Source organism: Pleurodeles waltl, chromosome 7 (assembly GCF_031143425.1).
Source record: "Pleurodeles waltl isolate 20211129_DDA chromosome 7, aPleWal1.hap1.20221129, whole genome shotgun sequence".
Lineage (NCBI taxonomy): Eukaryota > Metazoa > Chordata > Amphibia > Caudata > Salamandridae > Pleurodeles > Pleurodeles waltl.
Window position 1 is genome coordinate 593,358,986 of NC_090446.1, and position 460,703 is coordinate 593,819,688.

General features: G+C 45.9%; 2 protein-coding genes across 12 annotated transcripts; one reads left to right on the forward strand and one right to left on the reverse strand.

The window, feature by feature from the left end:
- Window positions 1-979: 979 nt before the first annotated feature.
- Window positions 980-60,575, reverse strand: LOC138247285 (oocyte-specific histone RNA stem-loop-binding protein 2-like). The gene is made up of 8 exons (XM_069202000.1): window positions 60,205-60,575; window positions 35,255-35,359; window positions 35,089-35,172; window positions 34,496-34,588; window positions 15,295-15,405; window positions 10,365-10,502; window positions 9,881-9,980; window positions 980-2,003 (listed from the first exon to the last, which is right to left on the reverse strand). The coding sequence occupies exons 1-8, from the start codon at window positions 60,252-60,254 to the stop codon at window positions 1,896-1,898; spliced, it is 789 nt and encodes a 262-aa protein (XP_069058101.1). The 5' UTR covers window positions 60,255-60,575; the 3' UTR covers window positions 980-1,895.
- Window positions 60,576-77,604: 17,029 nt separating this feature from the next.
- CDC25C (cell division cycle 25C) lies at window positions 77,605-328,937 on the forward strand. 11 transcript variants are annotated; one of them, XM_069244444.1, is made up of 21 exons: window positions 77,605-77,815; window positions 79,901-79,989; window positions 92,238-92,380; window positions 99,834-99,961; window positions 122,354-122,429; window positions 129,751-129,832; window positions 223,820-224,005; window positions 226,382-226,473; window positions 227,179-227,224; window positions 230,858-230,891; window positions 231,171-231,245; window positions 269,265-269,363; window positions 269,862-270,008; window positions 270,237-270,326; window positions 274,805-274,978; window positions 277,736-277,831; window positions 277,955-278,017; window positions 279,299-279,397; window positions 288,880-289,013; window positions 300,585-300,696; window positions 327,313-328,937. In XM_069244444.1, the coding sequence occupies exons 7-21, from the start codon at window positions 223,824-223,826 to the stop codon at window positions 327,451-327,453; spliced, it is 1,584 nt and encodes a 527-aa protein (XP_069100545.1). In that variant the 5' UTR covers window positions 77,605-77,815; window positions 79,901-79,989; window positions 92,238-92,380; window positions 99,834-99,961; window positions 122,354-122,429; window positions 129,751-129,832; window positions 223,820-223,823; the 3' UTR covers window positions 327,454-328,937. The 11 variants fall into 11 exon arrangements, with proteins under 11 accessions (XP_069100545.1, XP_069100544.1, XP_069100550.1 ...); XM_069244443.1 differs by lacking the exon at window positions 122,354-122,429; XM_069244449.1 differs by lacking the exon at window positions 122,354-122,429 and having other exon boundaries at window positions 129,756-129,832.
- The last annotated feature ends 131,766 nt before the right edge of the window (window positions 328,938-460,703 follow it).

Consider the following 460,703-nt stretch of genomic DNA (forward strand, 5'->3'; position numbering starts at 1 on the left):
GAACCTTTTATAATGTAGTCACAACCCTTCTCAGGAAATGGATTTTTCTCATTTGCATGGCCCCCAGGCAAATTAAATGCATTTTGTTTCTACTCCCTTTAGAGAAGCATGCACACCGGAGGGGGTGCTTGTCTGCAGCTTTCCCCTACACAGGAGCTACTTTATCCTGTACAACCAGATGGAAAGGAGACAGCTCAAGTCTGGGAGGAAAGGTAGGAGAGTGAAACAGAAGAAGGGTTTTTATCTTCATATGCGAGCTTTAGCTTTAAATACAAGTCTGAAAGTCCTGTCCGAAGACAGCATACCTGCGCATTTTGCATGTTTATTACCGTCTTTCAGATTAGGCAATGCATTTAGGGTACTTTCATCAGGAAAAAAAACTTTAGCTTTTTGGCAAACAGTCCTCAACAGTTCGTGCACTAGTTACTGTAAACAAAGTGCCGCAAGAAAGACTGCGTCTGCTACTGTGATCAGAGTTTACAAGTATGGTAGCTATTTTTGTCTGCCGCAAGTGACTTAAATACTACAAAGTAATTCCCCTATTTGATAGATCAGTGACATCCATAGAGCCATTTTATATTTATAACAAATCTAAAAAAGATTCCTGGAAAAAATTAAATTACTCACTCTGATTTAGAGTAAGAAGCCTGCTGCAGGGCAGTGAAAAACATGGGCTACAAATCAGTTTGCCACAACCATTACTGCACAAGCTCTAGATCTGAAGATCTTTAAGAAAAAAAACAAAATCAAATCGCCAGTAGCTTTACCATGTCTAGGCAGAGCATAGAAGTATACTAGGGTGCAATGGCACTTTTGCAAGAGATGCAATGAATGCTGTCCCATCGGACCTTCAAACCACTTTTTGCCACGGGTGAGGCAAATCTCCTCGACCCGTTAATAAGTGATCCAAGCACAATGGGAAGGCCAATACAGACCTATATCCAGACACTAACTCTGCCCCACGAAGAACACAACCCAATTCTGAGAAATAAGCTCCTTTATTTACATTTTTGTAATTAGAGGCACAATCCTACACAAACATAAGGAAAGAGTAGAAAACAATAAAAAAAGACAAACCGAGAAATGTTCAAATCTATTACATGACAGCTGGAACAAAGCTGCAGCCTGTAAGACCCACCTTTCCTGAGGCATGGAAGAGTTGAGGATGACATGATCTCAAGTATATGCTTGCTCCTTTAATGTGGGTTGTGCACATCATGGAGTATGTCGATAGATACGAGGATTTAGCTACAGAGCCCACCCATCAAAAGAACCATTCTTTCCTGGAAGGAGAAAGACCAGTTACTCAGTGCCAAAAGCAACGAGTGAACATGCAGTCGAGCAGCAAGTGTGGGGTGCAGGTGAGGACCAAAGCTTTAAAGACATTCCTGGACAATGCATGGTGTTCTGGTGGAGCAAGAAAAGGTAGACATTTAAACAGATAGCTCAAGATAGCTTTTGCAGTCAGGGTAGTCTTCACTTCAGAGCAAGAAACTGTTCATTAGAGGACTGTCTGATTAAACACATAGGCCCCACTTTAACAGTCAGTTGATTGTCTCAAACTGGTAAAACAGCGCATCAATGTTACTGCTGCAGAAGTGCATTCCAGATGGAATGTGATCGCTATCGAAGCACCAAGAACTAAATCAATTAGGTGTGGGTACTTCATACCAGGGACGAAGTGCATAAATGCGGCCCTTTGTAGAACATCTGTACTGCACTGGAAAACAAGACACTGCTGAAGTTTGTGGTGGGATCAGGAATTGAACCACATTTGGTAGAAAATATTGTTCACTGAAAGCGCCAAACATCAGTATAGATGACGTTAGTGCATGTTCCATGGCTTATTTTCAAGTCACATGGGAGGGGGTGTGGGGTGTCAATCACCCAGGCTCTCATATCCACATCCAAGGACCATTCTTGCAGCCTTCAGCTTCCTCCAGGAACTTCAACCAGTTGAAAGACGTATCCTCGGAACCCCAAAGCTGGGATGATGGGCATGTCTGCAGGATAATAGAAACAAACATTTAACTGAGCTGGTAAAATAAGGTTTTCGAAGTTCAGATTTACTACTGCCCTAGTTACATTGCAAACCTCTTTCCTCCCAGAATTCAAAAGCTCTGCAGATGGATTTAAGCATTTGCAGTCGGCTCAACAGAACTGGGTAGGAGCTGAACTTAAGTTATGTAATACATCTGATAATCTTTGTTACTGTAGGGATCATTGTGGATGTGCTCCGAATAAAGATCCCAAAAGGACTAGGAAATTACAATTCACTTAAACGTGAGTATTGCACCGAAAAAAATAACGCACCGAGGGAATGGCAACTATTGCATTAGAAGTTTTGCTGACAGCAAAGTAAAAAAAAAAAAAAAAAAAAAAAAAAAAAAAAAAAAAATGTTGCAGTGGTTTAGGTGTATTTCAAAGCATTTTTTTTTAAATAAAAAAGTATTTTAAAAACTGGTCTTGTACATAGACATTTGGGGGGGGGGGTGTAAGGCTTGACAGCCTATGTTGGTGGTTGCAGAGCTGTGGGGCTTTGATTGTAGCAATTACTACTGTACATCATCTTTCCGCCACTGGTGGCATAGCCAGACTGCAGCACTGTGCTTACCCCCTCGGACAGATACGCTGGCGTGGCAGTCTCCACTTCCCACACAGCTCCCATGCAACAACTGAGGCTGGGTCATGCAGATGACAGTATAAAAGACATAGGAGACATGAGCTGGCAAGGCCCTGCACCCCTTCTACCTTTGAATGGAGGTGGGGATTAGAAGCTGCATGGCAGTTGGGTCTAGAGGTGGAGGTCCGGGCACTAAGCAGTGGCTTCCCACACAAGTGAGGCAGCATAGATTGTGGCTAGACGCGGGAGCTGACAGGGACTGAAAGACCGTACACCCGGTCAGCAGTGACATAGAATGGGACCAGGGCTGCTGTTGGCTACCTACACACTGAACACAGGACCACGGGCAGATGCCAAAGTATCTGCAGACCTGAAGGTCAGGCCCTGCACCCTTGAAGATCTGAGGTAGCAGGGCCACCTGGGAATATGGGCAGCTCCAGGTGGCGATTTTCCCTTTTTTCTCTGCAGCAGAGGGGACTGTGGATTGGACCCATAATTAGGGGCCAATTGTTACCTGAGCCTTGAACCAAAGAGGTGCAGACTGGAGCCTGCTGTGGAGCTTGAAAGTATCCATGGCCCCCAAAAGAAGGTGCTCCTGGGACTTTTTTTTTGGGGGGGGGGGGGGGGGTTGGATGGGAGGGGGTTACACTTCCCTCTCCTACCACTGTGCTCCTGAACAGAAGTGAGGAACAGCAGAAGGCCTGGCCAGCGAATGAGAGCTACCCCAAGCAATCAATGAGGGACACACCCTGTAACTGGATCTTGTCCCCGAAGGGCTGCTGGCACTTGCAAAGAAGTATGAGAGCCACCCTGCCTGCTGAAGCTGAGCTTTTGTGGGGTGGGTGGCGGGTGGGTGATTGGTAGGTTGGTGGGAACTGGGGTCAAAGTCTGGGGCTAAGGAATGAAAAGTCCTCACAGCTGGAGACCCAAGTTTTAGCTGACTCACTTCTAGTGGTGAGCCTCCTTCGGGCAAGCCCTTTTTGTAACAAGAGCAACAATGCCACGCCAAACTTAGGAAAGGTGGTGGACTGTGGTGCCTTGGCCTACTCATTTGACACCAATGAAAAAGCCCAAATAAGAACACTTTCATTTAAGGATCCACTTCTCCTGGCTCCAATTGATGGAGTGCGGTTGTGGTGGGGGTGGGTGCTGGTAGGAGGGAAGGCAGAAAACTCGATCATAGCTCAAACTATGGTTCTAATCTGACCTGTGAGCCACAATAGTATCTAGTCTGGGGTGGGAGATGAAGGTGCGTTCAGGTTCAGATCACCCTCAAGCTACTTATTAAGGCTGTTAATACCCAGAGAGTTCACTCAGCCAAGTTTAAATGGCTGAAGATACTTCCAATTATGAAGTGTAGGGCCGGGGGTGGGGGGTTGTTTAAATGTTCTGTTTAATTCCAGCCCAGTGATTGCATACTTGGTATGACACTATACACACGAGACAAGAAACCAGATTACAGAGTAATCTCATTGACTGTAAGATGCCTCAAAGAAGTTCAAACAAGGGGCTGCGCTCCAGTGTGTATTTAAAAAAAAAAAAAAAAAAAAAAACGAAACGAGTCAGTATTTTACTTTAAGATGTGCACTTTTGGGCAGACATTCAGCTCATTGGGAGGCATAGATGTACCAATGTGTTCCACTCTGGTTCCACTAACGGCTCTTGTAGGACAGCCATTCTACTCCTTACATCCTTCCTTCTGGAGGTAGCGGAGATCCACCATGGGACAGTTGGTAATATCTGGGCTAATGGCTGGTATACCGTGGACTATCACTATGGTCTACGTGCACCCACATTAACTGAAGACTCACCCCGGGCTTTTATCAACCTACTCAAGGTGCCTCTAGGATGGGTGTCTGTTGGACTAACCCTGATAAACCTGGACCAGGACTACACTGGATCCCCTACTCATGTGAGGATCACAACCCTCCAAGGGGGTATCTTCATTGGATTCAGTGATGTCTGGCAAGTGAACAACCAAATGATGGTATGAATAGAATGTAAATCCTTCACCTCTCAGTACACACTTGACTATTTCTTTGCAACAGTTAAGACTATTGGTGACATCCGAATCTTACAGAGATGCCTCTATGACCAATTTCCATTAGGACACTGAGCCCATCCCTACAGAGGTAGAATTCCTGAAAGAAAAATGTAAGCTATTCTGAATTAATAAAATTGGTCTCCTCTGAGATCATACTTTGGGAATCAAGGCTGTGACAAGGGATGGGATGATAATATACATGCCTAAACAAAAAAATAAAAAAAAGAAAACCACAGAGGAGATCACCTCAGTAGAGAAGTAGATTGCCTTGCTACAGTTGCAATCTGCGATGTCCCTTTTGGAAAATACCCCCTCTCAGATACAGACTGAAAGAAACCCTGAAGGCTAAGGTGCTAGAGTCTGCAAAAATGGCCTGGATTGCATCTCAGCTTAGGATAAATGAGACAGGATGAGAACAGCAAACAACTCTACTGACTTGTAAATAGGGATGCAGAAACCAGATTCATCTATTTTCAAGCCCCACATCTTGGGCTGCACGCCAACCCTCAAGACATTGCAAACACCTGTTACTGCAAAACCCTACATTTCAGGTAAAAACTGCATTAGATAAAAGTGGATAAGCCTATAATACAAGACTTACCTACAGTTAAGTAAAAAAAAATATTAGGATTAGAAGGCACTAGGTGTTGAAGCAGATATGCTAATTAGAAAATTATTAATGATGTGTGTGTTAAATAATGAAAAGCTGCAGAGAAACCAATCTTAGAAAAATAATGTGCACGTTTGAAAATATGCCCTCGGGGCATGGCAGACAATTTTGTACTAATATAACTGAAACTGTGAAATATCAAATATATAAGAATAATGTAGTAATATGTCATAATGAGAAGTATAACCTATGTTTTACATTAACTCGCAGTGCTAACTTAGCTGAAATAACTGGGCTGATTTTAGAATTCTCACTTAGATAGATCTTTTCCAAATTACTGTTTTCTCTAAATTGTTTTTGCAAGAAGCCCCACATGCTGATGCTAATCTTGGTTAGGTAGGCTGTTAGGGATGACGTTGACAGTGACAAATGACTGACAAGCTATTTGCTGAAATCTGATGTTAATGCTGGTATTATTTTAGCGTCTATGTGCATGTACTCATATGTTTTCTTCAAATTATGTTATGATGTTTTTCATTAACAAATTGAATAAAGATTGATCTAACATGATTTAGTATTGTAAGCAATAGGGAAATAAATTGTAACTTTACCAAGTTGGTTATAAGTAAATTCATAATCCTGGGAAGCTACCAACAGACTGCTTCCTACATACTTATTTGTCTAATTAACATGGAGGTTAAACAACTACCTACAGTGTTGTGAACAGACTAAAGTTACAATGTCCCTTATTCAATGGGATCAAGCCAGCTTTATGCTAGGTAAGGCGATAAAACATTGAATCCGGCAGCTGCAAGCTCCGCTGGCCCATATGGAAAGGGTCCAAGAGGCAACAGTGCTTTTAGATTTTAAAAAGCACAGGACTGTGGATTGGTCCTTGCTCCACAGTGCGTTGGTGATTAACTTAAGCCATCTTTAAAGCATATATGAAGTTACTTTATACAGCGCCATGGGCATGGTATATTTATCAGAATCTGTTCTGATACAGAGGGGCACAAGACAGGGCTGTCCACACCTTGTTTGCCCTAGTTATAGCCCCCTTGGTGAATGGCAAGCTGCACCAATCTGGGGCATTAAATGGCCTGGAGGAATCAAAGAACATACTGCACTCTACACAGCCATTCTACTATACATGCCCCTATAACATTCCACTGCATGCTTCTGCACCTGCTGAACTCAATGGGGATGATTCAGGCCTTAAAATGAATATGGGGAAATCTATGCTAGCTCTGCTAAGGGGTCAACCGAGTTACTGGTGTAGCACTCATGACATGAGAACCTCATTAAATTACCTGGGCATGCATCTCTCAAGATCTACAGTTTTATTAGGATGTAAATATTGTCCCTCCATTACAAAATGCTAAAGTGCATATGACTATGTGGAGCAAGCTTCCAGTGTACTACAGGGAGAAGTGCACTGTTTAAAATGATAGCCTTACCCCATATATAGGTCCTGCAAAATAATCCCTATGCACTCCGTTTCTTGTCACATTACAATCAATAAGCTATCTATGGATGGTGGGCCCCAGTGGGTTGCATTTACCAAGTGTGTGCCGTCCCCTTATGTTGGCGGCCTGGCTTTTGCAGACAGCAAGTTGGGCGGCTCAACTACTTCTGGTGAATGACTGGCTCTTTGCTACCAGGGACAGGTCCCAGTAGAATTTGAAATACATTCTAGGTACACTAAACTTACATTGAATTAAGTTATCACAAATGTATGCCAGAAGTTAACCCTGGCTATACCGCCAATCTCTAAAATAGCACTGGAGTGCTGGCACCAGGCCCAAAAAATGCTGGTCGCCATGGGTTAGTAAAGAAACCTTGTGGTATGGTTAATGGCTCTCAGCAGCTGAAAGGTTTCCATACATGGGATACCACAGGGAGCTAGTCATACCAAAATATTTGGGTTGTTCACTGAAGTATGGACAAATCGCAGTTCTATAGATGCCTACAAACCAGACATGCCTTAGATGAATAGAAGGCCAAACACACATCAGTCCCAAACTTCATCATATTAGAGGCCAAGCTAGTCCTTGAAAATTCAGAGGAAAGTAAATCTAGATTATATAGTGCAATAGTAATGAACATGCCCAATCCTTTACAAACACTAAAGAAAAAAATGGGCGCGTGTTTTAGGCAATAATGAGGAAGAGGATCAGGCGGGAGCCAAAATGTCAGCTAGACAAATAGTGATATCTGCCCACCTACACCTTATTCAAGTTTTTCCAATAAACCCACATCTGCAGGGGTACATAAAACAGTAAGGAGACCTTAGGTGTACAATGGATGGGGCACCTTTTCTCATAAGGTGTGGGATTTCCCATTGATTCAACCCAATTGTAGTAGAGTCCATAAGATACTGGAGCAAGTGACCAGAATACTTCCAATGAGGGATCTCTAGGTAGCATTAATGGGATGACGTACAAGCAAAGGTTTCTAGGCCTAGTACTGGACAAAAGGGACATAGCCCGCCAACGGTGAAAGATGGCTGTCCCATCTCATTAATGATTGGCTTAAGGATATGGACATCTGAGCTGTTGCAAAGACGACTCTAAAGGAAGGGGCTGGGCTAGGAAACGTGGCAAGATAATTTGGAGGGCCGGGGCGTAATGGGCCATTTTCAGCAAATACATCCTAATGCTGTAGCAAAGATGCTTACAATGTAAAGTATCCCTGTATGCCCTCAGCATGGCGATTGTGTTGGATTTGGGTAGGAGTGGGGAGATTAGCTGCCATATTAGTTTATTGAACATATGCCAATTATGTGCACATTGCATGTGTGCTGCAATATTTTAAATAGTTTCTTATTTAGTTTTTCCATCGGACAGCTTTAGCAATGTTAAAACTAAGACATAACAAAGTTAGTGGAAAAGCCTCTGAAATCACAGCAAAGCAGCTTGGGGAGGGACGTTTTCCACCTCTACATGAAATTGCTGCATGCTGCTGCATCATGCAGGTTAACCAACATGAAACTGCCAAACGCCATGAATGCAAGCATAGTCTCACCATGCCAAGAAATGACCCGCCATATCGTGAATCAGTTGCAGACTACTGGGCTTGCGTGATGCAGGTTACTCATGGCTATACATTTAAGTGACAAAACATTGCAAACATCTTCTCTGGCATCCTTGGTGTATATAAGCAGGAGAGACTTCCAATGCAGAAAAGAGGCTGAATGAACAGTTTGGTAAGAACTTGATCCACATTGATGGATTAAGGACAGACTGCCTCACAAATGCAATGTTTGCAGAGGAGAAAACATTGAAATAACCAGGGAATGTAAGTGGACCAATCAATTGGATGTTTACCTACATGGACTAGAGGAAGCACAGCTTGGCTATAAAGTCGTAGAACTGTCCCTAATAGAGTCTTCTCTTCCCTTTGCTCTTCTCTCTAGCACTACTTTGGAAGCCAGTGTTCCTACATCTCAAAAGATCTAACCAAAACCAAATTACACCACACATGGTTAGAATCTCCACTGCTCCTACGGAACACTACCTTAATATGAAGGGATTATATTTTGGGTAAGATGCATTGTCCTGTGATACATAGGTCACCATCATTAACTTTCATATACAAATAAAGATTTAAAGGTTTAGCAACAACAAGCTCAAAAACACTGAAGTATAGTTTAAAATGTAGGCCAAATCCAAAAGGTGAGGTGCCTATGAAAGACTTAACTTGCACTCAATTTGTGGTAGAAATAGAAATCTAAACAAATTCCTTCTAGTGCCTTTAAACTAATATTGAACAAGACAGAAGAGAAAGGATAAAGACCAGACCAATGGGAAAAGACCGAGTAGACTATTTAAATATTTACACATACTAGCATGTAAAAACCTAAAGCAAACAAACCTTACCTTCATGTGAACAGCCATATAGCTGTAACGAAATGCACACAGCTTATGGTGGGCAAGTAAAGAATTAAATGGCTCCTTTGAATAATCTTCCTTTTAAAACAGGATTGTTGGTTGTTCAGCTTATTTATTTATTTTAAATTTGCTAGATCTAACAACTGGTGGCTTGATTTACGTTTTGTGCATGTAGAGGTCCAAATGGCTAAGCAAGTCCACAATTAAGAGAAATAACTGAATTTGAGAAAATTTAATTTTGATAAAAAGGCAGATTACCATGGGCTCATGCAAGCAAATGATACTACAGTGGGCTCATGCAACCAAATTAGTTGCCTACTTGCTTATTTCATGCAATTTCTCACCACTGCCAATTAATGCCTTTGATAGTCCATCCCTAAGTCGATAGTGAGCCACACTATTGGTCCCAAAGAATTTCCGTGAGTGGCTAGGGTTTTGGTAGGCAGTGGTGAGGGGAGAAGAAGCCATGAGGAAGGCAGGAGAAAGTTTCAGACAACCTCCCAGGACCCTTGCAACTTGGAAAATGAGCTGTAAGGGGAGTGCCTACATGCACTTCCCTTAGTGCCAATCTCTGCACGATCCATATTTAGATACCAATCTCCCACTCGGCCCATGGTTTAGTTTATTCTGCCACCTTAACCGTAAGGTGATTATCAGTTTTATCCTGTTCACCAGTGCCCAGCTCTCTGGTTCCCCAAACTAGGTGAACAAACCTGCTTCTCTATGGAATCTGCCAGGACATCTTCAAAGGCCTTGAAGCTTCCCAGACATTCCTCCAACTGCCTCTTTGAGTGGTCGTCTATTGGCGCCTCACTGCAAAAGTGGAAAGAAAAGTCAAAGTGTGTGAGGAGCATGAAACATTCAAGCAGACCATTACCAACAGCTAGCACTCAGACTACAGCCACGCATCCAAGGAGGATGGAATTCTAGACAAAGGAAAATCATGACAGCTCCCCCTGCCCAGCAGGAGGGGGAAATGAGAAGTCTAGACTCGATCACTAAATCATGGTCTAGGGGAGGGGCTAGAGGAATCAGCAGGGAGGAAAGCTGGACACCAGAAACACCTATGTGGCTTGCAAGGGGCAAATAAAGGATCAGACCTGCATTGTGCATAACATGCAGCAAAGGGCGGGTACTCACATCTATAGAGGGCAGAGTTCAGATCACCAGGGCATGGATGCCCGATAGAGGACTTACAGTGCAGAAGGTTCAGCAGGAGTATCCCACGTGTGCAAGGCCCGCCTCCAGAGCTTGATCTGTGTGTCCCAGGATCTCCGGCTGTACTTGCGGTACTTGTTGGGGCTCTTTGGGTGGATTCCTGGCTTCCTCTGGGCCCTGGGTTTAAACATGCAAAGGTGAGAGGCCTTCCGCTGGCAATGACTCACTTGCCTGACTGGGAGCCAGTTCTCAAAACCCAATATACATTGCTGCTCAATAGTATGTATAAAGCAACACAAACTATGGTGTAACAGATGAATTCAAGAGCAATAACTAGTCAACAATCAAACCTTCAATTTTCACTGGAAAATTAATTTAAATTCCACATAAATTCAATGATCAAGTCTACCTATGCATACAGCTACACTGTGTGGTTATTAGTCTCCGATATAAAACAGTAGTACACACAATACTGGTGTTTTGTCTCGGAGATTAATAACCATAGTGTAGCTGAGGCACAGGAAAGCTAAATTCAATTTATGTGGAATTAAATTAGTTTTCCAATGAAAATTGAGGGTGTCATTGTTGATTTCAGTTATTGCCCTTGAATTTATTCCTACTTTATACCATAATTGTGTTGCTTTGTGGTGCCCAGGTTTACGTGGGGTGAGAAAGACAACCCCCCCCTCTCTCCTGGTTCTTACAGCAATAACTAAGCAGAGAATATTAGCCAGCCTTGAAGTATAGGGGAGGAAAAGAGGGACTAAAGTTATAAGCGCATAAGGGTATAGCACTGAAGATAAGTCTGTATAACAAATGTTATAAGGAGACAAGAACTTCAGTTTTCACAGAAATAAGATTAACAATAAAATGTCTAAGAGTATGACTAACAGTTGGTGCTCGCGCTGCAAGCCTTCTATTAGAGGTCTCAATCCCAAGTACATCCATTGTTATGCTCTAAAATAAAGTTTTTAAAAACAATTTTTATACAGAACCAAAGTTCTGCACAACCCTTGCACATTGCTGTCTCAAAATTTAAGCAGCATAGAAAGACTAATGTGCAGCCACTAGCAGCAGCCTGACTAGTCACACGACCAACTGTTCTGGATAATTAATTTAGGACCAAAACTCCAAACATCTGCCAAAGACATTCTTCAACTCCCTAAGAAATGAAAGCCACAACAAGGCCAGAGGCCACAATCCGACCCATGCTCCCCAGACATAGGTGTTTTGCCAGTGGGGCAAGTATTGGCTGCAGAGATTGGGGGCTTAATATAGCAGTGCAGGGCCTGCAAACCTGATATTCAAGGTTGCGGGTGGAATTGTTCCTGCCTTATTGTAACAACTCCTGTAAGGAAGGCTATGGCTCCACAAATCAGTTACAATGCATGACACTTTCAACGCATACTTTTACCACAGATTTTTACAATGAGTTTACAATGTAGTATTTTACAATGGATTGCAAAAACTAATTATATATAAGTATATGTACAAAAACGTGTAGGGATATTTCTGTACATATATAGATACATAGGCCCTCATTACAACCCTGGCGGTCGGTGGAGAGTTGGCTGTAATACCGCCAACAGGCCGGCGGGAAAAAAAAAATGGCATTACAAGCATGGCGGTGGCCGCCATGCTAAACCGCCATTTCTCCACTCCGACCGCCAGGGTGGTAACTACCACTGGGCTGGAGACTTTGGTCTCTAGACCAGCAGCTGTCAACATCGCTGGCGGCATCACAACCCTGCATACCGCCATGGATTTCGTGGGGTTTTGTACCATGACGAAATCCATGGCGGTAGGCACTATCAGTGCCAGGGAATTCCTTCCCTGGAACTGATAAGGGTCTCCCCCACCCCAGAGTCCTCCCCCCACACCCCAACCCCCCTCCCAACATAGACACCCCCCCTACACGCACACAGACACTACCACCACACATACTAAAACATTCCAACAGTCATACACGCACACATACAGACAGACACGCACACATTTCCAAACACAACCCGCCCCACTTGCATACATGCACTCACACACACCCTACACACACAACACTACCCATCCCCCTCCCCTAATGGACGATCACCTTACCTGTTCCGGTGATCCTCTGGGAGTGGATGGGATCCATGGGGGCTGCTCTGCCGCCAGAACCCGGTCACCAGAACACCGCCACGCCGAATCATGGTACGTGATTCAGTGGGTGGCGTCCTGATGATGTGGCAGTGGAGCAGCCCCCACTTCCCTGCTGACCGCCAGTATGGCTGCTGGCCACTCTTCGTCCGAAAAAGGACAGAGGGCTGCCAGCAGTCATAATACACTTCGCAGAAAACCGCCTGCACTTGCAGTCTTCAGCACGGCGGTACCTTGGCGGTCTTTAAAAAAAAAAAAGACCGATGAGGTCGAAATGAGGGCCATAATAATCTATACCCACACTAATATATACATCCCCATAGAATTCCTTTTGAAGGGAATCCCCAAACTAAGCTTAGTTGGAGGGAAGCCCCTTAACTCCCCTCCTTTTTATACGTACATGAACCTTAAAAGCCCTCCCATCCCTTATATCTACCCACCCTAAACCACCTCCTACCTTCTTTACCTCTACCTGCCACTGGACCATAGAAATGGTATTACTTCCACTCCCTCTGAAGCCTAGAAACTCGTCTCTCCCTATATCCATCCTTGAACCATTAAAACCCTTTCCTCTACCCAACCTTGAACCCTTAAAACCCCATCCCTTAACCCTGCCTTTAGGTGACAAAAGAATGTCAAAAATACTTACATACATTGTAAGGTGTTCATTAAGGCCCCTGTTGTACTTACCTGTATTGTAAAAAAGGTACAAAAGGTGACTTACAATGCCATGTTTGCCATTATGGACACTATACAGAAAACCACTTCTGGAGACCCTCCCTCCACTCATCCTTCCAGCCAAAAACACCTCACATTCATTAGCTATAGATGACGTATATCCCTTGTGGCTCGTAGCCAACTCAAAAGCACTTACGTTGATAAAGAATGGTCCTATTTTGTTAATCATTAGAGAAAGAAAAACGCCTAGAGGAACATTCTGAACTTTGAGTGCAGAGAATGTAGACCCCAGTCATATACACACATTTAATATATTAAGCATGTTTTTACCGCACTTTGAAAAAGTGGATATTAATCCTATGTACATTCGTGGAGTAAGAACAGTGTCCAAATTGGCTACAAAATACCCGGACATTTCTCCAAAGATAATGAGTTTAAATAACTAGGTGGGAACTGAAAAAAGAAAATTAAAAAGGCCAAGGCTTCAGCCAACTCAAAACAGAAACAATAGTTTCCTGCTATAAAAAAAAAAACAAAAAAAAAAAAAAAAAAAAAACGTTACACTGAAGCCCCTGCTCACAAACGTATGTGTTTAGGAAGGCATCAAAGACCACTTCTGCTGCTTCTTTGGTTAGATCCAGCCCTTCTTGAATTTCAATAATAAATAGTAATTTACAAGTACATAGACTGCAACAGTTTTTGGTTTTGAGTAGATGCACCTGCTGTGGGAATGGGTTTCAAACTCGGGCTTCTGAAGTTTTAACAAGCACATGCTGACATACGTGCAACAATCACTTTGGATTTAATTTAAGTTAATTCCAAAACGGGCACATGCTGGCTGCCATGTTACAATGGTTTTAAATCCATTTTAAAAAGGCTGACCACTTTTACAGTAGGAGGCGGTGGTAAGTGCCCAAGGTGGCTGAGTCAGGTAAATGGTCCTGAGACGGGGGACCTAAAGGATGCCGGAGCAGAGAGGGAGTAGTCCCTAATGCACTGCAAAGCAAGGTCAACATCAATGGGAGAATACAACTATTCCAATCAAAACACACTGAAAACAAAATGCTTGTGGGGACAAAACAGGGAGGAAAGCTAACCAATCAAGTGCAAAGTACTGAGACAGACTAGAAAGCCTCTGTATCATGTGCAAGAGGCAGACACAAAGCTCTCTGTATAGGAAACAGGCCCGTTTTCGAACAGACAGTCTAAGCAAGACTCAAACTCTAACAATGAGACATTTGCCACTCGCTAGTTGAATATGGCTCGGTGCCCTTTAATACCTAGAAACCAACACCGCTTATGTAGTCACAAGACCCATGCTTCATCCAGTGATGGCATGCTTACCATCATTCCTCCTGGTTAACACCGAGGTGGTTCTTTCAATATTCGGATAAACAAAAAGAAGAACCTTGAAAAATGCACTTGAAGCACTGAACACATTTGATCTTAATTCTTCCATGTCAGTATGCTAGCGGTCCTTGATGCCTTTAGCCTGAGATCCTAATGATCAACTCCATGTAGCCCACGTCAGCCAGAAATCTGTCTCCTATAACACAGCGGTGCTTTGAAATGCCATGGTGCCCACATTCACAAAATCCAGCTGCTGAGATTCCCACCTTATTACAATGTGAGCCCACCTTATAACAGGTATTCTACCCTGCCCCCGTGCAAAACTGACGCTGGCTATCCCGTCACCATGAATGTGTGAACCAAAACAAAACAGAAACCACATTAAATGATCATAGCCAAGCAAGTATTATTGAAAATATGAGATCATTAAATACGGACCCTCTTGTCTTTCAGCAGGAGAAAGAAAGCTGGCAGATTTGTGCTTTGGCTCTCAATCCAGCATCCTTGTCAAAAGAACCCTTACTCCTGTAGGTTAGACTGCAGGATAGCAGTGAGGCTTGCTGCAGTTAAGATAGTGAAAAAGACTGAACAAAGGTCAGTGTTGTCCTTCCTGCGCACGTCACAAGCTGTGCAAGTTAAAGGATGCTCTTATGGGAACCTAGAGCTAACCAGGGTCTGGAAACAAGTGCAGACTCTTGAGACGTAACAATGGGATTGGGACCGGCATGTATAACATCAGGTGCAACATCTGCAGACCAAATGCTACAATATGATATCGAGAGTTTACAGGAGGAAGAATAGTCCTCACCTGGGGACCTGCTGCAGATAGCGGAGATATTCAATGGTGTTTTTACCATAATCTATCTGTTTCTGACGTCTTCTTAGTGTTGCCTCATCGGTCTCGTACTTGGATGGGTCTCTATAAACAGCAAAGGTAAACATCAAGACTAGACAAAACGTAAGTAACCCACACAGCTCAGGCTTTGAAGACACCAGTCATTTGAACTGCATACAAGGGGTTCTTAACCAGAAAAAGAGGACTCGTGGGTCAGATCTGTTACAATCAAAAAGGGGTAACACCATTATGTTCCCACAACATGTACAGTTTGATAACATTTTCTTATAGGATGTGGCAAAGTGGGTATTTCAACGAGGGCAATCCAAAATTACCGAATCTGAATGAAGGCAATTTTCCTTACTTTTTACTTAAAGTTAACATTGCTGGAAAATAGTTAGGAGACAGACCACAAAAACAGAACTCGCAGAATGGGTTTCTTAAGAAGGGTCCAAAAACTTCCTGTTCCTTCTGAAGATTTATCTGGACAGTGTTTCCAATGTACCACAGGGACGGCCAATGTTAATCGGTTCTTCAGCTGCTGTGTGTTCTCAATTATGGATTTGCTGCACGTGCCCCATTATCTTTTACATGCTGCACAAGCATAATTTATAGATCAAGAAAAAAATTGTTCCAGTTCAAATGGATCAACAGTTACTAAAATGCAGTGATTCTTGTTGTGCAGTGCAAGGCACTTTGTAAAGGGTGACTGTTGACCCTTTCAGTTGCATATTGCTATATTTATGTGTTACACTAGTAAGGGCAAACATTTGTTTAGTGGTAATGTGTGAAGCTAAAATGAATGAACTGATGCTATCACAAATGTTGCTGCGTCATGCTGAATAATTTGCATTTTCTTGTTGATTTAGTAAGACCTGCTGCATATTTTGGCCCTCCCTTGCCGCATAATACCAGCGGCACTGTCTATAGGTGTGACCATATTACTGACCTTTATATTTGCAAGACCGTCACTTGTGGACTGAGCATTTGGTCCAAGTAAGACATTCTTCGCAACGCACACGTGCAAACTTCTAGAAAGAACCCACATGTTGAGCGCTCTTCAGAAATTCATTCATGCCCCCTTGGCCGGAAAACTAATTTAAGCCCTGGAAGATTTTCTTTTAAGGATTACTGCAAATTGCTTGTAAAAGGACTATTGTAGAGAGTGACAACTTGCGCAATTTAAAGCTTGGCTGATACTCTTTGTGAAGCTTGTCTTAGGAAGAATCGGACTGATTTGTAATGAAAAACGAGCAGCATTACCACGAGAACCATCTCCACAAAAGAGAATGGTTAATCTAATGTACTAATTAGTACTGCTCTTATACTTTTCAACCTCATATCAGGTTGGATTTTAACTAGTTGATAGCAAACACGGTCACAAAATTTTACAGAAGGACAATGTCTTATGGCAGCTTGAGATGGCATTTAACCAAAATAGGGCTGTAGGAGGCTGGCCTGGTTTGTAGTGGGTACCTTGGGTACTTACACCTTATTCCACGTCCAGTTATCCCTTATTAGCGAAATGTAGTAGTGTTCTAGCAGCTTAGGCTTAGCTTAGGTAGCTGTAGCAGAGCAGCCAAGGCTGAACTAGGAGACATGCAAAGCTCCTGCAATACAACTATAGTCACACAGTACTTATACACAATAAAAGACAATACTCAAGTGTTACCAAAAATAAGGGTACTTTATTTTAGTGACACAAGGCCAAAAATTTCTTAGAGACAATATTCCTTCTGGAGGTACGTATTACACACAATATATACACTAGACACCAAAATAAGGTAGGTAACTAGTCAGTAGTGCAACTAGACAATACCATGGAATGAAAGAAATAGGCCTAGGGGCAACAGAAACCATATACTAAGATAGTGGAATGTGAATCACAAATTCCCCCCTATGCAAGTCTAGTGTGTAGAGGGTCGCTAGGAGTGTAAGAAAACCACAAAGGTGAGTAAAATACCACAACCCGGAGCAGAGTAAAGTACTGCAAGTTTCCTCAGGACTCACTACAAATCGTGATTAGAGTTATTGCAAGAACGAAGCAAGACTGCAAGTAACAAATGATGGATTACTGGACCTGAAGTCCTGTAAAGAGAGGAGACCAAGTCCAGAAGTCGCAGAAGGTTCCAGGAAGGACAGGAGCCCCTGCCAACAGATGGTGCAAAAGAGGATTCTCCGGTTGGAAGAAGTCTGCAGAAGAGCACCAAAGAAAAAGACTGCTGGTTCCTGCGTGATGCAAAGCATGTCCCATATGGAGACGCTTGATGCAGGCAAGTTGCAGGGCTGGATTTGTCCAACACCCTTGGTTCAAGCAATCTTGCGGATTGCATCAAAACTGCGCTGCCTGGACCCAGGAGGGACCAGAGGGGCCTCAACTCTGAGGAGGCAGAGGGGGCTCCCAACACTGGAGGGAGCCCACAGATGACCAGGCAGCACCCACAGAGGTCCCAGGACACAGGGACAAAGAAGGTGCAAATTGTGGTTGCTGCAGCACTGCAAAAGAAGGTCCCACGCCACCACAGAACAACTCAGCAAGTTGAATGTCGCAGGATAGAGTGACCGGGACCAGGCTGTGCATGAAGGATTCTTGCAAATAGTGAACAGAGGCCTTATGAGGTGAAGATGATGCGGTGCACAGGGATACGGTCGCAAACAGGGAAGTCAAGCTCTTACCTCCTCCAAATTTGGACAGCTGGACCTTAGGACAGTGTGTTGAAGGGGTCCACCACCCGTGTTCCAGGGAGCATGCTTGTAGCCAGGAGAGGAGTCCCAGAGAACCGGTCATCATCTTAGAAGGTGCCTGCTGGAGCAGGTAGTGACTGTCACTCCATGGGATATTTCTTTGGTCCTTCTGGTGCAGGGTGAAGACAGGGAGTCCCCAGAGCGTGCACACCGTGGAAACTGCTGCAGTTGCTGGCTGGAGCTGAAGTTGCAGAGTCGCAGTAGCCTTTCTGGATACTTTGTTGCAGTTACAGCGGTTCCTGGAGCAGTCTGCAGTTGACCCGTGGTCAGAGGATGAAGCAGGAGTTGCAGATAATTCCTGGTGGAAACTTGCATGCCAAATCTGAAGGGGAACCCACAGGAGACCCTAAATAGCCCTGATGGGGATTGGCTACCTAACCAGGTATGCACCCATCAGGAGGGGTCTCTGACATCACCTGCTGGCACTGGCCACTAAGATGCTCCCAGAGTGTCTCCACACCTTGGAAAACAAGATGACTAATGCCAGGTACACACTGGAAGAGCTCTGGGCATCTCCCCTGGGGTGGTGATGGACAGGGGAGGGGCCACTTCCCTTTGTCCAGTTTCACGCCAGAGCAGGGACTTGGGGGTCCCTGAACCAGTGTAGACTGGCTTATGCAAGGAGGGCACCATCTGTGCCCTTCAAAGCAATTCCAGAGGCTCTGGGAGGCTACCCATTTTTAAAGGGAGAGGGTGTAACACCCTGCTCTCAGAGGAAATGCTTTGTTCTGCCTTCCTGGGATCGAGCTGCTCAGATCCCAGGAGGGCAGAACGCAGTCAGTGAGCTGGCAGCAGCTGCAGTGCAAGACTCAGAGCTGGTTTGGCAGTACTGGAGGTCCATGGTGGAGCCCCCAGGATGCATGGGATTGCACCCCACCCCCCCCCAATACCAGATTTGGAATGGGTGGGGGACAATTCCATGATCTTAGACATGTTACATGGCCATATTTGGAGTTACCATTGTGAAGCTACATATAGGTATTTACCTATATGTAGTGCATGTGTGTAATGGTATCCCCATTTGCTAGTGCAAGGGTGCCCTCACACTTCGTACGTTTGCACCTAGCCTTCAGTAAATTAAGGTTAGACATATAGGTGACTTATAAGTTACTTAAGTTCAGTGAAACTGGTTGTGAAATAGTGTGTGCACTATTTCACGCTGGCTGCAGTGGCAGTCCTGTGAAAGGGTTTGTCTGAGCTCCTTATGGGTGGCAAAAGAAATGCTGCAGCCCATAAGGATCTCCTGGAACCCCAATGCCCTGGGTACTTGGGTACCATTTACTAGGGATTTATAAGGGGGGGTCCAGTGTGCCAATTGTAATTGGTAAATTACGTCACTAAACTATAGTGACTAATTTGGAAGTGGAGAGAGCATAAGCACTGAAGTTCTGGTTAGCTGAACTTCAGTGACAGTTAAGCACTACTGACAACACGCATTAGGTCACAACCATGAGCACGGTTGTCCTGACCAGCAGGATCCCAGTGAGACAGGCAAAACATACTGACATACAGGTAGGAATTGGGGTAACATGCCAAGAAAGATGGTACTTTCCTACAAGGGCAGTCTTTAAAATAAACCCTGCCTGAGTACTCACCTGAGTATCTAGTACCCTGATTTTTAGTTGCAGACTGTAAGGAAATGCCTCCTTGGCATGGTTGCCCCCTGACTTTTTGCCTTTGCTGATGCTATGTTTACAATTGAAAGTGTGCTGAGGCCTGCTAACCAGGCCCCAGCACCAGTGTTCTTTCCCTAAAATGTACCATTGTATCCACAATTGGCACACCCTGGCATTCAGATAAGTCCCTTGTAACTGGTACTTGTAGTACCAAGGACCCTGATGCCAAGGAAGGTCTCTAAGGGCTGCAGCATGTCTTGTGCCACCCTGGAGACCTCTCACTCAGCACAGACACACTGCTTGCCAGCTTGTGTGTGCTAGTGAGGACAAAACGAGTAAGTCGACATGGCACTCCCCTCAGGGTGCCATGCCAGCCTCTCACTGCCTATGCAGTATAGGTAAGACACCCCTCTAGCAGGCCTTACAGCCCTAAGGCAGGGTGCACTATACCATAGGTGAGGGTACCAGTGCATGAGCATGGTACCCCTACAGTGTCTAAGCAAAACCTCAGACATTGTAAGTGCAGGGTAGCCATAAGAGTATATGGTCTGGGAGTCTGTCAAACACGAACTCCACAGCACCATAATGGCTACACTGAAAACTGGGAAGTTTGGTATCAAACTTCTCAGCACAATAAATGCACACTGATGCCAGTGTACATTTTATTGCAAAATACACCCCAGAGGGCACCTTAGAGGTGCCCCCTGAAACTTAACCGACTGTCTGTGTAGGCTGACTAGTTCCAGCAGCCTGCCACACCAGAGACATGTTGCTGGCCCCATGGGGAGAGTGCCTTTGTCACTCTGAGGCCAGTAACAAAGCCTGCACTGGGTGGAGATGCTAACACCTCCCCCAGGCAGGAGCTGTGACACCTGGCGGTGAGCCTCAAAGGCTCACCCCTTTGTCACAGCCCAGCAGGGCACTCCAGCTTAGTGGAGTTGCCCGCCCCCTCCGGCCACGGCCCCCACTTTTGGCGGCAAGGCTGGAGGGAACAAAGAAAGCAACAAGGAGGAGTCACTGGCCAGTCAGGACAGCCCCTAAGGTGTCCTGAGCTGAGGTGACTCTGACTTTTAGAAATCCTCCATCTTGCAGATGGAGGATTCCCCCAATAGGGTTAGGATTGTGACCCCCTCCCCTTGGGAGGAGGCACAAAGAGGGTGTACCCACCCTCAGGGCTAGTAGCCATTGGCTACTAACCCCCCAGACCTAAACACGCCCTTAAATTTAGTATTTAAGGGCTACCCTGAACCCTAGAAAATTAGATTCCTGCAACTACAAGAAGAAGGACTGCCTAGCTGAAAAACCCCTGCAGAGGAAGACCAGAAGACGACAACTGCCTTGGCTCCAGAAACTCACCGGCCTGTCTCCTGCCTTCCAAAGATCCTGCTCCAGCGACGCCTTCCAAAGGGACCAGCGACCTCGACATCCTCTGAGGACTGCCCCTGCTTCGAAAAGACAAGAAACTCCCGAGGACAGCGGACCTGCTCCAAGAAAAGCTGCAACTTTGTTTCCAGCAGCTTTAAAGAACCCTGCAAGCTCCCCGCAAGAAGCGTGAGACTTGCAACACTGCACCCGACGACCCCGACTCGGCTGGTGGCGATCCAACACCTCAGGAGGGACCCCAGGACTACTCTAAGACTGTGAGTACAAAAACCTGTCCCCCCTGAGCCCCCACAGCGCCGCCTGCAGAGGGAATCCCGAGGCTTCCCCTGACTGCGACTCTTTGAATCCTAAGTCCCGACACCTGGGAGAGACCCTGCACCCGCAGCCCCCAGGACCTGATGGACCGGACTTTCACTGGAGGAGTGACCCCCAGGAGTCCCTCTCCCTTGCCCAAGTGGAGGTTTCCCCGAGGAACCCCCCCCTTGCCTGCCAGCAGCGCTGAAGAGGTCCCTAGATCTCCCATTGACTTCCATTACAAACCCGACGCTTGTTTCTACACTGCACCCGGCCGCCCCCGCGCTGCTGAGGGTGAAATTTCTGTGTGGGCTTGTGTCCCCCCCGGTGCCCTACAAAACCCCCCTGGTCTGCCCTCCGAAGACGCGGGTACTTACCTGCAAGCAGACCGGAACCGGGGCACCCCCTTCTCTCCATTCTAGCCTATGTGTTTTGGGCACCACTTTGAACTCTGCACCTGACCGGCCCTGAGCTGCTGGTGTGGTGACTTTGGGGTTGCTCTGAACCCCCAACGGTGGGCTACCTTGGACCAAGAACTGAACCCTGTAAGTGTCTTACTTACCTGGTAAAACTAACAAAAACTTACCTCCCCCAGGAACTGTGAAAATTGCACTAAGTGTCCACTTTTAAAGTAGCTATTTGTGAATAACTTGAAAAGTATACATGCAATTGAAATGATTCAAAGTTCCTAATGTACTTACCTGCAATACCTTTCAAACAAGATATTACATGTTAAATTTGAACCTGTGGTTCTTAAAATAAACTAAGAAAAGATATTTTTCTATAACAAAACCTATTGGCTGGATTTGTCTCTGAGTGTGTGTACCTCATTTATTGTCTATGTGTATGTACAACAAATGCTTAACACTACTCCTTGGATAAGCCTACTGCTCGACCACACTACCACAAAATAGAGCATTAGTATTATCTATTTTTACCACTATTTTACCTCTAAGGGGAACCCTTGGACTCTGTGCATGCTATTCCTTACTTTGAAATAGCACATACAGAGCCAACTTCCTACATTGGTGGATCAGCGGTGGGGTACAAGACTTTGCATTTGCTGGACTACTCAGCCAATACCTGATCACACGACAAATTCCAAAATTGTCATTAGAAATTGATTTTTGCAATTTGAAAAGTTTTCTAAATTCTTAAAAGACCTGCTAGGGCCTTGTGTTAGATCCTGTTTAGCATTTCTTTTAGAGTTTAAAAGTTTGTAAAAGTTTGAATTTGAACCTAGAACTAGTTGTAGATTCTTAAAAAGTATTCCAACTTTTAGAAGCAAAATGTCTAGCACAGATGTGACTGTGGTGGAACTCGACACCACACCTTACCTCCATCTTAAGATGAGGGAGCTAAGGTCACTCTGTAAAATAAAGAAAATAACAATGGGCCCCAAACCTACCAAAATACAGCTCCAGGAGCTTTTGGCAGAGTTTGAAAAGGCCAACCCCTCTGAGGGTGGCAACTCAGAGGAAGAGGATAGTGACTTGGAGGACAATTCCCCCCTACCAATCCTATCTAGGGAGAACAGGGTCCCTCAAACCCTGACTCCAAAAATAATAGTCAGAGATGCTGGTTCCCTCACAGGAGAGACCAACACCTCTGAAATCACTGAGGATAGCCCCAGTGAAGAGGACATCCAGTTAGCCAGGATGGCCAAAAGATTGGCTTTGGAAAGACAGATCCTAGCCATAGAGAGGGAAAGACAAGAGATGGGCCTAGGACCCATCAATGGTGGCAGCAACATAAATAGGGTCAGAGATTCTCCTGACATGTTGAAAATCCCTAAAGGGATTGTAACTAAATATGAAGATGGTGATGACATCACCAAATGGTTCACAGCTTTTGAGAGGGCTTGTGTAACCAGAAAAGTGAACAGATCTCACTGGGGTGCTCTCCTTTGGGAAATGTTCACAGGAAAGTGTAGGGATAGACTCCTCACACTCTCTGGACAAGATGCAGAATCTTATGACCTCATGAAGGGTACCCTGATTGAGGGCTTTGGATTCTCCACTGAGGAGTATAGGATTAGATTCAGGGGGGCTCAAAAATCCTCGAGCCAGACCTGGGTTGACTTTGTAGACTACTCAGTGAAAACACTAGATGGTTGGATTCAAGGCAGTGGTGTAAGTAATTATGATGGGCTGTACAATTTATTTGTGAAAGAACACCTGTTAAGTAATTGTTTCAATGATAAACTGCATCAGCATCTGGTAGACCTAGGACCAATTTCTCCCCAAGAATTGGGAAAGAAGGCGGACCATTGGGTCAAGACAAGGGTGTCCAAGACTTCAACAGGGGGTGACCAAAAGAAAGGGGTCACAAAGACTCCCCAGGGGAAGGGTGATGAGACAACCAAAACTAAAAATAGTAAAGAGTCTTCTACAGGCCCCCAAAAACCTGCACAGGAGGGTGGGCCCAGAGCCTCTTCACAAAACAATGGGTACAAGGGTAAAAACTTTGATCCCAAAAAGGCCTGGTGTCATAGCTGTAAACAGCATGGACACCAAACTGGAGACAAGGCCTGTCCCAAGAAAGGTTCCACTCCAAACTCCCATCCAGGTAACACTGGTATGGCTAGTCTCCAAGTGGGATCAACAGTGTGCCCAGAGCAAATCAGGGTCCACACTGAAGCTACTCTAGTTTCTGAGGGTGGGGTGGATTTAGCCACACTAGCTGTCTGGCCGCCTAACATGCAAAAATACAGACAGCAACTCTTAATTAATGGGACTAGAATAGAGGGCCTGAGGGATACAGGTGCCAGTGTCACCATGGTGACAGAGAAACTGGTTTCCCCTGGCCAATACCTGACTGGAAAAACTTACACAGTCACCAACGCTGACAATCAGAGAAAAGTACATCCCATGGCAATGGTTACTTTAGAATGGGGAGGGGTCAATGGCCTGAAACAGGTGGTGGTCTCCTCAAATATCCCAGTGGACTGTCTGCTTGGAAATGACCTGGAGTCCTCAGCATGGGCTGAGGTAGAGCTAAAAACCCATGCAGCAATGCTGGGTATCCCTGAACTGGTGTGTGTGAAAACAAGAGCACAATGCAAGGCACAGGGTGAACAAGTAGAGCTGGAGTCTGGAAGAATGGCCCAGCCTACCAAGAGAACAGGGAAGTCAGTTGGGAAACCAACTGCAACACAGCAAAAGAAAGGGAACCTCTCTTCTCAGGAAGAAGTTCTGCCCTCTGAGGGAACTGAGCCTTTGGAGCTTGAACCTTATCAGGTTGAGCTCTTAGGCCCAGGGGGACCCTCAAGGGAGGAGCTGTGTAAGGGACAAGAAACCTGTCCCTCTCTTGAAGGCCTTAGGCAGCAAGCTGCTGAAGAGTCCAAAGGCAAGAAAAATGGAACACATAGGGTCTATTGGGAAGATGGACTCCTGTACACTGAGGCCAGAGACCCCAAACCTGGTGCCACTAGGAGAGTGGTAGTGCCTCAGCTGTTCAGGAAGTTCATCCTAACATTGGCCCATGACATTCCCCTTGCTGGACATTTGGGACAAACCAAGACGTGGGAGAGGTTAGTCAACCACTTCTACTGGCCCAATATGTCCAACATGGTTAAGGAGTTTTGCCTCTCCTGCCCCACCTGTCAAGCCAGTGGTAAGACAGGTGGGCATCCAAAGGCCCCCCTCATTCCACTTCCAGTGGTGGGGGTGCCCTTTGAAAGAGTGGGTGTGGACATAGTTGGTCCACTAGAACCTCCCACAGCCTCAGGAAATATGTATATCCTGGTAGTAGTGGATCATGCTACCAGGTATCCTGAAGCTATTCCCCTTAGGTCGACTACTGCCCCTGCAGTAGCCAAGGCCCTCATTGGTATCTTTACCAGAGTGGGTTTCCCTAAGGAGGTGGTGTCTGACAGAGGTACCAACTTCATGTCAGCATACCTAAAGCACATGTGGAATGAGTGTGGGGTGACTTATAAATTCACTACACCATACCATCCACAAACTAATGGCTTAGTTGAGAGATTCAACAAGACATTAAAGGGCATGATCATGGGGCTCCCAGAAAAACTCAAAAGGAGATGGGATGTCCTCCTGCCATGTCTGCTTTTCGCTTACAGGGAGGTACCACAGAAGGGAGTAGGGTTCTCACCCTTTGAACTTCTGTTTGGTCATCCTGTAAGGGGACCACTTGCCCTTGTTAAAGAAGGCTGGGAGAGACCTCTCCATGAGCCTAAACAGGACATAGTGGACTATGTACTTGGCCTTCGCTCTAGAATGGCAGAGTACATGGAAAAGGCAACCAAAAACCTTGAGGCCAGCCAACAACTCCAGAAGTTTTGGTATGACCAAAAGGCTGCACTGGTTGAGTTCCAACCAGGGCAGAAAGTCTGGGTTCTGGAGCCTGTGGCTCCCAGGGCACTCCAGGACAAATGGAGTGGCCCTTACCCAGTACTAGAAAGGAAGAGTCAGGTCACCTACCTGGTGGACCTGGGCACAAGCAGGAGCCCCAAGAGGGTGATCCATGTGAACCGCCTTAAGCTCTTCCATGACAGGGCTGATGTGAATCTGTTGATGGTAACAGATGAGGATCAGGAGGCAGAGAGTGAACCTCTCCCTGATCTTCTGTCATCAGACCCAAAAGATGGCACAGTAGATGGAGTGATCTACTCAGACACCCTCTCTGGCCAACAGCAGGCTGATTGTAGGAGAGTCCTACAACAGTTTCCTGAGCTTTTCTCCCTAACCCCTGGTCAGACACACCTGTGTACCCATGATGTGGACACAGGAGACAGCATGCCTGTCAAGAACAAAATCTTCAGACAGTCTGACCATGTTAAGGAAAGCATCAAGGTGGAAGTCCACAAGATGCTGGAATTGGGAGTGATTGAGCGCTCTGACAGCCCCTGGGCTAGCCCAGTGGTCTTAGTCCCCAAACCTCACACCAAAGATGGAAAGAAAGAGATGAGGTTTTGTGTGGACTACAGAGGGCTCAATTCTGTCACCAAGACAGATGCCCATCCAATTCCAAGAGCTGATGAGCTCATTGATAAATTAGGTGCTGCCAAATTTCTAAGTACCTTTGACTTGACAGCAGGGTACTGGCAAATAAAAATGGCACCTGGAGCAAAAGAAAAGACAGCATTCTCCACACCTGATGGGCATTATCAGTTTACTGTTATGCCCTTTGGTTTAAAGAATGCCCCTGCCACCTTCCAAAGGTTGGTGAATCAAGTCCTTGCTGGCTTGGAGTCCTTTAGCACAGCTTATCTTGATGATATTGCTGTCTTTAGCTCCACCTGGCAGGATCACCTGGTCCACCTGAGGAAGGTTTTGAAGGCTCTGCAATCTGCAGGCCTCTCTATCAAGGCATCCAAATGCCAGATAGGGCAGGGAACTGTGGTTTACTTGGGACACCTTGTAGGTGGAGGCCAAGTTCAGCCACTCCAACCCAAGATCCAGACTATTCTGGACTGGGTAGCTCCAAAAACCCAGACTCAAGTCAGGGCATTCCTTGGCTTGACTGGGTATTACAGGAGGTTTGTGAAGGGATATGGATCCATTGTGACAGCCCTCACTGAACTCACCTCCAAGAAAATGCCCAAGAAAGTGAACTGGACTGTGGAATGCCAACAGGCCTTTGACACCCTGGAACAAGCAATGTGCTCAGCACCAGTTCTAAAAGCTCCAGATTATTCTAAGCAGTTCATTGTGCAGACTGATGCCTCCGAACATGGGATAGGGGCAGTTTTGTCCCAAACAAATGATGATGGCCTTGACCAGCCTGTTGCTTTCATTAGCAGGAGGTTACTCCCCAGGGAGCAGCGTTGGAGTGCCATTGAGAGGGAGGCCTTTGCTGTGGTTTGGTCCCTGAAGAAGCTGAGACCATACCTCTTTGGGACTCACTTCCTAGTTCAAACTGACCACAGACCTCTCAAATGGCTGATGCAAATGAAAGGTGAAAATCCTAAACTGTTGAGGTGGTCCATCTCCCTACAGGGAATGGACTTTATAGTGGAACACAGACCTGGGACTGCCCATGCCAATGCAGATGGCCTTTCCAGGTTCTTCCACTTAGAAAATGAAGACTCTCTTGGGAAAGGTTAGTCTCATCCTCTTTCGTTTGGGGGGGGGGTTGTGTAAGGAAATGCCTCCTTGGCATGGTTGCCCCCTGACTTTTTGCCTTTGCTGATGCTATGTTTACAATTGAAAGTGTGCTGAGGCCTGCTAACCAGGCCCCAGCACCAGTGTTCTTTCCCTAAAATGTACCATTGTATCCACAATTGGCACACCCTGGCATTCAGATAAGTCCCTTGTAACTGGTACTTCTAGTACCAAGGGCCCTGATGCCAAGGAAGGTCTCTAAGGGCTGCAGCATGTCTTGTGCCACCCTGGAGACCTCTCACTCAGCACAGACACACTGCTTGCCAGCTTGTGTGTGCTAGTGAGGACAAAACGAGTAAGTCGACATGGCACTCCCCTCAGGGTGCCATGCCAGCCTCTCACTGCCTATGCAGTATAGGTAAGACACCCCTCTAGCAGGCCTTACAGCCCTAAGGCAGGGTGCACTATACCATAGGTGAGGGTACCAGTGCATGAGCATGGTACCCCTACAGTGTCTAAACAAAACCTTAGACATTGTAAGTGCAGGGTAGCCATAAGAGTATATGGTCTGGGAGTCTGTCAAACACGAACTCCACAGCACCATAATGGCTACACTGAAAACTGGGAAGTTTGGTATCAAACTTCTCAGCACAATAAATGCACACTGATGCCAGTGTACATTTTATTGCAAAATACACCCCAGAGGGCACCTTAGAGGTGCCCCCTGAAACTTAACCGACTGTCTGTGTAGGCTGACTAGTTCCAGCAGCCTGCCACACCAGAGACATGTTGCTGGCCCCATGGGGAGAGTGCCTTTGTCACTCTGAGGCCAGTAACAAAGCCTGCACTGGGTGGAGATGCTAACACCTCCCCCAGGCAGGAGCTGTGACACCTGGCGGTGAGCCTCAAAGGCTCACCCCTTTGTCACAGCCCAGCAGGGCACTCCAGCTTAGTGGAGTTGCCCGCCCCCTCCGGCCACGGCCCCCACTTTTGGCGGCAAGGCTGGAGGGAACAAAGAAAGCAACAAGGAGGAGTCACTGGCCAGTCAGGACAGCCCCTAAGGTGTCCTGAGCTGAGGTGACTCTGACTTTTAGAAATCCTCCATCTTGCAGATGGAGGATTCCCCCAATAGGGTTAGGATTGTGACCCCCTCCCCTTGGGAGGAGGCACAAAGAGGGTGTACCCACCCTCAGGGCTAGTAGCCATTGGCTACTAACCCCCCAGACCTAAACACGCCCTTAGATTTAGTATTTAAGGGCTACCCTGAACCCTAGAAAATTAGATTCCTGCAACTACAAGAAGAAGGACTGCCTAGCTGAAAAACCCCTGCAGAGGAAGACCAGAAGACGACAACTGCCTTGGCTCCAGAAACTCACCGGCCTGTCTCCTGCCTTCCAAAGATCCTGCTCCAGCGACGCCTTCCAAAGGGACCAGCGACCTCGACATCCTCTGAGGACTGCCCCTGCTTCGAAAAGACAAGAAACTCCCGAGGACAGCGGACCTGCTCCAAGAAAAGCTGCAACTTTGTTTCCAGCAGCTTTAAAGAACCCTGCAAGCTCCCCGCAAGAAGCGTGAGACTTGCAACACTGCACCCGACGACCCCGACTCGGCTGGTGGCGATCCAACACCTCAGGAGGGACCCCAGGACTACTCTAAGACTGTGAGTACAAAAACCTGTCCCCCCTGAGCCCCCACAGCGCCGCCTGCAGAGGGAATCCCGAGGCTTCCCCTGACCGCGACTCTTTGAATCCTAAGTCCCGACACCTGGGAGAGACCCTGCACCCGCAGCCCCCAGGACCTGAAGGACCGGACTTTCACTGGAGGAGTGACCCCCAGGAGTCCCTCTCCCTTGCCCAAGTGGAGGTTTCCCCGAGGAACCCCCCCCCTTGCCTGCCAGCAGCGCTGAAGAGGTCCCTAGATCTCCCATTGACTTCCATTACAAACCCGACGCTTGTTTCTACACTGCACCCGGCCGCCCCCGCGCTGCTGAGGGTGAAATTTCTGTGTGGGCTTGTGTCCCCCCCGGTGCCCTACAAAACCCCCCTGGTCTGCCCTCCGAAGACGCGGGTACTTACCTGCAAGCAGACCGGAACCGGGGCACCCCCTTCTCTCCATTCTAGCCTATGTGTTTTGGGCACCACTTTGAACTCTGCACCTGACCGGCCCTGAGCTGCTGGTGTGGTGACTTTGGGGTTGCTCTGAACCCCCAACGGTGGGCTACCTTGGACCAAGAACTGAACCCTGTAAGTGTCTTACTTACCTGGTAAAACTAACAAAAACTTACCTCCCCCAGGAACTGTGAAAATTGCACTAAGTGTCCACTTTTAAAGTAGCTATTTGTGAATAACTTGAAAAGTATACATGCAATTGAAATGATTCAAAGTTCCTAATGTACTTACCTGCAATACCTTTCAAACAAGATATTACATGTTAAATTTGAACCTGTGGTTCTTAAAATAAACTAAGAAAAGATATTTTTCTATAACAAAACCTATTGGCTGGATTTGTCTCTGAGTGTGTGTACCTCATTTATTGTCTATGTGTATGTACAACAAATGCTTAACACTACTCCTTGGATAAGCCTACTGCTCGACCACACTACCACAAAATAGAGCATTAGTATTATCTATTTTTACCACTATTTTACCTCTAAGGGGAACCCTTGGACTCTGTGCATGCTATTCCTTACTTTGAAATAGCACATACAGAGCCAACTTCCTACACAGACTCATCCCAATCTAGCTTGTGCATAAAGGCCTAGCCTGTCCCTTGATAAGTGCAACCCGGGACCTGGCGAGGCACACCAAGTATTCTCTCCCTTGTGATGGAAAACTATGCCATCCTTGTACTAATATCTGAAGCACATGTACATATGTATGTGGTCTGTCTTGCATACATTTTGAGAGTCAAGTGAATCAGAGTGGAGAAGGCTTATGGGTTCCATTTTGGATGCCCCTGAGCTGTTCCTATGCACAAGATGGAGGTGCAGTCACTTTTGCATACACACGCCCCTTTAGACATTAAATAGTCCTTTTGCTGCAGCCATTTGGTGCATGGTGTGGTGAAAGGTGGGACTGCAGACCTCACCGTTTAGAGAGAAAAATCCTTTAGAGTCAGCTTTTAGTCTTGCTCATACGGTCGGGTTTTATTGATGGACAGTGCATGAAAGAACCCCAGACCAGTCCTGAAGTCCAGACTGGAATGTACATCCCATGACTGCTGGACCGGAATAGAAGTGGGAATTGTTGACCCACTTTTTATTCCAGTTCCAAGTAGTCTGTGGCCAATAAGAGTGAGGGAGGTCCTCCATACAGTGCCTTTATAACTACTGCACAAATAGAGCTGGTGTCTTCATCTTCATCACTGAAGGGGAGAATTTGTGTCACTTCTGAATTGTGAACAACTGGATCAACCAGTCAGCTCTGTGGTACTTACCAAGTGTGCCTGAATAGAATCAGTTTCGTAGCCTGTGGAACTTCGTGTGACCTAGCCGTCCAACACTGAGAACACCTGTAGCAAGCCTGTGACACATCCAAAGTGTGCCTGCACAGACTTTGTGGTGGCTACTCCCAGGGCACTGGCTTAATGTGTGCCCGAGAGACTACAGAGCTGAATGTTGCGCTGGCTGAACGTGCACCCAAACTGACTTGGCTGCCACTGTAGAAACAAGGAGTCAACGGTATCCCTGAACCAGAGATCAAAGTGGACTGCATCACCATCTCTGGCACGGTAGGCTAGAGCAGCTCAATCACAGAGTCCATGAGAAAGGCGATCCTACTACGATCTGTCAACTCCAGCCAACAGTGTGTCCAGAACAAGAACACTGACTGAAGACAGCCACATTCCTGCCACTGCCTCCACTCTACCACACGGTCCCGGTCTACTCTTAGAAGAGTAACAGTCAACTGCTGCCACTGCAGCCAGCACATCTTCCCTCCAAGATGGGGGACAAGGGCAGAGGTGCAGCAGGGCCCAATGAAGCCTACCACTGACTATTGGTGAGCCGGTGCTTGCGAGATCCAGTCCCTGCTATTGCCTTCCACTGGACCTTTGTGAAAAGGGAGATCTGGTGTGGGGGTGCTTGTTTTATGGCCACGCTACCTTTCCTGACAACCAGCGACTGCTTGTTTGTTTGATTGCTTGGTCCAATTTGCAGAGCCAGAGTATGACTGGCTCCAGGATACTAGAGGCAAACGACCCAGCCCCAACAACTGTACCCATTAACCCCTCCTTTCTCAACTTCCACAGAAAGGGCACTGACAAAAGATGTTCTATTTAAACTCAGGAACACACTGCAAGTCTTCAAATATTTTTCAAATATAGTGTCGTTTAAGCCAAGGCTTAAAAATAGGAACTAAAAGCTACATCTGGTGTTACTCCAGGGCTCTAATGGTGAGTATTATCACCCCCAGTGGAATCCTGAACACCTGCTACTGCTAAAAGATTGCACTAATATTTTACAAGGACAGATGTTCTGAGGCAAATCATTTCATGCTTTATATTTTTTTATTGCACAGAACAGCTCACCTTACAACAAGCACAGTCTGATGGAAGGGGACCTCCACAAACAAATACATCAGATTCAAATTTAAATCTCTAAAGCTAGATTTTTAACTTGCATATTTTAATTTTCAGATCATGTATTCTCAAATACAGTCAGTTTCAAAGCAGAGTAAAAACTACACATTTTTAAGTATCAGCTTAACTAGCAATAAGCCTTTTTTATAAGGCCTCTTGTGTACTACAATTTAGTAGGGGCAAACCCATCAGTCTGTTGGTGGGACACAGCTCTTCTCAGTAGACTGAAGTTAAGTGTGGAGATTTTTCACAAGGACAATCAATGGCAAAGGTCTAAAAAGAAATAAATGAAGGCAGTGAAGTAGCTGGGTCTTACCTAAAACTCAACTATTCTTCAACATTTCCATACATCAGGTAAAGCAGTGTGCATTTCTTCAATGAATGAAAAAGCCAAGAAAAAATATCCATGGTAGTTGAAAGTTAAAAAGCATTAACTGATTTTCGTGCATAAATGTTATGACACGAAACCCGAGTTCGCCAAAGGAACTAACAATTTACATAGAAATCTCAGAATGCATGCCTTGCTACTTAGATTAAAATACAAGCAGCATGGACAAGATTTAAACGTTTGGTTATTCAACCCCAAGCACACTGATGTGGCGAGTTATTCTTACACCTATGTCTATCCTTTTTCAATGGATCTTCTTATAACCAGAATCCAGAGACACGGGTTTTATCATGAAGGGGACATGTCAATTGTAAAAGTGCATCACTTAATGTAATTAAGTGAAAAATGAATTTCTACATGTTTAGGTCATTAGTAATGAATGTGGCCCCTTTCACCGAAATAATTTATGTCTTTTCTTAAATACCTGTTTAGTCCAACATTGTTTTTGAGCGTATTAACGCATTAATGATCAGCAGTTGACTCGAAGCCCCTTTAGTCCAGTGCTAAACATGAATCATGGAGTGATGGAAGCACTGAACCTCTATATTCCAGACATGGAGAAAAAACGAGGCATGTTAACCACTGTAGATTTATTTTTAAAGGTGTTGGGATGGTGCCGAGAGGTCAATGGGCTATTACCAGCAGAGGTCCTTTTCTTCCAACAGAATACTAACCACCTCACCTAATGTAGCAAGTATCCACTAACGTGCAAGGGCACAAACACAGGTTGCAGCTGCCCCAATGTCTACAGAGACATAGTAAAGACAAGAATGTTGTTTCCACCCCCCACAACCTGTCATTTTATAACAAACAGTAATTGTGTTCCCTGCAAAGATGAAGAGATGAAGTCTGAACCAAAGAGCCAAACACAGCTTCTAGCACGGGGCTCTTGAATTCCCTGGCTAGGATTAACTTAACCTAATTTCTCCCTCATCCACTCTAACAGAATGAAATACTGAAGACGGTCAGCTACAGTGGTCCAAATTTCTTCATTCACAGGATCAGTCTTTCGACATTAACTTCAAGATTAACTAGTGCCCGACATTCGTAGCTTATTCAAGTGATGAAACGCAAACATGAGAATTAGCACAGACCAGAGGCTACCTATACAAACCTTCTATACACCATTTCGATTCTGAACTCTATACTCGAGAGCTAATTAACGAATGAGAAATGTCTGACAATGTTGTAGTTGCCAACATCCTTAAAACGTGCACGACAAATGTGCAATTACCTATCTCTAAGAATAGAAAATATGGTGAATTAGTTACAATCTGCACGGGTTTCTGGTCTGTTGTATCTTTCCAAAGCCAACAAGATGCACCATTACAGGGACAACGTTTTCATGTTATAGCTGAGTGGAAATATTCTCATTTTGGTATATTTATGCGTTGCTTCATCTACAATAAAGTGTGTGAATAGAAAATATTGTGCAAAAAAATTACTAACAGCTTGTTTCAATGTTTTTACTTCTGGTGGAAAGATTATATGAAGGTGATGAATTCTTGCACAGAAAATTATAGTATTTTAAAGATACAAGTGCCTGGATGGAAAGCAAGAGAAAATTATTTAATTTTGAGTAACACCTCCGTTCCTTTCCTGTTGCTGGCAAAATGTCATGTATTAAATGTGTCACAATGTGTTCTGTATACATGCCTTGTTTGTATTGTTCAAAACAATAATCTTAAATTTACTTTCTAATAGCTCATGTTTACTGGCACAGTGTGTGCACATTTTAGAACACAAACTCACTACTTGCTCATTTACGCTATAGATACTGTAACCTTATTTGGCACATTGCACCAAGCGAAACAAGCAGTACGTCAACGTGCAGTATAAAAGCTCTGTTAATAGGGATTAAAAAAAAAAAAAAAAAAAAAAAAAAAAAAAAAACTACCCTCTAAACCAAATCCTGACCCTTGGATCACCTTGAGGCTCAAACATGTTTCTTCATGACCCATCAGTACAATACTTTTGTTGTTTGGTTCTCACCTTGCAGTGTCCATATCCTAAATGGCTACACAGCACATTATATACACTCAATAACCCACACATGACCGATGCTCATTAATACCCAAGAACTGTGAAAAGAACCATAAACTTACCTGTAATAGGCCTTCCGTCCACAATTTAGGTCTGGCTCTGTAGACACAGCAACACTGACCATGCCAGGGGGTATTGGCTCGGGCATCCAGGGCCTGAAATCAAAACCAAAGCATTGAAGACTAGATAGAATAAAATCATTTTCGCATGCCAAAGAGTGCTTGAATTAGCCTACACTGTTCAACACATTCCGAAACTGTAAAGATCCAGTTCCTGCACTCCTTGACCCCCGCCCCCTAAAACCAGGTAATAGACACCCTGCCTCCAGAACTGCATCACACTCCCAGCATCCCTCCAACCTGCCCCATGCTGACTCAGCACCTTAGTAGTATTCCTCCCATTCTCCTGCACATGCTGTCCAACACTCCTCATCTCTTGGGGAAGTAAATGTTAACCTTTATTACCCAGACCATTTGCAATCATCTAAATTGAACTAGTAACATCTTAATCAGCGAGGCAGTGGTCTGCTTTACTCATGTAAAGGTGTGTACTATAACCAAAGAGCCACTCAAAAGGGTGCTTTCGAGCTGAATATCCCAAATAGTCCTCCTGAGGAATACCTCCTGTACAAGGAAATCTCAAACAGGACACAAACCTTTGCATGGAAATCCTATCCTCGGAGTTCACATCTTCGGAGATGGGCAGATCAGAAGAAAGAATACGAGACCTGGTGTTCACCCTGAGGAGAAAAATGTCAACATGTGAAACATGCCAAGGACAAATTAAGTAGTCCAGGCAACTAGGCCAATTAATTTTCTCACCCAAGTAACTCCTCCAGAGCAGAGCTGTATTCCACCAGCATCCAGGGCTCAGGGAGCAGAGCGGCAGGCAGTGTGTCCATCTGCTGCATAGGTTCCTGTGGAAGACTGAGGAGACAAGTCAGGAGGAAAAAGCCACCAGTGACCTTACAGGTAAGGTCTTACACACCCATTAAATTATCACACCATCATGTCCTTCATCTATGCCATCACACCTCCCGATGAAATCACCCATCCCTATGCACCCGCACAAGAAATTACGTGATCTGCTTATTTTTATCTAGTGCAATACTAAAAATGACATACTATAAGAACCAGAAACTGCACAGGGCCAAATTACGCCAGCAACTCAGCACTAGATACAGCCAACTCTACCCATTATTGTATCACTCCCATTGTACTACCCAACCATGCTGCATCCTGCAATTGCCCTACAAATGGTTAACACGTCTCACCATCCTCTGTCGCAGCCCCTCATTTCCCTGCCCACTCATGGGCAACAACTTTCCAAACATCTCCTTACACTCCTCTTCCCCGCCACTCCTCCCCCCATCCCATTACATCCCTCCCCACTATCAGCACTGAACATGTTTGCATAGTCAGACCAAGGTGGTCAGCAGTCCTGGACCATATTGACAGTTTAACGAAATAGATACATTTCCTGAAGAAAAGATGTTCTTAGTAGACCCTAAATTAGGCAATTCAAATTTGTCCTTTGTCTAGAAGTACTCTGCATCACGCTAGTCATACCACTTGCGACCAGCTGATTAAATTAAAGCAATAGTAAGTCTTGACAATTTAAGTTGTGGGATGTGGACGGAGTCTAGTTAATGAATATCTGCTTATTTTACTTAGAGTAGCAGGTGCACATGACAGCAAAACTAGATCAGTCGTAAGACCGTCTTAGAGCTAGGTTTCGATAAAACCCAATATGTCAAGTACAAATAGATCAATTCAGGTTGCATGCAAAGTCACCAAGGCATGGACACTATCAGAAATGGAACTGGGAGGGTATTACAGAAAGTGTAAACCCCTTTAAGTGTTAGGAGGATTAAAACTTGGAGGGCATACATGAGGGGCTGGGGACACATTAAAGGCAGGGTCTGGGCTGTGCATAATTGGATTGTGGCTTCTTTTCAACTGTTTGGCTTGGGGTAGGGGCGTCATGATGTGGATAGCTTTAAACACCAAGATGAAAAATGTATAGGGAACGCTCCAGGTGCAGATAACGATCCAACTGGGAGCCAGTTGAAGTGGGGGGGCTGATTAATAATGGCAACAACCTATGGGGGCAGTGGTGGTGGTTGGGGGGAGCCTAGTTTGCTCATGACAAGTAGATTGTAGGTTTATTAACCTGGCTTCTTGAATGGAGGGTACAGACAGCTTTTTTGATTAGAAGATGGATTGTAGCATCTGTGGCAGTACAGGTTGTGAAGGGGACCAGCTAGATTTATGCTGAGATAACTGGACCACCAGGTCTCTGCTACAGTAGAGGCAGACTGTCGGAGAAACATAGTAGAATGCTAAATGCTGCGGAGGTATAAATTGGACTCCTAGTAAGATTAGCATTAAGCAGCATTGAGCTATCCTGTGATTTACAGTGATGTCAGATCAGATGGCAATTTCAAAAGCCACTGACACTGAACAAACAGGTAGGAAGGAGGGATGCCGACAAATGCCACTGACCATGGTTACAGAAAATGCATCCAATGTCTATTTTACAAACTGAGATGGGGGGCGAGGTGTTGTGGCAACCAGTTACCTGCAAAGCATCGAGGTGCAACAATACAGCATACTATTGACAGAGCATAACACTGCTGTGACAAACTTCTCCCTACACATCACTACATCACAGTATTTTATGGAGCACGTGGTAGAGGGTGTCTGTAGCAGTGTCATCCATTAGTGAGGATTGCGGGTCTCCTTGGTGCTCAAAAGTGGTGACTCCAGCATGAGCAGCATTAGTCCTTGATTTTGATGGCGCAGAAAGCCAGTGCATGGTTCTGTAAAGATGGGTGGCCTGACGCTGCATGTTTTCACCCACCCCATGTTTCTCTAATAGTGGACTCGCAGTAAGAGCCCGCTAAAAGCACTCATTTCAACAAGAGAAATCAAACTTGCTCTGGTAAAATCAAGTACACTGAAGGTGTACCACTATCCAGCGAGGTTGGCTACGGTCCCCTCTCCAGGCTACACTGAAAGTGTACAGTTTAGACATTTTTACCTCAATGAGTAGTGGAGAAACTGCCTATTCACCCTCTCCTGAGTTCAGTCAGGTCACCTACAACTTAAGTCCTTGCCTATCGCTTGTGTGTACTTAAGTGGACTACGGGTGTCCATATGTTTGACTCTACTGGTTCACCAAGGAGGAGGCCATGCCCCCAGGAGCTATAAAATGCAACTAACGGATCCACCTTCAGTAAGATCCTAAAAACTAACCTGTTCTCAGGAAATATTTATATTACCGGCTTTAAATCTAGAGCGAGTGCACCTATTTGGGACAAAGGGCACGGCTACAGAACAGGAAACGTTACTGCAGGTTGTCTTGTCACTACTTATGAGACAGCCTCCCTGCTCCTTTATGAGATGCTGCCTAGCAACCAGTACAAAACTTCTGACTTATGGACTTGTGAGCATCTGAATTCTAAGGGTCCTGTGGAACTGAACTGAAATCAGAACAAGTCCCGTCCATTTCCCCTGAATGTCAGGAAACGGAGACTACTTAGAGGTCACTGATCCACAACCCACATCTCAGAACCTACAGGGGGGTAACAATGGTGAAAAATCAAATCTTCCTGCTGAAGAGTGGTGCTGGGAACAACGCTCAGATACTCCACATTACAGTGGCACAATTCTATAGTTCATCCAGTATTAGTTGGATACAATTTTAAGAAAATTCCACTTTTTTCACAAATTCAGTTCCAATTAACCAACCTAGCCAAGACAAAGCAAGGAGCCCACTCCTGGTCACTGCCACAATACCCTCATGGGTAATAGTGCACTTTACAAATTAACACAACAAATAAAAGTTCAAATACATGGTAAAATAAGTCTTCAGCCTGGCATCAAGTTACGTACAATGTCATTAGAACAATGACTCTACCAGATGTGCAAGGGCTGGAAAATTAACACTACGGGTGCTGGGTGCTCAGGAGGGTGTGGCTTGAGGAACCAATATGGGGGGCTTTGAATGAGCTCTGCCACGAAGCCCAGTTTATCCTTTACTTATCTGTCTACAGGCGCTGCATCAAGCGCTGTAGGATGGTAAATTGCCAGTTACTCACCCGGCAGCTGGAGATGTTTGATACCTACTGTGCTGCACATGGGTACTGCTGAAGAACAGGGCCTGCAGGCGCAAGAGCGAGGAGGAGGCTGCCAGAACTGGTGAAGGGAGGAGTGGCAGAGGGAGGAGCCGGAGCTCCCCACGCTGGCTGGCAGCTGTGGTCGCTGCAGGTGCGCCTGCTGCATCTAGGGCAATCCCGTGGTGCACGGCCACCCAGTGCACATTAGAGGTTGGTGAGGCAGGTGAGTGGTGGAGAGGGAGGTCTCTGCAGGCGCATCCACGGGTTCTGGTGCACCTGCGGGGAAGGAAGAGGCGCTAGGCCTTGCCACCTGTTTGGCCGGGCTGGTCCCCTTGCAAGGGTCTGTGGCATCTGCCTCATGAGGCGAGGAGGAGGAGTGGGATGGAGTGATCGGCAGGTGGATCTGCCTTTGGGGAGGTGGACTCGAGGGAGTATCCCTGAATTTACCAGAGGGGTGGACGGCTCCCTGTCTGGAGTAGCACCAGCACTATAGATTGGTGGCCGCGGGGCTGTGGATGCTGTCAGTGGGCGTGCCCCAACCCCTGCCCGCACCCCTTCAGAAAGCTGATAGAGGGGGTAAGTGGTGGACCAGTCTGATATGGGCTGTTGACCCCCCCTCCCCCGACTAGGAAATTTGGAGCAATGTGGCCCAGGGAGTGAGGGTATGTGAAGGTGGACTGTTGGCTCCAAACCTGCTGTCTTTTGGTGTGATACTGTCGCAGGCAGCAACGGAGACCATGTTAACGAATGCTGTTGTGACATGTAAGGAGTGGCTGAGGTGTTAATTATTGGGTTCACCCACCCTGCACTACCGTTGCCCCTAATACACCAGTGCGATGAAGTGAAAATTGCTCGCCCAAAATGGAATATCAATGGCGGGCCTGAGTTGCATCATCCTGCAGATTGTGGCACTTGAGAATGCAACAGTGCAGCACTGGAGAGCTGAGTGACTGGTCACAACTGCCAAACAATACACAGCATCTTGGTGGGATAAGGTGATTGGGGTGATCTGTCCCCAGCCACCTGCATCATGGGGTGACTGGGCAGAGGAGCCACTGCCCATCCTGGTGTGCAGAGTTCCGGTTCTCGATGGACTGTAAACTGGATGCAGTGTTGGAGATGATTGAGCATCTTGGTGCATTTTTAGACCAAACCAGACCATCTCTGTAGCATAATATCGACACTGTGGCGACTGCTCTCACTTTGCTCCATGCGGACCACCACAAGCTAGCTGTTAAGTCTTGTGCCATGGAACACACCTTACACAAACGTGTTCCCAAGATCCAACAAGTGGAAACCTCTGCGCAGTCTTTACTGGGGAAGGTAGCTGCCCTGGAGAGGAGACTGGAAGACTGAATGGTGTTCCAAGAGAAACATCCCAGTGGTGGGCATTATCAGAGGGGGTTGAGGGAAGCAACCCTGTGTCCTACTTGGAAAGGTGGATAAGGGAGCCGAGCTGATCCCTGCTGAGGCGAACACACCCATCTTCACTTTGGAGCGGGCTCATCGGGTGCCAGTACGTCTCCCGCCACCAGGGACGGGCCCGTGCCCTCTTTTGTTCCACTTATGTCATTATGTGGATAGAGACTCCATACTGCGTGAACCAAGGGCGCTCCAAGACATCCAAGTTGACAATGCCAAAGTCATGCTATTCCCTGATTAATACCATGGCTGTACAAAAACAAGGGCGCTCTTTGTCTGTGAAATGCCAGCTGCAGAACCTTAATATGACGTATTCTCTCCTTTTTCCTGCAAAGCTCCACGTTGTGGCACAGTGTAGGAGGCTGGACTGGCTTGTAGTGGGTACCAAGGTGTACTTACACCTTGCACCAGGCCCAGGTATCCCTTATTAGTGTAGAGGGGTGTCTAGCAGCTTAGGCTGATAGAAAAGGTAGCTATGGAGAGCAGCTTAGGCTGAACTAGGAGACGAGTGAAGCTCCTACAGTACCACTAGTGTCATGCACAATATCATAAGAAAACACAATACACAGATCTACTAAAAATAAAGGTACTTTATTTTTATGACAATATGCCAAAAGTATCTCAGTGAGTACCCTCAGTATGAGGATAGCAAATATACACAAGATATATGTACACAATACCAAAATATGCAGTAATAGCAATAGAAAACAGTGCAAACAATGTATAGTCACAATAGAATGCAATGGGGGCACATAGGGATAGGGGCAACACAAACCATATACTATAGAAGTGGAATGCGAACCACGAATGGACCCCAAACCTATGTGACCTTGTAGAGGGTCGCTGGGACTGTAAGAAAACAGTGAGGGTTAGAAAAATAGCCCACCCAAAGACCCTGAAAAGTGGGAGCAAAGTGCACCTAAGTTCCCCAGAGAGCACAGAAGTCGTGATAGGGGAATTCTGCAAGAAACAACAACATCAGCAATGCAACAACAATGGATTTCCTGACGAGGGTACCTGTGGAACAAGGGGACCAAGTCCAAGAGTCACGATCAAGTCGTGAGTGGGCAGATGCCCAGGAAATGCCAGCTGTGGGTGCAAAGAAGCTGCCACCGGATGGTAGAAGCTGTGGATTCTGCAAGAACGACAAGGGCTAGAAACTTCCCCTTTGGAGGATGGATGTCCCACGTCATGAAGAGTCGTGCAGAAGTGTTTCCGTGCAGAAAGACCGCAAACAAGCCTTGCTAGCTGCAAGGGTCGCGGTTAGGGTTTTTGGATGCTGCTGTGGCCCAGGAGGGACCAGGATGTCACCAATTGTGTGAGGAGACAGAGGGGGCGCCCAGCAAGAGAAGGAGCCCACTCAGAAGCAAGCAGCACCCGCAGAAGTGCCGGAACAGGCACTACGAAGTGGAGTGAACCGGAGTTCACCCGAAGTCACAAAAGAGGGTCCCACGACGCCGAAGGACAACTCAGGAGGTCGTGCACTGCAGGTTAGAGTGCCGGGGACCCAGGCTTGGCTGTGCACAAAGGAAATCCTAGAAGAGTGCACAGGAGCCGGAGTAGCTGCAAAACACGCGGTTCCCAGCAATGCAGTCTAGCGTGGGGAGGCAAGGACTTACCTCCACCAAACTTGGACTGAAGAGTCACTGGACTCTGGGAGTCACTTGGACAGAGTTGCCGAGTTCAAGGGACCTCGCTCGTCGTGCTGAGAGGAGACCCAGAGGACCAGTGATGCAGTTCTTTGGTGCCTGCGGATGCAGGGGGAAGATTCCATCGACCCACGGGAGATTTCTTCGGAGCTTCTAGTGCAGAGAGGAGGCAGACTACCCCCACAGCATGCACCACCAGGAAAACAGTTGAGAAGGCGGCAGGATCAGCGTTACAAGGTCGCAGTAGTCGTCTTTGCTACTTTGTTGCAGTTTTGCAGGCTTCCAGCGCGGTCAGCAGTCGATTCCTTGGCAGAAGGTGAAGAGAGAGATGCAGAGGAACTCTGATGAGATCTTGCATTCGTTATCTAAGGAATTCCCCAAAGCAGAGACCCTAAATAGCCAGAAAAGGAGGTTTGGCTACTTAGGAGAGAGGATAGGCTAGCAACACTTGGAGGAGCCTATCAGAAGGAGTCTCTGACGTCACCTGCTGGCCCTGGCCACTCAGAGCAGTCCAGTGTGCCAGCAGCACCTCTGTTTCCAAGATGGCAGAGGTCTGGAGCACACTGGAGGAGCTCTGGGCACCTCCCAGGGGAGGTGCAGGTCAGGGGAGTGGTCACTCCCCTTTCCTTTGTCCAGTTTCGCGCCAGAGCAGGGCTGAGGGATCCCTGAACCGGTGCAGACTGGCTTATGCAGAGATGGGCACCATCTGTGCCCATCAAAGCATTTCCAGAGGCTGGGGGAGGCTACTCCTCCCCAGCCCTGACACCTTATTCCAAAGGGAGAGGGTGTAACACCCTCTCTCTGAGGAAGTCCTTTGTTCTGCCTTCCTGGGCCAACCCTGGCTGGACCCCAGGAGGGCAGAAACCTGTCTGAGGGGTTGGCAGCAGCAGCTGCAGTGAAACCCCAGGAAAGGTGGTTTGGCAGTACCCGGGTCTGAGCTAGAGACTCGGGGGATCATGGAATTGTCTCCCCAATGCCAGAATGGCATTGGGGTGACAATTCCATGATCTTAGACATGTTACATGGCCATGTTCGGAGTTACCATTGTGACGCTATACATATGTTGTGACATATGTATAGTGCACGCATGTAATGGTGTCCCCGCACTCACAAAGTCTGGGGAATTTGCCCTGAACAATGTGGGAGCACCTTGGCTAGTGCCAGGGTGCCCACACATTAAGTAACTTAGCACCCAACCTTTACCAGGTAAAGGTTAGACATATAGGTGACTTATAAGTTACTTAAGTGCAGTGGTAAATGGCTGTGAAATAACGTGGACGTTATTTCACTCAGGCTGCACTGGCAGGCCTATGTAAAAATGGTCAGATCTCCCTATGGGTGGCACAAGAAATGCTGCAGCCCATAGGGGTCTCCTGGAACCCCAATACCCTGGGTACCTCAGTACCATATACTAGGGAATTATAAGGGTGTTCCAGTATGCCAATGTAAATTGGTGAAATTGGTCACTAGCCTGTTAGTGACAATTTGGAAAGAAATGAGAGAGCATAACCACTGAGGTTCTGGATAGCAGAGCCTCAGTGAGACAGTTAGTCGTAACACATACAGGGCACACTTATGAGCACTGGGGCCCTGGCTGGCAGGGTCCCAGTGACACATACAACTAAAACAACTTATATACAGTGAAATATGGGGGTAACATGCCAGGTAAGATGGTACTTTCCTGCACACAGGTACTACCGAGATTCTTTGCTACACCTGAGGTTGCTTAGGAGTGGCTGGAGTCAACGGGCCAGGCCCGACAGACTGTCACCAGAGGCTTGAGGTGGCCCCTCTGGACGGGTCACTGCAGACAGCAGGAGAAATTGTTTGAGATGGCAATTCTAATTAACCCCTTAGCTGCTGTCCCCCCCGTGTCTCCCAGGGTATTTTTAAATTATTTTATATATATATATATATATATATATATATATATATATATATATATATATATATATATATATATATATATATATACATACACACACACACACATACACACATACACACCCCACCAAGGATTTTTGACCCCCTCCCTGGTGTCAGCCACTGGTCATGACCTGCACCAGAGAGGTAGTGTGGGCGTCTGCCACAGTTAACACCATTTACTAACACTATCTCACTACCACTGTAATGATCAACAGGTTTATATATCTGCATAACTATCGATCACTTGTAATGATTCAGGTGTCTGGAAAATGCTCTTGGGACCTTTCTCCTTGATCCTGCCCCTTCTTGCCTGGCCCCTCCACTTTCTGCTCTCTCCTCCCAGCCCCTTTTTCTCTGCTGCTGCTTACAGAAATTATGTATATTTCTGATGGATGAGGCTGATGGATCAGGCTGTATTCAAGGCAACGTTAAATTTCCCCGTTTTGCTTGCCTAAATGATGATGACTGGGACCTCCACAGTTGCACTCCTCTTGCCAAACCCCCTTATAGGTACTCTTTTATTCCTAGTTGAGCCTAACTGAAGTTTGGGTGGAAGCAGTTTGTGTCTCTGCCCTTATGGTGTTCACACTAAGCAATTTAGCGGCACGTGTTTTGCTGCATTGGTTTGTTACTAGATGGAGCCTCTACCTCTGCCCGTTCCCAGCGACCCCTCCCCCCAACGACTAAGGGGTGCATGTGTTGGCACACCTTTCCTGGGTATGATGCTGCACCCCCACTAATTACCAATGGCTCCTACTAACATTGAATGTGAGAGGCACACATCCCAGAGCGTAAATGCTCCATTTACACATTCCTCAAAAGGCATTCTGTTTATATTGGATTTTTGCAGGAAACGCACCTCACATTGTCAGATGCCAGAAGGCTGCAGCAGCGCTGGCATGGGCAGTTATTCACAACACACTTCTCCTATGCTAGGGGTGCTCTTATGTGGGTTAAGCTGGGTACCCCCTTTGTAACCGAGGAGCAGGTAACTGATGTTGAAGGTAGTTATGTATTTATACATGGATGATTTGATGGCTGCACAATAATTTTAGGGTCTATCTATGCACCAAACACAGCAGGCTTCATTCTTGCACAGGCTGTCTAGTGTGCTGTTCTGTTAGAGTCATCCTTTGGCTCGTTGAGGTGGGTGGGGGGCTTTAAGTTTCATTGACCTTGGGCCTGACCGCTTCTTTCACCCACAGCACCTGTAATACATGCAAGCTCGCTGGGTAGTTGGTTCCAAAACTGACACTTGACAGATATTTGGCACCACCGACATGAACAGGTTCCAGTCTACTCATACTGTTTTGCCCCACACAACCTGCATGCAAGACTAGACAGAATCCTTTGTACTGACAACTTAATACCCACTGTGTTACACAGACTACCTAGGCTGCACCCACTCCGATTACCCACAATACTTTCAACTGGCAAGAGACAATTATGCTCCTGCCATACACACACGGAGCCTAAGGCCGGAGGCTCAATGGATGCCCCCTTTCGGGAGTCTCTGTAGAGCCATCACTGAATACTTTAATAGCAATGACCAGATGCCCTCATCAAGAAGCCTGGAGCGGGACGTATTCAAAGTCACTATGTGGGATCACTGTTTGGGTATGCAGTGGAACATGCACAGGTCGATTGAAGGGGACCTAACACTGGTGAAGGAAACACTAAGTCAAGAAAAACGTGCACTACAGAACCCAATGGGGCAGCGTGGCCTAGCAGACATTCACAGGGAGCGAGTATGCCTGCTGGACCATCTACATTGCCTTAAGTAGGCTGCACATTCAGCTCGTACACATGCTGTGGAAGACCGGTCAGGTCGGTTGCTGTCCTGGTTGATACATCGGGAACAGACCACCTCTCCAATACTGGCGCTGCACACCCAACAGGAAATACACAATCTCCCACATCACTATACACTCATGTACCAATCAGTAACAGCAGGCCCTGTGGATTAGGATGCATTTCACTCCCCACTCCCCCTGCCTCACAGATGAGCAGTGGGAGGAACTGGAGGTACCACTAATGTTGAATGAGTTACATGAGAGCATACATGCTCTTACCACTGGAAAGACCCCGGGTCCGGATGGCCTCCTGTAGGAGGCTGGACTGGCTTGTAGTGAGTACCAAGGGGTACTTGCACCTTGCACCAGGCCCAGTTATCCCTTATTAGTGTATAGGGTGTCTAGCAGCTTAGGCTGATAGATAATGGTAGCTTAGCAGAGCAGCTTAGGCTGAACTAGGAGACGAGTGAAGCTCCTACAGTACCACTTAGTGTCATATGCACAATATGATAAGAAAACACAATACACAGTTATACTAAAAATAAAGGTACTTTATTTTTATGACAATATGCCAAAGTATCTCAGAGTGTACCCTCAGTGAGAGGATAGGAAATATACACAATATATATACACAATAGCAAAAATATGCAGTATAGTCTTAGAAAACAGTGCAAACAATGTATAGTTACAATAGGATGCAATGGGGACACATAGGGATAGGAGCAACACAAACCATATACTCCAAAAGTGGAATGCGAACCACAAATGGACCCCAAACCTATGTGACCTTGTAGAGGGTCGCTGGGACTATTAGAAAATAGTGAGAGTTAGAAAAATAACCCTCCCCAAGACCCTGAAAAGTCAGTGCAAAGTGCACTAAAGTTCCCCTAAGGATAAAGAAGTCGTGTTAGAGGAATAATGCAGGAAAGACAAACCAACAATGCAACGATGGATTTCCAATCTTGGGTATCTGTGGAACAAGGGGACCAAGTCCAAAAGTCACAAGCAAGTCGGAGATGGGCAGATGCCCAGGAAATGCCAGCTGTGGATGCAAAGAAGCTTCTACTGGACAGAAGCTGAGGTTTCTACAGGAACGAAAAGGGCTAGAGACTTCCCCTTTGGTGGACAGATCCCTCTCGCCGTGGAGAGTCGTGCAGAAGTGTTTTCCCGCCGAAAGAATGCCAACAAGCCTTGCTAGCTGCAAATCGTACGGTTAGCGTTTTTGGACGCTGCTGTGGCCCAGGAGGGACCAGGAGGTCGCAAATTGGACCAGGAGGTAGAGGGGACGTAGAGCATGACAAGGAGCCCTCTTAGCAGCAGGTATCACCCGGAGAAGTGCCAGAAACAGGCACTACGAGGATGCGTGAAACGGTGCTCACCCGAAGTCGCACAAAGAAGTCCCACGTCGCCGGAGAACAACTTAGGAGGTCGTGCAATTCAGGTTAGAGTGCCGTGGACCCAGGCTGGACTGTGCACAAAGGATTTCCGCCGGAAGTGCACGGAGGCCGGAGTAGCTGCAAAAGTCGCGGTTCCCAGCAATGCAGTCTAGCGAGGTGAGGCAAGGACTTACCTCCACCAAACTTGGACTGAAGAGTCACTGGACTGTGGGGGTCACTTGGACAGAGTTGCTGGATTCGAGGGACCTCGCTCGTCGTGCTGAGAGGAGACCCAAGGGACCGGTAATGCAGCTTTTTGGTGCCTGCGGTTGCAGGGGGAAGATTCCGTCGACCCACGGGAGATTTCTTCGGAGCTTCTAGTGCAGAGAGGAGGCAGACTACCCCCACAGCATGCACCACCAGGAAAACAGTCGAGAAGGCGGCAGGATCAGCGTTACAGAGTTGCAGTAGTCGTCTTTGCTACTATGTTGCAGGTTTGCAGGCTTCCAGCGCGGTCAGCAGTCGATTCCTTGGCAGAAGGTGAAGAGAGAGATGCAGAGGAACTCGGATGAGCTCTTGCATTCGTTATCTAAAGTTTCCCCAGAGACAGAGACCCTAAATAGCCAGAAAAGAGGGTTTGGCTACCTAGGAGAGAGAGTAGGCTAGCAACACCTGAAGGAGCCTATCACAAGGAGTCTCCGACATCACCTGGTGGCACTGGCCACTCAGAGCAGTCCAGTGTGCCAGCAGCACCTCTGTTTCCAAGATGGCAGAGGTCTGGAGCACACTGGAGGAGCTCTGGACACCTCCAGGGGAGGTGCAGGTCAGGGGAGTGGTCACTCCCCTTTCCTTTGTCCAGTTTCACGCCAGAGCAGGGCTAAGGGGTCCCCTGAACCGGTGTAGACTGGCTTATGCAGAATTGGGCACATCTGTGCCCAAGAAAGCATTTCCAGAGGCTGGGGGAGGCTACTCCTCCCCTGCCTTCACACCATTTTCCAAAGGGAGAGGGTGTAACACCCTCTCTCAGAGGAAGTCCTTTGTTCTGCCATCCTGGGCCAGGCCTAGCTGGACCCCAGGAGGGCAGCTGCCTGTCTGAGGGGTTGGCAGCAGCAGCAGCTGCAGTGAAACCCCAGGAAGGGCAGCTTGGCAGTACCAGGGTCTGTGCTACAGACCACTGGGATCATGGAATTGTGCCAACTATGCCGGGATGGCATAGAGGGGGCAATTCCATGATCATAGACATGTTACATGGCCATATTCTGAGTTACCATTGTGAAGCTACATATAGGTAGTGACCTATATGTAGTGCACGCGTGTAATGGTGTCCCCGCACTCACAAAGTCCGGGGAATTGGCCCTGAACAATGTGGGGGCACCTTGGCTAGTGCCAGGGTGCCCTCACACTAAGTAACTTTGCACCTAACCTTTACCAGGTAAAGGTTAGACATATAGGTGACTTATAAGTTAATTAAGTGCAGTGTAAAATGGCTGTGAAATAACGTGGACGTTATTTCACTCAGGCTGCAGTGGCAGGCCTGTGTAAGAATTGTCAGAGTTCCCTATGGGTGGCAAAAGAAATGCTGCAGCCCATAGGGATCTCCTGGAACCCCAATACCCTGGGTACCTCAGTACCATATACTAGGGAATTATAAGGGTGTTCCAGTAAGCCAATGTAAATTGGTAAAATTGGTCACTAGCCTGTTAGTGACAATTTGAAAGAAATGAGAGAGCATAACCACTGAGGTTCTGGTTAGCGGAGCCTCAGTGAGACAGTTAGGCTTCACACAGGGAACACATACATATAGGCCACAAACTTATGAACACTGGGGTCCTGACTAGCAGGGTCCCAGTGACACATAACAAACATACTGCAAACATAGGGTTTTCACTATGAGCACTGGGCCCTGGCAAGCAGGATACCAGTGAGACAGTGAAAACACCCTGACATACACTCACAAACAGGCCCAAAGTGGGGGTAACAAGGCTAGAAAGAGGCTACTTTCTCACACCTCCCAGCTGAATTTTATAAAGCTTACGCCCCTACAATTGCCCTTCGTCTACTAGGCGTGCATGAGGAGGCATTATCTGTAGCCACTTAATCTGCTTCTCACAGCAAGGCACTGCCGATTTCCCTTCCAAAACCTGTCTGGGAAGCAGCAGCACTAGGCTCCTATAGACTGCTGGCTATTCTTAGCACTGAATATAAAATTCTGGCTAAAACACTTGTGATTCGCTTTGCGCCTTTGGTCCCCACACTGGTTCACCCAGACCAGAATGGATTTGTACCAACACACAGCACATAGTTGAACCTCTGTCACTTCTTCCGTGTCATGAAATACTCCATGCATGCCTGGCCTACTGCTGGATGCCTGGTACTCTACTTTGAAAAGGCCATTGATTCATTGGAATAACCCTTTTTATTTTGGCTCCTGTGCTGCTATGGCCCCGGTTTTTGCGACTAGTATAGCTGTTACACACATCTTTGATCAGAGTCAAAGCTGGCTCTGCCATATCTTAACAGATCCCAATAGGTAGGGGGACCAGTCAGGGCTGTACCTTCTCTTCTCAATAGCAATTTAACCTTTGGCAGCAGAGCTCTGCTGTCAGGGGCGAGATGGGGCATCCTGTTGGAAGACGGGCCCCATGTGGTGTCTTTATACACAGATGGCCGCCTTCTCTATTTTAGAACTATGTCCCTGCAGAAGTTGCTGAAGTGATACAATGCTTTGTCTACCTATCTGACCTGCGTGTCAACTGGGGTAAATCATGCTTGTTCCCCTTACACCAGGAGGCGCAGGACCCAGCCCTGGGACTCTCTGGTGCAACCTAGAACATTTAGATATCTCAGAGTACGAATATATTATTCACTGACTGACATGCATGACAAATTTTGTACAGGTGGTCACCTCTATTTACACTCAAATGCCCTTCTGGCAGACCTTGCTTTTATCTGCGATGGGCCAAGGGGCCCTCCTGAAGATGGAGGTGCTTCCCAGTCTTTTGTATTACTTCTCCAATCTTCCTGCTTGTGTCCTGGCCATGTTTTTTCAGGGAATTTGAGCCCAGGATCAGGGAAATCATTTTGAATACAGGCTGCTACCAAAACTTTGTGCCGCTGGATAGGGGTGGGCTGGCAGTGCCTAATCTGAAACACTATTACCTGGCTTCCCAATTACAGTGGATAGCTAGATGGCTCTTGAGCCTATAATTACCAAACACAGCTACAGCGCTGTCACCATGGACTTCAGCCAACGTGTCAAACTTATTCCACCCAAACATGCGTGCTAGAGCTCCGGAGACCCTTCTCCTGAGCATGGCGCACCAATGCCATCACAAGGGTATTTACCTCACAAAAGCACTGACTCCCTTTGCGCCAGCCCTGGCCTTACAGGGTATTCCCAGGAGCACCACATTTACATCTGCAGCAGAGTTGGAGGCCTGGCATGCAGTAAGACTACACACACTGGGTGATCTGTAGCAGGACTGCACTCTGACCCCCTTTGACATATTGGCAGCAGAGACTGGTTTACCACCGGGACAATCCCTTCTTTACAACTCTTTGCTGAATCCCTGACACATGTGGGTGAGGTGGGGAGGGGGGGGAGCGTGGGGGGAGGAAATCATTACAACTGCCAACTCATTGGACAATACAATATCTGCAGGTCATGGGCCAGGGTACACATTTGGAGCTTTGGCTAGCTAGCACGTTGCAGGCACACACTGCATCTGCACATGCTTGATTATGTGTCAAGTGGGAAGGCGATCTTTGCCGACCCTTTACACACAGGGAGTGGGAGATAGCTCAGGAAACCCCTACTCGCATAATGCACAGTTCCACCCAATTACATTTTACATACTGCACAGGGCTTCTCACCCCCGGGAAGATTAACAGGTATTTTCGCCGCACTGATGTGTCTTGCTCCAGATATGTGCTTGCTGCGGCACATTTCCTACATATGATAAGGTCATGCCCCTCCCTGCAGGCTTACTGGCCGGGAGTAACGTCACACCTCTGTCTCCACTGCACAACTGCCACTACCTACCTGGGAAGCATGCATATTGGGCCTGTTCCCCAGAACTAAGAAGCACAAGGCAATTTCTAGATTCTTGGGCCTTTTGGCAGCTAAGCGCTTCATTACCAAAAGGTGGATGGTTTCAGAACGCCCCCTTCTATGTAGCATAGATGCGCTCTTTCTTGGTGTCGGTGCAGGCGGAGGGGGCAGCGCTGGATAGAACGGACAACATGGGGCTGTGAAAATACCCACTGCCCTTTAAATGGGAAGATATGCTGACAGAACTTAGGACGCTGCTGAATGAGACCGAGGGCGAGCCGCAGGCCTAGCAGGGCATGTTGCTTAGCTGAGCAGTGCTGGATTGGCAGCTTGTGACCCTCCCCTCCCTTGAGAAGAATTGTAGGGCACTGGAGGGTTCAGCCCCAACCTGGCTCTTTCACTAGGGTGTGGGAATGTCTGAATGGAAGGGGCGAGATGGGAAGCAGGGGAACAATACATGTGTAATGCTATGGGCACGGGCTCTGGTTAGAATTGTTGAAACCATTGTTGAAACCATTGTTGTTACCAACAGTTACTCCAAGTCATACAAAAAAGGAAAAGGTAAATCTTTGTGTTGCAACTGCTCTGCTATTAATTGTTATACATTATGGGACTACAAAGACTTAACTGCAACTCTACACTAACACATGCTATGATGATTGGAGCTCTAGGGGACCCCCGTTATAGTGGCTGTGATCCCCTACCATCCATGTGCACTGTATTCTGTTACTGAAGACACAGTACATGTACACACCTATGTGCGTTGGTGGAACTAGCAATTGCCTGGGACGTATCCCTGACTGCCATTTGATATGTTTAAAATGTTTGGTGTGAAGCTGATTAAGATGTAAAAACCCGAATAAAAAAAGATTTATGAAAAAAAAAATGGGTGCTGGGTACTCAGGACTTGAATACAGGCAAGATGTTTTATAAGTTCTGTGGGAGCGTTTTGCAAAATAGCATTCTAGATCAGCTTATTTTGCACGGCCATACAAGTTCAGATACGTGCAGTTAGAATACTTTTGAGAATAAGGCAAGCAGGTGGGATGCAGGAATATTTACGGTCTTAGAGTGTCCTGTCCATTCAAATTCTCCTAGAAATATCCTCCACAACAGGACATACTGCAATTATATTGTTCGTAGGGTAGTCTACTTGAATCTTCACTTTAGTTCATAGTGAATGCAAGCTTCACTCAGAGTGGCCAGACCTGAGGAAGAAAAACAAATGGGCCACTACCAGTGTAGCTCTTCTCTGGCTGGGTGTAGATCTTAGACTAAAGGCTAGAGTAACACATTTTCCTGATGCATGGTCAGCTTTTACCCTGGGTGGCAGCCTAGAGGAGCCATCTAGCGACTCAGAGCTGGAGTAGCACTTACATTTTGTTGGGGGAAAGCGGGGCAGGAGGGCGACAGAGTTACAGCAAGTCTTACTCTTAGTGCAGTTCATCTTTTGTGATGGTCAGCATCCTATAATACCAAGGTGTCTATAGATAGAACTCTATCCTTACTTAGGATTAGGTACTTTTATTAGGACATCTGACCTCAGGGGGTTGGAAATAGGCACTAACCACATCCTTGCCTACATACTTCAGTAACCACGACCTTTGCCACCATCAAGGTGATGCTTCCTTGCAGGCCACAAGGTGAACTGGTCCAAAATAGTCTAAGTCAGTGGGGTTATCCAAAAGATACTTATACAATCTATGGCAACCTACCTTCTTGGGTCTACCCATACACTTTAGGACCACCATCATACCCATGGTGGTTAATCCTAAACAATAATTTACAGTCATGTTAGAGACTGTTCAGTTAGGGAAGCAAGGTGTTCCATTCACAGATGCCACCCCAGCTCAGAGGGCCAGTAACAATACTTGCACCCTATGACTAGTCAATCAGCGGTCATGAATCTTCAGTTGCACCAAGCCAGGGGATGGACACAGTAATCAGCCATGTTAAGTGCTGCCATTTAGATATACTAAGTGTCAAACTAGGTTGGTGAGCAGCTCACTAAAATTATGTTGTAGACCTGCCAAGGGATAGATTTGTCCCAAGACACTGTCACATGCTCCTCCTGTAGTTTGCACATTCTTGCGGCTGCTTTAGGGGATATAGATGCGCTCTTTAACTTGGACTAGCATTTCCTTGTTAAGTAGTCAAAAGCACAGGTGTGGTCCAAGAAGGTTGCATAGATGTTCGATTGTTTTCAGGATAATATTAAAGTTCTTCTGTGGTATACTTCTTGATTCACTGCTGACTGATCCACAGACATCTTAGGGCTTATTTGTATGTTCTCCCTAAATCCAAAGGAAATTGTTCAAGTTACTTTGGTATAGATTTTGCCTCACAATGAATGAAGCAATTTGGGAGGTAAGATTAAGATCTTCTGTATTTTCTTTTTTTTTATAAAGTGGCACCAATGCAGCACTGGGGACTAAAAGTATTGCTACTGAACACGTATGCCACAAACAACTGGATCAGACTAAAGTCAATATTGTATCCTAGCCTGGAATTCGGCATATGCTTGAATGGGTCGGGGTCTGCAATTACATTGTGCTCCCTAAACAAATTACGTCTTAATGTGCTTCTATAAAGTATACACTGTTACTGGTTCCAAGTCTGAAGCTACCAAAAACGTAATCATCCAAAAAAGATAACATTGACCCATTAGAGATAAAATTATAATGACTCCAATTATTGAGACAAGAACATTGCATTTATTCGCATGCCCAAGCAAATCGCTGGTTACCATTTTAGATTAAAAATATTATATGGGTGCCCCTGTCTTTTGTAGATTTTATTGTGTTGCTGAACTGCAGGATGCTAAGCAGGATACAGGGGATAAGCAGCATTTAATGATGCTGCTATCAGTGAGATTTTAGTCAAAAAATGTCGTGAACCTTTTGATGTCATGGGCCCATGTCCACCACCAGGCTACTGGTAGAGTGATGAAAGCAGTGTGCTACAAGGCAGACACTACGAGGTTCCCTGAAGAGATCTCACTGTGGTGAGGGAGAAGATACTTTTCAAAGGTGTCTGTGCCCAAGACGAGCTGAAGTCACGAGTAGGCAGACCAAGCCTACTCAATTCTGGGTGACATCCATATTAGAGACTTAGTCTGAGTAATTCTGTCCCCGCTGTGAGTGAATAAGACATTTGCTGTACTGTAAATGCAGGAAAATTATTTAGAGGCTAGGCCACATTTCAAGCCCCTTATGGGAAGGCAGGGCACAGAAAAGGATGAATGAAATAGGAACCCCAGGCTGTGATTTTGAGTAGATGGGGGTCTGCTTGATGTAAATTAAGTGTGCCAATCGACTAAAATAATTATACCATGTTTTAGGAAGAGTACAAGCATTTTAGCTCTGATTAGCAGTGGTAAAGTGCAGAGTCCTAAGGCCAACAAAAACAAATTTAGGAAAAAGAGGAGGATTGAAAGCAAAAGGTTTGGTGGGAGGGGGGTGACTCTGCTGAGAGGACCAGGTCCAACACCCAAGAATGGTTTGTGTGCTTACACATCAGGTCAGAAATATGGGTAAAAACAGGTTTACCAAGCGGTTTGTGCTAAAACTTGATGACACGTTAAAAAAAAAAAAAAAAAAAAAGAGAAGATGTGCTATTAATTGAAATGTGTTTTACCAAACTAGTAATACCTAGACTACTAGTTTTACATCAAAGTGCTGTACAGTGCTTGTTATGGACACAGATAAAGCCGGTCTGCGCGCCAACCAGATCCATGCAGGACACGTTAAGGCTGATTCAGCCATTCACAATTTCCAGGTCAGCGATGATCAGACATTTTTCAAAAATGTCACAACAAACATTTGTGGACATGCATACATAATCTTATTTATCAGAACACAGTTTAAGGATACTGAAATTCTGAAAAGAACCCAAATCTAAAACAAATCACATGGATGGTTGTGAATGCGGGTCTAGGATCAGTCAAAAATCATCAAGACCCTATTCCAAACCAAGTGAGCGTCTGGTGCTACATGAACATACTGGAATGCACTCTGCCTGAAAACAGTAACACGATGTTTCATTTTTTTCATTGGGTGTGTAAGCCTTCCCAATCTGCTTCATAATTAAACTAGTACTCATCCTCTGATTCTCTTAATTTTTCGTTTTCTGCTTCTTAATCTACCTTTGGCCTTGAAGCTTGATACCAAACCAGATAAATGTAGCTGTGAGTTTGTACTAAAAGAGCATCAGCATAGTATGCCGGGTCCATGAATCCAGATGGTGACAAAATTAAGCAACGATAAGGTCAACTTCTCCAGCTAGGGCATCCGGGCTGGTTGGAATTCAAAGTGTTCAGAGTTCTAACACAGCCAAGAGAATAAGTCAAGTGCAACAAAAATATGGAATGGTCCATCAGCCTACCACTATATATCATTTAAATGTGAAAAGCATAGTGGGCAAGAGCACCATGTGTGTCAGGGAAAAGTGCCGCTTCAAGTCCTGACCATGGCTGCACCCTGGGTCCAGAATTCGCTGGGCACTACAGGAGACCATGGTCTGCACCATAAGTACTTCGGATAGCAGTGGCAGTGGGATTCCGGGGTGCAGAACCTGGCGCAGGTTTACCGGCAGTGCCCGTGTACATTGAAAATCAGAATAGATTTTTCTAGCCTGGCCTCCCCCGACGTGGCCCTACCATTAATTTTTGGAGGGTTTTTTGACTTTCATATGTGACAATTTCACAATTTAAAGGATTAGGTATGTTACTAGGTCCTGACGATTCGCATAAGGTAATTCCTTGGTAATAAGCGAGAAACATGTTGACCAACTATAAAGAGTTACACAGGGGACCCTGTGTGCTCCGTCTTTTGACGTTTATACCTACCTAGCTTTCATGGGAATTATGGACATTATTCCACTAATTCCCAGCTTTATTTGATTTTAATCTTGTCAGAGGTAGAGTCATGAGTATTAAAATTATTAATTTTTACCTCTAGACATTTTTAATTTTTTCATGTTTACCAATCCTTCACTTCACTTCTTTCTCGACCGGCCACAATCGATTCTTAAAAGATCTCCGGCAAAGAGCCCCCTTGCGGGGCCCGTCAGGCATTGCAGTGCCGGCCTGACGAGGAGCTGGCCCTATGATGAAGCATGTCACCGGATGGTGAGTGAGGGCTCTTGCTTCGATAAAGTTCGCTTTTCATTGACTTGCTGAACTATTTTCTTGAAAGAAACCCTCAGTATTAGGTGGAACCATGTGTAATCTTTTTTGATTTCTTGACCATGGTCTGCACCATAAGTACTTCGGATAGCAGTGGCATAAAGTGGCTTCCCTTACTCTCAATAACGATGGTGATTTGTTAGAGGATGTCAGTGATGTAAACTAAATCATTTATAAGTTATCGGACGTGTGAAGTCATGAGCAGAGTATAGATTACTGTGCCATTTTGATAAAGAAGCACATTTATCTCCACCAAATAGTTTAGAATCAGATTATCCTAAGAAAATGAAACCATGTCAGTGAGTTGGCACTACACTGCCACCATCAAGCAGCAACTAAGTCTTCCCAGAGTTCTTCACTCAACTAATCCAGACCAATATATAAATCTCTATACCGCCTGAGACCATCTATCAAGTTGAAATTAAAGATGAGGAAACAGAGGTGTCATCTCCACAAAAGAACTGCGAACTCAAAGCCCCATACGAAATCTCAGAACTGCCATAAATATCTTCTTACGATGGGCTGGTATCCAAAGAGACAGATATTATCAAGATATCATTCGAGAAAGCAGAACCTTGAACGCATCTGCAATGCTAAAACTCAACTTATACATTCTCACCTCAACAGCAATCATACTGGGGAGACTAAAATGCTGTTAACACCCCATTCTCAATAAAATAAGCACATACCTTAAGGGTAGCAAATTACAGAATCATGCTGGGTCTAAAATGTTACGAAAGGCGTAAAGAATACGTACCAGTAAACTATCCACTCAGCATGAAAAGCATACAATACACTAAGGGGCTTCTGTCTTATTTTAATGTAGCCACCCTCCGTTTTGGGGACAAATTTATTTTTACCAGGGACAAAGGTCATGCTTGCACTCCAATACCACTGGACTCCCTAGCACAATTTGATACCACCACTCATGAGTCAGTACTTCATCACAGAAAGTGGATAAATTTGAAGCATGCTTTCTTGGTTCAGTCCTGCTTTGACAACTGAATTTACCAAATTAAATGGGACTCTTTATTCCCTGCTACTATGTTACTTTGAGCTCCTGAGAACCTGCCCTCGGCCTATTCACCGCTCCCTAATATCATACCCGTGAGAAACCTCATGATGGATACTAGAGATACATTGATCTATGAATCCTCAATCTCAAATTGGTACACACTGCATCTCAAATAGCCTGCCACTAGAAGTCTGTCAAAAACTTGATGCAACAAACTTTTTGGCAAAACCCGGCTATCCCTAAAGGTCTTGCACAGTCAAATTATCTCTAGTTTGCCACAAAACTCAATGGGCACAACCCATATACTGATTCCCAATGTATGCAACTTTGCGGTCTTGTTAGACAAAGATCTCTCACTCACAAACTGTGTGGTCATCCAGAATGTGTTGTATCACCTACGTTTTATTCAAATGATTAGCCTTGTACTTCCCTCCTAGACAACTGCCTTATTTTAAACAGGTGAAATCCCACTAATTATTGTAACAGACTACAAATAACTTTCTGCAAGAAGTCTCAAAATAAACTACAAAGAGCCCATAACAAAGGGCTCTAAAGCTAACAGTTTAAAGGAGTAAAATATGCCAGTTACTGCGAGCCCAGATTATGGAGAAATACAATTTTAAAATGACAGAGCAACATATATATATATATATATACACACACATACACTTTTCATTTGGATAAACTTGGTTACTATGTTTTGCTTCGAATAGACTAATTTGTGCAGGTGTTACATCTCTGCTAACCCCTAATCACATTTGTACTCCAGTTGAGACGATTTTACAGAATCTACACAGAAATTGATTCCAGCAGATTAATTTATTGGTCTGTGCAACCAAATGGAGTGCTGAGATCACAAACCAATTTAGCAGATTACATTAGCTGAATAAGGTTAGAATGTCCCACAGTATTACAACCTGTTCTAGCTTGAAATACTTGAGACTTTTTTATATATACACACAGAGTATAAAACAATCCTACTATGAGTTTGACTTTGGTGGAGGGGCGTAAAGTAGGACAGAGCGGTAATACTCGTTCTTTAGTCTGAAGGGAATATATGCATAAAATACTCCGAAGGCGTGGCGTGCGCTCCTTTTACCTGAATGGCTCGGTCACTGTTTTCCCCTCACTAATGTTTTGCATGACTTACCTCCTTATCGTTGCCCTGTCTCTGGACTTCTTTAATATAAATACCCTGCCGACGTGTGGGTACTCTATATGCCGTTCAGCACTTAACGGGAGTGCATTACTTTCCTCACTATTCCCAGCCTTTACGTATTTATTTTGTTGAATTATTTTTGTGAGAGCCTTGCAGTTGCACTCCTGACAAAGGCCTTGCTACTGGTCTATTGCTGTACGCCTTCATCAACGCCTGGCACCCCCTGCTTTATTTTATTTTTTGTTTCCTTTAGATTTGTAAAGTTATTTTTGCGATTGTCCAGCAGCTGCCAGTGCTAAAGGGGAGCTTGCTTCCGTCTCTGCGTTGCATCCCCTTTCATACTTTATGTCCTTATTTTACCCCGGCCGCCTGCCACCCTGAAAGAGTAACATTATCTTGTAATGTAGCTTCAGAGTGCGTTAAAGCTGCATTCCCGGGTGAGCATCTTCCATCTGTGAGAATGGCCCATTTCTGGGTCGTTCCATCTGACGGCCACGCGAAGTGAATTTGTGCTTTGAAGCAGGGGATACAATACCAAAAACGCATCACTGCAAGACATTCACTTTAAATACATGGTTACGTATTGGACAGCAGGGTGTATAAATATGCCCAAACTGGGGATCATTCGTTTAAGCTGCTAGCTATTGTCATTTCGAAGCCAAGTACTCAATTTCGAAACCTACACTTGACATAAGAAAAAAGTATTAGGGAAAATTTGTTTTTAGCTACTTTACATTTTTGTGGTAAAAATCTTGATTTGTAAAGTGGCAAGACCACTCAGAGCAGCGATAAAAAAAAGTGTGCATTGTCACAAACCTCATGCACCACGTCACGTTTTTTAGTTTCCCACACTTTTGAATTCAGATTTCAACCCCGTTAGCCGTTGAGTATATTCCACACCAGTGCTTGAAATTGAAAAATAGAAGTGCAGGTACCCTGTATCAGAGTACCTGCTTGTTTCTGAGAGGTGCCGGTACTCTCCTATTAAAAGTATTACGTTTTTCTTCAAAAGAGCTGGTACTCTCCCTCAAAATAAAATGTGTCGGTACTCAGTACCAGCCCGTTTAAAGCACAGTTCCACACGTAAAATATTACCTGCCAAATTAATAGAAATGCGAGCTTGGGAGACATGCCAGTCTCCAGAACACGTAGTTGAGGTGCGATGATATAAAAGTATTTTGAAAGCGACAGGTTGGGAGCGTTCGTGTCGTTGTTAGTATCGCTGGGCACAAATGTCCGTTACGTAAGGGCGTGGACGTCTTTAGAAAGACTCCGTTACCACGGAGCATGTGATTATAAAGGGTGCTTACATGCACTCTTTACGTATACCTTCACTTACCTACGATATGAAATATTGGGGGTAGAGATTACCGGGAGTAGTGAGTATGAGGACGTCTGGGGTGCATTTTTGGATGGATGTTTGAGAAGGAGAGACGCATTAAATGTTAGACTTATTTATACGTTCTACAGCCAATGCTTAATTTCTGCCAGTGTTCTATAAAAAACAAAAACGGCTTCCGTTTAGGACAGCCCTCCACATGGTGGCGCTGCCGATTTTGAACACAAACCAAAATAGCGATTCACAATTCCACATACGTTTAGAAACACAAAGGAGCAAGCCCGCTCCATCCTTATTGTAAGTGGATATCACGAAGTTGTTCAATGCAGTGACAACAGGGCAACAGGTAACCTTGGTATTCTGCAATGCATGCTTGTGCAATGGGCGACGCGAACTTCGGCGGCTTTTAAGCAAGGAAACCTTTCTTGTTTCAAATAAAGCACCGTCAATAGTTACCGGCGGTGGTGGGAGAGGGTATTATAGCAGCTCAGCTGGTGCACTGACAAAGGAGGGAAGTTAGGAGCGAGGGTCTGATAGGAGTGAGGGTACTTGCAAGGCAGAGGTGTGCGTTAAATGCTCTGAAAATTATGGGGTGAAATTGGATGTAAGAACCAGTCCTCTTATCTGCAGAGATCAGCGTATCCGGTACAAAACCGCAGGCATTCGTTTATTAGTGTGGGGCACTGCATCCCGCGGGAGATGGTAGTCTGTAGCCTAAAGTTGGGAGCAGGTTTACCTGCAGCCCGGTAACTCCTGCTGCATCCATCCTGCATCTCCCGACTCCATACCGCTGTCGGGCTCAGCGTGCTCCGGGGAAGGTTGACACCCTTCCCACCTTTATAGCCTTTGGTGGGTGGGCGTGACTGCTCGTTGTACTAAAAGCCGGCCCGAGGACAGGTTATGTTGGAGGAGGCGTGGTCCTGGATGCTAATAACGCGGTGATATCCGCGATAAATATGGTAATTAGCAGACTCTGGAGCACGTCTATTTGCCAGGGGGATGACAAGATTAACCAGAGGCCCCAGACGTTTACCTTTAGTGATCCGACTACCTGCGAGACAATGAACTTGAAAGGCATCCACCTGAAGATAGACAATGGAAACAGTAAAAGGACTAGGTGGTGTTACCCAGAGAAATAGAAGACGGAAAGTAGGGCACAAGCTCGTAGTCCTGATTGAAAGAGCCCTGGTGTTATTTTTTAGCTCATAGTATGCTCCAAGTCTGCGGATTTTATTACAAGAATGAAGGCTCCTATTATGCTTCCTTTTCTTGCTTTATTTTTAACAGCAGCCAAGATAACCAAACCAGAACTACATATCGCATGAAACATAGAGAAAAGATGTCAATGATGAAGTCATAAACAGTAACCAATAGAAGACGCTCAATCACAATAATTATCTTAACTGCGAACAAGTCCTCTTTTCTTGCTGCTCGCAGTCAAGATAAGTTCTATTACCTCATCTTTCATATATCTGTTGTTGCGTGTGGTTTATAGTATTAGTATTTTACATTGGTTTTAACCATTACTTATTTTTCCTATGTTTATGATTTAATAGGTTTTCTTTTCTTTCTTTGTAATCATCGCGTTTGCCTAATTGCCGGTTTTTCAAGCGCTCGCGTCGCGCTTCGCGGGCTGAGCCGAACGTTCTTCAGAACGTTCGGCTCTCCCGCCTCGCTCTCTTGGGGTAAGCGTTTTATTTCAGCGCTTACCTCGGAGGAGCTCGGTGGTCCTGTGGTGTCGCGTCGGAAACCTCTCCGTTCATCGGAGAGTCCGTGGCTCTTCAGTCGACCGCTGGGTAGAGTGCGTCTGAAGAGGCTTTTCCCCTCTCTACCGGCTCGGGGAATTTGAAGGGCTGCCACGCCTCTAAGTCCTTATTTGATGGTTGGGGAGTGTCTTCTCTCCACGCCCCCTTTTACCTCACGCCCATTGAATATTTAACCCTTTGTTCGCTGAATTCTTCCTTTTGGGCATACTTTTCATTCCTTTTCATTCCTTTTCAATTTGTGAGCTTTCCTGCCTGGTATCTTAATTTATTTCTTATTTAATAATGTCTAAAAAAGTAGATGATAGTACCAGTGAGGTTGATATGGACAATTTGCGTGCTGATTTGAATTATTTTATTCAAAATACGGTTCAACAAGCTGTATCAACTTCTATGTTACAGATGTCCAAAAAATTGGAATTATCTTTAAAAAAATTGTCCGCTCAGAATTCCAATATTTCTGAACCAGTCAAAGGTAAAAAGCGCACTTTTTCTAAAGTTCAAACGAAATCAAGCGCTGATGACTCTCCCCAGATTGCTGGTCCTTCCCCCCGTAAGGAGCTTAATACGGTGGAAACGGGTCCCTCTCCTCTTAATATAACTCCGTTGAGGGATACTGATGATGACATGGATTATGATGATGGGGAGTATGATGATATTCAGGGTTCTGATGATCTCTGGCAAGGGCCTTTGGAGAAAAGGCAGAAAATTTCTCCTTTTGATTCGAGTTCTTCTCATGATAATGATTTTACTGTTCTTGATGCTTTGGGGGAACCAATGTTTGATCCCACTTTGATACATCACTCAAATTCCACCGAATGGTTCCCGTCTGATCACGTGGCGGAATATGTTTTGTGCCATTTAAGACATTCTTTGGACAAAGCCACAAGAAATAAATTGCAATCAGAATGTCCCCGTCCCTCCCTCCCGCACAGCATCACATCCACGCCTGTAATAGATCCTAATATGGTTTTATTTTTCTCTAAGTTTGGAAAAGATCTGAAGAAAGGGGTTGACCGTGCGTGGACCGTGTGTCAGGACAGACTTTTGGATTTGGTTGGTCCTCTAACCAGAATTCTTGATTTAGCTGAGGATGCCAGGTTGGAAGGCTCACAGATTGATCCTGAATCCCTGTCCAACTGGGCCCAACGGGCAATTTGTTTATTAGGAAATGCAAACACAGCTATTTCCCAGGAGAGACGAAAGAGTCTTTTGCTCAAAATAGAACCTAAATTGGGCAGCTTGGCGTCCAGAGAGGAAGGACTGCAGGCTAACGGTCTTCTTTTTGGGGACTCGTTTATTAAAGAACTCAGTAGATATGTTTCTACTTTTGCAACATTGGATAAGGCTCAGGTCTCGATGAAGAAGATCTTCAACTCTAGGGTTTTTGGCAGGGCCGGTAAAGGAAGGAGCCGCTTTACCGGCCGCTTCGCCTACCGTGGTGGCAGTTTCCGAGGCTCCTCCTTCAATTCCCCTGGGTTCAGACCTCAATTCTATCCTCAAAGAGGGAGAGGTTTCAGGAACAGAGGTTACCGCCAGAGAGGAGAACAAGTCTCAGGTAAGAGATTTAAATTTTGGCCCTCTTACGGTGGGATGTCGATTAGCCCATTTTCTTTCAAATTGGTATCAAATTACCGCGGACCCTTGGGTTCTTCAAACCATTCAGGGGTATTGCATAGATCTTTATCAGGTTCCCAGTCAATCTTCCCCACCTCCTCCTCTAAAGTTTTCTCAAGAACAATCTCGTTTGATAAAATTAGAGATTTTAACTTTGATTTTAAAAAATGTGATAGAAGAAACATGCTTTCATCCCTCTGGTTTTCTCAGTACCATATTTCTGGTCCAAAAGAAAAACAAAAAGTTTCGGCCAGTGATAAACCTAAAATTGTTCAACAACTACGTTGTTTACAACCATTTCAAAATGGAAACGATTCTCCATCTCAGGGACATTCTGTTGGAGGGCGATTGGTTTGTTCGCCTGGATCTTCAAGACGCTTATTTTGCGATACCGATCCATCCCTTTTACAGGAAATTCCTTCAGTTTCAATGGGAAGGTTCGATTTTCCAGTTCAAAGCTCTTCCTTTCGGACTCGCTTCGGCTCCTTGGTGCTTCACAAAGGTGATGAAGCCGGTGGTAGCTTTTTTAAGGGCTCAGGGCATAAGATTAATCATCTATCTAGACGATTTTCTCATAATGGCTCAGAACAAGGATACCCTGTTGCAGCATTTGCATATTTCCCTTCATCTGTTGCAGTCCCTTGGTTTTCTGGTAAACATGGAAAAGTCTTCTCTAGTTCCCTCGACTCAAGTGGAATTTCTGGGTTTCCTCATAGACTCCCAAACTACATCTCTATCTCTACCTTATCAGAAGGTAACTCGAATAAAACACAAATTACGGCAGATCCTCAGCCTCTCCCATCTTTCTCTTCGATCTCTAGCGAGAATTGTAGGTCTCAACTCTAACTTGTTCAAATTGGATGCTGTATCATGATTTTCAGTGTGTGTTTATATTTGTGACCTGACTTTACGTCCAGCAAGATGTGGATTGGTTATATCTGCATGACATTTAGAGGAGGAGCTTTATAATGAAAACCCCAAAAATGCACTATGGAGTGCCCAGTCCCCACCCACCATCAACAAATGTCCTTTGATGACTCCACACATGCAAAGTGTCCTGCGAAGTGATAATAGAAAGATATACTATCAGATTATCTTGAAAGGGAACAGTATTGAATACATACCAGTTCAGGCCTCAAAAAATCATTGAAATGTTACTAGACCTGCAGGTTGAGTAACTTTAATAATCTACTCAACCTGACTGTAATGTACGTGACCCGTGAACGGGTCTCAAATTGTGTGATCCATGGCAAATATTGTATTTTACAGGTTCTCTTCTCTCTTTATTCTCATATATGAGTGGTCCTTCAGATATGCAAATTCAGCATTTCTGATGTACAAAAAACCCTTTTTGTTTTATTAATTAAACTTAACATTTACTCTATGTATAACAAGAATCTAGCACACATGATCCAGGACTTGCCTCTTTGTTTGTTTATTAATACCATTGTAATCAGGGCAGGAGTGTTTCTCAGTTTATGTTTAAACACTCACTTTCAATTTATATATTACTAAGGGATGATGTGGTAGCCCTCTTTCATTTATAGACAGTAAATTCCAAAGAAATATCAAAAACCTTCTCACTAACTTGCAGCATTACTGATAAAACTATATTGTGTGTTAACAATTGTTAGAAATGGGGTCTCCAGTTGGCAGTCGGTTTGCACCCTGTCCAAGTAGGGACCCTCACTCTAGTCAGGATAAGGGAGATACCCGCTCAGATAATCCCTGCTCACCCCCTTGGTAGCTTGGCACGAGCAGTCAGGCTTATCTCAGAAGTAATGTGTAAAGCATTTTCACATAACATACAGTAATAAGTGAAAACAGTACAAAAGGACACCACACCAGTTTTAGAAAAATAGCCAATATTTATCTATAAAAAACAAGAACAAATATGATAAAAATCCAACATACAGTAAGAAAAATATGAATTCTGCAAGATTTACTCGAAACTACAGTTCCTTGAAGTCGATAGCTCCACCTGGGGCTATGACGGCGTCGTGATCAACAAAACCAACAGTTCAGGCTGGCCGCGGCGTTGCAGGCCAGCTACGGTGTCGAGAAGTCCCGCAAACAGTGCCTTGGATTTGCAGGGCGTCGTGATCCTCACGGTGAGCTCCGGAGAGCGGTGTCACTGACGTCACTGTGTCGGTTCCGGAGCCAGTGCAGGAGTCGTTGAGCCCTTGAGATCACACGCATTGCAGATCGAACTCCAGGCTGATGAAGTCAGGTGCGCCGGCGTGGATGACGTCGGGGCTGCGGTGTGAAGCCGGACGATGCGACGTGCAGTGCCCACAGGTCACGGTGCAGACAGCGGCTCAGTGACGGCATCCAGCGGCGTCGGTGAGACCAGGGCTGCATTGTGAAGCGGGGCGGTGCGACGTGTGGTGTACACAGGTCACGTGCAGGCAGCGTCGTCGTTGCTGAAGCGCTGTAGTCGGTAGGCCCAAGCCAGCGGTGCAGGACGGGATGGTGCTTTGTGACCCTCACGAGTGGTGTCCACAGGCCACCGTGCAGGCAGGATGCCTGGTGACGACACAGGAGTCAATGGTGCTGGTGTCGGTGGACCGGGGCTGCGGTGCGGGATGGGATGGTGCTTCGTGTACCTCACGAGCGGTGTCCACAGGCCACAGTGTAGGCAGCAGCACCGGTGTCAGCAGGAGCAGCGCCTGCGGGGATGCCCAGGCTGCAGTGTGAGAAGGCGATGCCGGAGTGCGGGGCCCACAGGTCGCGGTGCGAGCAGCGGCTCGGTGAAGTCGTCCGATGACGGCGTCAGGGAGATCAGGGTCGTGGTGCGAAGCGGGGCAATGTGACTCTGTGTGGCGTCGGCAGGTCACTGTTGTTGGAAAATGGGTTGTTGATAAGGGCAGGTAAGTACCTACACTTAGCAATAGGCCACCAACCTCCACTTAGGTCCAGTTGGGTCTCAGTAAATTAAACCCAGCTCAACTCTTCGTAGCTTGGCAACGAGCGACAAGGCTTAACTTAGGAGACAGAGTGTAAAGCATTCAAATATCACAAAACAGTAATTAAATAAAACACAGGAAACAGTTTAAAAATCCAAAATCAATTTATAAAAATAGATTATATTTTTATCTTTAAAATGACACAAAAACGAATAAAATCGGGGAACCGTAGATATGAATTTTTAAAGAATTATTGTTTTCTAGCGCCTAGAAACAAAAAGCGCCAATCTGGTCATCTGGTCGCACCTCGACTGGGGCAAAGTCAAAGTTTAAGGCCGACCGCGATGGAGCCCGGCTCGGCTACAGCCCGCGGGAGGCCTCGGTCAAAAGTTTACCTAAGGACTCAGTCGTTTTTCTGAAGATTTTCTTCAGCGGGACGAACCTGCCAGTCCAATCCCACCTCCTAGAACTCTTCTTTGGATACGCATCGCAGGAGCCCTCGGTGGAGATTTTTAGCTTCGGACTTAGTCGTTTTTTCGAGGTGAAAATCCTTCGACCGGGGCAAACCTGGATCTTGATCTGACGTCCTTGGAGCCCTACTCGGATACGCTGGCTGGGAGGTTCCGGTTAACTTCCTAAGTTCAGACTTAATCTCTTTTTTGGAGATTTTCTTCACCGGGACGAACCTGCAAGTCAGGCTGGGTCGCGGTTGAGGCAAGCCGGCTAGAGTCGGTACCTCTATGGAACTTTTTTCCAAAAGTTCTCCAAACTTCTGGATCTTCTCCCAGATGTTCTTTTAAGGTTCTTTTGGGGTCCACAGCTCACCCCAAGGTTCCAGAAGCTCTGAGATGCTCCTTGTGGGTGTGGACTACAACTCCCAGAATGCACCTAGCACAAACTCCTTTTTGGCCACTGGACTGTGGTCAGCTGGTTGGTTTCTTCAGGAGTTGATGCAGGGGACTCTGGTCAGCAAGTTTTCACCTGTGCAAACAGGGAGTCCCTCCTTGAACCAGTTGAAGCCAGGCAAAGTCCTTCTTATGGTGAAGCCCAAGTGTGCAGCTGGTGGAGTCTTTCATAGTGCAGGGTCCAGGTGCAGGCCAGGGGTCCAGCAGGGCAGTCCTTCTTCTCCTTGTTGGAATCTGATAGGGATCTGAGGTGTGGATGCAGGTCTGTCAGTTTTACCCTTGCTCCTGGGTGAAAAACAGGGGGGTCCTGGTTCTCCAATTAGGTGCAGGGTCCTTCCCTCTGTGATGACCACTTCCTGGGAAGTGTGGCAAAAATCAATCCCAGGGAGCAACATTCCTCAAAAATCCATCATGGCTGAAAGTGATTTTTGGAGGTTTCATCTGGCTGAGCCCACCCACTGGTGTGGCTAAAAATCCTAAACACACCCCTCTCCTGCCCTCTCCTACTCTAATCAAGGGGGCTCCTAATTGTCTGGATTTGCAGGATGTGGGGGTGTTGCTGGGTTGCTCCAAATGTCCTTCTCTGCCTTTGAAGACCAGTTTGGCAGCCCTCCCCCTTCCTGCCTCACCATCTGCTGAGGGGAGATCTCCTCCCACAGGCACATCTCTTGCTGTGAAGCCAGGCCACTTCACACCTCATCAAGGCAGCATGGCCAGGCTGCCAGAGGCTGGCCAATTAGAGCACAGCAGCAAAAACACTGCAGGGCTGAAGTTGGCAACTTTTCAGGTAAAGTTTAAAACTCTTTACCTGAACAAGTTATATTAAATCCCACAACTGGGAGTTGTGGGATTTATTATAACAAATAATTTGATACCAAACTCTTGTATCTGTTACTTAAGGGGACTTTTAAAATTAAAATAAAGTCTCCCCATTTTAGCCTATGGAGGCCATTCACTATAATGAGGGAAACACAAATTTGGCTGGTTTACCTCACCAGGGCTTATACAACTATGTTTACAAGGTCCCCGCTTATAGTTACATGGCACCCAGCCCTAGGGGCACATAGGGCACACCTTAGGGGTGACTTATATTTACAAATAAGGTAGTTTAAGACTTTGGAACAACTTTTAATTCCAAAGTCGAATTTGCATGTAACTTTAATTTAAAAACAGCCAGCAAGGCAGGCCTGCCTTTAAAATGACACTGGGCACCTCCGCAGTGCACCTATGGGGGCACTACCTATGCTGGGGTCCCTAAACCTCCATGCCCTACCATATACTAGGGACTTATAGGTAGGTTAACTTTGCCAATTGTAATTAGCCTAATTTGCATATCCACTTTACACAGAGCACTGGCCTTGGGACTGGTAAGCAGTACCCAGGGCACAGCCAAGAGTCGGTAACCACCAGTACCTGTCCAAAACGTTTGGGGGTGACCAGGGCAAAAAGGGGGACTTTCCTACACTGCCCTCCCCAGATGAAAGGTGATGGGTACTAACCTACACCCTGGTAGTCCTCATCAGCTAAGTGGAAAAACCTGGAAAGGCCATCAGCATTGGCATGGGCAGTCCCAGGTCTGTGCTCCACTGTGAAGTCCATCCTCTGTAGGGAAATGGACCGCCTTAACAGTTTTGGGTTCTCCCCCCTCATTTGCATCAACCATCTGAGAGGTCTGTGGTCAGTTTGTACACGGAAGTGAGTTCCAAACAGGTATGGCCTCACCTTCTTCAGGGACCAGACCACAGCAAAGGCCTCCCTCTCAATGGCACTCCATCTTTTCTCTCTGGGGAGTAGTCGCTTGCTGATGAAGGCAACTGGTTGATCTTGGCCCTCTTCATTAACTTGTGCTAACACTGCCCCAATCCCTTTCTCTGAAGCATCTGTTTGCACTATAAACTCCTTGCTATAGCCAGGGGCCAGTAACACTGGTGCTGAACACATAGCCTGTTTTAGGGTGTCAAAAGCTTTCTGACACTCTAAGGTCCAAAATACCTTCTTGTGCTGTTTCTTGGAGGTAAGCTCAGTCAGAGGGGCCACTATGGTCCCATAATTCTGAACAAACCTCCTGTAGTACTCAGTAAGGCCAAGAAAGGCCCTGACCTGAGTCTGGGTTTTAGGAGCCTCCCAATCCAGGATAGTCTGGATCTTGGGCTGGAGAGGTTGTACATGGCCTCCACCAACAAGGTGGCCCAGGTACACAACTGAGCTCTGCCCTATCTGGCACTTGCTTGCCTTGATTGTCAGGCCTGCTTGAAGCAGGGCCTGAAGCACTTCCTTCAGGTGGACCAGGTGGTCCTCCCAGGTGGAACTAAATACAGCTATATCATCCAGATAAGCTGCACTGAAAGATTCCAACCCAGACAGGACTCTATTCACCAATTGTTGGAAGGTGGCAGGAGCATTTTTCAGGCCAAAGGGCATCACCTTGAACTGAACATGGCCCTCTGGTGTGGAAAATGCTGACCTCTCCTTAGCTCCTGGGCTTAAGGCAATCTGCCAGTATACTGAGGCCAGATCAAAGGTGCTCAGGAATTTGGCAGCCCCCAACCTATCAATGAGCTCATCAGCTCTAGGTATGGGGTGGGCATCAGTCCTAGTGACTGCATTTAGACCTCTTTAGTCCACACAGAATCTCAATTCCTTCTTCCCACCTTGGGGATTAGGTTTTGGCACCAGTACCACTGGACTGGACCAAGGACTGTCAGAGGGCTCAATTACCTTGAGTGCCAACATCATAGCCACTTCAGCTTTGATGTTGGCCTTGACCTGGTCAGACAGCCTCTACAGCTTGTTTTTGACAGGTAAGCTGTCACCAGTGTCAACATCATGGACACACCAATTGGTGAGTCCAGGGGTCAGGGAGAACAGACTTGCAAACTGCTCCAAAACCTTTCTGCAGTCTCTTTGTTGCCGGTCTGTCAACTTGGGAGAGAGTACCACTCCCTCCACTGACCCATCTTGTTCATTTGAGGACAGGAGGTCTGGCAGAGGTTCACTCTCCTTCTCCTTCCCTTCATCAGTGACCATCAGCATGGTCATGTCTGCCCTGTCCTGGTGGGGTTTCAATCTGTTGACATGCAGGATCCTATGAGGATTCCTGGAGGTGCCAAGGTCCACCAAGTAGGTGACCTCGCCCTTTTCCCCCACAATTGGATAGGGCCCAGTCCATTTGACCTGAAGGGCCCTAGGAGCCATGGGCTCCAAAACCCACACCAGCTGCCCTGGGTGATACTCAGGCATGGTAGCCTTCTGGTCATGCCAGAGCTTCATGAGCTCATGGCTGGCCTCCAGGTTTCTGCTTGCCTTCTTCATGTACTCAGCCATGCGTGACAGCAGGCCCAGCACATAATACAGCACATTCTCCTTGGACTCTTTGAGAGGCTTCTCCCAAGACTCTCTCACCAAGCACAAAAGGCCTCTTACAGGGTGCCCAAACAGCAGTTCAAAGGGGCTGAATCCAACCCCCTTTTGTGGCACCTCTCTGTAGGCAGATAGCAGGCATGGGATGAGAACATCCCATCTCCTCCTGAGTTTGTCAGATAAACCCATGATCATGCCCTTCAGGGTCTTATTAAATCTTTCCACCAGACCATTGGTCTGTGGATGATAGGGGGTGGTGAACTTATAAGTAACACCACACTCATCCCACATGGCTTTCAGATAGGCAGACATAAAATTTGTGCTCCTATCTGAGACCACCTCCTTTGGGAATCCCACTCTGGTGAACACACCAAGTAGGGCCCTAGCCACTGTGGGAGCAGTGACTGTCCGGAGGGGTATTGCCTCAGGGTACCTGGTGGCATGGTCCACAACCACCAAAATGTACTGGTTGCCTGAGGCAGTTGGTGGGTCTAGGGGACTAACAATGTCAATCCCCACCCTCTCAAAAGGAGTCCCAACCACTGTCAGTGGTATCAAGGAATCCTTTGGGTTGCCCCCTGCCTTGCCACTGGCTTGGCAGGTAACACAGGAGCTGCAAAACTCCCTGACCTTTTCTGACATTTGGGGCCAATAAAAATGGTTGACCAGCCTGTTCCAGGTCTTGGTCTGTCCTAAATGTCCAGCTAAGGGAATATCATGGCTTAAAGTGAGGAGGAACTCCCCCCCCCTCCGGCACAGATGGCTAATCAAGATATGCAGGCTACACCCCAGCCCCTTTTATGTAACTGTCTAGAAGAGAGGTGTGAACAGCCCAACTGTCAAACTGACCCAGACGGGGAATCCACAAACAGGCAGTGACACAGAATGAATTAAGCAAGAAAATGCCTACTTTCTAAAAGTGGCATTTTCAAACTAACTATCTAAAAAACAACTTCACTAAAAGATGTATTTTTAAATTGTGAGCTCAGAGACCCTAAACTCCACATTTTTATCTGCTCTCAAAGAGAATCTGCGCTTTGAGGATATTTAAAGGCAGCCCCCATGTTAACTTATGAGAGAGGTAGGCCTTGCACAGTGAAAACCGAATTTGGCAGTATTTCACTGTTAGGACATATAAAACACACTAGTATATGTCCTACCTTAAACATACACTGCACCCTGCCCATGGGGCTACCTAGAGCGTAACGTAGGGGTGCCTTACATGTAGGAAAAGGGAAGGTTGAGGCCTGGCAAGTGGGTACATTTGCCAAATCGAATTGGCAATTTAAAACTGCACACACAGACACTGCAATGGCAGGTCTGAGTCATGTTTACAGGGCTACTAATGTGGGTGGCACAACCAGTGCTGCAGGCCCACTAGTAGCATTTGATTTACCTTTCCTGGGCACCTCTAGTAAATCAAATATTCCAATCATGGCTAAACCAAACAACATTACAATTTCTATAGGGAGCACTTGCACATTAGCACTGATTAGTAGTGGTAAAGTGCGCAGAGACAATAAACCAGCAAAAACAGACCTAAAAAATAGGAGGAAGAAGGCAAAAAGTTTGGGGATAACCCTGCAAAAAGGGCCATTTCCAACAACAATAATCTGTGAACATTGTGGTTCAGAAAACATATTTATCATTTTCACATCACCAAGTAAAATGTTCTGATTTGTTTTCATCCTATTCATTTTTTCCATCACACAGAAGCACAAAAAATGGGCTTTCACAATGACTGCCATATATTTTGAAATATTTGTACAGTTGATGTAGTCATTTAAATGTTGTGTGTTAGGAAAACCTGACACCCTGCAGCCTTTCATTTCACACATTTTACAGCAGGTCAGACAGATAACCTTACAAAATCCTGGAACTAAGCACTTACAAGGAAAAAAGACAAACTGACTTTTGACCTCTGTCTCTGAACACAGAGCAAATGTGACAAGAACAAGATTTAAATGTGTCTTTATTGCTCCTTCATGTTCTGACTGAACAGAAAACCTGTTCTTTGTCAACTCACCAGAAGGGGCGAGTTGGTCCTAAAAATAGCTCAACCTGATAAATTATGACTCGCTATAGCAAGTGGGCGAGTAGATTTGTTGAGGCCTGAGACAACTCACCATCACTGCAGAAAGGTCAGGGGCGAACCAGGCAGAAGTTACACTGGGACACCCACCCTGTCATCCTCCAGGGAGGTGGCACAAGGCAACAAAATGTGATACTAGCTGAGGCCTCGCCCCACCTTCCCTAGACTAATTGATATATGAATACAGCTTCCCTTTGTTGTCCCGGAATTAAAATTGAGTTTTTGATGCCTTAAATCCAGAGGTCGAAGTGGATGGGATCTGTGGGGCACAACATTTCATTTTTTTTTTTTTCAATTTAATGAAAGCAGTTCCCCTGCATTTTGTTGAAAGACAACATCCGAGGATGGTTAATATCGACAGTTGAGATGCTTCCTCTCAAATAAAAGTGAGGGTGTCTCCTGTGCTGTGAAGTTGAGGTAAGACTGACAGCTAAAAAAGAAACAAGTCTTCTTGCCAGGGTTCCTGCTCTCTGAAGGAAATGTAAATGTGTGAACTTGGTTAATCTGCAAATGTGAAAGCTGCTTGGAAGCCAGTGTTAGCTTTAAATAACGAAGTTACTTGAAACTTTGTGATAATAAATATTGTTTTTGAGAGGTAGTGTAAGGGTGTTATCAGCTGAGCTCTGGAGGGGGGGCTTTAAATGGACTTTTATGACAAATGTTTGCACTAAGTACAGGTGGATTGTGTATCACTGAAATCTATATTGTGAAAGGACTTTTTATGTTGTTGACCTAATTCTTTTTGTGCATTTTGTGACAGCCTTTCTTATACTATGTGTAATACAAGTTCAGAAGTAAGACTTACATATTCACAGTGCTTTCAGTCACCAGCTTGGACCTCCTAGCACCAAAACTACACAGGTCACGCTTCTCCTCTGCACCAACCAGGATCCAATTCTGTGGCTCTCTGGTTACACCCACAGGCAACTGCAGTGATCACATTAACCAACAGAGGTTTATAATGTAAAATAGTGCCTTTTTTCACTGATTAGTTTCACTTGGTTTTATTTTTCACTTAGGGTGACTGTTATTTCATATGCCATTACTTGTAGCTGAGAGGCCAACAAAATAGCTGCTGAATATTTTCTTCTTTTCATCCACGCCTTTGATTACACCCTCACACACACAGACCATGCCCCATTGCACTTAGGATCACAGTTCCCATACTTTTTTCAATGCACTTCCACCGCTGCTTAAGTCTATGTTGTGGAGGGAAGCAGTGCCACTCGGCACATTAAATATCCCTACACATAGGTATTGGGATAGTAAATTGTGAATTTTCACATAGGGCCAGACTCCACCTCCAGCTACTACAGCCGGTGCATAAACACATCAGATCTTTCCTCATTTGAATGTTGCATAACTGCCACTCAGCCTTCAAACACTGCCTTGAGAACGCGAAAATGATCAAGGACCTCAATCTTGACATCATTGTTCCCAATGAACCCTGGCTCAACAGTTCTTTAAACAATGCTGTATTACTCTTATTTACCCCTCTATTCTCCATTTTGTACTGCAACCGAGAAGACAGACAAGACTGAGGTCTAGAGGTCATTTACAGAAATTTGCTACGCTGCAGGCTCCTCCCCCAACCACGTTCAATCCTTCAAGTGCATGTCGCAGGAAATCCCCTCACATGCCACTTTCAACCTCAGGATGAACGTGATTTACCACCCCCAAGACAAACCAACACTTTCATTGAGGAATTCATGTTATCCCTCACTTCCCAGTTAATAAGCCAAGACAACATTATCTTCCTTGGTGACTTCAATCTTCGCTTGAACAGAAAGGGTAACAAACTTATCACCTTTGTCTCTTTTCTCAATGACAGTGACCTCAGACAACATTGCCAAAACCTACACACTGTAAGGGCTCCAATCTGGATCTGATCATATCCAGCACGTTCCACTTTATGACCAGTAACCCCTTCTCTGTGAATTATTCGGACATCCTGTGCCCTTCACCCTCACTAAAACCTTTAAAGGAAAAAATGTGGTTCAGCGACACAAGTATCCTCAACATCAAAGCCATGGTCAACATGGCCCTTACAAACCTTGCTTTGGTAGTGCCGCATCTTGATGTCAATAAAGTCATAGACAGGCTCAACTTCTGCATGGAATCTTTGATTAAGGAATTTGCATCACTCGAGCAAATGCAGCAGACACAAAACTTCTCTACTGTGGGTGGTACTCAAAAGATCTCTATGAAGAAGGAAGCATCACAGAACGCCTGAGAAGGAATGGAGACAATTACCCCCCCCCCACTCAATCGGACTAAGCTACGATATGCAAAAAAAAACTACAAAGACCATGTTTTAGAGCCATCTTAATATATCAGATCCCTCAAGGTCACTGCCAAAAATAGACCTACACTACAATTTGAGGTAATTCAACACGCTAACAACCCTTCTCCCACTTCCTCACCCAAGCCCACTGAGGCCTTATGCACCACATTTGTGACGTTCTCTGACTAGAAAGTAAAAGCCCCAAACGTTTCTCCCTTGGAAACATTTGACAATGAAGTTGAAGAGTATCTACCCTGCGAGGCACTACAGCCATGGTCCTCTTTCTCCTCAATTCAGAGGCTGATCTACTGTAGGCATATCCAATTGAAATCCTCAAACCAGCTGTGCAGTGCTGTTCCTAGCTCCATCATTAAATTCCTCGCCAAACAGCTACTCTCCTCAGGATTTATTCTCAGACTGTCTAAACATGGGTCACATCTTTATTCTTCTTAAAAAAAAAAACAATCAGTGGATCCTGTTAACTTGATCTACTTCCATCCAGCCTCCACTTTGCCATTCCTAGGTAAGGTGACTGAAAGCTGCGTAGCCTCTCAACTAACATCCCACCTCCTTGACAATCTCTAATCATGCTTCCTTCAAGGCACACAGACTGCAGTTCTGCAGCGTGTGGACAACACTCTCTGCACCCTGGATACTGGAAATGAATGCTTTCTTGCTCTCCTCAACCTCTCTGCTGCACTCGACAAAGTCAACCACTAGGCTCAAACAAACACTGTGAAGCAGCAAATCTGATGTGAAGGTGTAATCCTGAACTGGTTCACCTCCTAACGAACAGTCTCAAATAGTGAAAATCATGAACTTGGTTTCAAACCCAGTTTGCCTTCTTAGGAACTCTGCAATCCTTTTCCACTTGTGCACCAATGATACCTAAATATTCCTGAAGTTCACATTGAATATCACCCTCCTATCAAGCACCTTGAAAATAATTTAATTATGGATGTCAAATAATCACCTCAAACTAAATCCAACGAAAACAGCATTTCTTCTGATATCTCTGGCTTGCTCTCTTCCCTGCCTTGGAGGGCTGTGTTTTGTTCAGAATGCCAAGTCACTTACTTTTACCCTCAACAGCTATCTTAACCTCCAGTAATAGTGCAGCCATGGCCAAGAGTGTCAGAATCTCGCTAAGGTTGCTCTGAGGAATAAAGCAACTCACCTCAGAGGAGGACCTAAATTCAGTTGTTCAAGAGCCGGTTCTTTCCAGAATGCACAATGGAACACACTCTTCTCGGGCATTTCCCAAGTTCAACTGGACCTGCTCAGAGAAATACTATATGCTGCAGCATGCTTTGTGACCGGTCACAAGAAAACTGATCATATAACTCCTATCCTGCTAACTCACCAGTGGCGTCCTGTAGAGGTGAAAGCCCAATTTAAAACCGCATGCACTACCTACAAAGCACTGCAATCACTTCTCCTTGAGCCTCCCACCTTCAGTCGAGAAGGATTCATGAATCAATCATCCTCCAGAAGTGCCACAAGAATTTTGAACTTTCTGCCTCTGATCATCTGCTTGACGACAAGCCTTACTACCTTAAAAAAAAATCTTAAAGGTCTTCTGATCGAAAGGCACTTGGGTTAATGTAGATTTTCCTCACCCTTGGTGGGTAGAAAATCTGGACTTTATTAAAGACACGGAAGCCAGTATTATGCATCCAGTCCTTTATTGACGACAATCAGCAGCCCTTTTAATGGTCAAAGAAAACAGAACTCAAGAACATTCCAAAGTCAATAAAGTCCAGGGTAACCAACCCCATTCCTTCTTTTATTGCGGCTGCTCTCTCAGGTGGGTAGTATGAGCATCTGCTTATTATATATGAATGTTTATTTGTGTAGCACTTTATGGGTTGTGTGCTTTCCATGTTTGAAAGAGATCAGGGAATTGACACTATTTTGTGCCGGGGTATGTATATGAGTGTGTTTTGAGAGACTCTAATATGGCTTTAAATAGCATGGTTTAATAAATTATGCTTCATTAACAATATATTCTTTAAGGTTAATGTTTGACTCACAGATTAATTACGTGACCCTGGGTTGACCATTTGTAGGAGTTCAAGGATTGCGGTCGACTGTTGAGCAGGCCGCAACGGTCATGACATCGGCTACTCGCTAAATTGTGCAGGGTTTTAGTTGATTTTTGGGCCCTTATCTGGATTTGCGCAGCTTGCTCGCGTGTGATAGTGGGCAGTAATAGCCACAGTTTTGGCTGTTCAACTGTTTGTCTTCTCCCGCAGGGATCCGGCCTCACATGAAAGATGCCATTTATAGATCAACTAGAACACTAGTGTTATTATTTTGTACGTGACTGCAGCACAACCATTTTGAGCTAAATTGAATACTTTTGGGCATCTTGGCTTGCTGTATCAGTCACAGCAGCTATTTTGAAGGATGAGGGCGGTTGAATGATCATTTTGAGAAATATTTTGACATGTTCTGGTGTGTGAGTCTATTTATTGGGTACAAATTATACTGTGCCTCCTGCTGGGTGTCTTACTTGTATGGATTGTATAGAACTAATAGTATGGAGGCAGGCTAAGGTTCACAAGAGGTAGATTTTGAAAGGAAGCTCAGTAAAGTTATTGAGAAAATTACTTCGCAGATTTCAAATAAAATGGGTAGGAAGCCAGAATGGCTCTTGAGCAGAGGCCAGGCATTGGAGGAGGAACATTTTTGGTGTGCAAATGAGGCGGACATAAATGTAGGAAAAGGCAGTAAAGATGCCCGTAAAAGAAAACAGAAAATACACGGATCTCAATTTTGATTGATCATGATTTGTGTGATCTCATCGAGCAAGATGGTGCCAAAGACACATGGCAGGCAGGATAATCTCCCACTTGCCTGCTGTAAAATGTTGGCATGTACGGGGTTAAGCCGGCAAACCACCGTTCTTGCCAATCAATAATCTGCTCTGGAAAACATTGCTTCTTAATTTGCCCCACTCGTTTTTATTCGACATTAAGCTATCAGGTATGCAGGAATGTAAGACCCTTACACGTACTTAACTAGGGCGCTAGATTGACAGGAGGACATACATTTCCGGTCAGCTGCTGTAAATGGGCGGGATTTTAACGGAGCGACTAATTTACTGTGCCTAAATTTGAATGGCGCTTCATTTGTCCAGTCATTACGGTATCTTTCTGAACCTGATGGGAATGTGTCCGGGAACTAAGTACTGATTGGTTGATAGGTGTCATTGGTTGAATTTTCTCGCGCTGCGTCAGAGTGAGCGTGTAGCGTGCGTCGTGATTCGCCGGTCCTGAGGAGGAAGATTTTAAATCTATTTTTCAGGCAGGGACTGCTTACAGCCTTGGGCGAAGAATCGTGCGGCACGGAGACCTTCTCCAAACTGGGGGTGCCGCAAAGTTAGGAAAGACAAGACGGAAGAAGAGGTAGAGGCCGGTAAGTCTGAAATTATATGATAGACGACAGTCTGAAGTTGAGAACGTGTGACCAAAAATATGAGATTACTGATATATACTAAAGCAGTGGTTCCCAACCTTTTGACTCCTGTGGACCCCCAATGAATCATTACTGGAAGCCGGGGACCCCCAGCAATTTGTGCGATTTAATTTTCAAACATCAAAACAGTAATTCGCAAAAAATATAACAAGTACACACCAAACAAATACTCAAATTACTAAAGATAAAATTCTTTTGTATTGAAAAAATATGCAAAAATCAAAACATTTTATTGGGAAGGTTGGCGCTGCATCTCGGCAACTACCTTTTCAATGTTTGGTTTTATTTAGGAAAGGTGAATCCTCAGGTCAGATTCTACATTTCTGGAGCGATTTCTGTTTTTATTTTTTAGGTATGCAAGATCTGAGAAACTTTTTTAAATAAATAAGTGAAGGGGAAAGGAAGTAAACCACAAGGGCCTCTCATCTCTCCCTAGCCTCTCTGTCACATGTACTTCATTTGTTTTATAGCACCTCTCATACCACTGTAGGGTGTCAGGGCACTTTACAGGGGACTACAAGGTGTAGGATTTACATGTCAACCACGCTGGTAGGCATTTTCTAAGAGTGCTTGGTCCGGAGAAGCACAAACTGAGGATTCAGAACACAGCACAGTGGTTAGCGATGACGTTAGCACAGTGCTTAATTTGTAAATAAAAACGTGCCGGTGCCCAAAGCCCTCCTCTTAAACACGTGGCTGCAGCAATTAAATGTGGGTACACGGAATACTGAGGTGGCGTAATCTTGAAGCCATCTCGGGCCCCTTCAATCCATATAAAGCCACTCCTTGCCACTTCTGCTCACTAGCAGCTTTCTACTTTCTCCCTTTGTGATGCTTTTTCGTTTTTCCCTTCCTCTGTCTTTCCCATATGTATCTTTTGCTCGCAGCAAATGCTTGAGGCAGAAGAATAAGCCCCGGCCCTCAAAAATAAGTGCTGGTGCTCAGCACTGGTAACAACAAGCACAAATTAAGCACTGCGTTAGCAATAAGAATGTATTTCTACACAAGCAAACCTTTTTTAGCAGCATAAGGAAAATGAGACTAGGAAAAAAACAACTTTCTAATTTGTGCCATGCTGTTTGCATGCAGCTCTTTAATGGGAGTTCACAGCTCACTGTGCTAGATTACGATTATGAATTGCATAGTAACAAAATAATTTCTGTGACAAAAGCAGAAACCCACTGTGCCATGCACATAAAATACCGTTTTTTTGCATGATACACATGCTTTGCAGCAGGGATAGTAGCCATCTGCACTACCTTTGAGTTCAAACTCTCCAGCAGATACATTAATCACTTGAGTTAGCTTGACGCTTTTATTTTTGCAGTACAAGAAGCTTTGCAGTGCGTTTAAAACTGCTCAACAAAGGAAGTAATAAAAATGAAAACAGCACGCACGTGTTTGTCAGAGGCCCCCAACTGGAGAAGTGCCTTCCTCCTAGCCCAGGCCTGCGGACCCCCTGGGAAGGTGTCACGGACCCCTGGGGTTCCGCGGACCACAGGTTGGGAACCACTGTACTAAAGTAAAGCTTGACTCGTATGCCAACCTCCCAGATAGAAGCAAACGTCTACTGGAATATTCCAGAGATTTATAACACAGACTAGTGTTGAGGAAGACCAATTTACCAGCGTTTCAGAGGCTGAACACACTTCGAATTAATAAATTGTTTGTTACCACATGGAAAAGGGACAGTTGATTCCTATGCCAGTGGCTCGATCATTCTGGTTTTCTGTGGATTGTGAGACTTTCAGTTCTGTATTTATAATTGCATGAATAGCCTTGTAAGTACCAGCAAACAGATGTAAACAAAAGGAATGCAAGGCTTTCATTTATTTCTTGGAGGAGAGTGAGATGGCAAAGAAAGGCATGATAAGGATTATTTATAACCCATGCATATGGAACCAAAAACAAAGCATTCAGGGGATTAGAATTGTGCGGAACTTCATTTAAAGCTGTCTGGCTAAACATCCCCAAATGTTTTACTAAATAACATCCTTTCTTTTCCTGTTCTGTGATGAAATTCAGAGGAAGGCTTGGTGACACCAGGTCTTGGACTATTCTTCCCACAGAAGCTGATCACTTTTCTTTACATCTTGCTCTTCTACATGAACGAGGTGAGCAGTTGAGTCTTTGAAAGTTTTGGAGCGCTAAATTTAGTAATGATTTTAGTGCACCAGAAGTCAGCATGTGGTAACATATATATTCATGCTTTAAGGGCTAACGCGAGAGAAATTATACTGAGATGTATTTTAAATGTGTATTCGTTTAGAAAATGGTGGACATTGTGCATATCATATGTAGTAACGTGAGTAATACAATATTGAAGTATGATCAATTTAGAATGATGATTTGTAGAGAAATGATTTGATTTACAATGTTAAATGAATGAATAAAAATTTAGATGTGTGCAGAAAAATGCACGTCTTTGTTGTACTTAACGTGAAGATTTACCACGGATTGCAATTATTAATGACATGCTTGTTTTATTTAGATTAAGTACTATTAAGGTAGAATTTATGAGTTTCCGAATTGTGTGTTTTTCTAATAGTAATAATGAATGTAATATATTTTTGTATTAGCATGACTAGGCCTGAAGTTTTTGTACTTGAAATTACATGGCTGCTGAACCATTCTTTTCTTAATGTGAATTTTTCCACTAGGTTGTTTCTCGTGAAAAGTAAAGAGTTCTATTCTATTAGGTGTAATTCGTTTGCAACAGTTTGGGAATAGATTTTGTTTGAATAGTAGTTTCACATGAGAAAGGAGGAAGAAGGACTGAGCCATGAGAAGGAACGTAAGTTGCAACAATTGATGTACAAACATTGTTACACTGCTGGAGTCACACTGAAAGGAGAGATGACTTTGCACCAAGTTCCGGGAAGAAAGACCCATGTTGCAAAGTCAAACTAAGATTTTAATTGGACATTGCCCTTTTATGTCAAATGGTCATAGTGGATTGACCAATCAAATTGTGAGAAGGATTTCTTGTTAGGTGATGAACTAAGTTTGAGATCAGAACCCTTTTTGACTTTCTAGTAGTTAAGACTCTTTTCCTGAACTTTGTTATTAAGCTGTACCATTTTCTGATTTCCCTGTGCAGCTCATGTTCGGCACTTCCCCTGATGCTGATTTGACTGGATTTAAGATTTTGTTTTGTCGACGAAAACTGAATTGCCTCCTGTTCCTAAGGAGAGGTGTATTCTAGTGCAATGTTATTTTCCCTTTGTCCTGTTTTGTTAGAAGTTACCCTGCTGACACTTGCATATTTTTCTGAGTTAGAACCAAACCTGAATTAGTTATTTTTCCATATTATTTTTGTCGTAAATTTTGTTTTGTCCGCATATGTAATCTGTCCCCACACACGCGTGTCCTAACTTGGGTAGTTGTAGGGATAACCTATGTCCACAAAGATATCTGCTAAATATTTTGCGTATTTGATTAACGTATCCTAAGTTCAATTTAAATTGTATTTCTAATGTTCACATATTGAAGTTATTGGTATGCATTATTCTTCTTGAATGCTTAATGGTGTTGATGCTTAGGAGATTCAGTTTGTTTTGGGGATTTGGTCAGTCACTGTTTTTCATTTACTTATACAATTTAATCTTGCACACTATTTACATAATTCTGGTTCAGTGGTTGTGAAAATAAAGCTTTGAACTTTTTGGAATTTTCATTCCATGGCCACATTGGTCATGGTGTTTTAATTATTGATTGCCATGTTGATGTAAATGTTGTGGTTCACGACGTTTCTCACTGGGTCAAAAGGTCCATTGGCCTTGGTGAAGCGTTCTAGCCCTGCAAAGGGTAAAAACAAAAAAAAATAACAGATTTTGGTAGCAGAGGAACAGTTGTGTCCCATGAGAAGAGGAATCATGCATTAGGTTAATGGTAGAAGCAAAATTGTTGTATCCCATGAAAGGAGGGACCATAGTACAGTTGGCCTATGACATGTTGAGAGGTTGATGAAGTTCCAGCATTGTGTTACAAGTGGGGTGTGTGTTAAAGCAGGGATTTGCACTTGTAATGCTTTTGCTATGAATTGCGGTGAAGTGTGATGTGAGGTGATTGTGGAGTTGTTGTGCTCGAAGTGATTGTGGCGTTTATGGTTCAAAAATTGTCTGTACAGTGGTTGTTGTTGTTGTTGTCAGGTCCGTTGTGGCCAAAGACCCCAGAGTAACGCACAAGTGTTTGCGGCACATTTGGTGAATTTATTATCTGCAGTGGCATAGCTGTCATTGGACGTCATGACGGTATCAGTAGTTTTCCTTAAGTGTTTGTGAGTTTTTGGTTGGTATTAGGTGAATCCTGAGTGCACATGGAGGATCCCTATCAACCAGGGTAAGAATTGCTGGTCAAGTCTTGAGTGATTGCGAAAGCCATAGTCAGAAGTGTAGCCCGTGCAACTTTGAAAGAGTTGGAGTCCTACCCGTAGTTTGTGCATACAGGTTTTTGGTATTTGCTCTCAACATTTTGCTTTTAGACAACTGTCTATGATGTGCTGTACGATGAGTGGGCTGATGGAAATGTGAGCATGCACAACATTTTAACTAGGGTATGTCCTTGCCCAGTCCCCTCCTCAAAGCAGGGCATGTTTTTGTATTAAGAAGTGTCAGGTCCGACTTGGGAAAAACAGGACTGTTTCGTGTCTGGTCACTTTTAAGCGGAGAGCTGATCAGGTCAAACTGATGAGTCTGGTGAGCAGAGTGGATAAAATGGGAGGGTGGTATGACAATAAAGAAGAAAATGTGAGGAGGCAGTAGAATGTAGGATCAAAGTGAGAAGATTACACTTGTAAGTGCAGAGGATCTGAATAAGGGATGGCAAAGCATGCTCATGTGGTTAAAAAGTGCAAAGATGGTCACATTTGAAAGTCGAGATGGTACAGCCATTTTGTTCCCCGCTCTACATAGCACTTTTGCATCATTAGCTTCAGCTGTAGCAGATGTGGAATCTGTCTTGTGGAACAAGCCATGGTTTGTCTGTGGGAGGTGTATCTTTCTAGGACAATTACAAGTGGTTTCTTGTTTCACACAAGAAGGGAAAAAGATGGACTGAGCCATGAGAAGGAACATAAGTTGCAACAATTGATGTGCAAATTTTGTTGTACTGCCAGAGTCACACTGAAAGGCCTGTCTGTGCTTCCAAGAACTTACCAATCGGGAAACACTGCAGTATTTCCCTGACTGGATTAACACCCATGTCTTTTGGGTTCTCCAAGTCGTCTTGTTGAGTGGCTTCATCAAATTCATTGCCCACCTTCCCCACTGATTTTGCAGCAAACCCAAATTCCCCTATGCTACTTAAGCCAGTGACCCTTCAGGTGAGCATTAGGTCTTTCCTGGAGAAGAGGGCATTGTGCCACTGTCCAGTTGGGGAACGGGATCTTGGATTGCTACTCCATTCTGCTTTTGAGGGCTGAAGCTGTCCAGTGACTTGGGCCCACTATGGACCTAAAGGTGAACTACAAATAGATGGCTGACAGTTCTTTTCGGATTGCGTCTTTTCAGCCCAGTATTATCTCCCACACACAATTATCCTATCATGTGACTTGCTGAATGCTCTGGATTTTACGCCTTCCATTTTTTGGCTATCCACACAAGCTTTGGTATTGTTAGCAGACCCGAAGTTTTGTCCTTTGGATTGGTGGCATCTCCAGATGTTCACCACGTACTGGCTCTGGCGATAGGTTTTTAACACACAAAGATGGTGTCCAGGGACTTTGGGCCCTCTATGGACCTAAAGGTGAACTACAAATAGATGAATGACCATTCTTTTCGGATGGTGTCTCTCCAGTCCATCATTATCTCCAGCACACCCTTATCTGATCATGTGACTTGCTGCGGTCTCAGGAATTGACGCTAGCTTCCATATTCTGGTTTATCCATACAAGCTTTGGTATTGTTGGCAGACTGAGGTTTTGTCCTTTGGATTGGTGACATCTCCAGATGTTCACCAAGTTACTGGCTCTGGTGGATGTTTTTGACCACGAGAAAGGGTGTTGTTCTTCTTTTTCCCTATCTTGATGAATGGCTGTTTGGGCCTCTTCTGTTCCTAGTTCCCCCTGTACCACAAGCTGAGGGTGGCAGTCTGTTCAATATTTAGGGTTCCTTGTGACTTTGGAGAACTTTCATCTGAACCCCCCATCCCCGACTTAAAGTTCATTGATAGTTAGGTTCCAGATGCTCCTGGATACACCATCCTCTTGAGGTAAAGAGCCCTTAATCTTCAGATTCTGACTTCTGAGTTGCTGACATTGCTGGATGTTTCTGCCAGGATTGGTCATTTTCCTGACAAAAAACATTGCCTTGACTAGGGTTCCCCGCCACCTGAAGTCAAAGATTGATTTTCTGCTGGCATGTTGGTGTCAGTAGAAAGGTTGGCTTCAAGATTTAGGTCAGCAATCGTTCGAAGATAGAAATGGCTAGAAGACTGGACTCAGTGCTCCTGTTAGGATAGAATCTGACTTGAGGTTTATTAGGGGTATCATGTTTTTCTATATAGCTTGATAGTTGACCATTTCCAATTCTACAGTCTTCCTTATGTTTATTAGGAGCAAATGTGAGCCTGTCCTGGTAGTATTTTTTTGCATGCTAAGGATTTTTTTTTGTAGGTGGCAAGCTTAGACGTGTATAGGCATTTATCTTTTATTTTGGGACCACCAGTTGTCCTATGATTTCCTAGCTGTTAGTTTCATTTTTTCATGTCGTCATTGAACCACACTTTTTTTGTCTGATTTGATGTTAGACTTTGACGTGGGTATGAGAGTGGATTTTTCTGAGGTATGGTCAACTTAAAATAGCATCAATTAGGGCCTTTGAGTTAAGGTAGAAGAAGAAAACTTTCCTGAATAGTCATAGGGTGTAGTGTGTTTCAATATCTAGTGAGTAAGGGAAGAAATACATTTTGGACGTGGCGGTAGGTTGATCTTAAAAGGGAAAAATTTATCCCTCTGGTCAAGAGGAGTAACCAACAAAGACGTCTTTGCAAGGGTGCAGAATTCCTGCAGCCTGATGCCCAGGACATATTGTTTGGGGTAAATGACAACAAGCTTTGCTGTTTGTTTTGTCCATGGGACAAGTAGGCCCAACCCGCTGCAGCACAAACCCTTTGTCTGCCAGCTTTCAGGAAAGGGAACTGTCTGCAGTTAAGGTAATATTTGTTTCCATATGTTAATGCTGTTCGAACTTGTATTTATGGTTCATTAATGTAAAGCCTTTATTAGAGTGGGCACTCTAAATAAACGTTCCAAGGTCAAACTGCACTACTGACAGTGATTCCATTAAAATAATGTGTACACACACACGTACACACACACACACACGTTTGACAAGTTTAACAATACAAGGCTATGTATAATGCTCCCAGAATGCTCTCTGATTAGATGCAAATGTTTGCAGAAGCTTATAAGCAATATTGATGATTTTTTGCTTTCAAAATAAAATGCTCAGTTAAAAAAATGCAAGTAAGAAAAGTTTTTCTAAATTACCGAGAAATGTTATTTCTTTGAAGCATCATTTAATAAAATGTGTTGATGCATGCTAGTATTACCAAAAAATATTCATAATGGAAAATCAGTGTAACCAGTTTCGACAAGATGATGGGAAATGTGAAAATAATTAATGGCAAAGTCAATCAGTCCGACATTGGTGGTCAGTCTTCTTGTGTTGACAATGCATGTCTTGTTTTAACATGGCTTCGGTAACACTTTATTGTTGTGGTAGCTGCCAGGTCCTCAGCACTGTAACAAACATTGTCAAAAAGCAAAAAAAAATCGGTCTCAAAGTATGCATTGCCACACTGGTTCCTGGCACTGAACCAAACTACTTTGTGTGCCAATATGCTCGTTGTGGAAGAGCAGAATGCTATCACTCAAAGTAAAGCCAGCCGATAGATTGATAGAGTGAGAACTAGAATTGTAATTATACAAAAATGTCTTAGTTAACGTTAGAAAGTCAGTTGTGTACCTATGGTATGTCTTTGCATTAGTGGCTTTAGTGAATTTACAGAAGTAGACCAGGAAATCATACTCTAGAAAATATTTGTGAACTGTATTTTAACATGAACAGTTATGGATGTGTAGATTTGCTCATGTGAAAACCTATTTAGCGTTTACAAGTTTCCCTCCAATCACTTTTTTCCCAACCATGGAAGAACTTCTACTACTGCCCTTGTCGGGAGTACATTCCCAGCCTTTCTCAGTATGAGAAAAGATTAGATATGAGCTGGTGAAAATCCATAAAACATGCAAGTTAGTAAGTTTGTCCAGACTCAAAGGCATTCCATCCCTGGAACTATTGCTTACTGCCTCCTCAAGCCCCAGTGTGTAGGTCTGCAGAAAGGTGGCAAAATAAGGAAATTGCTATATTAGGACTTGAAATTGCTAGTATTCAAGCCCTACTGTAGTATTATCCCTGGCATAATCGGAGAGGCTATTATCAGAGATCTTGTATAATGAGACTGCTGACAGAATTTGTCGCCGCAGTACCTGGCACCAAAGGGACAAGTAGGTTTTCTTTACAGGACAAGTCGTTTTTAGAAGCAACCTGTCCCATGGATAAGTACATATTTTATTAAATGCCACACCCCTGCTTTGTATTTTGGGGGGCAAATACAACCTCCAGAGTATCATGTCCAGTATGTGCTGAGTAGTTAATCGATTGAGAGGCCAGGGTCATGCTATTGAGATGTAAAGCAGCGTTTCATCCTTATTGTTGTTAATGTGCCATTTTATGTCCCCCATTATAAGATGGGTGTTATCGGTGATGGAAAGAGTGGTTAATATTTCTAGTATCTCAGTAAGAAATATAGAAGGTGTAGGAAAGTACCATCTTTCTTGGCATGTTACCACCATTTTTGCCTGTATGTCAGTATGTTTTTGCCTGTCTCACTGGGACCCTGCTGGTCAGGACCCCAGTGCTCATAGTTTATGGCCTAATGTGTGTGTCTGTATAGTGCTTAACTGTGTCACTGAGGCACTGCTAATCAAAACCTCAGTGCTTATGCTCTCTCTGCTTTTAATTTTGCACTATAGGCTAGTGACTTCATTTACCAATTTCAATTGGCACACTGGACCCCCTTATAAGTCCCTAGTATATGGTACCTAGGTACCCAGGGCATTGGGGTTCCAGGAGATCCTTATGGGCTGCAGCATTTCTTTTGCCACCCGTAAGGAGCTCAGACAAACCCTTTCACAGGACTGCCACTGCAGCCTGCGTGAAATAGTTCACGCATTATTTCACAGCCATTTGCACTGCACTTAAGTAACTTATAAGTCACCTATATGTCTAACCTTCATTTAATGAAGGCTAGGTGCAAAGTTACTAAGTGTGAGGGCACCCTTGCACTAGCAAAGGTGCCCTCACATAGTTCAGGGCAAATTCCCGGAACTTTGTGAGTGCAGGGACTCCATTACACGTGTACACTACTTATAGGTCAATACCTATATGTAGCTTCACAATGGTAACCCCAAATATGGCCATGTAAGGTGTCTAAGATCATGGAATTGTCCCCCCTTTCCAAATCTGGTATTGGGGAGTCAATTACATGCATCCTGGGGGCTTCACCATGGACTCCCAGAAATGCCAAACCAGCTCTCTGAGGCTTGCGATGCAGCTACAGCTGCTGCCATCTCACAGACGGGGTTGTGCCCTCCTGGGGTCTGAGCAGCTCAGTCGCAGGAAGGCAGAACAAAGCATTTCCTTTGGGAGCAGGGTGTTTCACCCTCTCCCTTTGGAAATTGGTGTTACAGGCGGGGGAGAGGTAGCCTCCCCAGCCTCTGGAAATGTTTTGAAGGGCACAGATGGTGCACTCCTTGCATAAGGCAGTCTACACCGGCTCAGGGACCCTTTGTCCCCTGCTCTGGCGCGAAACCAGACAAAGGAAAGGAGAGTGACCACTCCCCTGTCCATCACCACCCTAGGGGTGGTGCCCAGAGCTCCTACAGTGTGTCCCAGACTTCAGCCATCTTGCTTTGCAAGTTGTGGTGGCACTCTGGAGGGCTCTGAGTGGTCCACACCTGATAAGGTAGCCGATTTCCCCCCCCCCCCCCCCCCCCCAGTGCTATTAAGAGTCTCTCCTGTGGGTTCCCTTCAGATTCTGCTTGCAAGTTTCCAGCAGGAATCCTCTGCAACTACTACTTCACCCTCTGACCAACCGCATCCTGCTCCAGGAACCGCTGTAACAGCAACAACGTATCCACAACGGATACTTTTCCTCTGCACCTTCCGCTCCAGCCAGCATCTGCAACAGTTTCCACGGTGTGCACGCTCTGAGGACTCCCTTTCTTCACCCTGCACCAAAAGGACCAAAGAAATCTCCCGTGGAGTGACAGTCACTCCACTGCTTAACCAGGTACCTTCTAAGTCGACGACTGGTTCTCTTGGACTCCTCGCCTGGCGACGATTGTGCTCCTTGGAACACAGAGGGTGGACCCCATTGACACACTGTCCTGTGGTCCTGCTGTCGCAATTTGGAGGAGGTAAGACCTTGCCTTCCCTCAGAGCGACAATACCCCTGTGCACTGCGTCGTCTTCACCTCCTGAGGCCGCTGTGCACTGTTTGCAAAATTCCTTCGTGCACAGCCTAGCCCAGGTCCCCAGCATTCTATCCTGCGACGCTCAACTCGCTGAGTTGTTCTCCGGTGGCATGGAACCTTCCTTTGAAGTGCTGTGCCAACTGCATTTTGCACCTCCTTTGTCCCCTGTGTCCTGGGACACCCGTGGATGCTATCTGGTGCTCCGAGGGCTCTCTGAAGTGCTGAGAGCCCCCTCTTCCTTCTCACACAGAGTTGAGGCCCCCAGGTCCTTTCTGGGTCTAGATAGCGCCTAGTTGACGCAAAACACGACTTTGCCAGAACAAGGCTTGTTGGAGGAATCCAGTGACAAAATTCGCCTGCATCCAACTTCACGATGCGGGACATCCTTTGCATCACGCAGGAACCCGCTGGCACTTTCCTAGGGTGCATTTCTGCAGTCTTCGTGCAACTGGGGACTCTTCTTTTGCACCCTCTTCTGGGTTGGCAGGCGCTCCTGTCCTTCCTGGAACTTCTTTCGACTTCTGGACTTGGTCCCCTTCTTTTGCAGGTCTTCAGGTCCAGGAACCCACTTGTTAGCAGAATTGGTTGGTTCGTGCAATACTTCAAATCACTAGGTGTACTGTGTCCTAAGGAAACTTGCAGTACTTTACTCCTGCTTTTCTGGGCTCTGGGGTGGGGTAATTTACTTACTGTTACTGTATTCTTAATCTCCCAGCCACTCTGCACACACTACACTTGCCTAAGGGGGAATTCGCGATTTGCATTCCACTTTCTTAGTATATGGTTTTTGTTGCACCTAGACCTATTTTCTCCTATTGCATTCTATAGCATCTCCTCTTGTTTGCACTATCCTATGTCTAATTACTTGCCTTATTTTGGTGTCTAGTGTATATATTGTGTAAAATACTTACCTTCAGAAGGAATATTGCCTCTAAGGTATTTTTGGTACTGTCACCCAAATAAACTACCTTTATTTTTGGTAATACTGAGTATTGTCTTTACTTGTGTATAAGTACTGTGTAACTATAAGTGGTATTGCAGGAGCTTTGCATGTCTCCTAGTTCAGCCTAAGCTACTCTGCTATTACTACCTCTGTCAGCCTAAGCTGCTAGAACACTACTACATTTCACTAATAAGGGATAACTGGACCTTGTGTAAGGTAAGTACCCAAGGTACCCACTACAAACATGGCCAGCCTCCTACAGAAGATCTTGAAGGATATCTATATATTATTAAAATGGCAACAGTGTGGTTAGGATACAAGGTAGTGGGTGCCAATACTAGAATGGACCCCGTAATGTCTACATCTTGTCCACTGAAAACCTTAAATTTGCTCTTATGAATAAGAGCAACTCTACCTCCTTTGTTTGGACAAGGGCAGTCAAACCTGGTAAAAGAATATCCTGTGGGAGGAAGTTATTTTATAAATGTCTACACTACGCCCTTTAGCCAAGTTTCAGTGATGTCTAAAACATCAGAAGAGATAAATAAAGTTGTAGACCTCTAAACATGCTTTTTCCATAACCTAATAGGCTAAATAGGTGTCAGTAGATATTGTTATACTATCGAAAGTATAACTAGACACTTTACTTTTGCAGCATACAAAAATATTGGCAACTTGTAATTGACTTGCTAGTTCAGTCGAGGACTTTGGAGCTTTAGGCATGAGAAAGCAAAATGCATTGGCAGAATAAAATGTACTTATCATTGAATTAAATCTGACTGGACAAGGTAGGTCGATATTACAGCATAGTGGAGGTACCAGGAAATTATTGCTGGATAAGTGATACGGGTTTGGGACTTGAAGCTTGCATAATGTCTGGCATCCTGGTTGGGGCTGGACATGCCCAGGTGGGCTTGCCTTTTGTACACCCGCTGTGCAAATGTGCTGCCATGAGACCTCAGCATCCTTGAATCCTGGTAAAAGGGTGCTACATCCAATATGGCGGTGAGGGAAATAGTACTATTGAAGCAAAAGGACTGGTAGGCTACTGTTGAGGAAAAAAAATTGCCCCTCATACAAAAAAGGTGAAATAAATGGCACCATTCATATTAACGTGAAAGGGCAATCATTTGGGGGATGAATTGAGCACAAGGCCTGAAATTCACTGAATGGGGGGGGGAAAGGTGATGGAGTTAAACCATACTGTGGTGTACACATGTTGAGGGGATTTTCTTTGTGGAAGCTAGCTCAAACAGCAGCAGTAGAGCTGGTTATGCTTGTGTATTTCTGAGAAAGTGAAAATTAACAATTGTACGATCACAATTAGTGATTTTGTCAATTAACAAGAGTGAATAAAACATAACTGTAACAGGTTTATTTTTATTTTGCGTTTTGTTTGAATAATATTTGTTGCTTCCAAAGGATCTACAGTGGCAACCTTGTGGTTATCCTCTACTCTGTGCTTACATACAAAAGCTACATGAGTGGCTGAAACATTTCGGAAAGCAGCCATTCTACCTATTCCAGAATGTATGCCACACCACCCAAATGGTAGACCCGATGTAGTGTTATAATTTTATTTTATTTATCGTTTTCGGGGTGGAGGATGGGGAAGGGTGTGAATCTACTCCCTTGGCTTCAATCCTTCCTGAGTTACCAAATATTAAAAGGAGTTTTAAAGAAGTAGCAGTATTTTGACAGACATGCTGCATGATTTAAAAGAGGTTGTCCCAAATCTCAACCCTATGGTCTGCTTTCATTTGAGGGGTAGGAGTTAAATATAGCACCATGCCCTTGCCCGAGGGCAAGGGTCAGTATTATAATGGTCAGACAGCCTTTTTGAAGTGCCAGCGAGGAACAGTGCAGCTTCCTCTACTACATACAAGCCTTGCAGAATGATTGTGTAGGCAGTGAATTGGCACAAACGTCTGTTGGTCATAATAAATCATCAATTCAGTGGGCATTCATATGGAAAGAGGTGCTAAGCATAAGAGACTCCTTGATATTTCTGAAAAACTGGTACAGATTTGGGAACTGCACCTAGAGATCTCTAGAGATGACCACAGACTGTGCCCATTGAACTCTTCGGGTAAATGTATTTGTTGAATTTGCCAGCCAATTTCCATCCAGACTATGGACTTTGTACTTGCTTGACATGGCTAAAGGCCATGTAAAGTTGTGCCTGGAATTAGTGGTAGAGTACCCGGCCTAAGTGAAGTGCCTGCATAGATGCAGCTTGACTGTGTACATTATCCTTCTCTGCTGAATTGGGCCAAAATCCCTGCAGGGAACATCAAGTGTGATCTCTGCTCTCAGCACCCCTTTTTAATCCTAAGGGCAAGGCTGTATATAATGTCCTGTATTCACATCCTGTTGGGTATGGCCTTAGTTACTTGCCTGATTGACTATGCTGCACTGTTCTTAAACCACTTCATAGATGTGACTAGTGATATCAATCATAACTTATATTTGAAGTCATGAGTGGTAGTTTGGGTCAATGGGAGCTTAAGTTGTTTAACTACCTCACCTAGCACATGTGAAGGAGTTCTGTGTTTTGGCTTTTGGTGTATTAGATGTATTATACATTGGCATGGCATAGACCTAAAAAACTCAGCTACCAACACAACCCTATTTTTCCTTTATGTGAATTACATACTTGTGTGTTTTTGTCTCTGTTTCAACAGGTTCATTTGGGGTGACTGTATTCTTTTATACTTCTGAGTTTTCACATGCATTACTGTCTGATGTGATTTCCATCGGTAAATTTGACATAATGTCTCCTCGTTGCTATTTATTTAGTATACTAGATGATAAAGTTAGCTTGATTTTTCTATAGGCTCTGTGCTTCACAGCATACAGTTTGGTCTTTTTCTGTGTTTCAGGTCTACTGGCAACACCCCTCGCTCTGCAACAGGTTTTCATTTTGGTCTTGGAGTAAGGGACTTCTCAAGAAACTTGTGGCCAACCAAATCAATCAGGAGTTTGTTGCTCGGATGCAAAAAAAAAAAGACAGTAGAATACTTGGGTGAGTTTCTCTTTTTTACTGCCCCTCTCTCCCTCCGACTGGTTTGTTTTATGGACTTTTTGCTCTCGGGTGAATGTGTTCATAAATAGGTTTTCTTTTTTGCAGCCATTTTTGCGAAAGGCAACTCTGACATTTTAGCTTCTTGTAAAAATGAATAGCCTTATTCTTCTTGATATAATTTGTTTTTAAAATGCATCATTCTGATATAACTAAAAACGTTTGGAAGCAAAACATGCCAAGTCTGCTTCCTGTGCTTCATTATGGTATTTATTTTGTGTATGAATGTTATGACCATTTTGGTAGTGAGAAAAGCTAAGGTGATGGATTGAATACTTAAATTAATCTCAGTCTCTGGTAATTGATCTGTGTCAATAGCCAGAACATTTGTTTGTTTGCTGACTTTGCCGCTGCGGACTGGGACCAAATCAAACTCAAAACAGCCCTTTTATTGCTCTAGTAGGACAGTCCATCTCCTCCTGCTAGGCTTTGTCAACAGTGATAGAAGCAAATCCAGACCAAGAGAATAATGTTATAGTTAGAGATTGCTATTAGAGTATTTGAAAACTGCACAAAACAAGTGTTTTTGTTACCTAGCACAGTAGAATTAATTTCCCCCACTTTGTAGCAGTGCAAAACTGAGTATGACCTACCTGGCCTTCGCCTTGTAAAAGGCTGTTCAGAGACCATTACTGAGGGTACACTTCAAGCTGAACTAAAATACCTGCTAGCACACATAGCCTGATACTAGCATTATATTGAACCCACATACAATCTTTAAAAACGTATGCCACATATATACTTGGAGCTGCTCTACTGCTGTTTCTTGTTTTACGCAGAGGCCAACTGAGTCAATCGACTTGAAGAGCATGACTTAACACCCGTGAGGGTATCCAGGCATTAGCAGGGTCCACGGTCCCAGTCGAAGAGCCAGTTTTTCAGTGTCCTACGAAACTCCTGTAGAATAGGGGAGGTCCTGAGGTGCAGGGGGAGACTATTCCAGGCTTAGGTTGTGACACAGGAGAAGGAGCTGTCCCCCTGCTCTGCTGCGTTGCATGTGAGGGGTATGTGCCAGCGTGAGTGAGACGGAGCGGAGGTGTCTGGAGGGATTGTGGAATCTCAGGCGGTTGTTCATGTAGGCAGGTACAGAGTTGTGCAGGACCTTAAACGCGCGGATGAGGAACTTCAGGCATCAAATTCTACTAAGCCACTCACTATGGCGAGTTTTAGGGCCTACTCGCCCCTTCTGGCAAGTTGACACTGAACAGATGTTCTATCCAGTAAGAAAGTGCAGGCGCAATAAAGATGCCTTTAAATATAGTGATTGTGTTACATTAGATCTGTGTTCAGAGACCGGGGTCAAGACAGTTTGTCAGGGGTGTGGAATTTATTAAAACATCTACTTGTCCAGTGGACAGGTTGCTTCTCAAATCTACTTGTTCTGTAAAAAGATCTACTTGTCCCTTTGGTGCCATGTAGTGTGGCGACAAATTATGGCAGCAATCTCATTATGTAAGTGCTCTGATAATAGCCTCTCTGATTATGCCAGGGCTACTACCATAGTAGGGCTTGAATACTTGCAGTTTCAATCCCTACTGTAGCAATTTCCTTATTTTGCCACCTTTCTGCAGATCTGCATACTGGGGCTGGAGGAAGCAGTAAGCAATAGTTCTAGGGCTGGAATGCCTTTGAGTCTGCAAACCTACTAACCTGCATGTTTTAAAGATTTTTACCAGCTTCTCTCTAATATTTTCCCATAATAAGAAAGGTTGGACATTTACTCCCGACAATGGCAGAATTAGAACTTCTTCCAGGGTTGGGAAGAAAGTGGCTGGAGGGAAAATGAACTTGCAAATGCTCAATAGATTTTTACATGAGCAAATCTACACATCGTATTTACCCATGCTAAAATACAGTTCACAAATATTTTATAGGGTACGACATACCATGGGTGCACTTTTGTGACTTTCTTTAAGAATTTGGGGCCACATGTAGGTAGGTTCAGATTTGAGACCTGCAAATTGCGAGTCGCAAATCCGAATGTAGGATGGTGTCCCTGACACCATCTGTGATTCGCAAGGGCTTCGCAAATGCCCACCTCATGAATAATCATGAGGTGGGTCGCAATTTGCGACCCCCTCGCGAATGGCGGCCCTCACAGAGATGGTGGCCTGCTGGAGACAGCAGACCACCATGTCTGTGACTGCTTTTCAATAAAGCAGTTTTTTTTTGTAATGCAGCCCGTTTTCCTTAAAGGAAAACGAGATGCATAACAAAAATGAAACGTTTTTGTTTCATTTTTTCAGGGCAGGCAGTGGTCCAGTGGCATTTCAGTGCCTGCTCTGAATTTTTTTTTACAGTGACATTCACAATGGGGAAGGGGTCCCATGGGGATCCCTTCCCTTTTGCGAAAGTGTTAGCACCCATTTGAAATGGGTGCAAACTGCGATTGGTTTGCGTTCGCGGTCACAAAACAATCCTACATTGCACTGCGAGTCGCAATTAGGAAGGGAACACCCCTTACTAATTGCGAGTCGCAAACCCGTTTTGCGATTCGGTAACCAGGTTACCGAATCGCAAAACTGGGTTTGTGCATCGCAGTGTGCTTTTTGCATGTCGCAAACAGCGAAAGTCGCTGTTTGCGACATGCAAAAAGCTACCTACATGTGGGTCATGGTCCCTAATTAGGTCTGGTGTTAACAAAGACATTTTGTTTTTATTAAACTTCTATTTCTCTCTCTTTCGGTTGGCTTTACTGTGAGTGATCGCATTCTGCTCTTCCACAAGGAGCATATTGTCACACAAAGTAGTTTTGTTCAGTGTCAGGTACTACAGTGCCAATCAGTGACGTAACTAAACTGGAGGGTGCCCCTTTGTAAAGAACATGGAGGAGCACCCTCTCCAGACTCACTCAGGGCAGGTGCTGTGCTGAAGGGGCCCCCTGGAGGGCGGCTGCGGGGCCTTTGTTATGCAGTTGGTGTGCTTTTAGAGAGTTCAAAAACTTTTTTGGCGGGGGGTTTGCCAGTGTTTGTTACAATGTTGAGGGCCTGGTAGATCCCACACCAATAAAGTGTTACAAAAGCCATGTCAAAACAAGACACGCATTGATGAAACTAAAAAAACTTATAAAAATATGTCAGATCAGTTGGCTTTGTCAGTGTTTGTTTATTTTAATGCTTCCCATAATCGTGTTGAAAATGGTTACACTGATTTTCCATTAGAAATATTTTTGGGAAATACTAGCATGCATCAACACATTTTACTAAATGACACTTCATTTGCATATAATCAGAGAGCATTCTGGGAGCATTATACTTAGCCTCATAGCCTAAACTTTTCAAACATGTATATACACGTTTTTTTTTTGGGTACTGGAACCAACGTCAGTAGTGAAGTGTGACCTTAAAACATTTATTTACAGCACTCACCCTAATAATGAAGGCTTTCAAATAATGAACCATAAATATAAGTTCGAACAGCAATATCTTTTGGAAACACATTACCTCAACTGCAGAGAGTTCCACTCTCTGTAATCAGGCAGCCAAAGGGTTTGTGCTGCAGGGGGTTGGGCCTACTTGTCCCAAGGACAAAGTAAACATAAAAACTTGTTGCCCTTGACCCCAAACAAGATGTCCCGGGCGTCGGGCGATAGGAATTCCACATCCCTGGTTTGTCTTAGAATTAATTTTCCTTCTGACTGCAGAGTTCCAGGATTTTGTAAGGTGAACTCTTGACCTGCGGTACAAAGAGTTATTTAAATGTTGTGCGTGCAAATATTTCAAAATATATTTCAGTAGTTGTGAAATCCCATATTTTGGTACTTGTGTGATGATTTTTTTTTTTAACAGATGGAAACAAATCACAACACTTTGCTTGGTGATTTGCAAATGATAGATATGTTTTCTGAAACCCAATTTTCAGAGATTATTGTTAATACACTATATAGTTTTATCAGTAAAGCTGCAAGTTAGTGGAATAGTTTTTTGACATGTCTTGGAAATGTACTTTCTTTAAAAGACGGTGTGCTGCCACAACATGTTTTAGTAATATGTTTGTTAAAAGTGAGTGTTAAGCAACACAAAAGGATGATGGACGGAGTGATAAACAATGCAAACACTCATCCCCAGTCACAGATCTAGATTTAATCCATCGTTCTTTTGCTCACCATGCACACCCCAATTTGGACCCAGCCATATGCAAATCAGTCTTGACTGCGTTTCTCATAGGAACAGTCCAGCCCGAACTGCCAAGTCAGGCCCATAAGAGTTTTTTTTTTGTACAGTAGAAATACAAAGCTCACATATTTGAAGGTGCACTTGTATGTGAGAATGAAGAAAACATTGACTGTAAAATAAAATATTTGCCTAGGATCACAAAATTTTGACCCTATTATGGGTCAAGTACATTACATTTAGGTCGAGCAGGTTATTCAAGTTACTAGACCTGCAGGTTGAGTAACTTTTTAAATATATTTTTTTCAAGGCCTGTGGACTTTTTTGGGGGGGGTGGGGGAGGGGGGCGGTGATGTGGGTGTGACGAGGGAGATCCAGGATGCTTCCTGCTGCATTCTGTGTGGTCTGTAGTTTTCGAACTAGGTGGGCCTCAATTCCCACATAGGGGTTGTTTATGGAGTCCAGTCAACTGATGAAGGATTGGGTGATGGTGCGTCTTGCGTTTTTGGGTGCTTCTTGCATTTTGAGAAAGCCTCTTGAATATTTACAGCAATTACTAAATCATGAAACAGCCATGTTGGGCAAGAGCAGTTTACTGTCTCTGTGTCAGGCCTACTAGCTTTTCTGGCTTACTGAGTTGCTAGGGAATTTCTTTGCTATAAATTGGCAAGTTTCGAATTTGGGAGAAGATGCAACCTCGCTTCTAAGAGGTCGGTATGGTATAGCCGAGGTTATTTTCTGGTCCCCTCAGTTGACGACATTGTGAGTAGATAACATTTCCTCTCTACGTTTCTTCATTTCTCCAAGGAAACTCTAAACAAGAGGTCTTTAAACTGTGGGGCGCAACCCCCTGGGTATCCGTGGATGATTTCCCAAGAGGACACAATTAATCTGCAATTATCTGTAAATGAAGATGGCCTGGATGTTTGCGAAAGGCACAGTTCCAGGCTGTCTTTATTTACGTGCAACAGTTTCATCAATAAAGTGTGAGGGTTGTACTGCTGAGTGGCATAGGGGCAGGGGCAGGAAGTGTGGAGACTTGGTCAAAAGCATGGCTAAAAAGAAGACAAAATCTGATTTTTTTTTTTTTTTTTTTTTTTTTTCTCTCACCTTCAGGTAACTGCATATAAAAACACACCTCAAAATAAAAATAAATCCAAGTTAAACTAATTAAAGGGAAATATACTCTTCTACCTTATACAGGGGTGTGGAATTACTATAGCCCGATTCACACAGCACATTGTTTGGGGTCAAGGGCATGTTTTCATGTTTGTTTTGTAATTGGGACAAGTAGGCCCAACCCCCTGGAGCACAAACCCATTGGCTGCCAGTTTACAATATCACATTATATATCAGGGAAGAGCATTGTCTGCAGTTAAGGTAATATTTCTAATATTGTCCATATGTTAATGCTGTTCTAACTTGTATCTATGGTTCATTAATGCAAAGCTGTTAATAGGGTGAGCGTTCTAAGGAAATATAAGCTCAGACTGCGCTGCTGACAGTGGTCTCAGAATAAAAGTGTGTAAACACATTTGCAAAAGTTTAACAATATGAGGCTCTGTATAATGCTCCCATAATGCTCTGATTAGATGAAAATATTTGCAGAAGCTTGCAAGCAAGAGTAATGAGCCTGTAATTTCAAACCAAATGCTCACAAAAAAATGCAACTAGGAAAAAACATTTTGGTAAACAACTGTGAAATGTTAGGTACCATTACTTTGAAACATCTGTTAAAATGTGTTGATGCATACTAGTATTCCCAAGAATATAAATAATGGAAAATCAATGCAACAAGTTTCAGCAAGATTTAGAAACACAATAATAAAAAATAATTGGCAAAAGCCAATAGGTCTGACATTGGTGGTCAGCCTTTTGGTTTTCTCAGTGCATGTTTTGTTTTGACATGGTTTTTGTAAAACTTTGTTGTGGGAGCTGCTAGGCCCTCACCATCATAACAAGCATTAGCAAAAACAAGAATATTTTTTGGTCTCTAAAAGCACACATTGCCACAGTAGTCTGACACTGAACAAAACTACTTTGTGTGCCAATATGCTTCTTGTGAAAGAGCAGAATGCTATTACTCACAGTGAAGTCATTCTATATATAGAAAACATTTTAATAGAAACAAAAGGTCTTTGTTAACTCAAGACCTCATTAGGGGGCTAATTCTTAAATAAAGTAACAAAGGTGCGCCTATGATATGTCCTTGCATTAGTGCAAATTTACAGCTTTCAGGAATTCATAGTAATTTGAGAAATAGGCCAGGAACTCGTACTACTAGAAAAATATTTGTGAACTTCATTTCAACAGGAGCAAATGCGCATGTGTAGGTTTGCTGTGCAAAAATCATCTGTTTAGTGTTTAAAAGTTCACTTTCCCTCCAAACACTTGTGTCCCAACTGTGGAAGAAGTATTATTTCTGCCCTCATTAGGAGTAAATTTCCACCCTTTCTCAGTATGGGAAAAGATTAGTGAAGAGCTGGTGAAAACCCCTAAAACGTGCAAGTTAGTAGGTTTGCACAGACTCCAAAGCACACTCCAACCCTGGAACTATTGCCTAACGCTATTTCTAGCACCAGTATGTAGATCTGTAGAAAGGTGGCAAAATGCAGGAATTGCTAAAATTCAGACACTACTATAGTAAAAGTCCCAGCAGAATCGGAGAAGCTATTATCAGATCTCTTTTACAATGAGATTGCTGTCATAATTTATCGCCGCACTACGTGGCAGAGACAAGTGGAATTTTTAACAGGGCAAGTAGATTTACCAAGCAACATGTCCCATGGACAAGTAGATATTTTATTAAATTCCACACCCCTGAATATGAAACCACAGTTGGCTAATGTGATCACTGCAGATGTCTTTGTGTGTGAACAGAGTCACAGAATTAATAGCTGGTTGGTGCAGTGAGGAGTAGTAACCTGTTTATTTATAGTGCTACCAGGCCCCACTCTGTGACAGAAAGCACTGTAATTATTATTTCAAAATTATATTCCACAGAATAAAACGAGTTGCTACAAAATACTATGCAAGATAGAAAGAACTGTTTAAAAAATATACATTTTAGTAATAAGCTTTTGGACTATATCTGGTGTAACTATTTGTATATGTGGCTATTAAAAGGGTGTGGCTCTTTTAAGGCACACATTACCTATCAAAAAAGAATAAATATGTGTCACCATGAAGCTTTGAGTTACTCCATTAACTAAAACATACACTGGCTTCAAAGCAGAATTTATATTTGGTGATTAAACAATTGCACACATTTACATTTCTTTCAGGTAGCGGCACATGGTGAGAAGGCATGATTCATTAGTTCTCACTCTCTCCTTCAGACAGGAGCACACCCCCATCCTCTGCGAGCAGCCACTGGTAGCAACAATGGCAGTCTTACTATGAAAAAGAACACGTGAGTGCATTTTCCATGCTAGCATTAGGGCCCAGGTCATCATTGCTGTGCATGAAACTGTTCCCAGGCAACATTTGGGGGGGGGGGGGGGGGGGAAAGAGTGGCTAAATGTACTTTTTTTTAAAAACATTTTTTTTTTTTTTTTTTTTTTTAACCTAAAACAGCAGAAAGCCTGCTTTGGACATCTGGCCGAGAAGTGATGGCCCTGTTGAGTTGGCAGAGTAGACAGCCTGCTTCACAGAGCTGTAGTTATCATTGGTAATGTAATTGCATTAGAGGGTCGCTTTGGCTCAGGACTCAGCACCGTCGTCATCTACTACTCTGGGCTCAGTCTGGGAACCTCTTGAGCGTGCTTTTAAGATTCCTTACACCCCCCAGGTGGATAGTGAAGACTGAGTCACTGGCACTGGTTCACATTTTCTAGTAACATTTGGGCACTGCTGGGCTGACCTAGTTCGGCCTGTTAGAAGCAGGTGTAGATTTGCACCTCAATGTCTTTGTGCTTCATGCCAGTATGACTGGCTGAGAGGCAGTGGATGGCTATTGCTGAGCCGTATAGTGTATGTCATGCTTGTTTTCCTTTGTAGTTCCATTTGAATTACCTTAGTTACTTAAATCTTCCATTGCCCTGAGAAGGCCCAAATTTGACAGGAGCTGAAATGTGTCCACACCTTTTTGGAGGAGTTATTTAAACCAAAGATATATTGCATTCTAGTTTAAAGCATATTAGACACCTCACTGGATATGACTTCATTCTGTGTCTGTCAGTTGCTCTTATCAATCTGCTTCCCACAGTTGATGTGCTTTCATGGGATATTCATTCTGTTTCCTTTCAGAGCTCTATGCATGTGAGTAATCAGTCCATGACTCTTCCCGGTTTTCAGCAGCACATCCATTCTCAATGTGTCTGGTGCACTCAGGAATTCCCGCTAAATCTGACAGTTTTAGTTTTACACACTGTTGTAACTGTCCCAGGTAGACTCCAATCGATCCTGCACTTCTCTGAAGGTGACAAACCTCTAATTCGGGTATCAGCGCCCCCCCCCCCAAGTAGACTTTGCTGCACTGTTCTTGAATCACTTCATAGATGTAATAGCTAGAGTTCCAGATAAACGGGGCTACTGCGTCACCTTGATCAGCACCATCTCCCATGCATAAATTATCTGTTGTGTGATGTTAGGACGAGTCCTGGGGGCCTTTCCCCAACCCCCTGTAGGAAAGGGCCCCTTTTTGACATGGTCACCCCCACTTTTTGCCTGATACATGATGCAATTGCGCCTGAAAGTGGACTGGGTTCCTGCTAACCAGGTTCCCAGTGCCAGGTCTTTTTCCCTGAAACTGTGCAATTGTTCACTGCCCCCACTAACTCCCTAGTAAATGGTACCCCTGGTACCTAGGGGATGGGTACCAAAGAGGCTCCTCAAGGGCTGCAGCATCTATTGTGCCACTCTCAGGGATCCCTCACCTAGCACATGCAGACTGCCATTGCAGGCTGAATGTCTTGGTGCAGCTAAAAGTGAAAATGCGACATGCCACACAGCCTGTGTGCCATATCCCCGAACACGGAGTGCAATATATGTAAATCACCCCTGCAGCAAGCCTTCCAGCCCTAAGGCAGGGTGCATTATATTACATATGAGGGCATATCTGCATGAGCAGAAAATGCCCTTGCTATGCCTGTCGATTCTTAGACCTAGTGAGTGAACAGGGAAGCCATTTTAAGTACATGTGCTGGACAGTAGTCATTACAAGTTCTCCAGCTACATGATGGCTGTACTGAAAATAGGTATGTTTGGTATCAAACATCTCATATTAATAAGCCCTTACTGATGCCAGTGATGGATTTAATAATGCATGCACTCTGAGGGCACTATAGAGGTGTCCCCTGGAAGGCTAACAACTACCTGTGCCTGGACTGACTAGTTGGAACCAGCCTGCCACCACCAGACAAGTCTGACCTCCTAGGGTGAGGTCTTTTGCTCTCATGCAGTTGACTACAATGCCTGGTCTGGGGGAGGTGTTTTACTCCCCACCGAACAGGATGACCTATAAATCTGCATTCCAGAGCACAGGGCGTCATAGAGGCCTGCTGCCCTTGGTATGCAGAACCTGCTTCCTCACAAGGGAGATACCAGCCCCCCTGCCCCAAAGCCCATTTGGCACCTGGACAGGTGGGAAATTTAGTATTCAGGGAGGTGTGGTCCATCTCTCGGGTCAGTCCCACCCCTAAGGTGTGCTGCCTGAAGTGGATTTGGCAGATTTAGGAACTCTGTGATAGTTTTTTTTTTTTTTTTTTTTTTTTTTAAATCATTAGGTTGTTACTGAACATTCCACCTAACTATAACGAGATGTGTGTGTGTGTGTATGTATATGTGTATATATATATATATATATATATATATATATATATATATATATATATATATATTCTCTATCAATCAATCATGGAAAGGTTTTGGGATCTCTATCAATCAATCATGGAAAGGTTTTGGGTGATCTGTCAAGTTGGGGCTGAGAAAAAGGTGAGGATTTCCCAAACTACTTTTTCCCTGTGCACTGTACAGGGCCTAGCCACAGACAAGGCTCTGCATGAAAACCCTCGCCACACATGGTCAAAGGTCAGTTGACTGCAGACCTATTGAAATAAGATCTTACTTTACGTTAAAAAAAAAAGTAGGAATGCACTGAAAAACGAAGGTTAAAGTGAAGTTATTCATAGGTATTTTTTATTATTAGAAAACCTACCATAAGAGACAGTAAACTTCACCAGTTATACATAACTGGCACTGTTTGACATATCACTGTTATCTGAAATCTGTGGCGGCGCAATGTATACTTAGGTAGGTTATGTATAAATGGTTTGAGGACCAATGTATGGCTCCAATTTAACCTTTTCGTTTTTTTTTTCTTCCTTCTTCAGAATGCATAAGAAATTCACTGAATTAAGTCATATGCTGTGCATGATGGGGGGTAGGGCATATTATAGTTAATTGACCAAAACGTAACTGGCTTAGTTCAGGGGTTTTGAGTTTTCCTAATTCTTGTGCCAATTCAACACCAAACTGTAATAATATATATTTTTTTTGATAAACATCTTTATTGTATTTTGCATAGTAAATGTAAAGCACTCAGTTTACACAAGAACACATTTCAGATAATGCACAGGACCAATGTATAAAGCACCATAGTACAAATATCAGAAAGGAGCCAGTCCTATTATATTGTGAGGCTCAAGGCTATTCCACTGGACCCAACCACTTTCCAATATACATTTGTTTCGAGGGGCATCCCTGAGCCTTATACATAGCCATCTCTTGTGCGCAGCAGTCCACACCTCTCCGCCAGTGCGCTACTGTAGGAGGAGCCGGTGCTCTCCAGGCTGCGCTGCAATATCATGCTTCGCCATCATTGTAGCCGTTACCAAAAGGGCCTGATTTGGTCTCATCTGCCCCCCACCCCAGTATCTCTGGATCATCAAGCATAGCTGTGCCATATGGCTGCAATGCCTGAGCAGTGAGGACAGGTAGGGGCTGGAGAAGGCTAGGTAGCTTCGAGTTTGGCAGGAGTGAGATAGGCACCATAAAAATGATGGGTCTGGATCAGGTGTAGCCTGGAGGAATTTGTTATATGAGGTGCTATTATAGCATCCTGCCAGTCATCTTCAAGGGGACCCAACCATCCCTCCCAGCAGGCCCTAGTAATGTAATTTTAACTTTTGTTCTTTAAGTGAACTTCTGAGTTATTTTGATCATATTCTAAATTGCTTTAATGCCCAACCTCGCTGCACCTTAGGCCATGCAAAGGTTGTGATTGGCCCATAGTCAAACCTTGTGCCCAACCGTCTGCTGGCACCCAGCTTGCGCTGTGCACAACATTTGGCCATGTTCAGTAGGGGTTGGCCTCACTGTCTGACCTATAGGCCAGATCCTGCACCCAACTGTCAGCAGAGGCTCACCCTGACTGCTTAAAGCCTCAGCCATGGGCAGTGGGAATTGGCCTATGGGACTCTTCTCAGTCCTCCGTTGGAGTTCCTCTGCAGGCACCCAGCCACCGATGTACACAATTTGTCTACCAAATGTTTGCTATTTTACAGTTAAGCAACTGACAAAGTTAGTGTCAGTAAATAGATGTGAAAAGGGAATGCTGTACTTATGCAGAGGCCTCCCTCTCTAACTTAGCCCCATTAAAAAAAAATATTCCTCAAGCACTAAAAACCCATACCAGATCATTAGGAATTCCTAGGAGCATATATTTCAGGTCAAGTGGGATATTGACCCTCAAGATGACACTTGAATCTCGTGTTATCGAACCCCAGTAGGTTTGGATGACTGGACAGAGCCACAACATATGGAAGAAAGCCCCTCTATCCCTGTGCCATCTTACACGCCCCAGGAATGCTGTTCTTCCCATTGCATGTAGTCTGTCCCAGACATAGTAGACCCTTTGTAGTACCTTGAGCTGGATTAGCCTCATCCGGGACTTAATAGCTACGTCTCTCAAATGCATTAGAGTTGCTTCCCAATTTGCATCATCCATCTCTTCTGTGTTCCTCTCACACCTGATCCACAGCTTGCGCAGTGTATCAGGCATGTTATTGTTTAGGGTTCTGTATGTGAGGGAGTTTGTGCTCTTCTGTAGCTTCTCCATAAGAAATCTAACGTGTAGGGGGACATATCCTGATATACCTGTCTCCCACTCCCTCAGCCTGCCATGCATGTCGCAGCCGTGCATAGTGTAGGAACTGGGTTGGACTCAAGTGGTATTCCCTCTGAAGTGAGGAGAAGGGCATGAGCTCCCCATCTTCCAAGATATCCCCAATTTTGGAGACACCTATAGTGTCCCAGACTTCAAATTCTTCCAACTTGCCCATTTCATGCATCATCGAACCCAGCCATAGTGACTGTTAGTCCATCCTGTACATCTGCTTGCCTTCACCCATGCTTCCAGGGCTACCTGAGTGGCTGGTAACCATTGCCGGACTCCTTCCCCCATACATGTAGTGTAGGTGAGTTTGTGTCATGACCCGTTGCAGCTGCTATGTTGAGTGGTCTTGTGATGCTAATACCCAGTCATTAATAGTTATCAGATTAGTGTTGCAGTAATAGGCCATAACATCGGAAAGTGTAATCCCACCATTATAGCACTTGCACTGCAAAGTCTTCAATGCCACCCTTGAGTGCCCCTTGTTCCACAGCAGGGCCCTTAACTCCCTGTCTGTTTTGGTAAATAAATCTTCTAGAACTTTATAATGCGTGTTATGGAGTGGGTAGAGAGGTTTGGGATGTATGATCAATTTAAAAACAGTTGCCCCACCCAGTAGCGTCAGGGCACCCCGCACTAAATTTCTGCGTCGTCCAGGAAGTTCTGTACTACCCACCCCAGGTTTTTGGCTGGCCAAGCACAACTGCTTATGGGGGGCCATTTAGGTTCAGAGTTACTGAAGCCATCTGTGTCGCTGCTGCAGGACTGTCAGGTCTATCAGTCCGTTCGACTGGTAAAGCTCCTACTTCTCCCAGTTTATTTTGTAGTCGGAGTAGCTACCATAGGTTTCAAATAACTGGAAAACATCTGGGATAATTGTTGTTAGATCTGTGATTTTAGAGTAGCATATTGTTGGCATATAGCGTTTTTTTTTTTTCTTTTCTCCCTCTGCGCTTTTATCAGTTATCTTAAAGCCACTTATTCCAGGGTGGAGACCTATTAAACAGGCCAGGGCACAATGGTGAGCGTAAACAGAAGAGGGACAGGGACATCCCTGCCTGGTCCCCCTCCCAGTCAGCAACATGGACAAAAGGGTACCATTCACTCTCACTCTTGCCGTTGGCCTTAGTACAACAATGCTATCCACGGTCTTTGCAAAGTGCCCCGCATATTTGTATTTCAAACAGGTTTTACCCACTGCGGGACAACTGAGTCTACCAAATGAGTTTGAGAACCATGAATAAAACTTGTAGTGGGTGAAAATGCATTACATTTTTCAACCCTTTGTGTCAAGATGTGAAATCTGTGTCTCAACATTATTGGTGTCATCCTAGAAATGATTTTGTATTCTATTGATAGCTTCTACAGCAACATCGCTTTTAATGATGGCCCCTTGAGGAGTAAGCACAGGTAGATGATTGGAAATTCTGACCTTCTGAGCCTAAGCAGTTATATAACATGGCAAGTTTTCTCACTGGCTCAAATTTAGTATCATCAGTCAATATTAAACTGCTGTGAAATTACTTGATCCACTGTTTATATTTGTTTCTGTATGCCCGGTGCAGCAAAAAAAAGATGAATGAATATGTGCACGCTGAATAGTGACCCAAAAAAATGAACACTGCAGAAATTCTGATTATAATCTGTGTTAGACTTGCAAACACATAAAATGCAAAACAGAACACCCATTGCCAGAGCTACGTTAATGAGCCATCATATAGACAAATCAATCCAAAATGAGCTTATGGCATCCAGTTATAAACAGGCAGGTAGTCAATGACTAACTGGGATATGGATTAGAGGAGTACACTACTTGAGATGTGTGGTCGAAGCAGAATTAAGTGAGGGTGGTGACCCCATAACCCCTTAACTTGAATCTAATACGCATTTTTCTCTTTGGGCTCTAACAATGCTCGACAAGCTAACTTTTCTTCACACTTGAAAACATGCATTTCTACAGTAAATATAATTTTAATGCATTGTATGTCGTATCATTGAGAACCTAAAACCTTGTGTAGTCTGAGCTGATTAGATTTCATGCACTCATTGTTCAATCAGTTTACTATCCATTTGGAAATACAAAGTATGTGCCAGTAAGCCTGTGTGCTTTGGATTATAAATTCCTGTATGTTTGATAAACTCGAGTTCGCTTTTAACTGCAATCTGTCTGTTATTTATTTGTGTGTCCTCGAGTGAACTCTCTTATTGTGGTCACTGTTGGATTTGGGCTTGCAATGTTCTTTTATTTCATACATCGTGAGGTTTTCTGCCAATGTCTTCTGTTGTGTCCTATTTTTGTGATCATATTCTACATTTCATTTAACATTCCCCTCCTCTAGTTTGCATGTAAACTACTGAATCTAAATCTTGATCTTCATTTGGCACTAAGTGATAAACATTACCCTAAGAATCTACCACATGAGTTGGTGTCCTGACTGGAAACATCCCACCCGTCTAAGCACCTACTCTTCAACATACTAGAATCAACTGTATGACACAATATATTAATTATTAGGCTACAATAGATAGAATATAATCTCGCAACAGTCCCGCCATCGAGGATGGCAGTAATGTCAACCACTCACTAAACCAATTATCTGGGGCACCTCCTTCATCTACCATTTTCTGTTGTGGATTATGTAGTGGCTGTTTAGCTTCTATTACAGTTCCATTGTCTGCAACGTTTGCTGGTATAAAGGTACAACACGCTGTCCCAATTAATTTACAGGTACTCCCTTGCATGGCTGTCATAAGGTCAAGTACAGAACTGTGCTGCATCACCATTTTTCTCAACGCACGCAGTTCTTTATCTGTGTTGAACCCATTCTTGGCAGTGTTAATAGTCTTAAGAAGTTCCCATTGGGTTATCTGCAATGGGAAGCTGTTGCTAAACAAATTATACTCATGAGGAATGTCACTACCAGGTACTCACACCATAATACTCTGCAGTTCTTTTCCTTCGGTTATGATGCAGCAAACGTATACTGTAGGATGGCTCATGGGGTGTTCACACAACAATGCAAGATTAATTCTAGGGATTATCAAAACCGGAGCATGCAAAGTCGCAATGGAGCAGAGTCCACCCCAGTTTGGTGGCAACTCAGCATACAGTAGTTCTCCACACTGCCAAAAATAGTCCATGAGGTTGGAGGTGCCCTTCTGCATATTGGTGATATCTATTGTAGTCTTACAACCAAAACGGTCCACATTAACAATGCCCATTCCTCTGAAACAGAAGTTAGTTTCATGACAGTCTGAGGTTTCACTGTGCTATCTACCCAAGTGTAACGTTAAATCTTTTAATCCCAGATGTGTTATTTCCCTATTGCATCCTGACTAACATCAATACAGTCTCACAGAGATATAACCGTACAAGAAAATTCAATATCAGAATGCCATTGATCAAGGCAAAGACTGATCCGGTGACTCTACATCCTAGCCTACGGACACAATCTGGGGGCAAAGGAATTACTAGATAGCTTTTACACTCCGTGGGCGGCAATGTTACTCCTAGAAAACCTATATCTTTAACCATCTGAATCCAATCTGGTTTAGGAGAACGACCTGACTTCTTCATGCATGATCTTTTATTTGATATCCTGTCTGTGAGAATGCACAATACTTCTACTAAAGAATCATATTTTGTGGCATTAACTAAGAAATGTGCTACTTTAACGTGTCAATTGTATTTGCACCTTAATCCTACACAAGTAAAGATGTAATAAACATAAGGCTGTACTTTGGGGCACTTCTCTTGTTAAATACAGCCTATCTGATCCAGCAGAATGAGAAAATGGGGAGCACACCAAACAAGGCTCATTAGTATTTTACAAATCTGTCTAACATATGCTGATAACACATTTTCCAATGAGTGAGTATGGGCATTACGCGTCACATTATTGTGATAAAGTTCCCTTCGTATGTATAAAACATTATGACTTAAAGAACTCATCATTTTACAAAAATAGAAAGGATAGAAACGAGTGACACAAGAGAAACAAAAAAACAAAGATACATATCTTTGATGCTGTCCTTTTAAAAAACAATTGCCCAAAAGCAGAGGTGGAGGGGGGTATTTTTACAATGACCGTCTTCTCTCTCCCCCCCGTTTCATTTACATTGTTCATAAGTCTTAATGAGATCCTGGTCTTAGACAAAAGTGGGTGCGGTGAATCCAGGGTTTTCTACCATCCACTTTGAGTAAGGGGGTCACCATGTACAGTCCATCAAAGTGTGGCCTTATCCATTTTTGAAAAAAAAAACTCCTCACAAGGACTCTCTCCTATGTGCACAACTCTGAGGTCAACCTCAACGTTGGCGCGCTTCTCCTTTTCCTTAGTCACCTGCTTAGAAATAAACTTTGCTATCCTTTTATTAATTCAGAAAGATCCACATGCATTTCATTGTTTAACACTTCTGCAGAGCTTTCCTCCTGTAAATTACTTCTGGTGGAAGGGACTTGCGTATTCATAAATCTAACTCACTGTCTGATGGGGCTGTTAAGATGATCAGGACTAGGTGTATTTCTAAGGGAAAAGAGTGTCAAGGTTAGGCAGTACTGCCGTTTCTTATGCAGTGTAGCACATAGCTCACTGAGCTCTTCCAAAACCTGTTTAGGTGTTCAACAATGCCATTGCTTTGACGGCGATACATAGAGGATAACTTATACTTTATCCTTAACTGTGTCGTTAGATGCATAAATGTTGCATTGACAAAATGGATGCCATTGTCAGATCTTATTTCCTCTGGAATTCTCCATTGTGGAATTACTTCACCTAATTAGAAAGGTAGCTGCTGGTTTAGCATCACAATGAAAGCATGGTCCTGCTCCACTCCAATGGGGAAAAAGGGCAGACTACAACTATAAGATACCTATAGTTACTTCACCTATCGATCATGTCCACAAAGTCCATGTGAAGAGCCTTAAAGGGACCTTGTGGTCATGGAATGGTGGAATTGAATACTTTCAGTTTGGGATTAGGAGAAAACTGGCAGACTATGCAATTATAAAGGTATATAGTAAGTATGTCGTGCAGATTAGGAACAAACCAGTCTTGTTGTATTTGCATAGACAAGTTATCTGTTGAAGTATGAGCTGGTAAATGCAACTGGTCAAGAACTAGCATAAGTCCTGTGGCATCACTGGTTTTCCTTTAGATAGTTGTCTATATATTAGGTCTTTCCCTGATGGGTACATCCTCTATGCTCCCAAAACTGTCATGCTTTTCAGCTTCCTGCAATTCGTGCAGACGTAAATGCTCTGTCGCAGCAAAATGTGGCATGTCATTGTCTGTGATGGAATTAGATTCAGACTCTGGAGGTGAGGCAGTCGGAGCTACCACAACAGGGAAATGTTGTGATCTCCAACTGCGCTGACAACCTTGCTCCCCTCAAACGCACGCATCGACAGACCAACACCAAAAAACCTCTCTGGTTCTCTGACACCCTCAAAGAATCAAAGAAAACTTGTCGTGCCCTTGAGAAGGCCTGGCGCAAGGACCACACCGCTGACAACATGACCGCCCTCAAGAACGCTACACGCGAACACCACCACCTGATCCGCACTGCCAAAAGGAACTTTTTCACCGACAGACTAGACAAAAACAGCCACAACAGCAGAGAACTCTTCAGCATCGTCAAAGAGTTCTCCAACCCCAGCGCCGGCGCCAACGCCGTCACGCCCTCACAGGATTTGTGCGAATCCCTCGCCACTTTCTTCCATCGCAAGATCAGCGACCTCCACGACAGCTTCGGACACCAGACCCAACCATACACCACTGAACCCGCTTCCCCGGACATCACCCTCAACAACTGGACCCACATCAACACGGAAGAAACCAAATCCATCATGAACTCTATCCACTCCGGCGCCCCTTCGGACCCCTGCCCGCACTTCATCTTTAACAAAGCCGACGACATCATCGCCCCGCACCTCCAGACCGTCATCAACTCTTCTTTTTCTTCTGCTACCTTCCCCGAATGCTGGAAGCACGCTGAAGTCAACGCCCTACTAAAGAAACCTACGGCTGACCCAAGCAACCTGAAAAACTTCCGCCCCATCTCTCTTCTACCTTTCCCAGCCAAGGTAATAGAAAAGACCGTCAACAAACAGCTGACCACCTTCCTGGAAGACAACAACCTGCTCGACCCTTCACAAACCGGATTCCGAACCAACCACAGCACGGAAACCGCCCTCATCTCAGTCACAGACGACATCAGAACCCTGATGGACAACGGTGAAACAGTCGCCCTCATTCTCCTCGACCTCTCGGCTGCCTTTGACACCGTCTGTCACCGCACCCTAATCACCCGCCTACGCTCCACCGGGATCCAAGGCCAGGCCCTGGACTGGATCGCCTCCTTCCTCGCTAACCGCTCCCAAAGAGTTTACCTCCCTCCGTTTCGCTCAGAACCCACCAAGATCATCTGCGGCGTACCTCAAGGCTCATCGCTCAGCCCGACACTCTTCAATGTCTACATGAGCCCCCTCGCCGACATCGTACGCAAGCACGACATCATCATCACCTCCTACGCCGACGACACCCAACTTGTACTCTCCCTCACCAAGGACCCCGCCAGCGCCAAGACCAACCTACAAGAGGGTATGAAGGACGTCGCAGATTGGATGAGGCTCAGCCGCCTAAAGCTGAACTCTGAAAAAACGGAAGTCCTCATCCTCGGCAACACCCCGTCCGCCTGGGACGACTCCTGGTGGCCCACGGCCCTCGGCACCGCACCGACCCCCGCAGACCACGCCCGCAACCTCGGCTTCATCTTGGACCCTCTTCTCACCATGACCAAGCAAGTCAACGCCGTGTCCTCCGCCTGCTTCCTCACTCTCCGCATGCTCCGCAAGATCTTCCGCTGGATCCCCGCCGACACCAGAAAAACCGTGACCCACGCCCTTGTCACGAGTCGCCTGGACTACGGCAATACCCTCTACGCCGGGACCACCGCCAAACTCCAAAACCGCCTGCAACGCATCCAAAACGCCTCGGCCCGCCTCATCCTCGACGTACCCCGCAACAGCCACATGTCCGCACACCTGAGACACCTGCATTGGCTCCCAGTCAGCAAAAGGATCACCTTCCGTCTTCTCACCCACGCACACAAAGCCCTCCACAACAAGGGACCGGAATACCTCAACAGACGCCTCAGCTTCTACGTCCCCACCCGCCCCCTCCGCTCCGCTGGCCTCGCACTTGCTGCCGTCCCTCGCACCCGCCGCTCCACGGCGGGTGGGAGATCTTTCTCCTTCCTGGCGGCCAAGACCTGGAACTCCCTCCCCACCAGCCTCAGGACCACCCAAGACCACTCCGCTTTCCGGAGACTCCTAAAGACTTGGCTGTTCGAGCAGCGATAACCCCCCCCTTTCCCCCCTAGCGCCTTGAGACCCGCACGGGTGAGTAGCGCGCTTTATAAATGTTAATGATTTGATGTCCTTGTCACAAGTGGGGTAGCTTCATCTTTAGCTTCCCAGTCTGCTAGTGCATTACCCCAAGACACAATCCTGTTCACTGGTATGTGCTGTGCACTTCACAACTGACACCGCTTGTGGTAGGTCAAGTGCCTCTATTACAGCTTCTAGGAGTTTTCTGTGCATAACAAGACTTCCATATGACTTAAGAAAGCCTCTTGTGCTCCATCTCATGATACTGGAATGTACAGCAGCTGTCACGTAAGAGGAATCTGAATTCATTGTAATAACTTCTCCTTTTCCTTGCTTAAGAACTGCTCTTAATGCTATTCTGCTGCTTGTGCAGAATAATGTGCTGGTAATGTCAATGGAGTGTATCCGAAGAATCATGCTGTTGTGCCCTGACTACTGCTGCACCTGTGTATCTAATGCCTGCATCTTGGTCAGTGGTAGAGGAACCATGAACAAAATAGGCAATACTTTCTGGTATAGGATCCTCTGTTGCTTGACCAGACTCATTAATGCTGTAGGTTGAACAATCATGTACATCATCCTCGGAATCTAATACCGGATAGGCAAAGAATGCCGCGGGGTTCACTGTATGACACTTCATAACTTTCAAAGATGGTAGTGACATTATCACCTCATATCCTGACTCACTGTGTAGTCAGTAGTTTGGGCTTTTTGAATGATAGTAAATACTGCATTATCTGCATAAAGGGTCAAAGATGCCCCCAAACCAAGGGGGTGCTCTTCTGCACTGCAAAAGCTGCAGTAGCAAGAGCCTGTTCATAAGGGCAATGCCCTTTTATCTCTGGATCTAACAGTCCACTGAAATATGCAATGGGCTTATGTCCCAGCTGATATTTCCGTGTAAGGACAGCTGTCATCACCTGACCATTGCAATGGCAAAATAAATAAAGTTCCTTAGAATAATCAGGAGTCCCCAAGACCGGAGAATTTTTTTATTTCATACTTTAATTTCTGAAAAGTCTCCCTCATCTGAGGTCCATGTCATCTTGTCATTTCTGTCTTTTGCCTGTTTGATAGAAGCTAACAAAGGCACAATCTAGGTACTATAATTAAACACTGTAGGAGGCTGCCCTGGCTTGTAGTGGGTACCAGAGGTAATTACACCTTGTGCCAGGTCCGCCTCCTACATTGGTGGCAGCGGTGGGATAAGTGCTTGTAACTACTTACCACTTTGTCATTGTGTACTTTTCATAAGAGATTCATATATCTTGTGTATATAACTTATCCTCTTACTGAGGGTACTCACTGAGATACTTTTGGCATATTGTCATAAAAATAAAGTACCTTTATTTTTAGTAACTCTGTGTATTGTGTTTTCTTATGATATTGTGCATATGACACCAGTGTTATGGTAGGAGCTTTACATGTCTCCTAGTTCAGCCTAAGCTGCTCTGCCATAGCTACCTTCTATCAGCCTAAGCTGCAAGAAACACCTCTTCTACACTAATAAGGGATACCTGGACCTGGCACAAGGTGTAAGTACCTCTGGTACCCACTACAAGCCAGCCCAGCCTCCTACATTGGTGGCAGTTCAGTGTATGTACACTTAACCAAAAAGTTTTGCTTTTCTTCTCTCAAACTTTTTATAAAGTTCTGAAAAGTCTTCTAAAACTTCTAAAAGTTTTCTAAAAGTTAGAAAGTTTTTTTCTCTGTTCTTTAAAAAGTTCTGAAACTTTTTCTTCCTTCTCACTATCTCTAAACCTTTTGCTATCATGTCTGTGGCAGTCAGCCCTTAAAATGGTCAATATCACTTATGACAATTTGAATTACAAGAGCCTAAGGAGTCTCTGCTTAGATAGAGGTTTACTGATAGGAAAGAACCCTACAAAATAATTTCTGTTTAACATGCTTATTGTAAAGGATGAGTCCCAAGCAGGCACATCAGATGAGAGGTTAATAGAAGGTTCCCATTCTGACTTAGGGGAGCACCTTGAGGAAGGTGGGGAGGGTTCTGAACAGGATCTGCCCCCTAGCAGGACACCCAGTAATGTTGGTAGTAATGGAGGTTCCCATCACAGTAGTGCATCCTTTGTTCCTAGAGGCCACGTTGCTAGGGTTAAGTCAGTTAGGGACAGATCCCCCTTCTGTTGTTTCCAATTTGTCATCTGTGTCTAAGCATTCCCAACCCACCCACCCTGAGGATAACATGTTAGAAAGGGAACTCAAAAAGTTGAGGGTTGAAGAGACCAGACTGAAGCTTAAACAGCAGCAGCTGGCCTTGGATAGGGAATCCCTAGACCTGGAGAAGAAAAGACAGAGATTGGGGTTTGGACCCCATGGTGGCAGCAGCAGTATTCCTGATAGTAATCCTGTTAGAGTGCATGATTCCAGGAATCTGCACAAGATAGTCCCCCCCCCTTTACAAGGAGGGGGATGACATCAACAAGTAGTTTGCTGCACTTGAGAGGGCCTGTATGGTACTGGAGGTCCCTCAAAGGCAGTGGCTGCTATATTGTGGCTATCTTTCACTGGAAAGGGTTTGGGACAGGCTCCTTACTGTTAGAGAAAGTGATGCTAACAATTTTACAGTTTTGAAGGATGCACTTTTGGATGGATTTGGCTTAACCACTGAACAATACAGGATTAAGTTCAGAGACACCAGAAAAGAGTCCTCAAGACTGGACAGACTTGGTGGACTGTTCAGTGAAGGCCTTGGAGGGGTGGTTACATGGCAGTAGAGTATCTGACTATGAAAGCCTGTATAATCTTATTCCGAGAGAGCATATTCTGAATAACTGTGTGTCTGACTTGTTACACCAATATCTAGTGGACTCAGATCTGACCTCTCCCCAAGAATTGGGAAAGAAGGCAGACAAATGGGTCAGAACAAGAGTGAACAGAAAAGTTCATAAAGGGGGTGACAAGGATGGCAAGAAGAAGGATGGTAAGTCTTCTGACAAGGGTGGGGACAAAAGTAAAACTGAGTCGTCTTCAGGCCAACAAAAATCCTCTGGTGGGGGTGGTGGTTCCAAATCCTCTTCCAATAATCAACCTAAACAGCCTTGGTGCTATTTGTGTAAAGTCAAAGGCCATTGGACAACTGATTCTAGTTGTCCAAAGAAAAACACCAAACCTCCCACTACCACAACCCCTGCTGCAAATTCTAGTGGCCCTAGTAATAGCAGTGGTGGTGGGAGCAAACCTACAAATAGCAAATCCAGGGGTGTAGCTGGGCTCACTTTTGGTAATTTAGTTGGTGTTGGTCTTGTTAGGGAGACCACAGAGGCTGTGTTAGTCTCTGAAGGTGCCATTGATTTGGCCACCTTGGTTGCTTGTCCCCTTAATATGGATAAGTACAAGCAACTTCCCCTAATAAATGTTGTTGAGGTTCAGGCCTACAGAGACACAGGTGCCAGTGTTACAATGGTCATAGAGAAACTGGTCCACCCTGAACAACACCTACTTGGTCAGCAGTACCACGTGACAGACTTTCATAACACTCTTAGCCAACCCATGGCTGTTGTGAATCTCAACTGGGGTGGCGGGGGGGTTACTGGTCCAAAGAAACTTGTGGTTGCCTCAGATTTACCTGAAGACTGTCTACTAGGGAACGATTTAGACATCAGCTTGGGCAGAAGTGGAGTTAGAGGCTCATGCAGCAGTGCTGGGAATTCCTGGCCATATTTTTGCCCATGACAAGGGCTCAGGCCAAAAAGCAAAAAGGACAGGGTAACCTGGATCCTGGAACAATGGACCAAGTGCTCCCTAAAGCTAGCGATAGCAAAGGTAAATCCCTTCCCACTATCCCTCCCTCTACAGATGATTCTCCTTCTGAGGAAGAAGAATTTCCTCCCTGTGCAGAACCTTCACCAGATGAGCTGGCAGCAGACACTGCTGAGCTTTTGGCTGGAGGGGGGCCTGCCAGGGAAGAGCTGAGTGTGGCACAGCAAACCTGTCCCACATTAGAGGGTCTCAGACAGCCAGCGAGCTGTCAAGCAGCAAAATGGGGATGTCAGTGACTCACAGAGTTTACTGGGAGGACAACCTCTTGTACAGCAAGGCAAGGGACCCAAAACCTGGAGCAGCCAGGAGATTGGTCATTCCCCTTCAGTACAGAGAGTTCCTCCTAACTCTTGCACATGACATTCCTTTGGCTGGGCATTTGGGCCAGCTCAAAACATGGGAAAGGCTTGTCCCCCTGTTTCACTGGCCTAGGATGTCAGAGGACACTAAAGATTTTTGCAAGTCTTGTGTGACCTGCCAAGCCAGTGGCAAGACTGGTGGCACTCCAAAGGCTCCCCTTATTCCACTACCTGTGGTTGGGGTGCCCTTTGAAAGGGTAGGGGTTCACATAGCTGGACCCCTTGACCCTCCTACTGCTTCAGGCAATAGGTTTATCTGGGTAGTTGTGGACCATGCCACAAGATATCCTGAAGCAATTCCTCTAAGGACCACTACAGCTCCTGCAGTGGCAAAGGCCCTCCTGGGAATCTTTTCCAGGGTGGGTTTCCCTAAAGAGGTTGTATCAGACAGGGGTAGCAACTTCATGTCCGCATACTTGAAAGCAATGCGGAAGGAGTGTGGTGTTACCTACAAGTTCACCACTCCTTATCATCCACAGACTAATGGACTGGTAGAGAGGTTTAATAAAACTCTTCAAGGTATGATAATGGAACTCCCTGAAAATCTCAGGAGGAGATGGGATGTCCTGTTACCTTGCCTCCTTTTTGCTTACAGGGATGTACCCCAGAAAGGAGTGGGCTTCAGCCCCTTTGAACTCCTCTTTGGACACCCTGTAAGAGGTCTACTAACTCTTGTGAAGGAGGATTGGGAACAACCTTTAAAAGCTCCCAAACAGGACATAGTGGACTATGTACTTTGGCCTAAGATCCAGAATGGCTGAGTACATGAAAAAGGCCAGTAAAAACCTTCAGGCCAGCCAGGAGCTCCAAAAGCAATGGCATGACCAGAAGGCTGTTCTGATCCAGTACCAACCAGGACAGAAGGTGTGGGTATTGGAGCCTGTGGCCCCAAGAGCACTCCTGGACAAATGGAGTGGACCCCATCTAATTGTTGAAAAGAAGGGTGAGGTTACCTATCTGGTAGACCTGGGCACTGCCAGGAGTCCCCTTAGGGTGATTCATGTCAAGCCCCTAAAAACCCTACTATGACAGGGCTGATCTCACCCTGCTCATGGCAACAGATGAAGGACAGGAAGAAGAGTGACCCTCTCCCTGATCTCTTTTCCACCACTGAAATTGATGATTTAGTGGAGGGAGTAGTTTTGGCAGATTGTCTGACTGCAGAACAAAAAAGACAACTGCATAAATCTCCTTGGACAATTCTATGACCTCTTTTCAATTGTGCAGGTACAACTTCCTGGTGTGAACACACAATTGATACTGGAGACAGCTTGCCTGTCAAGAGTAAGATTTATAGGCAGCCTGGCCATGTCAGGGACTGCATAAAACAAGAGGTGCAGAAAATGCTTGCCCTAGGAGTGATTGGACCTTCTGAAAGCCCATGGACGAGTCCTGTGGTGCTTGTACCAAAGCCTCACTCAAAAGATGGAAAAAGGGAGATGAGGTTTTGTGTAGACTACAGAGGTCTCAATCAGGTAACAAAAACTGATGCTTACCCTATACCCAGGGCAGATGAGCTAATAGATACACTGGCATCTGCCAAGTATCTAAGCACCTTTGATTTGACTGCAGGGTATTGGCAGATTAAATTGGCTGAGGATGCTGAACCTAAGACTGCATCTTCAACTATAGGAGGGCACTACCAATTTACAGTGATGCCCATTGGTTTAAAAAATGCACCTGCCACTTTTCAGAGGTTGGTGAACACAGTCCTGCAAGGGTTGGATGCTTTGAGTGCAGCATAGCTAGATGATATTGCTGTCTTTAGCTCCACCTGGGATGAGCACCTGGTCCACCTTTGGAAAGTTTTGGAAGCCCTGCAGAAGGCAGGCCTCACTATCAAGGATTCAAAGTGCCAGATAGGGCAGGGAAAGGTGGTTTATCTGGGACACCTGGTAGGTGGAGAACAGATTGCACCACTTCAGGGGAAAATCCAGACAGTCATGGATTGGGTTCCCCCTACAACTCAGACCCAGGTGAGAGCCTTTTTAGGCCTCACAGGGTATTACAGGAGATTCATTAAAAACTATGGCTCCATAGCAGCCCTTCTTAATGATCTCACTAGTAAGAAGATGCCTAAAAAGGTATTATGGACAGCTAGCTGTCAGAAAGCTTTTGAGGAGCTCAAACAGGCCATGTGCTCAGCACCTGTCCTAAAAAGCCCATGTTACTCCAAGAAATTCATTGTTCAAACTGATGCATCTGAATTAGGGGTAGGGGCAGTCTTATCACAACTGAATTCTGAGGGCCAGGTTGCTTTTATCAGCAGAAGGTTAACCCCTAGAGAAAGCGTGGGTCTGCCATAGAGAGGGAGGCCTTTGCTGTGATCTGGGCACTGAAAAAGTTGAGGCCATACCTGTTTGGCACTCACTTTATTGTTCAGACAGACCACAAACCTCTACTTTGGCTAAAACAAATGAAAGGTGAAAACCCTAAATTGTTGAGGTGGTCCATATCTCTACAGGGAATGGACTATACAGTGGAACTTAGACCTGGGAGTACTCACTGCAATGCAGATGGACTCTCCAGATATTTCCACTTAGACAATGAAGACTCATCAGGTCATGGCTAGTCTTATTGTCCTTCGTTTGGGGGGGAAGGGGGTTGTGTAGGAAAGTACCATCTTGCCTGGCATGTTACCCCCATATTTCACTGTATATATGTTGTTTTAGTCTGTGTCACTGGGACCCTGCCAGGCAGGGCCCCAGTGCTCATAAGTATGTGCCCTGTATGTGTTCCCTGTGTGATGCCTAACTGTCTCACTGAGGCTCTGCTAACCAGAACCTCAGTGGTTATGCTCTCTCTGCTTTCCAAATTTGTCACTAACAGGCTAGTGACTAAATTTACCAATTCACATTGGCATACTGGTACACCCATATAATTCCCTAGTATATGGTACTGAGGTACCCAGGGTATTGGGGTTCCAGGAGATCCCTATGGGCTGCAGCATTTCTTTTGCCACCCATAGGGAGCTCTGACAATTCTTACACAGGCCTGTCAGTGCAGCCTGAGTGAAACAACGTCCACGTTATTTTACAGCCATTTACCACTGCGCTTAAGCAACTTATAAGTCACCTATATGTCTAACCTTCACCTGGGTGCAAAGTTACTTATTGTGTGGGCACCCTGGCACTAGCCAAGGTGCCCCCACATCGCTCAGGGCAAATTCCCCGGACTTTGTGAGTGCGGGGACACCATTACACATGTGCACTATATATAGGTCACTACCTATGTATAGTGTCACAATGGTAACTCCGAACCTGGCCATGTAACATGTCTAAGATCATGGAATTGTCCCCCCAATACCATTCTGGTATTGGGGGGACAATTCCATGATCCGCTGGGTCTCTAGCACAGTACCTGGGTACTGCTAAACTGCCTTTCCGGGGTTTCCACTGCAGCTGCTGCTGCTCCCAACCCGTCAGACAGGTTTCTGCCCTCCTGGGGTCAAGGCATCCCTGGCCCAGGAAGGCAGAACAAAGGATTTTGTCTGAGAGAGGGTGTTACACCCTCTCCCTTTGGAAATAGGTGTGAAGGGCTGGGGAGGAGTAGCCTCCCCCAGCCTCTGGAAATGCTTTGATGGGCACAGATGGTGCCCATCTCTGCATAAGCCAGTCCACACCGGTTCAGGGATCCCCCAGCCCTGCTCTGGTGCGAAACTGGACAAAGGAAAGGGGAGTGACCACTCCTCTGACCTGCACCTCCCAGGGGAGGTGCCCAGAGCTCTTCCAGTGTGTCCCAGACCTCTGCCATCTTGGAAACAGAGGTTTTGGGGGCACACTGGACTGCTCTGAGTGGCCAGTGCCAGCAGGTGACGTCAGAGGCTCCTTCTGATAGGCTCTTACCTCTCTTGGTAGCCCATCCTCCTAACCTGGTAGCCAAACCTCCTTTTCTGGCTATTTAGGGTCTCTGCTTTGGGGAATTCTTCAGATAACGAATGCAAGAGCTCACCAGAGTTCCTCTGCATCTCCCTCTTCACCTTCTACCAAAGGATCGACCGCTGACTGCTCAGGGAATGTAGGAGGCTGGCCTGGCTTGTAGTGGGTACCAGAGGTACTTACACTTTGTGCCAGGTCCGCCTCCTACATTGGTGGCAGCGGTGGGATAAGTACTTGTAACTACTTACCACTTTTTGTCATTGTGTACTTTTCATAAGAGAATCATATATCTTGTGTCTATAACTTATCCTCTTACTGAGGGTACTCACTGAGATACTTTTGGCATATTGTCATAAAAATAAAGTACCTTTATTTTTAGTAACTCTGTGTATTGTGTTTTCTTATGATATTGTGCATATGACACCAGTGGTATAGTAGGAGCTTTACATGTCTCCTAGTTCAGCCTAAGCTGCTTTGCCATAGCTACCTTCTATCAGCCTAAGCTGCTAGAAACACCTCTTCTACACTAATAAGGGATAACTGGACCTGGCACAAGGTATAAGTACCTCTGGTACCCACTACAAGCCAGGCCAGCCTCCTACAAACACCCATTGTCTCACATAGTTACAGAGACCAGGAAATGTCTGCATGTCTTCAATAGTTTCTGGTTCACTCATCTGACAAATGGATGCTGCTCTTTCAGGGGTCACTTGATGACCAGAAGCTGACAACAATTGTCGCAAGTCTTAAACTTCCTCCTGACAATACTGTACTTTCTCTTTATCTACTTTGTATCCTATTTGTATAAGAGTTACTAGGAGAGATAGTGTCCTTTCTACACTGCTGCTTGGTAGGACTACAAATCAGTATGCAATAGACTGATTGCAACAAGGTGCTGTCGCACAGAAAATTTGACAGATTGTTTGTTTCTTATCACTCTGTTAAAAATATTCAGGGACTTAATATACGCTTGGGGCAAATGAAAATACAGATACAGAGTCCGCAATAAGAAAACGCTTTTGAATAGTGACTGTCTGGATGAAGAGGGATGCTATAAAAAAAAAAAAGCATTCTTCAGGTCGGTAACGGAAAAATACTTAGAATCCTTGTTAGAAATGGGGGTCTCTAGTTGGCAGTCAGCTTAGACCCTAGCCAAGTAGGGACCCTCACTCTAGTCAGGGTAAGGGAGATACTCAACTCATAATCCCTGCTCACCACCTTGGTAGCTTGGCACAAGCAGTCAGGCTTATCTCAGAAGCAATGTGTAATGCATTTGCACATAACACACAGAAATACAGTGAAAGCACAACAAAAGGACACCACACCAATTTAGAAAAGTACCCATATTTATCTGCATAAAACAAGACAAAAATGAAAAAAATCCAACATACAATAATATATGAATTTTGCAAGATTTACTTAAAAATACAGTTCCTAAAGCTCCATCTTGGGCTGTCACGGCTTCGTGTACAATAAATCCAACAGTTTGGTCCGACTGCGGCGTCCTGAGTCAGCTATGGTGGCGGGAAGACATGCAAATAGTACCTTGGAAATGCAGGGCATCATGATCCTTGTGATGAGATCCGGGGTGTGGCATTGCTGGCTTTGATTCCGGAGGTCTGTGCAGGGGTTGTCGGCCCTTGAAGTCACACGTGTTGCAGATCGAACTCCGGGCTGATGATGAAGTCGGGAGCGCTGGTGTTGATGGCCTCGGGGCTGGGGTGCAAAGCGGGACGATGCGACATGTGGTGCCCACAAACCATGGTGCAGGCAGCGGCTTGGTGACGAGTCCTGCGGCATTGGTGAGACCAGGGCTGCAGTGTAAAGCAGGTTGGTGCGACGAGCTGGGTCTCCAGGTTGCAGTGCAGGCAGCGTTGTCGTTGCTGAAGTGCTGTCGTCGGTAGGCCCAAGGCGGCAGTAAGATGCAGGGCGGGCTCTGTACAGCGACCACGGGTTGCGGTACAGGGAGGGGTGTCTGACGATGGTTGAGTCGATTGCGTCAGTGGACTCGGGGTGCAGTGTGGGATGGGACGGTGGTTCGTGTACCCCGCGATCATTGTCCTCGGGCCACGGTGTGGGCAGCAGCGTTGGGGATACCAAGGCTACAGTGTGACTTAGGCGATGCGGAGTGCAGGGTCATGGTAGCAGTGGCTTGGTGACTGCGTTGTCTGTGAGACCATTGTTGCGGTGCGAAGCGGGGTACGGCACTGTGCGTTGTGGTCCGCTCACGGTGCAGGCCGCAGTGTGGTGGTGGTGATTTTTTTTTTTTCTTCTGTTGCAGCACAAAACACACAGTTCCCAGTGTTGTAAGCAGATGAACCTGAAGTCTTTGATATCTTTGAGACTTAAAACTGAAGGTAAGCGCTAGTTCAAGCCCTTGGAGAAACTTCACAAGCAGGATACACAGCAAAGGACAGTCTTTGTACTCTAAGTTTAAGGCAGAAGCAGCAGCTGTATGCCAACCCAGCAAAAGGGCAGTACTCCTTCAGCTCTTCTCCTTTTCAGAGGTTTCTCTTGATCCAGAAGTGTTCTAAAACTCTGGGAAATGGGTCCACTACTTACACTCATTTCTGCCTTTGAAGTAGGCAAACTTCAAAGGAAAGTCTCTGTTGTTCACAAGTTCCTGCGGTGCCCAGGCCTGGTCCTAGACACACTCTAGGGGGCTGGAGACTGCATTGTGAGGACAGGCACAGCCCTTTCAGGTGCAGGTGTAGTCTCCCCACTGTAGCTCAGGAATACTCATCAGCATATGCAGAACACACCTCAGCTCCCTTTATGTCACTGTCTAGGGGGAATTCACAAACAGCCCATCTGACAGTCTGACCCAGACGTGGATTCTACAGGAAGGCAGAAGCACATAATGGTTAAGAAAGAAAATGCCCACTTTCTAAAAGTGGCATTTTTAAACAGGCCACCAAATACCAACTCTACCAAAAGATGTATTTTTAGATTGTGAGTTCAGAGACTCCAAACTCAACATCTCTATCTGCTCCCAATGGGAAACTACGGGCAAAATAAATTTAAAGGCAGTCCCCATGTTAACCTAGGGAGAGATAGTCCTTGCAATACTGAAAAAACGATTTGGCAGTATTTTTCACTCTCAGGACATGTAAAAACACCAGTACACGTCCTACTTCTTAAATACACTGCATCCTGCCCACGGGACTACCTAGGGCCCACCTTAGGGGTGACTTGCATGTAGTAAAAGGGAAGGATTGGATGTGACAAGTGGGTGTACTTGCCAGGTCGAATTGGCAGTTTAAAACTACCCACACAGGCACTGCAGTGGCAGGTCTGAGACATGTTTACATGGCTACTCGTGTGGGTGGCACAATCAGTGCTGCAGGCCCACTAGTAGCATTTGATTTACAGGCTCTGGGCACCTCTAGTGCACTTTACTAGGGACTTATTAGTAGATCAACTATGCCATTCCTTGATAAACTAATCACCAATACAATTTACACAGGAAGCACTTGCACTTTAGCACTGGTTGGTAGTGGTAAAGTGCACAGAGACAATAAACCAGCAAAAATATCTGAAAAATAGGAGAAAGAAGGCAAAAAGTTGGGGGATAATCCTGCAAAAAGTCAATTTCCAACAATCCCAAGGAGTATTTGTCAGAATGATAGATGGATCAGGAAAATTTGCAAATTCCGGTACCACTACATCGTTCAGGGGCACAGGTCTTGAACCATGCACCAAGTATTGCCCTTAGACTATTTAACTGGGCAAATTGGGGTATTGCAAGAAGACATTCCAGGGTAAATATTATTTGCTCTAATAAAGCCTATCTAGTAGGGGCAATGCCCTTGTCTGCTTCCTTATAAAGAGGATACTATCTGACTCTGGGTAAGATAGCACCTTCCTTTAATGTAATTTCGGAAGGGTATGGCAGTACAGATGAGGCCTACACCATGAAGACCCTTAGTCCATAAAATATCTTGTACATGGGACAGATCGGCTTCCCTAACAGAATTGAAAGCTCTTCCTGGTGTGGGTTTCCTCACTTCCAACACTGTCCTCAATGGTATGTTGCTTTGAAAAACTACAACAGTTTTCTTATAATTGTCATCGCAAAACACTTGGTCATCCAATATGTCTCTAACCATTTTTCCTGGTTCTATAAAAATAATACAGGCCCATTGTCACTAATAGAGTGCCAAGGATCTATTTGCAATATTAATTAAGTATCAGGGATCCAAGAATCTTGCACTTGCCGCCAAAAAAGAAATTTTGATAACTGAACCACCTTTCCCAAAATCTCTGTCTCTGCTATGCAAACCCCACTGATGTAAATGCCACCATATCAACAGGTGATGCTCTGATTTTGTCTCCAGTGGAGGAATCTACTGTTACTGCCATCATCCTGAAAGGTGAATCTCCAGGGGTTGAATAAATCATGGTACCATCAGATTCAAATTGAATAGTCCTATTTAATTTGGCCATAAGATGTATTCCTAATAGGTTAGCTGGGGCAGCTGGAGAAAACAAACCGCCATCAATGTTCCTCCCTCCAACTTCCATCTCCACCAGTTTAGTGAAAGGAACCCTCATTACTTCCCCAGAGAATCCATTGATCTGTTAGAAATCAGAAGGCCTCACTCTATAATGCAGGATCTAGTTGCTTCTGTATCTATGAAGAATGCATACCTTTTGTTATTGATAACTCCCGTGTCAGTAGGTTCCTCATCTGGCCTGTGCGTCACTGACAATTTTGGACACATAGAAGTGCTCTGTGGGCACCTTCATTGTGCATATCCACCAATGAATTTATCTGAAAAGGAGGCCCTCCTCTCACAACTAGACCTCACTGTCCACTTTGAGGTGGAATCACTGTTGGGGGTGTTTGATAATTTTGCTGAGGTGTGGCATTGCTGATGGCTGAATATTTTGTGATGGCGCTTGCGGTACATATATGATTTTTGGTTTAGGTTGTGACTGTACTGCTGTATTTCCTGGCTGATTATAAACTCCTATCATTCCATTTTGCTCATCCCATCTTAGTTCTGCTATCTCTAATAATATGTCCATACCAGGTCCAATCTTTGAGGACCCAGCCTACCTCTTCCTATTTCTCCTTGTCCTCCTCTACTACTTCCATGTATCCCTACATTATTTTGTCGCTGTGGGTATTGTTGTTGAGTGGTCCCTGGGGCCAATCTCACAGATATTGCATTCGTCTGAGTGCCAGCTGCCACCACTGTTCCTTCCACTGCTCCTTTCGTTGCCAACTTCTGCTATACTAATTTGGCTGCTGCTTTGTCTATCTGTTCCTTTTTGTTCCTTTCTTTTTACAAAAATGAATTATATCTGTCCACGACTTGGCTTCTAACTCCACTATATTGCCAGGCTATCCTGTACGTCAGAGTAATCCCTTTTTCACCATATTATAAAATAAGTGTTGCCTCCTGTTACCTCCCAACCCTGACCTACTTTTTTGGATCCATTTTCCTTTCATCCAGTTATGGAACAGAGCAGGATTCTCATTTGGCTGCATTGACTGAGTCATAAGAGATCCAGTATCTGGCCTATCAGGATAAATCTCCCTCAACTGATCCCAAATCACTGTTCTTACTAATTTAAATGGAGACCCATCATATCTAGTTTTAGTGAAGGTAGCTTTTCTGACTCCAGCCTTTTGAAAAAACGTGTCTGCTAAGAGAGAACTCAGCAGACTTTTTATGTCCCCCTACTGCTAAGCTAATACCTGCAGTTTGTTTTGCAGAAGCTCTAATCCATTTCCCTGCTCCCTCTGTAAGCAGCTGCAACAATTTAAGATTTTCCTTATTCATTTGTGGCCATGGGCGATAATGAGGTGCCCCTGGTCCCTTGCGTATCTGGGCATCTGATGTGAGGGAGTGGTAGAACGCAGAGGATTATACAATCTAGCATATATCTGCCATACATGCACATGGGGATAATCCCATCTGGATCTCCCTCCCCATAAAGAATGCATTTGCCATATCGTGTGGGTCAAAAGATCCTTCTTGTGGCCATAGATTCATCTGTGATGTTAGTTGTTGATCTTTCATTTCAATCCACTACATTCTCTACATAAGGCACAGAACTGTGCCAACTATTCTTTCCTTTTGCAACTATCTCACTAGGGGTTAAATCTGTACTGTGCAAAGCTGATTGAATAGTCATTTGTGGCTCTGATCTGTCCTGTAGTGTTAGTCCTCTCATAGCTTCACAAAATCCCATTCCTGGGTCTGGTTGGCCACGTGTTGCCTGAAATTGCAATTTGTGAAGCTCTGTCGCTCGAGCTTTCCTAACTCTGAAAAACTTTTCCTGTTCGCCCTCTCTAATGCCAACATGATCAGATAACCCCCTTGCACTTTTTGTATGATCCAGATCAATAAGGGGTCTTTCTTGAATATCAATATAATAGAGTGCCTAATTCTTGGGGGTCGAAGCAGTTCATCCATACTAACTGCACGTTTTATGTATAGGCTTTCTTATTTGTTACTTTCCCAGGCTTTCCCTACCCTCCCTTTGCGATAACCACTCTTGCACTCTTTCTGGTGAAACTATTATGTTCCACTTCTCCCAAGGAGGAAAGCTACCTTTAATCCCATCTTATTATTGTTTGTTTGTTTGTATTTGGGATGTTGGCCATCATGCCAGACTGATAGTTCTGTCCACATAGTTACTCCATCTAATATCATCTACATTTCTTCGATTTGAGGTAGATATTTGTTCTCTATTATCCTTCCTGCTGTGTCTCTCCTCTGCAACAAATGTGATGTTGCTGATGAATCATGTGACTGGTCATCACTGTCCCCTAAAGTTTGTTCTTCACTTTTGTCCTCCTCAGGAGAGGCTTGGTCTAAACATATGGTGAACTGGGCTTCTAACTGTACTGAAAACTGAGATTTATTTATCTTTGTTTGCTGCCTAGGTGTACTCATATTTGTCTATGGCATTTGTGAAGCAAATCCCATTGCGGCGGCTTGTAGCTGCACTAGAGGGCAAATACTGGGTACCTTGGGAGAGGTACTCAGAATTGTTTGGGGAATCAGATAGGATATTTGGGGATTATTATTTTTTGAGAGGTCCTTAGATTTTTCACAAAAGGCTGGAATAGCTTTTTTTTTTTTTTTTTTTTTGGTAATTTGGCTCCCTCATGCTTACTCCTGCGGCATGTAACAATATGCTCAATTATTTTATCATTGAATGTCTTTTCTTTTGGCCAGTGATACATAACGTGTTTGGGTGGCTTTAGACCATTCTAAACGATATTGTTTGATTTTGTTCTTATTATGTGGAAAGACTAATGCATATGTGCCAAGGGAGCCTCCATTATTACTCGTCTTACCAATATGTCCAAATGTAACCTTCAAGTATTACACCTCTTTTAAAACTTACACAAATGTTTTTAAAAGCAGGAGTATAGAGCTTTTTTTTGTCTTTGTCAATTATATAATACATATTAAAAGAACATTACACAATGTTACACAGTGGCCACTTCATTCATACACATATGCACTCACCATTCGCAGCATAGAAAACACATAAATATTTTCCTAAGTAAGAATCACAATTTTTTTTCTAACCTTAAATAGTAAATGCAACTGGCATCCCTAGTCACTTCCCTCTGTGCTTAGAGTGGATAACCTTTTCAAACTATGCGTCCTTCAGACCATAGAGTGACTTATGGATATTAGATCCAGGTTAGTAATGTGAGTGTTGAGATTGTACTTGGAGGCAAATTTTACCAACATCAGCCTTACCGCTGTCCCTCTGTCAGATCATTAGACATGCGGCGGCAACCCCCAATTTTGAATTACCCAAATTGACTACATCTAACTCGTCGTTGGGAGTAACAAGTTAAATGGTTATGTAGTGCCCAATCAGCAATATTCTGTTCTAAAACGGCAACCGCAACTGGCCACCCGTGGTCACTTTTCTCCGCGCTCAGAGAAGATGACCTTTTCAAACTGTGTCTCTCTCAGACCACGGAATAACATCCAGACATTAGGTCCAGGTCAGTAATTTGAGTGTTTAGGTCTTATCTGGAGGTGAAGTTTAGCAACATCAGCTTTTCATTTGTCCCTCTGTCAACTACAAACACGTATTCGGCTCCCTCCGAATTTCAAGTTACCCACATTGACCACTTCAAGCTTGTCACTAGGAACAAGTGAACCAGTTATGTTGCGCCTTTCCTTATATTGTGCAACACATGTACTCAGTCTTGCATACGATACCCTTCTGGCGCTTATAAACTTAAGTCTCTATCTGTGTATACCATTGCCAGGGAAAATAAGTCATACATTAGGTAAGAGCATGGAATGTTAGTCCGCATTTGCCCTCACTTTTAAGAGACTGCAGTCCCCAGAATCTTTCCCAGCCCCTGTGCACAGGCAGAACTTCAGAAATCATAGCATCTGCTTACCCAATCAAAGTTGCGCAATAATCTATGCGGTGGGGAGAGTGGTCCTCCGGTGTTAGCAGTCAGGTGAAAAATGCAAAAATGAAAATCCTATGCTGGCTCGCCAACTGTTGCAGGGTAAATAAAAACTTAAAAATTGAAAAACAAGACCAACTCTTCTTTGGCAGTGGAAAGACAGCCCTTTACTGCTGCAACAGGGAGATCGACCCTCCTCACACAGGCAGGCAGTCTCAAGTTGCCATGGCACAGACAGCCTCTTAAATACAAAATCCCACAATACTTTATTACAAAACAGCAAATAATGAGTGACTGAAAAATCATAGACTGAAACTGAAAACCGTTTGAACACCTATGACCCTGGAACTCCTTAACGCTAATCTTCTACACTTTCTTAACTTGTGGCTTTAACAATGCTTGACAAACTAACCATTCTTCACTCTTGAATACATGCATTTCTACAGGAAATACAACTTAAATACTATGTTTTCCTTAACATTGTAACCCTAATATCTTGTGTAGTCTGAGCTGATTAGATTTCTTGCACTCACTGTCTATTCAGGTTTACAGGCTATTTGGAAACACAAAGTACGTGCCAATGAGCCTGTGTGCTTTGGGTTATAGATTTTTGCATGTTTACCAAACACAAGTTAGTTTTGAACAGCAATCTGTTTAAGTTATTATTTTCACTGTGTCCTTGAGTGAACTCTTCCCCATATTCTGGTCAGCATTGTATTTTGGCATGCAATGTTCTTTTATTTCTTACATTATGACGTTTTCTGCCAGTGTCTGCTATTGCACTATATTTTTCCGTACGTATTCTACATTTCCTGTAACATGTGCCAGTGTAAAGCAACCGTCCGGTAAATTATCTTCTGAAGTCCACTGCAGCTATTCTGTATTATAAAAACATTAAGGATGGTGCTTGCCTCTTTCTCATTCAGGATCTCAATATAGCAATCAGTCTTTCAAAATCTCTCTGCCTAGCCCTTTGTGGCTTGGTAGCGGTGCCATGTCTCAAGGTCGAGTAACAGTGCTGCTATCTACAGCATTGATGCAGTGTATGGAATCCCTTAGCCAGATGTTTATTGTAGGTGTGCGTCATGTGTTTCTGACTTTAACACAGTGGTGTCACTTTAGAATGGTGGGATGTTTAAGGTGTGATTTGAGAGCAGTTGGAGAGCCTGATGAGCTGCTTTTACACTGTGCCTAAGTAAATAAATGAGAACTTTACATTTTATTTCTGATGCAGCTGCCATTTCTAACAGAAATTTTTTTTTTTTTGACAGCCTAGTGAGCCACAGTGTGTACCTGACCGGGCCCCTCTCTGCTTGGACTGGTGAAGCAGCTGCATTTGTTTCAAAGTTCAGGGTTTGTATGACCTTCAGTTTATCTGTTTCCCATTACCTGTATTTCTTTGACTTCTGGACACAATTTACATCTTTTGTAATTTAATATGGCCTCCAGCGCGGAATTCAAATTGCCCTAGGGAAGCAGAGTGCGCCGTGTCTTGTGGGCTCTCAGTAATTTTGTGTTTCTGGAGCAGAACATGCTCCTTCTCGTGGTCCATTCCGCGTAATGTCCCTGCAGCTCCCCTTCAATGTGGGCGTCGGCCACTGGCTGACGCCCGCTCTACCTCCCTGGTGCGGGTCACGACCAGTGGCCGACACCAGGAAGGGGGTTAATAAATATTATTTTTTACCCCAGGGAAACAAGGAAGCTCTTCCGTGTCTCCTCCTGCCCCCCACCCGCCCCTTTGTGAAAGTTGATTTCCCCATCGGAGGAGGAAGCAGCCTTGCGGCCGCTTCCTGCTCCGATGGGGAAAACGGCCTTCCCCACGTTTGGGAAGGCCTCGTAAGAAAGGAGAGTCTCCCCTTTCTTACGAGGCCTTCTGAAAGTGTTTCGATCGGGGGCCAGGAAACACCACTAGACGCCAGGGATTTCACTGGGGGGGGGGGGGGGGTCGGCCCTCTTAAAAAAAAAAGGTAGGTGCCCCCTGGGGGATCGCCCCTCCCCCCCCCCCCGGGCAACATTTTTTTTTTCTCCCATGGGCAGGGCGACCCCCTGTGGGGGCAATTTTGTTGTTGTTGTAGGGTTTCCCTGGGGGCCATTTTGGCCCCCAAGGAAACCATACAACGAAAAAAAATACAAATAAAATAAATAGATATAGATATATAGATCTAGATATAGATATGTAGATCTAGATATATATATATATCTATGTAGATAATTATGTGTCTATCTATCACTTTTGTCAATATGTGTGTGGTTTCCCTGGGGGCTGCGATCAGCCCCCAGGAAAACCAGACCCACATATAAAAGATATAGATAGATATAGATATATATATATATATATATATATATATATATTTGCCACCAGTTGTGTTGCAGCTTGCGTCTTCAAAGCAATGCACATACTTCAACTGACGCATTTCACCTGTAGCTTTTAGGCAGCAATAAAAAAAGTCAAGTAAGTATTGTGATTATGTTTCTGCTACGAAAGGATCAGACTTTTGTCTAGTGGCAGTTTTAGTGCCATAAAGAAGCGCAGATGGATTATATGCCTACTGCAAAGAGCAAATCTGTATTTTGTCAGTAGCTGAGTACTATAGTAAAGTCAGCCATTACCTGCGCTATAATACAAATGAAATATATGTGCGGGCGGCTATGGAGAGATGAAGGGCACTTTTGCTGGGTGGTAATGAGGGAATCCGAGGAGGAGGGAGTGGGAGCACCAATAATAATTGTTGGACTGGGCGCAGGAGGTGCTAAAGACTGTGACGAATGGTATGTGACAAGGTGTTTTTTGAGTGTCTTGAAAGAATGTGCTGATTGAGGGAAGAAGCGCAGGTAAGGTGGCCTCTACTGTTGTACGTATCTCACACACACCATTGATTTTGTGACTGTCTACGTAGGCTAGTGTTTTAGAGCAACAGTTTAGCCAATAGCAGAGATGGCATCTTGATGGATGACTGCTGCCGGCACTCTGAGATAGGATCAGAGACTGAGACATCAGATACTGAGACAGCATCTGAGGGATAGGACAATGGTGGAGACTCTGGGAGTGATTTTTCAGTCGGAGGAGTCCCATTCGATAACTCCTCTTCCAGTACATTATGAGGGAGGTGATGAGGACAGTCCTGCTGTCCCTTCGCAAGCAGTCTGTGCAACTGGGTATTAGTGGGTTAGCCCAACCCAGAGAGCAGGTGAATGCGGCGGCAAGCAGACCGAGAGAGAGTACTCTCTTGGGAGCTCCCCAATTTAGTTCAGCCCCAAATTCCACTGCCCAAATCGTATTGTGGAGACATCAAAATTATCTATCGCAAAACAAACTGGTTTTGTAATGCAGGCATCTGTGTTTTTGGTCCTGGGTTCGGCGGCCATATAGAGAAACACACTAAACCCAAACATTTCTGGAAACTAGACATTCGGGGGAAGTCCACAGAGGTGTGACTTGTGTGGATTCCCCAAAGTTTTCTTACCCAAAATACCCTGCAAAGCTGAAATGTTGAATAAAAACTCTATTTTTCTCGCATTTCTGTCACACAAACTACAGGAATATGCTGGAATCCACAAAATTCCTACTACCCAGTGATTCCTCACCTGTCCTGATAAAAACACTACCCCACTTGAGTGCCTACACCTAGTGCCTGCATCAGGAATGGATCACCCCAGGGTCAACAGCTGCCTCATGTAAGGACCAACATTGACCGTTGTGTGATCTATTCCTGTCGCGGGCACCAGGCCTACCCACACAAGTGAGGTACCATTTTTATCGGGAGACTTGGGGGAATGCTGGGTGGAAGGAAATTTGTGGCTCCTCTCAGATTCCAGAACTTTCTGTCACCGAAATGAGAGGAAAACTTGTTTTTTTGGCCAAATTTTGATGTTTGTAAAGGATTCTGGGTAACAGAACCTGGTCAGAGCCTCACAAGTCACCCCATCTTGGATTCCCCTAGGTCTCTAGTTTTCAAAAATGCACAGGGTTGGTAGGTTTCCCTAGGTGCCGGTTGAGCTAGAAGCCAAAATCCACAGCTAGGCACTTGGCAAAAAACAGTTCTGTTTTCTGTAAAAAAAAATGGGATGTGTCCACGTTGTGTTTTGGGGCATTTCCTGTCGCGGGCGCTAGGCCTACCCACACAAGTGAGGTATCATTTTTTATCGGGAGACTTAGGGAAAAATAGAATAGCAAAACAAGTGTTATTGCCCCTTATCTTTCTCTACATTTTTTCCTTCCAAATATAAGAGAGTGTGTAAAAAAGACGTCTATTTGAGAAATGCCCTGCAATTCACATGCTAGTATGGGCACCCCGGAATTCAGAGATGTGCAAATAACCACTGCTCCTCAAAACCTTATCTTGAGCCCATTTTGGAAATGCAAAGCTTTTCTTGATACCTATTTTTCACTCTTCATATTTCAGCAAATGAATTGCTGTATACCCAGTATAGAATGAAAACCAACTGCAGGGTGCAGCTCATTTATTGGCTCTGGGTACCTAGGGTTCTTGATGAACCTACAAGCCCTTTATATCCCCGCAACCAGAAGAGTCCAGCAGACATAACGGTATATTGCTTTAAAAAATCTGACATCGCAGGAAAAAGTTAGAGTAAAACATAAAGAAAAATGGCTGTTGTTTTCAGCTCAATTTCAATATTTTTTTTATTTCAGCTTTTATTTTCTGTAGGAAAACCTTGTAGGATCTACACAAATGACCCCTTGCTGAATTCAGAATTTTGTCTAGTTTTCAGAAATGTTTAGCTTTCCGGGATCCAGCATTGGTTTCACACCCATTCCCGTCACTAACTGGAAGGAGGCTGAAAGCACCAAAAATAGTAAAAATGGGGTATGTCCCAGTAAAATGCCAAATTTGTGTTGAAAAAAGCGGTTGTCTGATTCAAGTCTGTCCGTTCCTGAAAGGTGGGAAGATGGTGATTTCAGCACCAGAAACCCTTTGTTGGTGGCATTTTCAGGGAAAAAACCACAAGCCTTCTTCGGCAGCCCTTTTCCCCCATTTTTTTGGGAAAAAACGAAATTTTCACTGTATTTTGGCTAATTTCTTGGTCTCCTCCAGGGGAAACCACAAACTCTCAGGGTACCATTAGAATCCCTAAGATGTTGGAAAAAAAGGACGCAAATTTGGCGTGGATAGCTTATGTGGACAAAAAGTTATGAAGGCCTAAGCAAACCACCCCAAATAGCCAAAAAAGGGCTCAGCACTGGGGGGGGGGGGGGGGGGGGGGGGGGAAGGCCCAGCAGCTAAGAGGTTAACTAACCACTATTGATCTGAGAAAGCGCTTCTTCTTAGCTGCATAGACCAACCTGTTCACCAAGACTGTGTATTGTCGCTCCTTGTGTCTTCATGTCTAAGGTCGGCTTCCACTGGTTTGCACTGCCACCGTGTGGTAGCTTGACAACTAGCCCTTTTTCTATTTCTGTTACGATTCTAAAAGCTGCCTCCATCTAGTGTTATTGCTTTAGCATATTTCAACAAGCCATTTTGTAAATGTGAGGAGCTTCACAGTACTTAACACATTTTAAAAAAAAAAAAAAAAAAACGCCCTGTTTTGTACTGCTTTCGTAAGTATTAATGCATGCTGGTGGAAAAAAACTGCGATTTGCGCACTTTGATTTGTTTGCAGTTATTTGCACACTTAAAACAATTCTACAAGTGTTATTGTAGGAAGTTGGCTCTGTATATACTATTTCAAAGTAAGAAATAGTGTGCACAGAGTCCAAGGGTTCCCCTTAGAGGTATGATAGTGACAAAAGTAGATAATTCTAATGCTCTATTTTGTGGTAGTGTGGTCAAGCAGTAGGCTTATCAGAGGGTAGAGTTAAGCATTTGTTGTACACATGCAGGCAATAAATGAGGAACACACACTCAAAGTAAGGTACTTCACTTAGATACTTTAGGAACTTTGAATGAAAGCAACATCAGATATAGTCTTTGTAAAAATGTCAATAAGCTATTTTCAAAGTGGACACAGTGCAAAAATCAACAGTTCCTGGGGGAGGTAAGTAAAGGTTAGAATAGGAGGTAAGTAAAACACTTACAAGTCTCAGTTCTGGGGCATAGGCAGCCCACCGTTGGGGGTTCAAGACAACCCCAAAGTTACCACACCAGTAGCTCAGGGCCGGTCAGGTGCAGAGGTCAAAGAAGTGCCCAAAACACGTAGGTGCCTATGGAGAACAGGGGTGCTCTGGTTCCAGTCTGCCAGCAGATAAGTACCTGCGTTCTTGGGGGGCAGACCAGGGTTTTTTTGTAGAGCACTGGGGGGGACAGAAGTAGTCACACAAAACACACCCTCAGCGGCACAGGGGTGGCCGGGTGCAGTGTGCAAAGTAGGCGTCTGGTTTCAGGAAGGAAACAATGGAGGGACCCAGGGGTCACTCTAGCGGTGCAGGCAGGCACAGGGGGGGCTTCTTGGGATAGCCACCACCTGGGCTAGGCAGAGGGTCGCCTGGGGGTTACTCCTGCGTTGAAGTTCGGTTCCTTCAGATCCTGGGGGCTGCGGGTGCAGTGTTGGTTCCAGGCGTCGAGTCCCTTGTTACAGGCAGTCGCGGTCAGGGGGAGCCTCTGGGTTCTCTGTAGGCGTTGCTGTGGGGGCTCAGGGGGGTTGTCTCTGGTTACTCATGGTCTCACAGTCACAGAGGAGTCCTCCCTGTGGTGTTTGTTCTCTGGATCGCCAGCCGGGGCGTCGGGTGCATAGTGTGAAGTCTCACGCTTCTGGCGGAAAAACGTGCAGTCTTTGAAAGTTGCTTCTTTGTTGCAAAGAAGTAGCTGGTTTTGAACAGGGCCGCTGTTCACGGGAGCTTCTTGGTCCTTCAGTCCAGGGCAGTCCTCTGAGGCTTCATTGGTCGCTGGTCCCTGTCTGATGCATCGCTGGTGCAGGTTTTCGAAGTTGGAGACAGGCCGGTAGGGCTGGGGCCATAGCAGTTGTCGTCTTCCTCCTTCTCTGCAGGCTTGTAGGTCAGCAGTCCTTCTTGTTTCTTCTGGTTTCAGGAATCTAGTTTCCTAGGTTCTGGGGTGCCCCTAAATACTGAATTTAGGGTTGTATTTAGGTCTGGTAGAGCAGTAGCCAATGGCTACTGTCCTGGAGGGTGGCTACACCCTCTTTGTGCCTCCTCCCTGTGGGGAGGGGGGCACATCATTATTCCTATTGGGGGAATCCTCCAAAATCAAGATGGAGGATTTCTAAAGGCAGGGGTAACCTCAGCTCAGGACACCTTAGGGGCTGTCCTGACTGGTGGGTGACTCCTCCTTGTTTTTCTCATTATCTCTCATGGACTTGCCGCCAAAAGTGGGGGCTGTGTCCAGGGGGCGGGCATCTCCACTAGCTGGAGTGCCCTGGGGCATTGTAACACGAAGCTTGAGCCTTTGGGGCTCACTGCTAGGTGTTAAAGTTCCTGCAGGGGAAGGTGAGAAGCATCTCCACCCAGTGCAGCTTTGTTTCTGGCCTCAGAGAGCACAAAGGCTCTCACCCCAGGGGGTCAGAAACTTGTGTCTCAGCAGCAGGCTGGCACAGACCAGTCAGTCCTGCACTGAAGGATTGGGTAAAATACAGGGGGCATCTCTAAGATGTCCTCTGTCTGCATTTTCTTAATGAATCCAACACTGGCATCAGTGCGGGTTTATTATTCTGAGAAGTTTGATACCAAACTTCACAGTATTCAGTGTAGCCATTATGGAGCTGTGGAGTTCGTTTTTGACAAACTCCCAGACCATATACTTAATATGGCCACACTGTACTTACATTGTCTAAGTCTATTCTTAGACATTGTAGGGGCATATTGTTCATGCAGCTATGCCCTCACCTGTGGTATAGTGCACCCTGCCTTAGGGCTGTAAGGCCTGCTAGAGGGGTGACTTACCTATGCCACAGGCAGTATTTTGTGGGCATGGCATCCTAAGGGGGATGCCACATCGACTTTGCCTTTTTCTCCCCACCGACACACACAATCTCCAATGGCAGTGTGCATGTGTTAGGTGAGGGGTCCCTTAGGGTGGCACAACATATGCTGCAGCCCTTAGAGACTTATCTGTGTGCCAGTTGTGAAAACAATGGTGCATTTCAGGTGAAAGAACACTGGTGCTGGGGCCTGGTTAGCAGGGTCCCAGCACACTTCTCTGTCAAGTCAGCATCAATATCAGGCAAAAAGTGGGGGGTAGCTGCAACAGGGAGCCATTTTCCTACAGTTAATCAATCAATACATTTTTTTTTATAGAGTGCGCTATTCACCCGTGAGGGTCTCAAGGTGCTAGTGGGGGTGAGGGGGTGAGGCGGGGTTACTGTTCGACCAGCCATGTCTTGAGGTTTTTTCTGAAGAGTAGGAGGTCTTTGGTTTTGCGGAGTTTGGTGGGGAGGGAGTTCCAGGTTGTGGGGGCAATGTAGGAGAAGGCCCTGCCTCCTGTGGTGGTTCGGTGGATGCAGGGGACTGTGGCTAGTGCGAGGTCGGCAGATCGGAGGTTGCGGGTGGGAGTGTGGAAGATCTCTCATTGGTTGAGGTAGGTCGGGCCGGTGTTGTGGAGGGATTTGTGTGCGTGGATGAGGATCTTGGAAGTGATTCTCTTGTCTATGGGGAGCCAGTGAAGAGATTTGAGGTGTGGTGAGATTCGTTCGTGGCGGGTGAGGCCAAGGACGAGGCGTGCAGCTGTGTTCTGGATTCTCTGGAGTTTGCGTTTGAGTTTGAGTGTGGTGCCGGCATAGAGGGCGTTACCGTAGTCAAGTCTGCTGCTGATGAGTGCCTGGGTGACTGTCTTCCTGGTCTCTGGGGGAATCCATTTGAAGGATTTTTTTTTTTTTTTTTTTAGAGTGCGGAGTGTGTGGAAGCAGGAGGATGTTAGTGCATTGATTTGTTGTGTCATGGAGAGGGAGGGGTCCAGGATGATGGCGAGGTTGCGGGGTGGGTGCGGGGCCTAGGGCGGTGGGCCACCAGGAGTCCTCCCATATGGTTTTGTTGGGGCTGAAGATGATGATCTCGGTTTTGTTGGAGTTAAGCTTGAGGTGGTTAGTTTTCATCCAGTTGGTGGTGTCGAGGAGAGCAACGTGTAGGTTGGCTTTGGCAGTGGTGGGGTTGCGGGTGAGGGAGAGGATGAGTTGGGTGTCATCTGCGTAGGAGAGGATTGTGATTCCGTGTGGTTGGAAGATGTTGGCTAGGGGGATCATGTAAATGTTGAAGAGTGTGGGGCTGAGGGAGGACCCTTGGGGGACACCGCAGGTGATCTTGGTAGAAGTGGAAAGGTGGAAGACGGACTCTCTGGGTCATGTCGGTGAGGAAGGAGGTGAGGCAGTCTAAGGCTTTGTGGCGAATTCCTATGTTGTGGAGGCGTGTGTGGTGGCAGACTGTCAAAGGCTGCGGAGAGGTCTAGGTGGATGAGTGCGACGGTCTCGCCTTTGTCAACTTTGGTCCTGATGTCATCAGTGCATGCGATGAGGGCGGTTTCCGTGCTGTGGTTCTTGCGAAACCCGGATTGTGAGGGGTCAGGAGTTTTGTTTTCTTCGAGGAAGTGGGATAGGCGGGCGTTGAATAGTTTCTGTGCAACCTTGGCGGGGAAAGGGAGGAGGGAGATGGGGTGATAGTTGGAGAGGATCTCCGGGTCAGCTTTTTTTTTTTTTTTTTTTTAGGAGAGCAGTGATTTCTGCATGCTTCCAGGGGTCTGGGTGGCTGGCGGTGTCGAAAGAGGAGTTGAATATGTCGCAGAGTATGGGGGCGATGGTTGGGCTGGCTTTGTTGTAGATGCGATGTGGACAGGGGTCGGAGGGGGATCGAAGTGGATGGAGTTCATGGTTTTTTTCGGTTTCTTTGTGTGTGTGTGGTGGGGGCCCAGGTTGTGAGTGTGGTGGGGGGGGGGTCGTGAGTGGGGGTTGGGTTGGGTGAGTGAGGGGTGTGTGATGTATGAAGCTGTTGTGGATGTCCAGGATTTTGTGGTGGAAGTGGTTGGAGAGGGCGTCACATAGGGGCTGTGTGTGTGTGGGGTCTATGTTGCTGGCTTTGGGTTTGGATAGCTGTTTAATGATGGTGAAGAGGTCTTTGCTGTTTTGAGAGCTGTTGTCAAGGCGTGTCTTGTAGTGATCTCTTTTGGTGGTGCGTATGAGTTGGTGATGGGTGCGAATGGTGGCTTTGAGGGTGGAGAAGTTGGTTGTAGAGGGTTCTTGTCACCATATTTTCTCCGCTTGGCGGCATTTGCGCTTGGAGTTCGGGGGTGAACCATGGGGCGTTCTTGATTTTGCGGGTGGCGATGTGTTTTCTGAGGGGGTAAGTGTGCCTGCGCAGGTAGTGATCTATTTAGAGAGGTTGTGTGCTCCTGCGTTGGGGTCGTTGGTGTGGGGGGGGGAGGTTGTGAGCCAGTTGGGAGTTCAGGCGTTCTGTGGGATCTTGTCCCACATGCGGTAGGGTGTGGTATGTTGATGGTGGTGTGTGGGGTGTTTTGTGAAGGAGAAGTGGACGCAGTGGTGGTCAGTCCAGAGGAGTTCGGTGGTGTGGGTGTAGGCTATGTGTTGGCTTGAGGTGAAAATTGCATCAAGCGAGTGTGCTGCTGAGTGGGTGGGTGCGGTGACCAGTTGTTTGAGTCCGAGGTTGGTGAAGTGGTCTTTGAGGGAGGTAGAGTTGTGGTCTTGAAGGTTCTCCAAGTGAAAGTTGAAATCACGAGGAGGATGTAGTCTGTGGAGGTGAGGGTGTGCGAGCTGATGGTGTCGGCGATGGTGTCGCAGAAGGCGGGGCGTGGTCCCGGTGGTCTGTAGATTAGTGTACTTCTGAGGGTGGAGTTGTTGTTAATGTGGATTAGGAAGTGCATGTGTTCTGTGTTGTCGATAGTGTTGGGAGCTGGTGGTGACTTTGGTGTCCCTGTGTAGGATGGTGATGCCACCACCTGGCCTGTTGAGGCGGTCTTTGCATTGGAGTTTGTATCCCTTGGGGGTGGCGATGGCTATGTCTGGTTCTAAAAAGGGATTGGTCCAGGTTTCCGTGAGGAAGGCGATGTCAGGTGAGTGTGATGTGATGAGGTCCCAGAGTTCTATGGCATGTTTGTGAAGGGAGCGGGTGTTTAGGAGCAGGCAGTTGAGGTGGTTGTGGTGGGTGGTGTTGGTGTTGTGCATGAGGGTGTTGTTGCGGGGTGTGTTCTGGTTGTGGGGTGGTGTGCTGCGGGGCTGGTTGGTGGGAGTTGGGGCAGAGCAGGTGTGTATTGCGTTGTGGGTGTTGTGATTGTTGTCGGGAGGGTCGCTATGGTTGGTGTGTGGTGTGAGGGATGAGGAGCAGGAGAAATGGCAGGTGTGGCAGGTGAAGGGGCCTTGAGTGTGTGTGTGGCTGGAGAGGTTGCAGGTGGGGCGAGGGCCTGGGTTGAGTGAGTGGAGGGTGAGGGGGGAGTAGAATTGTCTGAGGGGGCCAGGGGGACTGGCGCTGGGCACGGTCTTGGCGCAGACAGGCTTGCCTTTGGCGTGCCTTCGGCTGGTGTACAAGTTATGTCTTGCTTTCTCAAGGATAAAGGGAGGCAGATCAAAAAGCAATGATTTGCACACTTTATTTTTTCTTGAACACCTGCCAAGTTATCTGTATATACATTAATTTGATTTTGCAGGTTCTCATTTTTTATGAGAAATTGGTCGATTTTAAATATGGCTATGTAAAGCAGTGTTATGCTGCAGAAAACCTGGCAAAACACCGATTAAGTGGGCTACATGGATCAGGGCATTTAGGCCCTCATGACATTGGTGGTCATGTGACTGCTGCAATGGCGGTAGTACCGTCTGCAGGCTGGTGGTAATGACTGCCAAATTATGACTGTGGTGGTGATCCCTCCCATTGACAGTCAATATACCACCCCAGCCAGTACGGTACGACCACTGACTACGGCGGCAGCCATGTTGCAGGCAGAAGACACAGATCTGCCCACCCTATTATGATATGGCAGACCACCAGGATTTCCGGGGTGTCGGCACCACCACCAAAAGCCTGGTGGAAACGCATCATATAAAAGGAGAAACTCCCCTCCAGGGAGACCGAGGAGTCCGCGGCTGCCATGGAACCAGAACTGGAAGTCTTCCTGATGCTGTACCACACGATGGCAGGAGCATCAGCAAGACTACAACGGTAAATACAGCTGCCTAGCACACAAGGGAAGGAGGGGAGACCGACCCAGACAGACAGACCGACCCAGACAGACAGACCGACCCAGACAGACAGACCGACCCAGACAGACAGACCGACCCAGACAGACAGACAGACCGACCCAGACAGACAGACAGACAGACCGACCCAGACAGACAGACAGACCGACCCAGACAGACAGACAGACCGACCCAGACAGACAGACAGACCGACCCAGACAGACAGACAGACCGACCCAGACAGACAGACAGACCGACCCAGACAGACAGACAGACCGACCCAGACAGACAGACAGACCGACCCAGACAGACAGACAGACCGACCCAGACAGACAGACCGACCCAGACAGACAGACCGACCCAGACAGACCGACCGACCCAGACCGACCCAGACCGACCCAGACCGACCCAGACAGACAGACAGACAGACAGACCGACAGACAGACAGACCGACCCAGACAGACCGACCGACCCAGACAGACCGACCGACCCAGACAGACCGACCGACCCAGACAGACAGACCGACCCAGACAGACAGACCGACCCAGACAGACCGACCGACCCAGACAGACAGACCGACCGACCCAGACAGACAGACCGACCGACCCAGACAGACAGACCGACCCAGACAGACAGACAGACCGACCCAGACAGACAGACAGACCGACCCAGACAGACAGACAGACCGACCCAGACAGACAGACAGACCGACCCAGACAGACAGACAGACCGACCCAGACAGACAGACCGACCCAGACAGACAGACAGACCGACCCAGACCGACCCAGACCGACCCAGACCGACCCAGACCGACCCAGACCGACCCAGACCGACCCAGACCGACCCAGACCGACCCAGACCGACCCAGACCGACCCAGACCGACCCAGACCGACAGACCGACAGACAGACAGACCGACCCAGACAGACCGACCGACCCAGACAGACAGACCGACCCAGACAGACCGACCGACCCAGACAGACAGACCGACCCAGACAGACAGACAGACCGACCCAGACAGACAGACAGACCGACCCAGACAGACAGACAGACCGACCCAGACAGACAGACAGACCGACCCAGACAGACAGACAGACCGACCCAGACAGACAGACCGACCCAGACCGACCCAGACCGACCCAGACCGACCCAGACCGACCCAGACCGACCCAGACCGACCCAGACCGACCCAGACCGACCCAGACCGACCGACAGACCGACCGACAGACCGACCCAGACAGACAGACCGACCCAGACAGACAGACAGACCGACCCAGACAGACAGACAGACCGACCCAGACAGACAGACAGACCGACCCAGACAGACAGACAGACCGACCCAGACAGACAGACAGACCGACCCAGACAGACAGACAGACCGACCCAGACAGACAGACCGACCCAGACAGACAGACCGACCCAGACAGACAGACCGACCCAGACAGACAGACCGACCCAGACAGACAGACCGACCCAGACAGACAGACCGACCCAGACAGACAGACCGACCCAGACAGACCCAGACAGACAGACCCAGACAGACAGACAGACAGACCGACCCAGACAGACCCAGACAGACAGACAGACAGACCCAGACAGACAGACAGACCGACCCAGACAGACCCAGACAGACAGACAGACCGACCCAGACAGACAGACCGACCCAGACAGACAGACCGACCCAGACAGACAGACCGACCCAGACAGACAGACAGACAGACCCAGACAGACAGACCCAGACAGACAGACCCAGACAGACAGACCCAGACAGACAGACCCAGACAGACAGACAGACAGACAGACCGACCCAGACAGACAGACAGACCCAGACAGACAGACAGACCCAGACAGACCCAGACAGACAGACCCAGACAGACAGACAGACAGACCGACCCAGACAGACCCAGACAGACAGACAGACCGACCCAGACAGACAGACCGACCCAGACAGACAGACCGACCCAGACAGACAGACCGACCCAGACAGACAGACCGACCCAGACAGACAGACAGACAGACCCAGACAGACAGACCCAGACAGACAGACCCAGACAGACAGACCCAGACAGACAGACCCAGACAGACAGACAGACAGACAGACAGACCGACCCAGACAGACAGACCGACCCAGACAGACCGACCCAGACAGACAGACCGACCCAGACAGACCCAGACAGACAGACAGACCGACCCAGACAGACAGACAGACCGACCCAGACAGACAGACAGACCGACCCAGACAGACAGACAGACAGACCGACCCAGACAGACAGACAGACCGACCCAGACAGACAGACAGACCGACCCAGACAGACAGACAGACCGACCCAGACAGACAGACAGACCGACCCAGACAGACAGACCGACCCAGACAGACAGACAGACAGACAGACAGACAGACAGACAGACACCCAGACAGACAGACAGACACCCAGACAGACAGACAGACAGACAGACACCCAGACAGACAGACAGACAGACAGACAGACAGACAGACAGACAGACACCCAGACAGACAGACAGACACCCAGACAGACAGACAGACAGACAGACACCCAGACAGACAGACAGACAGACAGACAGACAGACAGACAGACAGACAGACCGACCCAGACAGACAGACAGACAGACCGACCCAGACAGACAGACAGACCGACCGACCCAGACAGACAGACAGACAGACCGACCCAGACAGACAGACAGACAGACCGACCCAGACAGACAGACAGACAGACCGACCCAGACAGACAGACAGACAGACCGACCCAGACAGACAGACCGACCCAGACAGACAGACCGACCCAGACAGACAGACCGACCCAGACAGACCGACCCAGACAGACTGACAGACCGACCCAGACAGACAGACAGACAGACCGACCCAGACAGACAGACCGACCCAGACAGACAGACCGACCCAGACAGACAGACCGACCCAGACAGACAGACCGACCCAGACAGACAGACCGACCCAGACAGACAGACAGACCGACCCAGACAGACAGACAGACAGACCCAGACAGACAGACCGACCCAGACAGACAGACAGACCGACCCAGACAGACAGACAGACCGACCCAGACAGACTGACAGACCGACCCAGACAGACAGACAGACAGACCGACCCAGACAGACAGACAGACAGACCGACCCAGACAGACAGACAGACCGACCCAGACAGACAGACAGACAGACAGACCGACCCAGACAGACAGACAGACAGACCGACCCAGACAGACAGACAGACCGACCCAGACAGACAGACAGACAGACAGACAGACCGACCCAGACAGACAGACAGACAGACCGAGACAGACAGACAGACAGACAGACCGAGACAGACAGACAGACAGACAGACCGAGACAGACAGACCGACCCAGACAGACAGACAGACAGACCGACCCAGACAGACAGACCGACCCAGACAGACAGACAGACCGACCCAGACAGACAGACAGACCGACCCAGACAGACAGACAGACCGACCCAGACAGACAGACAGACCGACCCAGACAGACAGACAGACCGACCCAGACAGACAGACAGACCGACCCAGACAGACAGACAGACCGACCCAGACAGACAGACAGACAGACAGACCGACCCAGACAGACAGACAGACAGACCGACCCAGACAGACAGACAGACCGACCCAGACAGACAGACAGACCGACCCAGACAGACAGACCGACCCAGACAGACTGACAGACCGACCCAGACAGACAGACAGACAGACCGACCCAGACAGACAGACAGACAGACCGACCCAGACAGACAGACAGACCGACCCAGACAGACAGACCGACCCAGACAGACCCAGACAGACAGACAGACCGACCCAGACAGACAGACAGACCGACCCAGACAGACAGACAGACCGACCCAGACAGACAGACAGACCGACCCAGACAGACAGACAGACCGACCCAGACAGACAGACAGACCGACCCAGACAGACAGACCCAGACAGACAGACCCAGACAGACAGACCCAGACAGACAGACAGACAGACAGACAGACAGACAGACAGACAGACAGACAGACAGACCGACCCAGACAGACAGACAGACAGACAGACAGACAGACAGACAGACAGACAGACAGACAGACAGACAGACAGACAGACAGACAGACAGACAGACAGACAGACAGACCGACCCAGACAGACAGACAGACAGACAGACAGACAGACAGACCGACCCAGACAGACAGACAGACCGACCCAGACAGACAGACAGACCGACCCAGACAGACAGACAGACCGACCCAGACAGACAGACAGACCGACCCAGACAGACAGACAGACCGACCCAGACAGACAGACAGACCGACCCAGACAGACCGACCCAGACAGACAGACCCAGACAGACAGACCCAGACAGACAGACCCAGACAGACAGACAGACAGACAGACCGACCCAGACAGACAGACCGACCCAGACAGACAGACCGACCCAGACAGACAGACCGACCCAGACAGACCGACCGACCCAGACAGACCGACCGACCCAGACAGACAGACCGACCCAGACAGACAGACCGACCCAGACAGACCGACCCAGACAGACCGACCCAGACAGACCGACCCAGACAGACCGACCCAGACAGACCGACCCAGACAGACCCAGACAGACAGACCCAGACAGACAGACAGACCGACCCAGACAGACAGACAGACAGACCGACCCAGACAGACAGACAGACAGACCGACCCAGACAGACAGACAGACCGACCCAGACAGACAGACAGACCGACCCAGACAGACAGACAGACCGACCCAGACAGACAGACAGACCGACCCAGACAGACAGACAGACCGACCCAGACAGACAGACAGACCGACCCAGACAGACAGACCCAGACAGACAGACCCAGACAGACAGACCCAGACAGACAGACAGACAGACAGACAGACAGACAGACAGACAGACAGACAGACAGACCGACCCAGACAGACAGACAGACAGACAGACAGACAGACAGACAGACAGACAGACAGACAGACAGACAGACAGACAGACAGACAGACAGACAGACCGACCCAGACAGACAGACCCAGACAGACAGACAGACCGACCCAGACAGACAGACAGACCGACCCAGACAGACAGACAGACCGACCCAGACAGACAGACAGACCGACCCAGACAGACAGACAGACCGACCCAGACAGACAGACAGACCGACCCAGACAGACAGACAGACCGACCCAGACAGACCGACCCAGACAGACAGACCCAGACAGACAGACCCAGACAGACAGACCCAGACAGACAGACAGACAGACAGACCGACCCAGACAGACAGACCGACCCAGACAGACAGACCGACCCAGACAGACAGACCGACCCAGACAGACCGACCGACCCAGACAGACAGACCGACCCAGACAGACAGACCGACCCAGACAGACCGACCCAGACAGACCGACCCAGACAGACCGACCCAGACAGACCGACCCAGACAGACCGACCCAGACAGACCCAGACAGACAGACCCAGACAGACAGACAGACCGACCCAGACAGACAGACAGACAGACCGACCCAGACAGACAGACAGACCGACCCAGACAGACAGACAGACAGACCGACCCAGACAGACAGACAGACAGACCGACCCAGACAGACAGACAGACCGACCCAGACAGACAGACAGACCGACCCAGACAGACAGACAGACAGACCGACCCAGACAGACAGACAGACAGACCGACCCAGACAGACAGACAGACCGACCCAGACAGACAGACCGACCCAGACAGACCGACCCAGACAGACTGACAGACCGACCCAGACAGACAGACAGACCGACCCAGACAGACAGACAGACCGACCCAGACAGACAGACAGACCGACCCAGACAGCCGACCAGACAGACCGACCCCAGACAGGACCAGACCCAGACAGACCGACCCAGACAGACCGACCAGACAGACAGACCCAGACAGACAGACCCAGACCACAGACAGACCCAGACAGACAGACCGACCCAGACAGACAGACCGACCCAGACAGACAGACCGACCAGACAGACCGACCCAGACAGACCGACCCAGACAGACCGACAGACAGACCGACAGACAGACCGACAGACAGACCGACAGACAGACCGACAGACAGACCGACAGACAGACCGACAGACAGACCGACAGACAGACAGACAGACCGACAGACAGACAGACCCAGACAGACAGACCCAGACAGACAGACCCAGACAGACAGACCCAGACAGACAGACCGACAGACAGACCGACCGACAGACAGACCGACCGACAGACAGACCGACCGACAGACCGACAGACAGACCGACCGACAGACCGACAGACAGACCGACCGACAGACCGACAGACAGACCGACAGACAGACCGACAGACAGACCGACAGACAGACCGACCCAGACAGACCGACCCAGACAGACCGACCCAGACAGACCGACCCAGACAGACCGACCCAGACAGACCGACCCAGACAGACAGACAGACAGACAGACAGACAGACAGACAGACCCAGACAGACAGACAGACCCAGACAGACAGACCGACCCAGACAGACAGACCGACCCAGACAGACAGACCGACCCAGACAGACAGACCGACCCAGACAGACCGACAGACAGACAGACAGACAGACAGACAGACAGACAGACAGACAGACAGACAGACAGACCCAGACAGACAGACAGACAGACAGACCCAGACAGACAGACCGACCCAGACAGACAGACCGACCCAGACAGACCCAGACAGACAGACCGACCCAGACAGACAGACCGACCCAGACAGACCCAGACAGACAGACAGACCCAGACAGACAGACAGACCGACCCAGACAGACAGACAGACCGACCCAGACAGACAGACAGACAGACAGACAGACAGACAGACAGACAGACAGACAGACAGACAGACAGACAGACAGACCCAGACAGACAGACAGACCCAGACAGACAGACAGACCCAGACAGACAGACAGACCCAGACAGACAGACCGACCCAGACAGACAGACAGACCCAGACAGACAGACCGACCCAGACAGACAGACCGACCCAGACAGACAGACAGACAGACAGACCGACCCAGACAGACTGACAGACAGACTGACAGACAGACAGACAGACAGACCCAGACAGACAGACAGACAGACAGACAGACAGACCGACCCAGACAGACAGACAGACCGACCGACCCAGACAGACCGACCCAGACAGACCGACCCAGACAGACCGACCCAGACAGACCGACCCAGACAGACCGACCCAGACAGACCGACAGACCGACCCAGACAGACAGACAGACCCAGACAGACAGACAGACCCAGACAGACAGACAGACCCAGACAGACCCAGACAGACAGACCCAGACAGACAGACAGACAGACCGACCCAGACAGACCCAGACAGACAGACAGACCGACCCAGACAGACAGACCGACCCAGACAGACCCAGACAGACAGACAGACCCAGACAGACAGACAGACAGACCCAGACAGACAGACAGACCGACCCAGACAGACAGACCGACCCAGACAGACAGACCGACCCAGACAGACCCAGACAGACAGACAGACCGACCCAGACAGACAGACAGACCGACCCAGACAGACCGACCCAGACAGACCCAGACAGACCCAGACAGACAGACCGACCCAGACAGACCCAGACAGACAGACAGACCCAGACAGACCCAGACAGACAGACAGACCCAGACAGACAGACCGACCCAGACAGACCCAGACAGACAGACCCAGACAGACAGACCGACCCAGACAGACCCAGACAGACAGACAGACCCAGACAGACAGACAGACCGACCCAGACAGACCGACCCAGACAGACCGACCCAGACAGACAGACAGACAGACAGACAGACAGACAGACAGACAGACCCAGACAGACAGACAGACCCAGACAGACAGACAGACCCAGACAGACCCAGACAGACAGACCCAGACAGACAGACAGACCCAGACAGACAGACAGACAGACCCAGACAGACAGACAGACCGACCCAGACAGACAGACCGACCCAGACAGACAGACCGACCCAGACAGACCCAGACAGACAGACAGACCGACCCAGACAGACAGACAGACCGACCCAGACAGACAGACAGACCGACCCAGACAGACAGACAGACAGACCGACCCAGACAGACAGACAGACCGACCCAGACAGACAGACAGACAGACCGACCCAGACAGACAGACAGACAGACCGACCCAGACAGACAGACAGACAGACCGACCCAGACAGACAGACAGACAGACCGACCCAGACAGACAGACCGACCCAGACAGACAGACCGACCCAGACAGACAGACCGACCCAGACAGACAGACCGACCCAGACAGACAGACAGACCGACCGACAGACAGACAGACCCAGACAGACAGACAGACAGACCCAGACAGACAGACAGACCGACCCAGACAGACAGACAGACCGACCCAGACAGACAGACAGACCGACCCAGACAGACAGACAGACCGACCCAGACAGACAGACAGACCGACCCAGACAGACAGACAGACCGACCCAGACAGACAGACAGACCGACCCAGACAGACAGACAGACCGACCCAGACAGACAGACCGACCCAGACAGACAGACCGACCCAGACAGACAGACCGACCCAGACAGACAGACCGACCCACCCAGACAGACAGACCGACCCAGACAGACAGACCCAGACCGACCCAGACAGACAGACCGACCCAGACAGACAGACCCAGACCGACCCAGACCGACCCAGACAGACAGACCCAGACAGACAGACAGACAGACAGACAGACAGACCCAGACAGACCCAGACAGACCCAGACAGACCCAGACAGACCCAGACAGACCCAGACAGACCCAGACAGACCCAGACAGACCCAGACAGACAGACCGACCGACCCAGACAGACAGACCGACCGACCCAGACAGACCGACCGACCGACCCAGACAGACAGACAGACCGACCGACCCAGACAGACAGACAGACCCAGACAGACAGACAGACCCAGACAGACAGACCGACCCAGACAGACAGACCGACCCAGACAGACAGACCGACCCAGACCGACCCAGACCGACCCAGACCGACCCAGACCGACCGACAGACCGACAGACCGACAGACCGACAGACCGACCCAGACAGACAGACCGACCCAAACAGACAGACAGACCCAGACCGACCCAGACAGACAGACAGACAGACAGACCGACCCAGACAGACAGACAGACAGACAGACCGACCCAGACAGACAGACAGACAGACCGACCCAGACAGACAGACAGACAGACCGACCCAGACAGACCCAGACAGACCCAGACCCAGACAGACCCAGACCCAGACAGACCCAGACAGACAGACCCAGACAGACAGACAGACAGACAGACAGACAGACAGACAGACAGACAGACAGACAGACAGACAGACAGACAGACAGACAGACCCAGACAGACCGACAGACAGACAGACAGACCGACAGACAGACAGACCGACAGACAGACCGACAGACAGACCGACCCAGACAGACCGACCCAGACAGACAGACAGACAGACCGACCCAGACAGACAGACAGACAGACAGACAGACAGACAGACAGACAGACAGACCCAGACAGACAGACCCAGACAGACAGACCCAGACAGACCGACCCAGACAGACAGACAGACAGACAGACAGACAGACAGACAGACAGACAGACAGACAGACAGACAGACAGACAGACCGACCCAGACAGACCGACCCAGACAGACAGACCGACCCAGACAGACAGACAGACCGACCCAGACAGACAGACCGACCCAGACAGACCCAGACAGACAGACAGACCGACCCAGACAGACCCAGACAGACCCAGACAGACCCAGACAGACAGACAGACAGACAGACAGACAGACAGACAGACAGACAGACAGACAGACAGACCGACCCAGACAGACAGACAGACAGACAGACCGACCCAGACAGACAGACAGACAGACAGACCGACCCAGACAGACAGACAGACAGACAGACAGACAGACAGACAGACAGACAGACAGACAGACAGACAGACAGACAGACAGACCCAGACAGACAGACAGACAGACCCAGACAGACAGACCGACCCAGACAGACAGACAGACCCAGACAGACAGACAGACAGACAGACAGACCGACCCAGACAGACAGACAGACCGACCCAGACAGACAGACAGACAGACAGACAGACCGACCCAGACAGACAGACAGACCGACCCAGACAGACAGACAGACAGACAGACCGACCCAGACAGACAGACAGACAGACAGACCGACCCAGACAGACAGACCGACCCAGACAGACAGACCGACCCAGACAGACAGACCGACCCAGACAGACAGACAGACAGACAGACAGACAGACAGACAGACAGACAGACAGACAGACAGACAGACAGACAGACAGACAGACAGACAGACAGACAGACAGACAGACAGACAGACAGACCGACCGACCCAGACAGACAGACCCAGACAGACCCAGACAGACAGACAGACCCAGACAGACAGACCCAGACAGACCCAGACAGACAGACAGACAGACAGACCGACCCAGACAGACAGACCCAGACAGACAGACCGACCCAGACAGACAGACCGACCCAGACAGACAGACCGACCCAGACAGACAGACCGACCCAGACAGACAGACCGACCCAGACAGACAGACCGACCCAGACAGACAGACCGACCCAGACAGACCCAGACAGACAGACAGACCGACCCAGACAGACAGACCGACCCAGACAGACCCAGACAGACAGACAGACCGACCCAGACAGACAGACCGACCCAGACAGACAGACCGACCCAGACAGACAGACCGACCCAGACAGACAGACCGACCCAGACAGACAGACCGACCCAGACAGACAGACAGACAGACCGACCCAGACAGACAGACCGACCCAGACAGACAGACCGACCCAGACAGACAGACCGACCCAGACAGACAGACCGACCCAGACAGACAGACCGACCGACAGACCGACAGACCGACAGACCGACAGACCGACAGACCGACAGACAGACAGACAGACAGACAGACAGACCGACCCAGACAGACAGACCGACCCAGACAGACAGACAGACCGACCGACCCAGACAGACAGACCGACCCAGACAGACAGACAGACCGACCGACCCAGACAGACAGACAGACAGACCGACCGACCCAGACAGACAGACAGACAGACAGACCGACCCAGACAGACAGACAGACAGACAGACCGACCCAGACAGACCGACAGACAGACCGACCGACCCAGACAGACCGACAGACAGACCGACCCAGACAGACAGACAGACAGACAGACAGACAGACAGACAGACAGACAGACAGACAGACAGACAGACAGACAGACAGACCGACCCAGACAGACCGACCGACCCAGACAGACCGACCGACCCAGACAGACCGACCGACCCAGACAGACCGACCGACCCAGACAGACAGACCGACCCAGACAGACAGACCGACCCAGACAGACCGACCGACCCAGACAGACCGACCGACCCAGACAGACCGACCGACCCAGACAGACAGACCGACCCAGACAGACCGACCCAGACAGACAGACCGACCCAGACAGACAGACCGACCCAGACAGACAGACCGACCCAGACAGACAGACCGACCCAGACAGACAGACCGACCCAGACAGACAGACAGACCCAGACAGACAGACAGACAGACCCAGACAGACAGACAGACCCAGACAGACAGACAGACCCAGACAGACAGACAGACCCAGACAGACAGACAGACCCAGACAGACCCAGACTTAGAGAGACCCAGACTTAGAGAGACCCAGACTTAGAGAGACCCAGACTTAGAGAGACCCAGACTTAGAGAGACCCAGACTTAGAGAGACCCAGACTTAGAGAGACCCAGACTTAGAGAGACCCAGACTTAGAGAGACCCAGACTTAGAGAGACCCAGACTTAGAGAGACCCAGACTTACAGAGACCCAGACTTACAGAGACCCAGACTTACAGAGACCCAGACTTACAGAGACCCAGACTTACAGAGACCCAGACTTACAGAGACCCAGACAGACAGACAGACAGACAGTTACAGAGACCCAGACAGACAGACAGACAGACAGTTACAGAGACCCAGACAGACAGACAGACACTTACAGAGACCCAGACAGACACTTAGAGAGACCCAGACAGACACTTAGAGAGACCCAGACAGACACTTAGAGAGACCCAGACAGACACTTAGAGAGACCCAGACAGACACTTAGAGAGACCCAGACAGACACTTAGAGAGACCCAGACAGACAGTTAGAGAGACCCAGACAGAGACCCAGACAGACAGACCGTTACAGAGACCCAGACAGACAGACCGTTACAGAGACCCAGACAGACAGACCGTTACAGAGACCCAGACAGACAGACCGTTACAAAGACCCAGACAGACAGACCGTTACAGAGACCCAGACAGACAGACCGTTACAGAGACCCAGACAGACAGACCGTTACAGAGACCCAGACAGACAGACCGTTACAGAGACCCAGACAGACAGACCGTTACAGAGACCCAGACAGACAGACCGTTACAGAGACCCAGACAGACAGACCGTTACAGAGACCCAGACAGACAGACCGTTACAGAGACCCAGACAGACAGACCGTTACAGAGACCCAGACAGACAGACCGTTACAGAGACCCAGACAGACAGACCGTTACAGAGACCCAGACAGACAGACCGTTACAGAGACCCAGACAGACAGACCGTTACAGAGACCCAGACAGACAGACCGTTACAGAGACCCAGACAGACAGACCGTTACAGAGACCCAGACAGACAGACAGTTAGACACAGTTACAGAGACCCAGACACACCCAGACCACACTGACACACCCCACACAGACACACCCCACACACACACCCCACACAGACCCCCAGACCACAGAGACACAGACCCCCAGACCACAGAGACAGACCCCCAGACCACAGAGACACAGACCCCCAGACCACAGAGACACAGACCACAGAGACACAGACCCCCAGACCACCCAGACCCCCAGACCACCCAGACCCCCAGACCACACAGACCACACAGACCCCCAGACCACACAGACCACACAGACCCCCAGACCACACAGACACCCAGACACAGACAGACACCCAGACACAGACAGACACCCAGACACAGACAGACACCCAGACACAGACAGACACCCAGACACAGACAGACACCCAGACACAGACAGACACCCAGACACAGACAGACACCCAGACACAGACAGACACCCAGACACAGACAGACACCCAGACACAGACAGACACCCAGACACAGACAGACACCCAGACACAGACAGACACCCAGACACAGACAGACACCCAGACACAGACAGACACCCAGACACCACACGGACACCCAGACACCACACGGACACCCAGACACCACACGGACACCCAGACACCACACGGACACCCAGACACCACACGGACACCCAGACACCACACGGACACCCAGACACCACACGGACACCCAGACACCACACGGACACCCAGACACCACACGGACACCCAGACCACACGGACACCCAGACCACACGGACACCCAGACCACACGGACACCCAGACCACACGGACACCCAGACCACACGGACACCCAGACCACACGGACACCCAGACCACACGGACACCCAGACCACACGGACACCCAGACCACACGGACACCCAGACCACACGGACACCCAGACCACACGGACACCCAGACCACACGGACACCCAGACCACACGGACACCCAGACCACACGGACACCCAGACCACACGGACACCCAGACCACACGGACACCCAGACCACACAGAGACGGACACCCAGACCACACAGAGACGGACACCCAGACCACACAGAGACACACAGAGACGGACACCCAGACCACACAGAGACGGACACCCAGACCACACAGAGACGGACACCCAGACCACACAGAGACGGACACCCAGACCACACAGAGACGGACACCCAGACCACACAGAGACGGACACCCAGACCACACAGAGACGGACACCCAGACCACACAGAGACGGACACCCAGACCACACAGAGACGGACACCCAGACCACACAGAGACGGACACCCAGACCACACAGAGACGGACACCCAGACCACACAGAGACGGACACCCAGACCACACAGAGACGGACACCCACCCAGACCACACAGAGACGGACACCCACCCAGACCACACAGAGACGGACACCCACCCAGACCACACAGAGACGGACACCCACCCAGACCACACAGAGACGGACACCCACCCAGACCACACAGAGACGGACACCCACCCAGACCACACAGAGACGGACACCCACCCAGACCACACAGAGACGGACACCCACCCAGACCACACAGAGACGGACACCCACCCAGACCACACAGAGACGGACACCCACCCAGACCACACAGAGACGGACACCCACCCAGACCACACAGAGACGGACACCCACCCAGACCACACAGAGACGGACACCCACCCAGACCACACAGAGACGGACACCCACCCAGACCACACAGAGACGGACACCCACCCAGACCACACAGAGACGGACACCCACCCAGACCACACAGAGACGGACACCCACCCAGACCACACAGAGACGGACACCCACCCAGACCACACAGAGACGGACACCCACCCAGACCACACAGAGACGGACACCCACCCAGACCACACAGAGACGGACACCCACCCAGACCACACAGAGACGGACACCCACCCAGACCACACAGAGACGGACACCCACCCAGACCACACAGAGACGGACACCCACCCAGACCACACAGAGACGGACACCCACCCAGACCACACAGAGACGGACACCCACCCAGACCACACAGAGACGGACACCCACCCAGACCACACAGAGACGGACACCCACCCAGACCACACAGAGACGGACACCCACCCAGACCACACAGAGACGGACACCCACCCAGACCACACAGAGACGGACACCCACCCAGACCACACAGAGACGGACACCCACCCAGACCACACAGAGACGGACACCCACCCAGACCACACAGAGACGGACACCCACCCAGACCACACAGAGACGGACACCCACCCAGACCACACAGAGACGGACACCCACCCAGACCACACAGAGACGGACACCCACCCAGACCACACAGAGACGGACACCCACCCAGACCACACAGAGACGGACACCCACCCAGACCACACAGAGACGGACACCCACCCAGACCACACAGAGACGGACACCCACCCAGACCACACAGAGACGGACACCCACCCAGACCACACAGAGACGGACACCCACCCAGACCACACAGAGACGGACACCCACCCAGACCACACAGAGACGGACACCCACCCAGACCACACAGAGACGGACACCCACCCAGACCACACAGAGACGGACACCCACCCAGACCACACAGAGACGGACACCCACCCAGACCACACAGAGACGGACACCCACCCAGACCACACAGAGACGGACACCCACCCAGACCACACAGAGACGGACACCCACCCAGACCACACAGAGACGGACACCCACCCAGACCACACAGAGACGGACACCCACCCAGACCACACAGAGACGGACACCCACCCAGACCACACAGAGACGGACACCCACCCAGACCACACAGAGACGGACACCCACCCAGACCACACAGAGACGGACACCCACCCAGACCACACAGAGACGGACACCCACCCAGACCACACAGAGACGGACACCCACCCAGACCACACAGAGACGGACACCCACCCAGACCACACAGAGACGGACACCCACCCAGACCACACAGAGACGGACACCCACCCAGACCACACAGAGACGGACACCCACCCAGACCACACAGAGACGGACACCCACCCAGACCACACAGAGACGGACACCCACCCAGACCACACAGAGACGGACACCCACCCAGACCACACAGAGACGGACACCCACCCAGACCACACAGAGACGGACACCCACCCAGACCACACAGAGACGGACACCCACCCAGACCACACAGAGACGGACACCCACCCAGACCACACAGAGACGGACACCCACCCAGACCACACAGAGACGGACACCCACCCAGACCACACAGAGACGGACACCCACCCAGACCACACAGAGACGGACACCCACCCAGACCACACAGAGACGGACACCCACCCAGACCACACAGAGACGGACACCCACCCAGACCACACAGAGACGGACACCCACCCAGACCACACAGAGACGGACACCCACCCAGACCACACAGAGACGGACACCCACCCAGACCACACAGAGACGGACACCCACCCAGACCACACAGAGACGGACACCCACCCAGACCACACAGAGACGGACACCCACCCAGACCACACAGAGACGGACACCCACCCAGACCACACAGAGACGGACACCCACCCAGACCACACAGAGACGGACACCCACCCAGACCACACAGAGACGGACACCCACCCAGACCACACAGAGACGGACACCCACCCAGACCACACAGAGACGGACACCCACCCAGACCACACAGAGACGGACACCCACCCAGACCACACAGAGACGGACACCCACCCAGACCACACAGAGACGGACACCCACCCAGACCACACAGAGACGGACACCCACCCAGACCACACAGAGACGGACACCCACCCAGACCACACAGAGACGGACACCCACCCAGACCACACAGAGACGGACACCCACCCAGACCACACAGAGACGGACACCCACCCAGACCACACAGAGACGGACACCCACCCAGACCACACAGAGACGGACACCCACCCAGACCACACAGAGACGGACACCCACCCAGACCACACAGAGACGGACACCCACCCAGACCACACAGAGACGGACACCCACCCAGACCACACAGAGACGGACACCCACCCAGACCACACAGAGACGGACACCCACCCAGACCACACAGAGACGGACACCCACCCAGACCACACAGAGACGGACACCCACCCAGACCACACAGAGACGGACACCCACCCAGACCACACAGAGACGGACACCCACCCAGACCACACAGAGACGGACACCCACCCAGACCACACAGAGACGGACACCCACCCAGACCACACAGAGACGGACACCCACCCAGACCACACAGAGACGGACACCCACCCAGACCACACAGAGACGGACACCCACCCAGACCACACAGAGACGGACACCCACCCAGACCACACAGAGACGGACACCCACCCAGACCACACAGAGACGGACACCCACCCAGACCACACAGAGACGGACACCCACCCAGACCACACAGAGACGGACACCCACCCAGACCACACAGAGACGGACACCCACCCAGACCACACAGAGACGGACACCCACCCAGACCACACAGAGACGGACACCCACCCAGACCACACAGAGACGGACACCCACCCAGACCACACAGAGACGGACACCCACCCAGACCACACAGAGACGGACACCCACCCAGACCACACAGAGACGGACACCCACCCAGACCACACAGAGACGGACACCCACCCAGACCACACAGAGACGGACACCCACCCAGACCACACAGAGACGGACACCCACCCAGACCACACAGAGACGGACACCCACCCAGACCACACAGAGACGGACACCCACCCAGACCACACAGAGACGGACACCCACCCAGACCACACAGAGACGGACACCCACCCAGACCACACAGAGACGGACACCCACCCAGACCACACAGAGACGGACACCCACCCAGACCACACAGAGACGGACACCCACCCAGACCACACAGAGACGGACACCCACCCAGACCACACAGAGACGGACACCCACCCAGACCACACAGAGACGGACACCCACCCAGACCACACAGAGACGGACACCCACCCAGACCACACAGAGACGGACACCCACCCAGACCACACAGAGACGGACACCCACCCAGACCACACAGAGACGGACACCCACCCAGACCACACAGAGACGGACACCCACCCAGACCACACAGAGACGGACACCCACCCAGACCACACAGAGACGGACACCCACCCAGACCACACAGAGACGGACACCCACCCAGACCACACAGAGACGGACACCCACCCAGACCACACAGAGACGGACACCCACCCAGACCACACAGAGACGGACACCCACCCAGACCACACAGAGACGGACACCCACCCAGACCACACAGAGACGGACACCCACCCAGACCACACAGAGACGGACACCCACCCAGACCACACAGAGACGGACACCCACCCAGACCACACAGAGACGGACACCCACCCAGACCACACAGAGACGGACACCCACCCAGACCACACAGAGACGGACACCCACCCAGACCACACAGAGACGGACACCCACCCAGACCACACAGAGACGGACACCCACCCAGACCACACAGAGACGGACACCCACCCAGACCACACAGAGACGGACACCCACCCAGACCACACAGAGACGGACACCCACCCAGACCACACAGAGACGGACACCCACCCAGACCACACAGAGACGGACACCCACCCAGACCACACAGAGACGGACACCCACCCAGACCACACAGAGACGGACACCCACCCAGACCACACAGAGACGGACACCCACCCAGACCACACAGAGACGGACACCCACCCAGACCACACAGAGACGGACACCCACCCAGACCACACAGAGACGGACACCCACCCAGACCACACAGAGACGGACACCCACCCAGACCACACAGAGACGGACACCCACCCAGACCACACAGAGACGGACACCCACCCAGACCACACAGAGACGGACACCCACCCAGACCACACAGAGACGGACACCCACCCAGACCACACAGAGACGGACACCCACCCAGACCACACAGAGACGGACACCCACCCAGACCACACAGAGACGGACACCCACCCAGACCACACAGAGACGGACACCCACCCAGACCACACAGAGACGGACACCCACCCAGACCACACAGAGACGGACACCCACCCAGACCACACAGAGACGGACACCCACCCAGACCACACAGAGACGGACACCCACCCAGACCACACAGAGACGGACACCCACCCAGACCACACAGAGACGGACACCCACCCAGACCACACAGAGACGGACACCCACCCAGACCACACAGAGACGGACACCCACCCAGACCACACAGAGACGGACACCCACCCAGACCACACAGAGACGGACACCCACCCAGACCACACAGAGACGGACACCCACCCAGACCACACAGAGACGGACACCCACCCAGACCACACAGAGACGGACACCCACCCAGACCACACAGAGACGGACACCCACCCAGACCACACAGAGACGGACACCCACCCAGACCACACAGAGACGGACACCCACCCAGACCACACAGAGACGGACACCCACCCAGACCACACAGAGACGGACACCCACCCAGACCACACAGAGACGGACACCCACCCAGACCACACAGAGACGGACACCCACCCAGACCACACAGACACGGACACCCACCCAGACCACACAGACACGGACACCCACCCAGACCACACAGACACGGACACCCACCCAGACCACACAGACACGGACACCCACCCAGACCACACAGACACGGACACCCACCCAGACCACACAGAGACGGACACCCACCCAGACCACACAGAGACGGACACCCACCCAGAGCACACAGACACAGACACCCACCCAGAGCACACAGACACAGACACCCACCCAGAGCACACAGACACAGACACCCACCCAGAGCACACAGACACAGACACCCACCCAGAGCACACAGACACAGACACCCACCCAGAGCACACACACAGACACCCACCCAGAGCACACACACAGACACCCACCCAGAGCACACACACAGACACCCACCCAGAGCACACACACAGACACCCACCCAGAGCACACACACAGACACCCACCCAGAGCACACACACAGACACCCACCCAGAGCACACACACAGACACCCACCCAGAGCACACACACACAGACACCCAGAGCACACAGACACAGACAGACACCCAGAGCACACAGACACAGACAGACACCCAGAGCACACAGACAGACACCCAGAGCACACACAGACAGACACCCAGAGCACACACAGAGCACACCCAGACCGAGACCCACACCCCCAGACCGAGACCCACACCCCCAGACACACACACACACACAGACCACATGTACACAATCTGTAGAGTAAATGGACAGCAACAGAACCCAGGAGCAAAGAAAGCTAGGACACATACCTCTGGTCCAACCACTGTAATCCTGTTGGATAACGAGAGAAAAATCTGATAAATAAATGGCAGACGGGCACCTCAAGGGGGGCGGGGTGCTTCTGGGGAGGAGGGACCTTGGGCCTGGGTATGGGAGGGGGCGGGTCCTTGCCCTTCTGGGTAGGGGGCGGAGGAGTGGCCTTGGGACAGGGCAGCCAGAGTGGCACTCTTGTTCCCCTTAGTGGCGGGGGAACTGTTAGAGGGGGGGATGAACAGGATTGGAATGAGAGTTGGAGGGACTGGGCTGGGGAGGGTCAGGGGGGAACTTGGCTCTTACAGGCAGGACGGGGAATGGGGGATGGAAGCGGTCAAGGCAGGAAAGGAAAAGCTTCTTAGGACCAGTGGGGCGGGTGTGGGAGGAGGAATGGGAGTGGAGGTAGAGGAGGTAGTTGGAGGAGGTGTGCCGGACTTGGATGAAGGTGCATGGACTGTGTGCATGTGTGAAGTTGATGGCTGTTGGGTGTCTGAATGGTAGCGTTTATTTGTCTTTGGAGGGGGGCATACCGGGTGGGGGAGGACAAACAGGACGTGTGGATGCATGTTGTGGTGGTGTCTGCAAGTGAGGTGGGTGTGCTGCATGAGGTGGTGATGGTGGTGGTATTTGCATGTGTGGTGTGTGGGGTGCATGTCTGCAGGTCTGTTGTTGTGGTGACTGTAGGCAAGGTTGTACAGGTGGCAAGATCTGGGACTGTTGATGCAGTGCATGCAGGTGTAAGTGCTGATGTGACTGTGGAGGAGGAGGGGGAGACGGTGGCTGTTGTGTGTGCATCTGGTTGTTGGCTGTGTGTGTGTGTGTGTGCGTGCGCTTGTAGAGTGAAGTGTGGTACTTGTGTTTGTCTGTGGAAGCCCTGTCTGTTGTTTTAGGTGCAAGCTTGTCAGAATGTGTGCATGAGATGGGTTGGGGGAGAGGATAGCGGGACTGGGAAGTGATAGTTGGATGGGGCGGGGTGGAAGAAATAGGGACACTAGCTGCCGTCAGAGAAGGCCAGAGCCTGAAATGATCTCTGTAGGGCCGCCAAGACACCACGAATGCCCTCCAGGAAGGCATTGCATTGCTGCATCTGGGATGACAGCTCCTGGATGGCATTCATTATGGTTGACTGCCCTAAGAGATGGATCTCAGGATGTCAATAGTCTCCTCACGAAGAGCAGCGAGGCTGACTGGGGCAGGGCCTGATGTGCCTGGGGCGAAGGAGTCGCCCTCCCTCCTGGGTGAGCAGCCAGGGGCAACTGGGTGGGGGGGGGGTGTAGGAAAGTACCATCTTGCCTGGCATGTTACCCCCATATTTCACTGTATATATGTTGTTTTAGTCTGTGTCACTGGGACCCTGCCAGCCAGGGCCTCAGTGCTCATAAGTGTGCCCTGTATGTGTTCCCTGTGTGATGACTGTCTCACTGAGGCTCTGCTAACCAGAACCTCAGTGGTTATGCTCTCTCTGCTTTCTAAATTGTCACTAACAGGCTAGTGACCAATTTCACCAATTCACATTGGCATACTGGAACACCCTTATAATTCCCTAGTATATGGTACTGAGGTACCCAGGGTATTGGGGTTCCAGGAGATGCCTATGGGCTGCAGCATTTCTTTTGCCACCCATAGGGAGATCTGACAATTCTTACACAGGCCTGCCAGTGCAGCCTGAGTTAAATAACGTCCACGTTATTTCACAGCCATTTACCACTGCACTTAAGTAACTTATAAGTCACCTATATGTCTAACCTCCACCTGGTGAAGGTTGGGTGCAAAGTTACTTAGTGTGTGGGCACCCTGGGGCTAGCCAAGGTGCCCCCACATTGTTCAGGGCAAATTCCCCGGACTTTGTGAGTGCGGGGACACCATTACACGTGTGCACTGTACATAGGTCTCTACCTATGTACAGCGTCACAATGGTAACTCCAAACATGGCCATGTAATATGTCTAGGATCATGGAATTGTCACCCCAATGCCATTCTGGCATTGGGGGGACAATCCCATGATCCCCCGGGTCTCTAGCACAGAACCCGGGTACTGCCAAACTTCCTTTCCCAGGGTTTCACTGCAGCTGCTGCTGCCAACCCCTCAGACAGGTTTCTGCCCTCCTGGGGTCCAGCCAGGCCTGGCCCAGGAAGGCAGAACAAAGGACTTCCTCAGAGAGAGGGTGTTACACCCTCTCCCTTTGGAAATAGGTGTCCGGGCTGGGGAGGAGTAGCCTCCCCCAGCCTCTGGAAATGCTTTGGTGGGCACAGATGGTGCCCATCTCTGCATAAGCCAGTCTACACCGGTTCAGGGATCCCCCAGCCCTGCTGTGGTGCGAAACTGGACAAAGGAAAGGGGAGTGACCACTCCCCTGACCTGCACCTCCCAGGGGAGGTGCCCAGAGCTCCTCCAGCGTGCCCCAGACCTCTGCCATCTTGGATTCAGAGGTGTGCTGGCACACTGGACTGCTCTGAGTAGCCAGGGCCAGCAGGTGACATCAGAGACTCCTTCTGATAGGCTCTTACCTGTGTTTCTAGCCTATCCTCCTTCCTAGGTAGCCAAACCTCCTTTTCTGGCTATTTAGGGTCTCTGCTTTTGGGAATTCTTCAGATACTGAATGCAAGAGCTCACCAGAGTTCCTCTGCATCTCTCTCTTCACCTTCTGCCAAAGGATCGACCGCTGACTGCTCAGGACGCCTGCAAAATCGCAACAAAGTAGCAAAGACGACTACTGCAACCTTGTATCGCTTCATCCTGCCGGCTTTCTTGCCTGTTTCCTGGTGGTGCATGCTCTGGGGGTAGCCTGCCTCCTTCTTGCACCAGGAGCTCTGAAGAAATCGCCCGTGGGTTGACGGAATCTTCCCCCTGCAACCGCAGGCAACAAAAGACTGCATCACCGGTCCTTTGGGTCCCCTCTCAGCACGACGAGCGTGGTCCCTGGAACTCAGCAACTCTGTCCAAGTGACTCCCACAGTCCAGTGACTCTTCAGTCCAAGTTTGGTGGAGGTAAGTCCTTGCCTCCCCACGCTAGACTGCATTGCTGGGTACCGCGTGATTTGCAGCTGCTTCGGCTCCTGTGCACTCTTCCAGGAGAGAGGGTGGAAGCGAAAGAAAGGGAGCACAGGGTCAACCACAGCAGCAACAGCACAGATGCATACACATCACAATCACTCCCTGGGACTTACATTGCGCAGTATGGACCACAGTGGCAAACCATTGCCTAGGTACTACAGCAAGAAGGAACCCAAACACTACCATCTGCACACCTACTGGGACCAACTAAGCCCGATCTGCCAGTGCATGTTAGCTACCTAGCAATACCAAAAATGCATACAGGGGTGTGGAATTTATTAAAATATCTACTTGTCCAGGGGACAGGTTGCTTCTCAAATCTACTTGTCCTGTAAAAAGATCTACTTGTCCCTTTGGTGCCATGTAGTGTGGCGACAAATTATGGCAGCAATTAATAGCCTCTCTGATTATGCCAGGGCTACTACCATAGTAGGGCTTGAATACTTGGAGTTTCAATCCCTACTGTAGCAATTTCCTTATTTTGCCACCTTTCTGCAGATCTGCATACTGGGGCTGGAGGAAGCAGTAAGCAATAGTTCCAGGGCTGGAATGCCTTTGAGTCTGCAAACCTACTAACCTGCATGTTTTAAAGATTTTTACCAGCTTCTCCCTAATATTTTCCCATAATAAGAAAGGTTGGACATTTACTCCAGACAATGGCAGAATTAGAACTTCTTCCAGGGTTGGGAAGAAAGTGGCTGGAGGGAAAATGAACTTGCAAATGCTCAATAGATTTTCACATGAGCAAATCTACACATCGTATTTACCCACGCTAAAATACAGTTCACAAATATTTTATAGGGGTACGACATATACCATGGGTGCACTTTTGTGACTTTCTTTAAGAATTTGGGGCCACAAGTAGGTAGGTTCAGATTTGTGACCTGCAAATTGCGAGTCGCAAATCCGAATGTAGGATGGTGTCCTTGACACCATCTGTGATTCGCAAGGGCTTCGCAAATGCCCACATCATGAATAATCATGAGGTGGGTCGCAATTTGCGACCCCCTCACGAATGGTGGCCTGCTGGAGACAGCAGACCACCATGTCTGTGACTGCTTTTCAATAAAGCAGTTTTTTTGTAATGCAGCCCGTTTTCCTTAAAGGAAAACGAGATGCATAACAAAAACGAAAATTGAAACGTTTTCGTTTTATTTTTTCAGAGCAGGCAGTGGTCCACAGGACCACTGCTTGCTCTGAAAAAATGTTTACAGTGACATTCACAATGGGAAAGGGGTCCCATGGGGATCCCTTCCCTTTTGCGAAAGTGTTAGCACCCATTTGAAATGGGTGCAAACTGCGATTGGTTTGCGCCCGCGTTCGCGGTCACAAAACAATCCTACATTGCACTGCGAGTTGCAATTAGGAAGGGAACACCCCTTACTAATTGCGAGTCGCAAACCCGTTTTGTGATTCGGTTACCAGGTTACTGAATCGCAAAACTGGGTTTGTGCATCGCAATGTGCTTTTTGCACGTCGCAAACAGCGAAAGTCGCTGTTTGCGACATGCAAAAAGCTACCTACATGTGGGTCTTGGTCCCTAATTAGGTCTGGTGTTAACAAAGACATTTTGTTTTTATTAAACTTCTATTTCTCTCTCTTTCGGCTGGCTTTACTGTGAGTGATCGCATTCTGCTCTTCCACAAGGAGCATATTGCCACACAAAGTAGTTTTGTTCAGTGTCAGGAACTACAGTGGCAATCAGTGACGTAACGAAACTGGAGGGTGCCCCTTTGCAAAGAACATGGAGGAGCCCCCTCTCCAGACTCACTCAGGGCAGGTGCTGTGCTGACGGGGCCCCCCTGGAGGGCGGTTGCGGGGCCTTTGTTATGCCGCTGGTGGCAACGTGTGCTTTAAGAGTTCAAACACTTTTTGGGGGGGTTTTGCCAATGTTTGTTACAATGTTGAGGGCCTGGTAGCTCCCACAACAATAAAGTGTTACAAAAGCCATGTCAAAACAAGACACGCATTGATGAAACTAAAAGACTTATAAAAATATGTCAGATCAGTTGGCTTTGTCAGTGTTTGTTTATTTTCATGCTTCCCATAATCGTGTTGAAAATGGTTACACTGATTTTCCATTAGAAATATTTTTGGGAAATACTAGCATGCATCAACACATTTTAATAAATGACACTTCATTTGCATATAATCAGAGAGCATTCTGGGAGCATTATACTTAGCCTCTTAGCCTAAACTTTTCAAACATGTGTGTACATGTTTTTTTGTTTTGTACTGGAACAACGTCAGTAGTGAAGTGTGACCTTAAAACATTTATTTACAGCACGCACCCTAATAATGAAGGCTTTCAAATAATGAACCATAAATACAAGTTCGAACAGCATTATCTTTTGTAAACACATTACCTCAACTGCAGAGAGTTCAACTCTCTGTAAACAAGCAGCCAAAGGGTTTGTGCTGCAGGGGGTTGGGCCTACTTGTCCCAAGGACAAAGTAAACATAAAAACTTGTTGCCCTTGACCCCAAACAATAGGGGCAGGACCACGCAGGAACTAGAACCTTGCACCCAAATCCCATGCCAGGCAACAAAAAATGAATCCACACACCTGTACTCACCCCCTTGTGGCTGCTGTGCTGCCCTCAAGCGCCCATCCAACTCGGGATTGGCCACCGCCAGTATGCAGGCCATTTTGGGGGGGGGTGGAGGGGGTCAGGCTCCGACAGGCACCCCTCCCTCGTTGGGAGGCTGTCCCCAGCTGGGCCTCAACGGTCTTCCAGGCCCATTGTCTCAGGTCCTACCACAGTTTCCTCCAGTGGGTGCTCTGCTGGCTATGGATCCCCAAGGTCCTCACGTCCTTGGCGATGGCACACAACAACCACTTCTGATTGGCACTGACCTGCAGAGGAAACACAGACAGAAGGACACCATGAACCAAACAATCCAGCCTGTCACCCAAATAGCTTGCATACTGCATTTGCCCCTCAACACGCACACACATTACCCATACCTCTCTATTCACATTGCCTTCAGCCTGTCACCCAAATAGCTTGCATACTGCATTTGCCCCTCAACACGCACACACATTACCCATACCTCTCTATTCACATTGCCTTCAGCCACACCCCCCCCCCCCAAATGACACACTGCTAGCACACACAGACATCTGCATGCAGCCATGTCGCATGCAGCGTACCCATGATGTACTCACCTGTTGGTCTGGAGGCCCATACAGCTGCCCATACACGGGTGGAACCCCATCCACAAGTTTATCCAACTCCTCCGACCTGACAGCCGGGGCCCTTTCCCCTTTGGCACGGGCCATGGCAGGTTCCAGACACAGGTCACAGCAGCACACCCAGTTGAGATGTATCACCGTGGAAAGTAAGGAATCAAGTGAAGTTGTAGATAGAAAATGGTGGTCACATCCGCGGTGGTGAACAGTCCCCGCCAGCATTGATCATCATTGCTTCCTGTACTTCACAGAGCCCCATTTAAGGCAATGAGGAATAGCATGGCAGTGCCGACAGCCTAGCGCCATGATGCCTAGTGCCGGCAAAGTCAGGTCACCTCCACCTGTCCCTGCATACAGGACAGGCGGTTGCCATTTCATACTGCTGGTACTCTTGATTTGAATTCATATGTGCGTCATTGGAGTAGACTGTACACACCTAGACAAATCTGATGTCCTACATACATGCTCTGTGTACTATGATGTTGTGTGTCTATGGGTCCTGTTGTCACACCCTTCTAACTTTTGGCTCACTTAGATACCAACCACTGTGGAGGAATAGGAGGAGGAGGAGGCAAGCATCCGTGTACAGACCCCTTGTGTACTTGGCTACACTGGAGTACTGGCACAACGTACTTGCATAACGTCTGGACAGGGCCACAATCAGAGCTTTGTACAAAATTGGAGCCCGATCTGATACCTGCTATCCATAGCACCACAGCAATTCCCCCCTCTTGTGCAGGTACTGTCAGTGCTCCATTTCCTGCCATCTGGTTCTTTGCAGGTGACTGTGGGCTTGGCTGCAGGAAAGTCACAGCCAATGTTCTCAAATGTTCTTGGAAGGGTTTTGGCTGCCTTGCTCAAACACATGAGCAGCTACATTGCATTCCTCCAGGTTGATGATTTGCCCACTCTGAAGGCTGGATTCTACGCAATGAGACGCATACCACATGCGATTAGGGCCATTGACTGGAACTATATTGCCTAAGTCCCTCCCAGGGCAAATGAACAGGTGTACAGGAATAGGAAGAATTCCCACTCTCTAAATGTCCAGATGGTGTGCCTTGCTGACTAGTACCTCTACCACGTCTCTGCCACGTATACTGGATCTGTGCATGATGCCTTTGCCTTAAGGAATAGCAGCGTCTCACAGGTGATGGCACCACTACAGAGGCACAGAGTGTGGCTTGTAGGTGAGCTTGAGTCCCCACCCAACGTATGTCAGTGTATGCCTACTGGAGTCCTACCCCATGCCATTGTGCGTGGCTAATGTGTGTCCCTCACTTCTTCCAGCTGACTCCGGCTACCCAAACCTGTCCTGGCTATTGACCACTGTTAGGAATCCGAGAACAGGGGCTGAAATGATGCACATGGGCATACCAGGAGGATTGTGGAATGCACCTCGGTCTCCTGAAAGCCAGGTTTAGGTGCCTCCATTTGACAGATGGATCCTTATGCTACTCCCCTGAGAAAGTGCCAGATTGTGGTGGTCTGCTGCATGCTGCTGAATTTGGCCCTCCGATGCTATCTGCAGGAGGAGGGGGGTGACAATGCACCTGTGGCAGCAGTGGACACTGAGGACAGTGAGGAGGAGGATGTGGTCAACAGGACACATCATTCAGCAGTACTTCCAATGAAACCCTGGTAAGACTGTTGATCTATACATGCCCCCATTTAGTAAAATGCTGTGTGGCTGTCGTGTTGTGCCAGTCACGGCCTTTGCATCCCAATTGACTATCACTTATGCCGTCCCTTATTTCAGATGTTGGTGTGGTCACAGTAGTGTACGGATGTGATGTCTACAGACTGCTGGAACACATTTGTTGGATGGATTAACACATTACAGGACATTTGCACAGGATAATGCAGTTCAATTCATTGCACATTTCTTTCTGATAAAGTACTGTTACTCAAGTTGTGTTCAAGGGTGTTTATTTGACTTACTGAAAAACAATGGAAAGTGCAATAGAATGGGGTGATGGGTGGGAATAGTCTAGTGTAGTGGCCCAGTCTGTTTGTAGCACAGGTCCAGGTCCAGTGTCCATGGGGCCATAGGTACAGGAGTAATGACAGTCCAAAGTGAACAAGGTGAATCAGTGGAACACAAGGGGGACATTCTGGAGGGGCTCATTTCCTGGTGGTGGTCATAGCAACTGTCTGTGGTGCCTGTCTGGGTCGCAGGGAGTGTTTGCGGAGTAGTTTATCTTCTGCAGGGGGAGGGGTGCTGGTGGCCTGAGAGTCCTGTGGCAGGGCCTCCTGTCCACTAGCTGCAGCAGATGTGGAGGGCTGGTCGGTACTCTGGCTGGTGGAAGGGGCCCACTGGTGTGTTGTGTACTCATGTGTGATGTTCGCCATGTCACTCCGCACCCCTGCAATGGAGTCCATGGTGGTATTAGAGGTCTGCAATTGTTGTATGACCTCCTGTTGGTGGTCCCCCTGCAGCCGCTTGCTCTCCTGCATGATATTCAGCACCTGAACCATCCTGTCCTGGGATTGTTGGTATGCCCCCAGGACATTTGTGAGTGGCTCCTTGGCAGTCGGTTCCCTGGGCCTGGCCTCGCCCTGGCACACAGCTGTACTCCGACTGTGCCTGTGTCCCCTGAACGGTGTGCCCACTCCCACCAGGACCTTAATCGTCTTGCCTGTGTGGTGTTGACACAGTGTACAGGTGGGCATACTGCTGATTGACGTGTCCTGGGGACAGAGGTTTGGGGGGCGTTGGCTGGCTGCTGTGGTGTTTGAGTCCGGGGGGGGGGTTCTGTGGTGGACTGGCTGTGGGATGTGGTAGCCGATTGACCTGTGGTCCAAGATGGGCCAGAGTTCTTCCAGATCAGGACCTCCAGAGTTGCTGTCATCACTGAGGGCATCTTCTGGTGGGGGACTGGGTTGCCTTGGCACCTCCTCGCCGCTGACATTGGCTGGTGCAACTGTTGGGATGCAAGTGATTTGTTAGGGTGATTGTCACATATGCCACATTTCTACCTTTCCCAATGATAATGGTGTTGTCCTCTTACCTTTGGTAGTGTTTGGTGATTGATTGTGGGCTTTGTAGTTCTACATGCCGTCTGTGCATTGCTGGTGGAAGTGCATGCGGAGCTGGGAGGGATGTTCTTGCAGTGGGTATGACATGCTGGGGTAGACATTTAGGTGTGATAATTAGGGGGCTGCACTGTGTGGAATGTAGTTGGGTGAAGGGAGTCAGGGTGAATGGGTGACATGGCATGCAGGTATTGGTGGTGGTAGGGGTTGGTAATGGTGACTCACCAGTGTCCAGTCCTCCGGGTACTCCAGTAAGGCCCTCAGGATGCAGTATTGCCAAGACTTCCCCTCCCATGCTGTCAACTGTAGGGGAGGAGGTGGGGGGAGGCCTTCTGCCAGTCCTCCTGATGGCGAGCTTGTGCCTTGCTGCAATGAAACACACTTTCCCCTTAGGTCGTTCCATATCTTCCTTATGTCGTCCCTTTGTGGGTCTGTTCCCACAGTGTTCACTCTGTCCACGATCCTTTGACATAGCTCCATCTTACTGGCAAAGGAAATCTGCTGTACCTGTGCTCCAAACAGCTGTAGTTCTACCCTGACTATTTCCTCCAAAATCACCTGTGACTCCTCATCACTGAAACGGGGGTTCCTTTGTGGGGACATGGGTGTTGTGTGGTGTGTGTGTATTGTGCAGAGGGTGATGAGTGATGTGGTGGGGTGTGTGGTGTGATTTGTGATGGATGAATGGGTAGTTGTGTTGTGTGTGTGCAGTAATCTCTGGGATTGGCCTGGCAAGGTTTAGCGGTCTTCTCATGTTTGCAAAGGATTGTGGATGATGTTCAGGGTGTGTTTTATAGTGATGTTGGTGGGTGTATTTGTGTCAGGTGTGGGTTTTTGGACTGGCCAATGTTGTCTTGTTTTGTTTTTGGGTGGCCATTTCTGCTGCAGCAGTGTGCACCGCCAAAGGTTTACTGCCGTTGAATGTCCGCTGTGGTGATTCGTGGATCATTATTTGGAGGGTGTTGTTTTGCTGGTGTAACGGTATGGGTGCTAGTTCCAACAGTTTATCGTGTTTGTGGGTCTGGCAGATTTGTGGTTGTGGCTAGTTTCTGTCTGTTTTGTGTGTCATTATCTGGCAGACGGATGTTCTCCTCCGCGGCGGTATGTTGGCGGCTATCTCCATGGCCATATTCAGACTTTACTGCCAATGTCATAATGAGGGCTTTAATGTCTTGTTTGGAGATATGGTTCAGAAAGGAAGAGAATTAAGCTTTATTACTATTTGCGGAGTGATGAGCAAAATGTACTTGATAACCTTACTCTTTAAGTCCCTCAAGCAGATGAAGAATTGGATTTTTATAAAACTGCTGAGACAAAAAAAAATACTTTGAGGGGGAGAAAAACTGGTTGTGTATTAGTACACGTTTTTCACCAGGGCACAGGGTCCCAAGGAACTGGTAGGATCCTTTGTCTTGGCCTTGAAGTTTCTAGCTTGAAACTGTGTTTAAAAAATGTACTTCTTAAATGATTATAAACAGATGGCACCTAGGTGCAAGAGTAGCATACAGGAATATGTCTGAACTTGCAAAAATCCTACACTTGATAAAGCTGTAGGTATAGTTCATAGCTAGGGAAAATCCAATGAAGATGTAATTCAGTAGCTCTTTTTTTTTGTGAATTTCTGATTTGATGTTAGTATGTCTAATACCAGTGATAATACCTGTGCAATTGTAAATGAACCGGTGTCTGCAACACTACCAATAAAGTAATCACACGTTATAAATCTAGACGACCAAGCAAAGGCATAGCTTAGTCAAGCAAAATATTAATAGACTAAATTGCTTGCTACAAGTGTTGTTCAACCTCTTAAATGGACAGATTCCAGGATTTTCTTGCCATAGGACAGTTTTGTATTAAATGTGGCAAATGTTATTTTAGTAAAGAGTGTTGGACTGGGAAGTGAATGGATGTGTGTTTCATGCCAGAATAGAAATCAAGTGGGCTCAGACAATAAATGTATGAGTGTGTTCTAATGGTAGAAGTCTACCACATTGTTTTCTCAGACACTATAAAAAGTTGAAAATATCCACGGATTCCTACACTTGTTGATGGCAAAGCTATTCGTTAACTAGTAGATTGTGGTGCCACAACTACGATTGTGGAAAATTATGAAACAACCTGTAAGACTAACGTGTTAATTTTACCAGATGTGAATTCAGTAGCATTTGAAAGAAGTAAAATTATTACATTCTTCAGCCAGTATCACATTCAATGATTGTTTAAAACTTGATTAAAGCTGTGCATGTGATTTAAAAAAAAAAAAAAAAGAGTGAATATTTTGGATTGGCCCCAGACTGATTTCAATACAGTCTTGAGGCCTGGAAAAGTACAGGTCTCTTTGGTGCAGTATAGTGTGGTGCAATCCTGGCATAAAGGATTAGTGAGGTATTTGCAGGTGTCTCCAACCGGCCGATCGTGAGCTACCAGTAACTTGCAGACACCTTCAGAGTAGCTGGCCTTGAGTTCATTTTTAACTAAGCAAAGTGAGGGGCTAAATTTTTCTTATAAAGTTAAGGGAAGGCTGAGTTTACTTTATATCACTATCATGAGTTTTCAGATAGAGCCTGATAATGAGCAGTGCTCAGTCCCATTTCTGACCCACGGGGTGGCACAGAGGCTGACTGAATCACTGAAGTATTTAATTCTTAAATAAAAGCCCTTTTCGACTCTATATGTGAGTGAGAACAAAATGATGCTTTTGAATGCTTTTCAAATGGGAGAACATTTAAATGAGATGTTACCTTAATGATTAACTCTTCACTTTAATTTTCTCCCATTTAAAAGTGTCAAATCTGCAAGCAGCAGGCCTTTTGACCTCAGCATCCCTATTACATATAGTCTTTAGTGGCCGGTCAAATACTGTGTTCTATCCCTTCCGTGCCCTGTTGTGATCCTGTGGCCTATCTATTTGCGCTGCATTATAAAGTTCTGTGATTAGGTGTGTAAGCATAGTGCTGATATGTAGTATCTGCAATGAGGATGGAGTAGAGCTTTTCCTTGGGAATTGAGTGCATACATCGCGCAATGCATCCCAGAGTTGTTAATATGTGAATGTCAGTAATGGAGTATGCCGTTGAGTGCATGCAATATCTTCAAGGGCTACAAAACTACAAAAATTCCATCCATTTAAACAAATGTGTATTTTTCTGTTATAAATATGGCACCATGTCTACAGGCCATGGGGAGTAAGATGCCTGACGTTTAATGTGACACTTGGAAATGGGAGAACATTTAAATGAGTTTCATAGAATCAATATAAACAAAGTTAGCTCTTCAGTTTAATTTTCTCGAAACAGTGTCCTACTTACAAGTGAAAAATTGAGCCATTATTTTAAGTGGGAGGAATTTAAAGTGCAGAAAAATGTTCCATATTCTGAACCTTTTTCTGCACTTCATATTTCTCCATTTAAAAAAAAATATATATAAATCGATTTTATGTTTCTGTTTTACATGCAGCAGTGCCACATATGGCTTAAGGTGTGTACTGTGCCTATAAAAGTCTGTCGTCTGTACACACACATGTTCATACATCCCCCAAGGACCATGCTCTGACTGACAAACATGGCAGCCCTGTCATAGTGCCCTTAGTCAAGTTATTTTGTTCAAACCATAGTATCTGGTTCTATGGATATTAGGTTTGACATTAATTAAGCTGGGCGTGTCTGGTAACAATGCTCAAATAGCTAAGCCTTCAGTAGCTCACAATGTTTTGCACTGATCAGAAGTAGCTCTCACTACAGAAAAGGTTGGAGACCAGTATGGTGTAATTCAAGAGGTATGACCATGTCATCAAAGTTAAGAGTGACCATACATGCCAAAAACATCAATTACGTAATGTACCCCAAGTGCTCGTGGTGAAATTGATGACCTGTTGCCCTAGGGATTATTGAGCCGGTAGATGCACTGTTATGCCTGTTGCCATAAGTTTTAGTTTGAAATAAGTCTTGTGAATTAAGAGTGTGCATAGACTTTGGGAGCCTTAAGGGAGCAATATGGGTAGATAATATTTCTCTTCCTCAAATTGAAGACTTTTGGAGTTTAGCTCAGCATGCTTTCTGATGTACCAAAATGATAAAGCATCAGATTATCAAATTGTACAAGGGCCCAGTTCATTGCATCATTTTACTGCATTTGTAACTTAGAGATGCATATCCATTCTAGCGCATGTCTTTTCGCTTGGCTTAAAATGCATTCACTTTTCAAAGAGTGATGTATCAATTGCTAGAAAATTGTCCTCATGCTAGTGCCTTTAAAGACAATATTCTAATTTTTGGGACACCATTGAATAACAGGATCGATCTGTTGAACAACGCTTCACAATATTAATGGGTAAAGGATTAAATTAATAAAAAGCTTTTTTCATGTCCTAAGTACTTAGGTCATGTTTTATTATGTGAAGGAGTTTAGCCTAGACTTATATTAACTAGTTATGATTATTGTTGGGCATGTGTGAATTTATTCCGAATTTGTACAAATACTTGCTAATCTTACTGAGCCTTTTAGTGGTTATTTAAACAGTTGTGCTTCACTGGAATGAAGATTATGAGCTAGTTTAAAAAAAAAAAAAAAAAAAAAACAATTAAGAGGAAAATGTCTCTGGTACCCCATTTACAGTGGTTTGTAGAAGGTAGGATAACTCGAATTATGGAGTTACTAGTGCATGCATGTGGCTTGGATGCAGTTTTGTCTTAAGTTGGTGGTTGCAAAGAATTTACCAAGGTTCTGCAAGCCTGTATTCAGTAACGGAAAACATGTTGGCTTGTGTGTGGAGTGTTGAAGTGTAAAGTGTATGTTTGCTGCAGGCCAGTGATTCTTATACTTTTGACACTTAATTGTTACAGTAATCTGAGGGACAGGTGGGGTCCCTAGTCTAGCAATCCATCAAACAAATACAGAGATGATTTAATTCACAAAAAAAAAAAAAAAACATTCTAAATTGGAAGGTTGGAGTGTTTCTAAATTCATTACTGGCCACCCATTGTGGAAGTAAGTGCCTAGTGCCCCAGCTGCCTCGAGTCCACTCTCCTGCCTTCTGCTCTCCTACCTGCCTCCTAGCACTTGCTATATTTTGATTTAGATTTTTTATTTTGTTTCCTCACTTTTGCTTCAGGTGCTACTCGCACGGCACAGCTACTATCTGCTGATTTTTGTGTCTGCCTCCCTCAGGACTTACATAATGGCAGCTGCACCTGGCGCCCTAAAGGCAATCCCATCTGTGCCCAGAGCTAGAAACCTTGGTCTACCCACAGCTACTCCTCTGCCAAATCCATTGCCTGAACCCCGTACGCAGAGTAGGCCACTGCTTTCCTGCCTATCCAAACATCACAGTCGTGCCTTGCTCATTCTTAAACTGCCACTTCTCATCTCACCCACACCATAGCCAACCCCGAAAACCAAGGCCCACCCCTGACCATAACACACATACACCCGCCACCCACTGGTATGCATGCTAATCAACACCCGCTCCCAAACAAGCCACAGAGGTTTGAGACCTCATCCCTTTGCACACCTGGCCTTGCCTTCCTCACAGAAACATGGCTTGACCTGTCATCTGCCCCAGACATTGCTAACGCAATCCCAGCAGGCTACAAGATCCTGCACCAGACAGAACTTCAGAACCCCCAGGAGGATTCGCATTAATCCACAAAGACAAAGTGCACCGCCACCAATGACCCGGATACCACCTTCAGAGAGCACCTCAGCTTAAAGATCCAAACGTACAGCAAGTCAATCACTAAAGGGAGTCCTTGCCTACCACCAGGCCCAGAATGGAATGTTGGCAGCCTCATCAATGACCTCATCAACCCCCACTGCCCTCTGCTCCAACAACCTTCTCCTCAGTGACCTCAACCTCCATCTGAACGACACCACGGAGTCTTCCCCCGCCACCCTACACCACCTTCCTTCTGGAAAGCTTCCTCAACATCTGCCTCATGTAGTTCATGACTGGCCCCACGCACACAAAAGGCCACAAACTGGACCCCATCTTCTTTGCCTGCAGCACAGCCAAAATCAACCACACCCTTCCAATCTCCTGGAGGGACCACTTAATCAACCATGTCGACACTTTTATCCCTCTGCACATGGTGACAGTGACACCCCTCCCTCCCCTACCAGAATCTCAAATGGAAAAACATCACCCAACAAGAATGGATTAACACCCTCAACTTACACCATCCCACTCTGTCTACGCTGACGGAAACACCCAGTGCCTCACCATCTGTGCCAACAACTTCGCTCCCCTCAAGGCCAACAAACCCCGGAAAATCCAAAAACATGCAAACTGGCACACAGACACCCTCCGGAACTCCAAGAGACACTGCAGACAGCTAGAAAGGAAGTGCCTATCCTCTCAAAAGCCCAGAGACAGGAGCACCTACAAGAACACTCTCAGATCTTACCACCACGAGCTGATACAGGCCAAAAAGAGGGCCTTGTCACAGAAAATTGAGGCCAGCAACAGCAAACCTAAGAGACTTTGTGATTGTCAAGGAATTCACCCACCCCAGCCTCATACAACTCCATTACACCATCACAGGACCTTTGCAATCAACTCTGACTTCTCAACGACAATATCTCCAACATATACAAGAACTTCGACCGTTCACCTTCTCCCATGCCCCTTCCTCATGTCCTCACCACAGGAGCACCAGATCTCTCTACCTAGATCCCATTGACCACCATAGAAGCCACAACGATCATGGCATCTGCCCATTCAGGTGCCTCACAAATCTATTCCCCCACTGCCTTTTCAACCTTGGCAGCATAACCATCAGCTCGGTACTGCCCTCCATCATCAACACAGCCACATTCCTGGATGCCTGGAAACAAAGATGTCACACGTCTCCAAGAAACCATTTGCAGACCCGGAAGACCCCAGTAACTATCAACTCATCTCTCAGCTTGCCTTCCCCAAGAAAATTTGGAAACTGCAATCAACAGACCGCTTTCCTGCAACTTTGAACAACACAAACTACGTGACATCTCCCAATCTGGATTTTGCAGCAACCATGGCACCAAGACGTCCCTCATCGCTACAGCAGACTACATTCGCACCATCATGGACTGAGGACACTCCGCAGCACTAATTCTGCTTGACCATTCTGCTGCGATTGACACCGTCTCCCACCACACACTCATCACCAGAATGCATGACTCAGGAATCCAAGGAACAGCCCTCCAATGGCTTTGCTTCTTCCTGTCTGGAAGAACACAACGTGTCAGGCTACCACCTTTATTCTCTGAACCCAAAGACGACATCTGCAGAGTTACCTTGCATGCGTCCCTTGCGAAGATCACCTGTTCCCATAGATTTGGCATCATCTCTTTTGCCCATGACACACAACTCACTCTGTCCCTCTCAGAACACCCCAAGGACACCAAAAACAACTTCAAATGCTGAATGGTGGAAGTTGCTGCTTGGATGCGCACCAACTGCCTGAGACTCGGGGCAGACGAAACGGAAGTCCCTGATTTTTCTGACCCAACAATTCCCATTGGGACACCTCCTGGTGGCTCACCGATTTGCCAACCCCCCCCATTGACTGGGCTCGAAACCTTGGTATCATCATCAACACTAAACTCTCAGTGAGACCCAAGATTAGACCCCAAATCAATGCAGTTGTATCCACCTGCTTCAACATCCTCTGCACGCTCGGAAAAATGTTAAAATGGCTCCCCCTAACCATCAGAAAGACAGTAACCCAAGCTCTGATCACGAGCAGGTTAGACTACGGCAACGCCCTCCACTGCAGAGTACCGGCTCACCTGACGCACAAGCTCCACACCATCCGAAATGCTGCCGCAAGACTGCTTCTCAATCTACCCCAACCAAACCCACATCGTGCCTCACCTCTGGGAACTCCACTGGCTTCCCGTCCAAAAACGTTGCCACTTCAAGATACTCACCCACAAAGTGCTGCATCAGAATGAACCCACCTACTTCAACTGCCATCTGCACTTCCAGCAGCCAACTCTCAACCTACGATTTACCTCGCTGTCAATCGCACACAGGCCCTGCATTTGCAGAAGCAGGGCTGGAGGTCGCTTATTCACCTATCTAGCATCAAAGACCTGGCACGCCCTCCATCAGGACATCTGAACAGCCACCATGCTCACAGCATTCTGCAAGAAAATGAAGACCTGGTTCTTTGACTGATTCTCCAAACCTCCACACCCACTCAGCACCTAGAGACCCTCACGATTTGTTAGTCTGTGCTCTGCAAAACCTTTTACATTACACTACCCCTACTATATTCTCTTTGATTCATGTAAACTGCTCCCAGAAACAGTCTGAAAATACCCATTAAATTTTTCTTTTCCAATTTCAAATCCCTTTACATTTACAGAACAATGTAAAATTTTCAATGTTGCTTTTTTATTTTTATACACTTTATTAATCTGTTAACATTTAATTTTCTAAGCAGCTACTGGTCCCCTTAGTAGGCTTCACAGGACCCCCATGAGTACTTGACCACAGATGAACAACTGCTGGGGTAGACCATTTGTAGTTGTCAGGTCACAAATCTTTGGAGGATATTTTATAAGGTTGCAAGGTTAAGAAAGCATTTTACAAAAAAAGGCTAAAGTACAAGACTACTGCACTCATCCAATTAGTGGGTTATTGTTGCTCTGAACATTAAGGTGCTTGAGTCTTGAGGACCAGCCTTCTTAGTCTTCAGACCAAGGAGAAAAACCCCATAAATGAAAACCAGTATTACTCAGCACCCACATAATTTCCACTTGGTACACAAATATCATGTAAATTTGAACATCAAAGTGCACAGACTCCCAAAATTTAATCAATCAGATAATTTATTTATTCATAATACCTTCAAAATTGTTTCCTTTATTTGACTTTGCTGTAGCCTTTGCATTTCTTCCATAGGGACCTCTTCAGGGCTACAAGACACATAATATTACCAATTTTTAAAATCATATACATAATGTTTTTCTTTTTATAAACATCTAAATACAAATCACTATTCCAAAAACATAACAAACAAATGTTTGTGCTTAACAGTTATGTAATAAAATCCAATATGCCCCCCATTCTAAATAAGAAATACTTTTTAAAAATACAGTGAATAACAACCTTTGCCAATAAATACAATTTAAATTTCAATTCACTGCACACCATATATACTTATAAATAACTTCATCCAGTGTAGTTACATTATATTATCTTGATGTGTCCAAGAAACCATTAAACGACCTGCGTGCACACGTTTAACCATATTTTACTTTTGGCACAGGGGAATCTTCCCATTTCACTCAACCATATTCATAATTAGTTACTTATTCATTACTAAATGATATATCTATGATTTATGTACCTTGTTCAATCTGTATCCTTGGACCATGATGTAAAATGTTGGTATATAACCCCAAGCTAAAGTGCATCGTAAATTCTACAGTGTAATAAAACAATATTAAAGAATACCATAATTCATCTATAGGTTAAAGCTCAAAATGAAAGACGAACACTACCTTGAAATAACATGATCCAAAAGTTGTCATTTTTGGACTATCACAATCAGGCAGGTTCCAGGAAAATCTGACTCCTCTCACAGAGTTCCTTTTAGTGTTTTTCTTCGGTTCAGAAGTCATAAAGTTTATACTCTTTCAAAATCTATGATAAAATGAAGTACTAATAAACACCAATACCTCCTATGATTTTGTAATTAAACATTTTTTTTTGTTATGATCAGTTGCTCCAAATCAATTGCACATAATTCTATGTCCCCTATCAGCACTACCAGCAATTTCATACTTCATCATGCAAGCAGTTCGTTTCTTTTGTGGAGGAGGAAACCTGACAGGTGATTCAGCTACACTTAATTCCTAACCCAATATACTGCCCCGAAAATTGATAACAGGTTGTGTTAATATGAAATCAATGTGCAAGCAGTAATTGCTATTAACGGAGAATGAATCAAAATTGTGCACAAACCATTTTGCAGCGCCCTTAAAACTGCTAAAAAAGTAAACAAATCAGAATTGTGTGCAAAACAAAAAGGCAGTGCACTAACCGCTACTAGTTGTCTATGTCAAGACTTAAGGTAAGTATTGGGCAAGTGAAAAGGGCTCAGCATACTGCTGTAAGACTTGCCTGCAATCAGTTTGCTGCTGAGCTGTGAGGGTGTCTGAAAAGATCAAGCCATCAGCTGATCCATCTTTGAGGCTATGGGAGAGGAGGTCAGGGAGAGGCTCACTCTCTTCTTCTTGGTCCTTTTCAGTGACCATCAGCATGGCCACATCAGCCCTATCATGGCGAGCTCTAGGCAGTTCACATGGATAACCCTGTGAGGGTTCCTGGGAGTGCCTAGGTCAACCAGATAGGTGAACTCTCTTATTTTCAAGGATAGGGTAAGGTTCACTCCATTTGTCCTGGAGTGCCCTGGGAGGCACAGGTTTAAGTACCAACACCTTCTGGCCTGGTTGGAACTCCACCATGGCATCCTTTTGGGCATACCAGAGCTTCTGGAGGGCTTAGCTGACCTCAAAGTTTTTAGATACTTTTTCCATTTACTCGGCCGTCCTTGAATGTAGGCCAAGCACATAGTCCACAAAGTCTTCCCGCACTAGACACAGTGGTCCCCTTACAGGACGACCCAATAGAAGTTCAAAAGAGGAAAAGCCTACTCCCTTCTGTGGCACTTCTCTGTAGGCGAGAAGCAAGCACAGTAACTGGATATGCCGTCTCCTGGGATTTACTACCGCTCTTACACCTCCTCCCTAGGGGAGCACACTCTAGTAAAAATACTGAGTAGAGCCCAAGCAACAGCAGGAACTGTGGTAGTCCTAAGAGGTATAGCTTCAGGGTACCTGGTGACATGATCCACTACCACCAGTATGAATCTGTTCCCTGATGCTGTTACAGGGTCCAGGGAGCCAACAACATCAATCTCTACTATTTGAAAGGGAACCCCTAGCCAGTGGAAGTGGAATTAGGGGGGGCTTTTGGGTGGCCACCTGTCTTGCCACTGGCTTGACAGGTGACACAGGAGTTGCAAAACTCTTTCACCGCCTGAGACATGCCTGTAGAATTGAGGAACTAACCTACTTCACGTTTTGGTCTGGCCAAGATGCCCAGCTAAGGGGATGTCATGACAGTGAGTAGGGACTATCTATATATCCAAGGCACTACCACTTTACTAGTGCCACCAGATCTGGGGTCCCTGGCCTCAATATACAGGAGTCCTCTGTCTCTGGCACTACTCTTTCCTAGAGGGGCGCCCTGGGCCCAGGAGCTCTGCCGTGTAAGGCATAACTTCCTGGGGCTCAGTTCCTCAAATGCTGACAGGCCTTTCCCTGAGGAGAGGAAATCTGAGCTTGGGGCTGCTTAGAAGCTGGCCTACCAGACTTCCTGCTCTTTTTTTTCTTGCAGGGCAGGGCCATTGTTGCAGGCTCCAGCACCTCTTTTTCATTCTGGGCTTTCTGCTCTGGTTTTCACATGCACCCATTTAGGTATACCCAGCATACCTGCATGGGTTTTTCTTTTAACGTCAGCCCATGCTGAGGACTCCAGATCATTTCCTAGCAGACAGGCTACAGGAATTGCAGAGGATACCACCACCTTTTTCTGCCCAGTAACCCTTCCCCACTCTAAGGAAACCATTGCCCTGGGATGGACATTAGCTTGGTTGTCCGCATTGATGACTGTGAACGTTTGATCAGTCAGATACTGTTCTAGGGATATCAGTTTTTAATTCACCATGGTGATACTTGCACCTGCATCCCTCAGTGCTTCAACTGATCCCATTAATATGAGGCTGCTGTCTGTACTTCTCCAGGTTACCGGGCCAGACATCCAGGGCAACTACATCTGCCCCACCCTTAGAGACTAATGTTGCTTCTGTGAGCTCTCTGACATGGTCAGGGATCACCTGGAATCCCATCTGGAGACTTGCCACTGCAGCAGGAGCTCCAGGTGCACTATGGGGGTTGTTTTTGGGACAGGCAAGGTCTTCAGTTTGGTGCCCATTTGCTTTTCAATTAAAGCACCAACCCTCTTAGGGTTCCAGGTCTTACCCTGGTACACACCCCAGGTCTGTGTCTTGTCTCTGAGCCCACCCTCCTGATTAGGGTTTTGCGGGCCTTTAGAATACGTTGTTTTTGTCCTTAGACTGGTCACCATCTTTTTTTTTGTGTGTGTGGGGAGGGGGTGAGGGGAATGGTGGTGGCTTAGCAACCCCTTTCTTTTGGTCATCCCCACCATGGGTTATCTTGGATACCCTAGTCTTGACCCAGTGGCCTGCCTTCTTTCCCTATTCTTGGAGAAGTTGAACCTAGTTCTACCAGGTTCTGATGAAGTTAGCAGATGCTCTTTCATAAAAAGATTATAAAGCCCACCATAGTCATGCACCTGATTCCCTTTCACCCAGCCACCTAGTGTTTTGACTGAGAAGTGAACAAAATCTACCTAGGACTCACTAGAGGTTTTCCTAGTGTCCCTGAATCTGATCCTGTACTCTTCAGTAGTGAGTTAAAAACCCTCAATCAGGGTATCCTTCATGTGATCATAGGACCCCGCATCTGCTCCAGTCAGTGTCAGACATCTATCCCTACACTTTCCTGAGAACAGCTCCCAGAGTAGAGAGCCCCAATACTTGTGGGTGAGTTTCCTCATCGCACAAGCCCTCTCAAAGGCTTTGAACCATTTGGTGATATCATTACCCTCTGAATATTTGGTGGCAATCCTTTTGCGGATCCTAGGGTCAAAGCTTCTTCTTTCTCCCCATTTATAATTTTGCTGCCACCAGAGATGGGCCCTAGGTCCATCTCAGTTCTTTCCTTTTCTATATCTAAGAATCTTGACTTAATCTATTCTTGTGGCTTACTTTTGAAGTTGAGAATATTCACTGTCTTCATCTCCTGGGGTACAATCGGAAGTGCTCCCAGTGGTGTTACGGTCACTGAAGTTGTGGAAGGATTCCTCATACTCTTCCACTTCCTCTTCCTTCTCATTCTCCTGAGGGACTCTTTTACTTGTCATGGCTCTATCATTTCCTACTGGCAACTACTGCGGATGGGCCTTTGTGGGTTTAGACCCCATGGCAGGTGAGTGAAGCCTGATCTTCATACCAAGAGCGGTGGGCTTCTTTGAAGCCCCCTGCCTTGGAATGAAGATTCACAGGTTATCGTATTGGGTGGGGGTGTAAACACCTCTCCCAGAGCCGGTTCTGTTTCTGACCGCCCAAGAATAAAGGCACTCACCCTGTCTGGTGGTGGCAGCCGGGCTAAAACTAGTCAGTCCACAAACTGGTAGTTGGTAGAATTTTAGGGGGCAGCTCTAAGATGCCCTCTGGATGCATATATTAATAAATACATCACTGGCATCCATGAGGGTTTATTCATATCAGATGTTTGATACCAAAAATCCCTATTTTCACTGAAGCCATCATGCAACTGGGGAACTCGTACTGACCAGTGTCCAGCACATGTTCTTAAAATGGCTTCCCTGGTCGTTCACTATAACTAAGAATTGATAAATATTTAAGAGGGGCATATCTGCTTGTGCACATATGTCCTCACATGTAATATAATTCACCCTGCTGTAAGTCCTGCTGTATGGTTAACCTACATATATTGCATGCAGTGTTACAGGACATGGCACACAGGTTGTGTGCCATGTCGTGTTTTCACTTTTAGCTGCACTAAGACATGCAGCTTACAATGGCAGTCTGCATGTGCTAGGTGAGAGGTCCATGAGGGTTTCACAATACAAGCTGCAGCCCTTGGGGACCCTCTTTGTACACATGCCCTAAATACCGGGGGTACCATTTGCTAGGGACCTATGGGGTGGCGGGGGCAAATGTATTGCCAACTGGGAAACAATGGCACAGTTTTAGAGAGAGAGATCTGGCATTGGGAAAGAGATCTGGCATTGGTGACCTGGTTAGCAGGAACTCTGTGCACTTTCAGTCAAAATTGCATTGAATACCAAGCAAAAAGTGGGGGTGACCATGTCACAAAGGGGCACTTTGCTACTCTGGCAAAGAGAAAATTCTGTGCCAATGGAAAATAGGACATAAATTGTCTGACATAAATGGAATTTAATTTCAAGGTGAGAGGTTAGTATGTCCTAGGTTTCGCGAAAGAATTCTGGAAATTGCACAAGATGTTCATTGTGGTTCTACGTTAGCTAAGGAGTGCATTAAAGACCACTGTAGTTCCACTGATTGTTTTCTGAAACAAAAAATAATTGCTAAGCATTCTCTCCAAACTATTTAACCATCAAACTATATGATAACCAGTCTTATTTTTATATTCTTGTTTTTTTAACAATGTATTTATGTATTTAGTCCTATAAACATAGGGAGTTGACGGCGGGGTAATGCTAGCTTCTGTGTCTTTAATTAAATTCAGATTCTCTAGGCACTTTATTTGGAGAATTGCTATTTCATTACAAGACCGGAGGTTCTCATTATTCATGTTTGTAGCCCTCTAACACCACATTTTCCCAATTGACTTGCAATAATGTTTTGCAAAAACAGAAGGATTCGACCAATCAGCCGCTCTTAAAATGTCTTCCAATCGCTCACCTTTTCAAAATTAGACATATTTTGTCCTTTTCCAAATGAACACCATCTGATTAATAAACCCTGTTACAAATTTCAAAAACTTTGACATCAGAAACCCCTCTGAACGATATTAAACAGAGAAGAATTGCCAGTTTCTGAGAAATTTACCTAAATGAGATCATTAATTGATTTACCATAGCAAGTCGAAATTCTTCTATTCTAGAATCATACTTTCATTCAATCTACTGCTCATAGCTTCTTGCATGCCTTGAATTATTTTTTAAAAATTGTTTCAGACGTTGTTTAAGTCTTTTTAGTAATATCAAACGTCAGTCAAAAAGTCATAATCTGTTACTCTCCTGCTGAAGCTTTCACATCTAAACCTTTGCGTCATGAAATTAAAGATAACAAAGATGGTAACTTCATAGTCAATCTTCATCTACAAAAATTTATTACTTGGCCATGAGGTCAACAAAGATAATACCATATTGACATCTCACAGAGCCTCATACCTTGCAATAGGGGGTCTCATCAACCTGATACTTTTTAGGACTCTACAAACCAACACATTCTATCCACGCTTCTATCATCATCCTTACTGTGTCCAGCCAACACCACTGATCTGTAGCAATTTATTGTCCTGGATCTAATTAAGGCTCTTCTCAAATTGTTCCACCAGAAAATTAACTACTTCTATTAAAGGTGCCTCCTCAGGATCCAAACTCTCTTCCAAGTACCAACATACCCATAGTTTTCAAATTCCTTCATATCTACGTCGAGTACCTGGTGCCCAAGATTCGTCAAGTAATTACTCTGTCTTTCCCAAAATACTTCACTCACCTGAACATCTCTTGGCACTTTCCAGGCAAGAACATTCAAAACCCCTGTCTGAACTAAAGGATGTTCCTTTCCATCTAGGTCTCTAAACATTCCTTCTTTTGCCGGTAGAAAAGATGGTATTTTGCATGCGAGTTCCAAAAGCATTGGAAACTGTGCCTGTGACGCCCAAAATGGAGTTAATAGCACAAGAAGGCATTTTTCCATCCTTACTTTCTGAAGAACTCTCTGAAACATAGCAAATGCAGGAAATGCAGAAGCACTTACTCCCTTCCAACTCTATAGAAAAGCATCATCTGCTAATGCACCTGGGTACAGCATCGAGCTCTAATAACTGTTTTTACCCGACTCATCAACCTGCTCGCAGAGAGATCTTGCTACAGAAGGCCCTATAACCAATCTGTGTTCGTGAAGCACTTGCATCCAACTTCAACTGCTGTAATCCTTCAAAAACCTTTAATTCTGATCTGCAGTTATATTCTCCTTCCCAGGCAAGTTTTCTGTTTTTAACTGAGTTTGTGCTCTAATCAAAATAACCGGAGCTCTTTTTGCCAGTTCCGACAGTCCAAGGGACCTTGTGCCCTCTACTTGATTTATATATGCCACTACAGTTGAGACTGCAAAAATTGTGAGCTGTATGAGAGTATATGTGCAAGAATGTTGGAGTTCAGAACTGATGGGAAAGATAATTTATTCATTTCCTATGTAAAACCTTAAAAGGCAGTCTCAATGGCTACAATTTCAAGGTGGGTAACAAGGATATGTGATAGAATTCGAACAGGAATGTTTTCAGGGAAGAGAACCAAGGGAATTGGTATTCAATCAAAAACAGTTTGTAACAAAAGAGACGTTTTTTACTAGACAAATAAGCGGTTATAAAAATGATGGAAAAGAAAAAATGTTATTTGATAGACTTTTAGCTGCAGATTTCTTACCTTAGAATTTCCATCAGGCGTCAGTCTGGATCTGGAGATTTTTGTTTGAACAGTAACTCTTCGTGGCATTGGTTGACTCCGTGTTTGTCGTTGGGGTTGTGGTCGCCGGATATGATGCATCAGATCCTATATAAGCGCCACCCAGGTGCACTAACGTCGGTTCTTTTCTTTCCTCACCACCCTATGCGCTGATCCGGAGAAAAGCTACCTCTACAGTCACTTTTTAACTGGTTTTCGACTTTGTTGATGTTTGTTGAGTATCTGGTGTGTCGAGATGTCGTAACGGAAGCCGGGTTTAACCTGTGCAACTCCTGCAATCAGATGATGGTTGATCTGCCCCTCGTGTGCTTGTGGTGTTCGGAGCACGACCATGGCCCGAAGTTGTGCTCAAAGTGCCAGGCCATGAACCCAACGGCTTTGATGGAGCTCATGATGGTCCGGCGCACTGCTCTGCTCCCGGTCTCGCTCGAGGGGAAGGTCACAAGACCACTCACGGAGCCCTCACCAGTCAATATTGTTCCACTTGAGAATTTCAGGACACTCGGGTAAGAAGTAGTAGTAGTGGAATTCAAAACATTCTTAGACGCAGGAAAAGGAGTGTTGGTGCTCTAGGAATCCATCTTTTGAGCATGCTTCTGGGTCGACTCCACTCCTCCCTGAGTTTCCGGGAGCCAGGGCCACCCCTGTCCCATCTTTGGGCAGACTTACTCTGCCAGAGTGCCTTTGGGCCTTGCAGAGTCGGCAGGGCCCCCTCTGGTTCTGCACCAGCAGCTTTGGCCCCAGAGGGCACCCTGGGAATCCACTCCAGGATCTGAACTGGCGTGGGTTATGACACCGTGACCTTCCCTGACTGCGGTTCTGACGTCAACGCTCCAGTCACAGACCGAGCCCACAGTTTGCATCGACCCCATACTCATTGCTGGGGCGAAATGGAAGGTCTTTCTGACTAATTTAAAAGCAAACGGCTTGGCTCAAAGGGGGAGTGGGGCTTTGAGGCCAGAGTATGTGATAACTTTAGAACTGATGGAGTGGCAGCCCTGGCTGTGTACAAATGGCATATGGGAACAACCCTCCTTGGCAGCAGAGAGACCCCCTTAAAATGCAAGCCAATGAAAGAGTTGTAAAATGGACAATAACGAGGACAGGTGGGGATGGGGAAGAGATGGAACAAGGGTGGTTGGGGGTGAAGAAAAAAGGATGGGGTGGGTGGATGCAGGGGGGGAAAAAGCAACAAGGGACAGTGATGGGGCACATAGCGTAAAAACACGAGCACTCGTATGGAGTGCTTTAACATAAATAAACTATAAAGTAATATATAGTGCATAGGGTGTGCAGATTTCAACATGTCACAGGAAAAAAATCACTGGGATTTATAGTGCACAGTTTTGGTTCAGCTTGAAGATTTTAAACAAAGTAATAGAGCATAAAGGGTGTGCAAGGCAAAACATCTTCACTGGAAAACACTGTTCAGTTCAGATTTTCTCTCTTTTTTTCCAGGATGCACCACAATTATTTTCTTTCATAATATCCAGCTGCACGCAGAGATAATGTTTGCGGCGCTGCATTAAAGTAAACTGGCTAACAATGGAAATCACAGCAAGAAACACAATGAAGCATAAACTGTAGGGGCCAAAAATGAATACATGTAGCGCCGAATGTTCATCTGCTCAGCTCCTAATGACGGCTTTTCACACATTACCAGGCCCTGGAGGATGCTCACACTAGGCAACATCACAACACAAAATAAAAAGATGGACTGAGTGTTGAAACATTTCAAACACTCACCCCGTTCATAGATCTGGGTTTAATCCATCTTTATTTTGCTTGCCGCGTCACCACAGTTTGGACCCAGCTGTATGGAAATCAGTCTTGACTCTGCTCCTCATGAGAACAGTCCAGCCTGAACTGCCAGGCCAGGTCCTCCTTGGACAGGAAACCAGAATTCTGGGCCTGGTTTTTATACATTTTTTTTTCTTCTTTTTTTTATTTTTTATTTTTTTATACCTGTGTGTTCATATTTATAATATTAATCAGTGTGATATACAGGTGCTTAACAGTAGGTGCCCCTCTCTGACGCTTAACTAAGGGGTAGTTTACAAAAAGTGAGCACTAACGGCGTCATTTTTAGTTCCAGGAGTGAATTGCTGTGCCATAAATTGGTGAGTCCTGTACTGCTATATTGACCCTTCCCACGCCCCCCCAGTCTTTGCGTCTTGTCATAGTGCATGGTAATTCCACCTCCGAAGCTCTTGATGCCGATGGTACTAGTAACTCTGTGTAAGTCAATGGGCACTACCAGTTTATATCTTTATACCCCCCTAGACGCTCTCAAACCTCGACTGTCTCTCACCACTCAAGTCTTACCTTTACATTGTTTATACTGCTCTACACTCTCTAAACCTCAACTCCCTCCCCCACTCTCTAGTTTTACCTTTATATCCCTACCTATCTAGACCCTCTATAAACTTCAGCTCTCGCTCTACCACTCTCCAGTGTTACCTTTTACATTGTTTATACCACTCTACACTCTCTAAACCCTAACTCTCTCCAGCACTCTCTAGTCTTACCTTTACATCTTTTATACCCCTCTAAATGCCCTCCAAACTCCAACTATCTCTCTACTTTACCTTCTCTGTGCACTTCACCTATCAGTTTTCATCTCAGCTCCCTGGATCTTTCCTCTATATACTTCACCTTTAGCCTCATCTCTGTACCTCACCTCCATCGTTCCATAACGCAGATGTCTGTATCTCTTAGCACTTTCTCTACACCACATCTGTCTTCCTCCTCATCTCACTCTATCCCACCTTTGTCTCCCCCACAACCACACCTCTCAATTAACTTCAATGTTCTTTCATCACCTCAACCCACCGTATCTTTCTAACCCCATCCCTACCTCTGCACCTCACCTCTCTTGCTACCTTAACCTCTTTCTCCTTCCCTATTCTCTCTCTACCTCTTTAGGTCTGTCTTAACAGTGCAGTTGTTGAAAGACGTGAACAGGAAAAGAGGTTTATGAAGCAGTATCGAGAGAGGGGATTAGGGTCTGCCCAAGTTAAATTTCTCTACCAGATTTTGTTGGTCAGAAGGTGTGCACTTCTGCAAGCAAAACTGTGCAGTTATTTGACAATTCATATTGGGGAACGTTTATGTTCAATGCATTAGAGTCTACTCGGTTATTGTGGCATGCATATAATCAAGGCTGTAGGCCTGATTCATTCATGGGAAAAGCTATGTCCAGTGCAGAGGTCTGAGATGATTATCGTAAAACTTTACAACAAAGGCTATATGTCTGATTTCTTCTTTACCAGATACATTAACAAAACTCTCTCTTGTTCTCATCCTCTCTACTTTTTTTGGAAGTAACCTAACCTCTCATTCTCTACCTCATCCCTTTGTCTCTATTTCACCCTTTTTTCTGTCTTCACTTCAACTGTCTTTCTACTCTTCACCCCTCTTTTCTCTCTGCCTTACTAATCTCTCAACATGACTTGTCCTCCTATACATCTTCTCATGTTGTTTCTGTGTGCCGTACTGCTCTCTCTATACGTCTCTTAATATCTGACCTCTCTACCTGTGTCTGCCTCTAGCGATTTCTAACTCACCTCTCGTTCTAACCTGCCTCACCCATATCTCCCCCTTTCTACACTTCCATGACTCCATCTCGGTTTCTCTACCTCTCTCGTAAAACATACCCATCGCTCTAGCTCTTTTTCTACCTGCCTTTTTCCACCTGTTCGTGCCGTTCTGTTTGACAACCTCCCCTTTCTCTCCCTCTCTGTTATGTCTTGCCCTACCTCACCTTCTTACCTCATCTTTATCACCCTCTACTTCACCCCTCTTGTTATACTGTTGTGTTGTGTTTTTCTTTTACCTCTGTTCTTCATCTTCCTCACACCCCCATCACTCTTCTTACTCAGGAGACCACTGTCTGTCCAGAGAAGTGAACACATCAGCAGACAAGAGGAGGAACAAGGCAGAGGAAAAGAACTTGGACGTGTCCAGTCAGCTGGAGTATTCAGTTGTGGGACTTTTAACTCACTGCCCTTTGAAAATTAACCTACTCGAAGTCTAAAGTGAGAGCAATGCATTTGGGTTACTTTAGTCTGGCTTTATTCTGGCTTTAGAATGAACACTGAACTTTACTTTGGAGCAGGGTCACTCTATTTTTAGTTCGAGTCTAGGCAGCGCTGTCTCTTCGAGACCTGCTGTATTCACTCTGTGGGCTTACATCCCGCCCATTGCCTTTTTATTTGAAACTTCAAATGTCCTTTTAAAAGTCTTGCTTGCTAGTGGGTAATCTTTCCTCTTTGTCCCGCCTTGTGGAATTTGTTTCTTCCCATGGAGCAGCGCCTAACTTCTGGTATAATTTCCACTTTAGTGCTGAACTATTAATTTTGGGGCACTACTTTTCTGTTAGTTTCCTGCTCGTGTTCCGAGCTCCACTCTGTGTATCCTAGTGGCGTTTTATTTGTTATTTTATTCGTCCGTCCCGCTTTTTATTTGCTCCCTCCATCTTAGGCTGCGCATGGGAAAAGACGGGGGCAGTGGATCATGACGGCTTAAACAGCTTTGCAAGTAATTTTGCATCCAGGAACATAGAAATAAAGGCTAGCACTTCTCCGCAATCATTGCTTTTATAGTACAAAACCCTAAAGTATGTTCTCAATATGGTGCACTACAGCTTTGTCCATCCTGAAATAAATCAGTCACTCTTTCGCTACTACAACTCACACACTACGGTACCTAGTCCCCAGAGCTGGCCAACTTTGTCAGGCAATGGGTTTGTTTGACTACCATTTTCATGGTTGGTGCATGCGCAATATGTGTGCAGCATAATAAAGGGAGTTTTTGTGTGGGCGGAGTGGAGGGGGGGGGCTTCCATTTCCCGAGAAACATGTTTGCCATTTTGGAACAAAGTCGTAACATAAAATAGCAATACTCAAGTTGAGAACCATTACAAATTACACAAGTTTAGATATTGGCGTAGAAAGTACATTTGTGATGTATGTTATCATTCAAGTGTAGTGCAGAAGCATTAGCATTGAGTTTTAGGAGACATTAGTACTGTGAATCAATAAAAATATATAGTACAGCTGAACAGTTAAAACAAGATGTTTTAATGAGCTGGGCAGTTTTGCAGCGGCTACGGGAGGAGCAAGTTGGCCGCCACAGTGCCGCTCACCTCGAACTAACTCTTCTAATCTCCTCCTCCTCCACATCTCCGCCTGATGCTGCACTTCTCCCTTGCTTAAGCTCTGCCTGCCCACATCCCTCCTCCCTGTGCCCCTCCACCATAAGCCCCACCTGTCTGTCTGTCTGCTCTTACAGGTTTGTTTACGGTCTATGGAGATCATTGTTTTTAGGCAGTGAACAGGAATTTGAGCCTTTTGTTGCTCCGGAATGAGTACAAACTGTTACTGGGCAAAAGCTTCGAGAAAAGGCCAAGAGGCCTCCCACACGATCTTAGGTGAGTATCGGGATGGCTTAAGTACAGCTGAGAGTGGAGGGTGCAAACAAATCCTACTCCATGAGTGTGGTCTACAGCTTACTGTGCTTTTTGTGGCTTTACATGAAGAGTAAAATGTAAGTTGTGTGTTTGTGCAGAGTAACACTCACTGCGACCCCTGTGTTGCTCTCACGTTTCATGAGCATAACTAGCAACACATACTTTTGATTGTTTACAAGTGCGCCACAAGCTCATTACGTTCCCCAGGCTTTCTCCAGAACATAGTTGATGATTATCAGACCATTTTAATTTAATTATATTACGTTTTGTAATGCATTGGGTAGTCTGATAATGTGATGCATGGCTAAACACTTATAAGGTCCTAGAGGCCAGACATATTGGCTATGCCAATACTTGTTTAACATTTTTCTGGAAGTACGTGCTCTTAAGTAAACAGCAGCCCACTGCGGTTGCGCAGCAGGGGCTGCATGTGAAGGTCAGGAGGGACACACTTTGAGTATCACTGTTGTATGTCATGCTGTTATACTTCTTCTGAGAGGAGTACAAATTACTGTAGTACTCATGAAGGTACTCAAATATAGTAGGCGTGTTCTAAACCAAGTTCCCATTGTATTCTATCTTAACGATATAATTTGGGGCCCATCCCGATGTATGCAACCTTTCTGGTGTTCTCCCTAGTCTCGCCACCTCTTCATACTGACTAGCCATTGCATATTTACCTAAGTATTTTACTTTGCGATCTGTGCCTTCTCAGCACTCAACCAGGTTTCTTTGGCTCACTGCCAGTGGTGAGTTCTCAAGAGTGGGGGAGTGTGTGTTCCAGGTCCAAGAATTCCTTTTCTAATGTAGTTTGTTGATTTTGTATTCATTGAAGAATGCCCAACTACTTTGAGATGCATATGCCTCTTATGTAGGACTTGAAGGTTTCCTATATAGTTTCTTCACTAAATACAAAGGACACGTTTATTATAAAATAAGTAATATAATTTGTTGGAAAGTGGATTATTATGTGGTGTGGTTGTGAGACCTCACTTTGTCATATCACAATCTTTATCAGGTCCAGTAAGGTACTTGTAAATAAAGCACTTAGCTCAGTCCTGGGCAGCTGTGGCACAGTGCTGTCGATCTTAATCAAGGGAACAAGTCTAAATCATTTAGAAGAATCAAAACATTCAATAAGTGAGAAACTTAAAACAAAAATCTGACACAAATTTATAGAAACAGAGTATATTTTTCTTTGTACAGACACCAAATTGACAAACTATTTGCCATGTCGGATTGGCAGCTTTAAAACTGCCCACTGGTGGCAGGCTTAGAGTCACCTTTGTGGACTGGTCACATTAATAGTGACATGGGTAAGTGCTGCAGTTCACTATTAATATTTAACTTGTACCGCACACTAGGGAGTTCTAAGTAAGATTAAAAAATAACCCAGTTGGTATTGGCCAATGGTACATGTACTTTGAGGGGTCAGAACATATGCACTGGTGCCTGGACCACAGAGCGCAGTGCACTTCAGAGTAAAAAAAAAAAAAAAAAAAAAAAAAAGCAGCACATAGGTTATCAAAAATGAGGGTGAACCTGCAAAAAGCTATTTTTCTACATTGGTTTTATTCTATTCCCGGGAAACTGGATCTATTAGTCTCTGTGGTAAATTGCCATGTTCTGGTTTGTCCTGCTCGAGCAGGCAACGTTGGTTCTAGCAATACTGGAGCAACTACCATTTTAAAATAAATGTAAAAAAACAAAACCTAAATTCCCCGGTTATTGTCAGGGTGATTGGAATTATGCAATTCTCCATCTGTGGTGTTATCTTTATAATTATGAATTTTATGACAAGACCGGAGGCTCTATTATGCGTTCTTTTCTCACTTTAATTCAAACAGCAGCAGTCAAGAAACTACAACTCCCAGAAAGGTTAGGAAACGACTAACCAATGGGAGCAAAACCATAACTAGAACTGGACCAATAGGAAGGTACCCTAGGCCATAGAGAGCACCCTTGACTGTAAGCAGCCCTCTTTTCTTGCTGCTCGCAGTCAAGATAAGTACGCTCCGGTTTCGTCTTATGCGTATTTCTTGTTTGCTATTTTTCAAGACATTTAAAGTTTGCTATACTGTTACTGTTTAATACTGTTTCTGCTTAATATTGCTTATTTGCTTCTCTTTTTGTCCTCCGGCGACGGTTTATCCCGCTTCCTTTCTCCTCCCGAAACCCCAATACTGTTAGCCCTTTCCGCGCGCTCCTTCGAGCGTTCTAATTGCGCAGTTCGTCGAATTTTCACCGGCGCGCGGCTCAACTGAACGCGCGTCTCTCAGGGAATCCAGCTTACCGCTTGGCTGTCCGACAGACGAAGCGCGTCTTCCTCGTTCGCCTCCTCAGCCGCTTCTGCTTTAGCGGCGGTGTCGGAGAACAGCATTCTCTCCACTCTCTACTCGGGGCTGACGCGTGCGTCCTCTGCATTCCTTCCCTTCAGGTTTCCGCCCTGGGGAGGGGCCAACTTAGTTTAGGAGCGTTTTGCTCCTGTTAACCCTTTGTGAGCCCTGATTTCTCTATTTCTCTGCTGGAGCTTTGGTTTCCTGTTATTTTTGTTTCGTTTTGTCATGGAATCAGGGAGTTCTCCCTCAAGGTCTTCCTCTCAGGAGGATGAGGAATCTTTTCATGATTTAAATAAATTTATCCAGTCCTCAGTAAAGCACGCTATGAAAGCGTCTATGCAAAAAATGTCAAAAAATATTGAAAATTCTGTATTGTCCATGATGTCCAAATCTATGGCCTATTCTGCGGGGGAAAGCAGAAAACGAAAATTATCATCTTCCAAATCACGCATGGGTGCACAGACAGGAAGTGAGCTTGACTCACACCAGACTGAGGACTTGATTCCTCCCAGGCCTCCTTCAAAGGAGGGGATTTCGGCCAAAAATTTGGCGTCTCATGCTAAATGCAAATCCAAATTGAAGCATGTTTCTGTGCCCAAAAAGATCTTGATATCAAAGATTTTGGACTCGGACGATGAGGACTTGGATGACTTATCCCACTCGGATAATGTGAATGATACGTTGTCCCCCCCATCCCCTAAACGTATCAAAACTGCGACAAGTGGTCCTTCTAACAGCATAGTGGACTCCCAGGGTGTGCCCTTGTTCGATCCTTCCCTCATTCAACACCCTAATTCAACAGAATGGTTACCTCTAGATCATGTTGGTGATTACATCTCTTCCCGTTTGCGACTCCCCCTAGACAAGCAAATTAGATCTAAACTAAAATCAGAATGCCCTAGGCCATCTTTAGAATCCAATATTACGGCAACCCCAATTATTGATGATTCTCTCATCACCTTCTTCTCCAAGTTCGGCAAAGACCCTCGTAAGGGAGTGGACAAGGCCTGGACCACTTGTCAAGACAAACTTTTGGATGTAGTGGGCCCTCTGGCAAGAATCTTCGACTTAGCCGAATCAGCCAGACTTGAAGAATCTCCTATTGATCCTTTGGATCTTTCCCTTTGGACTCAGCGGGCATTTTGTTTTTTGGGCAATGCCAATTCGGCTATTATACACGAAAGACGCAAGGGTCTCTTACTAAAAATGGATCCCAAGTTGGCTAACTTGGCCACTCGAGACCCCGGTATTCAGGCAGACGGGAAACTCTTTGGAGATAATTTTATAAAGGATGTTAGCCGTTTTGTTTCCACTTTTTCATCCCTGGACAAAGCACAACAAAACCTCAAAAAGGTTTTTAACCAACGTGTTTTTGCCCGGGCCGGTAGAGGCAGGAGCCGCTTTACCGGCCGCACGTACAGGAACCAAGGCTCAAGAGGTTACTCCGGTTATTCCAATTCCAACTCCTACTCCTACGAGTTCAAACCTCAGTTCTAGCCCCAAAGATCCAGGGGATTCCGCAACCGCGGCCAGCGCTCCTCCAGACCGCCCATCAATCAAGGTAAGCCTACCTTCTGGCCCTCCCGTAGGAGGTCGTCTACGTTTTTTCCTTCAAAAGTGGAAATCAATCACTACAGATCCTTGGGTACTCTCAACCGTTCAGGGATATCAAATCGAATTCTTTTCCCCGCCTCTCCAATCTTATCCCCCTCCTCTTCCAAAGTTTTCTCTGGAAATGTCCTCCCTAATCTCTTTAGAAATTCAATCCCTTCTAAAAAAAGACGCCATACATCTTTGCACTCTAGACCCATCCGGGTTCACCAGTTCCATATTCCTTGTCCACAAGAAGAACAAAAAACTAAGACCAGTAATCAACCTGAAAATTTTCAACCAGTTTGTCATTTACCGGCACTTCAAAATGGAGACTATTATCCATCTCAGGGATATTTTGCTCCAGTCCGACTGGTTAGTCAGACTAGACCTTCAGGATGCATACCTGACCTTTCCTATTCATCCCTCTCACAGGAAGTTTTTACAGTTTCTCTGGAATTCAGAAAGTTATCACTTTTCCTCTCTTCCTTTTGGCCTCTCTTCCGCCCCCTGGTGCTTCACAAAACTTTTGAAACCAGTTGTAACCTTCCTTCGATCCCTGGGTATCAGGCTAATTATTTACCTCGACGACATTTTGATTATGCACCAAAACAAGTCTTCCTTACTGTCTCACCTACAGATTACATCCACCCTCCTCTCGGATCTCGGTTTCATTTTAAATTTCGAAAAGTCAGTTCTTCTACCTTGTCAACAAATAGAGTTCCTCGGATTCCAAATAGATTCTGTTTCGGCGGCTCTGTTCCTTCCCCGGTCCAAAATCTCTGCAATAAAAAAAGAACTACTCTTAACCCTTCAAGAAGATGTTATCTCTCTCAGAACCCTCGCGAGGGTCGTCGGCCTTCTCTCGTCTTCCATTCAGGCCATCTTTCCCGGTCCCCTCCATTACCGCGCCCTCCAACGCCTCAAAATCCGTCATCTTCGTCGAGGTCTCGCTTATTCCGATCTCGTTTCACTGGATTGGGAGTCCCGCATGGAAATTCAATGGTGGATATCCCATTTAGAAGCCTGGAACGGCAGGTCCATCTTCCCCTCTGTGCCCGATCTTGTGTTAGAATCAGATGCAAGTCTCACGGGTTGGGGCGCCCGCTGTGGTTCGATCTCGACTGGCGGTATATGGTCTTCAGAGGAGTCCAGATTGCACATAAATTGTTTAGAGCTTCTTGCAGGCTCCTTTGCGATCAAAAGTTTCTCAAAACACAGAGCACGTTGCTCCATTCTACTCCGTATGGACAACATATCGGCAGTGCGTTACATAAATCGCCTAGGTGGCACCAGGTCCAGACCGCTTGCTCTTCTAGCCAAAAGTATCTGGGATTTTTGTCTGTCCCACAATATTTCCCTCTTAGCAGAATACCTCCCAGGCTCTTTGAATTCCAATGCAGATTGGCACTCTCGCCATCTCACAGACGCCAGCGGCTGGAAATTACATCAGTCAGTCTTTCACCAGATAGAAAGGAAATGGGGCCCTTTCCACATAGATCTCTTTGCGTCCAGACTCAACAACCAGCTTCCTCATTTTTTCAGCTGGCGTCCCGATCCTCTGGCTCTGGCTACGGACGCCTTCCTACAAGATTGGTCCGGCTCCCTCAACTACGCCTTCCCTCCTTTTATCCTGATCAACAGGGTACTGAACCAGGTCAGACGACAGAGAGCTTCCATTGTCCTGTTGGTTCCCTTTTGGCAATCTCAGGTTTGGTTCCCTCCCCTTCTAGAACAGACGGTGGATTTTCCTATTCTCCTTCCGACATTTCCTTCCCTCATTCTCGACCCTCTCGATCAACCTCACAATTTGATCCTCGACCAAACTTTAACTCTATCAGCCTGGCTCATTTCCAGGCTACCCAACAGTCCCATGCTATTTCGTCAGAGGCTTCTGAGTTCATCAATAATGCATGGGCTCCGGGCCCGAGGAGAGCCTATAAATCAGCTTGGGCTCTTTGGTCAAGCTGGTGTCTGGGAAAATGTTCCAATCCCTTTTCAGCGGATTTGAGTCTCATTATTAATTTTTTAGCCGCCCAAGCGGGTCTAGGTAAGTCATACCGTACAGTCAATCTTTACAGATCAGCCATTTCCATGAACCACTCATATATCGATGGAAATCCTATTGGCTCTCACCCCCTTATCTGCCGTCTCCTGAAAGGAGTCAAGCTCTCTAGGTCCCCTTCCGCAAAGTACTCTTATCTTTGGGACGTTTCTCTAGTCTTGAATCTTTTCCTCTCCTGGCCAGACAACACATGCCTTTCTCTCAAGATGCTCTCCGCTAAACTTACCATGTTGTTATGCTTAATTTCTATTAAAAGGACTTCAGACGTCAAGTCTTTAGATGTCTCCGCCCAACAATTCTTACCTTCTGGGGTTCTATTTCACATCTCCGAACGCACCAAAACTAATTTACACTCAGTTTTCTACCCTTTCTTTCCGGACAAGCCTAAGTTATGTGTAGGTCTTTGTTTAAAAGAATACGAAAAAAGAACAGTCAACCTGAGAACGTCCTCTTCAACCCAGTTGTTAATTTCTTTTCGAAAACCTCACAATCCAGTGACCTCCGCAACTTTAGCCCGCTGGATCAAATTGATTATGTCCCTAGCAGGAATAGATATTTCTGTTTTTGGGGCTCATTCCTCCAGGGGAGCTATGGCCTCTAAAGCGTTTGCTATTGGGTCCAATTTAGAGGACATTCTCAGGTCGGCTGACTGGTCAAATGATAATGTTTTCAAAACTTTCTATTGCAAACCTGTTAGAACTGCTTCTTCTTTAGTTATTGACCAGCTTTAAACGCGCATAATAGAGCCTCCGGTCTTGTCATAAAATGTAGATTTTCCTAGTAATTTATGACGGAAAGTCTTAATTTTATTAAAGACACGGAGGCGAATATTATCCCACCACAGTACTTCTATTAATATGTACTCTTTATCTCCCTCCCAGCGACTCCTGCACTGCCTCCAGCTTCCGGGTAACTCGCCTCCTTCAATCAGCTCCATCCTCAAGAAGAATCTTCTGGGGACGTCTTCACAACCTGTCCAGAGTCAACTTCCTCAAGCATCGTCTCTTCGGTTCATCGCCCTGGTTCAAGACTTGTGCTCCATCATTTTATCCCTAACAATTGTTGGCCTCATTTATCCTTTGTTTCATGACTCTATCTGACTTGCTCGTTCAAGAAAAGAGGGCTGCTTACAGTCAAGGGTGCTCTCTATGGTCTAGGGTACCTTCCTATTGGTCCAGTTCTAGTTATGGTTTTGCTCCCATTGGTTAGTCGTTTCCTAACCTTTCTGGGAGTTGTAGTTTCTTGACTGCTGCTGTTTGAATTAAAGTGAGAAAAGAACGCATAATATTCGCCTCCGTGTCTTTAATAAAATTAAGACTTTCCGTCATAAATTACTAGGAAAATCTACATTTGCTACTTAATCCCTTATCTGCTGTATAATCCGTGGATTTTAACAAAAATAAATTGTAGCTCAATTGGATCAAAAGTTACTAAAAACGTGGTAAGGCATGTTTGTGTAGTGAACTTTGATGTAAGGCAACCCCTTTAGGTCAGTGACAGTATTATGTTTGGCAGTCCAGGTTATTACCTCTTTTGAAAGAGAATAGTGGTGGGTCTTTCACAAGGCCAAATGTGGACGTGATGGACTAATGTTTCTTTATAATTTTAGTTTCTTTTATTGGAATTTGCACTGTGTGGTGTGACACAAAGTACTTTGGTCCTCTATTCTGTTGTGCAGTGTCAGTAATTGCTCACAGGGACGATTCAAAGTCCGTTTGTGTGTTCTAGAAACCAATCACTTAGGTTATCCCATTTTTTTCATTTTTTGTGGTGTTTAGAGCGGACTAAAATAGTCGTTTTTCTACTTACAAATCTAGGGCATACATTAGAATTGTCCTCATGCTAATCAGTCTTTAAGGCCTTTTGGGTGGTTATTTCTTCAGAGTAACAAAGCGTTTTGCTCAGCCAGTTTTTGATAGCATGCAGTACCAAGTTTTCCATTATTGACTGTTACTGAGGCCAATGAAAAGGCGAGTCTTGACTGTAATTGTGGGTGAATGTGAGATATTGATAAGTGTCATTAAGCCTGTCAACAAAAGATTTCATTATCAACTCTGCGCCCATCCAAAGCAACAGAATTTTGTCATTATAACGCTTCCATAAACCAGAATTGTGAAAATGTGCATTTCTTTCTAAAGAACCTGGATGGTTTCAAGTCTTCATGCAAAATGACAAAGCAGACTCCTACCAGTACTCCCTTTTTCTGTAGGTAAAGAGCTGTCAAATTCTTTTTTTTTTTTATATCTAAACGCATGCGCTCTTCTAGACGTCTTGTTTTCTATAGGAGGGCATAGAAGCCAGCCATTACTTGGCACTGGTTGGCATCATTGTTGCTCCCATTTTCTTGCTTCTTAATGGTCAACTGCTTTACACGTGATTCCTCTTTGTGTCCCTGCCTTGGGTCATGGACATGTCACTTGTGTCCTTCCACTGCTAATTTTGTAGGCGCTACTTTTTCGTTTGTGTTTAAGTATGCTATCAGAGTGCATCTTTTTCAGCTGGCTACCTAGTGTACTTTTGCCTCATCTCCATGTACTTCTGCTGTCTGTGTTGGCTTGTCCCATCCATCCTCCCTCTGTCTGTTCACTTGCCCTCCCCCCACCCTCCCTTCTTGTGTTCTGTGTTGCCTGCACTCTCCCTCCTTTTATATTGGTTACCCCCCCCACTCTCCCTCCTGCTGGTGTCTGTGTTTATTGCTCCCACCCAACCTCCCTCGCATTGTCCGTGTTGCTTTGTGCCCAGTCTTGGTCTCTGTTGTCCGTGTTGGCTTGTCCCCACCATCCCTTCCATTGTTTGTTGACTTGCTCTGACGCTCATCCCCTTGTCTGTGTTGCTTTGCTTCTTCCCACCCTCCTTCTGCTGTCTGTGTTGTCCCCCCCTCGCCTAAAAACATTGGAGCTAACCTTGATACCACTGGTTGCGTCATGGCACTGGCCCCCACCCCCATTGCTCCCCTCTCCAACTCCTTCTGTTGTCCGTCCTGCCCATCAAACACATCATTCTTCCCTACATCTGTCTTGCCCCCACCTCATATATTTTAAAAAAATGATGTGGTCGATGCTGGCTGCATCTTGGTGCATTTTGAGAAACCCTCCATATTGCTTACTCTCCTACCTGTCAGAAAAAAAACAACAACAACAAAAAACCACTATGCGACCAGCACTGTATTTGCTGTACAACGTGGATAAAAGTAAACATGAACAAAGGCAGTACCTTGCCAAGAAGAGGCCTGTTGGCTTTGCCAATGCTTGTTGCTTTAAGTTGTCCAACCTTTCTCATTTTATTTATTTATTTTTTTAACTTGAGATTGCTAGTTCTTTCTGGGAGACTGGTAATTGCTTCTTCTGATATCTATCTGGCTTTCTGTTCTTTATTTGACCATCTGTTCACCCTCTCAAAGTCTTGATAACTGATAGATTCTGCTTTCTGAATGTTGAACACTCCTTTTTTTGTTGATTTACATTCTCCACTAAACCATGTTACACTCTAGTCAGTGTGTGAAGTTTATTCTAGGTAGGTGCACACTTGCCACTTTCAGAAAGTCTCAACTTCTCAATGTGCCAAATAAAACTGTTTACCTTGGTGTCAATATAGATGGCCAGTTTCTGTAAGCCCTTCACCTGAGCTTCAACCGTATATGATTGAAGCATAATTACTAATGATGTTGTATTTATTGTGGACAGTGGGTCTGTCCTTGTGATTTGCTTTAATATTATTAGTTGTGAGTGCCAAAGGAGTTGCTGATCTGATTGCTGTTTATATTGACATGGTTTTCGTTGTTAGTGCTATTTTTTTATGTTATAACTTCAGGCATTGGAATAGAATGTAGCTGAATTGCCAGCTAAATCAAAAGAAGTTATTTTACTCTGATTGCAGTTGGTCACAGCTGGTGGAAACGATTTGAATGTATTAGGCTACAATTTCTTTTGGTACCTATGCCAACCAAAAGCCAGCACCTTGCAGCTGGTCTGTTGCTCTGCTTTTTACTGCATTTTTTGTTTCTACCAAAATTAAATTTGGTGTTTAAATATAGCTCTGTTTGTTGGGGGCAGGAGGGCTTTGCAAAATTCTGGCAGAGTTGATTGATTGGGGAAGGTGGTTTCCTTGCTGGCAGTGTTAATTGTGGATCATTGCTAACTAAATAGAGGCACTTAAACTAAAACCCCCTGCTAAGATTTTGAAATGGAATTCACTTAACTGATGGGTTTGAGGTGAGTGAGGGGTGCTGAACACCATTCTTCCTACCACACCTCTCATACCAAAACCCATCTCAGGAGTTGAGATTTTGATGCTGAAATACCAGACAGCTTAGGGGATGACTTGAAGTCTTACTCATGGCAGAAGCTACTTCACATAGGCGAGGCCCAGGAGGAATCCTACTGCACAGAGTATTTGGCTGGTGATCTAGGTGGGGGGTATGCACTGGAAAGATTGCCAAAGGATAAGCTACATCTATAGATGGTTCATCTGAACCTGGGAAGGGCTTTAATATTTATTTGGACGGTGTATATTCCTAACCCAAATGGTCTCTTATTTACTTAGTATTGACCCTTTTCATCTGGCAGACCTTCGATATGGTTGCCTTATCTCACTGGGTGTGAATTCCTGATCCCCAGAATGCTCCATGGAGGCTGGAATTTCTCTTTGCAAGGCCATGCACATACTTGGAGAGTGAAAGTTGCTTCAGCAGCTTTGTCCTTCAGAGTAATTTGTAAAGTATCCTTGTTGGCTGTTACTAATGGTTTTTATGCACATTACCATCTTGACCTTCGTTCTCATTGCATTACTTAATTTACAAGCCCTTCTGAAGGTCCTATGGTATTTGGTTTTCATATAGCTGCCTATATATATATATATATATATATATATATATATATATATATATATATATATATATATATATATATATATATATATATATACTGCTTTAAAATTTGGAGATGGGTCTGTCAGAGTGAGTACAAGTTACTTGCTTAAGTGCTTCTAGTTCCTTGATATCTGTCCTCCGAACAAACTTGCACGCCGCCCTGTTCAGTTTTTATCCTGTAGTTACAGATAGACTGGTATTGTAGATTTTTCTCAAATGCAAGCATATTTGGTTATTGTAATATCCCACTTGAATTGTACTATCAGCGGGACGATGAGGTTAGCATTACTGCCCAGCCTCATGATGCCACAACTAATTTATACGAAATCGTTTTAGCCCTGTGTAATGAAGTGGCAGGTAGAATCAAAACCGAAGACAGTCCCACAATTGCTATCGCATGCTTTGAGTGCAGGGAGTCCCTACGTAACAAAGTTTTACATTGGTTAAGAGGTAACTGTAGGTGCAAGTCTGTTCTATTTCAGGATATATTGGATGTCCATTGAAACTTCGCGGAGCTTGGCCTTTGACACCATGGAGGTCACGGTGGGCAGTAGAGAAATAATAGACTGGTTTCTGGCAATTGAAGCCCACAACACCCATACCACCAGTACATGAATTCAACTAGCCTTTTGTAACAAAGATCATGCTGGTGGCTCGGGCCTGGTGGAGGCTGGTTTGGGTAGGTAACGGCTCTGAGTGGGGTAGATTCACTGTGTTACCCAGGTTTTTTCATTTGTGCTTGGGCTTTCCGTCCCTGTTTCAAGTGTAACCAATACCACCTCTCAGACAGACTGGGCACTTGTTGATTCTGATGGTGTGGAGCTCTGAATGGGCTCTGAGATTGAACAATATGGATCCTTTGGTCACCTGCAGACTTTCTTGGAATCTTGTTGGGATACACAACAAGTTGGTTGATCCTTTATGGAGTGATTTTTATTGATTCCTTTCATTTTTGTCTATTTCAAGAGAATTGTCTTCTAAAACCGGTACATAGGTCTGGTTTTGGTACTTATTCAGTGGATGGGCTTCCCTCTTCATCTGGTCTGCCTTCTGGGGGCCTTTTAATTTGGGCCAGAATTTTCACTTGATGGAGCTATTTTGCAACTAGATAATGGGTCACCTGATATTATGGGGATATCCATTAAGGCTAACAGGCTCACAATTTATATCTACAATACAGTCGTAGTGTGGCCAAATAACACAACCTCTCCAATATTAAACATCTTAGAGAATCAGTTGGAGTTCTTGCCTTACATATCCAAGCTTATTCTGGCAGGTGATTTCAACACTACTTATGAGCTGTTGGATTTTGTGATGCCAGTCATTGACCATGAGGATGAGGCCCTGGCTATTCTAGAAGTAATCACTTCCCCTATAAGATCTGGTTCTGTTGTGGCTAATCAGCTAGCATTTTTCACCATTTCTGACAAACATACAACATAAACTACGCATGTAGTGGTAGATCCTGGTGGTAGATTTCTGCTGCGGATAGGGCCTTCACGTTTTGCAGGGGCTCATCTAGGAGCTGAATCGACTATATAATGCTGTCCCTGATGTTTGGGAGCTGGGTGGTGGACTTTTGTGTAATTAAAAGATCAGAGAGCGACCATAATTGTATGCATTTAACACTGATAGAAGGGTTGTTAAATGTCTCAGTTGGCCAGTGCACATGAGAATGCTATTTGCTAGACCTGGCATCCATAGGGTGGCCTTACCCCAGACTTAATGCCTTTACCTATGTTTTGCTACTGTAACTTACTGATGGCCTTAGGACTCTGATCACTTTACCACTGCTAATTGGTGCTAAAGTGCATGTGCTTCTCCCCTAAACATGGTAACATTGGTGTATCCACATTTGGCATATTTAATTTACCTGTAAATTCTGTGTAAAGTGGTCTACCATATACCCAGGTCCTGTAAATTAAATGCTTCTAGTGGGCCTGCAGCACTGATTGTGCCACCCTCTTAGCCCAGTAAACATGTCTCAGGCCTGCCAATGCGGAGCCTGTGTGCAGTCTCACTGCCACCCGACTTGGCATTCAAAACCTCTTGCCAAACCGTAAACTCCCTTTTTTTTTTTTTGCACATAAGTCACCCCTAAGGCAGGCTCTAGGTAGCCCAAGAGGGCAGGGTTCCATGTAAGTTAAAGGCAGGACGTGCATTTATAAGACTTCAATGTCCTAGTATTGAAAAACGTCCAAGGTAGTTTTTCATTTCTGTGATGCCTGCCCCTCTCATAGGCCAGCATTAGGAATTCCTATTAATAATACTTTTACGCTGTATTTTCTGGTCAGGGAGGAGTACTTGCATCATGTATGGTATTACTTGAATTTTAAGAATAAATCCTCTTTACTATTAAATTCGGATTTATTATTACTATTTTAGAAATGCCACTTTTAGAAAGTGAGTATTTCTCTACCCTCACTGTCCTGTGTGCCTACAGTCAATCTCCAGTACACTGGCAGCTACACTTGAGCATTCCCTTCAAACACCCACAACACAGGATACCAAGCATGCATCTGCATTCATCTTCATACTGATGGGTCTTCCTTGAAAGGAGGTTGGGACGGGCTCTCACTTACATTTTAAAGGGTAGTGGCCAGAGCCCACACAAAGCGGCTGATACCCACCCGCTCACCCCCTAATAGTCAGGGGCTGAGCTGAAAGGGGGACCTGTGCACTTCACAGAAACATTTTGGAGTCATCCCCCACATCAAAGGGACTTTTTAGTATACGTACTGGGCCTCTGACCCACTAACAGTAGTACACTTCTGGACTCCAGGAAATACTGCTGGATTTTGTAAAGACTGCTGTGTGCCAGGATTACCACTCTGCCAGGATTGACTGTTCCCGGGAACTGCTGCCCTCTCCTGCGGCCTGCTGATCTCTGCCTGGTAGCCCAGGACTCATCCACTAGCGCCAGAGTGACTCCAAGGGCTTGCTGACTTGCCTCTGGTTCTACTAAGGGTCTCTGGGACATCAAAGACCCAGAGTGGCTTAGCTGTACTTGGCCAGCCGCTCTCATCAACAAGCCCGAGTGGCTTCGCTGCACTTTGCTTCCCTCTTTCATCAACAAACCAGAGCGGCTTTGCTGTACCTTGCCACCCGCTTTTATCTACAAACATGAGCAGCCTTGTTGCACTTTACTATCCGCTTGCCAAGGTTTACTGAGCAGCCTGACTGCTGCTTGCTTCAACCTTCAGGGCTGGCCGCGGCAGTGATTTCCTCTGGTGCTGCCAGCCCCCACCTCGCAATTCCCCTATGGTCCCACCAGCTTCCTTGTGACCATGCAGGCTAAAAACCTAATGAGGACCCTAACACTCAGCTGCTCTCTAAGAAGAGCGCACCGCATACATTAACGTATTCTGTGGAGATAACATACACTCGCATCGCAGAGTGCCTGGCTCACCTTCTTATCCCATGATCACTTATCAGCATTGTTTTGTTTAACCTTTAAGTGAATATGCAATAATTAACTAATTGGATTTTTGTCAGATTGGTCTTGATTTATGCAGATAAACAAGCTTTATTTTTCATACCTGTGTGGAGTCCTTTTGTGGTGCACCTCCTGTGATGTGTGTGTGTTGCACACACATACTTTACACATTGCCTTTTAAGGTAAGCCTGTCTGCTCTGTGCCAACCTACCAGAGAGTGAGCACAGGTTAATTTAGTTTGTGTATTTTAACTAGCCCTGACTAGGATTGTGGTCCTTACTTGGACAGGGTGCATACCTCTGCCAACTAGAGACACAATTTCTAACATTATTGTTGGCAATTCCAGGAGGGTCCTTAGGTGGACAAAATTATCCTGTTTTCCAGAGAGGCTTGCTTCAATATATGATCATTTTGTTTAAGCTATCTCTCCCTACTAGGGTGATGCTCTGCATGCAATCCCTATTGTTGATATTCATGGTCACCTATTTGGCTCTTGAAGACACCTCTTTGAAAACGAGGTGGGAGCTGGTGCTTCTATGGTAGTCGTCTTGAAGTCATCTACTTGGTTTACCAAGGAATGTAGACGGGTGAAAACCCAATCGCTAAGTGCTGTAAAGTCTCTGCTCTTCACAGGTCCGCAAGTCCAGATGATGTTATAAAGGTGTGCTGGGTGGGAGTAAAAAAGAACTGGGATGACATTAACGGGCAGGACTTGCTTAAGGTCTTCCAAATGAACAACATTTCTTTCTTCTGGTGCCTAATCGCCAATGTTAGTCTGGAAGGGCGCACGTCAACTGTCTGAAATATTCAACAGCAGTCTTGGGTTCAGCGTTTTTCCAGCCTTTATTTCACTCTTCCTCTGTCAATCACGTTTTGTACAGTTGATCCATGTACCACGGCTAATAGTAGCCCTGCAGTGCTGGACCAGGAGTTTTTCCTCACTGAATGATACCAGAGAAGCGATAATGTCCTTGAACCCTCGTAAAGCATCAGGTCTTGATCTTATTCGGGGAGACCTGTACTGTTCGGAAATAGAACTCTGGGCCCTTTACGTTAACATTTTGTTTGAATGGTATCATGTTTGGTGCACGCCTCCATGATTCGTGGAGAAGCGCTGTAATTGTTCCCGCCTATAAAAAGGGTACAAGATCTGACTTGTGTTAATACAGGCCCATTAGTTTAATTGACATCCTCCAGGTCTTCTGCCAGCAGGTCTTAGGCAAATTGCAGCATTGGGCTTGTGATAACATTCTTTCTCCCTTTAAGGCCGGGATTAGAGCTAAGGTGGGAACAATGGACCAAGTTTCTAGGTTTGTTGTTTTTTTGGGAAGATATCATGATATTGAAGGATCATCTTTATGTAGCCTTTATTGATCCGAGACCTGCCTTAGACTTGGTACCCAGGGCTTGTCTTTGGAAGTCTTTAAGATCGAGGGGGACCCCACCCTCTTTGGGGGAGGGGGGGAAAGATAAAGGTTTCATGAGAACGTCACCCAAGTCCGGTGGACACAGATGGGGTTCTTACTGAGTAGATTAGTGTTAGTTGCGGGATCTGACAGGGATGTGTCCTTGCGCCAACACTATTCCCATTATACAACAATGATGCATTTAAACCCCTTAACAATTACGTTCATGATGCCCCCAAACTTGGTGATGTTGCTATTAGGACTGCGTCGATCATTCCCTCAAAACTTGTGACTTGGGAAAGTGCTTTAGCAGGAAGTAATCATTTTGATTATCTAAGAATATGAAGATCCCTATCATGGTCTAAACATATTGAAGAGTAAGACCACTATTCTGCACTAATCAGCAGGTACAGGAAAGATCTACGGGGCTACCTCTTCGAGTGCAGTGTCACCTGTTTTAGAAGTGTATAAATAAGGCTGTTGCAGAGTCCAGCTCCAGTATATGGGGCTGAGGTGTGGGGATTGGCTTCATTACATCCTCTTACAACAAAAGATTTTTTATTTTTTATTATAAGGTCATTATTGAGCCTACCCGCTAGCACTCCTATTGTCCTCGTTTGTCGACCTCGCTTTAAAACGGATTGGTGATCTGGCAGTTCTGCAGTCTTTGGTCTGTTGGGTTGGGATCTGGTCAAATCCTGAATTAGAATCCTACAGGCAGGGTTTAGAGGAGTTATTTCGAGTGGACAGAAACCTGGCTACTCCATGGCTGTCACATCATAGGAAATGGCTTTACGTCCTGGCTGTAGAAGCTATGTGGACTGAGCCATTACTAATTAGCTCCTCATTCAAATCCAAAGTGAACGGGGCTTCGTGGGAGTACATAAAAGCTGAGTATGGTAGGAATGCCAATAGCTATGGCTGTACCGGAAGGCTTTTTTCCAAACAATCTACCTTTAAGGTGGAGGTAGATCTTGATGAGATTAATCCATACTAGGTTAAAAATGTTAAGTTCAGAATAGGAACATTGGCACCTAATATTTAAACTTGTAAGTGTAACAAGGTGTGCACAGATAAAAAAATATATTTTCCTTTTCCCCTGTTTGGGTGGAGTCTATCGAACATGTTATGTTTAGCTGCCCATTGTATACACGTACCTGAGCAAAACGGCTGAAAACTTATTGCCAGAATTTGGGGTTCTGAAATGTTATACCTGCTCTTAGAGTTCTTTGTTCTGACTTCTGTAGGGCAATGTTTTTTTGTATGAGCAGATTGCTGTTTTCAGTGGGTACGACTAGGAAACGACTGCCTCCCATTATAGGATGTGGCCCTGCCGCTGTGGCATAGAACACACTTTCAACTAGCTCCCAAGTGTTAGAGGCTTTGTCTATTGGTGGGTGTTTGCCCTCATTTTTATGCACTGCTCATTTAATTCCATTTTGCCCTCGCAGTCCTGTTACGTGGTAATGATAATTTTGTCACTACGATTTTTACTATTCATATGTCGTCTATCCTCTCTTGTGTTGTGTATTTATTCTTCTGTTAGAAGATGTGTCTTAGTTGTATTTGTCCTTCCATTCAACTGATGGATCTGCGGAACCTGGGCTGTGCGCATGCTGCAGTCTGTTCGGGGAAGACGGTGCTTCCACTATATGCAGAAAATACTGGTGATGTTCGTGATGTCATATTTTGCTTGTCTTCTTTTTCCTTGTTTTGATGTTTTATCGTATTTTGCTTTGATGGTCTTTGACTGTAATAAAGTGTATACTACTTTTAACAGCCTGTATCTGCGCATGCGTGTGCCCCCGTGCACACACGCTGTGCCGTTCATTCTGGTTGTCTTTGATTGTTGCTGTGCACGGGTGTTACAACCCTTCAGACTGCAGTCATGGCGGCCAATGAGTCGGAGGAAGGTGGGGACATGAACTGCCAGCGCAGGAGTCCTGACGAATAATAACTTGAACTTTCTTCGGTGCTATAGTAATATATCCTAATCCTTGTGCTTGTTGTCTCACAACCTTTGTGTACGATTTTTAATAATATTTCATTGGTCTTGTGAGCGGCATTTTGCAGGTGCCTTGTGATGAAGCTGAAATGAAGGTTTTACATTTATTAGCGCATAAACGTAGAGTGAAATAATCATGTGTGACTTTAACCGAACTAATAAAGATTGTACGGGGACAAAATGTGCCCTCAGAGTAGTTTGCCAACATTTATAAGCGTGCTTTATATAACGTGGTGTATTAGAATTGCACTAATCCGACATAATCATAAACGTGTGCTACGATTTGCTTGTTTGAAATGTTTTAACTTAGCATAACTTTAGCGGAGGCTTCGGCCTAGTTGCCTGGTCTCACGGTTTAGATGCTCTTATTTTTTTCAATGTGCTAATAAACGTGTATTTTTGCTTGAAGCTGTACTTTTCCACTGAGATCGTTCACATGCTTATCTTAAGGTTTCGTGCCAGCCTGGCATTTTTCTCTTTGCTCCAAGGTCAATCTGCAGGTGCGGACAATGGAAGCTCTGAAAGTGAGTTAATTGGTATAAAATGTTGCAACTTGCGTACCCGTCTCCAAGGATAATGTATGCTTAAGTAAAAGCTTGAGAACTGTTGTTTTTGATTGGACAATTTGAAGCCAACCTATGAACCCTCCAATGGAAGACCCTACTGGATTTGAACTGTTGTCTATTTAAACCAGGTGTACGAGAAGAAATTAGCCATTGCAGCCATTACCAGCTATTACCCGACCTTGCGTCATTTCGTAGCTATTATGGCCCACCTTGCTGCGACGCCATTTTGAAAGCGACTTTGATACTTTCTCTAATCGAGAGAAAGAGACTTTAAATGATTCTTGCCCTAGAGACTTTAACTTTGATCCCTTGCATGAAGTAGTAGTTTTATCTTGCCGCTGTGAGGCAATTGCCCCGTCCACCTTGCCCCCTTGCCCCGTCCCATGCTGATCGAGAAACGGTACCTGTGAGACGACTTCCTTGTATGCTGATCGTAATTGGTAAATATGAAAGGAAATTGTACAATTGCATTGTGTTTCTTTTAGGTAACCAACTGCTGATTTTTGATAAGAGCCCTAGTTAGGAGTTTTCTAAATTAATGTTGTTAAATTGTTTTTGCATGAAGTCCCACATGCTGATGCTAATTTGAGGTTAGATGAGGATTCCTTTTGTTGCACGATGCAATTTGAGACCTTGTTATGCTGACTAAATGTATGCAATTAGTTAATTACAGATTATAGTATTAGTGATTTGCATTGCTATTATCGAATGCCTTGTTATTCAAATGCTGCATAGATTGCACCTGTTTCGCCGTTATGGACAGCTATTAATGTTCATTTATGTTTATCATTTGGTGTTGAGACACATCTATATTGTGCTAGCTTTGTTAATATAGGGAAATAAATTCACTAACTTTGAATAAACTGGTGTGGTTATTCCTGACTGAAAGGTCAGGGTTCGCCGAAATGTATTCTGGATTAATTGTTAAGTGTTATGTTGATCAGGGTATTGCTTATGTTCGTTATTGATTATTGATTTGATTAAATTGACTGATCTCGGGTGAAGAGAGTCCCACTTAGCCAAAAGATTCATCGGCCTAAAGAGCGTCCAAATACAGGTAAATTATTAGTACGGAACGCTCGATCAGTAGATGGTCGCAGAGGACGGTTTCGCCTTTTGGGACCCCTCACTCTTAAAGTACATGTTGAATTAACGGGTACGCCCTTTGAGACCCCACTCGAGAAGTTGAATTAGATTTTTCTTGGATAAAACAGATTGAGAGAATGATGATGGGCTAAGTCCACCGCGACTTTCCCGGGATCTCGGAGCTTGCGAATGGAGAGAACGGAGATGTGGAATAGGCGTTGGTGGTACTAGTGACGGTATGAGTGAAGTTAGGATTTTGCGCTTGCACAGCTTATTGCCGCAGATTGTGTGGAAAAGGTTGCGAGGATTTTAGAGAATAGCGGAGGTGCGACTCCGAGTGTAGAAGTAGGGAAGTCGTCGAACTTCATAGAAAATAGCGGAGGTGCGACTCCGAGTGTGAGAGTAGGGAAGTCGTTGAACTTCATGTGCGTGTGGCGCTTTGTGCAGAAAAAGGTCCACGTGGTTGTTGTTGTTGAGACGGGCCCTGCGAGGTCAAGAGACTCCCGAGTATGTTGTTTTATGTTGTGGTCTGGGCGGTTTAGTAGGTTGATCGGGCGTGGTCAACGAGTCGGTACGTGTGTTAAGGGAGTGAAAGAAACTTCGACTTCGGGCTTTGACAAAATTCTAAGTGCACTAGAATAGATCATTGACAAGTTGAGAGTAGGTCTGCGGGTCAGATTTGCTTGCGAAAGTGGGGACCGAGAAAGATGGAATAACTGCCGAGGCTAGTGAAAAATCCCTAAGGTCCTGAAGCGATTGTGTTACCCTTCCTGTAGTAAACCGACAGATCTGTTTTATAATTTTTGGTAGCTCGCGATACATGCCAGAAGTTGTTACGAGAGGAGCTGAGTGAAGGAGGAATAGCCGCGAGGCTTTGTCAGCCGCAGTGGGTGTGAGTGTGACGTCACTAGGAGCCGCGCTGGGATAGGTTGGTTGCAGAGAAGGGGCGCGCACGGATTGGACGCAGTCCGTGGGGCTCGATTGGAAGGGGAAAGGCAAGCGAAGAGTATTCCGGGAATTAAAGTCACCTATTGATTACAAACTTTGTGAAATAAAAGACGAGAAAATGAAATTTTTTAAAGCATTTAGGAGTGCGATGAAGGGGGAGTCTTACATTAAAGCGAGCGTAGGAGAGGAGACGCCACCCGAAGGTACACCAGCTTACATTGTAATGGAGGAAAAGGGGGTAGCTCCGTGCCTTTGGCTAAAGCAATGGCACAAGCTGACAGAGAAACATGGGAGCGTAGCATTCCCGATCCATGGGACATTCAATATAAGGATCCTAGAGAATTTGAGATTCGCGATGTACGACATGAAGGTACCTCCAAGGCCAGCACAGTTTGAGGCTCTAGCAATTTGGGAACTAATGGCGAGACAGCAGCAGCAAAATAAGTTCGAGACTAGGATAAGGAAGGTAGAAAAGACACTAGCGGACGGTAGGTGGGATAATGCACAGAAGGTGTGGAGGTCAGATGTATTGCAGGGGATAAAATTGTTTCCCGCAATTACTAAGGAAGAAGAGGAGACAGGTAAGAAAGCTACCTGTAAGACAAACAGGAGGTGTTCCAAGGATAGGGAGGACGAGGAAAAGTTGAGAAGAGAAGAGGAGTTAGAGGATGAGGAGTTAATAATGCAATTACTGAACGACCGTCCACCACCTTATGCGGAGAGTGGACAAGGTCCAAGTACCAGTTCTGCCCCTCCGGCACCGGTACAGAACAGTGAAACTCAGAGTTCAGGAGCATCATCGGGGTCTAAGGACCCGAGTTTACTGTTCACCCCGCAGATACCGCAGGTTAGGAGAATATATCCAGATGTGCCCATGTTGAAACCAGCAGAAAATTATCAGCCGCAGATCCCAAGGTACTACAGCAGTGACAATAGTACGGGAATGATTCTAGATCCAGCCGCAATGGGAGGACAGAATGGTCACAACCTGACATTGGCACAAGCCGAATCAACACAGTTTTTGATGCCTCAAAAGCAGATGCAGGGGGGGACAGCACATGCTCAGATGACGGGGAGCCAGATGGGCATGCCGGCAATGATGACCCATAGTGTGGGAATGAACATGTCTCAGAACATGGGAAATGGACAAAACCCAGATGCGATATCGCTACCCATTACTGTAGGTCCACCGGTACCTTTGTACAGTCAGCCTAACTTAGGTATGAGCGGTCAGGGATCAATGCTGCAGAATGGGACAGAAAGGAGGTGCATAGAAAATACTCCAGGGATAACTCCGATAGCGGCTCAGCCAAATGGATCTGGGTCCTTGATGGAGTTTAGTCCCATATGTGCTCAGTCAACACTGGTGAGGTCGAGTCCCCCACTGGTGATACCGCTGTCATCGAATACTGAAAAGTTGCCGCAACCATCAATGGCAGTCGATGTGAACGCTACACTGATGGGGTTGAATGCGCAACAGCTGACACAGTGGTTCAACAGTCTGAATTCCACACAAAGCTCAGCCAGTGGGAAGGGAGAAGACTATCTGAATAGGGTCAGGTTGAACATGGAAGCACAAGAATTGGTGGAAGGGACTATGGGTGTGAATAGGTTAGAGTCCTACTCGGAAGAAGAGTTGAGGTATCTATGTCCAAGGATTACGAAAGAAGTGAACAAGGTACATAAAAGCTTACAGGAAATAGCTGACAAAAACGGGGTTGATATAGACAAGACAAAACACTTGAGCAGGAGCTATAGGTTGGATTTCTGGGCCACAGATTTTGAACACATGAGGTCAGCAGGCATGAAGGCCCACCTTAGAGAATTGTTGCAGAGTGCACAAGTGTGGAGGTGCTTAGACAAATGGGAAAGCAGATGGGTAAAGAGAAAGGAAAAGAGGAAAGACAGTGTCCCAGAGCTCAACGAGAAAAGACCACAGAGTAGTGATGCAGTAACCATGTTAGCAATGAGGGAGACAGCAGGGGGAAAATTAATACATGTACCATGGCACAGAAGCGACATTCAGTCTTTTACGGATGATTTTCCCAAACTGAGAGAGAAACCGATTGAATGGTATCAACAGACTGACAGGTTTGTGAAGCTTGCAAAATGTCTCTGGGAAGACCTGAATACTCTCTTTGAGATTGTGGTTCCGGCAGACTTGTGGGAGGACTGCAAAAGAGTTGTAGGTTGGCCGACAAGTGAACCAGAGAGAGACAGGGATACGGTTGCACCATCACCTATGGTGATGAGCCTGTACTATAAGGTGATGGAGCATTTGAAGACGAAGGTGGCCGCGAAAAACGTGGATTGGCAGAAGATAGATCGAACTGCCCAAGAGGCTAAAGAGTCGATTCATAGTTACTATGAGAGGTTGTTGAAGGCGTTCAAGAACTACAGTGGCACGGAAACAATAGAGGCGAAGGACATGCTTCATTTTGTGTTCAGATTTGTGGAAGGGCTGAGACCAGAGATAAGTCAGATGATAAAGTCGCATTTGATTTGTTGGCAATCGAAACCTATTGATGAGGTGTTGAATTATGCGAAATACTGTAGCGACGAAATTGAAGTGAAACAGAAAAGGTTGAAGGAGAAAGTGATGATGATGCAACTTAAAGCAGCTCAGACTGGTCTGCAAGGTTTGCAAGGGTTGCAAGGGTTCCAACAGCAGGTACCGCAGCCGCAGTTGCAGGGAAATATGATGTTTCAGCCACAGGCGAGAGGCAGAGGCAGAGGAGGTTTTGGGAATAATGGTCCGGATTTGAACACTGTGGTGACTCCGAATGGTGTGCAGGCATTGAAAAAGGTGATGCCGTGTCACGTGTGCGGGATTGTCGGACATTGGAAACGCGAGTGCCCGATGGTGGTGCAGGAAGGTGCAGGTGTTGGTCAGCAAAACAATGATGTCAATGCATTTCAGACAATGAGGGGACCGAAAATGAGAGGTCCAAACCCAAATTTTCAGACCGTAAATCAGTTGCAGGGATTACAACCTATGCAGCCGCAGCAGATGCAGATGCCCCGTATGCAGGTGACGCAAATGCAGCCAATGCAACAGCAGTTTCCCATGGTACCTAATCAGCAAATACAAATACCTTTGGCACCAATGAGTCAGCAGCAAGTGATGGTTCCTCCACAGGTCTCGGGTCAGGTAATGAATACAAATGGCACCGTACAACAGTTCCCATTACACAGTGAGAGTGGAATAAACAATGTGTGGGAGAGTGAAAGTTCAGGAGAGGAAGGAGATTGTGTGCTTGCAGCATCCTTGGAAGTTGATCAAAAGGGTCCGTACGTGGAAGGAAGAGTAATGGGTCATCGTGTCTCATTCTTGGTTGACACAGGAGCCACACGTTCAACTGTTAAGAGCATTGAAGTACCAAATTTGCCACTCTCAGGAAGGACAGTTCAAGTGGTGGGAGTAGCAAACAGGCACCTGACAAACCCAATTACAGATCCGGTACCAGTCAGCATTGGTAACTATCAAGGGTTACACAAATTTGTGGTATGTGACTCAAGCCCGATAGCACTGTTAGGGAGAGACCTATTGTGCAAATTGGGTTGTTGGATTATGTGTTCGAACGAGGGAATCAAAATCCAGACGAGCAGTGATGGGGAAGAAGAGGACAGTGTAGAGGGGGATGAGATGGAAACTGTCGATGAAGAGTATCCTCTGATTTGTCTCTTCCCGATGATAACTGAAGAAGATATTCCAGCTGAATTACGGGAAACAGTTGGAAAGGAAGTGTGGGATATGACCGGGAAAGAGGTGGGATTGATGAAAGGAGTGGAACCAGTGAAAGTAACTGTAAAGCCCAATGCAACCTTTCCCCAGACCCCACAATACCACATGGCACAAAACACCCTCATGAAAGTTGCCCAACTCATTGACGAATTTGTAAAACAGGGAGTACTGAAAGAAGTGTTAAGCAGTCCATGTAATTCACCAATCATGGGACTAATAAAGCCGAGTGGAAAGGTCCGAATTGTACAGGACTTGAGGAAAATAAATGACATCATAATTAAATGTTGCCCTGTCGTACCAAATCCAGCTGTGATAATGTTTCAAGTCCCTTGCGATGCCGAGTGGTTCTCAGTCATCGACTTGTCACAAGCATTCTTTTCGGTGCCTCTTCATGAGGACAGCCAATTTCTCTTTTGTTTCAAATTCTTAGACAGAGTGTACAGTTGGTATTGAATTCCTCAAGGGTTTTCTGAGTCACCTTCAATATTCAATCAGATTCTAAAGAAAGATTTGGAAGGATTAGAATTGCCATTCGAGTCAACCCTAGTACAGTACATTGATGACCTACTGATTGCATCAAAGACAGAAAGTGGCTGCACAGCCGATACCATTGCTCTGTTGAACCATTTGGGAAGGAATGGACATAAGGTGTCTCCTTCCAAATTGCAGTTCTGTCAGAAGAAAGTGAAATACTTGGGTCACCAGATAGAGAAAGGGTCACGGAGAATAATGAAGGAAAGAATAACGAGTGTACTTCAAATGAATCCACCAAAGACAAGGAGGGAGGTGAGGAAGTTTTTGGGGATGGTGAGCTACTGTCGCCAGTGGATTCCCAACTTCTCAACTCTAGCAAAGCCTTTACTGAAGCTGACCCAGAAGGATGCCTTGGATCAAATTGAGTTGAAAGGAGATGAGATGGATGCTTTTATCGAATTGAAAGAATGCATGTGCAGGGCTCCAGCTTTAGGTATGCCTGATTACACAAAGCCTTTCACATTGTTTTGTCATGAACGTGATGCATGTTCTTTGTCTGTCTTGACTCAAGCCCATGGTGGCATAAACAGACCAGTAGCGTATTTTTCAGCTACTTTGGATCCGGTCGCAGCAGCACTTCCAGGGTGTTTGCGCGCCGTAGCAGCAGTTGGTATCAGCCTCACTCAGAGTGAAGGAATAGTGATGGGACACCCAGTAACAGTCATGGTCCCTCACTCAGTTGAGATACTTTTGACCCGCTCCCGAACGCAACACATGACTGGAGCAAGACTCACAAGGTATGAAACGATAATTCTGGGCTCACCGAATGTGCAGCTGAAAAGGTGCACTACGTTGAATCCAGCAACCTTGCTTCTTGGTGAAAATGCTGAAATTGAGAACGCTGAAGACGTCGAACATGACTGCCTTCAGGTGACTGAATTTTGCACAAAACCTCGACCTGACATTAAGGATACTAAGCTTGATGAAAATGACCAAATTGTTTTCGTTGATGGTTCATGTCTAAGAGATGGGATGGGAATTTTGAAAGCAGGATATGCTGTATGTACTGTAACAGGTGTCTTGGAAGCGTCCTGGCTTCAAGGAGTCTATTCTGCACAAGTAGCAGAACTTGTAGCCCTTACAAGAGCATGTCAACTGTCTGCATTGATGAAAGTCACCATTTACACTCATAGTCAGTACGGGTTTGGGATTGTGCACGACTTTGGACAACTATGGTCACAGAGAGGTTTCCTGACTTCTTCAGGATCCCCAGTGAAAAACGGGGAGAGAATAAGGGAATTGTTACACGCCATTCAAATGCCAGCCGAAGTTGCAGTGGTAAAGTGTAGTGCTCATACAAAAGGACAGGACTATGTTTCTCTGGGAAATGCATATGCGGATCAAGTCGCAAGATTTTGTGCCTTGAACTGTATATTGCTCAGAGATGAATGGAATTCGATAAGTGAACCAGAACTCGAACCAGCTGAAGCATTTGCCTTGAAAGTCGTAGATACAATAGATGAATTAAAAGCATTACAGAATAACGTCAGGGAGGATGAAAGAGACTCCTGGATTAAATCACAATGTATAAAGAGACCAGACGAGTTATGGGTTTCAAATGAGGGAAAATTTGTTTTGCCAAATAGTCTCTTATCACAGCTTGCGCAGTTCTATCATGGGCAAGCTCACCTAGGGAGAGATGCCATGATAAGATTGTTCAAAACTGATTGGTTTAACCCCAGATTTCGTCAAGCTGCAGAAGCAGTTTGCCATCGATGTGTCATTTGCCAGCAGATGAACCCAGGAAAGGGAACAGTTGTGAACGCGAGCCACATTGGCAGGGCCAGTGGCCCATTTAGTAGGATGCAGATGGACTTCATTGAGATGCCTGTGCATGGAGGTCTAAAGTATGTGTTGGTGATTGTGTGCATTTTTAGTCACTGGATTGAGGCATACCCCACACGTAGAAATGACAGCCTTACAGTTGCAAAACTATTGTTGAGAGAGTTGATACCACGTTTCGGATTCCCGATCTCTTTAGAATCAGATAGGGGAAGTCACTTCAATAACGAGGTGATAAAGTTACTTTGCGAAGCGCTGAACATTGAGCAAAAACTGCATTGTAGCTATCGCCCTGAAGCATCAGGACTGGTGGAGCAGATGAATGGTACACTGAAATCAAGAATGGCGAAAATATGTGCATCGACAAATTTGAAATGGCCTAACGCATTGCCCTTGGTGCTAATGTCAATGAGAAACACCCCTGATAGAAAGACTGGATTGTCTCCGCACAAAATTCTCATGGGCATGGCTATGAGACTTCCTGCAGTTCCCGCAAACGCGCTTTTGAATATTGCAGATGATATGGTGTTAGACTACTGCAAGGGTCTGGCTGACGTAGTTCGCTCTTTCTCTCACCAGGTGGAAGCAACCACCTTGCCACCGATCCAAGGTCCAGGACACGCACTGAAAGCAGGTGACTGGGTCGTGGTAAAGAAGCACGTGAGGAAGTCGTGTCTGGAACCCCGTTGGAAAGGCCCTTTCCAAGTGATCCTGACGACAACTACCGCTGTGAAGTGCGCGGGGGTTCCCAACTGGATTCACGCCAGTCACACAAAGAAAGTGTTGTGTCCCACAGATGAGGAAGTTGAAGCGCTGAAACTGCCAGTGCCTGATAAAACAGTGCTGAGTGCTGAGACAGAGCAAAACCGAACTGAAAGCGAACAGGCAGGAACAGAAGAGAGGGAAACATTCTCGGAGGACGAAGCAACAGACTCACTTGGGGAAGACCAAGGAGAAACCTCAGACAGCGACGAAGCAGCTGAAGGTGACAAAGAACCTGAAGCAGCTGAGGGTAGCAAAGAGCCTGAAGCAGCTGAAGGTGACAAAGAACCTGAAGCAGCTGAAAGTGATAAAGAGCCTGACGAAAGCAACGGTGACGAAGGGCTTGAAAAAGGTGAAAAAGCAGGAGAGCCTGATCAGAGGAGGGCTTTCCCAGAAGCAGACGATACAGAAAAAGAAAAAGAGAACGTGATTGATTCCCCAGAAGGAGGGGACAACGTAGAACAGAACAAAACAGTTCAAGCTTCCACAGAAAAGATCGCAGGTCCATCAAATGGACATGGTGCAAAGAGAAGACTAAGTATATCACCAATAAAACAGAGGACTAAAGAAAATTCGAACGACGGAGAAAGGCCAAAAGTGAAAGAGAAAAGAAAGGAAGTGTCTGTCGTGGTATCATCCTCAAGTGAAGGAAAAGACTTGGCCAAAGAGGAAAGTACCAGCGAGGCAGAATCGAAAAGAGAAGCAAAATTGAAAAGGAAAAGGATACCGAACAGGAGATATTCCGGTCCAGAATGGGCCTATGCAGTCAATGACGATTGGACTGACTAATTTGTATCTCTAAGCCTCGAGAACGAAGAAGAAGAGATACCAATAGAAAAGAAAAGTTTTATGGACTCTGTTGATTGAAAGGGTGATAAATGACATTGCTTGCTACAATCCAACGTGATACAAACAACCAGCTGAGACATTGCTAAACCGGATGAGACTTTTGCTGAACTGATAAAAGACTGAGTTATTGCCGAATTGAGACAAATGCTGCTAACCGAGAAGTGACTGGCCTCTTGAAGAAAACTGTGTGAACATTGCGCTCGTTCAGCTTTGTAACTGAATTGCTAAATAGTTTCCTTATAGGTGCTTCTAGCTCTCTGATTCTATACAGATCATGACGCAAAACAGTAGAAAGAAATATTGTAAATATGCGTGTATAGGCTTGATAATTGCATGTGTACTAATAATAGTGGGAATAGTGCTCGCTACACGTGGAAAGAGTGAGAATGAAAGAATTGATGCTTCTACTTTTGCTCCTGTTACTGTCACTGAACTAACTGCACTGAAAAGACTAGAATTAGATGAGAGACACTTGCATGATAAGAAAGAGCTTTCGTATAATGTTTTCTATCGCTTATTAACAGAATATGTTGAGACTATGGACGCGAAAGATTGTTGTGTGTACACAGATACCGACATCAGTAAAGGAAGGGGTGACTTATCACCACATGCCTCTTACATACGGGATTACATGTAGTATAGTAATGTCTAGATTTTATGGTCAGACTAACATACAGTATTTTTACTCAAATTATGATGTTACCTTTGCATATGTTCCTATAATAGCGCAGCTAAGCCAGATTGCTAAAGATTGGGATGCTAAAATTATGAGGGAATTTTTCGAGCCAATGCAACCTTTTGAAACGGCTCACGCTCATAGGGAAAACCTTACCTGCTCGCTCTCTGCAGTAGAAATAAGCTTTTTAGATCGCACAGATGATAGAAGGGCACAAATGAATGCGAAATTAGAAAAAGAGCTACATAAGAGGACTTCAGTAGATAATTATGATTTTGCTGCAATAAAAACACAAGGGAGAATAGCTTTAGATGCTTGGCATGTAGGGAAATTTTGTATATATCGAGGTGAATCTTATTATGACAACATTTTCGTAGGAGCGAGTGAGTGTAAACATACGTTTATCTTTAAGGCCAAATGGACATTCATGATGAACGGACTTGACCCTGTCATACCAGGTGTATATTACATTTGTGGGTATAATGCCTATTATCGTCTTCCAAAGGGATGGTGGGGGAGATGTTATTTGGGTATAGTGTTCCCAAAGGTTTATCAACTGGATGACCTATCGATGATTCAAAAGACATCTGGATCCCATCGTATCCAGAAAAGAGAGACCGCAGCTGCTGTGGTAGGAGATATATTTGGAGCCATGATTCCTTCATTGGGAGTCGTGTTGAATTCCATCAAAATAAGAAAGTTGTCTACTATAGTGGATAACATGTTGACAAAGTTTTCAGGTGCTATAATCCTGATAGATGCTGAACTTGCAGCGGAAAGAGCTATGACTCTTCAAAACAGGCTTGCTTTAGACATTCTTTTAGCAAAGGATGGCGGCGTTTGCAAAATGCTTGGTGCACGACACTGTTGCACGTATATTCCAGATAATAGTGTGAAAATTAAAACTATGCTTGCTAATCTAACAAAAGAGAGTGCAGATTTGAAGGAACTGAAAGAACCAGGAGTGTGGGAGAAGGTTGGAAAAGGACTTGCTTCAGTGGGAAATTGGCTTGGTGGCATTTGGAATGGAATATTGCTAAAAATAATACAGGGAATTCTAATAGTTCTAATTTGCATTTTTGGAATTTGGGGAATAAAAAGAGGAATAATAATGATAATGGAAAGAATTAAAGGAAAGAAGAGAAAATGATGAAAAGAATGGCAGAAGAATACAAAGCAAAAGCTAGGGGAATTAAAAGGAAAAGAGAACTGACAGAATTTTAATGGAATAAAATTTGTGGGAATAGTTTGTGTGATGACAAGTAGTCATCAGAGGAGGGATTGATGAAGCTGAAATGAAGGTTTTTAATTTATTAGCGCATAAACGTAGAGTGAAATAATCATGTGTGACTTTAACCGAACTAATAAAGATTGTACGGGGACAAAATGTGCCCTCAGAGTAGTTTGCCAACATTTATAAGCGTGCTTTATATAACGTGGTGTATTAGAATTGCACTAATCCGACATAATCATAAACGTGTGCTACGATTTGCTTATTTGAAATGTTTTAACTTAGCATAACTTTAGCGGAGGCTTCGGCCTAGTTGCCTGGTCTCACGGTTTAGATGCTCTTATTTTTTTCAATGTGCTAATAAACGTGTATTTTTGCTTGAAGCTGTACTTTTCCACTGAGATCGTTCACATGCTTATCTTAAGGTTTCGTGCCAGCCTGGCATTTTTCTCTTTGCTCCAAGGTCAATCTGCAGGTGCGGACAATGGAAGCTCTGAAAGTGAGTTAATTGGTATAAAATGTTGCAACTTGCGTACCCGTCTCCAAGGATAATGTATGCTTAAGTAAAAGCTTGAGAACTGTTGTTTTTGATTGGACAATTTGAAGCCAACCTATGAACCCTCCAATGGAAGACCCTACTGGATTTGAACTGTTGTCTATTTAAACCAGGTGTACGAGAAGAAATTAGCCATTGCAGCCATTACCAGCTATTACCCGACCTTGCGTCATTTCGTAGCTATTATGGCCCACCTTGCTGCGACGCCATTTTGAAAGCGACTTTGATACTTTCTCTAATCGAGAGAAAGAGACTTTAAATGATTCTTGCCCTAGAGACTTTAACTTTGATCCCTTGCATGAAGTAGTAGCTTTATCTTGCCGCTGTGAGGCAATTGCCCCGTCCACCTTGCCCCCTTGCCCCGTCCCATGCTGATCGAGAAACGGTACCTGTGAGACGAAGACTTCCTTGTATGCTGATCGTAATTGGTAAATATGAAAGGAAATTGTACAATTGCATTGTGTTTCTTTTAGGTAACCAACTGCTGATTTTTGATAAGAGCCCTAGTTAGGAGTTTTCTAAATTAATGTTGTTAAATTGTTTTTGCATGAAGTCCCACATGCTGATGCTAATTTGAGGTTAGATGAGGATTCCTTTTGTTGCACGATGCAATTTGAGACCTTGTTATGCTGACTAAATGTATGCAATTAGTTAATTACAGATTATAGTATTAGTGATTTGCATTGCTATTATCGAATGCCTTGTTATTCAAATGCTGCATAGATTGCACCTGTTTCGCCGTTATGGACAGCTATTAATGTTCATTTATGTTTATCATTTGGTGTTGAGACACATCTATATTGTGCTAGCTTTGTTAATATAGGGAAATAAATTCACTAACTTTGAATAAACTGGTGTGGTTATTCCTGACTGAACGGTCAGGGTTCGCCGAAATGTATTCTGGATTAATTGTTAAGTGTTATGTTGATCAGGGTATTGCTTATGTTCATTATTGATTATTGATTTGATTAAATTGACTGATCTCGGGTGAAGAGAGTCCCACTTAGCCAAAAGATTCATCTGCCTAAAGAGCGTCCAAATACAGGTAAATTATTAGTACGGAACGCTCTATCACTTGTCTAGTGACAATCTCACGCGTGCATCGTGCCTGAATTTATTTCACAGGTTCCAAGTGTGGTGTTGGTAACGTTTTGCAGTTCTTGTGTGTGGTAATAATTGTAAATAACAGATCAAGTTGTTTTACTAGTCTTGCCTGCCATGAACGACACTTTAGCGGTCCTCCACTTGTGTGTTTTCACCGCATGTCTTGTGCAGTGTTAGTATTTTAGGAGTCTTGTGCGTGTATTTGGCTATTTTGAAGGTCTCTTGTGTAGTTGTAATCTTACTTCATTGGTTGTGGTGGTTTTCACACGTTTCGTGCATGATCTATCTGACAGATCTTGGATGTGGTGTCGGTGGCTATATTTCATGTTTTTTTCTTGACTTTCAGGGCCATGGCGGCAAACCTCTCCCCTTCAGACCAAGCTGCTCCCAATGTTAACTTTCGAAACAACTGCAGGATGATCCTGAAACTGCTGCAGGAGCGAGACAAGTCCGTGGCCTTCTCCCCCGAGCCTCCACTGACGCCCGTCACTAGGCTGGCTTTTGGGTTCAGCAGCCTCAACACCGGGGATGGGTAATTATCAGGAATTGTTTCTCTATAAATATCCTATTGCTAAAACATATGGTGGGGGTTTACTGGCGGGGGCTTGTTCAAAGAAAGAACAGAATGGGCGATTGAATGTGTGCGCTGAGAGCAGTCTGAGCTAGAATATGCATTGGAAATGTGGAACTTGGTATTTGTACTTTGGAGGCAAGGTAACTCTGAGATTAGTAATCCGAGGAAGAGTAAACTCAGACATTTTAGGATTCTCAGCACCAGCTGCACGTGCTGAATAATTAGCATTGCTTTTCAACCCATTCAGGAGTTGAATGTTAACTCTTCCATAAGGCTCTGGTGCTCCCTTTCGGCCCCATAGTGGCTTCTAACCCACAGTTTGGGATGCCTTTTTTGAGCGTCCTGCTCAGTTGGTGATTACTGGGCAGTATTTGATGCGCACGGTCATTCACCTGGGTTAATCTCCTATGTTCTCAAGGGCACAGCTTTTTTGTGAAAATCTAATGTATTTGAGTTTTTCGGATTTGTTTTGCTCACGTTGCACCGATAGTCCAATGCACCTGATTGCAGTGATATGTAATTGACAAGCTAGACAGGAGTTTTTGTTTCATAAACGGAACCATCTTTCTGGCTCCTGAAGTTGAACGATGTGACTAGTACACGTTGTTTAATAATGGTATAATCTCTGAACAAACACTTAAATAGTCCACAATTCAAAAAGGACATAAAATCGTCAGGTGATATTGTAAAAAATTGTATTCATTCATGATCTTTGCACTCAAAAAAAAAAAAAAAAAAAAAAAGCCACCCTTCCCATCCCAGAGTCTACCATGGGGGAAAACACTGCTCAGGCAAAAAAGCTAAAGTCCATGGCTCATCGTCTTCTAAGGAGAACGCACAGCCCCCGCCATTAACTGAACTGCACCTATTTTACCATGCGCAGCTAAAATAACAAATGCTACCTCACCCTTTAAAATTTGCCCAAAGCTCTTGCGAGTGAAATGTAACCTTGTTGTGTCATATCTATTTTCTTCTTTGCTGACCAGTTGTTTGGTTCCTACTGATATATTGTGCATAGGCAACTGATATCTAAGCCTGTCTGACGAAATTATTAAATTTGATCAAACAAAGAAATGTACTGCTCTTTTATCATTGACTGTGGAAAAAAAGCTTCTCTCCATTGCTCCATATTTTTGTGAGAGATGGCTTTCTAAACGTAGTCTGTTGCTATGCGCACAGTGCTGGCTCATTGTCTTGTTCAACTGCTAGTAAATTGTAGAAGACAATCTTCTAGCCCTTCTTGCCTAATTGTGTAGCAGTAATGTCTTCTATCTCTTGGTACATAACTTATCACCCTCTATTGCTTCCAGATACATTGTGATGTGCCACATTGTGCTGTGCCTGTGAGATGTCTGACTCTGCCACCTTCCCAGAAATGTAGTTGGAGTATTGTCCACCCTGCAGTTTCCTGATTTCTTTAAGCACTAGATGTAGGCTTGTGTTTACTGATCTTGGCAAGAATAATCGGTGTTATGTTAGCGTATGAAATTACAAAGTTGTGCAAATGGTTCTTCATTAGGTTTCGCTAGGATTGATGGATAGGGAGACATGGATACTGGTTACATTGGAGTGCCTAGTTGAATCACTGTTGGTAAGGTGCAGGAGTCCAGCTCTGCAAGTGCTCACTTTCAGTTGCTTGAGTAAAACTATTACCTAAATGTTAATTTAAGCAAAGAACACATCTATTAGCCTAACAGGCGTCAGCTGCCATACATCCCCTGCCACCAGACCCTTGCAAGAAATCTCTGCACATGAACTTTTCTGCCTATGCTTTGTGTTTATACACAAGTACGCTATTGTAAAGACATTCCAGTGTCATCCTTGCAGGTACCACTGCATGTGAAAGAGGGACAGGACGAATTTCAGAATCTAAGGAAGGGAGGTGTATATGTTTTTAAGGGCCGTGGAGCTGGACAGCCTGCAGTGCAAAGAAATGGGCGATAGGGAGTACAATATGATGACCTCTTTCATGGGGTGTGGAATAGGTTTGGTTTCCTGTAAGAAGAGTATTACAGGGAAAGGGTCTTTTTGTTAAAAGGCCTCAGATATCCAGACTCTGTCCCTGGAACTGTGAAGACGTGTTACAGTTTTGACTTCTAGGGTGTGTTAGTTGATTAGTTGCCTGGTCTATGGAGCATGGAAGGTGTGTTCTAACCTGAAGGCCACAAAGTGTTTTGAGTGTGTAAATCGACCCAGTCCACATTAATGTGTTGAGGCTTTGTCAGCTCTGCAGCAGGAGCAGCCTGTTGAGTTCTGTAACCGGTTTATTATTGCAGATGACCACGGTTTGTTCTATTCACTTTGACAGCGAGTGACCCAGGTTTATTTCCACAGGGACACACCAAAGAGATGCCTGGATCTCTCCAATCTCAGCACTGATGAGGGCGGGTTCCTACGAGTTGTTGATTCTCCTGTAGCGCCAGCTGGTGAGAACAACCCCCGTTCTAATGTTGAGTGTTTTGATTGTCTGCAACTGGGTCTCTGCTCCTTCACTGTTTGTGCATATTTCCCAGTTTGAATACAGAAACATCCCAGATAACGACCATTCCTGAAACTGTTTCCCAAAATGTGACCTATCGTCACTCCAGGGGTGTGCCACCTGGGCACCCAAAAGTTGTGTTATCATGTATATCTATTATGTCCTAGTAACAACCTCAGGCATGGTACTCTACTCCTTCCCCTCCAAATAGCATCCTAACCAATGAAATGTTTGCTGCCCACCTCCTTGAGGTGACTACTGTATGCTCATCCTCAAGAAACATGTACTTCATGCCCCCGCCATGCATGATTTCCTCTGGGAGTGTTCCTCTATACTTAACATTCCAAATATGTTCTGTGCTCAAAACCACCCAAATATATGCAGCTGTCCTACTATAGTCTTAAAGATGACCTTTGTGCCCTCCACCATGGGGCCCTACCACCTGAATTTCCTTCTATGCCTGGAATGTCTCTTAATATATGCACAGTTTGTCCACTTTAAAGACATGTTGTCTGTGTACTTGCATACCACCCAGGGATTTAACACCAGTGTATCCTTAGTTTTCACTGTGGCCATAGACGTGCTCTTGATGTCCATCTTTCTAGACAATGCCTCCTGCTTTCTTACTGTCTTTTGTACTCTTTGCTTCTAGGTCAGAAGGAGTCGTTGCGTACTCGGGATCTCCTTTGCGATGCACTGTGAGTGACCTATTTTGCTCTGCATGTGTTGCACCTGCTTTGGGAGGTTTGAGGGGCGTCATGCATTCGTATCACGGTGAATCATTTTTTGGGACCATTTGTGAAACCCTCCTTCAGTGTGTTGATGACGCCGACTTTTTGTCCGTATTTTTGTGATCTGTTTTATTACTGTTATCTCCACATAAAAAGTTTGTTTGGTGGAAATCTTGGGAAGGCACCTGTTGCATTCTACACGAGTACCTTTGTGGCTTTCTGGGTACCATTCCATTGCTGTAGTCTCCAGTAACCCATTAGAGCCTAGATTGGTAATTAAACCATAGCATGCAAGCAGCATTAAGCAGTGTTATCCTGAAAAGAAAAGGTGGGTACAGTGCTGCCTATTATATCAAACAACGATTTATTTTTTATTAACAAAACATGTGAAAGCAAAATAAGCATGTTCTAGAAGACAGAGGATGTTTAGCAAATTTAGAAAATAAAACTTACTTAAATATGTTAAAAATAGTTCAAGCCCATACCCTTGTTCCTTAGACATACATCCCAAGCGCACACAATAAGCCAATAAGAGCAGTGTGACTGGTGTTAAGCATTTAATAGAGGTATGAAATTGTTCACAAGCACACAGAACAAGGTACAGGTATTATCATACACCCATAAGAGATGTTGAGGTGTTGTTTCTCCAATAGGTATACTGGTAATATTTACATGCCTATAGTCACTATGCTTTTTACACACTTAGCATATTAAATAATATATGAATGAAAAATTCAGTGAGACCAGACAGAGGTTCATGAACAGGGGATACACACTCAAATCAATAAAGCAGGGAGAGATGAAGGCAAGGAAAAAAACCCGTGATTAGGTGTTGGCTAAGAAAAGGAATGTATCTGAACTGCCAGTATGGGAGAAGAATAAGATTAGATTAATCTTAGATTATAGTAAAGAAAATGAACAAATTGTGAAAATATTGAAGAGATATTGGCACCTGATTCAGAAAGACAGGGACATTGGACAGCGGGTGGGAACCTGTCCCCTAATCACATATCGGAAAGTACCTTCTTTAAAAGATATGTTAGTTAAAAGCCATTTTGAGATGCCTACAACTCCCAAGTGGTTATCAGTGGAGAATAAGGTTTTTTTTTGCTGTAGAAAATGCAAAGCATGTAAAATTGGATGTGATAAAGTCTATTATAGACTTCAATGGTAGAGAAGTATTGATGAAAGAGAGAATCACATGTGAAACATCTTTTGTTGTATATGTTTTGGAATGTCGATGTGGCCTCAGATACGTGGGCAGTACCATATGCCCCCTAAAAAAACGTATCTTAGAACACATAAGGGCAATACAAAATGAGGATACCACATATGCAATAACGAAATATTTGAAAACTCACTCAGATTTGAATTGGTTGTCCATGAAATATTATGGTATTGCAACAATACAAAAACAAGAAAGTGGGGGCGATAGGGTTCAGAGATTGAGAAGATTGGAGTCCAGATACATTATCAGCTGAAAACGAAGATGCTATATGGGATTAATTACGATGAGGAGTTGTATTGTCATCTCTGATTTTGAGTTTAAATAGGAATAAGATCTTACTGTCTTTGGGTAAGTTAACAACTAAAATAATTTGAAACAATTTCAGTCCAGCAAAAACAGGGAGAAGATTCCCTATGGTAAAATGAGGACGTACAGGTCGAAACATTGACAAAGATTAAATGTAAAATAATTTAAGGTTCGAAATGAAAATAGCAAGGACAGTATGATATCATTACTTATAACTATGATGAGTATAGTAATTGTTGTAGGAGTTATGATTTTTTTTTTTCTGGTTGGTTGCACTGACATGTCAAATTGATGTATATGTATTTTCAGCACTTTTTGTTACATTAGAAAGATTTATGGGTAGTATTTAAGTTTGGTGTGGTGTATAGCACTATATATTTTGTAAAAAACTACATATCCCAGAATGCCACATAAAGGCATGGCTTAGAGGAAGAGTATAAGTAGGGCATGTAATGGATCAATGATTTACCGTGATCAAGACCGGGAAGGTCGAAACGCGTTGGTGTTAGCTGGTGGGGTTTTCTTGTATAAAATAAAAGAAGTTTGAAGGAATCCTGTGAGTGCGGCATCTTTAACTCGAGGGTTAAACTGGTATTACATTTATTTATATATATATATATATATATATATATATATATATATATATATATATATATATATATATAATATTTTTAAATTAAACTTCAAAAAAATAATTGTAATTCAATATTATGTTATTTAAAGATGTATTTGAGAATTAATAATGCTGTATCGCATACATATTCTATATGTATATATTCTACAAATGTGCATTGTGTGTGTGTGTGTGTGTGTATATATATATATATATATATATATATATATATATATATATATTTGAGCTGAATAAACATTTGTATTTGTCCCTATAGTTTACCATGCAAAGATATATACACCTGTACTGCGGAGTCTTCCTATGGTAAAGTATAGGGACAGCTCCAAAGAGAAAAACCACCTTGAGGGCTCGGCTACATTTTGACACTATCCCAGCTAGGTGATTATACCATCCCACGTTTGTTCAGTCCACAACAGACTCACAGACTATCAGAAGATCAGAGTCGGAACTACTAACTAGAAGGCCATGGGACCTGGATCTGGAGAGGAGGGAAATGAGTACAAAAGGAAGGCAGTAGGGTAAAACTTGAAACTGCCACCTAACAATCTGAAGGAGAGAATGACTTGACAACAATCAGGTTTTTGAAACACCCCCCCCCCCCCACACTTTCTGCCAGGAAATTGTCCTGCAGCTTGTTACCATTGCGTACACTAATTGTGCTATCAAAAAAAAAAAGTTCGAGCGAATAGCGTTGTAATTTTCTAACTGGACTTTTATTTCCACATAAATTGAAATTGAAAATGAAAAGTAAAACAGTTGACATAAGCAAGACGATTCAAAGCTCCACAGCCGCCATGAGCATGTGTGCGAAGAAGACACAAAAGGAAAAAAGTTTGCTCGCTGTCAAACATGTTGGCAAACGTGCAACTATCTATGTAACATGATCGATGGCCAAGGCGGTAACAAAACTGCCCCAAGGAGGGGCAGACATAAAGCATTTACCAATGATAACAAAGGATTTTTGAAAGACAAGCCCATGAACTAATGATAGTGATGAGTGTGCTGTGGGCGTGGTTAAAAGCCCACAGATAGATTACAATAGGCCAGAGCGCTGGCGCGCTCGACCTAAAACTGAATAAAGGGTGGGGAGTATTCAGGCAGAGGTCTAGTTATGGTTTCCAGACTGCCCTTATCTGTGCAAAGCCCCCCTTCCTCAAAAGAGGCAGAGGCTGAATAGTCACATGTGTGCATTGTGGTGCTCTAAAAGTAGTTGTTCTATCTGGCAAGGTGCTGGCTAGAGTTTACTCATTTTGTTTGGAGAGAGTGCACCTTTGCTGCCTCAGCTAATGAAGGATTTTTCTTCAAAGGGTATACTGTCTGGTTATATAGTGGGCGGAAAACAGTCTACCCCTTTACTCAAATATTGAGTTGGATGAGGGGTTGTGCAATGTCTGTCTGCTCTCTCACCTTTCATTTTTTCTTTTTCTTTCAGAAAGCCTGATAGAGGAAGCCACAGCTGTGTTTTGGTAAGTCTTACCTCAACGGCCACTCTTCAGAAAAATTGTGGGGATGTGTGCATCAGAGAAGATCTGTCTCAACAACAGTTCTATGCTCCTCTTGAGAATGGCACAGCGTTTGCAAGCTACTCCTTGATTAGTCCAGCATGTGACGGGGGTCACCCGTAGTTGAGACGTGTCGAGGGTGCCATTACAATCCATAAGCAGCCAAGGTGTGTTAAGTACGTAGCCTTTCAACTGTTGCTTGAGCTGATTATCTGCTTGTCCTCTTCTTACTTTCGGTTTCAGCCTCAACTTTTTTCAAGCACCCCAAGGATCAAGGAGCCAGGAAAAGGAAACAAGGAGACTGGAAACAAGGAAAACGTAAGTGGTTTATGGTCTCAAAGGCAAGAGTAAGTGCTCTGCGGATGGTGAGAAGAATTAAAGCTAGAAGGGAAGTGGGTGAGATGAGAGGAGCAGCATGTTGAAGTGCCCTAGCTCTCAGGAGATGGTGTGAGAAGTAAACTGAGTTTAGGGAAAAGATTAATGCTCTGAAGAGACGTTGCTAGGGGAGAAGCAGCGGATCAGTTTCATAGGATTTGTACTTTGCCAGTGATTAGTGGAGGAGTGCTTAAGAGATGATTTCTCTATAGATTGGGAGGGGAACAGTAATGGCTGTGATGATTGGGGTGGCACTGCGCGGAAAGTTGAAGTGGAGTCAGGCTTTACAGAAACTGCAGGACACCTGACGATCTTTTCTTTGAACTGGAAGAGTTTGAAAGCATTGCAACACTGAATGTGCAAATTGTGTGTGAAGTGGTAATGGGGTAAGTCTGGATGAGGAGGTCGGGTATGTGAAAATTGAGCGTTGCTGGATCGATGGAACGATGGATTGGGGAAGGACTGTTTGGTTAGATGGGCAGACAAGTGTCTGGAAGAAGAGTGGTTGGTGTTACGAAACAATGAGATCTGTGGTACTTCAATCATGACTGTTTTATTGGAATGTGACTAGGAAACTGAAATTGTTATTTCTTAAGTGCACAATGTAATACACCAAGTGCAGTTTTAGATATAAATTGGAAAGAGCGCTATAGCATTTGGCTTTCTTGGCCATGCAGTAAAATGCAAAGTTATGTATTGTGGTGCACAGTCTTTGGATGCTCTTTTCCGTGAAACATATTACTGAATACTTCTTTTAAAAACGACTACACAGTACACCTTGCATGGTATTACGTAGTTTTACATGCATGTTCAAATTTACAACGTTAAAGTCCTTGAGCATGGATGCATCTCTTCGTTGTGGGATCCTGTATTTCTGTGCAGCATTTTCTATTACCAGTAGGTATGGGCTGATTTCAGACCATTAATACCTATTAACATGTCAAAGCAAGTAAAGCATTCCAAGTACTGTATCCCTAGTCATTTGCTGCTTTGTTTGCAACCTTCTGATCATGCTCTCGTTACTCATTTCTCCATATCCATCAAGCTTTCTAAATACAGAGGATAATGACAATTTTTCCAGTCAGTTAATGGCTATTGATTTGCCAATATCCTACTTAGGTTTAAATACTTAAGTGTTTTTTTTTTTTTTTTAAACGTGTGCAACTCCTAGCAAACTTGCCTTGAGCTTTGTTCCCACAGAGTGGTTTGCAAATTAACACCAGCATGTGTTTGCTTCTACTTACTCGTTTGTTTGTATACCTGAAACTTTAGCTGCTTTCTCATTTTCTTCAGAATGGCTTACATACTATGCTGAGTGTTAAGTAAATCCTGTGAAAATATTCAAGCTGTATAAGATTAATTCTCGATTTGATGGCAAGACAGGAGGTTACAATTATGCATAACCTTTTATTCAATCCTGGGCAGTACAAATTAAAAGCTTCCAATAGAACCAGCAATGAGGTCATCATAAAATAGAACTCCAGCAACACGTAATAGTGTCATGCACTGTCTGCTCTAATTCTTTTGTTTGCTGCTTATGTACAGTGCAGAAAAGTATCATAATTTTTTATTATATGTTTGATAGTTTGAGTTTTGAATGCTGTTTAGAGTGTGCATATATTTTGTCTTTGACTCAATTTTCGGGTATATAAATTGGGATTAACTCTGGATCATGTAATTAATCCAGGTTTAATGCACCTGTACAAAGGAAGGATTTCAGTAAATAAAGTATGGCAATATTGTGGGATACAGTGATTTTTTTTTTTTTTTTTTTTTTTTGTGTGTGTGTTTTTTTTTTTTTAACACATTTCATTGCTTTTAATAGACAACCAACGGGATAATACATTTGCCATAATGGATATCTCCATTAGTTTCTCAGTATGCATCACTTCGTATTAATGGCCTACCTCGTTCAAACTTCCCTGTCTACACCCCTTTCCCTTACCTCCCAACCCCCATACCCCCAGACTGTGCAGTGTGTTATTCAATAGTCCACAGCCACGAGTCTAGCCCCATACCTTATTCATTTAATGCTACTCATGCATGTTTTGCCATGCCCCAGGTCCAAACGCTCCTCTCCGCACACCACCCGATTAGGGGGTGCCAGGCGGCAAGATTGGCGCTGGTGTTATTAATTGTCTGAGTTCGCCCACTAAGATCGACCACCAAACTTTGGCCCTCTCTGAAGGACAACCTTACTTCTGCACCTTAAGCGCCAGTACTTCCCCTTCATAGTCAGACAACTTTAAGAGTTCTTTTCGCCATGCTAGACCCGAGGACCATGGAAAGCTTTCCAATTGCAGGCTATTTCCCGTTTGGCTATTATGGAGCCCAAGTCTAGAAAGTTGCTGGTAATCTTAGTTCTGATGGATACAACTACCAATGGATTCCTCACCGAAAGAATTTTCCCCATGCACCAGGATCCAACGGAAATTTTCTTCTAGCTCTGCACATTGACGATGACGTCACAATTGCCCGACCCCAACGCGACGCCGTATGACGTCATCCAGGCAATAAAAGGTCCTCGTTGACGTGCAGACGTCAGTTCCCTTTTTTCCGTGCCTTCGAGTAACTGTTTTTTCTTCGAGGCTACCAGGGAGCTACTGTTTCACTTCATATGTTACAATGTCTCAGCCACGGAAGTCGGGTTTTAAACCCTGTAGGGAGTGCGGCGGCCGAATGTCGGTCACAGACCCACACGAGAATTGTTTGTGGTGTCTGAGCTCTGACCATGAGGTCGAAGCGTGCGGTTCATGCCAGCGCATGAATCCGAAGGCTCTCAAGAGTGGGAGGCCAAGTTATTCTTGGCAAGATCGAAGGAGGAGAGACATCATCGTCGTGGGTCTTCCAAGTCGTCGAAATCGCACAGGTGTCATCGAGACTCCCGACGCCGGCATGATTCACAACGCCGATCAAGTAAGGACTGTCCCTGCTCGAGGTCGTCGTCATCTCGACGCCGAACGACATGGGAAGTTTAGTCCAACTAACGCCTCCGCCTCGGACGACTCCTACTTCTCGGACGACTCCTACTTCTCGGACGACTCCTACTTCTCGGACGACTCCTACTTCTCGGACGACTCCTACTTCTCGGACGACTCCTACTTCTCGGACGACTCCTACTTCTCGGACGACTCTCCTACTTCTCGGACGACTCTCCTACTTCTCGGACGACTCTCCTACTTCTCGGACGACTCTCCTACTTCTCGGACGACTCTCCTACTTCTCGGACGACTCTCCTACTTCTCGGACGACTCTCCTACTTCTCGGACGACTCCTACTTCTCCGACATCTCCGCTGTCGGTCTTCGAAGTCGAACCTCACCAGGATCCGGTGGTCTCACCGGCACAGACGGAGATGCCCGAACCGATGCCGGCTTCGCCTCAGGCACTGGCTCTGCAGGGATATCCGGCATTCCCGGCGCCAGGCACAGAACCTGCCGCATTTCTTAATGCGATGTTCAACATCTTCGCCACCATGGCTCTGGGAGGTGGTCACTCTTGACCTTCGGGTCCTTTGGCTTATGACATGGGTGTTCTGGCTCCATACAGACTGATGCCCTTCATGCCTTTCATTCCTTCGGGAAGTACTGGTTCGGCAACGGCACCAATGGCGTCGCCTAGAAGGTCTGTGACGCGATGACCTCTACTGCCCCGGCGCCGATAAGTTTGCCGCAGCTTCCATCTACACTGAAGAAGCCTATGGTGATGATGGATCCGGCCTCGGATGAATTAGAGGGTCGACGCCGTCCGAGGTCTTCGGCGTCAGCAGACGCCTTATCGACGCCAAGGATAGAATCCAGGCTCCGCTCCAGGAGATTGGCTCTGCGGCTGCTTGAGGAGCAGGAGTATGAGAAGCAGCTCTTGGAAGAGGGTGAGATTGTGGAGCCCCTGGGAGACCTTCAGGGCTTGGACACTGCTAGTGGTTTGGACGCTTCCCCGGAGTGGAACTTGGCATCTCCGGGTGAGTACACCGAAGAGGCTGCTTCTTTCCATTTGGTGGCCAGGAAGACGGCGGATTTTCTTGACCTTCCTTTTCCAGCTGCGGATGTTACGACGAACATTCTTACTGAGGTTTTGCACTCTTCTTCAGCGGTGGCAGAGCAGCTTCTTCCTTTTAATGAGGCGCTCATTGACCCAGTAATGGAGGAGTGGAAGAAGCCTGTGATTTCTACAGCAGTAAATAGGTCTGTTGCGAGGAGGTATTGGGTGGCTCCTGGAGATCCAGCCTTCTTGTACAGACATCCGACTCCAGAGAGTTTGGTGGTGCAGGCTTCATGCTCCTCACGCTCTGCTCCAGGATCTTTTCCAGGGGTTCCTGCAGACAGGGAATCCAAGAGAATGGACCAGTCTGCTAAAAAGGCGTTCTCTTCATGCAGCATGGCCCTCAAGTCAACGAATGCTACCTGTATCCTTGGCAGGTACATCTATGCTCTGATAGACGAGGCCAAGACACACACTGCATTACCTAAGGAGGTGCTTAACCTTTTGGCAGACGCTCAGGCGGCGGCGACCCAGGTTATCCAATCTGGGCGTGACACATCTGACTCTGTGGCTAGGGCTATGGGCACGTCCATAGCAACAAGACGGCATTCCTGGCTAAGGTCTTCAGGATTCTCTCCCGATGTGCAGACAACCCTACTTGATCTGCCCTTTGATGGGGCTAAACTGTTTGGGACAAAAGCTGACTCTGCCTTGGAGCGGTTCAAAGAGAGTAGGGCCATGGCAAGATCCTTGGGCTTGCAAGCTTCTACTTCCTTGAGATCGTTTAGGGGGTTTGGGCGTGGCTCTTCCTTTCAAGGAAGATTCCAGGCAGCAGGACAGCGACCTAATACTGCTCACCCCTATAGATCATTTAGGGGAAGGGGTAGGGTTCGTACCAGAGGGGCCACCCAGCAGCACTCTGCCTCTTCCTCTTCCTCCGGAGGGGTGCAGCAGGGAAAGCAGCCTTAGTCCTCCATCACTCCCTTTGCATGCATCTCCTGTAGGGGGAGACTGTCTCAGTTTCTCCACATGTGGGAGTCAATAACATCAGACTCCTGGGTCACCAATATTGTAGGGAAAGGTTATACTCTTCCCTCTCGGGAGTTTCCCCCTCCCCGCCCTTCCTTCTGTTTGGAAGACCATCTTCTGTTACTACAACAGGAAGTTCTAGTCCTTTTGTCGAAAGGTGCAGTAGAGTTGGTTCCAGAGCAGGAGGGGTGGTCAGGGCTGTTATTCAAGATATTTCCTGATCCCCAAAAAGGATGGTCGGTTGAGGCCAATCCTGGACTTGAGGATTTTGAATTGGTTCCTCGTGCAGGAAAAGTTCAAAATGCTGACCCTAGTACAGGTTCTTTTGGCGTTGAACGAAGGGGTTTGGATGGTGTCTGTCGACTTGAAGGATGCTTACTTTCGTATCCCGATTCTCAAGTCGCACAGAAAATATCTCCGGTTTGTGGTGGGGTCGCAACACTATCAGTTTGCGGTCCTTCCGTTTGGTCTTAGTTCGGCACCTCAAGTCTTCACGAAGGTGATGGCGGTGGTTGCAGTAGAGCTCAGAAGGAGAGGGATAGCAGTATTCCCTTATCTGGATGATTGGTTAATCAAAGCCAAGTCTCCGGAGCTCCTGCGGCGTCACCTACAGTCAACAACCCAGTTGTTGTTCGATCTGGGCTTTTCGGTGAACGTGCCCAAATCTCACCCTGAGCCTTCTCAACGCCTCCTGTTCATAGGGGCAGTACTAGACACAACGTTGAATCGGGCCTTTCCTCTGCCGCAGTGGATTCAGGACATTCAGGCGCTGATTCCAATGTTCCATATTTGGGCGGTCGTTCCAGTCCTCTAGATCCTTCGTCTGCTCGGTCTGTTCGCTTCTTGCATTCTGCTGGTCACTCATGGCCCACCTCCAGTGGCCACAGTGATAACGGATGCCTCCACTCTAGGGTGGGGAGCTCATCTGGGGGACCTGGAGGTCAAAGGCCATTGGTCTCCAGTGGAACGGAGGTTTTACATCAATCTGTTGGAATTGTAGGCGATACGTCTGGCTCTCAAGGCCTTCCTCCCTTCCCGGTCGGTCGGTTCAAGTCCTGACGGACAACACTACTGCGATGTGGTATAGAAACAAGCAGGGAGGAGTGGGGTTGTACCTTCTCTGCACAGACGCTCTATGGCTCTGGTCCTGGGTTCAGGACCATCCGATTTGCTTGGTAGCAAACCATTTGGCCGGAGTTTTCAACGTGCGTGTGGACAGTCTGTCAGCGCATTTCGACCGATCACAAGTGGAGTCTTCATCCAGACCTGGTCCTTTTACCTCTTCCAGGTGTGGGTGTATCCACAGATAGACCTGTTTGCCACTCGGGAGAATGTGCGCTGCCCGTCGTTCTGCAGCCTCCGGTATCTGCTGCAAGGAGCTTTGGGGGATGTGTTTCAGATGTCCTGGAAGGGTCAGTTGCTTTACGTGTTTCCCCCATACCCTTGATTCCTCGGGTCCTGAGGAAGATTCGCCAAGCCTGGGCCCAAGTCATCTTAATAGCGCCGGAGTGTCCAAGAAGGGTGTGGTATTCAGACCTTCTCCAACTCTCTCTGTGCCCTCCGCTCCGTCTCCCTTACAGGGCAGACCTCCTCTCGCAGTCGCAGGGCAGGTTCTACACCCCCACCTCCAGAGCCTGCACCTACATGCCTGGAGATTGAACTGGGCAATCTGAATACTTTTTCTCTCCCACCTGAGGTTGTGGACGTTATATTATCGGCCAGGCGACACTCCACCAAATCTTTCTATGCAAGCAGGTGGGCTAAATTTGTGACTTGGTGTGGAGAGAATCAAATTGATCCCTTGCATGCCCACTTATTTTGTCGTTTGCGTTATCCTTGGTGCAGAGGGGTTGTGCAGTTGCCACTGTTAAGGGTTATTTGTCTGCGCTGTCCGCTTTTCTGTGCCTTCCGGACCAACCCTCCTTGTTTAAGTCCCCAATTGTTTTGAGGTTCATTAGGGGTCTCATTAACAAGTTTCCGCCCACTCCTTTCGGAATGCCGCAGTGGGATTTGAACTTAGTGCTAGCTTTTCTGATGGGTTCACCGTTTGAACCGATGTATTCATGTCCTTTGAGGTTTTTAGTTTTGAAAACTGTTTTTCTAGTTGCCATTACATCCGCTAGAAGGGTGAGTGAGCTCCAGGCTCTTAGTGTGGAACCCCCATATACTTCCTTTTTTAGGGACAAGGTGGTGTTAAGGACAAAGGCGGCTTTCTTACCGAAGGTTGTTACACCCTTTTATTTTGGACAGTCCATCACACTTTCTTCCTTCTATCCTCCACCTCATCCATCAAAGGAGGAAGAGAGGCTACACCTACTTGACCCAAGAAGAGCGTTGAGCTTATTTGTCGACAGGACGATCAGTTCTTCGTCGGTTACGTGGGGAAGAGGAGAGGCAAAGCTGTCCACAAGAGAACGCTTTCCAGGTGGGTCGTACTTTGCATCAAATTGTGTTACTCTTTAGCAAAGTAGGAACCTCCTGTGGGGTTAAGAGCCCATTCCACTTCGGCCGTAGCTAGAGGTGTTTCTGTGATTGACATCTACAAGGCTGCAACTTGGGCAATTGTGACGTCATCGACGTGCAGAGCTAGAAGAAAATTTCCATCGGATACTGGCGCATGGGGAAAATTCTTTAGGTGAGGAATCCACAGGTAGCTAGTGTATCCACCAGAAAAGGTGTTACCGAAGGTAAGTAACTTGTTCTTTTGGCAGTATGTGAGAAGTCACTCAACAGGCAGTAAGTGTCTCTAGGGACCTCCCTGTCAACTAATCCGGAGAGGGAGTCTATTACTTTTTGCCAATATCAAGAGAGCAGAGGACAACTCCAGAACATATGCAGGAATCCAGATCCCTCTTCCCCACATCTGGGACATTTGTTCTCTGACATCCAGAACATCTTATTCAGCCTATGTGGGGTTAGATACGCTCTATGAAAGATGTAGAAATGTGTTAACTTAAACCTGGCATTATGAGAGATTTTGGGCACGCGTTCCATTAACACTTTCCAACCTTCATCTGTAAACCTCTTTTCCCATTTCTGACGTAGGCGGGTCGGGGTTGGTAGAAGACTACAAGGTATCGTACGATATAGACAAGTGACTGCTTTCTGCATGCCCGCAGCTGTCGCTATATATGTGCAGCCCGGAAGTGAGGTTGGTTCAGGTCCAAACGTTCCCCAATGTCGCTGTATTGTGGTCATTATGGCCCCGTGTACTATGAAGTAATGCGGCCAGAGGTCAATTTCCGCCTGCAATTCGTTATAGTGGAGCAATGTCCCATCTCTGTACAGGTCTCCTATTTGGCACACCCCTGCTCCTTTGAGTTGCTGTAGCCCCATCCTGTTAGTGCTGTGGACAAGAGTGGTTAATCAATTGGGAGTTCTGCTGAGCAAGGGGGTTCAGTCCCTGTATTTTGGAGGCACCTACGCCCACAGTATGCCACCACCACCTGTTCCCTTGTCTCCCACGGTCCTGGGTTGTTCAACCATAGGAGGAGTTGAACAAGTTTGGACACTGGTGGTGTTCCAAGACCTCTCAAACTCGGAGGGCTCTGCTGGCTTCTCATCCACTGTAAAATATTGCAGCTGCGCCGCCATGTAGTAGTCTTCAAAGTTAGGTGCCGCTAGTCCATCAGCAGGCGTGGGTCATTACAAGGTGGACAAAGCCACCCTTTTGCGCCCTGTGCCCCATATGAATGACAGGGTCATGCTGTCGAATTCCTTAAAAACAGCATGTGATATTTTAATAGGTTAAGCAGTAAAGTAATAGAGAAGTCATGACAATGCTCCCATCTTCAGAAGTGCCACTCGTCCCATCGCAGATAATGGCAGTGTTCCCCAGAAGTGCATTGCCCTTTTTAGGGAACCCATAGCTCTTCCAATGGTACCTTGTCTGAGTGGGCATGATATACTCTTACTCCCAAGTATGTAGTAATCTGACGTGGTTCCCAGTAGACATTGTCTCAATTGACCTGAAGGCCTGACATCTCTCCAAATGGGTGCAGCAGTAGTTGTGCCCCTGTCAAGTCCCTCTCTCTATCTTGTAGGAATAGCCGAATGTAATCTGCATATAACGCAATAATTTGCTGTTCCGCTAATATCTAAGGGCCCCTGTAATCTGTCCCCATGCGAGTTCTGAGTGCAATGGGCTCCATTGCTAGGGCGAACAATAGCAGTGACAATGGGCATCCTTGATGTGTGCCTCGCTCTTTTCCAAAACTCAGTGAAATATATGCACCAGTTTTAACTCTGGCTTGCGCCTCTGCATATAGAAGTTTGACCCACAGCAAGAATCCATTTCCAAGACCAAAACTAATGAGTTACCTATCCTAGGAAATTCCATTCTAGGCTGTCAAATGCTTTTTTTTAGTGTCAACAGACAGAATTGCAGCCTGCGGTGCTGTAGTCGCGGCTATCTCTAGGATCGACAACAGCAGACGGATATTTTGGGCTGTGTTGCGATTCGGGATAAAGCCTGTTCGCTCACTGTGGATCAGCTGTGGCATATGGGTTAGCAACTGGGCGGCTAGTACTCTACTGCAAAGTTTGTAATCTGCGTTGAGAATTGATAGTGGGTGGTAGGCCTTAATGTCCTGTGGTAGTTTCCCAGGTTTTAACCGGGGGACCATCAGTGCTTCTCTGGTCGTTGATGGAAGGATTTGCAGTTGTTTAGCCTCATTGTACATTGCAACCCATTTAGGCGCTACTTGTTCTATGAATGTTGCGTAGAACTCAACCAGGAGCCCGTCTGTTCCTGGAGTCTTCCCTCTCACCATGTGTTGAATGGCTGCCCGCACTTCGGGGAGTGTAATATTCCCCCCCCCCCCCCCCCCCCCATTAAATTTGCCTCCTCTTGCTCTATTCTAGGAAAGATGAGAGGTTTTAGGAATGCTTTAATTTCAGCGGGGTGACCTGAGATTCTCTTTTATAGAGCCCTGCATAATAGGCATGGAAGGCCTCATTAATCCCAGTTTGTGTAGTCATAGTATGCCCAGATTCTGCTTGAATCTCTACAGTCAGGGACCCTCGGACATTTGGTGTCGCCAATAGCCTCCCTGCCTTGTCTCCAGTCGCATGTGTTTTTATAATATAATTTTCGGTAGTACTGACAGTGGAGACGTTCCACCAGTATTGCCACTTTTTCTTTGGCTTTTAGTAGAACCACTCTGTCAGCTAGTCCCTCCGCTAACTTGACTTCTACTTGTTTCAGCTTAGCTTCTGCGGCTTGGGTTTCTTGCAGGAGAGATCGTCACACCCCCACTGCTATACAGCGACCCCTGAGGACTGTATTAAAGGCAGACAATTCTAAGCCTCTGGAGTCAGTAGACTCTTCGTTCTCTTGCTAGTAATGTTTGATACATGTACCTATTTGCCCCCTAAAGGGAGGATCCAACAATGCCTCTGGCTTGCGCTTCCATGTGGGTATGGGAGAAGGGTCTATGCCCCAACGAAAATACAGTAGTACCAGTTTATGATCAGAAAAGGTTCTAGTGAGATATTCTACTTCGCATATTTTCTGGCGTTGTGGCAGTGAGCTGAGAAATTTATCTAACCTTATATGCAAATTGTATACGGGGGAAAAATATGAATATTCCCGCCATTGGGGGTTTAACACTCTGTAGGTATCAATCAAGTTCCAATTCTCTTCCAAGTCCTTAAATGTGTGAGCAAGCTTACGGATCACTGTTCCATCTAGAGGTGGGTGGGACCTGTCCATGTCTGGGTCGCTGACACAATTGATGTCGTCTCCTATCAGTACTTCTCCTGTAATGTATGAAGCTAACTGCAGCGACCGCTCACTGAAGAAACCTGTCCGATTGACATTTGGGGCATAAATGTTAATAATAGCGATGTCTTTTACATCCAGGCGACCCCGGAGTGCCACAAAACGCTCCTGCAGGTCCACCCTATGATCAGTACATTGATACGGGATCCCTGGTTTGACCCATATTAGAACCCCTCTAGCAAATGCCAAATAGGTTGTATAGTACAGTTGACCCCTTCACTTCCTTTGTAGAGCTTGCCCCTTTTTCTGCAGCAATTCAAAGTGGGCTCCCCTGCAGGACAACTATGAAAACACTTTATATTGTTTTGTTAGTGAATGGATATCCCTCACATTCCAGAAGATTGTTATAGCACTTGAGAACCTGCATTTTGTGAAATAGATCCGGTTGTCTGTCCTCAGCACCTGCCAGAGCAGGTTGCCCACAGGGAGAACCAGGCCCAGGCGCACTCGCTCTGTGGACATACTTCCCCTAAGTCATGATGTACTGCACTTTTCCCCAACTTACTAAACAACAACAGAACTCCCCTTCCTCAGGACTGGTAAAACCTTTCTTGTCAAACTGTAATCATAGACACCAGCAACGTGGTATCTTCCACCTCTCGGGGTGAGTGGGGACCATGTGCCAGTGCAGCCCATTTTACCAGTCGTCAATGTAGAATTATGGGCAGCCCAGGAAGAGCACAGCGTCCGTAATGGTGACCCAAGTTCTCAGGGTGTGGCCCACTGCGATTACTGTCCGTGTTGCAGCTCAGCCGGGCACATTGCCAACTGTGTTGTTTCTGAATTCAACATTGAAGAGTATCCCACAGTAAATGAACCAGTGGCGGCCACACTGCAGTTTTACTGTCTGCTGGACTCAGTAGATCGTCCGCCATTCTGGGTGTGACTATGGGAAGATCCAGCTCAGAGTCTGACAGGTCTGGTGAGTCAGACTGGTTTGTTCCATTACTCATGGCAACGTCTGTGTTCTCTTCTCGGTCTATTGGGTTATCACCACTGAGGGTAGGCCCGAGTATTCTTTCCAAAGACCATTACATCTGCCAGCGCACAGTGTCGGGCCTGTTTCGTCTTTTCAGCTGTAGGGGGGGTCCCCGTAATTTTCCCTTCTTCTGTTTAGTGTGCTGTGGGCATGGTGTTTGCAAAGTCTGGGTGTCCTGCGAGTCCTGTATTGGCTGCATTTCGATCCAGGACCACACTTATTGAGGGGTATTGAAGAGGGCAGCTCCTTGCGACAGCACTCTCAGCCGTGCCGGGTAGATCATTGGATAGGTCAGTCCCATTTGTCTCCGTTTCTGCTTCGCAGCCAGGAAAGTGTTCCTACAGGTTTGGATTTCTTTTGAGTAGTCTGGGAATATAATGATCCTATTATTGATCAACATTATGTCACTTTTCTTCAGAGTTTGGGCCGGGATTCTATCCCTGTCTTTATAGTGCAGGAGTCGTGCTATTATCGCTCTAGGAGGAGTCCCTGGCAGAGGCGGCCATCGAGGGACTGTGTGCTCTCTCCAGCACAAAAAACGCGTCAGCCCAGTTGGTGCTTTTTCATCTTTGAGCCATGTTTCAAGGAAGGCAATCATGTTCCGGCCCTCTGCTTTTTCTGGTATCCCCAGAATTCGTATGTTTTGCCTGGACCGGTTCTCAGTGTCATCTGCCTTCTGTTCTAAGACTCTGTTCTCCAGTTCCAATAGTCTTGATTGCACACCTGTCATGGCAGCAGGGACATCCGCTAGTTCTCTTTCAACTGTGGCAACCTTCTCAGCTAAGCGGCGATGATCATCCTGTAGTAGCCCAAACTCTACTTCCAGTGTGTCATTCTTCGTTTCCAGGGCCTCACAGGAGGCCATTATTGCTTGTGGTATGTCACCAAGAGTTGGGCTCCCTGTTTGAGTTGGGGATACTACTTGTTGTTCTAGGGCGCCAGGTCCTGCCATTAGATCAGCCCGATTTACTCCTGCTTCTCGTTTTTTACTCGCCTTCCATATGTCAGCATGCACTGGTTATGATCAACATTTCCTTTTCAGGTTTCTGTCCAGGACACAGAGAGCACTTCTTTTATGGTGTCATGTTGGTCTCCTCCGGTGTCGCCAAAGCCTTGATTTTTGGAGATCTTTCCGTTCAGCCCCTCAGTGCCTGCTAGGCAACTAGGTCCGCAATATCGCATCTTTCCATCTGCTTCTCCTGTTTCTCTGGCTCAATGAGCGGGAGGAGCAGCGTCTCTTCCAGTCTGGTACCCCTCTGTTCACTGAGGGGCCCCCCCCACTGTCAAGCCTCCACCCAGTGGCGCCAGCCCGCCAACCGGGAACTGTCTACTGACCAGCTCCTTCTGTGCCTTTTCTAGTCCTCCAGATCTTGTCACAGGGTCTGGTAGCAGAGGACTTATGGACCCCTTCAGTTACAAGTGGGGGGTAACCTCGCCGGGGTACACTGACCTCCCAGTGTAACCTGTTCCTATGCACCTCTTGTTGGGCAGCGCCTGAGGTCTCTGTGCAGCAAACTCCGCCCGAGGATTGGGGGGGCCACCACCTGGGTCTGTTATTCCTGGTTCTCTTGGTGACGTGACCCAGCCAGGTCTCGTTGTGGTTCTCCTGTGTCCTGTTCTACAACTCTGCCCTTCAGTGCCAGTGAGGAGACAGCTTTTCGGCCTGCTCTGGATTTCTGCTCTTCTTCGATATGGGAGGGAGGTACGATTAATGCTCCCCACTAGCTCCACTGCTCCTCGAGCCTCCTCCGTACCTTCTGCTTGGGTGTTCTGCAAGCAGGCACGCCGCTCGGCTACTAGCAGCTCTGCAATATTCACTTGCCGACCAACACTACTTCTGGTTCTTCTGTGGTTGGCCTACTGGCTGTCCGGATTTGGGGGGTGAGAAGGGGGGGGAGGGTCTGATCCTCTGACGGTCGCAGGACTTCCCCCGCTCCATTAACTTCCAGGCTCCGAGTTACCTTGGCAACTACCCCCTGCCGGCCCTCCTTTATATCTGGCACCCCTGTCAGTTGGCGCACTGCCCCTCGATTCTCCTCTTCAGTGGAGTTACCCAGGTGGACGGGGGCCAATTGGGGCACCTCAACCGGGTCCTCCCCGTCCTCCGGGGCCCACAGTCGCTCACCTGCACACAGGCCGGTCCACATTGCCTCATAGGTCTTGGTTCTCGCTCCTCCGCCAATAGCAGCGATATCGCCACCAAAGTTTCCCCCTTCCCATCCCCAGCTACAAGGGGGATATTACCGGGGCCGTTGCGCTGTGTTCCGTTGCTGCCTTGTTCAGGATGATCGTGGCTGGCGAACAGGCTGCAGCAGAGCAGCGCTTTACACATCTGCCATCTTGGCCAAGGGCCCCTGGGGTACAGTGAGTTGACTTCAGAGGATTGATAGATTAACAAAAAAAAACAGTTCGCTTCTTTTTGGGGAAACGGCTGAGTTTGACAGTAGGTGCTTGCGCTGAGTCGCACGTTTTGTCTCGTGCGCGAAAAGCGTATGCTGAGTGTTGACATTATTTTAAGAGAGGATAACATTGAAGCCTCTTTCATTGGGTGATTACCCTCTATTTGTAAAGCGTGCAGTGCACGCGGGGCCTAGGAATTAGACCTCGCCTCTGGAACGTGCATGTTGCATGCGACTCTGTGTATTTTTTTTTTTTAAAGGCGGTAGACCTTATTAACATAGGTGGCAGGTCATAACACATTGCCTTGGTAATGCGTGGCAGTGGCTTTGCATTTTGTAGTTTTACCGCGTTGCCTTAGTAACGTGTTGGTGATTTGCTGTTTTGTCAGTTGCATGATCAGACGCTTTCTGTGAGGAAATTTGTTTTCTAAAATATATTGTGAGACTTGGAGTTTTAGTTTATTGGGAGATCAAAAATGAGAAATACTTTAGGTTTTACAAATAATAGCTTCAATTTATCAATAGTTAACATTTGTTTATATATATTTTACTATATATATATATATATATATATATATATATATATATATATAGTACTAATAATGAAATAATAAATAAATGTCTGAGGAACATATGATTACTTCTCAAGAAGTTCCAGGGGATGTCATTAGATCTTTAATAAATAAGGAAATAGGAGATACAATTCAAGAGACATTGAAAAGGTTAATGAAGGAAGGGAAAAGGAAAGACCATTGAGGATGAGGAATATTGGTCATTATCAGACCGTGAAGAAGAGTTACAAAAAAGAGGGCCAGGTGGCAAATGCTTAAAGAAAAGGAAACATATTAATGAGAAAGAATCATATACTGAAAGGGGATAACACTCAAGCTTTATAAAGGTGTCCAAAGTTTAACACGTGAAAGGCATGTTCACCCTGCAAAAGAGATGGGTTTACAGCATGACTGGGCGGAGCAGGATACTGACGCTACTCGTGATGACTAGATCTTAGATTTAGGAGATGATGATATGGAGTAGTTTTGGGGCTTCGAAAATTCAAATAAGAATATAAAAAACAGATTAAAGATACTTTAGGCATCAATTTGTTTAGTCCAAGCGAAATTAGGCACCAGTGCAGCTCAAAATGAATGGTGGCCGATGGACCACACTGCATAGTATATAAAACCCTGGATCAGAAGGCCTTTGGAAAGATCCAAGCGAAATTTGATGAGGGCTGGATGTTCAAGCCCAGTAGTAGATGAAAAGTAGACTATTACTCCTAATTTAGACCCAGATTTAGTAACCTATTTGTTCAAATTGGGTGATGATCTGAGGAAAGGTCTTGAACGATCATTAAAGCAATGTGAGGACAACTTCGCAATTTCTTGGGCCCTATTGCTAGAATATTGGACATGGTCGAGGAGTCCTACCTAAGAGGAACAGATTTAGATATTAATCTGCTAGGAGGCTGTAGTCGGAGAACAATTTGTTTCTTGGGTAATACCAATGCTAGCCTTATAGCCGTAAGGCACAGAGTGATTTTATTAAGAATAAGTTTGAAGTTAGGAGACTTTGCAAAAAAAAAAAAAAAAAAAGACAACAGGGGAGTGTAACTGACTTTTATTTGGAGAAGGCTTAATTAAGGCACTAGGGAAACTTGTCCATACATTCACGACCTTGGATAAGGCACATTTTAACATGTGAAAAGTATTTGGAGAAGGGAATTTATGTGGAAGGGCCAATCTTTCGTTTGTACCTACTACAGAGGCCCAATTGCATAAGGATCTAGTTATGGGTAAGGACGAAGTTTCAGAAGAAGTATTTATACCAATTCCTTCTATCCTCAGAGGGAGATGAGTTACAAGTAGTTTGACTTGAGGTAGAAGCCAAGGGTCTGATGCTGGATCACATTCAGGTCAAAGTGAGTATGAAGAATGGCAATGGTTTTATCAAAAATAAAATACAAGAGGGGGATTAAAACATTATTTCCAGGAGTGGCAAATAATAACAAAAGCTGCATGGGTATTAGAAACTATAAGAGGTTATACAATAGAATTCAGACTGGAACCCGTTCAGATGAAGGAACCAAGGGAAAATATTTTTGAAGAGAATGAAAGGAAGATTGTGTCGGAGGAAATTTGTGGTCTGTTAGAAAAAGAGGATATAATGGAGGTAAGAGTTGAGCAAAGGGTTTGTCAGTACTTTATTTGTTGTGGAGAGAAAAGACAAGGCTTTTGAGACCTGTGATCAATTTGAGAGAACTGAATTACTTTGTCATTTACTGACATTTCAGAATGTAGGGAATACATCTTTTGAGGGATATTTTGATGGAGATGGATTGGATGGAAAATATAGATTTGAAAGTATTGTCAATACAGGCAATTTCCAGGCCCTTTATCTTACAGAGCATTGCAAAGTCTCAAGAAGTCAGGTCTGAACAGAGGATTATAGTATGGAGCCAAAGTGAGGTTGACACACGATGCAGAAGACGAGCTTCAATGGCGATTGGGAAATATACATTCATGGAATGGCCGAGCAATATTTGGTTCAACACCAGGTTTTATTTTGGAAACAGATGAGAGCTATCTAGGTTGGGGAGCTATAATTAATTTACAGATAACAGAGGGAAGATGGAATATAGAGGAAATAAACAATCACATAAATTGTCTGGAGTTTGAGGCAGGAGAGTTAGCAGTTCAGTTTCAGAAAACAGGTACAGGGTCATTCAGTCTTATTATAAATGGATAATATGTTAGCTGTTATTTATATAAACAAACTAGGGGGAAACAGATCAAAAAGGCTGGCAGATTTAGCAAAAGAATTTAGGGAGTTTTGTCTGGAACACAAAATAGAGTAGACAGCACAGTATCTGGCCGGAGAGAAGAACCTAGTGGCGGATTGGATTTCACGTCACTTAATAGATTACAGCGATTGGAAGTTGATGGAGAGAGCACTTCAGGATATTCTGAGAATTTGGGGGCTGTTAGAAGTGGATCTGTTTGCCTCGAAGTTGACAAATCAGTTGTTTAAGTATGTGTGTTGGAGACCGGATCCGGGGGCAATAGCAGTAGATGCATTCAGTCTGAATTGGAAGGAGATGAAAGGATATGTTTTTCCTCCATTTTCAATTATTCAGCGTTTGGAATCAAGTGAGGACGCGGGGATGCCATTTGATATTAGTAACACCTTTTTGGTGACTCAAGTGTGGTTCCCATCAGTTCTTGCCACAGATGACCCTTTAATGATTGGCTTGCAGAGGTCTCTTAAAGGATGTAGATGGAAAGGAACATCCGTTAGTCGAATCGGGACTACTCAACCTGCTAGTTTGGAGGATTTCAGGACATCGACACTGATTTTATCAAGAGAGGCTACACAATTGTTGCATAAGTCTTGGGCACCAGGAGCACGAAAGAGATATGAGTGAATGGAACATCTTTGTAAGCTGGTGCATGGAGCAGGATTTGGATCCCATGGAAGTGGATGAGGTTATGATTGCTAATTTTTTGGCAGAATTGGATTGAAAAGGTATGAGTTAAAAAATGATAAATCACTACCGGTTGGGAGGTGTACGCTAATTTGTAGAGTAATGAAGAGGATAAGAATCGGGGAAACCTCCAAGGCCAAGGTTTAAAACTCTTTGGGATGTTAGATTAGTGTTCACATTATTTGAAAATTGGCCAAAAAGTACATATTTGAGTAACAAACAACTGTCATGAAAGCTGCCAACTTTACTTCGTGTGATTTCATTAAAAAAGTGTCCGATGTGAAATCATTAGAACTGACAAGTAGGTTTTACCAACCACTTGGTGTTCTATTTGGGATTAGGAAAAGAACTAAGACTGAGTTTTTTATCCAAGATTTTATGAATATCCAAAACTGTGTGTAATGAGATGTATAAAGGACTATGAAATAAGAATGAGTGATCATCAGAGTGCGGGAGTAGATCAATTATTGATTTCCTACGTGAGACGATATGGATCTTTCAACAGCTATAATTACTGGGTGGTTTAAAAGTGTGATGAAAGAAGCTGGAGTGACTTTGGATTTGTTTAAGGCACATTCAATTAGAGGAGCAGTGTCATCAAAGGCTTATAATGCAGGGGGAAAGTTGAAGAAAAAAACGATGGCGGTGGACTGGTCAAATGATGCAGTGTTTAGAAAATTTTATTTCAGACCAATATAGCATGTTGCGAGCCTAGCAGTAAAGCGCTTTAAACATGCATAATGCTAGCATCCTGTCTTGCCATAAAATGTTCTTTCTCAAAGGTTTACTGAAGAATTGCAGTTTTATTAAAGACAAGGAGGCTAGCATTATCCCTCCTACCCGCTCTTTAATAGGGTTATGAGGAGAGAATAGTTTTAGGATACTAAAGTTATATGCTTATTGACTTATACATGTTTATAACATAATAAAAAATAAAAAAAGTTCTTTTATAATTGCCATGTTCCAATCTATTTTTGGAGATACAGTGATTTGGAAAGGAGGAGTAACAAGAAAGACTTCAGGAAGGGGGGTGTTGGTGAAATATAAAGTTAAGGAAGTAGAACACAAGAGGAAGAGATGACCGTGCATAAGACTATTATGTGTTGCTGAAGTTCTATTTTATGACCTCATTGTTGGTTCTATTGGACGCTTTTGAGTTGTGCTACCCAGAAGGAGTGGATAAAAGGTTATGCATAATGGTAGTCTCCTTGTCTTTAATAAAATTGTGATTCTCTATATACAGTAATCCTCTGAGAATCGACATTTCTAGACACTTCTGTTAACAAACTTTTCACCATGAGTAACCAGCTCTGCTAAGTCTGTTTCAAGGTTATTATGGACTTTAGGTAGCCCCTCTTCAATCGTCATTATATTCTAAGTGAATCTCAAATCAAAAGATGGTTTCTGGGGCTTCAGTGCTTCTTTAAATACCACATCCTATTTCTTCTCAAGTTGGTGGATCACAAAAGGCCCTCTGAAGATCTTCTTTCTCATCTCTTGCTCTTTTTGAGTGTGTTGGTAAGCTAGTTGTAGGAAGTTGGCTCTGTATGTACTATTTCAAAGTAAGAAATAGCATGCACAGAGTCCAAGGGTTCCCCTTAGAGGTAAGATAGTGGCAAAAAGAGATAATTTTAATGCTCTATTTTGTGGTAGTGTGGTTGAGCAGTAGGCTTATCAGAGTGTAGTGTTAAGCATTTGTTGTACACACACAGGCAATAAATGAGGAACACACACTCAAAGACAATTCCAGGACAATAGGTTTTTATATAGAAAAATATATTTTAAGAACCACAGGTTCAAGATTTACAATCAATACTTCAAATGAAAGGCACTTCACTTAGGTATCATAGGAACTTTGAATCAGCAAAATAGCATGTACAGTTTTGGCAAAAATGGCAATAAGCTATTTTAAAACTAGACACAGTGCAAATTTCAACAGTTCCTGGGGGAGGTAAGTATTTGTTAGTTTTGCAGGTAAGTAAACCACCTACAGGGTTCAAAGTTGGGTCCAAGGTAGCCCACCGTTGGGGGGTTCAGAGAAACCCCAAAGTTACCACACTAGCAGCTCAGGGCCGGTCAGGTGCAGAGGTCAAAGTGGTGCCCAAAACACATAGGCTTCAATGGAGAGGGGGTGCCTCGGTTCCAGTCTGCCAGCAGGTAGGTACCCGCGACTTTGGAGGGCAGACCAGGGGGGTTTTGTAGGGCACCGAGGGGGACACAAGTTAGCACAGAAAGTACACCCTCAGTGGCACGGGGGCGGTCGGGTGCAGAGTGCAAACAGGCGTCGGGTTTGCAACGGAGTTCAATGGGAGACCCAGGGGTATCTTCACCGAAGCAGGCAGGCAAGGGGGGGGGGGGCTCCTCGGGGTAGCCACCACCTGGGCAAGGGAGAGGGCCACCTGGGGGTCGCTTCTGCACTGGAGGTCGGATCCTTCAGGTCCTGGGGGCTGCGGGTGCAGTGTCTTTACAAGGCGTCGTGTTCTGTAAGCCAGGTAGTTGCGGTCAGGGGGAGCCTCTGGATTACCTCTGCAGGCGTCGCTGGGGGAGATCAGGGGGGTCAACTCTGGCTACTCACAGGGTCGCAGTCGCCAAGGAGTCCTCCCTGTAGTGTTGTTTCTCCGAAGGTCGAGCCGGGGGCGTCGGGTGCAAAGTGGAAAGTCTCACGCTTCCGGCGGGAAACGTGTAGTCCTTTAAAAGTTGTTTCTTTGTTGCAAAGTTGTTTCTTCTTTGGAGCAGAGCCGCTGTCCTCGGGAGTTCTTGGTCCTTTTAGATGCAGGGTAGTCCTCTGAGGCTTCAGAGGTCGCTGGACCCTGGGGGACGCGTCGCTGTTGCAGTTTTTCTTGAAGTGGGGAGACAGGCCAGTAGGGCTGGGGCCAAAGCAGTTGGTGTCTCCGTCTTCTCTGCGGGGCTTCAGGTCAGCAGTCCTCCTTCGTCTTCAGGTTGCAGGAATCTATCTTGCTTGGTGCTGGGGGCCCCTAAATACTCAATTTAGGGGTCTGTTAAGGTCTGGGGGGTTAGTAGCCAATGGCTACTAGCCCTGAGGGTGGCTACACTCTTTGTGCCTCCTCCCTGAGAGGAGGGGGGCACATCCCTAATCCTATTGGGGGAATCCTCCATCTGCAAGATGGAGTATTTCTAAAAGTCAGAGTCACCTCAGCTCAGGACACCTTAGGGGTTGTCCTGACTGGCCAGTGACTCCTCCTTGTTTTTCTCATTATCTCCTCCGGCCTTGCTGCCAAAAGTGGGGCCGTGGCCGGAGGGGGCGGGCATCTCCACTAGCTGGAATGCCCTGTGGCACTGTAACAAAGGGGGTGAGCCTTTGAGGCTCACTGCCAGGTGTTACAGTTCCTGCAGGGGGAGGTGAGAGGCACCTCCACCCAGTACAGGCTTTGTTACTAGACACAGAGTGACAAAGGCATTCTCCCCATGTGGCCAGCAACATGTCTGGTGTGTGGCAGGCTTGCAAAACTGGTCAGCCCACACTGGAAGTCGGGTATGTTTTCAGGGGGCATCTCTAAGATGCCCTCTGGGGTGTATTTCACAATAAAATGTACACTGGCATCAGTGTGCATTTATTGTGCTGAGAAGTTTGATACCAAACTTCCCAGTTTTCAGTGTAGCCATTATGGTGCTGTGCAGTTCGTGTATGACAGACTCCCAGACCATATACTCTTATGGCTACCCTGCACTAACAATATCTAAGGTTTTGCTTAGACACTGTAGGGGCATAGTGCTCATGCACCTATGCCCTCACCTATGGTATAGTGCACCCTGCCTTAGGGCTGTAAGGCCTGCTAGAGGGGTGACTTATCTATGCCATAGGCAGTGTGAGATTGGCATGGCACCCTGAGGGGAGTGCCATGTCGACTTAGTAATTTTCTCCCAAACCAGCACACACAAGCTGGCAAGCAGTGTGTCTGTGCTGAGTGAGGGGTCCCCAGGGTGGCATAAGACATGCTGCAGCCCTGAGAGACCTTCCCTGGCATCAGGGTCCTTGGTACCAGTTACAAGGGATATACCTGGATGCCAGGGTGTACCAATTGTGGAAACAAAGGTACAGTTTTAGGGAAAGAATACTGGTACTGGGGCCTGGTTAGCAGGCCTCAGCACACTTTCAAATCATAACTTGGCATCAGCAAAGGCAAAAAGTCAGGGGGTAACCATGCCAAGGAGGCATTTCCTTACACTAGTGTTCTCTTATTTCCTAGGACTAACTTGAGTATGGTTTGTAACTGGATGTCTGACACTTTTCTTGATCAAGTCTGTTTCACTTAGCAATATTTCAGCCGGATTTCTCCTTTTTCGGTTTTACCAGCCTTTAAATGGGATCCTTGAGCAGCCAGAAGTTACTGGTTTGTTTCCTGTGTGGATAATGCCATTTCCCCACTGGGATCCCAGATTGTCCTGTGGTGTTTATTGCAAAGCAGATGACCATGAGACTCCCTTTTAGCAGTTCGACTTTTTCAGGACAGTGAGGGAGAGCAGTAAGGCTCACTCAAGGGGTCAGAGGGGTTCAAATGCAGAATTCCAAGTAACACACAGTATGACACTTAAATCTTGAATGTACATTATCTAAAGAAAAGGACATTAACAACATGTAAGTAGAACCTGTTGAAACTTTGATCAGTGAAGAAACCAGTAGATTCTACCACCTTCGTGGCCAGGGAACCAACCCCAAGTATTGTCATAGCTTTCTCATGCTGATTACTGGCAAACAGATTAAAACTAGTTATTGAGCTTAATGCTAAACTAGTGAAGTCCATAAGCACTTGGGTCTTCTCTTTAAGCATAGAGGTTTAAGTGAGGGGATAAGAGAGAACAAAGACTTTTCTTGGATCAAGGTGATTGTGGTTCCTCTGGCTGCGAAGATTAAAAAGAGGCAGGCAAAAAGTCCAACGTACAGCCATTAAAAAAAATGTCTATCTTTTAAAATCGGCACCCTAACAAGATACTGTCCCTCTTGAATCATTGATATTACATTACAGTGCCTACAACCGTAATGTGCTTCCTCCCTTACTGTGCCAAGGTGGCCAGATGAGTGTTGGACTGGCCTGTTGGGCATGCTAGAACTACCAGTTGAGGCAACTTGAAAGCACCAATTTGTGGGCATATTTTTTTTTAAAAGCTCCTCGCAGCCCACAGGATCAAACAAATGGCCTTCGTTCTGCCCCTTTCAAGTTAGCTCATCTGGCAGTGACAGAGTGCCTGATAGACCAGTCCAGCACTGGGCCAGCTGGCTGCTATGGATCACAGTAAAAGTCTTTTGAGTCATAAACCCCACTCTCATACTTGACCTAGGTGGCAGAGCCTTGTGATCTCAAAACTCGTAGATAGTCTGTCAGCTTGGGTCGTCCCAAGCTGGTCTTTGGCATCACTTGTGCTTTGACTGTTCCTTGGAGTCAAGGAGCTTGGTAGTGAGCTCCTTTCGGTGTGTGCTTAGCCGGTCGCTTGTGCAGAAAGGTAGGTGTTACTTCACTCTTTAAGCAACAGATGTGTATGTAAGAATTGCTGCAGTCCCCTTTTCGATCCACCTCCATATTCTTATACAGCTTGGTTTGACTAATACTTGCTGCTCCCAAATTGCTCAACCTGATATCTATGTCTAATTCTTTTCAACTGTACCTCCATGACAAGTCTCTCTGTATATCGTGCCCTCCATCTCTATGCTGGTAAACTCAACACTGTTTCCATTAACAAACACCTCTGCTCTGCAATTATACTTTTTCACTCTTTCATCTGGCAGGCCTGCATGAATGATCTTCCTCCTTCTGGACTACAGTCAATGCACCCTTGAAAATGAAAACTCCATCACCTTTGTCCCTTTGGAGACAGGGGTAATTGGACAGAGTATTTGCTTTTGCTACCTCAGTTTGCCCATATTTCCACATTGATGTTTGGTACCAAGCAGTGAACTAATCAAAATGCTTTGATTCTATTGCTGTAAAGCACTTCTTTAATTTGTTCCCACTACAGAATTTACCTTTGCATAGCATTTATGTTCAACATGTGATGCAAATAGATTTAGAGGTGGCTTAAATATATTGTGTATATTTGAATAAATCTATTCTCTGATTTCTGTCTGTGGTGAAATGTGGCCCTTAGTGTATTGCAAAGCAGATTTTGGGCGGATACGGTTACAGTAGCTGGGTTGGTAAGTATTTTGATTGCCACTAAGGGATGAGGGAACTGAGAAGTGTCCTGACGATGGGATTGCTGTGATTGTGTGTGGCCGGGTGACAATATGGAAGGAAAAGCCTGGGCAGCAGGATGGCAGTAGTATGGAAGCTGATGGTGTTTAAATTATATGGGAAGGGCTAAGTTGGCAAGGTGATGGCAGAATGCAGAAGACATGATTTTAATTGAGACTCCTAACTGCAGATTCCTCACCTTAGAATATTTCTGATTAGATCTGGAGAATCTTGAGCAGTACCTCTATGTGCTGGTAGGTTGGTCGGTGGCTCTGTGTCAACGTTGTCTGCGTCGGAATAGACAAGCCCAGTAATTATATAGGCAGTGGCGAGCTGACACCACTTCCTTTCTTCAGCAGTGCGGATGTGAAGCGATACCTCGGTCAATTTTTGACCAATTTCGTTTTACCTTTTTGTTTATTTTTATTTTTATTTTTTTTTAATTGTTTTTTTTTTGCTATTTTGAGCTGTTGGTTTCAGTGTGCTACGAACATGCCTCCTAATAAATGTATAGGTTTTAAATCTTGTGGGGTATGCCACAGACAGAGGTCTGTGTCTGTTCCCCACATGGTCTTTCTTTGGTGTCTAGGGTCGGACTATGACTCCAGGGCCTTCGCAGACTGTCAGTGAATGTATCCAAAGAAGATTTGGGAGAGAATGATGAAGTTTATAGCGGCATGGCACAAGAAAGGACAATGTTTGTCCTCATCTAAATCCCAAGGAAGATCTCTGTCCCAGTCGTGGAATCACTCTCTCTAGCAGTCATCAAAGCTGGGTAAGCCTAAGAAACACAAAAAAGTCTAAACATTCTTTGCTTCCCCACTTGACTTCATGCTTCTAGACTCACTCCTGTGTTCCTCCTGCAGAGCTGAAGGCTTGGTCCGCTTCTTACCTTCCTTAATTTCCTGCAGCTGGAACGACCCCTGCTCAACTGAGCAAAGTGGAGCCCCTGTTGGGATAGCACCAGCAGTGCCGGCCCCTATACCATTTTGCCCTTCCGGATCCGCCTCCAGTTCCAGATAGACTCTGGCCTTAAAGAAGAGATTCCTGCCAGAGCACGTGTTGTCTGCTCCACCCAACGATGTGGAACCCATTGTCCAGTCCAACTCCAAAACTGCACTGTTGTGGCACTGGTTGATGTCCATACTGGTGCTATCTAGTCTGCAGCCTTCTGGTTTGGACACACTTTCTTTGTCCTAAGTCAGACCCAGTGTAGTCTTGGACTTTGCAAGGTTTGATGACAAAAGCTATGGGTTCCCTGGCCCAACTGATGACCTGGGGCAGTCCTACCATGAGGTCAACTGGTATGAGGAGCTGGGAGATGCCAATGAACTGGGAACATCTCCAGATTCTGGCCTGCTATCACCTCTCGTACCTGCTGTGGAGTAAGGGCCAGATGTAAGAAGGGTTTTGCGACTCGCAAATGGCGAAAAACGCCATTTGCGAGGTGCAAAAGCCTCTCTGCTATGCAGAAATGCATTTTGCGAGTCGGATCCGACTCGCAAAATGCATTTCCGACTCGCAAATAGGAAGGGGTGTTCCCTTCCTATTTGCGACTCGCAATGCTATGCAATTTCATTTGCGACCGCTTTCGCAGTTACCATCCACTTGAAGTGGATGGTAACCCAGTCGCAAACGGGAAGGGGTCCCCTTTGTGAATGTAAAAAAATATATTTTTTCAGAGCAGGCAGTGGTCCTATGGACCACTGCCTGCTCTGAAAAATACCGAAACAAAAGGTTTTTTTTTTTTTTTTTTTCTTAAGTGCAGCTCGTTTTCCTTTAAGGAAAACGGGCTGCAGATAGAAAAAAAAAAACGGTTTTATTAAAAAGCAGTCACGGACATGGAGGTCTGCTGTCTCCAGCAGGCCACCATCCCCGTGAGTGCCCATACTCGCAATGGGGTCGCAAACTGCGACCCACCTCATTAATATTAATGAGGTGGGTCTTTGCGACCCCATTGCGAGTTGCAGAAGGTATCTGAGACACCGTTCTGCATAGCAAGTTGCAATTTGCGAGTCGCTCGGACTCTCAAATTGCAACTCGCAATTTGCTTTGTACCTACATCTGGCCCTAAGTCTTATCCCTCACCATGGTGATGAAGAGGGCGGAGGTCCTCAATCTGCAGCTTCCCTCCATCTTCCCTCCATCACATTCAAGACCAATGTCTTGTTGGAGGCCCTTTAGCTGGGGCTATTCTCTGCCCCCTACTTGGCTTCTCCCCTTTAACGAAGCCCTCTGGGACATGCTCCTGGAGGCCTATGCCAGGCTCTGCACAGGTGTTCTAGTGCACAGGATGATTGCCCACCGCCCTGCACTTGGGGACCAGACGTTCCTCATCCAGCACCCCACTTCTAGAGCTGGTGGTGCAATTCTCAGCTGCCAAAGTCAAACCTAATGCATTTCCTACCACTCCACCAGACAGGGAATCCAAGAGGCTTGGACACCTTTTATAAGAGAATTTTCTTTTACCAGTCTAGTATTGTGGTCGATAAACACTGTATGCCTCTTGAGCCAATACTCCCACACCTTGTCGGACTATTTCGCAAGTGCTACCCATGGTTTTGGAGGAGGCCTGGGCCATACTGAACTAGGCAATGCCTGATGACTAGGATGCAGCAAAGATTAGCATCCGGTATGGATTGGATAGCATTGACTTACTGGGCGACGTCCAGTCCGTACTGATGAACAGGCCCTTTGTCTCCTGCCTGTTTGGCAACAAGGTGGATACAGTGCTCGAGTGCTGTCAGGAAAGTCTGGTCTTTGGAAATCTCCCCGGCACTGGTTCAGTCACACCCCTCTCTTCTCTCTTTCTGTGGCCACGCTAGGGGCTCCCAGCTGCATCTGAAATATGAACTGTACCACCAAGGCCATCAGGCTTCCTAGCCTTTTTGTAACCGTGGGAATCAAAGAAACAACACTGCCCAATCTCCTACCCTGCTGGCTGCTGCAGCCGCAAAGTCCCTTTAGCATGCCCTCAACACAGCACAGTCAACAAGCTAGAGGCAGGATAAGGCACCACCTGCCCCAGTGGCAAAAGATAAAATCAGGGTACTTCAGATTTTCCACCAGGGTTAATTTGTGAAAATCCTGCTACTGTCCTCAGAATGGACAGAGGACCACCTGTCCTTGCTGCTCTTGTTTGTGCTCAAAGAAGCCATTGAGAGGGTAGGCAGGAAGTTCCCTCTACTTTCTGCTGCTGAAAAGGACAGAGGTCTCCACCCTATACTAGATCTGCACCGTCTCAATGCTTTCTGACGAAAGAAGAAATTCAAAATGATCACCCTGGCCCATGTCTGGTCTGCCCTGGTTCCCAGAGACTGGATGGTAGATTTCCAGAATGCATATTTCCACATTCCTGTCCTGCTGGACCACAGGTGTTACCGGGAGTTCACAGTGGACCAGGAGCATTTCTAGCTCACTGTCCTCCCTTTTGGACTCATCGGCCCCCTCCGGTGTTTATCAAAGCAGTGGTGGTGCTTGCAGCACCTTTTAGGAAGTATGGGGTTCTAGTCTTCCCCCTACCTCAATGACTGTCTGCTGACAGCACGCTCACCCCAGGTAGTTGTCACCCTCTTCCAAACTACAGTAAACCGCCTCTATTCGTTGGGGTTCACTTTTAATATGCCTGACTCCTTCTGAGACGCTCCTTCATCGAAGCCATTCTGGACATGGTACAGTTCCAGACTTGCCCTCTGTAAGGGAGAGTCCAGGATTTTCGTGTTAAGATCCTGACGTTTCAACCTCTGTCGTGGATTTGTGAGACCGACCCTGAGGCAACTGGGTCTAATGGCCTCCTACATCCTTCTAGTGATGTATAACATGTGGCACATGTGGGCTCTGCAGTGAATCTGAAGTCATAGTGGGCACAGCATCGGGGGAATATCTGATGTGGTCCACATTTCAGAGGAGACTGCATAAGACCTGCAGTTTTGTTTCATGAGCCTTGATTGGGCCAGCAGCAGACTTTCTCTCTTCCTTACCCAGAGTTGACTGTGGCGACAGATGCATTACTTCTGGTATGGTGTGTGTTAGAAACTGGGTCACTAGTTGGCAGTCAGTTTACACCCTGTCCAAGTAGTCTAGTCTGAGTTAAGGGAGTTCACACCTAAGATAACCCCTGCTCACCCTTTTGGTAGCTTGGCACAAGCAGTCAGGCTTATCTCTGAGGCAATGTGTAAAGTATTTGCACAAACACATACAGTAACAAAGTGAAAACACCACAAAAGGACTCCACACCAGTTTAGAAAGATAGCCAATATTTATCTAAATCAAACAAGATAAAAATGATAAAAATCTAACATACACAAAAAGAAATGTACATTTTTAAAGTAAAGAGTCTTAATCCATAAGAATCAATGGTTGTGTTGTTTTTAGCACAAAGTACCTGGTATGTTTTGCTTTTCACTAATGATCGAGCTGAGATACTCATGCACTGACAAAAAAATCTCTGGAATGCACCTCTTAGTCCAAAGAAGACATTTATTATTTCACCATAGAAGGTTCCGAAAAGGAGATTATCATGTTGAAAGCGCACATTTAAAAAGTCACAGCAATGGAATGAAAACCTGCACAAATAATTCTCCACTGCAATATACACAGCAAATATATGTATCTATTTTATAATGCAAAGCAAATAATTATTAAAAATGCATCACTGTAGGGCCTGTCAGGTGCTTCATCTTTCTCCTGCCAGCAAGTTGATTACCCCGTTTGACTGCGAAAGAGATCTCTACCCTCACGGGAAATCTAGATCAGGCATCTGACGTCTGAATCCTGATTGAGGTCTCTGGGTTTTCCTACTGTCGAACTGGGTCTCTTTTTATGTCTTAAAAAACCAAAGAGGGAGCTTTCTGGAAAAAACCCTGAAGTTGCGGTAGAAGTATTCAAACATGCTGGCTAGTTTAGATATGCTTTGAAAATAACACTTTGGGATTTGGCCACAATCCCAAGATGACAAGCGAAAGCAAGGCCGTTCTCTGCCGTCTGAGTGCATTCTTATCAGCCAAAGCCCTTGGTGAGAAAAAGGCACGAAAACAGACAGACAATGTGGAAAATCACTGGCAGCCTTTAACATGGCAGTGTCTAACGCTACGGTAAAGTCAATAGGCAGAACGAAGCTAAGGCTAAACTGAATATAAAATGGAGTCTGTAACTGGTGAACACTGGACAGCTAGACCAGGTGCAAAGTGGTGCAACACGAAGTCAATGGTCAAAACACACATTTCACTACATATGCGTCAAAAATAAAGCTGCAGTGGTAAGGGTGCATCAGAAAAGCAAGCGATGTGTTGATTCTTTACACGCAAGTGAGGCCGGGTGTCGATTCTTTCTCTGCCGGTAAGCGATGCGTTGATTCTTTTCTTGCAGGGAAGGGATGTCTATTTCCAGGCAGGCAGCCTCTGGTCCATATGGTGGTGTTGAAGTTTTGACACCCAGGGAGAGATTTTACCTGGTTCTCCTTCCAAGGGCCCAGGGACTGGAGTGGCACCACTTGCCAAGTCAAGGGTCTCAGCAAGAGAGCCCAGGTTCTGACAGATGAATTATTTGATGTACCAGAGACTTAACAGGAGGCAAGCTCAGTCCAAGCCCTTGGAGAAACTTCAAGCAGGATACACAGTTAAGTCCAGTCCTTGTCCTCCTGAAGACAGAAGCAATAACTGCAGGCAAACCCAGCAAAGCACACACAGCAAAGGGGCAGTACTCCTCCTCACAGCTCTTCAGCTCTTCTCATTGGCAAAGGTTCCTCTTGATCCAGAAGTGTTCTAAAATTGTGAAGTCAGCAGTCCAATACTTATTCTAATTTCTGCCTTTGAAGTAGGCAAACTTCTTAGGAAAGTCTTTGTAGTGCACAAGACCCTGCCTCTTCCTTGCCCTGCCCCAGTCACACTCTAGGAGGTTGGACACTGTATTGTGTGTGGTCAGGCACAGCCCTTTTAAGCACAGTTAACAGCTCCTCCCTCCCAATCTAGCCGAGGAAGACTCGTCAGGATATGCACAACACACTTCGGCTCCCTTTGTGTGACTGTCTAGAGTGAATTCACAAACAGCCCAACAGAAGCAGCAAGCAGTAGGCCAGCACAGCAAAGCAACAGACAGTGGCAGTCTCTCATACGGCAGCTAGCTCTTCTTCCTGGTAGAATGTCCTCAGTCCAGAAGTGTTCTGAAGTTGTGGTCTCAGCAGGCCAATACTTACGCTCATTTCTGCCTTTCAAGTAGGCAAATTTCAAAGGAAAATCTTTGTAGTGCACAAGACCCTGCCTTTCCTGCCTTGGCCCCAGATGCACTCCAGAGAGTTGGAGATAGCTTTGTGTAAGGACAGGCACAGCCGTATTCAGGTGCAAGTGTCAGCTCCTCCCTTCCGTCTAGCCCAGGAAGACCCATCAGGATGTGAAGTATACACCTCTTCTCCCTTTGTGTGACAGGCTAGAGTGAATTCAAAATAACCCAACTGTCATCCTGACCCAGGCGTGGATTCAGCAGCCAAGCAGAAGAGCAGATTGGTTAAGGAAGAAAATGCTTACTTTCTAAAAGTGGCATTTTCAAACAATCTAAAAACTAACTTTACCAAAAGTTGTATTTTTAAATTGTGAGTTCAGCGACCCAAACTCTGCATCTCTAGCTACACCCAATGGGAAACTGCACTTAAAAGATATTTCAAGGCAATCACCATGTTAACCTAAAAAATACAGGCAGCAGAGGCAGAAAGACCGGGGAAACCACACCAAGGATGCCAGGTCTTAGTGTGGCCATCTGGGAGATGTGGAGAACAGGGGACTCTGGTCTCTGGTGGAGGCACTATTCCACATCAGCCTTCTAGTGCTGAGGGCCATACGCTTGGAGTGAAATCCTTTCTACCATTCGACAAGGGAAGGCTGGTCCAGGTTCACAGACAACATCACCATGCAGTACTGCAACAAGCAGGCAGAAGTGGGGCCATGGATCCTATACAAGAAGGCCCTGTGCCTCTGGACATGGCTGGAACGTTGGAACATTTCACCGATTGTACAACACCTGGCAGGATGTTTGAATGACAAGTCAGACAGACTCCGCTGCTGATGCCTTGCTGATCATGAATGGTGTCTGCACCCAAAGGTGGTGCCAAGGACCCTTCTGAGAATGGGGAGAATCTTTGCTCAATCTGCTCGCCACTGCTGAGAACGCGCAATGTCTGCACTTCTGCACATGGTAGTTTCCAAAGCGTCTCTTGCTGTGGATGTATTCAGGTTTGAATGGAACTCAGGACTCCTCTTTGCGTTTTTTCCACCAATACTGCTCCTGGTTTGAGTTTTCAAGAAGATGGGAACTGACCAGGCCCAAGTCATCATAGTTGTTCCGGACTGGGCACGGAGGGTGTGGTATCCAAAACTCCTGGGCACAAACCGCTGTCCTCAAACCAGGCTGCTCTTTTGGGAGGATCTCCTGTCACTGACAGAATAATGAGGACAAAAATATTGTGTGGACAGAATATCATGTCAAAAATATCGAGGATCAAAATATTGAGAAGGTAAGTGGAAATAGGTAAGTGTAGTTTTACTATTAATAACTTCACAAAATTATGCAACTTGAAGACCTATATATTGTCAAGGTACATATATGTGAAGAGTAGTAAAATGTGCATGCCTGTAGAAACATACCTTTACAATATTATTGTACTTGATATTTTTGACACAATATTTTGTCCATTCGATATTTTGGACTCAAAATGTTGTCATTTGCAGAAGCAGCACCTTCATCCTTGGGGATTTGAGTGGCAACAGCAGAGTGTTTTAAGTCTTCCTTCTGAGCCCTGCAATATTTTCTTGGCAGACAGGCATCCCTCAACAAAAAAGGTTTATGCCTGCCATTGGGAAAAGTTTGTTGCTTGGTGTTCCTTATGACAAGTTGATCCACTTTCTGACTCTCATTTAGAGGTGCTGTTTGTGTTGCCATTAGCTTGGTAGGGTCTTGCCCTGGGCACTGTTGGGTAACCTTTCTGCCATTTCAGCTTTTTTGTGGTTGCCTTATCAGCACTGTTTTGTTAAGTCACCGGTTCTGACACGTTTTCTTAAGGGCATGCAGTATCTGTTTCCATCTACCCTTTTGTTATGCCCCAGTGGGACCTGAACTTGGTCTTAACATGTTTTGTGTCCTCCCTTGCACAGATGCCCTTTGAGACTCCCGACACGTAAGACAGTCTTCCTAGTGGCAATTACATTGGCCAGGCGGGTGTGCAAGCTTCATGCTCTTTCTAATAACCCCAGTTACTAACCAATAAAACTGTTTTGTCTGACTCGTGCTTTCTTTTCTGCCAAAGGTGGGGACCCGTTTCCACGTCTACCATAACTTCACGCTGCTGACATTTGTTCACTCCGTTTAATCCTTCCAAGGAGGAGGAGAGACTCCATCGTTGGGACCCAAAAAGATCCATCTCATTTTACATCAATTGCACTATGGAAACCTGAGTGGATGATTATTATTATTATTATTATTATTATTATTATTATTCATGGCTACCCAGAGGCCCCGCAGCGCTCATGCAGGACCAGGAAAAAGAAAGGTCTTGAGCTTTTTATGAAACTGAAGTTCTGAGTATCTGAACGAAGCGCCAGTGGTAAAGAATTCCATAGGTGATACGCCTTGAAGGCAAACTACCTGCCTCCCCATCTTACTTTATTAAACCGAAGTGTATTGATCAAAGAGGCGGAGGAAGGTCTAAGTGATCTCTGGGGGTCGTAAGGAGTCATAATATGCCTAAGAAAGGCCGGACCCCTATTGTGGAGTGCAAAATGCACGTAACAAGTAGCTTTAAAGTTAATGTGCTGTTCAATGGGGAGCCAGTGAAGGGAACACAGCGTAGATTTAGCCGAGTTGTGTCTCGGGGTACCCGTTAGAAGGCGGGCAGCAGCAGTCTGCACCACCTGTAGTCTCTTTAGCACATAGGAAGGAGAACTGAAGAACAAAACATTCCCATAGTCTAGGCGAGACAGTTTCTGGGCCTGGGCAATGAGCCTTTTATCTACAAAGGGAAGAAATGTGAAAATCTTCCTACAGGTCCTCAGTAAGTAAAAGCAAGTAGCCGCCAATTTCTTCGAGTGGCATTCCATTGTGAGGCGAGAGTGCAGCCAAAAACCTAGACTCTTCATATTATCTTTGGGCAAGGGAAGGTCATTTAGTCCAACTGAGGCTAAGGCAGGGGGCTTAAAACATGAAACCTTTCCTACCAACATAACCTCAGTTTTTTCCTCATTTAACTTGAGTTTGCTGTTCGCCATCCATTTAGCGACATCGGATAGGCATGAAGAGTGTGGCAAAATCTAAGCTGGTCCCAGTAGAAAAAGAAAAAACACAATTGAGTGTCATCGGCATAAGACCCAAGACAATCCATGTCAATCCATTAGATCTTAATTGGGTTCGTTTGAACGAAAAAAGGCAAGGCAGCGCAGAAATGGACCATCTCTTGATGGATTGTACATGTTGCCCGTTGGGCCCTCCAGAACTTTTTGATTTAAGCCAGTTTGCAGCCCCACATCTGTGGAGTTAGTGCTTTGGTATCTATTCTAGGGGAGGAATCTGTGGTTAGAAGCCTCCATTAGAAGAACAAGTTGCTTACCTTGGGTAACTCTTTTTCTGGTAGAGACTCTATCTAATTGCAGATTCCTCATCTACCTACTGTCCACGTTCTGCGAACTGGGCACTACACCTGAAAGATCCTGTTAGACTCTGCACACTGTTCAAAAATCATTCTGACGTAGCTCTACATTTTTCACAAGGAAAAAGGCAAGAAAGAAACTGTCAGTGTGCTAGAGTGCCACCAATATAGGAACCGTACATGTCACTTTCAATGTGGATGGTGTTGACTCAGCCACTAACACCACCTTTTGAAGCACAGAGGCACTGCTCAAGAGTTTTCAGATCCAGTCTGGTGCCTGGGGGAATATTCTAATGTGAGGAATCCGCAGTCAGATATTCTCTACCAGAAAAAGTTACCAAAGGTAAGTAACTTGTTCATTTGGGAGTCAACATGAATATGCGGTCACACAGTGATCACACAAGTCAAGTTGAAAGGGCTGTGGTGATAAGAATTCTTCAACGATGAAAATGAAACAGTTAACTTTATGCATATTGTTGATTCTTTGGGTAGATGAGGCAACAGGATGGAAGAGTGGTGAGGCAGATTCTCACAGTGAAGATCTCGGAGGTGAAGGATGAATGAGATGAGGTGTGTGGTCACAACAGTGGAAACTGGCCATCAGAGAAGTGTGTGTCTGTCTGTCTGTCTGTCTTTCTGTCTGGGTCTCTGTGTGTCTGTCTGTGTCTCTGTGTCTGCTTTAGGAGTCTGGTCCTCTATGTAGTTTGCAAAGCTAGGCACACTGTTCAGGGGGTCCAGGCAACCAGACATTGGTTTACAGGGGTAAAAACGAAATCACCTAATAATCTAATTTTTATGGTAGCTTGATCGAGCAGTTAGGCCAATCTTGGAGAAGTGCAAAGCATTTTTTGTACTCACAGCACCAATTTTGCAACTCACACACTCAAAGGAATAACTCAAGACCAATTTATAAAAAATACTTTAAGTTTTTATATACATTTTAAGACCAAGATCATCGGAATTTGGTAAGTAGTTTTCGAGATAGGAATTTTTTAAGTTTAATAAATACTATTTTTATGCATTATTACGCACCATAGGAATCAATGGAGGATCACCTTTAAAAATACGTATAAAATTACATAGTTTTACCAAGTACTTCTCTCTCAGGTTGATCGAGGTCGTCGGTGGGCACACAGCCATCTGGAGAAGTTTGAGCGTCTCCTGTTTCCGGCGGGAGAAGGTCTCTGGAGCTTGTGCAGGGCCACTGGGGGGACCACTTATAAAAGTGCTGCACAGGTGAGTTTAATAGTGAATCCTGGGGTTCCTCTTGGAGTGTTGAGGTCACAAGGGGTGGGGGGACCCTTAGAGCACAGTCGGTTCTTCGGTGCAGGGTGGCTGGGTGCAGAGTGAATCAGAAGCTGTGCACAAGGATGCCCTCAAGAGCAGGAGGTAAGTTGGTTCCAGAGTCGTTCGCAGGACAACGGGGGCAGTCTGGTGGGAGGTCTGGGTTGCTTCTGGGGCTCCCTCCTAGTCCTTCTTCTTCCCTGTGTGGGCTGTCTTTCATGATGCCGGAGGTGGGCTGACCAACACCCCGATTATTGGGACGGTTTGGCTGCTGGAGGTCGCAGTACCACTGCACTTATCACACTGGTAGGGTTTGTCCTTGCGGTCGTCTCAATGCAGTTTGGTCAAGCTGCGGTGTCCAGTTCGGGTGTTAGTGGCTTGATGGTTTTCCTGTGGTTTTAGAGTGGTACCGCCACTCTGGAGGGAGTTCTCTGGCGATGTGTGAAGCCTGGAGGTCATCTGGAGTTTTTGTAGAGTTGTCCAGAAGCTCCTCAGCTGTGATTGTCAGGTCCTGGGTGTAGCAGGCAGGGTTTGGTGCCTTTTCGTTGGTGCAGCAGGTCCACAGTTCTTGTGCATCGGATCTTCTTGGTGCTGGTCTTCTTTTGTCTGTCGAATCTGATTTCTTGGTCTAGGTATGCCCGCTAAATGTATTTAGTGGGCGTTTTAGGGGGAACCTGGTAGTGACAAAGGGGTCATCTATCTCAGGTGGCTACACCCACTAAGTGACCACTTACTATGAGGAGGGATCACTTCCCTATACCGGATTGGCTATTTTCCTTCCATCCAAGCTGCAGGGAAATTTAATGGAGTGTCCACCTCGCACGCAACCTCTTAGGGGGGTGGTGCATGCTAGGTGGGGCCACTCCTCCGGAGTATTTTCCTGCCGTTGCTCTTGCCAAAAGTGGGTGTTTGCAACGGGGACAGCCATTTGCTGTTAGCATCAGGCATGGGGGTCGAGTTTCACAGGCGGTAAGCCCTTTGAAGTGCGCCACCAGAGCAGTGCACATTCCGGCCCAGGAAGCACTTTGTCTGCAACCCAGAGAGAAGAATCTCTCACCCCAAGGCTGCAGATTGGCTGTCTGGCAGTGGCAGACTGGTTAGAACGAGTCAGCAACCATGCCAGGGTAGTTAGCTTTTGCAGTGGGCACTTCTAAGGTGACCCCTGGGTACATTTAGTAATAAATCCAATACTGGCACCTATTTGGATCTATCATTCAGGGTTGTTTGATACCAAACAACCCAGGGTTCAGAGTGGCCATCATGTAGCTGTGACACTCGTGTTGACCAGTGTCCAGCACATGTATTAAAATGGCTGTTCTGTCTACTCACTATGCCCAAAGTTTGGCAAGGACACAGTGGGGGCGTATTGCTCATGTGCTGATGCCCTCACATACAATATGGTGCATCCTGCCTTAGAGCTGGAAGGCCTGCCAGAGGGGTTACTTTACAATATTGATTGCAGTATGTAGTGGGCAGGGCACACAGGCAGTGTGCCATGTTGAGTGTGCATTTTAGGTTTGTATGAGGGGACTCAGCCTGCAATGGCAGTGCTGGGTACACATGAATGAATGGCCCTAGAGGTTGGCACAATCAGTGCTGCTGCCCTCAGGGGCCTACCCATAGCACCTCCTGCACTGGGCACCTAAGTGCCATTTGCAAGGAAATTATGGTGGCAGTTAAAGGTGTCTCCAATTGTGCCAATGCATCACAACAGTTTTAGGCAATGAGCTCTGGCCCAGGGGATCTGGTTAGCCGGGGCCCTAAGCACTACAATTTCTAGGCTACATCATACAAAAAGTGCAGGCTAACCATGTCAAAGAGACCTCACAGCTGCAGGTAGCAGTGTTGCTTCAACCAAAGCTACGTTGGCCTTTAAAGTGCACCTTAAGTCGTAAGATGCTTAATTTATGTCACTCCCAAAATGTTCAGTTTGCCTAGCATTTTCTTCTTTTCAAAGCAACCCTTGCAAATGTTAAATAATATTTGTATGTACCAGGCCACGCCCAGCCTTCGTTTAAGGATACATGTATTGGTTTGGGTGCATTATTCTCCCTATGTGATGGCTAGTAGCAGCCGGAAATGGAGGTGATGTTCGAACTCCTTATTCATCATAACTCCTCAACTTGTCAGACCTTGATTCACTTTGTCCAGCTCTTGAAAAAAATATTAATGTCATTGTTAGTTCTAGGATTGCGTGACTGACGTTGAAGCAGGCTGTGGAGGCCATTGTAAAATAAGCTGTGCTCACTAGTCTGGTCAACTACAGTCTCATTTTTGTAGTCCCTCTTTCAGCTAAACAATGTCTCATCCATGAAGATACACTATCTTGGGTCTTCTGCAAGGCAGGGTCCTGACTGTAAGATCCTTGAACAAAGGACCACGCAACAAGAACCTAAGTGTCTCTAAATGAGTTGCTAATACTAGCCCATTGCAGCAGATGTTGGAGTGGTGCCAGTGAAGGTTCGAAGCACAGAAGGTGGCCTATAAGCACTACTGTTTCTAGTTGGGACACCACCTCTACAAAGATGTGTGACCGAGTACTTGGGCACAAGGACACATGCCTCCCTTGAGTACCCACTTTAAAATGTGTAATTGGTGAGGGTCCAGTCTGTGAAGGCTTGGTCAAGGGCAAATTGCTCTCCTCCTTACTTTCTACAGAATTACCATAGACTTCATCCAGTACAAGGAATCTTCATTTGCAAGAGTCACTAGCACCAATTAGAGAACAGTTACAAACACTATACCCAGCCACGGGGTATTTGAATACAAATGTCCAAACAAGAGCGTAACCCATTTTTCCTTGTAGATACTTTGAAGTAACTTCATTTTTTTAAAACACATTTTGTTTTCTTGTGGTGGTTTCTCCCACCTCGTGTTAAGCCATGAGTTTGCACCCTTTCCTTTCAAATGCTATTGTAGTAACGCATTTGGTTTTTATTTTCCTAGTTTTAATTGTACTGGCCTGCTCTACTGTACATACACCCTTCTCAGAAAACTCTTACAGCTACTTCAAAATGCAAGCGGTTTGGTAACTTTGCAGAGTTATTTGTCTCCAGTTGTGGCTAATCGAAATGCTTCTTTGGATAAAGAGTCTAGTTGCTCATGCCTATGCCTGGTGTTCCTAATGGGGACTGACACCTTTATTATTAGGTCTTTTAGGGTTCTTGTACTAGCTAACCCATTCACAACATAATGTTTTTTTTGTCTTGCAGGATGGCAGATGGCTGAAGCCCTTAACTTTGAGAGCTCCCCGGTGCCTTCAGCTGCACAGGGTAGTTGAGAGTCCTCCATTGGCCACAGCTCTCCCAGTGGTAAGAAGGAGTGGGTAGCGAAAGTCTTTCCATGGTCGGGCAGCATGCTTTATCTTGCATGCTGGTTTTGAACTGAGGGACAGATCTCTTTGGCCACCTGATGAGATGGGAATGGTCTTGGGTGACTAGGGTAACAGGTTACCAGTACATCCAGGTGGGTTTATAATTTTGACCTTGAGCATGTTAAGGCATTTTTTTTATGTAAACAAATATCAGTTTATTTTGAAGCCAATCTGTGTGGATCACATTTTTTTAACATATATATTTGGGAATGAGACTGCAGAGCTTTTCAGAGGTATATTTGAACTGGTCTTAGTGTAGTTTTCTGTGTGAGAACAGAGGGTTCATGTATTGGAATACATCTGTTTTTTTTGTTTTTGTTTCTCTTAAAAAAAAAAAAGTGCCAAGAAGGCTACGCAGGCTTTGGTTGGTGACCTCAGAGTTCGCTCTGCATGAACATCCCAGTATACTGAGTTTCTCCTCCATGTTTCTCTGCAGGAGGTGCTCGATGGAGAGGATTGTGAGATGGGAGAGCTGGCATCTCCTATCACTCTCGCCCCACTTGGCTTGGAGTTGTGCCACACCCAAACAGGCCTCAATCCTGATGGATTCACAGAATTCTTTACAGAGGATGAACAGATGGAGGTAATAAGAGGTCACAAAGGATGCATGCGTACATGTCTGAAATGAACACTCTGATTTTATGTGAAACCATGTTAGTGGTCTAGGTTACATAGCCCGTAATGTGTCAGTGTGGTGGATTCCAGAATATGGGTGTTTTGGGGGTGAGGGGTAGTACTTGACCTGTGCAGCTTTATACTATGAGATATAACATATTTCCTCTTGATTTCACATTTACTCTTTGCTACACAGGATTCTGTGGCTCCTTCCGCCAGTCTTTCTTCCAGCATGGCTGCTCTGCTTGCTGGTCCTCTTTTGACACAGGACATCAACATTGCCAATGTAAGTCCCTACTTCTGGGTGAAGGGAGCTGGGCACAGTTAAAGTGTGAGCATAAAAGTACATCTTCAGAGCAGATGGGAGAGTGCAAAGTGTGTATATTGGGTTGAAGACAATGAGCCAAGCAAGCGCGTCCATGAGGCATCCTATACCCTCTGTTTTGGCAATGACAGTCCGTTTCCCTATGGTAATATTAAGAATGTTGCATATGTCTATCAAGTCTTTCTGGGCAGCAGGTGTCTATTCTCTCACAATTTCTCCTCCTCTTCCTGCTCATGGTGGTTTACCCTCACATTCTTTGTATGACTGAGGGCTCAGTTTTCCAACATCATTCGCTTAGACCTAACACCTTTTCTGTTTGAGCTGTCTTGCAGTTGGTCTTAATGTTGCAGGGCAGGAGATAGTCTATAGTCGAAATGTGCCATGGGTATGACCTTTGGCGTTGTAACATTATTCACTCATCCTGGTTCTCCCCTTTGGCCTTGGGCAATCCAGCCTCTCCCTGAGAGGGGTTACAGGAAGAATATTGGGAGTCCTGGAAAAATGGAATTTCTCACTATCTCATAAACATTACTTGGTTTTATTGATTGCTTGCTAGATGGTGGAAAAAGCGGAGTGTTTCAGGAGACTATTGATTATCTCCTTATTAATGACAGACCATATAAATAATAGAAATGGTGGGGGAAAGTCACTGTTCTTTGTTCACATAGAGTTGCTGCGTGAGCTGAGGCATCGTTTTTGGCCTTGAAGGGAACCAATGGTAGTCTCCCAATGGATGCTCTCTGTGACCACACACGCACCAGATGCTTTCTGTGGCCCTGCTCTAGAGTCCCTTCTAGAGGCCTTTGCTTTGAGGCTGAGGCAACAAACCATTGGGTGCACAGGGAACTCGTGTATTAAGGTACACGATTCCTCATGGAACTATAAGTGGAAAGAATGACAATGCACATTTTTGAGATGTGATTCATAACATTGATTAGCTAACCATGAAAGATCAATTTAAACTTGCCATTGGAAAGTGGGCAAGAGTGTCCTCACAAGGACTTGAATGGTAGGCAACAATTTTGGAACCCCAGCATGTGATAAAACACATTGAATGCAATAGCTGCTTGTCTCATGTGCTGTTATTCTAAACCATGGTTTGATAAGCACTCAAGAAGTAATAGTGCTAAAAGAGAGGGGTCTGAATAATTGCAGTGCATTAAATCAGCACATACTCTCACTTTAGCTAGCTGCAGCTTCAGATACCGGTATCTTAGACTCTTTTTGTTCTTATTTCCACCCTCTTCTCATCCATGTTGAATCTCCCCCTCTTCACTGATTTTCTCTCTTATGCTCTATTCCTCTCCCCCTCTTCCAGTCTTTCCCTCCTCCCGGTCACAGAGCAGAAGTGTAGGACGTTGCCTCTGTATGTACTATTTCAAAGTAAGAAATAGCATGCACAGAGTCCAAGGGTTCCCCTTAGAGGTACGATAGTGGCAAAAAGAGAATTCTAATGCTCTATTTTGTGGTAGTGTGGTCGAGCAGTAGGCTTATCAGAGGGTAGTGTTAAGCATTTGTTGTACACACACAGGCAATAAATGAGGAACACACACTCAAAGACAATTCCAGGCCAATAGGTTTTTATATTGAAAAATATATTTTCTTAGTTTATTTTAAGAACCACAGGTTCAAGATTTACAAACATACTTTAAATGAAAGGTATTTCACTCAGGTATCTTGGGAACGTTGACTCATCACAATAGCATGTACAGTTTGGGCAAAAATGGCGATAAGCTATTTTAAAATTGGACACAGTGCAAAAATCAACAGTTCCTGGGGGAGGTAAGTATTTGTTAGTTTCACAGGTAAGTAAAACACTTACAAGGTTCAAAGTTGTGTCCAAGGTAGCCCACTGTTGGGGGTTCAAGGCAACCCCAAAGTTACCAAACCACCAGCTCCGGCCCGGTCAGGTGCAGAGGTCAAAGTGGTTCCCAAAACACATAGGCTTCAACGGAAATAGTGGTGCCCCGGTTCCAGTCTGCCAGCAGGTAAGTACCCGCAACTTCGGAGGGCAGACCAGGGGGGTTTTGTAGGGCACTGGGGGGACACAAATAGACACAGAAAGTACACCCTCAGCGGCACGGGGGCGGCCGCTCAGCGGCACGGGTGCGGCCGGGTGCAGAGTGCAAACAGGCATCGGGTTTGCAATAGGATTCAATGGGAGACCAGGGGGTCTCTTCAGCGATGCAGGCAAGGGGGGGGGGGGGGCTCCTCGGGGTAGCCACCACCTGGGCTAGGAAGAGGGCCGCCTGGGGGTCGCTCCTGCACTGGAGTTCGGATCCTTCAGGTCCTAGGGGCTGCGGTTGCAGTGTGTTTCCCAGGCGCTGGGTTCTTTGAAGCAGGCAGTCGCGGTCAGGTGGAGCCTCTGGATTCCCTCTGCAGGCATGGCTGTGGGGGCTCAGGGGGGTCAAATCTGGCTACTCACGGGCTCGCAGTCGCCGGGGAGTCCTCCCTGTAGAGTTAGTTTTCCCCACGTCGAGCCGGGGGCGTCGGGTGCAGAGTGGAAAGTCTCACGCTTCCTGCGGGAAACGTGTGGTCTTTAAAAGTTGCTTCTTTGTTGCAAAGTTGTAGTCTTTGTGGAACAGGGTCGCGGTCCTTGGGAGTTTCTTGGTCCTTTTAGATGCAGGGTAGTCCTCTGAGGCTTCAGAGGATGCTGGACCCTGGGGGACGCGTCGCTGTTGCAGTTTTTCTTGAATTGGGGAGACAGGCCGGTAGGGCTGGAGCCAAAGCAGTTGGTGTCTCCGTCTTCTCTGCGGGGCTTCAGGTCAGCAGTCCTTCTTTGTCTTCAGGTTGCAGGAATCTAGTTTCCTAGGTTCTGGGGAGCCCCTAAATACTGAATTTAGGGGTGTGTTTAGGTCTGGGAGGGCTGTAGCCAATGGCTACTGTCCTTGAGGGTGGCTACACCCTCTTTGTGCCTCCTCCCTGAGGGGAGGGGGGCACATCCCTATTCCTATTGGGGGAATCCTCCAAAATCAAGATGGAGGATTTCTAAAGCCAGGGGTCACCTCAGCTCAGGACACCTTAGGGGCTGTCCTGACTGGTGGGTGACTCCTCCTTGATTTTCTCATTATCTCCCCTGGACTTGCTGCCAAAAGTGGGGGCTGTGTCCAGGGGGCGGGCATCGCTACTTCCTGGAGTGCCCTGGGGCATTGTAACACGAAGCCTGAGCCTTTGAGGCTCATGGCTAGGTGTTACAGTTCCTGCAGGGGGGAGGTGTGAAGCACCTCCACCCACAGCAGGCTTTTGTTTCTGTCCTCAGAGAGCACAAAGGCCCTCACCACATGGGGTCAGAAACTCGTCTCTCAGCAGCAGGCTGGCACAGACCAGTCAGTCCTGCACTGAACAATTGGGTAAAATACAGGGGGCATCTCTAAGATGCCCTCTGTGTGCATTTTTAATAAATATAACACTGGCATCAGTGTGGGTTTCTTATTCTGAGAAGTTTGATACCAAACTTCCCAGTATTCAGTGTAGCCATTATGGAGCTGTGGAGTTCGTTTTTGACAAACTCCCAGACCATATACTTAATATGGCCACAACTGTACTTACAATGTGTAATAATAGACTTAGACACTTTAGGGGCATATTGCTCATGCAGCTATGCCCTCACCTGTGGTATAGTGCACCCTGCCTTAGGGCTGTAAGGCCTGATAGAGGGGTGACTTACCTATGCCACAGGCAGTATTTTGTGGGCATGGCATCCTGAGGGGGATGCATGTCCACTTTGTCTTTTTCTCCCCACCAACACGCACAATCTACAATGGCAGTGTGCATGTGTTAGGTGAGGGGTCCCTTAGGGTGGCACAACATATGCTGCAGCCCTTAGGGACCTTCCCTGGTAACAGGGCCCTTGGTACCACTGGTACCTTTTACAAGGGACTTATCTGTGTGCCAGTTGTGGAAACAATGGTACATTTTAGGTGAAAGAACACCGGTGCTGGGGCCTGGTTAGCAGGGTCCCAGCACACTTCAGTCAAGTCAGCATCAGTATCAGGCAAAAAAGTGTGGGGGGGGGTAACTGCAACAGGGAGCCATTTCCTTACAAGAAGGCATTGCAATAACTTGCTAATAAACTATTTGCCTGTGAGCTTTGCTCGATTTCTTGGTTGTTTCAGGAGCTACCCACTAAGACAAATGCTAACTGTTAAAAGTTAATTTTAGCTTTTTCTTTTTATAAGCATTCCAGAAGCTTTTTGGTGTGCAAGGATATGCATGTGGAGGGGCTATGATAGTAGTAGCTTGTTTCTTTGCCATGGGTTTGAGATGGCTTTCTGGAAGCTCTCCTATGGTAATGGGTAGATGAAAACTGTTGTAGGGTGGCTTTGTTTGTTGACTTCAGATGCAGCTTGCCCATTTAAAATGGGGTTCTAGGGCCTGATCTTTTTGTACTCGAGTGTAATTTTACATGCATTTGTCTCCACGATTTCCTCCTTGGTCAGGTGTCTGTGAACCGAAGCCGACTGTATCGCTCTCCTTCAATGCCTGAAAAGCTGGATCGGCCTGTCCGGAAGAGGTCTCTGGATAATGAGACTCCAGTTAAAGTGAAGCGGAGCCGCAGCACCTCCAGTCCCGCCCAGACTGAGGAGGAAGGTTTAGTCTTGGGCCGTAGGAGGGTGAGAATGGACTGTAGTACATGTGGTGAGAAGGGCCAGATGTGGGGTGCAGGGATGTGAAAGATTTTAACAAAAGCTGTTCAATCCAGGGTAAACATTGTTTGACCAAATTAATTTAGTTCCCTCGACCCCAGTGGATCTCTTAGTTCTGTTCTTGCCTACTGCCTAACTAAACAGACAAGACTTCTGTTTCTGTCTGAAGTCTTAGAGTGAGGAAGGGCTTTTAGGCCAAGAGGCAGTGTTCCATAAACTGGGCCCAAGCACTCCGAGAGGCTGCCCGCAGACCTAAGCTAAAACTGAAAGATTTGTCAAAGCTGTGTAGTACCTGGAGAGGAAAAAGATGTCTGGACATAGAGAGAATGATATTTTTCTAATAGAGGCAATTTTGACCAGAGATAGTATATGCAATTTTATCCAGTTTGACACTGTCAGTGTAGATATCTGTGGGCTGGCGACATATGTTCTAAAATTACACAAACATCAGGGTTCTGGGATCTCAGCAGACTATCCCAGGAAGTTACAATAATCTAACCAGGCGTTTACCTTTGCAGCCAATACCAAAGGATGGTTCTTGGCAATAATACAGAAAGCAGTATTTTAGGGTGTTATTTTTGAGTACCAAATCAGACTGGTTGTAGATGCAGTGATTGTTTTGTTTGTCCCCCTGCTACCTCAAGTTGGACAAATTGTTCAGTTAGGCCTTGTTCCTGCTGTGCTCGCAATGAATCTGTGCTGTTGAACTATTTATCTTGAGTCCCAACAGTCTTCCGTTTCTGGGAAATGTACAATTACAGCTTGTTGCTAGGTTCTAATTTACACAGAATACCAATCAGACTTAAATTCTGCCAGTGGTGTCATTTTACAGTATTGTCTTTCTGGAAGATGTACCATTCTCTTTCTTGTTCGTCCTAGGTGACACACAACACCAGTTAGACTAAAATTGTGGCATTTGTGCCATTCACTCTCATGAGCACCAACTTGCTTGGATTTCTGTTGGTGTACAAACAACCAGCGTTCAAAACTAACATAGGCTCTTCTCCAGCTATTCTCAGTTTGGGAGCTGCAGCATGCTAGATATTTAGAACACACTCCTCCTATAACTGTATCCTGCTGGTTCCTGGTAGATTCCGCTGAGTAACTCTTGACTTTTCCGTCTGAATCGGTAGTCAATGTAAAACGCTGGGCACAACCTCACACAACTAAGTGTCAAATAGCACGCCATGCTGAGTGCCGCCTCGCCTCCACATGAAGCCAAAAACTCACTCTACTGCACTCTCTGCAGCCAGCGGAGTCTGCCACTGATTTCCTGGGGAATCAAACCATACTGTGTTATCAGTGTCCAAACGGCCACCAGCAGCAAACCAACCTGTGGCTGAATGATACATTCCAAGAGTGGAAGAGGGATATGAGCACACCAGATTTTTCTGCAACCTTGACAAATCTTGACTTTGTCATTTGTTATGCGTTAGACACACCCAAAATATGCAACACTAAGGGCTGAAGGGTTGTCCAAAACTAGACTGCTTTGGTTTGCATTAGCACAACGGTTTTCTTTAGAAAAGAGAAGATATTGAGCACCAACCATTGTGGCTCTTCATTATTTTACAAAGGGGCTTTTAAAGTCGTATAAGTCATGTTCCCTAGTTAGCAGATCAACATCTAAATGGAATTACCGAAGCTCACTTCACAGGTGGTAAGGAGGCTGCTGTGACTGTCAGTGGTAACATAGTTCTGCCAATGACAAGTAGGCAACTGCTCAATAAGTTCTAGCCCAGTGGTCTCCAATCTGTAACCAGTTACTTAGGTTCAATGAACCCCCCCCCCCCCCCCCCAAGCTACTAATATTATTTGAGATGTAATAGTAATCATGTTAGACATGATTACATTAGTTGCCACCATATTCAAGATTACCAGTGGTGATCAGCTCAGTGAATCATGCATGGTTGATTAAATATCAGCTTTATATAAATTTTGGAAATTCAAACCATTTCTCCCAAACCTCAACTTATGAGTTCTGAAAATACACACATTTTCGTTTCAAATATATGCTTATCAATTTTGAGAGATATATATATACCAAACAAAAGCTTCTAATATAGTTCACTGGTCTGGCCACAAGAGAGCTACCAATAGCTCACTTGTTGGAGAAGCATGTTTTAGACGTTATTACCTTGACTACAACATAGAACAAGAAGCACACTTAGGAAAATGATTTTTAAGAATGTGTGTTGGTTGAAGTGATTCTAGAGGAATTCCAGAGGAAGTGCTACTTCCTGCTCTCTGCAAAGCATGCACATCTATAGTTGACTTTTGCTTCAAAAGAAAAGTAGTACCTAACTGTAACAACGTTTTATTTATTAACTTCATGTTTGTATAGATTCACATGCACCCCCTTCCTGTGAGCTAAAAGTGTGTATGAAGGTTGAGCTCTTTTCATATAACTGTCCAAAACCCACTATGAAGATTCTTATCAGCAAGCTTTCATTGGTTCTGGTAGATACTCTAGTGTAGTTTGAGAAGATGGGTCTTTCAGTTGAAACCCACCAGGAGGATACTTACTTTTAAAAGGGTATCAAACAATTTGGTATACTGCTGTCGGATAGTGGGGCTAATACAACATATGCACGTCTGTACTTAGCATTAAGGTACAAATCTATTGTTGAAGATAAATGAAAGTGAAGAGTGAGGGATATGATTGGGACAGTAGCCTGATTGATCTAGAATGACCAGAAGCCCACCAATAGCTCATTGTTTCAGGGAACCGTTCTGAGAAAGACGCTCTCACTCTGTGACGTGGATCAAACTCTGGATGCAGACTGCAGCCACAGGCAGCTCATTGGTGATTTCTCAAAGGTAAGTTTATTTCCTGAAAGTGTTGGCTTTACTTCCACCATGGTATTGGTGGGTAGTGGGCAGATGCTGACTCTTTTAACTGCCAATATAGAAATGCAGTTGTTTTCTGTCTCTGTCTTGCAGGTTTATGCACTGCCAATAGTAACAGGACGACATCAGGACCTGCGATATGTTACAGCAGAAACGGTGAGCAGTGCCCGATGGTTTTTGAGTGTTCAGTTTTTAAATGTTGCTATATCAGGGGATCTTCAAGGTTAGCTGTTTTTCTTACCATACTTTAAAAAACAATATTGCCTTGATTCAGATGGCAAGGTTGAAGCCTTTTTTGAAGGGTCAGTGTTTTGCACATATTCGGGAAGCCCTACATTTGTGCTGATCCAATGGCCCCTCCATCTAACACAGCTAATGATTGCTGGGTAATACTTCAAAGTTACTCTAAGGGATTAGTATCCTAAAGAAGGAAAAAATAGGAACCTTTGATAGTTTCAGTTCTGTTGGACAGTCTGTTACCCCTTCTGATTGTTTATTGCTCTCAAGTTACCTTCTCAGCAGGCATCAAAATATTGGAGGGTTATTTGGAAATGCTTGGAATTGAAGTGGTTCATGCAAGGTGACATTTGTGTGCTCACTGGTATCTCTACTGCTTGATGCCACGCAACACCACTGCGACACCCGGAACACAGCTGGGACCACAAGATACTGTGACATTGTTCCTTACTAGGGTCCCAGCTTATGACTGTAATAAGTGAAATTAAGAGGTGCCTCCCACTTGACACAGATTGCTGCCTAGACATACACCCAGTTGTATCCACCTCAGTTAAAATTTACTTAATAGCCCTCACACCACCCATCTTCATGTGATGAGTGAGCACTGAACAAAGAACTCCCGTTTTTTTTTTTTTTTTTTTTTTTTTTCCAACTCATTGAGCGTCCAGGTGATTTCTCCAAGGCAACCTGTTGTGCATGTATGGTGGACCTAGCCTTGTAGCTGGGAAATGCAGTTAAAAAATGCACATAGGAGAGTTTAAGCTTTTGGAGTTTTCTGCTATTTCTTGTTGTGATGTTGAAGAGAACATCCCACCTAGAAAATCACTGGATTTTTACCTGTTTGGTGTATGCCAGCTTCCTAAACACCAGTCTTCATGACACTTGATGCTTTTGCTGTGTCGCTTGTTTAGGTCTGCTTTCTGAGCTTTCTCTGAAGGGTTGCTGCACCCTGGCTGATAATTCACTGTCCCCTTCTGTGTTGAAACTTACACCCCAGAGGATAGTCTAGGGCTTTTCTCATAGAGAGAGGGTCTAGTGGGATCCGGACTCTGTGCATGTCTAGTTGTAATTGTCCCAGTACAATCTTCTGATGATCTTATAAAGTACCACAGTCGGATAACCTAACCTAGTACTGTGAGAATGACTTTGTGGCAGGAAGTGCTGTATTTACAGATGTGAAATTTTCTTCTCTTCTTTCAGACTGCTGCCCTCCTCCGTGGGGAATTCCATAGCCTTGTGGAGAGATGTTTCATAATAGACTGTCGCTATCCTTACGAGTATAGCGGAGGACACATTCAGGTGAGGAGAAGAATTGGAAAGTCATCTTAACTGGAATTTTACTGGGAGAAGGGTGTTTACTTTCAGATGGCACATTAATGGGGGTAATGCATACCATTAACAATATATAGGACGTTCCTGGCCCATCTCTGTTCCTTGCACTCCTTCCTCAGTCATCCTGCTTCAGTCATTCCCATTGTGCCCATATCCTTTCTCTGGGCATGTTTGATCTTCTTTCCATGGAACTTATATCCTAATCTTTCTAATTGCCATCAGGCCACTTGTACATCCCACCAACTCTTCATTTTACTTGGGGTCTGCTTTGCTTCTAGCCACGCCTAGTGTGCTTTACTCCTCATTACATTAAGACCTCTCTCTGCTAACCATTTATCTATCCACGTAGATTCCTGGATCATCTATGTCTGAAAGGTGACCTTGTGGACTCCTGGCTGTCTGATTTCATACATTTTCATGGTGACCATCTCAGGCCATGTAGGAAAGTGCCCCTTTTGACACAGTCATTCATCCTCCCTCACCCGCCCCACCCCCCTCACAACACACACACACACTCACAGACATTTTGCCCTGTTTCTGGTGTGACTTTGACTGTTAGTGCACTGGGTCCCTGCTAAGCAGGTTCCCCAGTGCCAAGGTCTTTTTTTTTTTCCCCAAAACTGCACAGTTGTTTTGCAAAACCTTTGGATGCCACTATAAGTCCCTAGTAAATGGTATCCCTGGTACCTAGGCCATGGTGTACTGAAGGAAGGCTGCTGAGGGCTACAGCACAAATTGTCACCCTCAGCACCCTATCACTAAGTGCACACAGTGCTGCTTTCTCAGGCTGCATGTCTTGGTGCAGAACTAAATTGAAAACACGACATAGCACAAAGCCTTTGTGCCATGTCCCCTAACCACTGCATGCAATAAATGCAAGTCAGCTCTCAAGCAGGCCTTACAGCCCTAACACAGGGTACATTATATTACATGTGAGGGCAAATCTGCATGAGCAAATATGCCCCTGCGATGTCTTTGTCGATTCTCAGACATAGTAAGCAAAGAGGGGCCAGTGAAAACCTAATGTGTGCTGGATCTTCATATGCAGTGTGCATCACTGTGTGACTTCTACTAAATGAGTTAATCTGCTCACCATTGTTTCCAGAAAAGAAATTCAAAGGTTACGGACGCCACTTTTTTGCACGTCACCCAGCTTCACTCGGGTCTCCTGGTTTCTATTAGCTGTACTGCTGCTCCTCTCATCTGTTGATAGCCATGCTGCTCCACAGCTATGTTTAATATCTCCTAGTGTGGGCTCTTTCATGCCTTGATCTGAGATTGGGAGTTCCTAGTACTACATGATGGTTGCTAATGCACATTCCCTTCACTCACTTGCTGGACGGACTGGCCGCTTGGGGCCTTAAGAGTCAGTGTGCACTAACCCCGGCTTTTCTCACAGTAACGTAGACAGGTTGATATATCTCTCCTCCTCCTCCTCCTCCTCCTCTCTCTCTCTCTCTTCCTCTCTCTCTCACCTCCTCTCTCTCTCTCACCTCCTCTCTCTCTCGCTTTCCTTCGCTCTCCTCCTCTCTCTCCTCTTTTTCTCTCCACTTCTTTCCTCTCATGCCATTCCTTTGTTTACAATTTGGCTAAGTTGGATGTCCATGTTGAGGCCTATGGCCCAAAGGAACTACTTATCAGGTGTAATCATTTATTACAGTTTCTTGCTGTTTCTATGCACTATAAGTATCAGATGTTATTGCCCACTTCAAAGGTATTCAATTTGTTGATCTCCGATGGATGAAATACTGAGTTAGTTTTGCCAGGATCAGAACTTGTGACCTGTGAGTCAAGCAGCTTTTACTATCAAGCACTTTACTTTGAGCCATACTAATAGTAGGGTACCAAGAGGAGTTTAGAAGCTCAATGAATGTATTTTTTTACCGAAGAGTTGGGTCCATTTTGAGAAGCTGCTAGTATTGTTCCTCCTTTCATCCATGTTCACAAGCCCAGATTAGTTTGGGTTCTGAGTGCTATTATGCCTCATTTAGTGCATAAAGTATTTGAAGCTTTGGTCTTAGATGTCCTTCAAATAGTGCCATGAAAGCTGCTGTCTTTTACTGTCCTCCCCTTAAATTCCTCAAACTTAAGGCCTCGCCTTCCTCAGACCTTTTTAACGGTTCATTGAAGTATAAGGTGTCTATGCACACTTCCTTTCTAAAAGAAATTGTCATATCCTTCCGATCAGTGGCCTAGTTCTTTCCATCTCTTGTATATTAGGCTGAACATACCATCCACAATTAGGATGTTCCAAGGGCCTTTTATTTTACCCAAACTAGCTGACATTTGCTCTACAGATGGGCTGTTTGTCATCTATAAGTGTTCTTCACTAGGCTAGCTTGGTTGTAAAGCATACATGGCCTACTGAATATGATAAAATGCCTTTTTAAAATTCTTTTTTCAATATACTGACTTATTTTGAATGACAGCAATAAAATCTCTAGTCAAACATTTATAACAGTGTTTTGTGTGTTTGTTGTTGTATAATACATGATTCCTGTACTGTTATGATTTTGTGCTACAGTATGAACCTTTACACTACCTGTGAATGGCAGCAAAGGGAATATGACCTTATATCCTGTTTTTCACATATATTGCTCTTAACTGCTACCACATATGGTATTCAGTGTACCCGCTTCAGCTTTCGTGAACCCACTTTAACCACCATCTGGCTTTGCTAGGGGTACACATTGCAACAATTCCCCCCAGCCTTAAGTGTTACTCAGCGATGTCTTACTTCTGGGTCGCTACATTTGCTGTTCCACATGCTTTTCTCAAACTTTATTCCTCTTGCTCACAAGTCTTGATGAGATTGGTTATTTGGGAAGACCTTATTCAAGAAGCTATTTTCCAGGACCTACCTATGATCAGTAATCCACCTGCCTCACAATAGTCATATTTTCTTTAATGTTTCTGTGAATACAGTGGATAGGGACCTGGGCTTTTATACTGAATGTGTTTGACCTCCCTACTAACCACCAGCAGGCCTACCTGTTATCTGGCTTTCCATTCATTCTGCAATGGATGGAGGGTGAGCCTGTGACCCTTTATGTGGGCAGTGTGAGATTAAGCACAGGCATGAGTGTGCAGGGCCTCTGTTTCTTTTTCTTAAAGAAAGACCGATGCATCACAGAAGTGCTCTAAATTTTGTCTGCAGTTTGGACCTTCAAAAAGACCTGAGAAAGGACTAATGGCTACCACAATGGTAAATTGTACTCATTTTGATGATCAGATTCAGGAAACGTTTTTTAAAGTAATCAATTACTCACAGGGAAGCAACTAAAGGATTTGTTTTGTATCTGATAGAGACATCTAGCCACATTCCTTACTTTAGAATTATGCCTCAAGCGCCAGACTGGAGGCAAAAAAAAAATTCCAGCAGTACCTCTGCGCATCGGAAGAGGGCGTTGTGTGACTCCGTAGCAACGTTGTCCACTGGATGTGATGTCAACTGAGTCCATATAATCCCATCTCCTATGCGCTGACATCAGTTCCTTCTTTTCCGTGCTTCCAACGCAGATCCGGAGTGGTTCCTTTGGCCTATCTCGACATTTTTTTATCGAAGGAACAGTGTGCCCCTTTTTTCTCTTTTCAAACCTTGTGGGTCCTGTGGCAGGCAGATATATGCCACAGACCCTCATACTGTTTGTATTTGGTGCCTTGGGGAACACCATGACTCTGAAGATTACGGCTCCCGCCATTGTCTTTGTCCAAAGGTGTTTCTGGAATGGCACATGAAGATTCTGCCGGTGCGTCTGGTGGAGGCCCCGCATCATCGTCTGTCTTGTTCAAGGTCCCAGGAGTTGATTGCAAGACTGACCCAGTAGACATTCCCGTGAGTGTCTGTTGCCCTTGACATCTAAGGATATAATATCGAAACACAAGCGGTTGAAGTTACAGCACTCCCGTCATTGTCCTGCATTTCTGACGCCCTCTCCCAGCCTTCGGCTGAGGAATCGGTGTAAGAGTCTACCCTATGCCTCCCTGCTTTCCCTGAAGCCGGGGTGACTCTGGCCCAGATGCAGGATTACTATAATTCCTTCCATGCCATCTTTGGGCCAGACCTCCCTCTGGTGCACTTTTGAGCCCCAAGAAGGTAGGAGGTGTATCTGAATCCATGCCTGAGGGTTCGCCCTCATTGTTAGTTAGGCCCGCTGGATCTGAAATTGGATCTATGCTGGTGCACAGCCCCTTGGGGCTCCCACCTGCAGCACTAGATTTATATCAGCAGACACTGACAACAACCGTGCCAATCAACGCTGAGCCCATCACCCTCTTTGATGCTGTATGGTGTTTAGTGCCGCACCAGTGGGCCATCAAGAATGGATACCTTCCCTCCTCCTTCTAAAGAATCCCTTGCTGTTTTTCTTATGGAGGAACAGGATTTTGGAGGTGAAGGAGAGGAGCTGGGGCTTAGGGACCCCATGGACGAGACTGTCCAGACTTCTCTAGAGGGTAGTTGTCTGTCAGAGCTGGGTGAGGCTAGTGCCATTGAGTCCTGGCTGGCTTCGGACCTTCTGTCCCCTCCCAGCATTGCTGCAGAGGTGAGCTCCTCCTTCACTGAATCGCTGAAGAGGGCTGCTGCGGTCCTAGACTTGCAGCCCCCCTCTGTGGAGTTGACTAGTGACCCTTTGATAAAAGTGCTTCACAAGGGCCAAACAAGAGTAGAACCTGTGCTCCCCTCTAGTGAAGCACTGTATAACCTGTTATCAGGGGCATGGGCTTGGACCCCTAGTGAGGCCCCTGTTGTCCAGTCCTTAGTCCATAGCCACTAGCCCGCCCCCAGGGACCCGGCTTGCCTTTTCCAGCAACCAGCTCCTAGAAGTTTTGTGGTGCAGGCCGCTACAGACTCTTATGACTTTCAGCATTCTCCCTAATGTTCTTCCAGACAGGGAGTCCAGATGGCTGGAAACTTGTGGAAGAAACATTTTCTCCTTGGCCAGCTCAGCCTTGCAGTCAGTAAACACTGCTTGCATTCTGGGTGCTTTTCCCATGTGTTTGACTCAGTGGTGTGCCTGCTGCCTTCACTTCCGGAGAAGACCCAGCTCAAACTCACCCAGACACTCCAGGATGGGCGAGAGGCATCTAAGCTTGCAAAATAATGTGATAAGGATATCACAGACTCAGTAGGTCGAGTCATGCTTATTCAGTAGCGCTGCACTGTTCTGCTTGGCTACTCCACTCTGGCTTTTCAGACATTGTCCAAACCACCTTGGAGTACATGCCTTTCGGTGGCACAAGCCTGTTTGGCACAAGTGCTGATTCTGCATTGCAACGCTTTAGGGACAGTCGGGTTGAAAGATCTTTAATATGTCTATTCCTGTATTATTAGCTCCCCACTTTCTTGGGTGGTAAGGGGGTGCTTATCTTTGATTCTTTATGTAAATGGCACATACCAGAGTGGAGTCCTATACTTCCTGATGTGTTGTGCTTCATCTGCACCATTCCACATTCTGGTGGCACCCAGTGCGGTCTTCCTGCTTTGTGCAGGTATTACTATTCTTTATTAAGGCATGAGGACGACAGATTTTCGCTCCCACTATCTGGGAGCTATTTTCTGTGTCCCTTAGGTGGGTTTAACACCTGATGGAACAGGGGTTTTCTCTGAAGACTGCTCACCACTTTGCCCAAGAGCCTATTTACAGTGCAACTCTAGGTTCTTCTTGCTTTACTCTTTGTAGCAATACTTCTGGTTTTTCTAGAGGAGTTCTACTTCTCCAGAGATACTTCTTTCCCATGCAAAGAAGTGGACAAGTGGTGACATCATTCAGCATCCAGGTGTCCTTGCACTTCTTTAGCGAGCTGTTCCTAGGCAGGATGGGCCCTTGCTGTTGGTCTCTCCGGCACCAGTGGTACACAGGTTCACATTCCTTCTGGTGTTCTTTCTCCTTCATTCTTGTATCCTGCTGGTCTTCCTTGTTTGTAACATCTTGCCAACATTCCTAGTCTGTAAGGCACTTTTCTCTTGAGTTGCCGGTCTTATTGTCTTACTGACTCTTCACTGCAAGGAGATTATACTTGCTTATCGCTTAGAGGCAAAGTCGTGGGTCCTGTACCTTTGCTGCTACAGGCACCCCTTATTCAAGAGTCCTCACACCACCCAGGGCCTCAAGATTTCTACATATTTAATCTTAAGGCACAGTCATGTCGCCATCTTCTGTGTTAATGGCTATCTTTCATCTTACGATGGATATCTGGTAGTTTATGCAACACTCCCTAGTGATCTAGTAGTTAGGATTCTGTGCTCTCCCTGCCGTGGCCCAAATTTGATTACCGGTCAAGGAAGGTTACATGTTTTTGTTCCTGAACATTATGGTTCCGGCTTTCTTGGGACTAATTCGCAATGGGGATTGGTTACTCCCTTCGGACACGGTTTCCCTGGTTGGTTCCTTTCACTCTATTCTACAGGTTGACATATCATTTCTAGCCCTCTGGGGATAGTTGCAATGCTTCTGCGTTATTGTTAGGTTTTCTTACTTCATGAGGGACTGTTCCCCTCCTGCTGTGTGCCTTACTTCCTTCGGAAGATGCCCATATACATTATGTATGATGAAGGTGATAGGTGTCCTTGTCTTATACCATCCAGTGATTTTCAAGTCTCTTATTTCCTATAGGAACATTACTTCCTGTAATCCACAATTGTTGCTTTTCTATAGGTTGCAACTCCTGTTGATTCAGTTTTTACTACGTTGTATTTAATTTACGGACTTCCACTTTGTGGGGTTTTGTCCCTGGTGGACTATGCATTTTGCCTTTGTTCTGTACGTCACCATTCGTTCGTACTTCAGGCAGGTCCTCTTCTGTCTGATATCTCTTACCATTTTGTGTTGATGCTGAATACCTGTTCTAGGCCTTCCATGTGTTTCACTTTGATCTTCCAAGTCGTGGCCATGTTTTTTTTTTTTTTTTATTCAAGTTTTTTTCCGCACCTGCTGCCTTCTTTTAAGCTTCTGATATCGGCACCCTGATTGTGGACTACTCAGTCAACTGGCATTGTTTTAAAGGCTTCGGCAACCTTTACTTGGGTGTGTGATATCCTCCACATTTACCATCCTCTTATATATTCGTACTTTCTTGCTGATTACTCAGCTAGGTCTTCACATATATTTATGACATCATTGCAGTACAGTTTCTGTCCATAGCTGATATAATGGCTTTATACTTTTCTACTGCAAACAGCTATAGCTCAGTGACATTGCCTGTTGACTCTGGTCACACAAGTACTGGCTGTATATGGGTTCAGAACCCACCATATGAGCAAGAAGTTATATTCTTATTGTCTGTCTTCCGAATCATTTTTCTTACTCTGCCATGGGTAACACTATTTCCATGCTTTTCAGTGCCTTTATAACTTTACTTGACTGTGGTCCTACCTACTGTTCTTATGGTGTAGCATATTCTTGCTCACCTAAATTCCTAAGAAATCTCTATATTTTAGACCAGTTTGTGCTAGTCAGGGACTTTTAGTAGGATCAGTCATGATCTGCATTGAAATCTGCTACACATTAGTCACGAAGCAACCCCCTGAGGGCCTGCATGCTCATTCTACCAGAGCTGGAGGCACTACCATTGCACTGTAATGCAGAGTTCCGGTCGTTTATGTCTGCCGGGCAGCAACGTGGCCTGACCTGCACATGTTTACCAAATATTACTGTCTTGAGAGTCGGGTCCGCTGTGATGGCTGTTGCCCATTTGATCCTGCCAGACTTACCTGTCTGAAATTGGTCTGCAGACCCTCCTCCGGGATGGTATTATTTGATATCTAATTCTAAGGTAAGGAATCTACGGTTAGAAGTGTCTATCAGATGAACAAATTATTTACCTTTGGTAACACCTTATCTGATCCACCCTTCCTCCTCGCTCTGCGAACTGATTTCTAAGTACAGGGACTCCCCTTACAGGGGAAGCTCTGCAAACAGTTTTTTTTCTTCTTCTCCCAAAGATCTTGTTCTTGGCATTGAGATGCCTTCATTGGGAGTTTGTAATTAATTGACAAAGATGTCTCTTTTTTGGCACACTGTTTTCATAGGCAGTTTCTATAAGTGGCTCTGCGTTTTTGGCGCTCAAAATAGTCTTAGAAGAAACTGAAGTCAGAGAGGGGATTATAGGGACTCCATAGATGTCTCATCCGGTGGACGACGTCACCATGTAGTCTCATGACACCCTCTTCCAACACGGAGAGGTACTGCTAGAACAAAATTCCAGATCCAGTCTGGCGCCTGGGGAAGAATTCCAAGTTAAGGAGTCTGCTGCTAGATCCTGTCTCTACCAGATAAGGCGTTACCGAAGGAAAGTTACTTGTTCATTTAATCATAAATAAAAGGTCAACATAATTCAAAGTTTGCTTTGTGTGCAGAATGTAATACGCATTACAAACAGTGTAATCACATGCTGAAGATTAACGCATCCTGTTAGAGCAGTGTGGGGGATTTATGGCATCCGAATCACAATTTGAGACGTCGGTTTGGTGTTTGTTCCAGAGTTGTTGAACAGGAAGGTAAATATGTTCCAGTAGAGTAAACATAGATAACCATACTAAAGTCTATTTGTGCCTGGATTTGTTCTTTCTTAAATACTCAAGCTTTGTAGATCACTTGTAAATAATGTCTTGAAACCTACACCTATCCCAGCGTTTTCTGGGGACTGCCTAGAAACCATTATCTCTTATTTTCTTAATTGAGTTGGACATTGTCAGAGCATCCCAGATGTTGCCACAAATAGCAGGAACCCATCTTCATCCGCTGTCTTTTAAGGTTGCCACTTTAACCCAGAAGCCATGGATCAGACATATGTAAAATATGGAGAAGACACCAGCCCCTGCACTCAGTCAGACTCACTGCTATTAGATGAATGTGCAGGATCACAGAAGTGTAATAGCTTTATCGGAAGCTAGCCGTTTCTATACAGATATTTGAGAGCAAAAGTTAATCTCACTCATTCATAGCGACCCTTACAATCACCAGATGCTCATAGCGAGCATAAGACTTTTTTTTTTCCACCTTCCTCTGGTGCGTTTGTGTTTCGAGGGGCCTCTGATACCTTTGGTGCATGATTACTGGAGATGTGTGACAGATGTCTGAGGTGAAATTGTATTACATTAACTTGGAAATCAATGTGTCTGTTGGGAGCTAGTATAGAAGCTGCACTGGGCCAACTAAAGCTTGTAATAATACAATATGTCCATCTACAAGATACCACCCAGTTCCCTGAACTGATCCATGGTCACAAATGTGATATTGTAAAAGATCTCTAAACTCAGCCAAGCTTATTCCTCAAACTGTTTTGATTGTCCCTTTATCAAAAGTGATCTCATTAATAGGTGGTTTCCAGGTACCTAGAAGAGAAAGGGGTTAGTTCTTGAGTTTATTTCCTTGGCTCTTATTAAGTACATGTCTTGATAGTAATATCTGGGAATTGTTTTGAAACATCTTGTTTTCTGACCATCCTAGGGAGCAGTCAACATTCACAGACAAGAAGATGTTGTGGACTTGTTTCTGAAGGAGCCTCTCGTCCCATCTGTGGCAGAAAAACGCATTATCCTGTTGTTTCATTGCGAATTCTCTTCTGAAAGAGGCCCCAGAATGTGAGTGCTTAATCAGAGTGCTGCAGGGTGAGACTTAATGGAGAGAGACAATAGAGCATTCTTTGAAGCCGGAGGGCCACTGGCCCCATTCTTGGCCATAGTAAATTCTGTACTACAGCGCTGGAGGGTGATAAGATACTCGCTGTAAGTCTGGTGGGTAAAGGAAGGATTGAGAATTGAACTACACTGCTGAGGACATGGCGGGTGGTGGTGGTGAGGTCAAACAGAGTTGGGTGACCTGCTGGTTGGAGATAAGGAACCTCCCTGTTATGAGATGGAACTTTAGTGATAAATGGTCAGCTTTTGGTTGTGGTATAGTTAATTGTAGGAAAGGCAGGGGATAAAGGTTAATAATCCTTTTTTCCGCCACTGTTACTTATCGAGTACGAGAACTGTTTTTTGGCACAAGATGACAGTTGGGTCTGAGTCTTGAATGGTTGGGTAAAGTCATAAAATTCTAAAGTATAGATTAGTTTAACTGTGCCTAAGGACCAAAGGCAGTCTAGCTGTGTTTAAGCCTAGGTTAATCTAATTGACTCAAAGCATCTTTTGTTTGTTTTGTTTAGTGAAAGGAGTTTGAGTTCATTTCAGTTCAATGAAGGAACCTAGTTGGACTTTGGGGAGCATGAGTTGGTCTAATCTTTTACTCTATCTGTGAAATGTTTATTTGAAGAAATATATGTAGTTGCATGGAGGAAGAGTGCCTTAATCCTTCTGGGTAGAGGACTTCTGGTTAGTTTTAGGGATTGGTTAGTTTGGAATTTAATCCTTTTACGGTCCTTATAATCTATGAGTATCATAAAATGCATAGCAACGCATATAATCTTGCAGTGAAACTGTTAAAGTAGCATAGGTTAACAGGATTAGTGATTAGTTGAAGGAAATGTAGATAAATCTAGATGTGTGGTCTGAATGTGGCTTTAGGGTGTGCCTAAGAAGTTGAAAGAGCGTCTGTAATTGTTTTGTGGGGTGAAGAACTATGGGGTAGTCTAGGTAGCGTGAAGCATCATGGGTTGGTGTTTTTCACTGTGGGCTGTTAAGGTTAGTCCAAGAGGACATGGTTTAATTCAGTTGTGTTAGGGGAGCTTGGTTTTGTCTAGCTGAGTAGGAGGAAAATCATTTAATCTAGTTGAGACAAAGTGAAAATGCAGTTATAACTAAGTAAAAATAACATGAACTGTTGCAGTTTAGTGGGGGAGCGTGGATTATAGTGAGTAGGTAAAGTGAGTAGTCCAAATGGATAAGAGGAGTGTGAAGTAGTATAGTTGGGTTGCAGTTGCTTGTTTGTCTGGTTGGTCTTGGGAGTTTTGAGTATATGTAGGTGGGCTGAGTGGATTTGTGTGGCTGGATGAAAGTAGCTTGGGTTTATATAACTTAGTTTGGGGTGTGGGGTGGGGTGGGAGGGGTGTTGTCATTCTAAATATGTGACCTCTGTTGGGGTTAGGGATTTGGGTTGAAATACAGGTTGGTTAGTTAATGGTAACTTGGAAGTCGTTTGGTGAGTAGGAAGTGGGTTATTCTGATGGATGGAACCCCAGATTCCTCACCTTTTGAATATTCCCCAGGTGTCAGTGTGAATCCCAAAAATCTTACGAAGTACCCGTGTGTGCTGGTAGGTGGCATTGTGCAGATTCGCAGCAACTTTGTTATACTCTGGAAGTGACGTGCAGCTGCATATAAACACCACCCTTGCTCACCAAAGCCGTTCCTTTCTTCCCTCCCTGCTAGGCTTGGATCTGGCCCTTGGCTCTTCACAAGACTGTTCCTACACATTTTATCTTGCGATAAGAGTATGCATACAAGTCACCCCTCAAGCTACAAGGTTTAAACTTTTTAGGGAACTGTGGCAACCACATATTTGATGGCTTTCCTTATTAAAGTTGCCTTGGCTGCATGGGGTTGTAACACAACACCAAAATTAGTAGCGATGGTGCCTGGATGAATCTGAAGGCCGTTCAGGATCATGAGACAAAGCTGTATGTCACAAAGTACTGGAAAAATCCAAGCAGAGAAGTTACCACTCTGGTAGGTCTTCGTCCTGATTCAAATCCTTGGATAAGTCAAAAAAAAAAGAACAAGACGTCCAAGCAAGTCTACACCTTCCTGCCAGTCTCAAACTCCCAAGAGGGTGTGAGCATGGCTCTAGGTTGTGCTCCTGAAGTCTCTTTCGGAGCAGATTCCGACTCTTGTCCCAGGGCAACCTGACTTTTTTGGTTCCCTCAGCAATGCAGCAGCAATTCTATGATTTCCAGGAATCTGTGCTGTCTCTTCGGTACACTACAGCTCCCTGAATGGAACTCTGCTGGCTGGTCCAACCTCTGCACCTGCTGATACCTCTGCATCAATTATGAGCCCGCAGTGGCTTTGGTGCTGACATTGGTCTAGGCGCTACAGCCCATTCCAGACTTTGGCGCATCAATGCTGATGTTGATGCCAGATGATGAAGCTTAACCGATAGTCCTCGCTTACTCCGAGCTGACTCTGCTTCAACTTCAACCAATTCCATGTCCAATCCCACAAAGCTACAGCCTTAGGTCAGCCCATCGGACTTGGATATGTTGGCCTTGCCTCAAAGAAGACTCCAGATTATCCATTTTATTTTTTGTGCATAGACTCGGATAGCAATGGTTATGCTGAAGGGGATGAATTTACTCTGCCCTATATTTATGACAACTTTTATAATGATCTGCAAGATGCCAGTGGACCTAATACTTCTCCAGATACTGGCCTTATATCTCTGCCTGAACTGGCTAATGAAGAAAGTGCCTCCTTTGCAGTAGTGATACAGAGGGCAGCAGACGTTCCGCAATATGGAGTGAAAACCAATGTTTTGCAGCATAAATCCTGTGTGTACCATTTGGTGGTGTTCCAGGACCTTCCCCGTGACATCAGACACCTGCCCCAGAAGCTTGTTTGTGTGGTCGCCATCTTCAGATTTTTCCCCCTCCCCGTCTCTCCCCCACCACATACTCTTCTACCCCCCCACTGCGTCTCCCCAACCACCCCCTTTCTTTTGCAGCCTTGTCCCAGTATGGCTGAGCCCCTACCTTTCAATTAGGCCCTCACAAGGACATGGGTGAAGCATTGTCCTGTATCCAGAGTAAACACGCAGGTAGCATGGTGCCACTACCCTGCTCACCTAACATAATACCTGACTTTGGAAAATGTGGTGGTACAAGCATCCATGAGTCCTGATGGACATGCCCAGCAATGCCCTCTCGTCAAAAGGCTAGAGCCAAACTTTGCTGTCAAGTGCTTTAAAGATTAGTGTGTTCCTTGGACCTGTTTGTCCCTGCTTTTCAGGTCCACCAATAGTTCCACCTTCTCCATGGCTGTGATTAATTTTTTCATTACTGCCAGCACCCAACTCTGCAGCCAGCCTGGGAGCCTTTTCATGGCTGAGGCCACAGTGCCCACAAACAGGGGAAGCATTCAGCCTATTCCTCTGACCAACCAACTTCAGCAGCTCCAAAACCTCTGTGGTGGGTTCTTGAAAGCATACAGCCACCATGCCAAAGGAGGGATCCAACATTTTCTCCTAGAGTGGCAAACCATCACATCGGACAAGTGGGTCCAAAAAGTTGTCCCGCAGAGTTATGGACCTCCTGTCTGGTGAACCTTTTCACATCTTTGGAGTTCACTATCAACGTGCTGAAAAGACACATGACTGCTTCACAGATGCTCCCTTTTGCCGGAGCTATTCTGGACATGATGCAGTTTTGTGCCTTCCTCATGAACTGGATAGACCAGGACATTTGGGCTATGATTCTAATGTTACAGCCTGCCCTTGATCGCAGTGAGGATGGCTCTGAGGCTGCTGGGACTGATAGCCTCTTGTATACTGTTGGTCAAGCACACCAGGTGGTATATGCATACTCTGCAGTAGTATGTGAAGTCGCACTGGGCAATATATGACCATGTCCAGATTTTGGAGGAGATTGCAAATGACTTGCAGTAGTGGCTGCTGGACTGCTTGGAGAATGTCAGACCCCACCCAGAGCTAAAAGTGGTGACCGATGCATCACTTCTGGGTTGAGGAGGCCACCGGGGAGAGGTGGAGATCCAAGGCATTTGGTCAACAGCAGACCCTCAACTCCACATCACTCTCTCTGCATTGTGAGCCATCCACATGGTGTTGAAAGCCTTCCTACCATCTATCAAAGGGGGTTTGGGGGGCTAGTGCAAGTGGTGTTGTACAATAACACTGCCACATGGTATGGCAGTAAGCAGGGCAAGAGGGTTTGTGGACCCTAGGTGAGGTAGCACTATTCCTTCTAGACCTTCCCCTTGAAGTGTGCCTCTGTAAGTGGCTGGAACACAGGAGATTTTCCCAGTGGTATATCATCTGGTGGGATCTCTAAATGCCAGGATGGATGAAATCATCTGTCGATGCCTAGGGGCTCAAAAATGGCAGTTGCACCCAGAGGTGACACAAGGTCTCTTCCAAGAATATGGCAAACCTAGGCTCTATTTTTTCGCTACTGCTGAGAACTTGGAACATCAGCAATTATATGCAAATTGGTTTCCCAAATGGCTTTCTGTCAGAGATGCTTTATACCTAGAATGGGGCTCATGACTCGCGTCCGCCTTTCTGCCGTTACCTCTGCTGTTCTGAAGTTCTAGAACTAGGCCCAAGTCATCCTAGTGGGACAGAATTGGGCCATAAGAGTGTGGCACCTGGAACCCCCTGGGCATAAGAATTCATCCTCCGATCAGGCTGCAGGTTCAGGAGTATCTTTTTTCACAAGGGCAGGGTCTCTCATCCTAGGTAATCTTCACCTCCATGCTTGAGATTGAGCAGTGGCAGTTGACTGCATTCGACCTTCATCCCAAGATTGTTGATGTCATTTTGCCAACTAGGTGTCCCTCCCCTAAGTCTGAAGATGCCTGCCGTTGGGAAGAAATTTGTGGCTTCTTGCGGTACTCTGCACATTGACTCACTTCAGGCCAAATGCTCCGAAGCTTTGTGTTGTCCTTTTCTCAGCAGAAACTTGCCTTGGGCAGAGTTAATGGTTATTTATCTGCCCTTTTTGCGCCTGCAATATCAGCCCTCTTTATTTAAATCACCTGTTGTGATGCATTTATTAAAAGATTTGAGTGAGAAAGTGAACGTTTAGTTGGAGTAGTTGGGAGACCTTACTAAGTAGTAATGTCACCATTCTGTGTTGGATCCAATTAAATTAATTTAAACCATAGCTTATACCTGGGTAGCTGTGAGACAGAGCAGTCAGGTGTCACTCAAAGGAAACCATTGTAAAGCATTTATTAGTAACAAACCACTAATACGTTGAAAACGCAACAAATAAAAAAAAAAAATATATCATTTTTTTTTTAAAAAATAGGATACATTTTAATAAACAAGATAGACACCAAAATTACAAAAATCGGACCAGGAAAAACAAACATACGATTTTTAAGAGTTTGGGTTTTCTAACACCAAAATAGTGCTAAGTGCCAGCTGCATGTTTCTGGTCGCACTAGTCAAATTGAGAATTTAAGGCTAACTGTGATATAGAGCGGATTGGCTATAAGGGCCAGGTTTGTTCCTGTGAAAAGCTCCTACCTTCTAACTTAGTCTTTTTTCTGGAGGAATTTCCTAATTGGCCAGTTGAGCTAAAGAAAGGCTTGATAACGGTGGTCTGCTGCTCAGCGTTGGTCTTGGTGAAATCTTTTCCTTTGGGATTTAGAAACTTTTCTGGAAGTCTAGTTGCTTTCATTGGGGCAAACAAGAATGTTAAATTCAACCATCAATGCGACAACAGCTACAGTACGGTGGCGGCCCCATGGTAGCCTTTGGTTCTTTTAGGAAATAGTTCAGAAAAAAGTTTCTAAATGACCACTTTGATATCTTGATGAGGAGACAGTAGACCCAACCAAAGGCCCAGGATCCTTTGGTCACCACTTGGTGTACTAGGACCAAGAAGCCACTTGCAAGGTCCAGGGCAAAGCTAGTTGGAACTGTTCCTCTTGGCTCCTTTGTTGGAAGCTTTCTGCAATTTTTGTGTTCGTGGACCTTAACAGGAGACTAGCCAACTAGCCATTTCAGTCCACTCTTCTCTCCTGGGTTCAAGTGGGAGCAAGTCCAGCCCTTGGAGTTTCTTTCCACAGGTAAAACAGCAGGCTCAGGTCCAGCAGTGTTCTGAGGAAGGTAGCCAGGGGTGCCAGTTTTATGTTGAGCAATAGTTTTGTGGGTGGGAGTGAGACCGTAACAAAGTTACCAGGGCAACGTTACTCACTTTGACATCATTTCCTGGGGTGTTGTCCCTAAACAATCCCACAGTCTCTTGCTCTGCCAAAATCCAAATGGCAATCTTTTTTTCTTTTGGTCATAGCTCTGGCAGCACGCCTGAGGTGTGTCTAGTCCACTAGTGGCATTTAACTTGCAGGTCCTGGGTACACAGAGCAACATACAGCAAGGACTTGTAGGTAAGTTAGATATGGCTATTACATATTAGCTAATTGCACATATTCTTTAGGGGTCAGACCACATACACTGCTTGCTGGACATCACCCCCCCCCCTGTGTTTATATTCAGTAAATCAGCACTAAATCTAGTAAAAAAAAAAAAGGGGGGGGAGTGATCCTGCAAAAAGGGTCTTTCCCCACAGTTTGCAACCTACATTTCAGCCTACTCCTTTCATTACATCTAAGTGGGATCTGAATCTAGTCCTTACATTAATCATGTGCAAGCCCTTTAATCTTTTCTGCAGCAGTCCAGTACAGCTTCTCACCTTTCAGACAGTTTTTCTCCTCACCATAACATAAGAATGGCCTGAGAGAGAGAGCTGAAAGTCTATCAATCTGCTACACATGACTTTCTTTCCGGACAATATTTCAATTCTTTTTACTCAGCTTTGGAACTTATCGCAAAACTATACAATCATTTCCTTAATCACAGTCCATTTGGTGTCCCAACACATCCAGTTTAAATTCTTACATCATATATTTGAAGAAAATAGTGTAGTTCAAGATACAAAAAGGATCCGTTCTTTATTTTCAAATCTTTTAAAATCCAGTTGTTCAAATATAAGATGTAATATTTGAAATTGGAAGCATTGTGACACCAAATGGACTGTGATTCACAAAATGATTGCATAATTTTGGCATCAATTTGAGTGCTGGGTAAAAAATAATTTAAAATTTGGTAAACCAGAATTTTCCTCTTAAGGAGTATATGCGGACTGTTTTCTAGTACTCCTGCACTCACTTCAGCCTTTAGAATCACTTTTGTTGTTGGTACCATAGGGGACAGTGGATATGTGCAGTGATTCTTGTTGACTCAGTCACCTATTGTAAATTATTTGTTATATTTTTTCCGAATAAATTGGTCCTGAGGCCCAGGAACTCCTTTCTTCCAAAAGTGGTGACTCCTTTTCACGTCTTGCAAAACATTGCCCGTGCGGTGTACTTGGAACCTTTTCTCCCAAGAGGGAAAAGGTGGAGCAATCGGTGGGGTCCTAAAAGAGCCCTCCGCTTTAGCTTCAATCGTTATAAAACTCCATCTGCTGCAAGATCAGCTCTTCATAGGATTCACTGGAGTGAAAAGTGGGCAAGGCATGGCAGAAGAGAACTCTCTTTCCTTGGATCATGCTTTGTATCAAAATTTGTTGTGCACTGGGGAAGAACCAGCTCCCAGAAGGGTTACAGGCTTATTTCACCAGAGCCAAGGCTACTACTACTGATTTGGCATGTGGAGAAATGGTTCTGGATATTTGCCAGGCTGCTACGTGGTGTTGATGTATATATTTATGAAGCTCTACTGCCTCGACATCCAAGCCGGTCGTGAGGGGCTCTTTGCCTGTTCCGTTTTACTGGACTTTCAGGTTTGAGGCAGTTTACTTGGTACTGCTTTGGTATCCTTTCAAAAGGTGGGATGTCTGTGGTTAAAGGTATACCTCAGAAGAACAAGTTGCTTCACCTTTGGTAATGTTCTATCTGGTGAATACCCTAACTGCAGATTCTTCACCAACCGCCCCAACCCCTCTCCCATTCTATAACTGACTCTTTTCCACCAAAAAAAGGTCCCAAGTTTAGAGATCTGCACACTGGTCACAGCCACTCTGCATCTAGGGCGCAGACAGCTTAGAAAGCAATTGACATTGAGTGGCTCTTATATGCGGCTCAGAAAATGATGTCTAGAGACGGAAGACATCGGCTCATCGCTGCACAGTGTCACCTACCGGGCCGCAGGGTTACTGCTGAAGATTTTCTAGATCCACCAGAAAGAGTTAATGAAAGTAAGTAACTTGTTTATTTTGTTTGATCAAGGGAGTGCAAATTTGTGAGTGAAGGAATACAGGTTACTCTATGTGTGGAGGAAGCTAATTTAGGAAGTACAAATTGGTCTTTTTGGAAAAGGGGAGCAAATGTTTGCCTCCTTGGTCTGAGGTAGTGCATTTAGTCATAGGAGTTCAAAGAATCCGAGGTTAAGATAATTTGGATTACAGAATGTGAGATTAATCTTTTGTGGTAAAGGAGTGATGGCTTCTGTAGTTTGGTTAATAGAAACCTAATTAGTTTAGTTGGGTCAATGGAAGTCTATTTCTTGGAGCATATGTTTGGCTCAGTTGTGAGCTTTGCTAGGTTAAATGTGCATGGATTAGTTTAGCTTGGTCAATTAAGTAGGGGTGTGTTTTGTTTATCTGAAAAGAATATGGATTAGTCCAGTGGTTCCCAACCTGTGGCCAGGGGGGTTCCATGGGGGTCCGGGAAGCCTCCTCAGGGGATCTGCAACTTCTTAGAAATTAAAATACTAACCGATTAATAAAGCATATTTAAATAAAGTGGCTAAAAGTACAATTGAAAATTTCAAAGCGTATTGTAAATGTCAAGGAGTTTGAAATTGGAGACTAAAAATTAAATTGGTCTCATCACATTGATTTGTGGGAGCAATGTAGGTGCATGAAACAGAATATAGTATAAATGTGTGGCTTCAATTGAATTTAGGGAAACTCCAACCTTCCTATTAATTTTATATATATATATATATATATATATATATATATATATATATATATATATATATATATATATATATATATATATATATATACAGGGAGTGCAGAATTATTAGGCAAGTTGTATTTTTGAGGATTAATTTTATTATTGAACAACAACCATGTTCTCAATGAACCCAAAAAACTCATTAATATCAAAGCTGAATATTTTTGGAAGTAGTTTTTAGTTTGTTTTTAGTTTTAGCTATGTTAGGGGGATATCTGTGTGTGCAGGTGACTATTACTGTGCATAATTATTAGGCAACTTAACAAAAAAAATATATATACCCATTTCAATTATTTATTATTACCAGTGAAACCAATATAACATCTCAACATTCACAAATATACATTTCTGACATTCAAAAACAAAACAAAAACAAATCAGTGACCAATATAGCCACCTTTCTTTGCAAGGACACTCAAAAGCCTGCCATCCATGGATTCTGTCAGTGTTTTGATCTGTTCACCATCAACATTGCGTGAAGCAGCAACCACAGCCTCCCAGACACTGTTCAGAGAGGTGTACTGTTTTCCCTCCTTGTAAATCTCACATTTGATGATGGACCACAGGTTCTCAATGGGGTTCAGATCAGGTGAACAAGGAGGCCATGTCATTAGATTTCCTTCTTTTATACCCTTTCTTGCCAGCCACGCTGTGGAGTACTTGGACGCGTGTGATGGAGCATTGTCCTGCATGAAAATCATGTTTTTCTTGAAGGATGCAGACTTCTTCCTGTACCACTGCTTGAAGAAGGTGTCTTCCAGGAACTGGCAGTAGGACTGGGAGTTGAGCTTGACTCCATCCTCAACCCGAAAAGGCCCCACAAGCTCATCTTTGATGATACCAGCCCAAACCAGTACTCCACCTCCACCTTGCTGGCGTCTGAGTCGGACTGGAGCTCTCTGCCCTTTACCAATCCAGCCACGGGCCCATCCATCTGGCCCATCAAGACTCACTCTCATTTCATCAGTCCATAAAACCTTAGAAAAATCAGTCTTGAGATATTTCTTGGCCCAGTCTTGACGTTTCAGCTTGTGTGTCTTGTTCAGTGGTGGTCCTCTTTCAGCCTTTCTTACCTTGGCCATGTCTCTGAGTATTGCACACCTTGTGCTTTTGGGCACTCCAGTGATGTTGCAGCTCTGAAATATGGCCAAACTGGTGGCAAGTGGCATCGTGGCAGCTGCACGCTTGACTTTTCTCAGTTCATGGGCAGTTATTTTGCGCCTTGGTTTTTCCACACGCTTCTTGCGACCCTGTTGACTATTTTGAATGAAACGCTTGATTGTTCGATGATCACGCTTCAGAAGCTTTGCAATTTTAAGAGTGCTGCATCCCTCTGCAAGATATCTCACTATTTTTGACTTTTCTGAGCCTGTCAAGTCCTTCTTTTGACCCATTTTGCCAAAGGAAAGGAAGTTGCCTAATAATTATGCACACTTGATATAGGGTGTTGATGTCATTAGACCACACCCCTTCTCATTACAGAGATGCACATCACCTAATATGCTTAATTGGTAGTAGGCTTTCGAGCCTATACAGCTTGGAGTAAGACAACATGCATAAAGAAGATGATGTGGTCAAAATACTCATTTGCCTAATAATTCTGCACTCCCTGTATGTATATATATATATATATATATATATATATATATATATATATATATATAAATATTTCAACAAAAGTATTATATATTTTTTTTTTATTATTTTTTATTTATTTATACTTTCTTGCAAAATAAATAACGTGTTATCATTTGTGTATGTTTGATGAATGCTTGTTTCTGTATTTTTTGTGTATTCTGCATTTCAAATCATCAACAGTGTTTAGACAGTGGTCTCCGGCTCCCAGTAATGACTCGGTGGGGGGTTTCCTGGATTTAAAAAATTATTCAGTGGGGGTCCCTGGGTTCCAGTAAGGCTAAAGTGGGGGTCAACAGAAGTCAAAAGGTTGGGAACCACTGGATTAGTCTATTTGGGTAAAGGGAAAACTAACTGGATGGGTATCTGGAAGTGTAGGTAAATGTGGGTGGAAGAAATGTAATTAATTTGGTTGGATAGTGGAAGAAAAGGTTCAGAAGATTGATAGGTAAGGTTCAATAGTGAAGCCCGGTAGTAAGCTGTTAATTAGTGAGATAATGGTGTTTTTAGGGCCTATCCTTGTCGATGCCTGGAATTAACAATTGGGATACTTTTGTTGGAGGTGTACATGATTAATTTCCTGGTAGGATTATTCTGTTTAGGCAAAATAATATAGTTACTTGATACATAGGGGCAGGCTTACTTGCAAGGGGGTGTTTTGGGGTGACTGGGGCAATGGTGGTGTTAGCCTGATCAAGTGTTATGTGATCTCCTAGTTATTATGTATATGGGTAGGTTTAGTCTAGGTATGCCATATTTGATCTTGGGACAAATCAGTGGGTGGTTTCAGCTAGTTAGCTGGAGAAGTGGTTGGTTGATCTTTCTGGAAGATGGGGGGGTGGCGGGCAGTGATTTGTGAGGACATCTGTAGGATGCATTGTTAAATAGGTCTTAGGATCTGTTGTGTTTTACTTTTTTTTTCATTTTGTCAAGGTGTCGTTTTCTCAGAGAGGAAGATAGAGATAGGAACGAGTATCCAAGCCTGTTCTACCCTGAACTTTACATCCTCAAAGGAGGGTACAAGGAGTTTTTCTCGGATTACAAGGTAAGATCAGGCTCAGCTTGCTGTGTGAATTCATATGCACAGGCCTCATACTGTTTGGTCCTTTGTGGTATTGGTTTTAATACTTAAATACCCTGAGCTTATCACTGACCAAGCAGAGATTGGCAGAGGGTGCTAATATTTGCATGTTAAATAACTGTATATTGATTATAAATAGAGCAGGTGCTTGACAGGCACACAGAGTGAGAAGACCAAGTTGTTAAAACTGTGGGTGTTTAAGGTTAGTTTTGTTAAGTAAGGATCAGGTTTGCTGGTTGTGTGAGGAGAGAGCTGAACTAGGCACTCCAGTGATTTTTTTATTGTGTCCACTGCTGCAATGCACATAGTGAGTAGGATTCAACAAATAACAGGGAACTACAGAATCATGGGAACATCAGACACCAGAGAGGGATGATTTGTAATGATGGGATAGGAACAACTTAAATAGTGGGTTCCTGAATGAAAAGAAATACTGGACAAAACACTAAATCAATACCTAAGATGCTTGTATAGTACATACTCTAGTGCAGTGGTTCCCAATCTGATCTGGGGACCACTGGGGGGGTCTGCAAAGCTTCCTTAGGGGGTCCGTAACTGCTTATAAAATTATCTAATTAACAGATTATTAATGTGTATATAAATAAAGTGGCTAAATGTGCAACTGAAAATTTTGAACCCTACTATAAATGTCAAGAAATTTCAAATTGGAGGCTAAAAAATAAATGACTATTCTCAGACTGGTTTGTGGGAGTAGTGCAGGTGCATCAAACAGAATATCGTATGGATGATGCGTGGCTTCAATTGAATTTAGAAAAGCTCCAACCCTCCCATTGAAAATAAATATTTTATTTGTTTGCTAACTAAATAAAATGTGTTTTGCAGTGCAAATCTTTTCTGAATTGACATGTTGTGCATTATTCCGCCATCTAGTGGTAGGGGTCCAGAATTGTCTCAAACTTTTTTTGTCCTTCCTTTGTTTTGAGTTTGTTGGGTGTTCCCTGTGACGTCATCGCTCTTTCTCCGCAAGCTCCCACCTTTTGTCACCATCTTCATATTCTTTTTTTATTCTGCTGGTGGGTCTGGACACACATCGAAAGATTTCCAACACTGGGAAGAAAAATAAAGGAAAATTTGTGGAAAATCACAAAGATCGAAGGTTCGAGAATGAAAAGTCTGAAAACCTGCACAGACAATTGAGAGGGTAGATGAGATGATTTTTTCGAATTTTCTGAAAATCAACAGATGGGGGGGTGGTCGGGAGGGTGGATCCCTGAAGGACAATCACCTGGTCATTAACCTGTTCTTTCCGGTATATCATCAAAGTGAGGACTGCAACGCCTGCTCTGCCTTCACACCGAAAATGCTGAGGGTTAGAGAGAAGCAGAGACTAGCGCTTCATACCATGCAAATCCAGCAAACATCACACTCACTGCACGATTTGGGCCGGGGGTCTTGGGAGGGGGGGGGTCAAAGACTCATGGAAACACGAAGTAAGAGAGACAGCCTCATCTAAAGATATGGCCGAGTCACGTAAAACCAATCTGCGGGCCTTCAAGAGAGCCTCAGTGTCGAAGAAAGCAACGACTTCAGTGGTGACCAGTACTAAAGATCTCCTGGAACACATGAATGGGAAAAACCCAGAAAAGATGCTGACATTGAAAGATGGTCAGCAGAAAGAGGCATCGAAAGCTAAGCAGGAATGGCCACGACCGGAGCAGCGAAGCTTGGCGACTGAACCATCGAAGAAACAATCAATGCCGAAGAAGAGGAGGTCGGCTGACAACCTTAAAGTACCAATGGATGGCCGTGCTAGAAAGCAAAAAGAGAAGGCTCGAAGCAGAAAAGGTGCTTCTTTTACAAAAACGGAAAGAATCAGGCGACCTCTTAAATTAACTTTGGATACCCAAGGTACCCTTGACAACACCGGAGCAAGGAGACTTAGGCGTCGAAGAAATCAAGCCTCCAACTCCAGAACCACGATCTGAGGAAGAGGAAAATGAACACATTTTGAGTATGTATCTAGGCCACGAGGGTTCAGAGTACTCTGACCCAGAGGCAGGACTTGGAAACAGATTTACCTGATGGAGTTGAAATTTACCCTCACAAACCTTCACTGCCTGATGGCATAGGTATGTACAACCAGGTGATAGATAGCAGCAGATAAATATGGAGTACAACTTGAGGAGGAGAAACCACAGGCATGTTTCTTACTAGAGACTCTCACCTATTCAATCAAGAAACCATTATCTACTGATGCTTCCAAGTATCTTGAACCAAGGAAAGGAGGCCTTCAAAGAACCAGCCTCGTGCAGAGCAATAACTCTGAGGACAGAGAAAAAATAGAAGTCCTCATCCAAAGATCCAAGTTACATAAGGGGTTCATTGCCAGCCAATTCTATTATTGTGGCTACCGCTAGAAAGAGGGCCAACATTTTGCCAACATCAGGCCCACCTCCAGACAAGGGGAGTAAACTAATGGATCTTATGGGCAGGAAGTTTGAAAGAAGCAACGTTAATCAATGGCACATCACAAACTCAAATGCTCTGCTGAACCCCTATCCATATCAAAACTGGAATGAGATGGCGGAGTTGATAAGACATCTCCCAGAACAATACAGAAAAAGGGCAGCACACCTGACTGAAGAGGGCAAAAACATTTCTAACACATGCCTGAAGTCTACATTTGACAAAGCAGACGCATCCAGCAGACTGATGAAGACAACTATTGCATTACGTCGTCACTCATGGCTGCGATATCTGGTTTCAAGCCTGAAGTGCAGGCAAACATACTGAATGCCCTGTTCAATGGTGAACAACTCTTTGGAAGCAACGTGGATGACACTCTAATTCAACTGAAAAAGAACAATGAGACTGCCAGGTCCATGGGAGCACTCCAGTTTGGAGCGAGCAAACATAGGGGTACAGCACCTGCAAGAAGACCGGCAGCAAGAAGCAACTTCCAAACCAGCACAGCACATCACATCAAGCATTCCAGGAAACCAATAAGTTGATACAACCACAACAAACTTGGCAGTGCAATCAGGGAAAGCAGCCTTTTCGCGATAGGACCCGTGGAAGAGGACTTCCATAGAGAGGAGAAGATACCCTCAAATAAGTGACTTGAAGGTTTTTCAAAAGCACCTTTAAACATCATCTCAGAGGAAGGAAGACACAGAACACCCTTTCCTACACAAAACAGCAGTATGAGGAAGAATAAAGACCTTTCTTCAGGAGCGGAGAAAGATCACATCAGACAAATGGATTTTAAACTTACTAAAATTTGGATATTGCATAGAGTTGGTAAGGACACCATCACGGAAAAGACCAAAGACAAGAGCTCTTTCAAAGGATGAAACAGTCAGGCCAATCAAGGAGGTGGAAGATTTACTAGAGAAAGACGCAATAGAGCGGGTTCCAAGATAAGCAAACAGCAAAGGAAACTATTCTACATATTTTTTTAATTCCAAAAAATAGGTGGATCTCTGCGACCCATTCTATAGCTGAGATTTATAAACAAATTCATAAAAACACAGAAATTCAAAATGGCAACTTTACAGGAAGTTGCACCTCCACTACAGTTGGGAGATTACAATGCAACAATAGACTTAAAAGACACCTACTTGTACATCCTAGTGAACACAAAACACAAGAAATACCTCAGATTTCTGGTAAACAAAGAACATTACCAATTTAAGGTTCTGGCCCTTGGAATAAAATCAGCACCAAGGGTTTTCACAAAGTGCCATGTAGCGGTGGCAGCGTATTTGTGAAGATGAGGCACTCAAGTTTATTCTTATTTAGACGATGGGCTTAGAAAAGAAAACCTGCATGCATAATGCAGAGGACCGATACAGAAAGAAATGAAGACACTATTCACTTTTGGATTCTCAATAAATACGGAGCAATAATCTGCAGAACCAGAACAAGAGAAGATGTTTTTGGGAGCATTGATCAAATCAGTCCAAGGGAAAGTCTACCCTAGTGAGAAGAGAATCAAGGCCCTACTGTTGGAAACTCAACACTACCAGAACGGGCAAGCTCTGACAGTGAGAACTGTGGGGAAATTATTGGGAATGATGGCATTCCTGTGATCCATTTGCAAGACTTCACATGAGACCATTACAGGAATGGTGCCAAAATCAATGGTCACATGCAACAGGGAGTTGGAAAGATCTAGTGGTTGTCATGCATAAAGTGGGGGAAGAGATAGTGTGGTGGAACAGAGAACATATTACTCAGGGGAAAACATTTTACAAACAACTCCTAAGTTGACCATTACAATAGATGCCTCATGTAGGAGGCTGGCCTGGCTTGTAGTGGGTACCAATGGTACTAACACCCTATGCCAGGTCCAGTTATTCCTTATTAGTAGAGTGTAGTAGTGTTCTAGCAGCTTAGGCTGATAGAGGTAGCTATAGCAGAGCAGCCAAGGCTGAACTAGGAGACATGCAAAACTCATGCAATTGCCACTTATATCATATAGCTACTATATCATAAAGACAATACTCAGTTACTAAAAATAAAGGTACTTTATTTTAGTGAAAATGTGCCAAAAATATCTCAGAGGATATACTCCCTTAGGAGGTAAGTAACATACACAAAATATACACAACTAACCAAATCAGTTAAGTAAAACAGTCAGAAAATAGTGCAAACACTGTAGATTACAATAGGATGCAATAGGGCTAGGGGCAACACAAACCATATACTAAAAGTGGAATGCAAACCACAAATGGACCCCTAGGCTAGTGTAGTGTGTAGAGGGTAGCTGGGAGTGTAAGAAAACACTAAGGGTGTAAAGGAGACCCCACTCCAAGACCCTGGAAAGTAAGAGTAAAGTACTATTTCCCCAGAAACACACCAAAGTCGTGATAAAGGATTTTGCAAGGACCACAACAGGATGGAGTGCTGGGGACCTAGGCTAGATTGTGCATGCAGGATTTCTTGGAAGCGCTTGTAGCTGCAGATCACGTGGTGCACAGGATTACTGTCTGGAGAGAGGAGGCAAGGACTTACCTCTTCCAAATTCGGACAGTTGGACCACTGGACAGTCTGGGTCACTTGGGTCCACCACCTGTGTTCCAGGGGCCACGCTTGTCAGGATGAGAGGGGACCCAGAGTACTGGTGAAGCTGACGTTTGGTGCCTGCTGAAGCAGGGGGAAGATTGTCGACCCACAGGAGATTTCTTTGTGGCTTCCAGTGCAGGGTGAAGGCAGGCAGCCCCCAGAGCATGTACCACCAGGAAACAGTCGAGAAAGCCGGCTGGATTAGGCGCTACAATGTCTCTGGTAGTCTTCTGGCTACTTTGTTGTAGTTTTGCAGGCGTCCTCGCGCAGTCAGCGGTCGATCCTTGGTAGAAGTCGAAGAGAAGTGCAGAGGAACCCTGATGAATTCTTGCAAGTGGTAATCCGAGGAAAAGCCCCCTGGAGAGACCCTAAATAGCCCTCAGAGGAGGATTGGCCACCTAGTCAGGTATGCACCTATCAGGAGGGGTCTCTGACGTCACCTGCTGGCACTGGCCACTCAGAGGCCTCCAGAGTGCCCTCACACCTCTGGATCCAAGATGGCAGAGGTCTGAGACACACTGGAGGAGCTCTGGGCGCCACCCCTTGGGTGGTGATGGACAAGGGAGTGCCCACTCCCCTTTCCTTTGTCCAGTTCGTGCCAGAGCAGGGGCTGGGGGTTCCCTAAACTGGTGTAGACTGGCTTATGCAAGGAGGGCACCATCTGTGTCCTTCAAAGGATTTCCAGAGGCTGGGAGAGGCTACCCCTCCCCAGCCTGTAACACCTATTTCCAAAGGGAGAGGGTGTAACACCCTGCTCTCAGAGGAAATGCTTTGTTCTGCCTTCCTGGGACTGGACTGCCCAGACCCCAGGAGGGTATAACCCTGTCTGTAGGGTGGCAGCAACTGTAGCTGCAGAGAAACCCCCAGAGAGCTGGTTTGGCCGTACCGGGGGTCCATAGTGGAGCCCCCAGGATGCATGGAATTGGCTCTCCAATACCAGATTTGGAATGGGGGAGGGGGACAATTCCATGATCTTAGACATGTTACATGGCCATATTCGGAGTTACCGCTGTGAAGCTACATATAGGTAATGACCTATGTAGTGCACACATACAATGTTATCCCTGCACTCACAAAGTCCGGGGAAATGGCCCTGAACTATGTGGGAGCACCTTTGCTAGTGCAAGGGTGACCTCACACTTAGTAACTTTGCACCTAACCTTCAGCAAGTGAAGGTTAGAAATATAGGTGACTTAGAAGTTAATTAAGTGCAGTGTAAAATGGCTGTGAAATAACGTGGACGTTATTTCACTCAGGCTGCAGTGGCAGTCCTGTGTAAGAATTGTCTGAGCTCCCTATGGGTGGCAAAAGAAATGCTGCAGCCCATATGGATCTCCTGGAACCACAATACCCTGGGTACCATATACTAGGGAATTATAAGGGTGTTCCAGTGTGCCAATTAGAATTGGTAAGTTTAGTCACTAGCCTATAGTGACAAATTTAAAGTCAGAGAGCATACGCACTGAGGTTCTGATGATCAGAGCCTCAGTGACACAGTAAGCACTACAGACAACACACACGTAGGCCACAAACTATGAGCACTGGGTTCCTGGCTAGCAGGATCCCAGTGAGACAGGCAAAACACACTCACAAACAGGCCAAAAGTGGGGGTAACAATGCTACAAAGAGGCTACCTTCTCACATCTCACAAATAGGGTATGGACACATGGGCAACCTCCGAGTACGAGGAGTGTGGAAGGAGCAAGGAAACGGGTCAACATTTTGGATCTAAGAACAGTGTTCTTTGCCTTAAAAGCCTTTCAGAAAGAGCTTTGGTAAAGGTTCGTATTGATCCAAATGAACAATACAGCCACCATGTTTTATATCAACAAACAAGGGGAACACAGTCTCTACCCCTTTCCAAATTAGCACAAGAAATATGGAGATGGTCAATCCAAAGGAAAATTGACCTATTAGCAGTCCACCTACCAGGGAAAAGCAATATCCAAATTGACAGATTGAGCAAACAAGCCTCATGTTCTCACGAATGGGAACTCAACCAGGCACTTAAAGGATCTCTCAGGAATGGGAAACTCCAGAAATCGATCTATTTGCAACGCCTTGGAACGCAAAAATGCCAAAGCTTCGCCTCCAAACAACCATACAGCCAGTCCCTGGGGAATGCACTGCCGATAAATTGGTTAGGGAAATTTGCATACATTTTTCTCCCATTGCCTCTGATTCACAAGGTGTTCAGAAAATGCAAGATCAGCAAACTGTTTTTAATTCGGATTGCTCCACAGTGGGTAGGACAAACAATGGGTCTTGGAGCTGATCGAGTTCGCACAATGGAGAATACTCAAACTACTAAGGAAACAAGACCTGTTGTCAATGAGCAAAGGAAAGATTCTACATCCAGAACCAGAATCTTTGTACCTGGCAGCATGGCTCCAGAGGACTTACTTTGCCTTTTCTGGCAGCTTTAAATGACCAAGGAAGTGCAATAATGCGAAATGGAAGAGATACACCCTGTGGTGTTGTAAACAAGGTCTACTAAGAAAGAATACAAAAGAAAAGATGGTTTGAGATATAAAACGCACCTTCTTGATTGTAAACTAAACTATGCTTCTTTAAAGGAATTTTAGCAGCTCTAGTGGCTTGTACAGGGGGACACATAGGAAGAGGTTTATTCAAAGCACCTGTAGTGAAAAGATTTTTAGAAGGCGTGTAAAATGTTGCTCCACCAAAATAAAAAAGTGAGAGCCCCTGCCTGGAATTTAAATGTGGTCCTCACGCAGTTAATGGAGTCCCTTTGAACCTTTACACTGGGCAAATCTGCTAATGCTCACTTTAAAGACTACCTTTTTAGTGGCTATACCTTCATTGCGCAGGGTAAGTGAATTGCAAGCGCTCACCCTTCAAGAACCATAATTTCAAAGACACAAGAACAGAGTCATGTTAAGAACTGATCCTCAATTCTTACCTAAGGTAATCTCACAATTCCCATTAATCAAAGTATACAAATTCCAGGTTTATTTCAAAACCTAGAGAATCAAGTGGAAAAAACATTGCACACACTAGATGCAAGACTAGCAATCATGTTCTGCATTCAAAAGACAAACCCCTTTAGGAAAACAAAACCACTTTTTGTTTCTTTTGCAAACAGTTTTTTTTAGGAAGACTGGTAACCAAGAATTAATTTGCAAGATGGATAGCACAAACTATTCAATTATGTCGCAAAAATGCAGGGAAATCATTGCAATCAGCACAAGGAGCACTCTCAGCAAGGAAGAAATTAGCAACTGTTGCCTTCCAGGCATATACACTGTTACAAGACGTATGTATGGCTGAAACGTGGTCACCAGCACACACGTTCACGAAACGTAACTGCATAGATGTACAAATGAATAAAGATGCTTAAGTGGGACAAAAGTTTTTGCAACATCTTTTTAGTAATCAAGTTTCGTCTTCAGCCCATGCATCCCAAGAAGGACCAACCGCTACAAAGTCAATGTACAGCATGTGAATCCTAAAACAATTCGTCCTCCAAAATGTAAAGTGTCTTACCTGTCGGTGTAGCTTTGCAGTTTGAAGAATTTTCTGGATTCACAAGTGACCCACTCACCTCCGCCATGAAGATGAGGAAAAAAAAAAAAAAATCTGAAGATGGCAATAAAAGGTTGGAGCTTCCGGAGGAAGTGCAATGACGTCACAGGAGACACCAAGTGGAGGTACGTCAACGGCCAATATAACAAACCTAAAAACAAAGGAATGACAGAGTTTTTAGAGACAATTCTGGACCCAACCACTAGATGGAGGGAATAATGCACAGCATGTAAATCGAGAAAATCGTTCAAGCTGCAAAACTACACCAACAGGTAAACTTTACGTTTTAATTTGTGGAGTCTCCGGATACCACTAATGATTCAGTTTGGTGGGGGTCCCTGGGTTCCAGTAATGATAAAGTGGGGGGTCCACAGAAGTCAAAAGGTTGGGAACCACTGCTCTAATGAACTGAATCTCCCCATGTGCTTCCTGGGAAAGATCACTGACTGCACAGTTGATTGTTCTTCTTGAAGGCTCTGGCTTTGATGTGGATATTTCTAGGCAAGTGTTCCATAACTCTAGCCTCAAACTGCAAAGTGCTGGCATCCTTCTAAACTGTGGTGTTTTTGAGGTGCCTGGAGAAATGTATACATGCTGGGAGCTTTCTAGACTCTAATGGTGTACACTGATGTTAAGATATGTTGGTACGCTTCCATTGAGTGATTTTTAAGGACCGAGTGAGGGCAAGTTGGAGTCGATGGTGCAGACTTATCAGTTTCAGACCAGCCACCACTCTGGAAAGTAATGCTGGGGATTTATCCTTAAAAATTTCCAAGGCAGTGTCGGCAGGTTGTGCTGTGGAACACTAGCCATGACGCCACCTCTGGACATGACTTCACAGGAGTATATTAGGCACCCACCAGCATGGTTTGATACCAACTGTTTTAAATGTCTCTGCAAAGTGCCTTCAGGCTTAAGCATTGCAGACCTTGCTGCAAGAATATGCTCATGTTTGGTCTTGGGACATGACACAGCATCCTGCGACTTTTGCACCCTCATGCCACAGTTTCATGGGTAAAACAACACTCATAATGTAAAATGCAAATCTGTCATTTAGTGCTACTTATAGCCTGAAATGCATACATTTTTTTAACTCAAGGATACTTTTCACATTAAAAAAATATAGAACAAAAAAACACAATTGGCGCAAACAAATGCTGCTCGGGTTTTGGTTGTTATTCTATTTCTCTCACTCCTGTGCTATAATTTTGCCATGAACTGTGATGTACTTATGTAATGTGGCCTAAGGTCATCATTTTGAGTTTTGCGAAACCTGCATAATGAGAATTTTCGGAAATTGTGAATTAAGCTGGCATAATTTAAACTTTGTCCGGGCTTGCTCTGATCTTCAGCATGGTGGCCGACTTCAGTTCAACCTACTGGAGCTACAGGCCTTTCTTCTGGCACCAAAGATCTTATTGCTGTCCAAGAGGACTTGGATCTTTTCTCGTCTGCCATTCAGTGTCCACAATTTTGTGTTGAGTTTCCGCATTAACACATATTAGGAGACATGTTCCAAGTGGAATGGATCAAAGGACTCCTGCATGCTTTCTTGCCACTACCTTTCCTGAGAGATGAAGCTCAAGAATGACTGGGCCTGTTCTCTCTGTTCTGAGCCAGCAGTGTGTCACTGAGAGCTGAGCATCAGCATCTGACCTTTGATCAGGCTACCACTTCGGGAGGATCTCCTGTCCTCTCAGTGGGCCAGAGTTCCCCACTCGAATGTGTGCAACTTACACCTCCATGCATGGAAATTGCACGTCAGTTGTTAACAGCTTTTGATCTGCCACTGGAGGTGGTACATGTCATCTTTGCCACCAGATGCTCTCCATGAAATCTATCTATGCTGGTCACTGAGTTAGTAACCTGTTGTGGTGCTAGGAAAACTGACCTCTTGCAAGCAAAGCTGTTGGATGTTCTTTTGTTTGTTTTATCCTTAGCCTAGCAAGGCATTCCAGTGGGTACTGTGAATGGTTTTATGCCAGCTCTTTTAGCCTGCCTCTTTGCTGGGCCAAATGTCCTTGTTAAAATCATCTTCTATGATGAGATTTGTTAAATGTTTGACACTTTTATTCCCTCCCAAACCATTTGTGACTCCACAGTGTGCCTTAATTTAGTCTAAACAGTCCTCATGTGTATGCCTTTTGAGCAAATGCATAGCTGCTTGCTACGTCTCCTGATCTTGAAGCCATCTTCATTGTAATTACATCAGTTAGTCACAGGATTGACCTTCAGACTCGTCGGTTCAACTGCCCTACGCCGTGTTTCTCGCTAAATTGGTGCTGAGTACTTGGGTGGTCTTCTTACCAAGAATAGTGACTCTGTTTCGTATTGGGTAACTCATCACAGTTTCAGCTCTCCTTACTCTTGCTCACCCTTCAAAAGAAGAGCAAAGGCTCAATCTCTTGCATTCCAAAAGGGCTTAAAGCTTTTACATAGAACGTACCAAGGACCATTGAGCGGAAAAGCAACTATTTGCAGGGTTCTCTTGAGCAAATAAAGAGAAGGCTATGGGGAAGTGGACTGTATCACGGTGGACAGTAATCTGCTTTAAGATCTGTTAACTGGCATAGAAGCACCCATGGAAGACCTGAAGGCCTATTCCACCAAGGCTATCACTGTGTTTGAGTCAGGCGCTGGTCTTTGAGAGCTGCAGACTGCAGCATGGAAGTCTGTATCTGTTAACGAAGCACTACTTCCTTGACAGCTGGGTCCAACAGGATGGACACTTTGCTCCCTTGGTTCTGCTGTACGTTTTAGTTCTAACTCTAAGCCCACTCGCCAGACCCTCTACCTTGGGGAGATACTGCTTTAGTATCTATTTTAAGGTGCAGATTCTGCCATTAGAAGTATCCATCATTAGAAAAAGTTACTTGGCTTCGGTGATAATATTCCTGTTGGATAATCTACCTTACTGTAGATTCCTCTCTGCCCTCCCTAATCCAAATTCTGTGTAGTGGCCTCTTATTGACATCTAAAAACATCCACTTCGTATTGTGCACACTGTTGCCCAGTTATTCACTCTCCACATCTGAAGACACGGAAAGAGAGAAGACCAAACTGTAAGTTGCTCTTCACAAGAAGAGTGACTGCTGTCACCAATATTGTTGTGAACCCTCTCTCTGCCCAGTCTTGTATGCACATAGTGCCTAAGGATGATCCTTATTAAAAGATACAGAATGTTCCCAACAGGTTGGTAATAAGATTGAATTGACCACAGTTGTGGTGTGAAATGTTTCTTTGAGGGGAATAGCTATAGCTTCAAAAGTGATGAAAGAGGTAGTGAAATGTTTCAGCTTGGATGGATATGGCAATGTGATCTTGTATGTACGTAATTTCTCATTATACTAAAGCATATTTCTTATCCATTCCAGAGTGATTGCAGCTGGACTATGCCTCCCCCAGTGCTAAGTGACTTACTTGTCTTTGCCAGGAGCAATGCACATGCCAACCTAACAGCACCATCATCTTAGAAGAAGTTTGGATAGTCTGGCCTATCATTTTAGAGATTTCATTAAAGATTGCTTGACAAAATAGACTTGTTAGCTGGCATGACCAGGATAGGTTAATGATCCCCATTGCATCTGCTCCATAATATGTCCTTTCTTAAATCACATTACTTGAGACTTTCAGGAGTACATTATATTATGTGCACACATTTTAAGTGTAGCAATCTTTGTTTGGAGAAGGGGCTCCTGTTTGAGTACACCAGTACCTTGTCGTTATTTGACATTGCAGATTAATGTCCCTTTTTTTGTTGTTGAAATTTTACAGCTTATTCCTCACCATTTGAATATTCCCTACGCGTTGACTGGATCCAGAAACATTTTATAGCAGTACCTCTGCATGTCGGTAAGTGGTGCCTTGTTGCTCTGCAGGACGCCTTTCGTGCAAAATCTGTATAGGTGCCACTCCTGTGTGCTGATGCAAGTTTCTTTGGTTCTGCGCCCCCGGACACAGATCCTGCACTAACTCATCTCTTTGAGATCCTTTACCTCCCAACTTTTCAGTGTGTAAGGGAAATGTCACCTTCCAAAATGATAGGTTATAAACCTAGTCTGGAAGGTTTCAAACAAATGTCAAACCTGATGAGGATCAGTCAGTGGTGCCTGGGGTTGAGTCATGGCTCATAAGGCCTACAGTGACTGCGTGTTGATGAACCATGAGACCATTTGGGACTGTGAGGCAAAACACTACATTGCCAAACTCCTCAAGACTCCACACTGGGACTGGTTTAGGTCCAAGGGTTGGTCCCGGTCCAGGAGCCACAGGAGTCAGTCCCAAGGCTGATTGTTGTCTCGCTCCAAATCTTTGGGCAAGTCAAAAACTACATAAAATGTCTACATGGGTCTTGGTACCTCCTGCCATGGAAAGCACAAGGGTGTCACCATGCCTCTTGATCTTGCTTCCGAAGTTGGTCGACATCTGATCCTATTCCCCAACTTGACCTGGTACAATCATTGCTAATAAGTTAGGCCTACAAGTTCAGCTAGGCCATGCACTGACTCCCTTTAGGCACCTTTGGGCTCCAAGGAGGTGAGAAGCCATCCATCTGGGATACTGCCAGCTGGTTCTCCTTCGCAGCCACTTGGATCCTCCAAACCAGCCACTGGGCTGCCCATAATGACTCTGGCTCCACAACTCATGCGGTCCATGAAGTGCCAACTTCATCAGCGCTAGAGACGTTGTGCCCCATTGTGCTTTCTGACTCATTCGGCACTGTTACACTGAAGATCTAACTTGGTTGCCATTGAATCACAAACTGTACCGCTTGACATTCTGCCTCTGCTAGGAATATATCACATATTACATGCCTTGTTTGGCACAGATGCTGACAATGATTGATGTAGATGATGAGATTTGCCAATCCTACCATGAACATAAGTGATATGGTGGCCTACAGGATGCCAGTTGACTCTACACCTCTCCTGACTTTGGCCTCCTTTTAGCCCCTGGCCATGCCACTGAGGAGAGTGCTTCTTTTGTGGTGGTCATGCAGAGGGTGGCCGGAGTTCTTGACCCCAGTTCCCCTCTTTAGAGGTCAAAAACAATGTCTTGCTTGAAGCCTCCAATCAGGGCAAACTACTACTGAGCCCCTTTTGCCCTTTAATAAGGCCCTCAATAATACCCTTCAAGGGGCCTGGGCCAAACCTTGCTCTGGCCTCCTGATAAACTGACAAATTACAGGATGCTTCAGACCTGTTCTGGGCAGCCCTGCATTTTTGCCCCAGCACCCCTATCCTGAGAACTTGGTGATGCAGGCACTAAACCAGACACTTTCCTACTACTCCCCCTGATAAGGAGTCCAAAAGAGTGAAAACCTTTAGGAAAATGGTATTTTGGTTGACCAGTTTTTCCTGTAGGTCAGTCAAAGCCAGTTGCCTACGGGGCTGCTATTGACATGCTCTTTGGGAGTAGTTGGCTGAATTCCTCTCAGGTGTTTCATAAGATCTCTAAGCTGTCCTAACCAAATCTATACATGACAGTTTTGATGCACCCAAGTTCACAAAATGACATGGACACCACTGATTCTATTGGGTGTGCCATTGGCATCAGTGTTGCTATTCATAGCCACGCCTGACTACCTGACTATGGTCAACAGGTTTTTCAGGTGATGTCTAATCTTACCACGATTTTTTGTTGTAAAAGCATGCCTAGTAAAGGTATGTGTGGGAACGGCATGTGTGGTTCTAGCATGCAACCCCCTCTTGCCCCCCCCCACCTGCCCTAAGGCCACCACCGCCTAATACTAAAACTACCATAACCCCCCCCACCACTCCTAAATCAAAACTACCCCAGATACCTGATTCCTGTAGCATTGGTTTCCTCCCTCCCTTTTGTTATGTCACAGTTGGGTGTTAACTTGTACTTCACATATTTAATATGCACTTCCTTTGAGCCACTTCACTTCTGCCGCTTATGGCCTCTCACCCTCAAGACAAGTATTCCTCATTGCTTTAATATTGGAGTGGTGAGTGAGCAAACTTCAAGCTCTGTGTATCACCCTGCCATATACCACTTTCTTCTTGGAAAAGCTGGGTCTGCAGATGCCAGCGTCCTTCTTGCCAAAAGTTTTGACGTTATTCGACATTGCTCAAACCATCATCCTGCTGACGTTATGGACTCCGCTTTAGTCTTCTAAGGAGGAGGAGAGACTAATTTGCTTGGATCTTAAGAGCACTGAGCTTTTACATTGATTGTACCAGAGGAGACCGGTTGGACAATCAGCTCTTTGTGGCGTTTCTCTGAACAAAATAAAGTCAAGGCCGCCCAGAAGCAGAACATCTCCCACTGGATCATGCCCTGCATCAAGATCCACTATGCTCTTGTCAAAAAGCAGCCCCCATGTGGGCTGTGAGCTTATTCCACCAGGGCCAAAGCTGCTGCCTCATGGAGTCCCTGTACTGAACATCTTCCAAGCAGCTATGTGGGTGCCCTCCATACTTCCATGAAGCACTACTGTCTGGATAGTCCGGTTTAATGAAAGGGGCATTTTGCCTGCTTGGTCCTACAGGAGTTCTTGGTTTGAGTCGTTCACAGACCCCTGTCCAAATAGATACTACTTTGGCATTTATTCAAAAGGTGAGCAATCTATGGGTAGAAGTCTCTATATGAAGAACAAATTACTTACCATTAGTAACTGTCTTTCTGGTAGAGACTCTATCTAACTGCAGATTCCTCACCGGTCCTCTATTCTGTGTATTGGACTCTATCCATTAATAGGAGCCCAGGTTTAGGACTCTGCATACACAAGTCGATTTCCTGCTGTGCCTCTGTATCTGAGGGCACGGTCAGCCTCAGATGTAACTAACATCGCGTGGGAGTGCCACCTGCATAGGCTTCGCACATAATTTCGGGAATGGACCAGCATCGGTGCGTAGCCACACATCACCACCTACCACTGAGCAGAGGTGCTGCTGACAAGTTTCCAGATCCATTCTCATGCCTGGCGCATATTCAAAAGGTGGAGAATCTGCAGTTAGTTTCTGCCAGAAAGAGCATTACCAACAACAAGTAACATTAATTTATGTCTCTCTGGTAATTAATAGCTCTTTTCTCTAACAGTTCTATAAGAGGAACATTAAGTGTCCAGGGTAGTCCGCAAGAGTGTCATTGTCTTCAGTTTAGAGGCTTTGGTGGTTCCTGAGTAAATGTGAAACTGCATTAGACACAATGTCTAATGGGGGAGTGCGAGTTGTCTATAATGGCTTGTATGGGGAGGAATTTGCTGTTAAGAAAAGTGTTAAAATTTTTTGTCATTACAAGGGCCCGTAGTTCTCATTATTTTTTTTCTTGCTTCCAGGTTTGCACAGAAGGGAGATCTGGGTGCCTATCCTAGGCTGATTTTGTACAATCCACAGTGCAGATTTCCACTGTGGTACTTTGTTGTACGTGTGGTCGACTGGCACTGTACATTGTCTAGGGTTGTATGTAATATGTCTGCTTCATCCTCGATGATTCAAGTATAGTTGTGGGTAGTACTAATAGTCAGCATGAGAAGACAAGTAATAGAGTTAGAACTGTCTTGGTCCTATGACCATATAAGGATTTCCCACTTGATTGTTTCCCAGCCCAAGTCAGTTTCACCATTTGTGATCCATTTAGGTGGAAGAAGTTCTGGGAAATGGGATAGAGATATTTAAGAACATGCATAATAATTTGGGAAGTATCACTATCGTCATCAAGGTTATGCAGCCTGCATCATGAGGCTCACCTGTTCCTATGTTTTTAAGACGACGACTAGTGCAGTTTTCACAGGTAATTGAGTTGATATTGTGACTAATCCAAATCTCCAGGTATTTGATAGGAGTCATTCCAGTGGAAAATCCAGATTGCTTTCTGTGGTGTGTGGAGATGGTGAGAAGATCTGCGACTTAGTCCCAGTTAATGTGCAGGCTGAGTAGTTGCTTATATCAGAAGAACTCTGATAACAAGCAAGAGGTTTAATCCCATCTCTCTGAGAAATAAAATATTTTCTACATAGAGTGAAATGAGAAGTTACTGTGATTCAAGAAGTCCCTTACTGAGGTGATATTGTTGAAACATTCAGCCTAAAAGCTCTAGCACAGTGGCAAAATAGCAAAAAGGAAAGAGATAGTGGTGCAGTCCTGTCTAGTGTCCCGCGTTATTTTGATGGGTGTAGACATCATGCCGTTTACAGGGTTAGTGAGCAAGTATAAAGTAGCTTGATCCAACAAGAATTTGCCTCCTAGTCCTATTCACTTGAGTGTTGCAATAAGGAATCAAAGGTCTTAGCAACATCTGAAAACACTGATGAGGTTTGGGTGCAACTGATGGAGGGAGAACACTGTTTGCAAGTTGTGGGATGTAGAACTACCTGTGATGAATGCAGATTGGTCTGGCAGAAATGTGTGAAGCAGCTGCGTGTTTGCCAGCATCTTGACAATAGTGTTGTGCTGTATACTTTTATGATTGTTTGCAGGGTGTTACTTCAGGTTCACTTAGCATTGAGGACTGTTAGCAGCATTTCTGCTTTGGGGGAATAGGGTGTAATATATGGTGTTTGCATGACGTCCATTCCAACTCTGCTGACTTAATAATGTAGGGCCATGCGTGACTTTTGGATTGCTTGAGGATGGTGATGGTGGTGGGTGATTCGCCCCAGAAGCTGCTGTGCATTCCCACCAGGAAGTGAAGAGGAGCCTGAAACTGGACAAGTGCATTTGTCCATCATGGCTTGTGATCTGTCAGCTACAGATCGATCTCTCATGCTGTAGATGTATGTGGCTATTTGGAACACCACAGTGCTTGCCCTGGAGGTCAAGGACATGACACTGAAGCCAGACAGCACAGATTAAGTGCTGCAAGAGAAAGACATAAGCAAAACCAGAGTGAGTCGAATGTGAGCAGTGTCCGCATTATGGCTGTTGACAATGGTTCAAACAGGCCCATTAAGATGTAGCCTTCGGTCAGGATTGAATTTGGGATCAGCGGACTACAATGAAGTCTCAGGTTCCTACTATGTCACCAGTGCTCACATACCTAGCCTGTCCCCTGATGTGATGAGTACCCTGAGCAGGTCTACAAGGCTACCACATCTCTAGTGGTATCCCAGGTGTAGGTAGCAGGGGCAGGGTAATGTAGGAAGCTGTATATAGTATATCAAAATGAGATGTGCTGTGGAAAGAGTCCCGGGATTCCCTTACTAGTGGACAGGGGCTTGCTCTAGCAATCCCCAGGTGCACTCTTAAAAGGGGGGGGGAGGAGGTGTTAAGTGTGGTCAACCAGCCTTAGGTTTCTCAGAGAGGAGTGTTAGAAATTTACCATAGGCACAGTCGATAAATGAGACCCACAAATCAATAAGGAGTTCAACAGGTATCTTTAGATATATTTAGGCATCAGAATCAAAACAATCAGGTAAGTAAGTTTTGCAGTACAAATTATCACAGGTTTGGAAAATTGACAGTGCTATTTGCCAGAGCTGCAGTTTCTCTCTATGGAAGAGAGAACATATGCAGCAAACGGGTATTTCACAGCAACTTACAGGACCAACCTTCCAGGCTTAATGTGAGTACAAGGCAGGGTCCTAGGCCACACCAACAGGTCACCTCAGGCGGCACTGGGGTGGGTGGGTGCAGTGGTGCAGTTCAGGGTCTGGTGACCCGTGGAAGTCAATAGGGATATGTCCGGTCACACAGATGCTGTAGGTGGGGACTGGAGGACCAGTTCAGTTTTGGCCATGCTTAGGGGTGTAGCGACACCAGTGGTCCCGTTCTCCTTGGTCTGGGATTCCCAGGTGAAGAGGCGTCTAGGACCGTCTGGTTTCTGTCACTGGTGGCATTCGAGGTAGAGGGGGCCTGCAGAAAGAGGCTGCAGGCGTAGACTGGAGGTATAGTCTGACCGAACCAGCAAGTGGGCTCAGGTCTCACAAGGCTCTGAGATGTATGGATGCCTCTGGTCCTCTTCTTCTTGGTCCGGGGCGTCTGGGTGTAGTGAGCCGTTTGGAGGGTGAGGGGGAGGGGGAAGTGGAGGGGAAATGGGGGGGAAGAATGGGAATGGGAGGGGGGAATGAGGGGAATTGGGATCAGTGGGGGGGGGGATGAATGGGAGAGGGGAATGGGGGGGGGGTGCTGAAACCAGTCTGTTAGTGGCAGGCTAGTTAAAGTGAGTCAGCCAGCGCACAGGTAGATGTTAGGTTTTTCAGGAGGTACCTCCAAGGTGCCCTCTGGGTGCATAAATGAATAAATCCATCACTGGAATAAGTGGTGGATTATTAATACGAGCTGTTTGATGCCAAACATATCTATTTTCATTGAAGCCATCATGTAGCTTGGGAGCACGTATTGACCAGTGTCCAGCACATGCACTTAAAATGTCTTCCCTGATCACTTACTATGTCTAAGAATGAACAGACATAGCAGTGGCATATCTGCTCTTGCAGATATGTCCTCACATGTAATATAATGCACCCTGACTCAGGGCTGGAAGGTGTGCTGTAGGGGTGACTTATATGTTGCATGCAGTGTTAGTAAACATGGGACACAGACTTTGTGCTATGTCGTGTTTTTACTTTTAGCTGCACAAAGACATGCAGCCTGCAGTGGCAGTCTGCATGAGCTAGGTGTGGAGTCCTGGGGGGGATTGCGGGAGGGAGAGAGAATGAAGAATGAAGGGATGTCCCTCCCCTCTTTGGTACCCACGACCTAGGTACCTGGGAGGGTGTCATTTACCAGGGTCTTACAGAGGGGCCGAAGGTATTGCCAATTAAAAACAATTGTAGAGTTTTAGGGAAAGAGATCTGGCATTGGTGGCCTGAATTGCAAGAACCCAGTGCATTTTCAGTCAAAATTGCATCATATACCAGGCAAAATAGGAGGGTGGCCATGTCAGAAAGGGGCACTTTTCTACAGTGTTAAACACTTAACAACCCTTTTAGGTCCAGTAGGTTTTGTCTGTAAATCCCTCAACTCAACCCTCAGTAGCTGTGGCACTGAGCAGCAGGGCTTAGAGAGAGGAACAAATGTAAAGCATTTCAACAGCACCAAAACAGTAGAAGGAAAATTCAACACCACACAAGAAATCCAACATCAATTCAATTCATAAAAATAAACTGTATTTTTATAAGAATTTTAGACGCTAGAACAAAAAAGATCCACCGGAGGGTTCTTGAGATTTATATTTTACAAGCAATGATAAATCAAAGCCATTTCACTCAACCCCGAACAAGCTTAGGTAAAGTCAATGAATTGGACACTTAAAAACGTTTTCGAGGAAAATGTAGGTAAGTGCCAATGCCGTCACGTACAAGTAGTTGGGGGTGACCTGCTCCGGCAGTTAGCTAGCTAGTCATGGGGACCAGCAAGGTTCTCAAGAACACTTAGCTTCCCAGAAAAAGTAGTCTTTCAGCTGCTCCAGGCACTTTATCTGTGTTGCAATGGATGCAGATGAAGGGTTCCTGATGCAAGTGATGAAGGATTCTGAAGATGCTGTAAGGATGCTGTGGGTGCAGTGTGGTCAACGGTGGTGTTCCTGCAGGGATTTTTTGATCCATGAAGATGGTGGGGTGGGAGGGGGGTTCCTTGTTGCAGGGTTGATGTCCCACAAAGTCCTCTCCGATCTGGCCAAATTCCAGTCGCCACAGAACTTCGAATCACCCATTGTCATGGTCATAGGCCAATTCTTCCTCTTTCGATAACTTCCCTTCTGCGGGCCCCACCAACTCTCCGTCAGCACTCCAGGGTTCTGCGAACTCAGGTGCAACTCTGTGTGTCAGGTCTTGGTCCTTGGTGCTGCATGGCTTGGAGACTTTAGGCTACCTACTTGCCCCAGAAGGCTTCTTCCGCTGCCGTAAAATCTAAACCTCAAGAACCCTCCTGTGATCCTTTGTTGTTCTAATGTCTTCTTATAAAATAGTCTATTTTTATGAATTGGTGTTGCGTTATTTTTTTTTTGTGTCATGTTGCATTTTCCCTTATTTGTTTTGGTGCTGTTTAAATGCTTTACACTTGTTCCATTCTGTCCTCTCCCAAGATGGCAAGACCCCACTATGTGTTCAGACCTCACCAGCCCACCCCCAGAATGTGGCTACCTCAGGGCTACACGCTCTTGAAGAAAGCGGTTTGACAACTGCTTTCCCCTCTTTGCCTCACGTGCTGCCTGTCTACCTCAACAATGGAGCAGCCTTCCCCACTGGTGTTATACCTCTGCCCTTCAAACATGGCTTCACATTTGAATCCTCACTTTTAGGGCTAAAACCAAAGTGGCTTCCTGCTGGAGGGAGGGGACACCTCTCTGTCCTGCAATTCCTCATTGTCCTCCTTTCTGAGAGTTAACATGTCTCTCCAGGAGGGCAGAAATATGCCTCGTGGCGCAGGCTCCATGTGTGCCCGGGAAGGCATAGGGTCTTAGTGGCAGTTTTGCTACAGCTGCACACTGCAACAAGTTAGATTAATTGACTTGAGATACAAGTCGGGCTTAATGTCACAAGTTGTTTGATATCTTGGAGTTCCCACTTTGGTCGCACCGTTAGAGGTTAGCACAGCTGAGCCTTGTAACCCCGTACTCATCATTTCGCCGACCGTCTTTCCACAGTAAAAATGGTTGTTTCGCCTGTTTTACTGTCATGACGTTGGCAGGACATGTACTTGGCATATCCTATGTTGCACTTGTTTAGGGCTCCGTAGGCCTGCAAGAGGCCTGACTTACACTCACGTCCAGGGAAAGTGGGGCTGTGCCATTCCTTTCAATGGCAAAGTTGGGCTAGCAGTGCCCAGCTGCTCTACCAATCTACAGTAGTGAACTGGGGGGCTTGTTTTAGAAGGTGACCTCCAGGGTGATACCCCCTCTAACGCATATATCCTAGGTTCAATGGCACCATTTACTAGGGATTTACATGCAAGTTTTAGCCCCTTCCAATTGGGTATAGACAATTCAACATACACTTTAGGGTCGAGGTACTGGCACTGAAGTCTGGCTAGCATGCCTGAGTGCACTGCCAGAGTCAAAAAAACTTTGGGGGAGGGGATGTAACTATACAAAAATACACTTCCTCCCTTTTTTTTAAGTACTTTGGACAGAAGTAAGGTTTGTACTGAACTGATTCTGAATACTCAAGACTGAGTGAGAAGAAACTGATTTGCTGATATGTTGACACTGCATTCGACTTCCTCTTCCCCCTTCTGCTAAGAGCATACCTGCTGTTGCAGCAGATTGGTCAGACCCCCCCCCTCCCCCCCCCCCCAAAAAAAAAAATATATTAGTTTGATATTGTACAGCTTGTTGTGTGGAGATTGAGAGGTGTGAGCTAGAATTCTTGTGCTGTTCTGATCAGATTGCAGACATCTTGGGGGACAGGAAGCCTGCCACAAAATGTATCTGCTCATGCTACTGGATTGGATTTGTGCAGTGATGTCAGCCGGAACCCATTAATCCATTTGTCTTGCCTGTCTGACATCTCGAGGTTTGTGTTCTCTTGCGCAACAGGGTTTAGTACTGGCTAAAGTCAAATGTTACTTCTCAGATGGTTGTACCTTTTTGACCAATCTTTGAAATCACCACTAGTGATGCATTTTCTGAAAACGTTGCCTTATTTATTTCTTCCCATTCCATTGAGATTTGAACCTTGCTTTGGCTCTATTGATGGTATCTCGATTTGAGCTGATGACTTCTGTTGGTGAAGATCACTTCTGCCTGTAGGGTCAGGGAACGTGACTTTTTGGTTTGTCAGTCCTTCAGTTTTTTTACCTTTGTAAGTTGGTCCTTTGCACCTGTCCACTGTTCTTAGCCAAATAACTTTCAGCATTTTATATAGAACAGTCTAGTACTGTTCTTAGTTTGTTCCATTATTTAATTCCAGCAAAGGAGGAACATCTGTGAATACTGGTACCCAGGTTTGCCATGTCAAACATCACCGGTGTTGATGCTCCAGCTAATTAGGATGGTTGGTGCACAAGATCGAGACTGGCTCTTCTTAAGACCCTTTGTGAGTCTTTATAATACTTACCTAAGGTTAATAACCTGGGCGAAACAAGGATTCAAGTTTAAACTTCATGGCTTTATTAAAAAATATAATCATTACAGAAAGCAAACACTTAATTAGTTAATAAGAAAATGGCATCAATCAAAATAGAATTGTGCAAGAGGCTCAGTATAAGGTCAGTCTTTGGGAGAACAAATCCACGGAAATAACGGAGTGTAAAGCAAAAAGAATGAAATAAATAGTCTGCCCTCAAGGAAGTAAAACAAAAGACCAGCTCATCTTCAGTTACAGTTCTTATAATTTTTCAGGGGACAGTAGCCACACACTTGACATGGTATGATATCAAAGTGAAAGTTTTCAACACGTAACCGTTAAGTATTCTGGTAAATACAATACTTTCAATCACCTAGTACCTAATGCATTCTATTGGTTGAACTATGCATAACGAATTAAGGAAATTAACTGTGTATGTAACACAGAAATACAGAGGGTTGTTCCGCTGACTGACGTATACAGAGCATCACAGGCAACCTTGGGAAGTTACAAAATAAAGAAACATCGGTTTCCTCAATAGAGCACAAATATTACATCAGCCATCAAAGTTTGAATGATTTTCCTGACATGGAAAAGCATACAGGTATAGAGAAGGGCTTGGCCTCATAAAATAAACACGCACAGTTATTCTTCAAATGCGAATAGCTGTTAGTACAAGCTAACTGAGTACAAGACAAGCTAACTTGACCACTTCTCGATTATGCTTTATTTCTAACTAGTAAAAACTTGCTACATCTGTGTGCAACTAGACTGGGGTAAAGGCAAACTCTGTGGGTTTAGTTGGCACAAAAAAGGGCCAAGGTGCTGACTAAATGCACCGCTTCGCGTTGGGTATTCTTTGTAAAAAGATCTGCAATGCTCTGCCTAAGAGATCCTCCGGAGGACGCATTCATGTTCATACCACAAGGGTCATGGCTGCTTCTGTGCCTCTTTTTAGAGGCACCCTATTGCTGACATCTGCAGAGTAGCTATCTGGAGTCCTTCCATACTTTTGCCTAGCATTACTGCCTCACATTTCAGGCACACTGTGATTGATACTATGCTCGAGCTGTTGCATGATTTATTTGGTCAACTCCGGGAACGCGGTCCCACCTCCCAAGGATATACTGCTTTAGGACTCATTCATATAAGGCAAGCACTGTGTGGGAAGATGTGACCATCAGAAAAAAATACTAACCTTTCTTAATGTTATTTTTGGTATTTACCTACTCTTGCTGCAGTTTCGCACTGCTTGCTTTCCCTTTCCTGATGAGCTAGAGCCATGATAAATAAATCCTAAAGAATGCAGACATATGTGCTTTGTTTATTTCGGTTCTGCCTTTTACAGGTCCTCTTAGCATGCCTCAATGGCATCAGTTCTCCAGATTTTTTCCACATCCCAGTGTGCTGGTAGGTACCTACTATATTCTGGTGTTGCACGTATGCAGCACAGTTGCCGTGCAGTGCAGATCCAGTTGCAGCTGGCCTCCCGGTTGCAGTAGTCTCAGTGGTTACTTGCAGATAAGTAAGTCTTGCTTGTAGGGGGATCAGAATCCACTTTAACTTCACCCATGGGTCCCATGACCTAGGGGTACCTCGTGCAGCTCACTACTTTGTTACCTACAGTGGACTTCAGTGTCCAGCAGCAAACAGGCACACCTTGGCAGGTGGCTCTCACAAGTGAAGGCTTCCTTAGCTTTTGGGGCTTTGATGCTTAAATGGAGGTTAGCCACCTGGCCCCTGGCCCCTGGAGTTGCTTCTGTTCCGGCTCAAGTGGAGCTCTTTGCAAATCCCTGGAGTTCAGCAAGTGCAGTCCCATCTTTTGTGCTACCTCCCTTTGCTAGGTCCAGCAGTCCTTCTGTCTACCTTCCAGTCCAGGAGTGATCAGAGGATTGTGCCAGGGGGTACCACTTTTATGCCATTCTCGTTTTTGTGGGAGAGTAGGACCCACGGGGGAAACCCTTTCCCACTTTGCATCACTTCATGGCAGTTTGGGCAGAAACAATCCCAGATTACCCTTCTCTGCCTGAATCCAAGATGGCTTGGGCCTTTTTTTCCTGTGTGGAGCTATGGGCACACCCTATGGTATACCCATCATAATGAGCCCCACTTCTCTGCAAACCGTTTCTACCATGGAGTTTTCCCCCCTCTGGAGGAAATGCCAGCCTGTCTGCATACACAAAGGAGAGGGCAGGATAAGATGTGACTGGAATTTACTTCACTGAGGCAGTAGCCTATTTGAAGTGTGCAGGCTGTGACTTCTCCTGGGAGCCATCTTGATACAGGATGCCCTACCTCCTCCCACCACCAGTTCTTTGTTCTTGGGAGTGCTTCACGCTTCCTAGCAGGGAAGCAACATGTTGTCTCGGGTGATAACTGCTGTAGATAGTTAGAAAGAGCTACTGGAGATTTAGGAAACAAGGTTGTAAGATTCTGAAATCACCACCTGTTAAGATACCTTAAATCTGATACAAGCAATGAGTTGTGTTTAATGTGGCAATTTATGTTTTTTACCTTTTGAGTAAAATCTTTGGTGGTCCCAGATAGAAGTTAGCACTTAGCACAGTGGCTAGTGTAACTCTGTGTTAGCCAGTGGGGCCCCAGCCTTACTACAGTGAAAATGGCAATTTCGAGTTTTCACTGTCTGGGCATGTTGGACACGAGAGGAACATGCTATCCTTTTTAATTTCTAGCATGCTGCCCTTTGGACTTCCAAGTCCTTCGCTAGGGTGACTTCTGTATATGTCAAATTAAGGTTTGGCTTACTGAAGGGTTTATCGTGCCTTGTCTGGTTTAGAGCTGCCAGACTAGGCTTCAGTGGCAGGCCTAGAGTAACGTTTTCAAGTTTGCCAATGTAGTGGTGGCACAAGTAAGTGCTTCAGGCCAATGGTGACATTTAACATACTAGCCCTACGTACCTTTTGGACCATAAGCTAAAGACCTGTGGGTAAGTTAAATATGCTAATCGGGTGTCTGCAAATTGTACACGTACTATGAGGGGTCAGAACACATGCACTGGGGCCAGGATAGCAGGTCCCAGTGAACTACAGAGCTGAAAAACTAGCAATGTCAATCAACAATTGGGGAGAGAAGATCATACAAAAAGGCATTTTCGCACAACTAGAAATAGTTTGAAAAAGGAAGTAACTCTTTGTTTTGGGCTTCTTAATAGAATTTATTTTCTTTTAATCAATATAATTCGCAGTAGGGTGAGTTGGTACAGTTGTAAAATGGTGACATAAGACTAGAATTGGGTCATAAACCAGGTACAGAACTGGAACCAGCTTGGAGCTGAAGCCAGATAGACAAGAGGTTGCAATAAAAAACTCGTGGGGTACTTGATCTACCAGTTGGCAGTCACTGGAGTGGGAAAACAGACTGGTAAGTAGGCAGGAATATAAGTGGTATAACGCAATAAACATACACTGGCTGGGAAGACATTTGGAATAAAACATTGCCAAAGATCAGTGGTAGGCAGTGTGAACTACAGTTACTGACTGCCACCAAAAACCAAAGCCTAATACTTACCTGTGCCCTCTAGTTTTCAGCCTGCAATGCTACCAGTCTTCGGTAACCTACTATGCCTTGTGTTGTTTTGCAGCCTTTGTTTACTTTTTTAGTGTTTCTCTGTGTATCTTTATTTATGTTTTTATTTGATGACTGTTTCAATAACAAATAGTTTAGTTTTTCTAAAACTGTTCCTGGTGTTTCGTTGAAATTTCTAAAAGATGTTTGTTTGGAGTCCAGTATTCACGTGGGCCCACCAAAGCCTTAAGTGAAGTAGCTTTGTGAGGGCATGAATCCATTTGTCATGCTGTTTGAACTTAAATTCCTCTGTGTTCGTACCCTTTCACTTGGAGACTGAGGACCTCCCTATAGTCAAAGACTAGAGGAACCTGCAGAACAAAAGTTATGATAACTCCAAAAGAGAACACAGTCATTTTATTTTTTCCTTCTCCCTGTTCTTGGCCTGAAGGTGCTCAGTTTATTCTTATTTGGATGGCTGACCTTTGTCCTGTTTTCTTTTCTTTCAGGAGCTGTGTGATCCCCAGAGCTATTGTCCAATGCATCATCAGGATTTCCGGGAGGAGATGCTCCAATTTCGCACCAAGAGCAAGTCTTGGGCTGGAGAAAGAAAATTGAGAGAGCAGGTTGCTCGTCTGGTTAAGATGTGATGCTGGCCTTGTGTCCAGCAAAGACTCCAATGCCTGTACCTCATCTGGACAACAGAAAGGACATCTTCCTAAAATACTAAAATCTGCTTCCATGGTCCGGAAATGATCCTCGAGCGATCTCCATCAGCTGCTCCTTTGTAGGACAACGTGCCTTAACAGAGCCCTGGGAGTTTTTAGTGTTCAAACAGATCTCTAGGAGAGAGATGTACCTTTTAATCCTCTATCAGGAGGTACAGTGAGCCTGAAACCTTTGATACTCATCAATGTGAAGCTTTTAATTCCATGTAGCTGCTAATAAAGCCCATGAATCATGAATCCGATATATGGGTTGTCACTAAGAACTTTTCTATAATGAGGCCCATCTTCTCGCTGTGTTTGGGGCAACAGTAATGAGGAAGATGCAAATCTTCATTCAGATCCTGCCTGTGTGGATTTTGATTACTTGCAGGATGACACTAAAGCCATACTGGGCTGTTTTTTCTTCAAGTGCTGCGCTCATTATGCAGTTTCATTTAACACCATTGTATAGTAACCGTGCATTTCATGGATAGTTCTGAAAACACTTTACTGCTAGATGTGATGGGGGGCAACTGATGCATGCATATCCCTCCCTGTGTGTGTAGCTGGTCCTGTCCTTTTTCGGCTGCATGACTCACTCAGCAGTTACGTTTTCCTCCATTCACCTATGCGCTGACTTGGAACCTGCTCTGGACTTTTAGGTCTAGTTGTGTCATTAACCATTGTCTTGAGGCGGTAATAGGAATGAGTGACTTTTGCACATGAAAACATATTGAGCTGCTAATTTGCCTTACTTGTGCATCCAGGATATATCCTAATGTTTTAAGATTCGGACTGCAGATCCTGTTGAAGTCTTAACAAGATGTTGGAACTCCCCTATAGAGGGAAGCTACCTCGGTCAACCTGATCTTATGAACTGGATGCAACAAGATTCAGATAACCCTTACTTCTAGCTCGCACAATCAGTTGACTTATTCCTGGTAGTTAGCATGATAATGCGATTGGCACCCTGTGTTATAATTGTGGCTACATTCCCAGGTTCTTCAAGTCATTTCTTTGAATTTGTGATTGGAGACAATCCTTCAAGCATCTTGTGTCAATTGGGAGTTCCAAAGTTAAAGACCACTCCGGTGAAGGACTAGTAAGCAATGTTCAAATCTGTGGGTTCCAGCTTTTTTACTTTACTTTTTTAAGTCGGTCATGTTTGTGATTTGATTTTTATTTTTTTTCCAGCTGGGAGATTGGGTTTCCTTACACGCATTTGTGTGCTTCTCATGTTACACAGATCACTTGTGACGGGGTGGAGACTATGGCATGTAAATCACTTTGTCCCATATCATTTGTACTTGTGCCTCTGGAAGATGTTTTGCATCAGGTCTTGCGTGTGAGAGTTGTTTGGTGCAGAAACTGACATAGCTCTTGGAAGGATTCCCCCCTCACAACAGTAAAAGCCCGAATTAATCCTGTGCCAGCTTATCATTTAAATATTTTCTACTTCTGATAAAGTATGGACCTCTTCTAATAAGTAGCTGATGTGGTACCATTGTCTGGTCTTTCTGTGGTCCCCTGTCTCAACTTTCATGTGAATATGGAAGAGTCATATAGGGCACATCCTACCCATGTGCCTCCATCACCTCAATTCCTGATGACGCCTCTCCCACCACCTTTGTGGTCTCCACACCCCATCTTTTGGCACTTGGTAAATTCAGTGCTCTTAGCACCACTACACCAATCTTTCCAATGCCCCTTCCTCAGTACTGGGTGATTCAGCTGTGCTGCAGCTCATCCGAAGTACTTTTGGGACCTGTTGGGAACAGGAGGGACTTGCCTTTGTGCCTGGCATCACCATTCACCCCACACACCGTAGAAGTCTGGAAAAATGCATCTTTTGTGTCATGCTCTCAGCACTGCCTCAAGATGTGTGTTCTCCAAGCTAATGATACCAGCCTGTGTCCTTGGTACCACTACAAACCAGCCACCACCCCTTACTGGGGTAGGTCTGCCCATCTATGCCTCAGCCCAGAAGGCTCTTTGTGTTGCTGATGTAGCTGTGATCTCCCAGAAGTCTCTTCTACACGATCTGGAGCTGCAATATGTGGGGAAATTCACATCCTGTGACATCAGTTTTCATACTAGAGTGGACCAAATGTGAGCTTTAACCAAGTCTTGGTAAACTGATTTATAGCCGTGGCATGTTAATTATTTTCCATTTTCATTAAGTGTTGATCGACGAGAAAGTGCTGCCATGCTACACAGAGAAACAACAAGGAGATGCATAACATTTCTTACAGAGAATCATTTTATAAACCACAAATAACAGTTCAATGAAAACATCTGGAAACTACTGTGAATGAATGCATGAGACAGTCTTAATGACAGACTGATTACAATAATGTAGAAGGTCTACAACTAGACATTAAGAGAAAAAAGGTGAAGGGAGGTGATGAATGGATGTAGGAGGGCGAAAGGGTGTGAACGTGGGAGAATGATGAGATGGGAGAATTATAGCAGACATTGGGGGGAAAAAAGTTATAAAGGAACGTAGATCCAGTGCGAAGAGTAATTTGGTAAATAAGCAGGAAGAGTTGGGAGAGAGAGTCACAGGAGAGATCGTGCAAAGAGGAGAGAAAAGCACTGGAAGGTAGTGGAAGAAAGGTCCAAAGATTGGATGCATGAAACTAACTTGCTCTGGTAGAGTTTAACTATATGTGTTTTGGACTTGAGACAATCCTTCAAGCGTCTTGTATCAACTGGGACTTCCAAAGCTAAATAACACTTCAGTGAAGGAATAGCAAGCTACCTTGAAATCTCTGGGTTCCATCTTTTTTACTTTAGTTTGTAAATAGGTCGGTGTTTGTGGTTGTGGTTTATTTATTTCTTTTTTTTGTTTTTGTTTTTTAAAGTTTGTATGTATTTTTGTTTATTCCTGTAAGACTCTTAAAGATCCTTTATTAGTGGAGGTTTATTTTCTGCAGCATTATGAGAAGTTCCATGAATGTGTGCAGCAGAGGAAGTAGTTAATGCAACCTTTTATTTCGCAGGCCTTCTATATAGGACTCTCGGGCAAAAGTATAGGGTGACCATTATCTGCCTATTTTTTTTTTCCCTCTACTGGAGTATCTCTCTAAATATTGTTGACTGTGGGAGGGCGTGATTGGTAGGGACAAAAATGGGCCATTAAACCTGAATCTCTTTTTAAATTGAGTTGAACAACGCTTTATGTAGGTAACAATAGCTTGCCTAAGTTACCAAGGTTGGCAAGTAGTGGACAAAACACAAGGCTTCTAGAGATGATGGCATCACAAAATTGAAACAATAAAATTCAGAAACATCATTTAATATTAATAATGTAATGTGTAACAAGCCTTGCAATTCAAAAGGATAAAAAGACTGGGCAAAATTGTTGAGCACTAAAAATAGAGGCCAGTTACCCCATCTGGCATGTAAGATCCTTAATGAGTATCAGCGTTGGTGTTGCGGACCCAAGAATTAATCTTAATTTTTTTTTAGTTTGCTTGAAGATTGCGTCTTGGAGTCCACATTTCTTGGGATTTGGTCTACATTATCCTTCCCTGTCAAAGATGTGCATGGGGGCATTTGGGGGTTTGAGTTAGTAGCTCACCCTGATTCTCAACCCACCAACTGCTTGCTGAAAGTTTCTTCGAGGCTTTAAAAAGGTGAAAAGATCTCGAATTGCACCAGGTCCCAATGTACGCTCCCAGAAATGTTCCTTAGGGTTGCAAAGTTATTTCTGGAACGTGTAGGGGTGGCTTGCTTGAAGTGATCATATAGCGTTCAACAAGCAAGCCACATTTTCCACTACAGCCCTGAGGGAGCAGAAATACACAGAGATGGGCATTATGCAGGATCAAGTCCATGAGTGACCCTTAGAGTGCTGGCACTGTGCTGCAGACAGATACTAGTTTCATAGCACCATCAGTGTCTTTCAGTGCTCCAGCAATGCATGCTTTCTGTTCAGGAGACCTGGTGGAGTTTGCGTGTTTAAGATTGGCGTAACCTTTCTGAAATGCCATTAAGTTATTGATCTATAGCAACAAACGAGTACGTTAAGGGAATGGTGTGGTTGCTCTATTTCTAGTTAGTCGTATTTCCAGTTAGTCTCAAGCAATGTGGTGACCTGGCTCGCAATGAGCCAGTGGGAAATGTTGGGTTCAGTCCCACATGGTTCCTTCCAGTCTACATTTCTGTATGAGTACTACAGTCATAATAGAGTACTAGAAGGCAGTAAGAGTGAGGGGTCTTTGTAGCCCTTACTCTACATAGTATTGAGACACAGATTTTGGAAGAAAACATTCTTTCTCAGGTGTGACCAACTGTTATTGGGTATATTTATAACTAGCCTTGGCAAAGTCATTAGGTGTTGCCTTCCCGAGGTATTGGCTTTGTTCTTAGCCATGTTGTACAACAGTGCGGCTACATTGCAGCATGGCTGAACGTTTAAAGAAAAAAAAAAAGAGCTGTGATGCAGTCAATCTTGGCCGCATCATAGCCCTTGTGTTTTTTTGTTTTGTCTTTTTGTTGCTGGTGGGCTGCAGCATGAAGTGGAGGCAACACGGAAGGGGAAGTGTGATGCAGCCAGTGGTTTCTGCATCATAGTTTTTTTATTTTTTTTTATTTAAATACTGTGGGAGGGTGGTTGTGGCTGGAGGCCCTATGACACGGCCAGTGGTTTCTTTGTGTTTTTTATGTGAATTGCAGGCGGGGGCTGTAAAGGCAACACAGACAGTAGGAGGGAGGACTGTAGGGAAGGCAACCTGAATATTGGGTGGGTGAATGTAAGGCAGCACAGACGGTGGGAGAGATGGTGGGTGCTAGGCAACAAACAGTTGGAGGAATGGACAGTGAGGGCAAATGCAACACTGACAGTGGAACGGTGGGTGCAACAGGCCAAAGGGGTAGTGGAGGCAGGGTGAGTTGGGACAAAGCCAACAGGGACAGAGTAGCTACTGCAGGTGAGGGGGTATGGTCAAAGCCAAAACTGGTAGTCTGAGGGAGAAGGCAAAGCCAAAACAGATTGCATGTGGACGAGGCAAAGCCAAGATTGACACCAAGAGCGAGGGAGGGAGGTCAAAGGAAACATGGCCAGTGGGAAGGAAGGAAGGGCAAAGCCAATATGGATAGAATGAGGGTGATGGCAAAACCAATATTAATAGCAGGAGTGAAGGAAGGGGCAAAGCCAACACGGACAGCAGAAGAACATGGAGGGGGGAGAAGTATGTGAGGGAACCAACTGAAAAAAGATGCACTCCAGTAACTTTGCTAAGAAATTAGGTGGGCTCTAAGCTAACTGTATAGAAACAAAAGATCGAGCTAGTGACAATGCATGTTTTGTCCTAGATAAGACCAAAACAAAATCCAGTTTCTGTGAACAAATTTGTTCAGCATACTTGGTTGATCACAGTTAAGCCTTCATCTGCACCTCTCCACAAATATCGCAGTCAGACAGACAATTTGGGCTGTGGAGTTGGTTCAATGGCGGTAACATCAACGCTGCAAAATTCCTTTGCACTATTGAGCTGTTATGATTGCCATATGTGGCGCAACAGCTCACAACTGGTTGCCCTTATCCCAGAAGACAATAGGCTGCTAAGCCTATCGTCCGTGAGGCAGCAACCGCGATCATAGATTCTGCATTGGACTTTTCCAATGCAGGCTTCTGTCAGCTGGCTTGACAAGGTGGGATTAGTTGAGATCTACCTCTTTCTGTCTGAAAGATCAGTGAAAGATACTTGATATGCCATTTGATGGAAGCATTCTGTTTGGGAAACATTTAGTTGATGCCCTACAAATTATTAAAACAGACATCAATGCGACTATGGCTCTTAAAGCTACCTGTTTATCCCTCCATGGCAGTCCATAACAACTAACCAGTGGGTGCAGCCGGTCATATTCAGGATGCACATTGGAAATTGTAATGAAACCACTGATCTGCCCATCCAAAAACAAAGATTATCTTCACCTGAGCGAGCTGCAATTGGACATTCTACTCATTCTGAAGGGAGCAATGGAAACGGTCTCAAAACCCCCAAAAGAAATTGGGCGTTATAATGTACACTATTTTTTATTTAAATAAATAAAAAAAAAGAAGACTGGAGAGTGCGTTCATCTTTTAGACCTCAGGGAGCTGAACAAGTTCCTGAAAAAAGTATTTTCGCATGGTAATGTTTCAGGAGGTCCTTTTCATGTTCCAGGAAACAATTATCTGATGACCCTTGGTTTTGAGGATGTGTATTTTCAGACTCCTATATGCCTGAAGCACAGGAAACACTTGTGCTTTTCAGTGGGTGAACATTACTACCAATTCAAGGTTCTTCCATTCGGCCTCAAGTTAGCTCCTCTAGTATTCACTAGGTGCGTAGTACCAGTTGTTGCCTTCCTCAGATGACAAGGTCTTCAGTATACTAGTATTTGGATAACCGTCTCATCAAGGCTTCTTCAAGAGAAGAGGTGAGGGTTTCTACAGCCGCTTGCATCAACCTGTTCCACAGGCTAACATTAAGCATTGACAAGTTCTGTATGGAACCTCAGACAAGACTGCAGTTTTTTTGGGCAATACTGGACATGCAGGTGTTTGTCTCTTCTGACAGAGGGAGGAAGCTCCAAGCCATGGTATACTCCTTCTCTAACAAATCTATGTTGGGTCTGATGTCATTCTGTGTAGGCCCTATACCTTTTCTTTTTTTTTTTTTTTTGCAGACACTGGATGAGACCTCTCCAACAAGAACTGGACAACCAATGGACAGCTCATGGGACGACAGGGTCAATTTAAAAAATAGATGGGGTCAGGTGATGCTATCATGGTGGTTTCCCACAAATCTCAGAATAGGCCACCCATACCATCCTTCAGCCGACAGAGTGGTGCCAATGACTGATGCTTCCTTTGAGGACGGAGGAGCTCACATGCAGGAGTTCTTGACCAGAGGCATCTGGTCAAATTAGAAACACCCTGGAGCTCTGTGCTATATGTTTTGGGCCTACAATCATTCCTCCTGAGACGGGCAGGTCAGGTGGTCCTCATTAGGACAAACAGCATGCCACAATGATCAGACACATGCACTCGGTCAAACACTATCAGACTGCCACGAGTGAAAACTCCACCAGGTTCATGTGGACTACATTTTCCAGATTTGGGGTCACCGCACTTTGGACTTGTTCGTAAAATAGAGCAATGGGAAATGCTGGTACTAGGCCAGCAGGTTTTCACAACTAGGAACCAAGAGCCGTGCCGTTTTGATTAAATGGTCCAGCACCTTTGCGTACTCCTTTCCTCTTTCCCCTGATCCTGAGGAAGTTGAATGCAGATCACTGTACCTTAAGTCTCCTTGCCCCGGCATGGCCACAGAAGTATTGGTACACCAATTCCCTGAGACTGCATTTTTGGCAATGCCATTGAAGAGGTCCCACTAGCTCCTCTCCAGGCACAACAGAAAAGATTCTCCATCTGGTCCTTAGTCGTTGAGCCTGACTGCATGGTACCTGACTACCTGGAGTTTGGTCGTTTGGAACCTCTGGTGGACTGCAGGAACATCTGGGTACAGGCACGCGTGCCAGCAACCACAAAGACGTATTACGTCAAGTGGAAGCATTTCAATGTGTGGTGCAGAAATAGAGGATTGGCCCCATCAACTACCATATTTTCTACTCCTTCAAGAGGTAGTCTTAAATACTCATTAGCACAAGTCCACCTGGCAGTATTATCAAGGTTCAGGAAAACAGAGTAGGCTTTATCTACTCTTTTCTCACAGAGGATCTTAAAGCTGTTCATGAAAGGCAACAGAGGATTTCCTCATGTACAGGGCCCTTAAGTCCCCTGGGAGTTCAACACTGTGTTGAACTAGCCTATGCTGCCTCCCTTTGAGCCAATCCACAGGGTGCATTTTGAGTTCATCGCTTGGAAGACAGCACTTCTGGTGCTTACATTGCCAATGAGAGAAGAAGATATGCAAGCATTTACTTTAAACTAAAACCAAACAAACCTTTCTCTTTATACCAAGAAACTGTTAGTTTACAAACTAACCCCAAATTCATAATTTCATGTCTGCTGATTTGATTGACTTTCTTGAAACCCTGTACATAGGTACAGAGGTCATCGCACTTTCTGGATTATGCAGGTGCATTAGGTTCTGCATTGACAAGATAAACAGCACACAGTCTTCTGACAGACTGTGTCCTTCAGCCATCCAGGAAGAGGCTGAGCCCTGTCAGCCTGCTTCACCTCTTGCCACAGCAAGCCCAAACATTTGCAGGAAAGCATGAGGCACATTCCACCATGAGCATGGTGATAACTGCAGCTCTCTATGGTGGTGTGCCCTTACAAGATATCTGCCGTGCAGCTCATCTGGAAGAGCAGGTACACATTCATGAAATAATACTGCCTAGAAGTGAATGTAGAAGCTGATTCAGCAGTGAGGCAGGCAGTTCTCTGCAACCTTTTTCAGTAAAAGTGAGCCACTTTTCTGCTTTGTTGTAAATGTCAGATACTGCTTTCTATTCTAATTCAAGCATGTAACTATATGAAGGAGCAAAGGTGAAAAATAAATTACTTTGCTGTAACTTTAATTCTCTAGCGTAGGTATTTTTCAAATATTGACATGCAACTATCCCTTCTTCCTGGTCAGAGACTCATTTATCTGAGAGAGACTTCTAATTGCAGATTCCTTGCCTTAGAATTTTCCCACCAGACGTAAGACTGGATCCAGAGCTTTTTCTTCGAGCAATACCCTTGCGTGTCGGTAGGTGGCATCGGGTAACTCAGTGGGCATTGTTGGCGTCATAGTCATTGTGATGATGTCAGGAGTAGTACATAGATGCAGCCTCAGTGCAGTGACGTCAGTTCTTTTCTTTCTTTGCCACGTGCTGATCCTGAGAGAGCTACCCTGTCTCTTTTACCGAGTTTGGCCATTTTGTTGAATTTTTTGGTGAGTTTTTAGTGTGTTGTGATGTCCCCGGAGAACGGTTTCAAGCCGTGCTACAACTGTCACTGCATGATGTCGATGACTTGTCCGCATCGGGTCTGCTTGTGGTGCTTGGAGCGTGACCATGACCCGAAGTCGTGCCAGGCCATGCACCCGAAGGCCTTGAGGGAGCGGTCCCTCAAGCTCATGGCGGCCCAGTGCTAGATTCCGCTTAGGGCCCAGTCTTGCTTGAGAGAAAGGTCTCAACACTGTTCACAGAGCCACCACCATTCTTCTTCCTCCAAGTCTTGTTGAAGCGGTCCTGTCGCCCTTCAACTTAACCCCGTCGCTTGGCTCATGCGACGCAGGAGGAGCGTCAACGCTAGAGGCCTCAGTCTTCGGATCTTGCTTCTGGGTCTGCTCCGCACTTCCCCGAATTTCTGGGAGCCAGAGCGACCCCTACCTAATTAAAGGAGTTTTATGAGGCCATGCGCCTCAATTTTGGGCAGCCGACCCTGATATGGTGCCTTTGGGCCCAAGGGGTTCAGATGAGGGGCCCTGGGGTTCAATGCCTGCGACTTCGGCCTCTGACACCCCCTCTGGATCCACACCAACACTTGTCGTACCATTGAGACTGCCCCAGGTGCCGGTTTGGTTGTCCATGCTCCTGACATCGGTGGTGCCCACCATCAACATCGACCCAATCCTTATCCCCCAATGGCTCAGAGTCAGAACAGTGTCGGACGACACCACCTCTGTCCTCGATAGGGCCTACTCACCCCAGGTCGTAATTCAACCCCTTTCCTTATGGGTACGAATTTGGGGAAGGATTAGAGGGGTCCCTGGACCCTTATGAATACCAGGATGACCCAACCTCGGACTGGGCACAGGAAGGGGTGAGGCCAGTGGACTGGACACTTCTCCAGATGCTGTCTCCTACTACCGTGGCTACGGTGGGGGGAGCGACTCATGCTGTGGTGGTCAGTAGGGCGGCTGAGGTCCTTGGCCTTGAGCTACCTACTGTACAGGTCAGGACCAGTGTCCTGACTGAATGGCAAAAGGGGCTCAGATGTGGAAGCCCCTGGCTGAAGCACCTCAACAAAGCCCTCACCGATGTCCTTTTGGGTACTTGGTCCAAACCCAACACGGGCTTCTGTGAACAGGACTATCACACACTGCCATCGGCCCACCCTGAACGACCCTAAATTCCTGTCCCAACACCCCACACCTGAGAGTCTAGTCATCCAGGCTTCCTCTTCTGCAGGTGCATTCCCTTCCACGCTTCCGGATAGGAAATAAAAAAGACTGGAGCAATTTGGGAAGAAGATGTTTTCTTCCTCCAGTCTCGTGCTGCGGACCGTGAACACTGCATGCCTTCTGGGTTGCTACACCCACTCTCTGTGGGATATGGTTGTGCAAGTTCTGCCGCAGATACCAAAGGAGGCCCGTGCTATCGTCTCCCAAGCTGTCTATGATGGGAGAGATGCAGCGAAGTTCAAGAACAGATGTGGGCTGGACACGACCGACTCCCTGGGCATATTGGTTGCTACGACAGTGGCCTTGCGACACCACGCCTGGTTGCGTACTTCTGGTTTTTCCGGGGATGTCCAACAGTCTCTTATGGACATACCCTTTGATGGCATCTGTCTCTTTGGAGACAAGGTGGACTCAGTCTTGGAGAGATTCAAGGACTCCCGGGCTACGGCTCGGTCCCTTTCTGCTGGACCCCCCCCCCCCTCACCCCCAACAGTCCGCCTTTCACTCCTTTTGTGGCCATGGAAAGGGCTCCCTGTCGTGTCCCCATTCCAGCCACGTGCCACCCATGCTGTTCAGCTGCGTGTGGGACAGGGAACCAGAGGGCTGCCCAGTCCACCCCTGCTCCCGTTGCAGACTCCAAACCCTCCTAGTCCATCCCCTCACACTGGTCCAGTTGGCAGCAGGATTCGCCATCACCTGCCCCACTGGGAATCCATCACTACAGACAGGTGGGTTTTGCAGATAGTTTGAAAGGGCTATTCCCTCCCCTTCGAATCTCCCCCACTTGCCATGCCTCCATCAATCAACCAACTTCCGGAGGATCGTTTGACACTTCTCTGCCAGGAAGTTGTGGCTCTCTTGGCTAAGGGAGCCATAGAGAAGTTCCCTGTGCTAGAAGTAGGTTGTGGTTGTTATTCCCGCTACTTTCTGGTGCCGAACAATGACAAGCCCTTACGTCCTATCCTAGACCTTTAAGACCTCAACTACTTTCTCAAGAAGGAGAAATTCAAAATATTCACCCTGGCTCAGGTCCTGTCTGCCATAGATCCAGAAGACTGGATGGTAGCGTTGGACTTTGAGGAAGCTTATTCCCACATTCCCATCCTTCCTGCCCACCGACGTTACCTGCGATTCATGGTAGGTCACAAGCACTATCAGTTTACCCTGCTCCCCTTCGGCCTTACCAGCGCCCCTCAGGTGTTCACAAAAGTGATGGGGGTGGTTGCAGCTCATCTGCGCAGGTTAGGGGGTCTCAGTCTTCCCCTACCTTGACGACTGTCTGTTGAAGGCGGACTCGCCCCAGAAAGTCGTCTCCCACCATAGGACTGTGGCGAGCTTCCTGCATACGCTGGGGCTTACGATCAATGTGCTGAAGTCCCACCTGACTCCCTCTCAGACGCTCCCTTTCATCAGAGCTGTTCTGGACAAAGTGAAATTTCGGGCTTATCCTCCCAAAAAGTGAGTCCAAGATATTCAGGCTATGATTCTGATCTTTTGGCCTCTGTCTTGGGTTTCGGTGAGACTGACTCTGAGGCTGCTGGTCCTCATGGCCTCCTGCATCCTGCTAGTGACACATGCCAGATGGCATATGCAGGATCGGAAGTGGGACATGAAGTTCCAGTGGGTGCAGCTTCAGGGGAATCTCTCAGACATGGTCCAGATCTCGGAAGGGACTGCAAAAGACCTGCAGTGGAAACTTTCGAATCCTCATTGGGTACCCGGCAGATCCCTTTCCCTTCCCCAGCCAGATCTATTCATAGTGACAGATGCGTCTCTTCTTGGTTGTGGCGGCTACATGGGAGAGGCAGAAATAAGAGGTCTCTGGTGGAGTCTTAGCTCCATATCAATCTTCTGGAGCTGCGGGTGAGCAGGCTTGCGTTGCGAGCATTTCTCCCCTCTCTCAAGGGGAAAGTAGTGCAGGTGTTCACAGACCAGACTACCTGCATGTGGTACTGCAACAAACAGGGTGAGGGAGGGTCCTGGACCCTTTGTCAGTAGGCACTACGCCTCTGGACATGGCTGGAACATCAGGGCATTACCCTGGTGGTTCAACGTCCTGCGGGTTCTCAGTGCCAGAACAGACGAACTTAGCTGTTGATCCACAGCCGTTGACAAATGATGTCTCCATCTGAGGTGGCACAAGGTCTCTTTCAGCAGTGGGGAGAGCCTTGGTTAGATCTGTTCACCTCTCCAGGGAACGTGCAATGTCAGCTGTTTTGCGTGTTGGAGTTTCCAAAGCGACACTCACTCAGAGGCGCTTTTTGTCTTGAGTGGAACTCCTGTCTCCTTTGCACCTTTCTGCATATGCCACGTCTGCCCAGAATTCTCGAAGATCAAAACGACTGGCCTAAGTCATCTTGGTGGCTCCGGACTGGGCACACAGTTTGGTATCAAGAGCTATTGAGCATGGCCACAGATCCTCCACTCAGATTGCCTCATCAGGTGGATCTTCTGTTGCACCAACAGGGGACGGTTCTCCACCCGAACCTGTCCAATCTCCTCCTTCATGTGTGGAGATTGAGCGGCGCAGTTGACGACTTTTGATCTTCTGCCCGAAGTCTGCCATGTTATCTTGGCAGTCAGGCTTCCCTCCACCAAAACGGTATACGCCTATTGTTGGCATAACTTTGTGGCATGGTGTACCAACAAATCTGTTGATCCCCTCTCTGCTCTGCTATCTGAGGTTCTTTTGTTCATTCTTTCTTTGGCCCAGCAGGGCTCTACTTTGGGCACCTTTAAAGGGTATTTATCTGCCATTTTGGCCTTTCTTAGGTTACCTGATCAGCTCTCACTCTTTAAATCTCCTATTGTGAATAGATTCCTTACAGGTCTCACCCATTTATTTCCTCCCACTCCATTTATCTTGCCTCAGTGGGACCTCAATCTTGTCCTTACTTAATGTGTACTCCCTTTGAGCCGATGCACGATTGCCCTTTACGTCTCCTCACTTTCAAGACTGTCTTTCTTGTTGCCATCACTTCTGCTCGCAGAGTGAGTGAGCTTCAAGCTCTTTCTTCTAAGCCTCCATTCTTGTCTGTGCACCCTGACAATGTGGTGTTGTGCACTAGGGCTTCCTTCCTTCCCAGGGTTCTTAAGCCTTTTCATATTGGCCAGTCCATCACCTTGCCGCCTTTTTACATTCCCCCCACATCCTTCCCACGAGGAGGAGAGACTTTACCGCCTGGACCCAACAAGAGCATTGGAGTTCTATCTTAAATGTACTAAAGATGTCCGGGTGGACGAGCAACTCTTTGTTGGGTATGTGGGTGAGAAGAGAGGGAAGGCGGTGCAAAAACGTACCATCACTTGATGGGTACTTCTTTGCATCAACATGTGCTACGCTTTGGCTGAAAGCAACCCCCTGAGCACTAATTCCACCAGAGCAACTGCTGCTTCCACTGCCTTAGCATGCAGAGTTCCTGTCCTGGCTATCTGCCAGACAGCTACGTGGGCATCCCTGTACACGTTTATTAACACTACTGCCTGGACAGTCATGTCCGTCTGGACAGCTACTTTGGTAGTTTGGTCCTACAGGACTTTCTAGTATGATCTTGGTTCGCAGCCCACCGCTGAGAATGGCATTGCTTGGGTATCTATTCTAAGGTAAGGAATCTGCAACTAGAAGTCTCTATCAGACATACAAGTTACTTACCTTCAGTAACGAAATATCTGGTAGACACATATTCTAGTTGCAGATTCCTTACTGACTCACCCATTCTCCCTGCTTGCGAAATGATTTCTAGGGACAGGGATTCCCCCTTCAGGTCCTTAGTGGTGGCTCACCAATCTCAGTGTTCTTAGCGGCTCTGCGCTTTGGCATGGAAAGGCGTTAAAAGAAACTGACGTCACTGTGCTGAGGAGGAGTATATGTACTACTCTTGATGTCATCACGGTTACGACGCTCGCGGACTCGACCGACGCCACCTACCGATGTGCAAGGGTATTGCTTGAAGAAAAAAATATCCAGATCCAGTCTGACGCCTAGGGGAAATTCAAAGGTAAGGAATCTGCAACTAGAATGTCTCTACGACGTATTTTGTTACTGAAGGTAAGTAACTTGTGCAATAAGTGCTCTACTCACACTGTGTGCTATGAAATAAGAGCCATTGTGGCCTCTAGGAGAAGTAGGAGACCTTAATCTTCTACTAATTGAGAGACGTTTGGGTTGTTTCAAATGAGATAGATACTCAACAGATTGTTGAGGCCTATGGCCATTTATATTAGTGTTTACTGCTATTTAAAGTTACCAGGGATTGATGAGGAATGATTAAAGCATGTAAATATATGAAAGTTGCCAATGCCGGAAAACTGGGCGTTATAGGTAAGTAGCTTACTACTTATCTTTTTCCCTGTATCCTATTAAGATGCTCCACTCCTTAATAAACTTGTGCACCGTACTGTGTGGTTTTCATTTTTTCTATACCCAGGTCCACCAAACTTTCTGCATCTAGGCTAACCCCGGAGTTTTCTAGAATCCCAGTTTGCCAGTGTGTCTTGTTTGCTGCCATAAATAAGTGCAAGATAATTGTGCCTTTCCTTGATTACTCGAGGTGTATTACCTTACAACGTCATACTGACAGGTTAATTTTGAGCACTCTCCTATATGTATCTGTCTCTCTTGAACATTGATTACTATTTATCCCCAGAACCTATCAACTGGGGGTAAGCCCATAGCATGTCCAGGAGTATGTCTCTCTCTACGCCCCTTCCAACACTTACTGCATTTTGTCTTCTCAGTGGCATTGAGCCTATCTGTTATATAAAATCATTTGATTTTACTGTAAAAGGTCTGTCCTCCCTGCATGTGATGCGAGTGTTTTCGCCTTATTGTATACTTCCTCCCCCTGATGCTGGTATAATGTGATTCTTAGCTCTTTTTTTCCTGTGGCCATTCTTCCCCCTGGATGTGATAAGTTTGTCAGTGAATGCGATCCATTGTCCTGTATTCCCAACCACCTCTTGAATTGTGTAAGCTTCCTCCACTGCGGGGTTATTTGTCCAATGCCTATCATGTAGGTACTTCAACCTCTGTCTCAGCCAGACCAAGCTCACCCTTGCCAAGTTTAAAGGACTTTGGCTGCTCCTCTCAAAAATGTTGCCCTCCCTGCCTAACACCTAAATGTTTACCTATCCACATGTGGTGTGAAATTTTCATTTCCCCACTTTGGTGTCAACGGGGCTCAGCAAAATCATCATGTTCTGTTTAGAATAAATGCTGTCCCAGACCCTCCGCATCTCCTTGGTTACTGTCTGGGGGCTCTCTGGGAAGCTGTGGGACAAAGGGTGCTGTTCACTCACACCTTCACCTCTGGCTTGTTCTAGCAAGCCCAAACTCAACTCGCACATTATTGACAACATCCCATTGGGCGCAAGGTGTCCCATTAACTCCCTGTTGACCCAGTTGAATGCTTTCTCAGCATGGGGAGGGGGGGGGCTTCAATAATAAGAGCTACTTAAGTTCAATGAAAATCATCCTGAGTTACTAATATTATAAGTTATGTGCTAGTGAATACATCAGACTTTATTCCAGTAGTTTCTACTATATTCAGAACTACTAGAAGTGATCACCTCAGTGCATCGGGCACGGTTGCCAGCAGTAATGTAAAGAAGGTAATGAAATTAGCGCTAGGTCAGTATGATTTTATTTTTACATGTTTTTATTGGTTTTCAACACATGACCGCCATATGACTTGTCACTCAAATATCAGTTGTAAATATATTTTGAAAATTCAACCATTTTTCTACAATCAGCCCAAGATTTCTGAAAATATGCACATTTACGTCTTAAATACAGACTTTCCAATGCAAGTATACATATATTAGTTCACCCTCTCCAAAGCTTCAGATTTAGTAGGCTAGGCTGCACATAGGAGAGCAGTTTACAGGTAGCTGGTGAGCTCGTTGGAGATGCCTGATCTAGAGAAAGAAGCACAGACCTTTGTCCAGCACTTGTTTTTGTTAATCATGCAAATGACTTTCTTAGTGGATGTAAAGGTTGTACTGCTATTTCATCAGAGTTAGATATACTGAAGAACAGCTGTTCAAGTCGCTTTATTCCAGATGTGCCCAGCCCCCCTAACTAAGAATGCATTAGCGTCTTGGGGCGGCCTGCACAGTGTGCTCTGTAGGTTTTCATTGTAATCCCTATATCTCATCCATTGAGCTTGAGTCATTTTTCCTTTTCTGCTCATCAGAAATGTGATGAACACGAAAGCCCAAATGAATGCCAATTCTGCGTGTTGGTTGTTCTTGCTATATGTATGAGACCGACTGGGTCTTCGTGGACTTGCTGTCAAGGACAGACATTTTTACCCCATTTTGGCAGCGTGCATCCTGGTTCTGGCCGCTTAAATGTCCATCTAGGATCCTTTAATGGGTTCCCTTGCCATAGTCATGTGGGGCATGTATGGAATATTGTGTGTATGTGGCTGTTGGTCAATAAACACTGGCTCCTTCCCCCGTGCCTTAAGGAACGAAGCTTTGAGTACAATCCAACAATCACCTTGGACCTAACTGGCTTGACCTACAGTGGCATCGGAGCGTGCTGGGGATAGACTGCTGGAAGAAACACTACTGGGGGAAAGATCCTCTGCATAGCTCTGGGAAGCTGTGCCACATGCCCGTATGTGTTTTTCCACCAGTTAGCTTTACAATCCTGCAAGCCCCCTGGAGTGGATCTGTTTGAGATTCCCCCTTACGAAAGTTTAAAGTATGCCTCTTCTTTGAGTGAGAGTGTCTTCTGCTCTCTCAACCCCGGGGATGTGCGGTGACCGACTGGTGTGAATCTAATCTGGGGCACAAGGCTTCCTTTTACCTTGAGAGGTTACCTCCTGGCTTTCAGTAACAATCCCTTCATTTCCCACAACCGAGGTCCTTTCTCTTCTTCATGCCGACGAATTGTATGAAGGATGTGTGTACATGGGGTCTGGACACTGGGCTCATTTAGATTGCATGCGTATGATGCACAAAACGTTTCCTTCATTTGTTATTTAAACTGGTTATGTCCATCTCGAACCATCCAATCTGATTTACTTTTTTTTTTTGTAACTCCATCCCTGAAACCCGTGTGTATGATCTGTGGGAGGGGTTTCAGCCTGTTCTCTTGTGTTTCAATACAGGTTTCCTCTACAATGATGAATCTCACCCAAACTCTGTTAAGAGCATCTCTGGGAGGCTTCAGTTTGAAGCCAATACACCGAACACCTTTCCCAGTCAGAACTAAAGTGACTGTCATCTCTGCGCAAAAGCCTATGAAATCTGGCCGGTAACGAGGAGAGGATGATAGCGCACGATTGGAAGTGAGCACTAACCTTTGCATTTCGTAGCCCCAATAACGTTTTAGTTACACTGCCGTAAATTAGGCAATTGAAGTGTTAGGTTTTTGTGAAATTTTTGGCATAAGCTATGTCTCGTAATTAGATAAGGTTTAGAGCAAAATTATAGCGCGGGAAAAAAGAGAACAAAGAATGCGAACAGCTACTCTGTAACGTGTGTCCATTTCAGATAGTGCTAAATGCAAGATTCGCATGTTGTGAAATTATGTAATAATTGTAAATATGCAATCTGTGCAAAACTTAGCATAATCCTGCAAAGGCAAATGACATGAAATTTGCATAACCCTCTACTTTAGCAGGTCCTGTGTTTGACTCTGACAACCTGCTTTATCTCAGGAAGAGGTTTAAGTACTGGAGCCCTTTTCCTGTACTTGGCTCATTTATCAGTACAGAAAATGAAGACAGACAAACGGGTAAAACATTTCGTGCTGGCTGCTACATTAGGGGGCCAACTTTGGGAAAAACCTTTGGTGCCTTTCTCCCATGGTGGCAGTACATCACATCCGACAGATGGGTGCCTACAAATAGTCCAGCAGGGCTATGTCCTCCATTTTATTTCTGGGATCCCCCTCTCCCCTTATAGGCAGCTTCCTTCCACTTACTAGCAGCTCTCCTGAAAAGTAATTAGTCATTTTATTGCAAAAGGTGTGAGCTCAGCCTTCCAAAGTGCCATCGAAGAGAGTGTCAGCCTCGGAGATGGGAAGGAGTTGTTACTTCCGCCATTTCCTTGTGCCCAAGATGGATAGGGGCCTTCATCTCATTTTAAATCTTCACCCTCTGAATACTTTCCTGTGGAAGGGCAAATTCAAAATGCTCTCACTGGCCCAAGTTATTTTTGACCTTGTTCCTGGGGACTGGATAATTGCTTGGACCTTGTAGACGTACATTTTCATGAGCCCATTCTGCAAGCCCACAGACAGTTTAAGGTTGGCCAGGAATATTTTAATTCTGCTGTGCTTCCTCTTGGCCTTACCAATGCCTCTCTAGTGTTCACGGAAATGATGGCAGTGGTTGCTGCTCATCTTAGAAGGTTGGAGGTACCACTGGTTGTCGAAGGCAGACTTGCAACAGTCTGTTGTAGACAACCTTCAGACAGTGAATCTCCTGACATTGTTGGGTTTCTATATCAACATCCCACCCTTGAAGTGATGAGCAGACTCGCATATAAGTACCACCCATGCACCCTGACATCAATTCCTTACTTTCTGTGCCTTTAGACATGGATCCGGAGCCCCATTCCTCTTTTTTCATCACTCTTAAGATTTAACTTCTAAAAATGTTGCAATGTGCAAGGAAGCATGCCCCCCACCCCCCCTGCCAGTCTGCAGGCTTCAAACTTTGCAATGACTATTGCAAACAGGTGTCTGTGACATCACTACAAAGTGTGCCTCTGGTGTTTGGGTTCAATGCATTGCTCTTAAGTCCTTCAAGGACTGTTCCCAAAAGCCATCTGAGAACATGAAGCACTAAGGGGCAAAACACCTGAAGACTCCACACCGGTCCTACTCCGCTTCACGGCAAACTGTATTTTTTAAACTTTATTTATTATTTTGTTCACTCACAGGAACATACACTAATGCAGACAGTTCAATTAGCAAATATACAACTCCATGCCACACTCTGTCCTGCGGTTACCCCTTGGTAGATGGTCTTCACGGTTGAAGTCATGAGGTAAATCCAAGAAAACACATATGTACAAGCAGAACTCAGTCCCCTCCCGCCACTCGCATTCTCAAGAGAAGGCACAGGGTTGGCCCTGTCTCCAGGTTTCACTCCTGTTCTGAGGAGCCGCATCTATCTTTGATCCTGATGTACGCTGAATTCCTGGGTCTGTCAGCAAAATTGCAGCAAGTCAAAGCTTTTTTTTTTTTTTTTTTTTTTTTAAAGAGGCCATGCTGCACTTCTTTGGCACACTTCCCTCCGGTGTGTATTTAGGTCCCAAGGATCCACAGGGGCCTCCAGTCGGGTTACCGCTGGGGTGTCTGCCTTGGTGTTGTTTTTGCTCCTTAAAGCTGCTTCTGGTTCTGCATCAGTGCAGACTTTGGGTCTGCACTAAAATCTGCACTGGTCGCTTGAACATCTCCACTAGGAGGAGACACAACCTATTGTGGTATCCGACACAAAGCAGAATTAGTCTCAACTGAGGCTGCAGCCAGATCCTCATGTTGCTCAGCCAAGACTCAATCCTTCAGATTCAGACTCTATTCCATTACCACACACATTACACCAACTTTTTGGCTAGAGCCAGCCATATGTTGACATCAATGGAGGAGATGGAGAAAGAGTTTGCCCCACCTTTTGATGAGGATAATTGGTAGATGGCACCACAGGATACCAGTAGGTTGGGTACCACCTGCTACTGGGTTGGTTCCCTCGACCCACTGGACCGGCAGTGGTCTAAACGATGTCTTTCGCTACTGTTATTAGGAAGGCTTTGGAGTTCCGGGACTTCCTGCTCCCCACTGGTGAGGAAAAAACACCGACCAGCACAGTCAACTCTAATGCCTTCCTGCCTACTCCTTCAGACAGAGTCCAAACTTACGGAAATGTTTGGTAAAAGAATGTTCTCCTCTACCAGCCTTGCTTTGAGGTCAGTTAAGGCAGCTGCCTCCTTGTATATTATACCCATGCACTTTGGGACATGTTTGGTGAGATCTTATTGGCTGTCCTAGAACATTTACAGACTTATTTGGCCCAAACAATTCAGGAGGGATGGTATGCAGCTACATTTCTCATTTGCTCAGGCCTAGACACCTGGGGTTGCTAGGTAGGGCTATTGAGATTAGGGTGGTGCTTTGGAGACCCACAGGCATCTCTCAGGATATCCAAGTGTCCTTCGTGTAGCTGCCCTTTGACGGTTCCCACCTGCCATTTCTTTTTGAACCACTGCACGAATATTATGTTTGTTGCCTCCCTTTCAGACTCACCAGTGCCGCTCAGGTTTTCACAAAGGTGAAGACTATGGTCGCTGCCCATCTTCAGAGGTTTGGGTACCACTCTTCCCCCTAGCCTGACCAGTGCCTATTGATCTCAGGCTCGCCACAGGCAGTCCTGGACCACTTCCATACAACAGCAAACCTTGTGACATCATTGGGGTTTTCTATCAACCTGCTAAAGTCAAAACTGCTTCTTTTGCAGAGGCTCCCTTTGGACTTTCCACTGGACCAACAAGTCCAAGACATTTGGTCGGTGACCCTAATGTATCTGCCTCTGTCCTGGTTCTCGGTGAATATGGCTCTGAGACTTATCGGCCTACTAGCCATCTGCATCCTGTTTGCCGACTATGCCAGATGGCACGTGAGCTCTGCAGTGGTGTAGATGTAGTGAGGTGGTGAGCATTGCATTTTAGTGTGCAAGTTATGGTTTGTATGGCTGTTTTGGAAGTTTTGAATTGTGGTCCTACACATCATTTGCAAATGTCAGTGGTTTTTCAATTTGAATTTGTAACCCTAACCTGACTTCAATTGTGGTTGGTTTCACTGAACATTTCAGGTTTTTAAAAATAAGTTTAGATTCTATGACACAAAACAACTGTAACTTATCTTTGACCTTTGTTTGTTTAGTTACTTTTTTTTTTAATCATAACCCACACCCAGCAGTTTCCTGTGACCAACCTGCAGTGGGGGTTGGCCACAGGATATGACCTATGCCAATCCCTGAGGCAGCCAACTCCTACTGCACATGGCATGTGGCTTGCTCAATGGATCATTGCTACAGGGTCTGGCTGTGTTTTTAAGGGTTGTTGAACCATACCATAGGGTTTGCAAATTCTTGCTTACTCGTGGACCTCTGTTGGACCTTCTGTGGCACCCAGAGAATGCCCTGCATAGGTTCAAGACACTTGTTTTGGGTTTGTGGCTGCTTGGCTGGATTTGCAGCCCTCAGAGGCCTTGTTGGTGCTGCACAACCAGCCTAGAGGGATCCATTAACCTAGCCCTAAAATTATACATATTAATCACAAGGTGCTTTTGGAGAATGTTCCCACCCAGCCACTTATGGCAACTTTAATTGAGTACTTTTTATTTTTTACAGGGAGGTTTTAGTGCTATAATGTCAGCTACACAAAAGGATGAAATCCGGAATGCTGAACAATGCAAACATTCACCCCCAAAGATCTGGGTTTAATATATCGTTCTGTTGCTCACCATGCCACCCTAGTTTGGACCCAGCCATATACAAATCAGTATTTTCCAGCCTGAACTGTCACCCCAATTGCGAAACCGGTCCCAGGACGCTTGTTTCTGATCAGGGAGGACCCTGGCCTGGCAGTTCGGGCTGGACTGTTCTGCATTCCACCCATCAACTGTTGTTTTTGCAATAATGTTGGCTGCAGCATTTTTTCTTAAGTTGTGGACAGCTGATTGAGTTTCAATTCCACAAACCCACCTTTGGGTTGCCGGGCCCAAAATGGTATCCAAAAATAATGGTATTTCTTAACGTGACGGTGAAGCAAGGGATACAGGAAGGATAACCCTCTCGACTTATTCGGACCCCTGGCGTTCCATAAAATGTGTTTGGACTGGCATGGCACATGAGGGGCCTAATGCACCAAAGGATCTTAGATGAGAAATTTACATTTTGTATATCAGATGATAAAATCAGTGATTGCTACGACCTCACATGAACTTACTGTTTAAAAACTACAGATTCGAAGCTGTCTTCAAATATGTGCTGTCTTTAGATTTGAGAAAACTATTGACGAATGCACTGCGCAAATGAATTTAAAACAACTACAGTTGTATTTAGAACTAACACTGTTGTTTACAGGGATCGGTGGACCAATTTCAGTACATTCAGGGGCATGTATGACTGGGGACTACGAGTAATGTGGCAGCCTCGATATATAACAGACAGCTATTTGATTGTGCAAAACTCGCTCACCTGTGATCAAGGCGCATTGTAGAGCTGAAACGCGTTGGGTAAAGAGTGTTCTGCCATTGCTGCTGTGCGGTATAAAACGCATTGGGGGGTGTGTGTGTGTGTGTGTTTGTGTGTGTGTATGTGTGTGTGTGTATATATATATATATATATATATATATATATATATATATATATATATATATATATATAAAAACACTTAGGATCGGCGTTTCCTTATCTGCACCAAACCATCAAAGGTGCTTGTCTCGATACGCGCGCCATCGCGTATTATGTCAACACATTTCTCCCGCATTCAGGAAGAAAGACAGCACTCCACGAACACAGTTCATTAATTTAGATTTAATCGTCTACAGGGACGCGTTTCGGTGTTGCCGCCTTCTTCAACCTGTCAAACGTCATGTTGGCTCGATTTAAATACTCACATGGTGGAGTTATTAACCAACCAGCAAACATTTCAAATTAAACTCGCTTATTGTCAACATGAAATATACCACTGTTGTGGTCATACAAAATCAAGTAAGACATAATTAATTAATTAACCGATCTTGACAGAGAAAAACTAAATGAATATTAGATAAATAATTGTGAATTCTTTTGGACTACTACATTAATGTATGTGCCATGCATTTCTATATTCACAATACATCACCAAAATTCTAAAAAATATTTTTATATATATTATTTGATCCATCAAATATAGCTGCTTAGCTGATTATTTCTTTATCCATTTTATGCATTCTTTGTTAACCATCTTAACTCAATTTCTACCAGTAAATGACACCTCACTTTTCTTTTACAGCCAAATGGATTAATATAAGTGAATGTGCATCTCTTCGCTACTGTTTAACCCCTTCGGTTCTTTAGTATCGAATGCCAATATGTATTTGGATTCCAATTTTCTCAGCTTTTTTTCTCTGTCTCCTCCTCGTATGTCTTTCTTGATACCATCTATAACACTGTATGTGATATCCTCCATCCTGCCTCCGTGCACTTCATGTATGTGTCTGGCTACTGGGTACGAATCATCTTTGTTTTGTATGGCCCTAAAATGTTGTAAAATTCTTCTATGCACTTGCAATTTCGTACTGCCTACGTACAATTTGGGACAAGTGCATTTTAGGATATAGACTACAAAGTCACTTTTGCAACTGTATCTGCCTTTAATGCGGTGAACAATCTTCTCATCTATTTTAACATGTTTTAAATTTTCTCCATTCCTACAAGCTTTGCATTTAAAACATTTGTAAAAACCATCTAGTATATGAATCCAATTTTTATTCGCCACTTCCTGTCTTATGTCATTCTTAACCAAAATATTCCTCATTGAGGTTCCTTTCCTATATGTAATAAGAGGTTTACTGGATATTTGCTCGCCTATCACAGGATCACTTCTTAACATATGCCAGTGTTTCTTTAACAGTTTTCTCACCTCCAGATGGGCTCTGTTATATGTTGTAATAAATCTGGTAATACCTGGAACTTTGCTCCTTTTTAACCTACTTGTATTGTCCTCTCTACTTTGTTGAGAAAATAGAAGTGCATCTCTTGTACGTGATTCTACTTTTTGTCTTGCTCTGTCTAATGTGGCCTTTGAATATCCCCTAGATTTTAATCTGTCTATCATTTCATCTTGGACCTTTGCAAAACTTTGTTCTGTACTACAAATTCTCTTGGCGGCCCTTATCAACTCTCCAAACGGAATATTACTGATCAGTGGTTGAGGATGATAGCTCGTGGCATGCAAGATACTATTGTATTTTCTAAATACAGTAGTCTCTATTTTATTGTTCATGATCATGACTTTGACATCAAGAAATTCAATGTCTTGACAATCAATCTTCCCTGTAAACCTCAGGTTACAATCGTTTACATTGATCTCTTCAATAAACTTAGAGGCAGTATCTGAGTCTCCCTTCCAAATTATGAAAATATCATCTATGTATCTCACCCACATGGTTATGTTGTCACTCCATTTATCCAACGGGGTTGTTTAATACTAGTTCTTCCCACCACCCCATGTATAAGTTAGCGTAACTTGGTGCGAAGCAGGTTCCCATCGCAGTACCACATTGCTGTTCAAAAATCTCCTGATTGAAAAAAAACATATTATGCTCTAAGCACCATTCTATCATTTCAATTAACATCCTGCTGTGTTGGTAAAACCTGATTGGTCTTGCACGTAAAAAATGCTCTACAGCCTTTACCCCTAACTTGTGTGGAATACTTGTGTACAAAGACGTGACATCCAACGTCATCAATAAAAAATTACTTTCCCATGTGACATCAAAAATCCTTCTAAAAAAATCTGTACTGTCCTTTAAATAAGATATTAAGTTCATTACTAAAGGTTGTAGGAAGGAATCAATATATTGTGATACAAACTCAAATAAACTTCCTCTGATTGATACTATTGGCCTACCAGGTGGTTTGGAGGCGTCCTTATGAATCTTAGGTATCAAATAAAATACCGGAAGTGTGGGAAAATCGACCCTTAAAAATCTGTACTCATGATCATTAATTAATGCTCTCTTTCCATTGCTGAAGCTTCTGATCAAATTTGACCTTTACATCCTCCACATATGCCGTGTCATTTCTTCTGTAACAAGTTTTGTCATTTAACTGTTTATAAACTTCTTTCATGTATTCTTCCATGGACCATATTACAATGTTCCCTCCTTTGTCCGAGCCTCTAATTATAATTCGTGAATTGTTTGCTAATTTATTCAAGGTCTCAAAATAACCACTTCTGTTCTTCGAGGTTTGGGTTGTGAATTTGTGTCTCAAAGTTTTCAATCCTTTAATCATTATGTCCGAAAACTGATCAATCAAATCTCCACTAGGGGCTGGAACCGTTCTAGATTTATTAAGACCCAATGCTCCTTCTTCATCCAATCGTATTCCTTCTGCTTCAAGTCTAGCGACTAATTGATCTTCACTCGACAATTCCATTGTTTCTTCTTCCAATGACCATAACTCTCTCATTAAATAAATGTCTTCAATTAATAAATTGTCTTTGATAATGGTCCTTTGATTAAGTTGTTCTGTTACCTCACTGGGTTTATTCGCCTTTCTTTTGTTGATTAAATGTATCTTTGACAGTTTTAGTTTATGTATAAACAAAAAAAGATCTATGCGACTTTGCTCATAATTAAATCCACCTGGTTGGCAGAAAGAGAGGCCTAAGGATAAATTCCTGATGTCATTATCTTCTAGGGCCACTTCCGATAGATTTATCACTGTTTTATCGTCCATCAATACCGTTTGTTGCTGCGGGTCACTTTCTCGCCCTCTTCTGTGTTTGTTTCTCTTCCCCCCTCGTCTTTTCTGCCTCTGCCTCTTCCTCTTGGTCTGCTTGTTCCCCGCCAAGGTCTGTGATTGGTCCTTCGATCTTTCCTTAAAAAATCAAATTCATCTTGCAAAGAGGTGTGGACTTTGATTCGCGCTGCATCTTCAACATCTGTATCCGAACTCTCACTGATATCTGTAGATTTTTTGCTTTCAACATCAACCATTTTTGTCATTTTATCAACTCCTTTTTGCCTCCTCCAATAGTCAAACTTTTTCGCAAAAGTGTATATCTGCCCAGTTTCATAGTCAATGGTGTCTGTTAAATTTGTGTGCTTTTTTTTGGATTATTTCTTCCTCAGTTATAGCCAATCTCTCTTCCATCGAGGAGTTCAACGATTCAATTAACTTTTTATCAATAAAAGCTTCAATTGTTTTAGCTAAATCTTCAATTTTCTCCATTACTTTGTCTCTCTCGAGTTGGGCATATTTAATTAGTATTTTCATCATGCCCGCAGAACTCGCTGCGTTATGCGCTGCCCATTCTTTTAATAAATCTGGATGAGGGTCATCATATGTCGGCATAATAAAAATACGCAATCCTCTTGGAATTATCTCAGCTTCCAAATATCTATTCAATGATTCGCACTCCCACCATTTGTTTAGCTCTCTTTTTTTGTGTCGTTCTAGTTCTTTAAAAACTCCATAAATATCTGATTTCCCATTCGCTCTCTCACCACTTGGTCGTATTCTTTCACCAGTGTTAAGTTTGGAAAACACAAATTCCGCTCTCATTTTTCTCTTTTCTTGAGTGTCTTGAATTATATGAGCCATTTTGTTCAAATATGGCGTTTTAGTCGTGCAGAAATGTAGACTAAAAAGTTTAACTTGCTGTGTTCATGCGTCGATATGAATACTCGTGAAATACGTTAATCATGTTGACAATAAGCGAGTTTAATTTGAAATGTTTGCTGGTTGGTTAATAACACCACCATGTGAGTATTTAAATCGAGCCAACATGGCGTTTGACAGGTTGAAGAAGGCGGCAACGCCGAAACGCGTCCCTGTAGACGATTAAATCTAAATTAATGAACTGTGTTAGTGGAGTGCTGTCTTTCTTCCTGAATGCGGGAGAAATGTGTTGAGAGATATATATATCTATATATATGTGTGTGTGTGTGTACACATACACTACACTTCTATATATCCAAAACAGGCCCTTCAGTGCGGTGGTATTCTGTCAGGCACCAAACTGCCAGCGGTGTACAGCAATGACGTGAATCCCCCATCCATGCCTCCATATCACAAACGTTCCCTCCCCACTTAGAAAGAGAAGCTGGGAATCAGTGTTCTGCTGTCTTTATTAGAGTGCTGCTGCGTTCCAAACCACCAATGTGTTTGTTGCCTTTGTCACAATATTTGACGCCATCTTGGTCAAAACATTAATACCCCCATGATCACACCACTAGAGAAACGTTTCTCATTGAAGGCACTATCATATGATAAAGTACTAATCAAAAACACTGATGTGGAATAAATCCTAGATATTTCTCTCATCTTGCCAACAATACTTCTATTACCAAGAAAAATGCCATTGTAAATGGTTATTTGAATCTAATACATAATTATCACTATCGACCTTTGATCAGGGCATTAATCTGCCAATGTTAAATACATCATAGTCCCACTTGAGAACCCTCTTACACCAACCCAAGGTGTACAGTAGAGTGCACAGAAATTACGCCTACGTGAGCTAAATAATCCAAGAACCATTTATACTCTTTTTTTTTTTTTTCTCTTTTTTTTTCTCTTTTTTTTTTTGCCGATTACCACATCCACCAATATAAGTTTAGGATTTTCCAATATTCAACTACTTTGCGACCTGCAAGCAATTTCTGAAAGGTTCATATATTAAAAGCCAATGCTGACATCCTGATTCATTCAAGGTAAGGTCAATATATGCAATTTTGTCTTAGGTAAACATATAACTCTTCGTCGTTCTTATTCTGTATCTACTATGCCTTCCTTCCAAAATTATTTCTGGAGACTTTCCTTTCTTGGTGGACAAGCTCAGCTGACTTCACTATTTATAGGCATGTATCTTTGTCCGTGTCCAATCAGCTCCTTTAGCAGATCTGATTAACCACAAGCAAACAAATGGCCACCGTGTCCGTCCTGGTTAGAATTCTGTGCTCTGTATCTTTCTTTTGCATCTCAGCTCTTTACCTCACTCTTGTAGGTTCTTTCTCATTCCTGCTTGTTCCCTTAGCCACTGTCTTCCTAGCTTTCTCTTCCTTCTCTCTCTCTCCCATCTACTTAATTGTATGATGAAAAATAAGTCCTCTTTCCCAAATGTGATTGCTTGAGTGCACCACCCCCAATCACTGGCCCAAATTAAAGGTTGACTGGAGTTTCCCACTACTTTCTATACTGGAGGATTTGGAATGAGGTGGGTCGGCGTGGCTTGGACAACGGAGTTTGTGTACGCGTGAAGTACTTGCTCTGACCATTTTTAGGTCTAGCATAGCAGCGCACAAGCGCTGCTTTTCTGATGTTTTGGTATCTATGTGGGCTTCTAACCACGCCCACCTCACGCCCATCACTTTCACTCGTTCATGCACTTCCCTTTCAAAAATCCTTTGTAATCATTGGTAAATGCTTTACGTTTGTCCCTCCTTGGGGCGGGTCTGTTACCGCTTTGGGGATCGACCTTGTTGCATGGATAATTGCACATCTGCTGATATGTTTGACTGGGAGCAAACTTATTTTTCCTTTTCTGTGTCTCCTCTGCGCTCGGGGGGGGGAGGGGGGGAGGGGGGGGGACTGACCACTTTGTCCTGTGAGTGGGAGGGGAGTTGCTGCTGAGCAATCTGCTGATTGGGGGCCTGGAGAGTGGCCAGGTAGCATCAGGGTGATGGGAAGAACCATGCAGAAAGATGGCAGCCCATCAGCAGAAGCACGGGGCAACCCAAGAGCGGTCACCGCCAGGACCTAATCCAGAGCCCGATGCCTGCACTGCAACTAATGCTGGATAAAATACTGGCTGCCAAAGCAGATTCCAAAAAAAAAAAACGCTACAGATTGGAGTGGTGCCCATTGAACTGGGACTTCTTTTTAGAGTAGATCACAAACTGGCTGATAAAGTTAAAGCCACTGGTGTGATTATAGAGGAACTGATGCAATGCACCGTGCAACAACAAATGCATGACCTGACAGTGAGTGCTGATCCTAGAATACAGCGCTTAGGATGCAGAAGGGTGCAACAGGCGCAGTAACATCTGGAATGTGGGCTGTCTGAAGGCGCTTAGGGCAATGATATGGTCACCTTCCTGGAGCAGTGGATGAAGACCAGCATGACTCACACAAACCTTTCTCCCTTGTTTTTGCTCTTGAAAGGGCACACGGGGTTCCAGCAAAGCCTCCAGCCCTGGGACAGCCACCGCGGCCAGTAGTGGCAAAGTTGCTCCATTATAGGGACTGCGACACTTTGCTTCACAGGGTGCACATGGAGGATCCCTTTTAGGTAGAGAATGTGGCAGTGACCATGTTCTCTGACTTCACTGCGGCTGTACCTGCTTAGAGGGCCCCCCTTTACAGAAGTGAAGAAGGGAGTCTGAGTCAGCGAAGCAGCATTCCAATATTTCGTTTTTATTCCTGGTTAAGTTGCTGGTGCATTTTGATTCTGTGCCGCACATCTTCCTGACTTCTTCAGATGCATGGGAGTGGTTTGAGAAGCAGCAGGCAGAGGGCAAAGGCAACAGGCTGACAAGGGTGAGGCCCAGGCCACACCGGCATATGTGGAAAAGATGCCGGGAACTGATGAACGCTGCATAAGTCAGGAAGCCAACGAAGGAACAGGCGGCTGATGACAGGGCAGCGGCTCTTCTGGCTGCAACTGGGCTCACTGGAGGGGGCTCCATGGACTCTGAAGATGATACCTGGTTCGATGACCGAAGCCTTCCATCTCAGATGTTACTTCACTTGCAGACAGAGGCTGCCCATTCTGACACTGCAAGCAAATGGCGGAGGACCTGGTTTGACATTATGGACTGAAGTTGGATGAGCTTGTTTCATTTGGGGTGAAGGGCAGTGGATGGTGCTTTATACTGCTGGCCAAAATTGAGAGGTGTGCAGGGGTGTCCTGTGGGAGAGGGCTTACGTTGCTTGGCTGCTGAAGGGGAAAACGTATTAGATTGCTGTGTGGTGTTGACTCGCTGTGGTGGCCTGCTGGTTGCTGGCTGGGAGAGACTTTCGCAGGTTCTCAGGAATGAGCAGTGGATGTCTGAAGATGTTTGGGTGATGCTTGGATTCCTCCTGTGGCTGGAGCGAATGTGGGAAGCAGATGGGAGGGATGAGCTCGACTGGGGTGTCTTCGTGTCCTGATTGAGTGGCGTTTATATCCCCATGCCATTGTCTACATTGTATGGATGGTGGTAGTATATTAAATTAGCAGTTCACCATGTCTGTTTGGACGGCTGGCCTTTGCCAGTCTGCTCTGGGGGTCAGGAAGTTGGGTTCTGTTTGTTCATTTTCTGGGTTCTAGGCTCTAGGTATCCTTTGGAGTTGTGACACGCTTGGGCCATGGGAGGCCTACCCGGCAGTGAGATGGGCACTTGGATGCAATGGCATGCCTGAAGGGATCTGATTGTTGATGTGGAATATCAGGGGCATGGGATCTGCCACAAAGGGCCATAAGGTCTATCAGTTACTAAACGTAGGGCCAACCACACTACACTTCTCCAGGAAACACATCTCACTAAGCTTGAGGTGCATCATCTACGCCGACGCTGGAGGGGACAGGTTTATGCCACAGAATGCTCTGCATTTGTAAAGGGGGCCCTAGCATGGATTAGGCTGGGGGTGTCCCCTTTGAGGCATTACAGATCAGAACAGATAAGGTGATTTGTGTTAGTAAAATAAAGGCTGGATGGGAAGCTACTGACTATTGGGCCTGTGTATGCCCTAAAACAGGACCATCTGGCTTTCCTTTCTGTTTTATCTGCATGAGTGGGTATGAGTGCGGATGGGGATTTACTTCTTGGGGGGAGACTTCAACTGCGTGGCAGATACTGACCTGGACTGCTCTACTCTGTCTTTGCCGGGAGCTTCTACACTCAGGGTAGCGAAGGAGCTCGGGGTCTGGATGGGGTGCTGGAGACTGGAAGATGTCTGGAGGGCACAGCACAGTTTGGAGAGGGAATACTATTATTCTAGCTTGTATGCCCTAAAGTTTGTCGGGTTAAATTTCTAGGCTCCGGAAGACCATGCATACTGAATACCTCAGTCGCACTATATCACTGACCATAGCCCTACTGTTGATGCGCCTCCATCTGGGGGAGGAACGCCTCAAGGTCCCATTAGGGTGCCTGAGCCCCAGTGCACTGGAAGACCCTGTTCCGGGAGGGCTTCCGGGAAGCAATTGCTCAATATTTTGAGCTGAATCAGGGCTCAGCATCTGACTGCCTGGTGGAATGGGAGGCTTTCAAGGTTGTGGTATGGGGAAACTGCCTAGGGGCATCAGCAGGCTTCAAGAGGGATCTTGGGTGAGACCAGACTAAATTGAAAGGCGACACACGTCATTTGACAGCTGGCTGGGCCAAAATGTCGAGGTGGGGTGGGGGTGGGCTAGACTGGCGGAAACCAAAGAACAATATAGTCTCCTGGAGAATCTTTGGTGCCATTATTACTGGGAATATATTTCCCGGGCACATGAGAGTAAGGGCAGAGCTGGGCGTTTATTACCATGACTGTCTCGGCCTGAATGTAACGGATCTCCGATAATCCAGTTGCAGGAACTGGGCAGAGGACTAGTGTACTGGCAAGGAGTTATAAATGCCACTTGCTGGAATTAATCTACGACCCTCTATGATAGACAGGCTGAAGACCCCAGTGAGATCTCAGATTCCTTTCTAGTGCCCTTGTAATTGCGTATACTAGGCGCAGAGGCAGCAGAGGTGCTAGGAGGACCCATCACATTGAACGAAATTAAAAGTGCCACATGAGACATGGCATCAGAGAAATCCTGGGCTGGGTGGCCTGCCGGCAGAATTTTGCTCTGCTTTTAGTGGATTATTGGGACCGTGGCTGGCTGCCCTCTAGGCTGCAGCCTTGGAAAAGTGGGTACTTCCTGCTTCCACCAGAGACATGATGGTAGTGCCGCTTCCAAAAAGCCGAGAGCTCCTGTCATGGTGTGTACAGACTTCTATCAATTCTGAATATAGACTTCAAGGTCCTCAGCAAAATTCTGGCTATACAGTTACACCCACAAGTGCAGAAACTGGGACATCCATCAGGACTAGTGCAGATTTATACCCCAGTGCAACACCTCCCTGAATCTGCATCATTTATATATGCTCCTGCATACTCCAGCATTGCAGGGAAAGAGGCAGACATGGATAGTGTCAACTGACCTAGAGAAAGCACTTGACAGGGTCAGATAGTCGTTTCTGGAAAGGGTCACGCTTGACACGCGTTTGGGAGTTGCATGGGTGCGATGTGTAAGCCTGCTACATACTAGCCCCACTGCCAGGGAGCACACGGGACACACAATATCCAGTTTGAGGTTCATCTGGGAACAAGACAGGGATCTCCCCCCCCCTCAAATCTTCGCTTTTGTTTGCGCTAGTAGTTGAACTGCTAGCGGAGTTGTGTAGAGGTAGAGGGGTGGTGCTGGACAGGTCAGAACACCTCAATTCTTTATATGCAGACAATTTACTATTATGTGTCCACTATGGAGACAGGCATTCTGTTTATGCTCCAGTTGCTCCGAGAATTCGGGGTGGTTTCCGTGCTGTAGGTGGACCTCTCGAAGTCCTGTGTTTTCCCACTGAGGCCGTGGCAGATAGACCTAGCACTTTGATGCTGGAATTCCAGTAGGCCTCTCTCACTTTCCACTACTTGAGGATACAATTATACCACACATTGGAGGAAGTGAGAGAGGGTAATTTGGGCCCTGTGGGGATGTGACACCTTGTTAGGACACTGCAACGCCCTCATGTGGCGCTGATAGTGCTCACTAAAATAATCATGCAACTTTGGCTGCTTTATTACTTCATCAATCTCTCCATGTGGATCCCCACCCTGTGGTTCAGACAGCTGGACTAATTGCTTCGAGAGCTCATATGGGATGGCGGCTGCTAGCAGGTGGCTCTGGAGACCCCCAAGCAACCTATCTTGGAGGAGGGGTTTTGGAGTGCCAGGCTGGAGGCCTATTTCCTGGCAGACCAAATGCAGTGGATCACTAAGTGACTGGACTGGACCAATCTAGGGGATCTGGGGACGTTGGGTACTGTGCCCAGTTAAGGGGTGCAGCTAGAGCAGCTTCTGCAATGAGTGCCAGGGGGCAAGGGAGATGGCCTGTTACTATCCACATCCCATAGGTGCTGGGGCGATGTGTTCGCCGTACATGGCACTGACCATTGTCTGCGCTGGCCCTCCCACTGGTGGGATTGCTCCACAGTGACCCCACTACCTTTTTTACAGCAACACAGATAGTAACATGAACGCAGGCGGGATTATTCACAGTGGGGGACTGCTCTGAGGCGTAAGTGCTGATACCCCTGATAGACTCCCATGGCATGACCTGGGGCAGTTCCTTCAATATAAGCCACTTCTTCGGAGTTCTGTGGCTCTCTGGGATAAGGGGAGGGAAGAACTGAATTGGCTGTTCTCCAACTGTTACTATCCAGGGGTGAGACGGAACCTGGTTAAATGGTTTTATTCAGCCCTTAATAAGATGAGCTGGAAAACCCTATAGGCATTCCGAACAAAGTAGGAGGGGCCCTAGGCAGGGACATATCGGATCAACAATGGGCAAAAATACTGACCTAAGCTCAAGTCTTGCGCAATCCAGATCTTAAATATGTTCAATTCTCGTTCTGCACTTGAAGAAGCAGAGTTCAGCCATATGACCTGCTCTTGTGCATATGTCCAGGAGTTCCGGGGAACTGTGGTTCCGAGGTTGAATGGAATGCTTCACCGCACTATGCCTTGTACTCTGGAGGTGTCTGCTGGTTCTTTTCCCAGGCTGAAATCAAAAAGTGGGAAACAGGTTCATACATTTGGCCCTCACACTGCTAAAAAGGCAACTTGCCATTACATGGAAGTCGGCAGGGGGCCATGTGGTATCCGGGTGCGTAGTCGCTGTTAAAGAATGGGCTATGGCAGAAGAACTAGCGTTCTGGAATTAGGAAGCCAGGGTGGTGAGGAGGCAACCCATAGCACCTCTTTGGTCAGGTGGTGGATGCCTCTGAGAATCTGGAGGGAGGCACCGGGTCCTCAGCCAGTGACTCTGAGGCAGAGGAGCCAACCACGCACGCAACCTGGGCTTCGTCCTCGACTCCGCCCTCACCATGTCCAAGCAGGTCAACGCAGTTTCCTCCTCCTGCTACAACACCCTCTGCATGCTCTGTAGAATCTACAAATGGAAACCAGAAGAACGGTGACCCAGGCCCTCGTCAGCAGCAGACTAGACTACGGCAACGCACTCTACACAGACATCTCAGCTAAAGACATCCGACGCCTCCAACGCATCCAAAACGCCTCCGCCCGACTGGTCCTCAACGTACCCCGCCACTGCCACATCTCCCACCACCTGAGAGACCTCCACTGGCTCCCCATGGATAAGAGGATCACCTTCAAACTCCTCACCCACGCTCACAAGACACTCCACAACACCGGACCAGCCTACCTGAACAACAGACTCAACCTCTACGCCCCCACCCGCCAACACTGCTCCGCCAACCTCGCCCACGCCATCGTTCCCCGCATCCAGCGCAAGACCTCCGGTGGCAGATCCTTCTCCTACCTCGCCGCCAAAACCTGGAACACCCTCCCGACCTCCCTGCGACAGACCCAGGACCTTCTCACCTTCAGGAGACTTCTTAAGACCTGGCTCTTCGACCAGTAGCAGCACTCTTCTCCCCCTCCCCCACCCCCTCCCCTTCAGCGCCTTGAAACCCTAACGGGTACGTAGTGCGCTTTACAAATGTTGTGATTTATTGATTGATTGAAGGAAGCGACGCTATAGTCTAGAGCCATCACACTGCCTGCAGTTATACCAAGACATCCGGGCTGAAATGTGAGACCCTGTAGGGGCAGATGGATGGGTTATGGAGGGGCAGGAGCTTGTCATGAATTCACCCTGAGGGTTCTCACCTGATGATGCTTACCTAATAATGGAGTTGGGGGCCTCATGTTCCGACCTCCAGGACGCACAATACTGAGATGAGCCTAGACCCAATTGTTTGGATTATTTTGTTACTGTTAATACCTGCAGGTCTATGGTGTGATTTATCTACAATGCACACTGGACATGAATGTCCTGACACCATGTCAAAAGGGGAAAGGGGTCCCACACTGGGCTCTCTCTGGTACCAGTACTGAATTGATAACGTGTAGATGTCCCATTCTGGAGGTTGATGTACATATGTACCCACCTTATAGGCATGGTGGACTGGGATCCTTAAATGCTACTGCGATGTGTGTATCACAGAACTTATGTAAAACCTAATAAACAATCTAAAAAAAAAAACAGAACGAGGTGGCTCGCGGTTCTTATTTCTTGTCTGGTCGTCTAGTCCACCTCTCATCTCCTAGCCCACACCACTCCCTTGCTGAACCAATCTGCCGGATTCCCAGTGTCTTGACTCTGCTGTCCACAGTCTCTTAAGAGTGCCTGGAGGTTATTCAAGCAGCCACAAAAAGTTACACTATTCACCAGTATGATCGCAAAGGACAGCACAGTGCGGCATACACTAGCCTTGTGAACTTGGAGTATGGGTACATTTTACCGTACAGAGGGAACGAGCTTTTGAGGTTTGTGGGCAGTGTGATGTAAAGGCGTCAATGGAACGGGCATGGCTGATGTGTTTAGTGAGGTACTGAAAATAGTCAAACCCAGGCTGACGGTACGAAGCAAAATAAATGTGATATTTGATGTGTGCAGTAGGTGGCGCCATTGGTCCACACTCGAGAGGGGTGCGCATGCACTGCCCGCAATAGGAATTAGCCATTTATTTTAGGAATTAAAAGTTCCATAAATAAACATACACGATGCAAAGTTGGTTATTTAGCGTAAATTGAGGCTGATTAAAATCGTCAGTTTTATTACAGTACAGAGGCGAAATGCCTAACTACTGGAAAAATGCTATATATGGAGCGGTCCAAGGCTTAATTTAGGGAGGTTCTGTGAGATTAGAAAATCTCAACTCAGTCGTCAATGAGCTACTGTCCAACCAAAACTTTGGTCTATAAAAAGAGAAGAATATCACCACTCGCAACTGGAAACAATGAGCATAATCAGCAGAGGGTATTTTTTGCTGGGAAGTCGGACCCACGCACTCTTTAGGGACTTTCTATGGCAGTGTAGTGCATTAGCCCATTGCCTTAGGAAGGGGAACATCTGTAGCTCAATTCATTCGATAGTCTGTGGATCACTCCCCTCCCGTCCAGGTTCTGCTCCACGCCATGCAGACTGGTGCAGCCGTGATATGTGTCAGTGCTTAATTTGTAAATAAAAAGGTGTCGGTGCCCAAAGACCTCCTCAAACACACGCAGCTGCTGCAATTAAATGTGTGAACAAGGAATACTCAGGGAGAGTGATCCTGAAGCCATCTCGGGCCTCTTCAATCCATTTAAAGCCACTCCCTGCCCCTTCAGCTCACTTTTGCAGCTTTCTTCATTGTGATGCTTTTTCGTTTTTCTCTTCCTCCTTCCTTCCCATATGTGTCTTTTGCTCGCAGCAAATGCTGGAGGCAGAAGAGTAAGCCCCGGCCATCAAAAATAAGTGCCGGTGCTCAGCACCGGAAACAACAAGCACAAATTAAGCACTGGTATGTGTCCAGTGTGTGAGCAGGAAGGTGAGACGGATCAGGGAGTCTCCTGTCAGGAAACCCAAAGCAAGGGCACAAAAGATATATGAACTGTTCCACTCAACTACAAGTTAACCTGTGGGGGTAGCTACTCCAGAGACCAGCAGCTATTTGGCCATTTTATCTCTGAGTCGTGGTTAATCTTTCCATTGTGTATACGTTGCACAGCTTAGACCATCACAAGCCTATTGTTGGAGGGTCCAGCACTTTCTCTTTCTGTGCCACTGTTAATTTAGCTGCCTGAAATAATTGTTATAGGTTTTCCAATGGTCCTCGACAGGGGGTGTAGTCAGTCATCAACAAATCTTAGCTGGGAAACTAATGGATTCATTTGTAACTGAATGTTAGTGATGTATTTAATCTATTAAAGAACCTACGATGAGAAATTCTTGATTTGATTGTATTTCCAACACATCGGTATGTAGGAGCCCCTCATCCCGCCGCCCCTCCAGCAAGTGTCTTCATATGTAGCTCTTAAGCGTACTGGTGCCAGGTACCATCTTAACATGATTTTGTATATGCACGCCTTTTACTGAGTGTAGATGAAGGACTTTGCTGCTCACTGCCAAATTAGTGTCCTTCCACTTTCAGAGATTTTCTAATCAAGGCCCTTTGACCACTTTTAGCTTATTTGAAAAATTCAAAAAGTGATTCGTTGAATGGCTGAACTAATCTCAGCCACTGGTAATTAACTGGAGTTGCAACCCAGCTCATTGTTTTGTTGCCCACCATGCCACTTCAGTTTAGATCCAGCTGCATGTAAACCACTCTCAATCCTGCTTGCGTAGGGCAGTCTAGCATCTACTGCCTAATCAGGCTCCCTCTGAACTGGAACACATGCAAGTCAAAACCGATTTTGGCTTATTTGAGCCTATTCAGTCAGGTGCAGCTTGGTTCATGTGGTGCAAGGAATATGGGGAGCCACATCTGGGCCTACGTGTTGCACTTAGGGAATCATAATGAAGAATACAAAACAGTGATGGGTGACATTATTGAATTAAACCCAGCTACTTGTAATTGCTCAAGGCTACATCCCAGTCCAGTTTTTTTTTTTTTTGGGGGGGGGGGGGGAGGGTTGTTGCAACTATGCCACTTTAGATTAGACCCAGCCATGGGAAATGTCACAGATGGTGGTAGAAGTTGTCCTTGATGGCCAACATGCATCTAGGCACATCATAAAAGCAGGACTGGACACAGCTGATTCGGTGGCCAGGGCCATGTACTCATCTGTTTCATTGTGCAGACATGCCTGGCTGAGATCAAGAGGTTTTTGGGGAGGATGTAGAAGCCATGCATATAGATTTGCAATTTAATGGGATGTACTTGTCAGGGATAAAGTAGATGTGGCCCTCAAGTGTTTGAAAACTGAAAGTTCCCCTGCCCATCTCCAGCCACCTCAAAAGTATTGCTGAAAGTTTAGGAAGATTTGTGGCTTCTAAAAGTGATTCCAGTTTGGTCTGTGTCAAAATACTGAGGTGATTCAGCAGCAACAACAGAACTCATTGGTCAGTCAGTACATGAACAGAGGCAAAAAACGAGGCCAACAGTTTCAATGAATCTACTCCTTCCTCTTCTGCACCACCTGGGAAAGCTTGTTACCTCATACCTCAACAACCACATGCATCCCACTGGGGAATGATCTTCCTACTTTCTGCCAGTCTGGAAAGGTGTAACATCAGACCAATAGATCCTTCAGATTGTAAAAGGGGGGTATGCCCTATGCTTCCAACAAAACCCCTCCTGACATTCCACCCGTACAGTCCCTTTAGTCAGCGAAACATCTGCTCAGCAGGTTTGCGACCTCCTGTTGTAGAAAGGAGCAATGGAGTGGATGCCAGAGCCGTAAATTAGGCAGGAGGGCTACTTGTGTAACTTCCTAATTCTTAAGAAGGACTGCGGGCTTTGACCAATCTTATACCTCAGGATCTTGAACTTCAAGATGATGTCCCTAGCTTGGATTCTTCTGGTGCTGGAAGCAGCATACTGGATGGTCTCTCGACTTGCAGACAATGTATTTCATATGCTTTGATGTAGGTCCTCTGCATACTGTACCACTGGAACCAATATGTCCCTGACTGATGAGCCTTACTAAGTGCAAAACCGGTCTTGGGTTGTTCCAGTTCATGGAGGACCTGGCCTGGGAGTTCAGGCAGGAGTGTTCCTATTGGTGCAGGGTCAAGAATTATTTGCATATGACTGAGTCCAAACTGAGATGGCATGATGTGCAAAATAATGATGACCCAAGTGATTACCAGTGCCTGAGATTAATTCAAGAATTCCATCCATCACTTTTTATGATATTGCACATCAGCCTGTTGGAACTGAGGACAATTTGGCTGGTGCTCAAGGCATTCCTCTCTTCCTTTTATAGTCGGTCTGTCCAGATCTTGAGGAAATACCTGATTGTGACGTGGTATGTCAACAGTAGGGCTCGCCTTCGGTCTCTAGAAGCACTGTTGCTCTTGGTGTGGGTGCACTAACATGGAGTTTGGCTAGTTGCTAACTATCTGACTGCCTCTCTGAACTCTAAGTCTGACAGCCTGAGTTGGAGTCCTTTTGCCAACCATAAGTGGCACTTTCACCCAGAGGAATCTGCAGGTAGAAGTATCCTCAGAAGAACATTACTTACCTTCGGTAACAATCTTTCTGGTAGATACTTTGTCTGTTGGCTCATTCTCCACTGATCCCACACTCCTCTTTCTGAAAGAGGCCAGTGGAGATTGTTGCATGGCACTACTACTACAAGAATTGATGCCATCTCTTCGGCTCCTCGTCTAAGGGGCAAAATGGATGTCCAACTGATGTCAAGGAGCCATGGTGGGCGCTATATGGCTCCAGTGATGTCACCACAACCTCGCTTCCAGCTCAGTGCCATTCAACAGAGCGGGAAAGCTATGTCAGACATTTCTGGGTCCAGTCTGGCACAATGGATATTCAACAGGTGAAGAATATATTGGTAGGGAGAGTAGCCACCAGAAAGATTATTACAGAAGATAAATATTTTTTTTTTAATATCTTGTCAGGATGTTTATACAAATGCTGTCTTACCCTCTAATAGTATCTTACATATGCTTATTGTGGTGGAATCTATCCAAGATGTGATGTGATAATTTTTTTAAAAGAAACTTCAGATATTCCCATCGTACATATAAAAACTTCATTATCCACCTAGGTTATGACATCCTGTTTAAAATAAGATTATGGAGCATGATAATCATGTCCTTTAGCGATCCAGGTGTAACTCAGTTTTTAAGGCTGTGTAACAATCAACTGAGGTGGGGTGTCAGTCTGTGTCAGCGAGTCAAAAGTCTGCTTGCTCTTCAGTTATTTTACTCTGTCTGAGAGCTGGTTAAGTTCTTAAGCACTGTCGTACAGAACATGGAATTAGTTGTTCTTTCAGTCCTAAGTGATCTGCCACAAGTGGTGGCTAATTGTGGGGCGCAGCTCTGCTACTGTTAAACCTGTTAGCAGCTTTCAACGTGGTCAACCACACCATTCTTATTAACACGCTAGAAAAATGTTTTTTTCAAGCCTGGTTCTGAAGTGGATTCAGTCTGTTCTGAAGTACAGAGGACAGCCTGTGTCTTGCCTGTTTTTCCTCCAAAGAAAGACCTCAGACATGGTGTGCCTAACACTTCCCCTCTAGTTGCTGGTATTCAATCTACACATGCCTCCCCTGGTAATGTAACTCCATCAGCTGAGGGCACAGTTCTACATGTATGCGGATAATATGCAGATCCTCTTCTTGGCCTCATGTTCTTCAAAACAATTCATCATCGGAGGACAACCAAACTAAAATGAGCAACCGCTTAGGGGTGGTAACACTTTGGTAGCTGTCCACCGAATTTCTAAAAATGAAATCTCCTGAGAAATCAGACCATTGGAAGAACTCCATTGGCCCTTCCCAATTGGGCATTGCTCTGGATTCACTAACATTATGAAGATCATTAGTCTCGTCCTAGATTCTTCATTTGTCCTTGAATATCAAGCTACCAAAGTTACTGGCAGCTGCCACTTCTCCTCCTTGACGATTCTGGGGAAAAAAGTCTTGGTTTTCTCGATTCTCACCTTCATCTCCCACTAAGCAGTGCCTGAATCCAGTCTAGATTGGATTTTGGCAACACAATCTATTTTGCATCCCTGGCTGAGGTATTTCAAAGTTTCAGTTCGCCATAAAATGCAGTAGCTCGCTGGTTAGGTTACACCAGGCCTCAACATATCACCATTGGTTTTAAGGTCCCTCCACCGGCTGCTGATTTGAACAAAGGTCCTTTTGAAGTATGTCTGTCATCCACAAAGACATCTACCGTAATATCAATCAATCAATCAATCAATCAAAAACATTTATAAAGCGCGCTACTCACCCGTGAGGGTCTCAAGGCGCTAGGGGAAGGAGGTTACTGCTGCTCGAAGAGCCAGGTTTTGAGCTGCCTCCGGAATGCAGGGTTGTCCTGGGTGGTCCTGAGGTTGGCGGGGAGGGAGTTCCATGTCTTGGCCGCCAGGTAGGAGAAGGATTTCCCACCTGCCGTGGTGCGGCGGATGCTAGGGACGGCGGCGAGTGCAAGGTTGGCAGAGGGAAGTTGACGGGTGGGCGTGTAGAAACTGAGGCGACTGTTGAGGTATTCGGGTCCCTTGTTGTGGAGGGCTTTGTGTGCGTGGGTGAGGAGCCGGAAGGTGATTCTTTTTCTGACGGGAAGCCAGTGCAGGTGTCTCAGGTGGGCGGAGATGTGGCTGTTGCGGAGTATGTCGAGGACGAGGCGGGCGGAGGCGTTTTGTATTCGCTGCAGACGTTTGGTCATGGTGAGAAGCGGGTCCAGGATGAATCCGAGGTTGCGTGCGTGGTCTGAGGGGGTTGGTGCAGTGCCTAGGGCCGTGGGCCACCAAGAGTCGTCCCAGGCGGACGGGGTGTTTCCGAGGATGAGGACTTCAGTTTTTTCTGAGTTCAGTTTCAGACGGCTGAGTTTCATCCATTCTGCGACGTCTTTCATTCCATCTTGCAGGTTGGTCTTGGCGCCAGTGGGGTCCTTGGTGAGGGAAAGTATCAGCTGAGTGTCATCGGCGTAGGAGGTGATGTTGATGTTGTGTTTACATACGATGTCGGCGAGGGGGCTCATGTAGACATTGAAGAGAGTCGGGCTGAGCGAGGAGCCTTGTGGGATGCCGCAGACGATCTCGGTGGGGTCTGAGCGGAACGGAGGGAGGTAGACTCTTTGGGAGCGGTTAGAGAGGAAAGAGGTGATCCAGTCCAGGGCCAGTCCTTGGATACCGGTGGAGCGCAGGCAGGATGTTAGGGTTCGGTGGTCGAGGAGGATGAGGGCGACTGTTTCTCCGTTGTCCATCAGAGTTCTGATGTCGTCTGTGACTGAGATGAGGGCGGTTTCTGTGCTGTGATTGGCTCGGAATCCGGACTGAGAGGAGTCGAGTAGGTTGTTGTCTTCAAGGAAACTGGTCAGTTGCTTGTTGACGGTCTTCTCTATGACTTTGGCAGGGAAGGGGAGGAGCGAGATGGGGCGGAAGTTCTTCAGGTCGCTGGGGTCCGCCGTAGGTTTCTTCAGGAGGGCGTTGACTTCTGCGTGTTTCCAGCTCTCTGGGAAGGCGGCAGAGGCAAACGAGCTGTTGATGGTCTGGAGATGCGGGGCGATGATGTCGTCTGCTTTGTTGAAGATGAAGTGTGGGCAGGGGTCCGAGGGGGCACCGGAGTGGATGGAGTTCATGGTAGCTTTAGTCTCCTCCGTGCTGATGTGAGTCCAGGCGTTGAGGGTGATGGCTGGGGTAGTAGGTTCTGTGGTGGTTGGCTGGGTCTGGTGTCCGAAGCTGTCGTGTAGGTCGGTGATCTTACGATGGAAGACGGTAGCGAGGGAGTTGCAGAGGTCTTGTGAGGGCGTGATGGAGTTGGAGTTGGCGTTAGGATTGGAGAGCTCTTTGACGATGTTGAAGAGTTCTTTGCTGTTGTGAGTGTTCTTGTCCAGTCTGTCTGTGAAGGAAGTTCTTTTGGTGGCGTGGATCAGCTGATGGTGTTCGCGGGTGGCGTTTTTGAGGGCAGACATGTTTTCTGCGGTGTGGTCTTTGCGCCAGGCTTTCTCGAGGGTACAGCAGTTTTTTTTGGATTCCTTGAGGGTGTCTGTGAACCATTGAGGTTTCCTGGTGCTGGTCTGTCTTGGGAGGCGTCTGAGAGGTGCGAGGTTGTCCGCGCAGTTGGTGATCCAATGAGTGAGGCTGAGGGCTGCGTCGTTGGGGTCGGTGGAGAAGGTGGGTTGGTTGTCGCTGAGAGTGAAGCGAAGCTGTTCCATGGGGATTTTGTTCCAATGTCTGTGTCGGATGGGTTGTGTGTGGAGGTGGAGAGTCTTGCGTCTGAAGGTGAAGTGGACACATCTGTGGTCAGTCCAGTGTATTACGGAGGAGTGGCTGAAGGATACGTGGTTGCTGGCGGAGAAGATGGGGTCGAGCGTGTGTCCGGCGATGTGGGTGGGGGTGTTCACCAGTTGCTTGAGACCGAGGTTGGCGAGGTTGTCGAGCAGGGTGGTGGTGTTGGGGTCGTTGTTCTGTTCCAGATGGAAGTTGAGGTCACCGAGGAGGATGTAGTCCGGTGAGGCAAGGGCGTGTGGGGAGATGAAGTCTGCGATGGATTCGCTAAAGAGGGCGCGTGGTCCAGGGGGTCTGTAGATGAGAGTTCCTCTGAGGGTGGTCCTGGGGTCGGTGTGGATCTGGAAGTGCATATGTTCAGCGGCGAGGGGGGTGTCTTCGGTGGAGGTGGTGATGTTGATGGAGTCCTTAAACGATGGCGATTCCTCTACCGACTTGGTTGGTTCGGTCTCTCCTGGTGATCTTGTAGCCGTCGGGGATGGCTATGGCGATGTCGGGGGCCGAGGAGGCGTTCATCCAGGTCTCAGTGATGAAGGCGACGTCCGGTGGAGTCCAGGAGGTCCCATAGTTCAATGGCGTGCTTGTGGACGGAGCGTGCGTTGATCAGGATGCATTTGAGGTGGTTATTGGCGCGTGGGCTGGCGGGCGGGGTGCAGTCGCGGTGGAAGGTGAGTTTGTAGGTGAGGCATGCGAAGGGTCCATGGGTGTGTTTAGGGTTGGCTTGGACGCAGGTTCTTGAGCGCCCCGGGTTGAGAGCGTGAAGGGAGGTGGGGTCGTTGTGGTGCTGCGGGGTTTGGGAGTGCTGGGGGCCAGGGCTCGTGGCGCTGGGTGCGGTCCAGGCGCGGACGGGCACAGACGCGCCATAAGAGGGAGGAGGGTGGAAGGAGGGGTCAGCTGGGGGGGGCGACGAATGGGAGCGGGGGGCGGGGCTGAGCGGGAGGTGGCGGCGGGAAAGCGGAGGGCGGGGGGGTCAGGTAGAGGGGAAGGGAAAATAGATAGGGAAGGGGGGATTACAGATGAGGAGAGGAGAGGAGTCGGGAAGAACAGAAGAGAGGAGTAGAAGAGTCAGGAGAGAAGAGTCAGGAGAGAAGAGTCAGGAGAGAGAGGGGAGTCAGGAGAGAGAGGGGAGTCAGGAGAGAGAGAGGAGTCAGGAGAGAGAGAGGAGTCAGGAGAGAGAGAGGAGTCAGGAGAGAGAGAGGAGTCAGGAGAGAGAGAGGAGTCAGGAGAGAGAGAGGAGTCCGGAGAGAGAGAGAGGAGTCAGGAGAGAGAGAGGAGTCAGGAAGATCAGGAGAAGGCCACAGATGAAGAAAAAGAAGAAAAGAACACGCAGGACGGGGTGCAGATGAGAAAAGAAGAACACAGAGGAAGAGCAAAGCAGGAAGAAAACGCGGTGAGGAAGAGGAGTGGGGCACAGAGGAAGAGCAGAAACACGCAGCAAGTGGGCTGCAGAAGAGGAGCAGAGAAAGTTGGCTACCAGAAGCAGGAAGGAGGCGCAGGAAGCGAAGGGAGATGGACAGCAGAGGTGCGGAGAGAGGTTGGAGGAGAGAGTGGAGGGCAGAAGACAGAAGTTCAGGGAAAGAGAGGTGAGTGGCGCGGGGCTGGGCGGGGGGAGTACTTACAGTTTAGCTGGTCTTGCTGGGAGGTGTCAGGAGCCTGGGCAGGTGGAGCTGCAGCGGCGGGGGAAGCGACCTACCCTAGGGTCAAGGGTCGCTAACTCCGCCGCGCAGAGGCCGCCATAAGAGGGAGGATGGGTGGGAGGGGGGGCAATGAATGGGAGCAGGGGGGGCGGGGCCGAGCGGGAGGTGGCGGCGGGAAAGCGGAGGGCGGGGGGTCAGGTAGAGGGGAAGGGAAAAAAGATAGGGAAGGGGGGATTACAGAGGAGGAGAGGAGTCAGGAAGAACAGAAGAGAGGAGTAGAAGAGTCAGGAGAGAAGAGTCAAGGAGAGGAGGAGAGAGGAGTCAAGAGAGAAGAGTCAAGAAGAAGAGGAGAGAGAAGAGTCAAGAAGAGTCAAGGAGAAGAGGGGCGAAGAGTCAAGAAGAAGAGGGGCGAAGAGTCCAGAAGAAGAGGGGCGAAGAGTCAAGAAGAAGAGGGGAGAAGAGTCAAGAAGAAGAGGAGAGAGAAGAGTCAAGAAGAAGAAGAGGAGAGAGAAGAGTCAAGAAGAAGAGGAGAGAAGAGTCAAGAAGAAGAGGAGAGACCAGAGAAGCAGAGGAGGGAGGCGTCCAGAAGATGAGGAGAAGGCCACAGATGAAGAAAAAGAAGAAAAGAACACGCAGGACGGGGTGCAGAGGAGGAGAAGAGCACAGAAGAACATAGATGAAGAAAAAGAAGAAAAGAACACGCAGGACGGGGTGCAGAGGAGGACAAGAGCACAGAAGAACACAGATGAAGAAAAGAACACGCAGGACGGGGTGCAGATGAGAAAAGAAGAACACAGAGGAAGAGGAAAGCAGGAAGAAAACGCCGTGAGGAAGAGGAGCGGGGCACAGAGGAAGAGCAGAAACACGCAGCAAGTGTGCTGCAGAAGAGGAGCAGAGAAAGATGGCTACCAGAAGCAGGAAGGAGGTGCAGGAAGCGAAGGGAGATGGACAGCAGAGGTGCGGAGAGAGGTTGGAGGAGAGAGCTGAGGGCAGAAGACAGAAGTTCAGGGAAAGATAGGTGAGTGGCGCGGGGCTGGGCGGGGGGAGTACTTACGGTTTAGCTGGTCTTGCTGGGAGGTGTCAGGAGCCTGGGCAGGTGGAGCTGCAGCGGCGGGGGAAGCGACCTACCCTAGACCTGCTATGTTGGCCCCCACATCCCTTTCCATAGACTGACAAGAACCTGCGATTAACAGGCCAGTTGCTGCTGCCCTTATACCCATATCCAGAATTTTCATACATGGTGTCATAGAATTCTCTATCGCCGCATCCATGATTTGGAAATGTACTGGTCCGCCTTAGTTCAGAATCCTTTCTTATACGATTTCAGAAAATGTTCAACACCTGGTTTAACCAGAAATTCACAACCAGCTGTTTGGTGGTGCTTTTAATTTAAGTTATGGGGTTTCGTTCTACAGCGTCAAGAGGCTTTTGGGTGTCTGTGCTAAAAAATAAACTTAACATAGCACAAGATGTGGTTAGGGCCTCCTCAGCTGATATTTATCACCGGTGGTACACAGGGGAGCATCAAGGGACAGGAATCAAAGCTTAATGTAATATCCGAAGCAGTTGGGCCTCATCCTTCTGCAGCTGTGCAACGCGGGCTCTAAGGGTTGTCTATCGTCTTCCTGTCATAGCAACTGCAGGTTTATGTCCACCATCCACAGGTCTTATCCCAACTGTGCGGGAGAGCATCCTTGTTTCCACCTGAAGTCAAACGTGAACTTGACTACCTGGGTCACAGAAAAAGCTAATATTTTCCATCAGTGCCACTTAATATTAGGCCAATTGGCTTTTTGAAAGTCTGCAGAACATGGCATTTTGGAGGAATTCAATCAAGTTCAAGTACAGCTCTCTTCAGGCACAGGTCATTTGCGTGGTAACATTCTTCACATAACGTTTAGTTTGATTGCCTGGTGATGGCAGACATTCAGAAAGGTTACCGGGGAATGGGTATTCTCTGAACAGCCGTTCCACCAATCAGGAACTATTTTGGGCTTAATCTCTCACTGCCACAGCTGAACACAGGATGCCGGAGATGGGCAGACCGCACATCGCCTCTCTTGAGATAAGAAGCATTGGACACAGTCTCTTTTAGATGTTGCTTCAGACCAACTCTGTTTAGGTTCTGCAATTGGACATTTTCAGAAAAAAAGACAAGTGGTGCACTTTAAAACCCACAGGGCCAGTAGCATTAATCAAAAACTTTTACAGTTGGGGGGGAATGGGGGAGGCGGGCTTGATTAAGTTCTCTATGAACACAAAGTGATCGTTAAGTACGTCCTGAAAAATGTCCATCTCTTAACAGGTCTATGAAAGGCAGACTTTGTCTCCCCTGTCTGATTGCCAACAAATCATGACTTCAAACTCGGCACGCTCTGTCTGACCCATAAAGTTCTCCACGGCCATGCACCCAACTTTCTTACCCGGGAATCCAATGCTACCAGCCGACCACACACATGAAGTCTGCATCACAAACCTGCTTCCGACCCTGTAGGAACTGTACCAACATCGTTGGGGGCGGATCCCTGCACCACCAAGGCTTCTCTCTGGAACTCACTTCTGCTTCGCCTTGGACCTGCCCATCTGAAGTTCAGGAGAGGATGGCCAACTCACCCCTTGCGCGCCGCGTAAGGTTCCAAGCTGCTTGCCCAGGTATCCTATCCTGCCACGCCAAGCTGTAGCTTCTTCAATAGCCCACTCCTGCCCTTCGGACCCCTAGTTCTCAGACACCTGGTATAGAAGTCGGTCTTTAAATATTAAAGTTTGATAGCTGATGCCAGAGAGGAGGCGTTAGATGGACTTTTGATTTTGCTGAGTTTTCGGTTTTGTCATGTCCCACTTGCTGCTCTTTTCCACGGCTGTGGCAATCTTTTTACAGCCCCGAATTCCGAAAGAATGATCTTTTAGAAGACCGAGTTCCTGATCTAGTGAAATTGTTTTAAGTGTTTTTATTACATTTCCACGTAGATTCCTCATCACCTTCCCTCACACAAGTAGTGGGGTACAAAATGATTGTGCTTCATGCTCTCGGTACCACTGGATATCAGATCGTAACTATGGAGAGTCCAAATCTATGTTCACAGAAGGTGCAGATTTTCTCCTTTTCAGCAGATTCTTTACATTTTGGAAATTACCTGCAGATTTCCTATCTCTCTGCGAATTGGGTGAATGTATTAAATCATAATAATGTAAGGAGGAAGGCGGGTTCTTGGGAGGCCCGGCCACACCAGCAACTTTTACCATGGAATAACAACACTGGGGGCTTCGACTGAAAAACTCATTCTTTAACAGCTGCTCAGTTAAATCGCCGCCGGGCTGAGCAGCGGGCAGCTGCATTTTAAGTTTTTAAATGGAAGCCATTCGGCTGGCGGCACTGTCACCCCGTGAGGCACACACACAGCCCACATGTGCAAAGGGGGACCAGAGGAAAGATGCGTGAGGGTTGAGGCCTTCAGGCCACAGAAAGTCTGTGGCGGATAGATCTATGAGGGAGACCTTAACCTCAGAAGTCACAAATCGTCCCTGAAAAGAGATAGCGTGAGGGGGGCAGATTACCACCATATTACATGGTTTTCTTAACAGGCTGATGGGATGGCAATTAATGAGGTTTATGCAGTTCCTTTCTCTTTTTTGTAGTTTCTTTCTATTTTTTGCATTGTACCAATGTACAATAATATGATTGCGATGGCAGAATTTAACTCTTTTCAACAAAGAAATGTAAACACACTTTGGTAGATTTTAATATTTTTTCAGATTTCTTCTACTTTTAGTTATGGCTGAGGGGGGCGTGGCTTTGGAATGGCCGTCCTTCAGATTATAGCAATTTTGGTGCTGGAAGTAGGGGGCCAGGGAGTGCTGCTGCACCCCCCCAAAAAACCATCCTAGAGTTCAGAAGGTGAATGAGCACTAAGGAGGCCTTAAATGTTGTTTCTATCTTGACATAGAGGCTAAATGTCAGACTGTTTCCTTAAAAAATGCTGCTATTCATTTAACAAGGCGACTGGTGTTTACTTTTGTTTCTCTGACTGTAAAGTGAGATTTTGTAAAGTGAACTATGGGGCAATCTTGTTGGATCCAGAACGTCTGAAAGACTGAGTCCTAGGATGTAATTTTTTCAACACACACCGAAACTTAAATAACGGCGTGGAAATGAACTGCACAGATATTTCACAATTAGGAAAGCACAAATTACGCACTTTGTAATTCTGAAGAGCGATTAAACACAGAGGCATTAATATGATCGAAACAAATGAAGACACTCTACTTGGAGAATTGCAAATGGTAAATATTCCCTGAAAACCGATTTCCATACATTACTCTTGTGCGCTGTATAGTTTGTCAGCAAGACTGTTCAAATTCAGTAGCCATTCCATTGAAACTGAGCTGTCTAAATGCACTGTGCTTTAGTGATATATTTACGAGGGTGTGCTCAAATACCCCCGCAGCAGCAGACCACACCTTTACCACTCCCCGGATGGATGAGTGTGGCTCCTTTGCTGCACTTGTTGTTCGTGTGACGCCTGGATTTTTCACAACCTCTATCAGTTCAGTGACACAACAATGATGTCCGCAGCCGCACTCCGGCACCGCTGGACAACAGCTGCATGTTTCCGCCAATGCAGGATTGTCTGAAGATTCTGCAACCGCGAAGCAGACGGGGTATCATGGGGGAAGAAACAAAGTTCATCAGGAATAATGTTACTGAGTCAGCTACCCCGGGCATATCCTGGGACCCATGTAAGGACCCCCTCCAACTGAGAGTAGATTAAAACATTAAGGACGTGCAATAAAATGTAGAGAACTGGACCTCGCTGCGACCTTCTGAGTTCAGCTTCTGGGGGAGGGGTGCGTTTCTTTTTATGAGAGTATAAGGGGTCGCGCTTTATAGAGAAATCAGTAATGAAGCCATTTCATTGCCCAAGCACGTATGGGCCCAGGGAGGGTATTTGGTGAAAAAGGCAGACATGCTTTTAATTCGACTGGGGTAATAAATGTGTCTATTGCAGGTATTTGTGTGCAGCCTGCAAGTACCTGAATTGCGTCCAGACAGATTTTCTCAGATTTTCACCTTTCAAAGTTCAATTAAATGAGACCCAATTAACTAGATGGGACTCGCTACCTATTAATAGCGTTTAGTGCTATACTTCTGCTTCAGGTAGCTGTAGCAATATTGATATGGTGCCTAATGCTGTAATATATATATATATTTAAAGATGCATGTATTTTATTAGTTTTCAAACTTTAAAAAAACACAAAGGCCTGGTACATTACATACACCAGTCAAATTATGTACTGGAAATTCATTGTAAGAATTATAAACAAGGGTCATCATGGCAGTTTGGTAGTCATGCTCTGTTATTTGTTGTTCAGTGCAGTGATTTCGCCACAGTGAATAAAGTCCTGCTTAGCGTCCCTGTCCGGTGGTAGGTCGCATTTATTTTTGTTTTTTACCTGGGCTTTTCCTTCGTTATGTTACCTACATTCAAGAATTTCCCTGACAGCCTCGTTTCCTTATTCTTCAATATCACGGTTGGTTCCTATCTAGTGCGGCTAGTCATGTCTGCATGATCCTCCAATCGGCGAGGGCCTTCTATAGTATAGGTATGAGAGGTAGGAATGATGGAAGATGGATGAGAAGCAGAGATGAGGGATGAGAAGTAGGAATGACAGAAGAGAAGTAGGGATGATGGAAGAGAAGTAGGAATGATGGAAGAGAAGTAAGGATGAGGGATGGGAAGTAGGGATGAAAGAAGAGGAGCAGGGATGATGTATGAGAAGAAGGGATGATGGAAGAGAAGCAAGGATGATGGATGAGAAGCAGGGATGAGAGTTGAGAAGTAGGGATGATGGATGAGAGTTGAGAAGTAAGGATGATGGATAAGAAGTAGGGATGATGCATGATGAATGAGAAGCAGGGACAATGGATGAGAAGTAGGGATGATGTATGAGAAGTAGGGATGGTGTATGGTGGCTGGCAAGTAGGGATGATGGATGAGAAGTAGGGATGATGTATGATGTATGATGGATGAGATGTTGGGATGGTGGATGAGAAGCAGGGATGAGGAGTGAGGAATAAGGATGCCCTAAAATGGATGCTGTACTATAGCTTCTGGTCTCACTAGCTTTGAACATCTTCTTGGGTTTGGCCCAGTACTCCAAATCCCTCTGCCAGACTTTCGTCTAAGGCGAATCAGCACTAATGGCAAAACAGTATCTGGCCACTGTTAAAGCGAGTGCAGTTGTTTCTTTTCTAATTTTATTTTTTGGGGTAGTGGGGAGAGGCCCAACAGGAAAGGGGGATATGACTATGTGTGGTAGCCGCTTGTTTACACTCCCACCAGCCTGAGTTCTTGGGACATTCCTGCTGTCTTTGGGTTGCCACCATTCCCAGAGAAAAGTACCGGCTATTTGTTCATGTATTAAGACTGTGCAAAGGCCCAGATATGATACTTAAACTGTATTTTAGGCTCGTCTGTATTCTTTTTTCAAATGCTTTTCTGTGTTTTGTTTCCTTTCAGTATCAGTTATGGCTCATTAAGGCATCCCTAAAACACATTTTAAAGTGCTTTCGGTTTATATTTTACAGTCTTAAGTGCATATTGATAAGGGAGAAAATGTCAGCTATAGCTGATTTCTCTAATTTTTGTACTGTGCAGGACATTAACCTACAGGTCAGGCTAGTAAAACAAGCATTGGCAATGCCAAGAAGTCTGGCTTTAAAGAAATGTATGGTTATGTGAAGCATAACAAGTAAATAGCATGGGAATAGATAAGTATTTGTGTGGTTGCAAAGAACTGTAGAATAATATTGGTATACGTTAAAAGGTCAGGTGACCATGCACTGTCAAACTAGACCTAAATATCCATGTAGGTTATTGACTGTACTCTTCCCACCTGTGCTGCTCTTAGAGAAAAACAACTTAACTTATCGAAGACACTTTAATAGCATTCCAATGTCCTGTCTGTGTCCCTGAAAGCTCAAGTACCTGGATACATAAACAAAATGATGTGTGGAGGGCAAGCACATTTGTTTTTGTGCAATCCCCCAACCTCTGCCCATTCAAAACATATACTTCTAGCTCCAAATGTGTGGGCGGAGCCAAAGCCTTTTTATGGCTCAAATCTGTTTATTGATATTTTGGATTAAGGCAAAGAGAAAGAAACATGGTACACAGCTATGTGCCTACAACCTTACAGGCCGGCAGCGTTGGTGACTCTCCTTTCATACAATCTAAGAAGGATTTCGGCAGAGTGCTGCTATAGTCTGTATCTCATATGCAGTGTTACCAGACAATCAACAGACAGCAATCAACAAGAACAATTGGCAAAAATAAATGAAGTAGCTCCCCCCTGACGTTACGCCGTAATTCCATTACTTTCCACCACCACAGGCACTCAGACTAGTTGTTCGCTAAATCCCAGAGTCCAGAACCCAAACAGAAGGGTCGGGCTGCTCACATGAGGATCACCTGTCCTGCAGCAGACGCAGGGTCTTTAAATATGCAGGGCAAGTAAGTTCATTAAATTCAGTGGACAGAATCTGTATAAAGGGTCCCCACAATGCAGCAGTTTCTTTTGCTGGCTTTTCACCGCCAGCGATAATTTCTCCATCGCTAGAATGAACCAGAGTTTATGGAGCCATGAGGTGTAGCTCGGAATCTTGTCCGTGCCCCACAGGGCTAGAATCGTCAGGTGCACCGCGTCGAGGGCAAGGGCAATCTGCCGTCCTCTCAAGGAGCAGAGGTGGAAGGTGAGAGGGTTGGTCAGGCCCAGGCTAGTGTATGTTGGAAATATGGGAATCTCTGTGTGGAATACTCTATCTATTTCATCTAGGATGTTACTCCAGTATCTTATCAGCTTGGGACAGTGCCATAGCAGGTGTCTGAGTGTGCCCGTGTTTCCACACCCCCGCCAGCAAAGCTCAGATTTAGTGGGATCCCACACTTGTATTCTCACAGGGGTATAGTACCAATATGTTGCTATCTTATAGGCTGTTTCAGCCCCTGGTATGTTGTGAGCTGTTTGATGTGCCCTGTAGTGTATTCCTTCCCACTCCTCTTCTGTTAGGTCCCTCTCCACCTCAACCACCCGCCTTCTCTGTCCTTTAGTTTTGGGGAATGGTGTGGCTGCTTGAAGGTGCTTATAGATTTCAGAAATCAGCCGCTTGTCATCTTTTTTAATCAGTAGCCATTTCTCGAATGCTGGGAGTGTTCTCGCTAGCAGGGGTTTGACCGTTGGTTGGAGCACCCAGTGTCTGACCTCGTAATATGTCAATCTGTCTGACTCTGTTAGCCCATATGCCTCTTTTAGGCAATCGAAGGGTATAATGCCATCTGTGTTGAACAGACTCCCCACCCTTCTGCAACCCCATCATGCCATCGCTAAAAGCCCTCGGATTTCAGGCCAGGGGTGCAGTCGGGATTCGTGCAAATCGGAGTCATAGGGGAGGGAAAGGTCGTTAGACCGTTTCTGGTCACCACCACGTCCCATACCTGGAGAGCAGTGCCAGTGATAGGTGAAGAGTATAACCCGCCGCTCTGTCTGCGCTGCAGCCAGGGCTCCTTCCATATATGGGACCTTGCGACAGCTTGGTCCATGAAGCACCAGTGTTTCTCGGTGAGCGGGCGGCTCCACTCCAGCATGAAACATAACTGAGCTGCTTGATAGTACTTCAAGAGGCATGGGACCGCCAGCCCCTCCTCCATCTTAGGAAGGTACAGTGTGTGGCGCGAGATGCGTGCAGGTTTCCGGTCCCATATACATTTTGATATCGATGCCTGAAGTGTAGCTATGGTGTTAGGTGGTGGGGCAAGGGGGAATGTTTGGAATAGATAGAGTATGCACAGCAGGATTGTCATTTTTATTGCAGCAATTCTGCTGAACCAAGAAAGTTTGTTTTCCCCATGCCTCCAAGTGTTTTAGTACCGCCTTGGAAAGGGCGGCATAATTCATGTGGGCTGTTTTCATGGACGTCGTTGCTAGGTCAATAACAAGGTACGGGACGTGCAAGGATGTCCAGATAAAGGGGAATCTGGAGCACAGTTCCTCCTCGTGCTCAGGAAGGACTGACAGGTTCAGAATTTGAGATTTCTATGAATTTACTTTGAAGCCCGAAGTGTAACCGAAGGTGTGTAAAGCATCAGTGAGCGCTAGGAGTGAGACCATGGGTTCTGACAGAGTAAGGATCACATCGTCAGCATAGAGACTAATAAGGTGGTAGTTGCCCCCAAAGTTTATGCCCGTTATAAGGGGATTGGCTTGCAGTCGGTGTGCCAGGGGCTCCATGTAGAGAGCGAATTGGAGCAGGGAAAGCGGACAGCCCTGTCTCGTTCCTCGCCTTATCAGAAATGGCAATGACAACGTGCTGTTGACTCGGAACACTGCTTTAGGTTCTTGATAAACACATTTTATCCAAGTTAGGAGCATCGGTCTGACCCCGAAGCGCTCGAACACTTGGAAGAGATAGGGCCAATGCACCCTGTCAAACGCCTTTTCCGCGTAAGGAGGAGTACCTCCTTGTGCGTTTTGTTTATAAGATGTAAGAGTCGCTTCATGATGTCTCCACATTGTCGATGGGGTATAAAACCCGCCTGATCTGGATCAATAAGCCAGGGCAAATAAGGATTGAGGCATTGTGTTAAGATGCTAGAGAACAGCTTGGCATCTGTGTTTAGAAGGGAAATGGGTCGGTACAAGCCACATTCCTCCGTGTCCTTCCCGGGTTTGTGAATTACAGTGATAATCGCATCTAGCATGCTGGGAGCAAGAGTTTTGGTCTCTGTGAAAGAGTTGAAGAATCGTGTGAGTATTGGGGCTAGCTCAGGACAGAACGTTTGATAGGAAAGGCGGGTGTAGCCATCCAGACCTGGCGACTTCCCGACCTTAAGATGGGGAATATCCACATGTGTCTTGGGCCTCTCTGACGGCCCGGTCAGGCGTAGCCCCTCCGCCGGTTCCATCTCAGCGCCAGACCACTCCACTCGGCCCTCCAGGTCACGGCAGTGCTCCGAAGCACTCAGGAGCGGTCAAAGTGGGGGGGCCCGGGCCCGCTATGCTATTTCTCCAGGCCCAGGCGGCAGAGCGCTCTCAGACGCGTCTGTTCACGCTGCCATCTTGGCCACGCCCCCCCAAAGCCTTTTTAGTGATGCTCACATAATGGTCTAACGACCGATGTTGCCCAGACCTAAAAAAGGGCGTGGTTGCAACCTTAATGTATCATGTACGATGGCATTAGGGTCATCCTTCCATGTGTTCTTCTTTTATTTTAATGCTTTGTACTCTGGGTCATCCAGAGGTGTAATGCAGGTCCCCGCAGTGCAAGAGGGGCAGTAGCATAGCACAGCCCTCCGCAGAACTGCATTGTGGGTGGGCCCCTGAGCTCCAGGGCCCCCCCTCAACATAGTACCCTGGCCTGAGAGCACCAGACTGGATCCGGAGGTGTACTTTGCAAGGGAAGCCCTCTCAATTTTTGGTACGCCACTGAAGGGGGGTGCAGCCCTGCAGTTAACCTAAAGCCAATAAATGTCTGCGAGAAATGGAAGTCTCCTGAGAACCTTCACAATATTCTGCAGTGGACCCCCATCATTTTATATTACACCACTGAGGTCTTCTAAGTGCAGTCAAGGAAATTAGATTGACAACTTAAAACTTGCTTTTGCTGGAGGCTTATGCGCTTGGCTTCACTACTATTGGACAGGGGTGGCTCCTCTGCAATGGTGGAGTTGCGTTGCCCCATTGGCTAAGAGCCAGCAGCAGAAAAATAATTCAATATTTGAATATCGTTTTATTTTTCTGCTGCTGGCTCAGCGAGCAGGTGCAGGGAGGGGCAGGGCTGGACCACGGGAGGTAGGTGAGGGAATGAGGTAGTGAGTGCACTAAGTGCGCATGTGTGTTTGGACGGCATAAGACAGCCGTCCAAACACATGTGTGAACTTAGGTTTCTCCAGTCCCGCTGTGTACACAGCTGGAGAAACTGCACAGGCCCCAGGGTTGTGCCTGAGTGGCAGTCCAAGCTGCTCAGGCCAATCCTGATGCTGCTTTCATGCTAGCTTGAGCATGAAAGCAGCACCAGGATTGCTGGGGAGGCTGTTCTGGTGATCCAGCATTTGGGTGCAGGGACACCAGAACAGGAAAGAAGGATGAGCGAGGCGGCAAGAGAGGACAGCGGCAGCGACGAACGGTAAGTCTTTTTTTCATTTATGTACCACCACCCCCCCTTTGATATTTGCAGCGCTGCCATTGGAGTGTTTTTTCCAAGTTCTCTGTGGCTTTAAGCATTCTATCGTATTGTTAAAAACTCTGAGTACAGAGGTTTATATTACTGTTACGTGTCAACAAACAAGATTAATTTTATATTAAGAAAAGATCCTTGTGTGTGACCTCCTTCCTTTCATCATATTTTTGGATATCTTACACAGCCTTTTGAGAACTAAAGAGATCTCATAAGGAGGCTATCTCTGAACGTGGTGGGTTTTTACTAACCTTTTTCGATGGTTGATTATATTAGTAAAAGGCCAGTCAGATCCGAAGTGGTATGTCCTGATCAGGCTTAACTGAAGTCAGCCGGAGGTTCCTCTCTGTAGTTTGACTTTCTAGTTGTCAGACACCAGGACACGTATTTATACTTTTTTAGCGCCACATGTGCGCCATTTTTTGACGCAAAAACGGCGGAAACTTGCCAAATACAATTGTATTTTCTAAGTAAGCGCCGTTTTTGCGTCAAAAAGCGGCGCAAATGCAGTGCTAAAAAAGTATAAATATGGGCCCAGATATCTTAAAAACAGAGTGATTTCGTGGGAGGCGTTTAAGCAAACCCACTAGTTTTTTTTACTACCTATGCAACACTTCCTTAACTGTACCAGATGGAAGCTGAAAGGGATGTACGCGTTTTCTGTTCCACAGTGTGATTGTTCTGTGAACCAGCCTGACCTGTGATGGTGATCGGACTGAAAGCTCTGCTTACCACTTATTACTCATGTATTACTCATAAAACACACCCATACATGATCTCACCCATGTGCACATCTGGTCAAGGTATCTACTGCTATGTCAAGAATATTTCCTGCTCCCAAAAATGCCTTTCTGTCAAACAGAAAACTTCAAGTACATCCTTGGATTCTGCAGAGTGATGCCCAGGGTGGGACTTAAAAGTGTTATTTAAAGACACATCTGTGGCCCAACCACACATTCCTCTTTCACGTTTGATACTTCAAGACAATGGTTGTCCTTTGCGGTGTGGAGACATTACCTTCTAGCAGCACACTCCTAAAGTGCAGGACAAGTAGATTAGCCGCCTCACCTCGCCGCTCTGTGCCCTGTGTGAATGTCCCAGAGAACAATCCTTCAACTCAAGCATTGGCCATGAGCCTTGTTGACCATTGTTGCCGCAGCAGAGGGCATGGCTCACTTGCACAGTGAGCACTGTTCCATAGCACTGAAGGCACAGTTGGTACATGTGCCATGCCAAGACTATCCAGGGCTTTTCTGTACTCTCATCCTTCCGCTCCCTTCACAGCTCCTTGCCACGAAGTTAAAGGCGGAATGACCTCTGTTTTCTGCTCTGTGCTTAGTCCACAATGGCCTCCAGCCTGTCCTAAGAGTTATGTGCTCTGACCTGCGTTCATGAAGGCTTGCACACTTAGAGCTGTGAGTCGCGTAGAACTGTGTGGAGTGACTTGTAGTATAGGGCCAAGAACTTACAGCTGTCCTTTGGAGTCCTGTGTGTTCTGGATTGTGCATTTGAAAGTACTGTGTGATCTGGTGTGAGAAAGTAGCCTCTTTCTAGCCTTGTTACCCCCACTTTTGGCCTGTTTGTGAGTATATGTCAGGGTGTTTTCACTGTCTCACTGGGATCCTGCCAGCCAGGGCCCAGTGCTCATAGTGAAAACCCTATGTTTTCAGTATGTTTGTTATGTGTCACTGGGACCCTGCTAGCCAGGACCCCAGTGCTCATAAGTTTGTGACCTATATGTAAGTGTTCCCTGTGTGATGCCTAACTGTCTCACTGAGGCTCTGCTAAACAGAACCTCAGTGGTTATGCTCTCTCTTTCCAAATTGTCACTAACAGGCTAGTGACCAATTTCACCAATTCACATTGGCATACTGGAACACCCTTATAATTCCCTAGTATATGGTACTGAGGTACCCAGGGTATTGGGGTTCCAGGAGATCCCTATGGGCTGCAGCATTTCCTTTGCCACCCATAGGGAGCTCTGACAATTCTTACACAGGCCTGCCACTGCAGCCTGAGTGAAATAACGTCCACGTTATTTCACAGCCATTTACCACTGCACTTAAGTAACTTATAAGTCACCTATATGTCTAACCTTCACCTGGTGAAGGTTGGGTGCTAAGTTACTTAGTGTGTGGGCACCCTGGCACTAGCCAAGGTGCCCCCACATCGTTCAGGGCAAATTCCCCGGATTTTGTGAGTGCGGAGACACCATTACACGCGTGCACTATACAAAGGTCACTACCTATGTATAGCGTCACAATGGTAACTCCGAACATGGCCATGTAACATGTCTAAGATCATGGAATTGTCACCCCAATGCCATTCTGGCATTGGGGAGACAATTCCATGATCCCCTGAGTCTCTATTACAGACCCGGGTACTGCCAAACTACCTTTCCCGGGGTTTTACTGCAGCTGCTGCTGCTGCCAACCCCTCAGACCGGTTTCTGCCCTCCTGGGGTCCAGCCAGGTTTGGCCCAGAAAGGCAGAACAAAGGACTTCTTCAGAGAGAGGGTGTTACATCCTCTACCTTTGGAAAAAGGTGTCAGGGCTGGGGAGGAGTAGCCTCCCCCAGCCTCTGGAAATGCTTTGATGGGCACAGATGGTGCCCATCTCTGCATAAGCCAGTCTACACCGGTTCAGGGATCCCCCAGCCCTGCTCTGGCGCGAAACTGGACAAAGGAAAGGGGAGTGACCACTCCCCTGACCTGCACCTCCCCTGGGAGGTGCCCAGTGCTCCTCCAGTGTGCTCCAGACCTCTGCCATCTTGGAAACAGAGGTGCTGCTGGCACACTGGACTGCTCTGAGTGGCCAGTGCCAGCAGGTGACGTCAGAGACTCCTTCTGATAGGCTCTTACCTGTGTTGCTAGCCTATCCTCCTTCCTAAGTAGCCAAACCTCCTTTTCTGGCTATTTAGGGTCTCTGCTTTGGGGAATTCTTTAGATAACGAATGCAAGAGCTCATCAGAGTTCCTCTGCATCTCTCTCTTCACCTTCTGCCAAGGAATCGACCGCTGACTGCTCTGGACGCCTGCAAAACCGCAACAAAGTAGCAAGACGACTACTGCAACCTTGTATCGCTGATCCGGCCGCCTTCTCGACTGTTTTCCTGGTGGTGCATGCTGTGGGGGTAGTCTGCCTCCTCTCTGCACTAGAAGCTCCGAAGAAATCTCCTGTGGGTCAACGGAATCTTCCCCCTGCAATCGCAGGCACCAAAAGACTGCATCACCGGTCCTCTGGGTCCCCTCTCAGCACGACGAGCGGGGTCCTTGGAACTCAGCAACTCTGTCCAAGTGATTCCCACAGTCCAGTGACTCTTCAGTCCACGTTTGGTGGAGGTAAGTCCTTGCCTCACCACGCTAGACTGCATTGCTGGGTACCGCGTGATTTGCAGCTGCTCCAGCTCCTGTGCACTCTTCCAGGATTTCCTTTGTGCACAGCCAAGCCTGGGTCCCCGACACTCTAACCTGCAGTGCACGACCTCCTGAGTTGTCCTCCGGCGTTGTGGGACCTTCTTTTGTGACTTCAGGTGAGCTCCGGTTCACTCTTCTTTGTAGTGCCTGTTCCGGCACTTCTGCAGGTGCTGCCTGCTTCTGTGAGGGCTCCCTGTCTTGCTGGGTGCCCCCACTGTCTCCTCACACAATTGGCGACATCCTGGTCCCTCCTGGGCCACAGCAGCATCCAAAAACCCTAACCGCGACCCTTGCAGCTAGCAAGGCTTGTTTGCGGTCTTTCTGCGTCGGAACACCTCTGCAAGCTTCTTCACGACATGGGACATCCATCCTCCAAAGGGGAAGTTCCTAGTCCTCTTCGTTCTTGCAGAATCCACAGCTTCTACCATCCGGTGGCAGCTTCTTTGCACCCTCAGCTGGCATTTCCTGGGCATCTGCCCAATCTCGACTTTGTCGCGACTCTTGGACTTGGTCCCCTTGTTTCACAGGTACTCTCGTCCGGAAATCCATCGTTGTTGCATTGCTGGTGTTGGTCTTCCTTGCAGAATTCCCCTATCACGACTTCTGTGCTCTCTGGGGAACTTAGGTGCACTTTACACCTACTTTTCAGGATCTTGGGGTGGGCTATTTTTCTAACCCTCACTGCTTTCTTACAGTCTCAGCGACCCTCTACAAGCTCACATAGGTTTGGGGTCCATTCGTGGTTCACATTCCACTTTTGGAGTATATGGTTTGTGTTGCCCCTATACCTATGTGCTCTCATTGCAATCTATTGTGACTGTACATTGCTTGCATTGCTTTCTATTGCTATTACTGCATATTTTTGGTATTGTGTACATATATCTTGTGTATATTTGATATCCTCATACTGAGGGTACTCACTAAGATACTTTTGGCATATTGTCATAAAAATAAAGTACCTTTATTTTTAGTATATCTGTGTATTGTGTTTTCTTATGATATTGTGCATATGACACCAGTGGTATAGTGGGAGCTTTGCATGTCTCCTAGTTCAGCCTAAGCTGCTCTGCTAAGCTACCCTTTTCTATCAGCCTAAGCTGCTAGAAACACCTCTTCTACACTAATAAGGGATAACTGGACCTGGTGCAGAGTGTAAGTACCCCTTGGTACCCACTACATACCAGGCCAGCCTCCTACATCTGGGATGTACTTTGTAAAGATTTGTGCAGACCAATAGATCAGCCTTTTTGACCATCTCTAGTTAGTGGCTTTTCTCACATTTGTTACACCAATGAGCCATTCTTGGCCTTAAACTAAAGTGAGAAGCTTGCCGTAGTCCTTGGTTATGGTGTGGAGCGCTCTCCGTTGCTAACAGTGAGTGAGAATCAAGCCACAGTTGTTAACTAAGGTGAGGAGCTCGCCTCAGTTGTTGTGTTAATGAGCTCACCCCTGTTCACTGTGTTTTCAGTGGGGTATAGCCTCCTTCCCAATGGTGGGCCCTTGCAAAGCCAAAAAGAAAGTCATTGAAACAGGTCCCAGTATTTCTGTCCTTAACTGGTTTGAAAAAAACCCATAAACTGTACCTGCTTGTATGTCACATGCCGGCGCTGGAACGCAGTGTCACTAGTATCGCTGGATGTTCCCTTTGACCTGGAGATGAAGTAATGAGATGGCTAGAGGCCTTTACCACCGCGACCCAGGGTCTGAAATACTACTGTATTTCAATTGAACAACCAAGGTATGCCTTGCAATTTGACTGTCCAAGATTAGCGAAAACAAGCAGTTATGGGCCTGCTCACTTTCAAATCTACCTAGGCTAGAGTTTTATTGCTCATGGCCCCACATATTAGTGCTCTCAAAACTGTTAAATAAATATCTTGTTGTCTGCTTATTTTCGTTATTCTTTGTACAGTACTACTCTATGAATTTGCCGTGCACAGGATTCTTTTTCACATGCATTAGCTGCACCTTACGTACAAAGTCCACCCTTCTTCTGAAATGTTCTTATATACGCCTCTTAGGCACATCCTTTTAAGCTCCTTCCCACTTTTAAACACTGCCTTTAGAGTGATGGTAACAAGTTGCCTTTTGTTGTGGGTATTTATCCTTAGGATATCTGCCCCTAGTCATTTGTGGTGGGTCAGGAGCTCTTTAAAAAAAATATATATTTTTTTATTAGTGCATCGAACAACAAACATGATCAATAGCAGACTTCAGAACAATATCCTGGGAGAGGGATTGAGATTACAGTCAACGGGACATCTCACTGAGCACAACAAAGTTTATGTGATTGTAATAAGAACTGAATGATATACACACAAGCATTGTATTCAACTGTCCCAATTTTTGTGGGAAGAGCACCTCATAGAGAGCAGATCATTGCTCGTATAATGTATACTGAGTTAAGGAGAACTTGTAAATAAGTCGTCATGTTGGTTTTTGCAATGTAATTGTAAATGCTGTTGAGGTCTATGCTTATAGTGTGCTTGACGTTGTTCCGCCAGTAAGCAGACATTTGTAGCCAAGAATGTGTTGTCATGCCATGTGATCCCCATCACAGCGGGTAAGTATTGTCTTTTGCTTCCCATTTCCCTACCAGTGCGTCCCAGACTTCACTGCCTGTGCATAATTTCTCACAACTAGCGCAAAACTCTTGCCTCTGTCCTCGCCCATCCCAGGACCGTGCAGGACCATTTAGTGATGTCCGGCGAAGTGGATGCCTTCCATTGCATAGCTATTTGCCTTTTAAACAGATCTAACCCCAGATCAATGAATCTGTGGAGATATTTATCTTTCTTGTTTTTGGGTAGCATTCCGAACAGGCATGAGTCAGGAGTAAGGATCAGCTGGTGTTTTGTTATCTCTGTGATCTGGGCAGCAACTGATTGCCATGCATTTAACACTGGGGGACAATCCAACAGCATGTGGCAAAATACTGCTGCTGTTAACCCGCATCGCAGGCATTGTGGCATCGAGTTGGGAAACATGCGACTAATACGATGTAGGGATAAGAAGGCCTGATGTATGTGGGGGAACTGCGTGTACCAGGATCAAGAGTTCTGGGAAACCTCCTTTACATGACGTAATAAATCCACCCATTATGGTAGTGTGAGTTGTTGTGGGAGGACAGCATTCCATCTAGCAAGTGCTCCATCCATTGTGGCACTGGTATTAGTATGCAGTACCGTGTATAACAATGTTATTATTCTGTTCTGGCCAACATCTGAAAGCAAAATATTCAGAACAGAAGTCACTGTGGTGGTTCCGCTTCACTGACACCCCATGTTTCATGTAGTAATTGACGGATTGCATGGTAAGTCAGGAATGGCCTTGTCCCAGATCTGCAAGTTCCATGAGGTCTGCATAGAACATAATGGTCCATTCTTTAAAAAGATCCCCCAATGTCGTCGTCCCCCTGTGGTCCAAGGTGTCAAGTTGTGTCGGGCAGTTAGCTGCCCCCCCCCCGGCACCTGAGAAATGGGAATCAAGAGTGAGTATGGAGGAACGCACGATGTGCCCTGTACAAATCGAGCCCAGCACATTTGGGCATTCTACTTCAGGCCAGTCCCCCCCCTTGGCGTGTGCTACCAGTTACCCACACATACATGGGGGTATCTCCTATTCTTTCTCCCACTAGTTTTTGCTCTGCTCTTGGGAGTGCACTAAGCCAACGTAGGGGCCACTGTAGTTGTGCAGCAGCATAATAACATTAGAAATCTGGGGCTCCCAGTCCTCCCTCTGTAAGTGGGCATTGAGTGGAAGTTAATGCCACCAGCCATCTTCCCTTTCCCCATATGAGTTCAAGTAGCAGACCATTCAGCTCTCTAAAGTAACTTCTGGGGAAGCAAATACGAAGGGCTACAAAAAAATAAAGCAGCCTAGGTAAAATTAACATCTTAGCGATTGCCACTCTTCCTATGGGTGAGAGGGGTGACAGCCTCTGATCGATCGAAGTACTCAGCCCAGGTTCCCATCTTTAAGAGCCTCAGTTTTGTGGTATATTTATATGGCCAAATATTTAATGGATTCGTAGCACCCGGTTAGGCGATACTCTGTGCCTGTGGCTCTGAGGTGTAACGGAATTGGGACCAGGGGAAATAAGCATGACTTTGACCAGTTCACTCCTAGGCCAGAGAGATCCCCAAATGTGTCCAGTAAGTCCATCATGTTCACCAAGGAGGTGTGAATGTCTAAGATATATCAGTGCGTCGTCCACATACAATGAGACAACTTGATAATTGTCCCTATCTAGGATCCCCCATTCATCAGCACGTACACCCAAGTGACATGCCAAGGGCTCCATGGTCAGGGCAAATAACAAAGGCGACAGTGGGCAACCTTGCCTGGTGCCCCTGGAAATCGGGAAGCTATCAGAGATAAGTTGTCCTGTTTTCACCCTTGCCATCGGTTTAGTACATAGCGTACGGACCCACCTCCGGAATTTGTGGCCAATGCCCATATGTTGAAGGACCACAAACAGGAACTCCCAGCTAAGGGTATCAAATGCTTTCTTGATGTCCAGTGACACCGCCACTCGGTCGTACGCCTCGGGGGGAGTCTCCTGCATGACATGCAAGAGGAGTCCAATGTTGAGAAAGGTGCTGCGGCCAGGTATGAACCCAACTTGAGCTTCATGAACTAGTGTTTTGACAAGGGGAAGGAGTCTGTTTGCTAATATTTTTTTCCCCAGTATTTTACAGTCAATATTAAGCAAGGATAAAGGTCTGTATGACCTTACATCTGTGGGATCCCGTCCCTGTTTGGGTAGGACCACTATCAGTGCCTCTCGTTGAGAGGTAGGTAATTCTCCCAGTATCCACACCTCCTGGAAAACTTCCAATAGTGGTTGGGCAAGATGTGCGGAGTATGATGCATAGTATTCTATCAGTAGGCCATCTGTGCCCGGCGTTTTAATTTGAGCCATTTGGGCTATATCTACACACATTTCTTCAACCTGGATGGGTTCTTCCAGAGCAGCTATCTGCGTAAAGGAGCATTACTCATAAACGTCTCCAATTGCGTGTGTGTGGGAGTGCTCTATATAGTTTGTGGTAGTGATCACAGAAGGCATTGTTAATAGAAGATTGTGTGGTGGTCAGAGTGTCATTGCGAAATTTGATGGCTCCTATGGGCATGTTATGGTGTCCCTCGCAGGCAAGCCAAGCTAGTAGTCTACTCGCTTGATCACCTTCCGCACGTAGTCTAGTGAGATGAAATTTATAGTCATGTTTGTGGAGTCGTGCTCTGGCCTAGTTGTGGAGTTTGCAAAGTTCACAAAGCTGAGCCAGATCAGTCCCTTGGCTTGCAATCATAATTTCCAGCGGGCGCAACTGGCACTCTAATGACATCACTTCTCTTTGTAGTGTGTGTCTGACCCCCCAGCTCATAGACGGGCATCGGCCCCTCACCACCACCTTATGAGCATCCCATCCAGTGGCACAGAGGGTTGATGAATATCGATTATGTTCCAGGTATTGTGAAATACAGGTGGATAGTTCTGCCCTAAAGGGGTGATCCGATAGGGCAGTGACCTATAGGCACCATGTGGGTATTCTAGGGTGCGGAGTTCCCCATTGAAGTGATGGCATCAGTGGTTAGATAAGGTGCAGGCAAGGTATTCTACTCTGATTATGTTTTGTCCCATAGTGATGGTACCCAACAGCAAGTCTATCCGAGTATGAATGTCATGCACTGGAGAATAAAGAGTATTCTTTCTCTAATGGATGCATGAGATGTCCTCTGCTCTTAATCTATGCACCTAGTTCTTTAGATGCCCCTCTTCTCACCGTGCCTCATAGCGGAGGGAGCGAACGATCCAATTCCGCATCCGGAACACAGTTAAAATAAGCCCCCCCCAGGCAAGGGTCCAGCGTTTCGCAGAAAAGAGCTGGTGTGAGTGTGTTAAAAAAAAAAAAAAGTCCCCCTGCACATAGTTTGGAGCATAAACCTCTACAATCGCCAAAAGTGTCCCGTCCAAAAAACCCTCCACAATAACATATTGGCTTCCTGCATCCTCTCTATGTGTATGAGTCATAAATGGTACCCCCGGTGCTATCCATATTAACACGCCTCTGGCAAATGCTGAGTAGGACGTGCCATATATTTGTCCTTGCCATTTAGCTGTAAGTTTGTGGAATTCGCCTCCAAGTAGGTGAGTTTCCTGTAATATGGCTATTTGTACTCAATGTCATTTGAGGTAAGTGTGTATTTGATAATGTTTAGCTGGTGTAGCCATAACACGGACATTCCAAGTGAGCATGGTGTAGAGCAGCCTGTTATCAATTGTGAAATCGCCCCTTATGGTATCACTGGAAATAAAATGCCCAACTTAAACCCCTGCCCCTTGCTATGTGACACCCCACAGTGGTCCCCCTATGCATGTATGTAGAGTAGGCCATCCCTTCCTGTGCCAGCAGTGCCCTTACTTGCCTCTCTTCCTCCATTTTCTGCAAACGAAATAAAACAATCTCCACTAACCAATAAACAGTTAACAATAACCCTACAGGTGGTGGGGCTATTCTCACTCCGCCACAATACTTCATGTTACAGCACAAGCTTTCCCAGCAATGTTGAAAGGTAGAACTGGTCCATATGGATAACTTGGACTTGGGTCGGGTCATTGAGGTCTATCAAGAGCCACAGCTTCCGACCACGGCCCTAGTGAATGATGTTCCATCCAGCTTCGCAGTAGTTTAGGAGTGCGGGGTGCATTTGTGAGCCTCTGGGTCCCCACTTCCACTTTCCTTTTTATAGCAAGTGTTCCTGACCACATCAGGCCCCGATATCATGAGTGCACATTGTACTTAGTGCTACGGGACTTAGCTCCAGTTCATCTGCGGTGTGGGGCATCACAACCAGGCCCTTAGACATGCTCGATACTGTGGAATGGGAGTTCTCCGTGTCCGATCCTGAGCTTGAGTGGTTGCTCTCCTGGAGCACCATTAAAGAGTTCGCCATGTATTGCGTGGTCTCGTCTAGGAATTTGGACCCCTCCTTTGCAGCCTGAGTTTTCATTGGTCTGGACCGTGATCTGTTGCGTTGGTGACACCTTCATCCCTATTTGCTGGTGAGCGTGATGCAAACCCCTTAGCATGCATCCACATCCACACATCCTCAGGGGTAGAAAAGATAAGGGTCTTCTAGCCATTCACCGCTCGGAGTCTAGCGGGGAACAACAATGCATATTTACCATTCAGTTCTCTGAGACGTTGCTTGACTTTCACATAGGATCCCCGCTGGTGTTGCACCTCTGCTGTGAAGTCCAAATAGTCCGTAAGAGTAGAGCTCTCAAATCGCCTCGGTCCTCGTGCTCAAACATTGTAGGATCATATCACGGTAATTTAGGAAGCAAGCAATTAGTGTGCGAGGCGGGACCCTGGGTGGAAGCGCTCTGCCCGGGATTCTGTGAACAGGCTTGATTGAGAAGAATTTAGGGACCTTGCTGGTTAGTACATTGTCCAGCAACCAGTTCTCTATAAAAGGTTCCGTGCATTGACCTTCTGCTTTTTCAGGAAAGCCCAAAAAGTAGATATTGTTTCTGCGGGAGCGTCCTTTTGCATCTTCCATTCTACGGTGTAGTCTTGTCACTTCAGTATAAAGTTTTTTCATCTGGGACTGCAATTCGTTGACGTGGGCATCACGGTACACAGGGTAGTCTCCATTTCCTGTATCCTGTCAACTATTTTATTGTGGTCAGCACAGAGGAGGCCCACGTCCTGAGACACCAAGTCAATTCTGTGTTCTAGCGAGCTTTTGGTTTCCTGGATGGCCTGCAGGATTCTCTCAAACTGCGAGGAGTGCGCAGTGAGCATCGACTCTACCTGTTGCAGTGTAGCCATAGCTTCTTCTGGGGGCTATGATAGGCCCGGTTCATTGGGACAATCTTGTGGCTGGGGCTTAGAAGGTCTAGGCTTCACCATCATGATACTGCATTCAATCAGTGCGCCACCGAGTGCTCGGCAGCATGACTGTCGCCGTTTGCAGTGTAGCTGGCTTGGGCGTCTTTGTTAGGGTGTCCAGCACTTCACCAGCCCCAAGCCCCCTCCAGAACATCGGGGGCGTGCTGTCCACAAATGTTGCTGCTGTTTTATGGTTCTAGGCCTTAAGCCTCACGGATACCTCCACTTTTCCAGTTGGGTCAGAAATGTGCAGCGCTCCTCTGGGTGTATGGGCAATTAGGCCCTCTGCAGCCTCTCCGCCGCTCCTCTCTCTCACCACCGAGGACCCGGCGTTCAATCCAGCAGCGGCACCATGCAGGCAGGCCGCGCCTCCAAGCCCCTGCCACACCAGCTCAGCGATCCGATGCACAGGGGAAAGGCTGTCAGAGCAGCTCCACTCTTCGTGCAAAGCGGGCCTGCTGTGCCGCCCCCACCGCACTCTGCGGCCAACGTCAACTGAGTCTGCAATTCAGACCTGGGGAGCGCACTTCAGGACACCATGCCTCCCAAGTCTCACCTCCGCTGCATGCGCACCTCAGTGCAGTCGCGACTCCAGTCACCGTGATCTTACTTGGCAGGCATTGGATGTTGCAAAGTGCCATACCCGTTCAGCCGGAGTCTCGCCCTCCGATCAAGTCCGCACGTTCCAGCACTGACTACACCCTCAGGCCCGCAACGCCTCGATCCTCACTCTATCCCCTCGATTATATCTGCTCACCACCGGTGGGCATTGCCTCTTTCTCCCCCCCTCGATGTGGCTTGATATCTGGTGGTCACTATCGGCAATCCTAACACTGGATGGGAAGGATTAATTAGGATAATGTAAGGGCTGTGGACGGAGCTGTTCACAAGGTGTCTGACATGGCCCACTTCTTGGCCACGCCCCTGGTGGGTCAGTTGCTCTTACCATTAATGTGTTATGTTCTGGAGCCCTTCCTTGCTGTTAATAGTCTATATAACTACTGGCTGCACTTGTATATTATGTTTGTTATGTTATTTATTACATGATGTTATGTTTTATGTTATGCTTTGTTATGTTTGATGTTTTTATGCAGATCTGTAGAGTGCACAATCACTGAGGAGGGTATCCTGGCACTCAACAGGTGTGAGTCTATGCACACCTAGGGCCCAGTGGGACTACTTGAAAAGCTAGGTCTTCAGTTTCTTGCAGAATTCAGGAAGTGAGGAGGTGACTGTTATGTATAGTGGAAAGCTGTTCCATGCTTTAAAAGTGAATTAGGGGAAGGCTTGATTGCTGTATCTGGTTTTCCTTGTGTGGTATTTGTGCAAGTAGGATTATGGACGAGCGGGGGTGGCTAGAAGGTTTGTGAAAGCAGACTATTCTTGAGATATGCTGGGCCAGTGTTATCTAGTGTCTTGAAAGTGTGGGAGAGGAGTTTGAATTGTGCTCATTTGTGAACCGGGAGCCAGTGGAGTTCCTTCAGGTGTGGTGTGATGTGAGTGCAGTATGGGAGGTTAAGACCGATTCTGGCAGCCGAATTCTGAATGGTCTGCGTCCTTCTGGTGAGTTTTTTGTTGATCCTGACATTGAGGTTGTTCCCGTAGTCCTGCTTGCTTGTGACCAGGGTGCGCATGATGGTTTTCCTGGTGCTTATTGGTAGCCAATTGAAAATCTTGCTCAGCAAACTCAAAGCAAAGAAGCATGAGGCGGTGATGGCATTGACTTGGATGTTCATGTTGAGTATGCTATGGACGATGATCTCTAGTTTCTTGGCGTGGGTAGTGTGAGTGAGTGTCGGTCCTAGCTCTGTTGCCCACCAGGCTGTGCCCCAGGCTGATATGCCGTTCTGAAAGATCACAATTTTGGTCTTGTCTGTGTTCTGCTTTAGACAGTAGGTCTTCATCCAGTGGGTGATTTTAGTCATGCAGGCAATTAACTTGATCTGCATACAGGGCGACTTGTCCATGAGGGAAAGGATGAGTTGCGTGTCATTGGGGTTGCAGAGGATGTTGACATCGTGAGAGCAGGTGATGCTGGCTAGAGGGGGATCATATATGTGTTGAGAGAGCCAGGCTCATGGAGTATCATTTCAGAACTCCACAGATGAGGTTGCGGGTGCCCAAGGTTTATATCATCTATTCAGACTGACTGTGTCCTTCCAGTCAGAAAGGAGCAGATCCATCAGAGTGCGTGCCTTTAGATTCTGATGTTGTGTGGAGTTTGGATGAGGATGAGGATGGGGAGTGAGACTATGCCAAATGCTGGGGAAAGGTCCAGGAGGATGAGGGCTGCCATGTCTCCTTGGTCCAGAGTCATCGTGGCAAAAGAGAGGGCATTTTCTGTGCAGTGCACGAGGTAGTGATTGGGTTACCAAGCTGTAGAGTGGACAGAGGACACTGAAGGTAAGTGTGTTTTTAAATGCCCTCAATACAAATAGCACAACATGTGAATAGGACCTAGGAAGATGTTTTTTAAAGTGCAATTAGTGTATACATTAGTGCATGCTTTGTGAAAAGGAATTGTCCGTTCCTGATGTAAATGTATTGGATCAATATATTCTGATACATAAAGTTCAAAATATCACCAGTTCAATTCTCCTTAGACTGTATTTCACTAAAGTGAAATCACCTTGATCCAAGGCTTTCTTGGGCTAAACATGCACACAGCCAGTGGTCTGGTGTCTTATATACAAGGTGAAACAAAAAACCATTCAGGTCTCCGACGAGCGTGCCCGGGGATGGAGTACCATGGATGGAGTACCCTACAAATAGAAGGCATCACAACACCAGTAGTAACTCAAAGTCATAAAATACATGAGTGGAGGCTGCAACCTACATCATCCAACACCAGAACACCGCCATGGCATCACCCGGTGACGCAGACCACGGCAGCAGACTGCTAGTCTGGGCCAGAATATCCAGAATCACCAGCTGTGCGCCATGGAACATGTGTAAGTACAATGACAGGTGCTTTTGTGAGCCATGCAATGCCATGAATGCTATGAAGGGGCTGCAGCAAGGAATGCTTGAGGTAATGCAGGGCATAGTACAGGCAGTGTCCGTGGTGGCAGACAGGGCCCGCCTATGGTCACTCTACAGCCCATTGTCCAATGCCACCCTCAGCCCATGCACTGTTAGATCACCTGAGGATCTTGTATTAGGGTGACCACCCGTCCGTAAATTTCACGGACTGTCCGTAATTTCGCCCTGCTGTCCGTTGTCCGTGATGAAAGCTTTAACGGACGGCATTTGTCTGTAATTTTAGCCTTTCACCTAAAGGGCAAAGGAGGCAGGGCGAAATTACAGCCAGAGGTGTTTCCCCAGCTGGGCTGGAAGGCAGGGGGTCTCCTGTGCTCTGAGGGAGGGAGGGGCAGACAGATAAGAATCAGACCTTATTGCCAGGGAGTCTCCTTCCCTAAAGACATGCAAATGTGCCCAACTGGTAAATCTGCAAATACAAAAGGGCTTGAAAAAACTGCATTGACTTTACTAGAAGGAGTCACTTGAAGTTTTCTGATGGCAAAGATATTACTTTTAGAGAGGTGTTGTAATGGTGTTCCAAGGTGAGCTGTGGAGTGTGTGGTTTTAATGGAGTGTTATAATATTTTTTAGTATTAGGTATAAACTGTATATTATTCAAATCTGTATTTCAGAAGCACTTTTTTTTAATTTAACCAAAATGTATTTGCGCATTTTGTAGCAGCCTTTATTATGATGTAATTGTATTTTTCACAGTTCTTTCAGGTACTTCGGTACCTCATAGTACTAACAAACATTGGCAAAGCAATAGGTCTCATCTACGAAAGAGTTATTGGCTTTGTTAATGTGTTTTAGCCATTAGCCATGTTATAGACCAGAGTAGCTGCTGTTCAGCATGGCTTAAAGTTAGTGGCATAGTGGTGTGGAGTGGAGTAGAGTAGCATAGGAGCAGTGGCGTAAAGCCCAGTGGTGCAAAGTACAGTGCAGTGGGGTACAGTGCAGTTTAGAGTGTGTTAGCGTAGAGAGCAGTGGTTTAGAGTGTAGTGGCATGGAGTAGCGTGGGACAGAGTAGAGTGGCATAGAGTGCAGAGGAGTAGAGTTGCATACATTAGAGTCGCAGAGAGAGCAGTAGCGTAAAGTGGTGCAGTGGCATAGATTGTAGAGTAGACTCACGTTGCAGGGAGTGCAGTGGCGTAGTGTAGAGTGGTGCAGAGTAGAGCAAAGTGCTGTAGAGTGGAGTGATGCAGAGTAGAGTGGCATAGAGTGCAGTGGCATAGAATGCAGTAGTACATAGTACATCGGTGTATAGTACAGTGGCGGAGAGTGCAACGCTGCAGAGTAGAGTGTCAGTGCAGTGATGTAGAGTGGAGGTGAGTGGCACAGAGTGCAGTGGCGTAGAGTACACTGGTACAGAGTAGAGGGCAGTGGCGTACAGTGCAGTTGTTTAGAGTGCATTGGCGCAGAGTGCAGTGGCATAGAGTGGCATGGGGTAGAGTTACATAGAGTGCAGTGGAGTAGAGTGGCATACAATAGAGTAGCAGAGTACAGTAATGCAGAGTGGTGCAGTGTCATAGAGTGCAGAGTAGACTCATGTGGCACAGAGTGCAGTGGTGTAGAGTGGTGCAGAGTGGAGTATTGTAGAGTGGTGTAGAGTAGAGTATAGTGCCTAGAGTGCAGTGGCCAGAAGACCTAATCCACCCTCAGTCATAGTTAGCTTTAGGGTGGAAAGAGCTCCTGATGGCGCCGCAGTGACCAAATCAGATGTGTGGCCTATCTGAAGAAGGAATGAAGGACGAGCGGGGAAGGTTTGCAAAATAATACTATCATTGGGGTAGCACACCATCTTCACTAGTGCCACGTGGCCTTTACGGAAAGCAGAAGAGAAGACCAGAAAGGCAAACTGGGCTTGGAGGGACCGTTCGCTCTGCCAAGATTTTCATCCTGGAAATCAGTGTAAGAATGGTAGATATTAATCACTAGGTATCAAAAGGTAACTGTTTCCCAGTTTAATCTGAGATCTAATTGTATATGAAGGCGAAAACAGTGCCATATGTTAAAGAAACACTAATTACATTTTAAAATTTCTAAATTTTGTTTGTGTAATTTACATCCCAAATATTTTGAAGATTCTATGTGTACTTGACACTTAGGGATAACCCAGATCTCTAGTTTGGCTTTTGCTCAATTTCAAAACCAGTTAAAGACATGGACAAAGTGGGCAATTGCCTTGCACAACCTTGCAAGGGGTCTGGCCCCTGCTCACCCTTCAAAACCACTAACAGCGGACCATTGCACCAGAAGAGTTTGCCGAGGTGGATGGGTGTTGCTTGTTCAACCACTTGACAGTGCCCCTTCTGTTTCGCTCCTGTGTGCAGAGACAACTCCCCAGGTACCCAATACCTTCAAATAGTCTTGGTGGACCCATCTTGTCTGATTTTAGGAATTGTCCCACCTTGTTCTTCTCTTCTTTATTTATCCAGTTCTTAGCAACAACCCTTTGAATTACTTGCAGTGGATCTCCCATTTGATCTCAGTTTCATCCTCCTCTTTGATTATCTTTGATTGGTAGTCCGGGCTCCCATTTCTGAGATAAATGTGGAGTTCCATTCATACACTCTAGTGCAGTGAGACTACAGACAAGTTGTGGGTACATCACATCCTGACATTAGGTGTGAGACTGTCGCCCACACCATCTGCCCTGCCTCTTTAAAAAAAAAAAATAGGTTGAAAGTCCATGGGCGGTTGGGGTAAGCCAGATGTTTTTGTTCAATTTGTTTAAACTAGCATAAGGTTAATTATCTTAATGTGTCCCAAACTGTTTGCCAGGGGTTTTAAAATGTTCAGAAACATAATCAAAATGTTGCTGTTACTTTCTCTTCAGGAAAGATCGGGTAGATTTGGGTAGGGGTGATGGCCTTGCCGCAGTACTGAAGGGCATTAATTTACTACTGAACAAGGACGTAATGTGGCACCTGAATGGAGCATACCAGGAGGCAATCACAAAAGGTCCACAGTGAATAAATAGTGCTATGTTAAAAAAGAGTAAATAAATGCACTGACAACATAGTGAGGCATGGCCTCTCTTGCACGTGTCTGTAAAACTGACGTTTGTTCTTGAATTTTTGTCCTGAATTTTGACCCTTTGTCCTGAATTTTTGTCCTGAATTTTTAACAGTCCTGTCCAGAATTTGCCTCAATGCCAGGTGGTCACCCTATCTTGTAGGGCCAACCCAGGGAGCAGCTGCAGTCAGGGGCACCTTACACCACTCGCTTACCATGTTTACTTGCAGTTAGTGACCAAGCCTGGGCCTGTCACCGTCTCGACCAAATCACCAAGGTCACATAGGGTGTGTAGAGACAGACATGGGTGCAATATGGGCCCAACATGCATGGATACATGGATGGCAATTTTCAAATGCAAGTGCAGATATATTTCGCAATCAGCCCATGGTTTAATTTATGTTTGCGTTGGTTATTTTGATGACATCTGTAGTATATGTCTAGTCAGTATTTTAAGTCACTGTATCTGTTGGCGTACTCTGAGTGAAGTATAGGCACATGGCGCAAATAATCATTGGTCTGCGCCATTACACTGTTCATCAAGCTAAGTGTGGGTGACTTCATTCCCCCTGACGCATCCTTCCAGAGCTTCATCACCATCTAGCACATGTGCTGCCTCGGGGCTGTCATCTTCACCTTCATCCCCCCACACCCCATCTCAGTCTCACGCCCACTGTCCCTACACATTGCTATTTTTAGCAACACGGCTTGTGGTGCAAAGATCCTGTAGCATCCCCTTTGGTAACATAATGCCTCGCGCGGATTTTTCAGGAATGGCAATAGGGTATAAGGATCAACCCACAGGAGATGGGAAGTGCATTATGCTAATGTCTTACGGTGTTATACGTGCTATCCTGCCCATGAAGTGGTGTCACCTAACTAGGTAGTCATCCTTCACCCTTAATCATGGTTGCCATTCCGGATTTGCTGGTGAATTCTGCTGTGCCAGAACATGTATGCGCCATGTGTGCTGCCTGGGTGCTTGGCCACCATGTCAGTGACACTGTAGCTTGCATCACAAATTATTTTCCCACTCCATGAATGCGGTCGGTTTCTATCCTTGAGATGTGCTGCGTTGCTGGTGGGCGTGTCGCCCATGGCTCCAATATATTTGGAACGGGCGCTATGGTATAGAAACCTCCCTTCACGCTGCAATGCGTTGGGAGTGTCAGGACAGCGGACATGTCTTTTTAAGTTCGTGAGCACAGAGGTCGCTCTGGGCACAGTTACGCCTACCAAGATAACCGGAGGATTAAGGCCTGTGTGCTGGCCTATACTGTTCTGTACTGAAACCTTTATACATCAGGAGCTTAACAAAAGGATCTTCCCTCACCTAGCTGGCACCTTCGGCCTTCTTCGGCTGTATTTATTTTAAAAAAGCCATCCAGCATTAGGTCCCATTTTTAGGTCGAGCCTTCCAGGCAGCGCATGCGCTATCTGTTGCAGGCATATTGTGGCCTACAAAGAACATCGGAGGGCTTGGCGCCCGCCACTGCTTATCAGCTTTTGGCTTTACTGCCACTCTCAGTTGGCTACTTCTTATTTGTGTTCCACCTTGCCAATCTTGTGTTGACCCTCCCAATCTTGTGTTGTCCCTCCCATTAAGCATTGCCTCTATACCATTCCATTGACTGACTGCCATCACTACTTGAACTGTTTGCTTTTCAAGCACTACATTTTTCTGTTGAGTTAGGCACTCCGTGACAGTGCATGTATTTTCAAGCTGTGTCCCTCAAATACTTCTCTACTGCTGCACTTCTTTTACTCTCTGTCGCTCACAAGCTTCTCTCTGCCTCCTCCCTGTTCAGCTTGCTCATGTGCTTCTCCCCATTGCCGCAATCCACCATCGTGTCTTGCTTCCACCACCCGCAACTCGGACCAGGAACTAAAAAGAGAAAAACAGCATCTGCGTGAAATGCTTTAAAAAAAAAAAAAAAAAAAATCTTTAGCCATGCTGCATAGCTTTGGGAATGCTAGGAAGGTGATAAAGTATTTTAAAGAATTATATTTTTGCGTATCAATAATAATGTTTCATGTGCCTTTTCACACGATTTCACATCTACAGACAGATATAGTGTATTTGCCTTCAAATTAATTTCTTATGATGTGTAGAAGTGAAGTTATTAATGTGATTTACTTATGTCACATTTCTGTGTGAAATGCTATCTTAGATAACATGGCTTTCATCATTGTCCCTCATTCTTGCTTCCCTCTCTGTCTACCTCTTCTCCTCACAGACTCCTCCGCACAGACTCAAACTGAGGTCATATTTGTTTTTAGGGTTGAGCCTGCGTTTCGCTTGCGAGACGCTTTACTAGATAGAAAAGGGCTCAGAGCCCCGTCCATGTCACGTCAGTGTCTTTCATTGGTTCATGGGCTTGCCTTTCGAAATCTGCCTGCATTCTTCAGTGGAAGGCACGCATACGTCATGCCTTTTCCAGTGGTCAGCCCTCCTCGAGTGCAGCGACCAAGTACTGAAAACATGCGAGGCTTGCTGTTTCCCGTCAGGTTTGTGGACTACTTTTTATCTTTTTTTTCACAGCGCGATCTCGCTTGGCAGAAATCCAGTGCTTTGCATGACATTGACCTTGTTACATAGTTAATTGCACTTTTGCCGGTTACATAGATAATTGCACTTTTGCTGATAGGTTTCACTATGAGTGAACTGTAGCAGCGCGATAGCGCTCTTTTATTTTATTTTATTTTTTTCTACCTGCATGCCGTCTTCAGCTGTCCATACGAGTGAACTGTAGCAGCGCGATCACGCTGTTTTTTTTCCATTTAATGTGGCAATAAAAGTCCGGTTGGGAGTTTACAATTGCTAATAGCTGTAAATCGGAGAAATGCGAGACCCTATTGCATTGCAAATGCTTTTTTATTGCTCTATTGTTGATGAGCTTTCTATGGTGCGGATATCAGATTGCAACAAGTATCCATGTTTCCCGTTTTATTCACTGTCTTATTAATCCTGAGAAAGTCTTATAGTTAAATGATTCAAATTTATTGGGACATGCCCAGGTGACTCTGCTATTGAGGTTGTTTAATAATTATGCAAAACAGGGGCATAGTGAACGGCCCTTATCAACAACTTGGCAGATAGGAGATCATAATTAACTAAAAGGAAGAAAGAAAGGCAGGTTGCTAGAAAAGGAAGAGGAGGATGGACAAGTGGATGCGGGAGAGGGTGAAAGGATGGATGAGTGGGTGAAAGGACAGATGAGATGAAAGTATGAGCGGGTGGACGGATGGGAGAGTGGGTACCCATCTAGTAAAACAACACACCAAAGGACAGATAGTGTGAAAAAGAAGCTCATTCTTCTGAAGGCTCACACGTGAATGAAGAGTGCATTGGAATTGATTGGTGGCCTGGTATATGAGGAGGAATGATATTTTAAAATCAGATATGATCTCCTCATAAATAGACAAGTAAAAGAAGCGAAGAAGTCTGAGGTTATATTTAAGGGACTCCCATCGTACTAGTCCTGAAGAAGACCCATTGTGGAGCTGGGATTTGGGGTCGAAACGTCGACGGATATATCATAGTCTGGATTGGTTTCTGCAGAGGATCTTTGGAGGATTAAAGGAATTGATTTGATTTGGAATAGAGTTAATGCAGCAAACAGAAAAGAACCAACCAACTGTTTTTAATGTTTTTTTGTATAGGTTTTTGATTCATTGGAATATGTATTATTCTTCTTTCTTTCTATCACAAGCACTTTTCTTTTTCACACTATCTGTCCTTTGGTGTGTTGTTTTACTAGATGGGTTGTCCATATAGGATGAATATATTAAATTGATATTTATGTATAAGTAAAAAAATTAGTATATATATTTATATGAATAAATAGTTTTTCTGTTTTCACCTATGTTGTTTTATGATATATAAATAATTTGTCGATCTTTCCCCGTCAGGGCATTGTTGTATGTAATGATTATCTTCTACCCAGCCCGATCGGGTTTTTGGGTTACCCTCTGTGGTTTATAAGTACTCTGAATAACATTCAGCAGAGGAGCTAGGATTATCCTGGAATGTGGTGCACTGTGGCTGTGATGCAGCCCGATTGAGCTTGACCTCTAATCTGCAAAGGACAATAGCCTGCACTACACCAGACAGGCTTTTTTTTTTTTGGCTTCTTGGTACATCTTACCTAGGTATGTGGGGTTAGGCAATCCCAATTGATCTTGCAGCGGGTACTCCCGCTATGCTCTTGATAGTGTAGGTAGTAACAGATAGGAGTGTGCCAACACAATAGCATTATCATGGTTAAACTGTTCATCTTCTTCACCATTTTCGTAACACTGCTTACCATGCTTTGTCTTGCTGCCTAATAATCACAGCTCATGTTTTTTACACAAGAATACAATTGTAGCAATACATTTTTGAAACAACATTTCCGCATCTTTCTTGTGTCTCATCTTGGGTGCGCAGAGTGACAATGAAAGGGTAGACCTGTTTCATGATTTCCTTGGGAATCTGAGTAGTCATGTTTGAGTTTGCAGATACATCTGGTACCCTGTTCTGGTTAGGGATTCAGATGGTGCACTGTGAGCTAGCTAGAAACAGTGTCAACATTTCCTGTTGGTATGGGCAGACTGAGTCACTATACACTGGCTTTTATGTTGACAAGATACACAATCCTACTTGATTCGTAGGAACAGTATAACAATACAGACATACGTTGTCTCATGAAACTGAGGTTTAACACCCTCTACAATCCAGCAAACTGTGGGAGAATCCAATGAGGTAAATTTTAGGATGTGTAAATTTTGGAGTACAATTTTGCTTTAATAAATCTTGGTAGCAGAGATGAGAGATGAGAGAGAGAAAAAAAAAAAAGATTTTCCAGTGGAGTGTCCGGTGTTGAAATTTTTCGGAGAGATCTGACTTGCAATGCTTTTCCTGTACGATTTGGAATTTGATTATGAATAGGGCAGAATGATTCTGTAAGCTTGGTTTGTTTTTCATGTATTTATAGTGTGTGTTGAAGTTTGAGAGATGGATTGTTTTGTTGTTTGTGAGGTGTTTGGTTATGCAATGCTGATTTTGAGCTCAAATGATGGTTTGATCTCAGTTGTTTTGATGTATTTTATAATTTCTTTGTTGCACATTTTTCCCATTAATTTAGCAACCTAAAAGAATACTGCTGATAGCAGCCATTCTTTTACAATTGGCTCTTGTAATCAGGGATGTGGTGTGACAAACAGGATCGATCTGTTACCCTTTAGGTGATTATCTACAATATTAGAGATTATTTGAGGGAGTGAATCTTTAAAGTGCTATTTACAAAGTTTTTGTTGGACTGTAAACGTGGTTGCCTCCTCTAGGGGTGGGGATACAAAATTCCTTGGTTTGAAGGACGATGTCAGGTGCACCATCAAATAAAAAAAGTTTAGCTGGTGTTAGGGTTTTTTAGCCAGGAGACTGACGTCAGTCCAGTCCTAATGTGGCAGAGGTTGACGGACACTACACTTTCTCACGTGCAACCTCAATTTTAGTTTATTATATAAACATACATGCATTTGCAGTTTCAATGACTGAACTTTAAATAGTTATTAACAGTTTTGTGTAGAGCCTTATTGTGCAGCTAGCTGTGTTTCATATACAATAGTGCTGCAATATATATTTTGTTTCAGGTAGTGTTTTGTGTAGGGTTGTAATTTGTTTTGGAAATCATGCAGTGTGGTGAGTAGGTGTGCCCAGGGACGTAGTGAACACCCTGCTATAACCGCTACAATGGCGGTGTTTTTTATATAGGCCGCTAATCTGCAACTTGACAAATAAGAGATCATAATTAACTAAATAGAAAAAAGGAAGGTGGGTTGCTAGGAAATGGAGAGAAGGATTGAAGAGTGGATGCATGAGTGTGTGAAAGTAAGGATGAGTGGGTAGAAGGATGGATGGATGAGTGGGTGAAAGTATTGAGTGTGTGAAAGTAAGGGTGAGTGGGTGGAAGGATGGATGGATGGATGAGTGGGTGAAAGTATGGGTGGGTGAATGGATGGATGGGTGAGTGGGTGAAAGTATGTGTGAATGGATGAGTGGGTAAAAGGATGGGTGGGTGGGTGGCTGAAAGGATGGATGGGTGGGTAGATGAGTGGGTCAAAAGATGTGTGGGTGAGAGAATGGGTGGATGGGTCGGTGGATGAGTGGGTGAAATGATGTGTAGATGGGTGGATGAAAAGATGTCAGGGTAAATCGAAGTCTGTGAGGATGGATGGATGGATGAATGGATGGAAATCTGAAAGGATAAATGTGTGGGGGACGTATGACAGTAAATGGAAATATGAGAGGATGAACGGGTGGGTGAAAGAATGGCATAGTAAATGAGAATATGGGAGGATGGATGAATGACTGGCCATAAGGAACAACTGATGACTGAAAGGCTTTATTGATTGATGTGTAAGTCAAAAGGGTGGCTGTCTGGGTGGATGGATGGACAGATGGATAGATGTATGGAATGGGCAATGGGTGGATGGAGGGGGCAGGTTTGAATGAATGATGGATGGATGGAACAGTGAATGGATGACAGAATGTAAAGGTGAAGTGGTGGATATGAGCAGGTAGGTGAAGCGTGAAAAGATGAAGGATGGATATTTGAATGAAAGTGACAAGAGTTCTAGGGTGCCTTGGGTTCACTTACATCATGTGCTTGGTGTCGTCAAGGTGTACATCATGTGCTTGGTGGTCGAAGGGGGGGGGGCATTTTAATATTCTGGCTACTCCCTTGGGTCTGCCTTATAACTTGTGGGTTTTTGTGTCGTATATTGTGTGTTCTTCAAGGATGTAATTTGTTTAGGGAGGTTTGTTATGTTTTGAGGAGGGTTGTGCATGCTGTGCCTGAGCAACAGGGTTGGGTTTTGTATGAGGTGCTATGTTGGCTACAGGTAGGGTTGTGAGCTCTCAGTGTAGGTCTGTGTATTTTGTGGTAAGCATTGTAGGGCTGTGCAGTTGTGTGTTTCTGTTGGGTAGCGTGTTTTTTTTATTTTTTTATGAAAGGTTGAGGATTTTTTTTCTATGGGCTTCTATTTTGTATCAGGCAGGGCATGGTGTTGTGTGCATAGTTGGGTGGTATGTCGGTTGAGTGGTTGTATATGGTGTTGTGTTTTGCTTAGTGTTGTGCAGCTTGTATGGAACGGTGTGTGGTGTTTTGAGTAGTACATGTATTTCATTTCAGCCGATGTGTGTGTTTTTTGTGTTGGATTGTGCGCTTTCTTTTGAGACACGTGAGATGTTTTGCGTAGGGCTGCAGGCCGCTTCTCTCGTGCTCTGTTCTGTAGAACATTCTAGGCAGATTTATGAGGCCTGTCTGCCGTGATCGCAGATTCTATCTCTGCAGCAGGTGAGACGCCTAGAGGTTTCTAGGCCATTAGTGTCTGCAGCCGAGCGGGGCGCCTCGAAGCCTTAAGACGCATAGGCGGGAGACACGTCCGCCTGTCCAGTGCAACCTGGAACTTATATCAAACCAGTGCTTGAAATGGAAAAATAGAAGAGAAGGTACTGAGCACCAGAGTGCCAGCTTGTTTCTGAGAAGTGCCGGTACTTTCCAATTAAAAGTATTACGTTTTTCTTGAAGTGCAGGTACTCTCCCTCTCAAAATAAAAAAGTGCCGTACTCAGTACCAGACAGTACCAGCCTATTTAAAGCACTGCATTAAACTATTCTTAATTTTCAGGCACTGAAATAAAAGCTCTGCAAGGTGTCCCCGACGTGGAAGAGATGGCTACTTTAGTTTTAAGTGCAGTGTGAGCGCCACCAGTGTGTTTTGGAATGACTGTGTGCAGTGTGGTACTAGCACTACCATTACTTGCTAATTCTGGTCTCGATTCTCCACAAAGGTGGCAAGATCAGAACCTAATCCTAAAGCCCAACTTTTCTTTAGTTTACACTCTTATTGCATCGCTTTTTGTGACACAATGGCAGCACAAAACACTAAATCATATTTATGAGGCCACACAAAGCCACTTTATTGGCTTTCAATGCCCTCCTCAATAAAAAGTAAGGCAAGGTAGCGCAAATTGCTGCATTGCCTTACTCTGGGTTAGGGAGGCGTTCAATGGGCGTTGCAGTGGGTGGTTCCATGCAACACCCATGGATGTTGATGCCTTCCAAGATTTGCAAGACCTTGTAAACCTGGAGTGGCACCAAAACCTTACTGCTCCACAGGATTGTTTTTGTGCAAGAAGGTGTACCTTCCTGCACAAAAAACAATCCTGCATGCAACGCAGGCACCCTTGCACCATAGTGCAGGGGTGCCTGCATTGGTGCTAGGCTGGCGAAACGGGGCCAGTGCAAAGGGAAAGGACAGGAATGTGCCGTATGCTATAGATACGGCGCATTGCAGCCGTTTCCTTTTGACGCAGGGCAGCGCAGCAAGGTGAGTTGTGAGCTGTCCTGCGCCAAAATCACATAAATATGACCCATAGCCATTGGGTTTATGGTGCCAGATGTTCATGGACATTTGTAGTCAAAACATGTGTGATGTCATTTCTGCTTCTTGAGGTCACACTTTAGCGACTTGACATCCATGACAGATCAATATTGACACCAAACATGCACTATGTCCATAAGCATCAGTAGCAGCAGAATGTTAAATAGTAAGGCTGTGTGAAAATATTTGGCAGTGATGCACGAAAAATAAAAGCTACAACTTAATTCTGCAGAAGTCTGTGAAACATTTGTTTTTACAGATTGTTGGAAGCTGGACTTCTTTGCAGATGTTCCCCCACTTTTTGCCCCTGTTTGAACTACTAGTTGCTGCCTTTCGACTCTGACCATGCACCGGGCTCCAGTGCTAGTGTTCTTTTCCTAAAACAGGAGTTTCAAGTCAGTTGATCAGGAGCTACCAGCAGCTCCCACACCCGTTCACAGTAGCTCACAGCCTGGAGTCCATTTTCAAATAAGCCCATGGTCACATTTTTCCTTTTAAAAGCTGTGTTTATTTTGCATTATTATCACCCGAAAACAGGGCCTGATAAGGAGCAGTGCTGGAGACAGGTTTATGACCTAAGTTAAAGGGGTGAAGAATTGAAGCACTAAGGTATTTAACTCTTAAATAAAAGTCCTTGTCAACTCACTTTTGGAAATGAGAACAAAATGATGTTTCTCAATGCTATTAAATCAGAGAAAATTAAAATGCTGGGTCCCGTGCTTCCCATGCCACTGGATTCAAGCTAGCCTGGCTGATGAGGGGTGAAACCCCGAAACCGGTCCCAGGATGCTTGTTTCCAGTCCAGGGAAGACCTGGCCTAGCAGTTCGGGCTCGACTGTTCCCATGGGGAACAGGGTCAAGACTGATTTGCATATGGCTGGGTCCAAACTGGAATGGCATGGGCAGCAAAAAAACGATGGATTTAGGCCCAGATCACTGTACTGGGGGTGAATGTTTGACAATGTTCAGCATTCCGTCCATCACTTGTTGTTTTTGCTTTGTCGCCCTAAGTGGGAAGGGAATGCCCAGACGTGGGTCCCGTGCTTCCCATGCCACTGGATTCAAGCTAGCCTGGCTGATGAGGGGTGAAACCCCGAAACCGGTCCCAGGATGCTTGTTTCCAGTCCAGGGAAGACCTGGCCTAGCAGTTCGGGCTCGACTGTTCCCATGGGGAACAGGGTCAAGACTGATTTGCATATGGCTGGGTCCAAACTGGAATGGCATGGGCAGCAAAAAAACGATGGATTTAGGCCCAGATCACTGTACTGGGGGTGAATGTTTGACAATGTTCAGCATTCCGTCCATCACTTGTTGTTTTTGCTTTGTCGCCCTAAGTGGGAAGGGAATGCCCAGACGTGGGTCCCGTGCTTCCCATGCCACTGGATTCAAGCTGGCCTAGCAGTTCGGGCTCGACTGTTCCCATGGGGAACAGGGTCAAGACTGATTTGCATATGGCTGGGTCCAAACTGGAATGGCATGGGCAGCAAAAAAACGATGGATTTAGGCCCAGATCACTGTACTGGGGGTGAATGTTTGACAATGTTCAGCATTCCGTCGTCCCGTGCTTCCCATGCCACTGGATTCAAGCTAGCCTGGCTGATGAGGGGTGAAACCCCGAAACCGGTCCCAGGATGCTTGTTTCCAGTCCAGGGAAGACCTGGCCTAGCAGTTCGGGCTCGACTGTTCCCATGGGGAACAGGGTCAAGACTGATTTGCATATGGCTGGGTCCAAACTGGAATGGCATGGGCAGCAAAAAAACGATGGATTTAGGCCCAGATCACTGTACTGGGGGTGAATGTTTGACAATGTTCAGCATTCCGTCCATCACTTGTTGTTTTTGCTTTGTCGCCCTAAGTGGGAAGGGAATGCCCAGACGTGGGTCCCGTGCTTCCCATGCCACTGGATTCAAGCTGGCCTAGCAGTTCGGGCTCGACTGTTCCCATGGGGAACAGGGTCAAGACTGATTTGCATATGGCTGGGTCCAAACTGGAATGGCATGGGCAGCAAAAAAACGATGGATTTAGGCCCAGATCACTGTACTGGGGGTGAATGTTTGACAATGTTCAGCATTCCGTCCATCACTTGTTGTTTTTGCTTTGTCGCCCTAAGTGGGAAGGGAATGCCCAGACGTGGGTCCCGTGCTTCCCATGCCACTGGATTCAAGCTAGCCTGGCTGATGAGGGGTGAAACCCCGAAACCGGTCCCAGGATGCTTGTTTCCAGTCCAGGGAAGACCTGGCCTAGCAGTTCGGGCTCGACTGTTCCCATGGGGAACAGGGTCAAGACTGATTTGCATATGGCTGGGTCCAAACTGGAATGGCATGGGCAGCAAAAAAAACGATGGATTTAGGCCCAGATCACTGTACTGGGGGTGAATGTTTGACAATGTTCAGCATTCCGTCCATCACTTGTTGTTTTTGCTTTGTCGCCCTAAGTGGGAAGGGAATGCCCAGACGTGGGTCCCGTGCTTCCCATGCCACTGGATTCAAGCTAGCCTGGCTGATGAGGGGTGAAACCCCGAAACCGGTCCCAGGATGCTTGTTTCCAGTCCAGGGAAGACCTGGCCTAGCAGTTCGGGCTCGACTGTTCCCATGGGGAACAGGGTCAAGACTGATTTGCATATGGCTGGGTCCAAACTGGAATGGCATGGGCAGCAAAAAAACGATGGATTTAGGCCCAGATCACTGTACTGGGGGTGAATGTTTGACAATGTTCAGCATTCCGTCCATCACTTGTTGTTTTTGCTTTGTCGCCCTAAGTGGGAAGGGAATGCCCAGACGTGGGTCCCGTGCTTCCCATGCCACTGGATTCAAGCTAGCCTGGCTGATGAGGGGTGAAACCCCGAAACCGGTCCCAGGATGCTTGTTTCCAGTCCAGGGAAGACCTGGCCTAGCAGTTCGGGCTCGACTGTTCCCATGGGGAACAGGGTCAAGACTGATTTGCATATGGCTGGGTCCAAACTGGAATGGCATGGGCAGCAAAAAAACGATGGATTTAGGCCCAGATCACTGTACTGGGGGTGAATGTTTGACAATGTTCAGCATTCCGTCCATCACTTGTTGTTTTTGCTTTGTCGCCCTAAGTGGGAAGGGAATGCCCAGACGTGGGTCCCGTGCTTCCCATGCCACTGGATTCAAGCTAGCCTGGCTGATGAGGGGTGAAACCCCGAAACCGGTCCCAGGATGCTTGTTTCCAGTCCAGGGAAGACCTGGCCTAGCAGTTCGGGCTCGACTGTTCCCATGGGGAACAGGGTCAAGACTGATTTGCATATGGCTGGGTCCAAACTGGAATGGCATGGGCAGCAAAAAAACGATGGATTTAGGCCCAGATCACTGTACTGGGGGTGAATGTTTGACAATGTTCAGCATTCCGTCCATCACTTGTTGTTTTTGCTTTGTCGCCCTAAGTGGGAAGGGAATGCCCAGACGTGGGTCCCGTACTTCCCATGCCACTGGATTCAAGCTAGCCTGGCTGATGAGGGGTGAAACCCCGAAACCGGTCCCAGGATGCTTGTTTCCAGTCCAGGGAAGACCTGGCCTAGCAGTTCGGGCTCGACTGTTCCCATGGGGAACAGGGTCAAGACTGATTTGCATATGGCTGGGTCCAAACTGGAATGGCATGGGCAGCAAAAAAACGATGGATTTAGGCCCAGATCACTGTACTGGGGGTGAATGTTTGACAATGTTCAGCATTCCGTCCATCACTTGTTGTTTTTGCTTTGTCGCCCTAAGTGGGAAGGGAATGCCCAGACGTGGGTCCCGTGCTTCCCATGCCACTGGATTCAAGCTAGCCTGGCTGATGAGGGGTGAAACCCCGAAACCGGTCCCAGGATGCTTGTTTCCAGTCCAGGGAAGACCTGGCCTAGCAGTTCGGGCTCGACTGTTCCCATGGGGAACAGGGTCAAGACTGATTTGCATATGGCTGGGTCCAAACTGGAATGGCATGGGCAGCAAAAAAACGATGGATTTAGGCCCAGATCACTGTACTGGGGGTGAATGTTTGACAATGTTCAGCATTCCGTCCATCACTTGTTGTTTTTGCTTTGTCGCCCTAAGTGGGAAGGGAATGCCCAGACGTGGGTCCCGTGCTTCCCATGCCACTGGATTCAAGCTAGCCTGGCTGATGAGGGGTGAAACCCCGAAACCGGTCCCAGGATGCTTGTTTCCAGTCCAGGGAAGACCTGGCCTAGCAGTTCGGGCTCGACTGTTCCCATGGGGAACAGGGTCAAGACTGATTTGCATATGGCTGGGTCCAAACTGGAATGGCATGGGCAGCAAAAAAACGATGGATTTAGGCCCAGATCACTGTACTGGGGGTGAATGTTTGACAATGTTCAGCATTCCGTCCATCACTTGTTGTTTTTGCTTTGTCGCCCTAAGTGGGAAGGGAATGCCCAGACGTGGGTCCCGTGCTTCCCATGCCACTGGATTCAAGCTAGCCTGGCTGATGAGGGGTGAAACCCCGAAACCGGTCCCAGGATGCTTGTTTCCAGTCCAGGGAAGACCTGGCCTAGCAGTTCGGGCTCGACTGTTCCCATGGGGAACAGGGTCAAGACTGATTTGCATATGGCTGGGTCCAAACTGGAATGGCATGGGCAGCAAAAAAACGATGGATTTAGGCCCAGATCACTGTACTGGGGGTGAATGTTTGACAATGTTCAGCATTCCGTCCATCACTTGTTGTTTTTACTATTCATGCATGCCACAGCTGAAGATATTTATGGAATTGCGTGGATGACGGGGCATAGGTCGACTGGAGTTGCTGAAAGGAGTGGATATGGGTGTGACACCAGATGTCTCCCAGCAAGGAAATGCATATCATGTCCCTTTGAGCAAAGCCCTGGTGGGCCACCCTTTCATGTAATCATCTCCCCCTCCACAGGTGGATTTGTAGAGTGAGTTTGAAGTCCCAACCTGTGTGCAGCCTGTAAACTTAGAAGGACCACTTGGATCACCACTTGTATAATCCTAGATTTTGGGGCACCATAGAGAATTCCCAATACAGTCTCCAAGCTCAGCAAGGCCAATTCCACTCTATATGCTGGGGCCGCCCACCCCCCACTAAACCAGTCGTTTAAGACTAGAATCTAGGATGCTAACTAACAGAGGTATAGGTTGGCCATACCCAGATCTCCAATGTAAGGTGCCTGTTGGTCAACGGGTGAAGTTAGTGGCAGTAGCTTTACCTGCCATGAAGGGACCATCTACACCCAGTCACCAGTAGGAGTGCCATAACCACAGAGCATGATAGGTTGGAGGCAGTGAAAGAAAGCACTGTCTGCATTTCATGTCTGACGTCAAGTACTTTACAGCACAACTCCAATGGGGAAAAGGACTGCTGGAGCAGCTAGGGCAAGAGCTTCTCAGGGCAGTCCACCCTGTGACATAACTGCACCTGCCAGCAAACTCCACCTTTTCCTGGCATTACTCTGCAATGATCAAGCTCACAAACATTTGTGTATGATCTTCGGTTTATTCCATCATTGTAGTCTGTCCAGAAGCCTCCTCTGTCATCGCCTCTGCAGGATTGCTTCAACTGACACTTATGAAATAGTCCCTTTCAAGGCACAGCAGTGGAATCATGCAATAACATTTCATACCAAAGACTTATACATATTACACTAGAACGCAACATATAGGGGGTTATTACAACTTTGGAGGAGGTGTTAATCCGTCCCAAAAGTGACGGTAAAGTGACAGATATACCACCAGCCGTATTACGAGTCATTATATCCTATGGAACTCGTAATACGGCTGGTGGTATATCCGTCACTTTACCGTCACTTTTGGGACGGAATAACACCTCCTCCAAAGTTGTAATACCCCCCATTATATTTCCTTTTATACAAAACTCGAATTGGAAAACAAAATTACCATAAGAAACGACTATAAAACACATACAATACAGGATGAATAAAAATTAACAAATCGAACCAAACACAAACTATAAATGCAAAACAAAAAAATCAAATTATACATCGAAATACATGCCTCCTAAAATGAACTAAGGGTATAACTACAAATTTGCATATAGGCATAAATAAACCGTATTATCACCTCAGTTTCATATGCACACATCTTTTCCTCGATGACCTCCTTAAAGAACCTCAGAAGACCTAGAAAGACCTACCTTGGACTGAAAGGATTTGTCAATGTTACAATGACACTCATATAGCTTTTGAGAACAAACATATTTTATATTCTTAGAAAAACTGGCCATGTCATCTTTATCATGTTTGAAATCAACCTCTGGTACCATTTTAGAATCAGACACTTTGACAATCTTTCCGATATTCCACCAATGTTTCCCTTCCACATGTACAGCAATTCCACATACTCAGTCAATCTTAACTGGTCCACCATACTTGGCATCCCCTTTATTTACAAAACCAGGCTTCTTTTCTCACATCAGGTCCCCCACCTGAAATAGAACACATTTAGTACATCATCAACTTTCTTTTAATTTTCTTTGATTCTCTGCCACCCTCTGGCATAAGTTACTTTGATCAATAGTCTTCATTCCTTTGTGCTTACTGGACCTAAGCAACCAAGATGGATACAACATCAAGACAGGTAGATGGCCCCTAATAAACTGAGCAGGGACTTCTGTGTAACTGTGAGAGGTGCTGTGCAATAAAACCACAACATGGACTTGGTTGCTCCTTTCACATTGTAATTGTTTTTAGCCCAGTGAATGCAATCAACAGCAACCCGATTCATCCTCTCTACCAGCCCTTTGGTTTGGTGATGATAGAGGGAACTTTTCAAGTGCTTGATACCTGATTTTCTCAAAAATTTCTCCATAAAAAATTGCACACCATTTTCAGAAATAAAATGTTCGGGAAATGCTTCTCTAGCAAATACTTCCTTCAAGAACGTTGCAGAATTACTTGCAGATGGTGTGGAGGTAAACATATCTCTGGCCATGTACTCTAATAATCCACTAGGACAAAAGCATATTGTAGATGATGTAGCAGAAAACTGAATGGTACGACCATATCAATGCCCAATTTAGCCCATGATCTGTCAGGATATTGTATGGGCTGCAATGGTGGAGATACACTTTTCAGATTTAATGCACACAACACATTCTTTAACTTCTACCTCAATGTTCTTGTCCATTAAAGGCCACCAATGACAGTCTCTGGCTCTTCTCTTTGTCATTGTTGACCGTAAACACAAGCCATTTTGATCACCTTATAAAGCAATGTCACAGGTGGAACACACTTGTCTCCTTTCACCGCAGCGCCATCCTCAATGAACAGTTCATCAGCAATTTTACAATAAGGCTAAATATCTGGACTCACACACCTTTCTTTTGGTCATCCACTGATAATATATTCCTGGACTGTATTCAACACTGCATCCATCTCCCTTGCCTGCTTTCATCCCCTTTCTGAACATGCTTCATATTGTTACGACTCTGTCCCATTTCTAGGTGGTGCTGTAAGGGGGCTCTCGGTAGCCTGGGAATCACCTTGAACACTTATCTAGAGTCCCTTGCTGACTACTGTTTGTTTCTCTTTTCGCCATGGTATACTTGTGTCGTACTACATTTGCTTCTTGGGACTGCAAATCCCATAATGCACAGCATGGTAGTCAAGAAAGCCTGGATTCTGTTTCCCATTGTTTTCTATGGGAGAAGTCCAGTTGCTCCTTTTCACCGGATCCCCTCCTCCATGACTTACAAGTATCTGAAACTACACACAGCTGAGACCTCTCGTGGTCAGCCCAGCTTGGAACTGCTTATAAGCAGCCATTTCCTCAAGATCCCCGTCGTGCATTGGAGTTCAATTCCTTTGTGTTACAGACCCCTTATCGGATGGTGTTCCAGTTTTGTTCCTGTTCTGTTCCAGCTTTATCCTGTTTCCTGTTTCCTGTTTCTCTGCTCTGCTCCTGATTGTTCCAGCCAGAGTCTGCTCCCTATCTCTTAGCCTTGTACCTGTTTGTTTCTTCCAAAGCCTGCTCCCTGTTTCTCTGTCCTGCTCCTGCCTTGTTACAGCCTGAACCTGCTATCTGTTTCCCAGTCCTGTTTACTGCTTATTCCTGCTCCCTGTATTCCAGCCCTGTCCTTGTGTGTTCCGGCCAGAGCCTGCTCTCTGTTTCCCAGTCCTGTCTCTGTTTGTTCCAGCCAGAAGTTTTCCAGTCCTAGTCCTGCCTTTGCTTCAGCCTGTGCCTGTTCCCAGTTATGCCTCTGTCTCTTAGTTTGTTCCCTTCTGTTTCCGTTTCCTCTCAGTATTTGTGTCTGGTAAGTGTTCTATCAGTCTTCACCAGTGTATAAGTGTCCTCCTTTGTACTGGGGTTGGCTCCTGGGGTCCAAGAGGCAATTCCAGCCCCCATCCTTATCTAGGGTTATACGTTGTCTTTCGTTCCTAAAAGTGACAGTGTGCAATTGCTGTTTTCTCAGGAATCGCCACTGTGTTTCCAGCTGGACCCACAAGAGCGTGTCTTGTGTATGTAAGTACTATCCTTGTTTGTGCTCTAGGGTCCAGAGACACATACACAACAGTTAGCAGGAAAGGGACGAATTCAATCTTAATTTCTAATAACCAATATTAACTCTTTCAGGGGGTAAATTATTTGCCCTTATTTATTTCATATATTCACAGTAATGCAACATCAGGCTCATTGGAGAGACACCTGTCTCTATCTCTATACACAAATCTCCATACAAATATTTACATCTAGCATATAAAACATAAATACATATTCATATAACATTCTCATATAACAAAAATCATAACAATAATACAAACAAATAATACACAAAATACAAAAAATGCAAAAAAGGTGTGCCCGTCTTAAAAGCTTAAACAAATAGTCACTATAACAAAGTTCACAATGTGATCTAGTATCAAATGGTAACCAAGGGCCTAACACCCAGCTGAACAATACCTAGATGTTTTTTGGGTAGGTATTGTGTAGTGTTCACCCATTTATACGTCTCAGTTCATTATAATACAAGACCCTTGATTCCATTAAAGAGATGTCGACGCGTTTCGGCCTAGCACTCAAGGCCTCTTCAGGACTGTCAGGGGGCACTGGCAACACTTTCTTAACGTTTTAATTACTATCCAACCTTCCAAATTAATGTCCTCTTCCTTTGTTGGTTTAACTCCTAATTAGCCGTGCTACTCGATTTAAGGTAAATCCAAGGAATGTTGGGGCTTCTATTAAAGCCCTCTCTTTCCACGTTCGCATGCCTCGTAGAACAAATCGGCTGCAGGACAGATTCTTGAATCTTACAACAAGCCGCTTGTTATGAAATAAATAAGGGCAAATAATTTACCCCCTGAAACCAAGAGTTAATATTGGTTATTAGAAATTAAGATTGAATTCATCCCTTGCCTGCTAACTGTTGTGTATGTGATTTGGATAGTATCCTAAGCAGGCATGGGTTATAGGATACCCCCCTTTTAGGCTGTATCTAGGGTCCAGAGACAGCATCACTTCTGCTGCCTCCTTTCTATGGGGCTGGCAGGGTGACTATCTGTAAGAGCAAACTGCACAGAGGCATTGACATTCCCTGTCACTGTGGGAGGTTCTGCGCCCTACTCTGTGTACAACCCCAGCATGTTTGTCCATTAGTAATCCATTTCCTGAAGTTCCTCTGCTTTTACTATCCTGTTTCCTGTGCCTGTCCATAGCTGTCCTTTCCTGTGTATGCCTTTAGCTGCTCTTCTGCCCCAGTACACTACCTCTTTAGGATATTCAGTGACCTCAAGGGGTGTCCCAACCAGAGTCCTGATCAGACCCGCCCGAATCCGTGACACATATACTGTCATATCCACTGAAGCTACAAAGCAACTCTCGGCATCATCATCAGGGTCTAACACTTCTTGGTCACTCACAGGCATAACTGGATAACATATCAGCAGTAATATTGTCTTTGCCTGGAATATGTGAAATTGCAAAGTCATATTGTAACAACTTCCTAGTAAGGCAAGCTATAAGGGGAATGTTATGTTATATATTACTCTTCCACCACTAAGGATATTCACTAGAGGCTTATGGTCCATTTGAAGACAGAACCTCCTACCCAATACATAGGACCTACATTTCTCAATGGCCAAATAATAAGCTAGTAACTCTTTTTCAATCTAGGAGTAACTGAGCTCAAGCTCACAAAGAACCCTCAATGCATGACTTTTGATAACCGGCTCACCACCCTTATCTTGAGTAGGTCCCGCTCCCAGGCCATATTTGCTTTCGCCAACCATAATGGTGCATAGGAAGTTTGGATCATAAGGATGTAAAGCTCTTGCAGCGTCATTTCTGTTTTGACCATACTAAAAGTCTCTTGACAGCAGTCATCTCACTCAAAAGGGACACTTTTCTTTAACTTGTTGGTCAGATTCTTCATTTTGGTTGCATAACCCACAACAAATCTAGGATAGAATTCACATTGCCCAATAAATGAGTGTAACCCATCCTTGTTCTTTGGTGGTGAACGATCCACAACTGCCTTTACCGAACCAGGTCTCAGGTAGATACTTTCCCCAGAAATTATGTGACCCAGGATCTCAACTTTCTCCTTCCATAACTCACACTTCTGCTTTTTAATTACTACTTCCCTTTCTGAAAAATGTTGTGTAATATGTTGTCATGATCTGCCAACTTCTTTGCATAAATCAACACATTCTGGAATATTGCAACTCCCTTGATGTTACCTAACAACTGATACATAACTAGCTGAAAAACAGATGCAGCAGATTCCAGTCCAAACGGCATACAACAAAATTGGTATAGGCCCGAAGAAGAATTAAATGCTGTGTAGTGTCTAGATGATTCATTCAATTCCTCCTGGTGGTATGCTCAAGTCAAGTCAGTTTTTGTAAACCACTCTGACTCACCCAACGTACCTAATAAATCATTGATCTTTGGTAAAGGATACAAATCCACCCATATCTCTCTGTTGAGACTTCTCAAATCAACACAGATACATATGTCTCAATTGTGCTTTATGGTTACTACCAAAGGAGACAACCATAAACTTGATTCTGTGGGTTCTATGACTTCTGAACTTTGCAACCTGTCCAATTCTCTGTTCAAATCTTCTCTTAAGCTAAATGTGATAGATCAAATTTTTTTTTAACAGGTATAGTTTCTTGTTATACCTTAATCTTATGATTGAAACCTTCCTAATTCACTAGCAAAAATGTCTGGAAACTCTTGCTCAATAAAGTCGGATAAAGACCTCTCTTGTACAATTAACACTATATACTTTGCGCCTGGTCTAAGTATTAAACAAGAGACCCTGATGATACCATCCAAAAATGTTAAGCCCGTTTTTAGCCACATATACCTTTTCGATATATATCTTACAACCTCTGCATTCCAAAATTTCCTTAAAAAATCCTTCTAAATTTATATTTGTACCTTCATAGAATACAGGTCACCTATCTGGTAGATTTATTTTCATGTCACCCCACAGTTCGTGGCATAACTCAGAACTAATCATTGTGATCCTGGCCCCTGAGTCAACTAATAGGTGAACATTTTTGCCTCCCACTAGCATGTCTATGTATGGGTTTACACATTCCTCTGGATCTCCACTTATCAGCTTGTCTTCCTTAACGACTAAAATCATCTCTTGATTCTCTTTCATAATATGGTCATCCTCTTCACCCTGGAATTCCTCTTCCACTATACTCCTCACTTTCGTGCCCCCTGTCATATTGCTCTCGAACACTTTCGCAAAATGACCCACCTTTGAGCATTGAGCAAAAATCTGACCAACATTCTTGATACCCTGATTAATCCAGTTGTTTAACACCAAATCATGAAAGGTAGACGGAAAAATAGGGTTCCCCCACATATCTATGTATGGGTCTACCAATGCCTCTGGATCTCCACTTATCACCTTGTCTTCCTTCAAAATCATCTCTTGATCCTCTTTCACAATCTGGTCATCCTCTTTACCCTGAAGTTCCTCTTGCACCACACTCCTTACCTTTGTGCCTCCTGTCACATTGCTCTGGCACACCTTCGCAAAATTACCCACCTTTGAACACTGAGAAAAAATCTGACCAATAGTCTTGATACCCTGATTTACCCAATTGTTCAACACCAAATCATGAAAGATAGATGGAAAAATAGGGTGCCTCCACATCGGTGTAAGTTAGTGGATAGCCTGAAAGGTGTATCAGGTACAAATTTCACCCCAGATTTGAAAGGCATCCCGAATGATCATGACCCGTATTCTCTTGAAAGAGTTTGAATTACTACATCTGTTCTAAGCAAACTTGAAATCCAGCCTTAAGGCCAACTGATACTCCTGAGTGTAGCTGTCCGGCTCATGGTGGGAGAGATATTTCTAATAACAGAGCCAAAAGCAGCCATAAATATAGCTTAAAATCCAGGCGAGACATTCCACCTTGGCTAGGTGGAAGTTTTAAAAAGCCTATAGCCCTTCTGGCCCTCCAATACCCCCAAATGAAGCTCCCTATATCTCCCTCAAAGCACCAAAAGAAGTGATCCTGAATCCACAATGGAATTGCCTGAAAAAGATGAAGAAACGTAGATGTTCATTTTGGCAATGTTATATCCTTCATAAATACAGATTGGAAGTCAGTTCCAAGACTTCATCCTCACAATAACCGACTTTAAGAGGGGTTCATAATTCAAAGAAATGATAAGCTCTGCATTGCACTAAGTTTAACTCCAAGGTAAGTGGCGGTAGTGACTATCCCTGGGACAGGTAGATTAGGTTAAAAATTCTAAATAACTTGCATTTCAGAGAGGTTGATCTTACAGCCAGAAACAGCCCCATACTTCTCCTCCTCAGTTGTGAGCTGTCTCATTGGCAACAAGGGATCAGTAGAATAGATTGAAGAAACATCAGCATTTGCACTCATTTACAATTCAACACTGTTAAAGATCGTAGGAGGAATCAAGTGGTTTCTACAGAGATGTAAATAGGGTTCAATATAAAGTGCAAATAATTTAATGGAGGAGCAGGTGCCACAATGGATACTGAATGAGGGGAGAGGTACATCCATCCAGGGCTGAGCTGTTGGCTTTTGATAAAAGGACATAAACATGGCTGTGAATCAACTACCCATATCATATGCCGACAGGGCGGACCAGAGGAATGGTGACAACACCCTGTCAAAGGCTTTCTTGTCATCGACAAAGATCATATCGAGATGACTACCAATATTTCTAGTCATATCAAAAATGGCCACAGCCATGTTAGTGTGATTGGTAGTGTCCTGGCAAGGGACAAAACAGTGTTGTTGCGACAAAACTAACTACTGGATCAGAGGGGCCAGACAAACTGCCAAAATGTTGGCAAAGATTTTCGCATCAGAGTTGATGAGCGGGATCGATCAGTATGACCCTTTCTCTTTTGGAGGTTTCTTTTTTTCTGAGAAACACAATGTGTTAGACCTGGCAGCTTTTGGCGTGTCTCCCCTATCTTTTTGCCTTATGACCTCCTGTTTTTATGGTATACTGGACTCTGTTTTTACAGGTTTATTGTCTCTGCGCACTTTACCAATGCTAATCAGTGCTAATGTGCAAGTGCTCCCTATGTAAATTGTATTGGTGATTGGTTTATCCATGGTTGGTATAATTGATTTACTGGTAAGATCTCTCTCTCTCTCACAGGTTAACATGTGGGCTGCCTTTAAATATTGTTAAAGTGCAGTTACCCTTCGGGAGCAGATATAAATTTGGAGTTTGGGGTCTCTGGACTCACAACTTAAAAATACATCTTTTAGTGAAGTTGATTTTTAGATTGGTAGTTCAAAAATGCCACTTTTAGAAAGTAGGCATTTTCTTGCTTAAACCATTCTATGACTCTGCCTGTTTGTGGATTCCCCGTCTGGGTCAGTTTGACAGTTGAGCTGTTTGTGCATCTCCTCTAGACAGTGACGCAACAGGAGCTGGGTTGTAGCCTGCATATCCTGATGGGCCATCTGGGTTAGAGTGGAGGGAGAAGTGGTCACTTACCCCTGAAAGGTCTGTGCCTGCCCTCACACAGTGCAGTCTCTGCCCCCCTGGAGTGTGTCTGGGGCCTGTCCTGGGCAAGTCAGGATTCTGTAACAAGAGAGACTTCTCTTTGACGTTGGGCAACTTCAAAGGCAGAAAGGGGTATAAGTACTGGACCCAAAACCCCAGACTTTTAGAATCTTTCTGGATCAGGAGGAACCTCTGCCAAGGAGAAGAGCTGAAGGGGAAGTATTGCCTATTTGCTGTATTGGCCTGCAGTTGCTGCTTCAGCCTGAAAAGAGAGCAAATGGTGAACTTTGCTGTGTATCCTGCTTGAGAAGGTTCTCCAAGGGCTTAGAATAGAGCTTGCCTCCTGTTGGAAGTCTCAAGGATACCAAAGACTTCAGTTTGATCTGCCTCCAGTACTGGAAACTGTGTGTTCTGTGCTGTTCAATAAGAAAACCCACTACGATGCAGCCAACGACGCCTCTGGCATGCATCGTGACTTGACACCCCCGCTCGGAGCCCCACCGCCCGATTCACACCGCAACCCTGATTTTACCGATGCCGCTGCTTGCACCGTGACCTGTGGGCCCCGCACTCCAGCATTACCTTGCTCACACCGCAACTTGGGCATCCCTGACAATGCCGCTCCTGCTGACAGCGGTGCCACTGCCTGCACCGTGGCCTGTGGACACTGCTCGTGTGGTACACCACACACCATCCCATCCCGCACCGCAGCTCTGTCCCCCTGGCGCCAGCACCATTGACTCCAATGTCGTCACCAGGCGTCCCTGTCTGCACAGTGGACACCTCAGAGAGCCTGCCCTGCCAACTTCGGCCTACTGACAGCACTTCAGCAACGACGATGCTGCTGCCTGCACTGTGACTTGGTGACACTGCACGTCGCACCGCCCCACTTCCCACCGCATCCCTGGTCTCACCGACCCTGCTACCGAGCCGCTGCCTGCACGTGAGCTGTGGGCACCACACGTTGCATCGTCCCGCTTCGCACCGCTTCCCCAACGCCATGCACACCAGCGCTCCTGACGTCATCACCCGAGAGTTCGATCTGCAACGATTGTGACTTCAAGGGCCCGACGACCCCCGCATCGACCTCGGAAAGTGACATCACGGCACTGCTCTCTGTACCTCATCGCGAGGATCACGATGCCCTGCATTTTCAAGGTACTGTTTGCGGGTCTTCCCGACACCGTAGCTTGTCCGTGATGCCACAGCTGGCCTGAACTGTTGGATTTGTTGTTCACGACGCCATAATAGCCCCAGGCAGAGCTATTGACTTAAAGGAATTGTCTTTTAAAGTAATTCTTATAAAATGTGTATCTTATTTTTTGTATGTTGCATTTTTATCATATTTAGTCTTTTTTTATATAGATTAATATTGGCTATTTTTCTAAAACTGGTGTGGTGTCCTTTTGTAGTGTTTTCACTGTATTATTGTGTGTTATGTGCAAATGCTTGACACATTGCTTCTGAGATAAGCCTGACTGCTCGTGCCAAGCTACCAAGGGAGTGAGCAGGGGTTATCTGAGTGGGTATCTCCCTTATCCTGACTAGAGTAAGGGTCCCTACTTGGACAGGGTGGAAACCGACTGCCAACTAGAGACTCAATTTCTAACACAATGATATTCATAAGACTCCAGGACGCTGGAATTTCAGATCCTTTCTCGATATTTGAATCCACTTTTGCGAAAATGAGAAGTAAAACATTACTAAATGTTTTCTAAAATCCAAGCGGGATGGAATCCTTCCCAGCTGTCTTGACTGATGATAAAGCCCTATTAGCCCCTTCAATTTCCTGCATTGATATATCCTTCTCTAATTCCATGCACTGCGATGAACCAAGACAGGGGAAACATGCGCTCTGAATATAATCGTTAATACAGGATTGCACCACCGTTGGTGAATGACCATAAATGTCCTTACAGAACTCTGTAAACTCTTCCGCTATGGCAGGAGTACCACAATGGAGAGTACAGTCATTGGCCTTAATGCTTTTGATTATGTTATTATTTCTCCTTTTCGTAATTTGCTGGGCCAGAACCCACCCAATATTCTCCCCATATTCATATTGAAGCCCCCTATGATTTAAATACTAAGCTTCAATTTTTTCCCATAACTGTTGATCCAGCTTACAATAAAGCTCCACTAAGGTGGAGTAAATAAAGGGCTCATCTAGAGTTCTATCCTTAACCGCTTGGGGATGTTGGTATTTGACCTCACAAAGTTGGGTACACCATCTGATGGTCTCCTCCTTCTGTCAGTTAACAGACTACCGAATATATTGAAATGTAATATTGGGTACAAAGGCCTTCATTGCATCCCAGACTATGTGAGGTGCTGTAGAGTTGGAATTTACTAAGAAATATTCCTTAAGAGAATCATTCATCCTGACAGTATATCCTGGGTTAGCTAACAGAGATCTGGGAAATGTAAATCCCCGTCTTCCCATCCTAGGGACAGGGAGGTGTAGATTCAATAAGACAGTATTATGATCTGACATGATCTTAGGACAAACTTCCATACTTGCAAACTGAATCAACCGCAAGGCTATAAAACCATATCCGTGAACAGTGATTATGTCGGGCAGAAAAAAAGTATAGCCAGGAATCTTAGGATGCAGGGTACACCCGAGGTCAGCTGAACCATGAACCCGAGCCAACTCCCAGATAGCAGCCCTAGTTTTTACCATCTGTGGATGAACTGCCAAGTTAGTAGTATCTTCTGCGTAGCTCATGATACAGTTGAAATCCCCAAGGAGAATTATATCCCCTAACCACTCTGATAGTTTCAGGATTAACCAATCGAATAGGGCAGGATCATCAATGTTTAGACCGTAGAGCACAACAACAGTAATTTGCCTATGTTGAATATCAAACTGAACAGCCACCCACCTGTCCTTAGGATCAGAAGCTTTCCTCTGAACTGAGTAATCCAGATTCCTGTACAAAGAATTGCAACTGCCCATAAAGAAGTCGCCTGGCTAGTACAAATTACAAGATCCAGAACAAGCTGCTTTTAAAGAGACTGATCTTTATGTGCCAGATGGGTATTGGTCAGACAAACAATCTGTGGTTTGTAAACTAGACTCTCTTCCCTGACCAGTCACCGCTTAAGAGTGGGATTGAGGCCTACTATCTTCCAACTCATCATTTTTGAACAAGACATAATATCTTAATGAACAATAGACCGGCAGACCCTGTGATACGCTCTAAATGCACTTGTGTTAATCTAGGACACTTGTGACTGCAGCAGCTGTTTTTTGTGATCATCACCCTCCTACCCCAGCCTTCTGTCCACCCATCCTCCCAGTCGTCCAGCTCTGAAACCCAAAGCTTCATAAATAAGACACAGAAACTCACCTGTACCACAGGGAAAATCATCCCACCCGTGAGCTGTCAGAAAACTCAGACAACCACCAGTGTGACCCCTCACCCTCACCCCGTGTCCTAATGCCACTCTTTATATGTGCAAGGTTGTAAAATTCAGAAATGTTAAAGAAGGGCAATATGGAAAATGTCACTTACCCAGTGTACATCTGTTTGTGGCATGTTCCACTGCAGATTCACATGCTGTGCACTGTTCATGACATCTAGTGTTGGGCTCGGGTGTTACAAGTTGTTTTTCTTCGAAGAAGTCTTTTCGAGTCACAGGACCGAGTGACTCCTCCCTTTCGGCTCCATTGCGCATGGGCATCGACTCCATCTTAGATTGTTTTCCCGCATAGGGTGAGGTAGGAGTGGTAGAATGAGAATAGTAAAGATGTCCATGCAATGGAATATATATGTATGTACATAGTTTAGTCTAAAGGAATGTTTATTTACATATATACAGTTTTCTAATTGCAACTTAAACAGCTACAGGCTCCCAGGGAGGTGGGAGGGGTGCATGTGAATCTGCAGCGGACCATGCCACGAACAGATGTACACTGGGTAAGTGACATTTTCCGTTTGATGGCATGTGTAGCTGCAGATACACATGCTGTGCATAGACTACAAAGCAGTAATCCTCCCAAAAAGCGGTGGTCAGCCTGTGTTGTTTGAAATAATGTTCTTAGAATAGCCTGTCCTACTGTGGCTTGTTGTGTTGCTAACACATCTACACAGTAGTGTTTGGTAAATGTATGAGGTGTGGACCAAGTGGCTGACTTACAAATCTCTGTCATTAGTATGTTACCTAGAAAAGCCATTGTTGACCCTTTCTTCCTAGTGGAGTGTGCCTTTGGTGTAATGAGTTGTTCTCTTTCAGCTTCTAGGTAACAAGTCTGTATGCCTTTAACTATCCATCTGGCTATACCTTGTTTGGATATAGGGTTACCAGCATGGGGTTTCTGGAATGCGACAAACAATTGTTTAGTTTTTCTAAATGGTTTTGTTCTGTCTATATAGTACATTAGAGCTCTTTTTATGTCTAATGTATGCAGTGCTCTTTCTGCTACTGAGTATGGCTGTGGGAAGAAGACTGGAAGTTCTTTTGTTTGATTTAAATGAAACGGTGAAATGACCTTTGGTGGAAATTTTGGATTTGTGCGGAGAACCACTTTATGTTTGTGTACTTGTATAAAGGGTTCCTCAATAGCGAAAGCCTGTATGTCGCTAACTCTTCGTAGTGAAGTGCTAGCCACTAAAAATGCCACTTTCCAAGTTAAGAATTGGATTTGACAAGAATGCATCGGTTCAAAAGGTGGACCCAAGAGTCGTGTAAGGACAATATTAAGGTTCCACAAGGGTACTGGTGGTGTTCTTGGCGGTATGATCCGCTTTAGTCCTTCCATGAAGGCTTTAATAACTGGTATTCTAAATAGTGATTTTGTGTGGTTAATCTGTGTCTGATCTGTTGTTTGTGTTGTGTTAACAGATCTGGTCTGTTTGGGAGTCTGATGTGAGGTACTACCGAAAGGTCCAACAGTGTGGTGTACCACGGTTGGCGTGCCAACGTTGGTGCGATGAGTATTAGTTTGAGTTTGTTTTGACTCAGTTTGTTGACTAGAAAAGGAATGAGTGGGAGAGGGGGAATAGCGTAAGCAAATATCCCTGGCCAATTGATCCATAGAGCATTGCCCTTGGACTGAGGGTGTGGGTACCTGGACACGAAGTTTTGGCATTTTGCTTTTTGTTGCGAACAGATCTATGTCTGGTGTCCCCCACTTGTGAAAGTTTTCTTGTAGTATCTGGGGATGTATTTCCCACTCGTGAGTTTGCTGGTGCTCTTGACTGAGATTGTCCGCTAATTGATTGTGAATGCCTGGAATATATTGTGTTATTAGGAGAATGTTGTTGTGAATTGCCCAATACCAAATCGTTTGTGCTAGGAGGCACAGTTGTGATGAGTGTGTTCTCCCCTCTTTGTTTAGGTAGTACATTGTTGTCATATTGTCTGTTTTGACAAGAATGTGTTTGTGAGCTAGAAGAGGTTGAAATGCTTTTAGTGCTAGGAAGACCGCTAGCAGTTCTAAGTGGTTTATGTGTAGTTGTTTTTGTTGACTGTCCCACTGCCCTTGTATATTGTGATTCTTGAGGTGTGCTCCCCACCCAATCATTGATGCATCTGTTGTGAGAATGGCGTGAGGCACGGGGTCTTGAAAAGGCCACCCTTTGTTTAAATTTACAGGGTTCCACCACTGAAGCGAATAGTGTGTTTGGCGGTCTATCAACACTAGATCTTGGAGTTGACCCTGTGCCTGCGTCCATTGTTTTGCAAGGCACTGCTGTAAGGGGCGCATGTGTAGCCGCGCGCTTGGGACAATTGCGATGCATGATGCCATCATGCCTAGGAGTTTCATGACAAATCTGACTGTGTAGTGCTGATTTGGTTGTATGTTTGATACCATGGTTTGGAATGATTGTACTCTTTGTGGGCTTGGAGTGGCAATCGCTCTGAGTGTTGAGTGTTGCTCCCAAGTATTGTTGTAGTTGGGATGGTTGTGAGTGTGATTTTTGGTAATTTATAGAGAACCCTAGTCTGTGTAGGGTATCTATTACGTACTGTGTGTGATTTTGACACTGTTGTTGAGTGGCTTTTATTAGGCAATCGTCGAGATATGGGAATACATGCATGTGTTGTCTCCTTATATGGGCCGCTACTACAGCGAGGCATTTTGTAAATACTCTGGGGGCTGTTGTTATCCCGAAGGGCAATACTTTGAATTGGTAATGTTTTCCCTGTATGACAAACCTGACGTATTTTCTGTGAGATGGATGGATGGGAATATGGAAATACGCATCTTTTAGATCCAGTGTTGACATGTATTCTCCATGTTTTAGTAAGGGGACTACATCTTGTAGTGTGACCATGTGGAAGTGTTCTGATTTGATGAATAGGTTGAGAGTCCTGAGATCTAAAATTGGTCTTAGTGTTCTGTCCTTTTTGGGAATAAGGAAATATAGGGAATAAACCCCTGTTCCCTTTTGTTGGTGAGGTACTAGTTCTATGGCTTGTTTTGTTAATAGTGCCTTCACTTCTATTTGTAACATCTTTAGATGTTGTGCTGACAGTTTGTGCGCTCTTGGGGAAATATCTGGAGGAAAATGTGTGAATTCTATACAGTAACCATGTTGGAAACTTGATAGGACCCATGTGTCCGTGGTTATGTCTGACCAATGTTTGTGGTAAAGTGTTAGTCTTCCCCCCACTGGTGATGTGTGTTGGGGAAGGGTGACGGGCAAGTCACTGTTTGTTATAAGTGGCCTGCTTAGTGGGCTGAAATTTTCCCCTTGACCTTGGGAATTGTCCCATGAAGGACCCGCGAAACCCCCCTCTCTGATATTGGTATTGGTAAGTGGGTTTTGCTTGAGAGGTGGATGCCTCTGAAGGCTGTTGTCTGAAACCTCCCTTATATTGCGGTTTCCTGAATGTCCCTCTATATTGGGACGAGTAGAGCGCGCCCATGGCTTTGGCCATGTCAGTGTCCTTCATCTTCTCGATGGCTGTGTCTACTTGTGGCCCAAACAGTTGTTGCTGATTAAATGGCATGTTCAGTACTGCCTGTTGTATCTCAGGTTAGAACCCTGAGGACCTTAGCCAAGCGTGTTGTCTAATTGTGACTGCCGTGTTCACTGTTCTTGCGGCAGTGTCTGCGGAATCTAATGCTGAACTAATTTGATTGTTCAATATTGCCTGTCCTTCCTCTGCCACTTGTTGAGCCTGTTTTTTATATTCCTTGGGGAGATGCTGGATGATATCACTCATCTCGTCCCAATGAGTTCGGTCATAACGTGCGAGGAGGGCTTGAGAATTTGCAATACGCCACTGATTGGCAGCCTGTGACACCACTCTTTCCTGCTGCGTCGAATTTCTGACTCTCTTTATCTGGAGGTGGTGCATCTCCCGATGATTGTGAGTTGGCTCTTTTTCTTGCCGCTCCAACCACTACAGAGTCCGGGGGCAGCTGTTGTGTGATGAACACTGGGTCTGATGGGGGTGGCTTGTACTTCTTTTCCACCCACCTTGTGATGGCTCTCCCCTTCACAGGCTCTTGAAAAACTTGCTGAGCATGCCTGGGAGCGTAGGCAGGCTCTGGTAGGAGGCATGGGTGGAGGCCAGGATATTAAAGAGGAAGTCGTCCTCCAATGGCTCTGAGTGCATGCTAACATTATGGAATGCAGCAGCCCTGGCCAAGACTTGGGTGTATGAGGTGCTATCTTCCGGTGGAGATGGCTTTAAAGGGTAGCACTCAGGGCTATTGTCCGACACAGGGTGATCGTAGAGGTCCCAGGGGTCTACATCATCTTGCGACTGCACAGTGTGTGTGGGTGACTGTGCAGTCGGCGTTGCAATAGGTGACCCTGTCCTTTGTGGCGAATGTGGGGGAGAAAGTTCTGGTGAAAAATGGCGAGTTGGCGATTTTTCCCTGGCCACTTTAGCTCTTGGCTGATCAGTCTGATTGTTCCTGGAAAGCCAGTTTTCTCTTGAATTTGAGAGGAGGGGCAGTTTGGATCTTCCCAGTATCCTTATGGATCTGTATCCTTGCCTGCGTTTGATCAAACTCTTCAATTTGAAGTTCCTCTTCAAATCTTTGCCTCTCTTTTAGCTGCTTAGAGAGCCCATGTTCCTCGGTGTACGAGGCCTTGTTCGACTCCAAAGCCGGTTTTCTCGGCACCGAAATGCCCATATTGATGGAAGGCCTCGGCTCCGAAAGGCTCTTTCGAGGCTTTGTCGACTCGACAAGTCGGTGTTGAGGTTTTTCGACACCGGGTTCTCGGCTCGAGTCTGAAGACTTTGGCACAATTTTGCCCTTTTTCGGTGCCAAAGGTGTTGCTTGGTCACCGCTTTGTTTTTTATGGGTCGAGCCATGGCCTTCAGGCAGTGGCGTCCCGAGGCCTTATGTTTCTTAGGCTGACTGTGGGCTTGGGTCGGGGTAGGCGTACTCACTTGTTGACCTGCTGTAGGTGGTCGGTCTCCGTCTGAGTCGTCCAAGTCTGATCCTTGGATGGAGATAGCCATCTCCTCCTCTTCGACATCGAGGTGTTCCGAAGTTTTCGACGCCATCTGCATCCGTCTCACCCTCCGATCCCTCAAGGTCTTCTTTGATCGAAAAGACTTGCAGGCCTCGCAAGTATCTTCTCTGTGCTCCAGTGACAGACACAGATTACAGACCCGATGCTGGTCTGTATAGGGATACTTAGCGTGGCACTTCGGGCAGAAACGGAAAGGGGTCCGGTCCATTAGGCTTCGACGACGTCTGTGGTCGGGCCGACCAGGCCTCGGCTGGGCGCGGAAGCCCTTAAGGGCCACTGAAACTGTGTCTCGTCGGTGTCAATGTGGCGATGCAAGATGATTCCCAATCGCAAACAATACCGACGCTTTTCGAGGATTTAAAGTCTTTTTCCGATTCGAATAACGGAGCGAAGAGGAACACGTCCGAACCCCATGTCGGAAAGAAAACAATCTAAGATGGAGTCGATGCCCATGCGCAATGGAGCCGAAAGGGCGGAGTCACTCGGTCCCGTGACTCGAAAAGACTTCGTCGAAGAAAAACAACTTGTAACACTCCGAGCCCAACATTAGATGGCAGGAACAGTGCACAGCATGTGTATCTGCAGCTACACATGCCATTGAATATGAATATATATATATATATATATATATATATATATATATATATATATATATACACATACCTCAGCAATTAGTATGAAAAAAGACCCAATGTAAACCAAACTAAAGTGCCATTAGAGGAAAATGAAAAAGCAAACAAGCAGAAAATAGATTATCAGTTCTAGCCCTGCCATTTCTTAAGTATTACCTTGGCATCAGCTTCTGTATAGCAGTACTGCGCTTGGCCATCCGTGAGGATCCTGGAGAAAAACCTGTGCACCCATTGCCTTTAGCAGATCAATCATCTGTCAGAGCCAACAGCTCCTATCCATTGTAAATTTTCAGAAGTCTGAGCGATCATAGAAAGATACTGCATCAACAGTAATTGGGGCTGCTGGTTGGGGCTTCAAAAATATTTCCTCCTGAAGCAGATAGTTACCAATATATCAGAAAAGACTATAGGCGTGCTTTATCTGACTTAGCAGTGTTCCTTTGAGGTGGAAGGCGGTGGGCCCGTTGAATTTGGCAGTCCATATCTATTAGAAATGGGGTCTTTAGTTGGCAGAGGTATTTACCTTTGTCCAAATAAGGATGACAATCCTGGTCAGGGTAAGTCACACACAATCCAAATTATCCTTTGCCCACCCTCTGGTAGCTTGGCACTGAGCAGTCAGGCTTAACTTAGAAGGCAATATGTAAGGTATTTATGCAATAAAACATGCAGTAACTCACTTAAAACATCACAGATATACACTACACAGGTGTAGAAAAATATAAGATATTTATTGGGTAAAAATAAGGTCAAAACGATAAAGATTCAACAAGCACAAGTTGAGATATCAATTTTCCAAGATTAAAAAGAGTCTTAAATGTTAGATATCAACATTTGTCTCTTGTGTACACAAAGTACCTGGTTTGTGTCAAAATTATTGTGCACGAAGACCGTAGAGAAGGAGATGCGTGGAAAAATAGTGTGTGTTGGATTTTCTGATGCAGCACAGATGGTGCGTTTTCTTTCCATGCTGCAAGGGGCTCTGCGTTAATTTCCGGTGCACAGTCTTGGTTCCTCACTGTGATGCGAGGATCTTTTGATGCCCAGGGACGATGCTGGGAAATCCTGGGCATGGGGGACAAAGTCACAGGCGTTGCGACGATCGGTAGGCGATGCATCACATTTTCTGTCATACGGCAGGTGCTACGTCGATTCTTCACTCAGGAAGTCATGCTGTGTTGTTCCGGCTCGGTTGTGCGTCGGTCCGGTATGGCTGTGTGCCAAATTTCCGATCGCAACACAGGCTCGGGGTCGATCTTCACTCAGGAAAGTGGACTGCATCATTCCAGTGGGGCCATGTGGCGATTTTCTAGTCGCAAGACAGGCTGTGCATCGATTTTTGGTGCACAAGGAATTTCCCTGAAGAGAAGAAATATTTTTGGCCTTGAGACTTCAGAAAACATGAGGCAAGCTCAATCCAGGCCCTTGAAGAGCACTTCTTAGCAAAGTTAGAGCCAGCAAGGCAGCAGGGCAGCAGTCCTTCACAGCAAAGCAGTCCCAGTGAGTCCTTTAAGCAGCCAGGCAGTTGACAGGTTGCAGGTTCAGGTCCAGAAGTGTCTGATTTGGCGGGGTCAGGGACCCAGTTTATATACCCCAAAATGCCTTTGAAGTGGGGGAGACTACTGCACCTCGGGTATTCACCAAATGCCTAGTGGTGGTAGCAGCCCATCTACGCAGACAAAAAGTGCATGTTCAGGCTTATCTAAGCCAGCACTCATGAACAGTGTCAATAACACACTCAGGTTACAATAGATCTGCTCCAATGCTTAGGGTTCTCCATCAAGATCACAAAATCTCACCTTCAACCTCTGCGGTTTCAGCCAGACCTAGGGCCTATTCTAAACAGACAAATAGGATTAGCCTATCCCAATTGTGCAAGAATTAAGAGTTTCCAAACGTTGTTTCAGACAAATCAACAGCTTGCAGTGAGGAGACTCGTGCATCTCCCAGGGATGATGGCCTCCTGTGTTGCCATAGTACCCCTTGCATCTGTTACTCCAAAGTCTAGTAGGGCAGTGGTCTCAGTTACAGGGTCAGTTAGAAGATCTAGTGATGATAGACCGCCACACAAATCCCTGCAGTGGTGGAATACCAACAACTTATTATGAGGGCAGCTTTTCCTCAGCCCTGTTCCCCACCTCACTGTCACAAAGGAAGCATCACTCATTGGATGGGGTGCACACTTGCAGGATCTCACATTACAGGGTCTCAAGGACACCAAACACCAGGGTCCCCACATCAGCTATCTAGAGCTTCAAGCTATTCACCTAGCATTGAATGCATTCCTACCTCACCTAATTGGCAAGGTTGTCCTAGTCCGGACAAACAATGACAACCATACATTATCTACAAAAAAGGGTGGACACATTCTCTACAATTATCTCACCTCTCTCAGATAATTTGGAGATGTGCTTTGCATCACATCTTTCACCTGTTAGGGCAGTACCTTCCAGTAACAGACAACTTTGCAGACATCCTCAGCAGGATGCAGCAACATGTCCACAAGTGAACTCCACCCCTAAGTCCTCCTTCTATAATTTCTTAGATGGGGGGGGGGTTCCCTCGAGTAGATCTCTTCGCAACTGTAGAAAACGCCAAATGCCCAAATTTCGCAGCCAGGTTCCCACACCCACCATCTAAGTGCAACACACTGTAGATTAATTTGTCAGGAATATTTGCCTATGCTTTTCCCACTCTCCTTCCATTTCTAGCTCGAAAGCTCAGGCAGACATTGTTCACTCTAGTACTAGTGGCTCCGACATGTGAACCAGGGCTGACGGGCCCAATATTACTGGACCTTTCTGTAGTCCCCCACAAGGAGATTCCCAACAGGCCGGACCTTGGCACTCAGAACCATGGAGAAATGAGGCACCCAGATCCCAAGGCTCTCAACCTGGAGATTTGACTCCTGAGGTCATAGAATTTGGTTACCTGAATCTACCACCTGAATTTATGGCTATTCTCAGGGAAGCTTGTAGTCATGCCACACAGCTAAATGGAAGAGGTTTGTTTGTTATTGTCATTCAAAAGAAATTGATCCTTTTAATGCCACTGTACAAAACACTGTCTTTTACCTGCTTCATTTACAACTCTCTGGGCTAGCATACACCTCCATATGGGTACATCTCACTACATTAGCTGTCTATCTACAAAATAAGCAACACATGTCTCTATTCAAAATACCAGTCATTAAAGCCTTCATGGAGGGGCATGAGAGTAGTTCGACCACGGGTTCCAGCTGCACCTTCATAGAATCTTATCATTGTTCTTACACAACTCATGGGCTCTCCATTCGAGTCCCTGCATACCTGTCTCCTTAAATATCTTTATTGGAAAGTGTCATTTTTAATTGTTGTTACCTCACTTAAACGCGTTAGCAGGCTTTAGGTGTATACCTTGGAACAAACTTTCTTCCATCTCCAAGGAGACAGGGTGGTCCAATGCACCAAACCAAAATTTCTACCAAAAGTTGTTTCTGACTTTCACCTCAATGTCGAGTTTCAGTTTTTTCTCTCAACCAGAATTGATTGTGGAGAGTGCTCTCCACACATTTGATGTCAAAAGAGCCCTTATGTTCTACAAAACAATTTTTTTAGAGACATTAAACAACTTTATGTTGCTTTTTCACCACCTCAAAGGAAAGCCTATATCCAAATCAGGTGTTGCCAGATGGATAGCTAAGTGCATTCAAACATGTTTTGCTGAAGCCAAATTAACTCTTACCTGCAGCTCCTAGAGCACACTGTACTAGAAAGAAATGAGCGTCCTTGGCTTCCCTATGAAACATTCCAATAGCTGACATATACAAAGTAGCTACATGGTCTACACAACTTACTTTCACAAAACATTACTGTGTGGGTGTTCTAGCACACCAGCACGCTAATGTAGGTTAGGCAGTGCTACATACACTTTCAAAAGCCCTTTTATGATACAGAAAGTGTTTTCCAAGTCATAAAAGGACTTTTGTACATGGTCATACGCCATTCTGTGGCATTAACCCCTGTGTTTTTGTAAATTGCAGCGTTTTCAACCACAAAATGGTTTTGTGCATCTGGTCCCCTAGTTCTCTAACTTAGTTCTAAAAAAAAAAATCTTATAAGAACCCACATAGTGATAGTTACTAAAGGAGCATTCAGCAAGGGGTGAAATTGACCTAATTTCTATTAAAAGCCAGTACTGAGATCTGTGGGCTTCTAAAATCCTTGATCACTGAAAAGCTTACAAATTTCAATCACCTGCTCTCATCTCATATCACACTTATCTACCCATCACCATATGTCACGTCTCCATCAATCTATCCTCCAGTCCCACTCTGACTCATCCTAAATCTATTCTACTACTTTAATCTCCTAAATAACTCTGCCTAAGCTATTCCCTCTGCTTCCACATCTAACCCACCAAACCTCACTTTAGTACCATGATCTCCCAAACAACCCTACTATATTCTTCCTCATTCTCACCCTGCTACTATGATCTCCCTAACCCCTTCCACAGACTCCTCCCGCCTCCATCCTCCCTTTACTCATCCCAAGCCTAAATCCTATTACCATAAACTCCGAATTAACACTTCTGGATTCTTTCCTCCTCCACCCCTCCATTACTCCAGTCAATCTAACTAACAAACTCTCATGTCCACGGCTCAAATGCACTCATAATAATACTAAAACTGTACTCATATTTCCCTATACTAATCCACCACTAATTCTTGTTGGGTTCCGGATTAGGGTGCTACTTGCCGAAAAGCCCTTCGACGCCTCGTCAGGGGTAGTAAGCGCTATATAAATACTATTACAATACAAGGTCCCCTTTCAGTACAGTTCTGTCTGCCAGGGTCCCAGTACGGGGTTTGGCAGTCCATTGTGTGAGGGCAAGTGCACTAGACTTTGAAATGTAAGTGTCAGGCCAGGAAGACACATTCAGTATGCAGATGACTGCAGGTGTGATTGAACATCCTGTGTTTGTGGTTGTCTGTGTGAAATGTACAAGGAAGCTGTTAACGAGCCCAGCCCAGACGTTGATTGGAGACAGGCTGTAAGGCACAGATGGATTCTAAGTGCAAAGAAGTTTTCACTTTCTAAAAGTGGCATTTCTAAAACAGTAATAGAAAATCCAACCTCACAAATAAGCAGAATTTTCTATTACCATTCTGGCCATACTAAACATGACCTGTTTACCCCTTTCTGATCAGAATCCACCTATCAAAAAGTATATGAGGGCAGATCTAATGCTAGCCTATGAAAGGAGCAGGCCTCACAGTAGTGAAAAATTAATTTAGGAGTTTTCCACTACCAGGACATATAAAGCACACATGTACATGTCCTGCCTTTTACCTATATAGCACCCTGCCCTGTGGGTTACCTAGGGCCTACTTTAGGGGTGACCCATATGTAGAGAAAAGGGAGTTTAAGGCTTGGCAAGTATATTTGAACACCAAGTCGAAGAGGCAGTGGCACTGGTTAGCAGTGGAAAAGTGCGCAGAGTCCTAAAACCAGCAAAACAGTGTCAGAAAAGTGGAGGGAGGCAGGCAAAAAGTTGGGGGATGACCACCCTAAGGCTGTCAGGTTTAACAATTTCCCAATCTGACAACTCTGGAAAAGTCTTGGTAAACAATTGAGTGATAAACTGTTGGGGATCATCTCCTTCTTTCCTCTCCGGTATTCCAATCACTCTTAGGTTATTTTGCCGCTGACGATTCTCCAAATCTTCAGTGTTGGCCTGCAGCTGAGACAGATGACCCTTGTGATCTTGGACTGATTTGGCCGAAGCTGTTGCTACATCTTCTGTGCCCTCCACTCACTGCTGAAGTTCCAAGACCTGTGTCATAAGAGTGGAAACTTTCCCTGTGATTTCAGCTATATATTGCTGTAGTTATAGATTATCACTCCTCACCTGAGCATAAGGTTGCATTGCTTCTGATTGCTGAACCTGCATTAGCTGGATAATTCTAGATAAAGAAGGTTCAAAGGGTTCAGAGGCTGAGGCGTGGTTCACAGTTGTGGGGTCAACACTTAAGTCTATTGGTGTCGCTGTCTCTTCCCCAGTCTCCGCTCCCAGCCAAGTTTGTTTCCTGATCTGATAGAGATGATTTGTTAGAATGAAAAGTGGGCAGAGGCGCTCCGGGCTTACTAATGCTACATGACTGCTCCTGAATAGTCAGGCAGTTGCCAGATGAGACAGGGGACGTACTGCACCCCAAAGTCAGATTACCAATGGGAATGTAATGTCTTGCTTTGAGGTGTGCTGTTGCCCTGCTCCAAAGGCCAAGACCTGTCCATAGGACGATCACTAATGACTGGTGGTGTAATGATCATTGCATTTGGCTTTGACATCTCCCAGTGTAGGGAGCAAGCTTTATAGTAGGTCAATTTATGGATGGGCTTATTTCTCTTTTCCTTCATGACCACTGTATTGTCCGCATTTGCTTCTCAATCTGTAAGGTCCTCTAATGAGACAGAACACAGCACTGAAGAGGGTTCTCCAACACTGCATATCGATATAGAATCGCAGTCAGCTGCATGGTTATTTGAATTTAGTGATTCGGGTGGAGACCCCTTTTCATGCTCACCATCGCCATTGCCTTTACACGTATTACTGCCCTGAGTCTCTGGGGACAAAGTAGCGTCAACATCAGGTATAGAGCCAGCCACTGTTCTATTCTGTTGGCTACTCCTGATCTCCCCTGATTCAGCCAGACCATTTTTATCATTACAGTCACTAGTAGTAACGACCACTGAGCAATCATTAGTCAGAAGAGCAGCATTGTTACCTGATGCAGGCGTCTGTAGCAGATACCCCCATTTTAGATACACTGTTGCAGATCCCTTGTCTCCGATGAGAGTCCGCTCTAGAGGGGGAATGCAGGCTGGAAACTGAGGGAGCTGGTGCTGGAAACAATGTATTCTCCTTAGGAGTCCCCAGGGCAAGTGTCTCCATCAACATCAGGCCCACCGAAGAGACTGCAGCAGAGGGGGAAGGGAGCCCTCACCCAGGGCCCTCCAGGGGCCCAGATGCCTGCTCAGGCCCTATTGACCACCAGACGAGCGCCTTTACCACAGCGTGTACCACTGACCTTAGTAGGCCCCATCACACAGGTCAGTCAGCGAGTATTTTATTTGAAGCTCTCTTGCTCGCCTTCACTCCATCTTTTGAGACACCCAATTGGCAGTGCAGACAGGGTCACCAGGACTAGCAGAAGCTTTGCTGAGGCACGGAAGACAGATTGCAGGTGGCGCTGGGGAAGGGGGCAGGAGAGGAGCACACTTACAGCGGGATGAGCCCGCAACCATCTTTCCCCCCCCCGTCGCCCCCATATATGTCTCAAATGCATCTAACCATTGATTTCATGGTATGAGTAGGCTACCTGGTGACTCCAAAAATGGTGGTGGAGGGTTAATAAATTGCATTTTGTTTTTGATAGAACAATATATGAGAGTGCTCAAACTTCAAAACAGCAAGTAATTAACCACGCCAATTAAACCTCTAAATGACCAGGCTGGTGCTCAATTATTCCTAAGTAGCTGTGAGCGCCAGCATTGTAAGTGTCAACTACTGCGTGCCCATAACATAAACATCAACAGCTGTGCACATCAGCAATTGTGATATGGCTTAATGTGCTGGCAATGTTGTGCATATCAATGTAACAATATACCATTCCCTTGATACGCTCTGAGTAAGAATCACCAGCTGTGCACCCCAGCGTACAAAATAATTTAATTTTTGATGTGCTCCATTAGCTGTGCGCATCAACGAAATAAAAGTACTTCTGTTGGCACATTCGGTTTGTTGTGCATATCAGCAATGTTTTTTTGTAAATGTCCATGATGTTGTAGATAAGGGGCATACACGTAGTACATTCTCACTTTCTGTGGGCACAGTGTCAATAAAATGGCGGCTTTTCCGGGTGAACTGCGCTGCAAAATGGCGGCCGAACTGGGATTCTATTCGTTTTATCCCATACGCAATAGCTGCTCCCCGAAATAGCAAGAAAAAGAGCGGGAGCGCCGCCTCCACTGCTGCTGGAGCACTACTGTACCCGACGAGATTTGCTATGATCGTCCCTCCAGGATTGATCCAACTGGCACCTTTGGAACATTCCCTTTCAAGGAACAGCGGTAGAATTATACAATAATATTCCATCCCAAAGACACATATTACAGTAGAACACAATACACCCCTCCCCCATGCACTGATCAATTTTACCCAAGAGTACTTTTCTTTAGAAACGATAAAAACAGCATGAGCGATCTGAGATAAACATGGTCAATGTATTCCAGACTTAACCTATATTGTGGGTGAGTGCTGAGCGAGAAAGTCGTGTTCTGTATCCAGTCTTCGCGAATGGACATTAGGTTATAGAGAACGTATGGAGTCCACTTCATTAACTAACATGTGGAACTAAGCCTAATCAAATGCACAGTGTTGCAAATGTATCTACAATGATTGAATGCACATTTGGGCAAACTAATGTAGATTTATTCTAACAAATGTACAGTTGAAGCCACAAAGTACATATAAACATATCTATGTACAATTGCACCAAAGAATATTAATTTATACCTGTGTGTACGTTCACGGAAGGAAATGCATATTTGTACAATATCCACGCAACATCACATTTAAAGGTGGCAACAAACATGTATGAAGTGAACGGAGCATTAAAGAAGCTATATTTATTCAAAATATTCGATGTACTTTACTAGGCAGATATGGAAAGGATAAATTTTCATATACCATACCATTAGCTAATTACCCCTACTGTGTCGCTGTCATTCATGTACTATAATGTTTTAAGGGGGACATTTCATGCAAGATATTAAAGTAAATCAGTAAATATGGTTTTAATAATGCACATATTAGTGTTAAATAATGTCATGAACTATTTCCGACTGCCCACCAGTAAACACCACCGCAAAGCACCTTTGCTGGTGTATTTGATACTTTTGAGACTTTGTTTTAGATGCTGCATTCTACAACAGCCGTAAACTTAACGTGCAGTGAAACCTTTGTTTTTTAATTTACAACCATATAATCTGTTTTCTATGCAGCTCTGGCTGAAGAACAGCTTGCACTATTGTAAACGACAAAAGTTCTGTTGTTAACTCAGGGAAACCCTTTTCTATCAATTATAGAAGAATGATCGGTCGAGGCACCGTTAACGGAGTTCAAAACCACTGCAGTTGTGCTAAGAGGGCCGCAGTAGGCACAGTACTAGCCCGTATACACACCTATATCCGGTTGTGCGCTATGTGCATTAAGCAGAATGTTTGATAAAATGTTCAGGTCCAGATTTAGTGAAGGTTTGTGCAGGCTTTTTACGGTGCAAACAGAAGCTTTGTTTTTTTTTCTTGAGCACAAATGTTTAGCAACAAAAGTTGACCGTCATGCAGCCTTAACTTGGTTTGGTCTGCAAAGTGGCGACCTCCCATTAATTTAGACAAAGAGGAGTGTTTTTCTGGGCTGCACTGGAGTAGATGCCCCTTGAAATTGACAGAGCATGGAGCTTCTAAAGTGACCAGACAGAGCTTCATATCAGATCATTATGCCAAGTGGGACAAGACACAAACAAGGGTGCAGGAGATATATTGCACGATATACCCTGGAGTAACCTTTCATTCATTATTCATTATGCCATTCATTATTCGGAACTTGTACTGGAAGTTTTAACTTAAATACAAATACTACACTAGACGTCACTGGCGCGCCTGTGTGCCCTAGGCTAAAAACCTTAAAGAGGTGGCTTTTTCGCACATGCGCCATCCATGACGTAATCAACATGACCTTTTAAAAATCTAGCATTGTGCGTTTATTTAATCCCTCATACGGTGCAGTGCAGCAGTTTTCATGCCGCACTCCATTGCGTCAAGGTTGGTAAATTTAGTGCTGTTTTTATAACCAATGTCAAAATACAGCATTACATTTGTTCAGCCTACATTTTGAAAACACAGCACCTCACAATATCAAGCATAAGGATAATGAATAGGTCGCGCCTTTGGGACCTTACCAGTATTTAGCTATGCAGCTCTTTACTTTGGCAGATGGAACATACCATAGCTGACATTATGCAATCACTGGTGACCCCCTAGAAGGGTCACCCAAACATATCAAGAGTGTTCAGACAGTCATAGTGTGATAAGAATGTTATGTTGGCCTGACTCATGGTCATAATTGCAATAAGGAGAGCTCAATAAAACATATACAATCATCATGTAAACCCAATAAAACATTTAGCAGGTATAAACATTGTGTTTGTGCATTCCTTCATACACTGGGCTTTGGACTATAATGCTCAGAACAGCCCCTAGAATGCACCACAATAAAAATTGCAGTTGGAAGGAACATGATCATGTAACCATATAGTCCTCTCCTGGAGGGAATAACCACATGAAAAGAGAATGGCAGAAAACAATGCAGTGTAACTATATATATATATATATATATATATATATATATATAGCCCCCAGAGAATGTAGTTCATTACACATGTTCATGTCTAGCAGGCCTACTAGAATATTATTACAAACAAGGCCCTTAAAATACAAACTACTACCAACTATAAAACAAAAGTTTCAGCCATGAGACAGCTTAAAAAGACACTCAATGGTGGGAAAGGTTATTATTTTGGGTCCCCCAAATCTAGTATGGGGACCCAGAAATTACCTAGACAGAAAGAGCACGTCGTATTGAACATTTTGGTGGTGGTCCCATTGTCCTAGGACCACCACACGGTGACTTGTGTACAAAATTATTATGGAAAGGGAATGCCTCGCAAAGCATTATGGGATGAGTTTCCAAGTGCAGCGAATATTGTAGTATCTTGGCTGTAATGCACAAAACAGCCCCTAGAGGGCACCACAATAAAAACAGCATTTGTAAGAAACATGGTCATGTAACCATATAGTCAGCCCCTAGACAGCATAAACACACGAAAACAGAATAGCATAATATAATTCAGTATGACCATATATTTAGTCCCTAGAGAGTGTAGTGCATTACACATTTTCAGACCTACTAGAAAAATATTACAAACAATGCCCATAAACCCCTAACTACTCCCAGCTGTAACACAAAAGTTTCAACTGTGAGAGAACTTAAAAATACACAATGGTGGGAGGGGATACTATTTTGGGGTCCCTTCCAACCTAGTGTGGGGGACCAGAGATGACCTAGACAGAAAGAGTGCATTGTGCTGAACATTTGGATGGTGGTCCAATTGTCCTAGGGCTTCCACACAGTGAGTTATGGGCAAATATGTTTTGTAAAAGGAAAGCATTATGGGGCAAGTTTCTGAGCGCAGCCAATATAGTAGTATCTTGACTGTAATGCTCAGAATAGCCCCTAGAGGACACCACAATAAAAATAGCATTTGTGAGAAACATGGTCATTTAATAATATAGTCAGCCCCTAGAGAGCATAGCCACATGAAAACAGAATGTAATGAGTGGTAACCATATACTTAGCCCCTAGAGGGTGTAGTTCATTGCACCTTTTCAGGCCTACTAGAATAACATCACAAACAAGACCCTTGAACTACTCCCTGCTGTAAAACAAAAGTTCCAGCCATAAGAGAGCTTAAAAATACACTGAATAGTAGGAAGGGTTATTTTGATCCCCTAACCCATTGTGGGAACCCAGAGATGACCTAGATAGAAAGAGCATGTCATGCTGAAAGTTTTGATAGTGGGCTCATTGTCCTAGGGCCACCACACGGTGAGTTATGGGCAACAATGTTTTGTAAAAGGAATTCCCCGCAAAGCATTATAGGGTGAGGTTTGAGTGCAGCAAATATTGTAGTATCTTGACTGTAATGCTCAGAACAGCCCCCAGAGGACACCACAATAAAAATAGCATTTGTATGAATCATGGTCATGTAATCATACAGTCAGCCCCTAGACGGCATAACCACAGGAAAACAGAATGGCAGAAAGTAATGCAGTGTAACCATATATTTAGCCTCTAGAGCAGAGGTCTTCAAACTGGGGGCCGGGCCCCCCTTGGGGGGCCCCAAGTGATCCCAGGGGGGGCGCCAAACTCTGGCCAAAAGAAATATTATACAGATAACAGGCCTTTGTTTTAAGCAGAAGCATGCTATTGCAGTTTTAAAAAGGTAACAGTACTTAACTGCAATGTTTAAATAGGATTAAACCTATTTAAACATTGCCATCTTTCTAAAATAATAGTGAAAAATTCTGAGGGGGGGCCCAATGATTTTTATTTTTCAACTGGGGGGGCGCGGCATTAAAAAGTTTGAAGACCCCTGCTCTAGAGGATGTAGTGCCTAACAAATTTTCAGGCCCAGCAAGTCCACTGCAATAATACTACAAACAAGATCCTTAAAAACACAAACTACGCCCAGCCGTTAAACAAAAGATCCAGCCAGGAGAGAGCTTAAAAAGAAATTAAATGGTGGGGTCCCCCCCAACCTAGTGTGACGACCCAGAGATCACCTAGGCATAAAGTGTGTGTTGTGCTGAACATTTTGTTTGTGGTCCCATTGTCATAGGACCACCACAGGCTGAGTTATGGGCAAAATGATTTGTAAAAGAAATGCCTGCAAAGCATTATGGGGTGAGTTTCCCGTGTGCATTGAATATTGTAGTATCGGCTCTCCTGCTGCACTTAGAGAGCCGCATTGAGGATTTTTGTGTTTTTTCTGTTTAAAATGCACCAGTTTCTATATTTTTCAGCTGCTAAACTTGTACGTAAATGGGAATTCATGTAAAGTCCTCCTCCGATTGAGTTTGCACTATAGGAAACTTGAAAAATAAATAAATAAATAAAAAAGAACCCCCCTCCAGCTTGCAGCCTTTGGGCGCAAACACCACAAAGAAACAGTGGCATGCCTAAAAACAGTGCAGAGGAAGAAACAACGCATGGCCACGGAGCGCAAAGTGGAGAGGCAAAAGAAAAAAAGTAGTGCCCCACACTAAGGTATATGGCCAATTTTATGTCAAGACCGGATGCTCTTATTATGCTTATTTCTTGCTTTTATTTTGAATAGCAGCACAGTCATGAAACAAAGGACACCAATCCCATAAAGGCCCGAAAAGAGATTGGGGCCAATGGGAACAAAAACAGACTAAAATGGACCAATCAGGGTCCGACATAACCAATATATACCTATCTAAACCACGAGCAGTCCTCTTTTCTTGCTGCTCACAGTCAAGTTCAGTATATATTGGTTCTATATATCTCTTTTTTCTTTGCTGTCTGGTATTAGAAATGTATGCCTAATTATTTGCTTATTGTTGCTTACGCTGTATTAGTTGTAACTTGCCTTATCGCTTTGTGCAACATTCTTCCCCACTCGCGGTCCCATTTGGCGCCGTCCGGCGCCCGCTGTGCCGTTTTTTCCGCTGTCAGCGTTCTAAAACGCCTCGCTTCAGTGCTGCTTCGTGACGCGCTGACTAAAAGCAGAGGATTTATCGGCTTTTGTCAGCATTCACCGGCCTTTTCTGCCCGACAAAACGTTCTGCTTATGCTCCAACGTTTCCGGCAAGCACACTACGCGTCTCTGTGTGTGAATGTCTCATTCTCCTCAGAAGGGGCGCGGCCCTGGCCTTAAACATGCCCTCTCTTCGTGTATCTCCATTTTAACCCTAATTTTGCTGGTTTCTTTGATTTTCTTCGTTCATTCACTTAAAAAATTAATATTTCATCCTTTTTTCAGGACAATAACAGTGAGGATGAGTTCAAATCGAATTTGAACACTTTTATCCAGTCCTCTGTTGCTAACGCCGTTTCTCTGGCCATGAACAGGGTCACAAAAAATTTAGAAAACTCTCTTTTATCATATATGTCACAATCTACATCGGCCCTAACTGCGGGGGAATGCAGTAAGCGCAAAGCCACGGTGGGTTAAAAAAATCAACAAACACCCAAAAAATTTGCGCTTTTGGATAGTGAGTCTATCTCACATGAGATTGAGGACAAGGTTCCTCCCAGGCCTCCAAAGAAGGAGGGGAAAATTACGGGACAAAAGAGGAAAAGAAAAGTAAAGCACATTAACAGTGCACAAAAGATTGTGATTTCTGCCATCCATGATACGGATGATGATCTGGACCCTGATTCAGATAAAGATAGACATTTTTTTGATGATGATGACAATGATATTTCCGACTCTTGGTCTGGTCCTCTGTAAGGAAATGCCTCCTTGGCATGGTTACCCCCTAACTTTTTGCCTTTGATGATGCTAAGTTATGATTTGAAAGTGTGCTGGGACCCTGCTGACCAGGCCCCAGTACCAGTGTTCTTTCCCTAAACTGTACCTTTGTCTCCACAATTCTTTCCCTAAACTGTACCTTTGTCTGCACAATTGGCACAACCCTGGCTCTCAGGTAAGTCCCTTGTAACTGGTACCCCTGGTACCAAGGGCCCTGATGCCAGGGAAGGCCTCTAAGGGCTGCAGCATGTCTTATGCCACCCTAAGGACCCCTCACTCAGCACATGCACACTGCCTCACAGCTTGTGTGTGCTGGTGGGGAGAAAATGACTAAGTCGACATGGCACTCCCCTCAGAGTGCCATCCCAACCTCACACTGCCTGTGGCACAGGTAAGTCTCCCCTCTAGCAGGCCTTACAGCCCTAAGGCAGGGTGCACTATACCACAGGTGAAGGCATATGTGCATGAGCACTATGCCCCTACAGTGTCTAAGCAAAACCTTAGACATTGTAAGTGCAGGGTAGCCATATGAGTATATGGTCTGGGAGTTTGTCAAACACGAACTCCACAGTTCCATAATGGCTACACTGAAAACTGGGAAGTTTGGTATCAAACTTCTCAGCACAATAAATGCACACTGATGCCAGTGTACAATTTATTGTAAAATACACCCAGAGGGCATCTTAAAGATGCCCCCTGAATGCATACCCGACTTCTAGTGTAGGCTGGCCAGTTCCTGCCAGCCTGCCACACACCAGACATGTTGCTGGCCACATGGGGAGAGTGCCTTTGTCACTCTGTGGCCAGGAACAAAGCCTGTACTGGGTGGAGGTGCTTCTCACCTCCCCCTGCATGAACTGTAACACCTGGCGGTGAGCCTCAAAGGCTCACCCCCTTTGTTACAGTGCCCCAGGGCATCCCAGCTAGTGGAGATGCCCACCTCTCTGGCCACTGCCCCCACTTTTGGCAGCAAGGCTTGAGGAGATAATGAGAAATTCAAAGAGGAGTCACCCACCAGTCAGGACAGCCCCTAAGGTGTCCTGAGTTGAGGTGACCCCTGCCTTGAGAAATCCTTCATCTTGAATTTGGAGGATTCCCCAAATAGGATTAGGGATGTTCCCCCTTCCCCACAGGGAGGAGGCACAAAGAGGGTGTAGCCACCCTCAAGGACAGTAGCCATTGGCTACTGCCCTCCCAGACCTAAACACACCTCTAAATTCAGTATTTAGGGGCTCCCCAGATCCCAGGAAATCAGATTCCTGCAACTTGAAAGAAAGAAGAAGGACTGCTGACCTACAAGCCTGCAGAGAAGGAGGAAGATGACAACTGATTTGGCCCCAGCCCTACCGGCCTGTCTCCAACTTCGAAAACCTGCTCCAGCGACGCATCCGACAGGGACCAACGACCTCTGAAGCCTCAGAGGACTGCCCTGGACTACAGGACCAAGAAACTCCTGTGAACAGCGGCCCTGTTCAAAACCTGCAACTTCTTTGCAACAAAGAAGCAACTTCCAAGGACTTCACGTTTCCCGCCGGAAGTGTGAGACTCTACACTCTGCACCCGACGCCCCCGGCTCGACCTGCAGAAAACCAACACCTCAGGGAGGACTCCCCGGCAACTGCGAGCCCGTGAGTAACCAGAGACGACCCCCCTGAGCCCCCACAGCGGCGCCCGCAGAGAGAATCCAGATGCTTCCCCTGACCGCGACTGCCTGTAACAAGGGATCCGATGCCTGTAACTAACACTGCACCTGCAGTCCCCAGGACCTGAAGGAACCGAACTTCAACGGTGGAGTGACCCCCAGGTGACCCTCTGCCTAGCCCAGGTGGTGGCTGTCCCGAGAAGCCCCTCCCTGTGCCTGCCTGCACCACTAGAGTGACCTCCGGGTCCCTCCATTGAAACCTATACAAAGCCCGACGCCTGCTTTGCACACTGCACCCGGCCGCCCCTGTGCCGCTGAGAGTGTGTTTTGTGTGCCTACTTGTGTCCCCCCCAGTGTTCTACAAAACCCCCCTGATCTGCCCCCCGAGGACGCAGGTACTTACCTGCTGGCAGACTGGAACCGGAGCACCCCTGTTCTCCAAAGGCGCCTATGTGTTTTGGGCACCTCTTTGACCTCTGCACCTGACCGGCCCTGAGCTGCTGGTGTGGTAACTTTGGGGTTGCCTTGAACCCCTAACGGTGGGCTGCTTATCCTCCAGGACTGAGACTTGTAAGTGTTTTACTTACCTCCTAATCTAACCTTTACTTACCTCCCCCAGGAACTGTTGATTTTTGCAGTGTCCACTTTGTAAAAATTGCAATAAGCTATTTATAAAGACTGTACATGATATTGTTTTCATTCAAAGTTCCTAAAGTATCTAAGTGAAGTATCTTACATTCAAAGTATTAACTGTAAATCTTGAACGTGTGGTTCTTAAAATAAACTAAGGAAAGATATTTTTCAATATAAAAACCTATTGGCCTGGAGTAAGTCTTTGAGTGTGTGTTCCTCATTTATTGCCTGTGTGTGTACAACAAATGCTTAACACTACCCTCTGATAAGCCTACTGCTCGACCACACTACCGCAAAATAGAGCATTAGAATGATCTACTTTTGCCACTATCTTACCTCTAAGGGGAACCCTTGGACTCTGTGCACACTATTTCTTACTTTGAAATAGTATATACAGAGCCAACTTCCTACATCCTCCCCCTAAGAGACAGAAACCGGTGGTCGGCAATGATAACCCTTCAACCAAATCCATTTTGGACTTGGAGGGTAATCCTATGTTTGACCCAAATCTGATTAATCATCCTAACTCCACAGAATGGTTTCCGTCAACCCATGTTGGAGACTATATTTCGGCAAGATTACGCACTCCTTTAGATAAACAAACTAGATCAAAACTTAAGGCGGAATGCCCTAGACCTGTTCTCCCTCTTCAGATCACTGCTACTCCCTCAATAGACCCTTCTATGCTAACTTTCTTCACAAAATGCGGCAAAGATCCACGGAAAGGAGTGGATAGGGCCTGGTCTGTGTGCCAGGATAAAATGTTGGACATGGTGGGTCCTCTGTCACGGATTTTTGACTTGGCTGAATCAACCAGACTTGAAAATGTGTCCATCAATCCGGAAGAATTGTCCTTATGGGTACAAAGAGCTTTCCGTTTGTTGGGTAATGCCAATTCAGCTATGACCCATGAGAGATGTAAGGGATTACTACTGAAACTAAATCCTAAATTAGCAAATTTAGCTTCAATGGATCCTGCCATGAAAGCCGACGGACTACTTTTCGGTGATTCTTTCATCAAAGAACTGAGCAAATACGTAACGACTTTTGTATCCCTGGATAAAGCACAACAGTCCTTAAAGAAAGTATTTTCCAGTCGGGTTTTTGCCAGGCCGGTAGAGGTAGGAGTCGCTCTACGGGCCGCAACCCAAAGGGGTGGGAGGAGGAAAGAAAATAGTACCTCAAACACATCAGGAGCAGCAGACGGGCATGGATTAACTTGAATCAATCTGTGCTTGGTCCCTGCTCCAACGAAATGATCAGAAATTATGCTGTGGCTGCACTGGTCAATTAAGAAGGCTGCAAGAAGAGTAATGTGCAGCCAAAAAATGGTAAATCAACAGCTGAGCTCCACGCTCTTTTTTGTATACAATAGGGTCTCCCATGTGAGACGCACACGATAGCGCAAGCTCTAACAGGCACAACCTTTAAAAAATAAATAAATACAAATGGGCCTGCCAAGGACAAGCAGAATAGTTTAAATGGGCTGAAGGTCAGGCCAGCACATCGTTGGGCAGAAAATAGGCCCTAGGACCGAAAAAAAAGTGCCCTCCAATAGTGAATCAAATTGCTAAAAATGTGGCCCACATTTTCAAATTGAGGCAGTTTTTATCTTATAAAGGCACACTGCGTAGATGTTTTGCATGAGTTTGTACTTATTACAGGCAGTGCTTGTGGCAATAAGGACGTCAACAATAACAAGCATTTGCAATGCAACGCGTCTCGCATTTGCTCGAGTTCGAGCTGTTAACATTGTAAATTCCTAACTGGAATTTTCTTGCCACTTAGATTGGAAATGAAAACTAAAACATTTGACATAAGCGAGCCGATTCAAAGCGCCACCTCTGGCATGAGCGCAAAGGATAGACACAAAAGGAAAAAGAAGTTCACTCGCAGTCAAACGTATCGGCAGATGTGCAATTATCTGTGTAACAGGATCGATGTCCACGGCGGTAACCAAACCGCCCCAAGGAGGGACAAACGTAAAGCATTTACCAATTATAACAAAGGATTTTTGAAAGGCAAGCCCATGAACGAGTGATAGTGAAGGACGTGCGGTGGGCGTGGGTAAAAGCGCACAGGTAGATTACAATAGGTCAGAGCGCTTGCGCACTTGACCTAAAAACGGACCCACCAGACCATCAAACAGGCCCAAAAACTGTGAAAAACCAGTACCTACCTACATTACCTATAAGACCAACTCATCAGCCATTGCCTGATGCCCTATAGGGCAGTTCAACACTGGGTCAGCATCACCAGCCCAACCAATGGAACCTGACCGTGGGGGTGGTTTGAAGTCCTCTCAGCCCATTGGGTGGAGCACCCCATGCAAATGTAGGTGACGTTTAAAAGTTGAAAACACCTGGTGATTAGAGTCGAAAAGGAGAAAAGCAATCAATCCCTGGCCACAAACATACGTCATAAGGGAATGAGGACTTAGCCACAGATCCACTAAACTTTAGCTAAGATGCTCACACAACACAAAGCAATGGTAAGTGATGCAAACAAGAGCGGCAGTCACCTTCTGCATGCAAACTTTTTTTTTTTGCTGCAAATTGATTCATGTGCAGCACTAAATGCAACTCGTTTCGTAGTGTGAAACTCCTGACAATCTAAGTAAGGTTGGTGTAGCAGAAACCCTAGGGTTTCCTGCTTAACCATATCAACTAAACGCCGTGCGGTGTAGCGTGACCTGGCTTTCCATGGAGTACTTGCACCATACTTCTGAATATCAGAGTGCACGGGCAGGAGCCATGAAGGAGACAGTATTTGGCAGGCCTGATTCTCTAAGTGCTTTAAACTTGGCAACTAGGTCGTCCTCCAGACAAACAGTAATCTTGGTGTGTCTAAATGCTTTAGCCACAGTATTCATAGTTAGTTCCACGTTCCCTGGGGAAGGGATAATGTGAAGTGTTCAGTTTAACAATGATGACATTAATGCCCATGGCAGCAAAGGGAGAATCTCTGTAGAACACAGGTATTTAAAAGAAGAAAGCCTGCAACAGTCTAAAAGGACATTAAAAAGGCAAACGGCTTATAAGCAGGGGTGTGGTTTCTTGAGGCGTTTGGGGTGTGGCACCCCCCGATTAAATGCATTCTCTGGTTGGTAGTTTGGTCAAGGGGTCCTGTGTTGGTCTACTATGTCCGTGTTGGGTTTTAGAGACTGTTTTAACCAGTTTATATTCTGAACCAGGAACATACAACTATGTAGTGACTGATTTACAAACAAACTATTAAATATGCACCCCCCGAAGTACTCCTATGAATGGGCTTAGATTCAATATTTTATGGAATTCACAAACATTGGCAGAAACAGACATGGACAGATGTTTTGGCCTCAGGTTTCCAGGTGGACTACTGGCAATGCTATGTGACCGTTTGTTAGCTCAGTCGTTATGGATTTTACAATTTCCAAAACACAGATTGTATAAACAGTACATTTTCTCACTATACTTTTTTGTGTCCTCAGGGGGAATATTTATCTGCCTGTAGAAACTCCTTTCTCTGCATCCCAAAAAAATTGGGGGTGTTTTGTTTCCAATGTGAAATGAAATTGATTTCAGGGCTTTGCTGGAGCAATTTTACGATAGTTTCTATGGTGGGAAAGGGACATACGGGGTTAGGGGTGGGGCAGATATTGTGGTTGATCCTTCCACTCCCAACTCCTTTCATGGGGTCTGCTACGAAATAATTAAATGAATATGTGACGCACAATTTTGCAGTAGTAAATGCCAGGTATCCTTTGGTGGAGTCTTAACAAGCATGGGTTATCGGTGACACAATTGGCTTTTCGAATTGGGCCCACAGTATCAATATATTATAGGATGGAGGAAGGCATCGGCTTTCTTTTTTATTTTTTGGCATGTGGGGGGAAGGTGGTGTATGAAATGAGGCAGGAGGTCAAAAGAACACAGGAGCCCTCCTAGTATCATTACGCTTAATATTGCAGAGTTAGATTGTAAATTGAGAACAACTTTGGGCAATATTATAATCCCAGTTCGTTATTGCACCGACGAGTCGCGAGCTGTCCCTGCAGGAACTCACAGAAGAGGCTCTATCTTGGAATGGTGGTAAGTCCACAGCCAGACTTCCACTGCAGGAACTCTTACTGCACTGACGACCCCTTGTCTGTGCGTGGCAGCAGGAAAGGGCCTCTTCCTGCCACTGACAAAGCATGTGTGGGGTCGCTCCCTGACCCCCCCAAAAATGGTCTAATCGGTGCTTACTCTGAGCCAGTGGGGGCCACCCGCACTCATTTTTGGGGAACGGCATTTTTGTTTCCTCATCAGCCATTAAGCCGGAGCAAGAAAGTGAAAAACACAAAGAGAATGAGGGAGGAGAGAAAGACTGAAAAAACATCATGAACGGAGACAGCGGGACTGGCAAGCGTGGCATAGACAGGCTGGGGGCGTCAGGGAGAGGTCTGAGGAGGACTGAGGTGGATTCCAGGTTACACCGCCTTGGCATTCGCCACACTGACACTGACAGGTTTCTGAGCAGAGCTCTGGCCAGAGGCACTCATTCTTTTGCAATGTAAGCACTGGGCTTAATCATCAATTATTTATGATTCCCAGTGCAATACAACTGGGTTTAATACAGGATACACCGTGCAGCAATTGTCGGAGTGTTAAATAAAAAAAAAGGCCCGGAAGAAAACAGAAGAACATCCGGTTCTGTATTTTTGTGTGAAGTTTGAGTCAGCTAGTGAAACATTACGATTGGTGTCATCATTGGCTTTCAAGACAGATTTCCCTAGGTAGTAAGGAGGACGGATTCGGTAGAAATGGACCAAAGATTTCAAAGACCCTCTTGGGGCGGTGTATGTCGTGATGGCACCTGAGTGGTGAACAATAAAAAGAGGCTTAATATTTGCATGTTGTGTCACTGGGGGATTAGTTAGGGGTTTAGGTTAGGTTGTGTTATTATCTGTATAGCACAGCATTTACCAATTACTCGGCCTCTTGGCGCTTTATGCAGAAATCAGTCCACAGTTGTGATTCACCCTTGAACTACGAAGGTGTGGGTGATCCATGAGAGGGAGTGAGTCTTTAGACTTTCCAGAATAACCAGCATGAACGCTGAGTGTGCAGTGGGTGGTGTCTGTGTGATGGTTTGCAGTGAAGTGTTGGGCCTCGAGCCACTGAAACGTTTCAGCCACAGCAGTGCTATCTCATAGGGGCAATGAATCTTGTGCATTTATGGATGAGTCTTCTGCACTGCAATGTTTGTGGAACTTCTGTTTCTCATATGGGATGTCTTACTCCTAATCTAAGGCCCGAAACTTGCATGGCATCTTGTTTTTTTTGTTTACATGTCTCCTTGTTGTTGGAACGGGTCTTAATCCTGGGTTCGTCCTTCCTGTGTTGTTGTGTTGATGTTCCCAGCCCAATGTCGCTCTGTTGTGAGAGCTCTTCTGTCCCGGGGTCCCCTCTACCACGTCTCACTGTCCTCATTGTCCCCGAGCTTCTCTTTCACCAATAGAGTTGCCTCTGACGTCCCTTTCCCCCCAAGTCCTCCTATTCTCTGGTTCTGCATCAGAGACCAGACAGGCAGACGGATGGACGCGTAATCGCGGCAGGTCCGCGCCTATCGGGGGATAGCTGTGCTGTTTGTAACCAGTGTGGGATAGCTGCTCGGTGCAACAGGTGAAAGAAGCGCTGCTGTTTAAGAGAGATGAGGGAATAGCACTGAGTTCTGCACTGACAGCAGTCAGGTGAGAAAGGAACTGAACTGCTGTAGGGAAGGGGTAGCTCAGTTGATTTTGGCACGTGGGGGATGACTGTGTTGACTGTGGTAAGTTAGGAGTAGTTCGCTATCTGTGCCGGGTGAGATGGTATTTCCGCCGAATGAGGGATAAATCAGACGAGTGTGGAATTGTTCTTCTGTTGGCGGCAGGTGGACATGTGGTTTCTTGCACCCATGTCTTGCTAAATGGCATTCTGCTCCCTGCCAGTGCTAGCGTGTCCCTCGACGGCTCAGGAGGGATAGTCTGGGTACATTCTCCCTGTTCCCAGCTACTAGAAGGAGCATGTACAGCTCTCTTTTGTGAAGCCCAGAGTTCAAAGGTAGTGCTAGCCAGGCGCTAGCCAGGGTAGGGCAGTGTCTCACTTCCCTATGGAGTTGGAGTTTGTGGAAGAGGTGGGATTCCAGGGTTCGAGTCCACCGTGGGTTTGTTACTATACAAGCACTGGTACACTCCAATCCAAGGGCACCCAAGCTGCCTGAGCCCTGGCCCTGCTCCTGGTTGTAGGTGCGCCTGCTCCAGTCAGTTGGCAACTATACAGGACCGATCAGTCCCTACACGCATTACAAAGTGTTTGGGGCGCGACAGAATGTGCAGGGTGCAGAGCTGTGCCTGTTGCATTTCAGGGATTCTGGGGAAAGAGACACACCAATTGCAGCCAGCTACGGGTCTCTGGTGCTTGGGCTATAAACATACTCAAGCATCCAGGCACACATGAGCACGTCTTACCTGGGGGCCAGGCTTCTCTTCAGCGGCCAGCATTCTCCAGGCCTTCTGCCTGTTGCACCTGTGTGCTGGTCCCCGAAGAAGCTGAAAGACACGGGGTACACAATCACCCACCCAGAGTGACACGTAGAAAAGAGGGAGCGCTTAAGACGCAGGGGGTGCTAGGTGAGACTACTCTGTGCAGGGCGCATTGAGTCCGAATGCAGTTGTGTGCCACTGTTGTGATAATTAGGTGTCGACGACAGGCTGGGGGGTGTTTCGAGGGGTGACTGGCATAGCCTTGAAGAGGCACAGATGTATGACAGGCGCAGTCCACCATCCAAACATTCCCACCGAACAGTGTGCTGGGAGCCCCAACGTCCTCCACACAGTAGCCTACTACCTGCCCGTAAAGGGGCGCTTGCAGTTCATGGGGGGGGGGGGGGGATGCAGCATCATATATATTCAACTACAATGCGACAATACAACACAATACCCCACTTCCGAGGCAGGCTGGTCTCTCAGCCCAGGAGAGTCACGTGCGCTGGTGCCCCACAGAAACACACAGTTGGTACCTTGAGCACAAAAGGGCCATCTGAAGGACCCAACCTTCAGCCTGTTATAGACAAGAAATGCATTTGGTAATTGGTGTGCACCTACACCTGAGAATGTCTTAAACAGTGAGATTTACACACTCCACTCTCACATGCTGCACTGTAAACACCGAAGGCTCATACGGCACAATCCCACTCTGCCTCCCGCACAGCCACTCACAAAGGTCACCCTCCCACAGCCCCCACAGCACACTCACATCCAGTCTCCAGGCCTCACTTAGACAGTCTCATACTACGTCCCTTTCCTTGTGTCTTACACAGTCTCTCCCAGCGTCCTCCGCACTCCTGAGAACATCACACAGCCTTTCAATCGGCCCTGCAGAACCTCATCGCCTTTGTGCGAGGCCTTCGTGCGATACCAGTGCAGAGCACAGACCAGCATGGCCTGATGGTGCGTGAACATTACTGCGTTTCATACATTGGAGGAGATGTGTAATAGGCTTAGGAGCTAGACTGATGCTTGAGTGGCAGTGCTGACAAACGTGTGTTTCCTGTTGGCGCCTCCATGTTTTCTGACACTGTTCAAACTACCCGAACTGAAAACTGGGAATTCCCCACTACCCCCGGTGCTGGTGTTGCTGCTGCGGCCAGATGGGAGATCACCTTGCAGGGATATGTTGTGGAAAGAATGAGGGAAGGTAGCATTGGCTGCTGTAGCTCCACGGGCTTCTGCAAAGAGGCGCTGTTTGCACAGGTTAGAGCAGCAGCCGAGCATCAGTGACCCCTCCTGGCCGCATTAGCAATAAAGATTTGCAAGGTACGGGGGAGGGGCTAGGTGGGACACAGGGACTGGTCGCTGGAGGGGGGATGCGGAATGACTGAGTTACGACTGCTGACCCACTGACAGCATAAAGTATGCAGAGAACTAAACACGACTGACATAATATCAGGCTAGTAAACTAATACAGCCATATACATTGGATGACTGGCAAAATGTTTGACACTTGGGTACGGACTAGACTAATGTGTTCTGGGTGCGTGACAAAGTACGATTGGGACCTACCGATCATCTGCCCTAGTTTGTATATTGTCTTCTGAGTTGTTTATACAAATTATCATCTTTCTGATACCTATAATTTTAGATAAATATGGCATGATACATAATCATGGAACTCATAAAATACCAATCGTTCTGTGTGTGCACTCGTTTGGGGGGGGGAACAATGGCTGGACTCCAGTTATTATCACCTGCGGATAATAGATTCTCCGACAGGTCAGTCAGTCAGACACCAAACCCTCCTTGTCTGACAGAGAGTAACTCACTAGAGGCACCTGTCAGTTCGCCTTTTCTCTGAACAAAGGGATCTTACTGGGGTGGACACGATTCTCAGACAGGCAGACTATATGGTTGAAAATCCCTGACGCATTGACCACACACTGCATAATCATTTAAAGTTTTCGCAGTCCCGGTTTACTTTCTGATACAGGAGACTCCTGTCATGAGACGCTTCGGTCGTTCCAGTGAGCGCAACAGAGCTTGTCACGAAGACTGCCCGGCTATCGGCCCTCGCGTTGTGTGAGCCCCGACGGACAGTCTTAGGAAGTCACTCACACACCAGCTGTCATTTTGTGAAAAGTCGACAGTTTCCCAGAAGCCAGGTGCAGCAAAAGTGACTTAATGCCGCGTTTGGCCACCAACGATACAACTGAACGCCTCCTTCAAAAACACATCCCCAAAAACAGCCTCCCCTATGTTGTTGAGCAGCTTGGAGAAGGGAAGGATGTGGCAACTGCAGAAAGTAAAAGCGCCCTCAGTGCTCCGGGGACCATTTATTACCTGCTACTGCCTTCACGAGCAGAAGCAGGCACCAGGGGTAGAAATGCAAGGGTCAAGGGAACACAAGGCCAAAGGGAGCGATTGATACTTTTGCTTAACTCTGGTGGATGTCTGTGGCCTCCCTAATTCTGTGTAGCACCCAGACTCCCTCACTTTCACTCACACGCACTTGTTCTTACAGTCCGACGCATTTTCACACATTATCACTCACACATTCCCACTCTAATGCAAATAGCCTCACGGCACTTCTAAGTGTCCAAGTTTGGAGGCCGCGCATGCGTTTGAGCTGCGCGTCCCCGGTTTGACGGGTCCATTTTTATTAGTCAATAAGCTGTGATAAGACTGTGGTGATCTCACCGAGTCCAGTGACGTCACCAATGATGTCAACGCGGCCTTGAGAAGTTGTGGTAGTCGCTGACAGCAGTATGCGTTCGCTCCCAGGGGCTCTTGGCACTATGCGCAGCCTCCAGAAGTGCTCTAAGTGAGATGACATAAAATATTGGGGGTCCAGCAGCAGAATGTAAAGAGCGGGCCATGAATCTCCAATATCTCACAGATACTCATTGCCCTGGCGCTAGTAGGCCCAGCTGAAACGCTGGGGCATCCATTACGCCCCAGCTAAGCAGCCAGTCTGTCCTCTCTTGGACGGGCCCGTCCCTGAAGCCTCTGAGCGCGGCCCGAAGCTGCGAGCTCTCCTTGGCAGCAGGCCTCGGCCCCGCGGTGCTCTGGGAAGCAGGCAGGATCTTCACTCCTGGGCCGGGGAGGCTTCGCAGGGCCCTGGGCGTCTGCATGCCTCCGCTTCAGCGGGAGCGAGCGAACGAACCCAGAGCCGGGACAGCGGCCGCCCAGGACCGGAGCCATCACCGAGACCCCGCCGGGCCCTCGGGGCTCCGGGCGCGCAGCGCACGCATTGATAGAAACAGATGTGAGGGCGCGAGTTTCATTCTCGGCAATGCCAAGCCGTACCTTACTTTTTATATAGTGACTTTATTACACTTTTCCAATTTAACTGCTCTGTAACTAGCAGGTGATACAATTAGAACAACTATGTTGATATAGTGCTTAAACCCACACTTCTCCCCTTTTTGAGCGCCAATTGTGGAGAATAATTAGATAAGGAATGGAAGAAATCCCCCCTGCAATATAACATATGCCCAATGAACTAATCAAAATACATACGTTACAATAAACCATAATTTCCTTCTTTAGCTCATTGTGAGCTCGGAACTTTGTAGCCTAAAAATTAAATGATTCCTTGAGAGCTTTGTCAACTCCTCGAGACACTCACAGGAGATTTGCCATGCTTTATAGATGTTTGATTGAGTGTCTAAAGTATTTGGATGAATTCTCACTGGGTGGTATATTGCTATAAAAGGTGGAGTTCTAGATTTGTTTTCAATAATGAACTCTAACTAGAAAAGCTTCCAAATGAGCCGCTCGTCAAGCCGAGAACAAGTCAACAAGCACTTAGGTTTTTTTTCCCCCAAAGACTATTTATTAGTTTTCTTAGATACACGCAAGCAAGTACAGGAGTGCGTGTATAAGCGCATTTAAGTACACTTTTGCCGCTTCTGTGAGCTGAGAAGTCGACATATGTCTAGAATCGTGCGGCTTGTGAAGCAGGAGAGTTCGCTCTAGGGTGGCATGCTGGCTTCGGCGTCTCAGTGCAGGTGTATAGACTGATGTCGTATACCGAGATGTCGTATGTCTCGGTTCCCCCTCGGCATGTTACTCTGTCGTTGCGTCTGGGGGTGTCGGGGGCGTCCACTGGGATGTCGACTCTGCGCCTGCGCGTGGGGCTCTGCGTGGTGGTTGCTCTACACTATGCCTGTAGGGTGGGTGTGTGTGAAGTTGGGCGACGTCGATGCAGGACTACCTGTTACAAACAGGAGACTAGTCGTGCTGCCAAGAAGATTATTTTTTTAATCAAAGTACACGCCGAGCACCCTGAGGTTTAAAACTAGACATAAAATATTGGAAAGTGTGAAGCGCTAAAATGAGCAACATACAACTCATAAACTAAATAACTGAAATGAGGTTATACCTAATAATAGTTTGTACATAACTCAACACTGATAGTGCTTAGTAAGATTATTGTCCTGTGGACCATGCAAACACCATTCCAAGAGGCTGAATACAATAATCAGTAATAAGCGTTTGAGCTATGTGCGTTAAAATGACAAATAGTGAAAAAATACTTCCACAGAATGTGTTCTAATGCACAGCATAATTTCCTTTTTTTGCCGCATTATGTAATCATCTCTGACACAATTGTCACATAATTCCAGCGATCCTGAATGTAACACATGGTTAGCACAATCAATTATTATATATCTATACATCCAGTGAGAGATATTACTTTGAAAGAGCCCTACTTAACGCGCTTTAACATTAGTAAAACATTTATAATGAGACCGTTGTGAGAACTAGGAGCTTGTAGTATAAATGATGCAATAGTCATAAAGTAAATAAACCTTTATAACTAGGGCCAGGACTGTCAAAGCCTGGAAAGAACATAGCTAAGGGCTTTTTTCCGGACCCACTAGGTTACGCCTCAGCAAGACTTGGAAAGGGTTGAGTAGGGAGCTCTGCTAGAGTGTTTTCTCAAATTCAGTTCAAAAAGTCCGCAGCTTCGGGCTCCCCTAGACCCTAATGTGGAAGTGTACTATGGCAGTTTCAGCACCATGGATAGCTCACAAGCTGTCCCTAATGTTGAAGCTCAGTTATTGGGGGCCGCTGAAATGCTGCGATTCTGCTGCATTTTCCACATAATTGTCGATTTGCAGATTTCAACAAACATATTTGTGACTCAACCAGATGAAAACACGCTAAGTGAAGAAAAGGGCGCACAAACATGGCGCCTTGTTGGGACAGACCCTTTGCAGATGTTAAGTGGCTCCCTTTCGGTTGAGGATTCGAGCTGTCTTTCTACAAACACCCCACAGCCCTACAATGCACCTCACAACGACCCTTCAGTATCTGGACAATCCACTGCTAGGGCTCACCTGCAGCTCTGCCATTGCACCCCCTTCTGGCCAAGCACCCACCGCTAATCCAGGACTGGGACCCCCTAGCAGCTTTGCCGATGCACCCGTCACACCATTCAACTCTCTGTACTGTTCCAGCATACGACCTCTCACACAGTTGTGGCAACATACCCCATTTTCAGTGCCACTCGCTATCACAGGACTGAGACCACACACAGCTCTACCAAGGCTCCTTAACACAGCAGCCTTACTATCTCACAATTCCATGCTACTGCTATCTCAGCTCCAGAGCTCTGCCAATGTCCCCATTTCCTAAACTGCGCCATGCCCTGCTGTGCCAGAATTTATACCCAAGCAAAGCTCTGGCAGTTCACCTC

What these genes read in the sequence shown, in the direction of transcription:
- LOC138247285 (XM_069202000.1), bottom strand. Translation starts at nt 60,254, where the DNA reads ATGGAGTCGGGAGATGCAGGATGGATGCAGCAGGAGTTACCGGGCTGC. An exon ending in GCTCTGGAGGAGTTACTTGG is followed by an intron (nt 35,173 to 35,254) that starts GTGAGAAAATTA and finishes TTTTCTCCTCAG; the next exon opens with GGTGAACACCAGGTCTCGTA. An exon ending in CAGATTCCATAGAGAAGCAG is followed by an intron (nt 2,004 to 9,880) that starts GTTTGTTCACCT and finishes ATTATCCTGCAG; the next exon opens with ACATGCCCATCATCCCAGCT.
- CDC25C (XM_069244444.1), top strand. Translation starts at nt 223,824, where the DNA reads ATGGCGGCAAACCTCTCCCCTTCAGACCAAGCTGCTCCCAATGTTAAC. An exon ending in TTCTCCTGTAGCGCCAGCTG is followed by an intron (nt 226,474 to 227,178) that starts GTGAGAACAACC and finishes CTTTGCTTCTAG; the next exon opens with GTCAGAAGGAGTCGTTGCGT. An exon ending in TGGCCACAGCTCTCCCAGTG is followed by an intron (nt 269,364 to 269,861) that starts GTAAGAAGGAGT and finishes GTTTCTCTGCAG; the next exon opens with GAGGTGCTCGATGGAGAGGA.